Source organism: Trichoderma virens (genome assembly GCF_000170995.1).
Source record: "Trichoderma virens Gv29-8 chromosome Unknown TRIVIscaffold_1, whole genome shotgun sequence".
Classification (NCBI taxonomy): Eukaryota; Fungi; Ascomycota; class Sordariomycetes; order Hypocreales; family Hypocreaceae; genus Trichoderma; species Trichoderma virens.
This window is the reverse complement of record NW_014013748.1, coordinates 961,494-1,496,758: the sequence shown is the minus strand read 5'-3', so window position 1 is coordinate 1,496,758 and position 535,265 is coordinate 961,494. Positions and strand designations below refer to the sequence as shown.

The window sequence follows — 535,265 nt, the reverse complement described above, 5'->3', positions numbered from 1 at the left end:
CTCACACTCTTCTTCTACTCTACTCTCACCAAAGGGAGGGGGGACAAAGCTCTCAAGGATAGATATATGCAAAGACGAGCCTGGCTGCGAAGGTTCGGCAATGTGGCTGCTTGTAAACCTTAGATTCAAAGCCAAAATTTAGCTGTAGATTCATAAAGTATATGCTCATCTATATGCTATCCTATACTTTGGCCAAACCAAATGTGCCGATTTAAGCCTCGTAGATACCAAAACCAAAACAAACAATCACACAATATTCATCTCCATCTTTATAGCCCCAAGATATTACCAAGAAAAAAAAAAAAAAATCAACACACAATATATTAGGACACGCCTCCCATCCCAACTCACTCTACTTTTATTTCATGTCCACATCCTTTGGACGTTAAAAACATCAGAGCATTCTCACATCAGCAAAATCAACCGTAGCCAACCACCCACACACACAGCCCCCCCCCCCCCCCCCCCCAATTTGAAAACCCCTATCCCTCCCAATTTCCCTTCCCCTTTCCATCATCAAAAGTTTCCATTTCATTTGCCCAAAAACAGGTTTCCCTCAAAACTCGATTTCAGCCCAACTCCCGCCAGATTTCCCCCGCTCCCTGAAATGCTGCTACCTTGACACCTTCTCCTCCCAACTTGTTTAAAAAGAAAAACGAGCGAACGAAAAAGTACAATGCGAGAAGAGAGAATGTCCTATGTAAAAGAAAGGATTGGTAGATAAAGAGACAAGATCAAGTAAAAGGGAAGAAAACGAAACCAAAGTGAAAAGGAGACAAGAGATTCAGACCAGTAAAAAGCAAGTTGACAAGAGAGAAAGATGAAACAAAATCAAAGACCCCCTAGATCTGAGTGATAAATCCGACACCGGCGAACTGGATATTTGAGTCAAACAAGGCCATGATATACCCTTACACTCCCTTTCGCTATGCACCAGCACCGGGACAAAGGATTCCAGCAAAATGCCACGTCCGACCGATAATCGAGTCCACACAACCTTATTTCCCTTGCCAAGAACCATGTTTGCCCCCCTAGCGCGAAAGAGAACCAATAATTTTTTTCTTCCTCAGCAAAGCTTGAACCACAAGTCTCGTTGACCCAGAATAGCCGTGGTGTATTCACTTTTGTCTTCCAGCCCTCGAAACAAGACCACAGCCCCGCCTAAAACATATCCGACACTCCGTCCTAGTCCTCCAAAAACAAACCAAATACACACCAGCCCCTTTCCCTTGAAATAGCAAGCAAGCCAGGTCCAGAAGGTATTTGCCAAGGTCAAATGCTCTATGTTCATCATTCCAAAGTTCGTCTCATGGGAACGAAAAAGATATACCGATGGTACATGTAACCAGTTGAGTAAAATCATCATCTAAAAAGATGGCGTCTGCCGCAGATGCTTGGCCCCACCGTTTCCGACAACCTCACCCTTAGGCGGGTGACTTGTTAGGAGTAGCACCAGCACCGTTCTGACGAGCGTCGCCGCTGACAGACAGGCCGCCGATACCACTGCTCAGGAAAGCAAAGGGGTCATTTTCGTTGTTGCCAGGGTTGCCGTTGTTATAGAAGTTGTTGCCTGGCCCACCAGAGACGGGACCGTTAGTCGCAGACTGGAAAGCCGCCTCGGCAGCCCTACTATCAAAGGGGCCTGCAGAATGCGAACCGGGAGCGGAAGCGAAGCCCTGCGTGTTAAGGGAGCCTGGGTAGCCACCGGCGCCGCCGCCTAATCCTGAGGGAAGGAAATGGCTAGGAGGACCGCCAAAGTGCTGACCGTAGCCGCCTCCTGGCCCGAAGGATCCTCCAGAGGAGAATGGGCCGGGGCCTGGCGTACCGGCCATCGAACCCTGGCTCATGCCGTACTGAGAGCCGTTATCCATCGGAGAGGGGTAGCCAGAATCCGCAACGACAGCAGCACCAGCACGGCTGGCGCCGCAGCGAAGACAACAGACATTCTTAGCAAAGTTGTGGTATCCGCAAACTTCGTTTCCACATTTCCAGTCACCGGCACGGAAAGGCACAACACCGCCACCGCCCATTCGTCCACCGTGACCCATAGGACCGTGATGACCGCCGTGGTGAGGAGGGGTCATCATAGCTGGGGGACCGTATGGGTATGGGTAGCCACCAGGGCCCATGTCACTAGGAGCACCGCTTCCAACAGCAGGGAACGAGCAACGGAAGCAAGCCGTGCGGCGCTGGAAGTTGGAGAAACCACAAGAGGGGCAAGTCCAATCACCAGGCCGGGGGCGGTTCTTGCTTGGGGGGAAGGGTGTCAAAATATCTTGAGCTCGATCCAACACGCGGCTAGAAGAAGGAGAAACCTCGATAGCCTTTTCGTTGAGCGCACGTCCGTTCATACACAAGCTCTCAGCAGCCTAGACGAGGTTAGTTACGATACCCCCAATATATTCGTGAACAACGGAAACTGAGTGAGTAGGGGAAAGGACCCCCAGTGAAAGTGATTGAAGAAAAAGAAAAGAAAAATAGAGACTCACTTCCTCATGGGATGAGAAAACAGCAAAGCCTGTACCAGTGGGCTTGTGCTGCTCGGGGGTTCGAAGAGTCCAGAAAGCAATAGGACGACCACCAAACTGGGTGAACCAGCTCTCCAGCTCGGATTGAGTAGTATCATGCGGCAAACCAGACATGTGCAAAACCTTGCTCCTCTCTGAAAGGAACGCCCGGACATCTGCCCTCGCATCCATAGGCCGAGTCAACACATCGGGGTGATCCTGGGCGGGCTGAGACTTGCGAATCAAGCCACGAAGAACGCGGGCCAAGGTAATGGCCTCTTCCATTGCGCGGCGAGGAGAGGCGGGAGCAAGAGCCTGGAGGTGGAAGGGCAGATTATGCTTAATAGGTGCACTGGACTGGACGGGCTCGACCTCAAGAGCAGCGCAAATGTTTGACAGCATCGAGGGACCGAACGGCAGAGATTCTGGGTGGTGCTGTTGCCAGCGTTGGTATTCAGTTCGCAGGTCGAAGGTGCGAGAGTGCTGCAGATAGGGAGGCAGCACGACGGCCTTGTCGCGAGCTTCTCGCGGGAGCTGAACTCGGAGATCCCAGGCATCGAGCGTGACGAAGACAAAGTCGAGGTTCTTAGACGTCAGATACTCGGTTGCAAACGTGTCGAATCGACTGATAGCATCCCTAAAAGTACCGGCATTTCGAACGTGTTCCCAGGTGAGAGTCGTTAGACTCGCTGCGAGGAGAAAACATCACAAGTCAGCCCCAGTTTTCGACGATTCGCCGCAAGCTTAGAATTTTTGGACGCCAATTCTGTGCCCTCTTCGCGAGCGCAAGGCAAAAAGGGGGAGGCCGCGACAGAGGAGGCCGAAAAAAAAAAGATGCACGGCATAGAAAAACTTACTGCATAGCGGGGTGATGGGAGTATTGACAGGCTTGACGAGGACGCTCTCGTGGGTGATCTATTGTGATGCCGCCGGATTAGCGATGCTTCAGCTGAGAAGCCATGCAGTGGGCAGGATCGTGCGGCCAGGTAGTGGCGCAGGGGGGGGGGGGCAAAGGTATTTCTAACCTCCTCCAGACTGTTGGCATCAAGGAGAATCCATCCAAGCTCAATGACTTCGGCGGAATCCTTGGTGACATAGACACCGTGTTCATCGCAGGTAGTCGCAACGTGGATCACAACGTAGCGATCGATGTTGAGCTGAGGCACCTGCTGTGAAGACATGATGGCGACGGGTCTGCCGGCTCGAGCCAACAAACGTGTGCAAGACGCAGGCAACGACTATCGACGGTGAAGCGATCGCCGGACCACTTGCAATGGGTCGTCGAGAGGGGGATAAGAATACAGAAACGCCGAGCGGTAGCCCTGGACCCCAGCCGGTTCGAATATTTCACGGGCGGGAAAAAGGGCGATGGAGGAGGCTGTGACGAGGCTTCAGGAGGCGTTCTCAGCAAACACAAAACTGCCGGGGAAAAGCCTGTAGCTCGGGTCGGCGGCCGGGAGAAGAGAAGAAAAGGTGAGCACACAATGAAGGGTCGACGGAGTGGGAAAAGATTGGCCGCGCCCTGCCAGAATGCGCAACACACCCTCGAAACAGTCGAGCTTTGAAGTAGATGAAGAAAGACTGCAAAAGAGAGAATGGGGAGGATTGGAAGAGACCGGTTGGGCGAGCGGGAAATTGGTGGTTCCAGCAGTTTTCTCTTGTCACAGCGGCTGCAGTCTAGCTCAGGTACCTGACTGCTCAGGTTCCAGCGGGTGGTACAGGACAAAGGGCCGTTGGGGGGTCTCTTCAGGGCCTCTGTGGAGCGGAACATGGGCCGTCTCAGTGGGCTCAGCGCTTTGCAGGTGCTTTCCAGCTGGCCAGCTCAGGCGCTCGACGTGCCGCAACCCTGCTAGCCCTGCTAAGCGTCCCCAACTAACCTGGCGGGAAACAATGAACCCTACGGCGTGCTACCTGGGCCGCTTATCGGGGCTGGCTGGCTGGCAGCGTCCCACCCAATGGGGGCAGAAGGGGGCCATCCGGCAAGTCGGAGACGGCAACATTGGGAGAATTCATCAGCAGAAGCTCAAGTTGTCTGCAGGGACGAGCTACTATGTACTAGGTAGATCAAGAATCGATGCGTGGTGTTGCTTGATACACGCAGAACTCAATTGATGAAAAGTAGCTGAAACTTTCATTGTTTTGCTGTCAATTGTAGGCTTAACTTAAACCTTAGTCATACTTCACTTCGTACCCATTGATGTACAAGTACGGAGTACAGTACGTACCCAGTTGCCTAGGTACCTTGGTACGTGTCTGAGCAAGATCCATCACATCAATACATGTATGTACCTTGAATCATGCCGCCGCGATACTGGTCTCGGCAAGTCTACTACCTACCTAGGTATGTAATACTGGGACTGTACACCGTAACTTTGATCAATGCTTCCCTGTTCAGGTACAGGCACTGTACATCCAATGTATGTAGGTACCTGGGTAAGTTCCCCAGATCTATATTAGGTTATGCGCAATACAGCCGGTCTGGCTCGATAGGCGAATCTCGGGCAAGGAGAAGCTGTTCCCACCTCCGAGTACAAAACAGACTGCCAGCTGCCAATTGCACGTCTTCTGGCTTGCTCGTGTATCTGGATACGGCACAGCCGGAATCAGGAATCGTATGTTGAATACGAAGTGCAGAAAATACGTTGATGTCCGTTACCTGCTGTTGGGCCCTTCCAACGCAGCTCCCGTACCCAATGCAAACATGGACAACTCTCATCGTCACATCAATGATCAGCATGACCAGGTGACGGCCACCATCTCCGCATGAAACAACAACAGCAGCAGCAGCATCTTGACCCTCGTTCAGTCTGGGAATAGGAGGACTCTCACCGCCGCAAGCAAGTTGGCATATTGTAATCCTGCTAGTACAGTTTCTTACACGACCTCGACTGGACCCAGCTACGAGTATAAGCCCGCCAGCTTTCCAAATCAATCAGTCGGCAGCAATTGGCGTATTATGCATAATAAACGACTGCTAGCTGGCATGACAGAAGACGAGTTCCACATATATTCTGTACTCGCAGGCCAGCAACGTCAAACCAAGAGACCGGCGCCGTGTGGCGAGACAGAATTGGTCTTTATCACGCGGATCTCTGGCGGCTCTCCATTGTTTTGTAGCTATGGATTCCTGTGCTCGCTACTACTTGCAACAAGTATCCATCCCACGTATCACGTTGAGATTTGCTGCAGAGTGCTGCGCTCTGTCATTTGCGCGGTTGACACAGTGTCAGGCACCCTAATGGCATCATGCTGAATCAGGTTTTGACAGGAGCTTCTGTTGGGTGAAAAATGACGAGTCTCATGCAATCAAGCCTCTCTTGGGGAGGGCCACTCTTCTCCTCCATGTTCGGTACACAGGCTTGATCCACGAAATCTTGTAGTTGCGCAACCCTTGTTTGATGCCAAACACGGCTATACTGGTAGTATTATCCGCCGCTCGTCTCAGCACTTCACTGGGGCAGGGCGTCTTTTTTTTTTTTCCCCTCTTCTCTGTGAAGCAGCGACTAGTGGCTATAATAGTGTCCGTCGCAAACCCGACCCTTTTAGTCGGGACACTAACTGGTATCTACTCCCGCATGGGCGTCGGTATGTCGGGAATACCCGCTCTGCGAGACGTTTGGAAGCAAGGTCGAGAGAGGGTAAGTGGCCACTTCTTGTCATTGTTTCCACATAAAAAAAGGAGAGTCGCCTTACCGACTTAACAGAGGAGCCGTATGGCAGGCCTGAAGAGTGGGAAATGATCCGATTTGAGTCACGGATAAAAGGGTAAGGTTCCCGGTAACTCGGACCGCGCTCTGCGTCGGCAAACCCCGTTGAAGCGGCGTGATGACGGGCCAGGAAAAAGAAAAGAAAAAGCACTCTTTCGTTTGGACAAAGTGCTCTGATTTTAGCGTACTTTAAGGCAGACTCTTAGACGCGTCTGAAGTTGTCTTGTGTGACCGGCGGGGGTTTCCTTCCTTGGCATTTCCTCTCGGAATCCAGGCCAACCACGAGGCCTGTACGGAGACGGGCTGCCGGCTCAACCATATGATTGGCGCCGTGGATACTGACTCAGATGAGTTTCTAGAACGATGTCAGAAAAGCAGCGTCTTGTAGCATATGATTGCCATTGCAACCTATCCAGTCCCGCAGTATCAACTGCTATCTGTCTCATTCAGGGAATAATGGCCGTCGGTGTATCTAGGACTTACAAAAGATACACTAGTGAGCTCGACGGAATGCCAGTATTTTCATCCCCGTTGCTTGGATGTCATGCTCTTAGCTTTGACGCATGCCGCAGGGGTCGCCAAATCCTTCTCTTACTCCGAGTCTCAGCTGAGACATGTCCAGCTGTGTTTCACCTCTGCTCCCCGCATGTCATTGTTCCAGCATCAGCCACGGGGCTGGTCGGGGATTTTATGGCTCGTAACGGCAACATCCATGAATCGGGAGCCACGGCTCGCTTCCATCAGAGTGCTAAAAGTCGCCGGAAGGTCAGATGCTATTTGAAGACCAACGCAATCTCGACTCGCCAGGATATGCTTGCCTGGGCTGTTAAGAATATGAAGTCAGCACGATTCAGTGAAATGATCCAACAGGAACCGGCTATCGGTCGGCTACCTTGCAATTCTGTGGGACAAGTACCCATGTGGGCGCGGGATTGTCAGCTATACCATGCCATCCTCTCATTCCCACCAAGATGATATGATGAGCTGTTGCTAGGAATCTGCTCTGCACTGTGCTCTTCTTCTGTGCAGGTGAGGATATGTAGAAGGTTTGAAGGGTTTGAGAGCAGACAGAAATCTTTCGGGGGCCTTGGAAGAAGTATGGCGTCTTGTCTTCCTATTTATCACGCTTGAGCTGCCATTGCGGAATTGGGGCAAGAGTTCAAACATAACAAGGCCATTGCCAACATTTGGGTTAAAAAGACAAGTTTTAGATTTTCTCTCAAGTTCTCTTTTGGCGGCTCCTTTATTTCCGCCATCAATCAATTGAGTTTGAAACTACGAGGCCGCCCGCTCCTTACTGAAGGCGAGCGGGAAAGTCGTCCACGTGCGACTACGTCATCCGCTCCTCCGAGGCTGCGTCATGGTTGGCACATCGCGGGTAGCCACTGCCTAGAGCGGCGGTTGACGGTGGTTGATTGCGTGAACTCAATATCATCAAGATCTGGGCACGCAAGCTTGTTACGCAATAGGAGGCTAAAAACTTTAACCTGGCAGAGCATTCCAAGCTGCAATAAAAAGAGCCAGTCTCTCGCCGCTTGTATCGATTGCCATCGCAACAGTTGATCCTCCAGGTTCCAGAAAGAGAATTCCAAACTACGCTTGCCATCCGTTACAATCGAGTGCTACTCGTTCGACTTTTACATATCGGCATACCTTGTCTTTACAAAGAACATTCAGCGAACCTGCAACGACTTGCTACCGCCATCATGGGTGTCTGCGGTGCCGTACTTATCGTCATTGCCACCATCTTCTGTATGTCGCGAGAGATAACCATGCCAAATGCCAATTCGATGGATGCCTGCTAATCGTGATTCTCAGTCCCTCCGCTCGGCGTATGGGCTGTGGCAGGATGTGGAATGGGTATGTATTTTTTTGGGGGGGATCGTTGATACTGGCCTCTACCGGGTGGCTACAATAGAATGACATGCTGAGACGCTCTAGACATCTTTATCAACATATGCCTGACTATTCTTGGATACTTTCCGGGCCACATACACGCATTTTACCTCGAATATGTCTACTATGACCGGAAACAACAAGCCCGCGAGGGTCATTATCCGCCGCGCCGCGCTCCAGGCATCTACTCTGACAAGGTGCAAACGGGCGGACAAGGCCGTCGACAAGGCTATGGAACGATGGCGCCGGCGCCTGGTGCGCCTATAGGAGGCCCGGCCTATGATAGCCAAGGTTATGGTAACCAAGGTTATGCTAATCAGGGCTATGTAAATCAGGGCTATGGTAACCAAGGTCAGGGCAACCAAGGATACGCCTGAGTGTCTCTATTTCAGTAGGGAACATGGTTGTGAAATTGTGCAATGAAGAGGGGAGATGATTCAAGACGCAGACTGAGAGGCGCGGCTTCAACCGAAATGGATTTTGTAGGTCGACCTGAATGGTGTTGGGCTGAGTTGAACGGACACAAGTCGTCTTGAATGAACTTCCAAAGCAGGTGTCTAACCAATTTGGTTCAGAGAGTCCAGGCCGACAAGCTGTAGGCTGTCTATGAGTGAGAGCTGTTCAAGCTGAAGTAGAAATAATATTACCTTACAATCATATTGGTTATTGAAAACACCATTTGGATTCCTCGCGGTGGTAAGATGAGTAAGGAAAAGACTTGAGGATGACATCACCGCGGCCTTGCTTCACTCTCTTAGTGCTTCCATCTGGGGAATCTAGCCACGGAATATCTCGTCCGCAGATTCTGCACAGCCGGCCAGCAAGGCATTTCCAAGGCCAATCGGATGCGAGTGATAAAATTGCAAGATGCATTGGTCTGAAACACCTTGCGAATCATGCATTTATTACCCAGCATAAGCTGTCGAGTCAAGGTGCAGCGACGGAGCAGGAGCTTGAGATTTGACGAATTGGGCTCGAGCTTCCCCGCTCCCGCAAACGTGCCCCAACCTTGGATTTAAGAGAAGAAGAAAAGAAAAAGAGCATGGGACAAGGGGTCAGTTTACAAAGCACAGACACTGATTAGACGCTGGTGCTGATGCTACGGCTGACTACAGTAATACAGATAGACGACTGTGGGGGAGAAATGGCCAAAGCGCTGAAGATATGGTCAGAGTCTCGGAGTGCAGCGCTTCAATTGCCTGATCGCCATCAAGCTGTTGCATCGATCCAATTACCAACTGGCAGGCAGGCGTGATATCAATTTCTTCATCTCACCACCAAAGAATCTGCAGCACCTACATAGAAGGCAGCAGTGTCCACATCGGCATCGACATCGACCGTACCGTATAGTACATACATACATGGCTGTACATGTACCCTGTAAGCAATTGGCAATGGGCATCATCTCCCAGCGCCGTGATTGGCCTCGGCCATGCAAAACAGCAGTTTGTGTGCCCTTTGGAGCGCATCGCTTTGCGCTGCTGCTGTGCGCCTTTCCGCTTCAGTCGGCGAACACGTCGAGATGCCTCACGCCAGCCAATAGCCGGCGCCCACGGCAGCAAACAGCTGCGGCAGGGATGGCGAGGGCAAATCAGCCAGAAGCTGTGGCAGAGGCGAGCGGCCGGCGCCGGAGGCAGAAGCCCTTTAAGCGGCGGCCACGACGGTCGTGCAGCTTCGCATATGCCATGCTTATGCAGCTTGTGCATCCGTCGAATGCGTGAAGCGTTTTGCGCTTTTGCGTGCTGTGTTTTTGCTCCGCCCACGCCTGTTTTGGCGGTTTGATCTGTTTCTGTTTTGGCGCTTGGTGTCGTTGTCGATTTTAATTTGCCTGGCCCAATTATCGCGTCGTGTCGTGCCCCCTCACTGCGACTTGCTCGCTTCCATCTACTACTACTACACCATCGCAGCCTCGATAAACGCAGCCTCCACAGAGAGATAGAGAGAGAGGGATAGAGAGAGAGTCTGTCTCTCTGCATCATCTCTCCCGCCATTCTCCCTCGCTTCGTCCAGCTTCGCCACTACCACCACCCACCAACCACACCACCATCGCTTGCTTGCCACTGCCACTGCTATTTCAAGCACCCTCTTGCAGCTGCAGCTGCATCTCTCTGCCTTACTCTGCCCTTAGTCCTTGTGTGAGACTCCGCCAACGCTACAGTCACTGTCGTGCCACTCTCTCACTAGCGAGGGACACCCTACGGCCCTACCACGTATCCGTATCCTCCTCTTCCCCCATCCCATCGAAGCCAACCCAAGCCAAACCAGACCAAACCAGGCCTGGCCAGGGACCTTGTCCGAACGACACGAATGCATTGAGTGCTCGGAGCTGCACAGCTTGCATGTTGCCGCGCCCGATGTCTTGCTGAGACCCTAGACCGATCGTCGCCGATACCCAACACCCAATACCTCTCCCAACCTGCCTGCCTTACATATATTGTATTTAACCACCGATACACATCGCTCAGCCCATCATGTCCTTACCCCCCTCTGGCCCTCAACCGCCGGCAGACCAACCTCTACCTGAGCCTCATCCTCAGTCTCGGCCTCAGTCTCAACACCAGTCTGAGCCTCACTCCCAGCTCCAGCCTCAGCCTTCATCTCTTGCGCCGCCTCGGACATCCACCACCGCCGAACAACGTGCTGGTGGCAATTCCTTCCCCGTCTCCTTCAGGCGTTCCATCCAGCCCAATCCGTCCCCGACCAGCCTCGTGCCGTCTACCGCTGAGGGCAAGCCGATCCCCGTCGATGATTCGACTGTAGAGTACCGCACCACCGCTCTCCGAGAGCTCAATCACAACTTTCCGAGCCATCGTTACGCCAAGTCGACCGGCGCCCAAAACAGCACATACTCGGAGCCCGTTATTGTCCGAAGCTATTACCCCCCGCTGCCATCAAGCAGGCCGTCGAGCTCGTCTCGTGGTCCCATTGTTCACGGACCATCCGTCTCCGGTCCTGGTGCCGCCTCCGGATCCCAGGTTAGCCGATTTGCCGAAGCAGTCGCCGGTGTCCCTTCTAGATTCGTGTCCGGAGAGCCCGGCATGTTAAGCACCATGGTGTTGTCCTTTGGAAAGAAACCCGTAAACGGCCGTGCCGAGGATGAGGCCCGCCTGCCCCCAGTGGACGCCTTTAGCTTCAAGAGCTTTATGGCCAATATCGAGGCCCAGGGCGGCGGCGTTGCTGGTGATATCAATGCTGATCTAGACCGGATTGCCGAGATTTGTGCCAGGTCCAGGTACTCGCTGAGCAACCAATACGAAGTCCATTATACTCCCCATGGATCTGGATCCTCTTTCTTCAACTCCTCGACCCAGTTAAATGATTCTCAAGGTCCAACCCTGCAGGTAGTCTCCACGGACGACGAGCAAAGCGTAGGAGCATCAACCCGTAGGAGGAGACGCATGGCTCGAAGGAATAGCAGAGCCGTAGGCACCTTAGAAACCATCATATCGTCCAGTCGCTCTTCGGATGAGGAACAGCCTGGCAGGAAAAAGACCGCCTCTGAGATCGCTGAAGAAATTCGCGGCCGGGCGGCACAAAAGAGTTCGGCCCACTCCTCTCACAGCAGCTCTTCCAGCGAAACTCTTGATGAGCGAAGAGACACGCACCAAGAGGAGGCAGCGCCAAAGAAGTCATCATCTTCCCTTGCTCTCATTGATGCCTCTACTAGGCTTAACGGCGCGGTCATGGATTCTCCACGCACATCAGCCACCGGCCTCGTCAGTGAGCCGGCGCGGCCACAAGAGTCGACAAGTCAGCTGGAAATACGCACAGTTCCAGGAGAGCTTCTTGAGGGACCCCCTGTTGTTCTTGTCAAGGAGACACCCGCTCCCCCCAAGCAATATGGCCTCTCTGTTGCAAAGGGGGCCATTACGCACACTAGGACGGACACTGCAGGCAGTGGTATTCTCTCCATGATCAACGGCTGGATGCCCTGGAAGCCATCTTCCAGCGCATCCGCCCATCACAAGGGTCTTGCCGAGGGGAGTCTCCGAGACCTCTTAAAGGTAACTGATTACAAGGGAAAGGGGATACTTCAATAGCCCCTCGTTGATCGGTACCAAAGAGATATTATATAGATGAATGGGCGAATGCTGGGGCTAAAGAGTGCAGATGGACAATGGTTTGTCCACAGAAACGATGAACATGATACCAAACAAAACAGGGTAAAGAGGAGGAGAACACAGAACGACCCTCTGCATCTGTTTATTCTCATTTTTTTTGGCTGCTTGATGGGATACGTGCGTTTGGAAAACGAACTTGTGATACCACTTTATGATGAAATTCACTGATGATGTTATGACAATGGGACGACTCTCTCGGAGAAGTTTGATTCTTCTCTTCTCTTTTCTTTCTTTTTTATTTCTTTCTCTTCTTCTTTTTTTTAGCTGGCCTATGAATTACGCGAGGCAATGGGCGGATTTTACGCACTTGAACTTCAGGACACTCGATGCATATACATATAGCCGGAATGAAAATTGACTTCCAGTAGCACAGTACACAGCACAGCTTTTTGTATCGTCGTAACAGCTTTCATATATTAAACTTCCCACCAGAAGACTGAATCTTCTCTTCTACATGCTCCCAAAGCCGTAAACAACCACGCAGAGCCAATGTCTGCCATGCAATGCCATCTCCCCCCCTAGGAAAAACAAGCTTTCCACGTCCACGAAACGCCAGATATACCCTTTTGAACACCTTTCGAGTGGGAAGAAAAAGAGAAGAAAAATAAGAGAAAACGTTCATGCCACATGTACGGCATTATAACTACATTGACAGCGTGCCGTCTCATCGTCAAGCATCAGGGCCAAAGCCCACGCCGGAAGGGGAGGAGCTGGGGTGAGGAGGAGGAAAAAGCCACCCTATATATCAAACAAGAAACAGAAAATCACAAGATGCCCTGGGGGGAAAAAAAGGATAGAACCACCCATTTATTCCTTCGTAGCTGTCGTTGTAGTTGCTGCTGTAGTAGTGCTGCCTCGATTATCCGCCGGCTTCTGATCGACGTGTATCCTCTTGGCGCTCCTCTCGCGATCATGAGACTCTGTGACGCGTTTCTTGTCCTTTTCGCGGGAGCTATCCTTGGCTGCTTTCCGAGCCTCCCGATCTCGCCGCTCGTTTTCTTTTCGCAGGGCTTTGGACTCAAATTCGTGCCAATCACCACCAATATTTGCCAGCCTGTCGTCGGGGGTCAGTAAATCAAACGCATTGCCGACAAAATAGCCAGTCTTGAAGGATATTGGACTCACTCTATGGCCTGCCTTGACAGCGGCTCTTCGGTAGTGAAATATGCGTGTTGCAAGATCTTGGATGCCGTGGGCCTCTTTGCTGGGTCGTAACAGAACATGGATTTTAACAAGTCAAAGGCAGCTGGAGAGACTCTGTCTTTGTATTTCTCCGCAAAGACATTCTTTCGTTTGGCAGTTGGTCGGAGCAGCTCGAACCAGGCCATATCTGTAATTCCAGGCCAATCATGGCGGGTTGGTGTCCCGAGGATATTATATATCTTGTCAAGCTGGCTGAGCTCTGTTCCATCTCCAGCAAAGATGGCAAGTCGGGTGAAAATCTCCACCATGACACACGCGGCACTCCAAACGTCGACGGCAGCGGTATACTTCGTTTCTCCCAGTAGGAGCTCTGGTGAGCGATACCAGATTGTAATTACCCGATTCGTGTAATCCAGCTGGTGTCGCTTCGCATAAAACCGAGCCAGTCCGAAATCCGCCAGCTTCAATATTCCCTCACTGCTGACAAGAATGTTTGCAGCTTTAATGTCCCGATGGAGGACGCCTCTCTCGTGAAGATAGTCTAAACCTTCGAAAAGCTGTTTGGCCATGTGCTTCTTCTGGGCCGGGTCTAGCGTAAAGGAAGGATGGTTGAGCAAGCCTGTCAGATCATGAGAGAGGTATTCGAAAACCATGAAGCAGTCATTCTTCTCTACCATGACCTCCTGAAGATTGACAATGTTGGTGTGCCTCAGCGACTGCAGCAGTTTGATTTCTCGGACGGCCGTCACCGGAAACCCGTCTCTTTCACCCTCCATGCGAATCCGCTTCAGAGCAACGAGTCCTTTTGTGTATACATTGAGCCCCTTGAATACTTTTCCGTATGTTCCTGAACCGACAACAGACTCATTTCCGGGTTTTCTAAAGAACACCGAGTCGGATTCGATCAAGTCGTCAGGGAGAGTCGGTCGAGGTTTCGGTCGTTTCATGACCTTGATCACCTTGCGCGTTCTCGGTGCCAATTTTGGTCCCTCGGGAGGGTTCCTAAACTCCCGCCGGGAGCGTGCCGAAGACGGCTCAGTGGGTGCACTTGGAGGAGGTTCTCGATCACGGTTAGTGGTTTGGGCCTGTTGCACAGGCTCTCTTCTTGGAGGTGCGGCATTGAATTTTTGGGAAATCTCAGGCTTCGGAGTCGCAGGCGTTGGTTTTGAAGAGGGCTTAAATGCAAAACTGAACTTGCCAGCGCCACTGCTCGGCTTGGGGGTAGGCTGTGATGAAACTTCAGTACCATCCTTGGATGCATTCATATGGTTGGTGGGGGCTGATGGCGCATCGTCCGGGTGATCCAAAGAGGCATTTTCATTAGCATCAGTGGTCTCGATATCTGCCGTGGCACCCGCATCCGCGTCCGCAGCGGTGGATCTCCGGTCTACCTCTTCATCTGACGGAAAACCATTGTTTCGAGGGGGAGGGCCAGGCGGCGGCGGCGGCGCCTGGAATGCAGGGTTCCTAGAAGTGCTTTTGAAGCCAGAGCCACGATAGCCGCCCCGATTTGCAATGGGCGCACCACGAAAGCCACTCCCACGATGACCCCCTCGATAGTTACCCTGAGGACCAGTGGGCGCAGCATAAGGGGGTGAATGCAGCGAATTTGCATGGTAATGATTCTGTGATCCATTCTGAGGAGGGCCACTGGGAGGGTAACTGCTGCCAGCGTGAGCATACTGGGGGGGATATTGCCTGTTTATTTCCATTAGCAAGGATAAATACAAATATCCAGCTTTGAACCTACTGCTGAGCGGAGTATTGGTGATTCCAGCCAGAACGGCCTGCGCCGTATGATGACGGAGATGGGGAGTTGTGAAAAGAGCCCGAGTTCTGGGGAGACTGGGAATATCCTCGAGGGTCATTGCTGTGGTGGGATTGATGTGAATAGGTGGGGTTGTATCCTCCTCGGTAACTACTCCGAGACGTCATGTCGTCGTCGATGTCGGACCGCGAAGCGTGATGCGGTTCGGAAAATTCTTTGCCTCGTTTTCGATCACGATGGGCCTGGGGAGATGGAGGCCTTGGGTCTCGATTTGCTTGTCGGTAATCGGCGTCGACTCGGGACCGGTCGTCAGCAGCAGTACGGACCGTCAATGTTGGCTCGGTCACACGCGATTGCGAACCCCTGCGATTGGAAAATGATTGTCGACTGCTGGCAGGTGGTGGAGACCGTTTCCGCGATGGGCTTCGAGGGGCTTCGGGTTTGTGGCGGTGCCGTGAGTCGCGTCGGGAATGTCTCCTGTCGGCCTCGGATCTTGCTGGAGAGTGGGAGGGAGATCTATGTCTTGAATGGTGGCGGACGTCGTCCTCGACTCGGGAAGGAGATTTGTGGGAAGAGCGATGGTGACGCGGTGAGGAGCCTCGGCGTTCGGTGGAATGGTGTCTTCGTCGCTTGGATTCGGGCTTGGACCCTTGATCTCGACTGCGCGGCGGCGGACTGTGCGCTTTCTTGTAGCGTTTCCTACGTGACGAGCTCAAAGACCGGCTGCGGCTGCGGCTCCGACTTCTGTGTCGCTTGGAGGACGACGGTGAGCCGAGCCCCCCACGGTCACGATCTCGGTCTCGATCTCGATCTCGGCCTCGCTCACGGCTACGGCTACGGCTGCCCCGAGTTGTCCTGGCTTTGGCCTCAGAAGAACGCGCCTTGCTCTCACGATAGCGAGGGATCAAGTCGTCCGAATCGGCAGGTGGGCGCGAAGATGCAGGCCGCTCCCGCCGGGAATAGTCCCGGCTGCGGTCTCGTGAGCGATGCCGGTGCGCTGGCGCTGAGTCTCTGGGGCGATGGTGCTGGCGAGAGGCGTAATCCGAGCTGTGACGGGCCCCGTGGGGAGGAGATCCTGGTCGATCCGAGGATGTCACTCCTCTGCCAGATCGAGGCCGTTCTCTGTAATCATAACTTCCTCCGTCGTCTCTCATGGCAGCATGTCGAGGGCGACGCGGAGGCGATGTAGTCTGCCCCATTGGGACCTGCACCTCGTTTGAGTTTTTAGCGTCGCAGCGCTGCTAAATCGCCGCACCTTAGCCGGAGGAGCAAGGGTCGAGGCATGTCCCCGTCCCACAGCCTGGGACCGACGGCGAAGCAATGAGAGTTGTGAGGGTAGAGTGCAGGGCAGTAGAGGGAGGATAAAAGAAGAGAAGAGATGGAGAAAAAAAGAAAGGCGTCATGGGGCCCCGGCGCCGCAGGGCCCGACATCCCCCCAGAGCTGAACGCCGTCATGATGGTTTTTTCGCGGCCGTCGTTGGATGCCCTGAGCCTCAACCGTGGCTCTTCCCCAAAGCAGCCCATCCCGAAATCCGCCACGCCCAAAAAGCCACCAAGTCTCCCGGACATGCACTTGCAAGCTTTCACCGTCATGGCAGTTTTTCTCATGCACCTCCCCTTCACTTCATATCCCCAAGACATGCAGAAGACAGCCCACTACTGCCAATCATCTCGACTGGCCAGAGCATGCTCAAGCCGTCATCAACCAGCAACAAATCGCTATATACGTATCCCGGCGGATCATTTACGAGACTTACCGTGGGCATCAATCGCCGTTCTAACCCTGTCTGCCACGCATCTTCGCCGGCTACCTCGTGACCGTCGATTTGTGATGCATAGTCCAAGTGAGCGAGCTGACCACGACGTAACATATGTAGGGATGAAACGCGCAAGTTTGCGGTTTTAGCCCGCTCCCCGTGTCGCAAGTCTTCTTCTTGTTCCCTCCTTTGTTCCTTTTTTTCTTCAAATAAAGAAAAAAAATCATCCCCCCTTCAGCAAAATAGCCAATCATTATTCAGGATGCTTCAGGGCTGGTCAGCGTCACCGTTGACGCTGCAGCATCTCAACGGTATCCAAGTCAAAGAAACCCCTGCTCCAAGGCTATAGAGAAAGAATGCCGAGCAAGCAGAGAAATAAAATCTGGGTCCATATGAGCCGCAAATGGCCTCCATACCGCCAAATCCGGCACCCAGAACATCTGACAAGACTTCTCGACAAGCGAAAGGCGACAATTGATTGAAAAATAAGTCTGATGTTGAGAGCGCAATATATCCGCATGGCCGGGTAGCGATTTATCCGTCTATGCAAAGTCGATTTCTCCTAGAAAACTAGCCATCACACGGTGGTGCCGTAGGCGTGAAGGAGTTCGCAAATGCACAGTGAGGCGATTTACAGGTGGTTTGTTGCGACGTAGACAATAAGGTTGTGGTGGAGGATTGGCGAAACTTCATCAACGGGTTGGCGGTATTGTATCATGCCTTCTTCGAAAGCCCCAGCGAGCCCATACTTGATCAGTGGGCCGCATCCAACGTATCGGCTCGTGTAGGGAAACGATATTCCGGGACAAGGCTCCAAATCGCTCGTCAGGGAGTCAGAAGCTCCCGGCTCCTATTCACACTCCCCCCGCTCCTGGCAGGCAGTGACATAGAGTCCCAGAGAATAATCATGGCTCTTACTCTCCAGACGATTTCGACAGCCACAGACGTCGCATCTTGTTGAGCGTCGATGTGGACTCGTTGCGTGGTGATGCTGCTTTGCATGGTAGAGTCTCTTTCGTGCGAACCCACACCAAAAAGACGGCTAGATCACGTGATGGATCCCGTGCACGGCGACGGAGTGCCTTCCCAACACATACTAGTCCCATAGTGGGGGTGCTTTATTTTGCAAAATGCCGGGAGTGATTACAGCATCTCAGCAGAGGTACCTTCTGTAAATCGAATCCGCAAAAATTGGCAAGCAGTTCAATATTTGCTATAGTCAGCACTTAAGAGGACGGGAACTTAAGATGATGTGGCTAAGACACAAAGCACCTTATATACAGGTAGAGAGTTGATAACGCCCAGTAAACTCAAGCCATTTAGATGGATGCTGCAGTAAACAACACGAGCAATATAGTATTGCGATGTATCCCAGTCACTTCATGTCTTAATCTGTAGCACTCTTGCCCTCTTAGCATTTACTTGCCGCGGTTTAGTGAACGCGCAGCCTCGGAACGTGGGTGGGCCCTGCAGTTTTTGATGCCAAATGAGTGATTCGTACCTCGCTGTACGGTGTACTCTCTGTTTGCCAGGTATTGCCACCGCCATGGGCGTACTGTCTACCGGGCCAACAGGGATTCCGCGTCAAGGACACTCTTGCATGTGCAACCCTCGTTATCAAGAAGCGGGCTTTTTCCCTCCCTGCGCCTATCCCATCTAGATAAAAATTCAAGTTTTACTAGTTATGTCGGTAGACGCCGGTTTTGTTCTAGATTGAACTTCCCCCTACTGCTCTCTTATACACCTTCAAGCCCTTTCTTTGTGACAATACATGTGCCTCGGGCTGCGCAATTGGGTGATTCAATCGTTCAAATTCACAGCAATGGAGTGGCTTGGGAGGGCCAAGATTGAGTTCACTCATTCGCCAACTCCAAGGACGATCAAGGAAAAGGATGGCAATGAGACGGATCTCCTCAAGATCTGCGAGTCAAATACGCCACCATGCCAACTAAACCCACTGTTATTCAACGGCCACCTCCAGACAATCTGGACAGCAACGAAGCCGCATGGACCCCTGGTTTATTACAAGCGCAAGATCTTCGAGGCTGAACACGAAGCCTACGCAGGGTCCTTTGCTGTCGATTTTGTCGTAGAGCCTCACGATGGTCGAGACGAGGGCCTACCGCCCCGGACTATCCACTACTCGGAACAAGAGTTCGCCAACATCAGCTCGGATGATGCCAAGCCTATGCTAGTGGTGCTCCATGGCCTTTCAGGCGGCTCTCATGAAGTTTACCTGAGACACACAATTGCTCCTCTCCCAGCACAAGGCTGGGAGATATGTGTGGTGAATTCCCGAGGCTGCGCAGGCAGCAAAATCACCAGCGGCATCTTGTACAATGCACGGGCAACGTGGGATATCAGACAGGTGTGTTTCCCCCCCTCAGAATCAGTTGATAAACACGGAGAGCTGCTAACAGATTCACAACATAGACGGTCAAGTGGCTTCGGAAGACATTTCCAAACCGCCCGCTGTTTGGCATTGGCTTCTCCCTCGGTGCCAATATTATAACCAATGTAAGTACCAAAATCTCAATGTCTAAAGCCCTACCCCCTAGTTTATCGTTTCCATATGCAATAATAGCTAATCTGTCCACCAGTATTGCGGTGAAGAGGGTTCGGATTGCCTCTTCAAGGCTGCTATTGCCTGCTCAAGCCCCTTCAGTCTGGATATTGCGAGCAAAACAATGACAAGCACCCTTATTGGAAAAGAAGTCTACAGCAGAGTAATGGGCAGTAAGTTTTCCTCCCAAAAATGCACGCTTGAACCGAGTCATAACCCATTGTAGCTGCCATGAAAGCCTTGATTGAGAGACACAAAAAGGAGCTTAAGCAATACACCAACTTGGATTTCGCTGCTATTGCAAACACCACTTACTTATATGAGTTTGATCGGCAAATCCAGTAAGAACGCCTCTCAATTGCATTATCCATATGTTTTATACTTATAGTTACCTAGATGTCCCACATGGGGATACCCAACCGAAACCGCTTATTACCGCGACGCTTCTTCGGCCGACGCCATCCTCTCAATCAAGATACCTTTCCTAGCGATCTCAGCCATAGATGATCCCGTACGTTCTTCTCTCCTAAGAATACTAAAGTCTCGAGAAATTAACACTTTTTGTAGATTGCGGTCAAGGAAGCTATTCCATTCGAGGAGTTCCGTCAGAATCCCAACACTATTCTGCTCACCACATCTTTGGGCGGCCACTTGTGCTGGTTTGAAACTGGAGGATCTCGTTGGCACCCTCGTCCGGTATGTATTACTATACTTCCACCTCTTAAGTGAAATTAACATCCAGAGAACCCATCGCCACTAACATGACTGGTGTAGGTGTGCAATTTCCTGAACCATATGGCATTCAAGGTTGATCTCGATAGTGTCGTGCCAATGGATTATCCCGCTAGAGCGCAGGCGTTTTCGGGCTCTGATTATGACCCAATGAGGCGTAAGATGAACATTGTGCGGAGTTAGGAGGCATTGCGCTTTTTTTCCCTTACCAGATAGACAAGATTATGAACCGTATAGAGAGACATAAAAGTAAGAGATGGATGGGTTTCCTTAATAGATAGGCTAGAATTAATACACGATATATGCGGCTTCGGCAGCCTTGGCGCTTGATCCATCTTCTATAACCCAGTGCGGCTTCGTAAAGATACCACCAACCTCTCTTAACTGCTGACTGAATGCTATTGAAGCCTAATCAAAACTAATTACCTCGCTTCTTCCATCGCTAACTCTGTAAAGGGGATTGTAGTGGTTATAACAGGTCCCCCAATTCATTATTCTCAAGGAGAGGGTAAAAGCTCCCATCCCCATTTGTTATATAGTGATATTGTAATTTTCCCCTTATTGCATGATTGTACTCGATAATGGGGCAGGTTACTGGTTTTTTGCTTCTTCGGCCGCCCATTCTTCCTCGGTGAAATGATAATACTGCGAAAGGCCTGTGAATACTGCCCAAATCTCTGTAGTGAGAAAAAGGTGTAAAAACTCTGTCCCTAGATAGTTCATGATTGAGGTCCAAGTGCAGCCACTGAGCAAATTAGTGTCGCATATATCTTCGTAGGATAGCCCATTTCGCAAGCAGAATGCTTGTGCCACTAAACGTAGGGCAGCTGCGTCGTATGGTGTCATTAACAACCGAGTTACGGAATTGGAAAGCATATGTGACGCCAACAGTGCCGGGATCTGAGTGAGCAGCGTATCCAGATATGTGGGCAGAGAACTAACAGACCCTCTTGAGTCTGTATTGGCAACGCTTGGCCGCAACTCTGCACTCCATAACCCTTGGGGGGCGTCCGTAGACTCGGTCGCTTCGACATCAAAGCTAATAAGGGTAGCCCTTATCACGTCGTTGTCCTCCTCATCGCTCCCGTAATCATCACCTCTGGCTGAGAATATGCTCGGCCTACGAACAACTTCCATGCTCCCTGCGTCGGATGGCATCTGGCTATCCACGGGCGCCGCAGGGGAACCCCCTTCATTGCTGTGAATCTCACTAGGAGCCTCGTTCATAAAAGATTGTGACGATGATAGCGGACCCTGTGGTATTGTCTTGCCACGGAAGACTGTGCTGGGAAGTCGCTTGAAAGTCTCAGACCATATGTGTGGCTTCCAATCACGAACCATTCGCTGGGTCATAACAAAAACAAGAAATGGGGCATTGCATATTAAAGCACTGCCCAACCAATGCAAAATTGAAGAGAGTCCAAAGTTTTCGGGCGTCGGGGGAGCGACAATTGGTGATTCTTTTGTAAAGGGAATAAAATAGGAGGGGCTAGGCAGCAATTGGCTGCTTGGTATCAAGCCAACCCTTTGAAGGGATATATGTAGTTCCAGGTGAACTCGGATATATGACCAGACTTCATGAACACTAAAGCGAAACAATTAGCAATTCCTCAAAATCTATTACCAGAACGAGATGCGGGTCCTTACCAGCGCCTAGCAGTGAGCTTATCTTCTTCGCCAAACCACAGACGGGAGACTGTGAACTCGATATAATTCGACAACAGGTTTGCAGGAACACCAGAAAGAATATCCCTGGGGATCGAGAAATCTCGTCGTGCTTGCTGATAGAGCTCCCAGAATGGAATTCGGGAATACCGCTTATAAATCTGAGAATATCTCATTAGCACCAGCACGCAACCAATACAGAGTTCGTTGCTTGGGAAAGGGCGCTTCACCAGTATCCGATCTCTTAGTCCATTAATACCAAAAAGTCCGACTGCCTCTACACAGCGCTTAGCAGAAGATGCCAGCCTCAGTCCTTTGGCTTCTTCATAGGCGCCGTGTCGTCTCTGTGAATCGACTTCAGGGCCCGGGTTTTCAGGTTCAGCGATGCCAATAATAAACATGACCTGGTTGTGTGATCGGATAATGTCCCTGTTGATCCTCATAGTATCAGGATTGATTGGACGCCCGCCATGGTCGTATTGTTGGCTTGGCACCCGCGAGTCATCTTCACCTTCACCTTGGACTACATCATCAAACGGCGAACGGCCCTAATAACGTCAGAAGTGATAGGTTATAGGCCAGCTGATCATCTCATACCAGGGCCTGAGCCACGAGCGGGCCTTGCATCCCCATAGCGAATGACTTTAGAAGCGACCAAGCTTCTCAGCGTCTCACTTCATCCAAACATGGTCCACGGACGTGGAAATAGATGTAGATGTAGATGTATTGTACGATGATTAAAGTTCCAAGGTTGTATTTTGCCTCCCCGAATCTCTCACTATATACACCGGGGGTTGCAACTGGTTAACGCAGGAGCAGGTTGCCTGTAATTGAAGTGGACGTTGCCGGTTAAACAAGGGCACATTGGCGCGACCAATCATGTCCGAGCGGCATCGCCCTTGCGCATTAGCCCGGCTCTTATCTTATCGGAGCATCAAAAAATAATTCCTAGACAGGCACATTGCGCTTCCAGATTCCTCTTCACAGTGAGCCGAGTTCATCACCATGGCGACAAAACAGCCCTTGAAGACGACGTTCGACGTCGAGCGCGTCATTCGGCCAATCTACACTGGAGGGTCTGTTGCAATTGACAACAAGGCGCAGATTCTGGCCACAACTCTGGGCGAGGATGCCATTCTAACAAACCCCACCAATGGAAAGCATTTGGCACAGATTGAAGGCGTAAGTGATGCCTTGCAGAGAGATTACTTCGGATGAAAAGCTAATTTTATAAAGGATGGAGACTCCATTTCGACATTGACACGTTCGTGGACCCCGCGTGACTTTGGTGAAAGCAGAGACTGACATTTGTCTAGTAACGCCTTCCGGCTCCCACCTCATCGTTTGTTCCCGGTCGCTGTCTATGAGGATTTTCGTGCTTAAATGGTCCTCAGAGGGCGATTCGATCGAAGCATCATTGGTGCGAACACTAAAGCCTCATGCCACCCCTGTTATCGTTTTGGCGGTTGATCGCACAGGCACTCTCCTGGCGACAGGTGGAACCGATGGTGTGATCAAGGTCTGGGACATTGCCGGTGGCTATGTCACCCACACTTTCCGGGGACCATCGGTATTGGTTTCTGCACTGCGCTTCTTTGAGGTTGCGGCACGAGCAACACCCAATCGAAATCCCAAGGGTGCAAAGAACCAATCTAGGGCGGAAGATGAGGAGGATGAGGACGAGGTAGATGCCGTTACCACTACAAATTTCCGATTGGCTTCAGGCAGCCAGGATGGAAAAGTGCGGATTTGGGATCTGAACAAGAGGAGCTGCATCGCCAACCTGGATTCCCATGTATCTGACGTACAGGCGATTGATTACTCTCCAGCACAGCATGCTCTTGTCACGGCCAGCAGAGACAAGACCCTCATCTGGTGGGATACGAAATCGTGGAAAATTCGAAAAGTCGTTCCTTGTCTCGAGCTCGTCGAAGCAGCGGGATTCCTGGACGATGGAAACCTCACATTCTCCGCCGGAGCCAACGGCTGTCTCCGCATCTGGGATACCGACAAGGGCTCAGAGCTGACGCCGAAGCAATCCTCCAAGAGCGAAGAAGAAGGAATTATTGCTGGCATTTACCGACCAGAACTTCCTTTCATTCTCCTGGTTCAGGTTGATCATACGCTGGCTTTGTACGAGCTATCATCGAAGGCTACAACAACAAGCTTTGCTACACCTGAGCCTTTCCGCCGAATATCCGGCACGCATGACGAGATTATCGACATGGCCTATCTCCTACCCGACCACTCACTACTTGCTTTAGCCACGAATTCAGAAGACATACGCTTGGTATCTGTGGCTGAATCCAAAAAGGATGGTCAGGAGATGACATGGACAAAGTCAGAGACTCCATTCTTTGGCCAAGTTGTGGCCCTGTTACGTGGACATGAGGATATTGTAATTGCTCTGGATGTTGACTGGTCCGGGCATTGGGTCGCCACTGGAGCTAAAGATAATACTGCAAAGCTATGGAGAATCGATCCCGCCAGTAACACCCATGTCTGCTGGGCTACCTTCTCAGGACATGCGGAATCTCTTGGTGCTGTGGCCTTGCCCAAAACTGTTCCTGCCGAAGGGTCAGCGGCACGAACCGACCCTCTCAATCATCCACCTCCTTTCCTTTTGACGGGATCACAAGATCAGACGATCAAGAAGTGGGAGATATCCCGAACCCCCCAGCAGCAAGGTCAAAAAACAAACGCCCGATCTGTCTTTACGAGAAAAGCCCACGACAAAGACATCAATGCGATCAATGTACACCATACCGGCCAGCTCTTTGCATCTGCTTCGCAAGACAAGACCGTCAAGGTGTGGTCGGTTGAAGAAGGAGAAGTTCAAGGTATCCTTCGTGGTCACAAGCGAGGAGTATGGACGGTGCAGTTTTCGCCTGCTCAAATGCCTGCTTTGCAGGGAGAAGATGGCCCTGTCACAGGCAAGGGTGTTATTCTGACTGGCAGTGGTGATAAGAGCATCAAGCTTTGGAATCTTTCAGACTATACTTGCATTCGTACGTTTGAAGGACATTCAAACTCCATTCTCAAAGTAGCCTGGCTCAACATGACGTCGCGCTCGGAACAGGCCAAGGGATTGGTGCAGTTCGCAAGTGCCGGCGGTGACGGGCTTGTTAAGATTTGGAATGCAAACTCTGGAGAAACTGAATGCACTCTGGATAACCACGAAGACCGAGTGTGGGCCTTGGCTGTGCATCCAAAGACCAATGCAGTCGTCTCTGGAAGCGGTGATTCTACCGTTACGTTCTGGAAAGATACAACGTCTGAAACTCAGGCAGCAGCATCTCAAGCAGCACTGGAACTCATCAAACAAGAACAGGAGCTTGAGAACCACATGCACGCTGGATCTTACAGGGAGGCCATTACTCTGGCCCTCCAGCTGAATCACCCTGGACGGCTGCTCGGCCTTTTCACCTCTGTTGTCACAACTAGCAAGCCCGAAGAGAGTAGTCTGTGTGGCATCAAGGCCGTCGACGAAGTCCTTGCAACGCTTTCCGATGACCAGATATACATGTTGTTGTTGAGGCTGCGAGACTGGAACACAAACGCTCGCACAGCCCCAGTGGCACAGCGCATCCTCTGGACGCTGATCAAGAGCTATCCGGCTTCAAAGTTCTCGAACTTGCCGGTCAAGGGCTCAAGGGGAGAGAAGAGCTTGAAAGATGTGTTGCACGGTTTGAGGGTGTACACTGAAAGACACTACAAGCGCATGGAGGAATTGGTGGATGAAAGCTATCTGGTAGAGTATACCCTGCAGGAAATGGACAGCCTCGCCCCGACGCTCCAGGGCGACACTGTCATGAGTGGTTAGACTTTCAATTGCATAAAAGACATATATGTGGTAGTATATAGTTGGTATTTTACTGGCTGACAGGATGAGGTGATGTAAGTGGTCATTTCCAAGTCATCATATTATAGCGAAAGGGTTAGATAAATAAAAGGGTAGTAATACATTCAATCTATGAACATGTCGATAATTGTTTCTGACGTTAATCACTGCTGGCTCTGAACAATGTTTTGTCTAAATGAAGTGTGAGGGCCGAGGGAAAGGAAAATGTAGTCTAGGTTAGCAGCAGATCATGAGGTTGAATAGATGGTAGGCATTCTGAATTTACAGGTTTCTAAAAGAGCCCAGCCGACTATGATATTATCTAAGAAAATCGAAATAGTATTAAATGAGCTTATATTCACCTCCAAACTGTTTACAAACAGAGGAATCATCTCAACCGCAAGAGATATAACAAGGTGGATGCTGTCATCTCTACCTAATAATAGCAGCTGCCATGTCGCTGGACTTTTAGGCTACCGGACCCACTGACATTTTCCATTTCAGCCTTGTGCCAATCAACCAACCTCATTGTCCATTGAATTCTTATCGTAGCATTGCTCTTCTTCAAATACACAGCTCCTCTTCCTTCTTCCTCCTTCGTGAGCCATGTCTAAACGACAAGCTTCGGAAGCTCTCGACGAGCTTCAGGACGTCGCATCGCCCGCGTCCAAGCGATCTCGAATGGGCGACCTCGACTCGCCTCTCGCAAACAGTCACGACGATGCGCAAAGCCTTGAGCAGGACGGGGATGCAAGAAACGGGCGTCCAGAAGATGAAGACAGCGAAGGCTTTGATGACGAGGACGACGAAGCTCACATGACGGCTCCTGTCCGGCAATCGGGGCCGGCCGACGGATACGACGACCTCTATCTCGACACCATCGACCGCAACGTGCTCGACTTCGACTTTGAGAAGCTGTGCTCCGTCTCCCTTTCCAACATCAACGTCTACGCATGCCTCGTCTGCGGGAAATACTTTCAAGGTCGCGGCGTAAAGTCGCACGCTTACTTCCACTCCCTGGACGAGGACCATCACGTCTACATCAATCTCGAAACCCAAAAGGTCTACGTCCTGCCCGAGGGCTACGAGGTCAAGAGCAAGTCGCTCGACGACATCAAATACGTCTCCGACCCTAGATACACCAAGAATGAAGTCATTCAGCTGGACCGTCGCGTCAACCACGTCAGCTGGACGCTCGACGGCAAGGAGTACACGCCAGGGTTTGTCGGCATGAACAACATCAAGGAGAACGACTACCTCAACGTGGTGGTACAGGCACTGTCACACGTCTCCCCGCTGCGGAACTACCTTTTGCTGGAGGACTTCTCCAAAAAGTCTGAGCTCGTCAAGAGATGCAGCATCCTGTTCCGCAAGATCTGGAACCCGCGCGCCTTCAAGTCCCACGTCTCGCCGCACGAGCTCCTCCAGGAAATCGCCCTCCTCTCCAACAAACGCTTCACCCTCACGAACCAGTCGGATCCCGTAGAGTTCCTCTCGTGGTTTCTCAACAATCTCCATCTAGGCCTCGGCGGCAGCAAGACGAAGCCGGGCAGCTCCATGATACAGCGCACATTCCAAGGCAAGCTCAAGGTCGAATCCCAAGCCATCACCGCGCGAGCCGACGCAGGCGACCGTCTGCGCTTCGAAGAGGCCGCCGAAGTCAAGGTCGACATTGTGCGCTTCCTTTTCCTGACGCTCGACTTGCCATCAGCACCTCTGTTCCAGGACGAGCTGGAAAAGAACATCATCCCGCAAGTGCCTCTGAGCACCATCCTGAGCAAATACGACGGCAAGCGCGCGCAGGAGCATCACGCACAGCGGAAGCGCTACCGCCTGCTGCACCCGCTTCCGCCGTTTCTGCTGCTTCACGTCAAGCGCTTCTCTCAGAACAAGTTCGTCTCCGAGCGAAACCCGACAATCGTCACTTTCGACGCGAGGAATCTCGACGTTTCGCCGTATGTGGAACCCAATCCGAACGAATGGCCCGTGGGTGAGCCGATATGGTATGACCTCGTTGCCAACGTCGTCCATGAGGCGGTTCGCAAGAGGGATGATGTTGCAGATAGCGGCGAGGAGAAGAAGACATGGAAGGTCCAGATCAAGGACAAAGCAACGGGTGAGTGGGTTGTGTGCCAGGACTTGTTCGTCGACAAGGTCCAGAGCGAGCTGCTGTATCTTGGAGAGACATATCTGCAAATCTGGGAGCGAAGAAGAGTGCCTACCAAGGCAGCAGGGCCGGGAAAAGGAAAAGGAACAGCGTAAAGGATGGAGCTGTGCATGTAATACCACCATATAATACCACCATATAACGCTGGCGTCAGATCAACAAGAGAGCATCACGGCAAGGGGCCTCGTCATATAACGAAATAGAACGGACACTCGCAGGCTCGTCAGCCTGCGCAAGAGCATCTTTTTATTTCATTCCTTCTTGTCTTTTTTTTGCTGTTTCGTAGGCACAGGCCGCCGCCAGGCTTGCCGTGCTAAAAACCATCAAGCTATAGTACATTATCCACATAATAAAACCCGCCCTTCCGCCCACCGTTTTCCAGGTAGAGCAAATCAGTTTGTCTCCCAGTGTACATCCCAGAGTTTTCCATCCGCGAAAGAAATCACCAGAAAACTGCCGCACCCAAGATATAGAGTTAAAAAACAGACAAAAAAAGAAGAGGACGTACAGGAACCAGGAAGAGAGAATCAAAAAGCAACAAAACAACGGGTCTGCAACATACCCAAGCGCTCTGCCCGGTAGTGTACAAATAAACTTGGGGAAAATTCCATCATAGCCGACAAGAAGGACGAAAACATGGCACAGTTTGGCGGCGTAATAAGATCACAAGAGGGTAAGGCTGTGCGGGCCTTGAGGACTTCAAGCTATTTCTTCTTCTTTATTCGTAGGTCTGCTTGGCTGCGTTGGTTGTGTGGCGTTTGTCATTGTGGTGTTGACTGGCCTTTTCGCGGCGTTGTTCGTCGATAGCAGTTCGCTGCTGGATACTAGAGTCATGCGACTTGAACTCGAGACGGGTGTTCGCCGGGAAGTTGAGTACCTGCTTCATGGTTTCGCTAAAGCGGCAAACAAAGAGGTTAGTCGACTGGATCGTAGAAAGTTGTGATACAAGGAAAATTCTGGGTTAAACATACCGGATCTTGAGCACGCGACCGCCGTCGGTTCGGGTCCAAATACTCAAGATATCCTCGCCATTGCGCATGCTCAGGACGGCACCGCAGACGTCCTCTCCGGCATCGCCGAATTGGTCGCCAATGAGGGAAAGCAGCAGATCCTCCCAATACCGATCCGCCACACCCTTCTTAAGACGAACAACCCACTTGCCACCCTTCCGGTTGACCTCATCCTCCCATATTGGCCGAATGTCCTTTTTGAAGAGGTGATAGTCGGACACGACGGGCAGGCTTGACGGCCGTTTGAGATGGGAGTAGATCTGCCAGAACTCCTCCGCCGACCGCACCGTAGCGATGCCGTGCAGTGTATTCTCATACTCGATGAAACCGTGCGCCTTCGAGATCGGGGGCCTATACCAGAAAGACCATGCGTCTTTCAGCATGTGTATCTGTGTTACCCCGGTCAGTGGCCCCGAGGCCTTGGACTCGGAGATGGACGCCATGTTGGGCGGCCTGGCCACGGGCTTCACCGCGTCCTTGGGGGCGTTTTGCTTAGCGACGGCCGAGCCCATCGCGGTTTCAAAAGGGTTCCCGCCGGACTTTGGCGTTTTGGCAGAGCCAAACGAGCCAAACGATGCAAAAGCCCCCGATCCCAGACCAAACGCGCTGGATGCTCCCCCCGTCGGAGACACCAGCGCACTTCCCGGGGTACTGTTGAAAGGATTCGATTTGCCATGCGACGACTTCACCGTGGCACTGCGGGAGGCGGGATCACCTCCCCCCAAGCCGTTGGCCCCATTGGAAGGCGTAGTGAGGGAAAGCTTTGACGAGCTAGACGCCGGCAGGTCAGTCACAAGAGTTGCGCCGTAGGAGAAGCGTGTGGGGTCATCATACTTGGTTCGACGAGTCCATAGATTCTCCATTAAGCCTTGTTGGGGGTTTCGTCTGGTCTTGATGCCGGTGATGCGGGGAGGGGAGGGACGCCTCGCTCGGGAAAGGGTTTTCGAGGGTCGGACGGAGGTCGGAGTGTGTCGCTGGATGAGGCGTGGCAGGGGGCGATGCTGTGTTTGTAGATGCGCGGTTCTCAAAACTTGGTGACAAGACGTGGAAAAAAATTGTAACTATGCGATGCGGGAGGGAGCGAGAGAAGGAGGGGAGACTAGAAAAAGCTGGTGATCGGAGCGGCGATGGAGGGGCTTCGAGGAGGCGGTCGCGAGACGAGGAGGATTGTTGGATGCTTAGAAGAGCGATGCAAGAGGAGTGATGGCGGTTATTGCGCGATGTGTCGACGAAAAAGCTGTTCGGGTTTGGGGAGAATTATGTAGTGAGGTTGTGGATCTTTGGGGTTCTTGAGGTGGAAGAATTCTGCGTGACATCGACGGTTGGTGAAATTTACGAGTGCTAGCAGGTACATTGCCGGCCGTACCAAACGAGCGGTTACGGGTTACGGTTAGCGGCTTGGATAGAAGCCCTCCCTGGGGGCTTTTTGGGGGAGCGGCCATTCTGGAAGCCCACATGAATCCACTTTCAGGCCCTTGAAGCCGGAACCGACAGCGCGTCAGACGCCTGTAGAATTTTTTGTCAGTGCTCCGTGTAGCAGCTGAGCACTGCAACCACGAGTGCATGTGGTGTGCGGCATTAGTCTCATGTTGCTACCTACTGACGCATGAATCGATGCTTAGGCGTTGATCTGTCCAATAATGCAGAGTAAGCTGAGTTTACACGTGTTTTCGACAGATGCAAGGGGGCTGCTTGATGCTCCATTCCGTGGGGGAGTTGGGTTTGAGATGGAGGTTCATCAAGGGCCTCCAGGTCATTGGATGACTTCCATATAGTAAGACCATACCGAACTTGCTCCCGAGGGGGAAAGGAGGAAAGGAGGCTATAACAACGAAGGAAGGGTTCCATTGCAAGCTTTGTCGTACAGAGCTTAGACAGACTTGGCTCACGTCACACTGCTTCCATGTTCCTTTTTTTCTTTTTTCTGCTTCTCCATCATCTGCTACGTGACCGCATATTAGCCCGATGGCTGCCCATTGGGCGTAATAGGGCCTCACCGAGCTATTGAACTTCTGGGCTTTCTTGAATGATACGATTTGAAAGCTTTATTTGCATGGAATCACCGTTTAGAGCAAGGCATGGTTCTAACCCTGTGCGAAAACAATGATGCTGTATATCTGACAGGCTGCCTACCTTCTATCTTAGGTGCATAATCAATGTCTCAGCCTCCATACCTGCCAAAATATCTGTTGCCAGGTACTGCAGCTGTATCATTGGTAGCTTTCTGGCTTCCTTGTTACCGATTACAGTAGATCATGTTACACGCCGGATTCGAAGTGCGAGAGCCGATTATATCTTGAAGATGTGATGTCTCAGTCATTCTGCTGTGCACTCTTGAAGCACGAGACTTTCATTCCATGGGCAGCTGGGCCGCATAGCTGAACTATCGCTTGGCAAGCAGTGACCTAGAAGAAGACGGATAGGACACAAACAAAATAAAAATAGAGTACTGTGGCGCATTGATAGCAATACCTGTGTACTCCGTATAGACCATGGGATGATGAATGCGGCTTCCGGCGTCCAAGTTGGACTATACACACGGCAAAGTACATGTACACGGGGCTAATACTTGTGAGGTCATCATCAAGCGTCGCACAGACGGGTAGCAGGTCTTGGGCATTTCCACTATTTGCAAAACAAGGACTCTGAAATGACAGCTCATGTTACCCCGTACGTCTGACGCAGCACCGAGTCTCAGGCCGGATCCTTGCTATCCAATGCGCAACCTGGGATTTTCGAGATGGCAGGCCAATGCTAATGCCACCAAGATCCCCCACCCCACAAAGTACCACAAAGTACAGAGTTACCTGCTTATCCAAGGCAATCCTGTTATCGCCCCTCGATGCGACCGATAAGAGCCGATAAGCCCAAAAATTTCTGCGGCGCGACACCAAAGCTTGTAGATTTGCCTACAAGGTGCTAAATCACCAGATTCAACTTGCTGCATCACGCGCAACAAGAGCTTTCGCAATGGCTCCCAGCAAGACGAAAACAATCAAGAACAAGCACGCGGGCTCGAAGAGCAGCACGGGCGCGCCTGGAAAGGGCGGCGCAAAGCGATCTTCCACCGATGGCGTCTCCAAGTCCAAGTCCAAGAAGCCAAAGGGCCCCGTTGTGTCTCAGCAGGTCAAGGAGAAGAACCGTGCACTGCTGATGAAGCGGCCGAAGAAGAAGACGTACACGGCCGAGGAGCTGGGCATCCCTACTCTGAATATGATTACGCCCATTGGTGTCGAAAAGCCTAAGGGCAAGAAGAAGGGCAAGGTCTTTGTGGACGACAAGGTAAGCTGCTCTCGATGGAATTGCGTCTCGAGGGAATCCATTGAATGCTAATTATGTGATTAGGAGAGTATGACGACAATCCTGTCCCTCGTGCAAGCCGAAAAGGAAGGCCACATCGAGTCGAAGATGATCAAGGCCCGGCAGATGGAGGAGATCCGCGAGGCCAGGAAAGCGGAAGCCGACAAGAAGGCAGCTGAGAAGAAAGCAAAGTTTGAGGACACCAAGGAGTCTCTGAGGAAGAAGCGCAAGAGAAAGGGTACTGGAGCTGAAGACGAAAGCCTGAAGAGCCTATCACAGATGGGCTCAAAAGCGGCCAAGGGATCCAAGAAGAGGGTATCATTTGCGTGAGGTGCGTTGAGGAGGGCTATGGAAAATGTACATTGCATTGAATTGTTTGCTTTCCTACTGGCGCATGGAGTTGGGGCATACCATGAATAGCGATACTACGGAGAATATTGCTTGACATAAAGCACCTATATAGAGTCTAATAGCAGGGCTACTTGAAGGACCTTTCTGTCACCTATTTTGAATCTCGTCCCAGGCTTCACAATGTATTTCTACAAGAGCTTGACATTGTAAGCCTCTGCTCTGCACTTGGGAGGTGGGCCACGGTGAGATATGTGTTTTCAGCAAATTGAACCAAGCAGTTGTACCAACAAATTGAACCAAGCAGTTGTACTTCGTAACGCGTGTGACTACAGACATAGCGATATTATGAGAATAGGGGATGGGCTAATACTGTACGAATTACAGAGTACAAATTACACAATTTCCCTGCTGATTCTTCAGTGTTTGCCGTTGGCCTGCAAAATCGGCCTTTTCTCTCGCTCTAGCATCACAACACATCTTATTACATCAAGGGCACTCAAATCCTCCATGTTCGTAGAACGAGGCCAGGAAGAGACTGCGTGACGAATCAATATTCATATCTAATATCTCAAGTGCCAAAATGAAGTTTGGCATACCACAACGCCGTGATGATACTGTGTTCGTGCGTCTGTGTATTGCTGGGACAATGCCGCAATACATGCCCAGTTCCTCTCCCATCCGTCCATCCAAAGACGCCTCAGGCGGACTCCTTTTTTCCACTTCCATGTTCTTTTTCCCTCTCCTTTGTAGGGTCTTTCCTTCTAGGGGCTTAGTTGCCAGGATGGAAAAGAAAAAACAAATTAAGCCCAAGGAACAGTTATATAGCTGCTAATATCCCTCTCGCCGTTTCCTTTACTCGACGGGCTCGCGAGGCTCTCTAGGCTCTCTCTGTTGACCGCCGCTTCGACCACCTCCACGTCCGCCACGCTTGTTTCCGCGCTGGCCACCCTTCTCGCCGTCACCCTTGCCCTCCTCCTTCTCGTTGCTGACCAGGTTGGCCGTGGCCAGTCGCTGGGAGAGATCGATCTGGGTTCGGATGGTGTTGGCCAGGTAGCTGACCATGAGAACATCCTGGATGTGGTTGTTGAAGTCGTGCTCGATTTGAGAAGCGTCGACCTTGGGGGCCAGAGACAGGGCGCTCATGAGATACTGGGCCAAGGCATTGTTGGGCTCTTCATCCTCATCTAATACGCCGTTGACCCACTCGCTGACACGGTCCAGAAGGCCGATGGTTTGCTCGATGGATCGACCCAAGCTCTCAATGTCTGATACCAGGGGTGCTGTCCGTGACTCGACGTCCCGGGCGCTTGCGACAGCCTCGAGGGCGCTCTTCTCGGCGTCTCCGTAAAGCATCTTGTGAGGAACCTGGATGAAAAGGCAGCTCTCGGCAGCTCGCTCGGCGTTGACGGCCACAGGAGCGCTGATGTAGCATCTTGTCTCGATATCCTTGCCGGGCTCTGTAGAGATGGTGAGGTGGATGGCGGGGTGAGGGAAGGTGCCGGTGTCAGGGGCGGCGAAGAAGTTCTGGATCAGAGCGGAAAAGCTGTTGAGCTCGTGGGAGGTGGTGTACCAGCCGAGCAGGGACTCGCGGGGGGAGGCCTTGAGGACCAGGGCGAGCATGTTCTTCTGGTATTCGACGTCGACCTCGACTTGGTCCTCCTCCTCGGTATGGGGGATGGCGAAGCACGAACGGACCTCGACCTCGGTTCCATCTTCAGAGCGGGTGCCTACCAAGGCGCCAATGACCCGCGTGGACTGGGAGTTTTCACGGACATCTCGTCGAACGGCGTGATCGAGGATGGAGAGGACAGCCTAGCCACAGCGACACATCAGCCAATGAACTTGTTTCTTCTTCTTCTTCTTCTTCTTCTTCTTCTATTCCTCCTCATGTCCCTCCCGGTTCTATATCGAGGCAACTGAAGGGGTTCTATCGTGACGGTGCATTATATACCTGGGGCTGGATCTGGACAGTAAGCGGGGCAATGTTCGTCTGGAGCCCGATATTCGTGTGAGCCAGCGGGCGAGCGAGGTGCAAAAACCGTTCCGTAGCGGCAGCCATACTGGGCAAAAAAATGTCTCGACAACAGAAAAAAGTGTCGAACTTTTTTTTCCTTCTCCCTGCGATGCGTATGACAAGGTCGAAGAGTGGGGGTGGGAAGGGGAGAAGAAAAAAACGAGTGGCGCCGGCTCTCTCGAAAACTGGCTCTCTTTCTTTTTTCCTCGCGATAGTCTCCAAATTTCGCCGATTTTGTGATTTGCAGATTTGGCGGGCGGCGCTGGGGTTGTGCGCACTAAAATTGGTGCAGCTCACCTTGCGACAAGGCTGCGTGGCGCAAGGCCGAATCTACCCCACCATTGTGTGGCTGGTGTGTATGATCCACATATTCATGCAAGGCTGACAGTTTCGTTCGAAACTTTTTTTTTCTACCTTGTCTCGTCGTTGAATTCGCCTTCTTTTCATAGTCGTTGCTTTGGGTTGCAGCCAATTTTGTTCCTTTGCAATAGAAAGACATGGCAGGTCCTAGAAGAGGTGGAAATTTCAGAGGCCGCGGCTCAAGAGGCGGTGGGAGAGGCAGAGGCGGAAGCAGAGGCGGAAGCAGAGGCGGAGGTCGAGGTCGAGGTCAAGGTCGAGGCGGGCGATTCAGTCAATGGGGCCCAGACAGGAGATTTGATGGTGCTCGTCTGGCTGAAAATGGCGAAGAGGAAGAGTAAGTATTTTGAGCTCTGCTGTATAGACCATTGGTCCATTTCCACATGTAGCTGACGAATCATTTGACATACAGTGAGGATGGATCTGGATCGGATGCCTCAGATGGAGAAGACGAAATGCTCCAAGATGTAGCGTCAGACGACGACGATCAAGAAGCTCCCGCACGCCCATATATGGCGCTGATGCAGAAATTTCACGATTCAAGCGCACCAAGCGCCAAGAGGAGGAAGATTGCACATGACGAGCCCTCAAGCCGAAGCCCAAGTCCCGCCGTACACCAGCCAGAGCACGTGGAGGAGGAGCCCGAATCTACGCGGGAAGATATTGATGAGGTTGATGAGGAGGAGGAAGAAGAAGGAGATCCAACTTCCAACGTTGACGAGGACCTGGACAACGACTCAGAAGACGAGATTGACGCCACGGATCCATTCGATGCCCATTTCGCCAACCCAGATCAACAGATCAGTTCGCAATCGGTTATCGCGGCCAAGAACGGAGAGTGGACAACAACTCGTGCTATGATACAGCCTTGGAGAGCGGTCATCACGTCTCCCGGTTCCAATAACAGTGGCCCCGTTCCCCAGCCAGTATCAGGCCTTGGTGGTTTGAAGCTGAAACAGAAATTGCGAGACACGGCAAAGGATAAGATGGGCAACCTGGATGCAGCGCAGAGGGCATTTGCACCCTTATTATTCGACTATAAAGACATCTTGTTTTGCGATCGGTCCGTGGAGAACTCTCACAAAATGCGACAAGCAGTTTGCCTCCATGCGCTTAACCACGTATTCAAGTAAGATGGTCCAAATAAGCTCAAACTTCAGAGAATTAGATGCTAACTCTACTTCAGGACTCGAGACAGGGTGATTAATAACAACTACAAGCTTTCAAAAGCTGGTGATGATTCGGAGCTTGAACTCCGGGACCAGGGTTTCACCAGACCCAAGGTCCTGTTTCTTCTACCCACACGAAACTCGTGTGCCAAGATGATGAAGGTGATTCAAGATTTGGTTGAGCCAGACCAGCAGGAAAATTTTAAGCGGTTCAATGAATCATACGCGGAGAGCGACGAATCATTCGGTGCTGATCGGCCTGCCGACTTCAAGGATCTGTTTGGCGGCAACGACGACGACATGTTCCGTATCGGCGTCAAATTTACGCGCAAGACCATAAAATACTTTGCGCAGTTCTATAGCTCCGATATTCTCTTCGCCAGCCCTCTTGGTCTCCGCATGGCAATGGGATCCGAGGAAGAGAAGAAGAAGCCGGATTTTGACTTTCTCAGCTCCATTGAGATGGTCGTTATGGACCAGGCAGATGCCCTTCTGATGCAGAATTGGGAGCACGTCGAGTACATCTTTGAACACCTCAACCTTCAGCCCAAGGATGCTCACGACTGCGACTTTAGCCGTGTCAGGAATTGGTATTTGGAAGATTGGGCAAAGTACTTCCGACAGACGGTCATTTTGTCTGCCTTTAATACCCCCGAACTGGCAGAACTGCAGAGGCTGTACTGTCATAATTGGGCGGGAAGAGTCCGACTGCAGGCAGAGTACCCCGGCGTTATTGGGCAACTGGGTGTCAAGGCTAAGCAAACGTTTTCCCGGTTCCAGTCGAGCGCCGTGGAGAAGGATCCCGAAGCCAGGTTTGACTACTTTACCTCTGCCATTATCCCCTCTCTGGTGAAGCGATCCAAGGACTCGAGTGGAACGCTAATCTTTATTCCTTCTTATCTTGACTTTGTCCGCGTGAGAAACTATTTCGCCACTGCCGACGAAGTGAGCGGCCTCACTTTTGGAGTGATATCTGAGTACACCGAGGTTCGAGAAGCATCTCGAGCTCGATCTCATTTCTTGACTGGCCGACATCGGATTCTGCTCTACACGGAGAGAGCTCACCATTTCAGACGGTATCAGTTCAGCGGTGTGCAGAGAGTCATATTTTACGGGCTGCCGGACAATCCCATCTTCTATAAGGAGATTGCAGGTGGATACCTGGCCAAGAGTGAGAAAGATATGAAGATTGAGCCTGGACAAGGAACGGTGCGGGCTATCTTCTCCAAATACGATGTGATGAAACTTGAGAGGGTTGCGGGCTCGAAGAGAGTAGGAAAGATGATTCAGGACCGTGGCGATACCTTTGATTTCGTGTAAATATGTACTCGGCGCAAAAGATAAAGATGGAAGTGATTAGCATAATATGATACTTTGGTATGTTGACTTTGTTACATTGGGGGCCGCTTGTGAAGGATCGTGATTCAGAGCCTCTATATCGAGGCAGTTAGTTTGTCATTCCACTTATTGTAGACATAAATGTACATAAATATGTTGTGTTGTACATGATGCGTCCATCCCTCAGAAAGGTATACCGCATCTCTAGATTCTTTTCTTCTTTTTTTTTTCTTCCTTCCTTCCTGTCATAGCCCATATCCATCTTTCATGCATCATCGACTCATTCACCTCTTGACTTGCTCGTCAGACTTTGCGCTTTCAGGAACAATATCCCCTGCCATGACTTCCGCAGCAGCGCCCTCCTTCTCTGCCAACTTGGCCGATTCCACACTCTGAGCTTCAACCGCACCCTCGCCCTCAGTGCTGAGGATCATGAAGCGCTGAACCATGTCCTCCAGCTCCTTCTCATCGCGGAACTTGGTCACCTTCTTCACGTTCTGGAGCGTCACGGGAGTCGAGGGTCGTCCTAATAGCCGGTCCCGCGCAAGAGTCTTGGCCGTCATCATGAAGCGAGAATCCTTCTTTCCGTCGACAAACTCCAGGATTGCGCTCTCGCCCTGGTCGTATGTGTTCTTGGGCTCGGTGCGGACGACTCGAGTGTAGCCACCCTCGCGGGTCAGGTAGCGGTTCCGTAGCTCGCCAAAAAGCTTGGGCAGAAGCAAGTTTGGTGTCTGATATCATACGATTAGTAGCTGAGTCGGGGAAGGGAAAAGAGAGCGAAGCTGCAACAAAAGAGGGTTCACTAACATAAAGGATACCCTGCGCTGACCTCCTGCACGGCTCATTGTTTCTTTTGGCGAGGGTTATTAGCTTGTCGGCGAGGCGCTGCGTCTCCTTGGCCTTTGCGTATGTGGTCTGGATGTGTTCATATTGCACGAGCTGGGTAACGAGACCTCGCAGCAGAGCCTGTCTGGCCGAGGACTTGCGGCTTAGATGCCGATACTTGACGAGGCCACCAGCCATTTGCGGCCAGCTGGAGCTTGACGAGCGATTGAGGGCTGCAGAATGTAGGAATGAGAGTGCGAGTGCGAATTGCAAGAGGATTTGGCCGCCTTTCCGTTGCTTTTTTTGGCTGTTGAGGTCGAAACGTCTCACTGCTCCGAGACTTTGTGGTGGGCTGTCGTCTGGTTGGCTGTAATTTTTTCGGAGGTGTAAATTTTTGGCGGCGAATCTCGGGCCCAATCTGGAACGTCGAACGCTGGTATCGGCCGAGCTACGTCAAAATCAACCACCAAAGCTCCAACATCGTCACTCTTTTTTTCCCACGCCCGGCGCAGGCAAAGATTCCCCTGCGGCTTGGCCTGACAAACACGCAGTTTTGCATCTTGTGGGAGCTGCGCAGCTCAATTGCACCATGAGAAGCTGCGCATAGGGCATTACACACAGCCGCACCTGTCGAGAATCACCTCAGGAATTAATCTCTCTCTTTTCACCAGCCGCCCCCGTTCGCATCGTCTCTCCAGCGACACCATGGGCTTCGCAACCGGCTTTGTGAGTTGGCTCTGTGCTTCCCATTGTTTATTTTTCATGCTGCAGCCGATTCTACAACGCAATGCTTACATGTCTCTCTCTACATAGACCGGTGGCGTGACGCTCACCCTGTCTCTCGCATACCTCTCTGTTCTCGCCCACCAGCGCAGCCGCGAGGCTCAAAGCAAATCCCTTCGCACACAAACGCTCATGATCCAGCACCTCCTCGATCCAATCCCTCAACCGCTTCCCCCGACCCGATCCGAAGTCGCCGCTGCTCAGCGAGAAGCCGCCGTCGAGGTCGCCAAGCAGCGATGGAACTCTGAGGTTGAGAATGCTGTGCGCTGGGTGCAGCACACGGACTGGGACGAGGTACGGGAGGGCATGGAGGGCAGAGTCGCGTACCTGTGGGCCAAGGCGACGGGCCAGTCAGTAGAAGAAGTGGAAAAGGCAAGGCGCTCTCTGGAGCCTGTGAAGAGGACGCAGAAGGCCAGCAGCGAGATTGCGGCTGCTACGAGAGGGGCGTTTAGCCAACCCAAGGAAACAGTTGAGAGCGTTGAAATGACTGCAGAGAACCGGGCTCTGGATGCAAGGCTGAGAACCAGGAAGGTCATTGAGGAGACAGCCACAGAGGCAAAGGGAATTGTTAGCGCAACTCTGGACAAGGGTCGCGAGAAGGCAAAGGAGATTGTGGGCAAGGCCAAGACTGCCGTTGGCCTGGCAGAGGCACAGGTTCAAGAGATGACGGGCGACAAGGCCAAACCACAGCTGAGCCCTGTGCAGCAAGCTTTGAATCAACGATACGAGAAGCCTTCAAAGGACACACGGACAACGGCGCAGATTCTCGAGGAGAGATACGTTCCGATGGACAAGCGAGACAACTCAATTCTGCGAGGACTGTAAGAAGGGTTAAGAAGTGTTGGGAGTGTTGTTTAAAAACGGCGAATCTGAGCAAGGTCTCACGGCAGGCACTTGACCAGGCTGGAAGCATCTATAACTTCATGTATGGCGCAGATAGACATTACAATGTACTACTACATCCTCTACTATGTCGAGAATCTTGAAAGATGACATCTCTCGTTGTGGAGATGAACGGCGAATATGTGTAACAGATGATGACATCCCCTGGTTTCGTGATGAATCATGCTCACGCGCAGGACCATTCTGCCCCATTGGCGAACTATCACGACGAGCAAGGCTCCTGGGTGTAGACTGGGAAATTGAGTTGCGAATATGGAATATGACACAGTACATTAATCAATCCCCAATAAAATTAGACAAGGCCCGGGATATGACATCAATTGCTAGGACCAGCACGGAAGTGGTGGCAAGAGTTGTGCCGCACCCTTCGCACCGCGCCGCAGAGCAGAATTGAGGTGTTTGTTACCGGAGCACGCCGAGCAAATGCCGGGTGCGATCCGGCGCCACGGCCTTGTACTCGTACTCGTACGAGTCTTCCCGAATGGTGCAGCACGCTATTAGCTAGGGAGGCGCCTAGCGGTTTCTCTGTGGTAATGTGTTCATTTTCTGGTTCGTTTTCCCATTAATTCCATTCAAATGGCTACTCTTGTTAATAGAAGCAAGTCAACCGTGATCATGGCAATGGACCAGTAATCAATACATGGATCAATCTGTTCCTCCGGACTCCAATCTCACAATCTCACAATCTCACACCCTGTAAGCAGTTGCGCACAGTCAAAACTTGCCGTCGAGTGCCGTTGAGTGCAACATTCCTCTCTCTGCCCACTAAAAAGGCGCTAAATCATAGCGCATATTGGAAAATCACCCGCGCTGATTGGCCGCCGGCTTGCGGAATCGGGAGCGACGTGGAGCGCCTTCCGAGGCAGTTGCAGCACTATCAGCTCCTGCCTCCGCGGAGCCGCTGCACACAGGCACAGGGTCGGCAAAAAATCTGACTGCAGGAACGTCCCTCGAAACTTCTGGAGCCGACTTCGTTTCAACTTTATCTTCTTCTTCTTCTCCTCTTCTTACACACTCGCCAAATTCACTGTTTGTTTTCTTTTTTCTCGACAGCCTCTGCCCGTCGTTTGGTGCTGGCATTTCGTCGTCTGCGGCTTTTCCTCGTCCTCTAGATTCTGTGCTGATCATCGGAGGGCCGCCTTCCATCAGTGTCACCATCCACAGTTTCCCGGTCCCACCAAGCATCACCACCACTCGCACAGAGCCAAGTCGCTCAATTGACCAGCGCAACATGTCCTTCTCCAGTCTCGTCCAGGAACTTAGCCTCCGCGATGCCAACAGCGCTCGCCGGCCCGGTCCTGCCCCTTCAGTCTCAACATTCGATGACCGGGCGTCGCACGTCTCTCGCACCATGTCTGGCTATGCCAGCACCGCAGCCACCAGCGTGAGCATCTCTGGCGACATCGGCAGCCAGCTTCACGGCGGCTACTTTCACCCTCTGGCTCGTTCCTGGCAGTCTGAGCGCCAGCTGACAAAGGTAAGACGAGAATCTCAACAAATTGATGCGGGGCATACTCTTTACTGACTCTACCTCCAGTCTATGCTCATCTACCCCATCTTTGTTACCGACGGCGAGAATGACATGGTCGAAGTGGCTTCTCTTCCTGGCCAGTTCCAAGTCAGCATTGACAGACTGACTGGCTTCCTTGAGCCTCTCGTCCACAAGGGCCTGCGATCCGTCATGCTGTTTGGCGTTCCCCTAAAGGCTGGCACCAAGGACATCTTGGGCAGCGCAGCTGATGACCCCGAGGGCCCAGTCATCCAGGCCATCCAGCTCATCCGCCGCCGCTTCCCTCAAATCTTCATCTGCGCTGACGTCTGCCTCTGCGAGTATACCTCTCACGGCCACTGTGGTATCTTGCGAGATGACAGCAGCCTGAACAACCAGATGTCTGTCGACCGCATCTCTGATGTTGCCATCGCTTATGCAAAGGCTGGAGCGCACTGTGTAGCCCCCTCAGATATGAACGATGGCCGTATTCGTGCTATCAAGCTGAAGCTGATTGAGGAGGGCATTGCTCACAAGACGTTGCTCATGTCGTACTCTGCCAAATTTTCTGGCTGTTTGTACGGGCCCTTCCGGGACGCAGCCGGCTCTGCCCCGTCATTTGGCGACCGCAGGTGCTACCAGCTCCCCCCTGGAGGTCGTGGCCTTGCTCGCCGAGCCATTGTCCGTGACATGAACGAAGGTGCCGACATCATCATGGTTAAGCCCGCCGGCCAGTACCTCGACATTATCAGTGACGCTAAGGAACTTGGCAAAGACTTGCCCATTGCCGCCTACCAAGTCAGTGGCGAATTCTCTATGATTCACGCTGCTGCCAAAGCCGGAGTGTTTGATCTCAAGGCGATGGCTTTCGAATCTACAGAGAGCATTCTCCGAGCCGGTGCCACCATTGTCATCAGCTACTTCACCCCCCAATTCCTCGATTGGCTGGACAACTAATGTTTCGGATGAAGAGATGAAGAGAAAATAATGAGCCATTGTTGGCGGGTAAAGGACAAAATAAAATACCAGGGCAAAAAGATCAGGCGTTTGTTGGCATTGCAATTTGATTGGGCCGACTTTGTAACATGTGTCGTTAGAAATCTGCTTTTTACGTCTTTAGAGCGAGGCATGGGTTATGAGCGCGAGGGCAATGAAATGATGTATATTGAAGTTTTTTCTTTCTTAATTTAATCCCCTACTCAAAAATGGAAACCAATGCATGGTAGATGTGCTTATGTTTTCTTTGCGTCTTGTTTTACTCTGCATGGGAGTTTATGGATTCGTTCAAGCTCTACGACTCTTTGATGTTGTCATTTGGGCTATTATATGGGGTGCGTATGATAGTATTTGTTTACTTTACTTTCTTTTTCTTTCTTTTTTCTGAAATTTAGTTTCTATGTAGCCCAATATCTAGAACACACCGGTCTCATAGTCAAACACGGTAAGCTTCTCGACGAGGGGAACAGCCTTGCCTACCAAACCAAGGTGAGCAGGATCCTCCTTGAGATAGTATGCCCTGTCCTCGAGAGAGTTGAACTCGAAGCTGAAGCCATGAGTCAGGCCATTCTACTCGCCCAGTTAGCTAAGATCTATTTCCCATCTTTGGCAGAGCCGGATTATCTAATTCAGCCTCCGGACTTTCAAGAGACTCACGTTGCGGCCTTCGGGAGAATTGTTAATTCCGCCGGTGACGGACTTGATGTAGGGGGCCTTTGTGGTTGCGTGCAGGCAGTTATCCTTGAGGGCGAGAAGGCCTGCGTTGATCTGTGAGATTTGGCGGTGGATTAGTATAGGTATCCTGTTGTTTCTTGGGGAGATGTAGATGTAGACGTGCCTCGGCAATGGCTTCGGGAGTGGCGTCCTCCTTGAAGGCCAATAGAACGAGATGGATGATGGCCATGGTGATGTTATTTGTGGTGTAGTATAATACACACTATGTATGGGAGGCGATCAAGGATGAGAGAGAATGGTTGAGGAGGTGAATACTTGAAGTTGCCAGTATCTTGGCTTCTAAGGTATATATAGGTAGGAGGTAGTCACTATTCAACAAAAGCAAAGCGGAGATGCGGTCTGGCTCAACCATTGATGGATACCATACCTAGGTAAATAATTTCTAACACTAGCAACTCTTATGCATGGGGCTACTCGTCCAAAAGTAAAAGTACCGAAGCCCATGACAGGTACCTCCTAATCCATGGATATAATAAACCCGCGGATTGGGGCCCGTCACTGCTGCCTCCTGCCACTAGAGGCAACTTTGTCTGCGACAGCCCAGCAAAAACAAGACACGAGGGTTGCCGCGGCATAATGGCGAGGCTTTGGGGGTATCTATCTGCGATCGGGTACCTATACGCGGCGGAGAACGGGTCTCCACAGGCCTTTAGATTCCTGGGATCGGACTTGTTAACGCAAATGGGGGGAAGCTTCTAGGCTATCGGATTTGGGCACGATGTTTCGGGCGTACGTTTGGTTGAAATCGTGTTGAAGGGATTCGGTGTTAGGATATGTAGAGGAGAGCCATATCCGTCATAGGCGCTCGCGATGCCTTGGATGACGAACCAACAGACAGCAAGCATACTACTGTAATAGGTAATATGGTCAGACTAGGCGCGCGTGGCTAGGTTCAATATTAGGACATGGAATTTGAGGGCGCTTCTTAAGCTCAAGTGCCGACTAAATGGATAAACGGCTGCCATTCCATGACCTGCAAAACGGCTTTAACACTGGCTTAGTTCCTCATATCTTGTGCTGTTTCAGTTATTATTTTGTCTTCAAATTGTATGTTATCTCTACTGTGTGAGTATTCTTGTTACGACAAGCAAAGACGTTATTGGCTGGTAATGCGCATCCTGCCGCGGTGGAGCATCAGACGCCTTTCCATCCAACTTTGACAAGTATGTACTTATTAATATGTCCAAATGCTAAAAAATTGCACCATCTATGCTAATGCGGGAAAACAAATGTTGCGAAGGATTCGTGTTCTGAGTCAACAAATGCAATAGTAAATCCCATGCCAGCTTTACATAGAGATTTCTTTCTTACACATGAACATTGCACTCAAGGATCTAGCAGGTCCATAGTGTGTGCAAAATATAAGAAGTAAATCATGGAGGTGGAATACAGTGCTGACACACCTCTACAACTGAGAGAGTCTAAGGTAGGCTACCATGCAAGGAAGAGAATAAAAGTTGTCGCAAAAAATAAAGCAAAAAAATAAAAATAAAGACAAGAAAAATGAAAAGTTGTTGTCCATTTGCTTAGCTGCTAACTCAATTTTCCGCCGTCTCGACTCTAGCACCCTCTCCAGCTGCTTACAGAGAACACGTCAAACGGCAAAAAGGTGCAGATTCTACTAGAAGAACTCCATGACATATATGGCATTTCATGGACCACTCACCTCATCGATCTCGAAACAGACGAGCAGAAGAAGAGCTGGTTCCTCCACTTGAACCCAAACGGTAGTTCTACTGCGCCGTTCACACTTCTGCAAGTTCTAATAGTCTAGTATCACCTAGGTCGGATCCCCGTTCTCTTAGATGTCTCTGAAGCGACACCCGTCGTCTCCATTACGGAGAGCTCGGCCATACTGATCTACTTGCAAGAGAACTACGATGAACGTAATGTATTTGGCTTCGAGTCCGCACACGAAAGGAGCCAGGCCATTCAGTGGCTGTTCTTTTGGCACTCATCTGCCCCAGTGCAAGGACACGCCAGACATTTTATAAAAGGAACCAAAGAACCCATACCATGTAGGTGAACTTGTCCTTTTATTTCCCTTCTCGAAAGAAAACGAGAGAGATGAAGATGTTGAGCTCAACGATCAACGATAGATGCAGCGCAATATTTCCAAAAAGCCATGCTCCGCATATACTCAGTGCTAGAGTCTCACCTTAGTGGACAGTATAATGGGAATTCCGCGTCGCCTCGCGAATACCTCGCCGGCGATGGTGTAGGAAAGTATAGCATTGCTGACATGGGCACCTGGCCTCACGTTCGAGCGTACCGGTCGTTGGGATTCTCCGAGGAAACCGATATGCAGCCAAAGTTTCCGCATCTTCTGCAGTGGATCGATCGCATAGCTGCCAGGCCGGCAGTGCAGAAAGGCATTGATGCTGGAAAATATGACAGTGAGGAGAATCCAGGGCTTTTGGTACGGGCTGAATAGGCAAGGCGGGAAGGATATATGCAGATGGGCTATGATCTAGGTATAGAAGCTTGCTTCATATAGAGGATCTGCTAGCCAGTACACCAAGTTGGGTGCATGCCCAGCATCTTGTGTCACCAATTTTAAAGTGATAACGGATACTAGAAGAAGTAGTAATCATGGTAGATCATAGAAAAAGGTAGCAATAGTAATAGATACTTGAAGGACTTGGTAGACTACCCATTAAGTAGGTAGGTACATACTAGAGAGCCAACTTGAGTCGCTGGCGGGTCACTACCTACATGTACAAGTATATCTGGGTCAATCGTGGTAAATTATTATCTATAGCAATGAATATTGAGAAACGCTCAGCCTACCACGGTGAAATGAGCTCTCAGGAGACACTGTACGGAGAAGGCGTAATCAACAGTCCAAGTCAGACGACGGACCGTCATGAAGGGGGACCAGCGAATGCGATCGACCGTGGGTCCAGGGGGCTTTTTCAGGGACACCGTTTCTATCTTCTCTTATGACGCGTGAGTTTGGGAACTTCGTGTGGGCAAGTAGAGAGCGCTTGTGGACGCTGTCGCTAGCGTAATACGACAAACCAATTATCATAGCTGGATTCAGCCAAAAGAGTGTTGATCAAACAAGCTTTTCAGCCGCCCCTGGCAGTGTGCGTAGTGCGCCGGAGAGAGCGGCAGGGGTTTCATTGTTTGATGGCGGCAGCAGTTGGTTGCTTCACCATTCTTTTGTCGAGGTTCTGCATCTAGTCTGAAAACAGATGCTGGCAGTTGGGTGCACTGGTAATTTTGAGATGGATTCTGGGGAAACCAAGCAAACCAACACTTGAGCAGTGCTTAGAGCTGTCGTGCTCGTGCTCGTACAACAGATTAAAAGGAGAGCCAACGGCAAACATTTCTTTGTACTCCATGCTCTGGCCAAGGATGTTTGCGTCCATTTAGGAAGGGAACGGCACCAAAGAAGACGGGAGCAGCACCAGTATGTAATACTCCGTCTTGCGCTGATCCGTGGCGCCGTGGGGCCCTGCTGAACTTTGGATGCTCGAAAGAACGCTCATACGATTCATGATTCAAACACCTCTGTCTAAAGCCATTTTGCTGTCCGGAGTTGGGATTGAAGCACCCGAGCATTGCAGCAGCGGTTGTTGGATGCAGAGTCAAGATAATGCCGTAGTTTCATAAAAACAATTGGCAATTAATGGCACGGAATAGGTTACACTGGCGGTCAAATATTCGTCTTAGTTGAGGGGCAGGGAGACTGGTCGATCTTGAATCGGCCTTTCGGGTTAAAGAATATCGCAATCAAATTTGTCCATGGCACCTCTACACCGCCTTGTTTTTTATTTTTATTTTTATTCTTATTTTTCGACAATTCCATTTAGACCCTTTGTAGATCTGGGGATACCGGCAAGAGACGCAACTTCCCGTCTTGCGATCGACGGCTCCTTCCTCGACGCCATCCGGTATATCTGCGTATAACCCGTACACGCAGGTATCCTTTTGTATAGTACGGATTAAGTAGGTCAAAGCTTGGATGTTCATGCCCTTTTTCAGATATCATAAAAAAGTGGAAAGTGGACTCGGGACGCATGTCGCAATCTTTGTTTCGTACAGTACAAGTACGAGTACTTGCTCAAGCTACTACTGCTAGGTCGTAAATAAATGTGGACTTTGGGAATCCGAAACCTACGTGCGGAAGGGGCATCTCACACGGATCTACATGGGAGGCATCGCTATGTATGTACGGAGTACTTGAGCTATTATGAGATACCGATCCTCGCTTTTTAGCCTCCCATCCTTTCCTTTCTCGTCACCTCCTCCTTTGTTCTCATTTCCCATGTAAACAAGAACTACCTACCTAGGTATCTTCTTTTCCTTGTGTTTCTCTTCCTCATCTCAATCCTGTCTTTCTTTCCATCTTCATTCTCTCATACACTCCGTGGGAGAGACGACAACAGAGAGAGTCTGGATTGCCTCTCCTCTGCCCTGTCCAGTCACTTGCCTCATTTCCCCGGCTAGTTCGCCTTTACTGTGCCCTCTTTCCTGTTGAGTTTGTTTCTCAGTTTGCCTTTCGGTGTTCCTTCGTTCTCTTAATTCTGTACGAGTATACACATACCAATGAAAACAGAGGAAGGATTGTGCCACTCGCTTCAGCAATCGTTCATTACCTACAAGAAGTCGCGGGTCGAGCGTATCCCCATATCCACAAGTTTTGTGATTTGAATTTCCCCTCCTGCTTCCTGTACAGGACGAGCCCCAAACCCTAATTGCTATATTGCGCGGCAATGAACCACCAAAGCTCTGCCAACAATTTATCATCAGAAGAGAAGATGGGCCTCCTGGACGAGAGACGGGGTTCAGATGCTGCAACAGACACCAGTGAAAGCAGCACTGGCACTGTGACTGGTGCCGGCATCACCACAGCTCCAGCCCATACCGACGGCCATTTTCACCTTGGTATCCTTAGCCCTTCTGCGGATACCCTGAAAGCACCATTTGGATACATTCGATCGACCCCGTGGCGGATTCTGGCCGTTCGCTTCTTCATCTTTCTGACACCTAGCTTTTTGCAAGGTCGTCACGCTCGCGAGCAGATATGCCCAGCTAAGCTTGCTCCAACTGCCTACCTTGATGGCATGCGTGGTTTGGCAGCACTATTTGTCTTCTTTTGCCATTATTTTTATCAAGCATTCACTATCGCCGAGGGATGGGGTTGCGGCGAGACCAATTACCACATTCTCAAACTGCCATTCCTTCGTCTTTGGTACCAAGGCCCTCCGGCGGTCTGCGTCTTCTTTGTCATTTCTGGATATGCGCTATCATATCGACCTATGAAACTAATTCGGAACGGAGCATGGTCCGAATTCGCCAATACTATGAGCTCTCTCATCTTTCGACGTGGGATTCGGTTATATCTTCCCACAGCAATCTCAACTTTCATGATTATCTGTTTCTTGCGGATTGGTGCATACGAGTGGACTCGAGTCTTTGCAAACGATCGAAAGTACATGAAAAACATCGTGGAGCCGCATCCAGCACGCATGGAGCATGCGTATGCCCAGTACAAGGATTGGCTATTACACATGTTTAGGTTTATTCAGGTATTCAGTTGGGACAAGTTTGGCGGAAGTACCTGTAAGGAGAAATGCTCCATCTTAAACATCTTCTGGCAATGAATACTAACACTCTCCTCCCAGCATACGACGTCCATTTGTGGACAATTCCCGTCGAGTTTCGATGCTCGCTTTACCTCTTTCTTACTATTCTCGGCACCGCCCGTCTACGTACTTCGATCCGATGGCTCACAGTTGCCTTCGTCATGTGGGTCACCTATCGTAACAGTCGATGGGAGCTTCTGCTGTTTTTTTGCGGAATGCTCATTGCTGAAAATGATCACATACGTGGTGCGCACATTCCGGAGCCTAATCCAGCCCTGCCGATGGAAGAAAAGCCTCGTCCGACCAAAACCAAGCTTTGGCCCATCTTCTGGGCCCTATTTAGTATTCTTGGCTTGTACTTGATGTGTCAGCCAGATGGTCGAGGTGAAATTACTCCTGGGTGGATATGGTTGTCTTCTCTCATACCCAAGTGGTGGAAGGAAGAAAGGTACCGATACTGGCAGTCGACTGGTGCTGTCATTTTCATCATTGCGGTGAGCCATTCGCCTCGATGGCAGCGCTTCTTCAACTTGCCAGTAGTTCAATACTTTGGCAAGATCTCATACGCCATCTACCTTATGCACGGGCCGGCCATGCATGTTGTAGGCTACCATTTTGAGAAGTGGGCATACAGCGTAACTGGAGTAGAGGGTTATTGGTATAATGCGGGATTCATCCTGGGGGCGTGCTTCTGCATCCCCACGGTTGTGTGGTGGGCGGATATCTTCTGGAGGGCGGTTGACATTCCTACTGTCAAGTTTGCCAAGTGGTTTGAGAGCAAGGTAATTGCCAAAGCGTGAGAAACGATGAGGATATTGACAGAGAGAACCGATTTCTTTGATTTAGATGCATAAACTAAGAACTTGGTAGCTTAGATGGCGTTAACAGCGGGGTGTTATTTTGTTTCCAATAGGGACTTTCTTTTGTCTTTGGTCATTTACTGCTGGGGGAATTTCCATCTCGGAACTCTTCGTGAAATTCATATTCATCTAGATACAGAGGCCAAATAAAAAGGAGTATGTCAAATTATTGTCTGTACGAAGCACCATATTGTTAGAATCCATAAAAGTCCTCTGCCAGGGGCGTGTTTCGAAGCATGAGAATGCAAACGAACGTATTTGCCTAGTAACTGCTCCTATTCGGAATCGGACAATGGCCATCGTGTCTCATCTCGCGAGTACACCCTTCTTCCCGCCACCCAAGTCTCTCTTACTTTGAGAGTGCGAATCTTTTCGACATCCATGTCCTCTAGCGGCTCGTCAAGCACAACCCAGTCCGCAAATGCACCCCGCCTAATTGAACCTGCGTACTGTTCGATAAACGCTCCATACGCAACATTCTGCGTGAAGCCCATAAGGGCCTCTTCCAAACTGAGAGCCTCTTGCGTATGCCATCCTTCGGAGGGGTTTTTCGGGTCAGGCCCAAGTCCAGTGTGCGGGCTCTTCCTCGTAACCGCAGCGTAAATTCCTTGAAAAGGGTTTGGTGGCTCGACAGGAAAGTCGCTGCCAAGGACAGGCTTGATGTCGAGCAGGGACTTCATGCGGTAGGCTTCCTCTTTAGTCCGCTTTGGTCCAAGCCTTTCTTCGGCGTACTTCATATCAGAGGTGGCGTGTGTAGGCTGGATGGAAGGGATAATACCGAGGGCATGCATGCGTTTTTGGTCTTCGGGGTGGATGATCTGGGAGTGCTCGATGCGGAACCGGTGCTTGGATTGACAATCGGCAAGACTTTCCTGCCCGCATTGCTCTTTCAAAGCCGCTTCAAAGGCGTCAATGGCGTTGCGGTTGGCTAGATCTCCTATGGCGTGGATGTTGACTTGAAAACCCTCTCTAGCCCAGGATTTGGTCACCTCCGTAAGGGCTGATGCATTGATTAAGAGTGAACCAGAAGTCCAAGGGCGGTCACTGTAAGGTTCAATCATGGCGCTTCCCCAGCTCCCCAAAGCTCCATCTTGAATGGGGGAGGACATTAGCATCTGAGAAGAGCCCATAGAGTTTGAGTGACTTACCAGCAAACAGCTTGACGCTGCGCAATCCAAACATGCCGTGTGGATGAGAAATTTGAGGAGTGTCCTCGGGACAAAACGTGTTTCTCTTCGCACATTCCAGCATGCCGTAAACTCGGACAGTCCAGTCTGGAGAATTCGCCAATTTTGAATACAGCCGAACGTTGTCTGCCGTCACACCGGCGTCGTGCATTCCTACCAGGCCAACCTTGTTCAGCTCTTTCATAGCTGACTTGACAGCTCGAGCTTTTTCCTCTTCGCCGGGTTGCGGCCACAGGGCCATAATCATATCCATGGCATTATCGCAGAAGACTCCAGGGCCAGGATCACGAATAATATCACCTCCTGGAACGTCTGGGATCTCTTCCGGGAGGAGATTCAGCACTGCCTGTGAGACCCAAGAGCAATGAACATCAATTCTGTCCAGCATCATGAAAATGCCCCTGAGCTCGTCATCTTGCTCAATGTCGTCCTGAAAGCTCACAAGAAGGTTAATTGTTAGTAGAGTAAATCCAAAGGCCTCTATTGAAGTTATCAACTAACAGCAGTAGGCATGCGTCCAAAGGCAGATTGATCCCATCCTATACCACGAAGCCATTGCCCTTTGGTGCCTGCTCCTGGGTTTGCAGCAAGGTATGTCTTGATGCGATCTCTCACTTCATCGAGAGACTTTGAGCCAAAGAGGTCAACCGAATGAAGGAACTCGCCATACTGCAGCAGATGCCCATGGCCGTCCCAGAGACCAGGAATTGCAAAGCCATCTGAAACGGAAATGTCGGCTCCCTTGACTTGATGCGGAGAGTCTCTGCTATCCTGGGTCCAAACGTAGCGAAACAGGCCATCTTCTACGGAGAAGCACGTAGCAGACGGGTCTGCAGCATCATGAGTCCTCACGTTCTGATAGCAATACACTGGAAGAGGCTCATTGTGAACATCCGTGAAGAGAAACGGATGTTGCTGGAATGAATAGGCGAAAACCGCGGCTGCAATGACCGAGATGATGGAACCCCAGCGAAGCAGCGGCGACAGAGCCATTTTTCTCAGCGTTGGTGTTGATGCTGCGGGTCCGAAACCGCAACACTCCCACAAATGGTGTTGATATATAACTTTTTTTTATAGTTCCAGATTCACCCTGGCATTTTCGCAAGGCTTACGCCAACCGTACTGGTGTATTACATGAAGGGCACGAAAAGTGGTCCTGAAATGTTGATAGTGCGCCTTTGAAAGAAGCGTTTCTGTTTTCCGAACGAATTCCGAGACATTTTTTCCCGTCCCTTGCAGAGCGACTCCCTATCTCTACTAGGTAGTCAAAGCGTCTTCGACATGCAGCTTTGATTTGTTAAATCCATGGCTGGCTATTTTGCCGCGATCAGGGACTGGCCATTTTGCCGCGATCAGGGACTGGCCATACGGACACTAGCATCGAGTTGGAGGGATGGCGGGGTGAATGGCGCAAAAAAAGGAGGGGCATGGCGTTGAAGAACCCCTCATTAGGATTTGGGGTTGCGCAATAACCTTTTTTGGAAGATTGTTGATTTATTTGTTGGATTGCCCAAGTTGATGTTGTTGTTTGTTTGTATGGCAATAGGATGTAAAGTAGAAGTTGACGGTGAATCATGGGCAAGGTCCAGGCCATGGCCCTTCTCAGAAAGGAAAGAGCGTAAGGGCTTCCCTGTAATCTGCCCGATTAGCGACTTACCGTTTGTTGCATCAGATCGCAATTGGACTAGCAATCGGCCCAATCTGTTATTTCGTATTCTCCTTCTCTCCCCCTTTACAACTTCTTCTCGTTCTTGACCGCGCTTCTTTGAGCGAAAGAGGAGAGAGAGTCCAGATCACACCGAACCACTCCTCTCGAGAACTTCTCACCAGTACCCAAATAAATCATAACCATGGCTGCTCCGATTTCAACGGCCGAGCTCGACGAGCTTCTCAAGACTCGTGTCAGCAAGCCCATTGCTCCTGAAGTTCTCTTCCCTATTCTCTCTGCTCCGCCCTTTATCACCACCAAGACGCTCATCAACGCCCGCGATATTGGTGCCGTGCCCGGCAGCAACATTCCCTCCGGACGCATCTTCCGCTGCGGCACCCTGGAGTACGCCAGCCATGATCCCGACACCGTGGCTTGGATCAAGGGCAACGTCCGCCGCATCTTCGACCTGCGTAAGCCGCTCGAGCGAGAACACGGGCCTGACCCTGAGATTGAGGGAGTTGAGAATGTCTGGTTCCCCGGGTCGCAGGAGTACAAGACACCGAGCTTGGACGATTTCGCCAAAGGCGACGGCAGCGCTGCCTGGAAGGACCAGTACATGGCTGTTGCTCTCACGTATGCGCCAACCTACAAGGCGGTCCTAGAACACATCAGAGACAGCCCCGCGGAACCGTTTCTCTTTCACTGCACAGGTGGGCAATTCTCCTTGGCTACAGGTCACCTCTTGGTTACTAATACTATGAACTAGCTGGTCGTGACCGCACGGGAGTTCTCGCCGGTCTCCTCCACCACCTCGCTGGCACAGCCACTAACGATGCGATTCGCGACTATATGCTCTCCCGTGTCGGTACGGAAGTCGCTCGTGAGAAGCTTCTGAGATTTGCCATGGACAGCGTCGGCACCAACGATATGGAGACGCCAGGCTTCTACAACCTCGTTGAGCTGCGGCCTCAGTACTGGACCGCCTTTGTGGAGGGTCTTGAGGAGCAGTTTGGTGGCTGGGATGGCTATGTGACCAAGGGTTTGGGGCTTTCGGAGGAAGACCTCATTACTGTGAAGAAGAACATTCGTTCTTGATTTTTTTTTTCTGTGATGACGAGAGTTGAAGTGGCAGTTAGCAGTCTGTTTTGCATTGTTGTTCGTGATACCATAGACGCTTGATGACGTTGAAGATGGCTATACCAAGAGCTTCGACTGTCTTGGACATGCAATTTTGTCTCCATCTATACGGCTGAATTAGAGCTTAGAATCTTGAAGCATTCAAATTTCCTAAAACAGAAAAGCTTAGTGTACATACCTCGGAACCAGTTCTGAAGTGCTTGATCTCGATCGCAGGTCCCCCAGTGACGTACCACCAGCCACACCCACCATCCACCAGCGCCACAAATGACGTTTCTAGCCACAGGGTCCAAGGACGATCCAAGCATCCTGATTGAGCATCGCCAGAAGAGGTGACGTAGAATGACGGCCATCCAGCATCTTGTAATAGATCGCCAAGATATTGTATGTACAACCGTGACACACAATAAACTATCATGCAGCTACTTAATCTTAGTATAAGCTATATTGCCTTGTTTTCTTTTCTATAAGCTGAATAGATGTCACGCATCGATTACGTTGCGATCGTCGTCTTTGGTCCTGCAGGGTATCCCACCATGACTTGCATCACATCCTCCATTGTTTCAACATTAAGCTTCATTACAAGTATATAAATCCTCTCATTTCCCTCCGTAATATCCCTCTTCCATTCCATCTCATAACTACATACCCACACATTACACACGAAACCAATATCAAAATAACAAACCACTTATACCAAACACCAACCAACACTATCATCATGCCTTTCACAACCCACCGCCGCCATCACCACACAACAACCACCACCACTGCCCGGCCCTACCGCCGCAGCATTTTCTCTCGCCGAGCTCCTCGCGTGCATCACCAACGCAAACCCACGCTCAAGGATAAAGTCAGCGGCGCTCTCACCAGACTGAGGGGAAGCTTGACTCGCCGTCCAGGCGTAAAGGTATGATCGACGTCGCTTACATCTCCTGACCATTGGAGGGGAAGAAATGAGAAAAGATGCAATGACTAACACCAATATAAATTATAGGCTGCCGGAATTCGCAGAATGCGCGGAACAGACGGCCGTGGATCGCACCGTCGCAGACGTTTCTTTTAATGGTGCTCTCACCTACACAACCTGAAGATGGCACAGAATGATAACACTGTCACCAATGATACCCATAGAGAGGACACTTGCAACGTCTCGCAATCATTTTTTTTTTAAATTAATAATATCTATTGAATAATTACTTTGATATTTCTGTGAACATCAAATTCATGTCGATTATTCCCTTGTAACTCCGGTCTATTATACTCTGTCAAAGCCAACTGTAGATGTGGCTCGTGTGCGACCACCGTTGAATGCACAGTTTCCAGGCGAGCCTATGCGTAGAAACCGTTCTGGAAGCCCCGTCATCTCATTTGGGTCAATAGTAATTTCCGGTTTCCCATTTTCTATCCCTCTCACTTTTTTTTTTTTTTTTTTTTTTTTTTTTTTTGGTAGCGTTTTCTATTTGGTGCGCATGTCGCGATTCCAATTCCCCTACGACTCCCTAGGAACGACTTCAACCAAGCCATTTACTGCAGCTCATCAACCTCATCAGATTGTGGGACCATTGGTCGATAGATGGGAGCAAGGCGAATGTGATGACGATGCCTCAGATCGTCAGTCGGGCGTCGCATCTGAGACTTGGCAGGAGACTGGGATTCGCAGCCAGATGTTGGTTTGCCGCCTTCCTCACGAGTCTTCATCATCCTGTTGGTATCTCGGGGAGACAAATATCGAGTCGAAGGTGTATAATGTGCCGCGAGTTCATCCGCTTCTTCACCAATACCACGCCTTTTGAGCTCGCTATAGCATCGAAATGCTATCTCAAGCTGTTCTAGATCTCTCTTGCTCGGGGATGGATGCTTCTTTGTCCATTGTGCATTGCACATATCCATAGAAGATCCGCTCCGCATCAATTCAACGGCCATACGATCGGAGTTTGGCAGCGGCCTCATCTGCCCACTCTGATCTGGGGATTTTCTGAAGGAAATGGCTTCTTGCGATTGATATACAGTCAAGTCAGTGGTCATCTTCTCTAGACTAATCTGAGTCGGCAGTTTGGAGCACTGTTCGTCGAGACTATCCTCAAGCGTGGGAGTTTGAACCCTATGGAGATGAATCCGAGGTGTTGATGCACAGACTGGGGAAGAACTCAAGATCCTATCTTCGAGGTTATTCTCGAATCCCTTTTCGGCTTCAAAGGGGTCGATGATGAGCAGAGATGCTGTATTGGATCCAACCATAATCTTCATATTAGGGTGTTTATCAATAGCACTTGGGCTACGATAGAGAGTAGGCTCAGCAAAAGGGTCATCATCCATGGATCGGCCACTCCTGAGGGTCTTTCCGTCATTGGCAACAGGTTTGCGAGCTACACGACCACCCACAATTTGCTGTACTTTCTTTCTATTGAGATTATCACCCTCGTTTAGACGGATCTCAATGGTGTCGATCAAAGACGTCCTTTGAAGTGCAGGAGATACAAACACAGGGTGAGAAGTCAGTGGACCATTAGGGGGGTCTTCTTGAGCAGGCTGCTTCGTGAGCTTGACACGCGGTTTCGCTCCTCCACTGGACGATTTCACTTGCCATCGGTCCCACGCACTGGACACTTTGGCTAACACTCTTGAGGGAGTCATGCGAGTCATCTTGGCAATGGGCGACTTCCGCGGTTGAGAAGGAGATGGCTTTAGAGCGTCCGTCGCCGCCAACATGGCACATACCTTCTCTTGAATCTCATCGGCACCAGCCGCTACAGCACAGCCCTCTCTGGCCAACTCGCTGTGCAAGAGAATTCTTGGAGTCCCATCCATAATGTTGTGAGGAAGAAGGCAAACTGCTTCGGTGTCTTTCACAACAGAGTACGGGGAACGATTGGTCGACTTTTTCACAGGGTCTGTGAAGGGGCGGATCAAGCTATAATCTTTCCGTTTAGGAGATGAAGTTGAGTTTCCACGAGGCCTTGAGGCTTTCGAAAACCTATTGTTGGGAGACGCTTTCTGAATTCTCGGGGCAGCCAGCTGGTGTCCTCGACTAATGCTAGTTGCTCTTTCCTTCAATGAGCTTGGCGAATGGGAGATGATTCCTTGTTCTCCAACTTCTGGTGTAGAGTCTTCGATGACTGAAGGAGAAGAAGTTGGGGAACCGAGGATGTCTTTTTCTGCCTGTCTTATGACATTCTTTTTTGCTGGTAGCTCTGAACTGCTGTCGTCGAGTAAGGCGCTCGCGAGTTCCTCAATGCTGTTTGGTTGGGCATTATTCTGCGTCCGGGGGTTTCGCTTCGCGGTGTCGGAGCAGATGTTCACAGATTGTGAACCAAGACCTAAGTACAAGTCAGCTTCGTCTCTTATGAAGTGTCATATATAATAAATGGCTTACTGGGGTTCTTAGCCGGAAGGGAATCAGTCATCGAGGCCTTGGATCGATTTCGGGAGCCCAAGGGACCAAGCAAACTTTTCTTCTTCCCATAAGTTCGAGGAGGGGGCGCCATTTCAAAGTCGCAGTGAAGAAGAGAGACACAAAAAGAGGCTGAACGAGCCAGTAACAAAAGGCAAAGTGGCATAAAAAACAAGACAAAAGAAAAAATGAGTGACGAAAAGAACGACAGAAGGAAAAACGAGTGAATAGGATGCAGTTGGTCAAACGAGTGAAACGGGGGGAAACACAGTGAATGGCGTGATACGCAACCAAAATTTCCTAGCAGCGGGTGAATTTTGGATGGTTGAGGACAGATCATGAAGCCAGCTCTGAGTGTGGGAAGCAACTCCAGTGAACCCTAAGGCTGGCCACCAGGATCATACATATGGTCAGGGTGATCGGCGAAGAAGGTGGGGGATTTCATGTCCCAAAGGTGAGGCGTCAGCGAAATCTTGTCTTGTCTTGTCGGAGGGGATGAGCCCAAGTGCACAGGAGAGGCGTTGCAGCTTGAGAGTGCAGAGTATTAGGTACCCATGCTTTGGAGAGGAAGAGGAGGAGGCAGAAAAGAGGCGCCGGTGTCGGTGAGGAGAAGAAGTGTATTTATGCAGCTTTCCATATGATGCGAGGTGCGCCAGAATCAAGTTACAGAAGCCTTTAGGGAGCAACTGGCCTGATGTTGGAGGGCTTGGCAGGTGACGAACGGCTGTTCAGGGGAGATGATGCCACTGAACGAGTGGAAGGAGCCGCTGGCAGAGCGTCCCTGAATCACTGCCTAACATCGGATGGCTAGGCTCCCAGTAAAGACGCGTTTACTACATGTATTAATGTGAGTCAATTTTTATGTTGAAAGCACGGCTTGGTTTTGGGTCGAGATTCCAAGGTCGATGATGCAAGGCAGTTCACGACATCCAACGCCTACGGACTGTCAAGCATACGATATAAGTCGTTACACGATGTAGATCATACAATTCCGCATAGTATAATCTGCTAGAAAGGTAGATATGTGATTGAATCGTATTCACCTTCAAGCAAGAATCCGATATGAATGGGTCGAATAGGGCGTCTGCTCTGATGCAGAATACTCTGGTTTTGATGCACAGCTGCTACATCCTAGCTTGGCCAAAGTATCAAAAACCGCAATGAAAATATGGAGAATAAATGCTCCAACACATTGAGCTATATTAATATAACCTACTTAGGTATCTGATTGGATTTTCTTACAAAAAGCTGTGCCTGCCTGGTAGCTACCTCAGACCCAGCATGTAAAGCCGAGGACGATCATCTTACAGACACCTACGGTTAAGATCGGATATAAAGGCCATGTAATAGATGCGCCATCAACCAGCAGAAATCAAATACATATAGAATCCCTCTCTTGAAAAATTATTCAGAAATAATGATTTGCAACCATTCGCCCCAGCTCACATCTGCTCTGAACTTTACAACTCTCTGTCCGTCGTCAACGTCGTCACTCGAGCAACAGCACGTGATATCCATCACAGGCCCTGCTAGCGCGCCTCATCCCTGTCCCGATCCTTCAATGGCCCCGGATCGGGGAGAGCCGTTATTTTACATCATCGTGACCTGACGGCAAAAGAAAAGTCGGAACAGCCCTAGCAGAAAAAAAATTTAGAAGCCAAAAAATGTGAGCTGCGACTATCTCATGCCTTGATCACCCCACCGGCCCCAACAAACCCAATCATCCTTTTGCTCAGGAGGCGAAGCGGGCTTTCCGATTGATTGTCCTCTTTTCCTTTTGTTTCTTTGATAATCCTTTACGGAGGGAGTAGTAGTATTTGCAATTGCTGCGTTCTCGTCATCGTACATACGATTTTTTTCTTCTCGGCAATTCCGGGTTGAGCTACACGGCACACGAATTGCTGCCGGTGCGGACTCTTGGAGCTCCGAGGCTCCGCTATCTCCATCTCACCGGTGATCCTTCTGCGAGCTTCGGCGAGAATTCCAGACACTTTGTCTTTGTTTTCCCTTTCACGGTCGGAGCCAATTTCATATAAGCAAACAGCTACGCTGGGCTAAAGAGGAGGAAGAGGCGCCTCTTGCACTGCATCCTACAAAATGATTCGAGCGGCGTTTCCATCGAGTGCAACGCCCGTTAAGGCGGCCAAGGGCGCGTCGGTACAATACGGAGCATTGAGAGATGCTTGGGCAAGGCTATTTTCGTCACAGCCTGTCACGAAGCTCCAAAGCAATAGCAGCACATCATGGACGAGGATACATTCAATTCAGCCCCTGCAGGGAACCATGCGCCACGGCGCTTCGATGCGACCAAATGTCAGAATAGCTGACAGCTTCGCAAGGGGGGCGCAAAGGCGGAGCTTTGGATTCTCGGCATGGAGGCGCAATACTGCGCAAGGAGCTCAGGAGAATCTCTCACTCAGTGGGCGATTCAAGAAGCTCTCTAGGGAGTATGGATGGTCAGCCGTCGGCGTCTACTTTGCGCTCAGCGTCCTGGACTTCCCGTTCTGCTTCCTCCTGGTCAGGGTGGTCGGGACGGAGCGGATAGGTACGTGTGCCACCTCTCAGCCGTCGATGCTGTGGAAGAGGCGTATGCTAACGTGAGCATGGGATGGCAAACAGGACAAGTCGAGCATTACGTCGTATCTGCAGTCTCCAAGTTCATCCCCGAGTCAGCGCGAACACGATGGCACGAATGGCGAGAGTCCCTAAAGACTGAAGAGAAACAGCACCTAGGCAGCAATGAAATCAGCGACAAGGTAGAAATGGCGGGCTGGGGAGTAGAGAAGGCGCAGGAACGCAACAGAGAAGAAGCCAGTGAGTTTGAACGGCCCTTTCCCGGCCATGTCTTGTTGCGTTGGCAATGTCTTGCACGACTCTACGTCATGGGGCCATGCCGACTGCTTTCGAGAGTGTCACCGTGGAATATGATATGATACGATATGAGACATGGGAGGCTAATAGCTTTGACAGGCCTGGCAACGCAACTAGCACTGGCGTACGCAATCCACAAGAGCTTCATCTTCCTCCGGGTGCCATTGACAGCGGCGGTGACGCCCAAGGTGGTCAAGGTGCTTCGCGGATGGGGTTGGAATATTGGAAAACGGACCCCACGCTCATAAATGACAACCCGAAGCAAGCCGAGATTGACATTTGAGATCTGCCAGTAAGCATGCTATTCTTTCCGGCTGTATGAATTTTGTAATACTATTATCCCCGTTGATGGGGGGGAGGGCGCAGTGGTGCAGTTAGATACGGGCGTACGGATCACAACACATGTAGACAGGTTTGGCAAATAGACTGGAGAGACATGGCAGAGACAACTGAAAAGCTTAGATAGGGGGACATGGTGTTTCTTGACAAGACTCCCATAGAATACGATACACAAACTCGCATTGAGTGAGCTCGCTTGCGCAACAGTATCCGTTGGCAATGAGAATTACCAACAACTCTGCATGCCACAAGTCTATCAATTAACCCTCAAAACTACTCTAGTAGCATGGGGGCTAAGTTCTACATTGGCGGCTAGTCGGCCGCTCGTACTTATCCCTAATTTCATACTTGGCTAAACAACTTCGACAACGGGTAGCGCAGCACCACGACTTGCAGTAGTGGTCGGTGTCGGACAATCGCCGACGGAAAGGAAGCGGACTTGGTAATCTTAAAAGCCGACAACACCATCAAATCCCCCTTTTTCCAAGCCGAAAAAGCTACTGCTAGCTAGCACCGATTCTCGAGCGGATATCTAGCCAAGACCAGTTAAATAGCTGTCACTGGTAATCAGAAAACATGACGTATCACGCAACCCTTGCCCCCAAAGAGAAAGCATCACGGCACTAGGTAGTAAGGTAATAAGGGAGGAGAAAAAAAAAGAAGAAAGAAAAACGCCGTTCCGTCCCAACGATCTGGGTCGGGTCACGTTGTTCTGGAATGCGGGAATGACGACAAAACTTGGGGGAAGGGAAACTGAAATGTAAGCAAAAGAAAAGGATGGAATAAGAAGAAGAACTCAAAAAGAAACAATGAAGCAGGACATTGCATCATCAGTCAGACAAGAGTGGCAAAAGGGTCGAACGTCCCCCTAGGACTTTGCGCGGAGGAGAGGCCGCAGTTTACTCCGGGCCACATTCGGGGCGCAATTCCGACCCTTCAAGGAGATTTCTACGAAAGGGTAAAAGGGAATCTCGGGCCGACGCCCACCAAGCGTTCAACAGGAAATTCAACACCATCCAATCCTGGGCCAAACCCATTTCAAGCGGTGGGCAATTCCCTTTCCTCCATTACTAGGTATAGTAGTTCCAAGTAGTACGTTAGAAAGGGGGGCGTGTCCCCAGCAATGACAAAGTCCACTCAAAGAGAAGAAGAAAAGAAATTGGACGCCGTGGCGGCGTTTCTTGTCTCCTCCCCCCTAATGGCCGTGGGCGAACGAAGAAGAGGGAAAAACGCCTTCGCGCCTCCTCCAAAACGTGCGTTTTAGCTTTCAGACCATTTTCTCTTTGACAAGCGGCCAAAGCTGGGCCCCGAGGCCCACTGCCGGTGAGAAAAGCAGTAATCTCCTCCAAGGAATTTTAGCAAAACGAGGCGGCGTCGCCCAAGGAGCAAACAACCCGTAGTGCCGTAAATCAGCCCTTCTAGAACAAAAAATTCTAATGGAAAGTTCAGAACATGAGTCGTGCACCTTGGAAGGGGGGAGGAGGAGGCCCTACGAATCGGGCTGCTTTTGCCTTACTCAGTTTGTTATACGAAAAGGTACGAGGAAATAGTTAAAACAACTTAGTATTATTCAGGGCGGTAGGATCGGGGAGGGCGGAAAGGGCGGGTGTATTTTTCTCTGTTTCGCCTTCTACATTTTTTTTTTTTTTTGCCCTCGTGGAAACACGTAGAGCAGACAGAATGACCAAGCAGGAAATTTGTAATGGGGAGGCGTCCACACACTGTAATCGCCGACTAAGGAATTTGGGTTTTCGGTGCTTCTCGATAAAGGAAGGGGAAAAAAAACAACTGGAGACAGGAAACTGCTAAAGACGTGGGGACTGAGCAAGGTTGTAGGTAGTTGTGAATAGTATTCTGTTAGTGGTGAGGTTAAGGCAGTCAGAGTGCTGGCAAGGTTGATGGTGATGATGCGTTTTCCCCATAAACAACCTGATGAGTGACATGCTGCTCTGCGTGTGTGTGTGCTCGAAACCCACAAGCCACGTTGTTATTACTTCACAGGGCATCAACGGATCACAACGGAAGCTAGTTGCCTCTTTGTCTCTCTATCCAGATGTCACAAAGCGGGATTTTTCCACTTTCTTCGTTGGGCCGTTTCGCAGCTCATGAGACGACGTGGGAAGCCTAAACGCCATCAAATTGCGGCCCCGGACAATTATACGGGAACCGGCTCCCGGTGGTTTTTATTAAGGGGGGGGATGGGATGTGGGATGGGGGGAAGAAGGCGGGAAAATGGAAGGGATTCTCACATGCACTTTGCAAAAAAGGCAGAGCAGGAGGAAGAGACAAGGTGACAAAAAAGAACGCACTCGCTTCGGTTGGGCGTCCCCTTTCTGCGACTTAGCCGACAGAGTTCGAGTCTACCCTGTGCATAGGCAATCCACAGGCAATCCAAAACAAGCAGAAGTTAAAACCGCTTCAAAGAAATCAAGGGCCGGTTCCCTCTTTTTTTCCCTGCCCACCTTGCCCACGCACCACGTAACTGGAGCCACGTTGTTGCCGCTACTTGAGACCCTCCCTCTGTCCCCTGGCCCAAAAAGCCCATTAAATAGAGTTTTCAGGGAGACTCGGCGGGGTGGAGCCGGAAGATTCTGGCGAGCGGCCGTCCAGGACTCGGGGCTGGCTAGGCCGCAATTGGGTTTGTTGGGCCCCTTGGCCTGGGTGGTTTTTTGGCTGGCGTTGTCATTTCCCTGGATGGGCATGGGATGGGCAAATAGGATGGACGCCAGCGTGTTTCTGGTGCTTGCCAATTGGGCGGTTTCTGAGTCTTTGAGGACCTTTGAGGGCCTCTGAGGAGCCAGCGGGTGCCGATCCAGCTTTTTTGCAATCAAACTCTATTTGCAGCGTGGCCAGGACTATAGGACTAGGGGCCAGGCCAGATGAAATGAATTTCTCTAGAACAACGTCGAGGCGTCGCGCATTGATGCTGAGGAGGCCAATGCGTGCCTTTGAGCTGGCTTCGAGGTGCAACCGGCGGCTTCAGAAAATCGGCCTATTGGCTTCTCCAGGGACGAGGCCCGCATGCTCGCGTGGGTGATGTGCGGACGAGGACGCATCGCATTGCATATGCGGGCGGTAATGGAGTATTTGCCGAGGGCCTGATATGTAGGCAAAACTGCATCCGGAATAGCTGAATGAGACACAAAGGCCCGCCTGCAGTGCTGCACGCTGCAGACTGGGGAGAGGAGGGGGGGGGGGGGGGGGAGGGCCCGTACAGTAGTCTTGCTGCGAGCTTCCGCCAGTAGCATCGACGGGATGCACCCAATACTTGCTCCCAGCATGCACGGCGTTTCCCAAGCCCTTCCTCCCGGAGCCAGGGATGATGGCCGTTGGCCGTTCTTCATTCGTGAGCTTCCCCGATCTACCAAGAAGCCCTTGGTTCGGAACGGAAGCATTCGCATTAGCAGCGGCAGCAGCGGCATCAGCGGCAGAGCCAACTTGGCTAAAAGGAAACGTTGCCCCAAACATGACTGCCTTTCCCAGGCAATGCTAGATGCCAGGCCTATCGTCAAGGGAGTTAGAGAGCCGAGCTTGGCGCCCACTATCCGTTACTGTACAGAGGCATCGGCGTAGTAGAAGCATAGAAAAAAACAAGGGACCCGTCCGAAAGGGTCACGCCTCTTTTTGTTTTAGAGTTGCGGTTTGCATAATGCCTATCCTGGTTGGTTCAATCAAGGGAATCGCGCATGCAAAAGAGCGCAATTTTTTTCTTCGCTCGTGGTGCGTTTTTGCCTTGCCCCGGGTGCCCAGAAAATAAAAAACTTACGACAAGGGCCGCACCACAACCCACGGCCGCGGCATCACCCAAGGGCACGGGACGGGGGACTTTGTTGACGGCAGAGGAACTTTTTGATCCCGTCTTTTCCTTTTTCCTTGGCTCTCTTTTTGTGCCGTCTCTATTCCGTATCCCCCCTTCGTTGTTGGGGAAGGATTGTGCTGCTCCTCGCCTCACTTGGGTAACGAGACAATGTAATTTGATGCCCGTCTTGTTGCCCTCTCACCTCTCACGCACATACATACAGGCTTCGCTCCTGTTCCTCACCCCCTCGCCTCTCTCTTCTCGGCGACTGGGCAGAACAGGGCCAAAACTATTTAGTCGTGCATTGCATACAGACCTGGTACCTACCTACCATCTCAATGCGGCGTAGGTACTTGATGCTAAAGGATCTGCACTTGTCTTAGTGTGATGTGACTGAGTGAAATGCGAGTCCTGGTACATCCGTACGTGCAGCATGCAACGATGCGCACGGCAGCCTCTTGGAACTACCCGCTCGTACTAGACCAGCACTTGTATCATGCATCAAAACGCCATCATCATCCTGGCTCTGTGTAAGAAACAGGTCGTTTTGTGTAGCCACACACTCCACGCAGGCCTGTGATATCAGCTGCTCGAGTCTTTTGTTGGACGGGGGGACGCTCAAGACCACAGCGAACAAGAATTGGGCCCCCAAAAGAGGAACCCAAAAAAAACTAAACTGTATGAGCCAGGGCACACAGACACACACACACATAAATGGCAAAAAGGAAAAAGAAAAGAAGAAAAAATGGCTCTCTCCCAGAAATTCGGGTTCCGGGACTCGGCGGGGCGTCTAGGTATGGGGGAGCTGCGCGGGTATCTCTTGGAAGCCGGCCATGGTTCGACTCTGACATGCATTGCCAATTCTCTAGCGCCGCTACCTTTACCGCCTTTGGAAGTATGTGCTGAACGAGCGTGGGAACGAGCGTGGAGTGCGGACCGGGGGGGGAAGGGATTGATGTCGATGGCACAGAAGCATGTGGACGGACGTGTGCGCTTTCAGTGTGTGATTCGCGTGCTCTTGAGCCCCCGTTTAATGCGACACACAGGAATACACTTTCTTGTCGCGCTGCCATTGAGCATCACGCTGCTGCAGCATGAGTCGTTGCGCATCAGAGTGCCCGATGGCAGTGTGCGTGTACGAGTATATCATCTCTCTCAATAGTCTCCCGATTGTGGAGACGACAAATTAGCAGGTTAGGTGCTGATACCCACCAATGGCAGCGCGCAATCATGCCGGTAATTGTGACCGATCCCATGCTTTTGGGCGCTGTACAGTACGAGTATAATGCTCCCTGTGGGCACCTCGGGGTGAATTGCCGAAGGACATTGACGGGATTGAGTCCCCAGGTATTGTGACAATTGTTTGATTATGCTTCACACTGGATGCTTACCAAGGCACCCCCAGTGCTACCCACGACATAGAGTAGCGGTAAATAAAAATAAGTTAATGCGTAACCTGACAGCGGCCTCTAACGAGCCAACGGGATGGCACTCTTGTTGTCATACTTTTGCGTGCTTCAACTTCCGTGGGGCGGAACTCAGCCATCCATGTACGAGTAGTCGTAATTCCGTTGACTTGATTCCGTTCTTCCAGCCCCGGATGCCCCCACCGCTGCACCGCTGCACACTTGTGATTGATTGCCTGGTCTTTCAGGAGAGGTGTAATAGAGTAAGAGAAACTGTTTTGGGGAGATAATTCCGCCATAGGGGCGCCTCGGCACATGGATTCTAGGGCCTGGGGTACGTTGACGACGAGTCATTGCAACGTCCGTATTAGGCAATTCGCATCTGCTCTCGGCGTCATCTAAAGAGGCGTAACGTCGAATCTGGCCGCTAGCATCTTCAGTGGGGCCCTAAAACAGGACAAAGAGGCATGTGTCGTTATTCGTCGTTTAGTGCCATGTAGGCTACTGCTATGCTCCACGACGATCGTGGGGAGTCACGACGCACCGCAACGATCCACCTACGACGTACATACAGTATACCCAGCAACCTAGGTAGGTCGGCAGGGACCGGGCGAGATGGAACACCATGAGCGTCCAGGCTGCGCATGTCCATGTCCATGTCCATGTCGCTGGTTACCTACCTATATTTGGATTCTTATTGTGAGATTCGTTGGGCGATTTCTGTTCGCCTAAGCTGACTGAAACCTATTATTAGCGGTGCTTGGTTGGCAGACGAGCAACGGAATGTAGACATTCTATTCTACTCTAGGGTCTTGTAGAGCAACAGTCGGAGACAGTCGGCCAGGGACGCCGATGTTCGCCGGAATGCCCCCGGAGCTAAGGGGGGACTGCCGCATCTTCGATTTCAACGTCGGATCATTGACACGCTCATCAAAGGCGTCAAGAGCATAAACTAGATGGCGGGAGGCATTACTTTGTCGATCTCTCTTCGCATTTACTAACCAAAGCAAGTAATCAATTTAATCAGAAAGGCCGTGATTCTTCCATTTGGTGCCAGAATCTGCTAATGCACGCGCGCGGCAGGGCAAGAAAATGCGCCATAGGAGACAATGTGGTGGTTGAATGACGCCCGAAAATTTAGACTTTTTGCATCGGACTGCTGGTGAGCCTTGGCTCCCTGAGGCAACCGAACGCCGCGCTGGATTCCGAGAGCCGCCATTCCGCTGAATAATGGTGTCGGTATTGCAATTCATTTGTCTGCCTTATTGTTGCCATGCTCTTGCGGAGATGAGGCGCTGAGGAGGCTGATGAGGCCTCGCGGCGCTGCAGCCTCTCTCCACCGGCGCGTACATAGTATCCCCAGCCCATGCGAAGGCGTGTGGGATCAGACAGTAAGCATGATGCCCAAAGTATGGAGAATAAGGGCGAGCTGAAAAATAACAAGGGCACGAGGCTGTTTCGACAGAATGGGGTCGGAGAAGGAAGTGGGATATCCGATTTAGGATTCTGATATTGGGCTGCGACAACAGCGGCTTTACACTTCAACGGTGTCGTTGCAATGCCCACTTTCTCTAGCTGAGCTGGCGCGTCCCACGGGTGCTGGGTGTTGGTCGCTGGGGGGGCGCCTGTCATGTGGAGAGAGATTGCAACTGCTGGGCACGCGAGTTATTCAATGGAATCAAGCAGAAAGTGTATTTGCAGCGACAAGGAGCACAAAGGTTCAAGCTGGCATTCCTCGAGATGGGGATGGGCTGAAGGTTCATCCCAAAATAGTAGCGCGTTTCACCATTTCGGGCTGTATTGTTCGTATTTTTGGGAGGAGCGGCGCGTGCGCATTACTCGCTCTCACTGATGAGGGCCGGTATTGCTGCTATTGGCAGGCCGGCCAAAAAGAGATGAAGGCCGGCCGGTCGGAGAGTAGTTGGTAGAGCAGAGCAGAGCAGAAGCCCACAAGAAGGAGGCAGAAGCACCCACAGAAGCAGAAGCAGAAGCAGAAGCAGAAGCAATCCACACTTGCTCCAGCATGACGTTGCCCCCGGCCAGCCAACCAGCCCAGGGCGATGATGCCCTTGACCGCCTTGGCACCGTGTTGAGGCTGGGCTGGACAAGGACCCAGATGGTGCCAAAGTCAGTTTATGGCGTGTGGGGGTCTGCTTGACACAGCGCTTGAGTCGAGTCGCAGCAAAAACTCAGATTGATCTGATTGTAGGCACAAGATTGAGCCCAGCGGCTTAGTAGCTTTGCCCCTAGGGCACTTCGTGTGAGAAACAGAAACCTTTTGGGTGGATGCCTGCCTGTTGTTGCTTGAATCGAGATTTGCGTGGGACCGCGAGTTGATCCCCTTTTTTTAATTATTCATTTATTCATTTTATTGATTTTCTTATTTTTAGTTTCTGCGTAGCAGGACACAGCACAGCACAGCACAGCACCACTATTATCATGCAACACACCAGCCACGAGATGGTTCTACAGACACAAGCCGGATCGCCTGGGTGCCACCCCAAACAGCACGACAAGGCGGTGTAGGTTTTTGTATGTATCGTCCAGCGGCGAGGCTGTCTCTTGTCCAAACCTTGGAATCTTGTTTTCGTATTGCTAAGCAGGCTGAGCTGTCGAGGCCACGTAGGGCTGTCCGAAGCCGCATCCCAGAGCCGTGATCCAGAGCCGTGGCCTTAGAGCCGCTGCAGCAGGCAAAGCAGGCAGAGCATCAAAACCCGACAATCGCTGCCCATCAGGAACTGCCAGCAGCCACCGTGTCATGGTGCCATGCGCTAGGGGGGGGGGGGGGGGGGGGGGTTGAGTGGACTCCCTCACGTTGCTGTTGACCGGCCGTACTTTGTACTTTTTGGTTTGGCACAGCGGCATTTCTGACTTTTGGCCTCTCAAAGCATGTCTTGGCCTGTGTGTGCGTGTGTGTGCATACTTCCGCTGCGCATCGGAATTTGGCAGCAAACTCTGTGCAGGGCGACGTTGCTTCGAAGGAGGGGGGGCTAATTTGATTTGATTTTGGCTTTGGTTTTGGATTTTGGATTTTTAATTTCCCCGTCTGCCTGCCATTTGCTTTTGCATCTGCATCTGCATTTCCATTTGCATTTGCACTTTCGCCATGTGCTACCCTGCCGTGACCGCTCTCCTTGTTTTGTGGGATTTTGTGGCTCCGGCGTGTCGTGTCGTGTCAAGTCAATTCCATTTCGCACTCGCTTTATTAGACTTTGGCTGCGTGCTGTACTTCGGCCTGACTAACCGTCACGTCGCTGTTAGTGCCGGCGTTCGCATGGCGAGCACGCCTCGCTTCAATGTCACCGGCCGGCCCAGCAACGTTTCGTTTGTGCCATGTACCCCGTACCCCGTACCTGTACTATGTACTATGGACTTCGTATCTTTAACTTTTCCCACGGCGGCAACAGTCCCAGAACTTCGGGTCCACTGATTACCAATTATGCCAGTTTGTCACTCTTTGTTCTGCCACGCGCACTTAGTTGTCTCTCCTGCTTCGGAGGCGTTTTAGCTTGGGCGGCAAACGGGCTGGCGCGGGACATGCTCGATTGGGCAACAGCATCCTCGGAGGCCAGCGAATTGTCTCAGCTCCGTGCGTGCGAGGATGCTTTTTTGCCTTTTCCAATGGCGCTAGTCAAGCTTTTACGTCCTGATGGGAAACCCGAACAAAACGTTGTTTCATTCTCCCAAGAGGCCGGGTCGACAACTATAACTATAATTATCCTTCGCTGCCGGGTTTCTGGGAGCGAGCCTTTCTCTCTCCTCCTATTCTCGCACGTGCCCCTGCGCAACGATCCCAACGAGACACATCTCGAACCCAGGCCGACCACTCTGATATACTACAGTACAAGTACGAGTATACACCGGTCCAAACGTCCGCCTTGCTCTTGTGTCCCGACCTGACACGGCCGACTCGCGCCCGGTCTGCTGCTTGATACCGCTACGCCCTCACCAGCAGGGAACCCCCCTGTCCCCACGAGTGTCAGATTGCCCAGAAGAGCGGCTGCGTCTCGCTGAGAACCCCCTCTTGGACACTACAGACAGACCTAGACGCACGAGAGAACTCAAGCTCACACCCGCTTCTTGGCCCCCACACACGGACCGTACGCCAAGCCGTCAAGCGTGCTGGGAGTGTGTGCGAACAGCAAGGATCCCCCTCCCTGGCAGAGCCTGATCGTGGATCGATACTCCCGCCCACCTCCACCGGCGTATATTGCTTTGGTATATATGCATATGTTACTTGGACACCTCGAGTAACTGCCTTGCTGCTTCTATATATACGCTACGCCGAACAAGTGCGTATATATACACCATACCCCGGTCACTGACGCACGCCATCCGACACCCACTCGTACAAGCTCGTACATGCCCACGCATATATGACCATCGCCCCTACCACCACTGCTCATCCGTCAAGTACAATGCTGTCTGTCTATCCCTCTGAGATCCAGTACCAGCAGCACCTCAACCACTCCCCCATCCGCCCCATGCCTCACCGCCAGCCTGACGTCTCGCTCGGCTTCGCCAGCATGAGCAATCGTCACCATCACGCTTCCAAGGCGGCCGCTGCCCAGCAGCACCAGGCCCAGCAAGATGCTGCCGTTGCCCAGGCCCTCGAGATTGCTCGGGAAAGCCCCGATGGTGCCTCAGATCCCACCGTCAGCAAGATCCTGGAGTTGGCCCTGTCACAGATCTGGGGCAAGGTCCAGGCCCAGCCAGACTCATATGTCATGACCCGTGATGAGTTTGCCGTCTTCAACTTCTTCCAGCACCGCTTCCAGGGCGACAAGACAGCCGTCAAGGCGCGCAAGCGATACTGGGATCACACCAGGGCATGAGCGTTGGCCATTGCCCCGAAGAGGTGATCGCCGGCCCATGGCACAGAAGCGTGATATCATTGCCGCCTCTCCCCTCACTCAAGTTATTCGCCATCCCATCCCATCACCACGCTTTGCTCCATTGAGCCACCGTGCTGGTCGATCCCTTGGACACCCATTGGGCTCTTGATGCGGCCGCCGCCCTCTTCATTACCAAAAAACAAAAAGACGAAAGCAAAGGACGAGGAAAACAAAAGCAACTCCTAATTGGGCCTGTCGCCCAACTGGAGGAGACGGCCCTACAACACCCACGCCAATCAGGCCGTGAGCAACGAGGGTCTCTCACCAACAAAAGCACCATCACGACAAACATTCTTCACATCATGATATCATGACCAAAAAAAGTTTTACGAAACATGACAGTGGCTGTTAGCCACCCTACATCTATCACTATGACATCTCAATTCACCATATTTCCCTGAGAGAAAAATTTCCATTACATCTATTCACCATCTTACCTTGCGTGGCATATGCAGGCACCATCTCATATCAATTGGCAGGCATATATGCACTACATGATTTTTCTCTCATTCGCACTCTCCCCCACCCCCCTTTTTTCTTCATCTTTCTTCTTCTTCGTTTTTTTCTCTTCTTCAGAAACCACTTTTTTTTCTTTTTCGTCATTTGTGCGATTGCTGAAAGGCGGGTCCCACGACGGCGATTGAACCGCATAAGCCCGCTAAGAACTGGTTCTTCTGCGTGCCCCTGGCGCTGCCTCCGCCCCTAAAAATTAGGGCCTCTAGGGTCACCAAAGACCCAGCGTCAGCAAACATCTATCCAAGATTGGAAACTCGACTTTACCCGGCATCGCCTAACCGGGGACCCGACTCTGTTAGCAGAACCTTTGCATACGAGGGCTAGCACGATGAACGGAGTTTGGCACTGCCTGCGTACATCTCACATGTCGGGGAGATCTTGCTGCTGGCCGTGCTTCGGATGATGACCGACTAGTACCATCGGATGATGGCCGATTAGCAGCATCACCAGCACTAAGGCGAGCCTCCGGAAGCCACGGTGCCTAGCCTGGCTTACATGCAAAGTCGAGACCACACCAGAGGATAGGCTATAGCGTTCATGGCCGGCATCTCAAGTCTATCTTGATGATTGGGGCCGCTCAATGCTGCGTGCATTATATGGATAGAGGTGGAAGGTTTGGTTGAAGGGTGTTTAAAAAGATTGGCTTGGTGTTACATATAGCTTGATGCTGTTACGAATTTCTTTTATATAGATACCAGCGAGGACCTATAGACTTTTGCTTTTTTCTTTTACTCAATTGATAAATCTCACCTGATATACTCTTCTTGATTGCTCAAGTGTATTACCACCGTGAATGCTTACTTGCCATTGATGAAACTTGGTCTGCTGGAGGAACTTGGTCCTTTGCTAAGACTAATACGCGCTAGGTGTCTTACAAGATAACTTGGCACTGCGGAACTGGTTTCTTGGCGGTGTATTATTCCGGAGATGGCAATACTTGGAGTTGACCTTGGAATAAGAAGTGTCATTGTTGCTCTCATACATGGTGTACAACCAAAGGACGCAGCCACTATCTTGCACATAAGGTGAACATGTTCTGTTACTAAGACATTTGTCAACTTTACGTCTATATTTCTGCCCATCTGTCTGAACAAACTTTATTTCTTACTCATTTACCTCCTGGCTTTTCTACACGCCTCAACCCTCAAGTGCATATCCTATCCCCATCCTATCCCCATATCCTAGCTTATGGGCTTACATATCATTATACCCATCAGATTCTATCATCTAAAAATAATTGAAATACTTAGTGTCGGTTGGAAATAACGGAACCTCGGCTCCGCTTCTAAGGTGGGAGAGGTTTCCACCATATCTCCGACTTCCATACTTTCGCGGCTCCAGCGCGGAGAAACACTTCGCGGAGAATCAACTTTGCGTTTTACGCCCTACAAACGAGATGGAATATCCTATCCATAGGCAACCCGTTGCCACTACCCGCAGACTCTGCGGCAAAATTGCGGCGCAGCTCGCCGGCCTGAAGAGGGAGAAGAGAGAGTTTGCACCATTGCCAGCCCAACAACGTTGAAAGCCTATGTTGAGGGAACTTTCGTTCAGCGGCTGCGCGGACGAGAGCAGCTGTGAGCGATTGCACAGGCTTTTTAACGATTAAGGAAGCTGTAAACACGCGGAGGCTTCGGAAGGGCGCGAAATAACCTTCAATCAGCTTCAATGTTTGTTTGGCAGTGAAAGGCTCGGTGACACCCATCTTTACTTTCACTTCTCTCTCAACCTCTTACGGCTGAGCGAATCAAGCACCGCTCGTGTCGACGCCGTTTTTGTGACACGGAAATCGAGACGAGCTTTGCTTTCAGCGCAGGATAGGCTTTGGACTAGTGGCTCTTGCTCCACGTTTACAACAACACGAGAAGGGACCCGTTGGTACACAGTTCTAAATCTGTTTCAGCGAGATGGGAGTTTCCACTGTGGCAATTCCTAAGTTACTGGAGCTGCTAGATCTTGACGGAAATAACGATAAATTCCGGTTAAGAGAAATCATGAATTTTGATCATGATGATAGTCTTGGATTTGAGAAAGAGGTCTTATTCGGAAAACGACACTGGAAAGGAAGGCGAATGACTAGCATTGCACAACGTCTAGCTTTCTTAGCTTGCCAATTGGCTGAGCAACTCCGGTTTTCCTCACCAGAACATCTGGCCCAACAGAGCGGTTCTTAGCATCGCACCGGGGAGTTCTAGTAAAGCTTGTGCCGAATACCAACTGCGTGGGATGGCACGCGCGATCGGATCTTCGGGAATCTACGTAGATATCTGGGGGTGTCCGATATGATATTCACCCACGTGAAAGGGTGAAGCTGGCCTTGATCTGTGACGTGGAATATACGCACACGAAGATGAGTGACAAACTTTTCCTGTGTCATTGGTGGTTCACCAGTCAGAGATGGTGGGACACGCACGCGACCACCTTGATTATAACTGCAAACAGGCCAAAACTCTTTGCCTTCAGGGGGGCTTTTTTGCTCTCTCTCTCATTTCTTCCCAAAGCTGAAGGTGGCTCATGGAGGGGGGACGAAAAGCCACGAAAACCCTAGCCACCACGTGGGACCGGCAACTTTACCCGTGCCCAGGCTGGGAAGGAAACGGGAGTAACTTGCTTGATTCAGAGAGACTGGCTTCTGTGGGCCGCGAGGAATCAAGATGGCGAGCAGAGTTTCAGCACTCTTCAGCCACAGTAGCCATCGCGTATGTCATTTGTGCCGAGGGCGGCGGAGACTTGTAGGGTCCTTTTGAGTTGCGTCGGCATGACGGTAGGAAGCCGATGACAAAGTTCTGTTAAAGTTACCTGAAACATTCTTCTACTATCTTCTCCCTCGAGCCGGTATGGAGAAATTTGGGGTTTTCGGTGAAGTTGAGGCTGTTGTTTTGCCTCTTTGACGGGGATATTGCTTGTTTCGGGCTGGATGGCGATTCTGGGATAAATACAAACCGTTATAGAGTTATCATGCCAAGCGTAGCTATTGCCACAGCTGCCGGCACGGCTATTCAATCTGGGCGACCCGGTTGCATCGCCGAAGACGACCGAAATAGGGCCCGGCTAGGCATCCCGGAACTCGGAGCTCAGGCCGGCGGTGGAAATAGTTGAGGATAGCCGGAGTTATCGGGGAGGATGAACAAAAGATCCTGTAACGGAGGACAATTTCTCCGGATTTACTCTAACTTGCTTCTATTCTATCCCTCTTTGCTCTAATTGGCAGTTTTTCTATAACACTCTACCTCAACTGAGGTGGTCCTTTGAATGGCACCATGGCGGATCCAAGCGGCCCAATGATTGGCCATTCGCCTCTGTCAGCATTCTATGCTTAGTACTCCGTAAACATTTCCTGAACAAGAAGACGGATGAGGATACGAACACGAGAACGTTGCTTCACGCAGCATTCCCTTCGCATCACATAGGCCCGTCGTTATTCGTTGACGCGTCCAGCCTTGGTCCGTTTCGGGCATGGAAGGTCGCTGGCCAATGATGGCGATGACGACATGGATTCTGTCCACTGGCCAACGAGCAGCCGCGCCGCTACTCCCAAACAGGGAAATTTGTATCATGTAGGGTCCAGCTGCAGCCAATCGAGCCAATCGCGCAGGCAGCCAGCAGAAACAGCTTGTCACAGTGCAGCAGAGACAAAAAAGTTGTGTCAGAACAGGTGAGGATTTTGAGACAGATGGGCTGCGAAAAGTCACACAAAAAAGCTTGGTGGCTGTATTTTGTTTTATTTTATTTTTATTTTTTTTACTTAGAAAGATGCTTTGTTGGGCTCTCTTCTCGCTGAAACGTGCGTGACGTCAGGGTGTTTCAACGGGTCAATTTTAGACTCTCAAAGCATAGCTTTTTGGTACAGCGAAAAGAAGAAATCACCAGCAAAACAAGCTTCGCACTGACACTTGATCAGCGCCCGGATGCGAAAACGTCATGCAAGCCCTCGCAAGTGCCGAGGGCTCCGGCAGCGCAGGATGCATGGAGCTGCAACTTTCTATTTTTCGCTGTCGCTTTGAGACACATGACAGGTACCGCGTCTGCCAATTGCGGAGGAGCTGTACTTTGTTTTGATCTGCCGTGTTGTTTTACATCGCCCGCCCCCAGCTTAGATCGAAGCTCCTCCTCCCCCCCCCACGTCACTTGCCCGCCATCTCACCTTATAAGCTTCCTTTCCGTGGTTGCTCGGTCGACACTCTTGCATCACGCCTTTCCCACTCGAACCTCCTGCGTCTCTGGCTCGACGGTCCGTGTGCGACGTCTTTTTTTCTGCTTCAATTGTCTCCATTACACGTTTCCAAATCATCACAAATATCGCCAACAGAATTCACTTAGGGTTCAGGTGCTTCTGAGCTTGCTAGCTTAGCTATTGTGTCCTACACCGATTGTCCCGGTGTGCAGACCAGCTTTCACGGCGCGGACAAGAATCCGCCGATTAAGAGAAACCCGCAGACAGGGACACGTCCTCCCCTGCCTGGTCTTTGAAAAATTCAATCCTACAATCTGCAATTGATTGTTGGATCGCCAATTGAACAGGGTCAAACCAAATCCAATCAAGCTGTAAACTCGAAGCTTGGACCTCACCGCCACCATGTCCAACCTCTTCAAGATTCTCTTGCGTATCATCGCACTCATCTGGACGTTGCTCATCACGGCTCTCATCGGAAATGTCATTGCCGCCAATGTCAACGGCCACATGAAGACCATCAACTTCACCATGTTCGTCGCCGCCTGGTCCTGGGTTGCTCTCCTGTACGGCCTCGTCGCAGTCTTCGTCATCAGCCTTGCCGTGCCCATTGTGCTCCTCTTCTGGGACGGCTTGGCCACCTTGCTCACCTTTATCTGCGCCATCGTGCTGGCCGCCGAGCTGCAAGCTCCCAACTGCGGCAACATTGCCGGTGCTCACTTGCCCAGCGACTGGATTGGCTTTGGTTCTCACCACGACGAGCGGAGGTGCCGCGAGATCCAGGCCAGCACTGCGTTCATGTGGTTCCTCTGGGTGTGCTTCAGCGTGCTCTTGGCCATCACCATTCTGGATGCTAGGAGCGGCGGCGGTTTTGGCGGTTCAATCCGGTCTTCCCGGTCTTCACGATCTTCTCGGCCTGCCATGTCGCAGGTCTAAGTATGCTCGACCGGGAGCCTCTACTCTCTTTCCCACCACACGCCTCGCTCTTTCGCCATGAGAGGAACATTGTTGTCGATCAACAGGTACCTTGTCTCAGGTGGATCATGTCTAGCAATTATGGCAGCTGGATTTAATGTAAAGATGTCTTCTGAATTCAACAAACACGCGAAGAGCTTGTCTGTGAGAAGCCAACACGTTTAGTGGGTGCCAAGTTGATGGATTGGCAAGGTACATGAAGTGACGCTGTATTAGCACGTACATTTACGATGGGCAATATTCGGTATTGGATTAGTATTGCCAATGGTTGGCAGGAAAGGGACAGTATTATGGAAATGATAATTAATGTAGTAATTGAGGGATGAATAACAAAGTCATGTTTATATATATTACTCGTTGCCGTTGCCATTGCCATTTCTCTTCATGATACCGAATGTGCTGCGCTACATGTGGTGATGTTCTGGACAAGGAGAATTTCCCACGAGTTTCTGAGCACGTAATTGCATGGCCTTGATCATAGAGTCGGCCAAAATGTCGTAGCAGCACTTCTGATGATTTTATCGGGTTGATGTATATATATCGAACCGGAGTCAATCTATGCATTCCCAGCTGGTGAAGACAAACAGTCGATCCAAAAACGCCGAACGATCCTCAATCCGACGGATGGCTATAAAGTGGCGGCCACGGCGCCGGCAGCGTTGAACGACTTCTTGTTCGTAACTTGCACATCTACGTTGTGCACCCAGTTCATGTACTTACCCCAGCCTAAACGCGGGAACAGCAGTCAGCAGTCTGGTCTGGCAATGTAAAGGGATAATATAGGTGGTGATGCCGGGGCACAACTCACTCCAATATGCAAACTTGCGGCCAAAGAGCTTCCCCATCCACGGCACTAGAATCATGGTGAGGAGGAGCTGGAGCTGCTCTAGACTGCGGTCCCATTCTTCCTGCGCCTCGGAATCGGCCTCGGAGTAGAGCTCGCTGGTGGTGTCTGAGGGGAGAGAATCGACGTCGTCTTTGTCGTCGGTGAGGGAGGAGGCGTGGAGGTCGACGAGGGACTCGTCTGAGGCCATTGCGATGAGGTTCCGAGGAGGGAGATGGACGGGTGTTTCAATGGAGGCGAGACTTGATGGGACGGGACGAGAGATGGCGGGCGCTTTGTGGCGTTGTCGGAGATCTCAGGCCATGAATGGGGACGAGGGCGACTGCTGGATTGTCTCTACGGATGGGCGACGTGAACGATCTTGAGTCTTGCAATCGCAGGCGTCGAGAGGTGGAGCTTGAGCCGATGAATGGATCTACTGTACTGATGCCGAAAGGCGGCTGCAAATGGCCCACCTCGGGAGGTTCAATTGCTCACAGCCTGGAAGGTAAGGTACGTACCTACTTACTGGATTACCTGCTGGATTACCTGCTGGATTACCTGCTGCAGGACCTACGGCTATAGCAGTATAGCAGCCGTTATCATTATCGCCCCCCCAATCTTATCGCAGTGACAGCAGCAGGCATCACGTGATACCCCTCCTCTGGGTGACTCCATGCAATCACATCAGTGCCCAGCAGCTCCTCGAATATCGGCCCAAGCAACGGCCCATGGCATGACGTGCAGCTGACTCAAACTCTCGACCTTTTACCCAGCCGCTGCTCATTCGAAATTGCTCTGCAGCTACAAAAAGAACCAGTGAGCCTCTGCAGGAAGACGCCATCATTGTGCAGATACGCGCATGGTCGGGCCGCAAAGCATCAGCCATCAGCCATCGCCGACTCGACTCATCTCATCTCATCAAACGCCTATAAGCGGCCAGCTTCAGTATCAATCAAGCAGTCGGATTCGGACAGGAGAGAGCTGTTTGAGTGAGGGAGACGTGCGCACAGAGAGGGGCCTTCTCTAGTGGCCAACGACAAAAGCCAACGACAAAAGTCAAGGAGAGAGAGTCATAAGGACAAGGACAAAAACTCAAAAGAACAATCGCAACCATGGACAACCAAGTACAGGTAAGTCTGACTGCTACCACTCTGCGCTGCACCGCTACTGGCCGGGTACAAAGAAGCATGCAAACCTTCTCTACCTCGAGCTAGCCCTGGCGTTGCCACTTCAGCTGCTCTGCTCTGCCTTTGCTTTCCCTACCTAATACTACACCTTTTTTTTTGCCCCTCTCTGCCTCCCACAGCCCACAAGGCCCAGCACCGGCCACGCAAAAAAAATAGCCCCAATCACTGCAAATTTACCCCACCAATCTCGCCGGGGACATTTTGTTCATCCACCCGTTGATTCTTCTCCCTGTCATACTTCTGAGTCACAGCTTTTCCTATTAGACGGCATCACAAATCCCCAAGCATCAGTACTGTACCACTCTCCAGCCTATCCCCTTTTGAGATTTTCCTTGTCTTTTTTGCCTTTTCTTTCCGTTGAACTTTTCAATTCCATCAAGAGAAAAGCTATTCGGCATCGCTAACGTTTTTGCTTGTCTTTTCCCCACTACGCAGGACCAGATCGAACGCAAGGCGTCCCGTAAATCCGTTGCCTTCACCGACGAACAACTAGTAGTCGAGACCGACGGCTCAATAACCATCATGAGCGCCGCCGAGGAACCCAAGGAGACGGCTCTGTCACACACGCCTCGTACGCCGCCTTTGTCTGCCGCCCTCGGAGCCTTTGCTGATAACTCATCTCAAGCCGCCGCCGACGAACTTGCCCCTCCCGAAGATGGCGGCCTTGATTTGTCTCTCCTGAAAAAGAAGAAGAAGAAGAAGAAGGTTGAGGGTGCCGATGCCGATGCCGAAGCTGAGGATGGAGCAGCCCCCGCCGAAGATGGAGGTCTTGACCTGACCATGAAGAAGAAGAAGAAGAAGGTCAAGAAGGCTGAGGGTGCCGAGGAGGATGAGTTTACTGCCAAGCTGAAGCAGCTCGAGGTTAAGGACGCCGAAGAGGCCGAGGAGGCAGTTCAGGAGGATGAGGGTGACATGGAGACCGGCACCGGTGTCTGGACCCACGACGAGTCCAAGACCATCCCTTACACCATGCTGCTCTCCCGCTTCTTCACCGTCCTGTCACAAAAGAACCCCGACCACTCACTCAGCGGCACCAAGAGCTACAAGATCCCCCCTCCCCAGTGCATGCGTGAAGGCAACAGGAAAACTGTCTTTGCCAACATTGCCGATATCAGCAAGCGCATGAAGCGAACCGAGGAACATCTCACCGCCTACCTGTTTGCCGAATTGGGTACAAACGGCTCCGTTGACGGAAATAGGAGATTGGTCATCAAGGGTCGATTCCAGCAGAAGCAGATTGAAAACGTCGTAAGAAAATACATAAGTATGTCTATCCGTCACGCACGGGTGGTGCATTGGGGAAGCCTAGTGCTGGCTATCTCAGGCCCAAAGATCAGGAGTCTCTCTGCTCCTACCGCCACCCCTTGCTTCCGTTTTCCATCCACTCCTCTTTGTTTCTATTTCATATTGGTATAATACCACCATACTAACCAACTATTCCGCAGTCGAGTACGTTACCTGCAAAACTTGCAGGTCGCCCGATACCGAGCTTAACAAGGGTGAGAACCGTCTGTACTTCATCACTTGCAACAACTGCGGTTCACGACGATCCGTTACGGCTATCAAGACTGGTTTCTCTGCCCAGATCGGCAAGAGAAAGAAGATGCAGGGTTAAGATTGACCTGCTTCTTCTATACGTGTGCGTATGTATTCCATATCCAATAAGATGCTTGATTTTCAAAGCGATGTTTCTGCGACGGCAATTCTGCCTTATTGGATCGATCTGAGACACCATTTCAGTTTCATCCTAGGCCCTTCACATGGTGTTAAACACGGGGTGAAATGGATATCAAGGTGGTGGAGGAAATGGAAAAAGCGGTAAGCCCAAGCTGCAAGGGTCCAACGGCCGTGTTTATGTTGGGGGAGGAATGTACAAAGCAAGTTGCTCTTGATCTACTATGGAGATGGAGACAGATGAGATACATAGCGGTCGTCATATGCCTAACGCCGAAATGATTTGACGTTTGACACAATGCTGTTTCTCCTAGAAGGAAGGGTGTCAATATTTACGTATTCGTGCAAAATTGTCGTGTCCTAAGTGATATCTTACCCATCCCAATTGCAGTTGGACCGTATGTATCCGCGTCACAAGACAATGCGAGATGGTATCTTGCCGACGTCTCGTTTTGTTGATATTCTAACAGCTAGATTGCTATTAGAGAACTGGACACACGATGTCTCGACTACATCCAACAGCAACACAGTTAATCCTCACTGACGCGCTGGATAGCCACGGTTATACGCAGACATAATCCAGAACATAAAGGGTTTGAATGTAAAAGAAATAGGCATCTCAGCGCCTCGTTATATTCTCCAACCCGAGGAGCTAATAAAAAAGGCAAGCATTCTGTCTGTCGTAAAAGCAATAGATAGTACTCTCGAGTACCCTTGTGTGTATAGTAGGCCTCCTTGCTTTTTTTGTTCTTCCTCCCCTCTGTCATTCATTTCTTTCCCTCCCCCTTAGTTTATTTATTGTACAGCATCGATGAGACCAGATGAACATGAATCAATTAGCCAAACGCCGCCCAATGACAGAACTTGTCAAATCATTTCTCTTTACGTCTTTTCCCTCTTCACATTGAAATCCGCTTTTGTCCCCTCCCCATGCCTTCCTCCCCTCATTTCTTCCTCCGCGTGACCTTTACAAGGCCTTACCATTAGTGCTAGTAGTGATTTCGCCGCCCAAGAGAGGCACGGGCAAATCCATGGGAGGGATGGCATTCTGTGCCTGCTCCTCCTTGTTGTGCTGGGCTTGTGCCGCTTCCAGAGCGGTACGTTCCCATTCTGTCAGGCGATTCTTTTCGATGTATTGGGTGAGAATCTTGTCTTCGTGATGCATGGCGTCGATCAGCTTCGTCCGCATGCCTGCCTCAAAATCGTGGAAACGGCGATCGAGATGCTCTGAAAAGGCACCAAGAGCATCTTGAGGAGACATGGGCTTGAAGACACTGTGGGCATCCTCTGTAAGGTTGTGTTAGCTTGCGTCTTATTGTAGTATTATGGAGACAACTTACGGTATTGAATGCAGTCTGAAAGCATGGCGTATAGCTCAGTGCTTGCCAGTCTCTCCACCACTTCCCGGTCGTCCTTCAATTGCGTGTCGTTAATCTTTGACCAGTCATCCCGGATGAACAGCCTCCTCCAGATGAGTCGTTTAGCTTCTCGAAGCTCGTCGCTATGGCAACTGCTCTCGGCCACCTTAAGAGCCAACCAGAACGGATGTGCTATTTCTTCACGGGATTCTTGTGAGAGTTCCACGAGCGTCAATAGGTCAATCAGCGTCATAGCATCAAGAGCCTCGTGCTTAAGCAACCTCTCCATGCCATCTTCGAAAAGCTGGCGCAGAGCCTTCTGGCGCTTAGGTACATTTGCACCATGGGCCTCCATAGCAAGATTCAAGGCTGCCGCTTCGTCAACAGCGTCATAAGTGCTAGGGAAAACTTGAGCGTAGAGCTGATCTTGAATCTTAACCGTAATAAGCTCCTTATCAACCTGCGCCAGTTTCTGGTCCAGGCGAAGTTCGCCCGCACTTGGCTTCAGGCTCGATGGCTGTGACTTTTTCTCCATCTCGGCCAACAGAGCCAGTTTTCCAAGGCTGAGTTCAATCTTCTTGCTCCACACTTGGTGCTCCTTTTCAAGAGCGAGATGGATAAGCGTCTCTGCAGCATGCCCGACTTGCTTCTCTTCTTGAATATCGTTGATCCACGATATCCGTGCCAATTCAGGTCTGCTGCGAAGGAACCGGGTCTTGTAGCCCAGTGTCTCAAGCCCAAACGCCAACACAGCATCAACTCCGTGCTTTTCGAGCATATACTCGTAAACAGGGAAGGCAAATTCTTGGCCATATCGAGTGAACCTCTCTTCCAACTCTGTTTCTTTTCTTTTCTTCAAAACCCTCAAGTTTTGTGACTCAAAGGCAGTAAGTGTGGGCTCGTTGAGTATCAGCTCTAATTCCTCGATATGATCCAGTAGGATAACTGCCAGGCCATCTAAGCAGCCATGCTTTTCGGCGATGGCAGCTCCTTCTTCCCATTTACCAGCTCGTCCAAGGCTGATGGGTCTGCTATATCTTTCTTTTTGGTATTCTTTGGCAAAGGTTTGGCCCATGGATTTCTGGTCTGGTGTCGTCTCAGCCCATCGAGCATATTCCAGAATCGAGATGAGCATGCCGTCGATGGCTGATGGAAGATCCTTATATATCTTGGAAATGATGGCAGGATCAGGTTTGCCTGAAGGCTTGGTTTTTTCCTCTCCAGATCTCGACCACTTCTGATACCACTGATCTGAGAGCTCAACTAAGCGCGCAACGTTGTTGGCAACATAGTGACATCCTGTCCATGGCTCAGGGAGGCCGTCATATCCATCACGCAAGATACCCATTCTCAACTTCTCGTCGCCCAGCCCGTAGAAGGCAAGGTTGCTTTTGCGGAAATCTAGTGCTCCGAGCAGAGCGCATATGTTGATCTGAAGAGCTTCGGAAATCATCATGGTCACCTTGGCGTCATCCAGCAGTTTGTCCTTGTACAAGATCTTAATAACCTCGTATGCCCATGCCACAAAGAGTTCAAGGCGGAATATGTCGTTGATGAACCAGTGTCGAATGCGGTCAACTTCGCCAATTTCAGGGCTAGGGTTGTGCTTTTGATCCTGATGAATGAATTCAACAATGTATCCGATTAAACTCTTCTTGCTGTCCGACGGGCGTGCTGCAACGAAGGCCTCTTGTCGTTTCCAGAGGAGCGTTGCTACATGCATTTTCTCTGCATTGTATAATAAACTCCAGCGGGTTTTGCGATCCAGATGGGCACCGGTAGCCTTTAGGTGAAGGATAAGTTTCTCCAAAGCATTCGAGCGTGCAACAAGATTTTCTTCCAACGAGGCAGGCAAAGTAGACATGTATGCTGTAGTCGAACTCAGAATCTCGTTGCTGACTTCTTGCGCGGCTTGCGCGATCTCGTCTTTTGAGAAAGTGACTTCTTGGCGGGCATTGAAAACCAGAGGGTTATTCTTCTTAGTGCCGAAGAAGACGGCTTGTTCCAGTTTGCCTTTGGCGGAGACTTGTGGAGGTTGGTCGCTGGCGAACTTGTCCACATCCGTTGTTGCGACACGGATGATACCAGCTCCACGAACCATCAATACCACGGCTGGATTTTTGCTCTTGGCTCGAGCAGCTCGGCTATCCTCATTGGGAGGCGATGCGTGCGACGTCTCTTCAAAACCAGACCCAATAACCTCATGAACATTATCTTCGCGGAAATCGATGACGTCTTCAAATGAAGGAGACAGGCTGTGTGTGTCGCTTTGAAGTTGGGAATCGGGAGATTCCGGTGATGCTGCAATGGACACGATTACCGCGGCACGATCGAACACCGCGAAAGCCACGAGTGCGGGACGTGGCAGATAGAGTCGCGGCCTCACAGCCTGGATAGAATCCGTCTGGGAAATTGGTGTAGTGTATGAAGTAATTGGTCGAATCATGCCTACTTGGAACCTCCTCTGAGTAAGAATAACCTCCACAAGGGCGTAACGGGAGACGGCTCGGCTAGTCAAGCTAACAAGCAGCAGCAGTTGCTGAACAGATGGATCATCCGTAGCTGTAGCGGCACTGAGCTTGCTCAGATCTATGTATTTGTGTTCTAAGCCCTTCGGGACAAAGGCAAAATCGATAGCTTCGAAGGAGTCGGCTGGAAGGTCGCGGCAGAAAGGGTCCTCTTCCCAGAGTGCTGTTGTGATGGACTCTCGGACATCAAACTCGCCGAACGGTTCGCTATGGCCTCCACGATGAACCTTCCATGACTGCAGCTTGCCCTTGTTTGTCAGAGCAACAATATTCTTTTCACCAACTCTTGCGGATCTATCAGCTCGGACAGCTGCTATATCCCCCTTAAGGCTTAGGTGCGAAAAGGCAGAGCGAATGGTGCCGAATATGCCGCCGGTGGAATTTGCAAGGTTGCTTCGTAAAAACTGAACAGAAATTGCTGGTCGTCCGTGGCTGTCTCGCACGTTCATGTAGGCCAAGCGGCCGCTGTTAAAGGTTAGGAGAAATCCAGCGGTCTCTGCATTAGTGATGGCAACCACTTTCTCTCCCGAGGACATCCCAGAAATCTGATATTCGACACCGGACCTGTCTTTCTTGATAAAGGCGAACGTAGCAGCGCTAGAAATAGACTCCCAGAAGACAACCTTGCCAGTGCTAGCCATTACAACTACCAGTCCAGGTTCGGTTGATGATGCAGAGGGAGAGACGAGACATCCCACCGGGAGGGCGTCGTTGGGCTTAGAGGAGGACGGAAGAGTGAAGGTGAAGGTCTCGGGGGATTGAGAAGTCGAGTTGTAGGGCCAAACAACAGCATGTGTAGGTGTAAGCGTCAGGGCATAACCGGATGATGAGAAGATGTCGGCGTGTTGGCTCCCTGCTCAAGTTAGTTCGCGAAGTCGCATGGGTGGAAAAAAATTGAACGAAACGTACCAGACCAGTCGCTCCGAATTCTGTCGGGCAGTGCTGGCAATTTGCTAACAGTATATGCATTGGTGCTTGTCTAGAAAGAAGAAAAAACAGGTTAGCATTGGACAATGGGAGAGCTGATACGAATACTTTGATGCGACATGAAAAGCAAGGATGCAGCTTGCGGCATACCAGAACGAGGCTTCCATCACCCTTTTGGGCAGCACGATCGCCATGCTTGGGCTTCTTCGTCCGAACAATCAGCTCCTTGCGCAATACAGGCTGCACCGGAGGAGCGTTTTCGATGGCAATATCCTTCTTGGGCTCGACGGGTGTTGCAACTTTTTCCGGTCTGACCTCAGCCATCTCAGGCTGGGCGTCGGTGTTGGTCGAAGTTTGTTCGCTCAGAGGCACGCGTTGTCTCTTGGGTTTCGGGGCCGTCACGAGCTGCTCCTGGCTCTTGGGGCGCAATCGCCGACGGGAACGAGTCGCCGTGGCCGGGCCTCCCTCAGCCGCAGATGGAGAAAACATGATGTTGACGAAAAGGCTGGACCAGGCGATGGACTAGATTGAGATCGCAGGGATCGCGCCGGGCGCGCGAGTCGCGATGGCAGCAGCTGCTGGTTCCGGGGGTTTGCGGGAGATGGATTCGATGATGGAAAGAGACTCAGAAGGGCATGCCGAAATGCCTAGTCTTGGGCAATGAAGGATGCAAGATTGACCTCCACAGGCCAAAGGGCAAATGTGGTGTAGTGCGTGAAAGAAGCAAAACAGCTGCTTGGATTCATTGGTTCTGCTGGCGGTGGGCGAAAAACAAATGGGCAGAATCGCCAGCGCACGGAGGCGGGAACTGCAATGGTACGTGCGCGCCCACCTATTTTATACTGTGAACCGAAGTACCATTGAAGTAGCATTGCTTTGTCGCGCCGAACACTGGGCATCTGACGTACCCTCGCGCTACATCTGCTACAAGTACCCTATACGCCCCCAACGCAGGTAGAGATACTTAGAAGATAGGTCACGAAGAGCTCCAGAAAAAAATCACACTGTCGTCAGACATCTGCGACCAAGGAGAAAAAAAAGTTATGGCTGGGGAGCCGTGCAGATGTACAACGGCTGCCACACATTTTTGCTGCATTCACAAGGTACTCCGTATCCCCAATACGCAATCCATTTTGGTATCAAATGCCATGCAGTGACCTGGTTCCAGTAGCTCAATGGCATTGATCATCTCCATACAACTAAATTACATGCAGCACTGATTCACTAACCACCTAGAAGGGCTAAAAGGGGCCCCTGGAGACGGAGCGACTGCAGGTATGGGGATGCCTCTACAGTATAGTACGGTATTGAAATCATCCAGGTACTGTAGTGATCATCCAGATACTGTAGTGGCACCAGCTCAGCTACTACCTCGGAGCAAGGTGCAGCAATTTAGTCTTACTAGCCAGACAAATTTGGCATTTAGACGGTCTTTTAGGATCAATTTAGACAAACACATACCAGATTGCTCTTGTATGCTCCTCACTGCGTTTATTGTAACATCATTCTTGGGCATCTCTTTTTCCTTCTCATTCTAGAGTTCATCTTTGTGCCTTTCAATCTCCTCATCGTTCCGTGTCCTCCTTTCACACGCTGGGCCGTATATACATATGTCCATGATGGCTATCGTGTAGAAGGCAGAAAATGTTCAAGCAAACACACCAGATCCTAATTACCCCTGATAACCTGGTAAAGAGATGAGCCATATCATCAGAATGAGGAGATTTTCCACGGCTGTCATTATCACTGACCCTCTGGTTAAATACCAGTCCCTGGTAGCCGCTGGCATATACTCTCCCGATCCGGCCCAACACCGTCTAGCACGGCATTTACACAAGATATATATCCGTATAAAGGACTACGCTCCCCAGGCCGAATATCGCCAGCGGTTAGATCAAGTAGCCCGTCTCACCGAGCCAAAAAAGCCGCCGCAAGAAGAAACCGGAGAGGGCATACTAGCACTGCGGCACCACGCAATATGGCGGAATCCCATATTCAAGCATCTACTCAACACGCCTGAGGGCAAAGAGAGTCTTGCTCTTACCCGAGTTCTTACCAATCATCAAACAGCCATTGACATCGATTCTCCTAAGGGACTATTTCTGTCGGGAGAAGTTGGCACTGGAAAGTCCATGCTTCTCGACTTATTGGCTGAGGGCTTGCCCACACAGAAGAAGAAGCGATGGCACTTCAACACATTTATGCTCTACACATTATCGCAGCTTGAGAAGCATCGAAAGTCTAGCCCCACGGTCTCGGATACAGCCGCAGAATATTCGCTTCTCTGGATGGCCAAGAAACTCGTTGACGAGTCTCCAATCCTCTTCCTAGACGAATTCCAGCTCCCAGACCGTGCTGCCAGTAAGATTCTCAGCAACTTATTCGTTACCTTTTTCCAGCTTGGCGGAGTCCTCGTTGCGTCATCAAACCGGATGCCTGAGGAGTTGCAGAAAGCTACGGGCATTGATTACGCTCCGACGTCGAGAGGTCTCATGGGAAAGATATTTGGGAGTGCGACGCGCAATCGAGGAGAGCTTTTCGGCGAAACGAGTGATTTCGCTGCATTTCTAGAAGTGCTCAAGGCCAGATGTGATTTCTGGCAGATGGAGGGAGCCCAAGACTGGCGGCGGAGAGAAGAAGACTCCAGCCCTCATGCTCCTGTGAACCAGCTAGAGGATGTTAATGGTGTCTTGCACTCCGCCACAGTAGAGGAGGGGAAAGAAGATGAGAGCAAGACCCAAAAGAGGCCACACTACTATTATCTCTTCGATGAAGATGATCAAACGTTTGCTCAGAAAGTCCAAGAGGCCGTTTTAGGATCCACCACCGAGATAATCCCATGGGAGCCGTCTAAACTCATCGTCTACGGCCGTCAAATTGTCACACCACGCCACTACAATGGCGTCGTCTTCTGGACCTTTGATAAACTCGTCGAATCATTCGGCCCAGCAGATTATCTCACAATGGCGTCCACTTATCACACATTCATCATCGACCGTGTTCCCATATTGACGATACTGGCCAAAAACGAGGCCAGGCGATTCATCACCCTCCTCGACGCCATGTATGAAGCTCGCTGCAAGCTCACCATCCGCGCCGAAAACCCTCCCGACGACCTTTTCTTCCCGGAGACATCGCTGCCCGCAAGCTCATTAGGGGGATCCAATCAAGGTAGTGACGATGCAACTTACTCCGAAACCGTGGCCGAGGTCTATCAAGACCAAATCTCCCCCTTCCGCCCCAACGTGTCGTATTACGACACCAGATCTGCCACGTCAAAGTACGATCCGGACCAGGATTCTGACTTTGGCTTGCAGAAGCGGCCTGTGGATTTTGCTAACACGGGTGCCTTTACGGGAGAAGACGAGCGCTTTGCTTACAAGAGGGCTGCGTCACGGCTATGGGAGCTATGCAGCGCGAGGTGGCATGCCAGAACAGGAGACTGGTGGCAGCCTTTGACAATGGAGGCACGCCACTGGGAAGGGGGAGCGGCGTCAAAGCCATATCAGGTGAAGCCCATGGCGAAGCAGAGCGTGGATAGTGCTGAGAAGATGGGTGAGAGTGTGGAGGTAGAAGAAGTTGCCGGGCTATCGAAATGGAGAATTGAGCATCTGAAGAAGCAGAGCGAAGACATGGGGTGAGAAACTGGGCAGGGATAACATATATAGGTATCATGCATTTGGTAGTCATGGAATATTTGATAGATATAGACGGTTGAAGATTTCAAAAGATGTATTGAAGATGGACTATAACCATTACAAAATCCTACATGCTCTAGACAGGAAAACAATGCCCGGGCCGATACCAAACGAAATCTCGCAATCTCGCTAGTTGTACACCATATCAATCACGGATATCATGAATAGCCAGCCACCCACCAAAACGCCAATGCAAATGCCCAATCACCATACCCTTCGTTCACAGCCCGTCTCTCTCATTCTCAAAGTTCGCTTTTTTTGCCATCATCCTCACAGAGTCGTCACTCCCGGCGTCCATGCCTCCCCTATCCTCTTCATGTCATCCCCAAACTTCTTGCTAGTGATCCTCCTCCCGCCCTTCCCGCCCAGCGGCGCATGCTCGTCCGGATCGTAAAATGGGTTCTGCAGCAGTCGCACATACGCGCTCTGCATCGCCCTAAACACCGGCTTCAGCTCTGAGTCCCGCAATCCCGCGCCCACGCTCCCCACAGACGATCGCGCCGCCGCAGCAGACGCCGAAGTCGAAGTAGACGTCGATGCTCCCGCCGCGCCACTGCCCTGCCCTGCGACGCCGCTGCCACCTGCCTCGACGCGTCGTCCGCGCATGTCCACTATGCAGACCATCCGCACGCCTGTGTTGGTCTCGAAGCCATACGCCGCGAGGCGGTCGTCGATGGCGTGCAGAAGCCCAAAGTCGCCCGACGCTGTGCTGCTTTTGGATCGCAAGTCGAAGACGTCGATTGTCGAGGACAGCAGAAGGGAGAATTGCAGAGGGTTCCGGATCGGCGAGAAGGTGTTGGCAGCGGGATCGTAGGAAGGGAAGATGGAGATGTGTAGGGGGTTGTTCTGCGGGCGCGATTTCGTCAGCTGCTGTCCAATCTTCTTGTTCTTCTCTGCCCTCTAGAAAGAGAGAAGAGAGGAATTTAAGCTTACGTTGCGCCCGATGACGCCGAGGCAGGCGACAGAGGGTATTGCGGCCGACATGGTTTGTTTGTGTGTGGTTTGTAGAGGTTGCGGTTGATGTTGAGGTGCAGGAGCTTAGCTGCAGAGTGGGCAAGGATTAGGATGCACGTATAATAAAGTACAGCCATCTTGGTGGGGGTTGGCCTCGGTCATCCCCAAGAGCTTCACTTTTCTCGCATTACGCAATAACAAAGGCACTGATTTTTTAGTCCAGTTATAGGACAAGAATTACAATGAAATGTAATTAAAATAATATTACAATTCGCCTACTAAATAGTACTCTTGGACACATCCAGCATCCCGATATGCTCGCCATCTTCCGCTCACCCCTACCTTACTTATACACAGAACCCTATATACTAGAACCGACCCGTCCAGCCTATCTATAAGCTATCATCTCTTATTCGTCTTCGTCATCTAAGATATTCGCCGTCTCTTCCAGTCCTCGCAGTACCTCTTCCACCTCATAAGGATCCGTAATCGCCCATACGCCTCCTCCCTTGACTAGATCCTTTCCTCTCATGCCCACCTCTTTTCCTACCAGGTTTCTGCCCACTTTGCCAGGGCCGATACCAACCCATCGCCTGACTTTCTCCTCCTGGTCGAGGTACTTGATTGCTGCCCACCATCGAACCGTCTCAAGGCATCCTCTGGCGAGTAGGTCCTTTAGTTGTTCCTTGCTTTGGAACGGTCTGGCTGAGACATTACTTATACACGGCATCAATCCCGGGAACGTAACAATGTCTTCGTTCTCTCGGCCCGGGACACGGCTCTTCTTCTCCAGCAGTGTCTTCATGACAGTTACCGCGGGCTTCATGATGGGGCTGTGGAAAGGGCTGTCGCTGTGTAGCCGCACCGCTCGTGGGTCGTGGCCCAAGAACTGGCGAACATGCGCTATAAGCATCTTGATTCTCTCCATGTTACCGCTCAACACAATCTGGTTCTTGCTGTTGATGTTGGCGATCAACACCTGCTCAATCGGCGGCACATCTTGATTGCTCTCCGACTTGCTCCCGTCGCTCGAGTGCCCAACAAAGTCTCGAATCGCCTTGATCAAGCCTTGTAGATATTCCGGTTCTGTAATCACAGCCACCATGCCGTACTCGCCTCCATATTCCTGGATGGCCTTCTTCGTCGCCTCCGACATCGCCGCTGCGCGCCGCTGCACTAAATAGTAGCTGTCTTCAAAGGCAATGTATCCACCAGCAACCAATGCAGTGAACTCGCCCAGAGAATGACCCAGCGTAAAGTCGAAATGGTCGGCAACTCGAAAGTTGAACTCGCGCTCGAGGATGCGTAGGATGAAGATGGACGTGGCCATGATGGCAGGCTGGGCCATGGTTGTCTGGGTCAGAACTTTGGACGGGCCATTCTGTATGACGTCGGAGATTTTGAAACCAGCGCAGTGGTCAATCTCTTCGATAATCTGCGATGCCGTCGTGGGAAACGCCTCCAGCCAAGGCGACAGCATGCCAACCTTTTGCACTCCCTGGCCTGTCCACTCGCGCGCACTCGCATCAGTCACAAAGAGCCATTCTAACCTCGGCATCGCACAGGCAAAGCTCACCCGGGAAGAAAATCGCCGTCCGTGGCCTCCCAGGCCGGCTCGAGCTCCATCGCACCGATCGTCCACCAGATGCCGGAGCGCAGCATCGCGAAGCCCATGTCAGCCATGACGCATCTCGGCTGACCCTCGCGCCACGCCGGCTACGCAGAACAGGGCCTGCAAAGCGCTTCATAGCCTTGCGACAGCCAATGTTGGAACCACGGAGAATCCGCCTTCTCTCAGCTCGATACTCGTGCTCTACACGGCTTGAATCGACATGACAAGGCGAATCTAGAATGTCAAAGTTGGAAGGAAGCAATAGCTCATGTGAAGGATAAGGAGCAATGACGCACAAGGATACTGCTAAGGTATGCTCCGTAGTAGGTAAGAAGCACGTGGGGTACAGTTATAAGTGGCTGTTTCCGAGCTGTCACCGAGCTGTAGCATCCGCACTAGCAAATAGCCACGGCAATGCTTAAGGCTGCAGATTCGGCATCTTTAAGAGCGTCCGCTTACTGGACGCTGCAGCCCCTCGTTGGGGTAATTGAAACTGTTGGGTTCAGGGGATCTCTTGAATGCATTTATTCTGTTGGCACACAGTTGCCGGGGAATGTCAATGGCTGTGAAGCTGCTCCGGACTTGACTCGGATATTGATTCGATTTGTGCTATTCAATTCCCAACACGGAGGATCACACCCCTTGTGCCTCTTTGAGTACTTCGTAGGTATACTACTAAATAACAAGAGTGAGCCATGCAGTTCAACTTCAGTCTAGCCGTCTATTAGCAGCGAATCTCTACTCCTCCCTTGCTGACTGTCAAGTACTTGACGCCCTTGTAAGGCTTCACACCCTCGCCCAGCCCCCGGCTTTTCCTTGTATCTATTACAATGCTCTCAATCTTCAACCCGCTTGCTAGCCACCCCTTGACGGAGAAGCTTACAGACGCTGAACTAGGCATCAGAATCTTGTTCTGCGCCACCCTCTTAGGGTCCTGTTCATCATCCGCGCCCTGCTTTTCTTTGCCCTTCTTCGTAGCCGGTGTGCTTTGGTATGGCTCGTTGTATGAATAGTCAGTGCCAAACCCGAATCCTGTAGGATCAAACTCTTCCTCTTCGTCGTCGTCAGCTAGAGACCCCACTACCGTACACCTCAATCCGAAATGGGACGTCGGGCCAGATATCTCCTTTGCGGGGATGTGCCACTCGAGTCGCCCCTCGGCTCTGTTGAAGCTTGCATCTCCCCTAGACGGCCTGATATCAGACAGGTTCCTCACGTCTTCAGGTAGAGGAATAGTGACTGTCAAGTCGTCCAGCAGTGGCGAGCTTGGGGTTCCAGGGTGTGGTGATGACAATCGTCCAGGGATTCCGGGTACTCCTGAACGCGCCAGTTGGCTTGCTGCTGATGAGTTGGGGGTACCAAAAATCTTGTTAGTTTGCAGCCTGACCTCGAATTCGGATCCCACGGGTCCAAGACCAGTTTTCATCTCAAGGGTAACGGGAAGCTTGAGGTTGTTCGAGTTGACGCTCCCACTCTTGCCACTCGTAAATGGTAACAGGTCAACTTCGTAGCCAGCCAGGATGAATCGTCCATCGGGCGGTATAAAACTTAATTCTCCAGGTCGTTCATTCCACTTGTTCAAACGAACGCATGGATGGAACACAGGTAGTTCCATGATGCCACCGATATTATGTTTCCCTGACGGGCTGCCCAATGTCACCAAAACATCCGGAACGCCAGACACCTTTGACGTAAACGCAATTGTTCCATTAGCAAAGGCAGCCAATGGCCTTCCTGAAGGAGCAAGCGTGACGGAGAGAGTCTCAACGACATCGGCGTAGAGCTCGTTTGACGTATGCCGTACGTTGGCCCGTCGCCAGGGCAAGGCTGGCGTGTTGGAGGCTATTAGGGACGGTGCGTTTGAAGTTGTGTTGAGTGGATTTTTCCTACTCTCAGGTTAGTCGAGAGAAGCATTCTCATCAGCTGCTGAAGTGCTGCAAGTCTGCACCTACCCTGGTAAGTTGATGCTACCCAGCAGCTTGTCAACCCAGCCCTCCATCTCCACCACTTCTCTTAGAGCGTTGGGCTCCGTCGTACTGACGGTCCCTGCATCACACATCTCCGTCAGAAGTTGGGCGACGACATCGTAGTTGTTTTCCAGCTTGACAGCCAGCAACGGCGCCCCAACGAAGTCTTCAAAGGCATCGACGATTCGGTGCAGGAACTCGAGCACAAGGAGGGGTTCGATTTCGGTGGATGAGGTGGCCAAGAAAAGCAGGTTGGAGTGCGTCAGGCTGAAGACGAGTGTCGGAGGGTTTGCATTGGGGAGATAGATCAGGCTCGGCCGTGGAAATGGGTGTTCGAGGTAGAGGGACAGAAGATGGGAAGCCGAGAGCGGCCGTCCTGTATAGGTATGCGATAGAATGGGATTCCTTGACCCGTCAGCGGTGTTTAGAAGAACCTCCAGGGTACTAAAAGGTTACCTGTTGTCATCATAGATGTGCAGCGCCTCAATAACGCCGTTCATGGTGACGGCCCAGCGCCTTGTCCAAGGTTCAATGTCTGAAGCTCCAGCTATACAGTCGCGCAACTAAGCATGACGAAACTTGGTTGGATTGCGCTGACTAATGCGGCTACGCCAATCACTTTGCGTCGCTACATAGCTGCTGGAAAACCTACCCTTGATTATCAGGTGTTTCTTATCGACTTGTCCTTGGTCTTCATTCGAGCTTGAGCGCCTCAACTACTGAACCAGCGGCTTCTTCAACATGGCCGGCGACAAGATCCCGACTCTTCAGTCGCTTGAGAAACCAGAGCGGCTTCAGGACATTTTGCGCCAGGACCGCGGCGACGACTGCTTGAGCTGCAAAGTCATAGGTGCGTAGTAGTCTCATGCAAGGGCAATCTAATATGGAGAATGAAAAGACTGACAGTCACACAGGAAGTGGTGCATTTTTTTGTCTTGCGGGATATAGCTACTTCTCGGGCATGTCACAGCTCGAAAAGCAACGGGCTGTCATTCTTCAGAGCAAGTCGATCTTCGGCATGAGGAGCCGAAGGTTTGGCATCGTCACCATCTCGGCCGGTCTCGCATGGATGGGCCTCTGGAGGGCCCTTAAATGAGCATTGAGATATTGGTGTCTTGATTTGCAAAAAGGGATCTGTCTTGTACATGCATTGCAAAGATATGATGAACGACCCCGGATGATGGAATGAACTGCACTCTACTTTGGCGCCATTCGCTCATGATACATGCATGAATGGAAGTAATGCATCCGAATGGCCATGGCTCATTGGATTAATATCAACGGCTGCTTCTATGTATATTAGTGTACTACCTTGTGTATGATTAAGCAGGAGCACATGGAGATGATCTCTCAGAAAACGGCGCAGGCTATCTCAAGGCATGGGGAAAAATCTAGGTAGATATATGGATGAACTCTTCTCTTCTCTCGACTTAGCTGCCACATCGAATTTGAAATGCACTTGTCCTGTAGGGCACGCCAGAAGTAAGATGTGCTCAAAGGTACGGAGTACATCCACCTGCTATCCTATGGAATTGAAGTCCAATGTATAGGTAGGTAATGGATACAACGCCATTGTATAGAAACTCATTTGGCAATGCAAAATTCTCATTCAATAAGACATCTTTAGGCAAATTTCTGTTGCAATATTGACTCTGGCCGTTTGCTGCCTTTCACCATAGATAGCTCGCCAAACAAAAACCAGGCCGCCAGTAACAAGCATCGGCCCCACTTTCAACCTTTCATACCAACTTTTTCATACAAGCCTAAAAACATCACTTCAAACGACTAAAAAGCACGAAAAGCAGCAATCCAGCACTCAAGAGGGCAATAATAGTAATCATATACTGAGATACAACCGGATCTAGTCTATCGCAGGCCAGCCGCCACATCCCGGCGCACCTTCGCCTTTCAATTCCTCATCAATACAGAAAACAAAGAAAAAGCCATCATCTCACAGCCCACCATGCCCATCACAATTCACAACCCGCAGCCAAGCGCACCGGCACCGCGACGGCCGCGTGCAGTGGACATCGATATGGACGTTCCCTCAGATTCAGATTCAGACTCAGAAATCGGCGGTGCTGCCATCGACGGCGACATTCCCATGCACGACGGCGAAAGCATCAACGTGGATGAAGAGGAGGAAGAGCAAACCGACAACAGAGACGAGATTCTCACTCCTGGAACAGTAATCACGTCGAATTCCCAATGGATGCGGTAATGCCTCCCCCTGCCATCTCACTTGCGCTACCTACCCTTTTCCCTTATGCTCTCCCTTCCCTCTACCTCTACATTGAATCGGTGTTTTGAGCATGAACCATGCATCTTGACACATACAAAAACACATATGCTCTCACATCAAGCATTTAAAACTCATCATCATTTACTAACCTGTCTCAGCGGTCACGGTACCTACGTCCCTCCAAACACCACATCCATCACTTCATCTCTCGCCGGCACCCTCACTCGCACCAACAAGCTGCTCTCGGTGCGTCCCCTGAGGGCGCGCTACAACCCTGAGATCGGTGACCTCGTTGTCGGCCGCATCGTCGAGGTCCAGGCCAAGCGCTGGCGTGTCGATGTCGCCGCCGCCCAGCTTGCCATTCTCCAGATCTCTGCCATCAACCTCCCAGGCGGCATCCTCCGCAAGCGCACTGAGACAGACGAGCTCCAGATTCGGAGTTTCTTTGCAGAGGGCGACCTCCTCGTCGCTGAGGTGCAGCAGCTGCATCAAGACGGCGCTGCGAGCTTGCATACTCGTAGTTTGAAGTACGGAAAGCTGAGAAACGGTGTGTTCGTCGCCGTCGGCGGCACTGGAGGCGGTGGCGGTGTAGTACGTTCCAAGCGCCAGCTATGGACCATGGAGACTTCCAACGGAGGTAGCAAGATCGACGTCCTGCTTGGCGTCAACGGCTACATCTGGATCAGCAAGCATATTGAGAGCGATGTCTCCGCCGAGGCGGCGGGTATCAACCGTATGGAGGAAAGCGTCAGCTCTCAAATCTACTCGAGCCAAAACAACCCCATCGACGTACCCACAATGAGGGAGATTGCGCGGTGCAGAAGTGTAATCACTGCCCTGGTGGAGAACGGGGTCAAGGTGGACGAAGATACTGTTACAAGGGGGTATCACGAGGCGGTTGAGTTTGGAAGAGAGTCCGCAGACGACGACATTTACTTAGGAGGAGAGCGAGGGAAAAGGCTAGCCGCAGCGTTATCCGGGCGATAGAAGAGGGGAGGAGATTGTAACGTCAGTGCAAGAAATTGGACATATTCGAACTCCATTATGAAGGCTTCTCATCGGAACGTCGTTCGACTTGATCTTATAGGTACCTATTAACCTTATTCTATGTTACTTTAGATGTCATCTCCAAGGAGGTACGTACTACATAGATATGGAGTACAGCAAGTTTTGATTCAACGAGAGGGCTTGATAGGGTTTGCAAACACATGACCTGATCTCAACAGATTATACTTTCTCTCTCCTTTTTAACCCGCTGCTTATATATTCTCTGCTGTTCCTATTTCCCCTTCAGGAAACACACATGGATTCGGGATTGAGCAGTTTTTGAACATGGAGATCAATGTGAACACGGTATTACAGCAAGTTAATCAACAGCTAGGACAACTTGATATAAATATGACTGCGTCTGAACAATTTGATATAGATATTGCTGCGTCTGAACGGCGTGCAGCTGAGGCTAGGGGGCGCGCCGCTGAGGCTAAGGAACGTGCAGATGAGGCTTGGAGACGTGCAAGCGAAGCTTGGAGAGAGGCAGATGAGTATAGAAAACGCATAGAGGCGATGTTTGTCTACGATTTGTTTGCATAATCTTGTATCTGGTACTGATATATTCCAGATTAAAGAATCATAGTCTTCGTCTCCATAACTCTCTAGCATATCAGTTTCAAATACATCGAGCTCGTCCTGTAACCGATGCACGGCTTTTTCCACTTTTAGACCATAGAACCGGAGAGCAAATTGAAGGATTTCCCGCTACTGTGGGAGAGCTTTTCCGAATCAGCGGTAAGAATCCATATATTAATGCTATCTCAAATATTAAGCTATTGATTTCAGATGGCCGAGCACGTCAAATTCTTGAGGCCCTCGAAGTTTTGCACGAAAAGCTCGATGGGCCTACCTTGCATGAAAAGGTTCTCTCGTGCATATTATGGTGAGCCTAAAGGTCTATGTCCTCTTACTGTCAATACGTATTTACATACTAGAGGAAGAAGTTGATACTAGCAGAGGTAGCGATGCAGTCTTGGATACATGTATTCTCAACGAGATGTTCTAGGGATGCGAACAAGGGGCCCCATTTTCTCAGCCAAGTTAAGATTAACGCACTATAATATAAAAGATTAGTTTGATTATTTCGCCATACATATCTATACGCTCATCGTGAAGTAATTTGTTCATCAATTCGTATTGCATAATACCAAGTTTATGGATAAAGCGACATCCCTGTGTGTGGACATATTACTCCTTAGCGTATATCAATTGGTCTTTGATATAGTATCTGCCCCTATCAGTACCTACCCTCCTAATATAAGCTACTATCGCTTTCTTCGTCTAATATTTACGACTATGGCTACTTTCTTCCGGCGTCTAGCAACAAGTGAATGGACTTATATTAGTTACGGAAAATTACTAGATAGCTTCCATAGATTATGCACCCTGCTATGTAGGTTAGGATCCAGGTATGCTAGAGTGGTAGCTAATTTGGGGTGCTGACCAGGCACCACCCAGCTATATGACAAAAGAAATTATAACAAAGAGAGACAAGGCATATTAAAATAATGCATAAATGTGGCATAAAAACCACGGTATCTCAGCTTCCAAGGTTCTGGTAAAATACGAAAGCAGGGGAATCGAATGCAGAGTTCGTACTCGTGCTCTCTCCACGCAGGCCAAATTGAGAGGCCCATCTCACAACGAACATTGCGCTGGCACAAGTTTATTTCTTCACTTCATTCTTCTCTTCATTCGTCTCTTCATTCACAGTCCTAAAAAGTTGCGTTTCAGACCTAGTGTCACAGCCAAAGCAATAAGAACCCCCCACCTGAGAGCAAAGCCCGCCGCGTTCTTGGAGCCCAAGCTCAGCAGCATGGTAACCCAGTACTTCAAGCCCTTGACGAGCTGGCCGTTGCGGTCGAAGTCGGGCTTCTTTCCGTTGATGCGGCGGTGACGCTTCAGCTCACTGGTCGAGTAGGGCATGTATCTCACGCGCAGCAGCTTGTCCGCCCAGCCTGGGACTTTTGCGATGGAACGCTGGTGGCTAAAGGTCTTGAAGGAGTAGTAGCCGTGGTAGTTGCCCGTGCCGGAGGATCCAATGCCGCCGATGGGGCTTTGGTTGAGCATGGCGTGGAAGAAGCCGTCGTTGATGGTGGCTCCTCCCGACGTCACGCTGCTGAGTACTATAGAGGATGTCAATATCATGGTTTCTTAACTTATAGAGAAGCGCTTGTAGCAATGACGAACCTTTCTCATTCTCCGCATCCGAGCCAAAGGTGAATAGAGCCAATGGCGTCGGGTCAACCTGGTTGGCGATGTTGATGGCTTCATCCAGGGTATCAAACGGGATAATGGACCAGATGGGACCAAAGCTCTCCTCCACCACCATACTGTCATTGATGTCGTCAACCAGCACAACCGTGGGCTCGATAAAGAACTCGGACTCGTCAATTGCTCCACCCATGACAATCCTGCCCTTGGAGTTGTCCAGCATCTTCTTGATGCGGTTGAAGTGGCCCTGGTTGACGATACGAGAGAAATCGGGACTGGCCTTTGCTCCCTGTGGCATGAATTCGGCGTACTGCTTCTTGACCTCATCGATGAACTTGTTGAGGACGCATCGCTCCACCAGCGCGTAGTTCTGGGAGAGGCACACTTGGCCAGCATTCAGGCACTTCTGCCAGAGCAGACGTCGAGCCGCAATCTTGAGGTCGCCCTTTCGGGTAATGAAGGCAGGGTTCTGGCCACCCAGCTCGAGGAGCACTGGCGTCAGCGTCTCGGCCGCCTTCTGGGCAATGATAGTGCCGGTTCGTCTACCGCCGGTGAAGACAATCTTGTCAAACTTGTGTTCTAGGATGTGCTTGGTCTCGTCGATGCCGCCGTTGATGCAGATGTAGCTATCGGGGTCGAGCGATTCATCCATAATCTTCTTCAAGACCATGGCCGAGTGCGGCGAGATCTCGGACGGCTTGAGCACAAAGGTATTTCCGGCCGCAATGGCACCAACGAGGGGCGTCAGGTTGAGCTGGAAGGGAAAGTTGTAGGCGCCGATGTTGAGGATGACGCCCAGTGGCTCGTTCCTGATGTGCGGCTTCATGGCCCAGAACTGCACGGGCATGTGGGGGATGCCCTCGTCCTTGATCCATTTGTCCAGGTTGTCGACGGCGTCAAGACACTCTTGCTTGCACCAGTCGATCTCGGTGATGTTGGCCTCGAAGTTAGACTTGCCCATGTCCTTGTTGAGGGCCAGCTCTATCAGCTCGGCGTTGTCGACGATGGCCCAGTAGAGGCGTCGGATCTGCTGCTTGCGGTACTCGACATCTTTTGTGCGGCCAGACCTGAAGGTGTCGCGGACCTTGTTGTACTGGGCCGTGATGTCGTCGAGGGCCGTGAACTGCAGCGGCGGGATGCCCGTCGTGTTGAGCGCCATGGTGGTGGGACAGGGAAGACGGGGGATGGATCGTGGTGTAACTCTAGCTGGGCAGCTTCTCGTTGGTGAGGATTGCTGAACTGAAGCGTCCGTAACTATGTGTCGTAGCGCAGGGGTGGTTATCGGGATGCCAAAGTATTAATGCAAGTTGAGCTCGTGTGATGGATGAAGATGAAACGAGTGTCGCGCGCTGTCACAATTGCCGGTTCCTCTCCCTTGCATCGCAACCCAAGTCAGGCCGCGGCAGAAGCTCTCTGGCATGTGGAATACAGTCAATCAATCGGTGGCCAGAAACCGTCCGTCTGCTCCGTTATGGCAGCGTCGATGCTGGATTTGGGCTGGTGCCCGCGGACGGCCGTTAGTCTCGTCGCATTCGCTTCAGCCCTCTGGCCTTGTGCCTGTCCCAGCGAGCTAAGGCAGCGCCTAAGAGCTAGAGGCTCCAGCTCTTCCCCACAGCCGGACTTTTTAGATACACCTCGAATCTGTTTTACTTTAACTTGATGTGCGAGGCCGAGCGGCAGGCCAGTTGGACGCGGACCCCCGGCTCAAGTGTGATGCCCGTTTCAGAAGTTGCCTCGTCACCGCGTCCGAATAAGCGGTTGTCTCCGGCAAAATTATACATCACACTAGGGGGCTCTAGAGGTAGTACATACAAGCCCACGCAATCTGATATCTAAGCTCTTTGCCGAGGCACCAAATTAGTTAACCAACCCCGCTTTGAAATGTTTAGATGGTGGCACCCCAGGTAAGTTGGTATTCCTCATCATATACCTGATATTGGTATCGTACTTAGGCATGGTACTTAACACATAATACATACAACTTTGAAGTAAACCAAGGCAAATGTCATGATACAGAGTAACTACTTGATGCGGAATCCCGCAGGCTCTCTCTCTCTTGTCAAGACAGCAAACACAACGAACAAGGCACAGCTGCGTCCTCAGCCAGATACTGATAGGAAATGGTTGTCGACGCCACTGCCGGACAATCAGCCTAGCCGTCAGCTTTGGAGTCTGACCTCAGATCTTAAAGATGACCTTCTCTTGGCATACTCGTATCGCCCGTGTGTGTTGCTATTTGATGTCGTGATGCCAATACGGTACTTACCGAGGAAGTGAACTCCATACCTACCCTCTCCGCCTCCGTCTTTACACAAGCACCCATTCATCCGAATCTCTTGTCGCCTCCCTCGCCACCTCAAGCTCCCTCAGTCCCGCCGTAACTCTAAAGTAAACCGCCCTCGGTATCATCGGGCAGTCGTGAAATTGCCAGGTCGGCTGCGGCAGATGGATATCCGCCCCCATCTCTAGAAACAGCTCAACCATGTCTTGACGTCCCAGCTCCTTCGCCACCTGTATCACTCTTCCGCACCTCACATCTATAATCTGGGACGTCGGGGAAAATCCAAGGTCACCTGTAAGATCGTGATATCCTACATTGACATCCGCGCCTTGCGCAAGCAGCAGCCGTACTAGCTCCATGCTGCCCAGCTTGACAGCCCTGACAAGAGGGGGCATATAGTCATCTTCTGGGTAGACCTCGGGGAAGTAGCATTCTGTGGGAGGAGGCGGCCGATCAGAGTCCTCGAATTCACATGTGGCGCCGTTGGCTAACAAGACGTTAACAATGGCCATGTCCTGTCGATCCACAGCCCTCCCTAACGCTCTGGTGAGGTTAGCTCGGTCAACAACCTTTGTCAGGGTGGCGACCATCTCTTGGTGTCCTTTCCTAACTGCCCTGAACAACGCGCCTCCACATGAATCAGTGGCACCCTCATCGATGAGCATTTCCAGAAGTTTGGTGTTTTCCTGCTCTACGGCAAATTCTAATGGAGTTGGTAAACCCTGAAAGCTAAGAAGTTGAACGTTCAAGTCCATACCCCCATATTCGTGCAGTAGTTGAGGGATCAGATGAAAGTATCCAGTCTTCAAAATGCCCTCAAGTGCATCCTCCTTCTGAATCTGACTTGGCACTTCGCTCCCGGAAGAATCCCCCTGGGCTTGCTTCGAAGGGTATCTCGGAAAAAATGTTTGGGGCACAATTTGCTGTTTTACGCTGTTTGAGCGATTATAGAAGTAAAATGTTTTGGCCTCTTCCTCCCACACTAGCTTCCAGTCCGGATTCTCATCAACAGCTATCTTGACTGATGGAGAAATAAAAGGGGAAGGACGAGGAGGAGGGGGAGGAGGAAGGGAGGATTTCTGTTTTACATTCTCTCGTGGCTTTTTCGACAGAACCTCATCCTCCGGTTGCACATTTTCGTCAGGCTGCACATTTTTGTCCGGATTTACATATGTGAACCCTATAAATGGCTCCATCGCCTCAGCCCAAGTTAACGCTTTGAGTGGCTCCCTAAAGGGCATTGTAATCTGAGGAGGCTTGAAATCGGGACGATATTCACGCCGCATAAGCTTATCCCAGTCAATGCAGTCAAAAAACGAGTGTTCTTTGATCTCGATTGCTCCTCTCTTTACACCTAATCGCTGCTCGGGATTGCGGTCAAGAAGCCTGGTCAGGATGTCCTTTGCAGGTAATGGCAGCGAATTCGGATATATGATGGGCTCGCTGGACAAGATCTTTTCTTGCCTTTCCTCGATACTTTCGGCGTAGAATGGCGGCATTCCTGTTAGCATTTCATAAAGGAAAACTCCCAAAGTCCACCACCTGTGCGACGGTATTTCACTGCTATAATTTTGATCCAAAAGCAGCTCAGGAGCAGGATATTCCACCATGCTGTGAGCAGTTTTTTCCATGTCAGTGTTATAGAGACTAAAGTCGCACAGTACAACATGCCCTATAGAGTCCAAGAGGATATTTTCTGTTTTGGGCCCGCGGTAGGAAGGATTAGACCGTAACAAGCTTTCGAATGCGCAAAGGATCTCTGCAGCATAGAAGCGGCATCTGTCGACATCAAAACGCCGCGGCTTCTGAATATGGTAAAATAGCGGTCCTCCATGAATAAAAGGTGAATGTAGGCCTACTCCCTTGGATGTTTGAGCCACAAACTTGAGTGGTGCAATAAACGGCTTGTCAGCCTGAGATAGGAACACATGGCTCGAGCTGTTGGCATTTGTAAGTCTTTTGCAGGCGTAAAGCAAACTTGTATCTTTCTTTTTGCCCTGGGCGATGGAACAGTCGCTCGAGCAACAACTATTCCCAAGATATGCATCAAATCCGTCGAGTGCTTGTAATTCTGGTGTTGCATTTTTAGTGTATTGGATCTCAATAGAGATTTCTCCGGTACCCCCTTCGACTTTCAGTTGCTTGGTAAACTTCGTTTCTTCGAGCACCGGCTCGATCCTGGCCTTTCCAAGAAAGAAATCGCAATTCCCTTGAGGAAGACTTGGATGTTCCAGGTAAAACCACAAGACTAACTCTGCAGCGCGGGTGACATCAAATTTCATGCTGTAAGGTCCTTGTCTTGCCCACTGTGGATTCTCAATGGTTCCTGAAGTTGCATATGAATGCGCATATATTTGGAATTTGTCGTACTCTACAATGGCATAGGGCAGCAATCGGCGGCGGGGGACACGCCACTCTCTCTTCGATTTCTCAGATTGCGTTGAAGAGTCACTTTCGAGGCTACTAAGAGCTTGTTGGTATTCATCTGGTACAGAGAAACCATTGCCGTTTGAGATGCCGACAGTTAAAATGCCGGGCCAAGGCTGACTTGGCGACCGCGTTGTAGAAAGATACTCAGATGTGGCTGGAATTAGTGTCAATAGAGTGTATCTTACATGGGCAAACAGCGAAAGTAAGTCATACCCAATATGTGGTCATTTGCGAAACTGGAATTCTGGTCTTTCGTATCCCACAAGTGGTGAGCCATTTTGCGTTCATGAATCGCTGAGCAACAAGATCAAGAAGTTGACGATTCGTATCATATATGTAATTATGGAGCAACTTAATTATCCCAAAAGCAACCAAGATGAAATTGAGACCGGAAGCAGATATCCGTCATATCACACCATCTGTTCTAAGTGATGCCTCACATAGGAAAATGGGGAGGTGGCTGTGTCAACTAATAACAAACACGTAGATTTTATTTCCATTGGAAATAACACAACTTTGCCTAAATTCCCAATGCAGTGATAAAATAACTCAATGTGACAGGGGCCGAAAGGCAATGTCAAGATCCAACAGCCTTATACTATAGTGGGGAGAAACCTACATGCATACCCTGGACAACTCATATTACAATAGGTATGATGAGAGATCATTGCGAGATGTTATGTATATAGGTGGGCTTAGCATTCGAGCAACCAAATACAATGGAAAACCATCATCAGCTCAGGGTATTCACTGAGAATACGAGTATACCCCATGATAATTCTGTATATGAGCAGCTGCCTACATAGCAGCTAAACAAGATATTATGCAACAGCCGATGTTCGTCAGTGATTTCCTTCATGTACTTATGACTACAACATGTAGCACAAAGAGGCACGCTCGAATGGTACACTAACCAAAGCTTAACCGAAAACCCCCAATCCCCAATTCTGGCTTCTCTTTAGGAGGCCATTTCAGCTCTGCATTAACAGCCCCCGCCCTGTCTCAAATCTTGGCGGGGCTGCTGGTTGCACTCAATCAGGCTGCAATATCGAAACCTAACCTTTCCTTCCATCTTGATGATCTTGAGTACCTAGCTTATGAAACTACAGAGCTATTTTATACTTTTGTAATCCAAAGCTGCGATGCTGTCACCTAAAGCAGGCCTCAGGGAAAAACTGAAGGGGAAGATCCGCGACAGGAGTCAAGATAAACACCGGTCTGTGTATATCCTAAGACCATAAAACATTCATGGAGTCTAACGAATTATGTATTTGATAGGAGAGGCGTCTCTGCGCCGACCTCAACCGAGCCGACCTCAACCGAGTCCAACAACCTGTCCCCGGGCAACGCACCTCAAACATCCCTGCCGACGTTCCTCAGTCAAGATTGCGAAGACACGCCAATAAGAGAACTTTGGAATGTGGCATACGAGAAATTGCGAGAAGAAGACAGCAAACTTATTCAAGAGTACGAAATTAAGCTTCAAGGATGCCTGCCCGCCGCCTTGGGCTGCGTGCCAAACTTAAAAGAGAGCAGAAGAGAGTGGATGGACACCATACTCAAACATAAGATGCAAGAGATGCAAGGTAATATCTGGAAATTGACATTTGGAAGTTCGGAACTTCAACTCACTGGAGTTGTTCAAAATATTTTGGGAGTAATCAAGTCAGTCAATGACTATATCACTCCTGCGGTCAGCTCCAGTTCATATGCGTCTCTAGCCTGGGCTGGTGTTGGTGTATTATTGCCAGTAAGTTAAAAGTCATGTGCAATATCTTAACATCAAGAAAAGAAAATAATCCATTTCTTCGTATTTTAGCTCTTTTTAAATCCTATAGAGCAAGCTTCAGCTCTAGCGGAAGGACTAGAGCACATTTCATCGCTCATTGTCCAAAGTCGAATGCGAGAAGATCTATATCATCGACGCTATGAGTTAAACAGCTTTGCGCCATCTGCGATATCAAGATCCATTTACAAGCATACTTTAGAGGAGTTATACCGGCAAATATTAAGAATTCAGATAACATGCTATTGCTACTACGCTCGTGGCGAAACCTCACGCCTGAGTCGCGATTTCGCCAAGCGAGATGATTGGCGTAATTTGATAGAAAAGATTCGCGCCCAGGATTCCCACTTTATCAAAATCAGTGAGATTTGGCACGAAACCCAGTACAATGACGAATGCGTTGCAGCACAACAGCGGCATCAAGAGACTATTAATAGCTTAACTGTCGTTGGAGCAGAGTTTTCTAGCCTCAAAAAAGCAGTGGAAGACGCAAATGCAAAGAAGGATCATCAAGACCTAATGAGATGGTTATCTGATGTCGACCCATCGCCAATCTACAACACGGCCCTGAACAGGCACGAAGCTGGTACAAGCGAGTGGTTGCTCACAAGCAATCAAAAATTTACTACTTGGATGGAGAGCCCTCGATCTTTTCTATGGCTTCATGGGAAAGGTACGTGATTGTGTTCCATGTTCCAAGCCACCACTTCTTATCGAATATGGCCAACACCCGTTAATAATAAGCAGCCGGCTCTGGGAAGTCAATTCTAAGCTCCTCAGTCATCAAATATCTAAAGGATAGATATGACGAGGATCCATCAGTTGCAATCGCCTACTTTTATTTTAGCTTCAGCGATCATAAAAAACAAGAAAGAGATGGTATGCTTAGGTCGCTGATTAAACAAATCTGTTGTCAACGACCAAACATGCCTGAGGCAGTCAGAAAGTTAAGGGAATATCAGGGCCAATACTCACAACCACCTACCTGGTTACTCGAACAAAGTTTATTAGCTGTCATGTGCGGATTTTCTGCTACTTATATCGTGATTGACGCCCTGGACGAATGCCCCAAGCTCAAGGGTGAACGAGCGGAGCTCATGAAGAGCCTGAACCACATTCTTACAGCTACGGCTACGGCTACGGCTACGGCCAGTAATTTCCACATATTCTGTACGAGCCGAAAGGAAGCAGATATAGATGTCGAGCTTCACAACCATTTATCCAGGCCAGAAACTGCAGAGATCAACCTATCTTCTTGCAAGGAGGAGATGGAGCAAGATATCAGCCGGTATATAGATTCAACCTTATCAAACGCCAACTACAACACCTGGTATCCAGCTATACGGGCTGAGGTAAAAAGGAAATTGATTGAAAAATCAGACGGAATGTAAGGCCTATGGACATCTCATTGAGCGGAGTTTAAAAGAGTTTCGCTAATAGCTATATGAAAGGTTTCAGTATGTTCGCTGCCAGTTTGACATTTTACAGAAGCTTAAATCCCCAGCCGAGATCCAGCGAGCCCTGGAAGATCTTCCTCAAGGACTTGATGAGACATATGAAAGGATGCTGCGAAATATAGACCCGATGTTTCAGACACAAGTAACAAGTTGCCTGAAATGGCTAGCCTTCTCCCTCTGCACTTTGACAATAGATGAGTTTGCTGAGATATTTATTCTGCGGCCGGAAGATGATACCGTCATCCACGAAAAGGAACGCATTTTCAGCTCAGAGGATATCTTGACATATTTACATGGACTTATAATTGTTGAGGAAACCGAAAATTTTTCCAGAAAATCGAAGTTTGTCTGCCTAGCTCATTACTCGATTAAAGAGTATCTGACTTCTGATCGAATTTGCAAGGATCTCGCACCAGCCTTCTCGTTTACCGATGTCAACGCCCATCTCTGGATTGCACGTTCAAGCCTCGCTTACGTGCTATACATGAGCATTACTTACAAAGTTACCGAGAATGCTGGGAAATTCCTGAATTATTGCTTCGAGGATAATCGCGATACACTGAAGTGGTACACAGCCAGAAATTGGCCAGATCATCTTGAAAAGGTCCCTCGCCAATGCTGGCCAGCTAAAGTTGTTAAAATGGCGATAACTGCTCTCTCGATTCGAAGCCAGGGTTTAATTATTACACTCCTACCATATCGTTCGTTGATGTATGGATATGGCGACATCAGCCAAGAACATTTACAACATCCATACTATTTTACTGCTCTAGCAGGATACAGTCAGTTGACTGAGCTATTGCTCTCAAACGGCTCAAGCACAAGCAAATATTTAACGCAGGAGGATATGGATTTTACGCTACGGAATGCAGCTTGGGGAGGTAGCAAAGAACTTGTCCTATCTCTCCTGGATAGAGGTGCGGATGCCAACGCGAAAGGTAGCACTCGGTATTGGAGAGAGGGTGATGCATTACAGGCGGCGGTTGACAGAGGTTATTTGGACATTGTGAAAATACTCCTTGAGAGTGGCGCTGATATAAATGCGCAGTGCGGTAGAGATGGTTCAGCCTTGCAAATTGCTGCACGACAAGACGGGCTAGAGATGTTGGAGCTCCTCATCAGCCACGGGGCTGATACTAACAGCCCATCGAACGTAGTCGGATGTGTCCTTTCTTCGGCAGCAAATTGCAAAGCTAATACCAGACACCTTGAGTTTCTGCTGGCTAACGGAGCCGACATAAATATGCGTGGCACTGGAGAAAATGAAAAGACGGCGCTTCATACGGCAGCAGGCAGGGGACATTGGGATAATTTCAACCTGCTGCTGCAAAGAGGGGCCGACATCAATATAGGCGGAAGATACGGATTTCCTCTTCATGGACTGGCCAATGTTTACGCCGATGTGGATGGAGCGCTTTTGCAAATGAAACGCCTGCTTGAGATGGGTGCAGACCCCCGTGCTCAGTGCGAGGAGCTAGGGACTGCGTTACATGTTGCGTGCTCGAACCATTCCGATCCCATGCAGATCGCACAGTTCCTGGTTGACAATGGTGTTGATGTAAATGTCGTGGCAGGTATTCATGGAACGGCTTTGCAGGCAAGCGCGTCTAATGGGAGGATAAAAATGGCAGAATGGCTATTAGCGAACGGGGCCAATGTGAATCTACAAGGCGGCCGATACGGGAATGCTCTCCAGAGAGCCTGTCTGCACGGAAGTCTGGACATGGTGCGATTACTGCTTGCCCATGATGCTGACGTGAATGCTCAAGGCGGAAAATTTGGAAACGCGCTGCAAGCTGCCTGCACGTTTTACCACGACTCGGATTCGACAACCATGGTGCGCTTGCTGCTTGAACGCGGCGCCGATGTAAATGCAGTCGGTGGTTATTTCGGAACGGCATTACAAGCTGCATGTGCGCATGAGGGCGGTGGTTGTGACGACGACGGCCGCGTTGGAATAGTGCGCATCCTACTCGAATGCGGCGCAAATATCCATATACAGGGAGGCAGCTACGGCAGTGCATTACATGCCGCCGCCGCCGCACCTACCTACAGTCTCAATCTGCTGAAACTCCTATTAGAACACGGCGCCGATGTTAATCAAGTTTCTGGCGAGTTTGGCACTGCCATGCAAAGTGCGTTTACCGTAGAGGAGAAAGTCCTGAAACCATGCAACTATACGGTGGACCTAGAAGTTGATCACATTGTTTTTAGAGATATGTCTGCCAGCAAAATCCGGTTCCTTCTTGAAAATGGTGCCGATACTAATCTCATGAGCGGCAAATATGGCTTGCCTCTTCAGTCAGCATGTGCAGCCGAGAGCCGTTATGATTTGCTACTATCAACCCATATTCGGATGATGGATGTGGCGACTGGAATGATGAAAGTTCTCCTTGATCATAACCCAGCGACTGATATCAACGCTCATGGTGGAATTTTTGGCACAGCTCTACAGGCGGCGGCGTACTCGGGCCAGACAGCATCAATAAGCCTGTTACTAGATCGGGGGGCACGTGTCGCATGTCACGACTGGTGTGGCAAGTATGGCTCTGCGTTAAACGCTGCTGTCATCAAGGGCCGCTGGGATATTGTGCATCTTTTACGAGAGGCCGGGGCGAGGCCTTATTGCTACTCAATGCGGAAACCTGATGAGGAATGGCTTCTTCAAGTCCGACAGGAGCACGGTCGAGGAGCAGAGGAGAGATATAGGAAGTTTTGGGAATTAGAGAAGCCGGTACATGAGCAGACGCTGCCTCCACGAAGTAGTTTACTCATTACAAACTACATCTCATGGCTCCTCATCCCATTTCAACTGCTTATCGCTTTCCTGACAGCAAATTTCATTCGTCTGAAGAAGAAAAGAGAATAAACATGATTTGCCTGTGATATTAGACCTTTGTGGGGGGCTTGGATTCATCATAATAAGCTCTTTTGTATCATTCATCTGCTGCCTACGAGGCTGTCGCTCACTCTTCTGTGAGCGTGAATGAGGTACAGTTATGGATTAAGAACATTACGCTCACGATAACTTTTCCTGATGCCATTTGCCAAAGCTCCTAGCCAGCATAATGTCCTATTGCTTCATGGCTACGTGCTATCAGATTCTAAAAATATAAAACAGTACCGTTAAAGATTGTATATAGTAGTCATGTAATAGGTACATATATCATGTAATCGATTGATGTATGACGGCGCCGAAAAGACCTGGTGCTCTCGAGCACCTTGATCAGGTCATTCACTTGAGGATCTGCGGTAGTAATTGCAAAGAAGTTCTAGAGCCAAATGCCCTTTGATTTCGTTGGGCGAGAAAGATGAGCTGCTCCTCTAGGTGACCACGCCTTTATCACAATCTTCCATCACGGATACGGCATTCAATGTCTCCTATGGGATTGAATACGTGCGGACAAACCAGTGCAGCGGAGCGGGCCGCGATTTGACACTACCATAGTCTGGTCGTTCGTGGGTCCAACTATTGAGGAGTTCAGCTTGCGCAAGGGTTGGGTCTCGCGGCCAATGATTACCGCTTAGGACAATGGAAGGGCTTATTTTCAGCTGAGCAAGATCTCATGGCTGCGCGCCACGGGATCTACCGCAGACGCCAAGCGCAGTCTATTGCTAGCTGGACATCGATAGTGCTGGGCGGCACAGGGTCTAGAATGGCTTGCTCGCGTCATGCTCTGCATCTGAAGCAACGTATATGGATAGTCTCTCGGCCTGGCACTAGACATGTGCAAGTCACGGTGCGTACAGAGACGCACGATGCCCCTAGAAGAGGCGTTTCCGGCATGGTTAGGCTCGGCCGCATGTGGCTTGCGGCGCACAATTGTGATGATGTGGTGGGCATCAACTTAGCTACATATACCTTAAGCAGCATTCCCGCATCCTCAGCTCTTCAACGTTTGCCAGATACCGGATCTGGGCTAGTCATTCCAGGTGAAGGTACGTCGATGTGATATCCGTCCAGCTGAAAGCTGAAAATGTTTGGTCTGCAACACAATTGAATCCTGACAACGTCTTATAGCCCGGTGTGACGTCCGCTCCATTAGCTGCGCTTTTCAGTCCAGCGCAAAAGAATTCCACCTTTGGCCCGCTATTCCACTTGTTCACCCGTTGATATAATTCTGTTAGATTCGGTTTGCGGAATCATGTCATCTGGTGTCCAGACAGTCTCAACCCGCAATCTGCACACATGGTGGCAAGAGGGGGGAGTCAAGGACAGCAAGAGAATCCGTATCTACGAAAACAAGGTACGGCAATCTCATGCATACCGCGTTCAAGTGCGTAGCGCGCCCCCAGCCGGAGCCGCTGATGCCCCGTGGTACGACTCTTTCGTCTACGAATCGATTCCCCGAGGTGGTAATGGCTTCTTCAAAACCCCCGTCGACTCGCCGAATCCCCAACGGTTCACCTGGGATGAATGCAGTGACGGCGACGGTATTAGTGAGTTGGAGCACAAGGCCAATCTCAGCATGGCGTGGTCACAATTCGAGTATGATGACGATGTCGAAGTGAAGATCACGCCTTGCAACGGAGTCAAGCTCAACGAAGTTACCATCCGGCCTACTGCACTGCATCTTGAGGCTAAAGCGCTGTCGGATGCCGTTGTTATTCGTGTTCCCCGGAACCCCGATGGCTTCAAGTTCTCTGTCGAGTTTAGGGACGACATCATTGAATACTTTTCCGATGGAACCCAATACGTCAAGGATGGCCGCCACCTAGTGGGCAGGGAGCCCAGAAATGCGCTGCTCATATTTGCAAGCCCTTTCCCAGCAGCAGAGGTGACTCCTCCAATGTCCGAGAGCAACACAACAGTCATGAAGCCTGGGCCGATATACGAAGGAGATTGGGGGTCCAAGGCTATTCTCTACTTTCCCCCCGGCGTGTACTGGATGAACTCGACACAGGATGGACAAAGCCCAAGACTTGGACAGAATCACATACGCCTACACGAAAACACGTACTGGGTGCACTTCGATCCCGGCGCATATGTAAAGGGTGCGATTGAGTACACCACAAAGAATAAGCACCTCTATGCCACCGGCCATGGTGTCCTCTCTGGGGAGCATTATGTCTATACGGCCAACCCCAAGGAGGGCTACCATGGTAAGAAGCATGACTGGGAGAGTCTTCGCATGTGGTGGCACAAGCTACCAGTGCCTGGACAGACGTGGCACTGCGCCGGGCCCACGATCACCGCCCCGCCGTTCAACTCGATGGACATGAAGGACCCGAATGACCAGATACACGTTTCTGCAAGGATTCAGGACTACAAGCAGGTCGGGGCCTGGTACTACCAAACCGACGGCCTACAGCTGAACCCTGACTCCACTATGCGCGATGTGTTCTACCACTGCAACGATGATGCGATCAAGGCGTACCACGGCCATGTCGACGTTGATCGTGTCACAGTGTGGAAGATCCACAACGATCCAGTGATTCAGATGGGGTGGGATCTGAGGGAAGTAAGCCATTTCAGCCTTCGCAACCTGTGGGTGATCCATACGCGGTACTTCAAGCATAACGATTACGTCCCCGCCGCCATCATCGGAGCGTCGCCTTTCTACGTAAACAAGGATGACCCACCGGAGAAGAAAAAGAAGCGCGATTTCAAGAAGCAGCTCGCCGCGTCCATCACCAACGTGGTTTGCGAAGGTCCCTGCCCGGGCTTGCTGAAGATTTCGCCTCTGCAGAGCTATGATCTTAAGATCAGCAACGTCGAGTTTCAACAAGAACTGAACCCAGTTTCCGAAGTCGCAGAAAGTTACGTCAAGGGAGTTGACGATTTTGGGTCAGGCAAGATGGCGATTGAGATCAACAATTGGTCTATCAACGGGGAGAAGGTTACGATGGACACGTTTCGCAGCAATCAGCTGGGTAAGCTCAATATTGATAAGCAGTACTGGAAGCAGTGGAAGATAAATGAGGTTTTGCAGCCGGTCTAAAGTTATGAGAATAGAGTGCAATACAAGTTCACATCTTCGATGCTGCTATCTGCTTATTATAGCTATCGAGGCTGCAAATCCATTGCGACATGCATACTAGCTAATAAAAGATCGTGTTTCCAATGGAGACAGACCACCGACACTAGCTGCCATTATACCGGGCATTCCAATCGCTGAATACATAGGCGAAACTGCCGACTGTTTCGAAGGTAGTGATGCGCTCCTCCTATCTTCGACGTCGCCGCAGGAGCTAATGCTTGACTTAGAATGATGCTGTGACCTCAATTCACGAGCTCTTGTTAATTTTTCACACAAAAGCTGAATACGCCCCCCTCTAACAATTCGAAGAAACTCAAGGTCATCCCTGATATTTGAGAAAACCGCGTTATACTTTTCAACAGAGGGGAAATCATCGTCTCCTCCCCTCTTTTTAACTGAGGTGCGCAGCCACTGTGGGCATATGTTCTTAATCTTCTCGCCACACTTTCGTAGGACTGCGTCAGGGAATAAGCGTATTAGAATGCCCACGGGGATGGAACCAATACCTAGGCCAATTGAGATGGCCCATTGCTCGCCAGTAAGCCGCACAACGACAAAGGCATCACCACCAACATAAATAATAATCAGCTGTCCACCAACCATTATCGACATCATCAATACAAACAGCCAATTGTGATGCAAACCTTCGAATATGTTGAGCTTGTTATCAATACGACGACTGTTGATAAGCTTGAAGATTTGCATGAAGACGAAAACGTTGAAGATAAGAGTCTTCAATTGAGGCTCTGGATAACCAAGATTGGGGCCCGCAAACCATAATGCGAAGCAAACAATCAGCTGATAGATGGATTGGCCGATGATCATCTTCCACATAATAAGGCTAATCAGAGAAGCCGTCCGCTGCTCTGGTTTACGTTGAAATACGCTTCCTGTTGGCGGATCTGTCGCGAGCGCAAGGGCTGCAAATGTGTCCATAATGAGATTAACCCAAAGTAGTTGTACGGCGTTGAGCACTGCAGTTTCTTGACTGTCAGAGACAGCCGTAACGAATGTCACGACGACTGCCGTGATGTTGACGGTAAGCTGGAATTGTAAGAATTTCTTGACGGAATCGTTGACAGCCCGTCCCCAACCAAGTGCTTTAACAATTGACGCAAAGTTATCATCCATTAATATAATGTCGGATGCCTCTTTAGCAACTTCCGTACCAGATAAACCCATAGAAAAGCCAACATCGGCAGCCTTCAGAGCTGGTGCATCATTCGTGCCATCCCCGGTCACGGCGACAATCTCACCAAGGCTCCGTAGAGTTTTGACGAGGATTCGTTTATCTTCTGGGCTGGATCTGGCCAGAACACAGATATCCTTGGCAACTGCTGCCTTTTCGTCATCGGAAAGCTGGCGAAAGTTAACCCCTTCCATCACCAAGCCTTCCTCTCCTGATAAAGTCTTCAAGATGCCACATTCTCTCCCGACTGCTCTTGCCGTCTCAACATTGTCACCGGTCACCATCTTGACTGATACCGACGCTCCTCGACAAGCTTCCACGGCAGCAGGGACTCCCCGTCTAACGGGATCTCTAATCCCCACAACGGCAATCCAGGTCATGTCTCGAAGAACATCGGTGAGCTCAATATCGTCAGAACCCGCGGCTGTGTTGTCGGTTTGGAGCCAATGAGGGGGCCATTGCTGGAAGTCGATATACGAGAGAGCCAAAGTTCGCAACGATTGTGTCGTAAAGCCAAAAATGATGCGTCTGATAGCCTCTTTCTGGTATTCTGACATCGGCACACTGGAGGCACATTTCGATAGTTCGACCAGTGATGCGCTACATTGCGCTAGTATAACCTCAGGTGCGCCTTTCACAAATAGTCGATACTTTGCGTTGCTGCTGTAGCCATCAGATTTAGACAACCGGATGAGGGCTCCCATACATTTGTGCTCTGATTTGAATGGGAATAATCGCTCTAGTGAGCTGTTGGCACGCTCCATAGCGACTGGTCCAAGTCCAAAATATTGACGAACCCAATCAAGGAGGGCCGTCTCGGTTTTTGTGCCGACAAATACCGTTCTGCCGTTCTCTTCGCTCTCAAAGGCGGTAGTATTTACGGCTAGAGCTGTTCTTAATAGACCTTGAAACTCTGTGCAAAGTTTCGACGACAATTGGTCTGCAGGAATTTGGCCATATTGCTGCATCTCAATATGTACCAGTGATGCGCCGGCTAGCCTTTTATCCTTCGTTTGATCGTGCTGCCTCCAAGGCTCACTACCATCAAGTTCAAGCTTTAGATCCTTCTCACCAAATAGCAATGCTTCGCCGCCCAGTGCGCCGGTGACCACAGTCATGGTGTTTTCCGTCAGGGTACCGGTTTTATCTGAGCAGATGACTGTGGCATTGCCCATTGTTTCGCATGATTGAAGGTGGCGAACGAGGTTTTTTTCCTTGGTCATGCGCTTAGTAGCGAATGCCAATGACAGCGTTACCGCTAGCGGTAGGCCTTCGGGTATAGCAACGACAATAATAGTGATAGCTAAAACAAAAATGTGTAGAAAATCTTGTCCTTTCTCTTCCGGCGATCCGTTGTTTCCTGGAAGCCTAACAAGAAATTCGATAAACAGCACAATGAATAGCAAACACCCAGCCCCGCCTCCAAGTTTTGCGATGTAGCCTAGAGAGATAGATATATATTCATTAGCCTCCTAGTGCTCAAATGCGCAAAGCCATCATCGGTTGGACGTCATAAACTGTTGCTTACCAGCGAGGACATTGAGCTTAGATTGTAAAGGAGTAGGTCCGGGATCTTCCCGTAGTGACATCATGGTCCGACCGTAGCTTGAGTTCTGTCCAACTGAAGTAACGAGAAAAGACCCAACTCCGTCCAAGACTCGGGCTCCAGAGACGATAAACGGATCCAACCTTTTAAGCTCTGGTGCTTCTTCGTTAACGAGCACTTGTAGAACGTCGTCCGCTGGGACCTTCTTGACCAAGTCAGACTCGCCTGTGACTGAAGACTCATCAAAACTTAGACCGTGGCCTTCGATGAAGACACCATCGACCGGAATAACGTCGCCTGGTTCCAGAAGCATAAGATCACCCACAACTACATCATAGACGGACACGGCCATAGGGTTGCCTGAGCGGATTACTTTGACAAAGCGATCCTCCTTCTTCATGTTAAGTTTCTGGAATTGACGTTCTTTTTGCCAGTCATTCAGCGCGCCGACGATGACAACTATAGCGATTGCAACAATGATGGCCACGCCTTCAACCCACTCAACCTTAGCACCTTCATGTTCCGTTTGTCCAAATGTCTGATATAGTCCAAGGGCAAGCGAGACAATAGCTGCAACGCTGAGCAGTATGAGCACATGATCATGCAGAGCAATCCAGGCCAACTGGAGAATTGATTTTGATTTTCGCTCTGGTAACCGGTTTTCGCCGAACACCCGTTTTCTATCGGCGAAACTTTTTCTTGATATATCAGTGGTACCAACGAATGGAAGATTCCTGCCTCGTTGGCTACCCTTGAGTAAGCCAGGTGATGGAGGAACAGTTGTTGCCTGCTCGAACGTGATTGGTTCAAGAATATACTGCTCATCAATACCCAGGCCAGCACGACAATCGCTCTGTAGACCTTTTTCTATCCCAAGGAGTCCTCCTAAAGCGACAAAAGCGGCAAGACTCTTCGGATTTATAAGCTTCCCTAACTGGCCTGGGGAGAAAGCAAATGGATTGTTTCCAATATTAAATAGATGTTCTTCTCCTGGATCAGGTCGAAGAGTAGAGATGCTGGGTTGTCGAATATCTCCTAAAGGACTGGATTTGTTGTGTAGACGTTTGTTCCTAGATTTTATGTCGGCAACAATGGGCTTCGATGAGCCCTGCAAATTATTTCTTGGTTCTTGAAGTATGCTCTGCATCTTGTGATCGTACTGCAACGAGAGTCGTTAGTTTTAATACCATTATTCGAGTACAGTCAGATTTCTTTTCATATAAAAAAGATTTGAATTGTTACGGCGGGTATCAGATGTATGGAGGTTATACCTCTTTCATAGGCAGACTGAAAAGCTAATGTTGGTAGAGGCGATAGGTCATCTATAGCTCAGAGACCTGTTTGACAAGTCCATGTCAAAGTCTTGCTGCTGCATTGAAACCACATAAATGGCCATCATAATGATCGAATGATGAGGGGGTTGTGGGATTTTTTATAAGTGCAGTAGTCAGATAATGAGCTACAGACGATAGCCAGCTGCGAACAATGTCATCATCTGCCTCTAAATGCCAGCAAGAATTCCTGCGATCTTGAGATAATTTGAATTTCAAGGTTTCTGCTACCGGCTTGGCAACCTGCGCTGTATCAGTTGCGATGAGGCTGTGAAGCAAGTGGTGGAGGCGCAGCAACGCCACGATCTGAACAAAACAATTCGGACAACCTGTTTATACCGAGCATCTAAACAGCATAGTCTTTTATCTGATATCTTGGCAACATTGCCAAATTTTTGTTCGGGTGGGGGTATGATGTGGTAGCTAAATGATACATGAACAATGTCGCAAAACCTAGCCATCTCCAAAAGAGCATAAGCAGTTCCATCATGATTGGATATGACCGGTTCGCTAGGCTGCATTCAATAAAAGAGACGTACATTCTCAAGTTAATTGTTGCCGCTAGGCAATTAATTGAACAGCAAGAGCCGTGAAAATAAGCGCCCAAATCATTGCCACAACCACCCGGTTAGCAACAATACATATATATCAGCAACAGTAAAATCTACTCCTAGTCGCCTAGGGATATCGCCAACGCAGTAATTGGGTAACCTATGATATATTATTATTTCCTAACTTATATTCAGTAATAATTTTAACCTATATAAACTAAATTCGTTACAGTTATAAAAACATATTATCTAATAGTTAATTAGCCTTTTGTATATGTATAGGTCCTTATTTAGCAGGCTGGTATTATACAAATAAGGCCAAGTTATTATACTCTACCTATACTGTAATAGACCAGGTTCCTATTATAATATTAACTCCTATACTAAATACACTAGCTACTTTACTTCTTAGCAGGTAGGGAATGGCTCTATGCCTTAGTTTAAATAAATAAAAAACAAACCTCCTCCCGCACCCTATCTACCAATTCCAGCGCATCTCTCCTTCCCTTTCTCGAGAAGACATTAAAATAGGTCAAAAGCTATTCACTCCAGAACTCGGATGCGGCACCGTCTGGCTACGCTTGGCCAGGCATCTACATCGATTAATGTGTTTACATTAATAAGCAGTACTAGAAGCAGTAGAAGATAAATGAGGTTTTGAAGCCAGGCTAAGGTTATGAGAACAAAGTGCAATACAAATTCACACCTTTGATGCTGCTATGAAGGGTATACCACTGTAACTGGACTCCATTCCATGACAATCTACGATTTCAGTAGCTTGAGCGACTCTTAGCCACCTAGAAGTGGTAAGCGGTGACGATATAGCAATCACTCTTCGAAAGCATGCTTCATCAATTGGAAGCACACCAGATACATCAGGCAAACAGCACTTACATGTTGCGGACAGACGACATTTCCTATCAGCGTAATAATATAGGGCGTCTGTGCTCGAGTGTCCGAAATGAGAACTGATCTTAGGTGGCTATAGGATTGGTTCCCCGGCAGAGCGGGGCCTTAAAAAGACGGCGTTGTGACGCATCATAATTGGCGCTTGACCAGCTGGGACAAACACCAAATTGAGCACAAGGACAATATGAGGCTTTGCTGAGTTGTATAGGTATTGACGACGAGAATCCTATCGCTACAGGTGGGTCAAGCGGTGGCCCCTTGATATGTGGTCTGACTTACTCCATCTGGACTTCAGTAATAATCGGTATGACGCATACGGAGTTTACATAGTCACCGAAGGATTTAGCGAGCCTCTGTCCGCTATCCAGATCCTTCAATTGGATATCCTTAGAGCACTAGAGGATTCATCATATGAGCAAACTATACAGAAAGCGGTATAAAATATAAGTGGGTTAGCGGAAAGGGGCTCGCGTTCATAGTTCGAGACGTCATTGAGCTGCTTCAAGATGATGTAACCGCAATATTTCTGTGTATATATAGGGGTCGCGAGGCGTATTAATTGTGTTGCAGCCTAGGAACTATACTGCTATAAAGCATTCAGTGACCATATTTCTCGACAAGAGTACATAGTCATAACAATGATATCATTTCTCATTGTAATAGCATGCGAGCTCCTAACATTGGCCGCTTCGCTAAATGCACCATCAGCTTCAATCCATCAATTACGTCGCCTTGATACGCATCTTCTTCCTAGCCGGGTAATTACTCAGTTTCCTGCCGGTATCTGGATCGAAAATATTGCCGTTCGCTCAAATGGTAATCTTCTTCTTACAAGTTTTCTACCAAATGCGACCTTATATGAGGTGTCAGACTTGGACTGTCAGACGCCAACCGTTACCCGCCTGTTTACTGTAGACGCAGTTACAAGCTTCTTTGGAATAACGGAGACAACCGAGGATGTTTTTGCTGTGGCTGGTGGAAATTTTAGCGAGTCAGCAGGAATTATTAAGGGAACCTCTTGTCTTTGGAGAGCTGATTTCACTCGTGGTCAGCCCTCTTATCCTGAATTGGTTGCTTCCCTTCCTGATGCGGTTCTTCTCAACGGCGCAACAACGGTTCCTCAAAGAAATCACTTGGTGCTTTTAGCAGATTCAATCTTAAACGTTGTTTGGCGCGTTAACATGAAAGAAGGCACGGTGGACAAGGCGATTCAATTTTCACCGGAAAGAGAAGCTTCTTCAGCCGTTAACATCGGTCTAAATGGGATTCATATCCATGGCGGTTATCTGTGGTTCACAAACGATACAGCAACAGCTAGCCCTGTGACTGGTAATCTCGAAACATCCATGTATCGAATCGAAGTTAACGAGAATGGAGGAGCCGCTAATGGTACGTCAGCTGAGAAAGTTCTTACTCTGCCATCAGTGGCAATTGATGACTTTACATACGGCCCTGGTGAAAGGAATGTTAAATGGATAGCGGCAAACAAGGAAAACAAAGTATTCGCAGCTGCTCCGGATGGTAAATACGCGGTTGTTGCTGGCGCGTCTAACTCATTTGAAGTGACGACAGCGACGGCCTGCAAATTTGGAAGAACGAGAGGGGATTGGCATATTCTTTATGTATCGACTGGCGGTGGCATGATCAACGGCACGACTGAGGGGGGTAAAGTGCAGGCGGTCAATACTACTGGATTTCGAATTTGAAGTAAGGGTTACAGTTAGTGCATATATGTGACGGACCAGGTTTCTAACGGTAATATTAACTCCTATGCTAAATACATACATTGGCTACCTTAATACATATACTTAGCAGGTAGGAACGGCTCTATACCTAGGTTGGTTTAAACAAATGAAAAGCGAACCTCTTCTCGCACCCTCTCTGCCAACTCTAGCGCTTCTCTTCTTCCCTTTCTCGAGAAGACATTAAAATAAGCCAAAAAGCTATTCACTCCAGAACTCGGATGCGGCACCCTCTGCCCACGCTTGACCAGGCATCCACATCGACTAATGTGTTTCGCAAGGTCTGGCCTGCGGGACTTCAGTTCGGCACAGATATCGTCCGAATCGAAGATGCCTTGACAAGAGGATGGATATTCAGCCGGAATAAAGACCATGACACATGTGTACTGGGCTCCATGCTTGAACGGCTGAGAAAGGGAGCGAGCGCGAGACTTGTCTGCAACAGCGATGAGCATGGCTAAACCCCAATATTCGATTCCGTACGTTGATTCAATGACCTGGGAGCCCGTCATACCGAGTGGACGTGGATTTATTTCAATAAGCCAGGCGGTGGGCTCTGGAGTCGAGGGTGCGGTGTCGCGAGGGTGCAAGTCGAGAACTCCATCCTGCGTTTTGTAGTCAACCGACGAGTACTCCACGCGGCCTTCCAGATGCATAATGCCGTTCTGCAGGCCGAGCTTGAGTAGCGTATCGAGGAAGCTGTTGCGAAGCACATCGATTTCGCGAGCGGGTAGAGCCGATGGGTATACACTGTTCAATTCATGGAAGGTGTTGAGCGACCCGACTCTGGGGCCGTTGGAGTCAGCGGTTTTGGGGAAATCATCGCACGCTTCAAAGAAGAGGACTTCTCCGTCCAACAAGACAAAGTTTGCATCAACTTCAGGCCCTGAGCAATATTTCTCTATAACAAACTCGGACCCATGACGAGATGTGTCGATGGACTTGACAGCTGCCGTGAGCGTGTCGACAGAATCAACGCGGAATACTCCCTCCGAACTCCACCCATAGCATGGCTTGATGATAAGGGGGTAGGGAAGGTCATTTTTGCTGACAATCTCGAGAGCTTCTTCTGGACTAGACGCTTGATAGGCCTGATGCCCTGCAAACACGCTTGTCAAATACTTGTTTGTAGCAATGCGTAGCGCATCCGGTGAAGCAGTCCGGAGGCCTAGTTGCTGCGCGGCTTGAGCAACCTGGGTCGCATAAGAGTCGCAGAATGTTACGATGCCGTCCACTGGCTTGCCGTAGGTTTTCACAGATTTGACAATTCGATCGGCGAAACCCTCTTCTGGAGGGTCCGTTAGCTTAGTAGGGATAAATGCTTCACGCCAGTGCGCATATTCTGGTCCTTCTAGCCAGTGTCCTGAGTTGTCTAGGACCACCAAGTTGATGCCAAGGGCTCCGGCTGCGAGATAAATGGACGGCGCTGTACCACCATTATCGGGGTGCGCGCGACTCCCTTCTACTAGTACCAACATTCGGCGTTGAATGTTCTCAGACGATATCCAGGGAAACGAGAGCCTATTATCAAGCTCGGATTCCACGGCGAGAGACAGTGCTTCAATCTCATCATCCGATTCTTTCTCAGAAGTATAATGCAAGATCAAGCCAGCTGTGGCAGCTGATAAGAGTGCCACAAGGTTGCTGGTATCTGAGGGTGTGATTGCTGAGCCGCTGTAGCTCTCAAGAGGCTCGGCAAAAGACACTGCTGTTTCCACAAATTGAGAGTCCCTTAGACGCAGAGGAATTATATCCGACCGCACGATATGCCCCTTCTGCAGAGGGACAATGAGTTTCACCACACGTCGAAGTCCCCCAGAGGATGCAGTCGTGGCGCGAAGACATTGTAGGAAGAACTGAAACGTCCTGGCCGAGCCAAAAGATTCGGGGAGGATGCTTTGGCTCGGATTTCCATCGTCTACATGGATATAATATGCGTTCTTGAGGCTGTTAAAACGATCGGCCGTATTGGACGAGTTAAGGTGCTCGAAAACGATGTCTAGCGACTGCCAGAGGCTTTTATTGATCGGCTTGTTAAGTAGCCGCCATGAACATTCCAAAAGTAGCGCTATTGCATATTAGTGGAGGTCATTTCAAGCTGAAGCACGGACGTAACCCACCTCCATCATGTATCGACCAAACTTGAATCTTTTGAGGAGCCATCATAGGAAAATGACGCAAAATACACACACCACAAAAGCTGTACTGGCACCAGAATCAAGTCTTGGTATTCTTCCATTCCTATCACGACTGTTGGGGGATATGACCAACCAACACACACACCCTGTTCATCCGTGTTTATCCGACGACAGGTCTAAATATGTAATCTGTGACTCACCGGCAGGCAGGATGCTGCTCAAGAGCAAGTTGATTGGGCTGACTGTGCTTTGCCAATCCTTCATGTTCCCATTCCTGCACTATGCGGGCTCTGACTAATAAATAAGTGCTCCATACATGTCGGGTTGTTATAACTTTTAACATAAAATCTAGTTTACCAAGATGTCAATTTGCGCTGCTTAACCTTCGGTTACATAAGGCTTTCTTCCTAAATAGGCAATTATAAAACAGCTCAAATCAATATCTTTGAAGCAACGAAGATAGAAGAACAAGCATCGAGGGAGCCTACGAGCTTTCTGCTCAGCGGCGTCGGCCCTCACGCCAAATGAATCTATATTCCACACCTCAAAACGTTGGAAGCGGATGGCCGAGCAAAGCTTGTTTGCGCTGCCAACATTGAAGAAAATGCGGAAGCAATCACTGAGCACCGCAGCAAAGCTTTCCCGGGGCGGAACTCTTTTTCGTCCCTTTCTTCTCCGGGACCATGTCCCAAAATGTGTCGCTCTCTTTGACAGACCTTGCAGCTCGCCTCAAAATCGGCTGTGTCATTATTTCAACTGAACTGCTTGCACATAGGAGCTACGTATTATGGGCAATTGATCAGAACCTCCATGTTATAGTCGTATTAACAGCAAGCTGTAAACTCAGTTGTAAGATCGGATGATTGCAGCTCATGGTGGATCTGCTTGGTGACGCCTACCGAGCTAGAATGGTGTCGGATCTTCTGGCACCATTCTGCCTGTGCTCGGGAGATGACTATTCAATCTTATCCCTATCGAGAATTGACTAATACTAATGTCAATACTGTAGCCCATGTTTCATACACGAATGGCGGCAGTAAGGACCATACCACGTAACAGCATGACTAGCGGACTATGCCTCTTAGTTCCAGTCATAAACTTGGAATCCGGTCAGGAAGCTGTTCTTCTGCCAACTCCTCTTCCTCGAGTAGGCCATTTGTGTGTTATATACATTTACAGTAGTATCAACGGTTGGAGTTTTTCATAGACCAGGAGAGACGATGAGGCCAAGTGGATAAAGACGTGGCTTGTAGCCCGAGAAACGGAGTTATTACCTTAAAATCGTATCCCTTGCTCTATTTTCACCATTATTAGTGTCACTATTCTAACATCTATAAGCGATTAATTTGTTTGACTGTTCTGTCAAGTCCAACAATGATCTGCAACTGAGTTTCCGGCCTCTGAAGATTCCAACCCTGCCTCAAACTCTCCGTATAGAGCTCATAACCTGGATAAAACCCATCCACAAACTTCTGTACCTGCTCTGCCGTCATACCTGCTTGCGGATCGCCCCTCGATATTCTCATACAGTCCTCTTGCTCCTGCCGCCAAGTGTAAACAAATTCTGCTTGCTCCGAGTCTATCTGTATAAATACATGAAAACAATCCCATAGAGCCTCGTAAAGTCGTAGTTTCTCATTCAAAAGAAGTAAATGCTCGAGCTTATGCTTGTATAAAGTCCGACTGGGGGCATTCCACTTTGCTTCTATCTGCTCGGATGACAAGGATCGAAAGCCCACTGACCAACCCTCTAGTATGACCACTTGAGCGGGTTTGGAACCTTGGCTGTTGACAACAGTCCAGTACTGCTCTGGGAGGCGATCGCCTTGTCCGGAGAAGAGTGCTTTGTCATATACTGGGACCTTTGTTGGCTGGCTGTTTATTAGGGAGACCAAGACTGAATTCGCTAGTTTAACGTCATGGGTTCCTATTAGTACGTCAATACATGCGATCTTCTTTCTTTTCCGGCGAAAGACTGGTGTTTACCTGGCTGCCCTCGATGCTGGAATAAAAGATTGTCGGGATTCTCTTCTGCAAGCTTTAATTGCTCTTCGTGTGTCAAGTAAAAGTCATCAATGCTGAAAACGGCTGTGCTTATGCCATCTCTATTGAGTCTTTCCGCCAATGATGCCACCAGTGTTGTCTTGCCAACGCCTTGCATGCCGTTCAATCCAACGACGAGGGGGCATTGCTGGTGAGATTGGTGGTTGCTGAGATGTTCCTGCAGAAACGAGGCGCATATTTGCACTTTCTCATCTGATATCTTTGAAGACATGCTATAGGCACCTTGTGGTATTACAGCAAGAAGTCTATAGCACGGGGTTTGGCGTTGATGCCGAGATCGTGTAGTATGACAATCAGAATCGTCGGATGTTGGTGACGTTTGGTTGACTATTAAGTTTCCGTGAGATTTACTCTATAATAAAAGCAATTGAGCGCTGTGAGATAATTATAAGAATTATACTCAGTCTGTTTGAGGCAGTCTGAGATGCTCTACGAGATTACTTAGTTTCGTGAGATCTAAAGCGAGTAGCGGCACCAAAAGGACTGGCCCTTACCAATAGCGACCTAGCCTCAGGACTGCGAAGAGTCTATGTGGGAAAGTGGCATTTATCGCTGGAGCTGGTTCTTGTTCGAGTGATAATGAGGGAACTTGTTGCTCCAGGTTGAAGTCGAGGCAAGCGTTATTCCAAAGAGGTTTGTTGCTTGGAATGAACCAGGCCTGATCTTAAGAGAGAACAACCCGCTGGAAACCGTTTGCTAGCTAAATACTAATATCGCAGCTCTTGGAATGTCTAGTGGGCCCAGGGAACTGGAGATCTAGATCAATATGGTGGGTAATGGAGCCACGGATGCAAGCCCGTTTCCTGGTGAGGGTGGGACAGCCAGTAAGGACACGAGGCTCACAGAAACATCAGACTGTAAGAAAGTCAGCGGGTAGCTACCCGGCCATCGGCCTACAGCCCCGCGGCTGGGGTTTCCCCAGTTTCCTCGTGCCAATGGACATCTTGTATTTCCTCGGCAACATGCCTTTTGTCATCATTTAGTGTCAATGACTCGCAACTGGAGGTAGGAAATTAATTGCCGTGCTTGGAGCCGTCATGCGGCACGTGTGTCTTGGAGTCGTGGTGCTGGAGGCATGGATAATCAGATTGGCCGAAGTCACTCGACTTGAACGTGACTTGTATTGCACCATGCAGAACTGGAATCTGAGACATTACGAAACAGTATGTAGCATGAAAAACAAATAATCAAGAAGATGTGTAGATATAATACGAGGTGCCGTGTGTACATATGCGAATATTTCAAGTTATTTAAGGTGTTGGTGTCTATAAGCTAATCCTTGTCAAGTTTGAATTGATATAGTCTATTTGTATATTATGTTTACATAGAATGATGATATTCCAACACTGCTGTGATAAATGGTAGCGGTGTTGGCTGAAATTCTTGCGTGGTCGCTTATTTTGACTCTGGGCTGTCGATAATAGCCGTCGCTATCATGGAGCCTGGCCAGCTAAACCAGGCTTTGCTTGTGGTCTCCCCCGTCTTAACGTCTACCGCTTCTCCAAAGGTTCCGTCCCATTGCATGGCACCAATAATCCGCTGCAGAGCATCCGCCTTTGCCCGTTTGTTACCTCTGACATCTGCATACAACATCTCTTGAAAGTACCCAAGCGGCCAAGGCCCTTGTGAATGGACACTTCCAAGTCCTGCAAAGGGCCCTCCTGAGCTGTATCCCAGGCTGTTCTCCTCTGATAGGGCGAAGCTCATTGTGTTGTACCACGCCTCTAGATCCTTCTTGGTGGAGAAGAATCCCCAACTGGCAGCAAAAGCAGTTGGGATATCATTCCCATCATGATAGAATGTGTGCTTGCCATGACCATCTACCAAGTAGGCTATCTTTGTATGTCCGAAATCGGGGTCGGTTATCAGGAAATGTTGCATCGTTTGCGAGCGAACCTCATCTGCAAGTGATTGCAATCTATCCGCCAGATCTCTCAAAGCCGTCGGCACCGAGTGGATCAAGTCAGCCAGTTGGCAAAGAGTGTACCAGAGTAACACATGGCTAGAAAAGTGGAACGGATATATAACTTCATCGTCGCCTGGGGTCTCATCAGTAGGGAATAACCCTGTATCTAGGTCTCGTTTTGAGGTAATGTGGTCGAGAATTTCTGTGACGACTTGAGAGGAAAGAATCTTCTCGACGAAGTTACTTTCGCTAGGATACTCTGAAAAGTAGTCGCAGAGCTCTAGCATGGGGTAACACTGCTGATCAAGCTGATATACAGGCCCGTCCTTCGGCTTGCCTGTTATGACATATGACCTGTGCCAGAATTTATGGGGCCGCTCAGCCTTGAAAAACACCCATTCTAAGTGTCCCTTGATGGTTTGATCGAGAAGTCCCATGTACTGCTTGTACGCAGTAGGTGTAACTAACGACGTCAAGTTTCGCCGGGTCAAAAGCAACAGGCGCCACTGCCAGCTGTAGGTGATGTTAGCATAACATACTAAACCGGAGTGAGAGAGTACTTACTAGTTGTCTCGGTTCCAACCTAGAGGCAGCGCTACATGGTCGGTAATGAGGGCGACTGCTGATTCAGAGACAGGGATTGCGCAGTTGCCGAGAATGTAGTCAACATTACGCCGAACAATATATGTTTCAACAGTTTCTGGCTTCTTCCATGCCAATCCATTTCCCAGAGCGTTTGAATTGACACAAGGCAGTGCTGAAAAGTTGTGGTTCTCATTCAATCCGGGTGACAGATGTAGAGTTAGACCGATGGTGACTGCAGAGTTCGGCGCAATAGAGATAGACTGATATGTTGTAGATACACCGGTCAGCAAACCCGACCGGGTTATATCTGTCAAGCCGACCAGTGGTGCAGGAATGCCATCCATATCTAATTGGCCGCTAAGGTGAGCTCCGAGAAATCTATTCCTTATGATAAAAGAAGATTCCTTAGCATTGACCTGGAGAGCATTTTCACACTCTGGTAGCGGAATCGGGCCACCTTCAGTAAGTTGTCCGTACGAGGCTCGATGAACACTCAGCCGAAGGTTGACCTGATATTCAACCTGAATTTCTTGGCTGGTAGTGTTGACGATATGGGCTCTCTGATTAAGTCGCCCTTTTTCATCAACACTTACGACGTAACGAACCGCAGCACCACCTCTTGTGTCGAAATCAAGGCGGGCTTCGTTCATTTCGGTCAAATCAACAGCAGTTCTCGAACCAATGTTGCCAATGCATAAGCCGAAACCTTCACTTTCTTCATTGACCATCTGGAGCATACGCTTCCGATAGTCGCGTACGTATAATGGATCATAGTATCTAGTACCGTCGAATTGTTCATAAGAGGCAGCGACTATGATACCGTGATCTGGATGATACGCACTAAGCTGAAGAGCCTGTGGTTTTTTAGTATTTATCATCAAATTCAATCATTGAGTTCTGAAACTCACTCGTCCGTAGATATTGGCTGATAGAGTTGTCCCATTTTGACCAATATCTATTGTTTTATTTGCTTTCTTGCCATGTTTTGGATCAAAGACCTCAGGAGTAGAGTAGCCCCATTGATGTGCTGACGGTAAGGAACCCATCTTGGCTGAACTGAATAAGAAAAATGACTAGAATGCTCTCCAGTCCGGAAATTTACGAATGGACTGGTTTGAATTCCATTTAAGGGTTACGAGTTATTCAAGAGCTTAGTAGCAGACGGGCCTCAACAGGGGGCGTCGGGTATTGACCCGGGTGGGACAATGGCGTCGCCACCGGGACAGCACCCGAGTCCATTGCCATCCCAAACTGGCCCACAATCAACGAACTATTGGATCATTTCCTAAATATCCGAGCCTCGCAGCCATGATATGTGGGGTATAAGAACGCCACACCATGGCCTGACTCGGCATGAGTCTCGGGTCGCTACCCTGGTGTGCAGGCACTATTCCCAACTTCCCCAGATTTTGCCCCCCGGAAATATCTGTATGACAGCTTGGAGAAATATATAATGCGGAGTATCGAATCGTGCTTCTGGAAAGTGGACAAGCGTCTACTCTTCGGTCATCAACTTCGTCATGGCTACCATGGTTCACAACGTCCCTAAGTTTGAATCAGAGAAGCCAGGGTGCGAGTCAACTTCAGTCACCATGGAGGAAACCCCTGAGAAGGGTTATTCGTCGATGGACGGCAAGAATCCTGAGTTTGTCGACAGTCGACAGGCCGCAGAGGAGACTGGTCCGATTGGCTTTGTGCCTTCATCTCCTGAAGAGGCAGAGCTTAGTCGTCGAGTCAATCGCAAAATGGACTTTGCCATGCTGCCTTTGCTATCACTGATATACCTCTTCAACGGTCTTGATAAAGGCAATATTGGTAATGCTGAGACCCAAGGTATGTCTCTGATTGCTATATTTGGCAGCACTCAAGCTGCCAGCGAATTGCCATCACTAATCGCGATTCACGTAGGCTTTACCAAGGCTATTGGAGCAGAACCAGAAGACCTCAACTTAGCCGTATCACTATTCTTCATCACATTTGTTCTCTTTCAACCACCCTCTGCTGCCATGGGTAGATGGGTTGGGCCTCAGAACTGGATCCCATTTTTGGCGGTTCGTATACCACCTCTTCTTACTTCTACACAACCACCCCCTAACATATACATTTTAGTTCTCTTGGGGAGCTTTGACCATCGGGCAAGCATTCATTAAAGGACGAGGTAAGGCATAATTCTCTCTAAACGCCTATAAATTGCACATTGGAGCTAACTAGCTTCTCAAAGGTGCATTGATTGCCATTCGACTTGTGATTGGACTTTTTGAAGCAGGTTTTTACCCGACATGTGTCTCCTACCTATCATTTTTCTACGGACGATTCGATCTGGCAGTGAGAGTGGCTATTTTCTATGGCCAATACGCGATTGCTGGAGCATTCTCAGGTGCCATCTGTAAGTCTGGCCCAATCCTTACAAAACCACCATTCCACTCCAGCTAGACACATTCGACTTACACATTTAACCAGCATTTGGTGTCTTTCATCTGAAGAGCGGCAGCTTGCTCAACTGGCAGTATCTCTTTGTTATTGAGGGCAGTCTCACCTGTTTTGTCGCCATCTTAGCGTGGTTCCTACTTCCTAGAGGTCCCGGTTCCGCGTGGTTTCTCAAGCAAGAGGAGCGTGAATTCGCTGCAGAACGTATGCGACGCGACACTGCACTGTTTATTCAGCATGAATACGGCAAAGACGGCTTGGAGAAGGACAGACTCTCAAAACGCGATGCTATTGAGGCTGCCAAGGACTGGAAGTTCTATGGCGTAATCTTTTTCAATATTTGTGCCAGTGTCCCCACGCAGGCGTTTAGCATATTCCTACCTCTTGTTCTGCAGGGTTTGGGGTTCGCGAGCATCCAGGCAAATCTCGTAAGCAGGCCAAAGTCTCGCATTATCTTCAAGTCCTTTGGCTAACAGCTTTCCCACAGATGACAGTGCCGCCCTACGTCTGCGGCGCCGTTGGCTTATACATCTTTGCATTGAGTTCAGATCATCGGCAAGTCACCTCCAAGTTGCATTACTTCTTGGTCTTTCAACTAACATGTGATACAGACACGACAGAGGCTGGCATATCATAGCAAGTATTGCCATTGGAATCATCGGGCTGATTCTCACGGTTACTGTCGAGGCGAGCGGTGGCAGATACGCTGGTCTCTGCATTTTGCTTTTCGGATGCTACGTGTCTGCTCCTTTAACTGTAGCATGGCTAAGCGGAAACACACCAGGTAGGTTTCTCCAAAACTAGCAATGAATTACACGGCGACTAACAGGTTAAAAACAGAGCCGGGAAAACGCACGCTGATTCTTGGTGCGAACGGATTTGGAAATCTTGCAGGTATCATCGGTTCGCAGATTTTTGCTGCCAAATATGGCCCTTCCTACAAAACATCGTTCTATGTTACCCTCGGTATTGCAATCGTTGCTCTTTTGGGCTATACAGGCTACCGATTTGCTCTTGCAGCTGCGAACCGATACAAGAAAGAGAAGATGGCCCAAATGACTCCGGAGGAATTGGAGCGCGAAAGAACCGATCACACTCGATATGGCGATCGCAAGTACACCTTCATTTATGGCTTGTGATGCTATTACAACGTATTTCCCTTTGCCTCGCAGAATAATTAAACATGAAGGAGTTAGTACAGTAGTTAAGTACAAAGAGCGCTTCCACATTGTTTCTCAAAGTCTAAAATCATTGTATATCTCTAAATAGTCATTCTCAAGCCACGTCTGTAGTTCCCTGAACAATGCACCATTTAGCTCTACTCCAGCCTGACCGTCGGATGAACTCTCGAGGAGGTCGATTTCTGGAGCAGTAATGGCAGATTCGACTGGACCATTCGCTTCACTGTTGGTCGCAAACGTAGCAGCAGATATGTTTTGCTCGTCCGCTACGGAGACTTGGGCCTGTGGCAGTGCACGGGCAATAAAGCTCAAATCCTGTAGAACTGTGAGACAATCTAGGCCGAAGTTGTTCCCTAACCTCGCCTCTTGCTGGAATACTTCAATTGCGAACGCGACATCATCGGTCTCTGCTGACTCTGATTGGAGAGAAGCAAGCTGCTGCATCAACATGATTAAAGCTGCGTTGAACACTGCGTGCGCTTCTTGATGAGTGAGCCTCTGCCTGGGGCTGATATCGCGAATGAGCCGGCCAAGACGAATATTTTCGCGGGAGGCGTCGCGACAATGGCCGACGCAAGCCATGTATAAATCACTCTGGTAGTTTTCTGTCCTGTCTTTGTGAGACTTTTGTGATAGAAACCTGTCAGCGAGGATTTTCTTGGTAGCTGCGAAAAATATCGGTCTCGTTGTAAGGATTACGTCCTAGATGAGTCGAATACGTTAAATCGCGTCATAGTGTCCAGTACTAGCTGCAGAATGCTTACCTGGTTATACATGAGATGTAACACGAGACAAGCTCTATCTTTGCTCGATTGCTGGCCGTTGATCTGCAGCGTGGGAGGCAGGGATGCCAGCCACTGCCGTAGTAACGAAAGAGCATGCTCGACATGCTGTAGAGATGTGGCCGATGACTGATCGGATGAAGCTATTCGGTAAACGTTGCACACGATATAACGCGAGATCTTGGCAAGGTCTATGTGCGCACGAAGGCCAACTGGGCTTGGAAATCCACTGTGTTGTAAAGTCAGAGAACAGGCTGGTGAATGAGTCGGGTGGTCAACTATGATTTGTATGGACTCACGGCGTTTCTTCTGGCAACTGTAATTGAATTGCACTGTCCGAGATGCTGGGTGGTCGTCCGAGCACAGATGACAGCCAACAATCAAGCACATACAAGGTCCAGAACGTACGTTTCAAGTCCTCACCCTGACCGCAACTGCAATGGGCACCATCCATTACGGCGAGATGTAGGGCAACGCTGACCATGATGTAAGCAGCATCACGACGATTGGCCTCGATCAAATAGAATGCCATAAGAAGCATGACCGAGGTGTCGCGTGAGGTGTGGCAAGTGATATCAAGGGGGTTGCCGAGTATCTGCTGTGCTCTGGAGAAGAAATGTTCGCTACAATCTTCGTCTTTCCAATGAGCCGCAGAGCCCAGACGAGCTGCTACAGCCAGAACCATGTGCAAGAGAGCGAGTTGGCCTGATGTCCGCAGAGCTGCTGCATCATAAGGAAACTGGTTTGCAAACGAGAGATTGCCCCAGTAGAAAATGCCACCGCTAGGGAAATCTCCGTTGCCATCCTGAGCAAAAAACCGAAACTCGGTGACCATGAGGGTCATCTCCGTCTGGCTCGGGAGTTGCAACGGGTCAACGGGCAGAAGCTGTAGTGTCCTCGAGTCGAACGTTTGATAGCGCCCAACGCTTGTAAGAAATGCTTGTCCTGAATGAGGGGGATAGCCTTGTTGGGCGCCGACAAGAGGCTGTATCGTTGCCATGAATTCCTTGACTCGATTGAGAAAGTGTGCGCCAGACGATGGCCCAAGGTAACGCGCAGTCCCATCTGGATCGTGAAGCAGCCGGCCCTCAGAGGGAGCAAAGTCCTCAGTGGTGGTGGCGCTGCTGGCGAAGGCCGTGCCGGTATTGCTCGTCTCTAAGGTAGAGGCAGTCCTGGAGGATGGTGATATCACCAATCCGGATGCTGGAGTTGCTGGCGCATTACGTCGCTCTAGCTCTTCGCATCTAGCCTTGAGAGCCTCCAGCTCTGCACGAGAAACGGACACCTTGTCGAAGTCCAGAGGATATTCGCAATGTCTGGTTGCCCGGTGACATTGGGAACATGGTTGCTCACCCGAGCATTTTATCCGTCGAAGGCTGCAGCTGTTGCAGCTGAAGCAGGAAGCTTGTTAGCATCAAGTTCTCTCTATTATCATATTTGATAGCAATATCAATGCAAAAATCAGACGAGGCCTTGAAGCATCTGACGGCACTTACGCAGTGCGGACTCGCTTTCGACTGCTTGGTGAAGTCGGCTCACGACGGCGGTGGACAGCTCGACGCGCACTGTTCGGGTCCCTCACTGGCTCCACCGGCCACATGTCTTGGAAAGAAGCCGCTCAGTTATGCGCATGGGATAGTTCTTTGATAATGTAGCATTAGTTGCGGGGTGTATTTGCTGTATTGAGTGTGCTGCGGGCCTGTAAGTGTGGAGGAGTCAAGGCAGTAAGAGTTCTGTAAGGTTACCAGACCTGAGGAGTTGTTGCTTATTAAGGGAGACACTACCTCGTAGTTTTCAGCTCTACTATCCAGCAAACTAGACTAAAATGCTACAAGTCAGCCGGTCTGCGGGTACTTGTCTTTAATATGGGCTTACCATAGTAGTGGCAGGTATCTTGGGGTGCTAAATGCTGAATACACCCATTACGATCAACATAACTCTAAGGTGTAAGCCTCAACATGTAATAATAAATACTGCACGAATGTATAAAACGCTGGCGGTGAGCTCTGTCTCTAGTCAGGTTAAGTAACTCAACGGCAGTAGATCAATTCCGTAGTGCGGATTCATGATGCTCCAAAACCGGAAGAATGTGTCTCCAAATCTGGCGTCTTATACGGATATAGAGATATATTAAGACACGCAACTCAAGAGAAAAGCCTGACGGGACCCCGAATTCCCCGCTGCCTATGGTCGTTTGTGCCTTGTGACGAGGACAACACATTTCGTATACACCGAGCTACGTACCCGGCAGCTAACGTTGAAGTTACATATTCTTGCTAGCACAATCCAGCACAAGTTCGTTCGTTCATTCGTTTCAATTCTCGTTTATATGGCTTAGCTACGTGTATTTAAATGAGATTCAATCCCAACCAACTTTATCGTACGGAGTACTTAGGCTGCACAAAAGTTGGACTTCCCAGGCCTAATATCAGCAACATATTTTCCTTTTTTCAGATATCGACAGTTTACTATTTGTGTCTTCCTTTGTCTCAACAGTAGCTGTAGTATCTCCGATTCTTTTGATGTTGCAGTAGAAGGCCGATCAGACGATTCCAATTTGGAATATTTGATGCCACATTTGGCACCTTACCAGGCAGTGTATGTTTTCTTTATCTCGCCTCTATGGACAGGCCATTCCGTTGTGGGTGTCTTTTCTGTCGCCACTGCCTCCCTCTCAGACGACTGACGAAAACCGAACCCGCACCTGTTGTTCCAATAAAAAGGGAAAACATTGTAAAGTACCAGCCGCGTCCAACCGCAGTGATGAGAGGTTGTATAATAGCAGCCGAAGCAGCACTGAGTCCACACCTCATAATCTGTCCTGAAGCATAGGCAGTGCTAGACATTTCAGGAAATATGTCCACAAGGAGTGCACTAGCAGTGTGACTCAATAGGGTCGATGTACCACAGATAAAAAATTGAAGAACAATGGGTACAGCAGGATGTACATGAAAGTGGACTGCCCAGCCGTAACCAATGACCAGAAGCACTTATATCAGAATAAAGGCAAAGCAATTCCTGTATCTAGCGACTTCTAAGGGGAAGTCGATTCGAGAAGTCTCGTTCTTCTCTGGAGCCTCGACATTGTGATTTTTCGCGGTAATGGCGTAATTCCTGTCCAAGAGCTTTCCAGCGATAATCCCTCCTATCGTCATTCCCGCCAACCCAGGTAATAAGACAAGCCCGATTTCAAGCTCATTGTATTTGTATATTTCGGAGAAGATGACCGGAATTGCAACTTGAAACGTATAGTAGACAGAGTATGAAGAAGCAACCATCCAAAGCACGAACGCAGCATCTTTGTAGAGAATGATGCGGAACGAAGCAAAAGTGTTGGAAATTCGCCAGGCTTGCCTTTTCTTGCCTGGATTTGGCTCATCAGAGCCATCTCCTTTTTGAGACCTCTTACTTCGAAGTACCGACCACCACGTCCGCCAAATTCCCACGGCTGGCACGCTGCCGTTTCCAACGACAGTCCGCGCAGTCTCGGGAAGCGTGAACCCAACCAGCACCAAACACACAGCTGCAACAATAAAGAGAGAGAGAAAAACCCATCTCACACCTTTGGTACCATGAGCAACGGCGCCGCCGATAACTGGTCCAATAGCGGAGATGCCGTTGCACGTCGACAGCATAGGACCCAGCATGCTACCTCGTTCGGCAACAGGGGCTATATCTGCGACAATACCGTATGAAATGGAGGGTATGGCAGAGCCTCCGATGCTCTGGAGGGCACGCAGTGTTAACAGGGCCGGATAGCTTGTGCGATTGAGAGCAAGGCCGAGGCTAGGAATGGCGTAGAGTGTCACAAGGCACAGTAACACGGGACGGCGGCCAATGCTGTCGGCCAGGGAGGCAAAGAATGCTGGCGAAAGAGCCTGTGCAACTGCGTAGACTGTCACCGTGAGGTTGATAGCCTGGATAGAGACTTGTAGCTGAGTGCTGAGGATAGGGATTAGGGGGAAGTAGATTGTTGCTGTCAAAGTTGATAAGATCATGGCAAAACCGAGGAAGTAAGTGAGGTATGTACGCAGCGTCAGTGGAAACACTGAATAGACTTGAGGATCCTCATGTTCCACATCAGTGAAGATGGCGTCAACATGCTGGACTTTTCCCGGCTCCTCTGTCGTTGTCGGTGGCTGCAATGGATCCAACTCGATGCTCGTCATTTTGCTCTTCGTAGTCGTTACAGCCGAGCATGTTGAAAAGTCAAAGGCCTACTAAATTTCGGGATCCAACTTCACTTTCATATGCCACGTAGAAATATGCGTATTTGCAGGGTGGGTGATTAGACCCACGGCCGCAAATGTAGGTAAGCAAAGGAAATGTAGGTAAACCAACGTAGGGGGGACCTTTGTTAGTATGACTGGACGTGTTGACCATGGCCCCGTTCCAGTACGGCGGTTAGGTATACGTTTTGCATCGTTGGCGGAGTATGAAGTCGGGTTGTGGGCGTGGTGACTCCAATCAATACCATCCACGTCTTGCTTTGCTAAGACAATTATCTTGCTGGCGGGCCCCAACATCCGTTGGTTAGACCAAAAGGCAGGCGGGAGCGAGGACCATACAACACTGAGAGTCGGTTAAGCAAAGACCGGCCGAGGGTCTGAGCATCAAGTCATTCAGTCGCAGCAGACCCCCGTCCTCCAATGTTGCCTGCCGCACGTCCAACGGCCTTCAAAAACCTTGTGACTCATCATAGGATAACCACCCCTTCAGTTCCCTTGACCAGGTCGTCTCCACTGAGGCCTAGTATGTGGTGGGAGGAGTTAGGTCTCGCTCTGCAGGGACGTCGATTACATGAGATGACATGGAGTGATTGTCGAGTTGTGGCGTATCCATGAAGAAGTTGGCGATAGATACTTGAAGATCACACCGAGGAAGTTGAGTTTCCATAATTTCACTGACATACGGCAATATACCACTACTACCGACCTCTACTGTCTCCATGCCATCAATGCTCGAGACGTGGTATTATCCGGCAATGGAATTAAACACACAGACTCTTCTCCAACATTACACCTCCAACCAAATCAAATCAAATCTTCCTCAATGTGAGGGATAATGCGTACTCCTATGATAGCGGGGTCGATTTGAGGATTGTACTTGTCAATCCCATCAATGGGAGCATATTTCTCGCACAAATAGCACATGTTGTTGTAGGCACTTGATAGCTCTAGAGTCAGTCATGGGAATGATTGTGACGCTGGGTACGTACCTACGTTTTCCTCAGATCACTTTTTGGATGTCCAGCTGCGTGTTTAATAGCGCCCTTCAGACTATACAGTCTATTGCGGTCTTCAAATTCATGCACTGGTTCCGCAGCAGGATAGTACTTCAGGTAGTGCTCTGTGTATTCCTTCCTGCAGAAAACGGAGGTGAACTCGCACCGCCAGTGACCCAGCTCCAACTCGTTGTGAGCAAAGTATGAGCCAGCATCAAATATGACGGTTTCTCCAGTCTCTTTCTTTATCCCCATATTGCCTTCCCAGAGGTCACCATGAATGATGCACGGTTTGATCTGGCGCCCTTCGGATTGAAGAGGTTCAAGTAGCCGAGGGATGACTTTCCAAGCAACCTGTTGGATGGCTCGTTCGTATTCGGGCCACGAGCCATTTCGCTTTACGTCAAGCTCGCAGACACCAAGGAACAGATTCCTATAAAACACCACCCAGCTGTCTTGCCAGTCAACCACGTGAGCCCTATCGCCGTCGCAAGTCAGGGTATGGAACCCAAACTTGCCATTCGGAGACTTGCTCAACTTGTGCAAATTAGCAAGTCTGAGACAAAAGTCTCCTGGATCCGGAGCCGTTGTGACATCCATATCGATAAAATTGGAGAGATAGAAGTACGTCGGCGGACTTTGAATCTTGAACCTGCCAAACCCGAATGGCTCTGGAATGAAATCTGACATGGTGCTGTAGATTATCTTGGATGACTCGAACTCGCCGTGAAGCATGATACGGCCCGTCTCGCCGTATGCAACCTTGCCACCAAAGCGGTACGTTAGACTATAGCAAAAGACTTTTGTACAGCTGAAGGTGGTACGCTACTTTTACAAAGTAAGTCTTCTCAGATCCTTCCCGGTCCAAGGCAATGAGCCGTCCCGTTATGGTCCAAGCACTGGTTCCGAAATGCTTAACGGACACGAATGCGCTCCCTACTGGAAGAGCTATAGAATAAAGTCAACTTAAGAACCGGAAACCACCAATGGGCTCTTTATCGTCGGTTACGGCTTGGTCGATTGGAAACACTCCACCGAGTTGGGCAAGAATTTGTTTGATCGTCATTGACGTTGCTTTGTCCACATGCTCAGATGGCTGTTGATGGCTATTTGTAACCGCTATTTTGTCGCCATATTCTAGAGATGTTGCGTGGGCTTGTTGAGGAGATGCTTCGTCAGTACTTGTTTGTTCAAACCGCGGCTCCATCGAGAGCTGTGGCAGTCGGTCTAGGATAACTTCTGGTGACACGGGATTTGCAAGCATATCTGCAAGGTAATGTCAAGTAACCCCCGAAATGGAAATGGTAATTTTTTAAAACTGGATGCAGACTACAACAAGCATGAGCGTCCTGGCTGACTACGTCTATTTGTATGGCTACTCTTCTTGGGAAACAGGGAGGGGGTCAACTCTTATGAGAAGGGATCATCCTGGACTGTTCAATCGACTGTGTTCTGTTGGTCAGCACATGGTTGTACATATACCTCGTACATTCATGCTGTGGAATTACATGTACCTAGGTAGGTACCTATGTATGTACATGTACTCCGCAATCTCCCTGATATTGGGGGCTGTTGGGCGTTTACAAGATCAGTTCGCCCCCACCGAATTCGAGCGCTTTTACATGCCCAAACATAAGTTTATGAGCACCATGTGGGCCATATCGATAACATTTTGCTGCCCGTGCCGACACCGTGTGTTTTTAATTGCCTTTTTATTATAATTCTTTCTAGACAAGGCCTCAAGTAAATCGCGCGCTGACCCATTCTCAACGCCGAGACAGATATTTCCACAATATGGTGGGTTTTTTCACCGTCCGGGATTTGTTCTTGCAGCAACTCACTCTGGCAATTACCTTACAAGAACATGTAGGTCCAAAAACAAAGTTTAGCTTCCTCAAGAAGAAAGAGATGCTGGACAATGTCGTGATGGACACAAAGAGGCACGAGACACACTTTCGCCGTTGACTACACCCGACATACCCCCTAGTTCCCCACAAGCCCCACCGACCTAGCACTGGATATAAATATACAAACTCGGAGGCTTATACTCCATCACACGGAAAAGAGGTATCTTCTAAAGGCTCTTTGGGGCTAGCAGCAATATATCATCCACCTGGGGAGCGAAGTGTGATATCATCCTCATCCATAGCCTAGGAGGGAGTAGTAGGATGAAATAGGCACACAAGCACAGCCTCGACTTCTTCTGGCCATTGAAATTTCTTCTGCTGGAGCCTGATATCAATGAGGCGCGTATCCTGACGTTTGGATATAATGGTAAATTTCGACCAGCAAGTGGTAAGAACAATATGTCAATTCTGGATTTCGCGAAAGATCTCTTGTACGATCTTAAGTATGCTCAGGATGAGTCGGCTCCAGAACCTGGAAATCTACGGATGAGCGAAGTAAAATTATCCACATTGGCCACGCGTTTTGTCAGAGAGCAAGCTAACTCCTGAGGCAGCGACCCATCATATTCTTAGTTCACTCTATGGGCGGACTGATTGTGAAGGAGGTATGATTCCACGAGGCCGAAAATATCACGACACATATGATATCAATGGGTCGTGGGGAGAGACGCGTGATTTGTCTCTCATTCAGTATCGACTCAAAGCGGCTCTACGATATACGTGGTTCTTATAGCAATGTGTGGGAACCTAATTTTTTGGTCCGTCTAGCAGACGCCTGGGACCATAACGATTCTTGCAGTGAGACCGAGAGCCTCGCGAGAGCCTCTCTGCTCTCAGAGCACCGTGTCGCCCGGATTGACAGTGTTATTACTCTTCCTGGACAGTCGGTAGGCCCACTGTACTGCTATGGCACAGAAGATGGGGTAGCAACCCTTTGTGAAGTTGGACACGGGAGAGTTTGTGAGCTGGAAAGAGTGATGAGTTACATGTCCATTGAGCATTCAGCATGTAACATGGAACGAAGATGGACGCCTTGTTTCCCTTGCAGACCTTAGTGGAAAACTTGCAATTAAGAAAGTTGTTAGATCCAGCGAGAACCCCACTGGCTGGCAGGTAACTTCTGAGTTCAACCTCATCATCTAAGGAGGAATCAGGCCGAAGCAATGAAATAATCCCGTCCATTCTCATTTCAGCAGAAATAGCATCTCGCATACGTCAGCCGCTGGCCTTCTTGTCTCGCTCAAGGCTAGTCTTTCTTGATGTTGACCATTGGATTTGTACCTGGCGCTTGCCATCCTGGACAGGAAAGCCTTCAGAGTCAAGCGTGAAGGCAGTTGAGCGGTACTACTTCCTCCCCGGAGACTGGGCCACCGGCGACGAGGCTCGCCTTTGTACAATAACTCCAGACGGAACGTTGCTTTGCCCTAGGAATGGTGACATAGCCGTGGTCCAAGCTGCCAAGCTACGGAGGTAGTATCGAAGCCCATATCGTCAGCAAACTCGGCGCTTCCTAAGTTCAAGAACAGCATGCGAGCAAGATAGGTAGCTACGAAATCAGGAAACGCAAGGTGAGGGACAGTTAACTAACAGTTTTGGCCTCTTCAAAGCGTCAGCAATGCGAAAATCAAGGTCTCGATGACCAGGTTAAACATCTGCCACAGCGAAAAGAGATGACAGGGGATTCGTGTCTACAGTACTATTTTAGTGATAAGCACAGCTGGAATGAATAGTGGTTGATAAATGTAAGGCGCATGTTAAGCTTGCATCAAAAATTTGGAGAAACTGAAGTTAAATTCTTTAGGAAACTCCCGTTGATGGGAGTGGAAGCAGATGCATTGGTGCAGGCATTAGCCAAAGACAGCGGGGACACTTTCTGCCCATGCTTTTTGGATATTCTCCTTTGTTTTCATTTAGTCTGTAATTTTCTACATCATCAAAATGACCAGCTCTCCTCTTTCTCCTCCTGCTCGGACGCCTCCTTGGCGGCATGGGGCCGGGATTTACTTCTTCAACTGTTGGGTTGCATGCTTTTTTTTGCTGTTTATCTTTTCAAGGTCGCCTTTTGTTGGGTCGTCATTCAGCCTCTGGCTCCTCTGCTGCTGCGAATACGGGGCATGGATTGGAGCGTAGATGCGATTGTGAACATCAAACTGGTTGGATGCGCGGCAGTGCTTTGCGATCCATACGAGAGCTACGCGCATCATCAAGCTCGAAGACGGTAATTTCCTTGTCGCTGCCAGCATAAGAAGCGCCGGGCATTCTTGAGCCAAGTCCAGCTCCGGCTCCGGCCCCAGCTCCTCTGCTGTGATTGACTGTCTCACCTCCGTCGTACTCGATCTGGGCGCCTGGAACCTTAACGATCGCCTGGCCTGAGACTTTGATGGTTTAATCGTCATTATGGGCTGCCGACGATTGTATGGTGAATCCAGTTGTGTGGCTGCTTTAATTGTAGTCACTTAGTCTAGGTCAATGGAAAAGTACGGTTGAATTGACTGTCTCATCATCAATGGGCGTAGACACCTGGTGCCTTTTTTGGGTAATCAATAGCCCGTCTCACGAGCTGCTCTTCGTCTTTGCATGACCATTACGCCTTTCCTAGTAGTCTTCATCCGGAATGTACTCTTCGGGGTGAAAATCAGGATTACCATAGTGTGCTCTGTTCCATACACTATTCTTAAACGTGGTGTTCTGAAATGCAGGCTCCCGGATACCACTGCGGTTGCTCTCTTCATGCTCCAGCTGGGCAGGGCTGAACCGCATGTGATATCCCGACGGAGAAGGCACCGGTGGTACCGGAGGATTCGAGGGGAGAAGACTGCTGATACTGCTACTCTTCGTAATTGGGCTGAGTGTCATCGAGGCGGTCGGAGTTATGGGGCTAACCGACACAGCAGAAGAAGGAGGGAGCGTCGGTGGTGGTGGTGGCTGCTGCTGTGGCACCTCGGGAAACTGCGACATCCAGGGACTGGACTGCTGCGATGTCACAAAAGGGGCTGCCGACGACTGTATGGTGAATCCAGTTGTGTGGCTACTTTGATTGTAGTTGCTCTCTTTATGGCTACCTGTACTGCTGCTTCTGGTAGATCTGCTACTAGCTGGCTCTTCACGCTTAGATGCCTTGCGTAAAGTCTCAGCAGTTAAGGACATCGGCGTGCTTCCGCTTGTGTACTCTTGATACTGCAAAGAATTAAAGTACTTGTCGTTTTCTTTACGTCCAATGTCTCCAAACTCCCCGAGGCCAGGTCTATATATAGACGAGCCGCGGTCCTGGTTTCCAGAGCGGTAATCTAACGTGCCGGTCTGGGGTTGTAATCGCCCAGCATCGATATGATTTCGTAAGACACTGTCTACAGACACAGCAGTGTTATGCATAGAGCCAGAGGAATTGTTTGTAGTAGATCCTTTTTCTTTCCAGCCGTGGGCGCTTTCCAGGTGCTGTATGTAACTTGTCGTAAGCTTTGGCTTGTAAGAACAAGGTTGAAAAAAGCAATGTTCTTCAACGATGTGATAATCCAATTCCTCCACTGTGGGCCAGCCAATGTCGTCGTCCTCGCACTCTGGCACGGGGTACGTCCCATGAGGGTTAGACCAAGCCTTCATGGCCTGTTGGAGAGCCTCTCCTTAATCATAGGCCTAATTGAGCTGAAGGAATTGTCTGTGGTTGCCACAAGGTAGACTGGGGCGGCAGGCTGGGCCTCAGGAGCCAGTGGCTCGATCTCCTCCACGGCGGAGGAGAAGGGAGCTGATTCTTTGTCGTCATTGACCTGAAGCTCCTCCAAATGCGCTCCACCATCAGAGTTACTAATGCCCCCAGAGTTTACATCACTCTGACTTGGGCTTCTCTCATCATCATCACCAAAGTCATGCTCATTTTCCTGGGATTGTGTAGAGGGAAGAGCAAAAATTGCAAGCTGCTCTTGATGTCTCCCAACGTGACGCTGATACTTCTTCGCCGAATCAAGGCTCTCCTTGCAAATGGGACAAGCTATCCCATCTTCTGCTCGAATTGGCTTAGAGTTGAGATTGATCGCAGCCTCAAGTTGATATGTTGGTATAACACCAGGGTGGCTTTTGTCGACATGCTCTATGCACTTAGATCGGGACTGAAAAGACTCGTTGCATGAGTGTGGGCAGACATATAACTTCCAATGATTTTCGACCTCATGCATAATCCACTCATGCCTTCTAGCAAACCACTTTTCTGTTGCCGTGCAATCCTCTGATAGACAGACATATGGTCGGAGATCGGCAAACACATGTCGCCTTTGATGGTTGGTGTCAGCATCCACTTTGATGTAGAAATTCGGGTTGGTGCTTCAAACTCACTTCCATGACACTCTGTTTGTAGCAGTGATGATCATAAAACAAAAAGGGCATTCAAAAGGACCACTCTCAGCGCTTTTGGGAGGCAGGGGGATGCGAAGTCTCTCTATATCCGCAAGGGAAGACGCAAACGATGTTTGCGAAATACCTGAATCCGAGACAGCATCTTCATCTATCGTAGATAGTGTATTATTAAAGCCAGCATTCTTGGCATGGCCTGGTATTGAGCTTGCAATGGTACTTTCGCCATCCGTTTGGTCTGTGAGATTTAGACCATGAGCAAGCTTCAAGTGGTGGCTTTCCCGATATTTAAAGTATTGTCGTCGCCTAGAAATTGCGTGTCCTAGTCTCTGGGCCAAGATTCTGTCTATATTTTGAAACTTATCTTGGACGTGTTGAATATCGAATGGTTCATAATGTGATACATCTAGTGGAACGGATGCTGCAAAGTGGTCGTGAGGAGCCGGATTTCTTATAGCGACGCTTAATCGTAGAAGACAATCGATAGTATCTGGTACATTGGAGGCGATTTGCTCCAGTTCCGTTGTTTGAAGCTCACTGTCATTACTGTTCGAGTCTTGCAGGAAGTCAGGTTCGTCGGCCAAAATCTCATCATCTTCAATTTGATCCCACGGGATCTTGCTCCCACACACAATGGCCAAGGCGTCCTCTAGCAACTCCGACAGATCCGCTAAAAGCGCAAGTACTTGCTTTTGTAAGTGAGACGCATCTCGAAGACGGTACTGCAGCGATCGCCTCCCCGACGTGTGCGCGCCCATATTTCCGGACCAAATTTTGAAGCGGGGTTCGTCTTCCGTAATGGCCATCAACGCCGTTTGATAAGACGCATTGGCGGGAGGCGAGGGTAATGAGGCAAGCGTCCGGAATAGTTCGAGGCACTTTCTAACCGACTTTGCAATGCTAGCATCTTCCATTTCTAGCGATATTACTGAATAACCAGTGAAACCAAGAAGACTGACGTTAGATTTTCTACAAAGGATTAGAAAACCAAAACAAACAGCGCTGTTTTACATTCGCTATTGGTTCCGGTCCTCAATGAGGCTCAAGGGCGGGGCATTGAATAACCTCTCCTCGTTCGTCGAGCTGTCCTTTAGTCATCTCTCTCCTGTAACGCAACATGCATATGCATGTAGTGTCAATACTACCCCGCTCTACTCACCAGCTGTCTTGTCTCATCCATGTCAGCCAGCAGTCAATTCTATTCTTCATTGATCAGAGGACAAGCTTATACATGTAGCCATGTCTGGGTTCGAGATCGCGGGGGCCGTACTCGGAGCCATTCCGCTAGTCATTTCGGCTCTTGAAAACTATAAGAATGGAGTGCGGGTAATACAACGCTGGCGGAAATACGACATAGAGTTACAGCGTTTGATTCGGAATATCGAGACCGAGCGGGTAAAGCTTCAAAATGTGTGTGAAAAGCTCTTGGACGGATTGGTCCCCCCCTCCCAAATTGATGCCATGGTAGAAGAGCCTGGTGGCGATCTGTGGATGAATGAGGATATTAAGAACAGGATTCGAGCTAGGCTGTGGAGGTCATGGAGTCTGTTTGAACAGACATTGAAAGACATCCAGATAGCTATCAATGATATGAATGAGAGATTAGGAAGCGGGGGCGACGTGAGTCATCATAACATCGTTGAAAGACATGGATGGAATTTATAACACGGCTCCAGGTACGATGGTCGGACACATCTGTGGTAGCCAAAGAACTCAAGCGTGCCGGGTTTACCTTGCGTCGGTCAACATATGACAGCCTCTTAGCCACTGTAAAAGATGGCATCTCAAATCTCGAATCTTTAGCAACAATGAACATCGAGCTTGAGCCAAAAAGACGGGTTAGATCACATATCCGGCTTCTAAACATCATACACAACCTGTCTTCTAGCGTTTATCGCGCTATCAGCTCCAGCTTAACATGTGCGTGCAAGCATAGCATATCAATGCGTGTCTCAGACTGCATGGACGACCTCACTCCCAGTCATGATGAAGAATATGTCATCCAAAAACTGCAAGTTCATCTTGCTGTGTCATTGACTCAATCACAAATTGAAGAATCTCTATCCATTGTGACAAACAAACAATGGGAGGAGCTTCTCATACGAGCAAGTCTACCGCTGCAAAGTTCAGCTCAGATACCCAATATGCTGTCAAACACTGCCAAACAAATAATATGTTCTACCAAGCAAAGGAAATCCGTCAAGTTTTCTCTCTCTCGATTCTCCTCATCTTCCACAACCACCATGGTTCAGACGGAAACTTCCCTGGTAACAAACTTTGAGACCAGCATATCTCTTGAAACAACAGTGGCTGACTTAATTGTACCTATTACTCAGTCAAGTATCAACATATGTGGTGAATTGAAGAAATCACCAGTTTCTGAGAGATCGGGTTGCTTGGGCGTAATCTCCGATCGATCTCAAACAAACACAAGAAGCTATACGGTCTACCCATCGAATTTATCCTCACTAGGCGAGAATAACTGGAGAATGGTCTCGTTGAAGGATAGTCTGGAAACTCGGAGTGGACAAACTCCTCCAACGTACAAACAACGGCTCCAGCTTGCAGTATTCGTCGCAAGAAGCGTACTGCAATTTTACAAGACTCCATGGCTGCACGAAATGCCGAGCAGCCGAGATATCTACTTTATTCAGAGTGGAAGCTTTTCTTACTATGATCGGCCATTTCTCATGGCTAAAAATGACAAGGTGGAAGGTAAATCAAAGGCTGTCTACATCATCCAAAACCCAACGCTACTGGCGATTGGGGTACTATTAATTGAACTTCACCGCGGCCAAACTATCGAGTCTCTTCAAGTACCAGAAGAAAGGCTTGGGGATGACCTTTATCCTCTCTCAATTTATATGACTGCACAAAGGCTCTTGGGTGATGTCTTTCAGACTAGCTCCAATTATGGCAGCGCAGTGCGTCGCTGCATCGATGGCGAGTTTCAGGGGAAGGATATCAATTTAGAAGACGAAGACGTCCGCCATGATGTCTACTGTGGAGTTGTTGCTCTGCTAGAAGAGGACTTGAAAATTTGTAACATGCCAATGCAGAGGGTAGCTTAATAGTTGACTTGATAGATATATCATAGAAATACAGTTGTGAAATCGAAGAAAGTAATGGTGTATTCCCCTATTTCCATATCCCGGTCTAGATGTATTCAATTTGTTTCAAGGTTTAATATTTTTCAAGAATTGATTACTATAGCAGAATAAATAAATCCGTCTATTCCTCTTTCTTCTTTTCTAATTGCATTTCCATTGGTATATTATTCTACGGCCCTGATATCAGATAGACTCATATGCGTATAATCATCCGCAATCCTGATATCCTCTTCAAGATTGTTTACATCTTCTATTTTTCCTCCACCATCCCAAGAATGAAATATACCCCAATCAGCCGCCGCTGAAAGCTGATAGCCATTCAGCATTATTCCGCTTATGGTGTCGATGAACCTAATGTTTCCCCTAGGACATGCTCCCCAGTAGCGCTCTTCAAAGAGTGCTGACCACCCCAAGCATCCATAATCAATTGCAATATGAGTTTCCTTCAGGGCGGGAAAATTTCGAAGTTCATCGACCTCCCAGTCGTAGTATCCGTCGAATCGCGAGCAGCCGTCCCTGGCAAAAATCATGAGCCTCTGTATGTCCAATTTATGCGGCTCAAAAGCCATCAATGCATTTAAATTTCGCAGGCAAATCATGTCTATCTCAAAATTGACCCAGATGTAGCGTGGCTTGGAACCGATTATGAAGGCCCGGCGATATGGTCCATGTCGTCGAGACTCGTGGCAGACTTGCATAACCGTTGGGGATGGCGTAGGTGTAACAACATGCACAACTTCAAAGGGCTCCTTCACCACGCGCACATGAACGAGCCGAGGATGCGCTGCTAGGCTCCAGATGTAAGCGCGAAGCTCTGACGGAAGACGCGGAAAGGGATGAAAAGTGGACATTGTGTTGATGAGTTTCTATTGTTTCAGCTTGGCTTCACATGGCTTCGTATATGGTTAGGCAACTCCATTTTACGGAGTTGAATGAAGTGCCGAAACTTCAATGGTCTTGAAGACAGGCGGGGAAAAGGAAAGAAAAAAGAAAAGAAAAGAAAGTACGACAGGGACATAGATACAGAAGAGCAAAGAGTCAGCCGTGAGTGAATAATTAATCATTAATGCATGTTGGTCCTAAGCCTTGCGAATGAATGGGCCTTTGATCAATCACTTGCCCCTGTCGGCATCATGACTATTATAGCTAGTCCCAGGACTCTAAATACAACCTTACAGCTTAACTTCAAGCCCACTTCATCGCCGTCGCCACTTCAACCCGATTCCCCTTTAAAATCCTCTGCTAATACTAAGAAAAGCACCAGCGGTTTTCACTAGGATGCAACAGGCAAGTTCTTTTGTTGACTTAAGGCAAACTCCACGACCAACAGCATTTGCCCCTTGGCAAGCTCATACGCATTGCGGGTTTAGCCCGCCGTAGCGAATCCTTGCGGTAACATCAATCCACATTTCAACACAGCCAACATCTGACTCACATACAAAATACTTGATACTCGTACGTACAAATAACAGCGGCTCGTAGATTTCGGAAATTGCCCTCTCGATGCGGTATAGTTAACTCCTCTGCTCACTGGAGCAAGTACTTCCAAGTACCTTTAAAACTTACGTACAAGCACATGCTACGAGCTATGTACATGTATGTAAGACTCATGCGAGCCACCCTCTTAAGGACATTTACAAGATATCAGAAACAGGCTCGCTCCCCCTTTGGCTCCTTTTCCCAATACTATGCAACACCCTTAAGACAGGCCTTGGTTTGCTGCTCATGTTTTCTCAATACAGTTGACTCTCTTCTTCAAGCTGCTTGACTCCCTCATATCACAGGTTTCCGAACCTCGCAAATTTCATTCACCATGTTGGTCTCATCTTCACAAGGCCTCTTGGCATTGGCCTTCGTTGTTCGTCTCTGCGAAGCCGCCGGTCCAAGGCCAAAGATGGAGTGGGATCCAAACACCATCTCCAGCTGCATAGAGTGGTACGACAATGGCGGCACAGAGACCTGTGAATATATCAGGGATATGTTTGGCATTACCCCAGAGGACTTCCATGCATGGAATCCATCTATTGGTTTAGACTGCAAGCCATGGTATCCGGTATCCTATTGTATCCTGACCAGGGAGAAATGGGCTTCTTTTACGAGCACCGCTCGTGTTTCAAAAACTACTTCCACCACTTCCACCACTTCTACGAGTGTATCTACTCACGTGCCTTCCCCTACAGCTTGGGAGGCCCTTGGCTGCTATACTGATGACGATCCGGCATGGCCAGTCATGGAGAAAGAATACTCTAAGGAGGGTGGCGATACGTCTCTCAAAGTTTCAGACTGCCAATCAACATGCTGGGCCGCCTCTGTCAACCGCACCGTTCTATATGCTGGTGTGAAGGAAGGCAATCAATGCTGGTGCAGCAGATTTGTTGCCGGAGAGACGTCTCGAAATGAGACCGATTGCAACCTCCCATGTAGTGGTGATAAGACGGAGATATGTGGCGGCAAGGGGCGTCTTAATGTCTTCGCGCCTGTAACTGCCTCTGAGTCGCCTAGGTCTTCCACCACAACCAGTGTCAGCTCCATTGCTACAACTGCGAAAGATTCCTCTACTAGTGCAACAGCAACTGATAGAGTCACCTCAGGCAGTGTTATTAACTCAGCCACTCCCAGTTCTGGGGCTATGAGATATCGTGCAATGTTTGGACTATTTGATTAGACATGGGATGTGTAATATTTTACAGACAATGGAGCAATGCTACATGTATATTCCACAATGAGCTCCCAGCTCAACATGTTTGATCCAAGTTAACAAAGTGCTTCCTTTTCAATGTTTGCTTCGGGTATTTGCTAAGCTGGATAGCTACTGCAATATGTTAACCTCTCGATCCTCTTTAATTAACCAGTCACGAGTCAAAACAGTTCTCATCGTGTGCATGTTCCAGTACTCGCGTCTCCGTAGCTCGAAATGTCCATACAGCTGCTTTGATGGTTTTTTTACGGCGAAGTGTGATAAGCCCAGCTGTGATACTAGCATCGTCGGTAAATTCTCCAATATTAAAACCAACTTATTATATCAATCTGCAAACATAACAAATGAGGGATGATATTTATACAAGTAATGAAGGCGAAGTGAGTTAATCATAGCGTTGAAATCGGCGCCGATACACTTGCTACACACACACGAAACTTAATATTCAGCAACAACACACCTCATTCTCATGCAACTCATAAAATAATTTCGACGTCAGGTTTCATATTGTACATCCAACCGCCTCCCAACCAAAGCGGTGCCCACGTCCTCTATTATACATTTCCTCTTTTTTCGCATCCTTTCAAACAGTGCATGTCCCAGCAGCAAACACCAGCTCATGTAGACACGGACATATACATCGCCCCCCGTTCTATGCTTGCTTTTTCCCGAGGTATTCCTCTTTTACCTCCTTGCCCTTGCTGCTCCTCCAGTTGCTTTACCCATCCTTGGTACTGCTGCCGCCAGCTCCGCAACCCTCTCCTTCTCTTGCTCCTCTGCCAACTTCTGTATCAAGAAGTTGTCAATCAGCTTCTGTCCATCCACCAAGAGTCCCTCCTCAGCTCTCTTCACATCAGCAATAGCCGCCTTCTGTCGGTACTCAGCCAGCTCCTTTTTCCTCTCCTCCGTAAGCCGCCACTCCTTGGGGAATCGAGGCTTTGGCTCGATCTTGTGGTGTCGAAGGTCGAGGGGCACGTCGGCAAAAGTATCCTTGGGGTCCTTGGCCGCCGTAATCAGGTCATTGACCAGATTAATCAGGTACTGCTTGTTCTGTGCCTGGTGCTCAAAGCTCTCGCAGCTCATCTTGACGAGTTCTGTCTCTGGGTTGTATCGTGGGCCAGCAAGCTTCTTCAGCTTCTCGGCCTGGACAGGCGTGAGTTTCAGGTCGTCGGGGGCAAACTGCACGACCACTTTCTTCTCAGCGGGGTGAGATTCGCCCATGTATGTCGTGTACCTCCATCTCAACACCTGCTTCTCTGTAGGGGGAACGAACGGTTTCGCGAATTCTTCAATGTCAAGTGTCAGCTAAGATAAAAACACGTGTAAACTCGGGACAAAGAGCCACTCACTGGCAAGAAGAGGCATCTCCCAGATTGCCAACCGAGCATAGTGTCGCATATCTCGTATTTCATCCAGCTTGCCGTGCGCCATGGACGTAATGTCATCCTCGTCAAACTCATCGTGCTCCTCGGTGTTGGTCTCGGGATCGTCTTCGTCAAACCAGAAAGATGTCTTGTTCGGCTTCTCGCCAGCATCGTCTCTGAAAAGATCTTCTTCCAGTGCTCTGTCCTCTGAAGCCCAGCCCGGAGTCTCCCTCAGCGTTGCCTCAAGGTACTCGTCCACACTTGTGTAGCCGTTGTTCTTGGCAAGCTCGTCCAGCTGCCTCAAGCTCTCGGGAGTGACGCTATCCAGGAAAGCCTTGTTCATCAACTTCAGATCCAGCGTCTTGTACGCATCGCCATCGCCATCCTCTCCCTCCTGACCGGCCTTTTCGTCTGCCAACCGTCGTGGAGATGTAGCAAAAGCTCGGCTTATTGTCGGAGCGTGCCAGGCAATTGGCTGTGTTCGAGGCATCCGCGGCACTCGAAGAGCCTGCCGGCAGGCCAGTATGCACAGCCTTCCGGCGCTCGATGCTGAAGCCATGCCAAATTGAATCGAATTCGCAATGCCCGCCCCAGGGTATCGTTCGTTGCGCGGGATGCGGGACTACAACATATGGATCTCAAATTTTTGGTGGGATGACAATCGCGGCCGAGATTCTCCCGGTCCAACCTCCCATTGGCAGCTCACCAAGGCAAAATATCGGCTAATCAGCATTCACCGGCCGTAGCTCTTTGGAGGAAGCGCTTCAAGGTACATATCGCATGTACCTTTAGAGTACACCTTGGTGAACGGAGCTTATAAGAGCTCTGGTGATCCATATCAAACTCAATTCCATTCCTCCTCATCCATGGCTTCTGCCGGCTCAGTTTCAACATGGCAGCTCTTCCACGAAATTGTCTAGTAACAGTAGGCGCTACCGTCGGCTTCAAACAGCTGACGGAACAAGTCCTCCATCCCGCATTCTGGCAGTTCCTCAGCTCAGAGGGCTTCACCTCACTTCGCATCCAGTGCGGCCCGGATATTAGCTGGGCAAGCGCCCAGCTAACTTCTCTCCAGGATGATGTGCCACAAGGATTGACGGTTGACGTCTTTGAATCCACAAAGAATCTCATGAAGGATGAAATGTTGCTGTGCAAGGCTTCCAACGGATCGCGCCGTAATGGCTTGGTTATTTCTCATGCAGGTATGGATTGTTCACCTCCTGATGGATAGATTAAAATGGCAATGCTAATACAGCTGACAAGGAACTGGAACAATTCTTGATGCATGGAAAGTTGGCCTTCCAGTAATTGTCGTGCCAAACGAGGAGCTGCTGGACAATCACCAAGTAGAGATGGCCAAACACCTCGCAAAAGAAGGCTACGCTATCACGAGCACAGCAAGGTGAGAATTCTCGCGTTCAAGAAATGGTGGGAGAAAAAGTCGAATCTAGCATCTAATCCCATATCCATCTCTAGTTATACGGACCTCCAAGGAGCGATTCATAAGGTCGATCTGCTCTGGGAAGACAACAAGTCTCGCTGGCCCCCTCACGCAGTCAAGCCGCAGAAGAATCCCGGCGGTCTTCGCCTCTGGGACATGCACCCTCAAGAGGTGGAGAAGGAAGAGGACGCTCAGATGGCCAATGACTAGGCGTTTGGCCTCTGCGGTCGTCTGTCCTTGTTGACTGGTTAACAGGAAGGCTTCACTTTATGACATTTGCGATTTCAGGCACGGAGTTTGGGAAGGCTAGTCGGACGCAAGCATGCCTATCTATTTGAGACTAGATATAATGACTGGGAATCATGATGAAATTCGAGAAAACAAGATAAAGGCATTTTTTCTAATTTACAAGTTGATCAAGGAAGGTTGTTGACTTCCCAGACCTTGACGGTCGCGTCCTTTCCGGAACTTGCCAGTCGTCCGCCTGCAACCCAAGTGATGCCCGTCACGCCGTCGAGATGGGCATTGGGCGCCTTGATACGCTGGCCCTGGAGCTTCTTCTCCAGGCACCAGACAAAGATGTGGGAATCCAAGCTTCCACTGGCGGCATATGCGCCAGTCTCTTCCCAGGAAATGCAAGTAACTCGCGCAGTATGTGCCGACCAGCGGTCCGTCACGAGCTCCCAAGATCCAACCTTGAAAACGAGGATCTTTCCAACACTTGTTCCAGTGGCCAAGTGGCTGCCGTCCTTGGAGAAGGCTAGAGCAGTAATGGTGCCGAGGGGGCTGGACACGGACTCCTTGTATTCCAAGTTGCCGTTCGCGTCGCTGATATAGATTCTTGCAGTGTTCTGCTGTCCTCCGATAGCGACATAGGATCCATAAGCTGCAATAGCATCTGGTGTAAAGTCAAGAGGTGTCTCCTTGATCAGTTTGCCGTTGGAGTAAGCTGCCACGCCGTTGGTGCCGACCACATAGACGATATCACCGGCTGTAGCTGCGCCCCTGGGCTGGCCAGACAACTTTGATGACTCGCCAAGGAAAGTCTTGGCAGATTCATCAATCGTCTTGATACTGTCGTCCCATCCTACACTGTACACCTTACCGGAGCTGGCGGCGAATTGGGCGATCTGGTTCGTGTGAGACTGGCCATCGAGGACAGTCGCATCACCGGTCTCAAGGTCCCAGGAGCAGACACGGCCATCGAAACTGCCAGTCAGGACTCCGTTGCCATCTGACGTACCAATCAGGGCAGTGATTCCTTTATCGTGGCCCTGGATAACTCTGACGGGCTCACTCTTGCCCTCATGCAGGTAAGTCAGCTCACCAGCCAGGTTGATGCTGATGATGAGACCGTCTGTTCGACCGTGCGGGATGACAACTCCAACCTGGTGGTCACGCACACTGACTCCGTCGCCAAACTTCCAAGTCTGAATGACACTGCCCGAATCGGCGTCCCACAGCTTGACTGTCTGATCGGCGCTGGCCGTTGCAAACTTCTTTCCGTCCTGGGTCCATGAAACACCAAAGATGCTACCAGTGTGTTCTCCCTCACCAATCTGCTTGAGAGGTTCGCCCGTTACGCCATCGTACAACTGTATCCGTCTATCCTGACCAACAGTCACAAAGGTCGATCCATCGGGCGAGTAGGCAGCATTCAATACGAAGCCGGTGTGTAGGGTCGTGGCGCTCTTGAACTCGAATGGGACACCGTGGTAAAAGTTGACGTTGCGGTCATCGCCGACAGTGACAGCACGCAGAGGGCGCTTTGGTGTGATGCTAACAGCGTTGATAGACTTGGTATGTCCAATGATCTCTCCCACCGAGTTGCCACTATCGACCATGATTGCCTTGCCAAACTTCTGTCGGCCATTACCCACAGCAATGATACGCTGGGAGTCGCCGTCCCAAGCAACATCCAGCAACGGGCCGGAGATGATGTTGTACTCGCCCCGAGTGGTTTCGATGGACTCGGGCTCCCATATTCTCAGGACACCGGCCGAGTCACCACTGGCAATCTTGAAGCCGTTGGGCGAAAACCGGGCAATGGTCGTAGGATTGGTGTGGCCGGTATATTCTTTGGAGTCTGCGGGGTCGTCGATGGAGCGAACGAAGATGGACTTGCCGGACTACACATCGCATCAAATCAAGTCAGCAACTCGCTTCTATGGTATCCGGCCCGCGAAGATGCGGTCAGTGCTGGGCAACTCACTGCGTACGCGATCCTCTTTCCCTTGGAGTCTGCCGACAGCTGGGTTCCCTGCCCTCGGCTTGTGACAGGAGCCGCTGCCAAGATGCGTTCAATGTTGATGGAAGCCATGATTGTGACTGGCTGGACTTTGAGAAGATCGATAATAGCCTCGTTTGTCGGTTAAAGTTTGTCGATTGATCTGGTCTCGAGGCAGGCAAGCTTCGGGATTCAGGAGGGGTTGAAACGACAAGTGTAAGTCGATGGTGGGGCACTGGGGAGAGGTCCGCGCAAGCTAAATCGCGAGCTACTTCCAATGATGCACCGCCTAGTTCCTTAGCTGTTCTCGAGCAATACTGAAAAGGCTGAGGGGCACGATGACGTTTTCAGGAACAGCTGCTGATGATGATGCGTCCATGAGTTCTTGAGGACGATTGGAAGATGGCTTTATAGGATGACACGATACAGAGAGGGGTTGCATTGCGTGTAGAAGTTGAATATCCACAGTATACCTGTACATTGTGATTTTATTCATCTGCCTACAAGGTGTGTCGTCATCGACGGCAGCAAGTGCATCTTCGTAAGGATGGATGCATCAGGCATCAAGAATTTTGGGTTATGCCATTGAGCAGTTTCTTGACGAGGCAAGGCAGTGGGTGGCAGGTAGTTTATGAGCAAGAGGGCTGGCCAATGGCTTGGAGAATTATGCTGTACCAGGTAGCATTTTGGGATCCCCCTCAGCAAGGCAACAGGGTTATTATTTGTACGTTGCTGAGATACATCACAAGCATTGTGATAGTGATACCCAACAATGAGATGCTAGTATTAAACCAATGTCTTTAATGGAATCAATACTTGTAAGGGCCAAGTAAAGCGTCTGTTGAGACTGCCAAGTTACCCGTCGCCTCTACTCACCCTGGCACGATGATGTTACCATGGCGACTCTCGGCTTCTGTGCCGTAATCTCCATCTAAGACACCCGCAACGGAATATTTCCAGCCTGGCCGGCACCGTTGAAGCTGCAGATGCCCCCAAAAGGCAAGTACTTAGCATGTGGCAGTATTACCAGCTCCATATGAAGTGCAACCCCTTCGTACCTGTACGGGTACAACAACGGGCAACCGTTGTACTGCAATACCAACACCATAATCAGGTGGACCCTTGACAGAAACACCGACTCACTCTCATTTCCCAGAGAAGCCCTTCAACTCTCAGCCGCACCTCAAATCACAAGGTCAACAGCTGTGGCGTTGCGCCTCCCGCCCAGGGGTAGAAGCCGCACAGGCACAAAGCACAAAGCCATCAACCGCTTACAGGCGCGGCACACGAACCATGGTCTTCAGCCTGAGACCTCTGTGCCGTACAGTACAGCCCTTGTCCAGTATGTATTGATGGAAAATCACAAACGACAGAGAACGCCCCCAATAAAGCTCGGACCGCCTGGCGGAATTTCCACACCGATTCTTGCCTGGACCCCCCGTGAACAAAATCCCAGAAGCGAAGCTCAGACTCGCCGACTCGACCAGGTACTCCGTATTTGCTGGCAAAAGCCCCCCTCCCCATCTGGAGAAGAAGCTTTTTCGTCCCGGGGGATCGCCATGATGAAAGACGGGAAAACACAGCAACATAAAAAAAGCACAGGCGAGAAAGGGAGTTTTACTTTGCGCCGTCACAGGGGCATGTCGCAGCTATTGAACTCTATCCCTTGCTCGCCCGGCCAATCCGAGCACCCGCTCAGTGCCATGCCACGGTAGACTTGCCGGACCTACAGCGCCGGCGCAGCCCCTACCAGCCGCTACTCCAGGCACTAAACACCGCTGGCGCTCTCGTTATTCCAGCTCCCATCTCAGTTGAGCTACGTCCCCACAAACAGCCGCGCTCGCTATTCTAGACCGGGTGCTACGATTGGCCTGTCTTAGAGGGATGGATTCCAAGCTCCCTGACCTCGCATCCCTTTTGTGATGCATCCATACTTGCACGACAACAAAACATGACACAACACACCATATTGGCATGGAGTCTATGATAAGCAGAAGGTCGTCTTCTGGAGCCTCCTGCATAGCGTCTAGCAATACGAGGTTTGTTCTTTCTTGGTCTTCTCTCGACGGAGCTATATCAACGATGGTGGTTCCGTCTGGGTATCACCGCCAGTCGCACAAGACGCGATGTGATATCTCTAGCCTCGGGCTCCTCCCTGTGCAAACTCTATTAAGCACACACCATAGATACATCCATCTGTACAGAACACAATTGGTTTTATTTCTCCGTAGTACTGTAGCATCGTCAGTCTGGGATGCGCCCTAGATCTTCCATATACGAGCATCTTGCTTGTGATCCCCTGAATGCCATCAAACAGAGCAGCATGTACTTGTAAGCCCAGCAACACACAGCAAGAACGCTCACATCATATCCAAACCAAGCAGGCAAGATGCCATTGAACGATTCCTCCCTTCCTCTCTTACTCTCTCCACTGCAGTACAGTACAAAGTATATCTGCCGACCGCGAATTCGGCCGTCGCCCCATGCAACCTCGACGATGAAATCCGGGGCCTTGAGAAACCCCAACATGCCACTTACCACGCCCCCCCGGCTCGTCGCTTCCAAATAAGACTTCACCTTACTCCCCTGGGGGGGGCCTTCCTATTTATTTTTCTCCCTTCTCCCTCCCTCTCTTCCTTTCTACTTTTTTTTCTTCTTCTTCCGTAACTTTGTAATAATACACATCCACCATCTTCCACGCATTGCATTAGAGAGGCTTCTTTTTTGGTCTTTTTGCTTTTCTTATCACTCCAGCATTCATCTTCATATATACCACTTTTTGTGATTCAAAAATCATCTACTACCACACAAGATGAAGTTCTTCGCGACTCTTCTCTTCGCTGCCGTCGGCGTTTCTGCCGCCAGCTCTGCTACTTCGCCAGATACCCCAGGCTCTACCTGTCTGGCTGACTACATCCTCGAGGACTGCCTCAACTCAACTACCAAGACTGTACGGATAACCACTTTTCATTTACAAAAAAAAATTGAGGGCATCTTGACTGACTTGCTACCTCGATAGGCCAACGCGTGCAAGCCTACCGACTATGACTGTCTCTGCGCCGCGTACCAGGCTGTCTTGACGTAAGTTTCTTCATAATCCTTTTTCCATCATCTTCATATACTAATCATCACCAGCTGCTACAACAACTGCCCCAACGACATCCGTGCTCCCTCAGTCCAGCAACAGGTCGACTCCTACTGCCGGACCGCCTCCCTCCTGTCGCCCAAGACAACAGCCAGCACCCCCAAGACCAAGACTCAGGACTCTTCAAACTCGCAAGAGACTTCCTCTGACTCTGCCCCCAGCAATGACGATACGTCTGCTACCGATGCTGGTCCCACTCAGACCGGTGCCTCCCGCACAAGTGCTACTACGGCTGCTCGTAGCTCGAGCTCCAACGCAGCCGCTACCATGGGAAGCGTTGCTGGCCTCGTCATGGCTGTGGCCGGTGCTGCTGCCGCCATGATCTAATGAGGGGATGATGTCAGGCGTTGCATGTGAAAAGATTGAATGAATTGGAATGTTGGGCTAGGAGCACAACAAGCAGGCGTATAATAATAATGGGGACCTGGTTCGGCGCGCGTTTGTCCGTGTAATTCTAGTTTACCTCTTAATATGACGTTAGGATTCCGCGCCTAATTACCTTTGTCTAACACTCGTAGCTCTATTGATGTTGTGAAATGACATCGGGATGCCATCTTGACCTCTATGAATAAACACAGCCGACGTCTGTTTTGTAAACTCACACTGCGTGCTGGTTCCCAGCATCCGCGCAATGCATGAGCACAATGCATGAATGGATTCATGTGTAATTTGAAGCATTTTGTATATAAGCAGAACTGCCTGACTATGAGAAAATTGACATATCTGAAGAACCATCGCATGACACTTGAACATTTGCCAGTAAACTGATGTAAATAGTCACGGGGGTCATTAGACCCCCCATCATTCTTATTTCCATCATCGCAGAATCCACGCAGGCATTATTGTATCATACAAAAAATGAACACACCCTAGGCCGCGCTTTATGCTTCGACACCCATTGGCCGAGCAGTCCTCAAGCAGCTCCCTGTAATCCTTTGCGCCGGCAACCCTCTGAACAAAAACCGAGTCTCTAATACAAAAAATAGCAATGGTTCCGAATACCCCTAATGACCCAATAGCGCCAAAGAAAACATGATAAATAAAAAAGAGTCCACACTTCGTAAACAAGGCAAACCAATCCAGCAACTATTGAGAGACAGTTCAAACTGAGAAGAATAAAAAGAAAAAGCCATCGCGAAAACAAGTAAAAGCCGTTAACCACCAAAAACAGAGTTATAGTTCTTTAATGAAAAAAAATAAAAGGATTTCGCAGAAAAAAATAAGAAGAATCCAAAACGGTGCTCTATGGGTTGCCACTTTGTTCGGGGTGGGTCGAGAAAAGTTCATGTCCAGTGGCAAAGATCAAGGTGGTCCTGGTTAAAAAGAGTAATGCTTTAGGCCTTTCGTTGCCTTCTCTCCTTGGCACTGCTTCTGACAGGTCCAATAAATGTAACCTGCTTGGCTTCTTCTTTGCGAAGCCGCACAGGTCCTGCCATGGCTGCTGATTCTCGGCGAAGACCTCGAGAGTCAGATTCAAAATCTAGCGAGATTTCGGCAACATCCGAGACGGATTCCGCCTCCAGCTGGTCACTTGCTCCAGAAACGGAAGAGCCTTCGTCAGAGTCATCATACTCTCCGTCGTCACTAACCAGAGAAGGCGCATTGTTGCTAACAAGCGTGTTGGGGCTCATATCGGCGTCCTCCATATCCACATCCTCGTCGGACAGAACCGCATCTGAGCGGTGCTTGTTGGCCATCATGGCCATGTCAGAATCTGATGGCGAGGCAAGAGCCATGTGTGCAGCACGGCCTTTGCTGCTTGTCGGCCGTGCTGAGGTGCCCACGGAAACAGGAGTCTTTGCAGTCCTGGCGGGCATGCGCATAACAACCGACGCTCGAGTGGGCGGTGAGTCCTGCATGGGGGACACTGAGCCATCAGCTTCCGACTCCTCCCCAGCAAGATCCTCCAGTAACACCTTGGACTTTGCATCGGCAACGACATCATGGAGATTGCCTTGGAAGTTGCGAGCCTTCAAGAGGCGGGACAAATGAGGTGCTTCAGAGGACGGGCCAAAGCTAGATGCTGATGACGATGCCGACGCCTTGCCAGGGTAGGCAACAGCATTGATGTTGCGAGGAAACTTAACAACCGACAGCTTGCCCTGGTTGTAAAGCTTGAGCGAGTCGGAAATTCTCATCCGAAGCGACTTGAAGATGTCTTGCTCTACCATGTCTGGACGCGCAAAGGCATGCACGAAACATGACGTGGCTGTGGTGGTGGTAGAGGACGAAGAGGGAGCCGATGCCTTGTTGTCCTTGGGGATGTTACCCCCCTCGGAAGGTTCATATGGCTGGCCGCAATGAACGGCGGCCTCCTCATGGCTCTTGAAATCACGCTTGTGTGCAATACGGCAATGGTTGATGAAGCCTTGGGTGCTTGAGAAGTTATCCCTGTGGCAGTCCAAGCACACAAGCTTGACTGTCTGGCCGTCTGCCCGAGTCAGGACACATGGGCCTACCTTGTCTTTGGGTGGGGGGTAGCCGCTTGACAGAGACTCAAACTTATGGCTGCCGTTGCCACGGCGCCCCTTGACGAATCCATATCCAACTTCACCATTACTGTTGCGAGTTGTCCTTCCTTCCAAGACGGGACCACGGGCAGGGAGATGCGACATCTCTGGCTGTATGCCATCAAAGGCTGGATCGGGAATGAGCCACTTGGCATAGTGCCGAGAGTAAGGACCGTCGACAACGCCAAAAGGAGGCGCCCAGCGAGGGACAGCATCGCCGGCTTTGGCCACTACTGCAGGACCCTTTCCGTCGCTGACGTCTAACATTTGTTGCGGGGTGGGACAATTCACAGGATACGGGATGAGATGGCATCGGCGCAGTTGCTCAAGCGCAATCTGACACTTGGCTAGCTCTTGGTTGATCAATCTTAGCTCCTTGTGCTTGAGCAAAATTTCCTGGCAAAATTCAGCTTGGATCAGGTCTCTAGCGCTGTCGACGGCACTGGACTCGGCAGCCATCGAAGAGGTTGGGCCTCGAGGCTTTGGGAAGGATGGTTCCTCAGCCAGCGCCTCGGAGCCGGCCCTGGGGCGTTTAGCCGGTACAACAGAACCCATGGCGTCGTCGTCTTCGTCGTCGTTGTCGACGTCACGATGCGATCGCTTGCGCGGCGACAAGTCCAGAGGCACTGCCTGCGACGCCGGATCACATGCGACTGACGAGGTTCGGTTTGGCGGCCTGCTGAAGGCGATGGCTGGCGACCCATTGACGGTCTTGTCACTTCCCCGAGGATCACAGCTCCAGAACCGAAACATGGACATGCCCGCGGCTGCTGCGGTGCGACTGCGCCAAAGCCAGCAATGCGACGCGACAAATGCGACGCGAGGCAAAAATGCGCTGCGAGCGAGAGGCTGAAGTTGGTGATGAGGTAATGCGCTTTGCAGCGACGGCACAGAACAATCAAGGCACTGGACTGGAGCGAGGGAAGCGTCAAGTGGGGCGCTGGAATGCGCGTGCTGACGTAATCTGCCTAGGCAGGAGGCAGGTTTGGGGTTGCGCTGGGCAAAGGGGGGCTTGTGAATGCGGCGGGTAGGTTGGCCGGCGGAGAGGTCGGGAGACGCTGAGCCTGAACCTGACCTGCAGTGAAGGCAGCGCGCAAAAGAGGGAGACAAGGGGTGAATGAGAGCCGGTGCGCGCTGTAAATGGGGGGGAGATGGGAGGTCGAGTGCTAGCGAAAGCCTCGAGCAATGCCTCTGACGAGAGAGCGACAGAGGAAGAAAGAAAAAAAAAATTAAGGATAGGGAGAGTGTTGTTATGAGATGAAAGGGGGAGAATTAGAAGGCGGCTTGGGCAAAGGAAGGTGACAAGTGAAAAAGCAAAGGGGGGGAGGCGACTCACGGCGTGAAAGAGGCGGTTTGTTTTGCACGAGTCTGGTCTGGCTGACACCTGGAGAGGCAGGGGCACAGGCGGAGGCGAAGGCCTGTGACTCGTCGTCGTCGTGGCGGACGATTTGTGCTTTGGGGGGGGTGGGCCGTGCTGGCGCTGGAGCTAGGGCTGGGCTCTGAATTGCGAGTACGACGGCGAGAGTTAGCGGGCTGGGCGCGCTGGAGGCACAGTTGAGCCGCTGGAGTCAATGGATGTTCCGGCCAGGCCAGGGGTGTGAGGTGTTGGCCAGTGGGCCGGCGGGTGGAGAGCTTTGGCCGCCTGCTTGTGCGCGCGAGTGCTACGAGTACACATGTCGTTGTACTTGTACCGGTACTGATTCTACCTCAGGTCTGCGACGGTAAGGTAGGTAAGGTACTGCTGGTACTACTGGTGAACATGCGGGTACAAGTGCCCATGCTCCCTTCGCACCGTCTCCGGGGGCCGCCGTGGTGGCGCAAAGTACTTCCGCAGATGCGGCTAGGTACTGCGACAGCTGGCTACCGCATCTTGGGTCCGCAGTTAGCACTTGTGCTGAGCCGAAGGCCTGGACGGGGCTTCCGTGCTAGCGCTGCGTCTTCCCAGTACGGTTCTTATCGCCTCACTTTGTTCCACGGATGGTCTATCGACTGATCGGGGGAGGCTTCTCACTGATAAGACATCAATCCAATACCGCACAAGTGCTGGGTACCTCGATATACCTCAGAACACATACTGGCCAACCTTGCCGGATCCTTGCTGAACCCTTCTGCCTCCGTCAACCTCCATCTCCTCTTCGTATCTGCCTGCTGCAACTCGTTGTCACGCTAGCAGAACAATGGCGAGCAGTGCCGCTTGCGAGCCCGCAGCGTCCTGCTCGCCGCCTGCAGCCACCCAAGTCCCGGCGAGTGGGCGCAAGTTGGAGGTGTATGTCCGAGTACAAGTACTCCGTACGGACGACCAGGATGAGCTTCGACCAAAGCCATCGGGGAGTGTGCCGGAGGAGGGAGGGGGACCGTAAGCCACGCTACCAGAAAGCACCAACCAGCTCTTGTTTGGCCGTGGGACAAGGGCCGGGCACTGGCGAGTGTCATTGAAGGCTCTTTGCTTCCATCGCTTTGCTTTACAGGCAGCCAGCCGCCCTCTTGTTGCTGCAGGAGATGCCTGGGATACAGGCAGTAGTTTGGTTTAGTTTGGTTTATGCCGCCACTTTGTGCTTGGAGTGGGCAGTTGGTGCAATACATCAATAACCTACCATTTCTACTTCTGCGGCTCTCCGGCATCCAAGTTTAGCCCCGAGAACACCGGAACAGAGCGCCTGTCTACTTTGTCAAGAGTACATGTATATGTATATATAAAAGCACCGTCGACGAAATGGGGGTGGGAAAACAAGAATGTACTCAGTTCTCACGAGGTGCCAGTGCCAGGATCAAATGCCTCCTCGTTCTTGGTGCGAGTCCTGCACAGCTGCCTATCACTCTGCGGCCCGTAGCCCAACGCCATGGCTGCCTTTCTACAGTGTAAGTACGTGTATCCATACGAGCGAGCATACATTGGATGTACAATACGGTAGTCTGCGGTAGCAGTTGAGGGGACCTTTGGTGGTGTCTATTGAGGGTCGAGCTAATGTCGTTGGTGCATGGCTCCAATGCAGCCCAATCCACGGACCAATCGCCGGCGTAGAATGCTCGATTTTCGGAATTCGAGATCGATGCTCAATATCTACCAAGATCCCTTGTCCTTTGGCAAAAACGGCGGTTTTTTCTGAGATACCATGTTGAGTATCGAACGCTAAGCGCGGCCCACGATAGGGCTATTCTACCAAGTAGACGCTGTGTAATATTTTCGCACCACTTGATGCAGCAGACTCACCACCGTTTCAACCTGCTCCAACTCCATGTAGCTACGGTACAAGTGATACGACATCCGCCCAGCTGTTGACGGGCTGGTGGGCCGATCACGCTGGTAGTGCGGACAGAATCAAGTAGCGCCTCGAGATGTCCACTTTTGCAGTGCCACGGGGCACAGAGAATCATCGTCGTACATAGTACCTGTACCTGTAGGCTGTACCTGTCTTAGCAGTCTCCACCCAGAGTGCTGGCAAACTCGTCATCCATTTATTCCAGCAGCACTTGTACTCGTACTAGGCGACGATTGGACTGCTTTGTGCAAACGAGCGCAGACAAGACAATGCATTGCATTTGTTTCCAGGGTCCATGTGCGCCCGTCCACTCAAATAGCGTCAAGTGCCGCCAGAGACGCCAGCTGCACTCCCAAAGCGGGCTGCTATTTGGAGAACGTGCTTTGGCAGTTGATGCCTTTTAGTCCTGGTCTGATGCGGCCCAGAGCCCGTTTGACTGGCCGAAGCGGCCCACACCATCTGCCGAGGAAAGGAACAAGGTTTAGCCCGTTGGGCCGCCACTCGGCTTACCTTCGGAAAACACTTCAACAAAAGGCGGGCCGGATCTACGTTATGCCTAGCAGCCTTTGATCGGGTTATGTAAGCTCGCAGGTGACTCTAAATTAGAATGCTACTTCAAATTTACCAACTTGACACTCCGAGAACAACGATAAAAGACAGATATTTAGGTACATTAATACTAGAGCTTACCTCTTAGCAGCAGTCATGAGCCATTGGCTTGGTGAGAATGACGCTTCATCACAGAGAGATGCTCCTCCAATAGCTACTCTACAGGTAGGTACGCTAAGACTAAGACAAGTACCACTAGCACAAAACCCACATTTTTTTCCAGCAGAAGCTATAATCGTTATCACCTCTTCCTACAACTACAACCACCATATCGCATTCATAACCAAACCCAGCCATGTCAACCGACAATGCCTCCAAGAAGCGCAAGCACTCCTCCAGCCAGTCGGTCTCATCCAAGAAACCTCGCACTCAAGGAAATCCCACCCTGCTTGGCCCGCACGAAGCCATCCTCAAGGAACTCTCCGCCAAACACAATGTCCTCCCACTCTCCGTCCTCTCGTCCACGCAGATCCGCAAACGCGTTTCCAGCGCAACATCCCATCTTCTCGACAAGTCTACAGAGTCTCGGGCAGTTCTGCTCCATGCGCGCCCTGCAGACGTCTGCAAAATGATCACGGTGGCGGAGCAATGCAAAAGAGTGCTGGGGGAGCAGGGCCGAGCCTGGTTTCAGTATAACGAGCTATTCGATCTGCCTCCAGAGGCTAAGAAGAAAAAGAATAACGTTCCAGAGGGTGGAGATGTGGAAGAGGAGGCTGAGGAGGACTCCGACAGCGATGAGGGTGCGTTTGAAGCCATGGAAAGTCGATTCGAACAGGCCGTGCTGCCGCCTCCGCGGGCTCGAACATACAAGTCTCTGAGGATATTCATTTCACGTCAGGCAATCGCAGAACTCAAATCGAAGGAAAACGTAACGGTACAAGCAAGCGAAGACACTACACAATAGACAAGGTTGCGGATATTACGGAGCATTGGATTTGGTTTCGGCCACCTGGGTCTGGAGGGAGGAAGAAAAATTTTCACATGGTTACAGCAATATGATACCCGATTTTTGATACACAATCTTATTGAGCTATTAATTACGTCCGGTGCGATACCCAAAAAAAACATATGATACACTAATTCGAAACAGCGCTGAGTTCCATGGGAGAACTTCTTGTCGGAAATTTTACGGAAGGCTTAACAAAGCCTTGGAGTCCGATGCAGGCATCCTCATCATTTTCGCTTGCATGTCCTAAGACATTGATGCCGCTTCGGTCCAGTCCTATTGCTTCTCCATCCTTCTCCTATAGCAGACACCAGTGGCTTAGTACACGGGCTGGTCCTTCTGCTTCTTCGACTGGTCCATAATCCTGAGGACGAAGTTGACAATGACGGCCAGCAAGAGGATGATGGCCAAGAAAGTGGGACCGAATCGGTCGTCGAAACCAGCCTGCCCCCTCACTCGTATAGACTTTGCTCTCCAGTGGTATGTTACCAATGCATAAATCATGGTCAACATGGCCACGCCGGTGAAGAGGAAGGCGGAGATGAAGGACACTCGGTCGCCAAAGTTAAGCATGCCAATGGCCAGGGCACCGAGGATAACGGTAAAGTTGAGCCATGACAGGAACGTACGCTCGTTGGCGAAGAAGACCTTGGGCTCGACGCGGGTAGGGAGGGCAATGCGCTTGCCTGTTTCGATTGATGAGCAACTGGCACGATATTGTCGACAAAAGCGTAGAGCAGTCTCCGCCTAATGCTATTACAACTTACCAGGAGCGGTTTGGAGGAGAGGCTGGGAAGACATTGCGTCGTAGCGATGAGGAGGAAGAAAAAAAGTTTATGGCTGGAGGGCTCCGAGCTGCCGCTAGTTGATTTGGTTAAAGGATGACGTTCAGGGCAGCGTGCTAAAGAGGATGCTGCGCGCGATTCACTGGTAAGCTGTAACGCCAACGATGGAGCGACACGTAGGAGACGAGTTGGAGCAGCTGCAGCTTCTGTGGCGACGAGAATTTTCTGCGATTGAAGATAGGAAGAGAGAAAAGCAAGATCCGACCGTGGCAGCCCCGGCAGCATCTTGCAGGCCAAAGCTGCAAAGGTAGTTCCGCCCGTCCCCACTTCTGCAGGCCGGATTTGTCGAGCTATTCGCAGCACGTGGGCTCCAGCGCTGAATGGCTGGACAGGCAGCTCAACAGCGGCTGGACATTAACTGCACTTGACATTAGATGGACAGCAACAGTGGATAGAGCGGCAGCGGATCACGTGCACGGCCCCGCAGAGGGAGCAGCGTGGTTTGCTGTGCCGAAAGGGGAAAGCATGCAGGGCGAACGAGCAACTTGTCGCGGTTGGAAGCACAAGAGCAACAGAATCCAGTGTCACAGGTGAGCTTGTCTCTGCGGCTGCATCTCCTCTCAATGCTGCGCTAACCTAGGGCCTCGCCGGGGCACAGGCTGTATTTCCATCATTGGCATCGTCTACGCACCGCAGCCCGCCATTGTCGTCGCAGCCCGATCGCATCCTCCCCCTAAACGCTCAGCTGAAGCATCACCAAGCCAAAATGTCTACCCCGGTATGCAATCCGCGCTGCAAAGGCTCTAGGAGGGGCTGTGAGACATGCTAACAGAGAATAGCCCGTGCCCTTCAACCGACTTAAGCAGATTGCCACAGATGTACGTTTTGGCGCCTCCTCCCCGGCTGTCGAAGCTTAGTCCGGCGAGCTCGCGCGTCTAACATGAGCAAACTACTATAGGTGTGCAACAGCGCCATCGGCAGTGCGGAATTCTACGACCACGCAAAGACGGAGCAATGGAACTCGACCATCATTGTATGCCAGACCACCCCCAACGCGACGGCCGCGACCTCGTCCAACCGCTGAACTAACCTTTGCGACAGAGCTCCATGCTGAAGGCGCTCATCTCTGAGGCAACTCCCCAGGGCGCCACTTCTCCTTCATACAAGTTTGCTTGCAACAGCACCATTGTCCAGCACCTGGTGCCCACATCGGCACTTAACAAGTCCCGCGGTGGCACCGATACCAAGACTGAGGAGCCTCACGTGTCGACGAGCACAGATGCTACCGCTACGGACGGCAAGCCTCACGTCGGCCGACGAGGAATGCACAGCGCAACCGGCGCATACTGGGATGAGAAGAAGGACGGCATGTGGACTTTCAAGTACGACGGAGGCGAGGGCAAGGGCATGGACGTGGTCATTATGCTGATCTGGATTGCCATCTGAGGAGAGAATAGAAGAGGCTTGGGGAACAGCGAGGGGCCGGGCCCTGAGCCTGCATCTTGATGGAGTCGATGGGCGGACTCTGGCTCTGATATGGATATTTTGAAGAGCTTGGATCTCAGCACTCTGCTCTTCTATAGACTGCGGTGGTTTGGGGAGGCGGCTCTGTTGCCATGGCTCGCCCACGCTTGCATCTTTCATGAATTACTTGCATATTGAGCGACAGGATGCTGCGACAGATGGCGAGCAACCGAGGCATGGCATGGAAACAAGCAAGGGATACACCTACGGAGTCGATTGTTATTTGAGCTGCTATTAATTTACATTTGCCTGAATCATGCATTGCTGGGCTTCGGAATACCTACTTGTGTTCCAAGGCACTTTTACCAGGTGTGGAATTACACGCCCACGGGACTACCTGTAGCTACTATACTAACAGTAGGGTAGATAATACCGCGAATACGTTGATGTATGACGTGCACTTTCTCAGTCGTATAGACGCCGTAAAAGCAATACTATGTGGCGCTAGGAAATCTGTCTGTATGTTGACTTAATAGATTGTTGAGATAAAGCAGCCACATGCAGTGCTCTGTGGTACTCGTATTCTTCAAATATGGTCCTAGCGATATAGAGTGTTTGTCGTCACAAGCATCCAGTAGCAAACGAACAAAAAACAAACATCGAGATGAAAAGCGCCAACCTCCCTACCTCTTAATCTTAATGCATCTAATGCCATTCCATTCCATGAGCCGCCATCACGCGCAGGCCAAAGGGCGTCGCCAATGCATGCAGAAGCCACCTAGTACTTAGCGTGCTGCCGTCCAAAACCACTGCAAACCCTTTCACGATGCTATTTCACAGCCGCAATGCAGGGAGAAGAAATAGCAGGAATGAAATGGCACGCGATCAGCCGCACCTGACCTACCCGGTACACCGCCGGGACGGGAGAGCGAACGATTCTTTCTTTTCTTTTAAGGCTACGTTTCCTCAGACGATGCTTAGACTCACCTACGAAAATGTCGCTACGATTATCGCCCAAAGGTGAAAAAGGGAAACTGAAATGGACAAAGAGCTCGTGGCTACAGAGTGTCCGTCTACAGCTCCACGATGCGTCAAGGTCAGTCTCCCATCAGCTCCGCTATGATGCTCAGCTGCAGCGCCGGGTGGAGGCAACAGACGACGGCTCGGACTGCTATCCAAAACCCCACCGAAGATCGGGATCGCCTCCGAAGGACCCTTTGGCCGGATACAGAGCGAAACGACGGCGTTGGCAAGTTGGGTCCATTGCCTGAGAGCGTTGCGATCTGCTGTCAGCAAACGAGGAATACAGGGAGCGTCTCAAGGGCATCGGAGGGAGACGGAAGCGTCTTGGACGTTGGGGCTGAGCTGTCTCTTGGTGGGCAGAAATTTATCTCGGTGCCTGCGGTCGGATGCCGGGAACAGCGATCAAATGTTCGAGACAAGTCTACGACACAGTGAGAAGGCATCCATCCACCCCTATTCCTTTCTCTTTTTCTCTCTCTCTTTTTTTTTTTTTACTTGGTTTTTAGGAGGGATGGGAGGGAGCAGCAGGATCCTGCCAATGCCAATGGGCCTCGATCGAGAACGTCGCCAGGAATTGCAGCATCCAATCCGCATGCAGACTCGCCCATGCCAAACCACGCTGGTGATACCCTCCCAGCCTCCGCCTCACTGTTGATCGAGTGTGGATGGCAAGATCTCCGCGCCCGGGCCACTGATATGCCTGGGGAGATGCCCCCCCTCCCGCAATCATCTTGCCACCGCTGCGGTGCTGGCGAGAGGTTTTGCACGGGTCAGGCCATCACGCCGATTCCCCCGCCTTGTTATCGGCAACCCGCAAACGACCAAGATGTGCCATGAAGCCCGCCGCGACCACATGATCGCTGCGGTGATACGCAGACGTCGTACGTCAAGCGTGGGCAATTGGCCTGGGGCACCAATGGCGTTCGCGTGGCCTGCTGTACCTCGCGCTAACAACCCGCCTCGTTTGTGTGTCTGGTCCACGGCGAAGGCAGTGGCACATGGTCATCCGTTGCTAGCAAATTCGCCTCCCAGGGGAAGAAAACTCTGCTAGATGGGCATGGGTCCCGCGCCCGGAGATGGCCCCAGCCCAGTTTACGCTCTGCTGGATACTATGTACATACTGGCCGTCACACCACACCCCCCCCGAAGTCGCCTTTGTTTCGGCGTTTCCTGGCCTCGGTCCGGTTTTCTGCACGCAACTGCAAGTATAAAAGACCACCAGCCGTTGCCCCGGTCCAGAGTGTGGGGGGAAAGTGACCACTTGCACACAGCATCTCAATGGCTTGTTTCTTCTCATGAAGTCGTTAGTGAGGAGCCTGCCGCCTTATAGTAAAACATTGTGCCGCATTACGCAACTGCGATAACGAAAACAAGAGTCAACGCTTTATCATCCCACCCCTTACTTTGCTCGTGGGGGTTACCAACCGTTTTTCCAACACCGGACCGCGCGCAACACCCCAACTCTCGCCAAACGCCCGACGAACTCGATCGATTCCCGAGCGACCAAGAGTTGGTTTTCTGGATATTTGAACTCTGAAATAATGGTTCAATTACTTGCGGCCCCAGCTCTGTCTCCGAGCGGCAATGCCGTACTCGAGACGAGCAATGACAGATCTGAAAATATGGTCACGTCGAGGGAGGAGCACGCCCAGAGGGCACGAGAGCTGATGGTCAAGAGGGGCATGATGAGGATGCCCAGGCGGGGATTTTCCTTGACCGATTACCAAGGCCAGCAGAACGATGGGCCGCATCACTTCCATGCTGCGGTGCCTGCGACCGTTGATCGCATCCCGGAGCACGCGGCCGTGCCGTCGATGCCCATCTCCAAGCACATGCCACTCCCGCAGCGGCCCAAGCTGCCTCCTCCCCGTCGCTCGTACTCTGTTACCGACAAGGAGCCCGAGCCGGCCAACCAGCCACGACCATCTTCGCGCCTCACCCTGCTCGATCTCCCTTCGGAGTTACATTATGCCATCTTTGACTTCCTCGACCCCATCGACGGCGCGTGCTTTGGCCTGGCGCACTCCAAGCTCTACGACATCCACCGGCGCAAGAACGGGATTGTCCCGCTGTCCAGCCGATATTCCGGCCCCAACGACATCGAATGGGCATGGCGCGGCGCCGGACCCCTTGTGCACCCTCACTCGAAGCCCGCGGCCAGCGAGAACGAGCTGGAGCGCCTGCGAGTCAAGGGCCAGGTGTACTGTCGCAAGTGCGGCATCTCCCGTTGCGAACTTCACAGGCACCTCAAGGACTGGTTCGGCAAGGGTTACGAGTACTGCGAGATCAAGGAGATGTACGGCCCGCCTGCTGGGCCAAACGCGAGGGGATACTGCTTCATGCGGTCCCCTAAGAAGCCTCATGTGTGCGGGCGTCATGGGGCGAAGAAGGTAGCGGCAACTTCCCAGTAAATAAGCAAAGGATGCTATTGCTGGATATATTTTTCGAATTTTACAAAGGCGCTTTTGGACGGAGGCAGGATGGGGGGTGTAATTGATGATGGCGATGAATTTTGATCTTTTTACTTTTTCTTGCGCATCATATGAGGGAAATACGGCACGCGAATACGCTCTAGGGAGGGGATTTTTTACGGACTTGGTGTTGGGCATTAATGAAGGGCATCGAGACTGATACACCAGCGAATTTGACTCGTTTTTTTACGAAACTACAACTAGAAGAGAAGAAGAAGATGTAACAGCAATACTCATCTAAATAATAGAGAATGAAGAAATCACTTGATCATAAATATCCAGTCTCTCTGAATGACTGCTTTTTCGTACATCACATCATGTGTGCTAGAACAGTAGAATTTTAGCTATTTTCTTTTGTCCTCAGGATTGTAACGCCAATAATGACCATCTATGTAAAGTGCCTCAACAGCCAAGTAAGTTTGTATGTAAAATAAAATAACATGTATATGCGTGACGCGCTTCTCCTGATCCAAATGGGGCATATTGTCCAAACCAGTGACAGTTCCAAACCTCCCCCTTTCCTCTCTCCAACATCATGATGAACTGAACAACAAAAAAAGGATGAACTGGGAGGAATGGCTTTACAAAAGATAAAAATGTAAACGCAAAGCAAAAAAATGAAAGAGAGCTCCCATTCCATTCCCTTTCCCTTTTTTGATCTCATGCCTTTCAGAAAAAAACGCCGGTGATAGTTTACCCGTCCAGTCTATGCAAAAGAAAAATAAAAAAACTGTAACCAAAAAAAGACTTGATAGAGATGCTCGTCTTCAACAATCCCACCGTTTTTTTGGTCCCGTGCAAAAATAATATTGGAAAAAAGAATCGGGCTGATATGCACAGCTCCGTCTTACTGTTATGGCGTGCTGTCGATTATCGCCGTCGGTGTCGATGCGGCCGTTATAAATCATCATTACCAGCGAAATTGTGAGAGAGTCGAGCTGTTTATCGAGGGTTTTTCCATTCCACGGGGCACTCTCCCTTGGTCTCGATCCAGTCGTTGATGCCTCTGACGAACCATCCGCTCGTCCACTTGTCCCCGTCATTCTTCTCCTTCTTGGGCTTGCCGAGCTTGAAGCTCTTGGCCGTGCAGCAGACGTTCTTCTGGAATCGCCACTGGAAACACTTGCGGTCTTTCTTAAAGTCGACATTTCCGCTGGCGAACTCGTCGTACTTGGCCCGAATCAGCTTGCCACGGTCCGTCTCCGTCTCCAGCTTCTCGAACTCCTCGGCAGGGATATCGAGACCGGCAGCCTCACAGACCTTGGCGCAAGCGGCCGGTGAGTTGTGCGCATACTTCTGGACGACGTTTTTGTCGCCCTCCTTGACCTGTCGGTCTCGTTGCTGCTGAGTGGCCTTTTTCTGACTCTCTTCGTCGGGGGCGATATAGCAAGTATCGTCCGACAGGTTGTCCCAGTCCTTTCGGAAGGAAACCATCTTGGGAGCGAAAAAGGCGTAGTACATTTCTCGGATCTGCATGAAATCCTGTGCAACGACTTTGTTAGTATTCATTTTTCTCACTTATGCTGTTGGAGATAAAAGAGACATAGGGAGTACCAACCTGCTTGGTACGCGTCTGCTCATACTGCCACACGCTGCTAATTTCCTCCGAATTCACGTGGTGCATGGTGAAGAGAGGCTCACACCAGTGGCCGGGTCCGTAGGGCAGCGTGTTAGGCTTTTCGCCGTTGAACATGGGATGCGCGTTCAAGACCTTGGTTCCCACCTCCTTGGCCACTCTGGAGAAGACGACATCACCACAGCATTCATCTCCCGCCTTGTCGTCGTACTTTGTGATGTCCGGGATCTGGGCCATCTTGCGCATGAGTGCGCCAGACACGATGTAGCCGCTGCCGCCGTGGGCAAAGGGGAAGCCGGAGATCATAGCCACGCTGCCGATGTAGACATTATCTCTGGGGTTGACCTTGTTGCGCAGCCAGTGGACCAGAGTCGGCCAGACGACGTAGGTGTCGGCCTCGGCAAAGACGTACCACTCCTGGTTGGGGCGCAACTCCCAAGCCCGCACAATCATGTTGACGAACTTGAACTTATCCAGCTCCCAGCCGCCGTCCATGCCGGCGGTGCAGTCCTTTTGCGAGACGGGGCATTCCTGCTGTGCCTGGTACAGCTTGAACTCTTTGTACTTTTCCTTGATCTTGTCGTCGACGCGGTCGAGGGAATCGTAGATGTGGTACTTGCCAATCTGCTGCTCCTGTTGGGTGTTAGTCCGCGAAACCCTTGCCGCTCTGTTTGAAGTGCCGCTGCCAAGGCGGGAGTGGGCGTGTACAACGGCAACGGAAACGACACAAAGATACATACCAGGTCGGAAAAGAGCAAGAAGTCGTCGATGCACTGCAGGCCGGTGAGCAATTGCGTGGGCAGCTTGTCATAGGCCTCGGTGGCGCCCGTCTTCATGACCAGCATGATGCCGTCCATGTTGGGGAAGCCGGCGCATGGCGAGCTGAAGTTCCAGCTCGAGTGGACGGCGGCCTCGGTGCCCTCATGGTACAGCGTGTTGTTGTAGACGCCCTGGCCCTGCAGATATGGCGACAGATGGTCGTAGAGGTACTGCTTGTAGTATCCGGTGGCCTGGTGGTCGCGCAGCTGGTAGAGGGGCAGCGTCAGCAGCAACGTGCAGCCCACGATGATTGCGGCTCGCCAGTTGCGGGACGGCATCTTAATAAAGCTTCGCCAAGACGTGGACCAATTCCGGTCCGCTCCCATGCTTGGGGGTCACAGCACAATGGTAAAAACGGCAGTAAAAACGGCGGGCGAAGCTTGAGAGAATAGGAGAACGCAGGAGAGAGGAAGAGGATATCGGAGCGGGTTTGGGAATAAGATTAAATTAACAAGCGGGAGACGTTCAAACTCGGCTGACCCTTGGGCAGATCAAGTTTATGAAAGAGGGACAAGACGAGTCCGAGTCCGAGCCCAAGTCGGGGCAAAGACAGGTCGGCAAGCGAGGAGGGGGGAGGACAGAGCAGAAGCAAGATTCGCTATCTCGTATTGCGTAACCCGAGCACGGCGCAGGTGAGATTGGAGATTTTGACGCCGAGAGGGAGAGGGCAGGATATGATATCTCCACCTCGCGTATGTGGCTGGCGTATCGATCGAGGAGACCACAGCCACAGTCAGTCAATCATTCAAATGGATTATCTGATCAAGTCGAATCCAGTCCAGACAACGACGATGGCGACCCAAAAAAGAAAATGGGAGAGAAAAAGATAAGGACAAAGACAAGAAATCAGAAGCAGCACGAAATCCAGATCAGCCCAGCGCAGACCCGCTTGGCCGTCTCCGTCAGCGATCGCTATTTCTCGTCCATTCTTTCTTTCCAGGTACCTCTACGGAGCGCACAGGCGGCGCTAGCACCACTAATGTGCCTTAAGCTAGCAGGCGGGATTCATTCCAGCGCACGCACGGAGTACTGGCCCTGGATTCCGTACAGTATACAGTACATGGATGGGTACACGCCGCGAGGCAAGGGGGGGCCGTAGGGCAAAAGCAGGCAATGATGACGACGAGCTGAAGACCCAGGAGCAAGGGTCTTTGCATGGACAATTGACGACTAATCTGCGGTTAAAGAGGCCAGTTCGGGCACAGCTGCAGCGGGTCGTACGAGTTGGGAAGAGGCCGAGAGGCAGAGATGAATGAAGGGCACAAGCGAGGACTATGAAAGACTAGGGGGTTATCTACTACAGTATCTATCTCGACGCTGTGCAACCAACCCTTGAAGAGAAAGAGAGCGAGAGGCATTTGGGGATGCGGCTCAGTGTCTCCTGGTACTTGGCACTGGCAAGGATGGGTTGTTTAGTTCCGGTGCTATTCCTGTACTACCGGCATCAAAACATTGGCAGTTGGAATGTATCATGGACATGCCTGGTCTAAGGGGAGGAGGAGACTACCTTACTCGGCCTCGTCGGGACTTATCGATGGGGCCAAGGCACTCGCTCTCTCACTTACTCACTCAGCTCGGCTGAAGAGAGACAGCCCGGGATGCATCTGTCTGGTTGCTTTGCTTATACAGTGCCGTCTTCTCCCTCTCTTTTGCTGTGCCGTGTTTTGAAACAACTGGAACACGCACACCCAATCGCCGCTGCAAGACAGACTGTGACTGTGTATTTACCCACTCCGCATCCACATTTTACGAGGCCATTGCTATCATGACATCCATCCACGGTTCGGCGCTATTGCATTTGTTTGCAACTATTTGCTGGCTGCCGCAGCCGCACCGGGAACCCGGGAGACGAAGGAAAAGGGTCGCCCCATCGCTAGCTTGGCACCGTTGGCGATAATGACTCGATCGGAATTATTGAACGATGATGTTATCGCGGAGAGGAAGGGCTGAAGATGATGTTGCGGGGAGGGAATGAAGGGGGTTGTAAATGGAAATGCCTGGACTTTGATGCTCTCAACTTTCTGCATGTGCTTTGCCTTGTCCTTGTAGTATTGTCTAGGCTGACAAAGGGGGGTGGCAGTGTTCGCTGCCCTTTATTTTTAGACTTAATACCACTTCGTATCTCGACCTGCAAGCACGGCATGTGCATCACAAGTGCTCGTAACATACATGCCATTCCACTCGGAATCTGCATCGCTTGTTTCATCGTGTCTGCCAAGCATCTAAGAGCCTGTGCATACAAGTATCCGCACAGCATTCTTCCCCAGTCCAGTCCCATCCCATCCCATCCCATCCGCAGCTTGGCATTTTTTTTTCTCTTTTAACCCTTTATCTTTAGCTTTTTTATTGCGGCTGCGCTTCGCCAAGCCATTGAACAGACCATCGATTGCGTCTTTCCCCTTCTTGGACTAGTGAGGAATGATGGAAGAAGTAGAAAAAAAATAGGGACAAGCCATTCCGGCTGGTCTCAGAATTCGTATTCCCGTCCAGGCAGGTTTTCGAGTGAGAATGAGTGGAGCAGAACAACACTGTTGATAGGGCGGCCCACCTGGAGGCGAGTTCCCTGCATGGGTTCAAGCCTTTCTGGACTTTGGCCACGTTGGATAATGGCGCCTTTTGCTTGGCTCTCGGCGTGTCCAGAGATCGACAGAAGAATGATTACTAAGTCTAGGTACTCAACTCAACTCTACACTCCTTGACTTTGTGTCGCTTCGTATATACGACGCCGATTCGTGGGAACAAAGGCTCATCAGTTCAGTGCTGATAACGCATCTCAAGTCGTCTTCTTCTCTCAAGCCTCGGCGTATGCTGTTCTTTAATAGCGTCGATTTATCCAGTATTGCAATATCTAAAAAGTAAAATAAAAAAGAGTGACCTTGACCTACGAAACGCCATTCGCGCACCAAGAATGCCGGCAGCCCTCTCTCTAAATGAAACAAACGAACCCAAAAAGAAAGGAAAACCAAAGCCGGCCTCTCTATCCTCCTAGAGCCTGTAGTAGTAATAACCGTACCATCTGATATACCTGCGGGGGCGCCTAATTGACCATAAACGCCGTGCTTCTGCCTTCAAACGCCGTAATATCGCCGTCAATGGACTTGGCATCGCCAAAGTAGCAAAGTCTGTATTCGCCAGGCGTCGTCCACTCCTCAATCTCCCATGAGATAGTTGCCGAGCTGGTGCCCATCATCACGCTGCTTCTCTTCCACTGGTAGGTCAACTTCCAGTCCGAGTCATCCCGCACCATTGTCCACTCTGTTTCGCCCGGGCGACGGTACTCGACGGCGGCAAACGTCTCCTCCAATCGCAGGTTATTTCGCGGGTTGGCTCCCACAAATGTTGCCGTCACCTTGTCACCGGGGGTAAACTGGCTCTTGTCAACGTCCACAATCACATCTCCAAATTGTTGAGATTGTGCCGTGCCGTCAAACAAGACGCCCGTGTTGAAACCAAAGGATCGGTCACTGTTGTCTGGGGGCAAGGGACCGGTTTCGCGGGAATCGGGATCTCCACCAGGGGTATCATCCTTCAAGAGAGGAAGCAGTGCTTTAGTCCGATCTATGTAAGCTGCAAGTGTATGTGGGCCATAGAGGGTTGACGCCCCCTCATATCGCTGGATGCTGTGTTCTTCGCGTCAGCACTGGCCAATCTTGTGAGGTTTGAAGGCTAGGTGCTTAAAAAAAAAGAAGGGGAATAAACTTACCCATACTCCTGCTCCGTCGTGATATAATGCGTATAAGTGTTGCTTGGCCCTCCAAAGACGACAATGGGTTCCTTGCCGTCCAGCTCCTCTGCCAATTGAATCTTGCTGCTCTCTGCAACAGCCTCTTTCCACCGTCTACCTGCCATCGTCGTCGCCTCTCCAGGGCTGACGACAATAATGAATTGACCAACTCTAAATGTCTGAATGTCTACAATGTCTGGCGTCCAGTGATAAGGCTTGTGCGTCTTGCCGACGTTGAGGAGGATGGGCTTGGGGGCGTGACACTGCATCTGCTCAGGGCTTGGAGCTCCGACAAGCCATCGTATAACTCTCCATTTGGGCGATGAGTTTGTATCGTTAGAACCCGATTGCGTTATCTCATAATGGCCCGGTTCGTCCCAGGTCCCGGCAGCGAAGGAATAGCCCAGCGCCGCCGAGCACGTCCGTACTGTAGAGCCGTTGGGCAGCTGGAATTGGAAGTCGGACATGTCATGGAATCGGTGAAATGCCTTGACGCCTGACCCCTTTACGTTTGGCGGTTGCGAATCCATTGACGTGTAGAGGGCCAGGGCTGCCTCGTACTGCTTCTTGCCAATCTCGAAACACGACGCGGCCCCCTCATCCTTTTCTCTGAAAAAGGGCCCTCTTGCGTGACACTGCCTAGTCCTGCCGGTGCTTCGACAAGAGCTGGACTTGAACTCGCACTGCTCGCCTGTGCCATCGTCACACCAGCCGCCAAGTGTGTTGGGGCTTGCGTCACCCATGTTAGCCTGAGAAAAGCCGGCAACAAAGTCGTCCGTCTCTTGGATGCCTCCGCGAACCTTCTTCTCAAAAAGATCTGCAGCCACGCCCTTGTTGTCTCCTGTGATGAGGGTGTTGTTTGCCAACATGGATGTGCCGTGGGTAGGGAACCATGTCAACACGCCAATGTTCTTGCCGTCAGATGCTCTATTGAACTTGAGCAGAGTCAAATCCTTCTCCACAGAGCCGTCGTCTTCCGCGCTGATGTTGTACTTGGCCCTCTCCTCTGCCGGGTTGGCGAGATAGGCATAGAGGCTTCGATTGATGTTGGCGCCAAAGACTTTGGTGGTGCCAGCGGTGAGGGTGCCGGGCTCCAAGCTCTCATGTGCGCGACGGATGGACAAGAGGCAGCCGTCGACAATAGCTTGGTAACTCTGTCTGTCGAATCCTTTGCTGGTGATCTGGGGCAAGAGATAATTGAGCCAGGCGCCGGGTCCGGAGTGAGAGTGGGTCGCCGTGACGGCCAAGTTGTCGTGCCCATACATGGCATATTCCGGCCCGAGTTCCTCAAGCCCCCGGAGAATGCCGTATCGAACGGCAGTGTCACCAGCCTGTGTATCCAGGACGAGGTATATGAACCTGTCATCAGGCTGATCAAGGTCGCCCACGATAAAAGCGCGGGAATACAGGCGCTGACGTACGCCGCTGCCGACCTGTTCGGTGTTGGCATAGCCCATCATGTTGATCTCGACAACAGGCCCCGTGATGTCGGCCTTGCCCACTCCGATGAGATAGTGGCCATCTAGAGCACCGCCGGATGTGGCAAGGGCCTGAGCCTTTCCCTCGCTCCCCAGTCTTTGTTGTTTCTGGCCTTGATAGTGTTGCTGCTGCTGCTCTTGTGCCTGCTGCCGGTGCAGAGCCGCCGCCTTCCTGCCCACCAGCTCCTCCTGCAGTCGCTGCGGGATATCGGCGCTGTAAATGGCACCGGGCACTGTGGCCCATCTGAAAGCATGAGAGACGGCATTGCAGAATGTGAACAAGACGACAAGAGTCATTGCTAGCCACTTGGCGTAGTGACGCAAGCCTCGGCGCGGCCCGTTGCCATTGTGTTTCCCGCGCAAGTCCCGCGGAACTGCAGGCGACTCCGGAGGAGGGCCTTTTTCTGCAACTTGGCCTGAAGCCATCGCAGAAGCCGAAAGTTGCTTCGGGTCGGGTGAAAATTTGAGGTTGCCCTTTTGCAATGAGTTACTTTAATCCAAGATACTGAGATCTGTGGCGCTCAAAAGATACAAGTCAGGGCCGGAGGCGAAATCTTAAATTTTGTACACACTTTCCTTACGTAAGGAACACTTGTGCCGAAATCTCATTTCTTTTGAATGATTTCTCGGGCCATTTCGTTTGTTTCTTGCGAGCTCAGTTGCCAGCTGGCGGATGGGCCGGAAAGCCGGGGCCAACAGACAGGACTTGGTGTTTTGTGCGTCGTCACGGTGATGAGCCTCCTATCTCGTGGAGAAGCGCCGACGAGCCGACAACTCTTGGGACGGCATTGGGCATAGAGACGGCCTGGGATTATGGCATATTTATGTCTCCCGGGCTGGTCTGCTGCTGACAGTGTTTGGTAGGCATTTGTGGCTTCTCGACTCCCACATACGAGCGCATGCGAAAACTCTGTATATCGTCCATCGCCCTCCGCGGCCCTGATGCGGCGACCAGCAACGGTTGGCGTGAGACAGAGTCCTGGAGGCTGAATGGGGGCGAGCCAATTAGCGGCTGTCGAACCCCGGCCGCTGGTTAAAGACAGACAGAAAGCGGCATGCCCACGTTTTGGGGGGGTTTGAAGCTGTCAGCCGCCTGTGGGCGATCTGGTGGCATGATCCAGGCATAGTCAGCTGGTATGGATAGTATGTAAGCGAGCGGCGGTCATAGGCTATATAGCAGTCGTGCTTCTCAGTTCGTGACCAGCCAAGCAACCCTCTTCTCTCCCCTTCCTTCTCGTCTTCTCTCTTCTGTTTGACTTTCTCACGATGCTCCTCTCCCTTCCCATCTCCGCCCTTCCCCTTTGTGGAAGCATGACACATTACCGGTACACCGTTATCTAATCTGCGGCTACAATCGGACTTTTATTCCTCCCATTGCCGAACGCAGCGCTCATTTTCCGTGCTGATGACGTGATGATGCGGGGGCTGCCCGCGGGCTGCGCGAAAAGCACTCCCGCGGAACGAATTGACATTTCTGGAACTGCCGGGCTTGAATAGAAGCAAAGCACGACTGCATTAACATTGATCTGGCACCCACAGGAGGATATGCAGATATGCAGATATGCTGGGTACATGTACTCATTTACAGCTGGGCCGACCCCGCGTCATGTGAGCTCTGCTCCAGGCTCGTTGGGTGTCTTCTCTGCGCTAAACAACGTGTTTGACATGTGAAACCTCGAGTTTTTCCTCACCTACTCTGACTGACGCTGCCATCAAACCAGCTTGCCAGCGTCAAAACAGCCACTTTGCCCAGCGGTCAGACTGCCAGCAGCGTCGGTTCAACTGTCATGCCTTGCCAATAGCCTGTCAGAGTGGATTTCTAAGCCTTCCGCAGCCTATCCGAGCGGACAAAACGTCCGTTGGCCGAGCCTTCGCCCAATTGGGCTCTAGGATCTAAGCACACAATCGCGCATCTCCGCCAATCGTCGCCACGTCCACTCACACGGATCGCTGACTTGCGACTTTTAATCTTTTTTTATACGCTACATCGACTCCAGTCCTTATCTGCGCGATCAATCCCTCTCCCCAAGCCTCCTTGTTCCCTTTCTGGGGCGTTGTCCATGATGCCTTGAGAGCTTGTTGCGAGTCTTAGATCCCAATTCGCCGCGCCTTGCCTGTCATTGACGTATACGTCTTGGATTTTGACGTCTTGGATTTAGCTTTCGGTGCAAATTCGGAAATGGTTCATCTGTTCCAAAGGCACAGACAGTGACACGGCGATACATTAACGGTCGCTACTTCGTTGTGAAGCCTAGGGCCGTCATTGTGACCGGGGCCGTCAGCTTTGTGCGCGGTTTAAAGTTCCATCACTTTTGGCGTTTCCTGTCCAACTGATAGCAGTATTCCCTGGTTCGGCCATTGTCTTGTCAGCAGCGCCCAGACGTCGAAGCGGAGGCACAGAACTCTGTCCTTGTTTCCCGCGCTTGTTGTTATCACCAGCGAAGCTTAAACGAACCTTCAACGGAAAACATGGTTGACATACGCCACGGCGACCACCGGCCCATCCAGACGAGTGCTGTGATTGTGCTGGGCGCTTCGAAATGCCAATCAATTCCACCGCCGTCTCCGCCAACTCCTTCAGCCTCACCGTCGGCCAAAGAGATAGGTGACCCTGTGGATGGCTTCAGTCTGGATACAGAATCTACGCGAGAGCAATCCATAATGGACAGGAGACTCCACAGTGGCATCCATGTTTTAAACACCGAGGCCGCGGCGCTGGCAAATCTCACAAAGCTGTACGAGGTTGATGCAATTGCCCGAGCTGGGTTCAATGCCTCCATCAAGGCTATTACCCGACTGGCTAAGACCAAGGGAAAGCTAGTAATCATGGGAGTTGGCAAGTCTGGCCACATTGGAAAGAAGCTGGTCGCTACATTCCAAAGCCTGGCGATTCGCTCGGTGTTTCTTCACCCTACTGAAGCTCTTCACGGAGACCTAGGCATTGTGGGTCCGGAAGACACGCTGTTGTTCATTACCTACTCTGGAAAGACTCAGGAGCTTCTTCTAACGTTGCCTCACCTGGACGAGAGGCTCCCTACAATTCTTCTCACTTCTCACATGAGACACGATACTTGCGAGTTTGTCAAGCATCGGCCCAACACGATACTGCTCCCAGCGCCGATTCCAGAGCCGGAAAATGTATCATTTGGGGTTTCGGCACCATCAGCATCAACAACAGCTGCTCTGGCATTGGGAGATGCGTTGGCCATCACAGCCGCTCACGAGCTTCACCCGTGTGTCTCGACAATGTTTGCCAAGAACCACCCTGGCGGTGCTATTGGTGCTGCAGTGGCATCTGCGGCCCGAGGTCCGCAGACTATAGGTCACATTTCAGTCCCATGGGACGAGATTGACGTTGCCGATGGGCTGACCAGCGACGATCTTGCATCGAGTTTGCTCCGGGCAGCGTACAAGTCTAAAGCGGGCTGGGTTAGAGTCGGCGACGAGATTGCAGTCCCGAGTAAGATTCGAGCGTTGAGTGACGCAGACATGGTGAGACCTATCAAAGAGGTCATGGGCATCACGGTGTCCCGCCAACAGATGTTGGCCATGTCGTCGGAGACAACGGTCCGCCAGGCGCGAGACATATTGGGAGACATGCAGTCGCCTCAAATCGAAGAGCAAGAACAAGCAATCGGCGGAGCTGGATCGGTCATTGCAATTACCAGCAACGGGAGCATTATCGGCGTTTTGGAGGTTGAGCAAGTCCTTGAATATCAGGACGCATGAAAACTTGACAAAGAGGAGGAAAGGGAAAAGGAAGGCTTCATGACGAGTCCACCTCAATCATTGTGTAACAATGTGGTAATCAGGTGTCATTTTTTTAGGGCGGCAGCATGCATTTAGAGGAACCTTCGTTAAGGTTATTTTGAGCGATACCAGGCCACGCAAGAGTCGATTGGGTATTACCATCCCCACCATATGTATTTACGAATAGCTGCAGGCTTTATTGATTCAACGTGCATATACTACTAGGCATTATATTACAACAAGGAGGCCAACTGGCATTATCAGAGATTGCAATATGTTGATTCGTTGTGAGCGGCGCAAGGTGAAGTGTTGTTTAGCTATATGCAGGCGGCCACTGCCTTGGCATTTAACCCAATAGAAGAGCAATCAACCAATGGAGAGGCAAACTCGGAATCGAACCAGCCTATCAAGGCTGCTTAGGCATCAAAGGGCACAGCCGTACCTTGGAGCCCAAACCGACTGTTTGAGTTGACTGGATGAGAAGATACCGAACACATACACCGCCATCTCGGTGGAAGCCTTACTGCCTAAAGCAGATACTCGACAGACGTCGCGTTGTAACAGCATCCCTCCTTCTATTTTTGATCTTACCTCAACATCTCCAACCCCCTGAGATCCATCATCTTTGCTCTAATACAGACGATAATACCAGAGGAACGACCTCAGAATCTTACCAGAGTGCATTCTCCTTCAGCTTACAAGGGTATGGATTTTGTAGTCTCTTTCCACAGCCATATACTCCATTGGGCTAACACTACTTGGTTCTTAGATATCCGCCTCATATCTCCGGGCTTCACGAACCGCAGCCATTGGCATCTTCAACTCCGGAAGGTGACAGTCGCTATTCGACAATTGATAGTCTGATTCAAACGTTGCACGAATTTTAAGCGTCAACCCATCCCAGATGTCTCAACCAACACGTTGCGGTGACCCCAGACAACGGGTACTATCAATAGACCGTATTCGGTCAGCGAGGAAGCGCAAACTCCAGTTGGAGTTTGAGAGGGAGCGCAAATTTGTGTTGGAGTACCGCAGATGCCAGATAAAGATAGAGCGCGAGCGCGAACTATTGTTTGAGATGGAGCGCACAATGCAGCCAGAGACGGAGCGCGAAATTCAGTTAGAGAGAGAACGCGAAGTTCAGCTTGAGAGGGAACGCGAAATTCTGTTGGAGAGGGAGCGGTTTGCGAGGGAACGGTTAACGGAGTTGGAGAGGTTACACACAATTCAGTTTGAGGGGGAGGGCGAAGTTCAATCTGAGAGGGAACGCGAAATTCAGTCTGAGAGGGAGCGGCTTGCGAGGGAAGAGTTAACGCTGGAAGGGTTAACGGAGTTGGAGAGGTTACACACAATTCAGTTTGAGAGGGAGGGCACAATCCAGCAGCTTGTGGACGCAGCAGTGGAGCCCCGACAGGCAGAGTTAGCGAGGGAAAAGAGAGAGAGTGAGCGCATACTCTCCCAGAGGAAGCGCATAGACGCTTTAGAGGTGAGGAGCATAGCTCACCTCAGGTTTGAGATGGCTATAATGGAGATGCAAAGGGAGTCCGCAGAGTCAAGGAAAGAGAGAGAGAGGGAGCGCATAATCTCACAGAGGGAGCGCATAATCTCAGAGGGGGAGCGCCGTCTGCCTGATCCCATTTCAGTTGCTCGCAGCTGTGGTAATTCAGGTTGTGTTTTGCCACCAGGGCACGAATCGGCTCATAAATATCGGCACGAGTGCAGTCAACTTCTCTGTACGTTGCCTTTGGGGCACTCTTCATCTCATCTATTTCTGCGCCGTTGCGATGAATCTCGCTGCATTTTACCTTGGGGACACGATGGGGACCATACATCTCGTGTGTATCAGCGCGATTGCAGTGAGCCTGGCTGTGTTTCGTTCTTGGGGCACACTCTACCTCATGAATTTTTGCGCCCTTGCGGCATTGAAAATTGCCATCTACGGTCGAATCATGATGGACCCCATACTGACCCATATTCCGGACTATCGAGGTCCGTTGTTCAAAGGACAGAAGAGGCTATCAAAAACGCGGCGCTCACCGCGCATTTAGTCGACGAGATGGTATTCAGAACCATGAATGACCAGAGCATCATGAGCAAACCCGAATCCCTTCTCATAGAAGACCTTCCCACAGACTATCTTCCTCCATGGCTTCGTACCAACGCAACAAGGACAGATTTTGTCACGGTTGGGTATTCGAAACTAAATACCTCACAGAAACAGATTCGCCTGTTCGAGTTGTATCCTAGCATCAATGGCTCAGATATTAAGGGTTCTTTCCATTACGTGGAGCTGTCAGCAAATTTGGAATACGTCGCCCTCTCGTACACATGGGGAGACGAGGCGACTTATGGAGAAATTCAAGTCGACGATGGCATGAACATCCCCATTCGAGAAAACCTTTGGCAGTTTCTTCGATTACAAAGTTCATCGCTCTCCGAATCTAAATTCTATTGGATTGATGCTATCTGCATTAATCAGTCAGATGTCAACGAACGCAACCACCAAGTCGGCTTGATGAGACAGATCTATACCAATGCTACAGCCGTATACGTTTGGCTAGGTTGTGAATCAAGTAACAGCAATCTAGCAATGGACTATATAACTGAAAAGGCATCAAAGAAACTCAAAGCCAAGGGCCTGGGGTTTCGGCCTATCTGGTCTGAGCAGGAAGGGGAAGCTCTCGTGGAGCTATGCGAGAGGCCATATTGGAGACGGATGTGGATTATCCAAGAAATCATCAGTGCTGAAAATATTGTGGTTTGGTGTGGAACGAGAAGCTTTGGTTGGGGACTCATTATCCAGCTTTACCAGAAGCTAAAAGTTCTCGAATCCACACACTGGCTCACCCATCATGCCTTTGCAATGAGAGTATTTTAGAGCTCAGCGGGCGTTATCATCTGGCAGCGAGCATATTGGAGGCATCCGGACACTCCAACGCCAACTCTAAAAACCTTGATAAGTGTGTTTCATGCTTGGCAATGTGCTGATCTTAGGGATAAGGTATATGCCTTGGTTGGTATGGCTAGCACTAAAACTGCTGTAACGCCAGATTATTCGAAATCGATCTACGGCATTTGCCAGGATGTTTGGGAGAAAGACGCACAAAATGATGCACATTTTTACAACATGCTTGCTCGAGTTCTTGGTCTACGGGGAGAGCAGTGAGTACTAGATATTATATTCTCTTAAAAGTGACTGATGACGCTAACTGATCATGAGAATGGAACTCGGGCAACATTCTCCACGATATATGATACTGAGGCAGAAGTTTTTATCGGCTAAGCAAAGGGGCGTTTTGACCGAGGAAGATGACGACGATATCTAATTTCGTGTGTGCCTGGATCACCAAATCCCTTGATGTTATAGATAGCACGGAGCAGCAATTTGCACCCCAAAGAGGGGCTTCTTTGACAGACGCTAGAATACAAGCATGCAATTGGAAAAAGTCTAGGAATGCTTATCCCCATCTGTGGATAAGGTTATTCGTCCGATGGATTGTGGCGGCAGCAGATGTCACGACGATTCGGTCGAATTGATGTTCCTTGTTGTAGCTACAAGGTACAAGCCACTGGGACACGAACAAGTGCCGACGCCACTGTTCTTCTACCGTCGGCTAGCCAGGTAGGAAGACTCTAGGTACATGTAGGCTTGTGAAGTCAATTCCATAGGTACTCGTATACGCCATACCCTGCGGCATCACATAGTACACGCAGCGATGAGGTTGGAGCATAGCGGTAAGACGATGAGTGAACAATCGCTGCCGATAAGAAAGAGTTTGAATCCGGGAAATGAGATCAATGCCAGCACAAGCAAAACGTGGACACATCCAACACTTACTCCTCTCCATGTCACTGCCAAACACGACGCCTCCACGTCGTTCAGCTCACAAACCAACAGCAAACCAGAAAAGATGCGTGCATGGCACTAGGATTAAGCTAGCTTTGGCGTCCAATCCCAGGAATGCCGCAGCCGGTGGCTTCACGCATGTCTGACTTGGGACCCCCCGAAAGGCGGAGGACCATGCATGCAACCAGAGCCCGTGTCAAGGGCCTAGACCATCCATGTCGTTTCTCTCTCTCTCTCTCTCTATTCTTCTCCTTCTTTCGGCATCTTATGTGCTGGCATCGCCAAGGGATCGGGCTGACGAGGCTTGTTTCTTACACCGTCTCTCTGTCTCTCTTACTCACGCTCTATCTTTGCTGTGCCTGCGCTGGGTGTCGCGTGACCGCCAGTTTCGGGCAATTCCGCCCGCCGTTATAAGTGACAATTTTCACACTGGTAGTTGCACTGAAGGGAAAAAAAAAACAATGGTGCGCTGGCTAGGATCTGTACAGTAAAAGTTACATGGGAGTAATGAGCCGTTGATTGCGCTATCGCACCGGATTGGTTTATCTGGAGGAGCGGTGATTGCGAGCATGGGAGACGTTGTCACCTGCTTGAATCGGGCTCGTGTTTAGCTACCGGATAGGGAATCATGTTTGGGTTTTTTTTCCTTCTTCTTCGGGGGTCGGGATGGTGTAGAGCCGAGGGAGGGCTGCGTTGGCCAAAGCCTTGTTCCAAAGATTGAGAAAACGAATCAATGAAACGGCTTGTGGTGTACGAGTACGAGAGCTGCTCGTACGAAGCTGAACAGAGAGTCACAACGGAGGGTTACCATCGCTGACGCATCGAGCAGAGGGATGCCACCGATATGGTGTTATTTGTATGTATGGAATGTCTGCCCGGGCCTGAGCCTTAGCGGCCGACGTGATTTGTTTTCTATATCAGACTACGGGTGCATGTCGATATGCAGGTGTTGTCGTGGTGCATGAAGATGGTGCTTCCCCCCACTCTGCTAGCAAGTGCCATGAAACCGGAGGGTTTGGGACAGTTTGCGGGCGAGATAGCAATACGGAGTACTTACATTCGTTCCATCAAGGGCAGCTTCTTATCGGCGACGGATGTGGTGTTGATATCAAAGGTGTGTAGGTGGGAATCTGCAGGTTTGGTGAGATGTGGAAGGAGGGCGGTAAAGGCTGCAGACACGGATGCTGCACCAGTTCCATGGAAGTAGAAGTGCTGAGAAGGCCATGGAAGCTTATGATTGCAGGGAGATGGCAAATTTATCCTGTAAGCATACATACCGCATGGAAGCATCGCATCAAGCAGCAGGAGCAGGGGCTATCGGATACTGCAGGTATTATCCTTACCTCCCGTTATGGGGACTCAATGACACGGAACCATATTGACCTGTCACAGCATTACCCATGACAAAGAGAAAAAGAAGAGCCAGGTTGACACATCCGAAGAGATGACCTCGGATAAGAGCTGCTAAGCGCCTCCTGTCGCTTTTCCTTTCGGAAGACGGCAAAGGGTCGCATCCAGAGACGCGCAAGAAACCCACCTTATACTGTAACAACAGGCGGGCTTCGGCTGAGGAAATAAAACGAGCCCAGGTCGAAAAATGGAGTCGCACGGCTCGGAATGGAGAGCTAAACGATCCACCAGCCAATCTAGATTGCAAGGGCCCGCAATCTGGCCTGCCGCAGAGTATACAGGCAGCGCTCGTGGCACGGGGGCCGTGCTAGCGAGGTTGTTGTTGCTGTACAGTAGCTGTTTCTGGTGCTGGTGGTGAATTTGGGCGAGTGTGTAGTTTGGTGTTTTGGGGTTTCGGTTTGAGGCGGTTTATCTGCATGTGATATTGGGCGGCATATCGCGGGATGATGAGATCATGAAGCTAGGATATCATGCAATCAAAGGCGACGATGTCCTCACGTAGACGGGTTGGCAATCACCCAACACAGCGTGCCATACATACTGCATAACTCGTAATAAACGACATGGTCAGTCACAATTCAATACATACCTAGTATGCACGCACGCAAAGATTTAGCCCGAAATCCCTGAGGCCCCCCACTGACGAAGGCGCCTGTTTCATTCGCCCACCCTTGAGATGGCAGAGATGAAAGCTGAAAAAAAAAAAAAAAAAAATCCAACTTGGGCAAACACTCACGCGACACCAGTGGCAAAGGAGGGTGATATCCAGACCCAGACGGGCCGATCGGTTCTAGTGCAACACGCAAAAAAAATGAAGAAGGGGGCCAAGCGGAGAATTATGGGTGAAAAAGAGTTTTGACGTTGAGCTGTTGGTTGATCGATTTGGACATCTCGGTGAACGGATTGAGTGAAGCTTGGGGCGGGAACGGAGGACCTGCAGATTGTGGATCTTCTGGACCTTGTCTGTTATATTTTTTTCTTCTTATTTCCTTGTTTCCTACTCGTGGCACATGTCAGGCATCGGACCCTTGACTGCTTTTGACAGTGGTTGCGAGGCTGTTGAGTCAGAGAAACACTGCGATGGCATCGTATAGTATCGTATTGATGGATGCAAGTCTAGAATTGCAGAGCGGATTCAGAGGTAGCCACCTGCGGCATCTCTAGTACCGGAATGGGCATATGCAGTGTCTATACACGCCCAATCAGAGCCATACCGATGGATCAGATATCAAGACTTGCTGGTCCCTTTAGTTACTCGATACTCAGCATGCTAAGATGGGATAGAGATAGCAGATTCCACAACGACGGCTGCTACTGCTAGCAGCACGATCACAGCACGCACCAGCATCTCACAGGTCCAAAATTCGGCTACGGAGCATTGACTCTCTGCCTTTAGCCGAATTCCGTAGGGCAGCGGGAGGCCAGGGTTTGGCCAAAAAGGCACCATCTGGGCCAATGGGGATGCTGCAAGGACAGGCGGGCATGAAATCAATTTAAGATGGAGGCTTTCGCTCGACACTAGTTCTGTACGTTGCAAGCACAAGCACGATGCGACCAAGTACGTGCCTTAGTCGTGCATGCTGGTGTGGTTCGGCGCTGCAATTGGCAGCTTGAGCTTTCAAGCTCCGCGGTCGGGCTGTTTTGAAATAATAGCCGGCAGGCGTAGTAGGTATAGAGTAGAGTAGGAGGAGGAATATAACCGACTCGAGCGCAGCTGGGATGTCAATAAATAAACTATCCCAGTTTCGAGGAACAGGCCGTGGTGACAGAGTTTTCCGTGTCCTGCAGACAAAACGAAGGAATACGAAACCTTTAATTGATACGCTGCCGGTCCCTGGTCATCTTGACCATTTCGATTTGGGACTGACTCGGATCTTGGCATTTGCCTTCGTCGATATCGGCAGCGATTTGATGGAGCAATGGATATTGGATTGGATCCAATGAATTTTTTCTGCTTGCTCACTCGGGTAGCAGAGAGGGGCCGCTGTTTGAGTGTCTCCATGGGGGTCTGGAACGGCTGATGGATGCTTGGCTTGGCGGAGCGATTGTGCAACAATGTGCGAGAAGCCGGATGCGGCCACTGAGGACGAGAGCGGCGGACGAGAGGAGAGAGGAGCCTGGGGAAAAACAATTGAAGGGTTTTGTGGTGTGAGTGGGTGTCTCAAATTATTCTATTTTTATTTTTATTTTTGTTTTCCAAGGTTATTTTTTCTGTGCGTGGACTGACTGACTGGACTGACTGACTGGACTGACTGGCATGTGTGTGGACAAACGTTGACGATGGCAGACTCATTCGATCTTACTGGCTGCCCTGTCTCACCGAGCGGCCACTCTTGGGCCCTTTGCGGTTCGCCTCCCCTGCGGCCAATTCGCGTGGACAACCAAACAACGTGCTCGTCGTATTTAATTCCAATTAACGGTTCGCCGTGGCAATTGCCCTCGATGCCGGCCGAGAAGCGATACTGCCTAGCGTACGAGCGCTAAATCGTGCTCGCTGGAGGCCCCCTCAGCCTGCCCGTGCAGTCACTGCATGGCGGTGCCCCGTAGCGCCCCCATAGCGGTGCCCACCCCAGCAGCGTCCCAACTGGAAGCCATGCCTTGCCCTGCCGCAACCTGCAGCTTGCTGTGCGATGCCCTGTTAGCGCCGACGACTGCCTTCTCCATAGTGGACACCTTATCTTTGTCGCCTCCTTTGCCCATTCTCCAGTCTCCAGTCTCCATTCTCCATTCTCCATGCTCCATTTCTTCCCAGCAATGATATAACTCCGCCATCACCCGTGCCCAGACTCGCCGAGCCCGTTGGCTGCTCTGGATGCCGATCGCCTCTGTCCTTGCTGCAGCTGCCATCATTGACAGCAGTTCGCCGCTCGCCCTGCTTCTGTCGCCGGGATTTGCGGTTCGTGAAGCTTTTTTCCGGCAGCGTCCTGTGCGTCATCGGCATCGTGTCCCAGATTACGCAACGAAAGCACATGCGAGCTCCGTACGAAGCTCCATACGAAGTACGAGTATATCGCAACGGCTAATCTTCCAATTCAATTCGTTCTGCCGTCTCCCTGTACCTCATTCTGTCTTACCCCGGCTCCGGCTCCGGTTCGTTCGCCGTGCCTTAGCGCAAACGCAAAACAACAGTCGAGCTGCTCCCAGCTACTATCTTATCTCTAGCCCAGTCTTCTCCAAGCCATCCCCCGGCTTCCCTGCTTGTTTCATTCCTCTAAAGCTCGCCGTTATCGCTCGCTGCTTTGACTTTTGCATTTCTGGATTGAGCTTCAGGCTCTTTTGTGCTTCCCCTCCCTTTGCGCAGACGCCACGGCTGTCATCCCGTTAGCTCCACGACTTTCGCCTTGCCTTTGTTTCTTCCTGCAGTACAGTAGACCGCACTGGGCAACGCTCGCACTTTCGCATCACCCCAGCCCATCTGTTGCAACTCTATTGTAGCCGTCCCGAGGGACCGACTGGGAGCTATCTCGCTATCTCTCTGTCTCTCTCTCTCTCTATTTCTCTCTCTCATTTATTCCTTCTCCTCTCCCCGCTTTCTTCCGTACCAGCCTTGGACGAGGCCAATTGCTCCACCAGCATCATCTCTGCTTCACTCGACGGGGCCGCCACCAACGACCTTTGATGCCCACATATCGACACCAGCTACTCAATTGACCTCGAGGAAACGCCTGCGGATAGCAACTTCAAGCAAAATCATGAAATACGGCATTCAGTTGGAGCGGGAGTCTGTTCCTGAATGGAGCTTGCGTATGTTCCCGCGTCTCCCGTCCCAATTGTCCCACATCGCCTTGACTCATTGAAGATGGATTATCTAATTGAAATCGCAATCGCAGACAACCTCGACTACAACTCCCTCAAGCACGAGATCAAAGTCCACACAACCCGCGACCAGGCCACGGCCCTCGCCATTCCCGGCCACCAAGATACACACCTGCGCCGATTCGAAGATGCCTTGTACACCGAGCTCTGCCACCAGCACGACCGTCTGGACTTGTTCGTCATCAGCAAGGCCGATGAGGTGTCGAGACGACTGGGTACGCTTTGTTGCCATGACCAATTCGCACACTCATTGCTAACACGGACCAGATCACATTGCCGCCAGCATCAAGCGGTTTGCCGCCAAGTCACATCACGACTCCGATTCGCCCAGTGCCTCGCTTAGAAACCAGCGCAAGTTCATAAAATATGAGCGCGAGCTGTTGCGGTGCAGGGAGGATATACAAGCTCTAACGCGCTTTGCCAATGCTCAGATAATTGCGTTTCGCAAGATTCTCAAGAAATACAGAGTATGTCGTGTTGATTTATCACTACAGAACCTGATGGCATAAAATATGTGGATGGCGGCTGACTTGCAACAGAAATGGACTGGTTCACCATCATTAAGCTCCAGGTTCAACGAGGAGGTGCTGAGCAACCCAAAGAGCTTTACCCGACGCAGCTTTGCCGACCTGTTGGAACGGCACGACGAAATCCAAGAGAGTCTTCGCCATGCCACTCCGGCCTTCAGTGAGCCGAGCTCTCCCTCATCAGTCGACACACCCGTCGCCCCTCCGAGCCAGCCGTCAAGTTCGCATCGCGTCACCTTTGATCCTCTACCGCCGTCATACCTTGACCCAGAACCGCAGCCCAAGTATTGGAACGAGTACGACGATGGTAGCGACGCTGGTGGCCCAGAGGACGAATACGCAATCTACGTCAACCCCGACCAGGACTCGGGCTTCCCCGGCTTGAGCTACGCGCAGGCCATTGTGTCATTTCCCTTTGAGAAGGCCAAGGAGTGGCTAGGCAAGCCACGATCGACTGAGCGGCAGCCCCTCTTTTCGTCCATTTCATCCGGAGACTCGATCAACCAGGGGTACGGCTCCATGTCGGCGGTGCACACCGACTCGGAGGAGGAGGAGGCATATGCCAGCTCCGACGGCTTCCCCACACAAGGGTATGCCACGCACTATGCCCTGCCCAGCATCAGCACCCAGCAGTTGCGTCGTTACCGCGAGCGAGTTTTATTCTGGGGAACCATTGGCTGCTTTGGGGCCGCCTTTATCTTCCTCGGCATCGCCGGCATCCTCATCTCGACTGGCAAGCACAAGCTGCGAGTCGAAGTCGACGCCGGTGCCACCGTTGGAGTAGTGGTCAGCTTGTTCTGCGCATGCTCCGGCCTCGGTATGACGCTGTACAGAGAGGACCAGCTTGCCTTGTCTTACCGGCTGATGGTCTGGGCCACCTTTGTCGCCACCTGTTTGCTCAATGGCATGCTACTCATTCTGGTCCTGGGCAATGCTCCCTGAGTCTGACGAGTTGTGAATAGCCCAAGCGAGGAGAGCATCGCCTCTCTTGTTTCTTCTTTTTTTGTTTATTTTCATTAGTTGTCGCTCAAAATTGCATGCATCAGACTCACGGTCTGCGGAGTTGGAAGCATTTGTGTCTCTTTCTTTTTCTTTTCCACCTTTCCTAGTCCTCTCTACGGAAACAGCGGCTGAAAGTTTTTCTTTTCCTATATCGTTTGACAGCTTGGAGCCGGAGAGGTTATCACAGTTCGACGGCAATCTAGTAAATTGGCATGGTGGCGCTTTGGATGGGGCATATTGTATGTATATGATTCATGACAGAGAGACTAAGGGCGGGAAGAGCGGATGGAGGGATTTTTTTCATTTTCTTTTTGGGATTCCCCGAGAATGTTTGTAGGGCTCTGAAAAGAAGATGGGCGTATTTACAAGGCATTCATGACCATATCTTGCGTTTTTTCTGATGAGCGAGTGTGTGTGTATGTGTGTATATGTGTGTGCTTTGTATTTCGACTAGCCAAGACCTGCCTACCTGTCTGTATGCAACTAGAAATAGCAAAGTGGAGATGGATGGGGATTTGCGTTTTCTTGTCCCTTTCTTGGCCCCCCATATTATAAACATGATATTTATCCAACCAGTCAGAAGAGCTGGCTTGGACTCATTGGGAAATTCGATATGTAGGCACTGTCTCTAGTTGTTGGTTAGACTGAGCAATGGAATTAAGCAATGTATTTGGTATAGGGTGTAGAAAACTACCAAGCAACTTCTCCTAAGCAACTTCTCCTGCTTTTCCCGCTCATCGTTTGCAAATGTCAGGTATTCTTCATCTTGGCATATAAGCTCGATATTGTGAAAAAAAAGAAGCAAACTTGCGAAAAGAAAACGAAATCAGAAATAGCGTGTGAATCAAGCAAACGTGTGAATCCCAGCACCTCATGAATTCTGTCGAAATATTTCCGAAACCTCACTCCAATACTCGTTAGGAAAAAGAAAAAAAAAAAATCCACTTCAAATATCATCATCTTCTTCATCGAAATCCTCATCCTCTTCATCAATGTCCTCATCCTCCTCATCAAGATCAAGCCAGTCAAGGGAATTGATATCCGTATTCATGGCAGTCTCCTGGCCAAAATCTCTCTGGTTGCACTGCTCCTGGATGTGCGTAGCCAGGGTATCAATCGCCTCCATGCTCCTCCTCGCCATCTCCACCGTGCGCATCCGCAACGCCTTGTCGCCCATACCGGCCGACGGGTTCTTTCTGAAATAGGCCAAGGCCTGTTCGTGGCGCCTGTTGATTGCGAGGCGGCATGAGCCCGTGCCGCTCACGGTGACGTGAGCAGACCGCCTGCTCGAGTGTCGAGTCTGGAGCTCGACGTAGAGCATCTGGCAGTCAACGGCTTTGATAGCGTTAATCACAGGGCCGCCGGCGATGAAGAAGTCCACAAACGTGAAGCGTCCCTGTTCAAGTTGATCGTTTTGCCGGTCCCAGGTCGGCATGATTCGAACAGTCAGCGTATGGATGTTACGAGGTTTCACATAGGGTGCGTCCTCGTCTGGGGCGCCGTCGTCCGGCTTGCGGAACACATTCAGAGCAGCAACCATGCTGTCTTGAGTCGACGTTGAGTACCTGTTTGCCTCGGCTTCGATCGTAATATTCCGAAATAGATGGCCGTACTTGTCAATATTTATGGTGCTCTCCTTCGGGTCGTCTTCTTCGTCTTCTTCGTCTTCATCATCTCGTTCAAGATCTTCCTCATATTCCGAAGAGCTCTCTTCTTCATCCACGAGAAACAGCGAATCCTCCATCTCTAGATTCTCAATATTCCACACGTTGGTAGTGGCATCACGGAGGCGGTACAAAAAGGTATTTGATCCGTAGAGCATCGTGCTTGCCTCTTCGTGCACCCTTTTGCATACTCTGAGGATTTTGGTTGAGAGCTGCAGGTCCTTGGTCCAGTAAACTTGCTGCCAGCCACCGTGAACGGCAATTGGTCTTTTGACGGTGAGTAGATAGCGATAAATCTCCATTCTAACCTCTCTCGGAAGGCCCATAAAGGTGGGTGTTGCTCTGAGGTCTGGAAGCAGAGGAAGCTCATCTTCTGGCTCATCCTCGGGGAGGATGATTTCTTGAGACAAAGGTGGTCTTCTAGGTGGTACAGTGGTATTCTTATGCATGCGCTTCCTTCGTGGCCTGAATGGTTCGTAAGGCTTTTCACCCTCCTTCTCCTCGTCTTCCTCGTCGCCCTCGTCGTCTTCACTCATCCAATAACGCCGACGTATTTTTGCATCGTCATAAGGGTCGGGGACCCCAGGCCTACGAGCCTTCAGCGATTCAGGCAACGCTTGTTCATCGGCCGCTCTCAGCTCATTTCGCTCCTTTTGGATGGCCCGATAGTATTTGAGGTTTGGAAGTCTCGATCTGCCCATGAAATCTGCTGCCTCGGGTTGCTCAAGTTCTTCACCGTTTGGGAGGCGGGCATAGTCAGCTTGTATCTGCCTTCGTCGCTCCTCTCTGTCGGCCCTTTCGAATGCCTTGCGAGCCTTGGACTTTTTTCTTTTCTTCTTGTTTACCCGCAGTGGTCTGTTGCTAGTGGGTGCGGGCACTGGAGCTTGTGCGGTGCGACGAGGAGCCATTGTGAGAGGTGTTGATGGTTGCAAGTGGATGGATGAGAGAGGAGAGTGTTGTGCATCAATGTAACATAAGAGATGGTGAAGGATGCAGGATAAAAAGAGGAGAGAGGAAGAAGGAAGGTGGAAAAGAGACAGAGGAAGAGATGGACAGATTTATACTGCATGCTCTTTGCTTCTGTGAGTTCTGCCGGCATTACTGGTGCATCTTGGGGCGGTGTGTAGAGTTAGAGCGCAGAGTTTGATGCTAGCATTGGCGTTGTTTCGCCTGCAACTTGAGATGACTCTGATGGACTGTCTCCTACAATGGCTGCATCTTCCTTGACATTTTACAACGTGAAATCCTGATATACTCCAGCCACCAATGTGGATTTAGAAATGTTCTGCAGCAACCAGTTTGGCCGTTTATGACAATTTGATAATATTAAAAACCTCAACTTATTCCTTGGACCCATCATGACATTCAACGCCAGGCAGTTACAGCTTTTAAACATGCTACGATAAGTACATTTGGTCTAACATATAACGACGTGAAGTTCTCATAACCTGTGTTAACCAAATTGCCTTGGCGCTTTTATGGCGTAGGGCTGTTAGGCGCCAGATCCCGTCAAAGAACAGCCCCATCAAAAAGTCCAACGAGATTCAACAAACTGATCCACGCAGATGCAAACTAGAGCCAAAAATGAACCCATTTCGCAAAACCCCATTCCCAAAATCTCCACCATCTCAAAATGCCATCCCACTCCTCGAATCCCATATCTTGGGTACTTACTCAGCACCACGCAACCGGAGATAGTAAAGTGGAGATGGCGATTTTTTTTTTCTCCAGTGTTCCCATAAGATGACACGGGGGGATTTATCCAACCAGTCAGAGCCGCCGACTTTGACTCATTCGGCAACTGAGCTAGAGAGGGGGGAACGACGGACTCGCTGATTTATAACGTAGTCGCTTCTGATTCTGAATTGGCGCAGTGTATTTGCTGTAGATGCTGTCTTACCATCTATTCAATATAATACTACTCGTATAATACCTCCTTAGCAAGGCCTTGGCGTCAGCTTATACACACCAATCCCTAAACCATCACGAATCACGGCCTAAATAAAGACACATATACTCAACTCAACTCAAATACCCACTTCACGCACACAATGACCGCCGCGTTCCGCCTCCGTCCGGGAACCGCCGCCGATCTCGCGCACGCCGTGCGTCTCTACGACATCTGTCTCGGACCGGACAGGTTGGTGGAGCTCTTGTTCCCGGGCAAGAAGGACGACCCGGAGGCGTACAAGAAGTACCTGTATCGACTGTACGCGAAGCGCTACTGGTCCGTGGAATGGATGTTTACGTATGTGATCAAGGAGGGAGGTGATGCCGTTGGGAGCGAGGTCGTTGGCTTTGCGTGCTGGAAGAGACCCATGGCGGAGATCAGCTTTAGCGAGCGGTGGTTGAGTTTATGTGAGTCCTTTTTTTCTCTCTTCTTTTTCCTCTTCTTTCCTACCATCTATAGACAATTAGAAGATGACTCATATCATGTCGATTATATCAAACAACTGACCAAAGGACACAGTTGCTTGGGTCGCCCCCATAATGCGGGCCTTTCTCACCCTCCAAAACAAAATCACGCCCCCCAACATCGACTTCTACGCCGCCAGAGCCTTTGACCGCGGCTTCCCACCCATCGAGAAGTCGCTCTTCGCCGGCAAGAACCGCGACGAGTGGTGGTATCTCAGCACCCTGGCCGTGCATCCTTCTGTCCAGGGCAATGGCTTGGGCGCTCTGCTCATGGGCCAAGGCCTGAGGATGGCGGATGAGTGGCAGGAGAAGCATGGGGTGCTCAAGGCGGAGGGCAAGGCAAGGGGAAAGGTCTGGCTGATTGGGCTCAGGGGCACCGATGTGTTCTACTCGAGGTTTGGCTTCCGCGAAGTGGGCAGGGCGAATGTCGGCGAGTTGAGCGAGTGGGACGGCGGCATTGTCATGTTTCGGGAGTAAAGCACCGAGTGAGAAGCGCTCGTTTTTGTTTTTGTTATCTATTACGTACATATAGAAGTGCTGGTGGCCTTCATTGTTTGGAGTCAGATAGAAGTACAAAGCCTATGGCGTTTTCCTTATGTCTCCTTTTTTGTGGCCCAAACCCCTTTTGTGATCAACTTCCCTTTGGCACATCCATGAATGCCCAGATTTCCGGTCCCTTAAAGCAGCCATTAAATCCCTTTGTTGCTTTGTCAAACCATTTCATGCCCGACAAAGCTCAAACGCAACCATTCTGCAGCCGTGTCTCGTAAAGCTAATTTCGCTCGCCCATATCTATCCGTCACGGGTGCCCAATTCATTCGAATCTAAGCACGATAAAAAAAAAGAAGAAGAAAAAAAAGAGTCTGGAAAGAAGCGAAGAAGAAGAAGACAGAAGAAAGAAAAAGAAAAGCAACAGAAAACCTCTAGACTCCATGCTTGTCTAACAAATTCTTCGGCCGTGCCTCGTCATAGTAAGCGGAAGGCATTACCCCCGTATAAAGCACAAAGACCTCAAATGAAAAGAAGAGGAAGAAACAAACCAAAAAACTTCATGAAGATAAATGAAAGAAAAGAAAAAGATCAGAACAATGGAGCGCACGCATGTAACCCCAAGAGCATCAAAGGAATGTACGCTGCAGTGATAACAGGCCAAGGCAGCTCGAATCTTCTCATTCTTTGATCGGAAAGTATAGGATGATGTAAAGAATAGAAGTTTAGACGACTAATCCTCGCGTGTTCCTCCAGCGGCCTTCGCAACGGCTGGGTCAGCATGAACCCATGAATCTCCGTAATGATGAGCTTCTTGCTCAACTCTCTCAGCTGTAACACGCTGTTTGTTCGTTCCAAGGTAGGCTGGAGCTCTTAGGCTGTCCAGTTGAGGGCGAGTTACTTGATCATAGTAATTGTGTTGTTGCTGAATGCCTGATCGCTGGGGCCAACCTGGAGCGTAGCCCTGACTCGACTCAGGCCACTGCTCTCGAGAGTAGCTGCGGGTGTTCGGTTCATGGGACGAAGAGGTTGAGACTCTGCTGTCAAAGTAGGTCAAGCCGAACTGCGAAGTGCCGCTCGAACTTGGTCGAGGATATTCCAACACGGGTTGGCTCGTTGGGATATTATCGCTATAAGATCGCAAGCGAGGGGCCCGTGGCATGTTTGGGTCATCATATATCGATGCCCAAGAACCTCTATATGGAGGAATCGCCATTTTTGAGTCCTGAATGTCGCTGACTCCTGCCAGGTGAGCAATGGATGGCAGTCTCTGCTGGTTATGATAATCCCTATTTCGCTGAACAAGAGATTCGGCGCTCACACGGTAGTGAGCTGCATTTTGCTGATGATTGTGGCTGTAAAAGTCACCGAGACCACTGGGGCGCCGAAACTCGCTAGAAGAGAGCCCATACATGTGCGCAATAGGTCTCTGGGAATGGTCAGGAGATGGTATCTGCATCTTTGGGACCGCAGGCAAAGTACGTGGTACCGCCGACTGAATGCCGGACGAAGGTGCAAGTACACGGTTGTTTGCGTAGGGCGTCATAGTGATGGATGGAAGGGGCATCTGCAGAGGATGCTGGTGGTAGTCTGCTCCAGGAGGGCTGAGGCGAATCCGCTTCCGCGAAAGATTCTCAAATCCAACCACATCAGGTTGAATAGGGGGTGATGAGTCCTTTTGGCCGATGGAACCTGCATCTTCAGAAATCCGTCGCTTGGAGACTTTGGGTTCTGCCGCAACGGCAGCTGTGCGGCTTTGCTTGCGGTTTCTGACCAGCTTCGATATGTTTCCGGCCTCTGGCTCTGTAATGTCGGGTAGAAATTCGACCTCGGGAACCTGGCCAAGAGTTCCATTCTCAATTTCTAGGTACAGGCGATCCGCAACTTCAAGCATTTGCTCAGTCGTGTATCCAGTCCCCAGACGCTGAATGATCCAATCAGGTGCAGCTGAGCTGTTTGGTGTCTCTTGAGATTCATCGTCGCCTTCTTCTGCTGCGTCTGCCTCTTTGTCAAGACGGCTTTGCTCTCTCTTGCGCAACGCCAACGTCCAGAGTTTGATATAGGGCCCGGCTCCCTGGCGTTGATTCTCATCACTCCATCTTTGAAGTCGGTTGATCTGCATCTTGACGAGATACATCTGGTTGAGTGGGTACGTCTTGGCATTTCGATACCTAATCCGTTGGTAGTGTTTGCGGCAATAGTATACCCAAACCTGCTTTGGGATGCGAAGGGTACACGCCTTGTTGCGTCCGAAGAGGTGTGAAATGGCTTTACGTAGCTGCGAGCCGGTTTGACAGTCATCAACAAACATACATCGAGGCTCTGCTTCTAGCGGGGCCATCGACGCAGGATTCAAAGCCTCGAGTGATGCCTCTCTGGCTATGTCGCAGGCCAGCTGTGCCAGAGGAGTGATATCCGATGCCTGGTTGAGGACTTGTTCTTGTGACTGTAAGACGGCCCCACGAGCAGGTAGCCGATCAACCACGGCGTTTGCATGCACATTCCTGAGTGCAGGGTGCAATCGGCGCTCTGGGTCGAAGTCTTGGTAGGTGACAGTTATATTCGTCTCGAGTTCTTCTGCCTGACTCGGCAAACCTTTTGCTGGAGACTTGCCCATGACTAACTGGGCAGATGAAGACGCGAGATACCGATCGTTCAGCGGGTATGGTGCTGATGTTGTAGTGCGAGAAGCAAGTATGGGGGCAGATGTAGCTCTTTTGTGATATTTAAGTCGGCTTGTTGATTCAAAACTGCATTAGATCAATTAGCCTCAGAATCTCTAAATGGATTATAAAGAGACGAACGCGGGGAGATTATGTGTTCAGGAAGATGACAAGACGTGTGGTTGGTCTCCAGGAGGAATAGGAGGCTGTGTTGACAGTGAAATGTTGAGAGTTGGATGGTGCAGGAAAGGAAGCCCAAACTTTGGGATGAGGACATTATAAGTAGGAAATATGGGCAGCCAGCAGGAGGAAAATTATTTCGCAGTGATGCAGCGCCAGCTGTCGGCCCTTTGGTCACGCGAGCCGTCAAAGCAAGTTTCAGCTGTGCTCTTTGGCTATCAGGAATTTCTGCCAGACGCTGCCAGCGGACGGGGGGCTATTATCGGTGATTCACAGGCAGCCAACTGGTGCACACCGTCTTCTTCTCAACAATGAGACGGTTCTCGAGCGCTTGCTCGAGGAGATGGCATGTATAATTCAGCTCTGAATAGAGTGACTGCGCCTCAGAAAGTGAAAGAAAACACAAAAGTCAAAAGAGGTTCAGGCAAACGCACTTGATTCAGCTCTAAATCAAAGTTTTTGCATTGTTTTGAGTAGTCCGTTTGATACGCCCAAGCAGAGTCACCTTTACACAAGGCTCCCATGAAAATAAAAGGAAAAAAAAAAAAGAAAAAGAAAGAAAAACGTACTTTAAGCCACCACCAAAAACAACTGGTCGCTCGAGTTTGTTCAAGTTAAGAACGGCATCCGATCGATTAGTTGAAACATGTTTCGTTATGCTCGGTTGATTTGGTTTTGCCGCTGAACCTTCTTCTGTTGGTGAAGGTAATAGAGGCTGTGTTGTGATATCAAGATCAAATTGAGGACTTTGAGCTTTAAACCGCTTAGCATAGATCAACGGCGTTTCTACGATGGGTATACTGGAAGAAGATATGCCGCTGACAGATGCCACGGACGATAGCCTTGAATGACCCTCTGACAGTGGCGACTCCGATGACACGAAACTGCTGTTGCTGAATGATAATTTATGTTTTGGAATTGTTGATGCGTCTCCTAAAAAGCCGACACGGCTTCCTTGAGGCGTAATTCTATAATCCACATTAGATTTACTCTTTTTAAACCTCCAAGTCAATCAAGGGTCGGTTGCAGGCTTACTGAGTCGAGCAAGTCTGAGCATCGTCACTAGGATAAAGATTGTAAGCTTATTATAAAAAAAAGTGTGGTAAGTAGATATTGAAAGGAAATTTGCCATCACGATGCCAGCCGTAAAGGCATTCAATTTATGTCAACATATAGAGCAAGCTGGCTGGATGATGACATTGTTTGGTAGCAAGGGACGAAGAAGTTCAGCTCTACTCACCAACATAGACTATTCCTAGCTAGTTGTATCGGTAATTGGGACGTAATGCCAAATGTAAAACCCGCTGAAGGCCGCGTTGGCCGGCTGCCCGCTTCGAAGGCCACCCCGTGGACATGCTTTGGTGAAATCGGAGGCCCAGTTCTTGACTGAGAATCCGATTCATTGGCTGCTCCTACTACTCTAGCGTCCCAAAAGTTGGCATTTTGCCTGTTATCTCTACCAGAACTCTGGTTAGAGTCTTCTTCCCAAGCTATCCCCAAGGCGTTGGGCGAGGAGAGGAGTTTGCCGTGGTTGAGATTCTTTGATGAATCCGCAATACCTCCTCTGCCGTAGCAAGGCTGCTGAGCGTTGTTGAGCAGCGAAGTTACATCCATTTTCTCGATTCTTCAAGGCAGAAAACCATCAGTGCTTCTGCTTACGGCAAGATGGCAGATAGGAAGCACAACGTAAGAGAAGTGCGGGGCGAGCAGACGAGACCCTCACATAGGCAGTGACGACGACAGCTCGTGATGCGGTAGGATGGCGACGGTTGGAGCTTTTATAGGAAGTTTCTGGAACAGGGTTATTTTCTCAGGCGCAATTGGATCTGATGCACAAGAAGTAGCGCGTCATGCGTCCTCTAGCCAGGTAAGTTGACTGCTTCGGCGTTTCAGGTAGTGAGTATGTGGCTGGTGATATGTTGAATGAAAATGCCTTTCAAAGCCTCGAATGGTCCTGGAAACGCGCGCTTATCTTCTGATGGCGGATGTTGTAGAACCAGACGAGACAAAGAATATGGATATTGGTGTCAAAATGACCAGATTGCTGAGTAACGAATAGGCTATGTAAAACTCGTCGGCGTCTTATCGAGTTCGTAAAGTAGAAACCACCAGTTTGTAGAAAAGGTTCGAAATCTTCTTACTTTTTCGAAACTAGAAACCTCAGAGGAATTGTTTCTGGGGCCCCTGTAAAACTGTGCTGTACCTGTTCTGGATTCCGGTCAAATAGACCTATGCATACAGAAACCAGGATCATACAGCGGCGTGGAGCTGTCTTTATCTGATGAGATTTCTTCTCCTTTCTCAAACGGGATAGCGGAGAGTAAAAGTAGCTCAGTTCTATTTTTACAATAGCAAAATATATTCCGAACGATGGCGAGGCGTGGGGCGTTGGCATATGATGAGACGCAATATGCGACAGGATACTAACCTAGTAGGCACGTCGTTGATCTACTAGGGGTGGGTAGGTAAGGCTGAGTAAAGCAACGTTTAATGAGAAAAGTCCGGAGGATGGGAGTTGACCGATGTGAAAAGGCCGGGGAGCCGGATTGTTTGCTAGCATTGACGATACCTGAAAGGAGGAAAGGGTAAGACAAGAGGACAACGCATTGCCCAAGCCGGGAGCAGGAGTGTGGGCCGACACCCACGACCTCGTCATTGGATTGTCCAACGCTGTACGTACATATGGCACTTTGAGAAACTGTGCAGGTGTTGATCATGCCAGAGTTGCACTGTTGTTCTGTTTATATCTGCGCCGTTTGGCCGAAGGCGAGAGCGGCAACCAGTAGCGGCGAGGTCGAGGCTCCATGATGCCGGATATAACGACGATTGTCAATTAGGCGTGATACTGTAGAGGTTGCTCACAGACGTACAAGGGCGAAATTTGGAGCTGACAATTCAGGCGACGAAACATTTCCCATTCAGCTGGCTCGAATCAGTTAGCAGCTGAATTATTATTTTTTTCCCCCTTTCCCTCTCGTGTGATCTCGTAAAACAACCCAGTCATTTAGCGAGCAAGCGAGCAAGCGACAAGTGCCTTGATAAATCGGAAGCAGTACTGTATTGGCACGACAGTTCCGCTGAGCCACCCATTCCTGCAACCAAATCGTAAACCAAAGACTTTGGTTCACACATCCTTGTCCACACTAGCTTAGTTACCGCTGGGGCGGGGGCGGGATACAGGAATGGCTTAGCAGTCTTGTGTAGTTGATTGGGTTACTTGCAGATATGGGCCCAAACACTCAATCCGTGGGTCGTTGGTTTATTCGACACAACGAGGTAGACTTGAGCTGGGGCCACGACTTGAAACTGTGCTCGTCTTGGATCGTCCAATCGGCAGGCTCTGAGCTGACGCTTCTTAGTCAAACTACATACTAGCCAGAGGCTGGATAAGAGAGGATTGAGCCCAAAAATGACCCTACTCTGCCACGCCTTGCTGCTCATGGGGCCACGGCGTCGATCGTCGAGAACAGACTGAATGAGTTGCAGCACGCTTAGGTCTGATACGACGGAACGCGAGCCAAAAGGCCCCAAAGGCCCTAAAGGCCGAGAGCGGTCACCGATGGGAATCCACAGACAGGCTCGGGGAGATGCCGTGGCTCAGCTCTCTCCTGATGAGACGCTGCGCAATTTGTTGTCAACCATGCCCATTGAATTCTTGGTTAAATGAGCTTGTCTTGGAGAGGCGCAAGAAGACAGATGCCGGACAGGTGTGGTAGAGCAAGCGACATGGACAGGGGACCTGCACCCAAGTATGGTATCACACTGCTGAATGCCATGTGGTTGAGTGCCAGTGAGGCAAGCGGGTGTGTCTGACAAGCGTCCCTTTAGGCCAGGAAGGGGAAGTCGTTGCGGGAAGAAATGTTGTGGCAGACATGGTACTGGAGTATACCCACGCCCCTCGAGACTTGCTCTGTGCGGGTCTTTGCGCAACGCTTTCTTGTCGTGGAGGTGGTGAGGCGCCAGCGAGAGGAATGTCGGTCTATTTGCAATAACTTGACATTTCTTGGCTGGTCGCTTGCAGCCACCCCCGAAGCCAAGCGTTCGGCTACACGCATGTATGTCATAATAGGAGACTGAGGGACGGAGAAATTCGACGGCCAGCAGTGTTGGTTCCCACTCGCATACGAGGCGCAGAAACGGCAGTCTGTTGTCATGTCGCTACCCCCGGAGAAAAGGGCAAAAAGGTGCTCTCATCAGCGATCGGGGTCCATGTTTCATCGATGTATCGTATCTCGCGATGGTACCGGGCGCACGCCGGTGGGGTCGTCCAGTCTCCGTGCAGAGTCTGCGTGCGAGGCCTTGGCACAAGTGAGAAACAACAAGAATAAAGCGTTGCATCAACGAGAGTCGGGGTGCAGCCGCATGTTTCAGCCGTATGTGGACATGCAGATACGCTACACGACGTGCGCCTTTCTTTGTTCCTGCGATGAAGAGCTCGCACAGACACAGTTGACAAGAGTCGAGGCGGTGACGACGGCTACACTCAAGCTGCCATCGAGCGTATCTGTACGAGGTGAAGATGAAAATTAAGAGGTAGGCAGCAGGTGGTGGGTGTGTGAGACACGCTGCCTTGTTCCAAGCGAGCCCACGAGGAGGTGAGCACACCAGAACCTCCCTCCATCTCAATTGTAAATGTAACGTACGGGTACAGGCACAGACACAGGTACCAGTCCCAGCAGCGTGTCGTCCATCCAATTGATGTCTTAGTGGCGCCTTCCATCGTGTAATTGCTGGGATGGACGCTGTACCACCTCGAGTATCGCTACCGGCAGGAGACTTGGAAGGAACACCTGTCTGGGGCTAGGGCTTCTGCAAGGAGGTACTGACAAAGCACGCGACCTAGGAGGGTACATTGTAGCAAATGGCTGAAACATTTGATCTCTTCTCCTCCCTCACCAACGACCTATCGCCATTGTACTGCAGCAACGGCACGAAACATCTACGAATCACAGAGATTGCTATCGAAGATGCATCATCCAACCAGGACAGGGTACTATCGGCATAGATCCTAACCAATCTAATGCCGCATGCACTACCATGCAACAGGGACGGTACAGCACGGTATGTGGCGGCTATCCGATGGCATATCAAAGGATGGTTGATGATTAGTCGAGTTGACCACCTTCATCGGGCTTCATCGGGCAGGGTTCACGTTCCTGCTTCTCTTGACCGACCAAGACTTGTGTGTGTGAGTACGTGTGACAGGCAAATGAGGTACACGCACGAGTAAGCCCACCTCTTTTGGTGATCCTTCTGTGGGCTTTCAGATGCTGCTCTGTCAATTCCTGGCGGCCACCTACATACCAAGAGCCGCCCAGCATCGCGAGAAGTGACTTGTCGAATACTGGGCGTCACCCATGCGGCTGGCCTAAACTTTGGGAGTGGTGTCGTCTTCAGTTGAGCGCCAAAGTGGACTCGGCAAGCCCCAGGCCAACGCTAGAACTTGCCCAACACACTCTCGTTTACATTCCAAATGAGATTCCAAAGAAACCTCGATCTTCTCTAGAAGCTCGCCCGACCCCACGCTAGCTAGGGGGGTCTGATCCTAGCTTGCATTTCTTAGCCCGACGCTTCGATGGAACTAGCCCTGCGCTCATCCCGCGTCGTGTGGATGATTCGTATCGTCTATTTCCAAAAGGCCCAACGGCCAGCTCCGATATGACCCTTCAAAGAAGCCCTGGCAGCCACGTTTTCTAGACTTGCGAAACTACTTGCAGACGACGCGCCACGGCAGCGCAACCATTCCCTGGCTGACCATCCAGGGGGATCACACATGTGGGAAGCTGGGCAGTCTGGATATCCAAGCCGTCAAGCACTTCACTGGATGGACAAGTTCTCAGCAGCCTCGCCCAGAATGGCGATGTGCCCTCGGTAGGTTCCATCCGTCATGAAAGAGGACATAAATAGCACTAGTTTACTTCAGACGGGCGAGACTATCAAGGCACACGCCACTTCGGGTATCACTTCCCCAGCCAGGATTTCTGTCCAAGCCCATCATCAATCCGCGTTCCGCCGCCTTGGGTAGCGCTAGAATGGCGTTTGCTTCCATTTCAGCCGCAGCTGCCCCTGCTTCCATCGGCCGTGATGGCTCTCAGCTTCTCGTCATGCTGCCTAGTTCCCCATTCTAGTTGCTTTAATTTGCGAATCCCAAGAGTTGGCGGTCGATCTAGCGAGTCCCGATACCTGGCTAGCTCACCTTTAGCTGCCGTGGTGGACTCAACCATAATTCAACCCGAGAAGACGGCCAAGAGATAGTAGTGTCTGTGTTGTTAAGGGTCCTTCCCATCTTGAAAGGAGGCATATGCGATATATCTTGCCATATGAGCACACGAGCTCTGGGCCCGGCTTTCACAAACGAAGATCATAATAGCCTAATATGCGCCTGCAGCGTGAACGAGATGCTAATTTGATCTCAGTAGTTTTTTCTCCTTAGATGTTGATAGGATGGCACTCGGCTGCAACGACTTGATCGGCGAAGTTGTGAACATTGGCGAGTGCACTTGGTCTTGTGTTACCACAAAAAGGATCCAATACCATCTCGCGCATGTCAAGATGGCACGGCAGATCCTTTGTAGTATCTTGTCTTCACAGCAACTTACAGAAATTCTGCACTGGAACTGATTGGGCCAACTCAATTGCCATGTGGCAGCTCATCTAGGAGCCATAGCGACAACGCCTCTACAAGATTGGCGGCAACTTCATGCTGTCATCCTCGCGGAGCGCAAACTTCAGTCTATCTTGCCATTTCGTAGAATTTTGACTGCCGCACATAGTTCCTTGAGCCTCAGGCCCATGAAAATAGTGGTCTTCCGTGGGTGACAGCGAACGATCGGCCAACTGGGCTAGCTGCTGCGACCCGATATCACGATGCTACATCCACTATTCCGACGTTGCCACAGCCTGGAATTCCGCGCCTGCGCCTGTGCCTGCATGTCTGCTTGGGCGCCGTCACAAGGGTTGAAATTTATCAATAACAAGATTGGAGGATGCCAGCACTTGTGTGCCACCCATGTATAGTTTTCCCGCCTATGGAAATGAGCCTTGAGATCTGACGTGTCTCCTGTCTCATTTCCACAAGCCGACCAAGCTGAGAGGTAACATTTCGGATTCACTCAACCGGTGTACTGGGTTGGAGCAAACATGCATCGGAGAATTACTCTATGCTCGGATACCCACAGGCCGCGGCACATTGCCTGCGGCAGAGGGCATACCAGAGTCCGGATGTGTTACCCATAGACAACACTTAATATCAACTTCATGATTGGTGTGGGTTACTCCCTATTGGTAGCCTTGTTGATACCACCATAGGGGTCCATGTCTGACGCCCGGAATCACGGAGCCTGCGCTATGCATGCGCCGTCTTGGGAAGTCCCTGCATATCTTCTATCCACCATAGAATATTTTCATCGAGGCTCAGCAACTGTTAAAAGAAATGTTTTGGGAATGTCTGCGAGGCATGGATGCGGTACCATGATCCAAAGGATGTGTTTCCCCTTTTACGAATAGAGTCAGAAGATCAACACTTGGGAACTGCGAGATAGAGCTCTGCTGATGGGCCTATCTTTATTGATGACAGAGTGAATGTACTAGCATTACAAGGTGATGGTGTCGAGCATGATAGATTTATACGAGTCTTTTAAGAAGCATGCTCTTTGGTTGCCTTTGTTCCTGACTGTAGATGATGTGCTGGATAGCTCACTATCCCTCACGGCAACGGGCTGTCTGCTTGCTTGACCACACTCATTGCCACGAAATACGAATGCAACTATCAAAACAAGTCATCCACAGATTTATCAGCGTCCTTTTGTATCAACTCGACCATTCCCTGTGAAACTTGGTAAGCCAGATTGAACCAATACGCCCCGCTATCTCAATAATCTCACCTTTGGCATTATTGGCTTTCCATCGGCGCCTGTGACATAACGAAACGGCATCTGGGTGCTTTCGTGATCGTTGAACTTGAGTTCTGGAAAGTCCAGATACGGCACTTGATCAAGAGATACTACTGAGGTTAACATCAGGTCATCTCTGGGATGTTATGCACCTGGCCATCGGCTTACTCTTATCTTGTACGACGATTCGAGTCACTCGTACGGCGGTGTCTGTGGTCATTTGCTTAGGGCCCAACCGCCTGCCTTCAAAGCCTTTCTTTCTCAGTTCAGAAGTTCGGTCTAGAGCCTGTTAGACATGAGCTGATAGCAAGCGAAGTCCATCAACGCTCACCTCGTGGAGGGTCATCACCTATGAATTGTTAGCTGATTGCCACTCATTCCCAGCGCATGACCAAGCCGCCCACTTACCCAAAATGCCTCCAAAGAGAAAGGCATCAAATGTCTCGCCATCTTCGGGTGCCAAATCCTTGGCTGCTGCAGGATCCAGAAGGCAGACCCGAGATTTCTGGCCGGCATAGAGCTCCTCGACCCCGCGGTGCTCTGCCGTGAAGGCTTTGCTAGCAGACAATGCAGGCGGAACTTGAAAGTTGGGAGGCAGGCAGGAGAGAATGAATTTGCTGTTAGTCTCCTCGCTCTCAGCTGCGATGGCTAGATATTCGAGCTCTGACCAAGGGCCAAGCTCTTCGTCGAGATGCTCGACAATGAAAGTTTTGCCAGCAGAAGCCATTTGTGCGTTGGCCGTCCTTTATGGGCACAAAAGGTTATGGGATGATTGAAAATGAAAAATGAATCCTCCTTACTGGGAGTGGAATTGATTCTGGGAACGGTGATTTATGAGCACTTTCATAAAACAGACGTCTCACCAAGAATACCTACCTAGTATGAAAAAATTCGAAGCAAAAATGATGTACTGCGGGATGATGCACCAATTGCCCCTCAGCGATCTACTAAAAACTAGCAGTACATCGACTTTGGTGGCAAACCTCGCTGCAAGCCATGTACCGTCAATCTCTGTATGCATTAACCACGGACGCTAAATCCGGAGAAAGCTGCATCGACTTCTGTTTCTAGCAAGTACTCTCGTATCAGAGCAGATGCGCCACCAAGCGACCCTCAGCATCTATCACGTCTGCGCAATTGGACGGCTTGCAATGAACATGGAAATTAAAACCACCATAGAATATTTTCTACCACGTTATTGGTTTACACTATGAATTTCTTCACGTCTGGTTCTCCTCTATTCAACAACAGGCCCGAGCTTCCTATTGACATCCTCAGTAACAATAGACGCCTGCCGTGTGGGGCCGAAGCGCTATATCGCTTGCAGTTACAGCGAACTAGTCCTCGTGTTTTAGGGGACCTTTGCCCCCAGCAGAGCCAGCCCGGCCTGTGCGGCTGCGCGGCATCCCAAAACCAATCTGACATCCCCAAGGGGCAGGCGAAGGGATATCCGCTGGATTCGGCCACCTTGCGCCTCGCTATAACTAACCTCTCACCATCACCTCCCGGCTTCACCTTGACGACCGCGATCCTCTGTCAATGACCCTCTACGCCACCCACGACTGAGGAAGCTGTGCTCCCTCTCTGCCTACTTTTTGTGTCTTCCGCCGTCCACACGCGCTGATTGCGCCGCTTCTCGCCATGGCTTTGCCGTCCGCGCGGCCGGCTTCATGGCGATGGCTGGCCATTACTCTGGCTTCGCTCTGGCCTGCCGTCGCCGTTGCTGAGCAATCGAAAACCTCGGCCGACTACTATGTCCACGATCTTCCGGGACTGGCGCAGGACTCGCTGGCCGTGAAGATGCACGCTGGGTAAGCATTCCGCAAGCATGGGATTTACATTGCGCTGACGCAACTCTACTCCGCTGTTAGCCACATTGAAATCACTCCCGAGCACAACGGAAACCTCTTCTTCTGGCATTTCCAGAACCAGCACATTGCGAACCGTCAGCGAACCGTAGTATGGCTCAACGGCGGGCCGGGATGCAGCTCGGAGGATGGCGCAATGATGGAGATTGGACCCTACAGAGTCAAGGATGAGCACACACTGGTTCCCAACAATGGATCATGGCACGAGTTCGCCAATCTGCTCTTCGTCGATAATCCGGTCGGCACTGGCTTCAGCTATGTCGATACCGACAGCTACCTCCGTGAACTAAATGAAATGGCAGACCAATTTGTCATCTTTCTGGAGAAGTTCTTTGCTTTATTTCCCGAGTACGAGCATGACGATGTGAGTATCCCAATTTTGCGCGGGCAAGATATAAATTCTAAAGTTAAGTCAGCTATACTTTGCGGGAGAGTCATACGCCGGACAGTACATTCCTTATATCGCCAAAGCAATTGTGGATCGCAACAAGAAGAAGATTGAGGAAAAGAAAGACGAGGACACTTGGAGCCTAAAGGGGCTGCTCATTGGAAATGGCTGGATCTCCCCGAGGGATCAGTATGACAGCTATCTTCCGTTCGCATACGAAAAGGGCCTTCTGACCAAGGACTCGGATGTCGCCAAGAAGCTGCAATCCAGCGTTCGGATATGCCAGAACAAGCAAGGCAGTGATCCGGGCCACGTCGACTACGGCGAGTGTGAGAGCATCCTCAGCGCAATATTGGACATGACCAGAAAGGGCAATGGAAAGGATGCCTGCTGGAACATGTATGATGTCCGCCTTAGAGATGAGTACCCCAGCTGCGGAATGAACTGGCCTCCGGACTTGGCCGTCGTCACCCCATATCTGAGGAGACCAGACGTTGTAAAGGCGCTTCACATCAATCCTGCCAATGCCGGCAACGGTTGGCAAGAATGCAGCGGAGCAGTGAGCGGTACTTTCAAGGCGAGAACGTCAGTTCCTTCAGTCGAGTTGCTGCCCGGTCTCTTGACAGAGGTTCCTATTCTGCTGTTCTCGGGAGCAGAAGACCTCATTTGTAACCACATTGGTACGGAAAACATGATCAGCAACATGGAATGGAACGGAGGAAAGGGTTTCGAAATAACGCCTGGAAACTGGGCTCCCCGTCGAAAGTGGACTTTTGAGGGCGAAGTTGCTGGGTTCTGGCAAGAAGCCCGCAACCTCACCTACGTCTTGTACTACAACTCATCTCACATGGTGCCATTTGACTACCCTCGCCGCACACGCGACATGCTAGACAGGTTCATGGGAGTCGACATCAGCAGCATTGGTGGCGAGCCAACGGACAGCCGCATCGACGGCGAAAAGGGCGTGGAGACGACGGTTGGCGGAGCTTCCAACAACACCCACGCCCATGAAGAAGAGACGCACAAGAAAATCGACGAGGCCAAATGGGCAGCCTATCAAAGATCGGGCGAAATCGTCCTGGTCATCGTCATCGTTGCGGCCGGGGCCTGGGGATACTTTATCTGGCGCCAGCGCAGAGCTCGTGCCGCCTATAGGGCACTCAGCGGCGATGAGCCTCCGAGCCGAAACGGATCTCGTCTAAACTTCTCTGCCCGTAGACGGCGTGCGGATGTCGAGGCGGCGGATTTCGATGAGACTACTCTGGACGATTTGCATCTGGAAACACCGACTGCTTCGGAGAACAAGTACACCGTTGGAGATGACGATAGCGATGAGGGATTATCAGAAGCGGAGCGTGAGAAGAGGAGGAAGGCCAACCAGGATGGGTCGAGCTAGAAGTGAGCGGTGTCCTTTTGGTTTTCCTTCAGTAAAAAGCATTATTACATGGACATGGGGGGAAGGGGGGAACTGCTCTGATTCTTCTATAACTACTAGCTAGAAACTGGTGCGGGAGTCATCATACATGGTCATAGGTACTGTATTTTACATTTTCACAATGTGTTTTGGGTTGATTGTTTGTTAAAGATGAATATAAATTCTGATTCTCTAGAATGTTGTGACTTAAAAAAAACTGTGTCCACGCCCAAAAAAAAAACGCCATGTCTACGCCCAAGACGTTCAGAGGACAAGAAAAGGGACCTTCTAGCCTTTTGTTTCTTTTACGGCCCTTTTTCTGTTGTTGTTCTCCCTGTCTTCGTTAACCCATATCCAACCAAATCTTGATGAGTGTCTTGAATAGCCCATTGACTCCATCACGCAATCCCCGTAGTAACAGCAATTCGCCCATATTCATGATCGCAGAAACCCAAACAAAGCACAAAGCATATTTCATCATAGCTGAATCTCGTTATTCAGCAGCCTGACCTCTTCGCCAGGCTTGAACGGCGGGAGCCCAATGTAAGGGCATCCATCGCAGCGGAAAGCGTCGCCCAGGGCGCAGTTGCCACAGGAGCCGACCTTGCCCTGGACGGTGAAGTCAACCTCTGTGAGGTCATCGGCGGCGAGCTTTACGCTCTGGAGAGCCTTGTCGGCGGCGGAGCGCTTGGCGGCGTCTTCGGCTTCGAGGCGTTCGGCGAGGCCGCATGTGCAGTCCTTGCAGGCGCGGCGGCGCTTACCGGCTTTGGGTTGACACTCGGGAGCTGTTTTTGCGAACAAGTTAGTACATGTGATTTCAAGTAAGAGGAATATGTGTAGACTAAACGTACGGATGTTGATGGGTCGTTTGAGGTCATCTTCCGTCATGAGGGTGTCTTCGTCGATGAGTTCGTCGTCATCGTAATCGGCGTCCAAGTCGTCAGAGAAATCGATGAAGCCGACGCCATTAGGGACGACAGGCTTGACTTCAATCTTCTGGAGAGCGGGTGCGGCATCAACCTTCTTCTTTCTGCCCAACAGCTTAAGAGAAACGACGCCTTCTCCATCGCCATAGTCAGGCTTGTCAAAGCCTCCGTTGGACGCAACCAAGCCCGCCAAGACAGCCTCCTTTGTCAGAGCAGCACTCTGCCCCAAGTCTGAGCCGTCTTGCGACTGAAATCGTCCCTTGGGCTTGAGCGACTCTGCGATGGGACCGAGAATGTTTCTGGTCAAGAGGGGGAGGGCCTCGTTGAGCGAGGAAGACGCATCGGCGAGGACGAGGACAAGGTCGTATGTGGCCGCCGGCAGCTTGACGAGGCCGGCCGACAACCGGTCGATCATCTGGAGATCTGTAGCAGAGCGATCATATTGAGACACGACGTTGGTGAGCGCAGAGGGGTGAGAGGCGAGAGATGGGGGCGCCAAGAGGAGGGTTCGCTTTGACTCTGTCGCCACTGGGGCTGAGAAGAAGTCGTCGGAGGTGTCTATCATTACGACGGAGGGCGCCATTGCGAGAGGATGCTGTGGGTAGGAGGAGAGTCGTCTGGGACGAGAGGATGGGAGTGTCGAGAGACTGAGGGTTGGATTTGTAAGAAAATAAGATCCGTTCCAAGTCGGATGTAGTATAATAATTTCAGTGACGCTTAGTAAAAGCTTAAAAAAGTGAATCTGCCAAGATACTGACACTGTATTCTAGTAGTGAATTCAGCCAGGATATACAGTGTATAAAATGCACGCGGGGGTCGGTTTGATAGCAATCGATAGCAAATGCGGCACCTCCGAACGCGGAGATGCAGTTTACGCATATTCTGCGCCTCCCATTGGATGCTAGGAACAGGGGCGAAAACAAGCCCCATTGCTGTCAGGCGGATTACCAACTTGCAGGTCATCTACGGCTGAGCTTGAGATGGATCTCAGGTGCCTTAAAGTAGGTATCCACCTGAGAACTTACGAAGCATGTGCTCGTTCCTTTTGCATATCAGTATTGACTCATCTGAGGCTTGTAGACCATGGCCGTAAAAAACGAGGTTTGCCAAAGCACCCGTTCACTGCGCATTGTCTTCATCTCTCCCGAATTCACGGGTGATGATAGCGTCGTTGTCTACACAGAGTTGTTCTTTTCCGCGGAAGTATGGTAACCTTGGAGGCATCAGCCCACTGGCATCGGCGTTCCGAACGAGCTAGCGATTCGCGAGCCGAGCCGATGTTGTAAATGGCTATACCTGACTGTCGGTGGATGAAATTGGCTTGTTATTGCCAGAGACTATGTCAATAGGCACCTAGGTAGCAGTGTTTAATATGCTCCAAGTTGTTCTAACCTATCGTCCTTGTACAATTTGGCAATGCTGAACTTGAGACCAATTAAAGACTTTGATCGTATTTTTGTTGAAGGCTTTAACAGCTGTCCGTACGTCTGTGGCACTCGACACAGAAATATCCATTTGCTTTCTGCTCTTTGTTAAGGTATAAAGAGCAGGGCTGTGGCCTGTGATTGCATAATGCGTTCTCAATGCTTCAATAATTGGCGAGAGATTACAATCGAGCAAGTGAATGCGTCGTATAATTTGGTCTGCTATATTTCTCTAATTCCGTTCAGCCTACTAGTGGATGAGTGAATATATATTGCGAACGCGCATCACTCGGGTGTTCATCAGAATAGCAAGAGATATGACAAACGAGAAATGGCAAACAAGCAAGTCTTATCTCAGAATTCATACCAGAGGTCATAGCATTACCTGTGCACAACTTGTTAGAGTGTGCAACGCCATGGCTAAGGATCCTTGGTAGATGCTCGAAAGGCTCATACAGAGACATTTCCCTATATCCATAGGGAGAAGGCAATATAGCTTGGCAAAATCATCATATCAAAACATCATTGTAAATACAGCAGCACTATAGCGAAAGAGCCCAATACTTGTGTATTAAGTTGTGCCACCCAAAGATATCAGATGAACAAGGACAGCACATACAACAAAGAAATGTAATGGCAGCGGTGATCTTAATGCAGGAAGCGGTTTTCCCATCAATCTAATAATCCCATGCGTTAGGTTGGAGGGCATTGGTATATACGAAACATTTTCATCAAGCGTTTTACTCCTCATGAGGCAAATGTCCTATCAAGCCCCCTATAATTGCTCCCTACAGGCCATTCCACCAAGCAAGCACTATGCCACAGCCAGGTCGCTGCCTGAGGGAAGCACTGCTCCCTCATCAGATTACCAGCTGGCCATTTAAAGGCGAGGAGGGAGTGGAATAACTTGCCCCCATTCTGCCGCCCTGTGCACCGCCTTCGCCTGCCAGCTGCCTTCTTCCCTACCCTCTGCCGACCTTCCCTTCTCTCTTCTTCTTTCTCCTCCTTACCTCTTCATCTCTCTGCACACCTCCGAGTTTCGAGGCAAGCTGCAGATTGTTGCACCATCTGCATCAAGGCTTGTGAGTAGTAACTCGACCTAGGTAACTTCGAAGAATGCTCGGCACATTTAGTTAACTCGTCAGCAGGGCAAGTAGGAGGCAGCATTTCCCTTCGTTTCATCAAACGCGACTTTGGTCTCGTGTTGCCGAAATTCCATCCCAGGTATGTTCGTCCAATAACTTCTTCCTATTGCATTTCTCTCCCTCAAGCTCTCTATCCCTGCTTCATCTCGTCCACTTTTCATACTCTCCTATGGGTGACTTTCTTATTGCCCACAATTGTTTTGATCCACATGGAGATTATGAATGGCTTGCCTCACACTCCGCCACTTTTCAACTTTGTTTACAATATTCCGACTATCTTGTCACCCCGTAAACCCCGCGTTGTCAAGTAGCATGTCCATTCTTTTCATCATCTTCCTTCATATGATTGCTTGTTTCTCTAACTTCTCCAAGGAGTTTCGTTTGCCACAGTACCTTATCCTATCTATCCAAAGCAGGTTGAAAATGGGAGATTGGGGTTCTGGAGCTGCCACGGATGGCAATTGGGGAGGTCCCGTCACTCACTCTTTCCCTGAGAAGGGAAACGTTGGAGCAGACACTTGGGGTCAAGACTCGGCTGAGCCAGTTGGCAATGCTGGCGATTCCTACGACAACTACAACGGCGGTGACAACGAGGCTGGAGCATCTGGAGCATACGCAAACGAGAAATGTTTCGGCTGTGGTGAAGAAGGGTAAGTAGATCACGCATTCTATTGGTACCGTGACTAACCCAACTTTTTTCAACAGCCACAGACGAGCCGAATGCCCCAAGGCTGGAGAACAGACTTGCCACTATTGCAAGAAGGAGGGCCACATGAGAAAGGACTGCCCGGAAGCTCCTCCCATGCTCTGTTCCAATTGCGGCCAAGAGGGTATGTTTCAATGAAATAGTCTTGAGAGATGGAAATAACACTAATCAATAATAATAGGTCACTTCCGCAACAGCTGTGAGAATGCTCGCAAGATCAATCGTGACCACGTCGCCGACACTACTCCTGACGCCGCCTGGGACAAGCTCAAGCAGGCTGCCCTTGAAAGGGATGCCGATGATGCCAAAGAAGCGATCGAAGAATATGTCAAGGCTCTAGCAGGAGAGGTCACTTACCGTCAGATCCAGGAGCGATTGCTGGAGGAAAATGTCAAGATTTGGCTCATCTCCACTCAGAGAGAGCTGATTGACACCTTCACAAACATGGACCTCCAAGGCAATATCGACAAGAAGTACAGCGTCTCGGTTAGATTTTCCGACAAGCCAGAAAGGCCTCGCGAAATCACTCTCTGGCCGGACGGCGTCGATGAGATTCTCTCTCGCTTGGATGACGCAGGAATGGTGGTCGACAGAGGTGTGCCAAAGTGCTACAACTGTGGCGAGCTTGGTCATACTACCAAAGGCTGCTCTCAGGAGAAGACTGAGCCCAGCTCAGAGAAGCCGAAGATCTCGTGCTACAATTGCGGCGCCGAAGGTCACCGTGTGAGAGACTGTAAGTCGCAATGTCGCTTAATACTCATGCTTTTTTTCTTCTAACTGGCACTCTAGGCCCCGAGCCGCGCGTGGATAAGTTTGCTTGCAAGAACTGCGGGTAAGTTTGCCTTTGTGGTTTCTACACATACTGAATGAACGCTGACGATATACAGAAAATCAGGGCATAACGCTAAAGAGTGCGAGGAGCCTCCTAATATGGACAATGTTGAATGCCGCAAATGCAACAAGAGTATGTCGTTTTCCTCTGTGTGATAATACAATCACTGACTGTTGTTTAGCCGGTCACTTCGCCAAAGATTGCCCTGACGGAGGCAGCAGGGCTTGTCGCAACTGCGGTCAGGAAGGCCACATCTCCAAGGAGTGTGATCAGCCCAAGAACATGGATAATGTTACTTGCCGCAATTGTGAGGAAACTGGTCACTTCAGCAAGGAGTGCCCTAAGCCGAGAGACTGTAAGTTTCATGACCAATTATCACTGAAACCTTTCTGCCACTATAGCTAACAAATGTGTAGGGTCCAAAGTCCAATGTTCCAACTGCGAGCAATTCGGACATACCAAGGTCCGTTGCAAGATGCCTCCTAAGGAATCGGATGCCTACGAGAATCAGGGATATGGCGGTGACCCTGATGAGCAGCCACCACAGCCTGATAAAGGCTACGGTGAGGCAGCCGGCGGTGCAGGCGACTGGTAATTCATTACCTTTAGCAGCAGCCCGGAGAGAGATCTTATTTTGATACACCGTTGCTTTTCACTTGAGTTATAGTTGCCCCTCGGTTATAGGGAAGATTTACTGCAGAGTCATAAGGGTGTGGTTACATCCTGGGGTAAATGGGAACACATAGGTAACAGGGGCTTCACACGTGGCCTAATAGCTAAGTACTGGAAGGCATGTATAGTGCTGCCCCTAATAAAATCTGATTCAGAGCACAGAGTGTATGCTGCAGCCGGAAGTGTACATGTAACATCTCCGTTTGTTCGGTGTGAGAGGTCACCAAGTCCACATCAGCTACCCCACCCCGATAAGCCGAGGCTGAGCGTACATATAAACTACCAAGCTCAAGCGGACGACAAGTAAACAACCCACGAACCAGACTTCTTACTCTTAATGCAATCCAGTGTAACCGTGTCAATTTCATCATCTCATCACGCCGCATGACTATGGCTGCCGGGGAGATTATACTCTATCACTATAAGTTCTCGCCTTATGCAAGACGCGTTGTGTGGTATCTAGCTCTACGAGGCATTCCATACAAGCAATGTGTAAGTTGCACCTCTCTACATATATTTCCATCAAATAATATGATGGAACGAGATTTAGAAAAGACAAAAGCATTGACAAAAGGCACCAAATCTAGCTGCAGCCTGGCATGTTGCCGCGACCGGATGTCGCCCGTCTCGGAATCGCTTACCGGCGCATTCCAATCCTTTCGATTGGCAAGGACATATATCTTGATACTCGCCTTCAACTTCCCAAGCTTGAGGCAATGTATCCGGAATTACCTCGCCTGGGAGCAAGCACCGCGGATCAGAAAGGCATTGAGCGCTTGCTCTCGGCGTTTGTCATCGACGGCGGCGTCTTCCAGCAAAGCGTCAAGCTACTTCCGCCAGAGCTACCATTCCTCAAAGATCCAAAGTATTTCAAGGACAGGGGAGACTACATGGGAACGACGATGAGCGTGGAGGCGCTGAAGAAGGTTCGGCCTGAGGCCCTGAGGGAGGTTGCTGCGGCGTTTGAGCTGCTGGAGACGACCATGTTGGCGGACGGGCGAGAGTGGATCTTGAAGACGGAGAAGCCCAGCCTGGCGGACATTGAATCCGTCTGGGTGTTTCACTGGATATCGGGTATTCCTGGGGCCTTGCCGAAAGAAGGGTTTTCGGCGGACAAGTATCCGCGGGTGTATTCGTGGATCAAGCGCTTCCAGGAGGCGGTTACGGCGGCGAAGAAGAGAGTCGAGGAGTCCCAGACGCTGGACGGGGAGGAAGCTGCAAAGGTGATTGAGGTCTCGTCGTGGCATGAGGAAGAGGGGACTGTGGATGAGCAAGATGCGCTGGCAGTGGCGGAAGGGTTGAGAAAGGGGGTCATGGTAGTGATTTCGCCGACGGATACGGGGAGGGCGCATAAGGATGTAGGAAGGCTGGTGAGCTTGGATAAGGATGAGGTTGTGATTGAGGTGAAGACGGAGAAGGGTGAGAGTGTGCGGCTTCATGCGCCGAGGCATGGGTATAAGTTGAGGAGGTTTGATGGTGAGGCGAAGGGCGGGGCGAGGTTGTAAGGCTGTTGGATGCAGATGCAGTGGTAAGTGTATATATCGTCCATTTTTGTGCAAGATGAAAGGTTCGAAGAGCTACTATTTAGCGATGATGATATTAATTAGTGTAGATTTTCTTTGTTTTTGTTCTCTCTTTTTTTTTAGAGTAGATGTATATTTGGTATTAAATTCCAGAATCTGGTCGCAGTGATGAGGTTATTCAGCCTTGCCACCACATCGATACTACTTCAACGCCGCACCTTATCTCGTAGCGTCAGCATATATAAATGCATATACCTTATTTATATTCTAGTTTTATTACTTTCCACGTAGATCCATGCGTAAATTGTCGTATTACATACAATATATGTTTGAAATCCATCCGAGTCACTTCTTGACATCTCACTTACCCTGGAGCCATAGAAAAATGCTGCTAATTTCGGCCTCTGATGCATCGACGCGATTAAAATGGAGGGCATTAATAAGTAGTACATCTTCCAAAATACTCTGAGTAATTACCAAGTATGTAACTTGGATGTCATACTTCGAAATTCGTAATCCGTTGTTGAGATATGCTCTCGAAATGGTGCAGTCACGCTAGGGGTCATACAACACAACTCACAACATCTAGTCACTTCACCCGGATCTACTGATTCACGGACTCCATCTCCGTTCTATAGCCAAACGCGAATCTTTCAATGCCCTTCCCAGCCCTCTGGCACCTCAGATGCCCAAATAACGGCCCAGTGACATAACTGACTGGTTGTGATCGGCAGGGCCATGAGACCAAATCCTCTCAGCCCTTGATGAGCCCGACCGTTTTCGATAACGGAAGGATTGCATCATTCACTATTTACGGTATCAAACAGGATTCCACGATAAAGGGATGCCCTGCAGACAGACGGACGCCAGCTGAATGTGGACACGCCGGACAGCCCAGCGCACATTCTTCGTTACCCCTTAGTCGTTCTTGGCGCTATTGCTCACAGAATCCTGTTAACAGCTCTGGAATACCAAAATCATCATTAGGGTCCTGCTTAGAGAGCTCTCTCCGCACGTTAGCTTGCTAGGAAGGGCATGTATAAGCGCAAACGCTGATCATTTCATGTTTGGCCATCAAGAGGAGGCGAGATGGCAGGATTAATCATCATGTCATCACGAGAATCAGGCACAGTATCCAAAAATTACCAAGCCGAGGAGCTGTAAACAAAAGAACTAGGGAAGATCTCGATCCTTTTGGCGCTCGGAATTAGACGCCGTGGTTCATGGTGCAAAGGGATGGCGAGGATCGCCGATTTGGCCCCCTTCCCTAAGACATCTCGGAGAGTTATTGAAACTTTGGAAACAAAGAACTTGTAGAAACCTGTAGAAACTGGATGAAGCTGTTTTTAGTCGCCGTATTTTGAGTTTTGCAGCTTGTTGGTTCTCTTCTCCTTTCTCTGTCCCCCTCCCCTTGGGCTGTCAATACGGAGTTCTGTAGATAGGCTGAAGCGAACGACACGTCTCCACCTTGTGTATGAACGCGACTTTTGGATAGGAGTCAAAGGTCTTATCGCAGCTGGTGATATTGCTGCTGAGTGCAGTGCAATTAATCTTGCTCCAAGGTGGAGGATCCCAGGCTGGCAATGTCACCTGAAGCTGTCGCGTGTCGCTGATTTGATGCCGCAAATCTGATGTCCTGCTACAGGCCCTACAGCCTGTTCGTGGTTTCACGATGCTTGGCAGAAGTGCGTCATAGCTTGACCACAGCGGTGGGGACGTGGCGTCGAAGCGAGAAACAGCTCGACGGCTAACGGAAGCAAAGAGCGTCCTGTAGTCTAAACGACTAAGGAAATTGGAACAAGTTTGCATAGGCACCCAATGGGGAGAGCATCAACAGCCGCAGCGACCAAGGCCCAACAAATGCGTGTAGCATTGGCCAGATACGCGTGCGGCACTCTCAGCGCCTGGGTCTGTTGCTTGGGCCATTTTCGCTGTATTTTTTCCTTCCCTTTTCTTTTTCCATTTTTCATGCTGACGTCACGGGCCGATCATATGGCGCTCACCAATTAGCCAGCCGGCGACGGGCCAAAAGTCGCGGCACAGTGCCACAGACGATGGTACGATGTGGGGACGGGCGGGACATTTCAGGGGGTCTCCTCTTACACTGTGTGCGAGTTTTTGGTCGTGGGCATCGGGCTGCTGTGGTGTTGATGCTGTGCTTGCAAGCCTGGCAACCTGGTCCGGAGTTTGGTCAGGACAAATCTGGTCGGGCATTGAATGGATGGATTGCTGGGCGGGCCTAATCAGGCAAGTGGGAAGACGCATCCATTGCAAGCAGCGTGTCTCTCTGTGGTCTGTGGGAGCTGCAACGGTGCGGTGCAGTTCCATACAATCAATGCCAATGTCTGGGAGAGGAGACTTGGGAGAACAGAGCAAGACGAGAGTTGAGACCTGTGACGTAATGAAGCTGCAGACTCGACAATGCTGCAACTGTTGCGGTGCCCAGCATCAGCCCAGAGCAATGACACCATTTGGGGAGCAAAAAGTCAAAAGGTGCGCTCGTACCTCTTGTCTCCCGGGATGGACACGGCTCCTCTTTCGCAGTTGGCTAGTCTTTCCGCAGAGGCCAGCGCGGATGCATTAGACGTGCCGCAATCTGGGACAAGTCTTTTGGTGTGTGTAGAGCGCACACCAGTAATAGACGGAGACGGCCAAATCGCCACGCGCTGGGCTTGGAGGAGCCAGCACTTGACTTGTCGCCTGTGCTCGTAAATAACGGTTGCCTTGCCTGCTAGGGGGGGATTGTGTGCTCGGTGAGGCGAGTTGTTCGATGGCAGATGTACTCGTGCTGATGTTGATATCGGATGGATGGATGGATGGATGCGAGTAAGGTTGACCTTAGCGATCAAATGGGCCTCGTCTAGGTGGCAGATTAGCGAGTAATTCACGTCGTGGCCCTCGGCAGCAATTCAAGCCCTCAATCCAACATTGTGTATTTGAAGCATTCCCTCGTAGGAGGGCAAGAGGCACAATCGCTGGCTGGGAGCTCCCACAGCCATCACGTCTACCGAGTTTCTCGCCCAAGAGGAGCGTCATCACCAGCATCGAGTACGAGCCCAAGTATGTACGAGGGCCCATGCTGCAGCCCCACCTCTTTTTTACTTCTTCCCACTGCATCTCTCTCGCAGCTGCATTTCCAGTGGCACGCTAGAGCAACCCCCAGCATCCTCCGAGCCCATACAGTGCGAGGCCAGCATGTCTCTTCGTCTGGACTTTTTGCTTCCTCTGCGGAGGCAAACAAGACGTGCAGCAATGGACTAATCCGGGAGAACACGAACGCCTGAAGCAAAGTAGCTTTTTTGACGCCGTTTGTCTACCCCCTCTTTTTCTTTCCTTGGTGCTGGTTGTTGACAAGAAGAGGAAGCCCTTGAGCTTCTGAACGCGTGGCTACCTACCTAGTGCTGCTCCCGGATTCATTTGGACCCCTGAGTAGAGACGCTTTGTCCTCGCCACCCCAAGATACCAGGTCAACAGGTGTACGAGTACAGGTCTACTGCCCAGTTTGAGTGCGTACCTCTCGATTGGCTGCATCTGGCTTCGTTTCCCCCATGCTGGAGACTTTTCTCGCAGGCATGCATGGAGCATATACATACAGTACGGATAAAGCGTGAAATATACTGTACGGCGCACATCTCAGTCAATCATCCCATTCGATAACGAGTATACGGTGCGTGGCGGCGCCGCATCCGCACGGTCCACACCACCCGTTTTCCCAATCGCGAGATGCGCACCAGCGTCCCGCACAGTGCGGCGGCGGCCAGGGTTTGTCAGCGAAGTCTCTGCAGGCTCCATAATTCATTGCACCCTGGGCTGGTAGCGCTCGTGGCCACTCACAGGGCCCCAGAGCAGCCCAGCCAGCAGGACCCCCCCAGAAGGGTCAGAGCCGCCGCCGCCCGCCTTCTTTTTTCTGCGCCTTCGCTTTTTCACAACGTCATCTCTGACGTCTTCCTTCCTCCATCGTGCACTCTTCATCACCCTCAGTTACAGCACTTCGCAAGCAGCCTTCCACACCCCCGCCGCCAGCATAGCTTCTGAGCCCGTGTTGGCGCCTCGATTCACGCGGAAGCTCGTTCATCTGCACTTTTAATATCTGTGATTTGCAGGTCTAATCGGGGAGCCTTCGAGGCCTGCTCGAATTGGTCCTTTTTTTAATTTTTTTTTTTTAACCGGGCCAAGCCATTTTGTTCGGCTGCCAAAACTCCTAGTCTGAGGAGGGAAAAACGCCCCCAAGACAAAAGAGAGCCCAAACTTACCCTGCTGAGAGTTTGCTTAAATTGAGAGCAGCAGAGGAAAAAGAGTTGACAGCACGCGCCATCACAACGCAAAACCGCCCCAGCCTATCCACCGCCTCGATTCTGCCTCCGCGCTACGCCTGCCTCTGACCTCATCCGTCCAGATTGGTCTTTTCTTCTCTCTGTCGGCCTAGATCCCAAGCTCTCTGCAATTGTTTTGCGTTTCCCCCACAATAAAGCGGTAGCCTTTCTGCCCCCTCCCTCTGCACTGTTTGCGATATAATTTATCGTCATCATGGGGACGACTGTGACCAACATAACCGAGTCCAAGTCCCCTAAGCAATCGCCCCCAACACGGCAAGGTAAGCCTTCTTCTCCTCTTCCCCTTGGCGGTTCCTGCATCGTCATACCGTCTCCTTGCACTCGCTGCTCCTGCTCCTGTTCCTTGCTCCTATAACCTACTCCTACTGTACACCTTCGTCATCGCTACCATCTGCTCGGACCAAGGACGACCTACGTCGTCACCGAACTCAATTGTCTGTTTCCGCCCCAGCATCAACTCCATCAACACCATCACCTCCATCACCATCATCAACATCATCCCTATCGTCCCTATCGTCGCCGTCATATTCCTCCACTGTCGTTGCCATTGCCATTGCCATTGCCATTGCCACTGCCTACGTCACCGACCATCAACTTACACAGCATCTGCTTCTCAGGTTCCATCGCCAGTGCCAAAATCGACTCCCTCACCAAGCCGGACATTGCGTCTAATGCTCCGGCGACCAAGCCGCTTGCACCGCCGCCTCGACCAGGACAATCCCAACAAGGAACCAATACCCCGGAATACTTCGCGCCTCAGGTTACTGGAGGCTCTCTCAGCCTGGAGCCCAATCCGTTTGAGCAGTCGTTTGGGGGTGGAGGCCCAGAAACGCCTGGAGGAACCAAACTACCCAGTGTTGCTGCACTGACGTCTCCGTCTTCTCTGCTGCCCGGCAGCAACGCGACTCCCTTTAACTGGGGCGGAGGCTCCTTGCGGACCGGCCCGCTCAGCCCAGCAATGCTCTCAGGCCCTACCGACTACTTCGGCGACACGCATCACCTCCGTGGCGGCTTTCCTACGCCAAACGAGTCCTCCCTGCGCACTGGACTGACACCGGGCGGGAGCGGGTCCATGTTCCCGGCCCCGAGTCCCAACTCAGCCCTTTTTGCACAGCTGGCCAGCGGCGGCGCCACTCCCAGCACCATCGACTTTCACCGAACAGCTCTGAGCGCCGCTGCAAAGCGTGACCAAGTCAACGGCTTGTCCCGAGTCCAACCAGCGGCACCACAACCGCAGCCAGTCACATCCCAACCTCAAGACATGACCTCCGTCCCCGTTATTCCCAAGGTCGAAGCTAAGCCCGCATCCGGGCCCTTTGATCCTCACGACAACGACGCTGCCAACGGCCTCTATATGCTCGCTCAGGGGAGGAACGGAGCCCAACCTACACCCCAATTCACTGTGACATCTGCACCTACAGCGCACGCCCACCCGGCCCCAGTGATCCCCCCGAGCATGAATACATCACCCCCGATGGCTTCCGTCAAAGTAGACCCGCGACGAGGCGCCAGTGAGATGAGCAATGGGTCGGACGAAAGCGACCAGAAGCCCCAGACACGAGCCAAGGGGAAGAAGAACTCATCTGCTACTAACGGCAGGAGGAAAGCCGATGAGGCGCCTGCCAAAGCGCCGCCCACAAAGAAATCCAAGGCGAACAGCGGCGCGCCGAGCAGCAACGGCGAAGATGAAGATCATTCCGACGAAGACATGGATGCCAAGTTTGATGACGCTGGGACTGGAAAGTCCAAGATGACGGACGAGGAGAAGCGTAAAAACTTTCTGGAGCGCAATCGGTACGTATTAACATCTTACCATAATGGGTTCTCTTATTTTCATCAGTATAAACGCTGACTTGCTCCCTAGTGTTGCTGCTCTCAAATGCCGCCAGCGAAAGAAGCAATGGCTTGCAAACTTACAGACTAAAGTCGAGATGTTTAGCAGTGAGAATGACGCCTTAACTCAACAAATTACGCAGCTACGTGAGGAAGTTGTCAATCTCAAGACTCTTTTGCTTGCCCACAAAGACTGCCCTGTTACTCAGCAGCAAGGTCTTCATGGGGCCTTCATGTCACAAGTTGTTGAGCCTTTCAACCCTCAGATGAACCCTTACGGCATGGCGGCCCCAATGCCCGGCCAGCAAGTCATGGCTGGCCAAGGTGTTCAGCGCCGTTTTTCTTAGGTTGATGAAACCACTAAGTGGCCACGCTAATCGTCCAATTGGGGAAGTGGGCTTCTTCTGCTTCTGCTTCTTCTTCTTTTTGACATTCATCTTTTCTGAAAGAAGAATGAAAAGATGATCTTGCTTAGCCTCACCATAGCGCATGGTATCATGCATGCGGTCCACAGCGGAACGGAACGCATACAGTACACATTTCCCTTGTATAATTAAAAGGGGTCAAAGGCGAACGAATCGGTGGAGGTGGAATTCATGTTTCGGCTGTACTGGACAGCATTTTGAGGACGTGTGTCCTTTTATATCTTCTTTTTTTCCAGCCCTTTCCACACCAACTTGTGGTTGTAGGCGGTGCCTTGACCATTTCCGGGTATATGCCACCCCCGGATCTTCACTTCACATTTCTCTCTTCCCCGGTATTACTTTACAATGTACGTAAATAGTGGCAAGGCAAGGTATACACACATGAAAAGGTGTTGGGCTTGGAAGGAATCAAGCAGTGTTTGAAGGCGTTTTTGGGTGATAAGGTACTCTCTAAGGGGATGATAGTACTTGGTGTTTTAGGGTTTGAATTTGAGGTACTCTGTAGCTAGAAAAAAAACGGAAGCTATACGATTACTTGGTAGTGTTATAGGGATGTCTCGACTGGGTCAATGCATGGATGTTTGTGTCGCCTCAATACATGCTTGCCGTGATTGATGTTGCAATTTGCTATTAGCTATTAGACTAGGTGGCAGCTATTAAGTGAGAATGATGATGTCTCGTTCAGTTGACAGCTCCGCCAGCCAATCAAATGTCGCAGCATTGAGACCGAGGGGGTGGGGTAGTGAATGCTCCGTAACAGGCTTAGCGCCTGTCTTGGAAAACCATACCTCTTCGCTCATGGTCCTAAAAGTAAACACAACCAGGCAAAGAAAGAACACTTTGGCGGTCTCTCGACGAACAGACTCGACTTTCGCCTGGCAGGACGCAGCAGCGCATGCGCATCATCGACAACGGCTGGGCCCTGCAGGTTTCGCACCGCTCGACGGAACTTGCGTGCGATTGCGCGGCGGCTTGATGCGCTGGACGAGCGAAACGCGCGCAGGCATTTGACGCGACAAGGCTGAGAACTGGCTCTTCTTACCCCCCCAAAAGTACACGCGACATCTTACTCGACGACGACATCTTTCCCACCGCCGGACTCTGGCACGGATTCCTCGCCTTGACACGGCATCCCTATACTCTCTCATGCGATCCATTCAGAGGAGCTTCCGAAGAAGCCATCGATGACGACTCTCATTACCCTCCACCAGCCGCTGGAACTTCTTAGCATGAGCGACCAGCCGGTGCGCCGATCAAAGCGCCAGCCGGGTTCGTTGGCCCATTATCCGAGGAAAGGAGGAAACGTAGGAGACGGGGAACAGAAGCTGACGAGGAGAACAGCCGCCGACTACGAACAAGACGACGATTTTCAGTTTGTGCGAAAATCAAAAAAGGCGAAAACCGACGAGTCACAGTCAGTGGCTCTTCCTGTCAGGAAGTCAAGAGGAAGGCCATCCGCAGCAGCCGCAGCAGCGAGGGAGCGGGCGGTGAGGGAGTCGATTGGCGGTGATGAGGACGTGGAGCTGATTGTGGCGGAGACGGCCCGGAAGTCGACGGCGACGACGAAAAAATCTTCCTCTTCAAGGCGAAAAGCGTCGAGTGACGCGATCCAGGACGAGCCACCTGCCAAGGTTTCAAAGAAGGGAACGAGAAAGAGCTCGCGAATATCAAACGAAGATGCATCACTGGAGGAGGAGCAGCAGCAGCCTCCGCCAAGGACTAATGGCTCCTCAGCCGCCCAGGGCCGTAGCAAGAAGGCGGCCAAGCCCAAGGCGCCACCACAGGTGATACAGGAGGAGGAAGACATGTCCACGGCAGAATCGCCAGGTCACGACAGGGCGGAGCAGCCTACCAAGATTGCGCTCCCGATGAGCGACACGCCCATCATCAACCGCAACAAGGAAATGCGAAAGAAAGGAGAGAACGGCATCAGAAGAAGCAGCCTGGGATCTCGCGGACGCAGAGCGAGTTCATTAATCGAGAGCGGGCAGACGGCGATTCCCCATCGTGAAGTTAGCACGTCTGCCTTTTACAAGCACATCGAGGCGGATTTACTGGAGCCGCGGCGGATGAAGCAGCTACTAATATGGTGTGGTGAACGAGCATTGTCAGCCAAGCCGCGCGGCACCTTGAATTCTGGCGCAGTGCTAGGAGGTAGGGACTCTTTCCCCCCTCCATGTTTCCCCTCTTGTTGAAAGAATGAAAGTCCATAACGATGACCCCATTTTGCTAACTGATTTGTTTCCAGCCCGCGCGATTCAAGACCAGCTGCTCAAAGACTTTGGGTCAAGATCAGAGTTTTCAGACTGGTTCAACAGAGAAGACAACGTACCGAAAGCACCGGTCATACTGAAGCCAAATCCCCGTAACATTGAGTTGGACGAGAAGCTGGCAACCTTGGAGGCGAGAATCAAGAGGCAAGTTGACTTTGAGCAATACTCTCAATATAAGAAGCCAACTAACCCGGACTTTAGACTGCAAGAGGAAAAGAAAGCGTGGCTGGCAATACGGAAACCACCCCCAGAGCAACCAGCTCTATTTACACCAAAGGAAAAGGAAGCAGAGACAATCACACTACCCGATTTTGATTTGTTGGACCCTGATGAAGGCCGAATCAGGGGCTTTCTCGTCGATGAAACCAACGCCTTCGCCAGTTTACGATCACAGACACAGGCGCGACTACGGCACATCCAATCGTCTCTCGAATTCGAGGTGGATCAATTTGCAGACAACGTTCATAAGCTGGAGCAACGGGTCAAGGTTGCGGGCAAGGAGGCCGACCGAGTACTGAGTTTAAGCGCCGTAAGACTACGGGAGCGAGAAGAAAGGGAGAGGAAGAGAGCAGGAACCAAAGACATGCCGATTATGGAGGTATTGAGAAGTTTAAGCAGCATACTGCCTGAAGGAGGAGGTTGATGAGATGCGAAAGTTGGAAAAGAAGATGACAAACTCTCGTACCCCATCGTTTCCCCCCCTCCCACCACTCACGCTTTTCTTAGCCCTGCATAAACGGCCTGCTTCATTCATGATACCCTTCCTCTCTCCAGGGACTGCAACATGGACTCTGCCTTGATTTTTCTGTTGCCATTTTCTTTTTCACGAGACATACTAATGATGAGACGAGGCGGCAAGGCGCTCGGTTTGATTTGATGGATTTTTTTTCGCCCTCCTTTCTAACTATTTTCCCTTTTCCCTCTCTCTCTCTCTCTTTTTTTTTTTATTCCCGTTTGGTGGGTGGTTGGGCTGCTTGATTGGGGCTGGTTTTCATTGCTTCAATCTGCATTCTGCATTCTGTTTCTTTCCTTTTTCTCGTTTAAAGCCGTTAGACTGGCGGGCCGTTTTTTTGGTGGGCGGACAATTGGGTGGAAATTATATACCAATTTGATTGGAAAAAAGGGATGGAGAAGCAGTGCAAAGCTGGCTGATAGACGGGATGCAGAGTGCAAGGGGGAGAAGGCTGGATGAGGTGAAGAGGGACATACAGAGCGTGTATCTAACCCCCCCTGTTTTTTCGAAATGAGAATGGCAGTGACCCGATTACTTGACCATTTTACTTTCCGTGTTTTGGAAGAGCATCCTCCCCTGTTACTTTATTTCTCCGTGTTCTAGAAGATATTTTCTTCCGTCACTTTATTTCTCTGCGTTTTAGAATATTCTTGGTGTGATCTTTTGGGTTTCCTTTCCTTTCTCGGGAGCGGCCGAAACGATGAAGGACATTACGCCTTCCTATTTGAGATGAAGATGTGCTGCCAACCAACAACCAACAGCCAGCAACCAATAGCTGGAATCAACACGGAAATGAAGGGGTTACGCTGAAAAGACCAAAGAAGCAAGGCTGGATCCTCCTTTCTCTCTCCGCTCGCCCGCGGAAACCCCAGCCTGTCGGCTTCTCGTGGCGGTCTGGGGGGATATCAATTGCGACATGGCAGCTGTTAAGCGAGTTCTGCTGCTTACACTGCATCTTTGATCTGCTTCCTGATAAAGGCTTTGTCTCTCAGAGTGATGGGGGAAGGGAATACAGATCCTCTCTCCCTCTCTGCTACCAACCATGGCGACAACCAGTCTCCGCTCTGATCTCGGCCCTCTGACGACAACCTTTACTCCGCCAGCTGACTGCACAGGTCTGCAGTTCTATCTAGATGGTGATATTATTCAGAATATCGTTGGCGGTCCCTTTGTTACACTTACACCACATCATCTTCGAACGGGCCTGATCCCTGGAGCACCTCTATCATCCAATCATGCTATCCGCAAGGCTTTGCGTCGTTTTACAACAGGCATATGAATAGCCCTGAGGATTACCTTGCCGTCTATTCGCCCGGGTCAATCTGTCCGTCGGGATACACGGCCGCCTGTACTCAGGTGCGTAGCAAAGGACAGCCGAATCCATTCGAGAATGTGGATGGCGAATTTGCTGCTGCAGCGATATGGGATTTGCTGCGTGATGGCGAAACTGCGTTGGGATGCTGTCCAATGTGAGCCCAAGACCCTCGCACAAAGTTCATACCTGGGGGTTGATGAATGTCCACTGATTTTTCCGTTCTTGAAAATAACTAGAGGCTACGACTGTGATGATGTTGATGTTTCAGCATGCGCATCGACTGCATCACGCCCCGTTGTGGTGACGGACACTTTAAAATGTCCCGACACACTTACGCCAGTCACGCATCCTACACTTGCCACCTATTTCAATGCTCAGAGAGTGGTGGTGGTACACGCAGCTATACCAGAGCATTCAGCAACAGGTGGTACAGCGACATCAGCTCCTACTTCAACAGCTCCTACTTCAACCGCACCTACTTCATCCTCCCCCGTGTCCTCCGTTGCCAGCGAGAATCCTGTCCCCAAGTCCAGTCAAGGGCTGCCCCTCGCAGCGAAGATTGCCATTGGAGTGCTTATCCCTCTGGTAGCGATCCTGTCAGGGGCAATGTGCTTTTTCATCTATAGATACAGACGGAAACGAAAGCAGTTGCAAGCTGTACAGGGGTTCGGGCAAGATGCACCCAGCAGCGGCAGCGATGACCTGGAAACACCGAAAGCGGAACTGCCAGGTGACGATGGCATGACGAGTTCCGGACCAAATGGCACGGCCTTTCGCAAGGCAGAGCTTGATGCTTTGATACCTGGCTCAGGCGGTGTAGCAGAATTACCTGCCGAACTGGCTGGCGGTGGATTATCAGAGTTGCATGGTAGTTCTAGTCCTGGTGAATTAGATTCCATGTCTAAGGGATTGGGCGTTGTTGACGTGGTTGGGAAAGATGTAAATAATGAGCATGTAGATGACAGGAGCAAAGGATTATGGCAATGGAGCAGCTATCATGACTAAACGTAGGTGGTTATAAGCCAGTCAAAGTGAGAGGGCCATTATAAATTTAGGAGCATTATATAACCATATGTATATTAGTAGATTAATGAGGAATTGAATTTAATAAAATCAACTGGTCGAGATTTTGGCAACCAAAGTTTTAAGAATAGAGGTTCTTGACTCTTGATTATGAGCTAGCAGACCATAATATATACGCCACCAGCACCCATCATGCATGAATCTAAGTTGTCTTTTATTAAAGTTCAAAAGGTTTCTTCTCACTTTCCCTTTTTTATATCCTCCTCATCTCGATGGATCATACATCATGATATAACAAACGCCGGCGCATACCACCACCCCTTTCCGCCTTCTGTATCCGTATGCCAACACGCAGCAAAGCCGCCGCAATGTAATAGTAACGCTCCAAAGCCCTTCCCCCGCAAACCTCCTCTCCCCCTTCTCCCCCTATTGTATGGATTGGTGCCTTTATACAATCGAAGACTTAGATCAAGTGCTTGGACCGGAAGTACGCCCTCAGGTACATAATCTGCCATGCCCACAGGATGACGAGCAACCAGGTCGTTCCGACGCCGAACCACTTGACACGGTTGTTTGTGCTCTCGTTTGTGTCGCGGAGCTTCTGCTCGCGCTGGCGCAGGTAGTCCATTTCGTGGACAACCTCGGCGGTGAGCTCTTCGATGCGGCGCAGCTCGGCCTCGACGGGCTTGAGCTTCTCGGTGGCCTGGATGGCGGACCAGTCCTTTGCGTCGGCGCCAATGTCGATGTCGAGCTCGACGACGCGGAGGTTGATGGCGGGCTTGTTGGCTGATTGGGGGGAGGTTCAATGTTAGTAAATGTGTTTGCTTTATTCTTGGGTATATAGTCTTGAAAGGGGGGGGAGGGTTGGAGAAAAGGGAGGAGGGGGGCAACGTACGTCCAACCATGAGGTTCTCAAAGCACACATCAAAAGCAGCATCAGCGTGCGAAGTAAAGACAATTCTCGACTCGCCAACAACGTCCTTGGATCGGCCATACTCGTTGCCAATGGCATCACGGACCTGTTTTTCCATCTCGTCAGCTTCCACCCCCCGTCTTTCACTTTAGTCCCCGCCATAAACATACATGAATGTTGACCAGCATGCCGTCTCCCTTGTAGCCGTCCACGGTCGACGTCACCACGACCAGCGTGTCGCTGCCGACAAAGTTGCGGATGCATCTCTCCTTCTTGAGGGACTCGCCGCCGGTGTGGGCAATGAGATCGAACTTGAGGGCGTTGGCGGCGCTGACGAGCAGCAGCAGGCCGCAGAGCCACCGCATGGGCGAAAAGGCCGATTGCGCCATGGGGCCTTTGTTTTTTCCTTTTTCTTCTTTTTTTATGGGTGTTGTCGTCTTCGGATCTCGATTGCTGCAGCGGCTGATGTAATTGTCGAGCTCGAATCTTGTCCTGGGCTCGATGTGGTGGATTCCAATCAGTTCATCGTTGGAGCTGCAATTGGATTGGGAGCAAGGACAAGACAAGACCACCTTGGCTCTAATTCGCACCAGCCGCAAAAGGTACAGGTGTCGCGTTTGGGTCTGTGGCTTGACGGTTCGATAAAGGGAGCACCGGCCAATCAGCGGGCCCGGTGATAAGCCCGCCGTCACGTGTGGGGCAGCCTCGCCGGCCTTTTTGGGACGGGCCCAGCCTTTTGCTCTGGACTGGATGCAACTACAACCTTTTGATTGCATGATTATATCCATTGATTGATGCTTGTTTGACGCAACAACACCAGATACCCAGCCACGATGCCCAAGTGTATGGTTCCTCCCCCTTCACTCATCTCCAACTGACTCAATGAAGCACAGCTAACGCATCTCAACAGTCTTTTGTAGGTCCCAATCCATCGCCAGCCAAAACACCTCCGTGACGCGCTCATGCGATTCCCCCATCTAACATAACCTCTCAACAAAAACAGGCGACTACTGCGATGTCTACCTCACGCACGACTCCATGTCGGTGCGCAAGGCCCACAACAGCGGCCGAAACCATCTGCGCAACGTCGTAGACTATTATCAGCGTTCGTCCGACCTCTGTCCGCCTCCCCCCCAATCTTCGCCACTGACATGGCCATTATATAGAAATCGGCCATGAAAAGGCCCAGTCCGTCATCGACTCCATTACTTCTTCGTACGCTGCCGAGGGCCAGGCCCATGCGAACCCGATGCTTCTTCAGAACCAGCCAGGCCAGGGATTTCCGGCCTTTGGCTTCCCTGGTGGTATGTCGTGTTACATTTGAGCTACACTATGCTTCCTCTCTAGCTCCCTCGTCTCGCCACTCTACCTTTAGTCTAAGGAACCATATGGATGAGACCGAGAAGGAAACTACACGGAATATGCAGGATATAAACTAACACGGTTGCTTTATAGGCATTCCTCCGCCATTCCCCGGTATGCCTGGAGCTCCTCCCGGCCAGTTCCCGCAAGGTCTCCCACGTATGTCCATCGCCTCATCCTTCCTCTTCCCTCAAGTATATTCTAATCCCAATATCCAGCACCCCCCGGCGGTCGCGGCATGCCCCCCATGCCCCCTTTCCCTCCTGGCCCCAACGGAATGCCCCCGATGCCTCCCAACGGCCTCCCCTTCCCTCCACCCGGCGGCCTTCCCTTCCCTCCTCTAGGCGCACCTGGAGGCCCTGGTATCCCTCCGCCAAACTTCCCCGGTATGCCTGGCATGCCTCCGCCTGGACAGCATTCGTTTCCCCCGCCTGGATTTCCCGCTGGTGGACCGCCTGCTCCTGGACAAGAGAGGCGGTGATGGGCTGGGATTGGAGTCGATTGATTCTTGTTAAGTCGAGATGTTGAACGTATGCTGGGAATTGGGTTAATAATTGGCGCACGAGGCGTTTTTCTCTTTTGGCATTCAAGCATATAAATCAGTTCCAGTAGACCAAAGGATGGAAAACATCCAAAGTATGACAATACATTTAAAACGAACTTTTGCAATATTCGAGCGTACATCAAATTTGACTAACAAATTCTTGAACCAAAGCGCGTCATTTCATATTCATTCATTCTCAAAAACACAATTCCTTCTCTCGTTTCACTCTTGAAAAAATTAATGCATATAAGATCATTGCCAGCAAAGAAAAAAGACATCATAGCAATCAAGATTTCTCGCCCCAACGTCGTCTTCTATAATACAGCTAACAAGCAAAAGAAAACGTAAAAAGAGAAAAAGGTAAAAGAGAACAAGGGCATTTCATTCGTTTCAAGTTCGTTTCATGCCTTAAAAAAAGCAATCTAGCCGCCCCATTCTTTAGATTCCGTATTCTTCATGCAAGGCTAAATATGGCCAGCAACATAGCAAAAAGACAGAAAGAAAAGAGGAGCCAAAAAAAAAAAAAGAGAAAATAACGGGGAAAAAAAAACGTAGCTCAAAAAAGGGCACCCTTTATCAAAATGTTCATCCTGATGAGAGCAAATTAAAATGAGACGTTGAAATTCAAAAAAAGCCCTCCAGGGTCTTTCTCATGAATAAAAGGACAAACTGTGACATTTCCATCTCCCAAAGGCAAAGTCGTCCAAAGCATCAATCATCAAATCGTTGCAGAATTAATCGTAACGCAAAATGCTGGCCATCTACTACTGTGTCCCGTCATTTCGTCTTGAATAAAAAAAAAACATCATTCGTCTTTTGTCGTCATCATTGCTTGCATCGTAAAAACGCCAGCAAGTAGCACAAAGACTCCTCACTTAAGAAAAGAAGTCTTAAAATCGTTGAGCTGTGTCGATTTGAGCTGTTCCGTTGCCACGTCTGATCACTTCACCAACACCGTCTCGAACTTCCTTCGGGCCGCTAATCATTTGTCGAAGCCTCTGTGATCGTTTCTCGCGTCGTCTCTCGCTTATCTTCTGGGGAATGTTTTGAATTTCTTCCAGCTTGCTCCCAATGGAAAATCGTCGTGAACCCATCACACTACCTCGGCTAATACTTCGCCTTCGCCAGAACCGTTTGCGAGGTTCACCCACAATCGATCTTGGGTCTCTGCTTTCACTTTGTCGCCGTCTCATCGACTCAGCACTGACTCTGCGGCGCACGATGCGCAAATTGCCACTGGATGTCCGTTTGATCGTCCGACGCTGGGGTCCATGTACATCATCGACATGATACTCTTGTGATGGCAGAATTGAGAAAGTCTGCTTCACCTTTTGGCTAAAGCTCCTCGTTGGTCTCCGCGGGCGGTTGTCCACGGGGGGGTATCGATAGACTTCATCATCACGTTCATAATCGTCGTCGTCGCCGTCACTATATTCGTCCTCGTCGTCCATAGGTTCGGAATCCTCATCGCTGATCCACTGGGGGCGCCAAAACGGATGAAGCTTGTCCTCTTCAGTAGGCTTATCATTGTCTTTATAAAGAGAAATGTCGCTGTCATCGCGGGCTCTCCGCGACAAAGAAAAGGTCCTGGCGAGAAAGCCCGGTCCTCTCGAGGATGAGACATAGTCGATGGAATGGCGCCGCCGGCTAAATGCCCTTCTGACGATGGAGGGCCGTCGAGGAGGCTTCTCTCTCAGAGATTCAAAGTAGTTCCCTTGTAGAATAACTCGCTCAGCCGCAGGCGTCATGCCCGATGGTGTGGCGGGTATGAAATTGATCGCAGGTGGGTGTCTTGGCGGCTGTGGTGGAGCTCGCGGGTTGCGCAAAGGTGAATCCACCTCGAGGGAAGAGAATCTTTTCTGAGGAGGAGTCACAGGAGCCTGCTCATACAAATGCGCCATCAAGGATTTGGGAGGGCTGGATGCGCGCTTCACCAACGCTGCCTCCGACGGCCGGTTCGAATGATCAACCATAAGGACTGACGAGTTTTGGTGAGGAAACATGTGAACAGCGAGGGCTTCTACCAGCTCGGGGGCTGTTGCACACGTCTCCATGGAGGCAACCGAGAAAGGCGTGTTTCGCAGCGGAATCCTCTTTACCGAAAGCACATCATCGTGCTGATCAACCCCAAGGCTATCAAATGTTTCCTCCCTTTCCAAGCCCCTCATCTCTGGGGATAGAGGTGGTAACGATGGCGTACTAGGACAGATGATGTGCACCTCCTGGCTGAAATGGCGACTAATCTGTTGCTCGACCTCGGCGCTGTGCACCTTGACGCTGCTAGCAGTTATCGATCCTGGCCTAGAAACATTGCGACTTGTTGGAGCAGAGAGCGATGAAGACCGTTGCGGAATTGTTGGAGGGAAATCAATCGTCCTTTCAGATCTATCCGATTCGGAATACGCTCGGCTCCGGCGAGCAGGGCGCTCAAAGACGGGGCCGGAGTTTGCAGACGGCGATGGATCACGAACAGGGGCGGAGTTGACGCTCCTTGCCTTGTCCGAGTGTCTGCTAGATGCCGATCGAAGAGAAGGCTCCCTACTCCTGGGACCCCTCGACGACCGTCGTTCAGGGACAATGACTACCGGGATAGCACCGCTCTTCCAAATATCCCGTCTCGCGGTTCTACTAGAGATGGATCTATTTGTCGAGTGTGTGACAGTTGAGATGTGGCTCTCTCGATCATATGAATCAAGCTTTGGACTCTGTGTGACCTTAGGAGGTTTTGGAGCCTCTTCTTTCACGTCTTCGGCATGTGCTATTAAGCTGGCGTCTCGCTTACTTTCAGCAGCATCTCTCAAAGTACTTTGTTTTCGCATGTGGCGCAGAGTTCTCTGTCGCTTGGGGGGCCCATCAACAAGAAAAACCTCGACCACAGTCGACTGGCTGGATGTGCTTAATGGTCGGTCTCGCTTTGCCGTCGCCTCCACTTGCGGATGCACCAACTTGGCAGGTTTTCGATCCTCAGGCTTCATTGAAGATGAGGCTACAGGTGCGGCTTCTTCAAGTCGCATATTGCGCACAGCCTTCGTAGCGTCCGTAGGCGCAGCAGATACTTTGTCTTCGACGACAGGATCATGGTGTAGGATTGGCCGCGACGCTCCTGAGGGTCGACGTCGATACTGATTCTTCTGGGACATTATCACACTCGCTAAGGCGGCATCCTGCGAATGCCCAACTTCGGGGGCAGTGCCCTGTCTGTCGACAGATTCAGAAGCTTTGGGCTTCGCCTTTGGCGTAGAGTCGCCTTCTCCTCGCCCTCCATCTCCGGCTAGTGTTCTGTGTGCTCTGTCAGGAGGAGTTGTTGGTCGTACCACGTCGTCATTAGTAGGGGGAGTGCTGGCAGATGGAGTGATGGTAGTTTGCGAGGTCCCGGAAACCTTGCGAGGCCATTCAGGTAGTCTTCCGGCTTCGTCCTCCGAAGACGTCACTTCCTCGCGGGCGGTAATGAAAGACTCGGTCCTCGACTCCGGCCCCATTGTGCTCCCCGAAGCCATGCGGTCCTTTATGCTTGGACGCGGGTTCTTGGCAAGGCTTGCAGGATGCGGCGGGGTGACATCTGGAGTCGGGGGGCTGCGCTGATCCGGAGGGGTGGCTGGCGGTCGACTCGCGACGACATTCGGCAGCCTGACGCTATTTTCGGTGCTCGTCGGGCTCGATGGGGCGGCAGAATGGCTGCTGGAGGATGCGTTTGAATGCGCGGGCGGAGTTGGAGGCAAATCAGGCCCGGTGTTTATTCTCCTGAGCTGGTGCTTCAAGGGCTGCGGGTTCACGATCGGGTGAGGCGTCGAGCTTCTGGGCACCGTCGCTGCGCTGGCTAGATTGGGTTTGCGCCTAATAGAGCCATCGTGCGGCTGATCGATGTGCGGCCGCGGTAGGACTCGGTGCTTCTTGAACTGGCGCGGCGCCGCAGCCTCAGGTACGGAGGTGGGATTCATCTGAGAAGGCGCCGCCATGGTGGCACTCGTAAAACTGTTGCTGGGAACTGCGAGCAAAAGGAAGCGAAGCGCAGGCTGCCACTAGTAGTATATTTCACGGACTACGTGGCGGCGGCGTGGTTGAGACAGGGGCCGCTTTGCATGATGATGGACAAGTAGATTGCGCTGGACTCGACCAGGCGATGCAATTGGTGAGTCCAGTTAATCGAGATCAGAGTGCGGCGCGGTCGTGAATGGCCAGACGGATGAGCGAGGTGAGCAGCAAGTCTGCTGGGTCCCAAAACAACGAGGGCCAATCTGAAACGAGAAAAGCAAGCAAGGCAAGAAAGCAAATGGAACGGGCTGAGTTTGCGTCAACGGTCCAAGAAAAAAAAAAAGACCACCGTCGTGCCGTACAGCTGGCCAACAAAGGGCCGGGCGCTGGAGCTGAGGCGACGGGTGAGACGCTGACGAGGTGATGATTGGATGCAGCAGCGGAAAGCGAGTGAGAAGCAAAGGAAGGGAATCTGGCGCTCAAAGAGTGAAGCCCAGGACGATGAAAGGCGCAAGCCCAAGAGAAGGAAAAGCGGAAACAAGCGACCAGGTGGTTGGTGAGACGCCTGGCAGTAGCAGCTGGGCCCCCGTGGTCGCCAGCCTTGATTCAAGGCTCGTTCCGAAAGCAGAATCGCAAGGTTCACGATGCAGGGGGTGACACGGTGACGATGGACCGATGGCACATGGCGGGAGCGACTCGATTCGTCAAGGCGGGACGAAGCAGGAGGGAGAGGAAACGAGTTGCCGTGGCCTGCTCAGCACTTGCTGTGCGTACGGAGCCGTGACGATGTGATTTGATGCGATGCGCTGCGCTGCGATGCGATGTGAGGTGATGTGTAGGAGGCAGAATGAAACTGACTGGTCTGACTGGGGCGGGGCGACTATTGATTGGTACAGCGCAGTAGGTTAGCACTGCAGGCAGGTACCTAATACCCGGAAATATGTGCTGTAGATGCAGATTGATGCAGATACCAGGCAGAAGCAGAATCACTCTGCGATGCTCTCTTGTTTTGCATACACCTTTAGCCGGATTGCATCGACCGCTTAGTGCCTCGCTCAGATCAAGGCTTCTCCATCTTTTGACGGGAGGCATTTGATCCATCGCCACCCATCGAGGGACACAGCGGCGCCACCACCACTAAATGTTCAGCTAGCTGTGCCCGAGGCCCGCCACAAAGCCCTCGCTAGCGGGCTCCTCAAGGGCTACGGGCGATGTGACAGGTCTGCCAGGTACAAAGAGCAATTTGATCATTGTACTCCGTACCCTCCATCTTTAAAACGTGCACTTTTTTTGGTGTCTTTTTTTTTTTTTAATATTGTTTTTCCAGGATCCAATATCAAGGAGAAACGTGGAATCAACCAGGGGAAATCCAACCGTATCATTCTTTATGCTGCTTGTATATGCAAAACCGTGGAGATGAACGCACTTCTCCCCCAGCTAGACCAACTTCGATCTGTCTTGCATATCAAACACTTCTTCACCACCAGGCAACGTTTCATATAGTAGCTTCCACCCCGTTCATGCAAAATGCTCAAGTATCATGTGCTCCCTCTGCTCGATACAGATGCCGCCGCCAGATTCGACTCCCCCTTCCAGCCGTCATGTGCCTGAATAAAAAGAGGCATTTACCAGATACAGTGCCTGGTGCCACCACCCATCAAGCCTCTTTCCACCATCCTATCCGCGACGGCGCGGGCCTAGCACCATTTGCATGTGCTCCAAGTTACCACACAAGAAGAGCTAAGAAAAAAAACTGCTCCTTCATTGGATGTGGGTTTTTTATAACCCCATCTTCCCCTCTTTGGTTGATCCGTGAGGGTGGTGAGGCCATCAGATCCCCTGCTTTACACATGGCCATGAACTCGGATTTCCGTTTATCCAAGTATCTTGGAGCAGAAACAGAAAATAGTACTGTTAATCACCGATATACGTAATATATACGAGGTGTCGATCATTACCACACTACCCAGGATCTTTACATGCATAGAGAGAGTCTGGTAAGAAAAAAAGGTGGTGGCTGGGAACGACGCCGCTCTAACCTCATACTGTATTGGCATTGATGCCCTCTGCCTTGCTATTACAAGCTAGTACCAGAAAACATGGACCAAGTGCTCCGTATAAACTCCTTGACTGATCCTTATCAGCTGTCCAACATCCCCCAGCTTCCTCTCTTGGACCACAAAGGGGGCGACGTTGATGCAGGCTGCCGTTTTTGACAAGTAGCAGCACCCTCCCAAGTGTGAGTAGGATTGTCTAGATACTGTAGTAGCTGAATACGGAGCACAAGTACAGCGTCGGCCACTCGTTTGTCCGTTGCCTCTGATGGGGAAGTATTATGTCACGAGGGAGTGGACGAATCTTGGCATCTCCCACAGCGCACTCACAAAGTGCGTATAAGGCAACTTAAGCAAAGTACAGTTTTAATATCCTCATGCTCTTCCTCATGAGATAGCTACCCAGCTACAAGAATCCTATCATCTAGCATATCCGCCATATTAGTCTGTTTTTACACTCTTTCGTCATTATACATAGAACGGCTAGTTAATGCTGAACTGCTTGATCAACTCCACCAGTTTGTTGCCCTCTGTCTTGTAGTCCACCAGAGTAGCACTAAAGACTTGATATCGCACCCTAAAGCCTTTTGTCAGTCACTGTCACTTGATTTTTTTTTTTTTTTTTTTTTTTTTCCTTTGGAAAAAAACTCACCTCTGTGTATCACCAAAGTTATCCATCTTAGCTCTGCATCTGAACACCAGCTTCTTGCAGTTCACTGCCTCAAATGCGGCCATGAACTTAGCATCGTCGTTCTCTTTGAGTTCCATGAGCTCGTTGGCAGACATGCCAACTACTATCCTGCCCGTATCGTCAAAGCAGCTCAGCCACTGATGGCTCGTGTGATCGGCCACGTTGAGCTGCATGATGTAGCGGTAGTCCGGCTTGTCGTGTGATACATTGCACTTCTCGCACTGCCATGTACCATCTGGCATGGCAGTGACCTTCTTGTTACATCCTTGATTAGAGCAAGCAGGGTAGCAAAAGTTGTCCTGCTTGACAAACACAATGGTGGCTTTAATCGTGTAGTACGCCTGGTCGTCCACGCCAAGATTCTCATCCTTGACCTGGGAGATTGTCTTGATTTCCTCCTTTCGGCCAGTTGCACCAGCCACACCAGCCAGGTTCTGATGAGTCGCAAAAGTGTTCGTTCGGCCAGCTGAATCATACCAGCCCTTGAGGCGGTAGGCGTCAGGGATATCAGGGTCGACAGTCATGGTTCCAGACGAGAGCAGACTAAGACTCTTGCCACCAAAGTCTGATACCTTGGTGCCCTTGAAAGCCACCACTGACTCTGGGTTGGCATCAAAGGCGCTTGCTGTCTTGCCCCAGATGGTGACGCGTACTGAATAGCCGGTATCGTCCACCAGTGTCAATTCGCGCTTCTGGAAGGGTCGGCCATCCTTCTTTGACGTAATCTCGCTGACTTCGGCAACCTCCTTCAACACACCAATGACATCAACGGTGCTGTCCTTTTCAACGCTTTGCAGTTCTTGGATGGTGCAGAAGTTAAACCTGAGTTGGGGTACGTTGGTCTGATCTTCTGCCTTTTCGATAACCGTCTCCCGCTCAAACGCAAGCTCGTAGTCGTTTGGCAAGTTGCTGAACTGCTTCTTGGCCAGAGAAACTCTGCAAGGGCTGGAGATGTAGTAGACAGAGCCTTCCTGGAGCAGGTCATAAAAGGCGTCACACTGGTCGTTGAAGCCCGTAGCCTTGATCTCGCCGCTCTCGTCAAGGAGGTTAACGCTGAAAAGCTTTCCTTCTCCTGTCGGCTTGTGCCACGTTTTGATGTCTGACTTGAACGTTACACGAGCCTTGATGGTCCATTTGCTGGAAAAGGGCGACAGGGCCTCGATGGGGTATATGTTGGCACCAGCGTGCGTGGCTGATATTGGATTGGACGGAAGCTGCTGCATCTGTGGCTTGGTGTCCATTTCTTCCTTCTTAGATCCGTAAAAATCGTTTCCAGCAATCGTCGTCTCGGCCGGTCTGGGATCGAGGACCACTGGATCACCAATCTTCTCTTGCGCGCCGAAAGACTCGATGACTTCAAGGTCCAGAATGACTAGGATGCTATCCACTGTGTCAGCCGTCTTCACGGAGATGTAATGTCTTGATATCTTCCTACTTCTTTCCCTTCAAGTTGTTGGGTGTGTACTGCTTAACTCGAGTCAGGCTGCCCCTCTCGAGCTTGTTATCGTGAATGACATGATTGGCCTGGGTAGCAAGCATGGTCTGGACGTAGTTGACTCCATCGCTCATGACCAGTCGATATCTATCGCCGCCTTGCCCTGACGGCGCCATCTGTTTGATCTGTAGGCACTGCATCACAGGCACAGGGAAGCGATTTGCCGCCTGATCGGGGTCATTGAAGATGGCCCTGCACAATTCGGGTCAGTCGAATGAAGAATGTCCGAATAAGATTTTAGAAGGCAACGTACTCGATGCAGCCCCGCGATAATGCTGATTCAGCGTCCATTTTGTGCTGTTGTGATGATTTTTGTCCGTCGAACCGAGCTGTGGTATCTGCAACTTTGCCTCACAAGCTCTGGGTTTCGTGCACTTTCGTCAAGTCTTCTGACAAACCCGCGACGCGTTCTCTTTACGCGTTGAGAGAGGCGAGTCGTCACGTGATGGCGGGGTGAGCGGGGTGGTCACCTCAGCTCTGCCTGTATACAGTGGGAAATACTTTCTTTGGCCTCTTAAACACTACGCCAAGAGGCAGTTTTAATGCTCTAGCATGGAAAGAAACGGTTGGCATTTTCTAATTTGGCAGATACAATATCTTCTGTTTAGATATATAGATATGTAGTTTAAGAGGCAGACACGATTTAGTTAGCTTCCTGCCCAACTCTTGTGGCATACCAGTTCAGAACTTTGTCAAAGAAGCCACTGATCTAAGTGACAGAAATGGCATTCTTGGGATGTTCCCATGTGCCTTGATAATTCGACAATTTGTAGCCGAGATATTAAGATAATACCAAATATTGTCCACTAATTTGCCAAAGAGAGATTTACAGCGAAAACTACATGGAGTGCTTAGAAACAAGTACCTGAGAAAAGAGATACTCGCGCGCTTTCCACTCGTAAATTGGAGGGTGGGAAGGAGGTACTTATTTCCCCCGCCAGCCACCATAGTACACCCAGGTACCTTTTGGCCCGGGTACCTCCAAAGCTCCAAAGAGCCACTCCCTTCTTCGTATTTTTTCATATGAAACCGCATGACGTTGAACTTAGCGCAAGACCCGTGCCATTCTCAGACAAGCAACACGTCAGCCATCTCCAAGGCTCTATCATCATTCAGCCTCATCCAGCCTCATCCAGCCTCATCCAGCCATATTGCCATTCCTGTCGTGCCGTTTCGTTATTTAGGCATATTCTCTACACGCGCCGTCATAAGCCACACACTCCAGCAGCCATGACAGAGGTTGACATTGCGACAAAGGCGCCAGAGAGCGATGCGCAGCAAGACTCGTCGACAAATGAGCCGACAGATGCCAGCCAGCAGATGGGCGAACATGAACACTGCGTAACTGACAGACCTACTCGTACACGCGACCGCATTTACATCCGCAAGCACTGTCACTAACATAGCGTAGCTGCCGGCCAGGGATCCACCGGCGAAATCATCAAGCTCAACGGCGTTGACGTATGTCTAAATCGAGATGTGTCTCTCGTAAACACTCATCTAATGCTAGCTTACTCCAGGTGTACATCTCAAAACCAACCGACTATCCTCATACACCTTCCCGTCTTCTTCTCCTTCTCACTGGCGGAACAGGTATCAAATCCACCAATAACCAGATTCAAGCAGATATATATGCCTCTGAAGGCTTTCTTGTCCTCATGCCAGACCTCTTTGGCGGCGAAAAAGCTCCAGGAGGGAAAGATACCTATTTTGCAGATAACTCGACGTCTCTTCTCGAGCAAGTCAAATTAAAGGCCGTGGAGATTGCAAAGTCGTTCATGATTGATATGTGGCTGGCACGAATAACAGAGGCTAAAATCATGCCCATACTGCACAAGGTGATTGAAGCGGCACACGAAGAATACGCCGATGCGATCAAGTATGGTGAGGGGATCTACGCTGTAGGTTACTGTGTTGGTGGTCGCTACGTACTCCTTCTGGCCAAGGGATCTCATGAAGCTGGCAACGATGAGGAATCTGGGATGGTGAAGGCTGGGCCGTATATCAAAGCCGGAGCACTGGCTCATGCCGCATCGGTGACCCCAGACGATTTCAAGAACCTCCAAGCACCATTAAGTTTGGTGTGTGTTGAGAACGATGCCTTATTCACAGATGAGGTACGAAAAGTTGGAGAAGACATCATGACGCAGGATAATTTGGAACACGAAGTTCAAGTATACCCCGGTGTACCACACGGTAAGTTCACCTTGCTATGAAATGAGAGAAGCTTCGTCTCATCAGTACTAGGATTTGCCGTCACGGGTCAATACCAGGAGTCTGCCATTATGGACGCCCAAGTTACGGCATACGAACAAATGCTAGCATGGGTGAAAGATCACTAATGTCGCACTTACATTCAGTAGAAGTATTGTTGGTTTATGATTGCAGTTCATTATTTGATTTCATTCTTCCTCCAGCCTACAGTATACCTACCTAGGGAACTATGCCTACCTAAACAATGGTGCAGACGATTTTACCCGAGTTCTTTGCATTCTCCATGTGCTCGTGTGCCTCTTGGATCTTGTCCCAGGGCAGCACCGAGTCCAGGTAGATTTTGAGTTTGTGTGATTCGAAATCGGGAATATACGTCTCCAGCTTGTCTCTCAGTCTGCCCTGGTACTCGACGTCGCGGCTTCGCAACGTGCTGCCTAAAACACGAAGGCGCTTGTACAGAATCATGCCGATGTCTGCATCGGGGACCTTTCCTCCGCTCAGAGTGCCCAGGAGGAGTAGACTGCCATCAAGGGCTGCCACGTCGAGGTTCTTCTGGAAGTAGTCTCCGCCAATGTAGTCGACGATGTAATCAACGCCCTTGCCGCCCGTCTTTGCCTTGATCTCGCTGACCCAGTCCTGAGTCTTGTAGTTGAAGGCCGCGGTAGCACCAAGCTGGGACGTGATGAAGTCGACCTTTTCCTGGCTTCCTGCCGTAGCATAAATCTCAGATGCTCCCGCAACTTTAGCCAACTGGATTCCGGCAATGGAAACACCTGATGCGCCGGCATGCCAAAGGATGCTCTTCCCCTCTACAAATCCCAGAACCAAGTGCAGAGCTTGAGTTGCCGTTATCCAGGCCTCAGGAACAGCCGCGCACTGCTCATGCGTCAAGCCCTTTGGCTTATGCAGCAGCATCTTTGTGCTCACGGCGATGTACTCGGCATAAGCCCCGCCATACGCAAGCCCAAACACCTCATCGCCGACCTTGAAGCCGTTGTGGTCCTCGGAGCCAAAGGACTCCAGGGTGCCGCTGAACTCGACGCCGAGCGTCTTGGGGGCGCCGGGAGGGACGGGGTAGAAGCCGCGGCGCTGGATGATGTCCATGCGGTTGATGCCAAAGGCGGCGATCTTGACGACGGCCTGGCCTGGCGCGGGGACGGGCTTGGGGGTTTCGGCGTTGATGAAGAGGGCGTCTCGCTCGCCTTTCCCGCCCTTGATGTCTATTGCGCGTGTGTGTTAGTTGCAGTATTGAATGTTTCGGACGGCTTCATGACGCCTGTTAGACGGGCGTACCGACTGCGCGCATTGTGGCGGCCATTTTGTTTCCAGGTTCTAGTCTTTGAGGCTTTGCAGTATTGATTGAATTACTGCAACGATTATTTACTGCCGAGTTACATTCATTCACTTAAACACAGCCTCATTCAAGACTTCATCTTTTATATGAAAAATTATTGCGTCACAATCCCACCTATGAGGCACTCAAAGTGCCTAGGCAAATCAATTAGTAATGCAGTGAGAACTCCTCTTTGGAGCGGGCCAGTTTTTTGCCGAATGCCGACAAAAGGGCTCGAAATAGTTGCCATTCCCAGCTTAAGTCTTGCACGAAAAAGCTGGAGCAAGTCTCTGAGGTTGGAGTTGAAGTTGAGGGCCGACTCCGGATTTTCTTGGAGGAGGGGTTGCATATAGATAGTATTTCGTTACGGCCTGAATCGTTCAGATTATGGTCGCATAAGCACTCAATTAATTAGCTGTGCTGGTTGCCGAGGTCGCTGGCTGGTCAGTTTATGGCTGCAGCAGCAAGTTCTGGATCGTAAAGCCATAACAGTTACTATTGATGTATGTTTCAATGCAATTAGTAATTGGCCGGTGAGTACGGAGTATCCCCTATATTGAATGGCATCTTGTAAAACAACTCATATTGCCGCCCGCGTTAGTTAGTTTGTCTTGATTGTGGTTGGTAGCGCGTTATGTAAATGAAAAATGGGCGGTTTCGATGCTTGTTATCGCCGACGTCCGATAGTCGTGCTAGCAAAGAGTGCATGTCATGTATTGGTATCAGACATTAACTAGACTGAGAGCATGACATTGAACCGAAACATGGCAACGGCCATTGTCATATTTCACAAGTATGGGAGAAGCGTCCCCCGAATCCAAAACACTCATCGCCCCCATAATCTCTTGGTGAGCCGTCATAACAAACCAATGTGTTGTTATTGTTAGTTGACGCCCCAGTTTTTGTCTCAAGCGTTTGAGACTCCTAGTCTCGAGTGGTTTTGCGACAAGCTTTCATGTTGCCTGAGGGATTTAGACGGTTAGCCCTGCGGTCTTCAGACACAGCATTGACCGTGCTTTTACTCTGGTAGCAAAAAAAAAAAAAAAAAAAAAAAAAAAAGAGATTGCTCAAGTCGAATCGTTCAGCAAACGAAGTGCTACTGATGTGAGGGCATGATAGCACGGCTTTTCTAGACATTATTGTAAAACATGCATCGCACAGCCACTCAACTAAGGCCAATCTAGGCGCGGACACCTGCATCTTATCGGAGAGCCAAGCTCCTAGCTCAATTTCAACAGACGGAGCACAAACTATCTCCCGAAACAGTGGCAGCATTGATAGCATCAAGTGGAAATTGGCAGATGCAACCCCAGTCCGTTCGCGGACGTTGGAGGTGCTGGTCAGGGCCATGTACTATGTAAGGCGCCGAAGTGGACTCGGGCAACGAGACAAATGCAGGGCAACTCCGTATCAAAAGGTTCTTGTTGTGATTGATGCTGGTCACAGGCTGCGAGACAGCGCGGAAGAGCCGATTTGCCGGACTTGGCTTGACAGTCAAGCTTTGAGGGGCGCTTGGCCGTCTATCCACTTGGTCTGGTGTCGGCTGGTAATTGCTCATGTTGCCAGTATAATGCGACTCCATACAGTACCTATTGCATACGAGCCCATCAATACTTGTATACGTTTTTCGAACTTGAATCAAGAGCCCATCTCGGAAAGAGTCCATTCGGACAAAGCGTCGGCGACATTGTAGTTACAGGTACTTGGTGCTTTGTACGAGCATCTCCATCAGTACTTCGTATCAGTGCTCGTATATAATTATAGAAATGGAAGCCAAAGATAGGATATGCCAGCGGGTAGGACTGAAGATCTCCTCGGCTGCCCGATGGCTCCGGTGATCACCGCCCAGACATGCTAGCAATGCTTTTCGAAACACAGAAGCATTAGCAGAAGAAGAAAAAGAAAAGAGCGGTCGATCAGGATCGCTGGCTGCATCGAGATGGATCAGGGGCGGCGTCGATGATCGTTGCCCAAAGCAAAGAGCCGGAAAACGGACAACCGCCTTGCAGCAGCAGGAAGACGGCCGTCAACGAGACGGTGAGACTCGTAGACACAAATAGAGGTACTGTACTCGTACGAGCACAACAACAACAACAGCGCTGACCCCCCCTTGCCTGCGCGCACAAGACATGCATGCGTCTCTCCCCTATTTCCTGTCGCAAGCGAAGACGGCATGGAGGAGAAAACTGGATGAGTGGCCAGCATCCTGGAAGCAGAGTGGATAAGCGGGAAATGAGCGGAGGGTCGCTCGGCGTCGGCGCGACAAGACTCAGTGAGGTGGTTCGCTGGGCCTTGAGTGGCCTCGCTCACCGACGGAGCACAGGCACAGGGTATGTCACCTAGCGGCGGTGCTACTGCCAAGTGCTGGCACTACGAGGAACAGGCGCGCTGCTGGTGCCGGTGCTGCTAGTAGTAGTTCTAACTGGAGCACGCACAAAAGGGTTGACACCACAGTATTAGCGAGAAAGGTTGATTGATTGCTGCCTGAGGGCTTAAACTCTACCTATGGTCTTCAGTCAAGTCACCATACTGCCAATATCAGGTATGTAGGTACATCAACACCTTAGTCAAGTACTGCAGCCGGTGGTTCTCCCGAAGCCGCCAGAGTCACAGGTTGAAAGCTTCTTTCTATCCTCAACGCCCCCCCGGAGGTGATCCATCAGTTCAGATGCAGAGAACCAAGACATCAATGGATGAATAAAGCGGACCCCGGGCTCGCTCCCCGTCCAATTGGCATCGGTCGCTTCCAGGATGCCCGTCGGAGCACGTGATTCGCCTTGGTTCTCTTGGGAAGCGAAAGCCGTGCTGCTGCTGGTAATTGCCTCCACGCTCACACATAAACGAGCCCCCCGTAATATTACTCAGTCCGCATTGACGGTGGAAATTTTCGCGACCATCCGGGCCGTGAGGGTTTGGACTGTTGATAGGCCGGGTGAGCCAGATTAGAGGAGCTGGAATAGGCAAGCAAGAAAGGCGGGTGTGGGATGCGAGAGATGCGCACCCTTGCATGAGCAGCAGCAAGCAGCAGCATCCTCCTTTATTTTCTTGTTTTTTTGTCATCCATCCTTGGTATACTTGTAGCATCCAAAGGTATTACCCGACGCTTTGATCCCCTCGCAGTCAAGGTACTGTACATAGTAGTAGAAAGCAGGCTATAGTACGACGATCCCGCTTCTCGAACATCAATGGCCAGCCACCAGAGGCCCATTGATCTCTGACGCCTTTCCCGGCAGAGACTGCGGCGATGCCTCGTGCTCCTGTTGCCGCTGGCCCAAGGCGAGCAACCAGCTGTGCCAGGGGATGAAGCTGACAAAAACGATTTGGTTCCTGCATTAGCGCCAACGCGCCCAGGGCCACTAAAAAAGGCTGATCAGATGGATGGGTGGGAGCCCAGGGGAGTCAGGCCCTAACAGGGAAAAAATGCAGAGCTAGCGGGCTGCTAATGGCAATAGTTGGCAGCAATATCGCGAGTGCAGCAGCAGTTAATTTCGTCGCCGTTCATGATTCATCGCCGCGATCAGCGTTTGCGAGACAGCAGCGGGCGGCATGGGGGAGGGGGAGCGATAAGGGGCCGCTTGGAAGCAACCGGATCATCAGTGCTATCGTATCGTATCGAGCCCTGCTGTGCTGTTTGGCATAAAAGATGGAGGACATGATGCGAAACGGACGGAGCAGACGGGAGTCTTGGGGTTGCTCGAAACGGGGCTGTCTGGTCGATCAATAGAAGAAGCTTATACTTGCGACTGTGCTCTATGATGCCCCTGTATTACTGATTGATGTTACATACACATACGGTATTACTATACGTCCACCAGATTAGAGTAGTATTTCATAGGTAAGGTAGCATTGAGTGCTTTTTAAATAAGTGCATGCATGCTGAATAGTATAGTAGTACCTAGATATGGACGGGCAAGATAGATAGGTAGATACGAACTACTACTATAATACTGGACTGCATTTTGCCGTGCGGGATAATTTCCTCTGCCAACAAAGTACCCGAACGATAAGAAACAAACACCCCCCCAAAGGGCACATGCAATTTTGCTAGCCGCACGGCTTCGTAACTTGCAATAGTAGGTACATAGCAGTATGGGCTCGTATACTCACTCGTAATTCTTGACCGGTCAAGTTTTTCCCACTTTCCCTTGCTTCACCTCTTGCTCCAAACAGCACCTCTTGATTCGACAGATTAAAATAAACACGGCAGCAAGGCGCCACCACGCGTCCCTTTGATTGTGTGGCTTTTTGGCGTCTGGAGCTAGGCTCGAGTCACTCCATCTTGGCCCACCCCTGCATCGCGCTCAGGCCCATCAACCCATCCATGCCATCCCATGATCCCTGGCCGTGCTGCTTGTTTGTCTTGCCTCTGCAGCTGGAGCCCCCGAGAAACGGCCCAGTCGTTGCTTTTGCCCCCATCACGGCCCACCCACTTTCTCTCCCTTGAGCTACACCCCTGGCAACTTCCCCTGGCCTGGCTGTTTTTTTTCGCTCTGCCCACAGACGTTGGCGTTGGCTATGGTTATAAAGCTCGACTCCTCCAGAGCCCATCTGGGTCTTGATCTTTTTTTCCTTCACCACACACTCACGCTCGCTAAGCACCTGCAAACTTACCTTGACACTTTTGTCAATTTCATTCTTTAACAACAACCGCATCAATAATCTTAATCAAGCTCCCTCGAGTTTAATTCCTAATACCGACAAAATGAAGTTCACCGTTGCTGTCGCTCTCGCCGCCGCTGGCGTCTCTGCCGTCTACGTCCCTCCCTCCAACGTCACCGTTGTGACCGAGGTTGTCGACCAATACGTCACCTACTGCCCCTATGCTACCCAGATCACCCACGGCAGCAAGACCTACACCGTCACCGAGGTACTTTCACCCTCTCGACTCTTCGAAGCGGATTGAAAGAGAGAAGACGCGACTAACAAGAAGCTCCAACTAGCCCACCACTCTGACCATCACTGACTGCCCCTGCACCATCACCCGCCCGGTCACCGTCACCAGCAGCGTTGTCTGCAACACCTGGTAAGTCGAGCTTGGATCCCAATATCATTCTCGTCTGTTTGGTCTGGTGCATCTTGGACTAACACGGACTCCCACAGCGGTGCCGCTGCCCCTACTGGTGCTCCCTCCGGTGGCAACCCCTACACTCCCCCTGCTTTCACCAACAGCACCATCACCACTCCCACCCAGGCCCCTCCTGCCAGCGGCCCTGCCTCCACCGGTGGTGTTGTTCCTTCTGCTCCTCCCGCCGTCCCCACTGGCGGTGCCAGCAAGGCCGTCCTCTCCGGTGCCGGTCTGGCCGGTATCGTCGGTCTGGCCGCTTTCGTCCTGTAAATCTTGTAAATTTCGACACCTCGCCAATTTACCGGCTACGATTTCTTGGTTCAACGATTCTTGGAAGTCGTGGGTTCGGCCTCCGTTCATGACTTTGATATAAAGGGGGAACAGTGTTGGGGTTTTATTTGGTTTACGTTGATGGATAAGGGAGTGATTTTTTGGGATGTATAGAGAAGGGTTCTCTTGGGTTAACGGGACATGCAAGCTCGGTGTTCAAGGGAACTCGATTTTTTTGATCGCCCACGGAAAGATGCACTACAATCAACTGTGTGCGGTCGTTCTCGGGGCTGGAATATAATGTGTCATTTTCTCCAGCAAATAGGATGGGTCTGCCATAACCTCTCTCGCGTCTTCACCCTATTGACAAAAACCATAAAAAGAAAAGGACGCGTTTCCCGCCTCGAAAACCATCGATTCCATTTCTTTTGTCAGAATATTTCAGCCTTCGTTCCTTCCGCTGCGATTGGCGCTCTACATATCGCGCAAGGCCCCCCTTTTACACTTAAAGCTGGGCGTGTTTATGGCCTCTTGTCAATATTTTATATAAAGTTGTCGGCGAGCCTGGCCATCACTGATGGTTTGGCAAGCAGAAAGCATATACTGAGAGGGCAGTTTTGGCCTAGCACACAAAATCAAAATCTTCCAAACCACACCTCCCTTGGCAATGTATGAAGTGAAGTAAAGGTCCTGTGCCGCGTTCTGGACTCTAGTGTAATTTCCGAGGTGATGTGATGTGATAGCCACCCCCCGGTTTTGTCTGTGATGCTACGTCCACCTCGCAGCCTGTATTTTTCCTTTTCTGTCGACTCACCGTTTCCCTACAGGCGGTGTACTTGAGCATGCAACGGTTTTTTTGCCCAATGTCCGTCCAATGTCGAGGTCAGCGTGGCTTCGGGCCGTCCCAGGAGTTAAGCCTTTTGGTGCTTGCTAGGGATTACGGGCTAACACAGGCCTTGCAAGTAAAGGATGCGCTTACCGGTAATGAATGATACCAGGAGCAGGATTGGGAGTAGATGGCATTTAGCCTATAATGTGTTGGATTTGGTTCTCTCCATGTCAGACGGACTGGCCAAGTTGGGATATACATGGGCAATTGGCAGCGAATTGGGATGCATAGTCGAGTATCAGCTGCGTTTTCAACGTTTTCAAGAAGCAAAGATTTGGACGTGGCAAATTGGGGTTACCAAAGGGCCTAAGCGTAACTACGTATGATTATTTGGAGAAGACGGAAGTTTATTTGCTGGGCCACACGCGGGTGAAGGGGATAAGATACCGACCCCCATAGGGCCATCTGCGCCTTATTAATGCCGTGCATATGAATGGTTGACTGAAAGAGTTCCTATATCATGGGGGTAGGCAGCTCAATTTTTGTTCGGTACTCCTCATAGCCACTGCCAAAGGGCATTTGACTCGCTTTACCCTAATATCATCTTGGACTACAATATCTTTACTTGTTGAGGCGTGCTGTCCTTTCAACTTCGTATTGACTTAGACCATGGCTCGACTACGAATCATCTTACACGCCAACCTATAAACAGCAACGACGGCAACTTAATCTCCCTCTATAACGTCTCGCCTCTCAAGATGTGGCGATAGCGGACTGGCATTGCCGAACTCAACCGACGAGGATGCACAGCAGCGCTATCGATAACACAAGCAAAGCGCGAAAAGGCGGGGCAAATCCGGGGCCCCAGCTCCTGCCCTACGATTACGGAGTCAAGGGAGTGCAGCGCACGGCAACAAGGAAGCTCCACCGTGGCTTCCGTTGGAGCAGCCCTGCCGCAATTGCCTGCCGCGTCTCTGAACGTCTCTGAACGCCTCACGGCTTTTGCTTCTTCCCCATGACTCGCCTCTTTGATCGCCCTCAGCTGCTTTAGTCATCGCGGCTAAGGAAGCTGGATTACCGAGGATAAGTCGATTGTCCTGGATTGCTACTTATAGCGGGAGTGAGAAGCAATTGGCGAGGAATCCGACCGCTCGCAACGCGTCTCCTTCATTTACACCAATCGCCATCAACACCAATCTTGTCCTCCTCCAAAAGCTCGCCATGTCTGGTAAAGACGGCCATGTCCAGGATGATATCCTGCGGCACAGCTTGGAGAACCCCGAGGACTTCTGGGCCAACCAAGCTGAGCACCTCTACTGGCACAAGAAGCCCAGCTCAACACTAAAGCTTACAGCCAAGAAGCTCAAGAGCGGCATTGAACACGACAGCTGGGAGTGGTTCCCTGGCGGCGAGATCTCCACTTGCTACAATTGTGTTGACCGGCATGTCGAGGCTGGCCATGGCGATGAAGTTGCCATCTACTTTGACAGCCCAGTCACCCAGGTCAAGCAGAAGTACACATACCGCCAGCTGCTGAATGAGGTTGAGGTTTTTGCGGGAGCGCTGAGGGAAGACGGCGTGCGTAAAGGCGATGTTGTCATGCTTTACAGTAGGTTCATCCTTATAAGTCTACTCACTCACTCATTTCATCTACTGTCTACTTGCCTGACATGGTTTTCATATCGCTAACGTTAAAACAACAGTGCCCATGATTCCCGCTGCTCTAATCGGTATCCTTGCTGTGAACCGTCTCGGAGCTATCCACTCCATCGTCTTTGGCGGCTTTGCCCCCAATGCCCTTGCTCAGCGTATCGACTCATGCAAGCCCGTCGCCCTCTTGACGGCATCTTGTGGCATTGATGGCAACAAGCCCCCTATCCCATATCGCCCCCTCGTCGAGGAGGCCTATAAGATAGCCACTCACAAGCCACGCCGGACATTCATTTGGCAGCGAGAACAAGTTAGCTGGGCACCTACAGACCGCAGTGCCGGCCAGGCAAGCTGGCAGAAAGTCATAAAGAGCGCACGTTCAAGAGGCATCAAGGCCGAATGTGTCCCCGTGAACAGTGCTGACCCCGTCTACATTATCCACACATCCGGCACAACCGGTACACCCAAGGGCGTCCTACGAGACGCTGGAGGCCATGCTGTTGGTCTACACCTCTCTATAAGCTACCTCTTCAATATCCACGGGCCTGGCGACGTTGTCTTCACGGCGTCTGACATCGGCTGGGTTGTTGGCCACTCATACATCGTCTACGCACCGCTGCTGGCTGGCGCTGCCACTGTCATCTATGAAGGCAAGCCAGTCGGAACACCAGACGCCTCGGCCTTCTGGCGCGTTATCGAAGAGTACAAGGTTAACACCATGTTCACTGCTCCAACGGCTCTACGCGCCATCAAGCGCGACGATCCTGACAACAAGTTTCTGGCCGAGATCGGGCAGCGGGGTGGCCTCCGCACGCTCAATGCCCTGTTCCTGGCCGGAGAGCGTTCAGAGCCAAGCATCATATCCATGTATCAAGATCTCCTAGACAAATATGCGGCGCCATCCGCTCATGTCATCGATAACTGGTGGTCCACGGAAACTGGCTCTCCCATGACTGGCCGCGCTCTCGTCCCCCACGCGGGTCGCGACCGCAAGACCAAAGCCCGTCATGATCCTCCTCGTCTCAAACCCGGCAGCGCTGGCAAAGCCATGCCTGGCTTCGACATTCGCATCGTTGACGACGAGGGTCGTGAGGTTGAGAGAGGAACAATGGGCAACATTGTGCTGGGAATGCCATTGGCCCCGACTGGATTTCGCACGCTATGGGACGACGAGGAGAGATTCTACAAGGGATACTTGAAGAGATTCCAAGGAAAGTGGCTTGATACCGGAGATTCAGGCTGGATTGACAGCGAAGGCTACGTTCATGTCATGAGCAGGAATGACGATGTGCTGAATGTGAGCGCACATCGGCTGTCTAGTGGTGAGTGTTTTTTTCTTATTTTTTCTGCTATCCCTACGTTTTGTTCTTCCTTGGCCGACATAAGGCTGTGAAGAAGAGTTTCAACACACACATTACCCTCTGGACCAACATAGCTAACAAGCTCTCGCTCTAGGTGGTATTGAACAAGCTGTGACCTCACACCCCCTCGTTGCCGAAGCATGTATCGTGGGTGTCCCTGACGCCCTCAAGGGTCAGCTGCCTTTTGCTTTTATCACACTCTCTACCCCATCCCACCCAACAGCTGCTGTCCCTGACCCAAAGCTGGTTGCTGAGATTCAGGCCCTTGTGAGGAAGCAAGTAGGTGCCATCGCCTCGCTTGGTGGCATCATTCAAGGCAAAGGCATGATCCCCAAGACACGCTCCGGAAAGACCCTCAGGCGTGTACTGAGGGAGCTTCTAGAGAATGCGACCAAGGGCGAGTTTGACAAAGAAGTCGCGGTGCCGAGCACTGTGGAAGATGCCGCGGTTGTAGACGTGGCCAGGGGTAAAGTGAAGGAGTATTTTGATGCTGTGGGTGAGAAACATGCCGCTGTTGAAGAAGGCATAAAGGCAAAATTGTAGCGAGCGTGGCATATGATGGTTTTGGATTGTTATTCAAATGTGGGCGTTGGATTCAAGATTGACAGCACAATCAATCGGACTATGATATTAAGCAATTAATTACCTACCAAATATAATGGAGGTATCTACGCTAGGTATGCAGTACCAAAGAATACTGCTGGATATATGTATATGTTGATTTTATTTTATTTCAACAAGTCGGCTTATTAAAGAAAACTCCCAGAATAACTGGTGATTCAAGAACAAGATACCCCATACCCTATACCCTATACCCTATACATCCCTCCATCATCCTTCCAAACAGCAATTATCCAACCCCCTCTTCATACCTCTTGCAGGTTTCCATCCAGCTACTCAAACTCAGCCACAAAGCTCTCAGAAACCTCTCGACATTTAGTCCCTTCTTTCTTCTTCCTTCTACGGCACAGACTCCTTCATCGTCCAAAGCCGCCGATATCACCCCTCTCTCGTATCCCCCAAACTCGAAACAGACTTGCAACGTCGCCTTGTCCTACATTGCGAGAAATCGCCACCCCGGAGAACCAGTGACACGGGAGTTGCGTTAAGGGGTGTATGGAGGAAGACGTTTTTTTTTTCTTGGTTGGTTTTCTTGATGGGTGTGATGATGGGGGTTTGTGTTGCGGGTTTGTGTGTGTAGATTGCTCTGATCTTTGTGGTCTCTTCTTTTTTAGTCTATTTTATTTTATTTATTTATTTAATGCCCCTGGTGGATTTTGTCGTGGTTTGTTACATGGAGGCGGTCGAGGGGGATGGAGTTGCACGGCGGAGGTGGGACACGGGATGGAGGAAGGGGGGGGCGATTTTTGCTGTGAAGGGGTTGTTGAGGGGGGTAGAATGGATTGAATGTTGTGCTCGCTGTTCTTTTCTGGTCGGAGAGAGGGAATATGTCGATTGCAAATGGGGTTGGGACGGAGGCTGGGGGTATCTGCGGTTGTTGCTGGGAAAAGGATTTGGACGGCGAGCAAGACTGGTCGTGTATTTGATGGTTCGAGATGTAGAGGGGCGGAAAACCAGGAGACCAAGGAGGCTCTCGTCGCTGTTGTTGGAAGAGAGGCTGTCTGGTGCGAGTATTGCTCGTGCGAATGCAAACACAAGCCGCCACAGCTCGGAAAGATATATAGACAGCGTTTGTGTAAGGAGGGAAAAGGCTCTTGTGAGCCCGGGACAGGGTCTAAAGTCAGTTAGATCGTTGCTTAAACCTCACTTTTTGGTCATCTCCAAGCAAATATAGTAGGGGTGGTGGCACGTCGAGACTTGATGTGGACGACTGAGCAAGTTTTATTCTTTGTTTCTTTTTCTTTTTCTGTCCTTGGACAGATTTTTGGTGCTAGCACCGCGTGGGGATGTGATCCCTTTTTGTGGTCTATGAGAGGTGATATATCATAAATTCGTATCGGTGTAATGTGAGAGGCTGTTATTCTCTCTTTCTCTTCTCTCGTCCGTTGCTGTCCATCGTGTTATATGTTTGCCGTCCAACCAGGTCCCTGTAGTGCTTCCATGTCTAGGTGAAGAACAAGCCATCTTGTCTGCCATTACGGTAATTGAGAAGAGGTATCTGAGGGAGTGGTTTTAGAAGTGGCTTCCCGCTTGGAATACAGCCCATAGACGCTGTTTTGTGCCTTTACGGCCATCTTGAGGTTGGAGAAGCGCGCTTCGGGCAGTCTCTTTCCCTCCTGGATGCTCTGCAGAACCCTGATTCCAATTAGTCAAGGCGTCTGCGAAGAATTGCTGACAAAAACTCACCATTCCACGCTGACAAACTTGACGCCGCAGCCCCCGATTTTCCGTATTTCCTTTTCCAGCTTGCCCGCGGCGAGGCCACCGCCGTTTCCTCTGCCGCCTGTCGAGCCATTGGGCCGCCCAAGGATAACATGCGTGACCTTTCGCCGGCCCAGGTTCAGCGACATGTTGCCGCCATTCTCGCTGACGAGCTGCTTGAGCCGGTGGTCGGACACCAGGGGAAACGTGCTCCCGTTGACGTAGACTGTGACTCCGTCGAACAGCTTGCGGGGGTTGGCCTGGGATTTCTTTTGCCCTTCCTCGTCCTCCAGCCGTCTCTGGTGCATCAAGGCATCCTCTGCCGTAAGATGGGTCCCTGCCGTCGACTTGTCCCGTGCTTCAGGCCCGTTTGGCCGGCTTGATTCCAGCGTCTCACGCATCAGCCCCGGGCGAGTCAGCATGTCCACGACGCTCCTCTTGTGACTTCCCTGTTCGCCACTGTCACTGCCTCTACCACTCGCACTCTTCGTCTTACCAAAGCCATCGACGCCGGAATCTTCTGCCCCGGCGCCCCAGGTGTCGCTCAAGCGCTCGCCGCCCGAGCCGTCGCCGGCCCGGAACTGGCTGTTGAGCTTCCTGGTCCGCGAGTGTCGCCACCCCGTGCCCGGCTGCGTCTCTGCTCGCTGGTGGCCAGTTGCGGACGAGTTCCAAGGGTCCCAGGGCCGCGTGGCGGAGATCCGGGACAGGGGTTTGGGTGGTGACATGTCGCTTTTCTCCAGATGGCGTGCATCTGAGCCTGGACTAGTACTCGTAGCAGCTATCGTAGTACTCGTACTGTCTGTACAGAGTAAGGTAGTACTCATATACAGGCACAGCACTCGTAACAAAGAGCACAGTCCCGGGCAGCTTCGCGGTGTTTTCCAAGGGAGAAAAGACGCACAACTCGCCCGCAAATGCCATTCAGCAGCCCTCGAGCCACTGCCCGCGTTTCAGCGCGTTTGTCCCGCTAAAGCTGTCGTGAAAGACGGCGCCTGTTTGACGCCAGGTCACATGACGCTGGGCTGTACCACAGCTCGTCTCCCACAAAGTCAATATCAAGATGATGCTCCATAGGTACTCCATACTCCGTAGAATCATAATCATCAGTATCAATCCCCTGCCACCACGCGGGTGAGGGCATCTGGGGTCATGCTGTCCATTTCTCGCCTCGCCTCGCCTCGCCACCGCCAAACCAGTCCGCAGCATCGCCACCATCCGGTATAAGTCGGCCAGCACTTCCATATGTTTCAGCTTCTCTCCTGCGAGGGCGAACAGACCACCACCATTACACCAACCATCGCCACCATCTTGCCAGAATCTCACTCGACGGATCCTGCCAGAGCAAGTCCCCCACACCCACAGCAAACTTGCCGGCTCAGGCTATCCGCATAGGCCCTCGTCAAATACAAGCGTTCTGCACCTTCGATGCGTCTCGCCTGGGGATGCGCCGCTTGGCTCCCCCGGCCGCATGCCAGATGACCGCCTGATGTGAGGTTCATGCGCAAAACTCTCCTCGGAATACCACCCTTGAATCCATATAAGCGCGGGAGTGTTCTTTCTCCCCTTTCTCACCACGATGGTTACACGAATCAACTAGGCAAACACACTAGCTTGGGCGGCTGGACTACAGCACTGTTGATTTGCTCTCAGCCATCATCCTTTCATTCATTTCTCCCCTCCCGTAGGACCACATGCGACTCCAGAGCAGCCGCTCTGTAAAGGGGAGCCTCCTTGTCTGGCTCACTCGAATCCACAATTGAGCCCTCTATGCAGAGCACATGATTCCAAACCAGAGGTAATGCTTGTTCACTGGACACGGCTCTGGTCAGCAGATGTAGTCTGTGCGTCCAATCGACTACCAAGTACATACGATACCAGATCATCCCCTGTCCTGGTTGCGGCTTGTTTCATCATGATTCGTTTGCCTTCCTTGATCTTTGGCAAGCTGGTGAGGCCCTGACAAGTCCAGGGCGGCATGTCCATGTTGAACGGCGATAGAGGCTCCGGTTCCAGAAAGACATACCACCCTTGGAATGGCTGGTTCGGTCGTTGCTCCTCCCTCAACAGCCATCTTCTTTGTCACTGATGTCGCTCGCCCTTCAGCTCTGCAACAAACCAATGGCCCGCTCCACGATGCTCTCTGTACAAGTATCCAGACGAGCACGACGGCGTCGGTTGTAAAACTGCGCACCGTGGCCGTGACCGTGCACGACCAACAACCAACCGCCCGCTCAGCCAAATCTCCCAGCAACGCGGCTGTGGCAGGCTCCGTCCTACAGGGCTCCCCTACTCGTTACTTGGCTCTGTGCTTGTGCACCTTTCCCTACCAGATCATGGACCACGGCACCTTACATGGCATCTTGCCTCGCCGCACTTATGCGCATCATACGTGCTTTGCAGCTTTTATCTCCCGCTGTACGGTGTACAGGTAAGCCGATCTCTCTCATGCCAGCTCTTCCCTCTGCTCTGTGCGCGCGCGCAGTGCAAGGCCCGGTGCCCTTTGTCTAGACTGCAGCCCCCTCGACTGAAAACCACGGCGACCTTTTGTGGGATAGACGGGGCAGCGCACCAGCCTCCGGGCCGCTTCTGCTGCAGATCGCTAGTCGGGGTCCCCCACCAGATTTTGAAGCATACGATACTCATCCCGGCATGTGTGTACGAGCAAGCACGCTGCTGTTGCTGCTTGTACCTGCTTCGTATCTCCTTGCAGGTACAAGTACAGTATGTGGCATTTGTTGATTTGGGCAAGACTTCCTTCGCAAAGGTGGTGGAAACTCTGGGCTTGGGATCTCGGCTACGAAGCAGCTCGTTTATGTGAGATGGACCCGAGCAAGGGTCCCAGAGGCGTACTCGTATGCTGGCACGGCGAGCAAGCACGTCTTCCCGTGCCCAGCACAGAGTACCGGTACATTGAAAACTATGCCCAGGCCATTTAATCTCTCAGCATGTCCGAGTATGTACATGGCCATTGACGCGCCGGGTGGCTTGCAGGCTTTCGTGAGACTCTCGCCGCCGCTGTTGCAAGCATCTTGAGCATCCTGTCTTCATCGTACGAAGCCGAGATGCGTCGTCGAGCTGGATATCTTCGGCGTCGGCTCAGCGTTGCTCCTCGTGCTCCTACGGAGTCCCGGGGCGCTCCCAGCCAATCCCATCGTGCAGGCTACCAAGGCAATGCGTCGCTGCTAATCGATGCATGGGCGAGACAGATGAGCCTCCATGCACATGTACATCAGTAGGGACCTACATGAATGTACATACCACCGCAACGCTTCTTTTTCCTTATGTACGAGTACAGCACACCACCTGCACAAAGACAATACAGGGTGCTTTGGGTCTTCATTTCCCTTCTGTGCGTCCTTTAGTTCGCTCGATCAGCACTTTGGACGGCCATTGAGGACACTACCTTTCCTACAACAAGTCAGACTGAGTCGTGGCAGAAGCGCCCCGGTCATTGCTCATGGTGCGCCTGCGGCCGGAGAGCTAATGTATCACTACGATTAGCAGTCTTCGTATGCTGTACTTTGTACATCCTCACACGTGCTGCTTGCGTGAGACGAGAGACAGAGGGCCAAGTGCTGTGCATCAAACTGCCCAGATCTTGGTGAGCCTGGGCTCGCAGGCTTCCCTTCAACACCATACAGGCAAGCCACGCAGCGGTGCTACGTAGACGTACCGAGTGCTGAAGTAACGGTACAGGTGCGGTGGCCTGCCCTTGCCAGCCATTCTCGTTCTCCTATCGGCAGAGCTCCCTCCTCGCCAGCGTCTCGTTTTACCTGCACATATGTGATGGTGATCATGCTGTAAGGAGCATCGACGACGAGGGGGGGGCGAGCGGCCGGGGGCTGGTCCTGGTCACACACAACACGCAGATTGCTCTCACGGCTTTTCCTTGGCCTCCTCCTTCAGTTTCTCTCTCTTGCCCTCTTTGCCGCCAGCCGCGGCCCTTGTTGCCCGCAATTTGCCTTTTTTTCTTTGTCCTACAATTGCACGTAACATTGCTTACTCGTGTCAGTCATGTTGCATGTTTTTTTGGGTTGTCACAGTGGTCAAGCGAGGTTTGGGATTCTTTTTTTCCCCTCGTATGGGGAGATGCTCTCGCCCTTCTCCTGTCATATCTACACGTATTGGTGGTTCCGGCAGCCACCAACAGCTCGACCATGAGGACTTGTACTGTGACCACGGAAAGGATTGACTTGGGCGATCTGCCCACGGACCGTCTTGTTGGCGGGCGGATCCCTTGCCTCTGAGCTGGCAAGGGCCAACACAAGACAAGAAGGAGAAAACAAAGCGGTTGAGCGGATTCAAGAGAGAGAAAAACCGTGAGGAATAAGACGAACGGCTGGCCAGCGAAGCTCTCTGTCAAAGTCAAGCCGAATTGTGCACACTCCCCCATCCACACGCCCCCCCAGAGGGTGGGCTCCATGCAAAATCGGGTATGCAAGGGAGGGGGTTTCTCTCCATCCATCAACATGCGTGCGAGCAACGCAACAAGCGGTGAGGGGAGAAGGCCAGACGCTAGGCAGATGGAGCCACCACAAGAAAAGCCAGACCACGCCGCACAACCACAGCCCCAGGTCTTGTCGTCTCCAGTTTTGGAGGCGAGCAAGGGCAAGCCAGGTGCCTCCTCCGGGAGGGCCTCAGGCAAGGAATTTTCTCGCCATCATCGGACATACAACGTCCCTCCCCATGGGCGGCCGAGCAACATTCGGTCTGACAAGACTGCCGGGAGATGCCCCGAAAAAAAAGCGTGAGTAAAAGGGCGAACCACGGCATGTCACGTTCTCTGCTCCGGGCCAATGCTCCACTCGGTGTAGAGCAAACGGACGTCAGGATTACAGACTACATATAGCACTGACCACGTGGTTCCAAAGAGGCAAACCGCTTATAGAGACTGTGCATGAATATGTGAGTTGAGGGAAGGGAGGAAAGACGGAGAATTGATCACGCCAAAGATCCACACTCGCTATCTTTTCCCAATGCTCGCGGGATGGGCACGTACGTACGTTTGTGCCGTAAAGTTGCCAATATGGGGGAGGGGGGTTTGGCATAACCTGGACGTTTTTTGCTGCCACTCACTCGTACATGTAAGACCTGATAGACAACGCCACTGCCATTTCATTAAAATGAAAATGAAAAACGACAGGCTCGGCATGTCACTAGGGCTGCGGGAATTCACAGGGCGAGACAATCCAACGGCCGATGCTGGTTGGTTGGTCCAGAACGGTTGAAAGGCAAAGACAACGACGAGACCTGCTTGTGACCTCAGCTGAATCACGAAATGAAGTTGTACAACAGAGTACAAGGAAACAACAGTAAAGAAACTGAAAATGATGGCGAAAGGGGCAAGAGAGAATAAAGGGCGTGCGAATTGGCCTCTGTCGAGTATTCCTTTCCATCACAAACACCAACGATACTGGTTCAGATTCCAGGGAAGAATTGCTACTCTCACAAGAGTGTCACGACGAGATGCCATCCATCACCTTACCTCTCCTGACTCATTGCACACGATTGATGGCAGAAATTCCTCCACCAGCCACAGCCCAATGCTAAGCCGCGCCCTCTCGGTGGTACTTCTCATCTGTGGTCTGCAGCCGTGGTGCGTTCATTACTTGAAATAAACGTTAGGTGTATTTCGTAGCTCGTAATAGTGTAGCAGTGGATATTGCTATCAGGGCAGTCTTATGAGGGGAAGCCAAAAGAACAACCCTCGGTCTTCCATGTGAAGCGGACCGTTCTTCCACGCATGTACTTCTTACCTGTGCTCTAATGCCGAGCCGGGGAGGAGGGGGGGGGGGGTCTCACCAAAAATACACGCTTGTCCCATATGCTTGCAGGTAGGTGCGCACCCACACACGATGATCTGGCAATGTGGATTTGAATTTCCTTTGCCCGGATCCCAGGCCATGTCCTCTTCCTCGACTTGCCTCAATCACGCAGCTCCAGCACATGCTCTAGAGCAAAAGGAATTGTTGAATTGAGGGGCCGGGGCCAAGAGGCTTCTGCCAAAACGGCTGACAAGAGCAGCATCAAGAGGAAACGCCAACTTCTAACTTCGGCTGAGGAAGAAACAGTGACAGTGTGAGCAAACACGAGATACGGAGCGAGAGCCCAATTGCCCAGGCAAGTCATTAGCTCCGGATCGCAGGGCTCCTCTACAGCTTCGCTTATCAATTCCATTGAGTTATTGGATAGCTCATCCTGGAAAGCTCCAACAGACGCTGGATGTGCTGGCTCGACATAACCGCAGTAAAATGCTTTTCCCTAGCCCGAATGCTCCCACAGAAAAGTCCAGCCCTGCAGAGGCGTTGACGTGCTTGGCTGGTGCTAGGGTGGGAAGGCACACAACAGCGCCGGCGACGGCGGCGGACGGTGGCCCTTCGCGGGATCTGGTGTGGTATGGCAGAGACGTGGTGTGCTCTCATTGGCCTGGCTGATATTGAGGACCCTCGCCGCCCTGGCCACTGGAGTCGCTAAAAAAAACAACAACCGCAAAGTAGTAGCACCAAAGACTCATCTCGTCTCCAGTAAGCCCTGGCAGCAGAATCAGGAAACCGAGAGAGCAGAGAGAGAGAAATTACCCGTGGCCACCGGCTCAATCGACGGCCAATGGTGTTTGAATGGGTGGGTTATCCTGCCGAGAAGCTGAAAAAGTGAGAAAGCTTCCTTTCCATTCCGATCGGAAGAGGTTGTAGAAATACCTCGTACTGTTGGTGAGATGATTGTGGAAGACGGATCTCGGAGATAGTAGCCATACCACCAGCAGGGGGTTCTCAGTGTCAGTGTCACAGGTGAAAACAGAGGTCAGTCTCCATGTCATCACGAGTCCAAGCTAAGGCCAAGGTGTACGATGCTTGGATCAGCATTGTATGAAGCCTTAGCGAAAGAGATCTTTACTAAGGTATTGGAATCACGGGTTTCTCTGCACATTCTTGCACTAGTCGAGGTTCACCCTTCGGTCGGGCCTTGTAGCGAGTGGGTGGTGGAGGATGGGAAGCGTGACGTTGTGAGTTCAAACTCAAAGGCACTCCGTGGGTAGGTAACCATCCCGCAAAACGTGCATTATGAGGAGCACCATCCAGCTGCTCCGGAGTTAGTACCCTACTCTCCTGCTGGCTGACGGAAGTACATGCTTGCATCCGGCCGCAAGAAGAGACGGGAAGGCTAATGTAGGATCTACCAAATGAAAGCGACATCCTCCACCGAAACTGACACCGGTGCACAAGGTGGAGAGATAGAAAGAACTTCAGCCATTGTACATGGCCGGCCATGTCGGATAGAGGCCATGTCAAGGGACGGACGTGCATGCCATCTTGGTTGATCTGGTGTGTAATCTTTAGATTATGGCGAGCAAAGGGCCCCGACCAGATGCAAGGCCCTTCCTCTTCGCCAAGCTACCTAGTTAGCACCAGGCAGAGATCTATTAGCCATACTTCGTAATCCGTACCATGGCGGTTTAGAGGAAAAAAAAAAAAAAAAAAAAAAAAAAAAAAGACGAGGGCTGGAAATGGCTGGTCTTGAAACCGTTCAGGAGGGACCCATGTCTATTCCAAGTCTCCACAGCAAACAGAGTGATTGGCTATGTGTTAGACATACATAGCCGCTGTGCATCATGCAAGTGCTCCAAAGCTAGCATGGCCACCCCTCCCCCTCTTCCTCTGGCTTGGGTTGTATCATCCTAAACAAAGCTTCAGGCTAGGAGCAAGGCTGCAGGGACTCTGCCGCCATTTCAACCTCGAATTAGGGTTGACGGAATGAGAAGCGAGGGAGTATTCGGCCTCAGCCATGGCAAATTTCAACGAGGATACACCTGGTCAGCACCGTTGAATTATCTAGGTGAGCTGGTGAAACGTTGATTCGTTCATCCTTTATGATAAGGAGAGCGGTTTGATGATCCGATTGGGGAGAGTAACATTTGTGGCGCAGAAGGCGTGACTTTCGGGGCGTGTACAGCGACACTGACTTCGAATTTTGCCGGAGCTCTTGTATGACAATGAACTGAATTGTCGACTCTCTGGAGCTCCAAATCGTGGAGATGTTATGCAGCGTACGACAGGTTCGCGTGGTGTAGACTCGGCGTCGCAGTACTCTATGCGTAACTTGCTTGTACTTGTATCTTTTGTGAGTGCTTTTGAAATGAAAGTGCTAATGTTTTGGACCACGCAAAAGTCATTGTCAGAGATCCTGTCAAAACCTGCCAAACTACTGGATTCGAGGTGAGAGAACGGGCAAAGCATTTAATAGCGTAGATCAATAGATGAACACATGCAGCGTAATCCGCTCTGCTGATATGGAACCCTGTTCGCGAGGGGGCCAAAAGCATCAAGTGCCGTGAGTGAGCATCTTGCTCGCAAGCGCGGCTAACATTACCGATGAGAACACCGCGTACCAAGCAAATTCGTTGGGTCCCAGGTGGGGAGGTGAGTTGGTAAACACGTTCACATCACAGGTGCTCTTGGGAGGAGACCAAATCTTCTGATCAGAGTCCGGCGTACAGATTATGGCGTAGCCCCCGACGTGAGACTTTGCCAACGGCCGGCAGCAAAGCAGGGCTGTGAATGAGATGCTTTGGCCGGGGTTGTCGGTATGGCCTTATGCCAGATCAACCCGCGGCTCATACTGCAGCATGTCATGCATAATGAGTCTCAGGCGCACACATTGTGCAGTGTATCCGTAACTGGTACCTCCAAGAAGGCAGAGCAATGTGCCCACCCTTGGCGCTCATGGGACAAAGAGCCGAGCGCGAAGCAGCAGCTGCTGCTGTCATTTGATGGCAGTATCCAAACAATGCCAGCCCAAATCATCTTCTCCGTGCATGGGTCGTGGTTAAGCGCGTAAGTACGGGGACTCATGCTTTCTCCAATATTGTTGCTAACGGCCTGGCTTCACGACTGGCTGGGTGGCAATTCCTTGCCCCTGGTCAGGCACTAATTCTGATGATGGCTTAGAAACCATGGCATGCTCAATTGATTCGTGGCACAGTTTACCTCCCGACCGCCGGAGGAGGCCGTTTCTATTTGGCACACGTGAAAGAAAACAGCCAACCGCCTCCACTGCGGATAACAATGCCCTCATTGGCCTTTCGCATGGTGCGTGGTGGTTGCTCCGAAGTAAGACAAGGAAGATCAAGATCATGGCCAAAATTATACTAACTTCCGAGAGCGAGTTGGTCGTGTGGCTGGCCATGTGTCCTTTGTTGAAACGTGCTGGCGAGATGATACAGCCAGTGGGGAACGGCCAGCTGTCAAGCCTCCCCAGATGCAAGACACCACAACCGCTCTAGTTGGCTGGGTGTTTTTTTCCCCCTTCGTTTTTTAAGATCCCCGCTCCTGCATGATGTTCTTGGTGACATACGAAAACCGGCCATGATGGAACTTCAAATTAGGGAGGATCTCTGACGCCGTCTGAGCTGGGTCTGAGCCATTCTCATACTAGTCGTCTGTTTCGTCGTGAACCGATATTCCCTTGTGCTTGTACGGGAGGGAGACGACGAAAAGACGAAGTAGATCAAAGAGAGCGGGAGAAAGCTTGCCAGCTCATACCCCCCTCCCCATCCCCCTCCACTTCCTTCCCCCCTAAGCTCAGGCCATGCTTCGATAATGGATGGCTGGTAGGAAGTACCTGTAAGGTGGGAGTGACCTGAATACAGTGCGAGTAAATCAGCTGCACGTATCTTGACCAATGGCCAGGTACTTTTGGTACTTGCAGATATGAGCAATGGCAGCTTTCCGGAAGGATTTTTTTCTGGCGTCCAGCGGTTCGCGAAGCAGGCATAGTAAACAACAAGGAGGAGATGATGGCGAGAGATGCGATTTCGCAGCTGATATTCAAGCAAGGAGGTTATTCACGAACCCAGGCAGGCGACATGCTTAAGCCTCTTCCCTCTTCTGTCGAAGGGGGGAAAAGCATCTCCTATCATGTAGCCGGTGGGAGATAAAAGAAGGCCAAGATATGATGCACGAACCAACTTAGTGAGCATGCACGGAGATCCATGTGAAATACAAGGCAGGGCATCTGTACACAACATGATGGGATGCCTTGACTGCAGACACGTCGTGCCGGTAACTCAAGCGTGAAGCATCCATCCTCAACGGCGTTGGTGGCGAAACATCGTCAACAGGCTGGCTTGTTTGCCGCGGTTGTGCATAACCTTTTCATGCAAGATATGTGCAAGACACTTCTTGGGCAAGCCGTGCCAATGCATGTACGGATTCTTGCACACGCCGTGGCAAGCGTGCATCAGGCAAGATGGGAGGCGCTTTAGTCCCCGACGGAATCTTGCATTCGGTCGGCAGTACCCCACTCTTCTTCTGCAGTGGCACCACATCGCAAGGCCGGCATGTCGCGGATATCAGATCCTCGTCCACCATATCAGGGCCTGCGCAAAAATAGCCATGGTACATACGAGTAATGGAGTGGGAAGCACTTACCATGTATACACGGCCGCCACCGGGGACGAGCGAGAACCGACGGCGAAAGATTTTAACGTCGCATTTCCAAGGCCAGCCTTGCTCCGCGAGAGAGTGCAATGCGCAATGGAGCCCTTCTCCGGGATCGCAATGGTTAGCAGGGAATACCTTGCAAATTTTCACTTGCGCTTGCACTTGCACCTCTCCACATATGCCAGGTCCTCGGTGATCGCAAAACGCCCGCCTGGTTAGGTTATCCTCCGGCTGTGGGGTCACTGGGCTGAAGGAATGAATGGATGTTGAAGCAATCTAGTTGGCTTTGCACCCTCAATAAGGCGCAGAATCTAGTTGTATCATTGAATTCGCCGTTCCTTAGCGATGCCCTTGGCAAGCCAGGGGAACGTCGATTGAGTTTCCCATGCAACGAATCATGACATACTCGCAATTGTGATTGTCCAATTTCTCCGACGAATAGGATAGGCCGACTTAATTTCCTGGGTGAGGAATGGCGGCTAAGGCAAACTCTGAGATTATCGTGGCTGTACTGTAATATCAAGAGATGTTGTAGATGTATAGCCAAACGCCTCACCTAGATGGAGTATCCACCACATCGAGAAATAACATGTGATGCCGTTTGTGGATGGAACGTGGCCGGCGGCTGAGGCTATGCCGGGTATCTTGCATTTTTGATTATTCGTGCACACTTGGTACATATAGCACAAACGTGTCTCGGTAAGCGTTGCATAGACGTATGCGGGAGCTAATGAGAGACTGTCTTGGAGGGCAGCAGTTTAGCATTGATGGGACAGGTTGTGGGTGAGTGGTAGGTGTGATTGGGGCCAGCTGGTGCCAGTGGTTGTAAACTAGATTGTTTCTAGGCGAATTGTCTCGCCCACGCCATGACGCGACCATAAGCCCAGGCTGAGAGCAGCCAATGGCTGCTAATCGAAGGCAGTTTTGCAAGCAAATGGCTGTGGGCTAGCTGGAATCGAGTTGCTTCGTTGGGGTCGACGTATCAAGGCGTCTTGGGTCAAGCAGCATGACCGCGGCTCTGTGTCGAACGACGGGTTGCGAAAATGCCTTGCAGAGGCGCATTCGGACCTGCGGCTCGCTCGCCATGGAGGAGCGTCTCCCCGGGCATGCAGGATCCTGGAAACCGTTGCTGTGCGCGCTTTGACCTACATAGCATGCAAGATGGATGCATCGTGGAACTCTGTTCCTGATGCGAATGTGCGTCGTTCCCCATCATGCGTGCGTGCATCTTGCATCTCCAGCCGGCTCTGGGCGCACGTTGGCGCCATGCCATGCCATGCCATGCCAGATCGCCTGAATCGACCACCTGTTGCGAGAAGTCCACACTGTTGGCAAAAGTTCGTGGAGAAGTTCCCATGGTCTGTCCGGACTGTACATACTCGTACAGTACATAGTATTGCTCCGTAGCTCCGTTTCTATTTTCGGCAGCCTCAGGTCCGGCCAGGTCGAGGCTTTAGCCATCCTCGACTATCACGGCACTTTTCGCTGAGGCTGAAGGCGTGGCGTTGGAGCGGAAGCGAGCCGAGCATCGATTTGGCTGCAGAGAATCAGGTGCTGCTGGTTTCTGTTGGGGATGAAGCCGGATTGGCCACGTCCTCTCGGTGAGGAGTCGCAAGCTCTGTCCAAGTGACTCTGCAGCACCTGCACCACGGCTCTGCCTTCCCTCCCTCAGATCGCTGCAGAGCGTCGATCCGAAGCGGGGTGTTCCGCCCAGTACGCCCTTATCGACTTATCGATACTGTGCACAAGTACATACAATAGTCTGCAGCATTGACTGCCTTAGGTAAGTTTACTAAAGGCGCTGGCTTCGCTCGCGACAGAACGTGTCAAGGTAAGCTGTCACGCACGTGTCTATCCGTGGATAACTACTACTAAACGCGTGTCTTTGCAGCCAGAAGGACCACGGCGTAACATCCTCGCCAGGCCCAACAAAGTATCAGGGGAAAAAAAAAACACAAATTAGCCGTGGCCTTCTTTGTGCCAATCTCCCCAGCGCTGCCGAGCAGGTTCTCGAGCGCAACTAATTCACGCCGGTATACCTGGATGGACTGAAGCAACTCCACCTTGGCAAACAGCTAAACCAAGTACCTGCAGATGCAGAGGCTGTGCGCCCTAGCAAGCCGAGCCGGACGGTACAGTAGCCTTCACCCACAAGCTAATGCTCAGAGTTTTTGGCTTTTTGCATGCTAATCGGCTTCTCATTGTCAAAGCCCATGTGATGTCACTCGCAGCAAGTTTCCACGTATAGACATGAGCTGATAGCACCCGTACTAACAGTAGCAACTGCATAGTGCGAAGTCTACCGTCTGATGACAGTGGAATACGAAGACGGGAACAGGCTAACATGCTAAGTGTGCTAACCGGGCAGATTTTAGTGGGTAGTTGAGCATCAAACTTTCAGGAACAGGCCGAGGAACAATGTGGAAAGGCTGCCAGAACTTGGATATCGCGCACGTGTTTGTCCAGCCTTTTGCTTTAGCACTTTGATTATGACAAAGCCACTCGGCTTAGTGCTTAAACAGAGTTCCGCGGAAGCTGCTTGGTATGCCGCATTGTAAATCAACATTTTGAATTATTAAAAGAAACAAGGCGTTGATGTGATCTGCCCACCAGTGGCAGCATTGTGTTGATCAGCGGAGAGTGGCTTCCAAATTGGCGTCTGAGCCACCACAGAGGGCTTTACTACGGTACTGTACGGCCATGTACGAGTACGGGGGTACGGAGTACTCCTTGGTGAAAACATACGGCCATATCGCAGTTTTCCGAAGTGGCCCGCGGCCGGCTATATGGATAAACTTGAGCTCATCTCCCCAGGCTCACGCAACGGTACAGTATGCGGCTCTGTTTGAATGGTGCTGTAGCTGTACAGCACATGTAAGCTCATGACGTCGAATCGTCTGGATGCCAACAATGTGCTGACCAAGTCGAATGCTCGGCGCTGAGTTGAGGACCAAGCACAAAGGTAAGCCGGGCCACTCGTATCGTGACGAAAATGGCCTTTGTCTCGGCAACGCCTGAGCAGCTCGGCGGATCGGTTCGAAGGACGGTGTGCGCAAATGGGTTTGCTGACGGTGGCCCAGCCACTGGCATTGCCGTTCCGTTGGCAAAAGCAGCCGAAGCGCTCCAAGATGCTTCGTCGGCCGACGGCTAAGCCGCTCCCAGACTAGCACGGGTAGGCCACAGGAAGGGCCAATGACCTGAAGTCGATGCTCATCCCGAGCTTGTGTTGGTATCGCACACGCTCAAGGCCAGCTGTCGCCCTGCCCTGGACCCTTGATGTCGACCGGCGAGAACGGTGCACTACTAATGCTCGTACTTGTAAATCCGTAAATCCAAAGGGGACGATAGGATGCACTGATCATGTTGCTTGCCACAATGCCGCCAGGATTTCCTCCCCCTCCCTGGTGCCAAGGCAGGGACGGGAAGCTCATGGATATTAACCCCCCTCCTCTAAACTTCCTAAGAGAGAAGCGCTTGTGTCTCCCCGAAAGGCTGTCGAGTCTTAGCCTGCGCTCTCGCTAAGTCATCGCAGGGTTGGCTAGCACCATTCATTGCCCGGCCCCCCCCAACCCAGAATCGTCTTATCTAGGCAAGATCTCTGATGCGATTGTCTAATCGTATCAACCCTAGTCCCATGTACGAGTACATGTACAGCACTGTAGCACCACGCTCCGTACCCGCAGCAGAGTGAGGTCGCTCTCAGACCGACAGTACTCGTGCTTGTACGGGGCTCACGCCTGGACACGCACATGGTATCCGTCGTAAAAAGGGTCTGTGGATGGATGTCAGGCCATGCCCAATGCCCAACAAGGGACAGGCAGAGACAGATGGAGGGAACGCGAGAAAGCGGTGGACAAGAGTCAAAAGGGCAACGACAGAGCTCTGGCAGAGCCAAGCAAGCGCCGTCAGCACTCTGGGATTTGTGGCCGGAAGCCCCGTCTGCCCGTTGTCCGTCCGTCCCCTGTCGACAAGTCTGGGTGGGCCGCAACTCTCGCTGCTAACGACCATCGACCATCACCACCTCACCTTGGCTCCATCGAATCCTGGTGCAACGCTGATCCACCCACGCCGCGCTGGCACACCCCTCTGACCCTTGTCGCGACCAGGCCCTGCGTTGGACGCCCAGCTCCACCCCAAATCGCAAGTCTGTACTCGTACGTGCTTGGACTCGCACCAAGTACCGTCCGCGCCATGGCCTTTTTTGCTGCGGAACTCCTTCGCACCATTCGGGAGACAGCTGTCTGCAAGCCTGCAAGCAGTGCGCGCCCAACTGTGGAGCCCGGCGCCGTGGCGGAAGAGACCTGCAGATGCTGGCAGGAAGAAGGTTCGTCGATTGCTGCAGCGGTTAGGCCAGCAGAAGCTGACTTGAGGGCGACGAGAGAGAGGGCGAAAAGAGGGACAAAGAGAGAGAGAGGTTGGGGGAGAGAGAGGGGCTCCGAGCTGAGAGTGCTAGAGAAGGACAGCGGACAGGCCGGGCGCAGCGCTAGAAGCGACTGGCGCCCGTAGGAGGTACCTGCTGCCTGGGCGGCACCAGTATGGCAGCACAAGTACCAGAGCCGTCAATGGCACAAGGCAGCGCCAGTGCGTTGTCACTCAGCGCGATAACGGCCCCGACGCAGGCTACAGTACAGCGGGCAGCTCCAGCGCCGAGTGCCCTGGCGAGGCCCGGGGTACCATTGAAGCCATTGCGGCGGGCAGTACGAGCACTGTGCCGTCGAGCAGCCGGCGGCTGGCGAGGCCTGGGGAGGCCTGGCGTCGGTACTGTGCTGTACCCATACCTGGACGCGCCAATCGCACCCAGCGACGGCCGCTGGGATGGGCCGCTGCGCCTGGTACCGGTACATGGATGGCTTGGTGCTTGACGCTTGATGCTTGATGCTTGATGCTTGATGCTGCCAGCAGTGCGAGAGCCCACACCAGGAGTCGCCAATCCACAATCTGGCCTAACCGCGAAGGGCTGCTTGGCTGCTCGGACCCCCCCTACCGCTGGCTCGTACGCGCCCAAGGGGGCCGGGACAGCACTGGCAAGGTACATGTACCGGCTGGGCCAGCGGTACCTCGTACGCACCGGCGACTGTGCCCAGCACTGTCCGGGTACATGTCGCCGCCCAGGTGCTGAAAAGTACCGTCCCCTCCACTGTAACCAACTGGCAGCGCTCAGTTCCCCACCCCGAGCTTGTGCTTGTCCACTCTGAACCTTGACTCTACTGCTATTCCCTGGCCCGTCCCAGGGCCCCGTTGGTCTGCTCCCCTCAACCGCCAAAAACAAAACCGTCCCCAGCCTGGCCTGGCGACAGTCTTTTTGCTTCTCTTCCTCTTGTCTTCACGACTCCACCGACCTCCTCATTTTCCCTTCTCTTCCCTTGTGGTTCAGCTTCCGAGACCGAGAGGCCAGGACCAAGGTAAGTCCAGCATTGATTGAGTCTTTGTCTTTTGTGCCTTGCCCGTTGGCGCCGTCTTATTCCCCACTGCAGTCAGCCGACTGAGAAGAGAGAGAAGGTCAAGGGAAAAAAAAAGAAAAAAGAAAACCTGAAAAGAGACATTGCCCGCCGCAGCTCTCAGTCTCTACATCTTCTCTCGCGTCCGCATAACCCTCCTCTTCTGTCTTGCTCTTTTCCTTTTCTCTCTTCTTTCTTTTCTTGCGCATCCTCATCCCCCCCGCCTCTTCTTCTCTCTTATCCGGCATTCAACGCAGCTAATCGGTCTGCATTGCAGTAGTGGGTGACCTGACCAGGAAGCGAACAAACGTCTGCAGTTGTTTGCACACGGCTGTGGCCCGTCCCAGAACTTCCTCCACCCTCCAAACCGACCTTGTCCTTCAATCGCAGCTCCCATTCCTCTCACTTCGACTTCAAAGTCATCATTGCCCGGACTTGGTTGCAGCCTCTGTTGCACCGCCGTCACCGCCGACTTTGCCTGATATTACCTCAGAACTCGCTGCAAGCGCCTGCAACGACTCTGGAGGCACCAGTTCGGATGTTACGATTGAGACGAAACGATTGATTTTGATGCCCTGTTACGACTAAAGACGCTTCTTTTTACGAGTATCTCTTACTGTTCCGGAAAAGAAAAAAAGTTTTCGCCTCGTCTTTCTCACCGTTTGCTGTCAAGCGTTCGATCACCGCTAGATTCTCCCGAGCCTGTTGGACCTTTGGAAACCCCTCCGTCTCTCCCAATTGTCTTGTCGTTCCCGATTGACTTTGGACTCTTTCATTGCGAGCGGTCTTTGTTGAGTGGCTAGCGTCGAATTCTCTCCATCGCATTTTATTCTTGTCTTGACGAGACTTCGGCTCTCGTCTGCTCTATCCTCTGCCTCTTACAAGACCAACACCGGAAAGCTGGATTTGCCACACAGTCAAGTGCAGTCCCGAGGGCCTTCAGACCTCCCGTACTTGGGCTTTCACGCCGCTTCCCGCTCATCTTTTATGAGCAGCGATAGACTGCCGTCTCTCCCTCCGCCGCTGCCGTACCAGGCAGATTCTTCAAACACCTCTTCGCCCCGAGTTGGGTCCATTGCATCGTCAATTAGCTCTCATACTGGGTCTTTGTCGTCGTATACCTCTGTTTCATCGTCAAACGGCCCCAAGACCCCGTCTCCCACGCTGCCTGCCCAAGCCATCACGGGGCCGGCCACTACCATCGTCAGTTACGACGCGATGAACCAGAGTGCCGACATGTACTACGCCACACAGCACATGTCAGCTGGGCAGCCGCCCCCTCCTCAGACCGTTACCTCTGGCGGTCTGGCGCACTATTCGCAACATCAGTCTCAGCTGTTGCCCCCTGGACCTTCGCCTTACTCCAATCCGGCTCCTTACAACCAGTATGGCTACGCCAATGGCCTTACCTCCCCTCCAGCTGCTCCTCCGTCGGTATCAAATCCTATGGGCAATCCATCGACTGTGCTGCCTTCCATCCCCGGAGTGGCTGGCCAGGCCCAATATGTTGGATTCGATACCACGGGGCAGCAGCCTCCCCCAGGCATGAAGCCTCGTGTCACTGCTACGTTGTGGGAAGACGAGGGCAGCCTTTGTTTCCAGGTCGAGGCCCGAGGTATCTGCGTGGCCAGGCGTGAAGGTATGGTAGACCTGGCTTTATAAGCTCCTCCAATTGAGCGGTTTTCACTAACTTGGCCTGATGCAGACAACCACATGATTAATGGAACAAAATTGCTCAATGTCGCGGGAATGACTCGTGGCCGCCGTGATGGCATTCTGAAGAGCGAAAAAGTTCGCCATGTTGTCAAGATTGGCCCTATGCACCTGAAGGGCGTTTGGTATGTTGACCCCCTCTCTCACGGGACGAAGCCGAGTGAACACTAACATGAACGCTCTCTCTCTCATCAGGATTCCCTATGAGCGCGCGTTGGATTTTGCAAACAAGGAGAAGATTACAGAAATGCTGTATCCTCTCTTTGTGCACAACATTGGCGCTCTCCTATACCACCCCAGCGCTAATCCAGGAAGGACGAGCCAAGTCATGACGGCTGCTGACCGACAAAGACGCGAGAGCGTCCCAATGCGAAACCCGCCTCCTCCTGGTCTTCCATCCATCGGACAGCACCACCCTCTGGCTTTGCCTGGCCCTCAGCAATCGCTCCCCTCACAGTCGGCCACCAGCCGACCTCCGCTTGACCGGGCGTTGACGTTCCCCACGCCGCCCACGAGCGCTTCTAGCGTCATGGGAAGCATGGCAACTTCAGAAGGCTTCAACTGGCCGAACCAAGGCATGAACGGATCGCAGGGCGGCAGCTCCATGTCAATGGATGGCGGTATCAGCAGCGCACGCTCGATGCCCAACACTCCGGCCGCGACGCCTCCCGGATCCATTCAAAGCATGCAGTCGTACCCCCCTGCTGCTCAAGGCTATGATAGCCAGCGCCAGATGTACAATGCGCCTCCTGCTCAGCAGTCCCCTTACCAGAACTCGGCGAACCCTCCCCCGGATCGCCTGTACAGCCAGGCCGCTTCTTATTCAAAGAGCGAGATGGGCCCTCCTGCAAGCCGACCGCCTGCGCCCCTCCCGTCTAATGAACAGCCTGAAAACAAGGGCCCTAATGGCATCGTCCCTGCTGAGCAGCAGAACCAGAGCCACCCCGAAGAGGAGGGTGAGCATGAGGCCGAGTACACTCACGACAGTGCTTCCTATGATCACGGTCGTGCTCCGTACAGCTACAACACTGCGGCCGGCGTTGCGTCTATGAACAATGACGCAAACATGCCATCCGAGATGGCCAACTCTCAGAGCCATCCTCCCGCTTCGGGACGGGCGACGCCTAGGACGGCGGCACCCCCTCAGCCCTACTACCAGCATCACACTGGCTACAACTCTCCGCAGCGTGTTCAGCAGTCAACCAGCAACTTGTACAATGTGATGACGAATGACCGGGCACCAACAAACGGCGCCCCTGGCAATGATGTATATGCACCGCCCGCCGACATGTCTAGCTCCATGTCAAACGGCTATGCCCCCCAGCCCCCGGTGATGAATGGTGCGACTTCAGGCATGAAGAGGGGACGGGATGACGAAGATGACATCGTGCGGCCCCAAAGCGATGACATGGGAAATCTGGACCTTAAGCGACGAAAGACTATGCTGGAGACAACAGTATCCGCACCTACGTACGACGCCATGAGCCGACCTGCTTCGGCTATCGCTGCTCCCCGCCGGCGGTAAAACCAAAATACAACATACGTAATCAAACCTTTTCCGCCTTGACGAGTTTCATGTTCCACTGAGTTCCATGTTCTCGAGGTATTGCAGCATCTTCAGGTCAACCACGGTGGGGGTAAGCGGCGGCGTCATGAAATAATTTTTATTTGCAGCGATTTGTGGCACCATTTTTCCCATTTTTTTTTTTTTTTGCTTCTTCATTTTTTTTCTCCAACGGTGTAACGACATTCCTTGCCGTGTATTTTGGTTTCTTGGTTTCTTTGTACCCGCAGACGACTCATGGGCTTTCGCACCATGCCAAAGACGCGATGATGAATTCACGACTAGCCATCGATTCTATGTTACTTACGATGCCCTGTCACGGATGTACATGGCTGATGAGTGACGGCTTTTTTTTGCATGGAGGAATTTAATTGCACAAAAAAGGCGGCACACGGTTGTCGCTTACTCGTTCTCTCTCATTATCCTTCCCGTGGGCTCTTTGAAGAGGCGGAGTGTGCGGGCAGTGAAAATTAGAGGATTCCTGTAATGATCTCAGGCGAGATGCGGTCGGTTACGGGTTTCTCCCGTGATATTTGGCCTTTTTGCTATTATTTCCCTCTGCTATTTTTCTTCTTGGTTTTCCATTTCTTTTTCATCTCTTTTGCTTTTGGTCTATTTGATCGCTTTTTTCTTCCTTCTCTCTTGCTGCTTGTTAGCTTTTGAGGGTTGTTTCTTCGCGAAAGACGTGCGGGTTTTGCTTTTGGAAATGAGAGAAGACGTCGGGGCAAGTCCTGATAATGACCTTATGACCTACCCTTGCTTTTCTCTTCTCTGGTTCTTAGCCATAAAAGCACTACAGACGGTGCATTGGACGGGTTGCGTTATTAGGTAACGAATTATGAAAACGACAATAAAAGCTATTGAGTATACGTTGAAATAAAAAAAATAGAGTCTTGGGTTTCTTGTTTGAATTTGCGAGTAAGCGATGCATGCCACTGGCCAGCGTTTCCCAGTTGTCGAAGCCCCTATGTTCCATCGGTAGTTGAGGTGTTGAGTTGCCCATGCCAGTGAATGGATATGTAGGTTGCTTTGGTGTCGGATCCCACAGGCCAAAAGCAGCCGGCTACAGCGAGGCTAGCGCTCCTTTGTTCGTAATTGGCAGCCCTGGCAGCATTCCTGGGGCCTGGCCAGTGCCCCTTTCTAGGGCCTCTGGGGCATCTTTGGCAACTGTGAAACTCTTGTAATGTCCCCTCACGTGAAAATCAGCGCAGAGCTAGCCCTGTTGCGGTTTAACGCGCAAAAGTTACCTGGTCAACAATGCAGCGCATAAACAACAGAAGCCCTCAATTCACTTTTATTAATAGCAGGCAGGGCCCTGGGCTGGAGAAACTAGAAGTGCCTAGGTGCTAAGTTAGCCAGTGACACCAAACTTTGAAGTTTCCATCTTCAAAAATCGAGCGCACTGCAAACGCGCACACAAAACCGCCCAGAAAATCGCAAAAAATCAGGGGCCGCAAAAGGGAGGAGAGGTTGCGCACAACCAACTATCTGCTTCGCATGATGTCGTCCCCGCTGTCGCCGGCCGCCGATGCAATGTTGAATTCAACGTCGTCGGCATCCAGCTCCGCCAGCGGAAAGTATGAGGATGCCTACGATGACATGACTAGCACGCCAACCACGGACGTTTCGCAGCCAGAGGCCTTCAGGCCGCCGTCGCGAATAAGAACCGACGATGCACGCTTTAACCAGGAAAACATCTCGCCCGCCAAATCCCGCCACAGTCGCATTATGTCAGGCACGGAGCTGTCACCGCTCAGGATTGTGGAGAGCCAGAGGAGCTCATTGGACGGCTCGCTGCTCAAGGTGAGTGGTGGAGGGGTACGCAGCCCACGCAAGGTGTCGCCCGATCGACGGTTCCCTGTTAAGATCAACCTTTCGGGCGGCGACGTGATATCGCGACCGACGTATGAGCAGTCGTCTCCGAGCATCGACGAGGTGGTCCAGGACAGCAACGGACTGAAGAAGCCCATCTCCATTTTCGAGGACGGCCAGCGGAGCATCCGGGAGGAGGACGAGGACAGCAGGGCGGGCATGGACGACACCGAGAGGCACCATCGCGGCGACGCGACCGCCGGCGACGAGGACTTCATGGACGTCAGCGCTTTTAGCGCTTTTTCGGCGGTGCCCAACATGGCCATGCTCGCAAAGCTTGGGCAGACGCCCAACGGACGACGCGAGGCATCGGCGAAGAGAGCCCACCACACGATGGAGGACGACGGCGGCAACAGCTCCAGCCTCCTCATGGACTTTAACGAGCGGCTCGGACGCTCACAGAGGTCTTCTCCCGCCAGGCGAGACGTCCTGTCGCCTTCGCGAACCACACCAAACCTACCATCGACGGCGACTCCCAACCGCCAGCTCTCAAACCTCATCGACTTTGACATGACGCCCGGGGCCACGCCCAGAAGCATTCCGTCCATCACGCCGCGGGAGCTGGAGACTCTAAAGTCCAACTTTTTGTCTGAGATTTCTTCGCTCAAGGCGTCGCTGAGTGGCAAGGAGGCAGAGGTGCAGTCTCTCAAGACGGCCGTCACGGATGCCGAGAAGCGGGTGGGCGAATCGATGGAAAGGCTGCGCGAGGAACGTTCCCTGAAGGAACAGATGGAGGGCGTGCTTCGCATTGTGAGAGAAGAGATCATCGAGACGCAGAGAGAGAAGGAGGACCTGGAGCAAGAGCTGGAAGAGAGCGAGAAGCGACGGGAGGCATCGGAGATGATGCACCAGGAGGCGGAGAGCAAGCTGGCCGGTCTGCGCGCTGGCAGGGAGATGGAGAGAAACGCATCTCCCGAGAAGCCCAAGGACACGCGAGAGGTGGAGATTGCCGTGGAGCGAGTGGCGCGAGAACTGCACGGCCTCTACAAGAGCAAGCACGAGACCAAAGTCGCAGCGCTGAAGAAGTCGTACGAAAACCGATGGGAGAAGAAGGTGCGGGAGCTCGAGTCCAAGATCCAGGGACTGACGATGGAGAATGAAAAGCTGAGGGCTGGCCAAGACTCCACCATGACCATGGTCGACCATTCCGAGATGGAAGAGTGGAAGGCCCAGTCCGTACGCGACAATGCCATGATCAGGGAGCTGGAGGCGGATGTTCAACGACTGGAGGCGGTCATCTCGACAGTGCGCCGCGACAACGATGAGCTGCGTGTCAACCTGCAGCAGGAGAGAGTCGAGAAGGGAGAGTTGGTGCAGCTGGCGGAGGAGCTCATGGCCATGCAGAACCTTGCGTCTGCAACTCCAGCGCCGCAGCGCCAACAGCCTGCACCACCGGCGGCCCCTCAATCGCCACCGCCTCAATCGTCCCTGCGTCAGCCAGAGCGCAGAGACTCGGTGTCCAAGAAGCCGGCGCTGGAGCGGTCCGACTCGACCAAGACAGCGAGAGCGAACCCGAACCGCATCTCCGTCTCCGGACTCAGGGCGCCGGGGACCGGCCTCCGCCCGCCGCACGAGCGGGGGAAGAGCAGCATCGGAGGGGGCCTGCCTCGGCCGGGTGGCGCACGGGGTAGCGGAATCTTGAACTCTATTGAGAAGATGGGCAATTACAGGGGACGCGAGTGATTTGCGATTTTATGGTAAACCCATGTTTGGCCCCGTAGGTTGAAATGGAATGACAGAGACGGAAACGACGTTAACGGCCCCCCCTAGCATAGTGACGAAGGGAAATGATAACCAAAAGACGGGGTTTTCTTTCTTCTTGTTCACTCACACTCTCTTCTTGTTTTTCTTGAGTTTTTAGAAAGTCTTTCTTTCTTTCTTTTCTTTCTTTTCTTTCCTTTTTATTTTATTTAGACCACATGGTCTTGTTTTCTACGATCCCCCTTTTCTCTCACTCTCTTCTACCTACTTTCTTTCTTTCTTTTTTTTTTTAGGGTTGGATCTGGACGGGAAACGGATTGGAGAGGAAGTAATGAAATTGTATGAAAGCGTGCGTGGTTGTTTTTCTTTCTTTTTTTTTCTTTTAAAAACTTGAAGAAAAATTGCTGCTTGCATGTTTTTGCATGGGTTGTTTTTTTCTGGTGATGATATCCTGTTTTTTTTTGTGTGAAATGAGTGAGTTGTGTGCGTGCGTGCGCTACACACATACTGATGGGAGGCTCTTTCTACTTTCTTTCCTTTTTCTTCTTCTTCTTCTTCTTTTTGCCTCTCTTTTGGGGTGGGGTTATTAATTTAGATGATGATGATTTATGCTGATGAGAATGTTATTTACTTGTTTTCGTACCTTTTTTGCGTATCGAACGTGCTGTGATGATGAATGAAGCCTTACGAAGACCATCCCTTTTTCTTTTAGGTTTTGTATAAATGGTGTTTTATTTACAATTACATAGGTAGAGAGACTTTCATTTCGCATATTTCATTAACAAATTCAAGCACAAGAACCAAAAACAAGAACCCGCTTCTTCCTCACAGCCCATACGCCTGCTTCGCCGTGCCCCCAAAGATCATGGCGCGATCCTCATCACCCAACGACGCCATCCAGCACATCTTCTCGACGACCTCCTTCCACTTGGGCCAGGCCTCGCGCGAGCCGTCCGTCTCGTCCTTGTCGAAGCCGACGGTGCAGACGGGCCAGTCGCTGGCGAAGATGATGCGGGAGGGGCCAAAGGTGGCGAGGACGACGCCGAGCCAGGGGAGGGTGGACTGGAAGATGTGGGAAGGGTCTTGGTCGCGCAGGGCGGGCGTCATTTCGGCGAAGCCGCCGGAGAGCTTCATGTATGTGCGTGCGCATTTGCCGAGGGAGAAGATGGCGGTGCGCCAGGCGGTGAAGGAGGGGTCGGAGGAGACGTTGTAGACGGTGAGGTCGGGCTTGCAGAGGTGGTCTATGTGTGGTGTTGGCGGTTAGATGGTTGGGTCTGATCTGGTGTGATGCTGAGGTTTTACTTACTGATGATAAAGGTCACCTTCTCGTCGTCAGGAACGCCCTCGTGTGCTCGTCCAATCATCTCGACCGTCTCCTCGAGCTGCTTGCGGCCTCTGCGGTGCTGGTCGATGCCCACCTCGAAGACGAAGCCGCGTTTGCCCAGATACTTGAGACCCTCGATGAACTTGTCCTCCAGCATGGTGCCGTGCGGCTTGTCCTGCAGGAGGTACCTAAACCCCTTGATCTTGGGCCATGCCTCTCCAGCCTCTTCCTCGACTCTTGCAAGGTATTTCTCCAAGATCGCCTCTCCGCAGGGCACGGGAGCCCAGGGCACAATGGCCAGGCATAGCGACTTGTCCTCTGCAGAGTGGCCCTCGCCTTCAAGAGGCGTGCCGAGGGCGACGCGCTTCAGCCAGCGGACTTCCTTGAGGGGTCCATCCCAGCCGGCTTCGGCATCGCCAGATGTGATGGCGGCGAGGTCGTTTTTGCGGTCTGTCTCGACGAAGATGAAGCCCAGCAGAGACGGGGCAGAGCGGGTGGCGTGTTTGAACTGGTCGACGGAGAATTGGCCGGACAGAGGATGGTCGGGGGAGCACCAGGCGAGGTTGGTGTTTTCTGATTCGGGGTAGATGTGGATGTGGGAGTCGATGATGGGGAGGATGAGGCGGTCGTCTTGGGAGGAGGCCATGATTGGGGAGGTTGATGATCGGTGAGAGATGGATGTATACCCGATTGTTTGATAGTATGAGGAGAGATGAGAGGTAGTAGCTGTTGATAGGAGTATTTTATTCTAGCAAGAAAAGAGGTATGAAAGAAGAAGAAAAGATGGATGTAAACGGATGGAAAAGAAGCTGAAGAGTATTCATGCAGCCGGTCACATCACGAGCTCCATCAATGCTCCAACTTGCTATCCCAAGCTCCCCTTGTCCCCTTTTATTTACTACCCCGCCATGCTAAGATGCACTGCACAAGCTCTGAGTGGGGAGTGGCTTCAGGGGGTTTTTTTGATAGCGGAGACGAGAAAATGCACAATCAAGAGCAGCAAGTGGGGAGGTTTTTTCAGATAAAGAAAGAGGCAAAAGGGGAAAAAAGGCAACGGAGCCGAGATGCTGGCCTTGGAGGGCATTAACCCGAGGAGCCGGCGGCCATGATGGGATTGGGCTTGGTGGAGGTGAGATTTTGGAGACGACGATGCTAAAGAGGGACGGACGGTGGCTGGTGACGCTTGTTTTGGGGGTGGCGCGCTAGGAGGATTATTTAAGGCGACGGATATTTTTTTGATGGCTGGATATTAGGGATGAAGATGAGCCGAGAATAGAGAACTACTATATTATTGCGTGGGTTCTAGTAGAGAAGTGGGACAGAGATGATATACTAAATAGAGGAATATATACATAATGTAAATATATAATATAAACAGTGTCGATATATGAATGAATTGCTTGCATATGGTTGTATATTGTCTAGACATACAATCTACCTCCCTATCTGTGGTAGTGCCTCCTCTTCTTCTATTCCATCTACCGAGTACTAACCTATATATCATATATCCATCCCCTCCTCTCACTTATAGCGAATTCTCAAGCTCAATCAGCCCTCCCACTGCCACATCCACCTCGCCGTCCAGCTTGGCCGCGTCCACGGTGCTCCCCAACGGCCTCCTGCTCCGGCCGCCGCCGTATCCATAGTACTTTTGCAGCGCCGCCTTGATGCCCGCAATGCCCAGCTGGACGAGCGCCCAGTCCGCCCTGCTGAACCTCGTCTGCAGCTCCTGCGCCTCCTTGAGCTTGCCCTCGTCGTACAGCCGCAGCATGTGGTTGTGCGTCTTGGGCAGCAGGTTCGCCGTGGCGGCAATGACGCCGTGAGAGCCGCCAACCAGGCCGTGCAGGAAGAAATCGGTCTTGCCGGCAAAGGCAGCAAAGGGCCGACCGATGCGCGGGTCGTGTGCGATGCGCTGCAGCTTGCCCATGTTGCCGCAGGTGAGCTTGCAGCCGACAATGTTGGGATTGGCGACGGCCAGGTTGATGATGAGGTCCGAGTCGAGGTCGATGCCGCCCGTGACGGCGGGGAAGTTGTAGAGCAGGATGGGGAGGGGAGAGGCAGAGGCGACGTCGTTGAAGAAGTTGAAGATGACGGGCTTTTGCATTGCGCCCACTGCTCACAGCAGCTTCGTTAGCATTCCTTGCCTACTATAGATATTCACCATGATGCGTTTCCATCGTCCACCAACTCACCCCAGTAGCTCGGCGACAGCACCAGCGCATAGTCGGCGCCCGCTTCCTTGGCCTCGCGGCACAGCTGAATCGTCTCCCTCGTGCTCTGGACGCCGCATCCCGCGACAATGACGGCCCCAGGCTTGCCGTGCTCGTCGAGAATCTCTCGGGCAAGCCTCAGCACCTGCTGCCGCTCGTCGTGCAGCATGTGCATAGCCTCGCCGTTGGAGCCCTGGATGACGAGGCCGTCGACGCCGCCCTTGGCCAGGCGCGTGAGATGCGCTCGGATCGCATCAAAGTCGATTGTCTCGTCGGGGTTGAAGAAGGCGACGGCGGGGACGTAGATGCCGCGGGGAGGGCAGGGAATTGCTGCGGCCATGGTGATGATTTCTTGTCTTTTGCTATTTGACTTTTGACTTTTGACTTGTTTAGTTCCCTGAGCAACTCGAGACGCTGCTTTTTCTGCAAGAACCCAGGGATTTCAAGAACTAATGAGTCAATTCAATCCATGATATTCAATCATGCTTCCCTTCGGCTTAAGACATCCCACCTTGTCCCGCCCGATTGCGGAGACCGTGCCGCATTGTAAGTGCTAAACACACCATCTTCCCCTCCATCTAGCAGTGTGCAGTAATGGCGGATTATTATCCTACCCAGCCTGCCAAGCAAGTTTGTGAATGGCTCATCTTTTTGCCGCTCCAATTACCACATAGTAATGGGCATTTGCACCTATGAGCGCGAAGCAATCACGCCTTTTCTGCTTGTCGTGTGTACTTGGTACCCCGCTGACGGAGACGGAGCTTGAGTTCCGTCTGCTTCTGCTGTTGCAATGTGAGAGCAGACAGACGGATTAATGGGCAAGATGACAGAGGCAGTATGAATGGGTGATGACCATGACGAAAGAGGTAGTATGAATGATGAAAAAAAAAAAAAGTTGTCAAGTATGGAATAGCTAAGCTGAAACCGGTCCTATGGAGTTACCGGGCGGCCTTCAATGTAGGTAGGTAATTGTAAATGAGGTATAGTACCTGGTAGATGCACTCAATAAAACCACGACTTGCCATGCGCCGACGTCATCTGTCCTTAGAAATAGGCCAGAGAACCTTTGCTCTGTGGTCATCCAAAAAGCCCAGAAGCATCGGCGATAATCAAATGCTGACGCTGCCCAATAGCGCTCTCTTATAGGATTGCGGACATAACGTAAACGGGCTAAACACAAACGGGCAAGACCCCAGAATCGCCGGTAGCGCTAGCCGAGAACCGAAAGCCAGGGAGTGCCTAAATCGGGCGAGGGTAAACGCCGAAACCTCTAATGGCGATAAGGTTCTCATCGTCGTGTTTGTTTAGCTATTCAGGGCGGCGTTCTTGAGGTTGATCGTGACGTTGTGGATGAGAAGAGCTTGAGCTGGTTTGTAAAGCCGACGAAGGGGCTGGAGCTTCATCGTGATGGATGTAAAGCCGATGAGAGATCTTCGTCGCGATGGATGGATAAAAGGCCGTGGGTTGGTGCCTCTGTGGATGGTTTTTGGATCAGCATCATCAAGCAAATACAGCATCATCTACAACAACAACTCTCAAAGACTTTCTTGAATCGTCTCTTGATATACCACAAACACAGAAAACCAACAACACAACAACTCAAAAACAACAACAAAAATGGCTATCCAACAAGTCTGGTTCATCACAGCTGCCTCCTCTGGCTTTGGCAAGGCAATTGCCCTCTCAGCCCTTCGCCGCGGCCACGCCGTCATCGCCACCGCTCGCCGCACATCCAGCATCCAAGATCTCGCCGATGCAGGCGCTCAAACTCTGGCCTTTGACGTGACTTCTCCGCTGTCTACTATCGAGGAGGTGGCCAAGCAAGTCTTTGCCGACCACGGCCGCGTCGACTATCTCATCAATGCCGCCGGCTTCATCCTCGAGGGCTCCATCGAGGAGGCCAGCCCCGAGGAGGTCTATGATAGCTTCAACACCAATGTTTTTGGAACCATGAACACGATCCGCGCCTTCTTGCCGCACATGCGCGCGCAGCCCCTGGCGGACAATGGCGTCCGCGGTGTTGTCGCTACTTTTGGCAGCTTGGGCAGTTGGCACGGTGTTGCGAGTGCCGGAGTCTACGCCATGACCAAGTGGTGCTGCTCTGCGCTGGCCGAGTCATTGGCTCCCGAGCTTGAGCCCTTCAAGATCAAGGCGACTGTTATTGAGCCCGGATACTTCCGCACTGGATTCCTGAACCCCGGCACCAGGGTCTCGACTAAGGCCCGTATCGCTGCTTATGAGGACGAGAACACGCCCACGGGCAAGGTGCGCAGGGCTCTTGTGAACACGGATGGCAACCAGCTTGGCGATGTGACCAAGGGCGCCGAGGTGATTGTTGATATGCTGTCGGGCACTGGTGTTGCGAGCGGCAAGGAGCTGCCCGTCAGGGTGATGCTGGGGAGCGACACCGAGAAGGTTGTCCTGGACAAGTTTGCAGACACCACCAAGATCCTCGACGAGTGGCGCGAGGTTGTGAGGAGCACTGACCACCCTCAAAACTAAGATGAATGATAAATGAGTTTGAGTTTGAGTTTGAGAGAGAGAGCAAGCGTTAGATATCACATAAAGTATAGAAAATAGAATGTCTTTTTTTGCATCTACGTGCGTCTGGTGGTAGAGTCTACCTTGAACGTTAATCGTAACCCAGTTCCATCCATATCCGACCCAATGGCAATCAAAAGTTTCCCATCATTTCCACATAAACTCTACATGTAGTCATGCTCAACCCAAACAAATGACAAATAAACAACAAAAAGAAAACTCCACGCTTCATGAACCCTTCTTTTAGAGACCTAATGCGCCTCGCAGAATCTGCATAAACCTCCATACGTCCTCGAACCGGCTGTACAGCGGCACCGGCGCCACGCGCAGCACGTCCGGCTTCCGCTTGTCGCACATGACGCCGTTCTGCTCGAGGGCATGGGCAATGTTGTCCAGCAGGCCCTCCCGCAGCAGGACACTCAGCTGCGTGCCGCGCTGGGCGGGGTCTCGCGGCGTGATGATCTTGAAGAAGGGCTTGGCGGCGTCGGCCTCGGCGTTGATCTGGTCCAGCAGGTGCTCGGCGTAGGCCGTCAGCACGAGGGCCTTTGACCGGAGGTCGCGCATGCTCGTCTTGTTGAAGATGGACAGGGCGGCGGCAACACTGGCCAGGTCCAGGGCGGACGGGTTGGACACCTGGTATCCGGCGGCGCCCGGCGTGGGCACAAAGGTGTTGGCCATGTTGAAGCGCACGCGCTTGTCGCCACCGTACCAGCCGGCCAGGCGAGGGCGGTACGTCGGGTTCTCCGAGTTGTCGACAAAGTCTACCTTGCCGTAGCGCTCGTGCACAAAGGCTCCTCCGGTGGCGCCAGGGCCGGCGTTGATGTACTTGTAGGTGCACCAGCAGGCGAAGTCGACGTCCCAGTCGTGGAGCTTGAGTTCCACGTTGCCGGCGGCGTGGGCGAGGTCCCAGCCGACGACGATTCCACGCTCCTTGGCGTAGGCGGTGATCCGGGGAATGTCAAAGAGCTGGCCCGACCAGTACTGGATGCCCGGCAGCAGGATCAGGGCCGTCGAGTCGGCGTGGGCGTCAATGGTGGCCAGCACCTTTTCCGTGGGGATGAGAAAGTCGCTGTCGGGCTCAATCTTGATCATGCTCTCGGCAGGATCGAGGCCGTGCCAGACAATCTGGCTCTCAATGGCGTAGTGGTCGCTGGGGAAGGGCTTCCACTCCAGGATGACCTTGTGCCTCTTTGCGTCGGGCTTGTAGAAGCTGGCCATCATCATGTGCAGGTTGACCGTCAGCGTGCTCATGTAGACAATCTCGCTGGGAGACGCTCCCACGAGATCGGCCGACTTGTTGGCGCAGTCCTCGGCCATGTCCTGCCACTGCACCAGCGGCGACTGGTCCATGTCGAGGAAGTGGCCGTTGACGCCCACCGACGCCCACGTCTCCAGCTGGGCGTTGACGTATTCGCGGACGGCCTTTGGCTGCGCGCCCAGCGAGTTTCCCACAAAGTAGATGCCCTGCTCAGCGCCATTGACGCCGTTGGTGCCGTTGGTGCCGTTGGTGCTGCCATTCACTTGACCTGCAGCGAATTCATTAGCATCCGTCGTTTTGACTCATCATATACGGAACAATGAGTGCCTGAGCTGAGATTGGCACTCATGATTTCTGCTGCTCACCAGGAATTGAACCATCCAGCGCCTTCTTCTTCAAAGAGGCCTTGGTGGGAAGAATAAACTCATCGCGCAGATGCCGCAGCGAGTCCTGGGAGTCGAGCTTCTGGGCAAATTCCAGCGAGTTTGCGTCCGCGGGGAACTTGGGAGGGGCGCCGCTGCGAAGGCGCTCTACGTATGCCGGCAAGTCCATTTTGCTGTGAATGCTCAAGCTGCTGTTTGCTCTGTTCCAGCTTCTGAATGAAATCAAAATCAACCCTCGACTGCTCAAGACTCTTGTTGGCGGATGCAGTTTCGTGAGGACGTGAAGAGGCATCTTCTTGCTTCTAGTGGCGGGTTTGGTAATCACACTTTATCTTCCCCCAGAGCCTGAGCCTGAGATGCTGTCCCGCTCTGATCCGCGTCCTGCCGCAGAGCCCGGGTTTATCGATTGCGAGAAGAAGGGCGGCCGAATAGGGTTGCGATCCGTGGTTCCGCATTCCGCGATCCCGTCTTCCGAAGTTCCGTGTCCGATGCGCCGCAACAAGTTTTTACGATATCAGAACTCGCCGACTGGAGCCAAGAGCTGCACAGACGAATCAAAAAGACGCACAGACAGCTAAATTTGCTAATTTGGGCCTTTTGTTTCTTTGCACGCGGCTAAGCGTTTCTCATTGCGGAGGTGCTTCTGCAAGCACTTGTCAAATTTGTTTATGACGCGGAGTTGTGTCATGTAAGTCAACTGACATAAGTTGTGTACGCACTGGATCTGGCTACAAGTGCTTCTTCTAAGCAATGTCAGTCAACTGACATAAGTTATGTATACACTAGATTTACAAGTGCTTATTCTTAACTTGGCATCTTCTCAAGCTGGATTTCAAGTATTGCATCTGAAATAAGGATTTCATCTCATGTACATAGATACTGCTTCATATCTGGGTTGTGCTCTTGTGCAGGAGGCTGGATGTGAATAACCGCTTCACATGAAAGTAATGTCCATATTTGACAGCTCTAAAGCTCCGGTTAGATCCGGCCAAAAGCCAGAGCTCTATCTGTCCAGTGTGAAAAACCTACCGTCGATCCCCCTTGCGAGCTCTCCCTTCCATGGCGCTAGGCTAGTCTCCATTGATAGAAGACGGATCTTCGGATGTAGACGGATCGAAGGATAGCAGGAAGCCATCTCAGTTCACGATGTAATAGCTCCCTCCTTTTGCTGGATTAGTCTCTTTGCTCCGTGCTCCGTACAATGGACCGCCTGATGACGAATCTTAGTAAAGGAAATGATTATCTTTGAAGCATACCGAGTGTCCACATGGCGTGATGTTTTCCTCTCTGTTCATCTCCATCCGCTAGGGACTATTGCTCCCAACAACTCAACTTCTCCGACTAGGGTCATATAATACCGTGCTCACCCGGTCCAGAGGCCGAGTCAGGAGGACCCCAGAGAAACCAGCAGTTCCATCTCTCTTCCGGCCCTATTGCTTCCTATCATCATCATCCAAAACGACACAAGAGAAAGCAACAATCCTTCTCCCGGTTGATCCTGCTTCTAATCATTAGTATCCATCATGTCTCCCCACGCCATCCGGCCAGAGACCTTGGGCCTGGAGCAGACGGACCTGTCTAAATTTGCCGTCTCGAGACATGCCTTTCTCCCCGAGGACAGCCCCCCTAAGATGCTGTCGGACTCATATTACGAACCGTGGGAACTTGTTGCTCATAATCTGCCAGAGCTGATCCAGGCTGGCCGTATCCATGATGCCATCAACGAACTTCCGATTCTGTCGACTGACGGCCTCAAGTCCGAACCTGAGTGGCGGAGAGCCTATGTTATCCTGTCTTTCTTCGCACACGCATACATCTGGGGTGGAGATGTACCTCAACAGGTATGATGGCTGCACTGCACAATCTTGGCTTGGGATTCATGATACTGACAAGATTCTTAACAGATCCTGCCGCCCTCGGTGACTGTTCCGTATCTTCGTGTCTCCGCTCATCTTGAGCTGCCCCCTACTCTGGCGTATGCTGCCGCCAACCTTTGGAACTTTAGCTGCAAAGGAGACGACTTTTCCGTTGTGGAGGACCTCAGTACCCTGCTATCCTTTACTGGAACCGAATCTGAGTCCTGGTTTCTGCTCATCAGTGTTGCCATGGAGGCCAAGGCCTCCGCCATCATTCCCATCATGACACGCGCTATTGAGGCCATCAAGGTCCACGATTATCAGGTCATCATCAAGGCTCTTGAAGAGCTAAAGACGCACATCGAAGAAGTTGGCGTACTCCTGGAGAGAATGAATGAGCGCTGCGATCCCATGACATTCTATTATCAGATTAGGCCATTCCTTGCCGGCAGCATGAACATGGAGGCTGCTGGCCTGCCCAAGGGCGTCTTTTACGACGAAGGAAACGGTAGAGGCGAGTGGAGGAAGCTCAGGGGCGGAAGCAATGGCCAGAGCTCACTCATCATGTTCTGGGACATTGTCCTTGGCATTGAGCACAAGGGCCACTCTGATAGCAAAGGGAGCTTCCACGAAGAGGCCAGGGATTACATGCCAGGCCCTCATGCGAGATTCTTGGTGCACGTGGCTCGTCTGGGCAGCATCCGCAAGCTTGCACTTGATCTTGAGGATCCCCTGCGGGAAGAAGAGCAGCTTCTGAGGGCGGCCTATACGGCTGCGGTAGATGCCTTTACCGCATTCCGACAGAAGCACATCAACATTGTGACACGATATATCCTCATTCCCTCCAAGCAGCCGTGGACCGGATCGACTCGCAAGAATCTGGCTAGCTCCTCGACGGAAAAGAAAGGAGAGGGGCTGACTGGCACGGGAGGCTCCCAGCTCTTCCCGTTTCTGAAGCAATCGAGAGATGAGACGAGTGTTGCGGGCAAGCTTGAGAATTCGAAGCCATGAACCTGGTTTCGGACTGGTAGTTGGATATTTCAACAATGCATAGACATGGGCGTTTTGGGTATTATGACTTGACGTTTCTGGCAGGCGGGATAGCGAATGATGATTATGGTTTGGGCTTTTGGTACGAGGATATACGATACATCAAGGGGTGGAGTTGAAATAGAGTAGCGGGGGTTTGAAAAGGATGATGCAATCCATGTATAGAGGATTGAAGCTATTCGTACATGTCATATACCATGAAAATAAAATTCAACACTCTCTCTTCCAAGCTAAAGAAGTAGAACAAAACAAAGCAAAACAAAATAAAACAAAAATACTTACCTTGGCTAAATCAGGATGAACCGACCATCCTCTCGGCATCAGCGCATCAACAGGAGACCATCACGAGTCCTAGTTCTGGCCTATGAGTCAGTGGGAATGAGCCAGAGCCCCTCAGTGGCGGCGCTGCTGCAAAAGACTCATACGATACACCATGTGGAGCTGCTAGCATTCTCGGTTGCAACGCGCGTCTCGTGATCGATTGCTCCTCTCCAAAAAACATGGACGAGCAAAACGCAAAAGACAGGCCGTCATCCAGAGGCTGCCCGATATGCACGTCACGCATCCTATGAGAGGGCAATCTGCAGTCCAAAGTGGCGCTCCAGGCTGTGGAGATGCGATGCCCCGCCCAAAAGTTACAGGCGCTGTTAGTGCTTCAAGGCGCTGGGAGCTGCTGCACAACAGCGCCCAGCAGGGTGCTAGCCGGCCAATTAGCGCCCTGCCAGCGCCTGGCCGCAAATAGCGGTGACGACGTTTTTTTCATCGCACTGCGGCATCTGGTCCAGGTTCGGGCCTAGATGGGCTTAGCCTCTTCCCTTCTTTGCCTCCAAGCGAATCAGATCGCTGACCCCACATATGGTCGAAGGAAAAAAAAAAAAAAAAGTTTGGGAATGCAGTTCTGGCAAGAGGTACCTGGTACATTGTACTTCTCGCGGGGCCTTCAAAACTTTTTTTTTCCCATTAGATTCTCCTCCTCCTCTCCTCTGCTGCATCATCAGCAATCAGCTTCAAGCCAGACAACGAAGTCGCCCTATAGCCCAGGATTCCCCCTCAGAGCATCCCCAGTCAGAAACTTCGTCGAGCCACAATGCCTTCGGCCGTCGCTGAGCTGTAAACGCCCACTGCGGGCCGTGCCCATCACGGCTCGCAGTCCAGCAGTTCAACGAGCCTAATCAACAATTCGTCGACGATAGTTTTTCAACAGGCTTTCCCCCCTACTGAGCTCGAATGCTCTTCGAAAGCCTGTCTCTGAATCACAAATCCTGCTAGTTGCCCGCTTTGATAGGGCCTTCAACGTCTCAATTGCTGGAAAAAAGTTTTCAACAAATACGTCTTGACAGCTATTTCCTTCTCTCCCTGCACCTCCACTCTTACTACGACAAAAGCACCTTCCATTCGACATCTAATACGGCCACCATTACAACTATCTTACTCGAACCAAGAGTCCAACAGCAAGCATTGAAAAGCTATAGACCACATTTTTACTGAATCGATTTGTTCAACCTTCCATTGTTTTTAGGAAGAAAAAAAGCTCGTTATCACGGCTAAAGCGCCGCCCCTTATTGACTGGAGAAAATTTCCTTTACTCAAAAGTTTATCTGATTTACGGGACTATACAAAATGTCTCGCAACATTCGTCAAAAATACCCCGCAACGGCGGCCAAAGCCCAAAAGCGTCGTCGTGGTTCGGACACATCATCGTCCCTTGATCTCTCGGACGAAGAGGGTTACTCAGCCGTCGAAGACATTAGCGACTCCGAAGACAACGATGAGGAGGATGTAACGGCGGTCGAGGAGGCAATCATACTCACAGAGGATATATCCAATTCCCCTGGCGCTCCTCGACCGCAGTCGGATGACGACGAAGAAGATGCTGACGATGACGATGCTGAAGAGGCCGAGGACGAGGACGATGATGCGGATGATCTCCCCGATGATGCGGATGCTGATAATGCAAGCTGGGCTGGCATCCTATCTGACGTTGATGACGGCAATGCATCCGACTTTTACCATGATCCCAATGCTTTTGCTTCAGATCCCATTATAGAGCGCCATGTTCGTTTTGATGTGCCGGACAGCGACTCTGATTCTACCGAAACAGAAGATGACCACGCCGATCTTTTCCCCGATATTTTTGTCTCGCAGAATTCACTCGACCCTGCTTTCCGCAAAGAGATTGAACACGACCCTGATGAATCGTCCGGCTCCAATTCTTTTTGGGACTACCATGGCCATTACGAGGAAGAGGAGGAAGAAGACTCGGAATCAGAAGCCGAGGAAGTGGTTCGACAACTTTCTGACGACGAAAATGCACTTGCCAAGCCCGTTCCCAGCGTTGCTAGTGCGACTGAAAATTTTACTCCCACCTTTGAAGAACCTCTAGAACTTGATGGTTATGAGTGTGAGTCCTTTTATTCCACAAAGTGGAACTTGGATGGCCCCTGTACCTTCGTGCTAACATTGATGGCTCAGCTGATGGCGACACAACTGATGAAGAAGACATCCCCGAGCCTGTCATCCGCAAGAAGGCTCGACGTCAGTCTAATGCAATGAGCGATGAAGCATCAGACTCAGAGGCAGACTCCCCTGTCAAACCAGAGCGTGGCCAGCCTCGCGTGGGCCGCTTCAACCTAGACCGGTCTGACAAAAAGCCCATTGCTGTCCTTAACCCCCTGACACGCAAGATGATGATCTTCACACCCCATCGACGGCGGCAGCTGGACCTGTCACCTGAGCAGTTTAACTTCCCCTGGGCCATCGAGGAGCAATCACCCTCGCTGCTTAGCAACTCGGCCAACATGATGCTCAGCGCCATGTTCTCTTCCAACACCTTTGGTGACTTCGTCAATGCTCAGGCCATGGGACCCGCCGAGGCATTCTTCCCCTTTCAATCCGCAGCCAACGACGATAACAGCTCGACATCCCCCAGCATGGAGGATGAGGACGAGGACGACGAAGAGAAGCTCAACATCAACGACTTCATTACGTTTGGCGAAGCTGCCGATGATGAGTCGTCAGGCGACGAAGGAAACGACGAAAAATGGGGCGCATCGCCAAAGCGCCCGACCACTGCCTCTGGGGAGGTCCTGTCGCATCTCAACTCGGATACTGTTGGCGCCTTCCGTCGCAATCAAATCAACCAACAGCTGATTCTGAGCAACCAAGCGACCCAAGACTCTCTGGCCTTCAGCGGGCCGTACAACTACACCGCCCTTCGGGGCTTAAAATCGGATCGCTTTGACACTGCGGCCGTTCCTCTGACTCCAGTTAGACGGCACAAGAAGCAGTTGAGTGAAATGAACCGCGCCCCTCTCGAATCGGCCTCCACGAAGCGAAAGGCTCCGAGCGAGGCCGGCGGAAGTAAACACAAGAGACACCGAAGTATTTCTTCTGATGTCAACTTCCTACGGCTCTAAATGCGTATAGGAGGCTAGCTTTGGCAAACAAGGCAACCAAATACGAGCGAGGACGGTGCACAGATGTGCCCCTGGCCTCAAATACTTGACACATTCTTTTTTTGGCATCTGCATCCAAGCATTTCCTTTTTATTTCTTTTTTTGAACAACTCAACAGAGACCCGACGTTTCCTTTACAGAGTTTACGAACGTTGACGTTTGCTCCACCAGGTAGACGGCGTAGGCAGGAAGTGGCCTTGGAAACAAGCCATGTTGTTGTTGTCGGGATACTAAACATGGTTACAGGAGAATCTCTGTGGGAACAAAAGCATTAGAGGTGTCACATTTACCCAAAAGTTTTTTTTGTGTTACCCAAGGGCAATGCATGACTTGACCTTGGGGGGTTATAAAAGCTTTCTCTTGCTTTCTATGGCCGCGAACTAATGACTTAATGCCAATCGACGAAGGCTGACGTGAAGACGAGTCCGTTGCCTCACTTGAACTATGACTGTCTCTTTGTATGCATGATGGTTCTGAAGTTTCTTTTTGGTTTCATTGCTTCGCTTCTGTATTTTTGCTACCGGTTTCCAAGTATGTATGTACGAATTGAATTGAAAGTTGATATTACTTTTCCTGTGCTCGCAATTCCATTCTATTTGTGTGTGTGCGTGTGTCTCTCGCTTAGGTACCCTTGTAACATCCAAGGTGACATTGGTTGGCGATGAAGGAAGGCACAGGGATCTACCTCACTGAAGCCGAGCATTTAAGACTCCATCCCTGGCAAAAAGTGAGGAGGCTAGCAAGGGTGAGTCCGATCTCATGCAGAGACTTCACAGGATCGAACAAGCTCAAGCTCCAAAAGAGCAAAAAGAGAAACAGTCTAGTCCGATCTAGCCAGGACTCGAACCTGGAACCTTTGCCACCGGAAAGCAACGCGCTGCCATTGCGCCACTAGACCAATAGTTGCTATGGGGACTTCTTATTTACTACTATATGTGGCTGTTGAGCGATGCCCGTTCGATTTTCTCGAGCCATAGCCGAATTTGCAATCGGCCTCGGCTATCGTCATTATTTCCAATCCGGCGATTTCAAAGCCACTCTGAATACCATCTTGACGCCTTCCTTTTCAACTACCCACAATGTCGCTGTCTGTTGGAGCTGCTCTACGACCTGCGGCTTTCCGCTGCGTCGGTGCTGCGTCTGCTGTGCGCATGCGATGCGCTTTTGGCACATCGGCGCTCCGAAGAAACGAGAGCTCGACGCCGGGTGAGCTTGGGGTTGGAGAGCTGCAGGGCGCATCGTTCCGCATTGAGCCTCTGCGGAGGGTTGGCGAGGATGATTCGACTAAGCGAGCGAGACTTTTATGTATGTGATGCAGGAAAAAAGTTCTACTACTATGTGGTCACTGGCTAACTTTGTGCTTCAGACCAGTCTCGGAAGCGCGGAACCCTCGAGTCGGATCTTTTACTGTCTACGTTTGCGTCCCAGAACCTCCCGACGATGACATCTGAGGAACTCGAGCAGTACGACCTCTTTCTCGACGAGAACGATTGGGATATCTACTACTGGGCGACGCAGCGGGAGCCCAATTCTACGACGAACCCCTCCGTGACGGCGAGTCCGGCGAGTGCGTCTTCGAGTGCTGAGTTTGAGGCGCGGAAGCAGGACGAGCTGCCCAAGGATCCGCCAAAGGGGGAGTGGGCGCAGACGGTGGGCAATTTCAAGCCTGCGTATAGGCCGGTGCCGAAGAGGTGGAAGGATAGCCAGATTCTGGAGAAGTTGAGGGCGCATGTTAGGCACAAGAGTGTGAATGGGGGGGAGGGCACGGGAATGGCGTTCATGCCGCCTTTGGAGTCATGATTGGGATATACAGGGGAGAGGTGAAAAAAGAGAGATGTGTAAAATGTAATGATAGGGTTCACAGTTCTGTGAAATGTGTACAACAAGCTCTTGCGATTATGGGATGTCGCAGATAGAATAAAGGATCATGCATCTTTCTGTGTTGAACTGATGGGCTGTTGGCTGCTTGCTACTTTACGGATTGAAGGGAATATCTTGAATAGGTCATTTTATTGTACCATATGAATTAAACACTACTCCTCCATACTTGCTTGTCATTCATTATTATTTTTTGTTGTGCATCAAGTATGCCTTCAATAAAGGAAGAATCTTAACGGTTAGCGCAAAGCTGCAATCCCGGGTAGCGGCTTGAGGACAACCTCCTCTCGCTCATGATGGTGTAGCTCAAGCTTTTCCGATGGGGCACACATATGGCTGAGTGACTCATCGGATAGGTTGAATCCATCATCTTGTGACTCAAAGGATCGGGAGCAATAGTTCCATACCTACGCGTCATGGTATTTACTGTACATGCAGAAGATAGATACTCCGTACACCCCTCGAGGACTCCTTTCCCTTTGAGAAGATTCAGCTGAGGTTGGTGAAAATGGCCTGGCTCTTTCACAGCAATTTTAACTCCTCTTATGACATGGGGTGAAGAGGCTGAATTGGCCTGGCTTAATATCTAGTGCAGGATAAGGGATTACATGTAAACCAGACATTTGCAGGCGTCGTTGGGTAGCATTGTGCCGCTGGTACTTCGTGCGGTCTGTTCGTCTGGATTGCGAGTCAGATCAAGCTAATGCTTGATTCAAAGCGACGCAGGTTGATGCGATACAGGCTAATGTACAAACAAATCACGGTCAAGAGAAACTAATTTACGTATGTATATTATACGGCCTTTATCGCCAGGTGTTTTCCGTGATGTAAGTGGTGGACTTTGGACGGCACCGGTGTAAGTCGGATGGCTCTAGTTTCAGCATCCGAGAATTGTGTAAAGCTGGCGACAAGTACCGTTGACATGATGTATAACAGTGGAGAGGAATTAGCTCGAACATGCTCCGTGTGTTTGGAGTAGTAAGATCGATGCTAGAAGGGGTTTAGGACGTGCATCTGGGAGTGAGTTGTGCGTCTTGAACCCCCTGTCTGCTTAGCTGCGGGTGTTGGGTTGCCTATCTTGGGCCGCCGAGGTGAGTTGATGGCATCTTTCTAGTGGTGGGTATAAATAACAACACATCTTGTTTAGATGGAGTTGGATATGAACATCAAGATATGACTTGTTTACCGTCTTTTTGGTGATGTTGTATTTGTAGACAAGAGGCATTTACAAGGGACATACATGTGCAGTATGCAAAGTAGCGACGCCCTGCATGAGAAGGGAGGCTACTCATCTCATGCAGATAAAAGTCACCATGCTATCACTTATCGTTTAGGTGAGACGGAGACTTTCACCGTCGTTATCAGCCACGCATGACTCACGTCTCCAATCTGGGGGTGTATCTCTAGGTGTGCGCAGGATGCGAGCCCTTATTCGCTCCTTGTTGATTTGGTGACTGTTTGTTGGTGTTGCGAGGCGGCTACTCTGCATAACATGATGATGCATGTGAGATCTTGTGAGGAATTTGGTGGATTGCGCAGGCTGAGTACGATCATTCGGATGCTGTCCACGTTTTGACATGGACTGTATTAATGTATATGCACTCCATGCAGATGAGCGGCTTGGTGCTGTATTTGTAGCCTGAGGTAGATGTTGGAGGAGAATAGGAACATTGTTGCTTTAATTCTATACATCCAGTATCTAGGGTACCATGTCCGACTTCGCAACCATCCCACCATGGGTTAAATGCAAATTACTATTCTTGGCCATGGAGAATTCTGTAATTAATGGTTTAATATTTAGATTTCGTGTTTCCAAGACGCTGATACCGGTTCTAAAAAAGAATAAATAAAAGAAAATGCAAACCTCCTTGTAGTACAATATTATCATCATATATAGACCACGTCATACACTAACAGTGGAATAATGATCAATTTGCAAAGTGGTTACATAAATAATCCCGCTGTTTGTTTCTCTACATATTATTGGAAAATTCAGCTATTTCTTTTCCCAGTCTTCATCACGGGTCATCTTCGTGTAGGAGTATTCTGGAATATCGAAACGAACTCTGACTCTTGGTTGTTCATCGCGATGTTGATCTGAGAGATATTCTTGCGGGGCTAAACCTGGACTCCTAATATGGGAATATAGGCTTCTTCTTTCTGGGAGTAAATCTTGTCTCACATGACGGTAATTCAAGTGATTTCGTCGAGAGACTGGATCTTGGTTCACGTGACGGTGTTCAAAGTGACCCCGCCGATAAACTGTATCTCTTCTCTCATGCGAGCTATTCGAGTGAATTCGTTCAGGAGTTGCATCTTGTCTCTCAGTGCGACGATCTGAGATATTTTGTTCCTTTCCCGGCTCTTGTTTTTCATCAATGTGATCTGAGGGATATCGTTCCGGGGTTGTATCTCGTTCCTTATGATGGCGGTCTGAGAGATTTTGCTCAAGGACCGGCTTTCGTTTCTTATCATGGCCATCTGAGGGGTTTCGTTCAGTAGTTGTATCTCGTTCCTTATGAAGGCGGTCTGAGGGACTTCGTTCGGGGGGTGCATCTTGTCTCTCAGTGCGACGATCTGAGGTAATTTGTTCCTTTCCTGGCTCTTGTTTCTCATCAATGCGAGCTGAGAGATTTTGTTTAGTGGCTGTATCCTGTTTCTCAAGACGGCAATTAGGGAGATTTGGTTCAGGAACTGCATTTTGTCTCTCACTATAGCGATTTGATGGATTTTGTTCAGGGATTTCTCGGCTCCCTGGTGAAGGTTGTGGCTCAACTGTTGCAGAATCGGGCTTTAGTTCGAGGTTGTCAACCATCCATTTAGCAAATAGAGAAATATTATCTAGCCTCTTGATGGTTTCTTCGTCGTTTCGCGGCATATCTAGTGTTGTTCTCGTTGAATTCATCTCCCATAAAGACTGCTGATAGTTCTTTCTAACTTCCCAAAATGCTGGATATAAGACTGCGTTGTCAGAACAAGGCGCCTTAGGAAACGCTGAAAGCCCAGCCCGTAAGTCGCGGTCAACAAGTGCAAAAATAGATACACGTATGATGATGGCTCACCTAGAGTTTTATAACAATCCATAAGTGAAGATATCAACTTGATTTGATGACTGATCAAGATGCATGCGACAGCATCCTCTTCCCATCGAATGTCACCGTGAACTGTTTTTTTGATCTCTGTAGTCTCAATCAACTCTCCCAGCAAGTCGAAGTCGGCTGAGCACTGAAAAATCCACTCTTCTAGGTTGCATACTCCGAAACCTTTGCATTTTGCGAAGATTTGGTTGCCATGAGCAAGGGCTTCTGAGATGGCTTGAGAAAGATGACTCATTTTGCATGGACGGATATTGTATGCTTTAGACGAGTGTTGAGAGAGAAAAAGAATACACTTCCTCGATTGTCTCCCATCCGGATGAGATTTTATTTATCAAGATTTGTACCGGCTACCCAAAAGGACTGCTGAAGATTCTGCCTGAGCAACAAACGCCGATGACATGAACAAGAAAAGCTGACCTATTGGAAATTTCGGATGCCTTTGATTGAGCAAGTTTTGGATAACTTCTATCATGGTATTTCTTTGTGTTGTTCTTGTGTAAACGTATGCTATTGGATGAATCTGAATTGCCACTCAAGCCTTGGCGGCTGTGCAAACAAAGGAAATACAAACACGACAGCTGAACATACTACGTAAGGTGTTTCAAACTTGTAATTGGCTTCCAACCAACTCGGGAGCCTAGCTAATGACCAGTATTTGTGCTGCAGGCGTTCAACAAAGCCCGTCTACACTTGTAACAGGTTCTCTATGGCGTGCCATTCAAGTCGTAATCCGCTCGCGCCCAACATTTGCTGCAAAGTGGACGTTTAGATCATGGGTAAATATTTCTTTAAGGCTGTCTGCTCCTTTATTGAGGGCACTTGAGTATGACTTCGCCTCAATACGCGTCAGGTACGAGGATATTCTCCAACTCTTTTAGATCGCATGATCCGACTGTGCAACAGCAAGAAACTCTCTGAAGTTGCTGATTGCGTTGATAATATTGCATAAGAGACAGCTTGGTTTACAAAGACTCTTAAAGCATCCTTCAGCTGGACGCTGCAGCAGATTGCCAAGTATGGAAACGAAACAAGAGTCGATAATTCCACAAGGGGATTTGCCATTTCTGTCGGATCCCAATCCTGTCATAACCCCTATTGCTACCCAAGGGAATATTCTTGAAGAAATCCTACGTACTGGATTCCCCATCGACATGAAAGCACGAAAAAGAGTGGAATGGCTTAGGGCTAATAAGACCATCACTGGTTGGATGAAATTGACCAAATCGCAGATTCTCCTCATCAATGGCCATCGGGACATGAAGCGTGTTACACCAGTGTCTTATTTCTGTGCTATGCTTGCGCAGAGCTTAAGCTCGACCCAATCCATCATCGTCCTGAGTTATTTTTTGGGCCATCAGATACCTGAAGGGGGGTCAATAGAGAATCTGATAATTCAGCTTTTGACTCAAAGGCAATATTCTGACACTGTTGAATATGAAATCGGCTGTATCGAGAAGATTAAGAAAAAAATGTCTGACTTGGAGTCTTCAACAACAGGGTGAGGGCCTTGGTGACTTAGTAGGGATACTCCCCAAAGCAACACGCATTTTCATTTTGATTGATGGTAACGACCATTACGAGTATGCAGGCCGAAGCGATATCAAAAGCGTGGTGAAAGAATTAAATAAACTTCTTTCTCCGGATGCCTGTTTGAACCCAATAGTCAAAATTTTAGTCACGAGTTTCATGCCGTCCAATGATCTCGCCAAATGTTTCCAAGCGAACCAGATTGTCAGTTTGCCCGAGGAGATGGACAATATCACGACAAGGTTTTCTGAATCAGAGCTGAAGCTACAGTTTGATCGTAGAACGGCAGCTTTGGAAAGGCCTCCAAACGGCTAGCTGCGTATCCGTTTGTCGGCTTAGATATTTAGTGATGGTAGTAAAAAAAAAATTTTTTTTTTTGGTGAATAGCGTAAAATTGCTTTTCATTCTTTATAAAATTCTACTTCTTCTGGCTTTTCACAGAAAGGTCTTCAAACTCTACGAGCCTCAATCTGTATTTCGTCTGTGTTCTAGATGTCGGTGTGAGTGATGTGCGTAATGGAGAGATGGAGGTTGAAAATAAATGTAAACCTTGGAGTATCACGGCTCAATTGGCAATGATGCGGTTCGATGGTAGCTGTGAGCTTGGGGATTTGGATCAGTGACATGTTCAATGTCAAGGCTTCCGTATTTCAAGTCTTCCAGAGCGCTTCAGTCACCGAATTTGCATTGTTAGAGGTGGTAAAGAGCATGAAAGTTTGGCTAGCTCATAAAGGAATTGCCAAAGACAACTTGAAATAGATAACGCAATGGCCACATATAGTCGACCGGAATCAACAAACTGCTTGCCCAGCTTCAAATCTTCTGCCCCCATGCAGCGTACCACCTCATTTGACACTCTCCCGCTTGTGCTTCTCTCAAAATCTCTGGTAGGAGTCCTTCAATCTCTTCAAGGGCCATTGGCCTCTCCTCTTTGGACATTCCCTTCAGAACTAACACGCAGCCGCTATGAATCCCCTTCAACTCCTCATATCCCATCTCTTCAAGCTCTCTTGAAGCTGCGCCCTTACCCAAAGGACTAACACCCTGCTTTTCACCTATATTATGAAGCAAACCCTCCCCGGCCCTCTTGAGGATCTCAGCCGTCGATATTCCCAACGTGACATCCAGCCCGACACCAACCATACACTGTGTGAGCACCTTGAACAGCTTCGCGAAGGCTTTGTCTCCCTCTGCCATCTCGCCAGTCATCAAAGTCCCATCTACGATCTGAATCCAGCCGCCGGGCTTGATTAGCCCGATGAACCGTCGTACTGACTCAACGGCTCGTTCCATGCTTCCCGTAACGGCGAGCGCCGTCCGTTGATGCACAAAATCGAAATGCGCTTCCCATTTCTCCGGCCATGGTTTCAAGATATCTTGCCTTTCGAGTGTGATGTTGTCTGGCAATTCAAGCGGCGGGTACGCCGCGATGTCTGTACCGATTAGCTCTGCGGTCTCCGGGTAAGCCAGTTGTTTCCGGATCAAGGTCAAGAAGTGCCCGTCAGCAGTCGCACTGTCAAGGATGCGTAAACCCGTGCGAGAGGTATCTAGAGGGCATAATATGATGCCACCGAGAGCATCTGCGATGAGGCCGCCTTGAATCCGAAGACGGCGAGCCTCGGCGGCGTGTCGAACGTCGGGGTATCGCGGTTCAGGGGCTAGCTTCTGAGGGCCCGACATGGTGGATTTGGCATTCAATGGGCAATGGAGTTTTGAAATACCTTTTCTCCTGGAAGATTCTCTTTAAATATATTTGCCAATTAGCTTAGCTCACGGAATTGGAAATGTCAGATGGAGATCTGCGATCGCACTGACATCGTCTCAGCTGACAAAAGTCTAATTACGATGGGCAAAACATTTTTTGGGAAGTGATTCAAAGCACCGGTATGTATGCTTTCTGTTGAATTTACAGATGAAATAGAACAAGAGATTACTAGAGGGCGTAGTCACATTTGCTCTCTAAGTCGTTTGCTCTCCGCAGATAGTCATAACGCAGCTGGTTGGAATTTTTCTTCTTGCTTTCGGAAAGAACTGCAGCTGCCTCCGTACATATACTATAGCATTTCATTTTTATAGTGTACTTTAAAAGCCTGTAATAAACCAATCTACTGCTTTATCTCTTCATGAAAAAACTGCTTGGTTACTCAAGCTCGTAGTCATGACGACACATTATTGACTAGCTCTAGAAGATGCAGAAGATTATAGCGCAATTTCATCTCCCTCGCAAGGCAATAAGACGGCGATAAGGTAATCTCGGAATTTTAAGACAGCTCGACGACGCATAACACTGCTATGTAGCAGATTCATGCACTTCACATATCAGAGTGATGACAATCGCACCAGTCAAGCCAGAAACCAGGTAACCTCTCCATATAAGATATCTTGTATGGTATTTTACAAAGCATCTCTCCTTCTTCAATTTGCTATATGTATATACGCTCGTATACTTTTATTGTATCTAGAATTAATGCTAGGAGCTGGTGTAGAATACAGAGCAGTGCGCGAGAGGGAGTAAGATAAAGCTTTAGAATTATATCATAGTCTATAGAGAACACTCAAAGTGAACTAATGCTACAATTTCTCGAAGAGGAATTAATGTTACAGAATATACAGGTAACCGCTATGCTGAAGGCGTGGGCCATGTAAGCTATTATCACTAGGTACCTGTGCTAAATATAATTGTCAACTCCATCTGTCCACCAAGCATAAATACCCAAGAGCCCCAAGAGCCCCAAGTGCCGCGCTGTATAAACCTCGAACACCTCGTTTCTCAATCTGGCCAGTCATTCAGATATACTTGTTGCTTCAAGACACTGTCTGCGTGTCTTTCATTGATTCGATTGCTTTGAGAAGTTCTTACTTGCCTCTCTCAGCATCTTTTGTGACAACCAATACATTTACCAATACATTCTACTTCTTTATTCTATGAAACCAGTGGCTGTACTACTCGATTTCTCCTCTTTTTACCATCAATCTGTTAGGATACATCTTTTACATAAGCTACGGTTAAAATACAATTTCAGCAAACAGCGATTGATCTACTCCAGCCTCCCCTCTCAAGCAGTTGACAGGCTATTCATTACACGACGACAAATGCAAATACTTCAATGCGAGCAATCATATATTCATATAGCACACAACTCTATGAGTGCCTCATGATTACTAACATACATGTAGTTGTATGCCAATCCCACTCATTGCCCTCGCTAATGCCAAGAGTACACATATGGCCACTGCCGAGCTGGCCAGCCATGCTCATCACCCAGAGTCAGCAGACAAGAAAAATAAAATAGCTTTAACACTACATACCAAAACAATCCTTAGTTGTCATTGCATGTACAGGGATCAGCAGAGCCTCTGAAATTCTTGCCGCAATAGCCGCATCTATTGCTGTCAACGATCTTAGGCATTTGATCTTGGTAGTTCTGCATTCTGTTCGTGGGCAATAATGAATAACGTATATTATTTGAGAATGAGACGTTTGATTAATATAAATTGGTACACAGGATAAAAGCATTCAAGATGGATGATGCTTTGGGAGCCATCAAAGATGCCAGGCCGTATATTTATACTTGAAGTTCATAATAGACAGACATATGCACACACACACACATCGGCAACACCAGCGCCATCAACAAGTCTCGCAAAGTGGCACAGGTATATCCAAACTTGACAGCATCTGTATCGGTCGAATATCAGGCCGTCTGAGTGTATCATCAATCTATTTTACATTGCCAACAGCCAATTAGCAGATGCCACGGTATTCAAGTTGATAAAGTTTTTTCTTGTGTAACAAATTGACACAAAGAAGGCTGCGAATTAGGTATTAGTGTTACGTTAAGTCACTGATATATGTGTTACAATGAGAAGGCGTAGCTGCCTCACAATGAAGCGGAGGAGTCTTCAAACTGCAGAGTATGTCTATCGGTTGAATAACAGGCCGTATAAGAGTGTATCATGCAATATATTTTAGGCAGGCGGCCTCCAATTTGCAGACGCCACAGTCTTTTATGTTGATAAACAATTTTCTTGTGTAGCACCATGAAGAACGAAAGGATGGTGGGTTTGACGACACTTAATCCAGCATTCTCGAAATATACGCAATAATGAACGAATATATGTATCATGATAGGCTTGCTAAGATGCCATTCCACACTAATCATATCTCAATCTTAATGGTTCCTCTCCATCGAACACCTTTATTGGTTAATTCTTTTTCTGCCTTCTTGCCACCATCTCTGCAACTACCTCATCCTCCAACTTTTGAAAATCAATCTGTGAGAATTCACGTGGTCCATCCTCCGAACTGGGCGTCCAACCCATATACGGATGCTTATCTCGCGATAGCCCCAGCCTCTCTCGAAACCTCCTCTGCATGTGAGCGGGGATATTATTGCCTTGTGCCAGCATCTCCTGCTGTGACTCGTAGATTAGTTCCATAGCTTGTAGCAGAGAAACTTGCGACGGTGACATGGGGACCACGTCATTGAGGCGTTGCTTCAACAGGAGATACAAAGATGCGTGACTATTGCCACCACCTAGATATGTATCTTGGAGGCTCAGTTCGTAGGATGGGGGGTAGAAGCCAGCCAGTTCCCAATCAATTATGGCAGAGAGCTTATATCTCGGCTCTGCTTGATTATCCGAATTTTGGACTGATCTCACAAGGAGATTGCGAGGAGTGAGGTCGTTGTGACAAAAGACGGCCTCAGTTGCCCAGTTTTCCATGTCTGCTTCTTTGACAGTAGCTGAACCAAGATGCTCGAAAATCGATTGAACTATGAGGTCCTTGGGATCTGGGTCTGCAGTAGATCTGACATCGCAGAAGGGCTTCCTGAGGCTTCGCCTTTGCAATATGCCCGTCAGAAGAGCGTGGCCGTCGTGGACGAACCCTGCCAAAGGTCCTCCCATCACCATTTTATCCAGAACCTTTGCCTCTTGATCTCCAAGTGCTCGACGTAGAGTGTTTTGAACGATATCATCCGAAAGTCGTACCGCGTGCAACTTCTGTAACGCCTCTACAAGTTCGTTCACAATAGAGCTCTGGTTGTCGCTTGTCATCTGATCCCAAGCATCGTGCAGCGTTACTCCCTCAGCAAGCTCCATGACACAAAATTGAAATCGTCGCCCTTGTTCATTCGCGGCGATGCCTACTTGGAGAATCTTGGGCACAAGGCCGGGTATGCAATCAGCAGCGATTTGCTGCATGGCAGCAATGGTGCCAAAGGAGGCAAGGTGCGCATCTTCGGCCTCGAGCCGGACTACGCACGATGGTCGAACGTTATCGTCGAGCGCGTTTGCAACTCCAAAATCCGCCTTGAAAACACACTTGTCCCAATCCTGGAGAAAGATGGAGGTCGAAGGCTTTTCATTGAAGATGTGCTTCAGCAAACTGTCGTCGGGGGAGACGTCTCGATTGCTCATGATGAGAAAGGGTATAAGGGCGGGGAGGAGATGCTTAGAACGAGAGGGAAGATGTTGAAAGATGAGGGGAGAATGTTTGAACAGAGAGGGGACTGTTTAATGATATGGATGTGAAAGGTAGGTAGGTAGGTAGGTAGGCAGATATGGGGAGAGGGGGCAGCAGGCTGTGTAACACCGGGAAATTCCAGGAGAAGGTCCGGGAAATTCATGGAGGATTTCCATATGAGTTGCCAACAACTTGTCTGACATTCGTAATAAAGCCTATCTACGGAGTACATGTCTAAAAGTAATTATTTGAAAGAAGAGAGATGGAGTGGAGTGGAAATCTAAGCAGGCCTGAAGTATAAAACACCTCCATAGCACCAAGTTCATCAATATTTAACCCTGATTGCCTATATACTTTTGGATTTATATTATGACTTGAAAATGATGCCACTTGCTGGGCTGTTGGCCACCGATTGAGGTTACGAAATGGTGGTGTCACTGTAACCCAGCTTAACCGACATGTAAAGATACATGTATCCTATTTGCGTATCTTGATGAGGTACATGATCAAGAGGAGGATAAATCTTTTTTTCCCTGAATATAACATATTAACTTAGAGATGAATGAGACTTACATAGTATATTTGCTTGCCTTAATCGTAATTGCTGGCGATGCTTAACGGGGTACAGCTAGCCTTAGAGAGCCTGTGCATATGGCCCAAGCTCACGTTTACAGCCTATACGAGATGGAAGATGTCAATAGCGAGGTCGTTGTCGATTTTGATGTGGCAATGGAAGCCTGTTCTTCTCCTCGACGAGGTGTATCCAAGTGCCGTTTTGTTTTTATCAAGTGATAATTACTGAAGCAATAGTACAGTATTCTAAGACATGTAATCATGTATGGAGAGTAATACGAGGCTTGGTAGGATTACTACATGCAGATCTGCAGATCTCGGCATGGCTGGCGCGCGGCCTTTTTGTGTGAGTGCTTCAGAACAGACTATGAGCATACGCAATCATTGAGAAATGAGCATTCAATCGTACAACGACCTTCTATATGTATTGCTCGCTGTTTGCCGTAAATGCAAGGGAGACACAAAAGGCGTCAAAGTCGCCTCCTGCAAGCCATGGCGGGAATGAATCAAGTAGCATCGCCGTTAGTGGCAGCACTGGGCTGAAGGGTTATCGGTACGGGGAATAATAGAGATGGTGGCGCCTTGGGCCTTGTACTGAGTACCGTGCGGCGCTGTATTACGACGACGAGGCCATGACAAACGTGGGGAAGAGGCACGAGACACGAGACGGCCATTCCCTCAGACCCTCCATCCATTTCATCCTTTTTATCCTCTTTTTTTCTTTTTCCTCTCTTCCCTTTTCCCACCCTGCATACTGTACATTGGCCTATTCCCCTCCGCTCAGCTGCCCGCAATATCCGCTGCTCTCGATCTTACAGCGCCTAAAACCCGCTGGAATATTCCCGCTTCCAAGGCCCTCCAGCAAGCGGATCTCCCTCCCCCAGCAGCGTCACAGGCGCAGCCGCTCGGAGGTTTTCTGTTGGTGCGAATCGGGCCTGGTGTCGTCATCGAGCCAACTCCAGATCCACTTGGCAACGGGGCTGCGATAAAGCGACTCTTGTCTCTACTTGCTATTTGATTTGATCCTTTTCTTCTGGCATCATGACCTGGGAACTCAACCGCCGACGGTTTGTCCGTGCCGTCAACAGCAAATTCATCTATGGACGTTTGGTACGTGCCCCAGCCAGCCAGCCAGCCAGCCAGCCAGCCAGCCAGCCAGAGACGGAACATGATTTACTCTCCATTCCTTGTGCTGCCACCCTCGCATTCATCTTCATCTTTAAACTCCTACACTTGACTGAAAATTACATCTGACTGGCTCAATCATTGACTGACTGCTTTCCGTGCTCGACAAACAGCCTCTACTCCACACTGTCATCCTGCTCATCGAAATGGCCCTCGTTGCCCGGCTGACGGCGCGATTCAATTCGTACTATAATGAACGACCTCGTACGTCCCCACGATCAATGACCCCACGAGTTCATCAGCATCCCCAATGCACCAACTGACCAATTGCCCTCGCAGTCTTGACCATGATGGTCACCAATTCGATCCTTGGTGGCATCGCCGATACCGTAGCGCAAACCATCACTTCTGTGCGCGAGCGAGCCCTCCGAAAGCCGGGAGGAATAACCAAGGACGATACCTTTGCCATTGAGATCCACGAGTTGGACGAAAAGAACCCCTTCTTCGACCACGATCTCATCCCCGACTCAAAGAGCCTGCCTCCGCCGTTCGACTTTGAACGACTTACGCGGTTCATGGCGTACGGTTTTTGCATGGCTCCTGTGCAGTTTAGATGGTTTAAGCTGCTTGAAAAGGTCTTTCCCATCACCAAAGGAAGCGCATTTGTGCCTGCCATGAAGCGAGTTGCCTTTGATCAACTCGTCTTTGCGCCATTTGGTGTGGGTGTCTTCTTCACGGCCATGACCATTGCCGAGGGAGGCGGCCGCCGCGCGGTTGCTCATAAGCTACGAGAGATGTATGTCCCTACGCTCAAGGCCAACTACGTCGTGTGGCCCGCGGTGCAGGTTATCAACTTTCGCCTGATGCCAGTGCAATTCCAACTGGTGAGTGCTACTTGCGCATAGTATTCTAATGTTGATGGATGGAAACTAATACTGGGTCTTAGCCGTTTGTCTCGACTGTTGGTATTGCGTGGACCGCCTATCTCTCCCTGACCAATGCGTCCGATTGAAGCGAGACGCGAGAAGAGACGTACCACCAAGATACTACAACGCAACATTCGTGGTATACGAACAGCGCCACAGGGTCGTATGTTGAGAAACGGGGGTTAGCAGACGGGTGCGTGTTAACCCAATAGCCGGATCTGGAGTCCTTGAACCTGGATTTGGCATCACTGGACGGAAACGGATGGAAGAGAGATTCGAGCAAGGTGGCTATGAGGTCCAGGATGCGGTTTTTACTGCGCTTGAGGGTCTACACAAGAGGCACTGGCGTTTGGAGTTTCAACCATGTTCCTTTGGTTATGTCGTGTTGCTGTCATGTTGGAATCGCGATGAATCGGGAGGTTGTCGCTCAAACATTTTGTATAACAGCTACCACTAAAGGATGGATAACTTAGTACCAAGGTAAGTAACCAGACATGCAATGATACAATTATACACGGCTGTACATTTTGTCCAACGGCAGCTTGGTGAATGTTAGAGTACGGCGGAGTCTAGCATGTGAATATACCGCATTGGGGACAAGGAATCTACGGGCATCCTTACTTAGTAAGAGGTTCCTGAGATTGGATATCATATCAACCTGGCGTATGAAGTGATAACATGGCCTGACGCCAATCCAATCCTGCTGCATAACAATTCGCAGGTGATGATGGCGGCACCTTGCGCGTGATTTTTACCGTCGAATGAAGCTCACGTCACTCTGGCGTGGTCGAGCTGGAAGTGATGGGTGGATGGAAGTGGATGGACGACGGCTGGAGGGCTGGAGGGTGCTGCGATGCTGAAAGGCCCCCACCACAGCTCCCTGTATTGATCAATCGATTGCTGTAATCTATTGCTCAACCAGGGAGCAGAACCCCACCTCCCCCCTCTATCTGCCTATCGCAGCTTGCTTGCTTTGTGCGTGCTTTTTCTTTTTCTCCAAGCATCTCTCGCTGGATTGATTTGCCGGAGCAAAACTCTCTTTCTTTCTTCTTCACCACGATTTTCCTAGCAGCGCGACTCTTGTTTCGCTCGACACGCCAATTTCCTGTCAAAATGTCTCTCTCCAGCAAGCTGTCCATCACTGACGTCGACGTCAAGGGCAAGAGGGTCCTGATCCGGGTGAGTCCGAATTGCCCCGCCATTGCATTGCATGGAGGGGTTTTGCTGCTGCTCCGATGAATGGGGAGCTCGAGCATGGGCGTCAAAGCTCTGCTCTGCCCTGTAGAGAGGAGAAAGGTGTTGGAGATGAGATGCAGCAATTGAATACCATGAATCTAAATACGAAGCTCTACTCCGTACTTGACTAACGCGCTGCGTTGCCGCGATGCACAGGTCGACTTCAACGTCCCCCTCGACGAGAACAAGAAGATCACCAACAACCAGCGCATTGTCGGTGCCATCCCTACCATCAAGCACGCCCTCGACAATGGCGCCAAGGCCGTCATCCTGATGTCCCACCTTGGACGTCCCAATGGTGCCGTTAACGCCAAGTACTCCCTCCAGCCCGTTGTCCCTGAGCTCGAGCGCCTCCTGGGCAAGTCCGTCACCTTTGCCCCTGACTGCGTCGGCCCCGACGTCGAGGCCATTGTCAACGGCGCCGACAACGGCGCTGTTATCCTGCTGGAGAACCTCCGATTCCACATTGAGGAGGAGGGCAGCGCCAAGGACAAGGAGGGCAACAAGACCAAGGCTGACAAGGCCAAGGTTGAGGAGTTCCGCAAGGGCCTGACCGCTCTGGGTGATGTTTACGTCAGTAAGTACAAACTGTTAACCATGATGTCATTCCATGCCTTTTGACAGACGACTAATTTTGTGACAACTAGACGATGCCTTCGGCACTGCCCATCGTGCTCACTCTTCCATGGTTGGCGTTGACCTGCCCCAGAAGGCTGCTGGTTTCCTCATGAAGAAGGAGCTCGACTACTTTGCCAAGGCTCTTGAGTCTCCTCAGCGACCTTTCCTTGCCATCCTCGGTGGTGCCAAGGTCTCTGACAAGATTCAGCTCATCGACAACCTGCTTGACAAGGTCGACACCCTCATCGTCTGCGGTGGCATGGCCTTCACCTTCAAGAAGGTCCTCAACAACATCCCCATCGGCACTTCTCTCTTCGATGAGGCCGGCGCCAAGACTGTTCCTCAGCTGGTCGAGAAGGCCAAGGCCAAGGGCGTCAAGCTGGTCCTGCCCGTCGACTACATCACTGCCGACAAGTTCGACAAGGATGCCAACACTGGCACCGCCACCGACGAGTCTGGTATCCCCGACGGCTGGATGGGCCTCGACTGCGGTGAGAAGTCCATTGAGCTGTACAAGGAGGCCATCGCCGAGGCCAAGACCATCCTGTGGAACGGCCCTGCTGGTGTCTTCGAGTTTGAGAAGTTCGCCAAGGGCACCAAGGCCACTCTCGACGCTGCTGTCGAGGGCTGCAAGAACGGCAAGATTGTCATCATTGGTGGTGGTGATACCGCCACTGTTGCTGCCAAGTACGGCGTTGAGGACCAGCTGAGCCACGTCTCCACTGGTGGTGGTGCCAGCTTGGAGCTGTTGGAGGGCAAGGAGCTCCCTGGTGTTACTGCTCTGTCTAGTAAGTAAATTACACACTATCACGGATTGAAAGCGCGAAAGGAACAAGATGATGACGGGAGGGAATTGGCATCAAAAGGTCGGACCGGAGCATCCCGTCTCTAACGAGAAAAACTACATATATACCAGAGTGGCCTCAAGGAAAATAAAACATTGTTAATAGCACGCAAAGCCTATCGTTTCATTTATCATACTGTGATTGAATGTAAATGCACAGACTATTCAAGTATATTGGAGCAAATGAGACAGATGTAATGGACCCAGTAATGCCTTTTTTTTTTATTCTTTGGATTTGAAGACCCAATCTATATGCCTAGCGTTCCATATATGCCCATGACGTGATTTGGTTCGCCCCGATCGATGTCCTCGTGGTTCTCCCCCTCCTCGACTTCACCTCCGCTTGGCCGCCTCAACCTTTTTCAGCTCTTCCCTATGAAAAGAAACACGTCAGGATCCGTGTGCTCATAAGGAATGTAACAAAAAAGCAGAGAAGTAGCAAACTTGAAAAAAGAAAATAAGAAAAAGAAAAAGCAACATTATATGAACATGTATGTATATGTATCCCATCTCAAACAAGACATTAAGTAGGCATTCGGCCTAGAGTAATATAGCAGCGGTGACGAAACAACGGCAACAGCAAGAAAAAAGGAGAAAAAGGCAAGATCAACAATGCTCAACGGAAGCGGCGACGGGGACGAAAGTCGAGCGACAGCGCTGTGAGGAGCAGGGTAGAAACTAGGAGAGAGCCAACCACCCACTTGAGCTGATTCGAAAAGTCATCGCTTGTGTCGTCGTCGTCCCAGCTCTCCTCCCACAGGTGCTTGGTTTCGCCGTTGCGCTGGGCGGCTTCGGTTTGGTCGGCGGGCCAGTCTGTTGTGTGTAAAAGATGGGTTGATTAGATTCACTTCTTCATGTATTATTGCTGTTGTCGTCGTGATTGGAAGAGGGAGAGTAGAGAGTGCTGGGGGGAGGGAAAGGGGAGTTGGAGAGAGAGAGAGAGAGGGATGGCAAGTACCGTCGATGGGAAAGTCTTCGAATTCGTCGTCTTCGCCTAGGGCCAGGTGCTTCTGCTCGGGCTTCTGCTGCTCATTTGTGGTGGACTGTTCAGGCTCGGTGACCTTGGGCTCTGTGGTGGTGGAAGCCATGTTTGGAGGGTGATGATGCGGCGAGCTCTCAGCCTAGCGCTGGATGGGATATGCGCTTGCGAGGGGGGGGGTTGATGCTTGGCCGTGGAGGATGGACAAGCTGGAGGCGACGATGGCGGTGATGCTGTGAAGTAGAGTGACTTGATGCGGTGCACAGAGGGAGAGGGAAGATGGTCGAGGCGCGGTGTTGGCGTTGTTTGTTGTTGCAAGGATTGGCAATGGCTGGCGCTGGTGATGTCGGCTGCGTGACGAATAGCTGCGGTTTCCTAGGAGAGGAACATGGAGCCTTGATCCAGTAAGGCGGCCCGGTGCGGAAGAACGCTGGGTCCGGGGTGAGCTCAGTGTCTTCCGTAAGCCTGTAGGTTAGGAGGTACTCTTCAATCAGTCAATGATGTTATTGCTGTGTGTTAGTTCCGAAGGTGCCTGAGCGCTTACCGTTTTTGCCGCTTTCGGGGGGACCAGACAGGCGCCAGCGGACTTTAGCAGCGCCATCGTGGGGCGTTTTAGGGGTCTGATTGAGCAGAAACAAATGGACATAAGAGATGCAAGTGGCAATGTATTCCCATTGGGTCGAAATGGGATGGATTGCGTTAATCTTTTTTTATTTTTTATTTTCCGTTACGGATGCGGCGGCTAACTAATACATATTTTTTGGTTTTAATTGCTACAATTCTTTTCTGCCAATCGAGCAGAATGTCAAGTTACGGTGTGGTAGAAAACTCCGTATCTCGTTAAAGGTATACAGTGCAGTGAGACGACGGATTGTAGACGTTAAGTCCTTTGGCATCAATGACATCTGTCAGCTGGGCTTAACGGACTAGTGGGTGTTTGCTCCGAAATGCCGCAGAGCGCGGGTAAGGCTCCAGGTTTTCTCGGCCTGAGCGCTTTACCGAGCGGCGCGAGGGCCTGGAGAAAGGAATTGCAGTCCGGAGTACAGGACAGGGACTAGGTAGGGTAGGACTGAGAGAAAATAAAGGCAGAATCTGGACAAAGGCGAGCCTGGTTCCGATTAAATATTGAGCTGTACCTGCACCAAGTCAGCGCGGCGGGCCCTTGTTTTTTCGGGGTCCCCACGGCCAAAACTTGAATCATTGAAGTATAGTTTTTTTTTTTTTTATCTCTCATAGGTACCTACTTTCTCTTATTCATACAACCTCCTTCCATTGCCTCCTCTTCGACGGCTTGTAAAACAAAGAGATCTTCTTCTTTCCGAGTCTCCCTCTGTCCATTGAGATTGGGCACTGCTCTATGGAACATCGGCCGGCAAATCGAGCGTGAAACTGACTGGCGAGGGGTGCTTGCATGGCATAAGCGTCGTTTTTTTTTTCCTATTATTTTTTTGGCGTCTTTATGCGGGTTTGTTAGTCGACGCAATTGTGCCCTATCACCTGTCACCCGCTCTCTCGTGGCCTCGTCACCGAGTATTTAGCTGAGCCACCATCCCCCTTGGAAAGGTACCCGGCAGAGCAGGCAAGAGGGAAGGGTTTGCATACGAATCCTTGCTGTCAGCCTCAACCGGCCTGGGCCATCTCATCTCGTCTTATCTTATATTCATACGGCCCTCTCCTCTCCTCTCACTACCGCCGTCATCTTAACATCAACAACAACGACAACAGCACCACCGCGAATCCGGTTCCGCCATGAGTCGTCTGGCCGGCTGGTTCCGCTCAGGCGGAAAGGTCCAAAATGGCTCCGACACAAGTCTGTCGCCCATCGACAGCATCGCCAAGGAAAAGGAGAATCTGGTGGAGGCCATGAAATGGGTCGAGCTAATCATGAACGACGACATCGACGGCGCCTGGGAAAAGCTGCAGCTGGGCGATTCTTCATTCCACGAAATGGGATCCGCCGTGGCCTTCTTCATGCGCTCCGTCCTGGGCTTTGAGAAGCAGGTCATGACCGAGGCGACTGCGAGACTCAATGAGTGCGAGAATCGGGCCTGGGCCGATCTTAAACGGGCGCAGAAGCACGGGGCTGCTTACAATAGCAGTCAGCTCTATCCGCCTGGCACCGAGTACGAACTGATTATTGCTGAGACGCAGCTGATGGGAGCCGTTGTCGGCGTGCTGCACGAGAGCTTGGTGGAGGCCATGAAGAGCTTTTATAAGCTGCGAAAGGCGTTTCTGACGCTGGATGCCATCGTGGCGTCTGAGGAAAAGATCTTTGGCAAGGTGACCCCGGGCTCCTCGCGGATGTCACTGGTAGGGAGCACCTCGACTAGCGATGCATCCTGGCCGGAATCGAATGCGAGCACATCCAATGGCAGTGACCCGGAAGCTTCCGCCGAAGGCAGCGAGAGCCTGTCTGGGCAGCAGACCCCCAGCGATCAGGCCGATACATCGCCCACATCGCTTACATCGCCCACATCAACAGCCCAGCAACTGGAAAAGCTGAACCTCGGCAACCTGGAGGATACGTCCAAGTTGAGTCTGCAGTCTAAAGACTCTGATCTGAGCGGCTCAGATCTGGAGCTGGGCAACCCTGTCGACAAGTTCATCCACTCTGGAGCTAACATGTGTTTTGGAGTTCTCTTGCTCATCCTCAGTCTCATTCCTCCTGCTTTCTCACGCATTCTCTCCGTTGTCGGTTTCCACGGAGATCGTTCTCGAGCCGTCAAAATGCTGTGGAAGTCAGCGGTACATTCCAACATCAACGGCGCCGTTGCTGGTATGATGTTGCTAGTATACTACAATGGCCTGCTGGGGGCTGCGGATATTCTCCCCCATCAGAAGGATTATGACGAAGATGCCGAGGCCGTTGGACCACCCATCGAAAAGTGCGAACAGCTCCTGGCCAATATGAGAGCGCGATATCCCGATTCACGATTATGGCGAGTGGAAGAGTCGAGAATGCTTGCCAACGAGCGCAAGATTACCGAAGCGTTGGATCTGCTCAAGACGGGCAAGGAGTCGAAAATGAAGCAGGTGGCTGCCCTAAACAACTTTGAGCTGTCACTGAACGGTATGTTTTCTTACGACTGGGAGCTGATGCGCAGCTCATTCCTGAAATGCCTCGAGGTGAACGACTGGAGTCCATCATTGTACTACTACATGGCTGGTAGTGCATCTTTGGAGCTGTACCGAAATGCTTTCCACTCTGGCGACAAAGATGAGGCGAGGCGGCAAAAGAACAAGGCTGAGGAGTTCTTCCGCAAGGCCCCAACCGTGATTGGCAAGAAGCGCTTGATGGCCCGTCAACTGCCCCTGGAAACGTTTTTGCAGCGCAAGATTCAGAAGTGGGAGGACCGGGCCAAGGCTCTGAGTGTTGACCTGGCGGATGCTATCGGCTCCAGTCCTGCTCTCGAGATGTGCTATGTGTGGAACGGACAGAAGCGTATGGGCACGGAACAATTGGAGGGGGGACTTGACTTCTTGAAGTGGGAGAGATGCACGGCGAGCAAGGAAGTTGTCGCCAAGATTCAGGCTGAAAAGGACGAGATGGCTGTTTGGGCTGTATGCAGGGCATCGCTGCTGAGAGGTGCGGGCAAGCTGGATGAGGCGAGGGCGTTGTTGCAGGAGAAGGTTGTTGCCCACGATCGGTACGTTGAACTCTTTCAAGTATTAAGGGGAAGAAAAGCATGCTAATGAGGTTACAGATCTGTCTACAAAGGAGTGTCTAAGGATGACTATGTCCTGCCAGCAGCAATTTACGAATTGGGCGCCATTGCGTGGGCTGAATGCTGCAACCCTCCCGAGGGCGAGGACAAGGAAATACTCGAGTACAGACGAAAGAAGATGACTGAGTGCGATGAGCAAATCAACAAGGTCAAGGTATGGGAGGCGTATGTTTTGGATACCAGGATTGGCATGAGGGCGCAGAGCGGCCTGGAGACGCTGGCTTGGTTCAAGAAGAAGAATGGTTGGTGAAACTGGGAACGAGATATTGGCATCATACATGGATTGGATACATCTGGATACATGGATTTTCTAGATGAGGTGATTACTTTTTTTTACTTTTCACCTGGGGTTGTTTGGGATTGTTGGGGATACATATATACGGGCGGCAATCATTGGCGTTTATGTCGCGGAGTAAGTGTTATAGACTTACTAGAGGGACAGCATTCAAGAGGAGGACAACTAATGCATGGTTGGGAGGCTGCATTGATATATAGCTGCTAGAATCGGCGTTTATGTTAAACGGGGGTAACCCAAATCTCCTCCCCATCTACCACTTGCTCGTTCTCTTCCATTTCCTTATTTCCATTGTTAACTTTTCACCCTTTACAGATTGAAACTTCTCGAGTGTTAAATAATAGAGCGACCGAACGATACTTGTATTCTGATTGGAGGGGCTCCACCAGCAGCTGACCAAAGAAGCTCTGGAGAATATAGTATTCCCAATCATTGTGATTTCACGAATTGCACTGGAGACCGTGCGTCTTTGTGTGCTTGAACTTGAGCGGTCTATATACTATCAGGAAGCCTCTTACTCCTGGCTTTGGCACAGTATGTAACTTTCTCGTCGGCATCAACCTATGAGATACTGTCAGATGAATGTGAAATATGCCCGACCCTTGGTTCTTTATGCTATTCATCTACAAATTCTGTAAGAACCCCTCGATGACCAGACACCGCCCACGTAGTCAGGGTTCTTTATTGTCCAGCTCGAGTTGTACCATGTAAGCCATGATGATGCTAATACCAGTACATCGCTTTGTAGTGCTGTAGCTGAGTGTATTATGATTGGGTAATGTAATGTATTTGAGAATGATGTAACATCCCTAGTAGTGATTGTGGTGGCAGTGTTGACATTATTGCCCATTAACAAAGGGAAAGCTGCGTTTTTCTTTGACGGAGGGAAAGTTTCTTTTCCCTTTGATTATGGAAAGAAAGCTTCTGAATCCTTTGATGATGAAAGGAGAGCCACTTCGAGCCTCTCCTTTGACAAACTGTTCTCCAAATGGTAAGATATATAACGGCATGTCCTCCTTGGTATGCTGATGACACTGTTCAAGACGCATCGACTTGCGATAGAAGCTCGATTGGCTTTACCATGTCTCCCAACAAGAGTATGGACGAAGTAAGTTTGAACCCAGGCTCTTTTTGCTTATATATACATTTTCCAAAATACTGACCAGTTCACGCGCCTGAAAAGGATACCACCTATGGCAGAGGACCAATCTACACCATCGCCAAACAATGCCTCTTCCAATTTAAAAAGTTTGCCCGACAGCCTGAGAATCAGCTCAAAGAGACGATTTCTACAAATAAGTGGCGGTTTCTATTATGGGCACAAAACCATAGCGTATTCGCTCACAAGAGTGCCAGCTTGGACACTCAATTGATAATAAAGCCCGAGGTTCGAGACCTCGTGATAGAGATGCTAGATGTTCTCCACAAGGACTTGTGCCAATGTAATTCTCCAACGACACACTTTTCTTCTTTTAAAGCATATTAATCCAATTCAAATCGCAGTGGTAAACAGTCATTGGGAAAGATTGCTTGAGCAATGCAGCACTTCCCTCAACAGAACCGGCAATACCAGCTCGAATGATGGTCCTCAGTTGTTGCTTTCGGGGAGAGTAACAGGCGCCATGGCAGGCATCGTCGGATCTATCGACAGACTATACCGCCTTTCCGTTAGTATTAGAGCGCCTCCAACGGATTATTCAAGTCCCGCGGAGAGAATCATCTATTTTGCAAAGCAACTTCCGAGAGATGGTTTCGAAGACATGACTTCGCTGATCTTAAAGTCCAAGTTTCCAAAAGCTGAAGACAGACTGATCACGAAGTTAACCAAAAGTGTTGTATTTCGCCGCCATCGACTATTGTACCAGCGCCATAATAACGCGAAATTGATTCAAGCCCGATGTTTGATTGCAACTGAAGTTGTGGGGCTGCTAAATTCGATGTCTAAAGCTGGGAAAGGCCGGTTGGAGGAGCAGCGTCCCATCAAAGCGGACCAAGCGAAGCAGCATAAACTTCAGAATCAAAGTCTGCATCAATACGAAAATGCTCCAGATGATGAGCTAGCCTGCGTCACTAATACAACGATCTTGGAAGAGGATTGGGTTGATCAGTGAGATGATAGAGGTGAACGACAAGCTCCAACTGTCTTCCCAGGGGCATCCCCATGGAGCGGGGAGACTGAATACAACTACCCTGAGCCTCCAAAAGCCGAAGGTGCTTCTAAATTTGGTGTGTGTCAGTTTTGTTTCCAAGACCTACAAGTTGTGGGCAATAAAGATCCAAAGTGGTGGGAGTACGTGTTTAGCAAACCGAATATTGGAGAGGCCCAGCTAACAAGTCATCATAGGAAACACGTGGATTACGATATGGAGCATTATATCTGCCTCTCTGATAAATGTAAAAAGCCTCTCTGCTACTTCAAAACCTTTGACTCTTGGATGAAGCATATGTGCTCAGAGCACGGGCAAGACTGGCCTCGGTTTATTTATGCGAAAAAGAGCGAATGGAGATGTGCACTCTCGAAGGCACACAATACTTTGTTCGCGGACCAGGATTCACTTCGAAAGCATCTCGAGATTGATCACTCGGAGGAATACCTCGATCAGAGCGACTTACAGCTCATTGTAGACCACTGCAAAATTGCTCTGCCCAGAGCCCCGGACATCTGTCCGCTGTGTGAGGAATCCGTCGATGATCCGGAACCCGCAGCGCAGCAGTCGAAAGTCGAGAATGGCAAACGTCCCAAAAAAAGGGTTCGGTGGGCTGACGAGGCTGGGGGAGAACTAGAGAGTGAAGAGAAGACGAGCAACACCAATTCGGGAGAACTACAGAGTGAAGAGAAGATGAGCAAAACCAATTCGAAAATTGCCGCCCATATTGCTCGACACTTAAAGAGCATATCTTTTTTATGCCTTCGGGGTCTAGGACCTCAAGTAAAGGGAAGGCAGGAGTAGGAATCCGTAGAAATGGCGCGTGGAAGCGATGGGGCTGCACTGGATGATTTCGCGATGTATGATTATGCAGTCTTTGGGTGCATTGATAATGACACAGTATCTGAATTGGCAGTCCCAGCTTCGTGGGATAAAGTCATGGTTCTTGTCATGTACCTTTGTTTTCATCCTACTTCAAAATCGGGGTTTATTTCTTGGTGTCTATGAGGGTTAACTTGTTGATTTATGTTCCCAGGACCTTGCTTAGCAGCTATTTTTTTTTTTTAATATATGACTATCGCATTGATTTTACTTCTTTATCTCACAATCATTTGTGTCTCACCTGGCTTGACTATTCAGAATGAGTAAGTCTGGTGAACTGTCATAAAAACATAGCCTTGTGATAACATCGTCAATTAACATTCATCATTCGCAATGGTATCAAAAATACTTATATCAACACTAATGGCACTAATTCTCTTGTAGTATTAACGAGATACCTTCTTCCTCCCCCCTCTTCGTGTCCTCATCCCCTCTCTCAAACTCCCCAACCCCTGTTGTACTGCTCCCGCCCCCTCGTCAACTTTCTTCGCAGACCGCTCCTGCAAGTGATGCTTCTCCGCCTCTTGCTTCACATCTTCAAGTACATCCCTGCCTCGACTTGTCCCATTGATCCAATCCAAAATTCCCCATGAACCATAATTCGACGTCCCTTTCCCTGCGTAGTGAATGGCCGTGCGTTGCACGATGCCGCCCATGATGATGCCGGGGACAATCGTGTATCCGGACATGGCGAGGGTTTCCTCGCCGGTGCAGAGCGTGAAGACGAAGAAGTACGTAAGAATATGGGGTCGTAGGATGATGGCCGGGAGAAATAGTGGGATAAAGCGGTAGAAAAGGAGTGGCAGGGGATGGTCGGCGAGGAGACGCATGCTGAATGGCGCGCCGGCCTTTGCGTGAGCGTAGTTTTTGTGGCGTTGGGAGAGCCAGCGATATGATTTCCCGTGGAGGATGAAGCGGTGGATGGCATATAAGAGGGTTTCGCGGGCGGAGAGAAGGATGAGGAGGTGCTTGAAGATTTGCCATGGGAGGGGGAGAGTTGTAGTTGTTTTGAAGACGGGTTGCTTGAGGAAGAATATGAACGCGAAGCTTATGCCGGCTTCGACTGCGGTGAGGATGACGAGATTTAAGAGGACTAGGCCCATGAGCTTAGCCAAGGATTTGGCATCGCGGGGAGGTAAAGCGCTTCGACCGCCATGTTTAATGCCTTCTGCAAGGCTGGGGAGGGAGACGTCGAAGAAGAGTGTGAGGAGAGACGGTATTAGGAAGAAGACTATTCGAATAGCAAGGATGCCGGTTATGTGAACAACGATGGGTGGCTGAGAGAGCACGAGCGTGGACCAGGTCATGTAGAAGAAGAGGAGATTGAGAGATGTCGACCAGGAGGTGAGGGTTGGGCCGAGGAGGTATGAGAATATCGGTACCGAGAGGAGGACGTCCATTTTTTGGAATATTTTCTATATTGGTCAAGGGTAGAAAATATGGTGATGGTTGGAGAGCTGGTGAGAAGCTGCAAATTCCATGTGCCAGGGGTGGCAAAACGTGGGAAGATGAAGATGCAGGTACAGCAGAGTTTAAAATGGAAATGGCCAATGCAGCGAAGGGATGGCAACCATGATTACGGAAGAAGCCAATTCGGTTCGAATTTTGGGCAAATCTTGTTTTGTCTTTTATTCTAAAGTGCTGCGTTGGTGACGTTTAGTAGTGATGACTTGGTGTTGGAGGTATGACGTCGGTGAGCGCGATCGACAAAAAGAGGCTAGCCAATGACGACGATGGAGAATCATGACATGTGATGGGGCGAAGAGTACCATAAATTTATTTAACTTGGGATATCTTTGTCTATATTCATTGTTCATTAAATGGGCGAATAATGTTATATTTTCATTAGAAGACGGGAAATGAAACTGTTGCCAAAGTCTATTGTGTTTATAAATCGCAGTGTGGTTGACTTGGTCTCTGTCTGGATATCGTCCGATGTAAGTGTAGTATTATGGTGGTTATGAGGCATCAGGATATGAGATGGCAGATGCCTCCGCAGCTGGGACAACGGAAGAAGCTGGCTCACGGCCATTGTCGCTATTGCCATTGCTTCCCGAGCGTGATGACGACCTCCGTCCCCCGCTCATAGTTACCAGAGGTATACCCTCTTCAGGATGATAAAGCTCTAAAGAGTTGTGATGGCTCGGAGGAGGCATTTCACGTGCATCTCTTCTAACCTTATCCCTCCCTCTAGACACTGGAGGAGGCAGGCTGTGAGTCCGACGTCTGAATGAGGGCTCTTCCGACTGTGTGTCTGCTCGCTGAGGCCGTGGTAGAGGGGAAGGCGGCTGTGCGGGTAATTGAGAGCGAGTCATCACCAGATTTTGCAGAGATGACGAGTTTCTAGTATCTGGCATATAACTGCTCACTTGGGAACGATGGCGTGGTAGGGAAATGATGTTGCTATCTGCATCTCGAAAAGGGGTATGTGTGGCACGAGTAATCTGCGGCGGTTTGCCAATCCAGTCCCCTGTAGTCTGGGATCCATGATCTCTATTGCGTAGTGAATTCTTCACTATAAAAATACGTTAGAGTAATCGCACTTGAGAGATTTTGGGAGTATGTACAATCGCTGTCAGCATTCGGATCGAGCACCCGCCCTTCGGAAGCCTCCATATCTCTGGCAAGGAGAATATAGAGCGCTCCGGAGGCGCCCAAACCAGTTCCAACTAGAGTTGACCATTGACCTTACTAATTAGCATAGTAATAACACATTTACATGCTACAGAGAAGAAGACATTGTGCAGAAACGTCTTGAGATACTCACCGATGTTCGCTAGAGCCTCGGATTGATAGTTGACTGGGCCACTGAAGAAATTGATCTCGCTGACAATAATGATAGCAACCGCGGCGCAACCTGACACAGGAATCGCCGCTACGGAAAGAAAAAGGTGAACCATGAGGTTTACATCGTTCATGGAACCTTTGGTCGCCTGGGTGCCCGAGATTGGCTCATTTGTCTCACAACTATTGGTTCTGGTGTTGAAACGCTCTGTCATGACCACCATCCAGATGATTGTATGGATGCAGCACCCAGCCGCTACGAGAGTTGCCGCGCCGAATGTGAGCGTATTGGGGGCAGGAATCTTATAAATGTTGTTTGCAGATCCGATTCGTATGGGTGAGAACGGGCCATCTGTTTCGGAGCAGGTCAACTTGCATGTTACATTCGTACCGTAAGGGAATCTTTTAGGATTGCTAGACATGGGGTTGCCTTGGCCATCCTCAAGGCAAGGAAATGTCTGGGCTCGGAAAAATTCAATGTCTAGACAAATAAGTCCTATATCGTCAGGGAGTCAAAGTCAGTCGTCGGTATCCATCAGAGATATGCCTATTCCAAACAGAAAGCAACCGAAGGATAGATTCAATGGTAATAATGCGTACCAGCGAGAACCAGGCCAGCCCATATAAACATGATTCGGCGGCCTGTATGAGTCGAGAACTCATGCGACTTGGTGAGCTTGATCATCAGTGGAACGACTAGGGTGCCAAGTGAGCACATCTGGAAGGCACCATATATGTCCATGTCGACAGCTGCTATATTGATGAATATTAAGAATCGGTTAGCCAGGGCTCACGGTCTGGACGATTGTGCCGTGTGGAGGGACCATAAGTAGTATCTAACTCTTACTGTCACGATGCAAAGATGCTAGGACAATGCCATGAACTGCTGCCGCTGTCGAGAGAGGCAACGCTGTAGACAAGGCGGCACTTTTAATCCAATCAAGTTTTCGAGCAAACACGGTGGTTACCACGAGCACGTAGAATCTGTTGGTTCATATTTTACAAGGTTACAAAGCGAAACTTCTCTTTGTCCATGAGGATTCGATCTGTTGGACGGAACAGTGTACTCACAAGACTCTCGATCCGGCACCATATGAGCCAGATACTGGCCATGCACAGATGACTTGTAGACCATCATCGACGGGGTTCACGGCATTGCTTGCTGATGCAACAGAGGCCGATAGGTTACTGCTATGAGAGACAGCCACATAACTCAACGATATGCCCCAGGAAAGAGGTGGCATCAGTCTTTCACGTTTGCCGATGGATTCGGCGCAGCAGCTCTAAAGCGAGTGCGCAGTTGTCGTGCAGCAGCTATCAAACAGGCAAGCGTCTTAGTCAACTAATTCTGCAGACTTTGTCCGATAACTGGCGTAAGACAGCGGAACCTGATGCAAGGGATGAGGTGGTGATAAGAGACGTTAAAGACATGGAGATATGGAACCTGCCTCGCTGTGATGAGGCTCCCCAAATACTCCCGCACATTCAGTCAGCTGAAAGACTACCTAGCGCCACACTTGATAATTCGTACAAGGTGATGAAATCCCAGATTGCAGCTGATGGAGGCGAAGCAATGGAAGGATTCTTCCTTGTCAATCGTCACCACCGTGCCGCCAGGCAGAATATGACCTAGTGGCAGCGAAAGAGCCCCGGGTGACGGAATACTGATATCGGACAGATCTCCCTGCTGTAACAGTTTGGATGAGGTATAAGGACAGCCATGGGTGCGAAAGCTGGAGGGTTACAGCCCGGGCTGGCAGCAGCTAATGGGCCTAGTCGTCTGCGATATTCTCCGATATTCGATAGTCAACGACTGGGCCCATCAGAGCTGTAGTCTAAATGACTGCCAATGGTCGTTCTCTGTCTTCTGGAGGCTCAGCTGACGCACTTGAGAGGTTATCGTCGGGGGCCGCGTAAATGGCTTCAAAGCCAAGGACAGGGGACCAGATCGCCCCCATCCAAGGAGCATTTCATATGGACAACTTGGCGGACCGGTTGGGTACCGCTGGAGAAAGATTGCGTGGCCGCATATCAATTTAACCGGAATCGATCGACAAACACTGGCCAAGTCCACTTGAGGGTTGGCATTATGACGCCTGCGAGGCTATTCGTAAGGCAGTACCAATCTATCTGCTGGCCAGATGCACGTGAAAAAGCTTGTCGCATTAGCCAAGAAGGCCAAGAAACTGCCTCGTCGAGATCGGACGGGCTGATTCGAGAGAAGGAAGAATAAGAAGAGGCAGTTGATTCCCATTCTGGCCACTGGTGGGTGGGTCAGTCGCTTTCTCTCTATCTTTCGACAACTTGGATTGCGTTCCATGGTTGGAGGAAAAGCAGTTGACATCAATGCGTATGCGTTGAGCACGAGTTGAACTCAGCACAACTGAACCGTTCAGTTGTTGTTCAGCGCTGCTTGCGGGGCTCGTAAGCCTGTATCCGCCGATCAACACGCCGACTCAGTGCACTGAAGCCGCCAAGAAAGAGCCTGAAGCCACTGGCAGGCCCTACAGCTTTGGGCCACCTGGAACGGCGGCGGTGAGACTCGATCATTTTCTTCGGCGTCATCAAAACTCTCGTGGCGCTCAGCCAAAATTGAGCCAGCGATACGAGACATCGTCTGGCTCGGTGAAGCGGGCCATTGTCGACATGGCACAGGGCAGTGATGATCTTCTTTCGACAAGCCAGATCAAAGACTGGCGGTCCATCGTCACGCTGATTGTATTTGTTCTCACGAGTAGGTCGATTTGCCACCAGCACCGCCTTGACTTTATCACCAGCGCATCACTGACCTTGTCAGATATCATTGTCCTGTTTCCGTTCCATATTCCCATATTCGTTCCTAGGAAGCTCTCAGATCTCTTCTTGGATGCTCTCGGGGCTCTGAGAATCATCCCAAAGCGCCAGTATCGCTCCCCTCCGCTGGCCGAAGATGACGACAATGGCAAGATCAAGCCCTGGGTGCGACTCAACTTTCCCATGAACTTTGTCACAGCCCCCTTCATTGCAGATCTATTTCTGCTGGCAATTCTCGCCATTGGCCGACAGGAAGTCCACGATGGCACCATTGGCGCCGACAACATTTCTCCAATCGACGTCATGGTCTTCTTCATCACCTTGGCCTACATTGCCATATCCATCGACGCTTCTGGTCTCATCAGATACCTGGCATTCAAAGTCCTTGAATGGGGAGGCAGTTTTGGGCACCGATTGTTCTTCTATCTCTATGCCTTCTTCTTCGTCTTGGGGAGTTTCGTTGGAAATGATCCAATTATCTTGTCGGGAACTGCGTTCCTAGCTTACATGACGCGAGTATCAAGAAACATTATACATCCCAGAGCATGGATCCATTCTCAGTTTGCTATTGCAAACGTCGCATCTGCGATTTTGGTTTCTTCCAATCCGACTAACCTCGTCCTCGCGGGAGCCTTCAACATCAAATTCATTCACTACACTGCCAACATGATTGTTCCCGTTGTCGCCACCGCCATTATTCTATTTCCTTTCTTACTCTATTTTGTCTTTGCGAACCCGGATCTCATTCCATTCGAGATCCAGATGCATGAGCTTCCGGAGGATGTCAAGGCTAAGAAGCCCGTCAACCCCAACATCCCCCACTCAAGGGGACGTACCGATGCGGATGAGTCTGACCTCGCCAATAATGAGAAAGGGCAGTTGTTGTCATTGGAAGAAATTATGAATCCTTTTTTAGACAAACGTGGAGCGGCATTCGGCACCCTCATCATGGCTGCTACCCTGATCACTGTCCTGACACTCAATGCCACAAGCGCCAAGAGCGGTGCCCATCCGGTGTTTTGGGTTACTCTGCCGGCGGCTTTCGTCATGTTCTGCTGGGACCTTGGTTTTGGATGGTACTACCGAAAAGAAACACGCGAGATTGCAAGAAAGGGTAGGCAGGAATTCGAAACTGCACGTACTGAAAGAATCTTTCGCCAAGCGGAAGAAACAAGGCGATCACCAGCTGCCGAGACCCAACTTCAAGACTCTACGGACTGTGAGAAAAACTCTTCCACTCCAAAACTTGACTCTACAGAAATCCAGCCCCAAGACCTGAGTTTCGTTGATGAGCTCAACGGTTCTCTCCCGACAGCCCAGAACAAGAGTGTAGGCCATCGCAACCCAACATTGAGACCACCTGTTCATGCGAGTAGCGATGTCCCAACACCCACAGTTATTTTGACTGAGGATACTGGCGATCACGGTATTGGTGGGGTATCTTCTGCTAATATGGAGCCCTCAATGCTATCACCACATGCAGATATGGATAAGCAAGAGCAACAGAGTTCGAAGAGCGAGATGAATTCGCTTCGGGAGAAGAGTATTCTGGAACAACCTAGCACAAGTTACCCCCCTGAAAGGCTTTTCGTGTCCACCTCCAAGGTGGACGTGGAGAAAAGACATCAAAAATCATTGCCATCCATTCAACAGCCCCGCGGGCCAGCTACTTTGATGTCTCTGGGTCAAGATGCGCTTAGGTGGTGCCAAGAGACATTTCCCACGGCCGCGACTGTCGTTCTTCACCTACCGTTTGCGCTCGTCCCGTTTGCCTTTTGCATGTTTGTCCTTGTTCAAGGGCTAGTTACAAAGGGCTGGGTGCCAGTGTTTGCTTATGGATGGGACCACTGGGTAAACAAAACAGGGACAATCGGTGCCATAGGGGGCATGGCCTTTCTATCTGTTGTTCTGTGCAACGTATGTATATTCCCGTCTTCGGATTCAGTTATGAGCCAGCTAACACACTTACAGTTTGCGGGAACAAATATTGGGACTACGATATTACTTTGTCGAATTATCCAGAGTTGGCAAGAGATTCATCAAAGGAGCGGCATCCCTATCAGCGACCGGACATTCTGGGCAACTGTGTACAGCATGGCTCTTGGAGTCAACTATGGTGCGTTCAGCTCTGCGTTCAGCGCTTCGCTTGCTGGCCTGCTCTGGCGCGATATCCTTGCCAAAAAGCACATTCACGTTGGGAGCATGGAATTTTTCCGTGTGAATATTCCCATTATTTTAATCACCATGATTGTGGGATGCACCGTTCTTGTGGGCGAAGTGTACATTATCCGGAAGGAGACGCCTTACGAAATGTGAATACCGGATGATTGAGGCGATGTTCCCCCCTGTTTATCAGCCCTTTGGGCATCTTCTTTCTATATATCTCTTTTCTTTTCTTTTATCTTGGAAAACGGAAAAGATAGAGCAAGATGGAGAAATTATCGTGTGGAAGTTAGATAGGCGTTAGTGCAAGGATTTAATGAGCATATGGAGCACATGAAGGGCCATGGAAGCGCAAAAGTTATATTTTGTTAGGTCGTATTTAAGCTAGATAGATAGAAGTACATTGCATAGACTTTTTGTTGTCTTATTTGCCTCATCCATAGGTTCACTTTACGCAGTGATATTTGCAAGCCAAGGTTCAATTTAACATCTCAACGGTATATGCACCAATTGCCGCCATGAAGTATCCGAAATGATCACATGGTATTTAGATAGACTCAACTGGATTGGACGTAAATGACGTCTGTATTCCGCAAAATGGCGATAGTGAATGTGTAATACGTCAACAGACTTCAATCCAGACCTGTAACAGCAAACGGAGCTGTTTGTTGCACACAGGCAGCACGAGTTAAAGCAGCGGTATACGCCTATTGGAGCTCAAGAGATCAGGTGTCTGCCTACTGGCTACACGTAGCGTGTTCGATTCGTGTCAGCTGCTTTTTCTCTGCGTCTCTCCAGCTTGTCACATCTGCTTCACTTCTGCTTCACTTGCTGGCCACCTGTTCGCTGCCTCCACTTTTCACCAACAAAAAGTTCAATTCCAAAGCATATTACACGACAAACAATACCTACCTACCTAGGTGGTGGCTCTTGAATATCGATTTATATGCATATCAGCGTTTGCACTGATAAATACCTGAGAAAATGGTGGCTTCTGCTCGTACCGGTAGAATCCAGTTGGGCGGTCAACCTGCTGCTAGCACTTTTCGTCTTAAGGTTTGTGGCTTCTGAACAACAACAAAACAAACGTCTCTTGGTCGACACTCGTCATTATTTTCTTTCCTCCCCCATCGTCAAGCAATCACAACATTCATTGTATCAACACATTAAGTACATTGCGATATCAGCAAGACTTTGCGACATCAGCAGGACTTGGCCACACCAACAAGGCTTTGCGACTCTCCAATATCCTTCGTCATGGCCCATCACAAGAACAACCGATCCCGCCAATCGCGGCAAAAGAGTGCGAGGCTGGCAGAGAGCGGTTTCAATACCCTCCCACCCGAAATCTTCAACCAGATCCTCGGCGAGGTGGCTAGCAGAAACGATTTGAGCTCCCTCAGTCGCTGTAGCCGCGGTCTCTACTGGGCAATCTCAGATATTCTCTTCACCAGAGCATTTGAGAATCAGATAATAGTGGAAGGGGGAATTGATGACGCGGTCGCATCCGTATTCATCCATGCCGTCAGGCACGATTCGAGGAACTTAATGCAGTGGTTGATGTTTAGAGAACATGGCTCGCGATTAAGAGGGTGAGTATTCCAGCTCAATTCCCCCCTTCAGAGCATAAGCTAATATATTCGTAGCTTGTTCCCTTGGATGAATGGTTTCACTTATCTTCACTACGCGCTGCTCCAAGACGCCCCAAAGGTGGCTATTCAGCTTCTCAAGCATGGATCCGATCTCAACGAAGACGCAGCTCTTTATCCCGACCTTAAATCGCTCTACGTCGCCATTGCCCGTCCTCTTAGCAATAGGATTGGGGCACTTGACGGCGCCCTTCGTATCGCATGCAGCTATGCTCTCCCTAGGATGGCTGAATATCTCCTCATCCGAGGTGCTGATCCCAATGCTCACAGTGATTTTGGGTTCGCAGCGATTCACATAGCGGTACGGCAGAGACTCCCGTGGAGTCAATTCGAGCTATTCTCCATACTGAATCAAGTTGGAGATAAAGAAAGCGAGACTCATGATGAAGGAAAAGATTCTGAGATCATTAAACAAAGCGAAAGGAATCTCAAGAATGCTAAAGGAAGAGGGAAATCCAAGAGAGCCAAGGGACAATCGGACTCGAAGAATACTAAAGCAGAGGACACCAAGAGCACGATACTAGAAGACCCGAATACTCCAGAGAAAGACTCCAAGAGTACTATGTGGGAAGCCAAAGTGCATCAAACAGTCAAAGTATTGCTGCGCTTTGGAGCCGACTGCAACCTAATCGCATTAAATTCTCGTCACCACCAATGCAATCACGAGTGTTGGAAGTCGCTATCCTGTGCTCCAATTGAACAGCGTGTTCTCCATATTGCCGCTGCCGGTGGCTACAGTTCCGTCGTATCAGATCTAGTGGAGAAAAAGGCAAATATTTTCCAGGCCGATGGGCAGGGCAATCTCCCCGTTGTTCATGCTATGGCTCAAGGTCACGATGATCTTGTGGCTTTTCTATTACAGTGCATGAAACGGTATACGAAATTGAGATCGAAAATGAGCCGTGTTAACCCCATTGTTTGCATATCTACGAGAAGCACAGCCCTTCATATGGCTTGTCGATTTGGATATCATATTGTGGTTAACGACCTCTTGAAAGGGGGCGCTGACGTGAACAGAGTCGATTCCCTAGGTCGGACGCCTTTACACGAGGCTCTTGCACAATGCGCTCCAGACTTGGAGAACCGTCTCGTTGAGACGTTGTACCTACTTTCGGAGAATGACGCGTCCCAAGAAGCCATTGACTGTAATGGTAGGAGGGCGGGAGATATGGGAGAGAGGCATAGACTATCGGGGGTTCGCACGCTGTTTGAGTATGCTACTATGGCTAGATACGACTGGCAGCGTCTCACTGAACCGCAGAGAGACAGAAAGGGGAATTTGTAAGTGCACAGACTATGGTCAACCCCATCATCGACCTAAGGCTAACTAGACTTCTTAGAGTGGATAACATACCAAATCCAAGCAGTAGCTGGTATGTGAAGGAAGAGCCTGAGATTCCGCCACCGATTCGCCATGACATGGTATCGGCGGAGACTCCCATTTAGATCAAGGAAGAGAGCTTTCCATATAATCTCGGGCCACAGTATAAGGTAACCAAAACTACTCCGAAAAGGGAGAATTCGGCACGAGACCTGCGCATGACTCTCGAACCGTTGGACACCATAGAGCTGGCGAAGCCGGCAAAGACAACAGAGGTAGCAGAGACCGGAGAGAAGCAAGGGGGGAGGGGACGACGCAAGAAGTGGACACGTGTATCACTAAAATAACGGCATTGTTTGGAAAGCTATGTTTCTGTTTCTTTTTTCCTTTTTTTTTACCCTCAATTTCTGGCATTCTACTCTATTACACGCAACGGCGTGGAGGCTCTATAACTAAACGTCTATGTCTAACTTTTTGTATACTAGGATCATATCTCTGGGGCAATACTGTTTTCGCTTTCATCCCGGCCCATCGCTACCAATGTCTAGATAGATTAAATACTTTTCTCAGATATCTCTGACCCCCACTCCAGTTCCTACCTTGTGATCATTAGAAGAGGACTTTGAGTCCCCAACCAGCAGCCACACCACGAGCAAAGTAAAGGGTAACAACAGTTGCCGCGTAGAAAACACCTGCAAATACAATGACTCCGTTATAGGAGCCACCGTCAGCCTTCAAGATGGCGCCCGCAATGGGAAGGCCAATGAGCACACCGAAGCTTGCGATGAAAAAGGCTGTGCCAGTCCGCTTGCCAATGTCTTCAATATTGCACACTCTGCTGATGCAAACTGGTGTAATACTAATCGCAGCACCAGACCAGAAACCATACAACACGGTAAAGGAGTAGATGGCAGCCTCATTGGTGCCTGCTGTGTACCAAAGAGCGAAGATCAGGGCCGCACATGTGGTGGATGTGAGAGCAAGAACATTAAAGGCACCGAAACGGTCGGCAGCATAGCCTGGCAAAGCACGGCCAGGGATTGCACCAACGTTGACGAGAGCGTTGAGGAGGTATGCTCGTTGAGTGGGCATGCCGGCGTGGATGGCATAAGAGGAGATGTAAGTGTAGGGGATGAAGACAGCGAACTCAACAAGGAAGACGGCAAGGGTTGTGAGAGCATACTTGGGGTCGCGAAGGGCCTTGAAATCAATGGCACTACCGGGACGAATGCTAGTATTCTTATTATGAGGGAGCCGCTTCTTCATGAGGCAGACGGAGATGCATCCCATAGCAAGGCAGATAAAGGCGATGATTCGGGTAGCCCAGGCGAAGCCAATCTGAGGGGTGAGGTAAAGGACGATGAGGGGGAACATGATACCTCCAAGACCACCGGCAGTGCAGGCAATTCCTGTGGCGAGAGCACGGCGTTTGTCGAAGTAGTGGCCGATGATGGCGATGGCGGGATTGAAGAGCAGGGAGGCTGAGGCGCCGCCGAGGAGGCCGAAGCAGAGGAAGAATTGGTAGAATTCTGTGATTTAACGTCAGTATGATGGATGGAAGATTAGGTGAATAGATGTGTGTGAGGATATACTGACCTTTGCATAGCCCAAGCAGCATCATGGAAATGACAATGCCGATATTCCCTGGGATTACCAGATACTTCACATCATATGCGTCGAAGATGGGACCTAAAGACGTACTGTTAACAACAACAAACTCATCTCAACTTATCTCACTCGCTAATGCTCGTGTATCTCCTGTATTGCTTCATGAGAAACTGACATTCAGGTATGCCAAACGAGGAAACTGAAAGGTGTTACATACCGACTTGCGCTCCGCAAAAGTATAGGAAAAAGGCATAGCTGCTTAGAATCCAGCCAATTGTTGATTCTGGCAGGTTTCGCAGCTCATTCTCTGAAAATCTCGCTTGCAACACAGCCATGGTGTTGAGAAGTCCCATGGAAGGGATCATGCAGGCCCAAGAGCCCAGGACGACGAGCCATGCTTGGAGACCGCCATCGGGGTATGTAGTTATTGAAAGGTCGACAGTCGTAAGTGTTGCTATATATATATACAAACTGTTAGTGCATGATGAAGAATAACGGAATACGGAGTGCATGGCATTAAAGTTGATGGTCTGGGGTAATACAATGGAGTTATGCACGGGGGGAGACGAACCGGCTGTTGCCATTTTGGGGTATATCTAAGCACAGGCGATTCTGCAAGTCTACTCGTACAAGGCACAAAGGAAAGCAAATAGATCGCCAATGAAATCACAAACAAATTGAGGTTCCCAGTTTTTAGGAAACAGGTGACTGGGGAGCTTTTATTAACATCTTTTTAAGCTAAATTTAAAAAAAAATGGATTCGACTTTCGGGGCCGAGAGCTGCCGGGACACGCCACTGTGAGAAGTGGATTCTGGTGTTAGTGAATTGACGCCCTACGGGATCCATGACATGAAGTTGGCGATGCGTATTCGTATTCTTTTTTCAATTCCAAATGGTATAGAAGTATTTCGTCGTATCAAAAACACTGTATTGTTAAGCAAATACGCTTCAAACCATTCTTAAGAAGGAAATCGTAATAAAGAGGAAGCCCCATTTCGCCGGAGAGATAGTAATAACAACCATGTCATTAAGCTAGATTAGGTAGGCCGGCGGCTGGTGTACTATGTACGCAGTTTTTTTTTTTTTTTTTTTCATTGCCTCCGTTTGGACCCATCACGGAAAGCGCCGGTCTCAGAAGTTATGACTAACAGAAATATGAAGGGAACCACAGCAAACTTCTTACTTGATTTGGATGGATTTGCCATTGTTTTGATATGCAGCATGAGTCGTAGTTGATTGCTCTATCTCCGAAAGTGGGCTTTGTCTTGATGCTTGTTGATCTGTAATGCGGCCAATCGGCGGGCTAGGGTGTTAGACTGGTTAGCAAGAACTTGGATATTGTAGAGTGCGTAGATAACTTTTAGTCCTAAATGACGCTTGAAACGATTCCATATTGCTGTTGTATCGGGGGTGGTTCGCGGCGTATTGAAATAGAAGTACAGCCAAGTGTGCTACATACCCTTCCTATATCTTAAGGAGATAACTTGAATAAACATGGTCACATGCTGTGATGCATCACCACCCAGGCATTGGGTAAAAATTGGTGATAGTCCCTAGAGGCTGGCCATGAAACTCGTTTCATTGCCCATTAGGCGGGTAACACGGTTCTTTTTTCTTTTCCAATACACACAGAACTACTTCAAGTCAACAGCAAAGTCTTTCCAACAGCTACATGTGTTGTCGAGATGTCAGTAAACTAGATCGTGAAGGTCCGACGACTTCCGCTAACAATCAATCGGTCGGTACATTCGCTAGTGTCTCAAATATACCAAGGCTAGAAAGAGCTAAGTATATATATGCGCATTCATTTTTTGTGTGTGAGTGCAAAAATCACCACGTTTAATCCTTGCAGACTATCTAGATGCTTTTTTATGATTGGTTGAGTCTTATTAACGAGACTGCAACTACGAGGTTTGTCAAATAAAGCAAAGCCCCCCCCGTAGCTGTTGAAAGGAGGGTCATGCTTAGGTGGCTTGTCATAATTCGGTAACTTGATATCACTGATGGCCTTTTCCATTGCCAAGACACTATACCCTTCGAATGGCCTTGGTGGTGTATCACGGAGACCCATCGCGCTCATACCCTTAAGAAGAGCACCCAACGACATAGACGAACATTCAAAGGAGCATTCTTTTGTATCATCAAATAGTTGGGTTTTCAGTTCATTAAGATCAGATATGAACCCAGAAATAAGCTGCTGTCTCCTGGCATCAAGGGCCTCTGCAGTAATATTAGTGGGAATCAATTCAGGGTACGATGTTATTGAAACTTGCCAATCATCTTTTGGGGAATTGGCAAACCCAACGTATGAATAGAGCCTCTACTCTCATATATGATGGTCTTCGTCAGCGTATGGAACGTGTAGGTTTCGGAAAATACGTAGGACACAAATAGCCTCAGCAGAAGATCCCGTCCGTAAGAAGAGGGAAGAGGCTGTCTCAGTTGACTGATCCATGAATTTGCAAAGAACTGGACTGCCTGATGGCACTGATAGTAATCGACAAGCACGGCTATTTTTGCAAGCATCTCAAGGTTGATGAATCGATCCACTTTATGTGTTTGGCCATGGATTATGTTCATTAGGAGAAGAAGCGCCTTTTTATCCCAGTCCTCGGCAGTTATAGTATAGGAGTAGCCATTCTCAGCATTGGTCTCCCTCCAATCATTGGCCATCATTTTTTGAAAGTACTCAGAGGCCAGACAAAGATGTTTTGACGAAAGCCGCATATGCATTTCTGGATTCCAGGTGACAGTCCGTGGCGGGGCTAGCGCACAGTTCGCCAAGTGCTGTTCATTTTGTTGCATTTCAGGCGTCCAATATTGTGGCAGGGCTCTAGGCCACTGCACAAAAGATCTGTCCACTGCAAATGGGGCATCTGGCTTACGGAGGATGAACAGAGTATCCCCAGTTGGATCAATTTCGTGAACAATGGGCTGCATAGCGATTTGAGAGGGGCGTGAAGAGAGCTGGACTGAAGAAGCATCATGAGCAAGATTCAATAATACTGTTAATACCCCGCAATTGCGGTTAAGTTTCGGATCTAAAACAATATCCTGTAATATTATGAATCTGTAAGTCACATCCATACTAGAAAGACGGCTATGGTTTTAATTGCGGAATTGTGATGGAAGCTATACCTGGACAAAAGTGGCCGATTCAATAATTAGTTCATTATTAATACGTGGATAAAGAACTTGCACTAGACTGTAGTAGCTAGGACTTGGTAGACGATATCTTTGCTGGACTGGATAATCCTTTTGAATGCACCAGGTCTGCCGGGCTTGCAGTCGACACAACCACATGAGGAAGTTTTCATGTGTGTTGAAGTGCATAGAGATACATGAGAGTTAATATCCGCATGTTCTCAGATTTATGGACACCCATTACAAACGTCGCCTACTCCAATAGCGGATTTGGCTTATACCCGGTAGAATAAACGACTTGCTTTGAGTGCTGTGATAACAGATGGTTACTCTGTAATATTGTAAAGGCTAGTCCTCATCTTCGTAAAAATCATGAAATTCATGCCTGTAAATTGGGAATTCGATTGAGATCAACCGCAGTTCCGTAGCTACTGCTGAGAGGCATGGCTAAAAGATTGAAGTCGGATACATATCCGCCAAAAAAGACGCCTCCACAATTAGAGTTGATCCCCACCAAGAGCAATTTGGCGCGAGATCACGCAATCACCAAGACAAAGGCATCTTACAGCTTTATATCTGCACATCTAACAGCTACAGGTAGCGGATATAGCGACATGTCGAGTCGAGAAAATTCTAAAAATGAAGACCAGGGGAGTGGTACGCCGGATGCAATGGCTGATTACGACCTCTCTCGGTCAATCCAGCCCGCCGTCGGCATGAGGCAGGGCCTACCAAACTATGGCGATCCTCACTTCTCCCTATTTCTCCGCAAAGTCTTTATCAAGGCCCTGGGATACAGCGAAGACGCGCTTTCAAGACCAATCATTGGAATCATCAACACCTACTCGGGCTTCAACCCTTGTCATGGCAATGTTCCTCAGCTCATTGAGGCTGCAAAGAGGGGTGTCCAGCTAAATGGCGGGCTGGCCATTGAGTTCCCGACTATTAGCGTCCACGAATCGTTCTCTTCTCCTACGAGCATGTTCTTACGGAACCTTATGAGCATGGATACCGAGGAGATGATTAAGGCGCAGCCGGTGGACGCGTGTATTGTTATTGGTGGTGGGTACTAACATTACCCTTGTTAAGCTTTTCTCGGTGGTTGTTTAGCTAATATAGCATCGTGAGCTCAGGATGTGACAAGACAGTTCCGGCTCAGCTCATGGGAGGAATATCTGCCAACAAGCCCATCTTGCCACTAATAACAGGGCCGATGATGCCAGGAAGCTTTCGTGGCGGCCGCATCGGCGCTTGTACGGACTGTCGCAATAACTGGGCTGCTTTTCGGGCAAACGAGATTGATATCGAGGATATTTCAGCTCTAAATGAGGAACTTGCTCCAACGGTAAGAATCATTCCTCCGAGATTAATCATCTAACTTACAATTCTTGACTAGGCCGGAACATGCGGCGTCATGGGTACGGCAAGCACCATTGCGTGCCTTACAGCTGCCCTTGGACTCATCCCCCTTAGAGGCGGCGCAACTGCTCCCGCTGTCTCAAGTGCTCGACTCAGAATAGCTGAGCAGACCGGTGCAAATGCTATCGGAGCAGCCAAACACAAACTCACACCTCAGTCTATCCTTTCTGAGGCATCTTTCCACAATGCCATCACAGTTTTGCAAGCAATTGGAGGTTCGACCAACGGGATAGTGCATCTCCTCGCCATTGCAAACCGGCATCCGGAGGTCTACGGCAAAATTACTCTGCAGACGGTGGACGAGATTGGACGGAAGACACCGTTGATTGTGGACCTCAAGCCTAGCGGGGACAATTACATGACAGATTTACACAATGCTGGCGGCATCCCTGCCCTTTTCAATACGCTGCGGCCTCTCTTATATCTGGATGCCCTGACAATAACAGGACAAACACTTGGTGAAGCTCTGGATGCTGAGAACTTCCGCTCGTTCCCGTTTTCGGCCCAAATTATTCGGCCTTTGGATAACCCGCTATATCCATCTTCAAGTCTTGTGGTGTTGTACGGCAACCTTGCTCCGGATGGGGCCGTTATTAAAGCGAGTGCTAGCAAGTACCGTCATCTACTCAATCACCGAGGCCGAGCTGTGGTGTTCGCTGGTCCTGAAGACCTTGCCAAGCGTATTGATGATCCAAATCTCGACGTTGATGAAAATTGCGTTTTGATCTTACAGGGCATAGGACCTATTGGCTTCTTAAGTCCAGGCATGCCCGAGGCTGGTTTGATACCCATCCCACGCAAGCTCGCAGCTCGCGGGGTCAAAGATATGCTGCGGTTATCAGATGGACGCATGTCTGGCACGGCGGGAGGCAGCATCGTATTGCATATATCGCCTGAAGCTGCATTGCCAGAAAGCGTTCTCGCCATTGTGAGAGATGGGGACATTATATGCTGTGATATGGAAAGTAGAAAACTTCAAGTGGAGATCGATGATGATGAGATAACCAGGAGGATAGCGGATAGGAAAGCTAGACTAGACAGTGGGTTGGAAGCCCGTGGGCTTGCAGAATCTAGGAGACGGCCAGCTCGCGGATATAGAGGGCTGTATGAAAAGAGTGTGATGCAGGCTCAAGATGGTGTGGATTTTGATTTTTTGACTGCAGATGGGGCAGGTCGGTAAATTTATGGATGTATGGATGTTATATAGTCTCAATGAGTCGTTTCGAGGCCTCTATGTTTTAGGTCCGGATGGGGGCATTCCTTTTAGAGTAGTGACTTCGCTCACTGCATGCTCAATAACACCATTCATAGCCACATGATCTAGCAACTACTTACGTGTGTCTAGTTGGACCTGAAGAGAGAACCGATGACTGCTCGTCGCTCCAAGATCAACCAGAAGCCCCCAATTCACGCTCAAACTCATCGGCCGCCTGTCTGAGTGAGTCCTTCCACTTATAGGCCACGAGCTTGTCTAGCCTTTCTTTGAGATTCACGGCATAAAAGTCAAGATCGCTACCCATGTCTTTGTCGCGCCACTGCGGTGAGATTCCTAGGATTAAAGGAGTAGTTAATCATGACAGTTCAATGTACTCAAGAAAGCTAGTAGTAGTTTAGTGTACAGCAACAAGGATTAGTTCTAGGTTTCACGGCGATAGGAACGAGCGTTATCTAATGGCCGATTGCTTGAGCTCGAAAATATGTATTCAGATGCATCTAATAGTCCCGGAGATCATAAATCAACTCGCCCTCTCTTTGCCACGTGTAGGGATGGCACTGGGCAATGCCTGACGGCTTACCATATTGTGCTTGCTCACACTTAATCGACATGGTTAGTCCAGCTGAGACGTCGTGCATAGGATCACCATACTAATATTGCATCATCGTATGAAATTGTTGCTCAATGATCAATCAACACTAATTACTTATCTTTCATGGTTTTGATAATCTGAGCAACAAACCTTAGCAACATGCAAAGTGGAGATGAGAGAAGACCCCCCGGTTCCATCAACTTCTGTGGGGTCAATGTAACTTCGGCGATTTTATGCCGAACAGAGCGACTCGATATTGTCTTCACAGTTATCAATCCATTAAAATAGAGGAATTGAGTTTACCGATTCTTCATAAACTTCCATGGCGGGTTACCAACATCAAAAGGGATGTGTATACGTACCTTTCAAAGTGGAATATCGAACCATACGAGTACATGTCACAGCGGTGAAGCTGACCGATTGCTCCACTACTGAACAGCAGCAAATAGGAGGTATTCGGACAAGGACATGTACTCGTGAACTTCAGCGTTTACAACTTTGCGTAATCGGCGTCTCTAGAAGAGCTTATGAGGAATAAGCCATTGCCACCCGCTCTTGAAAGTACGAGTAATTTTCAAAACTCTACCAAGAGCAACAGGGTAGCCACACATCCGTCTTGGGCACTTTGAGTTGAACAGAGACGGCGATATATGTAATTGGCTGTCCAGTCTCTTTGGTGTCCAACAAGCACCAGGTGCCACAGAAGCACACAGAAGCACACAACAAGTCCAATGCAAAATGACTCCCTTCCCCTCCCTGAAGTCATTCTCTGTGCCACTGAAAATGGGATCATGTCCACTAAGCCGCGTTTGCATTAATTGCGTCAAGCCCGACCGTTGGAAGAGTGGAGAAGGGGCCGGTAGCACGAATGGTGATCTCCCGTGTAAGCAGGGCCTGCATTCCGGTGGCCCCGTTTTGCTCGTTAAAAGACAAAGAGAGTTTCAACTTGCAACTCGCCCTGCCCCGGCCTAAAGCTGAAGCAAGCCACAAGAGGCTTAACAGAGCGATGGGGCCAACGGGTCCGCCATCGTTCAGAGAGTATTTCCGGCAGTCACTATACCGTAGAAATAACAATGGGAGAAGCTGTGCGGAGAAGATGTTCCGAGGATTCGTTACGTCATCGCTGAACAGATAGGAGAAGCGACGGAGATTAATCTATTCGGTAGGATGGGCGGAAACTAACACGGGCCAACTCTGGCCATCGCATGCTTTTGCGCACTTGACGAGCGAAATGACTGTTCGTGATGACGGGCCAGCTGTCGAAAGTATGATTTCTCAGGGGGCTGGAGCGTCTGGCCACGGCCGCAAAGACGTAGATATGAACGCCAACGTGAAAGCAAGCCCGAGCATGGGCACCAACACCACTATAACAGACACAGACAGAGATAGAGACTCAGACACAGACTCAGACCTGACAAACGACATCTGCGACCTCTCTCCCATCCCCACGCTCATCGTGTCGCCGGATTACCGCATCCAGCGGGCGTCCAAAGGTGTCGTTGACGCGTGGCATCGCCGCCGAGACGACTTCCTGGGCAAGGATCTCTTTGCCGCTCTGTACGGAGGGTCGCCGCTCGAGCGCTTCGATCGCATCCCGCTGGCCCGCGCCATCGAAGTCGCCATCGCCGCACGCAACTTCCGTCTCTGCCATGCCGCATATACGGCCGACGGCGTCTCGTATTCGGCGCGCATCATCCCCATCTTCCGGAGGGACGAGCTGCTGTCGCTGATGCTGGAGTGGGACCCGGTCGAGCCTAAGACGCCCGAGACTCGCGGCGAAGTGATTCAGCATGCGCTGTCCGTCGACGAGGTCTTCCGGCTGCTCATCCAGACTGTCAAGGACTATGCCATCTTCCTGCTCGACACGCGCGGCTACGTGGCCACCTGGAACGCCGGTGCCGAGCTGCTCAAGGGCTATACGAAGGAGGACATCATCGGACGGCACTTCTCGACCTTTTACGGCCAGGAAGATCTCAGCGCTGGAAAGCCTGAAGACGAGCTCATAACATGCTTGCGCGAGGGCAGGGTGCAGGATGAGGGCTGGCGCTATCGTAAGGACGGGAGCCGGTTCTGGGCCAACGTCACCATCACGGCCATTTATAGGAACGGCGTGCATGTTGGCTTTGGCAAGGTGACGCGCGACCTGACGGAGCGCAGAGAGGGCGAGCTGAGACTCATCGCCGCATACGAAGAGAGCGCCAAGCTCAAGAACGACTTCCTGGCCAACATGAGTCACGAGATCAGAACTCCAATGCACGGCATGCTGTCAGCCTGTGCTCTCCTCCTGGACACAAACCTAACAGAAGATCAGCACGACATGGCCAACATCATTTCTGAATCGGGCCAGGTTCTGCTGCAAGTTATTAATGGTATTCTCGACTACTCCAAGCTTGCGTCGGGCAACTTCTCCGTCAACACGGACCTGGTTGGAGTCGCAAACATCATCAGTTCTGTCGTGCGCAATGTGCAGATGACGCTGCTGCCGGGTGTCTACATCAAGCTCGTCCTGGCACCGGAATTGCCCAAATCTGCGCAGGGAGACCCGCTTCGCTTCCGTCAGATCTTCCAGAATATCATCGACAATGCTGTCAAATTCACCGAGAAGGGATCGGTGCAGGTCGCCGCCTCAATCTCCGCCGAGGACGCGACTTCTTATACCATCTTGACAGAAGTCACTGACAGTGGGATAGGCGTAGCCGAGGATGCTGTCCAAAATCTGTTCAAGCCATTCACTCAGCTCGAAAAGCCCACCAAAAAACGATACCAGGGAACAGGCCTCGGGCTGTCCATAGCCAAGTCTTTGGCCGAGTTATTGGGCGGCGAGATGGGCTACAAGCCCAACCTCGAACGTAACGGCAGCATTTTCTGGTTCACGGTCAAACTGAAAAAGATTGCTAATCTCGACCAACTTGATGCTGCGGGGGTACAACAGCAAGAGAAAGAAAAGTCTCAGCAAGAAGCAGAGAAAGAAAAGATGCTAAAACGCCTGAAGGAGATGGCACCACAAAAGAGGATTCTTGCGGCCGAGGATAACTTGGTAAACCAAAAAGTGTTGTCCCGCGTTTTGAACTCTCTTGGCTTTCAGCATGTTACCATTGCCTCCAATGGAGCAGAGGCCGTTTCAATATTGAGCGCTTCACCCAACACCTATGACTTGGTCCTCATGGACATCAGCATGCCGGTTATGGATGGCTTTGAAGCGACTAGGAAAATCCGAACCTATGGGAACCCGATTCCGATTATTGCCATGACGGCGTATGCCCTCAGAGGAGATAGCGAAACTTGCTTAGAAAAGGGGATGGACGATTACATCTCCAAGCCGGTCAACATAAACAAACTATTACAAAAGCTTCTTACATGGTTAGACTCACCTGAGTGGTCTAAAAGTGTCACCAACGGACCATCTTAACAGGGTATAAAAGTCACAACAATATGTATTCTTTTTTCAAGAGTTTTGCCTCTAGCAGTCACATACTCTTTTACGACATTGCTTCGCCATGTTTAAACGACATTTAAGTGGCCATTTATCTCATTGAAATGAAATAATACATGGTTTATCTTACAAGGCACAAGCCTTCTGCTGGCATGGCCGGTCTAAGGATGGCTATTCCGGGTTGTTGCAAAATTACCAGTCACTTGGTGGCAGGGGCATTTATTCCCACCAAATGAAGGCCATCCTCTTCCTCAATCTCCGTATGAAGGGAACTATGGCGTGGAAAGGCGACGAAATCCTGAAGCAGAGATCTTGGAGCAGGATCCCAGATGCTCACGTCCATCAATCAATCGAGATAATTGGAGAGTTGGTCGCATCTGAGGGCCAGGCTGGTGAAATTCCTGCATTGTATGCTGTTATGCTACGTATCTGTCCAGTAGTAGAGCTGGCCGTATTGGTGTCCCTTGAGGGGGATCAATTGTTACAATTCTTCTAATGTGCTTTCATTTTATTAGAGGACATTATTTCGTCATGCTTGCGCATGACAAATGATGACTTGCCTTAGTTATGCTTTGTAGCTGTTAATTGACTGTGGACTATTTGCAATAGTCGTGGAAATAATACGTAAAAGGCCTTCGTTTTCTATTAGGAATAGAAATAGATTGAGATGCGGCCAACCATACATGTATATTTTCCGCCCACTAATATGGGTCACTGTTAGCCTAGATGGGCAAGTTTAGGCATCTTCTCATTCAGCCGGCAAAAAGGCATCAGTCTTGAGCCGAGAACGGAAAGTTTTACCACTCTCCCCAGGAAACTAATGCGATGGAGAAAAGTGAATGTGATTCCCCATGGGGTTCTCCACGTTGACCTTAGGTTAGCGTTACCTTACAGTTGTAAAGTCTGGTGAGGACTCAAGACTGAGAAGCAACTATATAGGGAAGACGATGTGGACCAGTTTAGATGGATGTAAAAGGCATTGTGTGCGATGTCAGTTTAATAATTCTTTATAAGATAAACGTATCTGGCATTGTCATGATGGAACAATCCAAGGATAACGTGCATGACCATGTCGAGAAAACCGGTGACTATGAGACCGTACAGCTTGCACATCTCACTGACCAAGAGGATCACGAGACTGGTATATACCAATCTCTCATCCGTAATCCTTGGGCATCTGTCTGGTGCATTTACGGTTTGTGGACTGTGATTCTGCTCAGTTTCGATGCTCAAGCAGCAGGCAGTGTTGTTGGCATCCCCCGTTTTCGTCAAGATTTTGGATATCTTTTTGAAGGCGAATATGTGCTGCCAGCTCAATGGCAGTCTGCATTTAACGGGGCCCCTGTGGCCATGTGAGTGTCTTTTCACTGCAATAATGTTGATAGCTGACTGTTCTGACATGTTGAATTGCGCCTTAGGGCCGTCATCTCTTCCCTCGCTTCTGCTGAATTAGCAGATATTATTGGCCGAAAGTTCATGCTCCTCATCGCATTGGTCGTTTCCTTTGTAGGAGTTGGTGTAGAATTTTGCGCAACTACAAATGCTGTTTTCTTTGCGGGAAAATTGATCAACGGAATCATGGTAGGCATTATTGGGACAAACATGATTACCTACATTGGAGAGGTACTGGCTTCCAAATTTCGCCAGTCACTGTTGAATACTAAAATTTTGTTAGATTGCTCCGTTGGCTTTACGTGGTATCTTCACTTGCTGTATTGGTGTCTCGTACGGCATCGGTCCTCTTGTTGCCTTCTTGATCATCAATTATACGGGCCAAGTAGATTCTCGATGGGCTTATCGCTCTGTATTCTGCTCCCAGTTTGGGTTTGCAGCGGTGGCATTGGTTTTGTGGCCATTTATGCCTGAGTACGACCACCAAAATACTGTAATGATCTTTTAGCTAATTTGCTCCTTAGATCTCCCTGGTTCCTGGCTGGCAAAGGCCGAACTGAAAAGGCACTAAAGAGCCTTCATAAGCTTGGCTATTCCGGCGAAGAGGGAGAAAAGAAACTTGCGCTCATCAATCTGACACTGGAACAAATCCGCAAGGAAACCGAGGGAGTTACATATCTGGAGTGCTTTAAAAAATCGAACCTGCGACGAACTATTATCAGCATCATGCCTCTATGCATCCAGTCCCTTTCCGGTATCGCTTTTGTTGCTGGCTATTTCACATATTATCTGCAACTTGCTGGCTACTCTACGTCTATGAGCTATAAGATTCAGATATCGCAGCCAGTTCTATCAATTGTCGGAAACATCATGGCCGCTGCTTGCGTTGACAGCATTGGACGGCGCAATATTACCTTCTACGGACTCATCATCCTCACAGCCATCCTCCTCATCACCGGAGCATTAGGTCTGAGCCACCAACCATCCGAAATTAAAGGCACTGTTGCATTTATCCTCATTTACAGCTGGTGGTATAACGTCTCGATTGGTTCCACGGCCTTTTCTTTGCTCGCGGAGGTTTCCACATCTCGCCTACGTGCCAAGACGATTGCCATTGGCTATTCCGTGCAGAGCGCTATTACCGTCATGTGGCAATTTGTCATTCCTTACTTGTTCAACCCTGACCATGCCAATCTAGGGGCAAAGATTGCCTTCATCTTTTTCGGGTTTTGCATTATATGTATTGCTTATTTGTACTTCTACCAGCCTGAGACGGCGGGAAGATCTTATCAGGAGTTGGATGAGATGTTTGCTAAGGGGGTTCCCGCCAGAAAGTTCAAGTCTTACAAGACCGATATACAGATGCAGAATGAGGCTGCTGCGACTGCACAAAAGCCTGTTGTGTAAAGACGATTTATTAGTTTATTCATTCAGCCTTATTTATGACTAGTAGTCTGGCTAGCTGACATTAATTCATTACCATACGATTCGTGTCTACCTTTAAATTTGAAGCGAAGATCAAACTAGAACGGAACCTCTTGATATTTCATTTCATCGATGGCAAACTGTAGGATTCAATGTCTACAATTAGTCTTCCTCGCATGTATTGAACTCAAATAGCACAAGACGTATCATATTGTTAGACAGTGCAACATTGTGGATTTGTTAAATTTATAGGCTTTAATAGAAAGCATCTTCACCGAGGCAGTCGAATAAGTGTGGTCTCAAGCTGGTCACCAAAGCAGACAGGCACTCAATTACATATTAATTATTCATATCATATCGCATCATAATGAAGAATAAAAGTATGGCATTTAATGTGCTATACATTATTGAGAGGTGTGATGAGGATCCTACGGTAGCTAGTCAACGGAGGTGACCCGCTGTCTTGAACTTCAAGGATGAGATGAAGAAATTCACCACGATCAGGGACAGAGGTTGCCCCAAGGCCGGGTCCATCAGGTTTTGACACTATTATTTCCACCTTCTTTCCAATCGAATCGAGCACTTTGATCTCCATCTTAGGTACCTCCCAACTATGGTACGTTCGAGTAGCGCTTGGCTCGCGATACTGGAACCATTTGAAGGATAAACTGTCTCCATCGGGATCAAAGGTCTCGGATGCATCAAAAATAAGCGAAGAGCCAGCGTCGGCTTCAACATAAATTGGAGCCAGCCCTTTATTTCCGTTAACAGAAATGATAGGATGATGATTAGCTTTGGTAAAATCGTTGGTCAAAGTCCACTGCATCCGAGCAGCAAAATCTTCTTGAAAGACATTCCTCCAGCGCCAAATTGTTGCGCGATTTGATATGTATGTCTGACCATTCTTTCCAACAACCTCATCGGCAGTGTCACCAAAATGCCCTCTTGGAAAAGTAAGATCGACGGGAAGATAACGACCTCCCCAGGAGCCGTAAGATGGATGCTCAGGAAAACCCAGGCCATTTTGTATCATGTAAAGAAACGTAGGTGTATCCCCCTCGACAATGTACATGTAGTCTGGGTATGCCGCTCCTAGAGGACCGACTTGAATGTGCTCTTTTATCCACTCCTTGGTTATCTTTGAAGTATCGGGGCCCCCTTGCTCGCCAGGTGTATCTCCAGATATGCCCGTCCATGTTGCTTGGCTGTATTGATTCCATCCATGCACAGAGCATATATAAAAGATGTCAGGCCACAGTCGCCTCATCCAGGCTCCGGTATCGTCTTGATCCGAGATAGCATACACACGAAGTTTTGTTCGAAGCTGACCAGCATCATCTCGATTGCGTATATGATTCAAAACTTGAGCAAGGACATTGCCGCCTCCCCAAACCAAGACCCAAAGTGGATCACTGTCTTTTGCTAACAGCCGTTCTAGAAGTAATTGAGCGCCATCACTCAGCGGGATGTCGTCACCAACTGCAGCCATTCCATATACCTAGGACTTGCTTGTCAATATGTAATAGTGCCGTCGTAGTCGGAAGCTGCTTACCGGAGGCCCTGAACGAACAATGCTCCTGATGTATTCTGCGGAGGGATACAGAGACTGAGAATGAACATGAGCATTCAGATTATCTACAACTTTCTCATACGCATCGATAATCTCGTGCAGATTCTCTGGCGCCACTTTGTTTCTGAGCCATACTGAAGTTACTGCCACGATTCCTTCAGTTCGAAACTGATTGGCATAGGTCAAGTATCGACAGAAGGATTCCGCATCGTCGGGCTCATTAGTGATGTCAGTCAGAATGAAGATGCGTGGCTTCGAGGGGAACGAAATAGTTGTGTCTGCCATGATTTGTTTACTTCAGTGTTACTAAGCCCGAAATATTGCAACAATCTCATATCTAAACTCTGTAGAGCCTTCTGTGTTATTAAATGAAGCCAGCGTTTGCTTGTCCAAATCGAGCAAATCGAGCGCACTTCCCGATCCGGCAATTTTAACCACGGCCACTATATGAACTGGAGGCGGGGGCCAAGCTTCAAGCTCGGCGTATAGCCGATCGGGTATGTCAAATAGCGCTTACGGTTTGTGGGGGAGAACGAAACTTTGCCGATGAGCCGGGTTTAACACTTGCTAAATAGCAAAGCGGTGTCAGGTATCCGAGCCGTACTTGGCCCTGATCGTTAGAACGCTTATTCTATCTTGGCGCTGTTCCTACATCAGCCTGTTGTCTTTATGGTCATCTTTGATGTGCAGTATGGAGTAGATAGTTTGAGGTTAGTGGGCGTCACACATAAATATCCTCTTGTTTTAGTACATGTAGACATCGGGATAGACGGCTGTTAACCCCACCCATAAGAAGAAAGCATTGCGGTCTACAGAATGAAGCAAGCGGAACATTCACAAAGAGAAAGGCATCCATTCCGTCGGAGAACCATCCAATCTCTTCTAATTTTCACATACAAGTAATAGAGACACCTGATATTATCGACAACTAGGCATCGCTTCCAAGGTTACCTAACAAGACAAAATAGAGCACTGCCTTTCACTGTTTGAGAGCTTCAGGGTGACTCACCCACAGTTAACCCACCATTTTCTGTTAGTGGATTAGCTGCTTGGAAAGCCAACAGTGAGGAGGTAGCACAGTATTATCGGTCCTTTTAAGCCTTGGCCCACAGTGCTTCGCATATGAAGTGAGTGTCTGTTGAAATTATTGAAATCCAATCTTTTGTGCGATTTATCGAACCCCGACTCTTGAATGCGGCCATATCAGTCAACTTCTCGGCATGCGTGTAACAATATCTACTGAATCTGAGTGAGCTTTTGGTAGCGGACGGAAGAATCCTTGGTGAACATGTCGAAAACGCAGTCCACACTTGTCATGCCCGTAGAGGTGCATGGCGAGAGCTTCGTGACCTCGTTTGACTCAGATATACTACAGGCCCAGGACATCACCGATGCGGAAGAGCGCCTACCAGCACTTGGGTTGGAATTGAACATCATAAGAAACAGACAAGTCGAAATCACCACATCCGACGGATCTTCGCCCGGTGGCCTTTCGGAGGAACGAGGCAGTCCGACGAATCCGGTGTCCCAAGGCGTTCCGCCGGAGCTTGCCAATTTCCTCGCAGAAATCATCTTTATCCTCGTTTGTACAGCCGGTCAAGTCATCTTCTCACTGACCTTGGGACATATAGCCGTTACCCAGTTTGTGTTTCGTGAGGCATTGGGCATGGTCCCAGCGCAGGCTCCTTGGCTTATAGGCTCTTCGGCATTGGCAAGCGGCCTGTCAGTCATAGTCTTTGGCCCATTAGCTGATCTCGCTCCTCCCAAACCTCTCATGGTAGGGGCTTTTCTATGGGAAGCGGTCTGGAATGCGGTGACGGCCGCAGCCGTTTCTCCAAAGCTCAAGGTCCTGTTCTTTGTGGCACGAGCCATGCAGGGCCTGGCAGTTGGAGTACTCGTTTCCGCTTCGATGAGCATCCTTGGACGAGTGTATAATCCGGGGATCCGCAAGACACGTGTGTTTTCGATGATGGCAGCAGGGGCGCCGTTTGGCTACTGGATTGGCTGCGTCCAAGGAGGTCTTCTCGCTGCTCATCTTCCCTGGATATTCGGCAGCACGGCCTTGTTCCTCATATTATGCGCTCTTGCTGCTTACCTTACGATACCTGATCTGAAGCCAGCCGCAGACAGTTCCAGTGCAGATACGCCTTCAATGAAGCAGTTTGACTATCTCGGCGCTTTGCTCGCATCGCTGGGCTGTGGATTGGTTCTGTTTGGGCTTACTCAGGGCTCAGCGGTTCAATGGAGTCCATATACTTATATCACCATTATCCTGGGATTTCTTCTACTTGTTGCATTCCACTTTGCTGAGCGCCGTGCTACTCGCCCTCTTATTCCAAATGGGCTTTGGCGAACGCCTGGGTTTGCTGCTGTTCTGGTCTCTTACATTTTCGGGTTTGGTGGCTACGGTATGTTTCCTTTATGTCACGTATCATACAGTTACATATCTACGGTTGCATATTTCACTGCCAGTTGCTAACAAATTACCCTTTTCCAGCCGGCGCGTGGCAATTTTATGCCATTCAATTTTGGATCCGCTACCAGGGAGCTACTCCGCTCACTGCAGCGCTGTATATCCTTCCAAACGGCATCATCGGCGTTCTCGCAGCCTGGGTCGTTTCTAAGACGCTGCATGTGGTTCCTGGTCACTGGATTTTTGGTGTCAGCATGGTTTGCTTTGGTATGGGGCCGGTATTCTTTCTTCCTCAGACACCAAACTCCTCTTACTGGGCCTTGTCAATGCCAGGTGTTGCTTTGGCCACATTCGGACCTGATTTGAGCTTTGCAGCGGCAACTATCTTCATTACTTCGAGCGTACCAAGGTCGTATCAGGGTTCGGCTGGTAGTCTTTTGGTCACCGTGCAGAACTTGACTCTGGCAATCATTACTTCTGTATCCGGCTCAATAGGGATCAAAGTCGATCAGCTTCCTGATGGAGAGGTAGGGCTCGAAGGTATACGTGCTATCTGGTGGTTTGGTCTTGCTTCTGCTATAATTGGAGTATTGATAACCATCACTATGGTGCGGATTCCCAAAGCAGAAGAGAAGGAACATGTGCAGTAAAAGAGAAACAATTGTATGCTGGGGGAAGTTTAAAACTCTCATCAAATACATTCCTCAGCTCCCTGATGCCGACTGAGCGTCGGGAGTCTCTTCTACGTTTAGGTTGCCATAGCTCTCCACAAGATTTGTCAAAATGTGAGAATCCAGATCTTCCTTCTTCTTGACGACGCTCACTGGCCACGAGCTTCTCACCTCTTGCGCCATTCTATTCTTCTCATCCCATTCATGCTCGTCTATCTTCATTGTAGTCCTTAGTAGAGAAAGTTCTGACGGTCGCATTCGCCCACGAATAACACGGAACAGTGCCTCGGCTAAGTAATGATTTCGACGTTGACTGTATAAGCCATTTGCAACCAATATGAGCGTAGAGCGTAAAACCTCGAGCTCGGCTGCGGGGGTTTGGTCGTTAATAGCCTCGACGCACTCAGAACCGGCAAGCATGAGTGGTATGACGATGAATAGGTCCATAGCATCATATCCATGGCGCAGATAGTAGAGTCTAATGAGCGTCTGAAGATATTTCTTGGATTCAGAAACTATTTGCTGTGGTGACGGGTCTTGGTCCGTTTCCGTGTCCATCAAGGGCTCGAAGATGGTCAGGATCAGATGATGATAGTAGATGCTGTCAGTTATGTTAATACTACTCAACTATTATACTATAAACAACCTTGCATAGTTTACGGAATACTTACTGAAGCTGCAAGTGTGCAGGTAACACAATTGTTCTTGGCTGGAGTGGGCCCGGCAAGCCATCATACCAGCGTCTCAGTTTTAGACGAAGTTCGTAACCCTTCTCAATGGTTACCTGTGAGCCTTCAGAGTAAGCTGTGCAGCAAAACTCATTCATGATGATTCGAAATTGGGATTTGGCTAGAAATATGTGGCCGAAGTATGATGGTGAAAGGACATTAGTCAATGGGTACTTGAGCCATATTTCCCCATACCAATTTGTATCGTGAGAAGGATCTGGCAGAGTCCAGCTTGGAGGCTCTTTGAGCAAAGGGGTGAACATGAAGGAGAAGCCAACAAGTCTAAAAATGTCAGCCAAGGTCAATTTTGAGAGCCAACGACTCTGCTTACGTTTCCCAATTGAATAAAGTCCATGCGAGGAAAGCCATGCTCCTCTGCATCTTGTAATTGCGTCCGCTCACCTTGCTATCGAAGAGACGCATCTCATGAGCTATATCTATGGCACGGATCCTGTATGCCTGCCCGATTTTGTCTAGGCCACAGAGATTATAGTAGACATTAAACAGTATACCGGCTTGTATTGTGGTGATCCGCGGCGTAATTTCCAGCTCCCAAAGATTTTTCGCTTCCGCAATAAAGCGATATACGAGTGCTTTGGGATTCCAATACTCAGCACGGTCTTTCAGACCCGGAAAGCAGACCTGGATGAGTTTAGCAGAGGCGCTTCACGGAGGATGGCAAAAAAGAAAATGAAAATGAAAAGTAGTATAGGAAACAGCGTACACAAGAATAAGCGAGGATAATATTGACGAGCAGCGATGAACAAAAATCGCTTCGATTCGCCACCAAGTCATCCAGGAAGTAGTCCTTCTGAAATGCCGATGTGAAATGGTACTCGCATCTCAAGAAGACCGAGAGAAGCTGTCGCATGAGCACATCGTCTTTACAAACAGCAGTCCACGATGATATTTTTACATCAGTCAGCCGAGGGTCAATAACCTCAGCAGCATGAAATGGCTTAAGATAAACATCTCTAACATTCGAATATGGATCGTCGGCTCGATTAGAGGCGGTGCTGCCCGAAGCCTGGGAGTAGAGCGAGGCCGCCTCGTAAATCATTGAATCCATATAAGGATTATTTCCAAGGTAATACTCAGGCATTTTTGATTGGTAGGGGAATTCATATCGAAGTCGCGTTTCGGGAGCGACGGCCAGTTGCAGCAGCAAATTCCCTGCTTTGAGGTATGTCAGAAGTGTGGTGGCGTCCACTCCGCTTCTGATTTTTTGCCAGACAGTTTCAGCTTCTTTCTCAGATAAATTTTGCAAAAGATCATAAAGCTCTTGGAAAATTGTTGATTTGTGCCGCGTGTCTCGATATTCCCGCCTCAAGGCTTGAGACTCGGTTTCTCCAGGCTGTGTGGTGTAGAGGCACTCAACGCGTCGCTGTTGACAGCGAGTGCAAGCTGGTCTGTCGCCAGAGCACTGGGGGTTGAGTTAGCACTCTCCATCTGCTATAAACCTCCCACATAAGATTCATGATTATAGAGTACCTTGGTCTTCTGTCTGCGGCATGCGTTACAAGCTGCGGCCACCATGTTTTGCCTCAGGGAAACTGGGGGATCCGGAGCTGCTGTTACCGGTGGCCGACTGGCTGGTGCCGGCAACACATGGCGCAGAGGCCGGTCTCTTCCGGTTGCAGTTTTCCGGGGCATTGGAGGCTAATCGTATCGTATATTCTCGTCTCTAGGATCAAACCATCGCGAGGGAGTGACTTAAGGTAAGGAAAATTCGAGATCACAGTCTACTAAGTATGTAGACCGTGTCAATAAGCACGCGTCCATACACGGCGGTATGCTAATCTCGCAACACAAACACAGTTCCTTGGGTACACCTCAATACTCAAGGCCAGCCTAAGGTGCTCTAGCATTCTGTGAACCCCTCTTTGGCATTGATTTGGCCAACACATAATACATTCTGGCGTACATGCGCCTGGTTGCTGCAGGGAATCCCACACACTATGTGATATGATTGGCTTCAATTGATCGGAAGTCACTCCGACTCCGCGTGGTGGATTAGCCGCATTGTATGAACTTCGCATATCCCGTGTTTACCTACCTGGTAAGCATATAAAAATGGCGTCGCCTAGGACCATTTCAATACTTGCTGCATGCATTTGCATATGCAGGGTGTACCAGGTCGACGCATCATGTTGAGCACCTCCAAGCGACAGCCTCGCCCATTTTCCCTGAGCAAACAACCCAAGTGTTGTGTTACCTGGGTGGAGCAAAGCATACATATACGAGCATTATACAGAGGAAGAAAGGTGTTGAGCTTAGGATAGTGTTTGAGCTGCCCCTCAACATATCACCATAGATGACACAATATTACAAACGCCATAGTGACAATGGATCTTACAATCGCAAGGTCTCACTTCAGCTTCCATTGATTGTAGAGTTTTATTATTAGCAGAGGAGATTTTTAAGCTATCCACGTCATGCGCTGCAAGGAGGGTATGCCTTGGTGAAAAGCAGCCCTCATGGGCCTCGTCTTACTCTCCACCTCTTTTTTATTAGGATCCAATACGTGTAAGAAGCTGGGTACATGGTGTCTTTCATGTACGACAGCGTGCAGGAGCCACGGGAGCAGCTGAAGCCTGAGGTGCGGCGCCGCTATATGCATTGTACTTTGTAAGCCAATGTCAATGCTTCAGAATAATGCAAGGAGTACGCCGCAGCCGTATCCTACCAAAGAGGGTGCACACATCCATGTATGCAGCTCCATTTAAGTACGTTTGTTAAGGGTGTTGTGGGAGCCTAATGGCGCTGCTTGGGCATCATAGCTATGGACTAATTGCCAATGGATTTCACAATCAACCAGGAGATTCTCTCAACTTCGTCAGAGTGTGCGTCCTCCATTCAGTTAATCTATTCGTATTCTATATTCCAAGTCTCTAAGGCATCGCATTCTCATCGGCTTCGTCTACAATCTGAATCTTGATGCTCCCATTTCTGGGGTCAGCTGCTAGATGCAGGGCATCAATCGCATCCTCGAGGGGATAAACGTGAGTGACCAGGGGCTTCAAGTCGAGGATTCCTCCACTGAGGCACGCAATACCCGCCGGCCACGTATCTCTATACCGGTTAATAAACTTGAGCTCAATCTATATGGATTTATCCCAATATTGTTAGCAAGCCAATTCTAGCATCAAGTTGCGCCATCCAATGAGCGTTTAACGTACCTCAGCTAGCGAAATGTGCATGAATGGCAAGTTATTCATGATTGATTTGCCAACCCCAATAACACAGATGGTACCGCCTCGTCGGACAGTAAATGCTGCGGTACACACGCTACTCTCAACACCGGTGCACTCAAGAACGGTTCGCGGCGCGTAATACTCCTGTTGAAGATCCCCTGTATTTTCTTGCAATCCATCATCATCAGCATGTCGAAACAGCTGTCGGATTCGGCGTCCATTATCTTCTGCGCTTAGAGAAGGGTCCACCTGGTAAGTTTGACATGATGGAACAAACTCTCGGGCAAATTGAAGTCTCTTTGGTTCGATGTCCGTTATCACAATAGGATGTGCGCCAGATGCTCTTGCGGCAGCCAAGGCAATCAGGCCGATGGGACCGGCACCACAAATAACGGTGCCACAGCCAAGGTTTAGACCAGCAGTGCGGATGCCGTGAATGACAACGCTCAGAGGTTCGAGCAGAGCGCCTTCAGCAAACGATATGTTGGACGGAAGCCTATAGCAAATCGTGAGCCATTGAATGTAGACATTCCAGTGTTGCAGTCAGGAGCCTACTTATGAAGCCATTTGGCGGGGTGGATTTTATAACGCTGAATTGTTCCCGCGTAGGGATAGACACCGGCGAACTTGACGTCCTCGCAGAGATTATACTTGCCATCCACACAGAGGAAACATTCTCCACATGGAACACCTGGCTCTATGGCCACCCTATCACCTTATTTGATCAATTAATATTAGCCGTTGAGGGGTACACTCTGTTGAACACTCACCAGGTACGAGGTTTGTTACACCCTCTCCGCACTTGAGAACAACTCCGGCAGCTTCGTGCCCCAAAATGCAGTCGCCTTCAAAGACCAATGAGCCTATCCGTCCGGATTTCCAGAAATGGACATCCGATCTTCAAATGAACAACGTCAGTGTTTTCTCAATCGTCGCTTTCTTTACAGTTACTAATACTCACCCACAGATGCCGGTTGCCTTGACATGTAATAGTACTTCCCCACGTTTTGGCTCTAGAACCGGAGCTTCAACCAGCTTCAAATTGTGGTCGGCTGTTGCTTGTAATGATGGGTTAGGCTGCGGGGTATGGATAATGCTCCCGCCATTTAGAGCCGTAGCTGCTACATCTTTCAACCCTGCTGCAGCTGATATCTCGGGAGAATCGCCATTGGAAAATATTGCTGGGGCCATCTTTTTTCGAAGGATTAGAGCCAATAAATGGTGTAGAGGGGAATCGAAAATATGTACGGTGGTGGTCCAGGGTTTGGTGTAAGAAGCCTGACAAGAGTATGGGAATGGGAATTGGTGTCCCAAGGGCAGTCAGAGTTTGGAATGCAATGTATCCAAGTAAAAAAAAACTGGCAAAAATAATATTTTATTTGAAGTAAGGAATCTCGTATGAGAAACCTAATTGATAAGGTCGACACCCTCATAGATTTCTGGGAGAACTCAATTGTCGGGTTTCAAGCTCTCCAAGCCGAGGTGGCTAAAATTTCCCTTTTAGGCAATCCTCTCATGAAAGGAATCTCACCGGATTCCTCAAAGTGGATGCATTGCCCTTCATTAGCTTATGGCAATTATAGACCTAGAGAATCGTAAAATACAATAACGATTCCAGCAGTTTAGTTTTCCTTCATGGTAATGCCAAATTCATAAAATCTACCCTTCCCGAGGGTCCGACAATCTCAATCCTACTGCTGCATTCCTCATCATTGAAGAATCTACTTTCTCCATCTCACCAAAATTGAACAAAATGGCTCCTGGAATCCTATCCACGGAGAAATCCGATATTACAAAAGCAGTATCAACGATCCTAAAAGACGAATCTAGGATTAAATCCGAGCGAAATAAAGAACATGAGCTAGTTCTCAAAACCTTTCGCCTGCTCATCAGCGATCTCTGCCAACAGTTCAATGGCGGCCATCCAGGTGGTGCCATCGGGATGGCAGCTATTGGAATCGCCTTGTGGAAGTACGTGATGAGATACGCGCCGTTGCAACCAAGCTTTTTCAACAGAGACCGATTTGTGCTCTCAAATGGCCACACCTGCCTCTTTCAATACACTTTTCTGCATTTGACGGGATATCGTGACATGACAATGGATCAGCTCAAGTCATATCACTCAAAACGCTGGGATTCAATCTGCCCCGGACATCCAGAAATCGAGATTGAAGGTATCGAGGTGACAACTGGGCCATTAGGACAGGGAGTCGCTAATGCCGTCGGCCTCGCTATGGCGACAAAGAATCTTGCAGCAACGTATAACCGACCTGGATTTGACGTTGTATCGAATCACACGTGGTGCATGATTGGTGATGCTTGCCTGCAAGAGGGCGTGGCTCTGGAAGCCATCTCCTTCGCAGGCCACCTCAAGCTAAACAATCTGACCATTATATACGATAACAACCAAATCACATGCGATGGTTCAGTTGATCTGACCAACACCGAAGACGTCAACGCTAAAATGAGAGCGTGCGGCTGGGATGTGATAGATGTCGAAGATGGTTGCTATGATGTAGTTGGTATTGTGGCTGCATTAGAAAAGGCTCGAGCATCAGTAGACAGGCCAACGTTTATCAACGTCAGAACGATCATTGGACTAGACAGCGCTGTTGCTGGACAGGCGGAAGCTCATGGTGCCGCGTTTGGTGCCGACGATGTCAAGCGGATGAAGAGATCTTACGGCTTCAATGAAGACGAGTACTTTGTCATTGGAGATCAAGTCCGCCAATTCTTTTTGGATCTACCCAACCGCGGAGAGCGGATTGTATCACAGTGGAATGACCTTGTAGGAAAATATGCAAACGCTCACCCCCTCCTTGCTGAGGAGTTTCAGCGGCGTCTGGATGGAAAGCTGCCATCTGATTGGAAGAGTCTGGTACCAAGCCATAAGAAGCTTTCTGACAAGCCAATGGCGACGCGAGCATCGTCTGGGTTGATGATCAATCCTCTTGCTAAGGATATCAACTCTTTTATGGTGGGAACAGCGGATCTCTCGCCATCTGTACATATGGCTTGGGACGGCAAACAAGATTTTCAACACGTAAGTACAATTCTCAACGATTGGTGTCCTAATGAATTGGTAGCTAATCTGTCTGCAGCCTGATCTTCGGACAACTTGTGGAATCAATGGTTCTTATAAGGGCCGATATATTCACTACGGTGTAAGAGAGCATGCTATGTGTGCTATTTCTAACGGCATGGCAGCTTTTGCTCCCGGCACCTTCATCCCAGTTACCAGTTCCTTCTTCATGTTCTATCTATATGCAGCACCAGCTGTGCGAATGGGTGCTCTACAAGGACTCAAGGTGATCCACGCAGCAACACATGATTCAATCGGAATGGGTGAAGATGGGCCGACTCACCAACCCATTGAGCTGGCAGCATTGTTTCGATCCATGCCGAACTTGCTGTATATCCGTCCTGCAGACAGTGAAGAAACAGCTGGTGCCTGGATTGCCGCCATTGAAACCCAAAATGCGTCTTCCATCATCTCGACTTCACGACACAAAGTGCCACAACTAAAGCAGACACGCCGAGATGGCGTTGCAAAGGGTGCCTATGTGATTCAAGAAGACGACGATGCCCAACTCACACTCATTGGCGTCGGTGCAGAATTATCGCACGTCCTCGACGCCGCCGCCGTGCTAATAGAGACAAAAGGTATCCGCTGCAGAGTAGTCAGCTTTCCATGCCAGCGATTATTTGAGGGTCAATCTTTAGAGTATAAGAGAAATACCTTGCGGAGACATCACGGCATCCCAGCTGTTGTGGTAGAACCATATACACCGAACGGATGGGAAAGATATGCAGACGCAGGTATAAGCGTGAGGCGTTTCGGACACAGTCTCCCAGGTCCTGAGGCTTACAAGTATTTTGGCTTCGATGTCGATAGTATTGTGTCCAAGTTATCAAGTTATCTGACGATGATACACCAAGATGAGATCTTGAAGCAAGAGTTTATCGACCTGTAGGGACTCCAAGGTTTATAGCTTCATCAGCTCTATAGTAGTAGTCAAATGCAATATATTATAATCCACTATTTGAGGACAGATACGAATCTTATGCACTTTCTCATTAAGCAAAAATTTTACCGATTTGTATGTATACAAGTCTTTTTCTACAGAACAAGGTTGTACAAAACTATCCTAATAGCACAGATAATTTACGCAAAAATGCGAATAGGTTGCGTCAGGTAGAAACCCGGGTCATTGAATCGCAATCCTTGATCAAGGGCCGAAATATCCTCCAATTCCTCTTTGGTCATATCAAAGTCCGTAACTTGAAGATTCTGCGCCAATCTCTCATGATTGTTCGACTTTGGTATAACAGCAATGTCCCTCTGAGTTGCCCATCGCAGCAATACCTGTGCAGGAGTGACATTGTATTTCTTAGCCGCTTTTTTCACTGGCTCCGTATCAAATAGGAGTGCTGTCACTTTCGCTCTTTTGGAGAAAGCCGGAGGTAGCTCCAAGAAGCTTTGTGGTCCAAAGGAAGAGTATGCTGTCACAATAATGCCGTTTTCCTGCGCCATAGTGACCAGGTCTGGCTGCACCAAATAAGGATGGTGTTCGATCTGCAACGATGAGATCGGATGGCGCGCATAAGAGAGTATATCATATATGGATTGTGCTTGGAAGTTGGATATACCAATGCTTCGTGAGATGCCCTGATCAACGACCGTTTCGAGCGCCTCCCAAGTCTCACGAATCGGGACTTTGTCCAGCGCTATGGCTCCTGCTTCGTCCATCCACCATGCCTACAATATTACAATATCAGATATCAATTACATTTATCAGAGATAACAGTGAGAACGTTGAACTTACAGGGTACTGCCTAATGCTAGGATCAATGTACTCCAATGCACAGGGGAAGTGAATGAGATACAAGTCAATGTACCCCAAGCCCCATGCTGCATTTTGCTTTTTGGCCATGGCTAACGCATGCTCTTTGCGGTGGTAGTTGTTCCACAGCTTTGTGGTGATGAAAATTTCTTCACGCTTAACCAGGCCCTCGTCGATAGCTCGGCGAATACCTTCTCCAGCCTCCTTTTCGTTTTGGTAGTCGTAGGCACCATCAAAGAGTCGATACCCAACTTTGATTGCCTGTTGAGAGAGAAAAATCGCGTCAGTCACAGTTTGCAGTTTCTCTCTGAATACGCAAAATACAACTTACATTGTATACTGTCTCTGCTGCTGTTTCTTTGGGAACTTTCCAGAGTCCGAACCCAACAAGAGGCATGTCGTGACCAGAGGCCAGAGTCACTGTAGATTTTCCCATTTCGCTAATTTGCTTTGTTATTTTGATAATAGTTCAAGAAAGTAGAATTTTCTTGGAAAGAGACATAAAATGGCTTGTAGGTTCGTCTTTGAATGTCGTATAACTGCCTACTTCATTGTTATGCTGTTCCTCTCGGATTGCCGCTTCGGGTATTTATAGCCGCCGTTCTTCTCTGCCCAAAATCTGGAAATAGGGCTACTCGCGCTGATTCATCACATAACGTAGGTGGCAGCTAAAGAGAATCTAGGTGCCTCATATTTCCTTTTCTTCTTTAACCAAGCAAACAATGGGTAATCACTCGATTCTCCCAAAACATATCCTCTCTTGCCCCCATCCACGTTCAAGAGCTCGTCCCACTTCCTTCGCGTACAAGTAACCATTGAATGTGGCAATGTGGGTTACATGGAGCTTAGCAAATAAATAGTTTCTAGTGGCGTTGAGCCCATCTAACCAATCATGCTCCGTACGGATGACTGTAGTCTATTCGAAATTAACCGAAGCTGTGCCTAAGTCTGCTCAAATAGGCAAAAGAAACCACCACGGCCAGGATACAATCGTCACTGCTCTTTCAACGCCCATGCTACTTTGCGGTCCATCGTAGGCTCTTCAAGCTATTCGCCGCGCCCAATTGAGACATTTGCCAGAGATTTCCCTGGCAATTATTCTGCAATATGTCATGGCGCATCAAGATACTGCAAGTCCCAATCGCACGCAGAAGAAACGAGCGAGAACGGGTTGTTTGAGATGTCGCACTCGGCGTCGAAAATGTAAGATAAGAAACACCAAGAGTTGAGCCCTATGGATATTTATAGCATATCTTTCATCAATCAGGGTCCCACTTTCATATTCGCGCTTGGAATTACTGTTTTCGAATTTCGGTATACTTGAATAGTCAATTCATGGATCTGACTCAACCATAGGTGATGAACACAAGCCTCGTTGCCAACGCTGCGTTGATGCTGAAGCAGAATGTGTCTATGGACCACGACTATCTTTCCTGCAGAAGAACGCCTTTACCTTATCTTCTAACAATCGAAATGAACCCTCACCTAGAAAGCCTGGAGGTGTTCCAAAATACTCCAAAGTCCAGGTTATTATCTCTATAGCTCTGCTTGCCTAAAATTCCATACTAATGTCAGATGTCAAATAGTTTGTAGATAATGGACACGCCCATCAGAAAGATATTGGCCGAAATGCCGAATCACAAGTTTCAATTTCTTCCCCTCTCTCTGCTGAGAGAGAAAGCAGCGACACATATGGCTCGCCTTCGAAGAGTGGCACCGCGGCGACCCCAAACACATCCATTGGGGAGCAGCAGCCATGTATTTACTTGGATTCTGATAGCCTCTATCACGAATTCAGCGGAAACACTGAAAAAGATCAACATGTACAAGCGCAACATGAGGCTTCGTCTCATCTTAGTGAAGAACACCCGGATCAAGATATGGGAATAAGACAAGGCGACAGTTACGAGATTGCGCTGGATGTGTTAATGTCTCTTGGAACGGGGGATGCAGGTGGTGTGGATGCACTTACACCCCTGGCTCCCATTCTCGGCGGTATTGAAGAACCCAATTTATCATGGCCACCATCGATATTGCAGAGTATCGACGATCTTGGACCAGTGAGCGTTCTTATCGCAAATCAACTCTCCTTGGGGCGAACGATTGAACTTCTGAGGCATTACAGATATAAAATCGCACCATGGGTAAGTAAGGACTCTTTTATCTGGTATTTACGGCAGGTTTCTAATCCATATTTAATCTCAAGCTGGATATGTGCGATATGAGACAGACCTTTGGTCTCGTTGTTCCACATCTCGCAACGAGATCTGACATGTTATTCGATGCACTCTTGAAGTTATGCGCTACTTCATACGAAGCTAGCCTTCACTCCCTGATGTTAACTGACAGTCCGACAAGTCACTCAAGTCATCTCACATTCCCTATTGAGTATCATCTTGAGCATGCGAAGATGTGGGAAGTCAAACTCTGGTCTGTATTAACGGTCGCAGAGGGATTTCTTATCGACCCTCCTCAATCATGGGAAGATGCACTGGTAAAGAATAATTTCCTGCAGATGGTCTATAACCAAAGGGCAGAGAATAGTCCGCTCAGAGCACTGAACGAGCGCATGCTATGGTTGCTTGCGAGATTGAGTGAGTGAAACCGATAATTCTATATTGGATAATCTTGTTAATAGTTATAGGTGTCGCTGTCGCTTTGTTCAAAGAAACCGCTTCCACCGTCAATAGTAGTCTCTTGCGAACTCTACTTGGGAACTCCTCTGAGGGAGGACGCAAATCTGAGCACATTGACCTCCAATTCGCACATGAACCTCTTGTTCTATGTACTAAAGTGCTCGAATTCTCCTTTGGAGATGAAGAGACAACCACAAGCGTCAATTCCGTATCGCCAAGACCTCGGGCAGTTCGCTGGAAGTCCATTGTTGACAATCTCAATGACTGGTATACAAATAGGCCATCCACATTTCGTCCCGTTATTGAGCTCAGCAACGAAGAGTCTCCATTTCCAGTCATGTACTTCACCAGCGGCGCAGCAACATTTGCTAATCAGCTGTATCATACTTCCATGATGCTGATACTAGCTCATAAGCCAAAGACACTACAGCTTGATCAACGACGGTCATCATCGTTATCGCAACTGTGGCATGTGCAAAGGATATGCGGTATCTCCATCAATAATAACCGATGCGAATGCTGGGATCCATGCCTCCTTGCATCATTCTATCTGGGTGCTCGAAGAATGACACACGAGAGCCAGCAAAGAGAAGTATTGCTTGGATTTAAGAACATTAGTGCTTTGGGTTGGCGTGTTGATAGTTTTGTTGGGCAGTTGAAGCAAGAGTGGCACCATTTAGAGCTTCTGGGAGGGGATTAGGTTGGGTATTCTTTCGGTAGTATGCATAGCTTCATTCAGTTTGAGTATTTCGGCGCTGTTCGAGGGGAGCATTCTTTGAACGCGACGGCTTCCGGATAGAATAACCCCAAGCTGCTCCAAGGTCAGGAATTCTCCAAGAAGTTCCCCATCCCGTTGTGGACTCAATGTCGCGGATCAGGTCGACGAGTATTGTGTGCTCCGATTCATGGCTAAGCAGCCTTCCTGCCAACCACAAGGGTTGAATCGCATTGTTGAGACATCCATGATGAGGATTTGTCAGAGAGATTCCGCAAATATGCTTCGCATGCCATATGCATGACCCAGTTACACCAGGTATAGGGATCTGTCTCTTGGGCGTCGATCCGAGCATCAAGATACAAGCAGTGTGATATAACTGGTTGGATGAAATAGCTGCCCAGTGGAGATACAATATCTGTGGGAAAGGTTGTGATTCTATAGTCTGTAACGGCAGCAGTTCGTTGGGACGGTCATCTATCCAGGCCTGCAGGTCATCCCATAGTCTGGTCCAACGTGATGAGAACACTTCTGCTGTACATCCGTTGGGAGCACCCAATTCGTCATGATGAGTACGGTCTGAAACAAGCTCACAAGCTTTGGCGCAAAGATAGACTGCATAATTGGCGTGCATATCAGGACTTTGTATGTTCTTAAAGGCTTGACGAGCATTTGACTCGTCTGTGCCAGGCGGTAGCCAAGCAATGGGCGGAATAATGGTGCTTTGCGTGCCATCCGATATTAAAGCACCGCATAAATCTAAAGCCACGGGCTCAATTAAACCGATTCATGAAATAGCTGACACATACATGTAGGGAAGCAAACATACCCATTCTCGCGTGACACCAAAACACAGCCTGAAGCAATCCACCACAGAATCCATTGACATCGAACACATCGAAAAGAGCAGCGCATCCTTCTAGATGACGGCGCCAATCTCTAGCACTGGCAGACATCATCTCAAGGCAGCAAAGTATTACACATATGGGAATCACGGCCTGGTCGTGAGCCTGCAAAAGTGGCGTGAGGAGCCGGATCGCCTCTTGGTACAGCTCCAAACTATCAAAACTCTTGTGGGGAGTTGATTTTCCATCAGAAGCCTCTTTTCGTTCCTTCTGTCGAGCTGAGATGGCCAATATTGCACATAATAGAGCTGGAGAAGTTTGCGCGAGAAGAGGTACTTGCAGCCCGAAAGCACGAGAGCTATCAAACATGTCGAGCTACCCTCAAATCAATACAAATTGGAAAACGGGTTTAATGGACGAGCTCACCCATGGTGCAACTTTGCTAATGTAGTTCTTGAGATATTCGATCCGTCTGCCTTGTGATAGAAGATGTGAGGTTCTGTGCTGAGCTGACGACCGATCTTCGCCACCATGTGAATCCACCCCGGATATGAAGCTATCGCCGTGAGCTGGAGATGGTGGTGCAGTTTGTGCAGTGTTTAGCATCAGCCAGCGCAATTCTTCCCGAGAGGCAACATAGCCCGGGTCGAGCACGAAGTCATCGAGTTGCCAGCCTGTCGAGGGAGTCGAGAACTCTTCAATAGAAAATCTGTGCTCGGCATCCCGTGGATCTTCATCTGCACCACTAGCTCGGCCATGGCCATCTAATGTGCTCCTCGGAGAAAACAATGGAGAGGCCATTTTAGAGGATAGGTACCCTATCGGATTCATGTAGTTATGAATTGTTGCGATCAAGTAAAAGAGAGAGATCATAGGCTAAAAGAAAGGAAACGGCCTGTCCATTCTGGTGTGATGATTAAGCCCTACCAAAACAGGCAAGTCTACGCACCATTAATTGAAGAGTCCATTGTATCAATAGCGGACTGAATGAAAACGAGCCATTTGAATGCTGAAACCACTTTTATTTTCCACAACTATGTCTATCTGTATTCTATGAATGACATCTATTCTGAAACCTCTGCCAATATTTACATTATTTTGGTATTGATTCCCGGTGTGAGAAACTTAAACTTGGCCTCAACGCCCTCTTCAATTACCACCTCTTCGATTTCGCTTTTCCCTTCCTTAAACAAACTCCATCCCTCAAAATGTAACGGTATCACAATATCTGGTTCAATATCACGCATAAGTTGCACAGCTTGTTTGCTGTCCATCGTAATCTGTAGCATGCCCCCGCCGGGTTTTGGAACTATGGCCTTGCCGAGACTAAACAGGGCAACAGAAACGTGAAAGCGATCTTTGATCTTAGCAAGCTCCTCTATGTAGACAGTATCTCCAGAGAAGTATACGGCATTAGGCTTCCCGTCCGATGTACCAAAATGCTCTGCGGTGATGATGAATCCAAGGCATTCGCCACCTGGGAGATGCTGGCAAGGCGTTGCTGTGATTTCATAGCGCGGCCCGCCGCCAATTTGGAGGCTCACCGTTTCCCACGGCTTCATCCCGCGGACCGCTTTTCTTGGAGCGAGGTTTCGCGCACCGTCGGTGGTAGTAAAGACGTGCCGGCCATTGAGGAGTTGGCGCCCCAGATCGTCCAGATTATCCTTGTGGTCTTCATGGCTCAAAAGTATGAGATCAATCGGTGGCAGATCTTCAAGGCCAAGTGGTGGCTGGTATGAATTGACCAGGGTAGCGCCCGACTTGCCAATCCACTCAGTGCCCTCTGGAGAGAAGTACGGGTCGGTGAGGATGGTAAGGTTGTCTAGCTCAATGATGGCAGTAGCTGTACCAATATGGGTGACGCGAACTGAAGAATTGATTTTTGTGAAGGCCATTTTAGCAAAGCTTCGCTATGGTTGAAAACCTCTTATACAAAGTACAAAGGGTTATTATCAAGAATTCTCCAAAATTAGGAGATTAATAACTAAAAATGTTTCTAGCCTTTTCTCTCTCAACTAGACGGACATCGCCTCTTTATATATCGTATCAGGATGGTTTTGTTTTATTGATATGAATATGGGTTACATACGTATGGCCGTAACCTAGCCGTCCGCCACTTTGCGCCAATTCAATGCAATGGTACCCCTAGTCCGGCCATGATCCGAAGGATGAGTGCTTGAGTACAATGCATTAGTCAACTACCAATTATTTTATGGTTTGGCAGATTCTGTATGTCACTACTGGCCAAATTGGTACATTTTAAAAATAGCTGGTTCCTTGTTTATCCCCAGCTAAGCTAAACAATCCTGAGTCTATCCATACGTGTAAAGCTTCCAATATGCAGCGCCTGCAATAGACTAACTCTCCTAGAGTTCTCCAGTAAGAAATTGTGCCCGTCCGTAGCCGAAGCTCCAATCTTCCTTGGTGTTGGGCGTAACAGAGATGAGCAAATCATTGCCCTTTAACCCACACTCCTTCTCCAGCCTTTCCCCAAAAGCTGTATACATGGCCATCTTCTGATCGCGATTTCTTCCTTGCGCAAAAATTTGGATGCTGACAAGATCATCTGTACGTTCAAAACCAAGACCAGTATCCCAACAGATAACTTCCCATGGCTCATGCTGGCTGAAGATCTGTAAATTATTAGCTTTGGTCTGCAAAAAGCCCAGCTACGTTCCACAAACCTGGTACCTATCTCTCTCTGGAGAGTTAAACGTATCGATTAGGACTTTCTGGATCACATCTCCCAGCTTCCTTAGTTGTTCGGGACTTCTGCGTCCCTTGATGACGTCAATCTTGACAAAAGGCATGATTAGTAACGGAATAACAAGTCAAATATTAGATGCTGAAATATTACTGGCGATCTATTTTCACCATGTCCAGTCAATGCTTGCAGTATTTATCCTCCAGTGATATTACCCGCTTGTTTAGCTAGGACAGCTTCTCTCGACTAGTTTACAGATACAACAATGCAAGTTTTCTACGTCAGTATACCCAGCCTTATTTCCATGTATAGGGAAAGTTTTAAACTCCGATCAACTTCCCTCTTTCGATACATTCTACATGGATTGTTGATTAATATTAGTAATGGCCATGTTCTCAACTGGCCATCAGTGAAGAATACGTCAAACTGCAGATCCGAGCGGCGCCGATTCTCAATTCCTACCTTTTGGCACCTTTCCACTTTGGGTCAGTAGATCCCTTGTTCAATGTTCTCTACATTGCCCTATAACTCACTTGCGTGTACTGTAATTGTAGTCTCAGTAAATGTCCCTGTAAGCTTGTCATCACAAGGCAGCACAAACTTCAAACGTTCTACGCAAAATTGGGAGGCATTTGTAAGCCAATGGCTCAGTATCCTAAGATTTGCTTTCTTAATATTCGGCAGTTTATATATGGCAGAAGGATTTGTCAGAGAGCAGCATAATTCCCTGAGCCCAATGCACTGCAATACGAGATTTACAGAACAAAGTACATAGACTTTTGAACCGACATAATCGAGGTCTCCAAAGTATTAAAGTCCCTATCCATTTGTCTATCATAGGCTATTGTTCCCATCAGGAAGAAACTAATGCTTGGGCACCATTGGCATCTCGACCTTGTTCCACCATGGAATCGACACCAACAATTGCAGATTTACTGGTGCGTAACAAGTAAGCATGTCCACTATGTATTTCGACGGATACGAATAACTTAACAACTATTCAGACTAGTGGCGGAGAATTACAAGCCGTCACCATATCATACAGAACCTGGCTACGGGAAAAATCCAGCTTTGATCAGTTAAGACCTTCTTGTCTTTGGAAGCTTTTTCAAGGCACTTCTGTGAAGAATTCCCTGGTGATATTTTGTAAATCGACTGACATAGAAATTGCTCAGTTACATGCAATGATCGCCGATGTATACCAGAACGGTTCTTCAATATTCAGCCTGGTGGTAGGAGAAGGCATTCAACAATAAGAAGAAATGGTTATTAACAGTTGGCCCACAGAAGTTGTTGTTCACCGAAATGCTGGCGGTAGCGTTCGACACGCCCTTCGAGACATTATCATTCTGGATGAAGTCTTAGGCCTCAAGGAAATAGCCATTGTCCACCATACCGACTGTGGCACCCTTCGATTTAGAGATGAAGACGTGCGACAGTCTCTCAAAGCAAAGACCGACTCTAAATACTGGCTAGAAATCGATGAAATGTATCTAGGCGCGATTACTGAGTATGTTTCACCGTGGGCTCTACTAATTCACTGCTGTTGCAGAGTGAGTAAGTATGTCATTAACCCTCGTCATAGTGTCGAAAAGAGCGTCCGAGATGACCTCAAATGGCTCGGAACGACACCCTTTGTGAGGAAGGATTTGGTAGAAAGGACGCGCGGGTTCATTTTTGATGTTAAAACAGGGCTAGTTAGCCAAGTACCTCACAATCATTAGCCGTGTCTTGAGTGAGACGTGATGGTCTCAATGGCCTTGGCCATAAGTCTTTTTGCAGTGAACACCCACGTACTCATCATAAAGCGATATCTGAGAGCAATGTATTTAAGAATCAAGATCCTTTTAATAGTTGTAGAGTTTTATTTTTATTTTTTTGCTCATTCCTACTTTTTTTTTCCCCTTTTTGTTACATTTTTTTGTTGTTCCCGTTCCGACAAAGAAGCCTTAGAAAAAGAATAGCTCAATCATCTTCAGCATCTCGAGGATCATGCTCCTTCCAGAACTTCTCGTAGTCGTCCCACGTTTGCGAGGGGAATGCGAGTGGCACAGTAATCGGGCCAAACGGAATGCCCGCCTCTTCAAACTCTGCAAGGCGATCTTGAGTCGCTTTTCTGGACTTGTTGACACTATAGATCGAAATTCGGTGGCAAGAATGCGTAACGTGCAAGCCCCAATTCCAAGCTGTGCGAGTGAAAGTTGGCTGAGTGTTCAAGGCACTATCCCAACAGCGGCACACAATCTCAACCCAGCCCTCAACATCGCAAGGGAGTTCGTACTCCCAGGTGCGCCACGTCCACTTCCGCTTCTTGGAGAGGTTGTCAATCGGTATGGTATACCAATTGAATCCACCGTCTGCCGACAGTTCAACACGTTCAGGCCATCGGCCTCCGCCGGAATAAGCCCAGCCCTTGCAGCGAATCTTGCCATTGTGGATGCAGACTTGTTTGGTCCACGGCGACATAATAGCAGAACTAACCGGCATTTCTTGGATTTGAATACCGTCCGTCAACTTGAAGTTGTGCTTTCCTACCTGTTGAGGAAAGTAGAGGTACTCCTGGCTCTGAACTGGAGCTCGGGAGGGCTCCTTAATAGCCTTGATACGGTAGAGCCATTTGACGCTCCTAGCACCGATGTATCCAAATACAACAATGCGGAGAGGATATCCATGAATGGCAGGCAGAACTTCGCCATTCATCTCCCAAGCAAGCATCACTTCATTTGCTTTCACCTTGGACCATGGAACACTGACGAGGTAGTTCATAACCTTGTCGTCCTTGAAATAGGTATCGGCGCCGTAGAACTCCAGATGCTTAGCACCGTCGATCAAGCCTCCACATTCCTTGATAATCTTCTTAAGACTGATGCCAACATAGGTGGCAGTGCCAATCGCACCCTCAGCCCAAGGCGCCTGAGGTACTTCATCGCCCTGACCGGGGTATAGGAGAATCTGCTCAATGCGACGGGTTCCAGAGCACTGAATAGTGACGGTCTTCTCCATACGCGGAAACCTAGACTCGTCCATAAGATCATCCATTTTGTATTCACGGGGATTCTTAACAAGGCCATCCATAATGAAGCTGAACTTGTCATAGTCAATGAGCGGGATGCCTCCGTGATTTCTCACAAAATGAAGCGAATTAGGAGTGATCTCCTTGGCCGTTACAAGGCGCTTAGGCGGCTCTCCATTGTATGGGAACTGTAGAAGATGGAGCATATCGGGATGCTTCTCTTTGAGAACGGTGGCCCATGAGTCTTCGGGTATCTTTGTCAGTTCACCGCCAACGGCATGATGCCACATCTTCCAATGAGTGCCCGGAAGAACCGGATTGGTTCCAGGAATGGGACCAAGCTGAAATTCCGGATTAGGTGGAAAGGTCTGCGAGGTTAGAATCTTGTGCGCGGCAGCCTTTTTGTCGGGATAATTCTCCCACTCGACGAATCTTGATTTGGCGGATACTGTCAGTACAGACGCGATCCATATCATGGGACTTCTTCACAAGTCATCTCTTTGGTTGCGATTCATAATTACTTACCCAACCCAACCCTCACGCTCTCTAGTAAAGAGCTTCTCAGGGTCGCCCACAGCTTTGATAGCTTCCTCATTCTTGGTCAATTGCCCAAAGGTCTGAATAGTCAGAGGTACGTTCTTGGGCCCGGTCATGTCAAGGACTGGGAGCTCAGCTCCAGCAAGTCCTTGCTCAATCTTCCACTCATCTGGGCGATTTGTGGTCTTCATCTCGAGATCGGGCATTACGACTTCGGCTTAAAAAATTTAAGTTGACAAAGTGAGCAATGTGCGTTGTACTTAAGATCATCCCACTACTAACCAAGAAGCGTCACCCGATCTTATAGCTATTTCACCCGCCAAAGCGAGAACGCGCGCCCAGAAGCGAGCTCCATTGCTTCTGCCCTCAATTAGGTTTCCATGAGGAGTCCTGCACAGCTGTGAAGATCTACGGGCGAACGTCATAATGAATGTAACGCGACCATCGGTCCAATCAACTTCAACGCAATTCAAGATAGACTTTCTCCGCATGCGGTGGCTTGACGAGCTTCATGCTCTTCACTGGTCCGGATTGGTGTAAATTCCATGTTTCGCGTCTCACATGCAGCCCAGCATGCAAGCTAGCTGAACTCTGGCTTGCTAGCTTTATCGCCTGTTCCGTCTCTCAAAGACGCGGGCAGCGATGCGGGGGAGGTCAGCCATCAGCTGTTGTCGACAGCAATGATGAAATCTCATGCTGAGAATGACGGTTCACGGGATGGCTGCATAAATTACAAAAGCCAGCATATCTGGCAGCCGTACAATGGGAATCTTGGAGATGCTAGCTGTCACTAGATTTATGGGTAATTGAAGTGAAATCTCGACAAACACCATGGTGGGCTCACTCTGAGTATCTCTTGTGGCAATGCATGGACTCAGTAATACTAACTACCTATTTCTAGTCTTTTTCTACTCCTACTGCCACCCTTGCCAATGGTAAGGCATCAATCGAACTCATTCTTCTGGCGGCCAATTGGGCATTTGGTTCTCTTATATTGACTATGAGTCTCTAGGCCAACCAAGCGCCAATCCAGGCTCCGTGCAGCAAGTTCGCCAGGGCCAAACCAACGGTGGCTTGGTCCTCTTGAGCGATACCCAAACTATTGAAGTCCTCGCTCATTTTGCACGTGAACGCATTCCAGAGCGGTAGGAGAAGCTTCATGCTCCCCTATAAGCACTAAAGCACATGGCTCATTCTCTATTACAGGAGCGTGCACGCAAAGGCTGCTGGTGCCTTTGGCGAATTTGAAGTCCTCGATGATATCTCTGACTTGACCGATGCAGATTTCCTCACTGGCATCGGAAAGAAAACCAAGCTTCTGACTCGCATCTCGACAGTCGGTGGTGAAAAGGGATCCAGCGACACTGTTCGAGATGTTCGAGGCTGGGCAACAAAGTTTTATACCGAAGAAGGTATCCAGGATTTTGTATTCAATGATCTTCCTGTCTTTTTCATCCGGGATCCGATCAAGTTCCCATCCATGAATCGAAGCCATAAGAGACACCCCCAGACCAATGTCCCTGATAACTCCATGTTTTGGGACTTTCACAAGAACAACCCGGAGGGTATTCACGCTTTGATGCACCTTTTTGGGCCGCGTGGTATCCCGGCCTCTTTGAGGAACATCAACGGCTTTAGTGTTCACACTTACACCTTGAACAAATCTGTGGGCTGGCTCTCGCATGCAACAGGCACCAGATCAAAGGCTAACAGAACATAGGATGGAAGCTACGTATATGTCAAGTGGCATTTTAAGCCCGAAGATGGAATCAAGAACATGGACCCCAAGGTTGCCGTCCGCCTTGCTGGCGAAGACCCAGACTATCATGTCAAAGATCTCTTCAAGGCCATCGAGAGGGGGGATTACCCAACCTGGACAGTGAACATTCAGGTCATGAAGCCTGAAGAGGTCAAGACGGCCCCCATTGACATTTTCGACTGCACGTATACTTGGCCATATGAGAAATATCCCCTCCGCCGCGTTGGCCGCTTGACCCTTAATAAGAATGTTCGTGCCCCTAATACATAAAATACTTACTATTCGGAATGCTGATATTTCGTCGACGTAGCCGAACAATTATTTCCAGGACATCGAGCAAGCTTGCTTCTCACCATCCAACATGGTCCCAGGAATCGGACCCTCAGCAGATCCGGGTAAGCTCACTTCACCATCATTTGAGAGCATCACAGCTAATAAAGATAACTATTCAGTCCTTCAAGCTCGAATGTTCAGCTACCCCGACGCTCATCGCTACCGCGTTGGCCCCAATTACTTCCAGCTCCCACCCAACCGGCCAACTAACAAGGTGTACGCACCGTATGTGCGAGATGGCCCCGGGACCATGAACGGGAACTATGGCAGTGATCCTGATTACGTCTTTTCGGAACTCCGACCAGTTGCCCAGAGCGCCAGAGCTCAGATGCCACTTCACGAGCACTGGGCCGGGCAAGTGACGCCCTTCGCGACGTCACTCACCGACAAGGACTTTGAGCAGGCCCGCAAGCTTTGGGAGATTATCTGCAAGGAGCCCAATGGCAAGGAACAACTCCTTCATAACATCCTTCCTACCCTGGTGGATATTCCAGAAAGCCTGAGGAAAGAAGTGCTGAGTAAGTCTTATAATGCTTTTCTATCGTGTTACCCAATTCTGACTGTGATGAAGATTACCTTGGGCGTGTCGATCAGTCTTTGAAACAATACCTTGAGCAAGGACTTAAGAATAAATAGTATGAACCCACTGGCTGGAGGACAAGCTGGCTCTGAATATCCCCATGGATTTGACAGAATGATGATCTACATAGTACCTAGCTTAGTTTCCAGAACCATAGGCAAAAAATAAGCAAAATTATGAAAGACACTACTTATGGTAACTAAATCTGTTGAAGTGATACTACCAAAATCAAGTACGCCAGCCTTCCGACTCCCCCAATCCTCATCATGTCGTTATTAATTAGCCAAGCCCACTGGAGCTGAAAGTAGCAACACCGTTTATATCCCTGTTCTACCAAGCTCTTTACACCAAAGCCTAAACTTCCACTTCTCAATCATTGACCTTTGCGACCCGTTTTGTACTCCCACCTCGTCTATTCCTGTCCCATTTCCATACCATATACTCTTGGTATTGATGACAGCTCTGGCCACCCAGACTGTTTGCGCCATAAATAGTCCTCTTGGAAGATCGTTTTCCTTGATGGCAGTAGCTGAGTCGGAATCCGACCCCATGGCCAGCCTAGCCAACGACTGACACTCCAACTCAATGTGAGGATAGCGAGATGGTGCAAGGGAATTCAGCAGTCGCCTCTTTAGAATACTGCACATGGCATGAGTTCCCCGCAAGATCTGCCATGGCATATACTTCTTCGAAGAGCTCCAATCGAGAGTATCCTTTAATGTCGACAAGGCATTGCTTTTCGGGGAATACTTTTCTACTGCAGACTGCTGATCTTGTAGCAAGTCTGCCCACATGTTCAAATGATCCAGGTCTCGCTGGATACGCTTGATTGACGTTTCGATGATGGACTGCGGGGGCTCGACAGGTGCCAGGACCAAATCTGTGACCAATTTAAATATATTTGGCCCATAAATGAGACTGGACCATAGTTGATGCATTAGGTCACTCTGCCTTGAAGGTATTGATGGATCATTACAAATAGCGGCGCGCAGGACTTTTCTCCATGGCTCTTCGGCCAGGAAACAGAGCTTGTTGTTAAGAAAAGCTTCGGTGACCTTGGAACAAGGCAAGTTAGTCAGAAGCTTCTTTGTGACCATTCCATCGATTATGCCATGTCAGTTTATGTGAACGTACTATCGGGCCAATGTGTGCCATGAACAAAGCCAGTTCAAAGTCTGTCTTGAATCCGTCGGGGCCGCGAAGCTGAATCAGCCGTGCCGCACCTCCAGCATGACATATCCAAGATTTTATCTCTGGTTGAGGACTTAGAAGCTATACAAGAGGAGGAAGTGTGGCGGGTTAGCATAGGGACTAATGCGAGGTCAGCCAAGTGTTGGCTTCATCAGCGCCATACCTCAAAGATTCCAAGCAATTCCGTGGCGTACAGCGTCTCCTGAGATGTTCGAAGTGCATCGTCATCGATTGCTTTCTGGATTTCCTTAAGAGCCTTGGCGTAGTGACGAAACACTATTCCATCTTCTTCATCAGAACTACCACCGTTCGTAACCGAGTTCCGCGTAATCTGGTTCAATCTCGCCACAAGGCAATCGACGGTGTAAGTCAAGGCAGCGACCTTTCCATATCGACTCGGCAAGTAGGATAGTAGCCCTCGACTCTGAAGATGCGACAGTGGTGATGAAGAGAGCACATCTCCAGCCCGTCCAGACTCGGAGGTGAAGCAGGTGATGCTGGCGAATCCGAGATGCAGACTTGTTAAGGGGGCTATCAGTTCCAAGATGGGGAACCCCGCGTTCATTTTCCGTTCAATGTCATTAACAAATATTGTATGGAAGCGTGCGATTTGCTGCTTCGTGGTTTGTGTATTGTCGTCTACCGCTTTCTTCTTCTTCGGCTTTTGCTTTTTTGGCCGACTTTTGCCTCCCTTCACAGAGGGTATGGGATCACGACGGGCACTTTCTTTGTCGTCCCCGCATAATACTGATTCTGGATATTGAATGACATTTCCACGATAATTTTTCCTTTGTTTCCTTGTGGTGGCCACATCTCTCATGGCATGGCGGCGGATCAAGGTGCGCGACTTGGGATCCTGGGGGACTCGGTGATTGTCATAGCTCACGAAGGAGAATGTGGGTGGTACCTCCATTGTCATTTAATATGGCAGATTCTTAGGGGTCAAGCATTTAGCAGTCTGTGAAGGTCATTTGCAGGAATGCCAACCCGATTTGGACACATCTTCTCCGGACAAATGCAGGAGAGGAACCAGATATCATATGGAACGGGGAATTGATATTCATCTGCTTGACATCGGCAATTCAGTCTTTCAAATCACCGATACAACGGATTACACATCTTACAGTTGAACCAAGGCGCTATGCTATTTTAGGGCAGTAGATGCCTTATCTATTTCTTCACAGTGTAAGCCACTCAGATTCCGGACAGCTTTATGAGCTCGTCCCTGGTTCTCTTATAAAGGAACTCAATTCCCAAAGTTTAATGATGAAGCTTCTGCGGATGATTGATATGTCCCGAACTAGAATTTAGCTGCCGAAAAGGTACTAAGATGGAAGACATGATTCAGAATTTGATAGGTAGGTAATTACAAGAGGTCTCCACCAGGTCTCGTATCAATCACTGAGTCGCATTTTCTTACAGTGTTCCCGGGTAGGTCGAAAACTCCAATTTGTGAGAGCATCAACCAATCCCAAAGTTACATGTCTGTGTACCTAGCTTCAAAGACTCCTCTTGAAAGGTGTACTCTGCAAGACGATAACCAATAGAGTATGCCATTTTGTTTAGCTATTACTCGTTCCCCCAACCCGTGCTTCTTCTTGGCTCTTCTCCGCTGCCGTCATCGGAATGGCCGTACGATTGCGATATACTCGTATTCTAGATTTCTTCGGCGACGTTGACTTATTCTCGATAAAGTAAAGCTGGCCCGTCGCATTGATGTCATCTGCGCAGACTTGCCTCATTTCAAAGCAATTAATTACCTGCTGTAGATCGGCAGTGGACTTGTTCAGCTTCTCTCGCTAGGGGGCCTGTTAGCTTGAGCGTCGTGCTACTGTCAGAGACTCCAAACGTATCACCACAGTCGCACAATGCCGGCGCAATCCCCGTATGACGAGCAACAGAAACTCGGGCTTGTACTTTAACGGCTACCTTGAATGCTTCAATGCCTGCCAATGCACAGCTGCGGCATCGAAAGAAGGCCTGCAGCATCGAAAGAAGGCCTGCAGGTGCATCTTGGTTCGCTACAGTAGCGTCGCAGCTCAGCTTAGGGACTTAGACTACAGCCTATCAAGCAGAGAAAACAGAGGCTCGGAATGGGGTCAACTTGCAGCCGGCCACGACCCCTTCCAGCTATTCGTCCTTCTCCACCCGACTACGAGAAAACAAATTTTGGAATCCCTGTCCACGCCACCGAATCAGCGGCCGCGACTCCGTCTCCAGCCTGTTCGCGCGGCCAAATCAAAGCTCGATCGCTTCTCCAGCCGCAGGGGCTCTCGTGGGATCCCGGTCCCTGCAGCCAAATCCCAAAAACTGGTGATTGATTGGAGTGGGCCAGGCTGTCGAAAGGGGGCCGTTTATCAATTGTCAAATCTCCCGCGAGCCCGCTAGCAGCAGCTATTGGATGATTGTTCTGCTCTGTTCTGTTCTGCGCTGCCTTGTGCATTCGTGATTGCTGCTGGCTGGCTGTCTTTGTCTTTGTCTTTGTGCTTTGCTTTGTGCGTCTCTTTTGTGTGTGCCGCGTGTCTCAGACAGAGCACGCGTGAATACAGACAGACAGCCATCTCCTCGACCTGCAGTGCGTGCGTACGTACGACTTGAACATGCATTTGCATATTGATCTTGAACAAACGACGCAGCTAACGTTTGGACTGTGCTAGTCTCCGGCCAATCTCCCAGCCTTCTTTGTCTCAAGCGCCGCTGAGCGACGGTCCATGCTCCGAACCGCTCGTCTCCGCCCTCTTGTCGTTTGGCTGCATCCGAGCTCAGACTATCGCACGCCTCAGAGCTGAAAAAAAAACCTTCTTTTTTTCTTTTTTGTCTCTCGACGGCCCTGTTCCCTCGCATTGGCTTTGGTTAGATCGCCTGTGCCGTGTCCGTGTGCGAGAGTGCGAGTGTGGGGGAAGGGATTCATGCACGACGACGACGCTCACAGACGTTTGTTTGCTGCCGCCGGGGCCAGAAGAACGTGGCTGCGTGCGCCAATTTCACGGTGCAGCCAGGCAAGACACTCGACATTAGACACTCGCCGTCTCAGGCCCGTTGGACACGTCGCCCTGCGGCTGGCCGCTGCCCACCATGGATCGCACCTCTATAGATACCATGCCCCCTATCCCAACACGCACCCACCGTGTTCACTCGTCTCAGCGCAACCGCATATCGTCAACGCCCACCTCTGCCGCCCGGAAACGATACGCCATTCCTCCTGGCAGCCCCGAAATCATCTCCAGCCTCATCCAGAGCCTTAGCGCCATTGCCGAGCCTGCCAACCACCACTTCGACAACGGCTTGGTTCCCACGAACCTGTCCCTCCCAACGAACCCAAATCTCGGTCCCAACTCCAGCTCTAGGCGCGGCTCTGGTAGTTTCGGTGTCGATTACGGAGCTTACAAGCAGCCTTCTGTTCATGAAGACTACACAGGGCCCGTCTCTCTCGACGAACTCGCCGCTAGCCCGCCCGTTGTCCGCACGTCCAAGCCCCCGAGTGGTTTCTCCCCTCTAACCGCGCCGCAAAGCCCTCGAAGCCACCGCAGCACCAGCCGGGAGAGTGGGTTCAGATCCTTTATACGTAGCGCCGCAAGCTCTCGCCCCTCGTCAACGGGCTCCTTTGCATCCAAGAATGATGATGCCCGCAGTATCGGCAATCTGTCTGTAGAACGTGGCTCAGCGCCACATCCGGAGCTTAGGCCACGCCGGTCACTCGACAGTTGGGGGAAAAAATCTAGCCGGGGCAGCAAGGTGCTTAGCTATATGGGCTCTAAAGAGCACCTTCGTGAGCCGCAAATTGATAGGAGACGTGCCTCTTCAACCCCGATAGCTGGCGGCAGTTCGGCAGCAGCAGCGAGTAGCATTCATAGCGGAACCAAGACGGATAATTTCTTTGCGGGAGGCGCCATCAGCGAGGAACCAGCGCCAGTCACCACTGATGATTCCCTGCTGGGAGACGGCTTGCATCACATTCCGGTTCGCGATTCGAGTCTGCGCAACTCGAGCTCGAGTAGAAAGCGAGCCAGCACTCGACGATCGATGAAAGACGGCGAGGCATCTATAAGTGATAAAATCCTGGAAACTACCGAGTCGGGCTACGGCCGTGACTTTTCGAAAATGAAGCACCGACGTTCGGATTCAGACACTGGCAAGACGTTTTTATACGATGTTGAAGAGATTGCTCCCCCAAAGCCAAGGGCGAAGGCATCTAGTACATACCTGAGCGTGGATTATATCGCAGAGGAGAGAACGGACGAACTCGAGGACGATGGAGCCCCTTTCCCATCTGTCTCACAAGGACGTCGACGAGATGAGCTTGATCGCAAAGATCATCGGCTTTCTACCCGTACACACCCTGGCCCCAACGAAGGGCTTCGCCTGAAACGCAGCAGCTCCAGACTAAAGCGGCTCTCTGCGCCGCTCACTCCGCAAGAGAACAAACGACCCGAGGAGCTTGCTCAACCTACTAGGCCCACAGGTTATGAGCGACCTCAATCTGCTGACTCTATTGATGATGCCGTTGAATCGTACCTTTGCTCGCCGCGGTTATCCCAGAAAATCCGACATCCTCAAACTGGCCGAATCATTTCGTTTTCAGAAGTCGGCGACCCAGATGGCTGCGCAGTCTTTTGCTGTGTAGGAATGGGTTTGACAAGATACATTACTGCGTTTTATGACGAGCTGGCATTGACGCTGAAGCTCCGTCTTATTACACCTGATCGACCTGGAGTGGGAGACAGTGAGCCTTATTCTGATGGGACAAGCACACCCCTCAGTTGGCCTGGTAAGTTACAGCACTTTGACGATGTAATCTTGATGTATGAATGCCTGCTTACAAATGGATAGATGATGTATACGCAATTTGCCAAACCCTGAAAATCACCAAGTTCTCCCTCATGGCTCATTCGGCTGGCGCTATTTACGCCCTGGCCACTGCTCTTCGCATGCCCCAGCACATCCGAGGCAAAATCCACCTTCTTGCACCTTGGATTCCGCCTTCACAAATGAATGTCTTTGGGTCGTCACAGGCCAATCCGCCGACACACACGCTCCCGACAGCTCAGAGAATTCTACGAGTGTTGCCGACCTCTTTCCTCAAGGCAGCCAACAGCAGCTTCATGTCGGCGACTAGCTCATCCATCACAAGCTCTTTGCCAAAGAATCCCCGCCGGACGAAGCGCAAAGCGGCACAAAAAGATGGCAACAGTAGCCGAAATGCCACACCATCAGCAGACAAGGAGAATATGAACCAAGCGGCGGATGGTAAAGACTCAAATGGCACACTGGTCAATGAAGGCGATTTGGCAGCTCCCAATACGACCGATGGCTTGGACAAGGTGCTGCCTCATGTTCCCGCGGGTAGCGAACCACCTCCAGCTGCGGATCCTCTCGCTGAGAAGGAACGACAACAAACTTATGATATACGACTGACACATGCCATTTGGGAGCTTGCCACGACAAACGCAAATCCAGCTGTTGACTTGCTTATCTGTCTCGAAAGACGGCATACTATTGGCTTCCGATATGTCGACATTACCCGCCCTGTGATCATTCGCCATGGTAGTAGAGATACCAGAGTCCCCGTCGAGAACGTCAAGTGGCTGGGCAAGACCATGCGTCGGTGTGAAGTCCGCGTGCTTGAGGGAGAAGGCCACGGATTGATGGCAAGCGCCACAGTTATGGGCTCCGTGCTGATGGAGATTAGCAGGGAGTGGGAAGACTGGATGAAAGCAACAAATGAAGGACAAAAGGAGCGCGAGAGGGGACGGCGAGGAGCCCCAGGGAAGTGAGCTGCGTAGCTCGCGCGGCTCTTCGACCTCTACTTGACCGAGATATAACTGGCCATATATTATGGCCTTTCAAGTTTAATACTGTTTAATAGGGAGGATGGAATACGGAGTTTTATGACCGTTGGAGTTACAACAGGCCTTGGACCGCTGTCTAGCGGCAGATGGCTTTTCCTTGTAAAGGAAGAAGATACCCCCAAAGAGTGGAGAGGAGGAGCGAGCGAGCACCTATGAGAAATATGCGATGACTATCTTCTTTTACTACTTTGTTTTACTATCTACTAATCGCGAATTTATGTCAGGTCTGATGCATCAGCGAACATGGCGATATATTTCTTGTTAATACCATTTTCTCTTCTTGCTCACAAATGAATTGAATACCGTGATTGAGTTCCTCTGAATTAGGTATGAAGACTGCTAATAGACATGGTGCTGCTAAAGAATATCACAATTGTTCAACTCTTGTGTTCATTCACATCACACAAACGATGTACATCGACGTTGATTAGATGGTTTACTGCCCCTCAAGAATCAGCCAACACCCTCGTCCAGTCGAATTTCCTCCATCCCTTCTTGAACCCATCAACCCTATTATCGAGCTTCGCCCACCGCCCTTGCTTCTTGATGATGTGCGCATCGGCATCCACAATACCACCGATAATCTCCCTCGCAAAGAGATCTCCCTTGGGCCAACGATCCGCGTTTTCGACAACATGGCCCAAGCCCCCGTCCAGCGTAAACCACACGTGAAAGTAAGGCATCTCCTTGGCGATGCACCGGCGAAACGCTGAGCGGCCCATGCCATCCCGAGCTTTAGCGCCCGTGTCGATGATTTTGCGGTGTTGAGACCATTCTTCGTCGGATGAGAGAAAGGCCTCCTTGAAGAAGGCGGGGGCCATGGCGCCTTGGTCGTAAGGGATGGGGATGGCCATCATGGCGGCATGCATGTGCTTGTGCGGCGCGGCGGCGTTTTCGTAAAAGATGACTTCGCGGCCTTGGTCGTGGTACATCCTCGTGAGGCTCTTCATGAAATTGCGAATCTCCTCCCATTCGTCGTCGTCGCACTCGAGGAGGTTATTTCGATGCGCCGTGGGAACAATGACGGCGCCTCCCTCGCTGATTTCAGGCTCTGTGGGCAACGTCATGAAGACACGCGTAGCGAGCGAAACGACTGGCGCAATGGGTGGCAGTCCCTTGTCTTCCTTGTGGCAGAGGGGGCAGTTCTCGAGGATGCGGTTCATCTTCTGGAACTCGCTGACGGCCATGTTCTTGAGGTTGACCTCGCTCTTGTGCACACGTTTTGCGAGCTTCTCGGCGTTTTCATCCATGTATTCGAGATCGTTGTCAAACTTGGCGTCTTTGGCGATTCGCTCGGCGAGCCGTAAGCCTTCACCACCGGCTTGGCCCTTGGTTCGGCGTTCCTCCTGGAGCATTTGCTCAATCGTCATGTCGGTGTTCTCTTCGACGAGGCCGCGCTCACGTCCACGCTTGGTGTCGACGGCCTTGACCTCTGCGCGAGTGCCGGCAAGCTGCCGACTCTCCATGACACCCAATACGACTGCTTCAGGTGCATTGGAGTGAGGAGCTACCGCAGCGGCGGCAAGGTTGTATTCTTCTTCTAGCTGAGCGGCATTGGGTGCCTTTCGTAGCTTTGCCTTCATCATCTGGGCTCGGAGTCTGTTCAACGCGGTTTGGTCCATTGGAACAGCAGTACGCTGGGCTGGGTTCTCTTGTATAATCTCGCCTTGTTGGAATTCTCTGATGGGCTGCGAAGGTCTCTGGTCCTTGATGCGTTCCTTGTAGAATTCTCCAGTAGGCTTGTCTTTTGTTTTGGCATCCTCGCCGTATAATCGCCTCCGTTCTAGCTCTTCTTTTTCCTCGCGCGCATCATCAAAGAACTCCAAGCTACCGAATCGTTTTAGAGCAATCTCTTCGACCGATTCCCCTGTTTCCTCAGCGGTGGTGTAAACAGCTTTCAGCTTGGTCATTCGCCATGAGGAGCCAGAGTCGCCAAAGGTGTAATCGACAGTCCTTTCGAATGGCTGCTCTAGGCCAGATGACGACTTGCCGCTGTTGAGGTCCTCTAAGTGGCCGCCGTTAAGCTCGCGACTATGTATCACTCGTTTGGGAGGTTCTGGGGTCGGCGACCGGGGTTTGTTCTGCCCAGGGCGATGAACATGTTCGACTTCGAAGGCAGATGGCGCCGTCATCCAGGCATCTCGCTCTAGCGGCTTCGAATTGTCGGCAGGTTTCTCCTCGTCTGATGGCTTGTGACGCTCATCTTCTCGATGGCGCCGCTTGCGCTGCTCGTCGGTATCATCATCGTCGTCGCGTGAACGGCGGCTCCTCTTGTGTCGGCGATCATCGTCATCTTGCTCGTGGTGTCGGCGACGGCGATTGTCATCTCTGTCTCTGTCTCTATCCCTATCCCTGTCTCTGTCCCGATCTCGTTCGCGATCTCTATCCCTTCCTTTGTCTCCCTCCCGATCCTTCTCGCTATCGCGATGCCGATGTCTGTGTCGCTCTTCGCGTTCTCTATCTTCGCCGTCTCGTTCTCGACGATGGTGGTGTCGATGCTTGTGATGGCGTCGCTCACGGTCCTGCTCTGATTTATCGCGCTCGGCCTTTTCGGCGGCGAGCTTCTGCTCGAACTCTTCTAGGCCATCCATGATGCTGTGGGCTTGAAGCTTCAATTGATGGCTTGTCCAAGCTGAGTCGAGCAAAGCAAGCTCTGAAGAATTGATGGAAGCTCTGAACTTTCTTACGTCAGGGCTCTTGGTGTGGGTACAGTACCTGCTAAAAACAGGTGCTTCTGTAGCTTTAGCGCATGAGCCCTGTAAGGTCATGTCCATGTTACGCAACCTGATGAAATCCTCCAAGTTGGAGATATCTCTTGAGCCCGTGCAACATGGAAACAGAAATATTGTATATATTCAACAAGATGTTGCAAATTTATATTGATAATATTCTCATCATATTTCATGCTTCGACGTCACGAATTCATCGATACGCCAACTGCTTACCTGATCTGGTAATTCTCACATCACCTTATGAATACCACATTTAATCATACCTAGTCTTACTGTTTTCTATTCAAAGTACCACTCCTTTAGTTTGTCTTGTCGAAATCATTCAGCATCTTGTCTAGCTCCTCGTGCCTGCGAATAGCATCCTCCAGCCTCGGCCAGTCTCCTCCCACCGGAACAGCCTCTCTATCCTCCTGCTGAAACCACTGGGCATATCTGTTGTACATCTCTCCCACCAATTTTCCTCCTGGCACCTGCAATTCATTTTGCCAATCCTTCCACTCAGACTCCCATGGGATTTCCGTCACCTCATCCGTGATGCAGTCGTGAAGCTCGATTTTGACTCCTGGTACAGTGGCGGCCTGGAGAATTGGTCCGATCGGGCTTGTGATCTTCAGATCTCCCCTTTGACCTTGGATATACCACACATACGGTAGCTCATCCTTGAAAGTCGGCCCGCTTCTAAAAAATGTAGATAAAGTTGCGCCGTCCTGTATGTCTGCAACACCAGGGGCAAGCTCTCCATGGGCGGTAATAAGATCCGGAATATCACTTTGTCGTGTGCGCAGTTTCACACCATCATTATTGACGATTTCGACTTCTGGCCATCGGATTTGGAGCTTGCTCTGGAAATCTTTAAACTCTCCCAGCACAGAGTGCACCAGGTCAATCATGTGAGCATACAAGACGGAAAAGTGATTGCCCCCAATTGCTCGTTGAGTAAACATATCTTCCGTCCCACCTTCAACCAACGTTCCTGGCCGTTTACCGTGTCCCATAGCGCTGAAACCACGAACCTGGCTATCGAGGACCTTTCCGATTCTACCAGATGCCAGAACTTCCTTGATCTTGGACGCTACCGGCGATAGTCGGCCTTGCAAGCCGATGATGCTGGTGTCGCGGCCCTTGTTCTCCCCCAGCAAAGCGACGCTTCGCTTCAAGCTCTCCGTAAGCGGCCATTCCACGTACACAGCCTTTCCCGCCCTAATTGAAGGCTCAGCAGCGGAATAGTGCTTATCAACCCGAGTGACAACTGAAACAAGGTCGACCTCATCATCTGCGGCGAGCTGAGCTGGGTCACCGTATGCTTTGACAGTCGACGGGAGATTGAAGTGAGATCGGGCTCTTTCGGCTGCTTCTTTGCTAGAGTTGAGAAGAGCGACGACTTTATATTGAGTCTGGCCTCGGGCAGATTGGAGGTACGGCAGATGAGCTGCTGCTGCCCACGATGTAGTTGCATTGGCTGAGAGCCCTACCAATGCGACACGAATAATTTTGGAAGACATGACGATGACGCAGAAGATAGTTTAAAGAAAAGTGTAGACGAACGTCATGTGCAGAGAAATGACAATTGCATTGCTTTATATACCTACTTCCAGTCAACCTTTGCCACTTAAAGCCGAGGATTTTGATTCAGATGAATGGTGATAAGGGGAATGAGGTGAGCGCTACATGAACAGCAAGATCAAACTAGATCCAATCGAGTATTTGTATTGCAAAGAGAACCAATCAAGTAGCTTGATATCATAATTCTAACCTAACTCCATAAGCTCCGGGAATCTCCGCGTTTTTTCGACCCATCTGTTTTGCTAGACGTATAATCGTGTCAGAAAAACAGGGTTTCTACTTCTAATCAACTAGGATAGATGATGAAGGCCTATTTTCCATGGAAAACAATAAGAGTATATGCGGGCCGACATTAGATATGTGTTCACGTTGGGTGGATAGGTTGCTCTTCGGCTTTCTTCGTTTCTGAGACTTTGTAAGCACTGAGCAGATGTGGGTATATGATGCATATTCTTTTTGCGCCTTTAATTTATCATTCGGTTTGCCGCTCATAAGGTCAGGCCTAGATCAGTAACAAAGTTCTAAGTGTCGCTGTTGCTTCATCCAACGGAAATGTCGAAGATGACTCTCCTCTGCACTCACCCTTCTCATTCCGAACCTTTCCCTTCATGAACGTTTCATTATATTACTTGCAATTCTAGACTAGTTGTGAACGATTACTGGGTCTAGGCATATCTTGGTTAAAGTAGTTTCAGTCCTAATCACACATCCCGAACAACTGTGCAAATGGCATAGTTTTCCGCCATCGCATCTGTAGCGAAACTGAACAGAGCTACTTTAAGTATCTCGCCGCCAACTATCTAAAACCGATGAACTTGATACCGTATTTGGATGATCTTCCCCCAATACTCGCTTCATGGCTGAGAGACACTCTTCCATCAGCGCTATAGCATCGGCAGACCTGCCCATTTTCATCCATAAACAGGCCAGATTATGCTTGCTCGTCAGTGTGTCTGGGTGTTCCTCCCCTAACACTTTCTTCCTTATCTCTAAGACTTGGACCCCTAGCTCTTTTGCTTCCTTCCATCGACCTTGGTGATAATATGTTGATGCAAGGTTATTTATACCAGTAAGTGTGTCTCGGTGTTCCTCCCCTAATACTTTCGTCCTTATCTCTAGAACTTTTACCTCTAAGTCTTCGGCCTCCTTCCATCGGCCTTGCTGATTATATGTTAATGCAAGGTTGCCTATAGTAGTAAGCGTATCTGGATGTTCCTCCCCTAATACTTTCTTAAATATCTCCAAAACCTTTACCCCTAGCTCTTCTGCTTCCTTTAATCGACCTTGCTGATTATAAGTGAATGCAAGGTTGTTCATAGTGGTAAGCGTATCCGGATTTTCCTCCCCTAATACTTTCTTCCTTATCTCTAAGACTTGGACCCCTAGCTCTTCTGCTTCCTTCCATCGACCTTGTTGATGATATGTTAATGCAAGGTTGTTCATAGCAGTAAGTGTGTCTGGGTATTCCTCCCCGAACACTTTCTTCCTTATCTCTATGACTTGGATCCCTAGCTCTTCTGCTTCCTTCCACCGACCTTGTTCAAAATACGTTAATGAAAGGTTGTTTATACTAGCAAGCGTTGCCGTATGCTCATCCCCTTGTATTCGTTTTCTTATCTTAATTATCCGCGACATCAGGTCCTCTGCTTGTTTTAACCGACCTTGATAGTGGTATGCCGATGCAAGCTCATCCCTGCTATTAAGGGTCTCAAAATGTTCTTCACCAAGTTCTCGTGTTTGTAATTCTGCTGCTTGCAGTAGATTTCGCTCCATATTCTTCCAGTCCCCCCTTTGTCGATAGTACATGGCCAGTTTATGTAGAAGTTGTGCCTTGTCTATGTTCTCAGTTTTTGAATTGGTTCCGTTTGTTGCCAGCACAGAATTGACATGAGGGAGATATTTCAGGCACGTTTGGTATGTTTCGAACCTTCCATATGGGTATACTTTTGACAGGATTCCGATAGCACATTCGGCAAAGTCGTCCATCCGGCCCTTGTTGAGAAGCCACTTTCGCGTGACTAGCTGAACTAGCCGGTGCATATCTACGCTTCCGTCCTTTCCTTCTGATATGAATGAAAAGGCCTTTAGAGTGCCCAGGGCCGTCACGAGCCTTGCTGACACGCTGCCTTGACCACTCCCTGGCTCTCGTCGACGGTGATACTCCTCTGTAAAGGTTTTCGGAATTGCTTGGCGATGCAGTAAGCTCAAAAAACAGAGAGTGTCACTGGCTAATGGCTGGGTTTTTTCAATCTGCCGGAATGAAATGATCCATGTTGCTGTGAGTGCATGTGGAGTCTCGGAGTCTCTTCCTATAGTTTCAAAAGGCTCGCTGAGCTGATCGACAAGAGTAGTATCTCCCTCATTTAAGAGTTGAACGTAACCGCTAATAGATATAGTATTTTCTTGAATAAATGATGTTGCTTGGGCAAGAGCAAGCGGCAAATATTCGAGTTTGGATGCCAAAAGAGATATTTCATCTGCTGGAACTTCCATCTTTAAGATGCTTTGCACAAGTTGCTTCGCTTCAATGTCTGTCATCTCATGGACCTTAACTGGGGGACTCCTTCCTTGGCCGAATTTGATCCCAACTTGCTTATTCCTCGTTGTAAGGAGGATAAATCCATGATTGCAGTCTGGTATATAACGTGCTAGCTTGTTGTCTTGCTGGGGCTGGGTATCCAGGGCATTGCTTCTCTGGGAATGGAAAAACAGTTCTATGTCATCGGCGTTATCAATGACCATCAGCCACTGCATTTTGCTTTGTTCCTCCAGCCACTTCTTAACCAATGATAGGATATTGGATTTAGGGTCATCTCTTCCAGGGATGTTGTATTTTTCGGCGATAGAAGCGTAAGCTGCACGGAAGCGATCTGCATTGCTAGCATGAACCCAGAACACTGAGATGTCTGGGCATGTCTCTTGTATCCAGTACACGTAAGCTAATGCGAGTTGCGTCTTGCTGCGACACGTTAGGGACCATCGTTATGAAAAGGAAAAAGGAGCGTACCCAACACCGCCGAGGCCGTAGAGTGAGACTCGTCTACGCGGCTGAGCATGTTCCTGTTGTTGGCCTAAGCCGAATTGCAATTTGATTTCATTCAGGATTTCAGATCTTCCAACAAAATCTGGGTTTTGCCTGTATGGGACCAGAACTAGATTACCCTTAGCAAAAAGTTACCATCTAATCTAGGTGCATCTGTTACATACACTTTGATGTTGTTGTTTGTAACCGGTCTCGCGCCTTGATTGCCCGTCTCGATAGCCCTCTAATTCTCTGTATCACGTTTCTATAGTCTGGGTCGTGTGGCCCAAATTTGACAATGTCGGAATGTGTGCGGGCGATGGCGCAGATGTGTTCTGAACCATCTTCCCAGGGGCGACTGTGCGTAGCCGAGGACTTGGTAACGAGAACTGCAGGCGGCCCAATCATTTTCCATTCGCCGCGTTTGTCCTGTAGTCCAATTAGAGCGGTGTTAAGCTAATTATGATATTCGGGGGGTAAATACTCGTTGCGCTGTTGGTGATTCGAGCGTTTCGTAAAAGCAGAACACTTCTGAATTACCCTTTTCCCCCAGGGCGTAGTGAAAATCTCTTTGTTGTATACTAATGATCTGCGAGTTGATGCGGCTGATGGACTCAATCAGGAAGCGATTCGGACCATCTCCAACCATGGGGATGAGCGAACTAATGTCCATGCCATCGTGTGGAGTTCCGAAGAAGATGACCCCGTACACGGCACGTATGAGTTTCTGATCGTCCGGAATAGTCGACCTCGATAGTGATATTAAAGCCTATGATGTCTGTTATTAACAGGAATCAAGATTCTCACAGATTCAGCACTTTTACCTGCTTGATAATAAGTCCTCCAAGGCTGTGGCCAATAAGGATAATTGGTCTAGTTGTTTGACTAGCGGCCAGTGCAATCAAGCTGCTATGGAATGCGGTGGCCAAATCTTCTAGATTTTGCATATTTCGACTTCCCGCAACACCCGATTCGTAACCATAGATCATAACTCTCGCCATTTGCCCGTTATCGGTCTCTGAAGTAAGATCTCTCGGAAGAGAGTCTCGCAACCACATATGAGACCCCCCTCTCTCTTTAAACGACCCAAAAGCGTGGCCTCCGAGACCAGATAAAGCAATAACGCTGAGAGCAAATTAGCCAACGCCACGGTAACGAATAAAAGTGCTTACTCGATTTTGTGATCTTTCGAAAGTGGTTGATAAAGTGTCGTAAGACCAAGAAATTTTTTCTCAATCGATAGGTATTGACTGGATAGCAAACCACAAGCGTATTCATGTGGTAATGGAATGTTCAAACCCTGGTCAGGCAGATCTTGTAGTGTAGCATTTTCAAAAGTAACAGTTGCTGTTTGCGATTCAGTATTCGCTTCATGAGCAAGCGACTGCACCATTGCGCCTGTGAGATTTTGCTGGTCCATTAAAAAGGACCTCAATCGTTCATGGTCCCAGTCCAGAGGCACGCCGCTAACACGATATGTGTCGGACTCTTTTGGCGATGCTTTATCTGCCCCTTTGGATTCGGCAGTCGACGTAAACCATCGCGAGAACAAAGAATCAGCGAACTCCCTAGCTGCCATAATGAAAATACACCTTTTGCAGTTCGTAGATTATGTCTTGAGGATTGAGGTCGGACAGAGGATGGGCTAGGAAAAGAGGGTAGACAGAGCCTTGGGCCTCAAAATCGATGCGGGGTTGGAGACCCGACAGCCTACTAGAAGCTTGCAGCTGATTATGATAGGTACATGTAGGCTGCATCCGACTTATTCGGATTGGAGGTTTATGAAGATAGGTGGACATAGCAACTCTATCATCTTGCAGCTTGTCACTCTTTGGCCATTTGATTTGCTAAAGAATCCCCTCCAGCTTTTATGTCGGTAGTTAGCAGTAGATAGCATGAGCCTCACGCACTTTATTACACATCTTTCGCGGTACCATCTGACGCTCCAGTCAACCAAGGCCGCGCCAGTCCAATATATATTTTTACTATGCCAGCTACTACCTTCTTCTCCATATACTATCTATCTAAACATGCTGAGAACGACGGCTCGATTTCGCTAGCGCATGGATCTAGGCTTATAGTTTTGATCTAGTCGCCAAATATCAACTAGCGACCTTAGCTCAGCTGGGAGAGCGTCAGACTGAAGTGTCAACTTCAATCACCTGATATCTGAAGGTCGTGTGTTCGATCCACACAGGTCGCATAGTTTTTTGCTTTTTGTCCGAAAAGTTCATCCTGATTTTTTTGTTCAATATGGAATATGGTGGCGGTAGCTGAGTTACATCTCTCTCATTCATCAATGATTAATTTTTTGCTGCTTGTTAATCAACACTAGCATTTCTTGCAGGACACATGATGATGGATGATAATGTTGGACGAGTGGGATGACTTGGATGTTCTAGCTGTACTACTTGTTTATTGCACTAATCGAGAACATTTTCCAGACGGTCAAGTCTTTGACGTGAAACTACCTAGGTATGGTAAATAAATCCCACGTAAAACTAAACACCTGTAGTGTTCTTGAAATACCGCACATCTTCCATCGTATCTTTGTGTCCGTCTTCTTATGCACACAAAAAGCCAATGCATCTACCCCGCTCTTATATTCAGACATTGTGACGTGTGAAAAAGAAACTCCCAACCAAATGTAACCCAATGGTCTATCCTCTGGGATATAAAACCCAAAACCCAATCAACCAATGTCAAAGAACGAATAACCAAGTACGCCGAGACTCCTGTTGATGCAAGACGACCTCGCGATCCAGTCGCTTCTTGTCTACTCATAGGTCCCCACGTTCGGCGGAGTTTCCAAGCCTAAACGTCGTCATCACGGCAGCGTGATCTGACGTCCACTCGTTGTTGTGCTGGTCTGGCTCCGGAGTGGGCTCGCCAGCAACGACTGTTTCCGACTGAAGAACTTTGAGGCTCTGGCCCTTGTGGTAGACGAAATCAATTCGGTCCAACGGCTCGGGCCGACCGCTGTTGTTGAGGTAGACGGGGGACCAAGTGTTGCCAGGCTCGGCATTGGGATCGGGATGCGCCTCACGGAATGAATCAATCAGACCGGATTGCACGGGAAATTCGGAGCTTGGCCATGGAACAAAGCCAACACCGCAGTGAGCCTTCTTGGTTGCCTCTGTCCAGTCTAGGTGTGACGGCGCGTTGAAGTCGCCAGTCAAGAGAACGGGAATGTCATCAGCCTCAGCCAGAGCGTCCTGCATGGCGCTGACGATTTCCATGATTTGCGGCGTACGGCCGGATTGGTACTCGCGGGTGAGAACCTGAGCCAGAGGCATATTGTCGAAGCAAAAGTCATACGGTCCGTAAGGGTTGTATCCCAGATGCACATTCCACATGATGAGCTGACTTTTGCGACCGTCCAGCTCGATGCGAATCGATCCACCAGCGGCCTGTTCTGGGAATACCTCGACGATGGGATAGCGGCTGATGATGCCGACCTCGTTGGGGCTCTGCCAATAATACCATCCGAGCGCCTGAGCGAGACGAGTGGCCTGGCCATTCCAGCTCTCCTGGAGGCCGACAATATCGACGTTTGTGTTGATGAGGAAGCGCACTTGCTTGTTGTGGTAGTCGTTGACGTTGGTGCCACCAAACCACATGTTGAAGGACATGACCTTGAGCTCTTCAACAAGCGCCTCACGGCTAGAGCGGACGGGGATCTGGACCTGGATTGTCGCAGAAGAGCCATCGCTAGCCGTAGCCTTGACCACAAAGTTGGTGTCCTTGTCCTTGGGCCCGGGAGTGCCAGAGATGGTTCCATCCGAGGCGACTTTGACCCAGTCGGTGCCATAGGCGGTGACCTTGGTAAACTTGGTGTTACTGTCCTTGGGATTGGCAATCAGGCGACCAAGGCTGGCCTTGAAGGGGCTTCCCTGGTGCGCATTCTGGGTGATGATTCTGTCGTTGATGAACTCGATGGGCCCAGTGCCTGGAACAATGACGTCGATGGGACTCGCAAGCCATTGGTAGCCGTCCTTGGCGAGGAAAAAGGCCTTGTAATAGCCGGCAGCCAGACTTGAGACATCGACCTGCACCTCGCCGTTGCTGTTGGGCGCATATGCCCACGTCAGGGAGCCGGCGACAAACTCTTGGTTCTCGGGGCCGCCATAGTACGTCTGGTAAACGCCGATCCAGTTCGCGGGGTCCGGGTTCGGCGTCGAGTATTTGAATGTGAAGAGCGACTGTCCGTCGTCGAGGGCGATGGTGCCAAGCGGCGCATCACGAGGAGCCATGATGGCGGCAGCGGACGATGGCGCTGCGAAGAAGAGTGATAGGGCAGCGACAGCAGCCGCCGCCGCGGGAAATAGCGAGGGAAGCCTCATATTTGCTGGCGATCTGGTGAGGGCAATACGGATGATGGAGCGGTTTAATCTCTCACTTGGCCGCAGATCTGGCAGGCAGACACTGTCAGATCAGCGGATCGTTTAGCATGAGGGTTAGCGATGCTAGCGAGAGGGGGGGCGCAGATCGGATTTATACTTGTACGCAGCGAGCAGGGTCCATCAGCCACGAAGTGTATACGTATACGTACTTGTACTCGTCTCAGAGTGGTGATGGTGTCGTTACCTCATGTCTCCATCGCGGTAGCGCCAAACGAGAGCATCACGAGTCTGTCGGCACATTCGCTGAGACATGGACCGGACCTTGTGCCTCAACTCCATCCATTAGTGCTAGCCTAGTGTACACGTAATTGGTCCATGCAGTGCATTTGAGACCCTTCAGATCCCCCCAAGGTTACCTGTAGTAATGGCGCGCGCTGTTGGTTGTGCTCGACTTCTGCGAACATGCTAAGCGGTGCGGCCGCTATGGCTCTGCAAGTCCAGTGACTGCGCGGCCCTAAGCTAGCGGAGATGTGGGGGATACAGTGGATGACCTCCGTCCGCTATGGAGTCGCGAATACGCATCAACGGGTACATGTACCTACTGCTTAAGCGCTAAGAGAATATCGCCTAGAACTGAGGGGAACATGCTGGGATGGGCAGCCAGTCGTCGCAGCACGAGCTACTTGGCAGTCGCCCAGAAAGCGCCTCAGGATTCGGCATTTGCATTCACGTGGCGGCATTTGACATGAATCCTGAACATCTCCAGGCTTTTAAGTGACCTTTTTCTTCTTCTTCTTTCCATGCGGCATATTGAAACACGCAACCTCTATATAAAATTTTTCTTTTCTTTCCTTTTCCACCTTCTTTTTGCAGTAACACGCGTGCATGGAGTTAATGCGTGGTTAATCCTAAATGTGCCGTAGGATCCTGATTTGTTCAACTGACGAGCTGTCATTGGCGGTGTGACCATCACAATCTCAACTTGAAATAGATAATTGGCAAACTCGAACATTAATGCCCAACGTTTGTAAGCGTTGAGTGGTGTGTTTGTCATTTGAAAATATTCCGTCTTTTTCCGCTGCTCGATTGAGAGCATCGCGATGTAACATCATAATGCGTACAGCTGATTCCATCACCAGATTGGTTACCGAACTTTTGAAATATCCCATGATGTAGCACACGCTATGATATTGGCAGGAGCGAATAGTGAATGATTGTTCTGCACGAGGCGGCTGTAGTTGATGAGAGTTGTCGTTGAGAACGGTAGCTGTCCCTTGACAGATGTAGACGATGTGGAATTATATGAGGTTATCTCTCTAGTTTACAAGGCATAGATTACTCGCGTGACTCTTCCTACGTTTAAATGAATAGTTTAAGTATGTACCGGGGTGATGCATGGAAACTTGAGTAAGGCTACTGGGGTGGTTCCAATATCAACCGGCAATATCTCACGTGCTTTGCTTCAGTCTGACAGTACGCCGTATCTCTCATCTGTATATTCCGTATAGAAATTATGAAGTTCTCTTCATTCTACAGACCATAATTGGGTAAGACATCAAATACAACAGGATTACAGCCGGTAAAGATAGGTCACATGTCCAGTTCGAATAAGGCAATAGTAAACGTGACCAAAGATTGCAAAATTGGCTAATTTTCAATCTGAAAATTGCTAATCAATTTACAGACTTCTTTTGTAAGTTCATATATACCACCGCACCGCAGATGAAGTTTGTCTGCTCCCTCTAATGGATATAGTCCCACATATGGCATAGAGAGTTCGGGAATCTCGGAGTGAATGACAAGAAGTAGGACTACAATTTTATGACTCATAGCACCAAATATTCATCTATTTTTATGATATGCTGAAGAAATAAGCTTCAAATTTCATCTTTATATCAGTATGGCTCTGTTTTACGGCATTGTTTTGGGTACAATGCTGGGTACAAAATTCAACAGCATCAGTACAACAGATTTGACACCAGGATACACGTAGGCAATGATGAGCTCGAGTCACTTTCACAGTCTCACGTTGACCTCAGCAGATCTCTGTACGCAATTTCTAATCAAACCTGCTTCCCACAACATCCGGATGAGGTCACGAGGTCACGAGGTTGTTAATAATAGAAATTACACTACATCAACACCTCATGCCAAATGCGGCGAACAAACGAGTATCCATTTTTTCTCATTCGTTCCAGCTTTCCCTTAGTTGAAAGCTTCTCTTGATTTCCGCGTGCCATATCGAAAGGCCCCGCCAAACAAGTGCCACCACGGCAACAATGGAGCACAGTAGGAATGCCACGGATCAGCGCCGATCAGAACCCCGTTTGCCGCACAGTCTTCCGTCACTGCTCGAGACTGTCTCGCTTGACAACTGGTGATGGCTGCGTAGCCAACGCGGGGTATCAGGCATGCGATTCGAGCATTTAGAGTTGACGGCCCTCATCATGACGTTGATGGCGACGCGATCATGAGCTATAGATTGATGACGAAACTCTGTTTGGCAGCTCTGCAAAGAGCTATAAGATAGCTTGATTCCTCCTCGCCACTTCCGGATGCTTAATCTCTTCTTCTTCACAGTTCATCTGAATAGTCTAAATATATCCATCCACCATGAGTCAAAGGAAGCATTCGGAGACTGGTATCACCGACGAGGCGGCCATTGAGGGCCATGACCTGATTCACAACGCCGAGATTGAGGAACAGAGGGTATATCTCAGCCAATGATATGTATCATGAGTTACACGATTCTAATTACGTTTTAAGGCCCACGGCGACCATGCATTGACCCAACCAGACGAGGGCGATGAGCCACTCAACGTAACGAAACAGGCCGAGCCTACCGCGAGCTCTGGCCAAGGCCGTCGCCATTCAACGATGGACAAGGTGAAGGAGGCACTGCATCTGAAGAAATAAAGAAAGGAAGTCGAAAACAATATAAAAAAACATCGAGTTGATGCTGGGCGGATGGGCACTCTGGATGGTGGGACAAAACAAAGAAAAACCACAAAAGAAAAGGGCACGTGTGTGTGACATTTCGGAAAGTGTATTATATGAATTCCCCACATCCGCCCTCGATATCGTCGTCGGGGTTCGACGCAGTAGGAATTATTTCCTCGATAATTGAATTTTCCATCTTCATTGTATTACTTTACATCCATTTTGACGCTTTTGACAGTATGTTAGACTTATTATATGCAGCGAAATGACTCGAAATAGCTCACGATTTCCCTTATCGCTCGCTTCGCTGGAGAATCGGTGGAGCAGCCCACGTTTTTCCCGCGACGGCTCCATCGGGAAAGGCTGCGTCCCGCTAGTCCCAACCCAGCCTAGCCCGCATGATAATCCCCTGACCACCAAATTTCCCCCAGATTTGGCAGCATCTCGATTGTCGAACGGTTTTTTTTTTTCGCTTCGTCTTGTTTTTTTCCCTCTTGCATAAACCCACGCGAACTGGCGCTATTTCTAGCATCAGCTCCTTTACCCTCATTTCTCGCCGCAACGGCGCCACGCCGCCTGTCGCTCCTTTTTTTCCCTTTTCGCTTGTCACTGACCCGCTGGCCCCGGATTGGCCTGTGATGACTCAGTCTCCATTCCTTATGACGACGCACTCGTGACAATGACAATGCTCTTCAGCCTCCACTCTCTATTGCCCTTGCTGGCCACTTCTGCTCTCGCTGCTTCAATCCCTCGCAGTGACAGCAGTTCATCTTCCACCACCGTCTGGGCGACTCCCCACGACAGCTACTCGTCCTCCGTCGGCGTTCTAGGTTGCAAGGTCAACACAAACCGAGTTGCTTACTGGCCCGACTCGGTTGATTGCAACAACATTTGCGTCTCTTTGCAGTACGGAGACCGCCAAGTCTATCTCCTCCGCGTCGACCAATCGCAGGGCGCGCACGACATCAGCTACGATGCCTGGAACTACCTCTACACGGGCTATTCCGCAACGCAGAAGCCCTTTGCAGGAGGACCCGTCGCGATGACGACGCAAAACGTGGATCCCTCCAATTGCGCGAGCCTGATCCACACAAAGGGCAGCAAGCTCCCTCTCAGCGCGGCAAACAGCATGAATTTCCTGGCCAGCTGTCTTGAGCAGGAGAACTCGTGGGTGGGCAGCAACTATGTCCTGTACAACATCCTCGACTCCATCTGCACTCTTGGACAAGACCAGACTTGCACGCTGGACTGGCCCAATGCCAACCAGCCAACCTGCCCCGGCACCCTGGGCCTGCCCGATGCCCTCAAGACAGACCCCGTATACAACATCCAGTATCCTTCTGGAGACAAAGTTCTCGCTGGAGCGCCACCAACGGTGCCCACTGGGGTACCAGTTCCGGCCCCAGCCCCGGCCGCTGACACCAACGACGAGAACGGTGCACGGAGTCTGTCGTGCCCAGATTCCTTACTCTGGATATCCATCCTTTCATTAATTTCCATAATCCACATTCTTTGATGCCGCGGCAACTGTTATGAAATGACCGTCCCCGTTGAGGGATAGCTTACGTCTTGGATATGATGTTTATTCTTTGGTCAATATATACCCCATTGTTAATGTTCTCTGTATATTTTCACCAGCCTCTTTGAACTCATATGGTTCATTAGAATTTATTCAAATATTTGGTCTCTTTTTGGTTTTTTTTAAAACTATATCGTTTATATCTTGCTATCGTGTGTTTCTTAAAATCTGGGTATCTGGGTATCTCTGGTATCTTGATTATTTCGACGCCTTGCATAATCTCGCTGCTGATTCATCCATCCCATAAAAATGCTCTTCATCCTCCGGTACTCCGACCTGAAAGCCAGTGGCCATGCCTGTTCCCAGGTGTACCAACATATGGCAATGCAACATCCACATTCCGGGGTTGTCGGCGACAAACGAGAGCACCACATGCCCTCTCCTGGGCACACTGACTGTGTCTTTCCGTAGTGGCTTCTCCCGCTGCCAATGACCAAGAGAGTCGCTCTCTGATGTCTCAAAGGGGTTGTAAGTCCCAAGCTTAGCCTTGTCCGCCTTGATTGAGGACAGGACGTGGAATGAATGTCCGTGAAGATGGAACGGGTGGGAACCATCGTCGAGATTGTTAATGACAAGCTTGACCTTGGTGGGCTTTGATCCGCTGCCAATAAAGGGAATGAGCTGGTTGTCGTCCCAAGACGAACGGTTCTGAGACAGCAGTGGCAATGACTGGGGCTGCCAAGCGGTATGATTTACAAAGCCGATGGGTTTGTTTCCATGCACCGCAAGCTTCTGAGTCGACACGTAGAAGAGTATCGTCTGTTCCTCCTCAGCCGTAACAATAGGAGATGGTTCGTGTGTAGCAGTAAGCGTAGCAAGGTCGAGGTGACTGCTGCTGAATTTCAAGAGGGATGCATGATCGCGATCATGAGCTGTGACTGTTTTCGGGAGGGCAGGGAAGGTATGGTTTGGGTTGAGCGCCGGGTTGCCGAAGCGAAGATTCCTGCAGCTTGTTAGATACTATAACCACCAGCTGAAATTGAGAAATGTCAGGATAGATTTTGAAAGAACTCACTCATGATCCAGGTAGACGTTGAACCATGGCTCCGCCGCCTGGTCGCTCCTCCACTTGAGCAGTAGGTCAACTCTCTCGCCAGGATAGAGAATGCCGACGGAATCAGCTGGCTTTGAATCTACCTTGCAGCCTCCATCGACCTGCGTAGGCTGAAGCGAAGCACCATCAACACCGAGCGTCAAGCCGGCGATGGTGCCAGTATTCACTACTCTGAGCAGCGTTTCCCCCACAGATTTCCTAATGATCGGCGGGAAGTTGCTCAAGGACGTCTTCTTGCACTGAACTGGTCTCGCCGGCACGGCCATGGAGCAGTCGTATCGACCACGGCCGTTGATGACCATGGAGTCAGGGACAGGCTCATTGCCTGCGCTCGCGGGGCTGCTGTACCAGTCAAGAACGTCGCTATGCTTGCGATGGAACCAGTCGCCAATGAGCAGCAGTGCTTCCTCTTGCACAGCGATGTCGGACTTGTGACGCCGTGGCTCGTGTATCACCAACCCGCCAAAGAGGCCGTCTGCCCTCTGCAGCTGGGAATGGCTGTGCCACCAGAACGTTCCGTGCTCGTCGTCGCGGATGCGGAAATCGTAGACAAAGGAGCTGCCGGCGGGGATAGGACACTGGGTGAATCCCACAGCTCCGTCCATGGCATTGAAGCCCTGCATGCGCAGACCATGCCAGTGCAGTGAGACACCATCGTCGTCCTTGAGGTCATTATGGACACGGACGATGATGCGGTCCCCGGATCGGCCCTCGATGGTCGGGCCCGGGAACTGTCCTGCACTCGGAGCGTCAGCAGCCAATCAAACGAACAACATATGTAAGACTCAGTGTGTCTGCATCACCCACCATTGATCAGGTAGACCTGCTTCTCCACCCCGTCTGGGGCTCTCGTGCCAAGGGTGACGTGCCAGTCAAAGGTCAGCGTGGTAGGATCTCGTGTGGAGTGCTCGGTCGGGTGAAGAGGAATAGCAAGCTGGTCGTCCAACGGGGCAGCGTGCCGGTTCATGGCGAACAGCAGCACGGCCAGCGAGCCGAGGCATAGCGCAACGACCAAGGCGGCGATCCGGAGCAGCGTGAAGCTGGGCTTTCGACGCGAGACGGGCTCTATCTCGTCTTGCTCTGCTTCTTCTTCGTCCACCTCCTCGTCGACGCTGAGCTGCGTGGCAACGTCATCGCTGTCGCCGCCGTCTACTTCGTCGAGCAGACGACGCTCCTCTGGTTGGTCCCTCATTTTTTTACCCAACCTCGACTCTTTCTCTCTCTCTTCGCTCTTACTCTCACTCTCTCAGCTTTCAGCTAGAGGGCCGGATGAGGATCGATCTGTCGCCAAAACTCGACTAGACCATCCAGCGAAAGGAGGAAGCAGGAGCACAAGCAGAAGGAAGAAAAGTACAGGCGGCACGCGTCATGTCATGGAGGACACAAAACCCGAACAAAGGGCAAAGGCGGTGATGAACGGACCATCGCAACATCGGTATAAGAACGCGCGGAAGATTCGTCATTGTAGTCGGCATTGACTGCCGAGCACTGACCAGCACGTGGGGACGTTGCCCTTGATTTGTCGATTCTTGGGTTTGGCTGAGGCCCCACTGGATGGTGAGAGAAGCCATCCAAGGGTTTGGGACTAGTAGCACGGGCTAGAGAGGAGCTCAAGGGTCCAACCTGGTCTGTTATCTGCTGTCTTTTGGATTTCGTGGGTGGCTGAGTGAGGAGGTTCGAGTCCATCTCAGCTCTCAGCCTCACCCGCTTGCGTTGAGACTCCGCAAATACGGAGAATATCATCAAAGCTGCCGAGGAAGACTCTCTCTCTCACGAGCTCTCAACTCCAGATACGTGTATCTACTCTCCCTCGTCCGGGTACTCTATCCTCAGCCGTCTCCAACTATGAGGCTTTTCCCGTCCGGTCGCTTAACCCTCTCTTAACGTCTCCACAACCTCACCTGCATCATATCATAGTCTGTGGAACCCTTTTCTTCGCAGTCCCTTGCACTAATCCAAGCATCCCTGCAGAGCCTTGCAGCTCCAGCCAACCACGACTGCCATCACGAGGGCCGCCAAGCCGATGCTATTGGCTTCTCAAGGGCACATGTCTTAATCGCCTGGCCATCTCGCATCTGCCTCCAATACGCCAATCACATGCCATGGTGAAACATTTGACAGCGATTAACATATGGGAGGCTTTATCTTTATTTTTTATGTTATTTTACGACTACTCCTCTTTTGACCCGTCCCGCTAATTGAGGATCTGCGCATCTCATCGCTGCTGTGCAGCACAAGTTCCAACATCATGGCCATCTTCCGCTATGATCACCGCTTACCTTCCAGTTTCGGGCGTCGGTAAAAACATCGAAAGATGCAACCTCACCTGTCTTTTTATCCTTTGTCCTTTACCCGTGCGACGAGCTGCTTATACTCGGCACAGACGGCTGCGCTTGAGACCTCGATACTACACTGCGATCGGCAAATCACGCTGCTCGGGTTAGACATGAGGGGCCGTCTCTGATAATATGTGTAATATGTGTACACAAGCTTGATTCGTAAAACATTATTCACAAGATGCTTCCTGTGCATGCTTGTTTAAAATCCCACCGTCTGCTGTGGTGAAGCGGAGGGGATAGAATTGCACGTATCTGACTCTCTGCCATATCGCTTTACTATTCCAATCGCCAGAGATGCCTCTCCTCAGGATCATAGGGCCCGCGTCGGCGACCCTGCTTAGCATCATTGGCCTTGCTCAAGCTGGGAGCTTGAAGGATATTGATCATGTCGTCCTCTTCATGCAGGGTATAGACTCATGTGCGCATTGATTTGTCTGTGAACCAGCCAGTTAACTGTAAAACTTAGAGAACCGTGCCTTTGACCACTATTTCGGCACCATGTCGGGCGTGCGAGGCTTTGGAGATGCGAATCTGCAGATGAACGACGGCGTCCCGGTCTGGAAACAGTTGACAAACTCGCACTTGACCACGAAGACTGACTATGTGACGCCCTTCTACATCAACTACCTCGGCGGCAACTGGTCAGAAGCAACCCAATGTATGGTTTCTGGGAGCAACAGTTGGCAGGAGAATCATGCTGCATGGAACAATGGCAGCAATGATCATTGGGCCGTGGGCAATAGTCCTTACAGCATTGGATTCTACAAGCGCCAGGATATTCCTATTCAGTTCTCCTTGGCGGATAACTTTGTGGTTGGGGACATGTATCAGGTACATATACCTTTCTGGGGATTGGACAGAACAAAACTAATAAGAATCTTAGGAGGGTGTTGTTGCTGCTACCAACCCAAACAGAGTGACATGGCTCTCGGGCAGTGTCAACGCTCCTGGTGGCCCTCAGAGCCCAGACCAGGGTGGCAACCCTTATATCGACAACAACATCACCCCAGGCTGTGAAACTGGCGGCTTCAACTGCTATCCTCTCAAATGGAAGACTGTTGGCGAGTACTACGAAGATGCCGGTGTCACTTGGCAGGTCTTCCAAGACGAGGACAATTTCGACGACAACTCATATGCCAGGTTTCAGCAATTCCAGGATGCCAAACCAGGATCCAGCCTCTACAACAGAGGCATAAAGGGCCTCTCACTCGATACCTTTTACGCACAGGCTGCCAACGGAACTCTGCCCGAGGTTTCATACATCGTCGGCCCCACGGAACTCTCAGAACATCCCCCTTATTCTCCTCACGATGGCGCTTGGCTGCAGTACCAGGTCGCTCAGGCTGTTCTCAACTCGCCCAAGTACCACAAAACAGTCCTCATGGTCTCCTACGACGAGACCGGCGGCTGGTTCGACCACGTCAACCCTTACCACTCCCCCCAGGGCACCGCTGGAGAATGGATCCAAGACCCGTACGGAGAAGTCGGCTACACTTTTCTCGGCCCGGGCTTCAGACTGCCCTTTTACATCATCTCGCCCTGGACTCGCAACGGCGGCGTCTTCACCGCTCACAGCGACCACAACTCGCAGATCCTCTTCGTCGAGAAGTGGCAGGCCGCAAAGGGCCGCAACGTCACGACGGACGAAATGGTCTCGTGGCGCCGCAACCACATGTCCGACCTCACCGACGCCTTTGACTTTGACCATCCCGATTACTCCGTGCCGCAGATCCCTACGCCGCAGACGCCTCACACCGATTCCAACGGCGTCTACGATGGCTCGTCGTACTGCCAGTCGCTGTACTCTCAAGTGCAGCCACCGGTTCCGTATACCGGCAACGGCGTGATATCCGACATGCCCAGCCAGGTCGAAAAGGGGTTCAAGGCCATGCGCGGAATGCTCACCGAGGGCCGCCACATTGTCCTCGAAGCAAACGGCTTTGCCCTCGCGCAAAAGACGACATCCACCGTCCTCAGCAGAGCCACCGCGCGTCACAACACGCCCTCGCAGCGCTGGATTGCTCACGCAGTGACGATTGGAGGTGCGGATTTCACGCTTTCTGACGATGCTGGCAGCAACTACATTTGCAAGTCTGCACAGCTTTGCAAGAATGCCCGGAATGCGGTTGTCTTTACTGTAAGCTATAAGAGCGGAAGAGGATATGCGTTCCAGGTCAAGGGCACGCAGAATTATCTGTCAATTGGCGGGCGTGGAACGTCCAGCTATGTTTCTTTGACCGGAGGACTGGGATATTGGCAGGGCTATAGCGTGAGCTACTAAATATCTAGAAACATTTAGCATGACTGGTGTTTAAGATGGATTCAATAAGTAGAAGGATTGGATTAGACAAAGCAAGTAAAAATATTATATTCATTCCAGCTACCCGTCGTTTCACATGACATCTATACATGATAAGAAATCCATTGTCTTGCACTCCATATCAAGGGGCAAACCAAGACAACAAGTAAATTCACCTTCAATCCCTCACCCAACCGTCGCAATACTATCCAACTGCTCCGGCGCGGGCCTCAACCCAAAGATGTCTCCTCCAGGCGGCGCAACCAATTTCGTCAATACCTTCAAAGCAGCCTTATCGCCCTCCTGCGCCGCCGCCCTGACATTATCCGTCGCCGCATACTGCGTAAAGCCCAGCTCCGGATACGTCCACTTGTCAGCTCCGCCCGCCGCCGCAGGAATCAAGAACTCGACCGCCTTGAACAGCGTCTGGCCTTGAGGACCCGTGTACTTGAACAGATCGACGCCGACCTTGCGGGCGATGAGCGCGTAGCGGAGGTGCGCCGTCAGATCAAAGTTGGAGTAGTGGAAGCTACGCGTGCGCGCGAGCTCCTGCGGCTGCGACCCGTTGGCGGTGATCTGGCTGTTGATGAAGCTCTTTGCGAGCTCGGCGCGCTGCTTGGCCAGCGTGATGTTGCCCGTGAAGAGCGCCAGCGCGGCGATCTGCATGTTGGCAAAGGTGCCGTGGTTGTTCTGCGCGGCGGCCTCCTCAACGCCAAAGGGCGAGTCGGCGAGCCACGTCAGGAACTGCTTGTTCCAGCTGACAAAGGCCTTGCCGTCGGCCTTGCTCCAGCCGGGGGCGCCGGTGTTGAGGATTGCGACGGCGTCGATGACGTTTGTGTACTCCTGGCTGAAGTCGATGATGCCAATCGACCTGCCCGTGTTGGCGCAGGGGATGATCTGGGCGTGGTTCAGGTTGGGGCTCATGGCTGTCTTGGAGTCGAGGAACCATGTCCGGAGAATGTCTGACGCGTGCTTTGAGTATTTGGGGTTGCCCGTGTAGTACCAGGCCAGCGACAAGACGTATGTCGAGTTGAACATCTTTCCAACGGAAACGCGGTCTTGGTATTGGTCCACCTCGGGATTGCGCACACCGTCCTTTTGGATGTACGGACATCCATCTGCCGAATTGGGGTTGGGCCACCAATACGGCGCCTGAGACGAGTAGTCGTGGATTGTGCCGTTGGGAGGAGCCTTCGTCTTTGCCGTCACGGTCCAGGGGCCTTGATCGAGCCAGCTATCTGCCTGCGCAGTGAGATGCTTCAACTCGCTCCTGAGGGCGCCATCACCCAAGGTGAGGCGCAGCTTTGCTTCGACAAGGCGCCAGCCATCAATGACGACGGTGTCGGGGATCAGAGACGGCCAAGGCCAAACGTCTCCAAGGCCGGGTAAGGCGTTGGCCACGCCCGCGGCGGAGAGCAGAGCAAAGGAAAGAGAAGAGAAGTGCATTGTGGCGAGTTCAATTGATCCCAGAACGAGTCAGCTGAAGCCGTCTGTCCCCAATTAAGCTTGATGACAAGATTAAAGGCCGAGACCTTCCCCATCTTATAGACGAAGAGCCCCCCCTGTCTTCCCCAGATTTCAACCCCAGATTCCATCGAGCAATGGACGGATACTTGTCCGTCAATTACCCCATTCAAGTGTCCAAAGGCAACAATGTCGAGCTGCATCACGGCAAAAAAGCCAATGGGGGATCGAGCAATTCTTCCGAAGCAGTTGCTTTGCGAAATGTTCCACCAATCAGATATTTAGCCTAGCATCGTAACACCCTGGTCCCTGGATGACTCCAAGTCTCTAACTACATAATCGATGCCTCTTTCTCGGAACTAGAGCAATGGGAAGATGATGAAACCGTCAAATAGGAAAAATACGCACGCCGTGTCGTGAACACATGTATGTCATTGGTCTCATTGAAATCAATAGAATAGCCATAGCCTTAACACTAAAAATCAAGAATGCCAACTCCTCCACTTGCCGTTTATTCCGCTTCTCGCATTAAGTTGTGGGGTTTTCACTCCTTGACGACTTCGGACAACTCGTCTGCTACAGCTCGCCCAGCTGTGCGGCCGGAAAAGATGCAGCCTCCCAGAAACGTTCCCTCGAGCGAGTTGTAACCGTGAACGCCTCCACCGCCGAATCCCGCCACTTCACCGGCAGCGTAGAGCCCCGGGAACGGCGTCATGTCTTTCTTCATGACGTTGCTGTTGAGGTTAGTCTCGAGACCGCCGAGTGTCTTGCGGCTGAGCAGGTTGAGTCGAACGGCAATCAAGGGGCCGTGGGCAGGATCTTGCAGGCGGTGAGGTGCCGCAACACGGCTACGCTTGTCCGGCCAGTACGTTCTCGCATTGTGAATGAGCATGGCCTGCGCGTCTTTTGAGTAGGTGTTGTTGAACTGGTCGTCACGAGCGTCAACAACCTCCTTGACCTTGTCGTAGTCCAGGACAGGGCCATTCCGCTCCTTTGCCAGCTCGTTCATGCCAGTCACCAGCTCCTTGAGGGTGTCCCGGACAATAAAGTCTTTGCCATTTTCCTGGAACAATTGCACGTTGACCGTGCCCTTCTTGCTAAAGATTCTGTTCTTGAACACCTCCCAGATGCTCTTGGCAGTCAGATCTGGGTTCTGCTCCGAGCCCGAGAGGGCGAATTCACGCGCAATGATGGACTGATCAAGAATGAACCAGCTGTAGTCGTAGCCGGTCGCACAGATGGCCTTGAGCGTGCTGAGGGTATCAGATCCCGGGAACAAGTATGGCGGGAAGCGTTTACCATTGGCGTCAAGCCACAGAGACGAAGGCGCTGGCAGGATGCGGATGCCGTGCCCGGGCCAGATGGGATCCCAATTCTGCAGACCCTCAGTGTAGTGCCACATGCGGTCACGGTTGACAATGTTGGCACCAGCATTTTCCGAGATCTGGAGCATGCGGCCATCGACGTGAGCGGGCACACCGACGACAAAGTGCTCGGGTACCTTTGGCCCCAGCCTCTCCACAGGCCAGTTCCGCTTCACGGCCTCAATGTTGCCTCCAATGCCACCCGAGGTGACGATGATGGCAGAGCCGTAGAGCTCAAAGGAGTTGACAACGGTCCGCGTCGTCTTGACGCCTCTCGCCGAGTCATCGTCCTCCAGAATGCTGCCCTTGACGCCAACGGCCCGTCCCGTCCCATCCACGATGAGCTCATCAACCTGATGCCGAAACTTGAACTGCACCAGCCCTTCTTCCGCGGCTTTTTTCACCGGATCCGCGAAGATGCGGACGACCTCGGGCCCAGCTCCCCAGGCAATGTGGAAGCGCGGCACCGAGTTTCCATGGCCGTCGGATCTTCCATCGCCGCGCTCAGCCCAGCCGACGTTGAAGAGGAAGCCCAGCCCGCGGGCCCTGACGTACTCCTCAAACTCGTCTGTGGCAAAGTCCACAAAGGCCTTTGCCCACTGCCGCGGCCAGTAGTCCTCGTCACGGTCAAACTGCGCAGACCCCAGCCAGTCGCGCATGGCCAGCTCCCGCGAGTCCTTGATGCCCATGCGGCGCTGGTAGTAGGAATTGACGAGGAACAGGCCGCCCAGCGACCAAAAAGCCTGGCCGCCCAGGTTGTTTTCGTTCTCCTGGTCGATGATGAGCGTCGGCACCTTGCGCTCGGCCAGCTCAAAGGCGGCGACGAGGCCGGCCAGGCCGCCGCCGACGATGATGACGGGCTTCTGCTGGTCGTCTTCCGAACCCATGGCTGCTGCTGCCTGCCTCGGTACTGTACTCTGAGAGAGAGAGTGAGAGAGAGAGGATGAGGGAGGGAGGGGAAGAGAGACAGAGAGAAGCGCGAGATGAGGTGAGGTGAGTTGATTCGACGTTGACGTGACTCGAAACTCCAAACGCGAGAGTCTGTCTACGTGTACATTTCTCGCGTGCGGGATATTTGCTGCTTTATCATGCAGATGCAGATACAGATGCGCATGTACATGTACATTCAATCGATTGCTATCGGGTGATGCGGGCGATGCGAGGGTGTGTTGCGCCTGCTGGTACCGGTACGCAGGTGAACTTTGGCACCTCCAGCGGCTGCCATTGAAGCCTCAGCAGCCACAGCCGCTGGAAACTAAGTGCCGACCTAGTAGTAGCAGTCTGTGATTTAGTGCATTGATTGCTGTCAAAGCCTCCAAAATGATTGCCCATGTCCATTCATTCATCCATCCATCGGATTTGCCCCCCCGGATTGAGCGCTAACAGGATTGAGTTTCAATGGAGGCTCTCCGCGGGGACCGATCGGGTGTCAACTTGGCTGATTGCAAGTCATTTCTCCATGCAAATCAATCACAGAATGACCCCGCAACCCCGCCGAGGGGCAACGATAGGAGAGAGCTTTGAGCAGCAAATCCTCGCCCAGCTTTGTGTACATACAACTTGGCAGGTATTTTCTGAGTACCTATCAAGGTGTTTCATGTCCATATGACCATCTCAAGGCTGACATCAAGGTTTCACAATGTCATCCCTAGCAACAACTACCGCTTTCTGCACTCGATTAATGATACACATCAAACATTGAACCTTTATCAGCCCACTAACCTCTTCGTATACTCGTATAACGGCTAATGTCTCTTAGTAGGTCAACACCATCAACAACAAGCGCAGCCGAGGTACCTCGACTTTCCCCGCCTGCAAAGTCGCGGTACCTCCATGTACTCTTACGTGGCCGCGTTATTCACTTCACATGCAATTCCCCCGCCCGCGTGTGCTCTGATTGGGCGACGCAACCTGAGGTGACCATCGTGCCACTTTGGACATGAGAAATGACGACTTGTGTGACTCTGGCGTGTTTCTGCCGGTACTTTGCACCTACATGTACCAAGAAATTTGTTGGCTACGGGTATGTCGTGATGTTGAATTTCGTTGGCATTTGTTGTAGTACCATAAATGTGAAACAACTTGATGGAGCGCAAGTCAATTGATAGACAAGCCTACATACCTACCTAGGTACTGAGAATGTCTTCTATCAACAACCCCGCGATATGGTCAAACCGCAATGCTCTTCTTGTAGAAATAAATCAAACGAGTATCAAACATCTTTATCAATAGGTAGATGTACTTTAATTCTCATTGATAAAACACACCAACCATTTATTCGCCCGGTAAGCGCTCGGTAGACAAGCATGCAGAGCGCAAGGCTGGCTTATCTCAAAGCTGCATACCTTACCCTATAAGCCATAACAACAATCAACTATTATCCTCACAACACCATGAAATAAGTACCTAACAGCTAGATATAATCTCAAAAAGATGTGAAACATTACAGCTTCAAGTTAAAAAAGAAAAAGACAAAAATAACTTTAAAACAGACCACTCAACCTCATACACCAACACCAACACCAACACCACCCACCACAGCATCACCACAAACCTCACATCCTTCAACCCTCCTCTCCCCCATCACCCTCCCTCATCAACCTCCGCACATCCTTCACACTCCTATTAACATCCCGATAAAACCTCTCGCTCCTCCTCTGCCCCCAATCCACCTTCTTCTCCAACCTCTCCAACCTCTTATCCTGCCTCTCCACCAACCTCACAAGTATCTCAATCATACTCCCCTGCTCAACAACAACCTCCTTCAAACCCCTACTCGTCCCATCCGTACACACAACAGTCGACCTCTCCCGCAAAGACGACACCTGAGTAACAGCCCCAGCCCTCTCATCCTCGCTCTCATTATCCTGCGCTTCTTCCGGCTCAACGCCTTGCTCACGCTCAGATCTCCGCGCTCGATCCTCGCACGTCTCCCCTTCCCCCGTGTATATGCTCTGCCCGCGAGGACATTCCGCTCTCTGATCCCTTTTCACCGTCTTTGATTCTTGGCTCGAAGATATATTCCCTCGACTCGCCTTGTCTGCTGCCTTCTTCAAACACCACGAACACCCACAATCACTCTCCACGTGAACGCTGTTGACCTCCATCGTCGGAATCTTCATCATAGGAGGCGGATCCATCCGATTCGTCAGCAAAACTTCATCCACACCCCTAGGCACAACCCCCGGCGGCGCATCTTCTGCCGCTCGCTCGTACTTTTGCTTGAACTCCGCCCACCAACTCTGTCTCGCACACTGCGACGCTCCAAACATGACTCTCAAAATGACAAAATGCCCCCAGCTATGCCTGTTGCACCGCATATACTCCGCCAGCGGGTGATCCAGCATCGAGTTTTCTCTTTCCGTAACGTGAGCCTTGGGAACCCACTCGACAAAGTCCCGTCTCTCGCCCTCCGACCAGGACCTCGACTCAGTCTTCCACAGGCCTCTCAACCGATTGTAAATGTGCCAGTCAACGATATTGTACCCGCTGTAGGGAGGAATCGCCATCCTTCTCGCCAAATTCATCGAATTCACTGCCCTAGACCTAGCTCGAGATGGCGTCGTGGCGGAATGGCTGGGCATGCTTTGACTACGACGACTGTGCCATCGATGGCGACGCCGATTTTCCATCGCTCTTCTTTCGGCATCCATCGGTATGCATTCGATACTATTTTCGCTATTCTTATGCCAGTTGTTGGAAAGCGTAGCTGTGATGGAGTTAGCTATTCGTATTTCGCCTTCTGCAAACCTGGGAGCTCCATCGCAAACCTTGTTACAAAATTTCGACTTCTTCCAGAACCAAGAAAACCAATGGATTGTAGGAAAGTTCAAAGAGAAATGATCCAAAGAACCCGGCAACGTCAAGAGCAGAAATGCAGCTTTATGTCTCCGGCATGATAGTAGGAAAATAGAGGCAAAAAGTTCACGAGTAGAGGATTGAAAACAAATATCGATGCAAATTTGACAGTGTGCAGGTCCCACATCGAGGTGAATAATTTGAAGAAAAAAGGGAATGCAGCCCAAACAGTCAGCCATGTCGATGCCAACTGCAAACAGCCGTGCTTCCCTATGGCTATTCACATATCAGACACACTCATCCACTATTTGCTGTTTTTGCGCATCACTCAAGTCACAATCATCAAAATTGAAGCAGTATTCTCTTCCAAACTTTGTATTGATGCTATAATAACAATGTTATGGCTATGCTATACCAGATGAGTCGTAGTGGAAAGGGGTAATGAGGTATGGGAGGAAGAAAGAGGGAAATACTTTAGCGAGCACCGTTGTGAGCGATCAAATTGGGTGTTTCAAGCGTGAGATCCTTCGCCTTGTCCTTGATTGCCACCTCCAGGACTTTGTCTCTCAACTCCTTTGCCGTTTTTGTCTTTTCCAAGGCGGCCAAATACAAAGCAAGCCCGGTAATGTGGGGAGTCGCCATTGAAGTGCCGTCCAGAATAGCAGTCGCGTTATCCGTCGCGATAAAAGCGGACTCTATGTCCTCACCAGGAGCCTCGATGTTGACCTCGGGGCCGAAATTAGAAAAGCCGCACCGTCTCCATTGGATGTCGATGGCGCCCACAGTCAGGGCTTGTGATGATGATGCAGGAGATGAGTATCGGGCTGGCTCTGCATCGTTTCCAGCTGCAACGACGACGAGAATTCCCATTTCAAAAGCAGCATCAACAGCATGATTCAACGCGTAAGAATAGGGGCCTCCTATCACAGCGTCAGTTGATTTTGCCCTTGGCCATCCTGGCTGGGTTCCACTCACCAAGAGACATGTTGATGACAGAACGGCTCTGGCGGCCTTTGGCAAGAATGTCTCGGACTGCCCACTGCAAACCATCAATCACATCCGAGTTCTCGCCACCGTTGTTGAGAAACACTTTGACGCCGATGATCTCCGTCTGCTTGGCCACGCCAAACGTCTTGCCCCCGATGATGCCTGAAACATGAGTTCCATGTCCACTATTGTCCGAAAAGTCATCGGCGATGACACTGTACCCAACCGAAGCCCGGCCCCCAAACTCAACGTGTTTGGTGTTGATTCCAGTGTCAATAACATAGGCAAAAGTGCCGTTGCCCGCACTCTTGTCGTAGCGATACGACTCGGAACCGGGCTTCTTGCTGGACAATGCCGCAAGACCCCAGGGGGCATGGCGCTGCGTCACAAGCTTTTGTACAGTAAAGTAGTCATCCAGCTCGATTTCTGCCACCTAAAGACACCCAGTTGCATTAGAACGGAAAAATCCGTTGACATGAGTAACTGCAGGTATGCTCACCACTGCATCGCTCCAAAGTGAGGCTATAGTATCTTTATCAAAAGTTCCAGAGTATGCCCGGTAGCCACCAATGGCATATGTCCGTTCAAGACCGGAGGGACTACTCTGCTTATTGTCTTGCGAGCTGCGGTAATAGGTGCCATTGACTTTGGCGATGTGATTTTTGAACTGGGTGGGAGTGAGGTCCTTTTGAAGGGTCACGATATACTTTGCCTCAGGCTCAAGTGCATCCAGGTTCAGAGCCAAGCGTCTCCCGGTCTTGTTGAAAGGATAGGCTGTGACGCACGGCGAGACTGTGATCAAGAGGAGAGCAAGCTTTTTGAACCAGGCCATCTTTGCCGTTGTACCAGAGCGAATGTGACTGGTTGCGAGTCTGATGGGAGGGAAATTATGCCACAAAGATTGATGTTCCAAAAACTGTATGATCAAAGAGCGGATGCTGGTGGAGAGTGCAAAGAGTTCCAAGTTTGTGCTGCAACGAAAATACAGATATAAACACAGAGAAGCATTGCGACTGCCTACCTAGTAGGTAACTGGTTGCTTCCTTTTGTGAGAGCCGATGCGCCTGCGTTGTGCGCCTTCTCTCTTCCTTCTACAGCCTTGTTAGGAAGCATCTCCTTTCGTCCGCTACTGAATGCGTCACTAGAGCCTGGACATGCGGTTACTTCATCGAACCAATCATCTTTAAATGATAACAGAGAAAGAAGTAATACAGTCTCTCCACGTCTTCAAATAGCAAGTGTCACTTTGAGGATACAACGGATATTTGTAAAAGCTGTCTTGTATTGTAGTAGTCTCGATATGCATAACGACTAGTTTATAAGCAAGAAAAACAAGAGAAAAAGAAAAGGAAAAGGAAAAAGCAGTCTATGGCTCCCATTTCTTAAATCCCAACCGCTGCTTCTACCCAATGTAATGAATCTTCGCACACCCTTTCTTTCCGGTTAGATATCCCAGGTATCATGCTCCAAAAGACAAAAAGAAAAACGACAGAAAACACCCTGTTCCATGCAGAAATACTATGTACAAGAATCTGCCTGCCGAAACTCATCGACAACAGATTCATAGACCCAGCTCGTGTGTGCAAGTCTATGCCAAAACACCGTTTGCTTCGAGCTTGCCCAGCTCAACCCCCTTTGGCGCAGTAGCCACCTCGGGCTTTCTGCTTACCAGAGCAGGTAGGGCTTCGACCTCTTTGCGGGTGATGTTGAGCTTGTCCTGCGCCAGGCCCATTGACTTGAAGAACGAGACGGCCTCCTTCCATTCTTGCTGCTTTCGCTCGCCGGACCACTTGAGCTCCTCACCCATGACATCGATAACACGAGGCAGTGCGCGCAAGGCGTTCTCAACGTCGAGGAAGGCGAGGCGAGTGCGTCGGGAGATGAGGTCGGCCGCAGTGCAGGCAGCTTCAGACCGGACGCCGTGGCGAATTTCGGCTTCAATAAAGGGGAGTGTGGGGATCAGGCGAGTGGCGGCGGAGTTGGAGGCTGATAGAACGGCCCAGGCGCGATCGCCATAGTTGTGGGCCAGATGGTGGGCAACATCAGCATCCACATGGTGAGCCTCCATGAGTTGGGAGGCGAGAGAGGTCGAGTAACCATGGGCTCCCAGGAGGGGGACGTTTTTGGTGATGCAGTGGCCGGTAGTTTGCACGCCAGGGAGACCAGCACCGCTGATATCTGGGAGGGCAACGGCAGAAGGAGCAAGGTTGAATGTCTTGACAGCCTCATCGACTGCGTCTTCGGCCATCTGGCGGTATGTGGTCCATTTACCACCGGCGCAGGTCAGAAGACCGGACGGCGAAACGGTGACGAGATGGCTTCGTACGAGGGACTCGGTGTTCTTGGCCTTGGGGTCTCGAACAAGAGGTCGGATACCTAAGGCATGTTAGTCAAGCTTATTATGCGAATCCAGCAAAGGGGGAAAATGCTTACCAGACCAAGTAGCTAGAATATCAGATTGGCCAAGCTTGGCTTCGGGCCGCAGAAGCTTGTTGACTTCCGTTAGGATAAAGTCTACATCCTCCTTCTGCGCCACCGGCTCCTTCTCAATCTCACAAGCATTATCTGTGGTTCCAGCGACAGTGTATCCTTGCCAGGGCAGCACGAAGACGACTCGTCCATCGGAAGTTGCTGCCTCGAGCATGCCCATGCCGTTGGGGCACACACTGCCGGGAAGCATAACGTGGGCGCCGGAAGCGGGAGCTACCAGAGTCATGCGCGATGGGTCGTCCATGCGCTCGACAGCGTCGGTAAAGGGTCCGGTGGCGTTAATGACGCCCTTGGCGCGCACAGTAAATTCTTTGTCGTCGTTGCCCAGAACATCTCGGAGGGTTGCGCCACGGATTCTTCCGTTCTGATCCTTGTCCAAGCCCGTGACTTCGACATGGTTCAGGACAGTGGCGCCGTACAGTTGGGCAGTCAGAGCAAGGGAGACATTCATTCGGGAGTCGTTATGCTGGCCGTCGTAGTAAATGAGGGCGCCAACCATGTCATCGCTGCGCAAAAGAGGGAAGTTGGCGAGAGCCTTGCTTTTGCTCATGAAGTAAGAGCCCTCGATGCCTTGTGAACCGGCCAGCAGGTCGTACGCCTTTGTGCCAACCCACATGTAAGGGGCTTGGAACCAGTTCTTGAGGGGCAGTAGAATGGGAAGAGAGTTGGAGAGGTGAGGCGAAATCTTGAGGAACGTCTTGCGCTCATGCAGCGCCTCCATCACCAGCTGCAGCTGGGAGTAGTCCAGGTTCATGACGGCCTTTTCGAGGTAGCGCACGCCGCCGTGGACCAGCTTGGTGCTCTTGGAGCTGGTGCCCGCAGAGAAGTCATCGCGATCCACGATGGCCACTTTGAGACCTCGAGTCACGGCATCGAGCGCAATTCCGGCGCCGGTCGCGCCCGCTCCGATGATGAGCAGGTCGTACTCTTCAAGATTCTCGTTTGCTTTGCTGTGGCGCTTGAGCTCGGCCAGCTGCTCCAACCGAGACGAAATGACGGGGAAAGTAGGCGGAACGATGCGGCCATTGCTGTCGCGCTTGACTTCTGCGATCGGCTTGTGTGTAGAGTGAGATATCCTGGTGCGAGTGTAGACGACGGCGCTTCCAGCTGTAGCGACAACGCCGAGGCCCAGCAGAGGGCGTCGAAGGCTTGAGAAGCCTCGAACCATGGTGAAGTTCGTAAGCGGTCGTAGGAGGAGGGGCACAAGAGAATGCTGATGGCAGGGATTCCTCCAATGGCAGGGTTGGTATGAAGTAGAGTGATTGATGAGGCTTTAGGTAGGAGATTTGTCGTGGGGGCGAGCGCCTCTTAAAGGATGACGGAAGGGCGAGGGCCAGGCAGGATCTGCAAGATGAGGAGAAGGGCAAAAAGGATGATTCCCACGGAAAGCCAGAAGTGGAACAAAGAAAAAGCGAAAACCAGCCCAAAATTTTAATCAGAAGATAGGTTTTGCGTCAGATGAGGTGACTTCAATAGTCAACTGAGACTGAGCTCGGTGGATGATGGCCGACCGACGTGGGTCAAACGAGATTTCGCTTGATACGACGATCAGGTTGGGGGTCTTGGCGGCACTGATTCGTGGAACGAAAGGGGCGAGTGAGGAGCAGGACAAGATGGGTGGGAAAGAGAAGAGACAAGGCTGCTACCACGATGTTATTGAACCTGTGGCTGGTCTAGTTTTTCTGCAGAGTCTGGCCACGGAGTTCTCCACGTGGTGGCTTGTGTGCTTTGTATGTCGTGAGCCAGGGGCTTGTGCTCGAAGCTCTCGCTTTTTATTTTTCCTTTCCTTTTTCTCTCTCTCTCCGGAGCCTTGGCCGCCATGGTAACAGTTACATCCTCAGCCTCCGTCATCCCAGTGATGTCACGCTGGAAAAGGACTCCCGAAGCAAGACAGAATCCACGCTCTGGGCCTGCGATCCCGGTGCAGCCGGTGCGGACGTGGTCTGGCCCGGTATTCCCAGAATGGTTCAAATTGCTTCGTCCAGACCAATCACGCCGCAGGCCGTCCTCCGGGATACGGACTTGCGCGGGTCTCTTCTCCAAACAGGACGGGCGGTTGATGCTCGGAGTGGACCTAGTTGTCTAGATTTGGGGGCAATTCGGGGTTGAGCAGCCGAAGATGGCAAGCCACGCGTCGAAGCTAGGCATGTGAATGGATGGAGACATGAGCCATTCGGCTGTGGCTGACGAAATGAGCCTGAATGTCTGAGGGGTTCGGGAAACATTCGGTAGAGAATCCCCGAGCTGGACACTCTTGAAGCTGTCACGACCACGAGCCAAAACCAATGCAGAAAAGTCGTCACGTTGCTCTCGGCCGTTTGCCCTCGTCATTGGCGGAATGCAAACATTCCGTCTCGTGATTCTGATAGTCGCTTTTAACCCACCAACTGATGAGAGGCATTCCTGGGGGATTGAGCAATTGCTTTGCGATAAGCTAAAAGGCAGAGACGATCTCGTCGAAAAAAAATTGGGCTGCGCTGCCTCAGTCATTGCTCTGATCACATGTCATTGCTCGGATCCGAGCCGCATCCACAGCTACAGCCACAGCCAGCCACAGCCAGCCATAGCCAGCCACAGTTTGTCAGCCAGCCACAATCTGCACGCCGGATAAGTTTCCTCGAGACTGGCCAGGGTCTTTTTATCCGCCAAACCAACACGATCCGAGCCAAGGCCAAAACGGACACTCTTTCAGCTCTTATGCGAACCCGGCTGCACTCAGCTGGCTACTTGTACTTGCACTCATACGAGGTCGACGAAATGACTGCTATAGTATTCAGCTGGCCGGGATGTCGAGCATAAGCGTGCAGCACCTCTCGTTTTCAGCTCCAAAGTCACCACGCCATCATCGCGCGTCATCGTGAAGACAGGATCAAATCCTTCCTGCGGCAACACCACCATTACTGAACCGTTCCGGCCACTACCATCCTCACGCCGGGTTTTACACGGGAGTGGCAAACCGTTTTGCTCAACCTCACGTTTTCTCAATTTCAACCCCCGTCCCTTGCACCCGGGCACGGACACAGGGCGTGTGCATACTCGATGCCGCGTATCACGCAGAGGCCACCACCGGGGACGAAAAATGAGAGAGCAATCCTACCTCTCTTGCCGCACCAGCTCCACACAGAGAAGCACGAGGCCAGGTGACCATGTCTGCGGCCTCTGTTTTGTCTTTCGTTGTTTCGTCCCCTTGCTCCCCGTCCCATGCTCGGAGAAGCCCGTGCAGCCTCTTTTTTTCTTATGAGCGGGCGTGGATCTCACACCGCAAGGGTTGAGAGATAACAAAAGATAAAAAAAAAAGGCTTGGCAAAATGGCTGGAAGATATCGCTTAATGACGCCTGGACCCGGTAGCCGCCGAGTTGCCTTGTCAGAGTCTCATGATAGTGGCAATGAGCCTCATCGGTGTACGAGTAGGCTGTAAGGCGGTGGTGATGAGGACGACCTGCGCTTTGGTAGTGCTAGAGTATTCGGGCAATTGTTGGTTGGCTGAAGCAGTGATTCGCATTGCATCTGGGGAGATTGAAACAGAGTTCCCTGCAGATGTTGGAGCTACGCTGTTCTCATTCAATCATCTCTGTCCTGAGCTGCAGTAGTTCTGCCTCTGGATTTGTAGGGTAACAGTCAGGAAGCATTCCAATCTGCCATCTCCATTCCAGCGTCGCAGATTCGCCGGACCCTATCACGAAATTCTCCGACAACAACCCTTTACCCGACTTTCATCACATTTCATCTTGGCCATCTCTACCGTCTCGTGTGTTGTCACTTCCAACAGGCTGGTCCAGCTGCGTGGTGAACCCCCGTTTTCAGGGTCCCATCATACACGTATCCTTGCTCCGCCAGTTTCCCCCATCTCAGGATACTCGGCAAATAGTCCATCACAAAGTCTTGATGCCCAATGGCCGATGGTGCTCCTTTTTTTGAGGGTGGGATATTATACTATTATCGCTCGCTAAATTATTCAACTATACTTGTACAACCAACCATACTCCGTGTTTTCATAACACATTCATCCGGAATCAAGAACCAGTTCATCAAGCACACCGTCATGCTGTTCTCCCTTTTTTTTTTGTTACAATTGGCCCACATCTTTTTTCATACCCCAGTTCACCGAAACTTTCTTTTCCTGTAATTTTTCCCGAGACCATCTCGTTCTGTTTTTCATCACGTGTCTAGCATTGGGTAGCAATCCTTAGACCTTTGCTTCAATGGCTGACGGGTGGGTGTTGGACCACACGCTCTTGCGGGGCCGCATCAAGCGCTGAAGGCCCAGCATCGGTGTGTTGATGGGGCTGTTTCCGGTAAAGATGAAGACATCGTACAAGAATCCGCCAAAGGCGCAACCGCAGAATGGGGCAACCATGGGAATCTGCAGTGCATGGTTAGCAACGACGAATCATGCATCATCACCGCCGAAAAGGGGGCAGGCGGGAGACGAAAAGAGAAAAACGACATACCCAGAAATAGTAACCGCCTGCGGACCACACTTCGTGGCCATATCCAATCATGAACGACACCAATCGGGGACCGAAATCACGAGCAAGGTTGATGGCATAACCAGTCTCCCAGCCGAAGCAAGCGCCAATGCCGAAGATGAGGAAGAAGAGGCAAAGCGGCATCAGGTTTCCAGCTCCAATGTTGTTCGGGTCGGCCAAGGCGAAAATGCAGAACATGAGGATGCTGCTGGCAATGAACTCGGAGAAAAACATGCCCGTCCGAGTCATGAAAGGGGCAGGATACGTGCAAAAGACGCCAGCGGTGGCGGTAGGGCCAGTCACAGTTCGGATACCGGCGCCTCCCTCAAACATATCGAAAGCAGACTTGTAGTTGGCATAGACGATGGCGGCACCCGTCATGGCTCCCAAGAGCTGGGCAAGGGCATAGACGGGGAGCTTTCGCCAAGGGTGGCCGCGGTACAGACAGTTGGCAAAGGTCACCGCTGGGTTGAGGTGACCGCCGGATTTGCCGCCAACATAGACGCCGAGCATGACAGCGATTCTGTTTGCTGTTAGTGACCAACCTCTCACCATTGGTTTACTGCAACGCGGCGCAACTTACCCCCAGCCCCATGAGATGCTCTGGTAGTCGCCCTTGGTGCCACCACTGAGGACGACCTGCGCAACGACACCATCACCGAACAGGATGAGAGTCATGGTTCCCAGGAATTCCGAAAAGAAATCCTGGCAGTTGCTGCGAATCTTGCTCCAAGCCAATTGCTCTTCCTCTACGGGAGGAGACAGCAGCTCCATTCTCGGGGCATCGTCAAGACTGGATTGGCCCATGTTGGGGTTGCGAAGAGGAAGAGGAGCGGATTTGTCAAGGGAGAACTCGGATGTTTCTTCAGAATGGGACATCTGGAAGTTGTACAGTACTTGATATGTGTGATGGGAGTTGGCAGAAGAACTGGGGCAAGTGTCTCAAAGAAGGAGGGTGGGAATGTTGTCAAATTATAGTTTTTTTCTACCCCCTTGGGTGCAGGCTCGCGATACTATCAACTTCCGGCTCGGTAAAGAAACACAACTATTACGTCCCTCTCGTGGGGCTACCCACGCCCTATAACAATTGAGGCTGGCTGGGATGGCAAAAGCAGAAAGATCGGGTAAGTCGGTGGTGCAGACGCAGACGAGATGAGGGGGTGGCCGAAGATGACAAGATTCCCACAGCTGACAGTCAGAGATTGAAACAGATCTGGTCAAGCAAGGGCTTTCACAGCGTGTGGATCTGGAGAATCGAGAACACGTTCTTCCCCGCCTCGAATACGGGGATGAGATGGGAGCTTCAAGAACTAAGAACGGGCGGGAAATGAACTAAAGCGCTAGGGAAACCAATAACTCGGGCTCAGGTGATACCAAAGTTGCGAATAACGTTGGCCGGACGGGTGAGGGGAACGTGAAATCGAATGATGGCTACCGAATAACCACCTGGGGCTCGGGATTTTGAATGCGCAGCACCGGGGTCTATCATGTTCAATGACACGCGCACACTCGGCGGCTTACACCGAATCAGGTCACCATGACTATGCCGTTGCTACTACTGCACTCCATACCACTGCTAGCACGAGCAGTAGCACGAGAAGTAGAACGAGGGAAGGCTGGCGTGCAACGGGTGTGACCGAGGTCTTACGAGTAGCTTGGGGGATGGATGGTTTTTGCCTGCGGAGGGCATGGTAATTCATACCCCCCCTCCCTGTCCAAATGGGACATATTGGCGGGCTAGGGCTTTGTGAGACTCTCGTGGGATGCTGGGGACCGCCGGCGTGTCCTGGCTATACGCGCCGGACCAGGCCGGATGCAAAATTCTTGTTAGCGCAGAGAGCGGAGTGAGACAGCAACGGGCTCTGCTGTCAAGAAAGGAGAATTTGGCGGTGCGGGAAGAAGTGAGAAAAAGGGGGAGAAGACGAAGAAAGGGAGGAAAGAAAAAGACGACGACGAAAAAAAAAACACATGACACAATTCCATGCTTGGGAGCTCCGTGCGTGGGAAGCACGACGACGCATAATGATGGAACCCTCACAAGCAACAGATCAGCACAACCAACATTAAGCTTCTGGGGCCCGTACATTCCTGTACATACATGAAGCCGGCCCTAGCCATGCTTGATGCATGGATGGAGCGGCGTGCATATCCCGATTAGACAAGAAGGGCATGCCGCTTGTGTGCACAATTGCGAGGATTAGTCTTAGGGCATGGCCTCCCATGGTGGCCTCACCGGGGGAGCCGCGTCTCTCTGGGGATTTTTCCCGCGCAGTACCGTTTACTATTCCATTAGTCAAAAGGCGCGTTCCTCCAGACACGGGCGCTTATCCGAATTCTGGCTGATGGGTGTGAGACCTTGCAGGAGGGCCTCAGCCACATTCGGTATTGCAATCCCAAGCTGCAGCCCCCACCCTCGCTATTCTTTCCGATCAAGATCGCGACGATGGTTGGGGTTTTCCCGAGCGTAGCGGCTTCTAGCTGCGTTCCAGAGCTTAGGCGAGCAGAAGTGAGGCTAGCATAGGGCTCTCTGGGCTGATGATGGCCGCCCATTAGGTCGGGTGGCAGACCCGAGAAGGCCTCTCCGCGATGTGGGCTTGCGGTGTCCTCATCGGGCCCCGGATTCTGAGCTCGGGATGCTGATGCCCGAAACGGAGGCCCATGCGGGTATCACGCGGGGATCCTTGCCGGGCTGTGGTTGTTGCTTCGACGGGAAGAAGCAAGTCAGCTTCATGACTAGCCACATACGAGCACATTAGCTGAGCCGAGGCAAGCATCTGCCCATGGGGAAAACGTAGTTCGGTCCCTTGTGAATCGTAGCTGTGCTCGTAATACCACCTTAGTAAAAGCAAGTAGCGCCGAAAGCTCCTAGTCAGGTAGCATCTGAAGGCGGCCATGTTGTGCGTCAATTTGACGTGGGCCCTCCACCCGTTCGAGCTCGGTCTGGTCTGATCTGCTCTGCTCAGTTAAAATTGGTTCTCGGTCTCGGCTCCGTTTTCTCCAGCCGTTTCTCCTCCCTCGTGACCGTTGCGCCTCCACAATCTGGGGACTCGGATTAGACTCTGTGGATGGCGGGGAACTGAGGGGTAGCTCCCATGTGGCTCCTTAGTGCTGAAGCCAGTGCTAAAGACTGCCTAAAAGCAACTGTCCCTGGAGCCTCGATTCCCTCCTGGAAGTAATTGTTCCGGAGGCGAGACTAGCACTGAAGCCACTATTGCTTGTACTTTGCTAGCCCATCCCCTGGGGAGGGACATAAAGGCGCCTCGACTTCCTACCAAGCCACACCTCGTACCACACCACTCATCTGGCCCTTTTCTTATTATAACGCCTAATTTCCGTCTCCCCTTGTCCTTTTGTCCTCGGTCGTGATCGCATAGCCAGCTCTGCTCTGTTGTGTCTTGTTATATTAAGACCTCGTTTCTGCCCGGTCTCCCTCTCCCTCTCCCTCCTCATCTTCGCTTTCTTCTTTTCGCCACCCAATACTTACCCCTCCTTGGCCTTGTTCTCACACAACAGGACCACAATCTTGTGAATGCTCTCATCTCTTCTACCCAAGAGATTCAAGTCCAAAAGATTCCGCAGATCCAAAACCATGATTCGACCCACCTTCGTTGGAGCCATAGACCAGGGCACCACCAGCTCTCGGTTTCTCATCTTCAACCAGAGGGGCGAGGTGGTTGCCCTGCATCAGTTAGAGTTTCAACAGCACTATCCTCATCCTGGGTAAGTAGATCTGCATGCACACGTAATCTGAGACAAGCAAGATGAAGACAAACTTATCAATTGCGCAGTTGGCATGAGCATGACCCCGAAGAGCTCATTTCCTCTGTAGAGGCTTGTGTTGACGGCGCTGTTGTCGAGTTTGAGAAGCAGGGTCACACCCGCGAGCAGATTGTTGCCGTTGGTATCACAAACCAGCGTGAGACCACTGTCGTCTGGGACAAGACGACGGGCAAGGCGCTGCACAATGCCATCGTCTGGACCGACACTCGTTCCCAAGAGCTGGTTCGCAAGCTGAAGCACCGCATTGGGTCCAGCGAGCTCATCAGCCGATGCGGTCTCCCTCTGTCAACGTATCCTTCCATTAGCAAGCTGCTGTGGCTCATTGAGAATGTAATTGAAGTCAAGGAGGCGTATGAAAAAGGAACGCTTGCGTTTGGCACAGTCGACTCTTGGCTGGCGTACAAGCTGAACGGTGGAGCTGCTCGCAACATCCACGTCACAGATCCTTCCAACGCCTCACGGACCATGCTCATGAACCTCGAGGCACTTGACTATGACTCCGAGCTCATTGATTGGTTCCGCATTGACCCAAAGAAGGTCACCCTTCCAAAGATTGTGCGCTCTTCAGACACCGAGGCATACGGCTCTCTGGCATCCACTTCACTCAAGGGAACCAAAATCACTGGGTGCTTGGGTGATCAGTCTGCCGCATTGGTTGGTCAGAAGGGATTCACCGCAGGTCTTGCCAAGAACACCTACGGTACCGGTTGTTTCTTGCTGTACAACGTAGGCCCCAAGCCGGTCATTTCGACCCACGGTCTCCTGACCACGGTTGCCTTTGATTTTGGCGAGGGCAAGCGAATGTATGCCCTCGAGGGTAGCATTGCTGTGGCTGGATCCAGTGTCAAATTTTTGGTTGACAACTTTGGTTTCATCGAGTCGTCATCCAAGCTTAGTGCTCTCGCCGAGGAGGTTGAGGACAATGGAGGCTGCACATTCGTCACTGCTTTCAGCGGTCTCTTTGCCCCCTACTGGATCGACGATGCCCGAGGAACCATTTTTGGCATCACTTCTTATACCCAGCGTGGCCACATTGCTCGCGCCACACTTGAGGCCACATGCTTCCAGACACAAGCCATCCTCCGATCTATGGAGAAGGACAGCGGCAAGCCTCTCACTGAACTCGCCGTGGACGGCGGCATGTGCAACTCAGATCTGATCATGCAGGTACGTGTGCAGGAGCCAGGCTAGAGAAGAAGAGAAGAGAAAATACTTGAAACATGGACGTTTGACTGACAACTCTCGATGATAGACTCAATCCGATTTCATTGGCATTCCTGTCAACAGACCAGCAATGCGCGAAACCACGGCGCTCGGTGCAGCCATCGCAGCTGGATTGGCAGTTGGTGTTTGGAACAGCTTTGAGGACCTTGACAACGTAAACAGCGAGGGTCGCACCATTTTCCAGCCTCAGATCTCGGAGGCAGAGGCGAGCAAGCGGTTTGCTCGATGGGAGAAGGCGGTTCAGATGAGCAAGGGCTGGTTGAACGACGAGTGATGGGATACTTCACGGGAAAGGAAGCATGTAATGAAATCTTGTTAGGCTAGAAATGAAATAATACCACGAGCGGTTTGCTGCCATTTTCTAGACATTGAGTGCACGGAGTGTATCGGCCGAGAGATACTGACTAGGCAAGTGGCGCGAGCAAGCACGCACACATGCATACCGTACATGGCCCCTATCACGATCATGACATGTATCGTACATTGCATTGCTTCTTGAAAGGTCCGATAGCTGAACGCCGGTGCAGTGACATGGATGCCACCCATGCTACCCTGTCACTCAGCTTATACTCGGTACTGTACGGTCTGACGTCTGACTGCAAGCGCCGTGGCTTGTAAATATTGCCAATTCTCGCAACGTCGCGTGGCGGGCACGTGTGAGAGTTAGAGTTGGCCGAGAACATTGAAGCTAGTCGTCGACACGGCCGGAAGCTCACCGAGGCGTGTCTCGGGCCCTTGTGGGTTTCTACACTCCGTTTCGATCCCACTTCATAGGGCTTCGGGGTCGATTTACCGGCTGCGAAGATCAGCACATGCAGTGGCTCGGTTTTGCAAGACCGAGTGTGGAGTTGCGAGCGGATCGTCGAGAAGGATCACTGATATGGAGCTCCGTTTTGCTCGGCATAGCAAAACGGAAGCACTGGGCGCTAAGAGCGTGCCAATTGGTCACGCTGAAGGAGGGTTTTTCGCTGCCCACCAAGTAATATCGGCTGATCCTTTTCCTTGTCTGGAGTAGAGTGTGTGCTTAGAAGCTGTTTGACACCTCGGCCGCTAGTGGGTAGAACCATTGGGGCCGCTGGAACAAACTCTGTTGCTCCGCATTCTTCTAGACGACGATGATTGCTTCTTGGAGTAGCACTATACGTGGTATACGACTATCGACGCGGAATCAGCAGCGCACGATGTGCCTGTCGCGAATTCTCTCCGAAGCGGGCGGGGGGGTATCAATTGAAATCTTCACTAGGCCTCAATTCTTCATAGGGCATTTTCCTAGTTTCCGAGGTGCTCCAACGGAGGAGTGATACGAGAACGGCTAGCGAAGCCCTCATGGTGGTAGCCCTCACCACGCGTCCCGCTGACAAGGGGCTATTAACGCCGCTGCGCTAGGCGCAAACAAGATCTTTGGAAGTGAGGGAATCCCCGGAAGCGACCCCGAAGCACGCAGCTGGGTTGGGGAACATGCGGAGGCACGGGCGAGAGGGTGTGCGAATGATGATTCAAGAGAGGCGTATCGGGTTCTGGTCGTGGCTCGCGATGCCAGCTCGGGCTCGAACTCGGCATTTGGCCCATTAGCACAAAGGAGTGCAATTGAGATTGACGATGCTCCGAGCGCTCAGCCCAGATTGATTAGATGGGTGGAACTGTATCGTAATAGTCAGTAGTAGTAGTAGCAGTAGCAGTAATAGACGGAGAGTGGCGTGTACCGGCCGGCCGCCTGCGAGACAGCCCTCAGAATCGATTGCGGAGTCGAGCCGCGGCATATTGACTCTCAAATTACCCCCCCAAACAGGACGGACAGGGCACCTCTGTAGGGATTGAGGAGAAGAGGGAGGGAGGAGAGGAGAGGGAGGAGAGGGAAAAGGCCCAATCATTGGCATCGTCATTGTTTCGGAACCCTGCGCGCCAGCTCGAGTAATGAACTGGATGGATGGGATCATGGCTAAAAGGGTCAACCAACGAGATGGAGATTGCAGAAATGCGTAGCTTCCTTTTTTCTGGCAGCCTGGAGCATGATTCAGCACCTCAGGGCCAATAGTAGCGCCGATAGCGCCAGCCCATGTCTGTAAAGGGCCTGTAACGGAGCCTGCTAACTGCCCGCTATGCCTGTAACTGAGCAGATACAAAGCCGCTAGGGGTCCCGTAAGCACAGAGCGTTACTAAAGAAAAAGGCGACTGGATACTTGTACGATACTGATCCCCACCTCCACCTCCGAGCCTTGCAGAGCAAAACCACCAAAAGACAAATCGCCGTGACGGAGCCAGGAATGACGAGATATCGCCCGCAGAGTCTCCCCAAAGGCGTTGTCTCTCTGCATGCGCGATAAGGAGGAGCTTGGATCAAAGCACGGCCATATCATATCAGATGTGGAATCACCCCGATCCCGATCCCGGCCATGCAGCACGCACCGTAGAAGAGCCTCCACCAGTCTCGCTATCAATGCCCGAGGAGGACGCAAACTCGGTATCGAGCCACGATGACGGCTCCAGCGCCGACGAAACCACGCCTGCCGTTGCCTCGTCGTCGCAGAACGGCTCAACGGGCGCGTCAAGCAAGAAGCGCAAGCGGACCAAGTACCAGAAGACGTCGTATGTTTTGCTTTCCCCCTCTCTGACTCGCCTTTGTCTCATCTCGCCTCGCCTCTGGCTGTCTCTGTCATTTCATCTCATGTCATGCCAAGTCATGTCACTGCGGACTTCTCAGAATGAGTGAATGTGACAACTCGAGCCGCCGTATCAGACCAGCCACGCTGACCCTCTTCTCTCTCCTCCCAGATGCGAGCTCTGCAAGGCGCGCAAGGTTAAGTGTGACCGCGCTGAGCCAGCATGCTCATGGTGTGCGCGGCATAATCGGACCTGCGTCTATCTAGAGAGGCAGAAACCGGGCAGCCGCATCGGCTTCAGCCTGGAGCTCGAGGCCAAGGTCAACCGCATCGATGCGTTGCTGCAGAGCCTGGGGCGGCGCGTCGAAGAGCACATTGCCAACGACCATCTGGCCGTTTCGCAGGCTCAGGGGCTATCGCCAGCTCTCAGCAACCACTTGCCATCACCAGCTGACCCCTATCATCAAGATGGCTCAAGACTTGGCCACGTGGGAGCTGCCAGGAGCACTCCAACGGCGAGGCCAAGCCTTGTAGCCCCTGCGTGGGATGCAAATGGCGGCGACATCCACCAAGACGGCCGGATGCCATCTCATGCTAATTCAAACTCATCCGCGGTAAACAACTCTTATGCTCAGACTTATCCGTCCTCCAGCTTTTCAGCGTCTCGAAGAGGCCCCTCATCTATATCCGCGGCCGTTAATGACTTTCCCCCTCACGACATCGTCTACACCATTGTCGACCTCTACTTCAAACACTGCAACCCCTGGTGTCCAATCTTAGACCGCAAAACCATATTCGGCATCTTCTTCGGGTCGACTTCTTTGAACGAGCCAGATCGTGTGCTTTTGCACGCCATCGTAGCAACAACGTTGAGGTTTTTAAAAGATCCTCGCCTGTCTCCTGAAATGAGGGCCCATCACCATGCTGTGTCAAGACAAGTCGTCCAGATGTACGCAATGGAAAATGTGAGCGTTGCGGCACTCAGGGCTCTAGTCATTCTCAGTTTGGACGAGCTGGGTACCTCAAATGGACCCAAGGGATGGAACCTTCTCTCTCTTCTAGCGCAAAACGTCAAACAGCTCGGGCTTTGCGAAGAAAGCAGCGTCTACCTGTCAGTCCAGTCTGACAACCTACCACACACGGGGTCGATACGAAGAGTTGCTGCTGGGCGGCCGGATTCGTGGATTGAAGATGAAGGCCGCCGGCGAATATGCTGGATGGTATATCTACTTGATCGATATGCCACAATAGCGACTACGACGTTTGATTTCATGCTGGAAGATAGAAAAATGCAGAGGGTTCTTCCATGTTCCTACGACCTGTTTTCTAGAGACGTTCCTGTTGAGACGCGCTCCTGGATTTCGTCGTCTCAGCCATATGGCACTACAGGATATGCAACTAATAAACCGGAGAACCTGGGCAGCTTCTCCTACCACTGTGAAATCCTGAGGATACTCAGCAAAGTGCACAACTTCCTCAAGACGCCCGTCGATATTACGTCTTCTGCTGATGTGGCAAGCTGGCGAAACACCTACCGCTCATTAGACGGCGCACTCGATGGCTGGCTGAGGAGTTTGCCAAGCGACTACAGCAAAATCTCCGCCCTCTGCCACTCTGATCCTGGTAGTCGAGTAGCAAACTGGTTCATGTTGCATGGCGCCTACGTCACGTCCGTTGTACGGCTGCATTCTTCGGCGGCGTATCCGACTGTCAGGTCACATCTCTTCGTCCCGTCGTATTACGCCATGCAACGATGTTTGTCCGCGGTTCAGAGCTTGGCAGATATTGCACGAGACGTTTTTGAAGCCAGCGGCTTAGATAATCTCGGCCCTCCATTCGTCTTTGGTCTCTGGGTTGCCGCCAGGTTGCTTCTTGTCCACGCAGCCTCAATAGGCTGCCCAGTCGATCCCAAGATTGAATTCTTCATCGAGATTCTTGGCCACATTGGGCAATATTGGGAAGTAGCCAATAACTACGCCAAAATTCTGTCCAGAGCTGTCCAGAGAGGGCGGCAAGGAGATATGAACTTTACAGCCATGCGCAGGTGAGTGATATAGTCAACTGCACTGTTCTAATCACTACGATCCCGTATACTGACAGCAGTCATTAGGAGCGCTCACGATCTAGCAACTCTGACCTCTTCGATGAGGCAATCAGGGTCAGAGCCGACGTCAACGCAAGTCACTTCCCTAAGCGAGCTCGATAATATCGACATTTTCGACTTCTTCAACTACCCCAAGTTGCAGGAGCCAAGGACGGGGAACGGCCAAGCATGGCAAACTCAGGGCGTTAATGGGCTGACAGGGGAATCCATGAGGATGCCAGATCCAGAGTCGGACTGGCTAGGATACAATTCGCAATTTCAGTAACTGGGGCCGGCGTGTAAGATTTCGATTTAGCGTGAATGATTATGAGCAGCGATACCAACAGCAGCGATTTACATGTGGAAACGGGTGCTTTGGAAATGAGTATTTAGATATTCAAGATATTTATGAGTATACAATTCCACAGATGCGATTGCGCAGTTTTTTACAGATACATGTTTCATTGTAAAGTGCTACATTATATTGATTGCTATTTGAAGTATTGCCCAATGCATCCACATGACCTCTCCATGCACCCCTTTTCTATGGAAAGCCCACAATGATCTTTTTTTTTTTTTTTTTAACTTGTAGGGTAGGCAATTCTTCAAAGTTTTTGAGCCAGCAATCAAGCACCCTCACTCATTGACGTCTTGAAGTTTTCCAGTCTTGATATCATATACATATCCGTAGACCTTTAAGTCCTTTCTTAGGTATGGGCTATCCTTGAGAAGCTTCATATCTTCAATCACACTCGCTTTCAAACTACAACAATACCAAGTCAGCTTCAAATTCTTCAAAGTCTCATGACTAGGCCACTTACTCAAGAATCTCTCCAAATTCCATCTTGGCAATTTCGGCAGCATTTTCAGGTGCCCTTTCTGTCAAAGCACTGTGGATATAGTCGTTGCGGAGGTGAGTGAGACCACAATCTGGCAATGATTCCGTTTAGTATCTGTTCGTCAACGCATTGGGCAGAGGAAGCTTTACCAGTGTGGTGGATGACAATGACTGCACCAACGCCAAGCAAATTATCGATGCAGATGATCGATCTCAAAGCTTCGCTTGTGCGTCCACCAGCATTTCTGACTTCGCTGACTTCTAAAGGACCACAATAGTCAGCAGGCTTTGGCTTTAGGTTTAAGGAAAGGCGCTGAACATACTCATTCCAATTCCACCAAAGAACTGATCGGGAAGGACACGTGGATCACAACATGTTACTGTAGAGGAGTGATTGTTAAGGCTGGACCAATGGGGGGTTAACAGTGGCAAATGGCTTACCGATCATGACTACGCTGGCTCCAGGTGGCAGGGTAGCCTTCATGTGTTCAAAAGTTGGCAATGGCTGGTGGGATAATGAGAATTTTCTGTGATATTTTGTTAGATAGTTTGCTTGTAGTAGGAGCTAGGTGAGAACCATACTCGGCGTGTTGAACCATGCTATGAATTTGTTCTTCGTTTGATGCCATTTTGTAGTTGTGACAACGGACAAGAGTTTGAGAACGAGAAGATGGAGGTAGGAATAGTTTTGAGAGTTGAGAATGGATTTCAGAGGGGAAAAAGGGTCCCTTTATACTTGATTTCTTACTCGGTTTATATCTGCTTTTCGGGAGCTCTTCCAACTTGAAGCTTACCTCATAATGCATGTTATTGCCAAAGTCTTGGCGCGAGTGATTTCCTAAATGGGTATAGGGGCTGAGTATACCTTTATTGGTATGGTTGTAATCTCACTCTTTCTCACACTCTTTCTCACATGTCTCTTCTCCCTCTCATGGCAGTATAAACCTTATTAATTGTAAACATTAGTTACGAACAGATCATACTATAGCAAAGCTGGCTTTGGTGATTCTGAATAGATCATTACTATTATTCATGAGCAAAAATGGATCTTCAGACTGTTTATGCTATTCTTAGCTGACGAATTAAAGAGTGGATAGCTTTTATGTAGATCTCCCCACCCTCGCTTCGATCGAAGGGATATGCGAGGCAAGTAGTATGCCCATCATTTCTAGTTTGGAAATGAAATCTCCACACCATATAGCCTCTTTCGTCTTATTCTCCATTCTGAATATCTGCAGTGCCACGTTGATGGGAAATAGCGTTGCGGCGGGGCCATACAACCCCATCTCTGGTTGGAGATGGTAGCGCATACTCTGGCAGATATCTCTTGCGAGATCCACCCTCTTTTCTGGCGAGATCGCAGCCTGGTGCTTCAAGAGGTAAGTCACATTAATTTCCTTCTCTTTAGAAATGGTTAGTAGAGTTGATATCGAGATTTGTATGACCAAGAGAAAGCTCCAATAATGAGACATCGTGTTGGCTGCCAGGATATTCGTAAAGTCGTATGAGATTGGAAAAATAGTTTCGTCGTCCGAAAGTGATGACACAGGCCACCAAAAAAGCCTAGAATTGGAGCTAGTTTCGAGATTTGCCTCCCATTCCTCGAGACGAAGCATCTGAGAATCGAAATCTTTGTGCAGAGCTATAATTTCCTCGTTCTGATGAGCTCTATTGGAACTAGAGATTGCGTCAAGCCGCTGCAGAAGGGATGGTAGACTAGCGATCTGGTCAAGTAGACTCTGCATTAAAGATTTCGGCTCGGACGAGAAAGGCTCTATCTTCCAGGCAGGCTCGTCTAGGAAGCTCTCTTTTCGATGTTGAATTGCCCGAAGAAGCTTTCAAAGTCAATGATGCCATTGTTGATGTATATGAGTTTCTTGACTTACCATAAATATCCGGAAGCTCGTAAAAAGCTGATGCGGAATGCCTGTCTTGAAAGCTTCTGGGCCTTTCTCTTGAACTAGTGTGCAAATGCATCGAGCGTGTGCTGACCATCCATTATGCTCGGTGCCCAGTAGGACCTATTGAAAGAAATGTTAGGCATCTAAATTGATATCAGGGGTCATTGCCATACCTCAGTGAGAGTCAAGCATAGTATTATGGCCAATATTTCTTCAAAGGACATTTCTCCAGCCTCACTAAGGGTAGATTTCAATAAAAAGAGAGTCTCGCCATACGCTTCGAGTGCCTGTGGGGTTCTTCTCAAAACCGAGTAACCTAGCGATTTGATAGCAAATCGGAGCACTTCCGGGTGTACCAAAGAGTGGGCTACAATATTTGGAAGTAGAGTGACCCAGGAACCACAGACTCGAGAGTCGAGAGACGCAGCCGCACCGTCTACGGTTCGGACTAACAACCTTTCTTGAGCAGGAGTGAAATTCTCAATAATGACTGAGATAAGGTAGTCTTGCTCCGTGGAAAATGTCTCATTGGCCTGAGCGACTTGGAATTTGATTGCGGGTCCGGCTGTCTGCCGACGCCTGGCCGTACATCCCTTGTCGGGAGCTTTCACGCAGCTTGTGGATTTCGGAATCTCCTTCGCCTTTCTTCGAGACTTCTTATCACCAACATCGCCTTGTACGAAGATTGTTTGACGATGGTAGCCGCCACATGGCCTTCCCGTCAACAAACACTGAGAACACGAAGGTGTTTTTTGATCACACTTTACCAATTACTATGGCTGTTCTCTCAATGAGAAGCTGGACACGACTCACCGCGATTCTCCGCGCAGCGCAAGTGCTGCACCTCTTTGCTCTTCTCAACTCGCTCATGCCGCAAACAAGCTCCGTCTTCGGCACGATTGCAGTCTTGGCGTAGTTTATATCCCTTTATGTGCTTGGCTAAACGGAAAAAGAAATTTGATTTGGAACTTTGTGATTCTGACATGTCGACATATTCCCTGACAAATCAAGAGTGAGAGAGGCGTTTGTCCCAAATTGGCAATTGTTCGCGCCAAGACTTGCGGAGCTATCCCACAAAAACATGGCAACAGTCCGATTCACTTCGGGGAAGATGATTAATATATCCGTAGGCAATCGGAATATTGGCAAGTAAAGGCATCTGTATAGGCTGGATGACTGGATAGGAGAACATATTGAGTACATGGAAGTATCCTGCAACTGCCATGCAGTAGGAGGTTTCTGTCTCAAGAAAACCGCTTAGCTCGCTTATACTGTCTGCTAGCCTAGCAAACGCCAGTGATGTAACAATAGGATGATTCAGCAGCGCTGGGAGATGAAGTATGTAAGCGATTCCGATGAACTGAGCCCGTTTCCCCTCTTCTCAAACCTCAAAAATTTCATTCCACTCCCCAATTCTTGAATACATGTAAACTTGTTTGAAAATTTCACTTAGCTTCAAGTCTCTTGGCTCATCCTTGTATCCAGGAATTCATAAAATGGCCATCTCATCAGCATCGTCTTACCTCCTCTATGCAGCCGCTGGACTGTCCGCCGTTACACTGGCGGCACACACGCAGATGGGTCTCGAAGTTGTGATTCCCTCTATCAAGAAAGCAAATCCAAAAGATCCAGGCCTCGTAGCGGCGAAAATCGGCTGGATGGAATTGAATCAGGGCTTTGTCTTGATGTGTAGGTCCATTCTTTTCTATTCATAACTCATTCTCTCTTTCTTTCTTCTATAGCTGCATCTTATACTATTAGAACGGCCAATCCAATTGAATGGCAAACGGAAGGAGAGCAGTAACTAGCGTTGATTCTAAAAGCTAAGAAATAAAAGGAGAAAGAGAAGTAGAGAAAAAGAGTAGGTAAAGTGCCCCAAAAAAGCTGACAAATGCGAATAGCGATAATGGCGACAAAATGGGCCCGCCATGGACTAACAAGCCCGTATGAGAAGGCCTTTGCAGCCGTCTATTCGATCAGCCAGGTGTCCTTTGGGGTGTGGTATGCGAGAGAAGGCTTCCCGGTGGTATTGCTACCGCTCTGGGGGGTTCCCGGTTTGATTGGTTTGAGTCAGTTGGTTTGAGGCCAATGGAGGTTGGTCTGAAGGGGTACACAAAATGCAGGAAACACGTTGGACGGGAAAGATCGTGAGAACAGAATTCGTGCAGAATGAACATATGCTCAAACAACTTTGCATGAATTATCAAAGAATTTGAATAGTATAGAGAACTCCCTATCCATGAATCTGGGATCTCATGGCTGCCGGTGAGAACTACTCTGGCAAGACTTGCGAACCTTTGCAATACGGAAAATTGGGATAAGTAATTGGGGAGGACACGAAACTCTCACCAACTGAGCTGTGAAAGAATCATGGTTGCTTCATTTGCAATTATTTTATTACTAGACTCCTACTCGCAGCTTTGGTAAATATTATTACACATAGTATGCTTGTTCCGTGGGGCAAGAGGCAATTTAGCAAAATTAGCACGTTGATGAGAATACTTTGTACAAATTTCTATGCTACTATATGCGACCTCTATTCCTTTATCTCTTCAAGTACTTAGAAATTGAAATTGCCTTCTACAGTCTCGGAACTCTCTTTCGGCAAGACTTTCTGTGTATAACTCTCTAAAGTCGATGAGCTATATGTTGTTATTACTGTCAATAAGGTTATTGTCGGGCATTGAATCACCACAGACGGTCCTTGCGTGGTGTAGCTGGGCAATCGAGTCCTCAATCTGCTTGGCCCATCTCCTCTGAAAAGAGGAGTCTATCCCTGGGTTCTTGGAACAAGATAGTATTCTGCGTCCACAGTCGGTATAAGTCAGTAGTAGGCCAAATATCTAATTGTTTTCATCTCGTACGATGCCAAGAAGTCGTGAGATCCGTAGCGATTTGTCCAAGTGGGCATCGTGAATCTTGTTATACGCGTTAAGCTCGTTTAATAGGAACCCCCCTTAACTCGAACGCGTGAGCTTTAAGCATGTGCTTCCTTAATCCTGTAATAAAATTTTGGCTAGTGTAGGTGAGGGCGGACGAATTGCGTTGACATCTTGACATGCCTGAATCATGGATGGCTTATAAGGCCATGGAGAACAGAGATTCTCGGGAATATGAATGCCAAATAGTGGGTAGTCGCAGTTTCTCCTGAGTATGGCAAGGTGAAGAGTGACTACCTGTCAGCTCGTAACATAAAGAAACAAAATTTAGGGATGAAGAATCCCTCTAGGCTAACTGAGAGACTTGGTTGAGCTTCAAAGCGGCGGGAAATGCAGAGGAGTGGATCCACAATCTAGCCGTAGAAGTCCTCGACGGGGTAGCTTTCTAACTCGAAATTACATGCAGCTCTTCAAAAGAACAAAGAATTTTCCTTCAATAACGGCGATTGGGAGAATTTTTGGCAAAGAGATGAATGACAGTACGACAGCAAGACGGCCGTTGCATGGCCAGCATGTTTGTACCGGTGTCTTCCGTGCTGAAGGTGAACTTGAGTATGGCCCCTGCTAGAGCCGGTAGATCCGAATTGACATAGTCGGAGTCTATCGTGATGATAGTGTGCTGAATATTTACAGGCGATCCGTTATATGTCGCGCTGAGGTTGTTATTTTCATCACGTTATAGAAATAGAGCCTTTCCTTATATACCTAAGCAAGACCCGAGTTTGTACATGTAGCTACGTGTATGAAGTAATGTTAAACTGAGCGTTGGTGCACACGTGTAGGTTGCTAGGGCTGGAAGACTAGATTTGGATCACTAAAAGAAGTGCAAGAGGTGCTGATTGAAGCTACATAACTGTATAAAGTAAAGATAGCGAACTGGTATTGAGCATCTAACTAACTGTATAGATACTCGACTCACTTGCTGAAATAGATCAACGTCAAAGACTGCTGTTATGCGACAAGTAAACTGCATATGCCGAAGAGTTCTCCGACGAATATCGATAGTAGCACCCGGTCGGTCAATCATACATTGTCGCTAATTACTGGCCATAATGGTGCGTTGTAACTGAGGAATGGACTCTTTGATGTATGCTTTATCAAACTCCAAGTAGACACCGAAAATGTTAATTCAATTGTTCTTGCCTAATTTTGATTGATACGTTATGAAAAATGATTACTACTGAAGATAACACGTTGGTTCTTGCAACAGGGGTGTTAGCTTTTTACCCTTCTTTCGCGGATCGTAATCTGGGTCCCCAGGAATAAAATTTTGATCAAGTAGGTCGAGCCATTGGTGTATATAAGCGTCTGTTCCACATCTTGTCTTGATGAGAGTAGTTGTCTCTCTAATGCCCTCAAAGACCATATTCGAAATTACAGTCATTTGATTGATCATATATAGGAGGTTTCCGCCAAGGTCGACTTCTAAATAAGATCCATGGCTTTGACCGTCTTGCCACTCTTTTATATAGCGATTAAAAGCAAGAAATTCCTCAAAAGTGCAACGTAAATGAACTGAAACGGGCAACATCAATTCGCAAGCAGTTTTGTTGAGAAGTAAATCGAGGTTGCCCAAGGGTAAACGATCATTTTGTACCAATTTGTGCAAGGAGGCGGCTTGGTTCCCTAAGGGTAAATATTCACTTTTCATTGCTATGGCTTTGGCAAGGCTGTCATGAGCTTCATGTAATTGTTCAAATGTTTCCAAAATGAAGAGTTGCATTTGCTCATGGTCCGTGAGTTGCATGGCTTGGTGAACTGGAGTTGGGAGACCTTCAAAGCATGTCGTCGCATTGCTTGCAGAGGAACTCCAATCCTCTAGATGCTCTTCTGAGAGATTCCCTTCGGCCCGTGCTTCCCACGGCAATGATCTGAGAGAAAACTGGTGGATATGGCGAAGAATCTCTGGGTCGATATTTGCCTTGATCTCTGAAGTGGCATAGTCGCAGAGTGGGCACTTGATAGGTGGGACCATCTTGCGCATTTTGGATTCCGCAAACTTAGAGAAAATGGAGTCGGGAATGGTTTCAGAATGTTCATGGCTGCAATGGTCTCTCCACAGCTCAGCTGTTTCGAAAATCTCGAACTGGTTCTGTTCTGTATCGGGCGTGCACTCATCACATATCCAACAAGGCACGCCATGCACGGAGATAACGTGCTCGGTGAGTTCCTCGGAAGTTCGGTATAGGTCGTCCGGGGTTTTGCAATCTTCGATAAAGCACATATATGGGAGAATATCGCCAGAAACGTGACCACTAGATGGGTTAGCCTAAGAATTGTCATCGTTTTCATGAAACCTTACTTCCATGCCGCTTGTTTCATATATTCCTTGGTCAATAGCTCCGAGCAATATGGGCACTCGATCGGAACTGTAGATTCTTTTGGCCACTTAGGGGGTAATGGGTACATGTAACTCTGTCCCAAGACGCTGCCCGTAGCTTCGGTACCGTTGGTCCCAGCGACACTGGAGGGCGCTTGATCGATAACCACATCTAATGGAATTGCAGTAGCGGCAGTAGGGATCTGAGATCCTTCACACAACCTTTCTCGCCGCAGTAAAGGATCTTTTGCAGATTCTCCTGTTTTTGACATCCCTCCCTGCTTTCGTTCGGGTTCTTCTGTCTCTTCTCCAGCGTTTAATCTCGACACAATCGCGATTTTCGTAACTGCCTTTTCCAAATCAACGGCCACGACCGGTTCCTGGTTCTTCTTCAACTGTAGTGGGATTTTTTTTCTAATTTCCTCTGTCGCAAAATTTATTCGATTTCTTCTTTTGACGTTCGCGTTGACGAATCGTTCAATTAAATTGTTGTTTGCACTTCCCCAAGGCTTAGGTAACCCGTCTCCTCGATTCCAGCTTTCAAGTCCAGCCAAGATCGCTTCAGTCATGTCTTTTCCGAATTCTTGAAGCCCGTTTGAATTGTCTTCCAAAACGGATTTCAGACTGATATCAGCTTTGTGATGACGGAGCTGTGTGCCTGATGCGCGGATCGCAGCGTGTAGAATGGTGAGTTGTTTGAGGATTGATTTGATATCGAGAATAGTGTAATAAAGAGGATTTTCTTCATCCTCCTCAGGGCTGGGAGTTCCCTGCGGCTCATCTATTTGTGCCACGTTGACTTGTGGAATCAGCAATTGAACATACGATATCTGATCGAACTTACCTTGATGTAAACATTCCTTGAGAAATCCGTCCAAGCCATCAAGAAGAAGGGTTATGAGCTTGATCAAATCTGGTCTTTGACAAACCTTGTGGTCCAGCGATGATCGACCAGAATGAGAAGCATTGAGGCCAAGAGACCAGCCGTTAAAATCGGCTCTCCCAGTGACGAGCCATTGCTGTGCACTCAGTTTCGGATGTGTAAAGCATTCTTCGAATCGCTCGTTGCATCTGTTTGTCCTATCCCGAATTGCAAAACTTGTAAAGCCTGGGTATTGGATCATTTCTTCCGTTCCTGCTATCAGAAATGCGATGAACGCGAAAATCGGCTATTGCACAATAATTTGGCTACAGCAGGAGTATTTGGTTATAATTTTGCTTTGAGGGATTTATTGATCAGATTCAGGCGTTTGTGTAGTCAAATTTAACACTAAAATTTACATGTAGTCACTGTATGTTGAAAGGAAGTCGTTTCCGGCTTTGTTACGCAATTTCGTAACACAAGCGCCGAGGCTCACATGCAGCTGGCCGCCAAGCTCATCAAGTGGTGTGTTCTGTTTTATTTAATTTAGCAAATATTATTTATAGGCTAATGCGTCATGAGGCGAAGTCCGAACAGCTGATCACAAAAGGTGGTGGAACCAACGGGAATTCTTTTTTGTTTTATTAATAGATGTCTCTTCATAGCCTTAACCCTACTCATAAAAGTACCTTTTACATGTAGTTAGTCTGTTCAATGAGACCTATTAGCTCTCTTGACCCTTTTCTAGCTTTGCAACATGCTACAAGGCGTCCGGGCTCCCACCCCAACTGGCGGTCTGTTCCATTTGTTTTGAAGCCATATATGGGTATTGGATGATAGTATGTATTATTAAGGCCTCTTTGCAACTTTATTCCTATGCTCTGGGTGATTAATCCGCACGTTCAACGCCCGTGAATACGTGGATAGGCCAAAATAGTACATTCCTCCCTCTAGATTACATGTAACACTAGTTACAACTAACCCTTTATGCTCCAATTGATCTTATGAAGCTTTCAAGCAGTAATAGGTCCACATAAATCCCCTAAGCCTTTGTGAATTCGATATCTGATTTTTGCAGGTAAATTTAATTGATCCCTAGTAAACAAATCGGAGCTGTTGCTAGATAGCTCTATTGCGGTACCACCCTACTGTGCACACATGTGATAAGTATGAAGTATCCCTTCTATAGTAGGATAGTAAAACAAACTATCAATGTATCATTCATCCGATTTGTCTCATTTTTTTCAAACTGTTATCTTACCAAAACTATCAGAGGGTGTAAATATATTCCCAGCCGCCCCCTGAACGTATGAGGTGGTGGTACAGATTGCGTTGACCGTGAAACATGATTGCTTTCCCCTCAGTTGAATAGTTGTTTATCCAGGTTGTATTAGTATTTGTAGAAGAATGGACAATATCACCTGGAACGGATGAGGGGGTGATGCAGATTGCGTGACTGTGGAACATGATTTATTGATTCCTCAGATGAATAGCTGGTGATGTAGATCGTCGTACTTGTAGAAGATTGGTCAGTATCACCTTGAACAGATGAGGGGGTGATGCAGATTGCGTGACTGTGGAACATGATTTGTTGATTCCTCAATTAAATAGACGGTTATGTGCGCCGTATTCGTATTTACAGAAGAGTTGATAAAAATTATAGAACTACCTAGGTAGTGGCACTCGTTTGCTCGAGTCGGCTTATATACTGCTAATACCCTGACTGGTCTCGCACTCTGTAGACCCTTCCATCTCAACATTGCGTTCATCTTACATCATAAGACATCATGGATAAATGCTGGTTCGTTCTCAAGCAAGTTCATTACCCACCTCCTGATCTTCCCGAAACTGGTATTGGCACTGCGAATGGGTCCATTTCCTTAGGACATATCATTCCGGATCCTGTTAACCTGGATGGTGTCATCAACCGGAGCGAAGAAGGCATTACATTCACATCTACCGCCAGAATCCAGCATACCAGAACAGTGTGTAACTGGAACAATGTAAATGACCTGGAAGCTGGACTATCCTCGAATATTAAAGTGTCTATGGGAACCGGGGTTCCAGTTTCTACTGCTCTGCAGACTAAACTTGCTTTTAAGCGCACTAGGAAGAACCACGAATCGTTTGATTTTCTAGATTGCTATATTGTTGATGTCGACCGGAAGTTTATCAGCAGGATTCTTGAGCAAGAGGAAGTATCCGCGCATATCGAACGGATTAAAGGCGTTCAGCTGTTAGGGATCGGCGGCCGATGGAGCATCTGGATGATTACAGGTATCATTGTTGCAAGAGGCGCCAAAAGAGAATACGGAGACAGCCGCAAAATAGAGGCGAGAACATCGGCCAGTGTGTAAGTCTGCTATCTATGTCCGGGGCTCTACTTGGTAACAATTAGCTGATTCATTGTGGGCTAGAAACGCTGGAAATGTGGCGTCAGGTGCTGTGGCGTCAGGTGCTGTGGCGTCAGGTGCTGTGGCGGCGAACTTTGCGAGCAAAAAGGGCACCTCTATGCTGATAAAGGAGTCGAGCGACTACGTTTGGGCTGTAAGGCTCACGAAAATCTGGAAAGCCGCCACGGAGAAGGATTGGGACTTCAGAACTGTGGAGAAAGGATCTACTTTCTCGATGAATGACGAGAAGCCTTGGAGAGAGGAAATTCAAAAGGCACTCGCGCAAGAGCTGCCTGAAATGGGGGACCTTCAGACACTTGAGCTCCCCGATGAGGAGGGTATGATTGTATTTTTGTGACTTCATGCGCTGAAAGGGCGAGTGAGCGAGTACCACTCAAGATGAACAGTTATATGCGATTGAATGACCATATTGCCACTCTCAGTGGACTTCGAGTGTTGCATAGCATCTATTGTATGTATACAGTGATAAACTGCTCTGTTTTTGCGTAAAAAAATTGAGTAATGACGGCGCATGGCATTGAGTACTTGCTGCGAATCTAAGAGGCCGATACAAGTAAGTAGATCCGAACATCTCCTCCTGTCATATGGGTTGCACAGGCAAAGAGGGCATGCAAATGTACGTTATTACTATGTCCAATTCTTTGTGTTTACTTCTTGCGTGTGCTCGTTACATGTATGATTGCCATCCGAAGGATTCCGAATCCCCTGTATCTGAATGCATGTAGGTGCCCGGGCAAGCGCTGAAGGGAAAGAGAGGAACTCCACCTTAAGGTGCCTACCTACATGTATGTAGATACATGTATCTATGGACCACTACCTGACATCAGTGTACTACCTACCCAGGTAGCACGTACTTCGTATCTGTGGATGTTAGACCTCAACCCACCTAACTACATGGTAGGCACCTTACCTACTATCATACCCACTAATGTAACCGGAGGTTCCACTGGTTTAGACTTTGGTGTAGTTGGGCCAAAGAGCGAAAGCCGCCCAAGCAAGCGCCGACGAAAAGCTGCGAGTATTGCCCCTTGGCAGTTCTCGTAGCACGGAGCATGTTGGGTGTCCAAATAAGGCACTTCCAAAATTAGATATAATGCAAATTTGTATCTGTGACCTTGGTATATGTAGCAGACTTTTTGCGACCTTTACGATGTGCAATCATCTCCTATTCTCTAAACCAGGCATTCATGCTCTAACAACGAGCCTCAGAGTTCTCGATCAACACGTTCATTGTCCAATCATAAATCAAGACAAGCGGCAATTACTGGTGCCTGAAATGCACAACTGCCACGGCTGGTAGTTGAATGAGAAATGGATCTAAAACTTTTCGTCGATAACATATACTCGATCATATCATCCCCACCGAGTACACCTATAAAGTCATTACAAGAGGTCACGTCCCTGTCCGATTTTGTGCAAGAGATTTGCCCTCGGCTTTTACAAGTGATCGAATCACTGCCAAAGGAGCCTGGTGTGAATAACAGGATCGGAAGTCTTTTATTTAACTTAGCCGCTTTTCAGACAAACATGACAAAGAGTGGACATGCCTTAGATGATAACGACGCTAAAAGGGCTCACAGAGCTCTCAATATGCTCGAGCGCTTATGTCGGGTAAGCTATTCTACATGTACCTATCTACGTTTGTTGTTCCTTTTAACTCGATGCCCGATTTTGGCATGCTCATCTTACTATGAATCCCCCATTCCAGTCAAGCTGGCTGAGAATCCACTGCAGTTGATTCCATCAGCTGAAAAAATTCTTATTTTCTCTTTTCCTTTCTGTTTTCCGTTTTCTTTACATATCGTATTTCTTTCTTTCTTTTCTCATTTCAGCAGCATTGAAGATTAGTGATTCAGCCGAGATGCTAAGTGTATAATAGTGGCCAGACCTATATTACCCGAATGATGCTGCATGTAGCGGCTTCTCCCATACATGGTATCCTTCTCTCAGCAAGCTCTTGACCAACGGAGGATATATCAGAGAGTCACTGAAAGAATTTTTTGACGATTTCGCTCCCCGGAAGGCACAGAAATTTTGGGTGCAGCTATCTGCTTCCTTGGATGTCACTGGCGATCATGACGCAGAGCCCATTCTCAGAGGGCCCTACCTTTCTGAGCTTTGGGAGAGGAGAAACACAATTGAGGACTGTCAAGATAAGAAACAGTTCATTGTCAGCTTGCACAACTCACTCATGAAGTACTGCCACTGCCATTGCAAGCAAGCTTGTGAATTTATGGCTGCAAACATCCGTCTTAATTGCAATGATAGCCCTCCGCATCAAACGAATAAAATGTCCGATTTCAACTTGTTTTTCCAAGATCTCCACGACATCCGAGATTCAAATTCAAGTTGCTATTGGAGGGATATTCAGATATCTGTTTACACCGCACCTACAAAGTATAACCCAATTTTCCTTCTCCATTGTCATTTTTTCATCTGACTAATATCGAGTTCAGGAGAGCTGCCTGTGAAGAGAATTCAGAGTTAGATGAATGCAACAACGTCTCTGAAAAAAGTGATGTTGATGAGGCTTATGACTCTGCTAGTGAGAGTCTAGAGCTTCCTGAAGAATTCGAATTTTGTAAACTTATTGCTGAGGCTCCACGAAGGCAACTACAAGTGAAACTGACCCTATCAAATGGCGAGCTAAAACTAAAAGAGGAAAGTTTGGCGTTGAAGCGGTTTCTTACCAACGTTCCGAGCACATCCCTTGCTCATCTCTTACAATGTTCCGAATTGACACACAAAAACAAAGCGATTCTTTCTTATATTTTGATTGATTCTGTTTGGCAATACTACGACTGCAGCTGGGACCACTGGAGCAGCAAAACCGTCCAATTCATGCCGCAACGAGATGGACTCAGCAAGGTCATTTTAGTCAATCAGCCTTTCCTACATACCAGATTTGACAAACAAACGATGATGGAGACCACTGATGATATCATTACGACAGATATGGGAAGCGTGAGAAAGGGAGGGCTGAATGAGCCGCAGACACTGATAAATACTAAAAAAATCCTAGTGCGGAAATCGCACGATTATCCGAAGATTCTTGCCCTTGGCATCATGCTGCTCGAGATACAGCTCGGTCGGGAGCTCGAATTCTTCAATGATCCTAAGAACTATTACGACGAAGACCCGAACATTGCGCAACATCTCCTCGCATTGGATCTGGTTAAGGACAAGAAACTGTGGCCGCCAGAGAATGCGTGGATGGTGATCAAGGAGATCATTGAGATATGCATAGATGACAACAAGACCAAAGCTATGTTCAAAAACGACAACCTAATGGTCAGGCAAAGGATCTATGAACAGATCGTGGCTCCATTCCGCGTGTTTGTACTAAATGCTTGGAAGTCTGATGGTATCGAAGTTGTCGACCCTGTTACATCGGAGAAAGCCGCTTTCTCCGAAAAAGGCATGATTCAAGCCATGGAAGGTCTCTCTAATCTCAAGATGAATGAGCAAAGTCTTACCCTGCTACCACCCCCGGTGATTACACACGGCTTTGAGTATGAGAACCATGACTCCTCTTTGAAATCTCTCTAATATTTGCTAGTGAACTGGGAGCGACCTCAAAACCATGGCTTGGAGGTGCAAAGTCTAGTCAATCGTAATCACCACCCACCACCCCCTCTAATCCTAAATTACTGTTCTGACCGATCTCAAGATTAGAGTATTCCGAAAATTGGCTCCAGAATTTGGATGATTTCACCGAGAAGCTCTCTATAATCGGAACAAGAGATGAAAAGAAATGTCCTCGAGTAAAGATTGCAATACTCGACACAGGAATTGCAGAAGACTATTATCATGACTTCAACGAGTACATCGAAGAATACAAGGATTTCGTATCCAGTAAGAACGAGCTTCGACAAGATGGAACTGGTCACGGAAGCACGACGCTTCGTTTACTCCTGAGGTTGACTTCCGATGTGAAGGTATTCATTGGTCGAGTTTTTGAGCATAACCATGCTGATGAGGAGACTGAGCGACTGATGGCGGAGGTTGGTTCTCAGCAAACATCACCTGCAGATATTTGAGCGTCTCCATACTAACGAAATGGTTACTCTAATAGGCCATAACATATGCTAAAATGGAGTGGAAAGTCGACATAATATGTATTCCATCCGGTTTCAACGCAGATCTCCGGAGCCCGCCTTATCGCCAACAGTTGTACACTGCCATGACATCGGATACTAGGACTCTCATCTTTGCAGCAGCCTCTAATCTAGGTTTCGCAAGCGAAATCACTTTTCCTGGTTGCCTCTCGAAATCATCAAAAGTGTTATGCTGTTTTTCCACTGCCGGCGATGGGGATCCAGACCGCCCAGGCTTTAATCCCGCGGCTGTGCCTAACACGTACAATTTCGCTCTGCTAGGCGAAGGGATTCAAATCGATGCAACGGATCAGCCCATTCGAGGTACATCGTATTCAACCATCATCGCAGGGGTTATAGCTGCGTACATTCTAGACTTTGCGAACCATCCAGATACGAAGGACAAGATCAAAGATGCTTGGTATCTTCGAGAGGTGGAAGGAATGACTGCGATCTTTGCAAGTATGAGCAATGTAAAGAAGAACGGATACGATATCATCGAACCATGGAGGTTAGGGAGACATCATCGACCTGAGGGCCTGAGCAAGAAGGAGCTACGGCAAGAGATATGCAGGAATATTTCTACGGCTTTGGGGGGAAGAAATTCCCGCGGCTATTAGCAAATCAACGGAACTGGCCTCTTTGAAGATTCTTGAATCATTAATAACACACAAATGCCCGGTGTAACTGCACAACAATTTGGCTATAGCATCATCTTTTTGTTAAATTAGATTACATAATGTTGGACAGAAGCTCATTCACGCCTTTGTTGCGCATTTGTTACGCAGCCCGTATCTAAAACCGCCGAGGCTCGTATGTATGTAGCCGCAAAGCTCCACTAGCGGTGTGCTCTCTTTGTTTAATTTAAACAGATATCATGTATAGGCTACCGTGTAATTTCCCTTTTATCAATGCAAGGCTCTTTCTCAATGTTTGTGTATCCCTACTACGCAGTAGATGTAGGTAGTATGCTCTATGTAGCCAATCCTCTCCCTTAGTCTTTTCCCAGTCTGATTACGACGCAGCGTGCTACAAGCGCCGGGACCTTCCCCAAGTGGCTATGTGCTCTCTTTGTTTTCAAGCCACAAAGGTGTATTCTTCTTTGTATCAGTACGAGACTCTTTGCAACATTAACCCTATGCTCGGGGTGACCGATCCGCTATTTCCAGTACATATAAAACCGCGGATAGGCCAAAATGGCGCATTTCCTTTGTCCCAGTCACATGGAAAGCCATTCGTAGTCATGTTCGTGTGCTACTTGACTACCCGAATTTTCTCAGCATTAATAAATATACACAACATCCCATCAATACCGAGCAAGTGGATTCACTAAATTCAATAGGTCTCTGGTAACCCGTCTGTTTAGCAGGTAGGTGGACACTTCAATTATGTGCACATGGGTTAAGAAGTAAAGTTTGCTTCTTCAATAGAAGAGAAATAGGAAATAAAAACTGACTATCCATCCAAGTTGTTTCATTCTAGCTGGTATTGACGTTATAAAGATTTTCGAGTTAGCCCTTGAACGAATGGGGGATGTGGGGCTGTGCAGAATGTGGAACATGATTTGTCGTCAGAGGACAAAGAATTGTATGGCTGAAAGGAACCATTTCTTAGCTAGCTTTTTGTGACTTGAATAAAATTATATAAAGAAGAGGTTGTCTCTCTTCTTTGAATAGGTTCAGAGATGAATACAATCTTCTATTGTACACCTAGCTGCCAAATAGTGGCTGATTACCAGATTATCCAACCAGTTGACTCCATCTCACTTCTCTGTGCTCTGTAAGTCCCGATAGCCAATGCTCCATTTGAACAAATGGCTATGAATATCATTTTCGTATTTGAGAAAGAACTGACAAATATCATATAACTAGCGACACTGGATTGTGTGACGATCTTGAGTCAGCTTATATGCCGCTGATATACTGACGCGTCCGCACACTCCATAGAATATTGCATCTCTATCGTGTACATCACAAGGCATCATGAGGAAATCCTGGTTCGAATTGACGCACTATTATTACCTACCTCCTCATCTTCCTGACGAGGGTGGCGGTTTTGCAAATGGTCAAATGTGCTTAGGGCATATCGTTAAGGATTTCAAGCCCTTTGAATGTTCGGAAGAGCCCATCAACCAGAGTAAAGAAGGCATTATGTTCGCACCAGCTGTCACAATTAATCATACTACATGGAAGGAGGTGGAAGGTAAACAGTCAGCGCCAATAGGAGCCGGGGTTTCAATTCTCGCTGCACATCAGACTAAATTTGCTTGTGGGAATCCCGAGGAGAATTGCAAAGAGGGTGCCACCTTTGATCGATACACCTTTGAACCAGATCGAGAGTTCATAAGCAGAATCCTTGAAGATGAGAAGGTGGCCGCGCATATTAAACGGACTAAAGGCGTTCAGCTGCTGGGATTTGGCGGCCGATGGAGCGTTTACATGGTTACAGGGATTACTGTTGCCAGGGACGCCAAACTACGAATAGAATTGTAAGTTCATACTCCCTGGTAGGAGCCTTGGTTCTTAACTATCAACTGATTCAATGTGGATAAGCGATCGGATCATCCACGCAATGGCAGATAGTACGAGCGACTTCGTTTGCGCTGTAAGACTCACGAAGATTTGGAAATCTGCTATGAGGAATGATTGGGACTTCAGGACAGAGACCAAAGGAGCCGATTGTCTATGATGAGCGGCCGTCAGAGAAAGGAAACTCGTAAGGCGCTAGCGTAGAAGTCCGAAGTTGAGTTTTCTTCAGGCTATTGATCTGCCTGGTAAGGAGGTTATGAGTGTATTTCAGTGTTTACATGTGTCAAAAAGACTAATAATAAATGACGAAACCGGTCGCAATTGGCTTCTAAGGTGCATTGCGCTTATTTCATAGTGAATGACCACTCCGGTGGTGGTTACATACCTGTACCTACCCAATATGTTGGAAATAGAAGAAATAATGCTATAATTACATGTAAGGTAGCAAATCAGTTGTGACGAACAAGTTTCTATATATCAGTATAGGATATTGTGTCCAAGGGATAATTCTTTGATTCTAACTCTAACTTTGTCAGCGGTGTGGTTAGGTCGGTATTGGCCAAGCCAGAATCACGTAGCTAGTAGATAGTTAAACGAATGTTAATTTAATTCCCATACTGACGACTGGCTATCTATCCTATCTAGGCGATTGTAGAGAAGAGGACATTAATATCTAGCTGGCCTAGATGTATACTTGCCCCGAGTTGTGTGAACTGTAGACGACTTTGATCTGATTAATGAGATCTTCTATGATTGGCCCCTTAGAAGCCTACCTTAGAAGCCTCAATGCATGTCAAATTATGAAACTAATGTACATATGTTCTGAGTAATCATCATGAATGCGGTTTCATCCGTGTTCTCTGGTATACGTAATAATCTTTGTGTGGAAGAGGCTGCCCAAGCTGGGACGATTGTGCAAATAACTTAATTGGTAGATATTTTCATGCAGCAGGTGGGAAAACCCACCGAAAAGCCAACGAAAAGCTGCGAGCGATATTACTTGATAGTTTCTGTAGTCCGAAATACGAAAATGTATACGTGTATCCGTAAGATAAGGACAAATGTATAGCAGGCTCTCTACGAATTTACTACAGCCATTCTCAAATGTGACAACCTAAACTCTCACTCTCTAATCATTAAGCATCCTGATTATTTGGTCAAGTGGCCATCACTGATGCCTATAATACGCAGAGGTTACGGCGGGCAGCAAGACAAGAAATGGATCCATTACCGTAGTGGAATGTATCCACAGAGCTATTTCAAGAATTCACATCACTGTCTACTTTTATATAAAAGTAGAAAATCTTCTGTCGACTTGTATGGGAGATCTTAGCACCAAAAACTGAGGTAAATAGATCGTGAGGAAAGATGTTAATTGGATTACTTAGCTTTCAGGGGACATTGGCACACTTTTGGGGGGCCTCTGTGACCTCTACACTAAAAGGGACCCATAGGGGTCTCGGTGTGCTTGAGAAGCTATGTCGGGTAAGCTATGCTTTACAATCAATGCAAAAAGAATAAATCTCGTTATAAAGCGGCTTCGAGATTTCTATCTATCAAAAATCAGAGTAGGTGTATAGTAGATGTAGAATATTGAACACAAACATTCAACTGATTCAAGTGCTTCTGTCCCCATTTTTACCTGAAAATGGCCGAAAGATTCGATTCATAGAATGGAATGGGGAAAATGAGAATGAAGGCAGCCATAGTCGGCCTACTCGAAACGCTTCCAACGCATGGTGAAAGTATGCCTGTTATGTTGGAGGAGAAATAAAGATGTCACTTGTGCTGGCTACCTGCCTTTACCCGAAGCAACTCAATTCCTTTAAATTTCTTCTGTAGTTGAAAACCTTGGTTATCAGTTATCCCTATCGTCATGTTGAATAATACTGTAGCACTAGTGGCGGCTTCAAAGACTACGGGCGTGTAGCGTCAATGGTCACAAGATGGAACATTGATGGCCTGTCAGCTTACATAGACACAGGCGGCGTTTTCAGGACTCGACAATGGACGCAGATCATCCTCATTTCAGTGTTAGTATGGATACGCTAAGGCTTTATCCACATTGTTGGACACTACTCCGTTCCAAGACTACATACATGTAGTAGTATGTACACACGCTCACTGTTCTGGAAGGCTGAGTCAAAACATGAAGTGAAATGCCAAGGGCATGAGATGATGACGGACGGCTTAAGAGGGGCGATTGCGTTCTACCGTTTTAACGAACATGTAGGAGAACTTATTCCTCATATTACACCGCTGACATGCTGCCCTTCATAGTGGTATGGGTCCTGAATCGCGATGATTCCCATAGTTTTTGTTAGTGAATGGATCGGAAAAGTCGGTTAGCTAGGCACCAGAATAACATTGCGGGTACATGGAGTCTCAGCTCCATAGAATCACGGCAACGTGCTGCAATACTCTGAAAGAGGCTCCACGAATGGGGCACTTGGAGAAGGCGTATCATGGCGGAGAAAGGGGTGATGGGGAATTGTTCTGCAGTTGAGCTGAAAATGATTCCAATGGCTCCTCCTCGCGGATTGCTGTAGCCTAGCAGAAGAGAGACATAATAAGCCGGAAATAGGGACATGGCCTGTGCAGGTTCAGCTCCTACGGGTCCATTACATGAAAGAGACTGATTCAAGTGTGAATGCCTGAGACTCATGATTGATCGACATGCGCAAGGGAAGAGAGACCGGGTTGGCAATGGCGAAGGCAAGTCAGACAAACGGCCATAATTCGGGGCTCGGAAGGCGAGGGGTCGAGTGGTGGCCAACGGTTCATGTTTATGAGAGGATGATGAAGCTCTTCACGGGGGCGATTTGGCGTATATCGAGATTTGCGGATGGCGATTTAACAGCACGATTACTGAGCTGAGGGTTATGCGCCGGAAGCTTTGTGCCACTGAAGATGTAACTTGTATTTGGACACGAGGCGGATGTTGCCCGAGGCTGAGGCGAGGCTACGTGGAAATTCCATATTTTCCGCTCCGTTCATGACTCTTGCTGAGAACTGGATACACCATGACGAAGCATTTCGTACCTATTCATTACAAGACATGTCCGCCAGATCCTCCGACTTACAACCAAGGAAAAAAAGAAAAAGAAGCATTCAATAATGCTCTTTTTTTTTAAGCCAATGAACTTGGGTCCCACGATGCTCCATCAAAACGACTCACAGCCCACTTTTCCGCCGGCTCTCGATTGGCCGTGGCGCGCAAAAGGCTTCGGATGGGCCCATCAGCGTCCATCACCAAGACGTCATTGACGAGGGATCAGCATCAGGCAGAAGCATTTCGAAGACCCATGAGAAAGAAATTTCTCGCGATGGAGCTGATTCTTGCTCAGGACGTCCGACAAGGTGCAGCTGGAGCAAGTAAATGCCTCGTCTCGACGCAAGGGCGCGATCAATTTGCTGTTGGGAAGAGCGTGGGAGGATTTGGGACTGTCTCAAACAGCGGCTTTGCAGTGCCGGCAGACAGACAGACAGACAGACATATGGTTTACTTCGTTCGGACATGTACTAAACAAGTACAGAGATTGAATCTACACACGATCGAGGATGCAGGCCTTTCCTGTTGGTTTCTGCCACTGGTGGCGCGCAATCCCCGGGCCGATCGATTCTTGCCCCTGCTAGCTCCTTGTCAAGTGCCGTCTTCCGACCCTGCCGCCACCACTCATGGCGAGGCTCTGACGCCGCTGCCGAATGGACGTTGAGGCCCTGCTTGGCTGTTAGCCTGCTGGACGGGACGTGCGTTGGAGAAACAGGGAAGTTCTGAAACAGTGGGAAAGAGTCGGAAAGAATGAGAAAACAGGGCAGCATGGCATGGTCGAGGCCGTATGCCGTGGTGATATCGCAGGAGGGCATCAAAACAAAACGACAATGCTTCCGGGCTGCGCACCGCGGTCTAGAACCTCACGACGATGAACAGATGCGATAAGCGCAGAGAGCGAGCTTTTTTTGGCCTAGATTCTGCTACATGTCTCTGCTTTGAGCATGGCCGAGAACGTGTAGAGACTCCAAAAGTCTGGACCGTCCGTTCTCGCTGGCTGAGCGCACGATGTCTCAGAGCGCCCTTGTTGCTTAGGATACTGCCCCATGGAACCGCAAGCGTGCTGAGAGCATTCCCCAGCTCGCTCCTCAGATCATAGGAGGGGGGAAATACTAGCTTTGAAGACCTATTCTTGGGTGCTGCCAATGCTCAAATACAGGGATGTCTTTTGCTGCACGTTGGAGGTTTATTCCGAGAACGGCTGCAAGGGCTTCTACAGACTTTGGCACTAGCATTGGGGCAGCATCCGCGTCCGTAATCGTGTCAATCCGCATTTACAACCCGACAATCTCGAACCTCTGTCGGTTTGGCCGAAGACGTTGATATCCGGATCTAGGGTACAATTTCTTTGGTACCGGTAGATGGGGCGGCATGGACGTCATATTTGCTAGAGTCCCGGTGTGTGTGGATATTCTTATTTTCGTAGCTACCAGGTGAGACTTTGAATCCCCATTATTATTTCCACCACCACTTGGCCCCTACCCCATATCTGTTGGCGAATGTTCTAGGGAGTCTAATCATGATACTGAACGCAGATAAAGTTAAATAGGCTTGTCCTCCAATCCCCAATCCTTTGTTTTCCTCCTCTTCCCCATCCTCCGCCTCTTTCTTCTCCTCACCACACTCTTCCCCAGACTTTCTCCCCATATCTCATGTCAGCTACTCCAATTTTTAAGTAAGCTGAAAGAGATTTGCTGCGGTATACGTCAACATGTCGGGTCAACACACACACTTCTCTGAGGATCCTCCTCAGATTCTTAACCAAAATGACTTGGACCTTGCCAACGAGAGGCTTAGATCAAATGACTCCCAAGGCCAGGGGTCCAGTACTGACAACATTGAGAAGCCTGAAGACCCCAATCTTACCCCCAGCAGCAATGGCAAGCTGGAGAGGATTGGCACCAATGACAAATATGAGATCACTGAAGATGACTGCTACGAAGAACTTGGCTACTGCTTCCCCAAGTGGAAGAAGTGGTACATCTTGACTGTCATCTTCTGGGTCCAAGTATCGATGAACTTCAATACCTCTCTTTACTCAAACGCCATTCCCGGCATCGCAGAGGAATTCCACGTCAGCGAGCAGGCTGCCCGATGTGGTGCCATGATTTTCTTGGTCCTCTATGCCTTTGGCTGCGAGCTTTGGGCTCCCTGGTCAGAAGAGTTTGGCCGCTGGCCGGTCCTCCAGCTCTCTCTGTTCCTGGTCAACGTCTGGCAGCTTCCTGTTGCGTTGGCTCCCAACTTTGCCTCCATCATGGTCGGCCGAGCCCTCGGCGGTCTCTCTTCAGCTGGTGGCTCCGTCACACTGGGTATGATTGCCGATATGTGGGAGGCCGATAAGCAGCAGTATGCAGTCGCCTATGTCGTCTTCTCCTCTGTCGGTGGATCTGTTTTAGGTCCCATCGTCGGTGGCTTTACAGAGAAGTACCTTGACTGGAGGTGAGTACCTAGTCTATCGTGCCATTTCTATATTTTTAACTCCTGCTTACACTGCATTCTAGATGGTCTATCTGGGTCCAGCTTATTTTGGGAGGATTTGTTCAGCTTGTCCACTGCTTCACTGTTCCCGAGACCCGAACTACCATCATTATGAATCGCATCGCCAAGAAGCGCCGTGAGCAAACGGGTCAGAACATTTGGGGACCGGACGAGCTTGTCCCATTCAGAGATCGCTTCTCTGCCAAGGAGGTCCTCACCACATGGGTCCGCCCCTTCAAGATGTTCCTCACCGAGCCAATTGTCCTTGTACTTTCTCTTCTCTCTGGCTTTTCCGACGCCCTCATCTTCATGTTCATTCAGTCTTTCGGCTTGGTGTACAAGCAGTGGGGATTCGGTACTGTTGAGATCGGGTTGAGCTTCATCCCGATTGGTATTGGCTATGTCATTGCATGGCTCCTTTTCATCCCTGCTATCAAGCGCAACATCAAGGAACGAAAGGCCAAGCCCAATGACGAGCGTGCGCAGTACGAATCTCGTCTTTGGTTCCTTCTATATACAGCCCCTTGCCTGCCAATCGGCCTTATCGGGTTCGCTTGGACTATTCAAGGGCCTCCTATCCACTGGATTGGCTCCATGATCTTCGTCGCCATTGTTGGTATCGCAAACTACGCCATCTACATGGCTACGATCGACTATATGATTTGCGCTTATGGCCCCTACTCTGCTTCCGCCACTGGTGGTAATGGTTGGTCTCGAGACTTCCTCGCTGGTGTGCTTACCATTCCGGCCCTGCCATTCTTCCAAAACATTGGAAAGTCAAGCGGAAAGAACCTGGAATACGCCAGCACTATTCTCTTCTGTATTTCTTTCGTCCTCGTAGTTGCTGTCTACGTGATTTACTGGAAGGGCCCGACTCTGCGCCATCGATCGCCCTTTGCTCAGCGGCTTGCTGATGCTCGTCAAGAGCAAACCAACGAAGGTCGCCGTGGCAGCATATCATATGATCCCATGCGCCGATGTAAGTTGATACCAATTTCCCTACTTCTACTTTTCATGTGTTGATGCTAATCGCCTATTTGTAGCCTCTGTTACATCAGCCTCTGGTCGACCTGAGCCTCACAGACGGTTCAGTCAGCAGAACCGCTTCTTCGGCGAGAGTAGAGTCACCCCTCGTGGTACTCCTAGAGGCACCCCCGCCGCTAGTCGTCGCCCCTCTGTTGTCAATGCTACGAGAAAATAAAAGAGGCCTCTGCGGAAGCGTGTACATATAGAGGATTGGTCGTGTAGGGTGGGATCGCAAAAATAAGGGCTGGTATCTGGCTTTCCGCTTTCTGATTCCTTTTAATATTGGGCGGATCTGCATATTCACTGCGAAATGGTTTTCGGGATTTGAGAATACTTGTTTATTATTTGCGCCTTTTTGTTATTATACCCGAGTTTTGAATAGGATTGATTTTACCAAGGGTTTATCTTTTGCTCCTAATAAACACTAATATACGACTAGTATGCAATATAAGTGGAATTTTAATGTGGTATCTCAAATATGGCAGTAATTATCCGCCGACTCTGGCTCAAGTGCCATAATGGTACGCAGAGGGAGCGCCTTTCGGACTGCTTCGAGTATATGGCGCTACCGCTGCCTTCTTCTGGTGTCTGTTACTATTACGGCCTTTTCTAGCATCTGCTATTACCGGTACTTTTTTTTTTTCACATCTGTACCATAATCTACCTCTCGTATTCAGTATCAATGTGTAACATAAGGATTATAATAGGCACCTACTTAGCTTCCCATACTTTTGTACCACATATACAAAATGAGCCGCAGGGTGTTGGATAACTAATATCCCTCCTCATCCGAGTGGGCCGTCGAAATCCGATCGAGAGGATCCGTCTTCTAGCTGCCCAGGACTATCGCCCAAATGAAATGAACTGCAGCGCTAGAAGTTGTACGAGAAGAATTAAGATGAGAATTCTGTTGCTGTAAGCAATGCTCTTAAATGCTATTTAACCTTGTACTTGATCTATCCATAGCTAGTTGTTGTCATGAATGCCTCAGTGCATCCCTCAAGCCATCTAAGCTGTCATGGTGATGAGCATTCCACCACAAAAAATGATAGACTCGAGAAACCGATCGCCATACTAGCTCTGCTGCTGGTTAACAAGGTCAGCTTCGCACAATTAGACCTTGAGTGAGATTATATGGTATATTTGTAAGCTTTTAAACCGTTCAAAATTAGAATGCCATTCGTATGCCAGGGTAGATACAGTATCGGAAAAAATATATCGTTAATAACGGTTAATATGTCGCCACTTATAGACCTGGAGTATAAGAGAATTCTTCATCCGCAGCGAGATGCAGAAAATGGGTTGGATTATTACATCAAATTGTATTCTAGGAGTCACTAAGCCATCGATCTTACGAATACATGTATATCCTCTGAATCCCAGATTATCAGTAAGCAGGATTACCACTACGCTTTATCCCCTGCAGTATTGTATTTGTAACTGAGTGCAGGTATTCCCTATCCCCGCCTCATGCCTTTAGTCCGGAGATATCGTAGCTGCTCCCGTCGGGGATTAAGTATTGCTTTGGGCCTCTACTGATTTTGTAATCTCAATGTTTGGACTGCTCGTATTACACAGCTTTGGGTGGCAGAGTTGTCAATGGTATGCAACTCCGCATGATTAGCATTATGGCGGAGATCCGCGCTGATGCGCGCTGCGGATCCTTGCTCCGTAATTCCATACTTATAAATCCCAGTGATTAGTTTGTCAGTAACTCCGATTTCGCAGGGGGGTTCATTAGAATCAGGTGGTGTCACGGGGCTATGAGGTACATTAAGATTGGCGACCATCATGGCTAGCTAGGACATATGAATTGACAAAATCTGTTAGTATCTCAATACTACTTGACCCTTATCTCGAGCTCATTTTCTTTTTTGTACTGGTGGTATCCGCAGCGACAGCAGTTTCCACCACCATGGCGCAAATCCAAGGTAGACTTGACCCTAAATTCGAGGAGCTCCGGAATCTCTTCCAAAAGAACCTTGACTCCAAAGCTGAGGTTGGAGCTTCCATTAGCCTCAATATCGACGGCAAGGACGTGGTCGACATTTGGGGAGGTTACGCCGACGAAGAATGCACTCGTCCATGGGAATCAGACACCATCGTGGGAGTCTGGTCATCCACCAAGGGACTCGCCAGTCTGGCTGTTTTGATGCTCGTAGATCGCGGTCTAGTGGATGTCAATGCAAAAGTTGCGCAGTACTGGCCTGAGTTCGCGGCTAACGGGAAGCAAAACATTGAGATTCGCCATCTTATGTCTCACACCTCTGGTCTTTCGGCGTGGGAAGAGAAAGTGACAATGGATGATGTCTGTGACCAGGAAGGTGCTGCAGCAAAGCTTGCGGCACAAGCCCCATTGTGGGAGCCTGGCACGGGGTCTGCTTATCATGTAGTCACCTATGGGGTGTTGATTGCTGAAGTTGTGAGACGCGTCACGGGCAAATCATTGAAACAATTTGTCGCTGAGGAAATTGCAGCTCCATTGAAGGCAGACTTCCAAATAGGCTTGCTAGACGAGGATATTCCTCGAGTGAGCAACGTTATTCCTCTCAAGGGCACGCCACCCCTGGCAGCACCAGAAGCGGGGTCTGTTGCCTTCAAGACGCTCACTAATCCTGCGCTCGACGTAAATATGCTCAGATCAGAGACGATACGAAAAGCTGATCTTAGCTCCTTTAACGGGTTCACGAATGCTCGTGCTATGAACCGCATCTTCTCCATCTTGGCACTCGGCGGCGAAGTCAATGGCGTGCGGCTGCTATCCCAAAAGACGATCGACCTTGTGTTTCAGGAACAATCAGACGGAATAGATTTGGTAACGGGACAACCTCTGAGCTGGGGTGTTGGATATGCTCTTGGAGGGCGAGGTTGTGTGAATTTTATGCCAACTGGAAGAGTTGGAGTATGGGGAGGTTGGGGAGGGTCATTGTTTGTCTTTGACGCGGACAGGAAACTCACATTTACTTATGCCATGAACCAGATGTCTTATCAAATGATGGCTGATGGGAGAGAGGGAGGCTACCTGAGAGCTGTGTACAAGGCATTGGGGGTGACGATATCATGATTGCCCGCTGCAGGACGGCGAATTATCAATCTATGCGCAATGGATCAAATCCCTTCAGATGTCTCTGTGTGATATGAGAATGGTGATGAGTAATCATGGCTTGAGTAATTAATATATATCTATTTATTATAGCAGCGCTAATTGGCGAACGATTTCCAACACTTCAGCATCCCGTCTTAAAGAGAGGCTTCTCACCTCTCCTTGCCCTCCAGTAATTCGTCGATTTAAAGAGGTCGACGCACCCCTCCAGAGTCCAACCCCATTTGTAGAAAAACTCTGCTGTTACTTCCCATGATGCCAGATTCCACGGGTCTCCCCACAGGATGAGGCCAGACTCTGTCTGACTAGTGTCGAGTCCAACCATCCAATGACATAGACTATCTGCATCGTATCGGTGATGCTCCATCACCGTGCTTGTACCGCTCTCAAGGCTTAATAGGTTATCTCTCATCTGTGGGAATGGTAAAATGTCAAACCATGGGTGATGTGGAATTGATCTCTGCAGAGCAGTCGGCGCCAAGCTCTGTGGAAGTCGGAACTGCGGCATGTTGTCGGCTGGAGATGTATAAGAGAAAAACGGAGATGATGCACATTCATCTATTAGATTGTCTGGCGATAGCCCAATAATAGAGCTAATGGTTCCAAAAGCTCTCATCACGTTGAACTGCATTATACAGAGGAGGTGATCATTGGATGGCGATCGCCCTGCGTGACGCCCGAGCTTCAGTTCCTGGAACTGCTCAACTACCGTGGCTGGATTGGTGTACCAGGGAGATGGATCGATGCGTATATTTGAAGCAAGGCAAGGTTTGCCAATAAATTTCCGATCACGAGCCTGAGGTCTGCCAGTGACGGGGCTTTTGCCATCCACTTGTCCCTGGCAACCTAGACTGCCGGCTCCAGTACGGGCAGATCCGACACGGATATTATCGGTGTGATTCAAGCGCTGGGCTGCCGTCTTACTGGTAGCCCTCTTTGGCGTTTTATCCGTTGTTCCCAGCATCAGTCGTCGTTGTCGATACGCTCTTTGGTTCAGCCTGTTCTGCACTCTGCGTCGCACGCTAGGGTCGGTTGTGCCTCTCCATTCATCATCGTCATTCAGCATGATAGATGTTGTATCACGTGTATGAAGCATTCCGATTATTGTACAGATGCCTGTTCCAGAGGTTGAAAAGTCGCAAGTCGTATGGGATAACATCAATGTCATGATTATTGCTGCTAAGCCTCTTAGTACACTAGTGATGCCATCTGCTTACATCTCGGTTGCTATTGGTGCGGTGTGCTTCCGCCGGTATATCCACACTTTGGGTCGCGAGATGGAGTGGCTTAGATGGATGTCCAACCAATCACGATTGGGGAGTAAGTAGGTTGCAGGATGTGGCAACTTAGTGAATTCCTCCATCAAATTGTGGTAGTTGGGATTCCAAATTGTAAGTCTCATTAGTTCAAAACATGTATTTAAGGCTCAGGATCTTCTTCAGTTTTTGGGAAGAAACCAAAAAGACATTCAGTTCACATCATCCACAATGGCACCGCACACATTTCTCATCACAGGTGCCTCCTCTGGCATCGGCTTGCAGATTGTCTATGCTGCCCTTGAAGCCGGTCATAAAGTGTTGGCTGCTACTCGTAACCCTCAATCAGCTGCTGTCAAATACCCAATTGTTGAACAACAAGGCGGCAAATGGGTTGAGATAGATGTCGACAAACGAGAGACGGAGACTGTTGTAGAGAAACTTGTTCAGGAGAATAACGTTAACATATTGGTCTGCAATGCGGGATATGCCATGCTAGGTTCTCTGGAAGAAATGAGGCAAGAAGTTCAATGCACACTTTAATAGCGGTTTGTCTAACCATTGGTAGCATCGATGAGTTTGAAGCCCAAATCCAAACAAACACTATTGGTGCCGTGCGCTGTATCAAAGGAGCCCTACCTCACTTCAGAAGAAAGGCAGCAGGCACCATTGTGAATGTCAGCAGTCTGGCTGGCTTCTATGGTGCTCCTGCAACAACTGCTTACTCGGCTTCCAAGTTCGCCTTGAGCGGCTTTACGGAAGCCCTGGCAACTGAAGTCGGCGTGTTCGGCATTAGGGTTTTGCTTGTCGAACCAGGCTCCTTCCGGACGAATTTAGTCACAAATCTCGTGGTGCCTGCTCGAAAGCTCAGTGATTACGACGGTACTCCTGCGCGAGGGCTTGTGGATTACCAACATACATCGAATGGACAGCAGCCAGGAGATCCTGTCAAGGCTGGAAAGCGTATTGTGGATGTTGCAACTGATACAGCAGGAGAAGATTTGGCAAAGAGAGGGAAAGGAGAAGTCTTGAGGGTTCTCCTTGGATCAGATTGTTTAACTGTTGCTAAACAGAAGCTGACGAAGATGGAAGAGCAGTTGAATGCTATAGAAGATATTGCGAGGAGTACGGACTTTGCTTAGACTTTATATTCTTTATGCTAGCCTGAATCTAGGGATTCAATAATACCCATTAATATGTGCACGATGGTTCAGAGGCATTTAGACGCAACATTTAAGCATCGCAGTTGAGCATACAGTTACCCTGTCCTATATACTTCATAACTACATCAAGAAAGAGCTAAAAACGTGCATATTAGTCAAAAGACTTAGGTACCGACTTCCTCGTTTGCGAATTTGGGTAGCATCATTGAATGCATCTTATGGAAGTATTTGCGCAACTAGCGGACTTTGCAGTAAATCCGGCCAATATCAGTCAGTTTTCCCTATATCCGGAGCATGAAGCATCTTGAAGTTGCTTTCTACATCACACGATGGCGGGGCGAGTGAGATTTGCTATATTTCTTCATCCTCGGATAGCAGACGATGTGATTGGCCAGTGCATCAATGAAGTGTTAGATCTCCTTAAAATACTTACGATGCTTGTCTCCTCAATACTACGTAAAATGATAGAAATAGTGGTTCTGTCACATCCAGCGAGCCAATGCCGGCTCGATCTTACCGAAGCGGTGTTGAGACTAAAGGAGCATTTTCCACGCTAACACTGCTGTGTCTCGTATTCCTAATTCGGCAAACGACGATTCCTACTAAAACGCGTAGCAAATTGATTGAAACAGTACTGTGCTTCATACTTTTTTGAACTGTGGTATTGCATAATGGGGATACGATCTCAAGTATGCCGGATTAGGCAATGGACAGGTCTCGTATATCCAAAAGAGACATACGATGCTTGGGAGGAGAACTGAAGCTGAAGAGTAGATATAAGTTGAGGCGTGTCCAGCATGGAAGTCAGAAATATCTTGAATAGCATCAAGCAGCAAGTACATAGAATATATCAGCGTATTCATTACAAGTACTCTATCACAACACACTCGAACATTGCGAGCCGCTACTATGGCAAAGTCGGACAACCTCCCCGCCGCGGCGCCTCAGCCCAAAAGTCTGCTTGGCTATCACCGCCAGCTAGCTCCTACGGCTGCTGTCAAAGTCAGTCCTCTCTGCCTTGGAGGTATGGGATTTGGAACAGCTTGGAAGGATATTATGGGCAGCTGCGACAAAGAGGCATCCTTTGAGTTGCTGGACTACTTCTACAGCCAGGGAGGCAATTTTATTGATACGTGCGTCACTGTCCTATTTTGTTGAATATGGTCAGATACAAATATTAATACCAATGATTTCAGCGCAGGTAATTATCAAAGCGGAGAATCCGAGGCAATCATTGGCGAGTGGATGAAAACTCGGGACAACCGCGAAGAGATTATTGTGGCGACAAAGTATACGTCTGCTTGGCGTTTGGCTGAAGAAGATACAAGGATCCAGTCAAACTACGGTGGAAACAACAAGAAGTCTTTGGCGGTATCCATCGAAGCTAGTCTCAAGGCACTGCAGACATCGTATATCGATTTGGTTAGTGTCCATCTTCTCTAAGATGTTCATGTCTTTCTCAAGGACAAGAGAGCTAATTTCGATGTCTAACAGTACTATGTCCATACATGGGACTTTACCACAAGCATTCCAGAGCTGATGCACTCCCTTCATAACCTCGTTGCGGCCGGCAAAGTTCTCTATCTCGGCATTTCCAACACCCCTGCATGGGTCGTCTCCAAAGCCAACGAATACGCCCGCCAGAAGGGGTTGACTCAGTTCTCCGTCTACCAAGGCCAGTGGAATGCGGCTGAGAGAGAAATCGAGCGTGATGTTGTCCCCATGTGCATTGATGAAGGCATTGCCTTGGCGCCCTTCGGTGTCTTGGGAATGGGATACTTTCGCACTTCGGCCCAGCGTGCGGCCGAGAAGGAAGAGGACCGCGAAGGACGCAAGGTCGCTTTCGTCGACAAGCCCCAGAAGACTATCATGGCTGATGCTCTCGAGAAGATTGCGGTAGCTCGAGGTACATCCATCACTAGCATCGCTTTAGCTTGGGCTAGAACCAAGGCACCATACGTCTTCCCCATTGTGGGTGGCCGTAAAATTGAGCATCTCAAGGCCAACATCGAAGCACTAGGGATAGATCTTACAGCTGAAGAGAAGGAATCGATTGAAATTGCAGTGCCATTCAACCCTGGATACCCTCAGGAGTTGCTGGGCGGCCCCAAAGGTGCTGTCTATGCATCAGATACTTGGACTACCAAGAGATTGGGACATTTTGATTGGGTGACGCAACCACAGGTATGTTGATGATAACCCCGAAAGTTACAAGGCTTGAACTACTAATATTTGTTGTAGGCACCCAAGCCTCATCCTCTTTAAGGGCTGAATTACTATACATTAAAAGCACTTTCACTTCTTGGTGGGAGAAATTGTCAACAAGAGACCTCTACACTTACATGCGCATTGTATACAGCAAACGACAATTAGTTATAGGTTAAACTTACAATTAAATCCTCAATAGCGCGTCAGTCGTCCAAATTCTTGTTCTTGTTGTGTTGGTACAACTACTCTAGCTATTTCCCTATAACACAACATGAACGAATACAGCATCACCACGCCATCGCAGTCATGAGAGCCAGTAAATGTATGTAATTAACCGAATAGTACTAAATGTGCTAATACTGTATTAGTGTCTTGGCCACATTCCGCTGACCAGAATTACCCATATTGGGACCATGCGATTAGCGAGCGAAAGCCGAAGCCTAACTATGTATTTAGAGATCATGAACAAACCCCCAATCTCCTTTTCCTTTAAGCAAACCATCTACTCAGAGAATCAGTTTCTTACAATTCTTAATAGCAATGCCTTCAGACGGAAATTTTGGTGTGTTTGCACTCTCAAAGACTAGCGAGAACCCGATTTTTGCAACCCCACAGGTGGATGGCCTTGGTCGAGAACCGCGGCAGCGGAAACGACACGCAAAGTCTCGCGCAGGATGCTTGTCATGTAAATCTTCTAGAGTCAAGGTACAGTTACTCAATACTGATCTCCATCATATTTTTATGATGATGGAGAGAAATAAGATGAGCATTCTGCTGATGATCCCACAGTGCGATGAGGTCCGGCCTTCCTGCGCGAGGTGCTCTGCCAGGAATATACCGTGCCAATATGAGTTTGGCATTATGGCTATGTTGCCAAAGTTCTCACGGCAACAAATCAACAGTCAAAGACTCGGTGTGGGCTCCGTTCCCAAGACACTCGGACTCGGTCTCGATTTATCCAGTCTACAGCTCATGTATCATTTTGACCACTGCACAGCGCCAACTCTTGCTTTCGGCAGTTTGGTATGGAGAGATGGAGTACTTCCTTTGGCATTGCATGTGTGTTAATCGCGCCTCTTTTCTATGATCTAGTGGTACTGACGCTGTCTAGAACGAAGTTGTCATGCACGCCATCTTAATGATCTCGGCATCTCATCAGCGAAGCCTTTGGCCCGACAACGCTGAACATAATAAGTCATTGGCATATCATCTGGATCTTACCCTCTCTGGGTTCAGAGACCTTTTATCGCAAGGCACAGACGGTTTCAATCATGATATTATTATCGCTTGCGCCATGCTTCTCGTGCACTATGCTTGGTCCATGCCATTCTTTGCATACGGAGATGAGAAGATCCATTTGGAAGGCGAACCCGACAGACTACTCAAGTTTGCGGCTGGTCTTAAGACGGTCATGAAGACTATGAAGGAAGACAAGAGGTACACAAGCGGTATCTTCAAGGCTCCTATGTCTTATGACAGTATCGATGAGTTTCAGCAATTTGAAGCATCGCTTGGGGACACATTTGTTTTTGACGATGTGTTCTTCAGCGCACGAACAATGGCTTTGAGTGGCATGGATGGATGCTGTATAGGGGGTGAAAGCTTCAACGCCTGCGACCGACTGACTCCGCTTCTCAGAACCATGCATGCCGTATCCAAGGGCAGGGTTATCCACCATTTGCTACCTCAGATACAGGTGTACACTCTTTTCTGGCCTGCTAAAGCATCCAAGGATTTTGAAGAAGACGTTGCGGAAAACCAGACCGAGGCTCTAGTCATCATGCTCTGCTTTTACGCAACTGCTTGGCGGCTTCTATCAGAAGACGTCTGGTGGGCAAAAACTCGCACAAAAGTCATGTGTGAATCTATATATGAATACTTGGATAAAAATAGAGATCCAAAATGGGAGGCAGACATTGAGAACATCCGCCGCTATTTTGGATTCTCGCCGAATGGTAATGGTGGGTGGGCAATCGGAAGTCCGGGAGCTCATTTCTCTGAGTAGCCATAGTGGGAATTTTTTGTAAATAGCTCTGAATGAAGAAGTAAATATTGAAAACCTTCAGTTCTGTATCGACTGACACATGAATACGTTCAAAGCTCTTGATTTGAGAAAAGCACTGTGGGGAAAGACGGAGCCAGCAGAGGCGAAAAAAAAATGAAGCGACCACGCCAGGAGTCGAACCTGGAATCTCTAGAGAAGGTGTATCGGAACCGAAATCTAGCGCCTTAGCCATTAGGCCACGCGGCCGACTGAACATGTCTTGGTCGAACGAAAATGAAGTCTATAGTACAATGCACTAACCAGCGACAATGATGAAGACATCAAGTGCTGCAGTAGAAGCCATGATGTTGCGATGGAGTTTATCAATTTGTAGCCCAGAGTATTTATCCCATACGTAGTCGGAGATGACGCTGCTATGCTTCAATCATATCCGGGACTGGTTCACAGAAAAGGCCGGACATAGGGCCGTTGCCTATTACCTAATCCGGTAATCTTGTACAGGCAGGCGTTGGATGATGCGACTTCTGTGCATATTCTCGGTTTGAGGAAAATAGGGAGATAAAGAATTTAAAATGGACTGATTTGTCGTAATATAAAGAGAGCTCATTATGGTTCTATTCCACATTCAGCCTAAGACACACGCGGTTACATATAATGCATACACCATCAACACCAGTAGATTCTATAATTACAGTTATACAGGATATCCAAAACTCATCAAGAAATAAAGAAAAAGATCGAAAAAAAAAATTCTGTCTATTTTAATTGCAACCCTATGCGCATTGATTCATGCCCGATAGCTCTTTCTCAATGGTCCTCTACATTCTCGTCTCTTCCCGGATACATGATATCTTGAACAACAACGGCCCGGACATGATTATAAAAGACAAAGATAAACATGATGAGCATGCAGATACTCATTCCCGTGGTGACCCACTGCAAACTAGGGCTTATCAGTTCCTTGGCAATGGAGATTGTCGCCAGCGTGAAGCCGGTGTTGGGAAACACCATGGCCCACCAACCAAGGTGAAAGTATTTGGGTGGCGACGAAATAACAGCGACGGCGGCGATGCCGAACCACCAAAAGCTGAGAGCCCAGAGAGACACTGCTACTAAAACAGCCACCACCTTGATGATACTCCTATCAATGGCCAGCTCCTCAACGCTGTCGGGCACACCATTTGCCATGCCGATCAAGGCCAAGGCTGTAAAAGATGGTGGACCAACGCACATGAAAAGGCCAGGTCGATGCTCTCTATTTGGTAGGCCAGATTGGATCAATCGTCCAATCATATGCGCATACATCAGTATGGCAACCGACATTCCAAGGCCTTGACATGTAAGTCCAGCGATTAGAATAGGCATGGCAGCGATTTCAGGTTGTGTTGATGCGATGACAGACGCGATTGTTCCCGAGAGCATGATGGGAAAAATTGGTAAGATCAAGGTCGGCATAAAGTTCTGCAGGTTGAGGCTATGAACTGCAAAGACGTAGCTATATTGGCCGATGGCCAGCACTGATGTCAAGGCGACGTATATCCAAAAAGCAGCTTGTATGGCCCATGCCAATATGGCGTGATCATCTGGTATAGCGTATCGTTGGGTACTCGTGATGATTGTGGCAATGGAGAGAAAGAAGGTTGGAAAGAAGAAGCCTTCTCTAGGGTGGGTCAAGGACCGAACCAATTCGCCAGTATGTAGGAAGAAGCGAGCAGTCATAGTCATTGTTATGAGGGAAAATATGATGATGTTTATGATGTAAACAACCAAGCCAGCAGTCTTCTCGCCGTTAAATTGATGTGGTTGTGCAAATATGAGCAAAGAGAGACCGCCTGTGCTCATGGGCAACGTATACCAAGCCCATGTGAAGTGTTGAAGTCTCTGTCGTATAGGAAGCTTCGGCCGGTTTGGGTCGTAAATGTCAATAGAATGGGATAAGCCTGCTTTCTCATTGATTGGATGTTCCTCGTCGTCGGGGACGGGTGTGTTTGTGCGGGTAACGTCGCCAGAAAATGACCTCGCGTGATTGTTGGTGCTGGATTCAAGTCGTCCATTCTCAACATCGTGCTCAAAAGTAATATATTGTCTTGAAAGTTCCCGTCCGTTGGATTCGTATCTATCAGGGGTTGGCAGGCTCTCCCACGCTTGGGAGTGTGATCTGTTTGCCATGATGGATGGCGTCGTGCAAGTATGAAGTTAACAAAGGCTTAATGAATACTGAAATGTCTCCCTAGAAAGATGTCTAGAAGAATCGAAACTTATCATTGACAGGCCTCGAATCCATCGAGGGCTTTCATATCTAAGTACTCCAATAATCACAGCCCCGAGTCTGTTTGCCTTGGCCCACATACGAAATCCAAGCCCCCGGCAACTCCTTGACAACCGCCCCATAGACAGAGGGTTGCATGTAGAGAGCTGACGCAACAAGTACGAATCCGAGACATTACAATTAAGGCTATCCTTCACGAGTCGCGTCTCATTTCGATAAGTTTGCTGGTGGCAGCCAGCTCCGTCGGCTATTCCGCTCGAGCTCTATCGTATCAAATATCGTGACCCACGTTAGTCGGAACCTTGCAGACCCGGGCCTGGCGCCGGCACTTGCGCCGCCCTTAAAAGCCGATCCCACTAATCGGCAGCAGATTAGGAGATGGTACCAATTCTATTAGCGAGGCAGTCTGCTAGGAGACTTTCAGGGGTTGTGCGATCTGCAAGGCAGAAATGGTACCCATACTCTGCATTGGCGGCAAGTTGGGTATTCATAGACCCCTTTGCCACCCTGTCGCGGGCTTGGCAGTGATTTCTAACGTTGACAACGCAGCAATGAAATGGCAAAGCTGCACGCATCCGTGTCCTATCACGGTTCTGCAACGTGCAGAGGCCAAGGGCCTACTCCAGTAAAACCCATCTACGGTGAGGCTAATTGATTTGACAGGTATAGTTTGATTCGATGTGGTCCCTTTACTGGCATGTGCGCCAAGATATCACATTTAATCATCTACTAAAAGCGAACAACCCTAAATATGCCAGTCTTTGACCGCAAATTGTAGATCACTTCCTACATTTAATGGAGAAATCTGGTAATACATGAGATATCCACATTATAGACTTGGCAGCTGCAAAATCGCAACATCTTTTAGAATAATTATGCTTGAGAGAAGCTCCCGAAGCGTGGCATCGTGGCGCTGGGGTAGTGGGGGGGGATTGATGACCCCTGCATATTTGCGCTCCGCCACGGGCATATAAATCAGAATTGCAAACAATGAACTGTTTGCGGCCTGTACGAATGACCGCTGGAGAAAAAAGGTTCGAGTTACCCTGCGGGAATACCTGTACTTGGAAACCAGGTCTTGATGCTTCACGAGCCGGGATCCTAGTAACTCGAACTCAACCGTAGAGCTGTAATGAAACTCGAGTACGAGTTCCCGGACAAATCGGAGAAAAACAAACAAAGCAAGTATACACTTTTTCTTTCTCTTGATATCTTTCATTGTCGCATCTCGTAAATACGAGTGTCTAGCCATCAGAATACGGAGACTTGAACGGTGCAACTGAGACGGGATGCTCGGAGAAGCGACCAAATCCGAGCTGGCATTGTAAGTGCAACCCAGGGTCTTGAGTCAAGGAATTTCTTGGTAGTAGCATACGCTTCCAATTAGCGCGAGCTAGAATGAGACAAACTGAAAAAGCAATGCACTGCCTCTTTGCAATGTCCACCCAATCCCGTTCGATAATATTGACCTGAGGACCGGCAACTGATGCACTTCCATTCGGTCTACCATTTGGCGTCTACAATGTTTTTGGATCGGCAGTCAACAGCCCCCGCTGTATATCCCGACGAATCGATCTTACAAATGGCCGTAGTTGAAACGCAGAGCGTCTTACAATACAGCAATTTTTGTCATTGTTTCATCCAAAAATAGACAGCAGATGCCCAGATCTGAAGCGGCCTAGGCTTGGCAACTCTAATTTCGACGTACGGATCTACATAGGCTATCTCTGCTTAGTGCTGGTCGTATAATTCCTTATCTCCAAGCGACTCTGCTCAGCCTCTATGGAATTACGCATCCCAGTACCAACTTAAAGGGGTTGGTTGATATGTGACAAGCATTTGTGTCATTGACCTTGCCTATGTGCGGCAGAGCGAATCGTGATAACGAACATGGGAAATTTGGTAAAACATTCAAGAGTTTGACTACAGTTTCGATTCTGCTTTCTGATCTCATCATCTACCCTGCCAATACCTGTTAAAAAGAAATTTCTATATATAGAAGGCACACTCGGTGTAATTGAAAGTGTTCCATTTTCGATGAGTAGAGTAAGAAGCGTTTCTATCATACATCAAGATCTCGACACATCTATCTGATACGTATTCCAAATCAAGGTTGTAACGTATACATTAATCGCAATGCCAATCATAACTGTCGTATCATCATACACCTCAACTCTCTAGGTACTCATCTCGTACTTGCTTCTCGCCCTCAGCTTCTCCCCGTACGCCCTAAAGAACCAGGGAATTGGTGCCATCACCAATGTCACAAAACCAAGAATGCTCGTAGCCCATCCCGCCCCGAGCTTCTCGTACATCTGTAACGCAAAAAGCGGGAACGCAGCGGAGAGCAAGTATCGACTGAACATCATGGATCCTGACGCGGACGCCCCATATAGCGGGCCATAGGCGTCCAGCATGAAGAGATTAGCGCCCGCATAGACAAGTAGAGAAGACAGCATTACGAGGCCTTGGAAAATGATTGGCACAATCCAGTGCACGTGGAAATGCACCGTCCAGCCAACAATGAAGAGGCAAATTGGCAGCATAATACTTCCAATCAGAGCCGACATGAGGCGATTCTCCGAAGGCAGTGGCTCATCGTCATCATGGCTAAGCTGCCACTCCGTCAAACGCTTTTGATAGGAGTAGAGATCGATTAGAATCAGGGGCACCGCTGCAAGAGCTGTGCCGCACATCAACCCCAAATACGACAGCGGCTCGCTCTCCGCCGACCACCCATAGTAATGCCTGAATATCCAAGGCACTGACACGACAAACGTATAGAGAAGACCAAACAGGAAGCCGTTATACACGCTTACTAGTGTGACAATCGGCTCCGTGAACAACATGTGCAGAGGTCGTTGGATCAGGGTCGTGAAGAAGTATCTAAAGGCCCGCCCCGGTGATGTTCGCTGCGACGCCGAGTCACGTAGCCCTAGGCGCGTAGCTCGTCGTTTGAGAATCACCTTTTTGTACGTCTCGCGAGTGAAGCACACAGGGATGTAAAACGCTACCGTGATGAAGATAGAAATCCACTGCGTCCACTGCCATGGCTTGACGAGTAGGACAAACCCTCCAATCAAGGGCCCCAAAGCAGCACCAAACGACGGCACAGCATAGTAACCCCCTAGACTGACACCCCGATACCGCGGCGGCGTAAAGTCGAGCAGCGTGGCTGGTGCATTATTGATCAGGGGCGAGGCAAACACGCCGGCAAAGAAGCGGCAGGCCGTTAATCCGCCGATAGAATGGCTGAAACCAGATCCGAGAAGAAACAGCACAAAGACTGGGGTCGAGAGCATGAAGACAGACTTGCGGCCGTATGTCTCTGAGAGGGGTGCGCCGACCATGGGCCCAAAGGCAAGGCCCAGGTTATACAGCGAAAGGGGTAGCACGGCAACGATACGGCTGCAATGGAGGGATGAGGCGACAGCGTCTTGTGCGGGCGCGTACATTGATCCAGCTACAGTACCAATCATGGCGAGCATAGTTATGGCAATGGTACTGAAAATGCGTAAAGCGGCAGAGAAGTTGCGAGGGTTGTCTGGGTCATCGGGACCGGTCCAGTCGTAGGCGGCGTTGATAGTAGGGGGAAGGATGATGTTGGGTTCTTCATACAGATCCTGCTCTTGATGCTGGCCTAGTTTCTCATTTTGGTGATAGTTATCCGTTGATGTCGGTGTATTATCGACGGGAACTTGGGATGTTATCTCGTCCCGTGGATCGTGAGACGGCGATGAACGATGCATCTTATTCTCTTTATTGTAGAGCGATTATCTTGAGCCGCCTCTTATCAATCCGGAGCAAACACTTGAAAATCTCTCATCGGCTTCGTGGCGGCACTTTGATCTTCATCCACTATCCAGCATAGGGTATTTCCCCTCTGACTTTGTCCCTCAATATGTTTTCGTGTCCAGCGCATACCATCTAAAACCACTCTGCAACTCAACACGCGGGTCTTCGATGACGCAGAATAGCACAACGATGCGTCGAAGAAGAAAAAGGCCGTTTTATTAAAGAGAGAGAAATGGGAGTCATCTGCGCCCTTTTGCGTTAACGGCCAACATACAAAAAACAGGGTTCTTACCACGCCGATAATTCATCGGGATCAAGTACCGAAATCCCGGCGCAAAATCGTCAAGTCTCCGCATCCGGCTTCGGCGCCCCAGAAAATTAATCCCGGACTCTGACAACTCTGCCTAAACCAGTAAAATTAGCCGTGATTTTCATGTCTTTTTCCGCTTCTCGCAAACTCAACTGCTGTTTACGTAAATAAGTGACAGCTTCCAAAGACGGAAGAGCCAAGTCATTGATCAGGAACAAAGAGTAGACAAAAGTGAGCGAAAAGAGAAAAGTATTTGAAATGTTCATTATATTAGATATTCATATATTGCTACACGTATTTTTGGTATCATATCCCGACCTTGCTAAAAAAGCATCACACATCTGTACGTCAAAGAAAAAGAGAAATTTAAGCCTCCTCGTCGGCGTCCTTGCCCAGACCAGGTTGGTTCTGGCCAATGAACTCGGACTTCTTGAGCATGTTCCACTTGTCCTCGTCAGAGTCGAGGTGACGGAAGCAGAACCAGAAAGCAGCACCACCGACGAAGGCAATGCAGGCAACGGTGGTGTAGTTCCAGACCAGCAGAGGGTCGTCGGACAGAGGAGTGAAGGCCTCGCCGATAGCAGCGGAAATAGCGCTCATGAACAGGTTGACACTCATGACAAGGGACTTCATGTTCTCAGGGGCCTTGGAGTAAGCATACTCGTAGGAGGTGACGTTGGCGAAGATTTCAGCGAAACCAATCAGGATGTAGGGCAAGCACTGGGCCCAGACATTGATAGGGGCGGGAGGGCAGAGTTCCTCCTCGCCATCGACAATAATGGTGCCGTTGGCGTGGTCGCCGCAAGGGCTCATCTTGTAGATGTAGTGCTGCATGACAGCAGAGGCAACCATGGAAAGGGAGGCGATGAAGAAACCAGTGGTCATACGCTTGATGGGGGTGAAAGCGACGCCAATCTTGCGGAGACCGGGGTAGAGGAGGTGGTCGATGAGGGGAATCATGATGACAATGGAGATGGGGTTCAGGTTCTGGATAATGTCGTTGGGGACACCGTGGAGCTCCATGGTACCAGCCTGGATGGTCAGGTTACCAGTCATCTGGTTGTAGGCCAGGAAGAAGATGGGGAGAAAGAGGAAGACCTTGCAGGCCATGAGACCACGGCGGACTTCGTCAACCCAGGCGTCGTCGTAGGTCATCCACGAGGGACGGTCTGCAACGGCAACACGAGAGGGGCGAGCGACATCCCAGTTGACCTTGAAGAAGCCCTTGGAGTTCTTGCGAGCATAAAAGAACATCTGCATAAACTTCTGGAGCAGAGAGCCGGTGGGAGGCTGCAGGCGGTAGTTCTTCTTCTGGCTCCACAGGACGACGGGGGCGAGCAGGAACATGCCGGTAGGGATGAGGAAAGCAACCCAGAAACCGACGTACTTCTCAACGTAGACCATGGCAATCTGACCGGCAAGAGATCCGATGTTGATGGCAAAGTAGAAGTAGAGGAAGATACGGGTGTTGGTGACAGCAGGGTCGATAATGACGCGCTCGCCAGAGGCCAGGGTCTCGACGCGCATGCGTCTATCCTCGTTCTGATCGGCAAGCAGGGGAGAGACGTTGGCCTTGAAGAAACCAGTACCAACGCAAAGGCAGATGAGACCAATGATGAAGGCGGCAAAAGCGCTGTCCTTCTTCACGATGACACCAGGAGCGGCAGAGGCGACGAGGATAACGTGGGCAATGGTGGAGATACCAATGGCAAGGTGAAGAGTCCAGAAACGACCCATGCGAGCATCGGCAATCCAGGCACTGTTTGTGATGTGTAAGTAACCAAGCGAATTTACAAGAGAGCAAGAGCCAAAGCTTACCCAACGAGAGGCATGATGTAGGCGAAGAACTGGTTGAACAAGCTGATACCCTGAGCAGCCTTGGGACCCATTCCCAGGGCACCAGGATGGCCATCAGGAGCAGCACCAGTAGTGGACCCCGGAGGAAGAGGGCGGTTCACGAAGTTTGTGTAGAGGACGGAAGATCCGTAGTAGGAGAAACGTTCGCAAAGCTCAACAAAGGCAATGGTATACATGCTCCACTTGATCTTTCCGGAGACACGGCGCAGAGTGCGCAGCTCGTCCTCGGTAGGGAAGTCATCGTAGTCCTCATCGCTTCGGACGTCGACAGCAGCGGGAGTCTTGTCGTCAAAGCCAGCCGCACGGTGGTCGGCCTCGGCAATGACATCGACGTCGAGGTTGGCAGCGTTGCTCATGGTGAAGGGAGGTTGAAGGAACCTGGCGAGCTTCTAAGTGGCTCGAATTGACGACCCAGCAAATGAAGTGGGCAGAGACGGATGGGCTTCACAGCACGAGGAGAAGGAAAGGGAGTCGATTGATTGTGAGGCCGCGAGGTTGACTTATATAGACAACAACGTACCCTGAGTCGATGGGTTTGGGTTCGACTAGCCCGGCTGCGGAACAAGTACCCCAAACCAATGCCATGTGCTGACCTGGCCTTGTTCGTCCCGTATCGTATCTCGCTCTGCCCTGGTGTGGAGGCGAAAACGAAGTCAACCTGCTGCTAGTGGTAGTACAGGTACACCAACGCGGTCGATATCTTCTCGGGCCAAGACTAGCAGCCGCCGGACGGCGATACTGCTTCAGGCCAAGCCGGTGGCAACTAAACAAAAGATCCCGGACCAGTGCCGGGGCCACCAAGCATGAAAGGGCCCTAGCGGAGGTGGCGAGACGCCAGATTGATAGCGAAGAGGTGGGATTTCCCACGAGCTAGTTGCGGAGCGCATGGCGAATTGCCCGGATTAATACTTGTCATGGGCGATTGACCGCCAGCATCTCCATGCTTCCAAGCTTCCTCTGCCACGGATGCTTGCACTCGTATCCTCCACAGTGCAACGTTGTCGCCATTAAGCATGGTCTGGCCTCCTCGGCTATTTTAGACTCACATGCCGTCGTTGGTTCCGCAGCTGGCTGATCGCAGGACTCGCCTCATCCTGTCCGAAGGCCCCAGATCTAAGCCATCTACCGCTCAGGAACAGGATCAGGCGAAGCAAAGCGCAGCATCAAATGCCTGCAAGCCTCCCAAACGACCCGGCGAGTTGGCGCGCCAGACTAAGCATGTAGCAGCCTAGCACAAGGCCGGGTACTGTACATCGACGCTGAGGACGCAATGGATCTTCCTGGGGGAAGCACACGACAAGCCATGTGATGGCGGCGGGGCGGCGACAGATAGCCTTGCTTGGCATCCAAGCGATGACACAGATATTGAGCCTGGCGAATAATCGCTATCTGCTGCCATGACTGATGGCTCCGCGATCGATTCTTCGTGTCCTGGCATGAGTACGAGGCTGTATATGGGGGGAGACAAGCATCCGCAAGCGTTGTGGCCCATCTGGACGCATGCGATCGCGATGTTTGCCACGGTTGCATGCTAGATTTTTTTTTCTCCGTGTAACCTCAACCTTAAGCTTGTTATGCTTTTTTCTCGTCTCTCGGCCGGGTCCGGCGAAGGCAAAGAACCCACGGCAAATTCACCATCAGCATGGCTAGCATGCAACCCTAGGCTGATCCTGGCATGGCCAGCGAGCGGCTCTCGACTCACTCACGCACAGGCGCCACTCTGCAAAAGTCCCTTGCCCCCATCTACGGCATGTGTTGTCCAATGGCATCGCTCGTATTCTCTTTAAGCTTGGTGGTTACAGGGTCGACATGCGACGCTCCACAGACACTGAGGGTCCCCCGTCGCTTTCTAATTTCAAGCGTAAAGCTCAAATACCAAGGTTACTTTTAAGGACAGGACGATGCTCCATAACGACATTCCAGCGACTAGCACACCGAGCTCGACGTGGTTACTCGTAATGCGTATTAGTCGTGGGTATCAGCATTCCAAGCCCCCATTGGTCCAGACGCCGAGAGCCGCCGAAGCACGCAATCGGCAACTGCGCGAGAAACAGAGTCGAAACGGGCGGCCAAGAGTCATCCGGCCGGCAAGGGGAAGCAGAAACTTGAATCGACAACTGCTGGTGTTGGGCGGCATTGACCGGGGTTGGCTGCGCTCTTTTGTTCCTGGACGCCTCAGCAAGAATTTGCCGTGGTCTAAGCCCAAGAGCGGGTGGCGTGACGGCGTGCAGCCCGATAGGGGAACCACTGCTGGCAATCTCATGGCTTTCTGGGCAGACCAGGGCAAAGAATGTACAAGTAGTAGTCGAAAATAGCCGCTCCCAGCTGCGTGGCGGCCAGTCTAAGGATGCACGATGGGAAGCCATGTCCATGTGGCTCGCGCAAAAGTCCGCGCCAAGGGCAGTTGGCGATATACTATGCACATGGAGAGCAGCGCTACTCTTCGCGATCGACTCTCTGCAGCTTCACGCTCATGGTTGTGAGGAGGAGAGGCCTCTCCAAACCGATGGATGCAACCCTACCGGCTGCCCGAGGCCCACAACACCCAGTCATGGCAACTCTCTTGTTGCACATGTTTATCTCAGAATCATACGGGGTTTTGTGGGCCTATTGCCACTGCGTGCAAAACTTCTCGTAATGGCCCCTTTGTGTCAATCCTGTGATGGGGATGCAGAGCAATCTGTTAGTCAAGATATTGGGGAATATCTGGGGAGAAGCCGAGCTTCACCCAATCTTTGGGATTTTGACGTCGAGACGAGCCAAGAAATCTGGATTACCCCATACGGGGTAGAGATTGTGATTGTTCAGCCAGTAGAGATCAGCATCAGTCATGGTTATGATGCTACAGGTATTCGCATTCTCATCGCAAACTCCTTCTGCCCTACCAGGACCAAGAAAAGCCTATTTTGCTAGCGCACGGCGGCCAGAGACGGCTAACCATGGCATGCCGTTTGGATTTGGGGTCTGAAAGGATTCCGCAGGTTCAGATCGAACCAGGGGCCTCTTTTGGGACACTTTCAGCCGCAGCTTCTACCTAATAAGAGTCCGTCATTTCGTCGTTACCTGACATCGTCAGCTGTTACAGCCTGGTGGGCGCATCATCATCCTGTCTTATCATGGCCGGTTAGTTGCTCATTGGTGCTAGTCGGTTGCTTTATCACTTGGCAGAACCCGCCTTGATTCTTGTACGAAGTCATTAACCATCTTGATTCAGTATGAGTACGAGTACCGTTCCAAGTAATTCGCATGGAACAGTTAATATCAGCCCGTCACCACCTTTCCGAACAAGGTTATTACAGACAGACGCGCCAAGAGCCTCAAGCGTCTAAGTGGGGGTAGTCTGACCAGTCCTCGGCTGTTTCTGGCCAAGTCGTTCGGCCATTTGTTGTCCTCTAAGAACGCCACGAATGGAAAGCTTCGATATCATTTCTAGGCATGTCCGGGGTGCACAAAGAAGCGGGGATGGCGCATCGTTGGCTTGGACCGACACAATGTTGGATGGCAGAAAGCAGCGCCCGTCTTCTTTCAAAGGCGTCCCCGAGGGCGAAGCCATTAATGTGGCGGTTCGCCGAACATTCGAATTTTGCCGCCTCGTCACTTGTCCCGATCTGACCAGTGAGAGGGCCGAGGCGCGAACACACCTCTTCGTACTCAGCTGAAAGTCTAACCTTAGTCGCGAGTGAAAACTCTGCTCGTGGCTGAAGCCACCTTGTCAACTGTTGTCTCAGTCAACCATCACCTTGCCATGAGCCTCTGAAACCACTTTTGCAGGCTTGATAAGACCTCAAGCAACTACGCTTTTCCTTCTTCGTTGCCCATCTCCGTTAGCAATACGCTCGGCTCCACCATCCACTCCTTGGCATTTGGAGGTGAAGTGTTGGTCAAATGTGATGAATGCACGGCACTACTTCCATACGGCATTAGCGCCTACGAGTACATTAGCATAACGTGAGAAGGATCATCAAATTTGGGTTCGGAGATGTCATTTGATATGCGCAATGCGACGCTGAAACAGCCAAACAACGGCCAAAGGATTGACGTTGGAAGCCAAGTCTTTGGCATAACTGCAAGTAACATTGACTTTCCCGAGCAATGCAACAACCACAACAGAGTTGCCTTATCTGAATGACGCCAAATGAAACGGAATTCTGCATGGGTGACATTCTGTACTCCTTTTCAGCTGCATCTTCGGCGGATTTTAGCACGAAAAGCCGACACAACTGCCCGGCTGGTGTTTAATCCCGACAGAAACCACAACCTTGCCATTGTTCAACCCAATGCCGGTAGAGCCCAAAAGAAATGTACTACTGGCACCTCGTACTGCTTGAGCTAATACTCCATGTTGGCCACATAATTCAGTTCTTAGAGGTAATCTTTCCCCGCCATCTGTGGAGCGACAGACGAGAACCGGGCCTTGACCCCCGTGATCATTGACAGAAAGTATGAGGGCTGCCCAATTTCCGGCGGTGTTGCCACCTCCACATCGAATCGTTCTAACAAGGCTGATACCACTTTATAAACAACCATTTCGGCCAAGTTCTTCCCCGGACAAGTCCTCGGTCCGCCGCCCCAGTTGAGGCTGTATCGGTCCATGAGGCGCATGTCCAAAGTCTCGCCACCGAGCCAGCGGTCCGGGTGGTAGGCCTCTGGATCTGGTCCTATCACGATATTTGCATTTCGATGCAACGCCACGGGGTTGCACCCGACTGTCGTGCCTCCTGGGATGAAGTAACCGTGAATGTGTGAGCCCATATCAGGAACGCGACGAGGAAGCGACATGCTCAGGACCGGATGGAGGCGCATGGCCTCTCTTATTGCTGCACGCGTATATTGCAGTTGACTTGTACCTGCATATGACGAAGCATCTGTGGCACCCCGAATCTCTTGTTTCACTTTCTTCTGTACGTCATCATGAGTGCCAATCATGGTGAAAATCGACGTCAAAGTCGATGCCATTGTCTCATGTCCCGCTCCAAAATTGGTCACAGCCATTTTCCTGAGATAGCTCTCAGTGAAATCAGGCTTGTCATTATGAAGCTGGATTAGATCTGCCAGCAGATCAGCCCGGTTATCTTTAGAAGCATTTGGTTTCAAGGCAGATTTGATCCTTCGAGAGATTCGCTTGCCCACATCCTAGTATGAAGATGAGTAAGAGTCTTTGAAGGATTGTTGTGCAGTGGTTGCAACTCACAGGAAAGAATGATCTGAAGTTGGGCGAAGCAACATACTTCAGGTCCCAGACATCCCTGAATATCCACTCGAAGTAGTTCGAACGCAGCGTCAACTTGGTTAGAGTTGGGAAGAGACCCATGACGCTCTTCCTTCTCCAGCCAAGGTAACTATGGGCGCTGGAACCCCAGTCTGTTCCAGCTTTGAGCAGTCCTGGGGACCAAGAGACAACTGAAGCCCCAAGACACTCCACGGCGATGATATGCATCCATTCTTTCAGGTCTATCTCAGCACCATCCAAGGCTTCCAGTCGAGCAATCGCTTGCTTGATGACATCGTCGACTGCTGCTTCGAATTTGGTAACATTGGCCGTTTGGTAAACTCGCCCAATTAATCGCCTTTGAAGGCGGTAGCGCTTCATGTTTCTCTCAGAGAGTAGATCCAAGCCATCGGCAAAATGAGGTCTCAAGAAGCAATCTATCTTGGGCGTAATCAGGCTCGTTGCTACTACAGCCAGCTGTCAGCACACAGTAGTCACCATGTTGCTTGGCTCAACATACAGTAAAAATCCGTCTTTTCGAATCCTTTTGTGCTACCTTTGAGAATTGTAAGTCTGTATATGCCAAAGGGCATCGTCCATACATCATTTACATACTGTAAATTTTGTCAAAGGCTTCTGTGCTGTTGAACCACAGCTCATTAGGCCCAACCCGGACTACTTCACCATACTGCCGGTGCAGTGTCCGGCCCAATTCGAACATGCGTCCATTTCGAGCGTGATACGCATGCCATATGTTGGATACGGCGGCAAGTCTCGGACCAGGGACTCGTGAAAGCGGGTGAAGAAACAGCCTATACAAAATGATGGTCGTGATGCTCAGGACCAATACACCAGTGCTGTAACACAGAGCCCATACAGAAGTCCACACCAGGCCGGATCCCATTTCCCTCCCACAGCACATTCAGCCGGTTAAACACGAGAAAATAATCAGTCGAGATATCCCATGGCTCGTGATATTTTTGCCGCGCTTCCAAATCATATTTTTAGAGCCAGAACTGTGGACAGCCTCATCGTTTAGTTCGAGTTTCTGCTTAGTAATCTGCCTGAAGTCTGTACATGCTTGTATCGAGGCTTATTCACTAACAGGAGTTTGGTGATCGCTTCAGGGTAGGTGTTCCTAGAGTCTGTTCACAGCAACATACTGCAATAAAAGTTGAAGTAGAGAAAGGAGCATGCTAATTTAAGCTGTAGCTACCTTGTTTTAATCACTAATTTTCCTGTATGTGCTTTTTAAAGACACCACCGAGACTAAGGGCGCCGATGCGGAACGTAAGAGGTATTGTTGAAAATAAACCAAAAAGGATGTGTGTTCAATCTACAAAAACGGAGACTTACATGAATCTTCATCTAGTAAATATCTCAATAAGTCAAGTTCATTTCTTAAGTTTAAATTAAAGACATCATCACTAGTTCAAAAAGATAGTCTATGGAAGAGCAGTTTACGATAAGCACCTGAGTTGTAAATAATTGATGAATAGTCTATATGAATTATATTAAAAAGTGTCCAAGTAAATCGCTGCAATGCAAGTACGTGCATCTTTCGCATGCTTTTGAACTAAGAGAAATGGGTATCTCGACGAATAGCGCCTCCGGGCAGTTTCCGTCCACATCTATCATCATTTTACTCTGCATTTCATTTCACCATGACTACGAGGTTTCTTCCTTTTTCTTCTGTTTGCGCTCTTCCTTTGCCTTCTTCTCGGCCCGCCAAGAGATGCCTTTCACCATGATGAGCATCAGAGGCAAAGAGCAAACCGCGTAAATGAGACCAAGCATAGTAAAAGACCAACCAACACCAATGGCGTCCATCAGGGGAACAATAGCGGCACTGGCGCCAGCCCCGACCAGGCATCGAGTAAAGTTGTTTGCGGCAGTTGCAGTGCCAGCTTTTCCAGGATGAATGTCGACAAGCAAAGTGTTGGAGGTATTGTTGAAGCCAATCATGCCCATGCCCATCAGACAGCTGATGATGCAAGGGACAGAAACATGAACGACGGATTTCATGGCCCATCCCCAGCCGATGAGGGAAAGGCCACTAACACCAAGAAGCGGTAATCCAATCTCTAGACGCACACGCTCAATGGGGAAGTTGGAAAGATCCTGCTGGCGGCTGCGATCTAGAGGGATGCCGAGCTTCTGGCAGTGTCGTTTATAGTTCCAGTTGATTCCAGGACCGACTATCATGGCGGCAAGAATCGAGCCAAACGCCAATGGCAAGTACATCAATCCCACCGTAATCTCGTCGTAACCATACAAGTCTTTAAACAGAGTGGGCATTGCGGTGGCGATGCAGTAGAACCCTGCAAAGATAAGACTGCTGGTGCTGAGGAGCAATCCTGTCTCCTTCTCCAGCAGCATGAGCAGAGAGCCCAAGATATTGGGAGGCTTGAATTTGAACTTGTTTTCTGGTGGTGGAGCTTTACGATTCTTGTTTCGGTGTGACGTTAGGATCTGCCATCCTGATCTGTATAGCGGCGGTGGGTAGATGGAGCCGTCGCCGACAATATGGCGGCAGGTCTCGGGCAGAAACATGGCAATGAGGAATAGCGTCACCCCTGCCATGATAGTCAAGAACCAAAATATGGCCCTCCAGCCGAGCGTCTGAGACAGGGCTCCTCCAATGATAGGACCAAGTGCTGGGGCGAGAACTACTGGCACTACAGTGAAGCCGACGTATTGACCTCGCTCGGCAGATGTGATGACATCGGCCACGACGGCCATACACAACGCCACAGTGGTGCTTGAGCCAGCCGATTGAAGACATCTGAGACCGAGAATCGCACCATAGCTGGGAGCTAGAGCAAGACCAATATTGGCGCCAATGTATATCACGAAGCAGACGATGTATGCCGGCCGCCTTCCACCACTGTCTGCTAGAGACCCGAGGAACATTGGAGTGATGCCCTGAAAGATCATATAAGTCGTAATGGTGAGGTTGATCTTGGTGCTGGAGACATCGAGCTCATCTGAGAGCTGTGTCAACGCCGGCAAGTAGATTTGAGCTGATATAGGAGAGAAGAAGGCCGTGGAGGCGGCTGCCAGAGCCAACATTCGCTTCTGCCATGTTGTGAAGACGGAGTATGGAGGGGGAATCGTTTCTTCCACAGGCACGGGCTGTTTTTCAGGGTCGGCGAGATCAACTGAGAGCCGGTGCTTGTCCGACTCTGAAGCGCTTGTCGTGTCCTCTGGTGATGAGCCCATGACGCTTATACAGATGATGCTGTTCTCATCTCCTGCGAAGCTTTAGAGTTGACAGTTGACAGTTGGAAGATGGGAGCTTATGAAGAAATCTCACATCGGGGATAAGATCAGGAAAAGAAAAAATCCAACTCCCTCTCCATTCTATCGGTCAGTATTCGGCAACTGTGAGCCGTGAAGATGTCGCCGCGCTCGGTACCGAGATCGGCAAAATCAAGCCGTCTCCCCAAAGAGGTAATTTATCACGCTGAAACGCTTTTCTACAGGTCATTTTGTGGTCCAAAGCTCAAAGGGAGCTTCCGTTTATCGGACGAAGTGTTTTCATGCCGAAAATAGATAATGCAATGGCGATCGAGGAGGATGTAAGTTGTTGATATTTGTTGCGTATCCTTGGTGCGCTTTGAGGTTATGCTGGATTCTAGTGACAGGCACCGCGCTGGCCAGCTTCTCAGTGCCATGATCAGCTCTATACAGGGGAAGTAAAGTAATCTAATTCATCGTATTAGGACTTTGCAATGCATTAAAAGATGCATCTTCGTCTGATTCAATGTTGCCAAGCCGGGCTTTGTTTTTTCTTTTACCCGTTGATGGAGATGGTCGACCCCACAGCAGCGATCTTTGATCCACCAAAAGAAGACGCAGAGAAAAGATACATGGCCTTTGTACCTTTGGCGCGGCGGCATGGAAAAACCACTGGTTCCGTGGAATTACAGCGATGTGGCCACTAAACAGGCACCTATTATGAACCTCTGGTGGATGAATAGCTCCTCAAAGGGGCATCAGATTAAGTCCTGCATCCATAAATCTTCAGTTTCGTCAAGATGGTAAGTAGGAGATCAGATTCGCAATAGTGTATACAACTATATTATGTTTTAATTTTACTAACTGGACCCCCCCAGAATGTCGCCTACAACACAGTGCTGCGGCAGAGCAAGGCCATCCGCAGTGACCTCTCCAACCTCGAATCCAAGAATCTACCAACACCCGCCGAGATTGGAAGCGTATCCGTTTCCTTGACGTCCTTTTCCAAGTCGCTCGACGAATACCACAACCTTGCGCGCCACGAGATTGTGCCCAAGAAACAGGAGGAGGCATACGAGCGTGTCAAGAAGTTTCGCGAGGAGCTGTCCGAGTTCCGTGGCAGCCTCGATGTGGTGAAGAGGACCAGGGAGGAGGCGCAACACAATCATAACCGGTCAGAGCTGCTCGGGAGAAGACCGTATAATGCTACACCGGAGAATCCTTACGCCAATGCCGCCCCAACGACTACGCATTCATCTTTCCAGCCGCGACATACAAGTTCAAACAGTACTTCGCTGACAACGGGCGCGGGCGATGAGATGCGTGAGGCCCATGCTTTCCGAGAACAAAACTTCTTCAATAATACGAACCATGCCTTGGACGACTTCATCGCGCGGGGACAAGCCGTGCTGGGAGATTTGGGCCAGCAGCGCGAAACGCTCAAAAACACACAGAAGCGACTGTACGGCATTGCCAACACACTGGGCGTGAGCGGCGACACAATCCGCATGGTCGAGCGCCGTGCCCGAGAGGACAAATGGATATTTGTCGCGGGAGTCATTATCTTCTTCTTGTTTTGCTGGCTCGTTCTTCACTTTTTACGATGATGGAAAGTAGCATGCGGAGAGGCGCCATGGCGTTAGGTATGGATATCAAAGAAAAAAAGGCCATTCATAATTTTTTGGAAGCTATCAAAAGATGGTGGAAATATCCCTTCCAAGCATATGCTTTATCCGTCTTCCTCACCATCTATAGTCCTCAGCGCTATCGTAAAGAGGACATCCTTTGTCGTCTGCACCTCGACGACCTTGGTTTCTGGAAGAACATGGTTGCTAGTGCTGACTCTGCCACCCATCCGCGTTTCCCAGTCGGTGACATCCCACTCCAGTCCCTTGGTTGTGATGCGGCTTGGTTCCTGGAGCGGGATGATGCCAACGTGCTTGCCAAACACCTCTTCTTCACCATCCTCTTTGACCTGGATGCGATGAGTGCCAGCCTTTAAGAGAAAGGTCAAGCTGGACCCGGAGAGAAGGTAAACACGGCCATCTGCGTACGCAGGATCGGACTGGAAGAGGTAGAGGTGGTGGAGCTGACTGAGGCCCTGATCAATACGACCACCAATGCCACCCAGGGCGATGATGTCGGTTCCGGTGGGCTGCGTTTTACGGATCCAGGCGATGGCCTTGCCAAAGTCGGTGGTCTCTTGGTCGGTATCGTGGATAACCTGAGCGGGGTTGTGCTGGGAGGTGTAGAAATCGTGAACTTGCGGCCTCAATGAATCGAGATCGCCAATGATGACTTGAAGGTTCGACTACAGAATATATTGTTAGGCGCAGTTCGTAATCACGTCACGATAGTCTCTCAAAGAATGAGAAAATTAAAAAGCTTAAAACCCAATGACGAAACACGGCGTGATGAAAATGAAGACTCACAAATTTGCCCTGAAATGAAGAGAGCTCATGAAGACGGTTGGCGCCTCCATCAGCAGCTACGCGGAGAGCAGCTGTGTCGAGTGTCAGCATTATGTTGGCATTTTTCTTGCGCATGGAGGGGCAATATTTGGACATACAGTTTCTCCAGAGCTTGCGCAGGTTGCTGCCATTCTTGAGCGGCTGGTTGAGCACCAGGAGGGCGAAAGGCTGCGAACCTCGATGGTCCTGCAGAAACCTGTTAGGCTGCCACTCGAACACCGAAGCCATCACGAGCACGAGTTTAGGGTTGTTTGCTGGCGTTTGTTTGCTTGTTTGTTGGTGGGGGGAGGATCAAAGAGAAAAGGAATGCGAAGGGCGTTGAGAGCTGAGAAGAAGCTGCATCAACTCATGCGCATATGACGAGGAGGGGCGCTATTTATCAATGGAAGAGTTAAAAAGCAGCCACTAATCTCGCTCCCTCCGAAGTTGTTGCTGAGCTTGTACGACCTGGGATTTCAGCTCGTAAAGGGACAGGAGCTCAGCTTTGATCTGAGCAATGGCCACAGTCAAAGCTCACCACCTGCGACAGGCCCCTGGCCGCGCTCAGCACGGGATACTGCAGGTACCAGAGGCTTGTTTCAAGAGAGTGCTTAGTCAGAAATGATGTAGCAGGAATTTGAAACAAACAAAGAAAGACCACGAGCTGTTGTTGTTGGGGGTGGTGAGTTTAAAGAAGAGTTAGTAATATTCTTCTTCTTCTTCTTGTTGCTTGAGTTTAATTTAATTCACTTGACAAGTACATTATCGAGGCCTCAATGGCTTGCAGATCATCGGATATCACATGAGCGCACACAAGTACGAGTACCTCCAAGTACCAGGTCGGGCAATTGATCGCCTTGCTGTTTGCAGCCTGCAATGCATTCGGTTCAGCTCATCATGTTGCGGTACATTCACATGTACCTCCAGCAGCCGGGATGACCCACTGCGGCAACGCGGATAATAGTCGGCTACACAAGCCCAATTTTTCGCACCGGCGCAAGCTCTTCTGCGGACTTGGAGATAGACTGGCTGACCAATCTGGCGATTTTGTCATGGAGCCGATCCAGGTCTTTTTTTTCCGCGATTACATATCCAGCCTGCGCAGGCATTGCTGCTGCTCTCCTTGGTCATCTTCCTCCTCTTCCCCTCATTGATCTCTCGGCTTGCCCATCCACATCATCACTTCGTCACAATGTATCGTGCAGCTCTGAGAACGGCCTCACGGCCCGCGGTTAGCGGTTTGCGCACTTCGCTCGTTCGGACGGCTCCCCGGCGATTTGCCTCAACTGCTCCCGCAGACAAGGCTCGGTCATGGAAGAGCTCTGCTGTTCGATGGGGTTTGGCGGTTGCTGGTGTTTACTACTATAACACGAGCTCCGTCTTTGCTGATGAGGCTGAGGGTATGCCATAATATTCATCCCGCATGTAAGTGTCTTGTTTTGCTAATTCGTGGAGCAGCTCACGCCCTGCCCGTCCCTGCGCCTTATACCGATAACGACCTGCCCACCGTCGACGCCTTGATCGAGAAAAAGCGAAAGGAAGTTAGCCCCAAGCCTGTGGAGGTGGTTGCCACAAAGGCAGAGACGCCCAAGACCGATGCTCCCAAGACTGATGCCAAGTCAGAAGCACCTGCTCAGAGCGCTGCCGGCTTTGGCGGACCCGAGGCCCTGGAGGAGGAGGCCAGCCAGGAGGGAGCTTTCAACCCGGAGACTGGAGAGATCAACTGGGACTGCCCCTGCCTTGGTGGCATGGCCCATGGCCCCTGCGGAGAAGAGTTCAAGACTGCCTTCAGCTGCTTCGTATACTCGACCGAGGAGCCCAAGGGCATGGATTGCATTGAAAAGTTCCAGTATGAGCAGCCTGGGTGATATATACCAAACCGAGAGATTTTGACTAATAGCATTGTAGGGGCATGCAAGAATGTTTCCGAAAGTACCCTGAGATCTACGGCTCCGAGCTCGAAGAGGCCGACAATGCTGAGGCTGAAGGCAGCGACGAGGCGGCTTCTGCTGCTCCTGCGGCGGCTGTGGCAGCCCCCGAGGCCCCCGAGGCCCCCGTCGAGGACCGACAACAACTCCGAGAGGACAGCCCAGCCAAGAGCCGTAACTCGGATGGCGCGGAGACAGACAACCTTCCCGGAGTCAAGCTGGTCGAGAACTCAGCCCCAAGGGTGACTGAGGATGCCACAGAACAGAAGAAGAACTAAGAGCGGACGAGGAAACGAAACGAATAGAATAAAATAAAAGGCGGGGTGTGGGAATGGACGGAGCTAAAAGAAGGCAATCGATCCTATGGGATTGTTTTCAGTGTATTCTAAGCAGGCACCTCTTGGTAAAGGGGCCTGATGTATCCAACGCTGTATGAATGGGTGCGGAAAAAAAGGTCATAGGACGGTAGACGGCTCGCATCTACATTGTATAAACTAGGGGGCTAATTTACGACATTCAACTTTGAAATCTAGAGCATTGCCAGTAGCAGTCGAGCGCAAAGTAGCTTATAACTGAGTGGGGGATCCTGGCAGGAGGTGAAGGTCTGGAGAAACGACACCAACATCATGCTGAAAATCATGCACGTAAACACATACTCCCTACCTATGCTAAAATGACTCTAAAGCACCTAGACGGATACACTCATGCGAGAGATGCAATGACCAAAGCCCAACGCCTTCTATCCATCCAATCAAACGCCAAATTCCGCTTCGCGCTCTCTCTCTCATCTTATCGTGCCCCTCGTGCCGCCGTACTCGTGCCGTTGTGCTCGGGTCCAGGATCGTAAAACTTGAGCATGAGATACTGCGGCTCGCCCATTCTCGACCCCTCGGCGACTTGTCTGAATCCCAGCGACTTGTACAGCTGCTGGCCTAGGGAAGATGAGATGATCCATATGCCCGTCTTGTCATGGTCTGCTCGCTCCATTCCCCACCGCGTCATCATCTTGCCGATGCCGATGCCTCGATAGTCGCCGTCTACTGAGATGGAGTTGAGAGCTATGTAGCAAAGTGTATGATTAGCATGGCACTCCTCCTCATGATGACATCTATACTGGGAACATGTGTAACTCACTCCACATCTTATGCCGGTTCTCTCCCTGAAACGCATCTTTGGACTTTTCAATCAGCTCCATTACCTCGTCGTTAGCATCCAGCAATGCGCCCTTGTCCAGAAACGGCGGCAATCTCGCCAGTCTGAGCTCCATATCCTTTGCCTTTTCCTCGTTAGTCTTTCCCTCCTCTTCATCCTCTCCAGCCTCGCATTCTTCCGCCGCCGGCGCCGACCACTCTGCGCACCCGACGATGATCTCGCCCTTCTCGGGGGCCTCGGTGAGAACGACGATGTGGTGTAGGTTCGGGTCGGACAGGCCCTTGCGCATGCGCGAAATGTTCCATTCGAGCTGGTCCTGGATGCCGGGCTTGATGCGCAGCCGCTTGGGGAACATGGCCCTGTGCATGGGGCTGTCGAGGAAGGCGGCTACTTCGAGGGCGGCCATGGCGGGGACGTCTTCGTCGCGGGCGGGACGGAGGCGGAGGGAGTGCATGACGGAGCTGAGGCGGGATTTGGACTTTGATTTGAACGGAAGCATAGGAGGGGAGGATGAGAGGGCGATATATATATGTGTGTAGGTGTTTGTGGTATGTTGATTTGTGAGGTATAGGGAGGTTTTTTTTGTCTACCTAGCTTATATATATCAAGGGGAATCGTGTTCGGTATCTTCGGCTGGGCTACGGATTGTTTTGTTGAATCTTTGCAGATTTCTTCCTCTCTTTCCTCTCCTTATTATTAAGATTAGTTGAAGGATATTTTGCTGGTATGGGAGATGTTTCTATGCTGTATCGTGTTTTGGCGTTTGTGAAGAGGGAGATGATGCGAAAGCTGATGGGCTTCGTGAGATGATGACGATGACGTCACATTTCAAGATGGCTGGTGAGCATGTGAACGAGCTGTGCGGCGTGGGGGATGCACTGTCTCAAGGAATATGGCATTTTTGTATATGGCTGATGATGTGAGATGTGACAGCGGTATGTACAAGAGTAATTTGATTAAATATTTATTTTATGTTCGTTATTGAATATGTAGCGGCCAATAGCAGCATATGAAGATGGCCATAACCAGAGGTGAGATAAGAGTCGACAGCCAAGCTCTCCCTTAAACCAAACGCCCACACCAAAAACAGGAAAAGTAGTCATCACCGAAATTCAATCTTTGACCATGGCATTGCTCTTCATGAAGAATCTCGCTCCTTGCTCTTGTACAGATAACGTCCAAGCACCGCCTCCACAGCCCCAACAGCAGCCAAAACTCCAAACCCAACGCCCACATGCTTCCAGTCCAGCCGACTCTTCTCATACAAACCCCACGCGCGATACCCCAAGAAGCCGCTCACTCCCACGACGCCAAAGAAATTGGCAATGGCAATGGCAGTGACGCTGCTGTCGGAGAGCTGGGAGAACTGGCGCGTGACCCAGGAGTCGGCCTTTCTGGCCTTGCCGGCGGCCTTTTTCTTGGCGGCCTGGTTGGCGCGGGCGGCTTCTTCCTCGCGTCTGATGCGCTCGGCTTGGGTTTCCGTTTGGATGTCCTGCTCGAGAAAGTCGGATCGGACGGTGTGGACGCTGGGCATGTCGACGTCGATGAGAGATGCTGTGGAGGCGGATTCACTGGGGATGATTTCGGGTTGTTGAGGGGCGGCGGCCTATGACATCAGCGATTAGAACGGAGCTAATATTGAAGCTATTCTCCTGTCTTTTTCTTGTTTTTTCTTGTTCAAGAGTTGTATTTGCTTGGCAAGAGGCAGTTCACTGCTCTTGTGAAATGCTTACCTCTTCAGGGGTCTGTCTGGCCCCCTTTGCAGCAGCGTCGGCGTAAGACACTATTCGCAGTTCAATGTTAGTGCCGTGATCATCTTACAGTGTCTGCCATGCTAGCTAGCTTCAGCAAGTCGCATCGTCACTCACTGGTCAATGTTGATCAATTGAAAAGGCAAACACGGCAATTGGCGTTGAAGCTCAGGGCGATGAATTTGGCGAGAATTTGTTTATTTAACTTCCCGATACAAAAGGAAAAGGGGATTCAATGCCTTAAGTACTAAGCCAAAAAGCCAATTGAGCTCTTCATGTGACGCAAACGCAAAGTCACGCCTAAAGCCAGACTAAATCATGTCTCAGACCGTGATGATGACGTATGCGGCTCGACCTCGGCATCGCAGATCGTCTCGTGCCTTGGCATGACCAAATGGCTTCCATTACATCAATCGAACAGGGATTATATGCATGTTTTAGGAATAAAAACTAATAAAAACTGCTAAACACCGTATTTGTAGTCTAGCGAAAACAAAAGCCCGCTGGAGACAACCAGAGCGTTTCCAATCGTGAGTGAGGCCAAGATTCTGCTCTCCTGATAACCCACACGTTTCCCGCATCTGTGTCGGCGCATTACTCGTTAGCTCTGCTTTCCCACACAGAATCACAAGCTAATCTTTCCAATTCATGCTTCACAGAGCTAATTGAGCCTGCCGACTAGGCAGATGGTCAAGAAACCGGAGAATCGCATGGTATCGCTCCATCATCGCACTGTGTTCCATGCCTCCCCGTCCACATCCACACACAACCAAGTCCCACATCAAAAGAAGCAATATGCTACCTAGTTTCGCAGGTTTATAATTTGATTTGGCTTAATACAAAAGAGCTATTCATCTCAAATGACCGATAATCTCCCCCCAACTCATCGTCATGACAAAAAAATGGCTTGTGAGCCCGAAAGGTATATGCTGAAGACAAAAAGAAGATGAAAAAAAAAAAAAAATGGTACAAACAAGAAGTTGTTTCATGACAGCGAGTCAACATGAATGCAATAACACAACGCCATTCGGCCGTCCGTATTATGTATAACGACAACAATCTTCGCTGAAATGCAAAAATGATTCCAACGCCGTGAATCGGGTATCATGGTATCTCTCAACACGCCTCTTCCACATGAGTCCTCGACACCATCACGCCGCTAAAAAAGTTAAAAACTCCAACATCAAAACTGCTCCATCGGTCTTTCGTACAAAAAAAACATCAGTTTCATGGTCCTGGCATGCCAGGGCCAAGTGGGGTATCTTTCAAGTCGCTCTTTCATTATCCAAGGCCACGAAGTCGTTTGACCCAGTGCTGTCTGAGATGCAGGGGCATCTTGCAAAATACCATGGCCTTATGCTCGTCGTTCAAAACTTTCTCTGAGATTTTAAGTTGCACGTCTGCATCTTCGTTTGCGAATTCTTTGAATAACAGGTCGACAGCTTCCTCTCTCCACATACGCGCCCTACTCGCCTTTGACAGAGAAACGAGCTCCTCCAAGATCGAATGGATTGCGGCAACCTGGCTTTCTGGACGAGATCGAGGCTCGAGTGTGGATCTTGTACCCGTGGCCGGGAGAGCAGAGGATCCAAGTAAAGGGGTAGCTGCGCTTGTACTGGAAGTAGCTTCATCTCGAGACGACAGCCGGCGGCGCTTTTCTGGTGAGGTTGGCAGTGCCGATTGTGGGATAGCCGGGCCGGAGGTTGACTGAGCAAGGTCTCCGGCAGACTGTAGGGAGCCCATGGGTGACGGACGCTTCCGGCCCTGAGGGACCGACTCTTCAGGAGGCGTCAGAGCTGAGGCTTGCCCAGCAGTGAGGTTGCGAGGTAACGAGGGTGCTGTAGTGGGTCGTTGCTGAGCGCCTGTTGTGGCGGATGAGGAAGCCGCCGGTGCTTGATTCTGGGAGCTCTTGTGCGGTGACGGCTGTTGATTCGTCCCGTCAGCGGTGTCATGCACATGCGGTGTCGGGTCGGTTTGCAGATTTAACACGCCAGTCCCTGGCATCTCCGAGTCGTCGCAAGGCTGGCCGTCAGTCTTCCGTCGAGGCTTCATGATTCTCTTGGGAGCACCCCCCGACCCAACCACGTCTGGATACAGCACCTCCATGTATTCCTCGTGGTCAAAGGGCCTCCCCCTGAGGGCTCGCGACAGAGGCTCTCGCTACATGAAATCAGCAACCCGGCGTTTTGGCGTATGGGCGATCCGTGGCCCCCGACTCACCTCGATATGCGCTCTCCATGCCTCCTCGGTCGCCGTCACCGTCCTGGTCACGGGGTTGTAGATGAAGTCCGGGTCCTCTCGAAGGCCTCGCCACAGTCGGAAGCGTTTTCTAGCATTGTCGCTCTTGTTGATCAGATGGCTTTTAGCCGGGTAAGCGCCGTGGTGTTCCTGCAGGGCCTGGGCGGCGCGCTCCCATGCCTCGGCCTTGAAGCTGCTGTTTTCTCGCATGCCCAGCTGGACGCTCTCGCACAGGCTGCGGAAGAAGGTGGCCTCGTAGGCGGGCGTCCAGCTGAACCTGGGCGCCCGGCGGTCGCGATCGACTCGGCCGGGCCCTTGTCCGTCGTGGCCGGCGAGGTCGATGTCGTCTTCAGACATGGCGGGTGAGGCTGAGACGGAGGCCGAGGCTCGGAATCGGATTCAGGTGCCCGTCAGGCTGGACACGACCCCCAGCGGCAGCCCGTGAAGCAGCAGCAGCAGCGGCAACGGCAGCAGCAGCAGCAGCGACTTTCAGGCAGCCTTTGGGGAATTTCTCAGGATCCTTTTTTTTTTGCTCTCAAGCAGCGAGCGAGTCTGGGTCAGCGCCAGGCGAGAATCGTGACCTGCCGCATACGGGTCGGTGGGGGGAGTCGGGAGTCCCTTGGCGTGGCGGCACGTCCTTGCTGGGAAATGCAAAAAAAAAGGGTCACGTGGAGGTCCCTTTTTCGCCCGTCCTCGCTGAGTCTCCATCGCGCGCCACGTAAACAACCAGACCAAAAGTTGCACAGGAGATGGAGGCTCTGAAACCGCAGATTGACGGATGCCCGTCATCGTGTGATGCGCTGGATTGGACCCTTGGGACCCTTGGGACCCTTGGAGCCCTTGGAGCCCTTGGGGGCGTTGCTCCCGTGCATGTACCCAGTACTTGGCACCTATAGGGGCCTGCGCCGGCTGCATGTGCGCTGTTGCGGGCGATGCCAGGCGCTGATACGCTGACATCATGGCCCGCGAGGGCGTGATTTGTCCGCCGCGGACACCGCCAGTCCGCCGGCGGCAGGTACCGAGTACCAATCGCTGGGTCTGGTTTCAATTCGATGGCCCGCCCGATGATCTGCCTATGTATGTTTACAGATGGATGTTTTCCCTTTCCAATTTTTTTTTGTTGATGACGGGACATCAGCCAAGATGCAGATGTTGCTTATGTATTATGTACTGCTCCTCACAGCGGCGTGCTTGCAGCTACACGTCATAACGTGGACATGGGTGCGCCTAATCTTCAATGTTGTATCATCTATCGTATTATTACTTTCTTCTATTATCCTCATCCATCCATCTCTATTCCGTGGCATCAAACAGGCTTATGTAATGTCTAGTCTTTATCATTGAATATTACATCCCCAGCATGTGTGGTCAATCCCCTACATGTATACAGCATTGAACAAAGCCCGCATCTATAATACGTGGTAAGTATTGTTACAACATGGCAACGGCGCCGGCGACTAGCATCACGGCGGTCACCATTGGCCCGGCAGCTCCAGCAGCAGCTGCAGTGCTAAACGACGTCGTGGTGCTGGCAGTCGTTACAGGACGTCCAGATCCGACCGGAGTCGAGCTTGCAGCAGTGGTCTGAGCAGCCGAAGACGACTGAGCAGATGATGTAGTTTGCGGAGCTGAGGTCTCAGTTGCTTTGGAAGAAGCCGCGGATGTCGTCGTAGTCGCGGGGGCGGACGTAGCAGAAGTAGAATCGGCATTACCAGTGGCAGTGGCGGAAGCAGACTCAGTAGCGGCAGAGCAGAACTGAATTGCAGCAGGGAGGACTTTGTCTGCATCATGTGTGTCAGTTTGTCCAAGTTGAAAACTGTCCATCTTCGTCGATTACAGTGGCAGACTTACCGACGGAGACATCAGCGCCGCATGCCTTGAGCACACACGAAAGCTCTGCGTTGTAGATGGCCTCATAGTTGCTCTGCACACAGAAGCAGACGGCATCATTCAGAGAGCAGTCAGTAGCAGACGTGGTTCCCTGCTCAAGACAGCTAATGGAGCATTCCGGAAAGTAATCTGACAGCTTCTGAGCGGCCACGGCGCCGGCCATTGAGGCGGCAATGAGGATTGAGGCAGTCTTCATGATGACAATTGATCAGCAACTCAAAAAGAATTAGTTTTCAACGAAGAATTAAGGCCCAACAACTAAGACTTGTTCTTGTAAAAAGGGAGAAGAAAAAAAGCAAAACTCGATACTCCGAACGGCTGGGGACTGGCCGCATATAAGCAGCTCAGACAGCTCTCTTACAAATCGCGCGTGCAGACGCTCAGACAAAAAAGACGGGGCTTTTGTCTCAATGTCCGAGGACTTTCTAGACCTTTGGCCTCGACCTAGGCTGATTAACCTTATTCAATAGCAAGTGCCAACGGGAAACAAGTCTCGTGCATCTAGTGCACGGATTCTCCAGCCGAAATCGCTCTTAGATCCTGCTCTAGTTTCACATGCAGTTTGGCAGCTTCCTCGCCAAGCCGTGCCGTGGCAGCACCGGCTCCCAAGCTAACATGAATATTGGCGCTATACGAGTGCTGAAGCTCGGCAGCTTTGCTGTAAGTGGTGTAATGGTGTGAGGCTGGTGGAGATGATCAGATAAAATTTTTTATCAGATCATCAGATAAGATCAAATCATTGGATGCTATCCCAGACTTGCATGCCGAGGCATGCGTCAAGGAGGGGCCCGCGTCCTTAATCCTTGCCGTGTCTATAATACCCTTGCTTTTTGAGAGAGTTAACCGCTGGTTTCTTCGCACACCGATCGCTTTCCGAGAGGGATTTTCTAATGTTCTTGTGATGTGACCCTGTTGGTTTGGATCGCGTTATCCCGCCTGCCTGCCGCCCCCAATTTCTCTTGATCTGCATCCATAGTGAGTCAAGTAGTTGATGTTGCTGCCAAGGGAAACTGTTACATAAAATGGCTGGGCTATGAAGATATAAAGGGCTGCGAGGGCCGGCTCTCGCCCGAAAAGTGTCTAGCTTAGCTTCTCTCTTTTCCTAGCTCTGGCTTTTCCTCGCCTTACAAACCATCTCCTGAGCGGGACATATCCCTCATAATGGGTTTGTTTTCCAAGGCCGCCCCTGAAGGGGATATAACTGCTGTTGTCCCAGAGATTGCCGACGAAAAGGGCAATGGACACAACGATGCTGCCGTCGAAAAGTCCGACTTCAACAGTGACGTGGATAAAGATGCGCAGGATGGTGTTCAGAAGATCGAGGCTGCAGCCAAAGTCTGGTCGAAATGGCACATGGTCGCCGCCTATCTGATGTGGGATAACGACTCAAGCTATAGGAATATCACAGCTTGCTAACATGGACATTGTTGCAACAGTATCTGGCTCATCTATTTCATTACATCGATCGAAGAAGTCGTCACCGGAGCCCTCAACCCCTTTGTCACCAGCTCTTTCCAGCAACATTCCCTGACAGCGGCTACTGGTATCATGGCCAGCTTGTTTGGTGGACTCACAAAGCTTCCCCTGGCCAAGATTCTCGACACTTGGGGTAGACCTCAGGGCCTGCTTCTCACTTTGTTTATTTGGGTAATTGGATTCATTATGATGGCCTCATGCAAAAACGTCGAGACTTACGCGGCCGCCCAAGTCTTTTCATCCATTGGGTGAGCTCTGAAAATTTTTCTTTAACTCTTCCGATCTCGACTAATAAAACTTGCCTCGTCACAGAGCCCAGGGCGTCAGCTACTGCATCACCATCTTCATCGCCGATACCACCTCCCTACTCAATCGACCCTTGATGCTTGCCTTTGCAACATCTCCTTATATCGCCACCACTTTTGCTGGTGGACCAATTTCAGATAGTGTCATCGCCCATATCGGCTGGCGATGGGGCTTTGGAATTTGGGCTATTGTGACCCCAGTCGTCGTCGGTCCCCTCGGAATACTTTTCATCTGGAACCACCTCAAAGCTCGCAAGCAAGGTTTGCTGGAGTCGAAATCCGGTCGGCTTACTCTTGCTTCGTTCAAGAAATACTGCATTGATGTTGATCTGATTGGTATCCTCATTCTTGCTACTGGAATGGCCCTGTTTCTGCTTTCCTTTTCGATCTACTCGTATCAGGCTGAGCAGTGGCGTGCGCCAATCATCATTGCTTTCATTATCGTTGGCGCTCTTCTCATTATCACCTTTGTATTTTACGAAGCATACCTGGCCCCAGTCAAGTTTGTTCCAGTAGACTTGCTCATGGACCGGACAGTATTTTTCGCAGGCCTCATGTTCCTCTTCGTGTTCGCCAATTCGGCCATCTGGGGCAGTTACTTCAGCTCCATGCTGTTAGTCGTCTGGAACACTGGTATTACCAAAGCCACCTACATCGGCAACATTTACCGCGTCGGCTCCTGTTTCGCGGCTCTCCTTCTTGGCTTTTTCATCCGCCTGTCTGGCAGGTTCAAGTGGTCCGCGACGTTGTACGCGCTTCCCCTCATGCTTCTTGGCGTCGGTCTCATGATCAAATTCCGACAGGCTGACCAGAGCATTGGCTATGTTATCATGACCCAGATTTTCGTTGCCTTCGCTGGTGGTCCCATGGTCGTCGCTGGAGAGATGGCCATGATGGCTCCTTCGGACCACCAGCATGTTGCCGTCATCATGGCTATTCTCGACCTCTTCTCCAGCATTGGTAGTGCTGTTGGATCAACTATTGCTGCTGCCATCTGGACAGGCACATTCAAGAAGAATTTGATCAAGAATCTTCCAGCTGGTGCTCCAGTAGACGCAATCTTTAGCAGCATCTATACCCAACTTGGATATCCTGAAGGCACAGCTATTCGACATGGGATTTCCATTGCGTATGGAGAGTCTCAACGTCTCATGCTCATCACAAGTGTATGCTTCATAGTGGTTGGCTGGGGTTGTACTTGGATGTGGCGAGATATAAAACTTCGCGACGTTAGACAGACTCGTGGTAATGTCATCTAGGCATTAAGCTTAATAAGAAGCTGTCATAGATATGTAATATGTATCAACTACCTCAAGGTTGCGATATTGGTTGCTCATTGTATAGAAAACTATTGACAGTTGTATGGAATCGTAGTATCTCGATAATTACAGCACTAAAGTATACAGACGCACTATTGGTGTCGGCACAAGACCCAGCCTCTTGTATGATTAACTTCACACACAGTGTCTGGGAGCCTCAGTGTCTAACAATGTTGCCGAAATATCAGAGCTGTCCAACATCCTCCATTTAAGAAGGCCGCCATTTCCCCTGCTATCAATCTAGAACATCCATGTTAATCAAAAAGCGTTTTAAACATGACAAGCATCCAAATTAAAAGGGTTTGCGAGTCAGATTAAACGACGTGGAATTATCTATCTAATCATATTGATGACGCTTTTAGGTCAATCACTGTGAGTCGCCTTCTAGCAGTCAGTGAAGCTGAATTCTCTCTTTTGGAATGGCGCAACTTGGACCGGGGCAATAACGATAGTCACTTTCTTCAATACGTTGCCATATCGCACACTTGGAACTCTTCTCCAGGGGCTGTGGGGCTTAGCCGGATTGCGAATCGGCCTCTGAATATCGACATGGGCGAGAATCCGCAGCAAACCATCAGTTGGCATAGCTTGCGCCAAACAACGCTTACATCCCGACACTTAGGCTGCGAGCTGCTTTGGCTGGAAGCTGTCTGCATTCATTAAAACTCCCTCAGCGATAAGAAACTTCAAATTCCTAACATGGGAAGTATATACAAGATCCTAGTTATGCCTGGCGGTGGCTTGGCAATTCAAGATTTCGAGATTGAGACTGAATGACTTACTCGAGTATGGCCACTTCAAGAAGCAGCCCTCTGTCCAAAAAGATATATTCTTGGCATGGATTACGTGTGGTCACTCATACGTAGTAAAGATGACTATTAGTCTGTGTTTAGCACTATCTGGTGGCTGTATCTAGATTTTGACTATATTGGCGATGGCTTTGCATTGGCAAATATTATAGGTGTATCTAGATATCCTTTTCATCAAATGAACATCAAAATCTCCAAAAGAGAAACAGAAAAAACATGTCCGAGAAGGAACATGGAAATTAGGATGCTTTGGTCATGGAGCAGCTACGTGGGCTTTCGCGGCTCTTTTATTAACCAAAACGCCAGCCAAGAAAAAAAGTCAGTATGTGGCGGAATTTGTGACTTCTAAAGTCTAGATATCCTCAAAGACACAATGTTTAGCATGATGAATTTGCTGGGAAATTAAATTGAGGTTAACTATAGCCGGGCCAGAGGTGACCGGCAACTTCATTGACTTCCTAGCTGGATATCGTTCAACACGATACGACTTTTGACTGTCAAAGAGGACTTTTTCCTGCTGTCGCGACGTTTTACTGAAACCTGATGTTTATATTTGGGAGCAACCCTATTGCCGTTAACAAATGTATTTCTCCCCATGAATATCTAAGTACTCTTTACATCAATGTCTTGGTTCACTCAGCTGCTTCTACTAATATAGATTTGGTATGTGCTGAGATTTTTGAGATTTAGACGAATCCACCATTCTTATTGAACGGGCTTATCGTGCTGTAAATCCCACATAATGGCATTGGGGCCACTGGACTTTATTATCTGGGACAATTATAAAATTGGAGACATTGTATCCTATTGCCTTTGAAAATCCGAGCACGGAGTTCGTGAACGGCTTCCGGATTTTTGTAGTCTCTGAGGATTTTCTTGGCAAGACAAAAAGAACCCATTTGCGCAGAGGGGGATCTCCAAGGCTAGAAAAAAACGAGTGCGATTGTTCTGATAGTGGTTGAAATTGAGATTAGCTGGCTAAATGTATGCTGCCACATATATCAGATAGGCTCGAATAAAATAAATAAAAAAACGAAGTTACCGAGCTCTGCGAATGGAAACCCTCCAGAAGCTTACTATGGAACTAGTCATTCCCCAGAGAGCCACTTGCAGAAAGCAGGTATAAAACCGGATATCTGTCAATCAATTCATTTGTTAAATATTGAGACTCTTGTGCTTGCTATATTCCAAAGAAAAATTTCAACAAGTTACAAATGAAACGAGGATGTGATGTTCCGTCTGACCGCACCATACAATTCGGTAACCCAGTACATGGGAATATGCTAAAATCACTGGTCATAGCGGCTATTCTACTTATTTACCTACCCGATATGTTCAATTCTTGGGAAATAGTACAAGGAATCCTCTTTTGACATAATTAGCAAATAGTATCAGTAAGTGTTGCGGTTTCCACCGCAAACCTTCTATATATGTAAAGCCTTCACTTTATAGTTTTCGTTGCATATGTCTCTTCAAAATGACACGGGTAATTCTGCAGTAATTACAGAGATTTGCTGCTATTATTTATAATAATATCCTAATTTTGATATGATATCCAATCATTTTTCTCCTCTTTGTTGCGATGGTGCCATAGTCTCGAATTTCCAGCCCAGGCTTTGGCAATTATCTAGGGTTACCTCCAATATCCACATCATATCATTGCCCTGGTCATTAATCATGTGATGCCGCGTTTTGCATTGGAGATGAATTCCCCATCAGGCTGAATCCTGCTGCAACATGCAAGCGCGCTGCGCCTCGTTCTCTCTCAGTCTCATCAAATACGCATCTTGTGTTTCATGCGCAATTGCCTCGACCTGACAATGCGCCGCTCGTCTCTAAAATAATTATTCGCTTGTTCCTCTGTCATGATTGAAGAATATAACTACCGAGCGTTTGGGTAGAATTTCTTGTACTACAAGCAGACCGTGTGCGCGATTAAATGTCCAATATACGCCCATCATTTCACATATAACAATCGGCAAAATATGAAGCGAGCCCTCAGTTTTGGAAATAACCAAGACGATGCAATCAGCACGGAAAAAAGACTAAAGACGCCTATTAGCGATCAAAATCCGTCTCAAGAAAATCTGCGAAGAAAATCGAACGACGAATATACCGTTGGTTGGATATGTGCCGTGACCACCGAGTACGTGGCTGCGCAGTCCGTTCTTGACGAAATACATGGAAGGCCAGAAAAAGTATCTCACGCCAACAAGAGCGATTATACGCTTGGTCGCATCGGAAAGCACAATGTTGTTATTGCTGCTTTGCCTTATGGAGAATATGGAACAGCGTCAGCGGCGACAGTTGCAGCAGACATGTCGCATAACTTCCCCAATCTCATGGTTCGTCTGGTGGTTGGCATCGGAGGCGGCGTGCCAAGTAAAAGAAACGACATCCGCTTGGGCGATATTGTGGTCAGCGCTTCTGGTGATGGTAAGAGTGGCGTTATGCAGTATGATTTTGGCAAGACCATTCAGGAGCAACCTTTTCGGCCAACGCGATTTCTAGACCAGCCGCCCATGATCCTCAGAACCGCGATGAGTGGATTGATGGCGCAATACGAGCGCGAAGGCCATAGGTTTGAAGAAATTATCAATAACATTCTGGAAAAAAACCCAAGATTACAGGAGAAATACAGCCGACCTCTTGAGAGCAGCGATAGACTGTATCACAGCACATTCATCCATCGCCCGGACAGCATTTCTGATTGTGCAACATCCTGTGGCGATAACTCATTGATTGCACGACCGAGACGAACTCAAGAGAGTAATGGCCCAATTATTCACTATGGACTGATTGCTTCCGCAAATCAGTTAGTGAAAGACGCTATACTTCGCGATAAACTGGCTTCGGAATATGATATACTCTGCTTTGAGATGGAGGCCGGTGGTCTCATGAACCAATTCCCATGTTTGATTATTCGAGGGATATGTGACTATTCGGACTCACATAAGAATAAGGCATGGCAGGGTTATGCCGCAATGACAGCCGCCGCGTATGCTAAAGACCTTGTTAGACGACTCCCCCCAATCGAGTTTAGCATTCCACAAGCCACGGACAATCTCTCCTTAGGTCAATCCCAACTTAAAGAAGACAAGCTATATTCAGCCAGTGCCGAGCAGATAAGTAAATTACTGGAGTCACTACGATTCGATCAAATCGAGGCTCGTCAAACGACTATTAAAAAGGCCCACGCCAAGACATGTCGATGGTTGCTGCGTAAGCCCGAATATCTTGATTGGTTGGACACTGACAAGATCAACGAGCATCATGGAATTCTATGGATCAAAGGCAAGCCTGGAACAGGAAAATCAACACTTATGAAGTTCGCTTTTAACAATGCTAAAAAGACGATGAGAGATAAAGTCATCATCAATTTTTTTTTTAATGCACGAGGAGAGGACTTGGAGAAATCTACAATTGGAATGTATCGATCAATTTTGTTGCAACTCTTCGAAAAGCTACCACTTCTTCAAGATACGCTTGAATTACCCAAATTAGCACCACCGCCTGGCAAAGATTACCACTGGAGTGTAGAGGCATTGACGAACTTATTGGATCAAACTATTCAAAATCTCAAAGAATCGAGCGTCGTGTGTTTCATTGACGCTTTGGATGAATGCGAAGAAATCCAAATTCGGAATATGATGGAATTTTTTGAACGCATGGGTGAATCCGCTACGGCTGGAAGTTTTCGTGTGTGCTTTTCAAGCCGTCACTACCCTTATATCTCAATTTCCAAAGGGTTGAACCTGACCCTCGAAGGCCAAGAGGGACACACTCAAGACATGGTTAGCTATATCAATAGTGAACTGAAGATTGGGAGTAGTGTTCTTGCGAATCAATTACGCGCCGAGCTGCAAGAAAAGGCATCAGGTGTCTTTATGTGGGTTGTTTTGGTTGTTAGTATCCTAAATAAGGAACATGACAAAGGCCGCATTCATGTTTTACGGAAAAGATTACAAGAGATCCCGGCAGATCTCCATCAATTATTCCGCGACATTTTAACACGCGATCGTCAGGATACAAATGAGTTACTTCTCTGTATTCAGTGGGTGCTTTTCACGAAACAACCTTTACGGCCGGAACAGTTATACTTTGCCTTGCTGTCCGACGTTATATATGAGTGGAACCCGAGCGAAATTACCCTCTTTGACATGGAAAGGTACATATTAAATTCATCTAAAGGCCTCACAGAAATAACCAAATCCAACGCTCCGACCGTTCAATTTATACATGAATCGGTCAGAGACTATCTCATGAAAGAAAATGGGCTAAGGGATATTTGGCCTGATCTTGAGGCACATGTTTGCGGAGAGAGCCACGAGCGACTGAAACAGTGTTGTCTGAATTACGTTACTATTGGCAAAACTGCTTATTTACAAGCTAGTGATGTCTGGGCAAGACCATCGTCCCAAGAAGCAAAAGCCCGGCGCCAATCAGCAAACTCTTCCTTTCCATTCTTAGAATATGCTGTTAAGAATATTCTTCATCACGCGAACGAGGCTGAGGCAAATGGTGTCAATCAAGATGAGTTTCTCAAAAAATTTCGATTGGACCATTGGATTCAGCTTGACAACTTTTTCGGAAAATTTGCTACACGGCAGCACACAAAGCAAGCGAGCCTTTTGTATATTCTAGCCGAATTGAACATGAGCCATCTGATCAAGCGCTGCCCAGACAGAATCTCTTTCCTAAAAAGAGAAGGAGAACGCTACGGAACGCCAGTATTTGCAGCCTTGGCGATGAATAATTCCGAATCAGTCCGAGTGTTTTTAGATGACTATTTGGAGATTGAGCCTTCATTTCGTGGTATTATTGACAACTATTACAATGATGGTACTGAAGGATACAATCTTGGACGAGGCTTCACGTTTTCCGAAGAACTTTGTTTCGGTGATTTTGTCATGAAAGGCGCCACTTTGTCTGCTGCCTTTTACCTCGGAATGGATCACATCAGTGTGGACCTAGATTTCCACTCCCGAAAGCACCTTCCTATTGCTGTTAGGAACGGCCATAAATCCATCCTGAAACTATTTCTAGACAAAGGCGCATATCTTAACTTTCCAGAACTCCTCTCGGTAGCTGTCTTGAATCGTCATGAGCCTATTGCCGATTTCTTGCTTAACAACGGCGCAGAGATTGGTTGGGTGGATAGGAATGGCCGCACGACTCTCTCTGCTGCAGCCGAGAAAGGCCTTTACTCCCTCGTTGAACGAGCGCTTAACCGCGGTGTGGTGGTTGACACTAGATATAAAGGCCGTACACCATTGTCATATGCAGCACAATCTGGCAGTGAAGCTACAGTTAAACTATTGCTTGAGAGACGAGCGGAAATTGATGCTAAAGACAACACAAGAAGGACGCCATTATCATATGCAGCAGAGTCTGGTAGTGAAGCTATAGTTCAACTATTGCTTGAGAGAGGCGCAGAAGTTCATGTTCAAGATAATGACGAAAGAACACCATTATCTTATGGAGCACAGCAAGATAATGAAGCTGTACTTGAAGCTTTGCTTCATAGAGGTGCAGAAATTGAAGTTAAGGACAAACTCGGCAGGACGCCATTACTAATTGCAACACATCATGCAAGTAGTACTGTGGTTGAACTATTACTTGACAGAGGCGCAAAAATTAACGTTAGAGATAACGAGGGTATGACGCCGTTGTCAAATGCGACATCAAGGCCCCCCCTAACTGGAGAGTCAATGACTAAAATGCTGCTTGAGAGAGGTGCGGAAATTGAGATAAAAGATAATAAGGGTATGACGCCGCTATCACATGCATCAAGACGTGGCGAAGGAATTATGGTCCAGCTGTTGCTTGACAAAGGCGCAAAGATCAATGCTAAAGATAATACTGGCATGACGCCGCTATTATATGCAGCATCAAGCTATCGTAGCGAAGCTATATCTATCGCTGAGTTGTTGCTTGAGAGCGGCGCAGAAGTCAATGATAAAGACAACAACGGTATGACGCCGCTATCACATGCAGCATTAGGCAAATGGGGAAAATCTATGGTCAAGCTGTTGCTTGACAAAGGCGCAAAGATCAATGCTAAAGATAATACTGGCATGACGCCGCTATCACATGCAGCATCAAGCTATCGTAGCGAAGCTATATCTATCGCTGAGTTGTTGCTTGAGAGCGGCGCAGAAGTCAATGATAAAGACAACAACGGTATGACGCCACTATCACATGCAGTATTAGACAATTGTCAAGAATCTATGGTCGAGCTGTTGCTTGGCAACGGCGCAAACATTAATGCGAAGGATAATAATGGTATGACGCCGCTATCATATGCAGCATCAAGCAATCGTAGCGAAGCTATATCTATCGCTAAGCTGTTGCGTAAGAATGGCGCAGACATTTGATGCTGAAGATAACAATGGGTAGACGCCATTATTGTATGGGCAGGAGAAGGGCTATAGAAATATATTTAGAAAATGGAGTAGGGGGGACGAAACATCCATATAGGAAACCCTAAAGATAGAAACCGTAATTCTATGATGTAATAACCAGACAGTAATTGAACTACATGGAGTCGTCCGTGAGCTGGATACTTCCAGCCCCGTTCTAATGCTCCATAAGCGTTGGAATCCTTTCGAATAGTACAGAATATGGCGTTCGGAGATTGATGAATTGTTGTGATTGTAAGCCGGCTATAGTTTGCGATAAAGAATATAGGAAAAGGCAGGAAATGTTCTAAATCGTGAGACGAGTAGTAGATATTACCACATATTTAATACCTCATGCAACATACCTATACAGCGTGATGGGAAAAGGCTATCCACTGAACACCCAAACAGGACATAAGGCATCTTCACTGAACGAAAAGTAAATGATTCCAATGAGCAAGCAATGTATAATGGTGCATGAAACTTGGTGCATGCATTCAAAGTATAAAGATCAGCAAGATCTGAGCATATCTTTTATTGGCCTAGGTATCAAAAGTCATTGATCCAAACATGCTTTTGAAAATAGAACCTCTATAGAGATAGCATAAATTTTGCATCCACTGAACTTTGGTCTATTACTCATGTCAATCTTGTGATCAAAAGATAATACAATATGTCTTGAATGACAAGGAAGGCTTCTTAGCTTTCTCTATGACTAGGCCATGATCTAATCAAGCATTGCTTTTCAAGCCTAGCAGTAATAGAGAGCAGTGTCGCTACCTACGCCAAGGTATATATACGCCAACTCATCATATGGTCAACGCTGTTGCGCAAGCCAGGGTGAGAGTTGCCATATCTATAAATCTTTAGCCCTACTGATGCCAAGGGCAGACAAAGACTGGTTGATGTAAATAACCTGCTTAAAGTAAACAGATAAGTTGCCGTAGAGTGCCCTGTTTTGTGCGGCTGAACCTGATGGCTTGGAACTGCGACTCTCTTACATCTTTCTCCTTGCCATAGTGACTGTCGTATCTTCATTCATATACACAAGTTGTAGCGAGTGTATAGGTGGGGAATAAGGCTGAAGCCTGGATAATTCGAGATATTGATAATCAATGAGTTAATTTTGGACATTACCGGTAGTTCAACGACGTCATCACTGTCCGCCTCACTTCTACCTAAGAAAGGGTTTGAAGAGGATCAAGGAGCATTTGTCTGTAACTTATACGATGTGGAGCCTGATTCTCTGTAATCTCTGATCAATAGTTTGTCTACCTGGGTATCTGCATGATACTTGCCTAATCTTGGAGCCAATGGACTTTTATGACTCCCCGACATGTACGCAGATGAACTCGGTGGTGGAATTAATTATAAGTCATAATATTGATTCTGTCTTCTTGATCAAACTCTCTACTTAAGCTTGTGCACCTACAGTCTCCTTTGTCATCGGACCCAAACTCTCCAATTCCTCCTTAGCTCTGTTCAGTCCGTAAACCGGCTAACAACTGAGTAAGCCCTACATTTAAAATGTCGTGGTGTCAATTCGCAGTATTGTGAGCTGCGAGAAGGATGTAATCAGGACAATCTCCCTGACATCTGCAGAGACCTTATTGCAGTACTAATGCTGCAATGTACAGTTTCGGTTCTCTCCTATGCACAGTTCCGGTAGATTGCTTATGGAAGGAACAGACAAATGCAGCAATTTAGAGTGCACATATGCTAGCCGAAGTGGCTCGTTATACTGTGGGGTCCGTATGTTATCCAAATATGTTTTGATGGTTGCTGATAGTCGCTGCTAATATCTGGACCTTTTCGAAGGTGAGATAGCATAACATTTAAAGGGGCAAGGTAGGATAGATGGTCTACTAAGTAGTGGTGGGGTTATGTTAATCTTGAATGCCTTTATTTTTCCCTATCTTAAATTCACAATGCTTGAAGATTAACGTTACTTTTATTATCGTAGTAAAGCGTGGCAAGGAATACATGTACTGACGCCATAAAATATTAAGATGGAGAGAGCTACTCTTGATTACCGATAACGCAGTCGCCATGCCCAACATTTCCTGCGCTTCCTGTAGATCCCAATGGGGATTTTTTTTTTTTTTTTTTGTGTGTGTGTGTGTGTGTGTGTGTGTGTGATATGGGCGAACATAATGTCATCATCGCATTCCTAAGAGTTGGAAAAAAGGAAATACTATATGTAGCTCTTAATACTGCAAAGAATATGGCCCATAGGGTTTAGAAGGCACATTTTGTGTTCTTACTTGGCGCTGCGAGCAGCGCTGTCGTTCTATGCATGAGCGACGAGGTTGGTAACCAGTGGAAAGGCGCCTATGCATGCAGCAGCATTCTCGTCGTCTGTCACCGGATAGTTGCGCAAACTAAGGATGTATTGTCATCTACGGTATTCATATTGGAAACAAAATTTTGCAGCTCAATTAGTGTAGAAATATAATACATGTATTAATACGACTCTTGTTGTGCTGCACCTGTGTGGAGACACGCTAGACGTGGAGTGAAGAGAAGAGTCACTCGTTGTTTGACCTACCGGATAGCAAAGCTGTTGGCGTGATTGTGCATATAATGATGTTAGTGAAGTAGGGCCATCATGCCGATTGTACTCGCAAGAACGCTGATGTGATTGGAATCCTTTTCCACTGCAAGGAGCGTGACCGTTCAACCTCACAACTAATGACTGCCTCCAGTTATCCATCCGGAGCGTTCGCTGATCGTATTGTTATGGACGATAACTGATATCCTTGTATCCAAAAATGGTGTTAATAGCTACCTCCGAGTGAAGGCGCTTGCAAAAGCTAAAAATGGTCAGGACTGCGATCGCAGTCATCAAAACTCCAATCATAGCTCATTTACTGAGACGATTTAGAACATTTTTATTGAGACGAATTAAAGTAATGTTCCTAGATTCTTGCTGAAGCTTCAGATAAGTCGATTGTGTCAATACGTCATTCTGTCCGTGTGGGAGGCGTTGCACTTGAGACAATGTTTAAGATCGTTGACAAGAGATAGGCGGGGTAGGCTGCACAAATCGCGCGACAAAGCTTCTTTACCTTATCGCCATATGATAAATATTAAAATTGTACGCCATAAAATTTGTCCCCTCAATGTTGAAACGAACAATGGGTCAGCTTTAGTTCGTCAGATCGGTGGCACTTGACACCGGCAGCTCTTTTCATCCCACCCGTTCGTCAATTTCCTCTCGCCTTACTCGGAAGACTAGGCATTTTTATGCGATCATGGATAGTCCTAAGTTATGTGTTTGGGCTTCAATATGAGGCTGATGCCACCTGTGAGAGTTTCGATTTGCCATACCAAAAAATCACTAGACGGAGCCGCTTAAGAGCCTGGTTCACGGTTAGCAACCTTCTCTCAACATAACACTAGAGGTAGCAGTTAGAGTAAACAATGTAAAATAAACACACCCAAATCCACCGATAATTGTCGACTGGTATATTCTTATGGTTAATCCTTAGTAAAGGTACCAGCCGCACCCTAGATTTGCGTCTATCTCATTTCACACAATCTAAAACCCTGAATACACCCAGCCACAAAGTCCAATGAGATCCTGTAAGTTATCCCTGAGTAGTAACGGCATGGTATTATGCATGAAGAGTTTGAATTTAATCATAACTGTGACATTATTCATTGCAAGCATTGATCGGTGTAGTGGGCCGGATGGCGGTACAGGGAAAATGTTCGTTAGACATCCAGAGGCCTCCGTTGGATACTTTCAGTTAAATGTTTATAATAGGGAATAAGAAGCCAATTAATAGTAGCAAGATGCAAAAAATAAGAAGCAACATACAACAGTCGGTGCGCGCCACTGACTATTAACCTGCCTCTTATTGGGTTGACTCTGGGAGAGCGGATGGGATCCCGTATATTCCATAGATGTGGTCGTATGTGCCTGGGCTGAAGTGGCAAATGGCGCACCAACGATGCGGCTACATATAAGTAATGCTCACTGTCTCGTAAGAGATTATGTACGGCGGCATTTTGGTCAGATCGGAATGAGGCACCAAAGGTCAAGGGACAGGTGAAGGTACCAAGCTCGAATCGTAGTTGCCATAGGGTTGTTTAATGAGGTGCATCAATGCCGTATTTCTTGTAGTTAAAGTGTTCCAGACTCAATATGCATTCTGCCCAGCCATCATCGATTTCCCCCAGTTGCCAGGTGTCTCCAATCTCTACTAACCCTGTCTTTCCTGCAAGCACAATATCCTGCTTGTCTTGATACTCGACCGCCAAATCCGAATGTGGTACCCAGACAACCCTCATTCCAGCTCGCCTTCCAGCCTCTACCCCAATGACACTATCTTCAAAGACCAAACATTCGATAGGCAAAATGGGCTTTGCGTCTGGACCAGCAGCTGTGTTTAGTGCCTGCAGGGCTATTATATACATGTCTGGCGCTGGTTTCCCCCGACCCTTTGGAACTCGCGGATCATCGCCCAAAATTCGTTTATTAGGTGAGAAAGTATCAAGCAGTCGTTTTGTTTCTGGTCTTGTAGTTTTTAACTCGTAACTGTGGCTCTTCGTACTGGACGCTAAAGCCAGCTCGATTGGGTCGCCCGAAGTGCTTCGTGCACGGCTCAGGTTTGACAAAAGCTTCTCCGCACCAGGCAGTGGCTCGCAGTTCGGAAAAAGCATATACATCTGTTCGCTCGATTCACGAGCGAATTGCTCGCGAGAGATAGGCAGCTGAGCCCAGTTGTGAAAGACGTCACCGTTCGTCGAGTCTGGGATACCCATGAGCTGGGCTCGGATCGATCGAGTAAAGGTAGGCCGTGAGTACTTTTCCAGGAGCTGGTTAGTAGACTGAGTGATTATGTCCTCCGAGTTGATGAGCAGCCCGTCCATGTCGAAAATGCAAGCCCGGATTGCCGGAAAGCTGTTGACAGCATATCTGTTGTTTAGCTTCCGTCCATAGTAGCAATATCGCATGGGCTCCTAAGTGGACGACCAATAATGACTCTCCTAAAGATCACCTTCGGATGTTATGTGGGAGACGAACTTACTCTGTCTTAAGCGGAGACATGATTCCGGATGAGTCAAGGCCGGAACCGAACAGGATTGATAGGACTGGGAGTTAAACAGGAGACGATGCCTGAGTTACCAATAGGTTGTCAGGTTCAACCAGAGCGTAGCTCTTGTTAATGCGCCAGGCTTGAGAGGACACATTTTTGAAAGATTCTAGTATCGGCCAACCAATCATGATACTCAATGTAAGCAATGACCCGAGTCAATATTCCATTAATATTATTGAGAATTAAAAGGAGCCACTCTCACGTGGTCACAGATAGATTGATAGCTCAGAATTCCAGCACAATATTAGCGCCCGACGCCATCGCGCCACAGCCGATGTCACTAGCAAGAGTCCTTGGACCAAACGCAGGGGAATTAGATTGGATAGTGCGTGTTTTGGAGGGTCGCCAACAGCAAGCGCCCGTCAGGATAAGGAATAGCGTCTGGAAAGTTTGCTTCTGCCCCGCCAGCTTCAGCTTATCCGCGGCCTTTTCCATTTGTTGAAGAGCACATCAGTTTCTTCAGGACACACACTTACATGGGTTGTGATCCCTCTCTGTACTGCATGGTTAACCCTAGTAGGACAACTCATTATGCCGAGCTTCCATAACGGCAACATGCATCGGCACAAGGGCTTCTCCATGGGCGGCTGGCCGTAGGACTGGGTTGCCAAGGGATACAGCCTCGTTCAGCTGTGCTGCTAATATATAAAGACCAGGTGCTGTGTCAGCTTCTGTCTTGATCGCGTACCATGACTAGCTGTTCGGCGCTCTTCAACTCTCTGTCGCGTTGACTATTGCGCAACATAGTGTGAAACACAAGACACGCGTGCTATGCCAACCAGTTTGCGTATAATGGTAACCAATAGGACATGGAGCGCAGAAAGGTTGCATGTGAGGTCCTCACCGAATAGAAGTGATTGCAAGACGCGGTACAGTTATTGACTCTACAATAGCTTCGCCCGAAAACTATACCCGAGCAATTATTTCGCTTTCGAGGAGATATTCAAGCACCTCAGTCTTCCCAGGAAACAATTTCGTCGACATTGGAGAATGGATGCTACAAGACCGAAGTCTCCTCCATTCAGCAGCAAATCCAAGGGATGACGCCACTCTATTCGCCTCCAAGTCCGAAGAGCCCCATGATCTAGTCATCGTATACAACAGTGGGGAAAGGAAATGGGATATGCAACAGTATAGTCAGCACGAACATGAAGCCTTTTCCGCGGTCACATCCATTCCGCCGGGAGGCGCAGGGCAAATAGTCTTTATTCGTGGCTTTATATCACCATCATGGGTGTCAGCAATTGGCAGCAAATATAGCATCGACCCGGAGTTCTTTAGGCGGCACATGGATTTTCTGTCCGCGAGTATTGACAGACATGCGTATAGTACTCCATCGCTTCCTAGTTCTTCGAAAAACCTGTTTCGACTTTGTGTCAACACACTTCTTCATCGCGACGATTTCGGTGGACAGGATCTCCAGTCACAGCGCTCAGAGCAATCTACCGAACTAGCAACGTACAAGATACAACAACTTGGTTCTACTCGAGTGTGCTGTGGAGATTCTTTGGTGCGAGAGTACTCCACTGTTTGTTCTTCATTCTCTGTGATTGAGCAATGGATCTCTCTCTGTATCACCAAAACCGAAAGCGGGTGGACTGGTAAGGAACAATATTATTTACCACCACGAGACGAGAAAATATTTACAAAGTTGGGAACATAGTTATTGCCTGGATGGACCAAGGTAGACCCTTGGAAAAATCCCCTCCCGGCCCATGGACAAGTCACATCGAGTCGAAAGCTACGCCTCTTCCCGTCCTTCAACATCATCCTAAGATGGCATTTCGAACGACCACAAATCGTCTGGATCCAGATGCAAATGTTTCAGCACAGATTCAGCAAAGTACATCTATTCTACCCCTACAATACGATTCGTTGATCGCGCTTGTCGATTTAGCCCGCCGTGCCCCTCAAGATCCGCTTTCTATGTGCATTCCGTTATTTTCGCACGCCGCCTTTTCCGAAGTTCAATTTTTGAATCTTATCGAGTCGAGAATACAAATTCAGATAAATACCATTGTTGAAGGTGTTTCGACCGATGCGCTGGGAACTCTTCAATATTTTTCCAACATTCTCAATCGACATGCACAGCAGTTGAAAGATAGTACTCTTGTACTTAACAAGTTGGCCGAAAGAAGTAACCAGATATTTGGCAGAGCTAGAGCAGAAAGTCCGCTGCCACCAAGTCTTGGAGTTGGCACACGGCGGCAGGCATCAGACCCAGAGACAGTCAGAAATTTTGGATCTAGTAGTTCCGACGGCACCTTCACAACAAAGGGTGTTTTAGAAGACTATGAGGAACTTCGTATTCGTTGCATTGAATTGTCCAATCTTTGCACCAGCGGCATAACTCTGGCAATGAACAAAGCTACGATTGAGGAATCTCGAAAAGCTATTGAGCAGTCGGAGCGTGTCAAGAAGCTTACTATTCTTGCCACGCTTTTTATCCCTCTCAATTTCAGTTCCAGTCTATTTGGTATGAATATTGATCTGCTCCAGCAGAATGCGGTGAGATTTTGGTGGTTTTTTGTCTTGTGTGCCCCGATTACGCTTTTTGCCTATATTTTTTATCTCTGGGATTACCAGTTCCTGAGACGATGCTGGACGAGGCTCTGGAAAGGTCTTTTGTATCATAGGAAAGGAAGTGCTGCTGGGGGAAGCGACAAAGATCCAAGCCATACAGTGTAATTATGTGGTCTAATACAAGAATTGGACAAGTACTTGACTTCTGAAGTGGAGTAGCCATTCAACGCCCTACTAATATCGAGGTAAATTCGCAAGGACCGCTGGAGTACTGGATGCGTAAACCTCATTCAATTTTGGGCGTGCATATCCGCTTGCCAATAAAATCAGATAATATATGATTATAATCATCTCGTTCCTCACATTCTTCGAGAATTAACCAAACAACAGAAGGGAGTATCATCAGCGAGCCCAAAAAGCAACAATTTCGTCAAAATCCTTGGTGGTCAAACTTTTTGCATCTCGATCTTCCTTGGTAATCTCCTTTCTTAGGCGGCAAGCAACTCTAAGAGCAATGGAAGCCTTCTGCGCCTTACCCGTTGCCTCAAATAACTTGCCTTTGAGGAAGGTCGTTCGAGCAATCTCGTTCTTGTGTGCTGACGGATCTACGGACCAGATGTCTAGCGCGTTATTGATCATTGCGCTAAGAAATGTTAGAAACCAGCGATTGGCTCACAATTTGTAGACTGTGCAACTTACATGGCCTCTTCGTTCTGACCTAAGCGAATAAAGTGCTCAGCCAGCTTGTGGAAGACATTTGCAGTATAGAAATCTCGTTCTCCCACCGTCGCAAGCATATGGCGCCATGCTCTCTGGTGGTATTCCAAACTCTCATTCCATTTGTTTTGAGCGGCGCGGAGGTTGCCAAGTGCGTAGAGGATCAATCCAGTTCGAACAGATTCTCTATCGTCCTTCCCTAAAGCCTTTTCTCTGCCTGCTAGACTGTCCAGAAGAAGTGTGTTGCATTCCTCCAATTTGCCCTGTGCGAGAAGAGCCCAACTTAGGTTGGCTTCTCCTGACCGAGGAATGTAGTTGCCAAGAGCTTTGCGAATTCGTAAAGCCTCTTTAAGAGCAGCTTCGCCTTCTTCATATCGTTTATCCTGGATACGCGAGATGCCCAGTTCAGCGAGAGCGAGGTACAGCCTCTCATCTTGAGCTCCCAGATTTTTGCAAATTTTTGAGACCAGTTCGAGAGAGAGCTCCTTCTGAATTCGACTTGCATTGAAATCGCTTGCATCCATGGCGATGGCTCCTAAGCAAAAGTGTATGTCTGCCAGTAGGGCATCTCGATCTGCATGTGTTGACGACTCGCAGATGCCGATGGCTGTAGAGAAGAAGCCATCGAAATGTTTTGTTCGTCCCCGCTCCTTTTGATACCTGGTAATGTTAGGCTATATATCAACAATAAAACATCTTGGAATATTTATTGATACGTACCAAGCAGCTTCAGCAAGTAGCTTTGCGAAAAGCATACTAGTTGCTTCAGAAAGATCCGACATCGTTGCCCAAAGCTGATGCATCTTTAGAACGTGGGGGTAAATTGATGCGCATACAGGCCATCTCGCGACATGCAATCTACCACCAGTCGATTTGGGCTTGGGTAGCTCTGGCTCCTTTGATGGTTTGGGCATGGCCGATGGCCAGTCAGCCCAAAGAATTCGGGCAACTTGATCGAACATGAATTGTTTCTTTTCAATGTCCATTGTTGTCAAAATTGCATCTTGAACAAGGCGATGGACTGATATCTGCTGCTTTTGCTTATCTCTGTAGACTAGAGATGACTGTAAGAGATCTGATCGAGCCTCCATGTAATTGCTCTTCTTAAACTGTACGCTGTCAGAGAACAGCTCCATAGACGCCGCCATTAGCAAGTCTTCCCCAATAACATCCGGATCGAGAAATGAGATCAGCTCTAGCAATTGCCGAGCTTGAGGTTTCAGTTTCTCAAATGCCCAAACAGTGGAAAGGGAATGGCGATACGTGATCAAATTGGTATCAAATTTTGTCTCATAAAGGCTGGCATGCTCTTCATGGTCCGCGTACAGCTCCAAAAATTCGGATAAGGTAAGGTCCTGACGACGGATAATACCTGCCATCTGAGAGATGGCCAGAGGCACTCCACCAAGTGCATCAGCAATTTTCCGTGCTGTATCACCTTCTGACTCGCTGGAAGCCGTAGTGAGATGATTGAATAGGAATATACTGTCTTGTTCTGACAAAGGTCCGAGATCTAGACCTAGAGGTCTCCTCGTAAACATGCTCTTTGCTAATGGGTCACGGCTGGTGATGAGAATGGAGCCGCTCCCTTGTGGCCAGTAATCAGCCAGAATCATTGGGTCGTCTGCGTTGTCGAAGATAAGCAGCCAGGTCGCTTCCGATTTCACTTGACCAGGCTGAACAAACTCGTCCGGCCCTGATAAATTCTTGCGAGGGTTCGAGAGCCATCCTTTCACAATCTCTCGGCTTACTACCTGACTTTTACACTCGGCTGAAGTTTCAAGCCCCAGTGCTAACGAGATTTGCTGGAAATGGTGGTCGAGCTTTGCAATCTCATCTGCCATGACCCAGAATACGGCATCAAAGGATTCTTTGTGGCGTCGGGCAAACTCCCGAGCTATCTCAGTCTTTCCAATTCCTCCAAATCCACAAAGCGCAAATTGGCGTAGAGCGGTCCCTGATGCTGTAACGATGTTTTTAGAAGGCAATAATTCGGTCGCAAGTCGCTCCAAGATGTCCTCGCGGCCACAGAAGTCTGAATTTGAAGTATGTGTGTTGAGAAGGAAGCATGGCAAATGGAGGATTTTTCGAGACTCGGGATTTGGTGTAAAAGGATGGACCAGTTCAAAGCCCGATAGAGATGTTCCGTCGGTTGCTCTATTGGACGGCCATTCAGTTGCGTTGTTTGAAGGCCATTCGGTGAGTTCCATTTGCTCGACTAATTAGCATCAGTATGGCTATTTGGTAAATCAGTAGTTATAAACTTACGTTTAATGGGCATCTCACTCATCGTAGGCGAGTAAGAGCTCATCGTTGCATACTGATATTCCTCTGGCGGCGATTAGTACTCTCCTACTCGGCTGTAAAATTTGGGTCACATACGATCCTCAAGCCGGATTGCAACGAGCTGCACAGCATCACGCAAAGTCTCATACATGAATTTGTTGAATTCGGATAAGCCTTCGCCTCCAACGCTCTTGGTAAAGCAGCACGTGTCGTGATGGTTGAGATTGAGCCCGATCACAGTCTCCATTGGGGCATGGGTCGAACAGGCTTCGCGGTTGACCAACTAGAATTCTTAGTTAACATTTGTAGGTCGTAAAAGGCTCAGACTCTGACCTGCTGATACTTCGGGCGCAATGGCGTCGAGCTATTTTTCGATTCACGCAGCTCGTAGACTGATAGTATGGGGGTACGAAACGAAATTCCTTCAAATCGATCTGCGAGATCAAGCAAAATTGCACCTTCTTGCTCAATATTCGCGCTCGGAATCTTTAAGCTTTTGCCTGTAGTTGCCTCCAATACATCTCGAAAACGTGACAAGCTCGTGGTCTTGTCTCCATAGCGATGAGGAGTGCTTAAGAAGATGACTCCAGCTATAGCATTGACAATCGAACCGTATCGAGGAAATTGCTTGTTAGCAACACACAAAGCTTGCTTGACAACAATACCGCCTAAGCTGTGACAGACTACCACAATTGGTTTCGTGTCGACCTAGAGTATGTGCATCAGGAGTCCACCACTGACAAATTAAGGAACCCAGTGGTCGAATATAGCTGGCTTCACTTACCATATAATAGCTTGCTTGTGATCGCGCGTCAAGTAATTGTTGGAGAAGATCATACCCTAGCATCAAAATCGACTCCCACGATGGCTTGGCGCCCACAAATGGCGAAGCATATTCGTACGCGAGAATGCGAGCCCTAGCACCAGATCCGGGTAGACTCGTGAGCCAATCCTGATCGGCAAACGGCCAATTTTCTGGCAAGGTCGTTCCTATGCCTGGAATGAGGACAATGCTAAGATTCGAGAGTAAGTAAACGCACTGCGCTGGATCAGGTAGTAAATTTTCCCTACTCGACACCGTCCTGAGGGTTATCAGCTGGTTCTCGCAACACCTGGAGGCGGCCAGTCGTCGCGAAATTTGTCGCCATGGCCATCTTTTCGCCTAGCCAAGGGAGAGAAGCATTATAGATGGCTTAACGTTTTGAAACAGGACGGTGGAATCTCCAGAGAATGACGTCTTTCCGGCCAGCCTCTGGTTTTCGGAATAGTAGAAAGTTCAGTTGCCCGCACCTCGACTGAGCCTCGCACAGAGTCACGCACCGCGATATTAATTAATATCCGTGTGCTAATCCCGAAGGGGCATATGATGAGATAAAACATGACTTTTCATCTTGTGCCTCTGCCTAACATCACCTTACATTCCGTCTTAACCGTGCGTGTTTCCGTAGCATTTTAAGTAGCGTGATTGGCCTTGATGGGTGGATATTGAGCAAGTACCAACATATGTTTTAAAGGGTCCGTGACTTGAATGCGATTTTGGCTCTTTCTTTCGGGAGGTTATGAAAGCGTAGGTGTTTTCATAATCTATTCAGCCGTATTTTGTTCCATGCGGGCACCTAAGCCAATAGAAAACGAGGCATTTTGCCCAGTTCACTTTCCGCCAATCTCCTCGCTAAATAGGTAGGCAGAAGAAGTGATGGTGCTTGTTGGCAGTCAGCAGTCGACAAAATGAGCAGGCCCACAGAAGAGACAATTCTTATGGAATGATACACCGACAATTGCCATGATAGAGGATGGCTACTCATAATGGAACGATAAATAGAGTGACTAGTTACAGGTAAACTTGCCCAGAGTTCGCATTCTATAGATGTTAAATAAAGTTATTTTCTGTATCTTATGGATAAACTTGCAAATGGACATTATATGCCTGGGTAAAGATGGAAGAGGTAATATTAAAACAGCGGTCATGCCAAAGGCTATGGCACGTGTATAGCGCTGTTGTTCGAATGCTATCTTGTAGCACCTGTTCTTACATATCGCCATTTTCGGTCTGAATCACGACGTCTTTCTCATCATTTGTTTTAATTAGTTTTACAACTTTCTACCTTTTTTTTGCGCGTTTGGTTTGATAAAATTGTCTTTTCTGAGATCATGTGCTGTCAAAAACTCGTTGGTTGGGTGGTGATTAGGAGTTATGCGCTAATAAGATCCCAAACCAACGCTGGATGAGTTTTAAACTAATCTTGGTCTAGTCTTCAATCATAGTACAGCACGCTACGGAGTAAAGTTACCGCTGTTCTGGGATTCCGCCAAACTTCAGAGGTGCAACCTGGCTCCACTTGTGGCTTGTGCCTGGTGTCAGCACACTGGTATCAACTCATGGCAATGTCTTACCTTCACGGCTAATTGTTGCTGCATGTATAGGGCGGGGCTGGTTAACTTGTAAATGTACAGATCTTTATTAATACTTATCATCCAAATAGTCTAAACTATCTTCACTGTAGCAGACTCTTCATCCGCAAAGAGCATGCATTTCTTACTCATATTATGATAGTAACGTCCGATGCCGATTCTCTCAAAAGCGCCCTCGACCGAACGAGACTGCTTCAACACCAAGAACCAAGTCTCCGGTCCCATATTCGGATATGGATCACCATTATCGTGCTTTTTCGAGACGGGGGCAGTCCACGAAAACAGCACAAGGCAGATAAGATTCTCATCATGTCCATCCATCATCCACTTACAACAGTCATCTCCGTTCTGGCATTTACCCTCCCTCCAGCAAGCCCCCTGACGGTCTTCAGAAAAGACTGTCAGACTTCTCGGTCGGTCCAGCTCCACTTTATAGGCGTGTAAATTTGAAGATCTCACATATGCCTCTGAGTTTCCTTCTGACCCAAGGGTTACAGCCAGCTCCACGCGAGATACAAGACCCGTCAGGACGGCCTCGCCACTCATGACATTACTTGTTTCCTCGTTTGCAAGTTCCCTCTGGCATGAAACACTTTCTACCTTGACGCACTCTATAAGATAAGGTTGGTACTTCCAGATCTCTATGGGCTTGTCGAACGTATAAGTTACAGGAGCGTTGACAGATGCCCATGACCAGCTTGGGACGCCAAAATTCTCTGCCGTGCTGGGTTCTGCTATGGGTGATGCCACCATCCATGCAAGCTCATAATGAAATTCTCCTCTCCATAGACCAGCCAGGTACTCTTCGGGATGTCCCTCTCCTTGGCTTTGTTGATCATCGGGCAGAATTTCACGGACTAGCTTAGCCAACCCGGAGACGGCGCTCAGCTTGTCTTTTTTAAAGGTGAGATGACGCTCTGTGTACTCCATCACAATGTCCCTCCATCTTCTATATGACTTGTGTGGATAAAGATGGTTACTTCGAGCATAGTCGTAACTGTGAAAATCCTCATAACGAGGCCGCGCCGGCTGTGGGTTGGAAAGGGCGACCTCTGCTTTGAGACGCTTCGACTTGAGATGTGTTCCCAGACGCCCAAACCCAGGGGGCTGAGCTTTCCACAAGATGTGGCCACACTCACATATTGTCCGACAAAGACACTGCCAAACCATCTCATCCCCGTTGAAGCATAAGCGACGAGTTGGAAGTAGGCTTTCTTGAAGACACCATCCCCTCTTATCAAGGGAGCTTGTTGTGAAATCTTCATTGTACTCAGAATCTCCTTCACGCCATAACCTTATGAATATCTCAAGAGGCGGTTCATTCGGTTCGAGAGGGACATCGGCTGTAAAGCGGCTTTGCCAGGCAGGGTGCGCAAACTTCTGGAGGCCGAGAAATGGTGATTTGCAAGTTGCGGGCTCAAGAGCTGCGATTGTAAGGCGAGAATGTAGATATATGCGGTCCATTTGTGACGCATCCTCGCGCCAAGCAATGGGATCATCCTGGACGATGCATAGAGAGTCCACCCACAGATTGCGAATATTGAGACCGCGGCAGACTGTAACGGCGTCCTGTATACCAAGAGGCATCTTGGAGAATGGAAGAGATTCATAGTGAGATTCTAAGTTTTCTGTAGTTGTTCGCAAGACACCTTCGGTATCGGATCCCCAGCAGTAGCTCAGACATGCATATGGTGCCACCTCAGTGGGTTTATAGAGAAATGGTTCTCTAGGGTCATCCTGAGAACCAACATCGATAAGTAGCCTAGGCATAAACCCTGTGTTTGGTAATTCGCACGCCTCATCGTGTTCAAGGCATTGTGAGAGCCACTGAGAGGCGCGATCCAGAGCGGGCTTGGAAGATGAATCCGGGATAATTTCCAACGTCTGAGCCCGAGGTCTTCGCAGGATACCCTTATAGTCAGAATGTTGATCCTCCGGTTCATAAAAGGGTTCATCTAGACGCAGTCAATAAATGGCAAGAGGAAATAGTTACAATGCATAGCTTCCGTAAGCAGAAGGAGACATCATGCGTAGCGTACCCTTTGATCGGTGGATGTACTGAAATGAGACGATTGGATCTCGGGCTCTTCGTCGTGGAAGGAGTTTGATCGTGTATGTTTTCCCCTTCTCGACATATATCTGGCATTTACTGCCTTTGTTGGCTTCAATCCATCCAGGCTTGATTTTGGCTACAGCTTGTAGTAACAGATTGCACTCGATGCACTGATCGGCCTCCTTGATGATGGTGTCTAACCCCGCACCAGCACCAATTCGACTCCAATCAAATCGTGAATGGGGACATTTTTCGAAAAACTCCTCATCAGAATGGTCGTCGTCTTCCATAGTGAAAAATAGAAAACGAAAAAAAAAAAAAAAAGATTACAAATTGGAAAAATGAAAAATATTACTGTGAGATCGAAATTTCTCAAGTCTGGTGCAAATCGACAACTTATGCTATTAGGGCAGTTCTACTCCGCACACCTCATACATGTACTTCTATATACGCGCGATCTCACGTGTCCTATTATCTTGCTGATGGCAGCCTAATAAGCCCCTCCAAGGATTCGCAAGGACGGCCGTCATCCCCGCTCGCTGTATTGTCGGACATCGACCTGGCATTGCAGTTTCTGCTACCGAACTCACGCTAGCTGGAATTAATATGTCAACAATTGCCTCTTGAACTAAGGACTGGCCAATAGGTACATACATCTCCAGAGTGGAGAGACGTCTCTAATGATCCCTGCTTATTGAAATTTAGCCTCACCGCGATTTTGATTCCGGCTGTTCACATCCGTACGCAGAATATTATTAGGTTACATATTTGGTTCCAGGAACTTTCTATCCGGAACTAAACAGCCGAAACTGTCTCATATGGTGATGTGACAGATGATGTCCGAAATGAATGATGGACCATTCATCTTCCTCACGCCGTCGACAGGATGTTGATCAGCAGCACCGAAGACGCAGAGATTTCTCGAATAGTTCTTTTGAGAGAACTTCGAGCAACATACAACTGAGCCCAGAAAGGGAATTTCGTCCGTCTCTCAGAGACATCAAAATCAGTGACAACGACTTTGAAGTTTTTTATGGAGAAGAGCCGGTAGCGGTTCTTCCAGCAGGGACGGATGCCCCAGACGTTGCGGCATCTTACGACACAAGAACTACCTCATTGCGAACGCCATCTCGACTGAGTGACGAATACATTTCGGAGAAAAACACCCCAAAAATACCCAGTTTCGTTGAAGCAATTGAAAATGATGGAGGAAAAGCTGAACAAGTCGAGGAGGCCGGACTGTCGTGGACGGTGACTCTCCCGACTAATAACGAACAAAGCATGCTTTACACAAATCTCACCGAATCAAACTCAGTTTGGAAAGTAGAAAAAAGCTACGACAAAAAGATTGGCACAACAAGTCTTGAATCAATATATTCAATTAAATATTCCATCAGTGAGATGGGACAAGGAAAAGTTACAATTTTCTGCCCACAAGGCCCTCTCAGGGACGATGAAAATTTGGCAGTAGTGCAAGCCAAGTGGCTGTAAGTATACATACTGTCTCTAAAATAAATCTCCAGAAACTGACTCGTTTTCCAGCCATGTTCAGCGTTCTTCAATGAGCGTCAAAGTTCTGGAAGTAGGAATGTGTTGACTCACTATGTATCAATGCATTGACTAATTAGGATGCAGAAACTGGTCATGGACTGCCCAATAATTAACGCAGACATTCGAAGAGTTGCCATTTTACTACTTGAGGCCGTCGAAAGGTCATTTTTCCGAGAGTCTGAAAATGGTGCGTATATTGAGCCGGGTTCGGTTTTGCGTTATGCGGGCACCCGCCACACGCCTCATGATTCGCACAGCTTTGTGGCCACGGAACCCGTTGTGTTTGTTGCTTTCCCATTTGTGGAGCTGGCTTCATCAAGAAATAACCATGGATCTCATGAAAGAGACGAATACTACCCTCGAACGCTCCTACAGAATCTTTACGGATTTGATGTCGTCACAAGTCAGGGCAAGCATCAAGTGATACATAAGATGCCGGTCGGCAGTCAACCAAATGATACCTTGTTTGTCAATCAATTGTGGTGCCTTGTGATAGGTTCAGATATCTTGATTACAATGTCAGACAGGCCTGCATACGACATGCTTGGTGACACGATCGAGAAACGTACCGACTACTTCAGGCAACCGTTAAGAATCGAGATTGTTGATATCGATGGCTTTCAACACAGCATGAGTATATCATCAAAGACCACATGGGTGGATTTCTTTCGGCATGTTATATTCACTGTTCATGGTAATCTCATTAGCATCATGGACTATGAGCTGGTTGACCGGGCAGACGAAGTTGTAACGGCGGAAAGATGGGTTGAACTCGCAAAAGCAACGAGACCATCCCTGCTCAAGTTTTATCTTGTTGAAAGAAAGACTCCAGTATCGCGCTCGTCGAGTGTTTCTAGTCGAAGAAGCAGTCGCTCGGGCATTAAAAGGCTTTTGTTGCTGGATTATGCACGCCGTGACCATCGCCGCAACTCAAAATCCAGCATACTGCGACATCATGATGGAAGACATGATGAAGATTCGTCTTCTAGTGAAAGAAAAGCGGTATCTAAAAGGGCCGCAACACCAGGACGGGCAAGGTATCCAAGGTCTCCCACTGATACTCAATGGTACGACGAGCCAACTGAGGAGAAATACCAACGACCTAGAGGGCAAACAGATTCTTACTCGGAAACGAATAACCCAGTTTTTTATCCGCCATCCGCCGCTACAATAAAAACCATAGATAGCAGTGACGAAAGTTATTCAGAGGCCGACGGGACATCTCCCTCCAAGCGCGATTCTCCAGATGTTGACAATGCTTATAAGGATGCAAAAGACTCAATTGAAGATGAAACCTCTCCGTATAACGTATTTACACCATCAGAGCACCGGCGGCCATCATCTTCCGGTAATGTCTATGATGATATCCGCCACGCATGGTCTCCAACAAGGTATGACCATTCTTCAATTAACAAAGAACAGCCTCCTGCAAGCGACTTTGAAGAGAGAGGAGAAGACATCACAAGCCTCGAAGACAATTTTTCATACTTGCATGATGACGATAAAAATGAGACATCAAAAGAAAACACCGTAGATGTGCTATTGTCAGAAGATGGGATCAGCTCCACCAAGAATTTCGGCATTCAAATGGGTGATGAAGGGGCTAGCAAATATATTGAGACATCTGCAACCCAATCAAAAAAACCTGCCACAGCATATCAAAAAGTCCAGGTAGAGGACGGGTCGGAGTCTTCTGAAGAAGACAATGTAGATGTATATGCATACCTCGGTCTAGCTCGCGCTACTGCGGCGGATACAACTACCGAGTTGAACGTGGCGGATGATGCGATGCTAAAGGATGAGAATGATAATTCTCATCCGATAATTTCGACTGAACTGGAGAATCGGGAAAATGCACCAGAGAAAAGAGATATTCTTCGAAATAGTGCCGTCTTTCCACAGGGTGTTTCACATGACGGGGTTTACTCACGATCTCGTTCTGTCTCAAGTTCAACTGACGATTCCTTCCATTCGCGTGGAAGAAGCCGTACAAGGAGACAACGGCCATGGAGATGGGATAGTCCAGGATTGTTCCATAATTCTTCTTCTTCACCACCTGGTGTGCGTTTTCACCCTCAAGAACGGAACTCAAGTGACAAGGACAACCTAGAAATGTCCCCCTACGGAAGTTCAAATGCAACCAAGGTAGATGCATTGCCTATACAAACAGCTGTACCGTTCTTTTTCTGGAGACAAACCAGCATATCAAGTACATTCTCATCTCACGACACTCCAGAGCAGATTCTTATTAAGCTTCTTGATCAAATTGATGAACGGATTTCCGACGACCCTATTAGCAAGTACTATTCGAAAGTACCAGAACTCACTATGGATGATGTCTTGATGAGACAAGAATCCCTTTACGAAGCAGGCTTGGAGAAGGGCTCGAATATTGGTCAAGATGAATCCAGTCAATCGAATAAGTTGGGTGTTCCAGGAACAATTGATTTGAGAACGACCAGCATCTTCACCCTCCATTCTGCTGAAAACCAAGCCGAAGCAATGAACAAACTTGGCGATAAGAACAATGTTGAAAGTGTGGAAGCACTGAGCACCAATTTAGGTAATGACCTGACAAACGCCGAAGTCACCGCAAGAGATACTAAAACTATACTTGTCGACGCATTCAATCTAACAAATAGCTCACCAGGCCAACGATCAAATGAAGAAACAAGATGTAAGCAAACGCAGGCTTTAGGTCTCACAAGCCATGACAAGGCACTCGCAAAACAATTGGTTAGGATGAGCCAACAGATTGTATGGTCATTTATACCAAACACTGGCGGTTCTAGGATACATACCTTAATGAAACGGCTTTGGGGCTGTGTGGATATAATGTGCCTAGTGAGCAACTTCACCGCCTCTCTACATCGTAATTTGCTGGACTAATGACATTAATTCATGGTAGCAACTTCTTTGGGAAGAGAGCCAAAGGGAACACGATTCCGAATGCACTTATATCATACGAAATTTCTCAAGCCAAGTTAAGAAATCACATGTCCAAAGACGAAAGCCAGCATCAGGAAAGATACATTATCTGGTTTGTGGAGATTGCAAGGCCGCAAAGCCTTACCAATCGGCAAAAGATGCCCTGGACCATTTACACGAAAAGCACATTGACTGCCAGCATAATAATTCTGAGAGGCCATATGACGACCCTTGCTATGTATGGCTACATCGCATTTGGCATGATGGATACCCCATGCGAAGCTCAAGAGATGGACTCTTGGGCATTATGGGAGATTTCATAGAGGAGCTTTCATATATCTGCAACTACGTGAGAGAGTTGCACAATATGACGACAAGAGACTCCTCAACGGGTGATGCAGCACCAACACCGCCCTTGTCGGTGAGTATTACTCACTCGTTTCAACAAATTGTCAAAATGTTCGTCTTTCGGTCCAAGCAGCTGTCTCTCATCAACCGGCGGCGAAGTTTAGTTGGTGGAAGCTCGCTTGAGAACTTTCCGCTGGTTCAACGAATCGATCGGAAGATTGATGAACTCTTGTCCCTAGAAATGGATGCGAACGAGCGCATCATAGATCTCTTAGAAAATGCCAAGAAAGACATCTTTCTATCTGGTATTGGATCTCATTCCGAGATGCTTGAGGCTGAGACTGTTCGAGTCCAATTTCTTGCCTTGGCCTTCATATCAGGGATCCAGAGGCCTCTGCTGCAGCCATCTTTTACGGGTCGCTCTTATGTAAAGGATACACTTTTACAACTCTATAAAGATTACACATCTCGACTTCATTTCCAAGCCAATAATCGACCTCGAAAACGAGTCTTCTTAGATATACACAGCCTCGAAGAAGAGCTTCAAGCACTGGATAAATTGGTAGATAGCCAAGAGAGCTGTCTCTATAATGTTCTGACCCTCATCGACCCTCTCACCTCTCGTTACACTACAGAGACGCGAGTTAGAGAATTCCGAGCAGAAGTCCAGTATGGCAATGTTCAATTGCACCAATTAATAGAAAGACGGCGAGAAATTGACAACTTGGCGACAAGATTATGGATACTGAAAGATCAAGTGAAGCAAACCATTGAAATCATGGAAGAAGACCACGGAAAAGCGATCAGAGTTTTTACCGTCGTTACGCTATTTTTCCTGCCGTTGTCATTTGTTTCGAGTTTCCTTGGCATGAATACGGCTGATGTGAGGAATTCAGAGTGGAATCAACAGATATTTTGGGTAACCGGAATACCAATGACGATAGCAGTTCTATCGCTGGCATTTATTTATGGCTACAAAGGAGAAGAGATCCGTGATTGGATGTTGCAAGACCGAGGCCATCAATATTCGTCATCAACATTCCACGATATGAACAGTCAGATATCGCTTGAAGCGCGATGGAAAGAGTGGAATCCAGCGGCGACAGCGAAGCAAAACATAACAGAGAGAAGAGCCTTTGGGTCTCTGATAAGAAGCAAAATAAAGAATACATCTGGATGGAAGCGCAACAGTAACGAAAGTTTCAAGGGGCCTGATGGGTCTGATGGGAGGCATTTAATAAGGAGACGAAACACTGAAGACAGTCTGGCGCCTATGAGACGCTCATGAATCCAGGTAGACGCAATACAGGGAGATTACGCCTAGTGCCCACCACATGAACCTAGGCAGTAATTGTCGTACATGATTGGTACCTATCTAAACATGGGTTTCTTATCCGATTTCTTGTCACTGAATTAACAGTGTAGGAACTCAAGGTCATACATATTCATGGCAAATATACATGTATGATGCGTTTAAAAGCTTGGGTGACGACATCGAGTTTGGCTGAAGCACAGCGCAGCTGGTGTACTTACCGCGCGATTTGGCACGTGATGTCAAGAGCCGTGCCTTTAATAATTCTTCCTCGCTGTTAATGATCTTTCATTTTTTTAGAAAGTTTTGTTTTCATATTGATGCTATTATTGACGCTTTTCTCTCTGTTCACCCTCCCAAGATTATCTCTGCTACTCTGTTCAGTTCTGGTTGAACCAATTGAACTTACCCAAGACACGGTTCCAATGGCCTTTCTCTTCGCAGTAGCTGGTCACAGATTTGAGTGGCTCATGTCTCCGTAAGAGAAAAACGACATATTTCTAATTCATCAAGACATACTAACAGCTCCGTAGTTGCGATTCACCATGTTCTTCTACCTGCAGGTACAGTTATCTACAGATACAAGCGCCTGCGGGAGACGATCTACGGGCGGGGATGTGACTAAGCCACCGCCAGCCGCCAGCCCGAGGTCTGGAGGCCATTACTAAAAGTCAAATGGGCCAATCTTCGTCACGGATTTCCCATTTCAATCCCTCCGCACAAGAGTGGATTTCGACAGCTCTCCTGGCGCTTAAGCCTGGCGCTTCCACTGCCAGTCAGAAGAGAGATGGAGATGAGCCTCATGCCCGGCGCCTAACCAGAGACGAGCTGTTGCCTAAGAGCCTCTTGGGCCATTATATATCTCCTGGCTATGTTCCACGGGCTGGAGATAGCTCTCGATATACCCTCAATCTTACATCACTATTTGCTGCTACTGAGATAACGGACACAATGGCGGAAGCTATCGGTATTGCATCTGGGCTGCTGGCGTTGAGCCAATTTGCCTTCCAATCTAGCGTTTCCCTCTATGAGACAATCAACAGCTACCAATCTCACCAGCAGCGTGTGCGCGAGCTCGCAGAGGAGGCAAGCGCCCTCAGTGGTGTGCTGGGTTCGCTGGTCGACACAGTCAAGGCGACAACGGACATTGACCTTTCTTCGCTCGAGATGCCTCTGCGACAGTGCGACAAGGCCTGCCAAACATTTGAGCAGCAGATAAAGAAGGTCTCGTCAAGATCTACTGGTGCTCGAGCCAGCGTTCGAGATTGGGCAAGGCTGCGATACATGGGAGAAGATATGGATGGCTTCAGGAGACTGCTGGCCAGCTACAAGATGACCATCATGGTAGCCCTCACAGACGCAAACCTGTAAGTACCTGCGTTGCTTGCGCCAATCTATGGCGTGACGGATCTAACTCTAACATTCTGAGCAGGCGCAGATCAGCCATCACATCTGAAAACATAGAAGGCTATAATGACCTCCTATGCAGCGCCAGGGAGGATTTGGAGGACCGCCTCGAGAGGATAGATGAAAGGCTTGACACCTTGCTTGGGGGAAGAAGCGGGTCGGAATCCGTATCAGACACAACTGAGCTGATGCAGATCAAGGAGGAGAAATTGAGCACGGAGAAGAGTCTAGCAATTTGCGCCCAGCTCTCTATGCATATCAGCCAACTTCAAGTCCAGTATGCGACATATCCTGCCGCAGGCACCGGCGGCGGCACCGACAAGGCCTCTATATCCGAAAAAATCACAAACGAGGGCCTGCAAGAGTGTCAGCACAGCCTTTCTCGCATGGCAGCGAAGCTGAGGGAGCATGAAAGGCTTCTTTTCAGTCGGCTCACAGAAAAGATGAAGGCCTCTAGCTCGACCCCGGAGGAAGCAGCAGATATTGCCCGATTAAGGGATGAGTGGGAGTCTACCTTTGAGTCCATGAATATCCTATCCAAGGCGGGCTCTTATTTTGAGAAAGAAACCAGCGTCATAGAGAACCATGCGACTGGCGACGCTCACCAGGTCATGGTCACCACCGACGAGAAGACCCTTCATGGAACAAATCGTGGTCTCGGATGGAGATCGAGGCAGATCGGCGGGCGCATGAACGACGAGACTGTGCGGCAGATATCGCGAGACATGGTGACGGTCACAATCAAGAACGTGTATGACAATGAGCCGCCTGCGCGCGGCGGCACTCCAACAACAGGGCCGGCTGGTAGGGAGCCTGCCAGTCGACACGCCGAATTCCATGAAAGATACGGAGAAGGGTTCAAGTTGACAGCTATGAAATAACTATTCTGCAAGTGTATTTCTAGCGTCTCTTCAAGTTATTTCTAGATATTCTTTTCGAATACGGATAATTATGTGTGATCTCAAAGCTAATGTAACAAAGCGAAACTCATACGGCCCATGTTGAAGCGCTCTCCTACCAGTTCTATACAGAAAATAATGTGATTACCGCCTCACAACAAACGACACCGATATTACAGGTAATGGGAGCCAATATACTATATGTTGATTGAGCTAGTGCCTCCCTTCTCTTCAATATTGTCCCAAGCATCACTCTCTTGTCTTTCATCTATTGCAGAGGCGCTTATATATGTTTCATATCAACCGTCAGGTACTGTATGCATGGCGTGGTGTGTGGTCATGTTCCCGCCATTTCCTGGTTGCATCCCAAAGGTGCGAGTGAAGGTGCGCCTCTCTGCAAGTCGTGATTCTTAATTCCGTCTATTATTGTTTCAACGCCTCGCTCCCAATTACCATGCAGTGTCAAAGGTTCAATGGCTTAACAACGCTCGATGCACCTCAAGCCTTCGACTTCAATGCATACATTCGCACTGGAAGAAGTTTCAGATTCCGACTCTCGGGAAACCCCCTTTGCAGCTCCGTTGCAGCGATTCTTAAGTTGGCCTGCTCAAAGAGGCTCTGAAACTTGGTATCCTCCCTGCAGCAAAATTAGCCATCCAGTAAAATATGTTTGCCTTTCATAGGCCTCACCTGGTAACACTGCTGTCCTCCTCGTCAAAAACATCGCATCCCCTTGTGCTCATGTTCTCCTTCAGAATGATAACTCCATCCGGGCTCAGAACCTCTCGACACCGGCCAAGAAATTCCACCAGCTGAATGTCAGTCAAGTGGCCCGCGCACCACTGCACCCAGACGAGATCATACCGAACCTCATCCGTTGGTTGCCAGTCTTGTAGACCAACGTTGAAGACGTTTCGCACCCCAGGCTTGCTCTGAAGCGCCGCAGTAAACTTGGCTACGGGCTCAATGACATCAACCTGCTCAGCTATGTTGAGCAGCAGGCCCTCTGTTACTCTCCCGATGCTACAGGGCTCAAATGATGTTAGCGATCAGTTCTAGAGCCTGCTTACACACATGTACGAGACACTGACCCTGCTCCACCCTCGAGCGCATTGATCACCTTGTGCCGACCATTCTTGCTGCCGATACCCAGCTTGGCTAAAAAGGTACGCGAGCCCTGCAGGTCCATCCTCAAAATGCCATAAAAGCCCTGGACAGCTGGGATACCGCCCAGCATGCCATTGACATCGGCGCTGATGCCTTCCCAGTATTTTATGCCATCCTCCTTGCTAATAAAGCTGTCAGCGGGTGCTGAGTCGTCTAGGTTTGACATTTGGATGTTGTTGTTGGTCCGGTTGAACGGGCAGCCGTCCAACACACAGCCTCTTGGGATAGAGTTTACAGGCGCAAGACTACACGTAAAGACTAGGGAGGATGATTATTTTAAGGAAAAAAGAAAAGAGAAACGGAAATAAAGGAAAAAAATAGAATCTTTTTAAGAGACAAACAACGCCGTGAAGGATCTAGCAGAAAGCTTTAATGACACCGGATTCTCATTGCGGTCAACAACTTGCGTCTCATCGTTCGGGCTGTCGCTTGAAGTTTTCACCATCACTCCACAAATTATGGATTACTAATTCGCGTACCTAGTCACGTGTGAAAAGTCCGATCATAGTGGCGTCGAGGGAAGAGAAATAGAATGCGATGAATCCAACAAAACAGGGAAATTGGGGAAGCCTCCCGCCTCCCGCTCTTTATGCTCTAATACGTTTGGTCAGTTAAGTAATTCACTTTTTTTGGGGGGGGGCAATGGCCAGCTTCGCATAAGTCCAGCGGCAAACTTTATAGCTCCTCTTATATAAACGCTTAGCATGTCCCCTTCAACGAACTACAAGCCAGCCGCCTTATACATGAGAATGCTCACAGACGCCGTTATGGAGGAGGAACATATGTCCACAGGTGGGCAACTATACAGCGATTGTGCCTCTTGTTCCCCAAGATGGACTTCTTCACCAATAGCTATATCACTCTGTGTCAGTAAGCCTTCGCTAAGCATAGAGACTATTTCTAGCCAATCTCTTGGGCGGAATGACGGTAGATTCTAAATGTCTTCTATAGAAGCCAGATCGTCTGCACTACGTAAAAACAAGGACATGGGAGTGCATTGGGCTTGTCGGATTCAGATTTAATCGCCTTCAGCAATACTAACAGCATTAACCAAGTACCGTGCCCCTGGGCCTCTTTGTCGTCTTTAGGAGCTACAGCAGATTGGTCATACCTTTGCACTGTGCTCTGCCAAATTAAACGGGAAGCCTTGACTGGGTAATTTGGTCTGAAAACCCGCAAAAAACTTTTAATAGTGATCTAAGTTCACCTGAGCTTGATGATAATTTCTTCTATGTAATCTCTTACATGTGTGTTACATGCAAGCACACCCAAGGATTGTGCGCGCAGCCTTTCGCAAGTTACCATTACTTATGAGTCGGCGCATGTTCGAGATTGATCATCTCCAAGGATATACAGCCACATTATTCATTCTGATTTCAACTGTGCTGCTTTTTTCCGTTCTGGCAAATCCTACGCTTTCATTTAAACTCAGACCCAGCAAAAGATTCGCCGCCCAAGGGTGGGGATATAAAGACGCGAATGACAACTCCAACTTCGAAAAGATCAAGTTCGCGGGGGAAGCGGGATAGATCTAATTCCTCATGGCTGGATTGATATCGTATCACTGGACTAGAAATTCAATGGTAATATCTTGAACCGAGCTATCTTTTATATCCGAACTGTTAAACCAACAACACGCCTTCATATTAGCTGTTTAGTGATGTTTAGACATGAGCAGGGTGGGACCAAAACCAGGAAAACATCTCCAGAGACAAAGTATGCTGTTTGCCAGAAACTTTGGCCAGTTTATTATACATAGGAAAGCCGCGAATGAAGGAAATATAACTCGAAGATTGGAAATATCTTGTTTATATGAGTCTCAATGATGCAGATTAGATGTACATTCAAAGGGAAAAACACTTAAATAGACTAAACAACTCACATGCGCACTTGACAATGATATAGCTATTAGGGAATACAAAACATGTGGCATTTTTTCCCTTGTTAATTAAACGTTTCCTCAACCTAAAGTGTCAATGTCAGAGGGTCCATTCTGCCTTTACTTCCAAAGCGGCCTTCACAGATATTTGCAGCTTCCCAAATAGTTGGCGGATAAGTGCCGTAACACTGTCTTCCTCAACTTCACCTCCATCTCCTGGAGGTTTCGGAAGTGTGTTTTGACCAGTCGCATCAGAATTCTCACAAATATCTGCCTCTTCGGTATCTTTCGATGGCGTGGCATCCGGGGTCACCTGAGGTGATTCAGCTTCTTTGTTCTCTTTTTCAACGGCGCACCTCCCTTTCAACAGTGCTGGTGGATCAAAGTGGCACATTGGCCCGACTATTTTGTATGCCTCAGCAGAGAGCTTCCATACTCCATCAGTCTGAACGTATGCAGGCATCTGGACAAAGGCTTCTATGGCCTCAACGGCTTTGAATATGTCCTCTCTAGGCGCTTCGAACCATTCTTTGTGGCCCCCTCCGCAATGCACACATGACTTAATCAAGACATTTTGGTGACATAGCCAAGTTTGTATAATTTTCTCAGCTTGCCGCGCTCCGCGAAACTTCCGTTTAGTTTCATAGATGATCTCCGTGTCAGTTCCGTAACACTTAGACTGGCGCCATCTCTCTTCTGCACCCTTTGTGGAGAACCCAATCTTGAATAAATTCGGCCTTTCCATATGCTTAAAGATATAAACAAACCCTTCTTGCATCATTGACTCGCCTGGGTGGCTGTATATAACTTGGAATACCGGCGCATGGTCTCTCAATGATGGCATCCGTCGAGGGCTAACAACAGTACCAACACCAGGCATTACATATCTTATCTTGTGGCCCCCTTTTTTGGTATGTGTCTCAAAATAAACATTTTTGATAGTTGTTGCGGCAGAAATTGTCTCTTTGGCGATGTTCTTCGTGTGATTTTCACCAGCACCGTCTGACTCATAATCCGAAACTGGTTCTGCGCAAATGGAGTCACCTAAAAATGATGTTTGAGACGTTGTGTCGCTGGTCTGAGACATTGATGATGAAAAAATATCGTCAGATGATGAAAATGGGGACGCAGATGGAGATATTGATGGAGATAGAGGTGGAGATGGTGGTGGTAGACTAGCAGCGGCCGCTGTCCGTCCCTTTTTCCATTCGCTGAAAGTTTTGAGAGCATTCTCGCGGTGTAAAAGACAGTGTGTATAAGTGATAAATATTTCCATCTTTTGATGGAAATCTTCCGTTTGAGGACAATCAGTCATATTTGTGAACTCAGAAAACAGGTCTTTAACTTGTTGCCGTTCGTCTTTTCGACAGCCTTCCTTACGGCAGCGACGGGAGCCATCGCTTATTGAAGCGCGACACTTAATGGAACCAGAAGAATCGCTAGGGTTTGGGAATTTATTAAAACTTGCTTGTATAACTGCAAGTTCTTCAAAGACTGGATTCTTAACTGAATTCGTTGTAGCCATGTTGCAATGAGGGGACTCGTGGTTATGAATTCTGGTGTGCTTAGTCCCGATACCACGTAAAGGGGAGACATTTATACTAACATAAGGTATGTAGCGACTATAAACTGGGCGATTGGGGTTTCATTTAGCCGGTAAATTGTATATCAGCTGCACTGCCATCTTCACCAACCGAACCCTGCAATGTCGGCCAACTTTTGAAGACAGGATGCTTTGAACACGGTATGCTGCAATAGTATGCAGCTAATCCAATGCGGAAGCTTATTTGTAGGACTATAGTATTCTTTGATTGCCTTAGGTTAAGTCTGTTCGGCTTTGCCGCGTGATCGACTGGTGAGGAGGAAATGGACTAGACTCGTATGCAGGCAGAAGTATAGGTACATCTGCTCGGATTTACACACGAGAGAAATGGCATACAAAACTAGATGATTATTCACTTGTTATTCTGCATATAGGCCCAGCGCGCGGCGAATCCTACATGTTTTAATCTGCCGTGCCTTGGTTCTCTTCCGGTACTGGGTGTAAGTATGTCTTCAACAATGAAATGTCTTCCAGAATCTCGTTTTTCATTGCCTCAAATAGAAGCAATGATAATATTCTCCATTATAATCTCTACCTTTTGCAGGCTCCAAGTTGTACTGTCGAATTTGTGCTCGTTTTGTAAGATGGGGGCAATTGCGGTTTGATAGAGCTTGTTCCCTGCCGGTACATGTACTTTTTGGAGAAGTATCTGCGTCTCTGAAACAAAACGTCGGGAGAAATCCGTCTCCAGAAATAGAAGCCCCTTATCTAACAAATGATTTCTTCTGAAACTTCGAAAGATGTTGTTGGTTCTAAGTCTCAAGCAACGACCCAAACGGGGCAAGACTTGCACTAAGTGAAGCACACTGCTGCTGGGATGGTTCACCTCGGCCAATAAAGGCTCGACAATATATTAGCGTGCCGCCCGTCCGGCACGGCCCTTGCCCAAAGAACGAGGAGTTTGGAGGTTCTGGAGCAGCGTTTAGAATCTGGAGCCTGGAGCATAGCCCCTTGTTGAATCCGTCGGAGCGCGCATGTGATGCAAAGGTCGGGTATCTTACTCACGAATCTGCGGTCTTTTGCTCAGCTCTATGCCGTCTCTGGTCGAACAGATCCGCCATGGTTGCAGCATACTCATCAGGCCGCGCTTCTAATTAAGCGATGTTGGCTCACTCTTTGGGAATAGAATGGATCCGACAGCTCTAAATGGTGGGTACGATGTCGATATCTGAGTCACCGAGGCTGCCATCCCCAGGATGCCGAGCCTACAGCAATTCTTTCAAGGCATCTATTGGTCTCCAAAGTTCCCCCACTTGTTCTCAGCTCGAATAAACGAGGCTCTTTCACGTCATTACCAGCTATCATATTATCCGCCATCCACGTTTTGAAGGTATAATTGATACGGGGGCTGAAAAGCGGGGATAATATTAATAGCCACATCTTTTGCATGTGATTGCTTATTGCGCCGTCTGCTTCTTGATGTAAGCGTGCCCAAGGCTTATGCCAGTTCTTCGTCTCGATGAATTCACTCTCCTCCATAAAGCAGATTGTCACATTACACAAGAAGCGTCAAGAGAAAGGTAAAATACGTAAGTTCTAAACTATGCTTTTTTAAACGAAGCAAACCATGGATTTGATGCTTGTGAATTATTCTCTGTTTGTGACTAAGGCGAAATGGGGACATAATCAGAGGGTTTCAATTGTAGTATTAATCCATGAAGATACCGTTTACTAAGCATCTCATTCAGTTTGACCAACATTGATCAAGCTTCGGGCAACAAAAAGCATCTACTATCCCGAATTAGAATTCTGAGACAAAGTGTCGCTAATATACATACATGTACATTTATCAAAGACAACAGTGTCTCCTGACACGGATAGACACGGCGGAGCACAGAAAATTAGTTGATACCATGGAATGTCATCCACCAATGCCAGGCAGCGTTGGATTGTTGCTACCATGATTATTACATAAAAGTGGCACCCAGTTACATGTGCGTATAACATCCAGGACAGCGGCTCCTAGTACAGTAGTTTCCAGCATAGCAGCCCCTTGAATAACTGTTCTCGTCATAGCAGTCCTCATGATAGCCGCTTATATTATAGCTGCTCCCAGGACAGCAGTTTTGTTTGCAGATGCACCTATGAGTGCTTTCGCAATCGTCGTAGTTCAACACGCCTACTCGTGGACTTGGTGGGCATTGGTAAGTCCCTGACGAATACATTTCGCTTGCACTCGGTTGAGTTTTGTGTTCAGTGATTTCAATCATCTGGTGGGACATCTCAATGCTGCCGTCCACCTTTGTCACGATCTCGCATGGCCAACTTGTTGACAAAGCATTACAGACCTTGGTCCCATTTTCGGACAATATTTTAAACATGGGTGTATCATTTCCTTTGTTCCATGACCAGGGCCTCTCATTCTCGATGCGTTTCTTGATGATGTCATCATTGAAGTTGCATCGGATACTGTTGATACAGGTGTCCGATATGGATGCTGAGAATGCGAGTTTATATGTGTCGGTCGCAGACGGGTTATTATATACCTGAAACTGGTTGCCACGAGTTATAACAATACGACGGCAGTCAGAATCGAAGGCCAGCTGCTCAATCTCGCCAAATTGATGTGTCGCCACTCGGCCCCAATCAGAGTGGCGATATTCCCAAAAGCGTAATGTCCCTTCGGAGCAAATTGATATCATGCGCGGATTCTGGCCTCGAAGGAAGAAAATCCACTTGATGGTACACTTGCCTTTCTCTTTAATAATTCGACTAGTATGTTTCTCGGTGTCTAGTATCCTGATGGTGCTATCGGAATACCCTAAAGCAATCATATGCTCTCCGTTGAGGGCAATGGAAACCGCTCTTTTTCTGTCGTTGAACACGACTAGCGGTGTGGTCATTCGTTCTGTATCCCCAATTGCTACATCGCCATTTTGCAGTAAAATAGCAAGGAAGACGGTGGTATTGGATGTATAGCATGCAATTGCCTTTGCTCTACTAGATGGAGCCGATAACGTAGCAAAACGGAACGTTGGCTCCATCATCCACACAGAAATCTGGTCATCGGAAGCCGTGATGAGATATTTAGCACCAGAGGAATAGACGGCCAGATATGCCTTGTTCTTGGCCCGGATAGATGATGCAGTTGGTTCAACTCTAAATGAAGACGTCGTTTGTCCAGTATATCTTGAGCAGCCATCAGAACCGGCAACGCTGCTCCTCCTAGTGGCAATAGAGCCAGTCGTCGTGGATGTTTCGTCATCTGAAGTGCCTATAGCGGCGTTCGGCGATGCCAATGACGAAGATAGCTTCCCCAAAAAGGACTTAAAATTTATGTTCGAATCGTTCCTTACAAGGAAACCCAGCGACTCACGTAATTTTGATTTTCTTGAGCCGGGAGCGTCTGGGTTAGAAGTGCCTTGGTTTTTACTTGACCCTATGGCTGCTGATGATGTGATCCGTTGAGAGAGCTTTGAGGAAGTATCCCAATCGCGATAACGCCTTTCTTCAGCTTGGGTGGATGATATCGTTGATCTTGTAGCGTTAGTACTAGGTGCATAATAGATAGTAGATTTTGTGACTTACATAGTATTAGAAACGACTTTCGATGAGGGTCGGGAATCAGTCATCTTCAGCCAAGCGTGTGCTGCAGCGTCATGAATCGTCATACGAGAATCCGGTTTTGCTTTCATCGCCGATTGTACAAAGTCCATGGCTTCGGAGCTATACCCGAATGATTCAAGTTTCTCAATGGGGAAGGCTGCTTTACCATGGAAATATTCCATCAGGTTTCGTGAAAAGGGGAACGAAGGCTTCTTTGAGATAAGTTGGAAAACGGTTTCCCCAAGGCTCCAAATATCTCCAGCCAGCCATACATCCTGAGTAATGCTCTCTTCTGGGTTGATTGAAGAAGAATGCTGATATTTGATAGCATAATCAAGAATGTCTGGCGCAATATAGCCATTGGTACCTATGATAGCTGAAACTTTTTCGGTCTCTTTGTTGAACCTTTTACTATTGCCAAAGTCGATGAGCTTGACCCGCCACTCAGGCTGCCGAGACACCAACATAATATTCTATCTTTCACTATTAGCATCCAAATCACAAATGAATCAATGTGCAAATTCACTCACAGCTGGTTTCAGGTCACGGTGCGCAAACCCTTCGTTATGCATGAAACGTAACGCACGGACAACTTGTTGTATTATGTTGACCACGTCACCTTCAGCTAACGGATCAGATTGCTTCAACAGAGTTTGTTCATGTAGATTTCCCAATGGAAAGTATTCCATGGAAATGAACAAGTCATCATCTGTCTGGTACCATCCGAATGATTTAGGAAAGAAAGAGGAGAACTATGAGATTCATTAGCAATATCCACAGCTGTGCTCTCCGCTTCATACCTTGGGCTGGGAAAATTTGGCAATCGCTTCAAGTTCCCGAACGTGTTTTAGTATTCCCAGTTTACCATCTAGACGAATACTCTTGACGGCACGGAGACTTGGACTATCGGGTTTCAGACCGCTGATGCATTTCTCCAACCAGACCTGTCCATAGCCGCCTTGGCCAAGGGGCTTTTTTTCCCGACGCCACGTTTCTTGTCGTGGGCTTGGTGATTCCTCAAATGTGTGAACGGTGATTAAAGATTTCACGGTAGCCTCAAGATGTGTATCTCGTACGAGCTCAGGGAGATTTGACAAGTCGAACTGTGGCATAACGGCCGGTAGTAGAGGTTTTCAGAATAAATTTGGCGTTTGGCATAAAAGGCTGATATCCTTATGAGGAATGCTGATGAACAAGTAAGCCTCAAGAGTTCCTGGGTTAACAGTTCTTTAAATGTTGAGAATGAAGCTGCTGGTGCCTACGAAATGCAAGTGACCGTGAAAGTGTTAATCGACTGATGAGGCAAATTGCATGCACTCCCTTGGCTATGGTGCTGTGTTATCATACAGGTGGTCTTAAGCGACCACAAGGCCCTTGTGATCCTGGCTGGTTGGTGTATGTCCGTCCCGTCTCTAACAATACAAACGCTGCGTACCCATTTTGTAATTGCTATTGGTGTTTGTTTATCGCGTCTCTAACATTATGAATGCTGTGTAGCTCTTTATGGATCCCCACGCATTTATTTTCTCCTCACGGAAGCGCCCAGCATATCTGTACAGCTCTGGTTGGTGGTTGTCTATCTCGTCTCTAACAATACGAACGTTGTGTATCCATATCATAGTTCCGATTGGTGTTTAACTACCCCGTCTCCCACAGCATATCTGTAGTGTTACAATATACGTTGTTCATTCCAAATATGGGTAACTCAATATTCCCACATAAGTGACTAACTTCTCCGTGTGATTCCGATTACTAGGGGGGTTATCTATACTATCTTTGACTACCTTTATGCTGTGCATCCAGTTCGTGGCTCCTTACAAATACCTTAATTTTCCTGGAGGGGCCAAAATTCTCACCTAGCAATCACTCTGGTAGTAAAGATGGCTCTGCCGGCCATGTCATTGAGCTTGAACGGAACAATCCAATCTGCGATGAAGTGAGTGGTGAGATCGATAATATGCTTCATTATCACCAACGAACGGCTGATAACGAACATAACAGGGTGCAAGAATTCTGCAAATCTATAAAAAATGCGACGAAGGAGCTCTCAGAAAGAGCTCTTCAAGTGGAAGTTTACTCAGCAGACATATGCGCACAGACAAAATTCCTGGACCAAGTCTCTCCCCTCCTTGTGATTGAACACCGACAACTATACACTAAAACGCTGAAGGAAGCACGGTTAAAGCTTGAAGATGTCAACAAGAAACTAGTGGAATTCCAAACTCTAATTGAACAAGGTGAGAGAGAAAAGGACACCAAAATAAATTCTTCTCAAAGCAAGGACGTATTGTCGTCTAGCGCCAATTATGCCATGAGGAAAAAGGCAATCGACTTGGCTATCTCAGAATTGAAAAAATGGCAGCAAACAGCCGATGTCTGCTGGCGTTTGACTCGGAGGATGGATAGTGATATCATCCATCAAATGAGGAAAGAGATGTCAGCGGCACCAAAAAGCATACGAGATAATATGCTAAACGCGCGAGCCTTATTGCAAAGTCGGCAAACAAAAGAAACAGCATTTCTCCCTCCTTGGAGACTAGCAAATGGAACATCAATATCCATGTTGCCATTTTGCGTTGCAAGACTTCTCACTAAAGGCACCGGAAGCTTCATCGTGGACACTGTCGTGTCTGCATCTCCATCAACATCCGTTCAGCAGACAGTGATTCATGATGTCGAAAATCTCGCAAAAGACCTTCGAGAAATTAAAAGTTCCTTTGGTTTACTTCAATGCAAAGGCGTGGTCGAAAACGAGCCCTCGAAGCAAAAAAGCGAAGGACAGACTTTTGACCTGGTATTCAAAATGCCTCCGAATCTTCAAAACCCACAAAGCCTTCGCTCGGCCTTACTAGGTCGTGAGAAGCCACACACTCTCTCTGATGTGGTTCGACTTGGCCTGGAAATGGCCAAATCAGTGAGTTTTGTACACAGTTTGAACTTCGTTCATAAGAGCATTCGACCAGAAGCAATTCTTGTCTTCCAGGAGCCGTCTACAAACTCATTAGCTCCTTTTCTAGTTGGCTTCGAAAAATTCAGAGAGCATCAAGGAGACTCGGCGCGCATAGGAAGTGAGGATTGGAAATTGAACATGTACGCTCACCCAAAGAGATATGGCCTTAGGGCAGAAGACAGCTATGTCATGCAACATGACATCTATAGCTTGGGCGTATGTCTCCTAGAAATTGGATTATGGGAGTCATTCATATCATACGAGAAACCGGAAGACCCTCCCACAATGTCGGGCCTTCTCGCCCACTCCAGGCAGATTGCAACCAGCCAAGGATCTACCTTTTTTAAGAAGCAGTTCCTCACTTTGGCTAGCGAATCCCTTCCTGCGCGAATGGGCACGCGGTATGCGAAAGTGGTGGAAACATGCCTCACCTGCTTAGATGAAGACAACGGTGATTTTGAGGACGAATGAGAATTTCAAGATTCAAATAGCATTCTTGTCGGCGTGAGATATATCGAAAAGGTAATTCCTCTCTTGTTGCCACCTCGTACCCTACTAACGTTGACAAGGTCATTACGCAACTTGACGAGATACAGGTCTAGCTGTGCCTAGTGCCGTACACAAACACAGGCAGGGAGGGAATAATAGGATTTTATGGAAGAATGAATCACTTCGTTTGGGCTTAATTTATATAGCATGACTGTTATTGTCATTCCTGTATCCCCAGCCCTGTTCTCGGTGGATGGTTTACTCCCACTTCAACGCTCTGACGTACCGCTCTTTATGGATTTATGCTTAGTTGTAATTCTGTCACTACCATATTATTGTCTCTCCTAAACCAGCCTAATTGAGCACATCAACACCATAAGCACTCAAACGCATGTAAAGTGAGTTAAAGCGTTCCGGATCAATGTTAAGAGGGGCCGGTGGTAAGCCGGAGCTTCCGGAAACTTTGTGTACAAGAATGGCTGCCAAGCCATTTTAGTGTGGATCAGCCTCATCTCCTCGGAATTCCATACAAGCATCCGCCATGCCGTTGCCGATTATCAACAGGTTCTATCCTCGCGCCTGCGAGAATAGGCTTCCTATCAATCATCCGGAGATCAAAGCATTCAGGGCCAAGTTCTTTACCGCGGCTTTGTTGAACTTTGTCATCTACGTCCTGTTGTTTTTCTGCCTCTTCTGCTACCTATATGGATCTCTCTTCCAGCAAGTTCCTCGAACCCACAACCTCCATGTATTATGGGTAGACTATGATGGCAGCATCGTCGGCGATGCCGTGCGCAATGCGTACAGCTCTTTACAGTCGCTTGAATTTCCATCATTAATTGAGCGATCAGCTTCTCAGTTCCCAACTCCCAATGACCTCAGAGAAGCCGTGTGCAATTCGCATTACTGGGCCGCCTTGTTTACTTCTCCCGAAGCCTCTGCGAACCTGGGTTTGGCCGTTGCAGGGTTAAATACATCGCAATATAACGCCTCAAATGTGTTGTCATTTATTTGGAATGAAGCCAAATACCCTACTGTCATGGACAGCGCCATCTCGAATAACCTCCACACTCTCTCCGACGTCGCCCGCGTTTCTTACATCGCTCTCAACGGCACCTCTGCTTTCCTCACAATTCCACCCAACAACTCTGCCGCCATATCTGTTTTCACTAATCCCTGGATATTAACATCTATCAACATCAAACCCACAACGCAAGGCACTCGCACAGTCTACAACACAATAGTCATTGTATTGATATTGATTGAAGATTTCTTCTATCTTGCTACCATCAACGGACTCTATGCCCAGTTCAGGATTTATTCACGAATAGCGCCCTTGCGCATAATTCTCGTCCGCGATACCATCTCTCTCACATTCACCATGTTGGGTTCATTGGTAAACTCCGCAGCCCTCTGGGCATTTAAAGCTAACTGGCACGTATCCGGCGATCAATTTGCCTTGAACTGGCTCATCCTATGGCTATTTGCACATACAAATTTCCTCGCGTTTGATGTTTTTACCATCTGGATACCGCCGCAGTACGTGTCCATGGCCCTCGTCACTTGGATCGTGGTGAACGTTAGTTCAATCATACTCCCATTCAGCTTATCATCTCCATTCTACCGTTGGGGATACGCCCTGCCGGCACACGCAGCCTATGAACTGCTTACAGATAATTGGTCCAGTGGTTGTAATCCACATTTGTCCTATGCTCTTCCGGTCTTGTTCGCCTATGAGGTAATTGGACTGATCTTAACGGGTATCGGTGTTTATAAACGATGCCATTATGCTGTCATAATGGAGGAAACTACCAAGGAGGCAATGCGATTACGGGTGGAGGCGGCGCTCAAGCTAGAGCGAGAGCACGACGACCTTAGGGTACAAGAAAACAGCGAAAAGGACGCACAACAGCCTGATACTGGTGAACCTTCCCGCACGACTACAAATACTGGTACCTTTGATCATGACGATGAAGCAAGCAGCCGGCAAAGGAGGCGCATTGAGAGCAATCTTGAAGACCTTGACAGTCAAATTCACAGGATGGAGACGCGGGCATCTCTGCTGTCAAACATTGGACCAACTTTTCGTCTCATCGGTTCAGAGGATCAATAACATTCTTTTGGTTTTAGACTGCCTTTATTGCATATACTGAATCATATGTACTTTGTATGGCCTGATAGGAAACTAGGTATGCTTCAGCTATATGTGCGTCTCAGCCTTGCTCCTTGTTCTTCTAGAAGTAATAAGTCAATTCCATGATTCAATTTTGTACATGGCGCGACGGCCAAGACGATAATTGGGTCATTAATGCGACAGATGCATTTGAGCTCCCAATAGAGGCTAGGCGTTGCTTTCCGCTGCTCAACCAACAACAAAGTGCACAATCTTCAACCAACATGCAGCTGATGCTACATAACCAGGGGTTGTTTGCAGGGTTCTCATTCGTGTATTCAGTCACGGCTAAGATGTAGGCCGAAGAACTTTTGATATGCGATATTGAAATTAAAGATCCGGGAAGCATAAATGGGGAGGGGGTTCTTCCAAAGCAAGATGGTAGCTGTTTGCACTTGTCCTTGTCGAAGCATGTGTGATTTTATACTTGCGACCAACACTTCACAATTTCTGAATGTCGAATTCAAATTTTCAACCTTTGGACCTTCTAGTCCCCTAAAAGAGCATCAATTTTGCATTTCACCAATGCTGTCTGATTGAAAGCGCACTGCTAGCGATGCAGACTACATATACCTCCGCAACAGCTACCCGTGTCAATCTGGGTCCTCTAACAACGACCTTCAATCCACCGAGCGACTGTACCTCACTGCGCTTCATTACTGAAAATGAAGTATTCATGGGTGCATCCATAGGCTATGGCTGTTATGATTCTGAGACAGAATGGGTGCCATGCTCACAAACCTCCTTTCAACCGTTCCGCTGCAGTTCTGAACATGAGGGTACTATGACATATTTCCCATGCTCTACGCAGAAAAAGTCTGATGAAAGTTGGGATTGCACGACCCATCGGGCTCGCTATGATTTCTCACTAATACAATCGTGCTATCCTTTGGGATTCGCCTCCTCTTATGGCTTAACGGACGACAATACTGGGAAATGGACAGCTCAACCTCTGGTATACTCTCCTGGGCTGGCTTGCCCTTCCGGCTATTCGCCTCAGTGTACCGTACAGCGCGTCAAAGGACTCTCAGATCCAGCTGTCACAGATACAATGGCACATGCCGACAATACGATATGGAGCATGCTAAATGACGATGAAATTGCAATAGGCTGCTGTCCATCGTGAGTGTACTCGTTTTATTCCCCTCGTCAGCATCACCATACATCTTTTCCCCCAACCAGGTAACCAGCTCAATCTCATCATGGCTATGTACTTTCGCCATTTAATTCTACTTTTACTATATATGCATTACGGTTCAGGACGTATTTATTGACTTCTGCTTACATTAGTAACTATGCCTGCGATTCCAATTCGCCTCACATTTGTACTTCACGACCTCATGCGGGCGATATCATGGCGATAACAGACGGCATATCCTGTGACGGAGCCGATATAACAAGTTCGATCCCCTCAACCGCGCTGACCGCCCAAGCGATGAGAATACTCTTGATACAGTCTAATACTCCAACATCAACTTCTCCCGCGAAAGAAACATTTCCTTCGCAAGACAAATTTGGGAAAGGAGCGAAAATCGCAGTCGGAATTGTCGTTCCTTTGGTGGTCTTTTTGATAGGCGTAGCGCTCGTCTACTTACTACGTCGAAAAAAGCTACAGTCAGCGCCAGACCAGGAAGAGTCAGCTGGGAGAGATGACTCAGATACAGCGTTGAAGGCAGAACTGCACGGCAGCACTGGCATTGCCATTCGTGGGCTGAAAGGTACCGCATTCGAGAAACCTGAGCTTGGTGATACGCGGCTTGGTATAACTGCAACAGTGGCAGAATTATCCGCTGGCAATGAGATACAAGAACTGCATGGGAACAGCTCTGTGGCAAATCTGAATAGCGCCACCGTGCCAAGCTCTGAACTCCAAGCGCCAATCAAGGACGATATTGCCAGAGGATTTGAGCAAAATCTAGCTAAGCCGTCATCAAATCAAGACTCTGAAAGAGCAGCTACAGGTTTATGGGATTGGAGCAACTTTAATACTCTTGGCGCACCTGATGATTCGGCGAGAAATTCAATTACAGATATGCGCAAATAGGAAACAGCTACGATACAATTAATGGGACGCAGAAGATCCCATCGTCATTACACGCGCATAGAACCATACGGTATTCAGCTTATACCTACGCCAAAGTAAGATCGAGAAACACATAAACAGAACTAAACAGGGGACATATGTAGAGTAGTTTTGTAAGCGCCAAAAAATTGTATGATAACGACGACCGAATTAATACATTAATATTCACCATACTCTAATATTATTCTTTAAGTTATATTACGTTCTCTCGGAATCTCGCATCCCTGCTAAGGTATTCTTGTTTTTTCCAACGCATATTCGTTTCCACATATATTCGAATGTTTGTCTATCCAAACTTTGGATGATGCATGTGCTTCTCTAAGTTTCCTTAATCGTAAAAACACAATTCTAGCATATGTCATCAGAGAGTGATATGTATAAATAATTGCCTCCATGGAGGGAAGAAGGTATTCTATTGGCCTATTGAGAAGCTATCAGAACGTCATAGTACCCTCATCTAGATACAGATGCAATGCCGTGGATTACAATGCCGTGGATGGCATACTAGTATTGTACCGCCATTAATGCTTAAAGGCTGTGTGTTCTATTTTCCGACAGAGCGTTTAGGTGCCAACATAAGCCATAAGAAACAGGTAGTTTGAAAGCTAACGTTGGCTCATTATCGCCTTTAACCTTTTTTTTTAAAAAAAAGTACCGCAACACACATGTTTTTTTATTTCTCCTAACGCAGAACAATCTGCCATTCTAACGATCACAACTCAGACGGCAGGGAATCGATAGCTCACAAAGCCGCATGCATGACTATTAACGTAATTATATATCGGAGGTATGTAGCCTTTACATAGGCCCCTGCCTCTGGGCCGATTTCGTTCAGGGACAGAATTAGGCCCAGCGCGGGTAGAGGAGGTGGACGTAGAAGAGACGGCCCTCCAAACCACATATAGACGAACAACGCCATTCGTATGGGTTAGTGGAAGATCTTCACATTCGGTGAGAATTCTATAGCAGGAGCATGTCATCAACTTACTAAGTGCATGATTTAATGACCCTTCAATGTTAAGAAGTTACCGTATTTACGATTCGATTGCTCTCTGGGCAGACATCTAGGCGCGCGACTTAGATTACCCGGTGGTAAAGTCTAGACTAAACAGAGAGCATCATTTCTCAATGACAGCGGTTATTGGAGTAACTGAGAAGTAATTTAGCATTATGTTTCGGCATGGGTTTGATAGTCCCCAAACATCATAGCCCGTAGCTTTCACAAACCTATTGTTGTTTTTCCGAGCAGAAAAGACCATCCGATATAGCGACTTTTTTACGTGCACAACACTTTCTTCCTCAAGACACATACTCTCTGGAC

General features: G+C 49.7%; 190 protein-coding genes across 190 annotated transcripts; 96 read left to right on the top strand and 94 right to left on the bottom strand.

Annotated features, from left to right (window-relative positions):
• Nucleotides 1-1,424: 1,424 nt before the first annotated feature.
• On the bottom strand, nt 1,425-3,688 carry TRIVIDRAFT_34131 (uncharacterized protein; the record flags this gene model as incomplete). The annotated part of the gene is made up of 4 exons (XM_014105950.1): nt 1,425-2,369; nt 2,490-3,196; nt 3,365-3,422; nt 3,533-3,688. 4 exons carry the CDS (start codon nt 3,686-3,688, stop codon nt 1,425-1,427), a joined length of 1,866 nt encoding a protein of 621 aa, XP_013961425.1.
• Nucleotides 3,689-7,694: 4,006 nt separating this feature from the next.
• On the top strand, nt 7,695-8,779 carry TRIVIDRAFT_85823 (uncharacterized protein; the record flags this gene model as incomplete). Its single annotated transcript, XM_014105949.1, has 3 exons — nt 7,695-7,966; nt 8,033-8,074; nt 8,156-8,779. The coding sequence occupies 3 exons, from the start codon at nt 7,921-7,923 to the stop codon at nt 8,485-8,487; spliced, it is 420 nt and encodes a 139-aa protein (XP_013961424.1).
• A 1,802-nt stretch (nt 8,780-10,581) lies between these two features.
• On the top strand, nt 10,582-12,150 carry TRIVIDRAFT_33650 (uncharacterized protein; the record flags this gene model as incomplete). Its single annotated transcript, XM_014105948.1, has 1 exon — nt 10,582-12,150. The coding sequence occupies one exon, from the start codon at nt 10,582-10,584 to the stop codon at nt 12,148-12,150; it is 1,569 nt and encodes a 522-aa protein (XP_013961423.1).
• A 1,202-nt stretch (nt 12,151-13,352) lies between these two features.
• CCK1 (serine threonine protein kinase CMGC group) lies at nt 13,353-14,321 on the bottom strand (the record flags this gene model as incomplete). Its single annotated transcript, XM_014105947.1, has 1 exon — nt 13,353-14,321. The coding sequence occupies one exon, from the start codon at nt 14,319-14,321 to the stop codon at nt 13,353-13,355; it is 969 nt and encodes a 322-aa protein (XP_013961422.1).
• A 4,400-nt stretch (nt 14,322-18,721) lies between these two features.
• Nucleotides 18,722-20,377, top strand: TRIVIDRAFT_35097 (uncharacterized protein; the record flags this gene model as incomplete). Its single annotated transcript, XM_014105946.1, has 7 exons — nt 18,722-19,267; nt 19,333-19,416; nt 19,500-19,635; nt 19,689-19,803; nt 19,859-19,973; nt 20,030-20,158; nt 20,237-20,377. The coding sequence occupies 7 exons, from the start codon at nt 18,722-18,724 to the stop codon at nt 20,375-20,377; spliced, it is 1,266 nt and encodes a 421-aa protein (XP_013961421.1).
• A 408-nt stretch (nt 20,378-20,785) lies between these two features.
• TRIVIDRAFT_188113 (uncharacterized protein) lies at nt 20,786-22,492 on the bottom strand (the record flags this gene model as incomplete). Its single annotated transcript, XM_014105945.1, has 4 exons — nt 20,786-21,392; nt 21,842-22,020; nt 22,090-22,407; nt 22,457-22,492. 4 exons carry the CDS (start codon nt 22,490-22,492, stop codon nt 20,786-20,788), a joined length of 1,140 nt encoding a protein of 379 aa, XP_013961420.1.
• Nucleotides 22,493-22,864: 372 nt separating this feature from the next.
• On the top strand, nt 22,865-25,682 carry TRIVIDRAFT_55283 (uncharacterized protein; the record flags this gene model as incomplete). Its single annotated transcript, XM_014105944.1, has 3 exons — nt 22,865-23,041; nt 23,096-23,123; nt 23,176-25,682. 3 exons carry the CDS (start codon nt 22,865-22,867, stop codon nt 25,680-25,682), a joined length of 2,712 nt encoding a protein of 903 aa, XP_013961419.1.
• A 624-nt stretch (nt 25,683-26,306) lies between these two features.
• On the top strand, nt 26,307-27,962 carry TRIVIDRAFT_62978 (uncharacterized protein; the record flags this gene model as incomplete). The annotated part of the gene is made up of 1 exon (XM_014105943.1): nt 26,307-27,962. One exon carries the CDS (start codon nt 26,307-26,309, stop codon nt 27,960-27,962), a length of 1,656 nt encoding a protein of 551 aa, XP_013961418.1.
• Nucleotides 27,963-28,585: 623 nt separating this feature from the next.
• Nucleotides 28,586-29,740, bottom strand: TRIVIDRAFT_33839 (uncharacterized protein; the record flags this gene model as incomplete). Its single annotated transcript, XM_014105942.1, has 3 exons — nt 28,586-28,760; nt 28,839-29,648; nt 29,712-29,740. 3 exons carry the CDS (start codon nt 29,738-29,740, stop codon nt 28,586-28,588), a joined length of 1,014 nt encoding a protein of 337 aa, XP_013961417.1.
• A 2,107-nt stretch (nt 29,741-31,847) lies between these two features.
• Nucleotides 31,848-32,507, top strand: TRIVIDRAFT_131184 (uncharacterized protein; the record flags this gene model as incomplete). Its single annotated transcript, XM_014105941.2, has 2 exons — nt 31,848-32,159; nt 32,223-32,507. The coding sequence occupies 2 exons, from the start codon at nt 31,848-31,850 to the stop codon at nt 32,505-32,507; spliced, it is 597 nt and encodes a 198-aa protein (XP_013961416.1).
• A 550-nt stretch (nt 32,508-33,057) lies between these two features.
• On the bottom strand, nt 33,058-34,767 carry TRIVIDRAFT_85815 (uncharacterized protein; the record flags this gene model as incomplete). The annotated part of the gene is made up of 2 exons (XM_014105940.1): nt 33,058-34,340; nt 34,480-34,767. The coding sequence occupies 2 exons, from the start codon at nt 34,585-34,587 to the stop codon at nt 33,381-33,383; spliced, it is 1,068 nt and encodes a 355-aa protein (XP_013961415.1).
• A 329-nt stretch (nt 34,768-35,096) lies between these two features.
• On the top strand, nt 35,097-37,453 carry TRIVIDRAFT_85812 (uncharacterized protein; the record flags this gene model as incomplete). The annotated part of the gene is made up of 3 exons (XM_014105939.1): nt 35,097-35,236; nt 35,312-36,028; nt 36,086-37,453. The coding sequence occupies 2 exons, from the start codon at nt 35,355-35,357 to the stop codon at nt 37,386-37,388; spliced, it is 1,977 nt and encodes a 658-aa protein (XP_013961414.1).
• Nucleotides 37,454-37,834: 381 nt separating this feature from the next.
• TRIVIDRAFT_18978 (uncharacterized protein) lies at nt 37,835-38,429 on the bottom strand (the record flags this gene model as incomplete). The annotated part of the gene is made up of 2 exons (XM_014105472.1): nt 37,835-38,137; nt 38,214-38,429. Coding segments are annotated over 2 exons (519 nt in total), but the record flags the coding sequence as incomplete, so codon positions are not given.
• Nucleotides 38,430-38,797: 368 nt separating this feature from the next.
• TRIVIDRAFT_85808 (uncharacterized protein) lies at nt 38,798-39,984 on the top strand (the record flags this gene model as incomplete). The annotated part of the gene is made up of 2 exons (XM_014105938.1): nt 38,798-38,957; nt 39,045-39,984. 2 exons carry the CDS (start codon nt 38,937-38,939, stop codon nt 39,837-39,839), a joined length of 816 nt encoding a protein of 271 aa, XP_013961413.1.
• A 998-nt stretch (nt 39,985-40,982) lies between these two features.
• On the top strand, nt 40,983-42,620 carry TRIVIDRAFT_85803 (uncharacterized protein; the record flags this gene model as incomplete). The annotated part of the gene is made up of 2 exons (XM_014105937.1): nt 40,983-41,394; nt 41,455-42,620. The coding sequence occupies 2 exons, from the start codon at nt 41,149-41,151 to the stop codon at nt 42,361-42,363; spliced, it is 1,155 nt and encodes a 384-aa protein (XP_013961412.1).
• Nucleotides 42,621-42,816: 196 nt separating this feature from the next.
• Nucleotides 42,817-43,306, bottom strand: TRIVIDRAFT_34890 (uncharacterized protein; the record flags this gene model as incomplete). The annotated part of the gene is made up of 3 exons (XM_014105936.1): nt 42,817-42,972; nt 43,060-43,160; nt 43,237-43,306. 3 exons carry the CDS (start codon nt 43,304-43,306, stop codon nt 42,817-42,819), a joined length of 327 nt encoding a protein of 108 aa, XP_013961411.1.
• A 1,401-nt stretch (nt 43,307-44,707) lies between these two features.
• On the top strand, nt 44,708-45,514 carry TRIVIDRAFT_137814 (uncharacterized protein; the record flags this gene model as incomplete). Its single annotated transcript, XM_014105935.1, has 3 exons — nt 44,708-44,867; nt 44,922-45,155; nt 45,237-45,514. Coding segments are annotated over 3 exons (672 nt in total), but the record flags the coding sequence as incomplete, so codon positions are not given.
• Nucleotides 45,515-47,858: 2,344 nt separating this feature from the next.
• Nucleotides 47,859-49,531, top strand: TRIVIDRAFT_34877 (uncharacterized protein; the record flags this gene model as incomplete). The annotated part of the gene is made up of 3 exons (XM_014105934.1): nt 47,859-47,952; nt 48,004-48,708; nt 48,771-49,531. 3 exons carry the CDS (start codon nt 47,859-47,861, stop codon nt 49,529-49,531), a joined length of 1,560 nt encoding a protein of 519 aa, XP_013961409.1.
• A 335-nt stretch (nt 49,532-49,866) lies between these two features.
• Nucleotides 49,867-51,771, bottom strand: TRIVIDRAFT_188102 (uncharacterized protein; the record flags this gene model as incomplete). The annotated part of the gene is made up of 4 exons (XM_014105933.1): nt 49,867-50,681; nt 50,740-51,208; nt 51,280-51,515; nt 51,546-51,771. 4 exons carry the CDS (start codon nt 51,769-51,771, stop codon nt 49,867-49,869), a joined length of 1,746 nt encoding a protein of 581 aa, XP_013961408.1.
• An 857-nt stretch (nt 51,772-52,628) lies between these two features.
• On the top strand, nt 52,629-53,524 carry TRIVIDRAFT_34763 (uncharacterized protein; the record flags this gene model as incomplete). Its single annotated transcript, XM_014105932.1, has 2 exons — nt 52,629-53,139; nt 53,196-53,524. 2 exons carry the CDS (start codon nt 52,629-52,631, stop codon nt 53,522-53,524), a joined length of 840 nt encoding a protein of 279 aa, XP_013961407.1.
• Nucleotides 53,525-54,287: 763 nt separating this feature from the next.
• On the top strand, nt 54,288-54,632 carry TRIVIDRAFT_217788 (uncharacterized protein; the record flags this gene model as incomplete). Its single annotated transcript, XM_014105931.1, has 2 exons — nt 54,288-54,476; nt 54,564-54,632. The coding sequence occupies 2 exons, from the start codon at nt 54,288-54,290 to the stop codon at nt 54,630-54,632; spliced, it is 258 nt and encodes an 85-aa protein (XP_013961406.1).
• Nucleotides 54,633-55,093: 461 nt separating this feature from the next.
• On the bottom strand, nt 55,094-57,054 carry TRIVIDRAFT_62966 (uncharacterized protein; the record flags this gene model as incomplete). The annotated part of the gene is made up of 2 exons (XM_014105930.1): nt 55,094-56,886; nt 56,943-57,054. The coding sequence occupies 2 exons, from the start codon at nt 57,052-57,054 to the stop codon at nt 55,094-55,096; spliced, it is 1,905 nt and encodes a 634-aa protein (XP_013961405.1).
• Nucleotides 57,055-59,057: 2,003 nt separating this feature from the next.
• TRIVIDRAFT_120117 (uncharacterized protein) lies at nt 59,058-60,064 on the top strand (the record flags this gene model as incomplete). Its single annotated transcript, XM_014105929.1, has 3 exons — nt 59,058-59,505; nt 59,580-59,774; nt 59,931-60,064. Coding segments are annotated over 3 exons (777 nt in total), but the record flags the coding sequence as incomplete, so codon positions are not given.
• A 3,000-nt stretch (nt 60,065-63,064) lies between these two features.
• Nucleotides 63,065-63,638, bottom strand: TRIVIDRAFT_62964 (uncharacterized protein; the record flags this gene model as incomplete). Its single annotated transcript, XM_014105928.1, has 2 exons — nt 63,065-63,300; nt 63,386-63,638. 2 exons carry the CDS (start codon nt 63,636-63,638, stop codon nt 63,065-63,067), a joined length of 489 nt encoding a protein of 162 aa, XP_013961403.1.
• Nucleotides 63,639-69,901: 6,263 nt separating this feature from the next.
• Nucleotides 69,902-70,210, top strand: TRIVIDRAFT_33511 (uncharacterized protein; the record flags this gene model as incomplete). Its single annotated transcript, XM_014105927.1, has 1 exon — nt 69,902-70,210. The coding sequence occupies one exon, from the start codon at nt 69,902-69,904 to the stop codon at nt 70,208-70,210; it is 309 nt and encodes a 102-aa protein (XP_013961402.1).
• A 4,838-nt stretch (nt 70,211-75,048) lies between these two features.
• Nucleotides 75,049-76,275, top strand: TRIVIDRAFT_215076 (uncharacterized protein; the record flags this gene model as incomplete). Its single annotated transcript, XM_014105926.1, has 1 exon — nt 75,049-76,275. The coding sequence occupies one exon, from the start codon at nt 75,363-75,365 to the stop codon at nt 75,891-75,893; it is 531 nt and encodes a 176-aa protein (XP_013961401.1).
• Nucleotides 76,276-76,560: 285 nt separating this feature from the next.
• On the bottom strand, nt 76,561-76,966 carry TRIVIDRAFT_34614 (uncharacterized protein; the record flags this gene model as incomplete). The annotated part of the gene is made up of 2 exons (XM_014105925.1): nt 76,561-76,658; nt 76,741-76,966. 2 exons carry the CDS (start codon nt 76,964-76,966, stop codon nt 76,561-76,563), a joined length of 324 nt encoding a protein of 107 aa, XP_013961400.1.
• Nucleotides 76,967-77,495: 529 nt separating this feature from the next.
• On the top strand, nt 77,496-79,965 carry TRIVIDRAFT_82154 (uncharacterized protein; the record flags this gene model as incomplete). The annotated part of the gene is made up of 3 exons (XM_014105924.1): nt 77,496-77,888; nt 78,381-79,209; nt 79,391-79,965. The coding sequence occupies 3 exons, from the start codon at nt 77,871-77,873 to the stop codon at nt 79,558-79,560; spliced, it is 1,017 nt and encodes a 338-aa protein (XP_013961399.1).
• A 621-nt stretch (nt 79,966-80,586) lies between these two features.
• TRIVIDRAFT_62960 (uncharacterized protein) lies at nt 80,587-84,921 on the bottom strand (the record flags this gene model as incomplete). Its single annotated transcript, XM_014105923.1, has 4 exons — nt 80,587-80,906; nt 80,960-84,358; nt 84,415-84,484; nt 84,583-84,921. The coding sequence occupies 4 exons, from the start codon at nt 84,919-84,921 to the stop codon at nt 80,587-80,589; spliced, it is 4,128 nt and encodes a 1,375-aa protein (XP_013961398.1).
• Nucleotides 84,922-86,147: 1,226 nt separating this feature from the next.
• Nucleotides 86,148-88,073, top strand: TRIVIDRAFT_33470 (uncharacterized protein; the record flags this gene model as incomplete). Its single annotated transcript, XM_014105922.1, has 1 exon — nt 86,148-88,073. One exon carries the CDS (start codon nt 86,148-86,150, stop codon nt 88,071-88,073), a length of 1,926 nt encoding a protein of 641 aa, XP_013961397.1.
• Nucleotides 88,074-88,400: 327 nt separating this feature from the next.
• On the bottom strand, nt 88,401-89,114 carry TRIVIDRAFT_33790 (uncharacterized protein; the record flags this gene model as incomplete). Its single annotated transcript, XM_014105921.1, has 3 exons — nt 88,401-88,611; nt 88,663-88,976; nt 89,064-89,114. The coding sequence occupies 3 exons, from the start codon at nt 89,112-89,114 to the stop codon at nt 88,401-88,403; spliced, it is 576 nt and encodes a 191-aa protein (XP_013961396.1).
• A 379-nt stretch (nt 89,115-89,493) lies between these two features.
• On the bottom strand, nt 89,494-93,163 carry TRIVIDRAFT_73127 (uncharacterized protein; the record flags this gene model as incomplete). Its single annotated transcript, XM_014105920.1, has 5 exons — nt 89,494-90,587; nt 90,661-91,012; nt 91,439-92,582; nt 92,649-93,068; nt 93,120-93,163. The coding sequence occupies 5 exons, from the start codon at nt 93,161-93,163 to the stop codon at nt 89,494-89,496; spliced, it is 3,054 nt and encodes a 1,017-aa protein (XP_013961395.1).
• Nucleotides 93,164-93,392: 229 nt separating this feature from the next.
• On the top strand, nt 93,393-94,091 carry TRIVIDRAFT_110941 (uncharacterized protein; the record flags this gene model as incomplete). Its single annotated transcript, XM_014105919.1, has 2 exons — nt 93,393-93,513; nt 93,578-94,091. The coding sequence occupies 2 exons, from the start codon at nt 93,405-93,407 to the stop codon at nt 93,757-93,759; spliced, it is 291 nt and encodes a 96-aa protein (XP_013961394.1).
• Nucleotides 94,092-94,626: 535 nt separating this feature from the next.
• Nucleotides 94,627-95,892, top strand: TRIVIDRAFT_33478 (uncharacterized protein; the record flags this gene model as incomplete). The annotated part of the gene is made up of 3 exons (XM_014105918.1): nt 94,627-94,741; nt 94,829-94,880; nt 95,064-95,892. 3 exons carry the CDS (start codon nt 94,627-94,629, stop codon nt 95,890-95,892), a joined length of 996 nt encoding a protein of 331 aa, XP_013961393.1.
• Nucleotides 95,893-97,627: 1,735 nt separating this feature from the next.
• Nucleotides 97,628-99,328, bottom strand: TRIVIDRAFT_175915 (uncharacterized protein; the record flags this gene model as incomplete). Its single annotated transcript, XM_014105917.1, has 2 exons — nt 97,628-98,081; nt 98,146-99,328. 2 exons carry the CDS (start codon nt 99,326-99,328, stop codon nt 97,663-97,665), a joined length of 1,602 nt encoding a protein of 533 aa, XP_013961392.1.
• A 1,148-nt stretch (nt 99,329-100,476) lies between these two features.
• TRIVIDRAFT_34258 (uncharacterized protein) lies at nt 100,477-101,646 on the bottom strand (the record flags this gene model as incomplete). The annotated part of the gene is made up of 2 exons (XM_014105916.1): nt 100,477-101,042; nt 101,100-101,646. 2 exons carry the CDS (start codon nt 101,644-101,646, stop codon nt 100,477-100,479), a joined length of 1,113 nt encoding a protein of 370 aa, XP_013961391.1.
• Nucleotides 101,647-101,703: 57 nt separating this feature from the next.
• On the bottom strand, nt 101,704-102,846 carry TRIVIDRAFT_2353 (uncharacterized protein; the record flags this gene model as incomplete). The annotated part of the gene is made up of 1 exon (XM_014105452.1): nt 101,704-102,846. A coding segment is annotated over one exon (1,143 nt), but the record flags the coding sequence as incomplete, so codon positions are not given.
• A 1,135-nt stretch (nt 102,847-103,981) lies between these two features.
• On the top strand, nt 103,982-108,992 carry TRIVIDRAFT_229030 (uncharacterized protein; the record flags this gene model as incomplete). Its single annotated transcript, XM_014105915.1, has 6 exons — nt 103,982-104,096; nt 104,159-104,630; nt 104,700-105,339; nt 105,414-105,545; nt 105,678-106,053; nt 106,118-108,992. The coding sequence occupies 6 exons, from the start codon at nt 104,023-104,025 to the stop codon at nt 108,990-108,992; spliced, it is 4,569 nt and encodes a 1,522-aa protein (XP_013961390.1).
• A 1,276-nt stretch (nt 108,993-110,268) lies between these two features.
• TRIVIDRAFT_34670 (glycoside hydrolase family 49 protein) lies at nt 110,269-112,065 on the top strand (the record flags this gene model as incomplete). Its single annotated transcript, XM_014105914.1, has 1 exon — nt 110,269-112,065. The coding sequence occupies one exon, from the start codon at nt 110,269-110,271 to the stop codon at nt 112,063-112,065; it is 1,797 nt and encodes a 598-aa protein (XP_013961389.1).
• A 96-nt stretch (nt 112,066-112,161) lies between these two features.
• On the bottom strand, nt 112,162-115,986 carry TRIVIDRAFT_33876 (cation transporting ATPase; the record flags this gene model as incomplete). Its single annotated transcript, XM_014105913.1, has 3 exons — nt 112,162-114,287; nt 114,336-114,734; nt 114,822-115,986. 3 exons carry the CDS (start codon nt 115,984-115,986, stop codon nt 112,162-112,164), a joined length of 3,690 nt encoding a protein of 1,229 aa, XP_013961388.1.
• Nucleotides 115,987-118,370: 2,384 nt separating this feature from the next.
• TRIVIDRAFT_118849 (uncharacterized protein) lies at nt 118,371-119,309 on the top strand (the record flags this gene model as incomplete). Its single annotated transcript, XM_014105912.1, has 1 exon — nt 118,371-119,309. A coding segment is annotated over one exon (939 nt), but the record flags the coding sequence as incomplete, so codon positions are not given.
• A 164-nt stretch (nt 119,310-119,473) lies between these two features.
• On the bottom strand, nt 119,474-121,535 carry TRIVIDRAFT_62948 (uncharacterized protein; the record flags this gene model as incomplete). The annotated part of the gene is made up of 2 exons (XM_014105911.1): nt 119,474-121,440; nt 121,493-121,535. The coding sequence occupies 2 exons, from the start codon at nt 121,533-121,535 to the stop codon at nt 119,474-119,476; spliced, it is 2,010 nt and encodes a 669-aa protein (XP_013961386.1).
• A 1,306-nt stretch (nt 121,536-122,841) lies between these two features.
• On the bottom strand, nt 122,842-123,785 carry TRIVIDRAFT_34057 (uncharacterized protein; the record flags this gene model as incomplete). The annotated part of the gene is made up of 2 exons (XM_014105910.1): nt 122,842-123,437; nt 123,497-123,785. 2 exons carry the CDS (start codon nt 123,783-123,785, stop codon nt 122,842-122,844), a joined length of 885 nt encoding a protein of 294 aa, XP_013961385.1.
• A 1,184-nt stretch (nt 123,786-124,969) lies between these two features.
• On the bottom strand, nt 124,970-127,111 carry TRIVIDRAFT_188083 (uncharacterized protein; the record flags this gene model as incomplete). Its single annotated transcript, XM_014105909.1, has 3 exons — nt 124,970-125,986; nt 126,098-126,805; nt 126,974-127,111. The coding sequence occupies 3 exons, from the start codon at nt 127,109-127,111 to the stop codon at nt 124,970-124,972; spliced, it is 1,863 nt and encodes a 620-aa protein (XP_013961384.1).
• A 579-nt stretch (nt 127,112-127,690) lies between these two features.
• Nucleotides 127,691-129,631, top strand: TRIVIDRAFT_34355 (uncharacterized protein; the record flags this gene model as incomplete). Its single annotated transcript, XM_014105908.1, has 8 exons — nt 127,691-127,902; nt 128,096-128,120; nt 128,175-128,223; nt 128,287-128,451; nt 128,526-128,920; nt 128,980-129,062; nt 129,104-129,276; nt 129,333-129,631. 8 exons carry the CDS (start codon nt 127,691-127,693, stop codon nt 129,629-129,631), a joined length of 1,401 nt encoding a protein of 466 aa, XP_013961383.1.
• Nucleotides 129,632-129,727: 96 nt separating this feature from the next.
• TRIVIDRAFT_33583 (uncharacterized protein) lies at nt 129,728-132,055 on the bottom strand (the record flags this gene model as incomplete). Its single annotated transcript, XM_014105907.1, has 4 exons — nt 129,728-130,375; nt 130,438-130,684; nt 130,755-131,846; nt 131,952-132,055. 4 exons carry the CDS (start codon nt 132,053-132,055, stop codon nt 129,728-129,730), a joined length of 2,091 nt encoding a protein of 696 aa, XP_013961382.1.
• A 1,390-nt stretch (nt 132,056-133,445) lies between these two features.
• TRIVIDRAFT_217764 (uncharacterized protein) lies at nt 133,446-134,624 on the bottom strand (the record flags this gene model as incomplete). The annotated part of the gene is made up of 1 exon (XM_014105906.1): nt 133,446-134,624. One exon carries the CDS (start codon nt 134,622-134,624, stop codon nt 133,446-133,448), a length of 1,179 nt encoding a protein of 392 aa, XP_013961381.1.
• An 864-nt stretch (nt 134,625-135,488) lies between these two features.
• On the bottom strand, nt 135,489-136,745 carry TRIVIDRAFT_188080 (uncharacterized protein; the record flags this gene model as incomplete). The annotated part of the gene is made up of 4 exons (XM_014105905.1): nt 135,489-135,621; nt 135,678-136,441; nt 136,509-136,627; nt 136,664-136,745. The coding sequence occupies 4 exons, from the start codon at nt 136,743-136,745 to the stop codon at nt 135,489-135,491; spliced, it is 1,098 nt and encodes a 365-aa protein (XP_013961380.1).
• A 1,240-nt stretch (nt 136,746-137,985) lies between these two features.
• On the top strand, nt 137,986-138,197 carry TRIVIDRAFT_217762 (uncharacterized protein; the record flags this gene model as incomplete). Its single annotated transcript, XM_014105904.1, has 2 exons — nt 137,986-138,081; nt 138,141-138,197. 2 exons carry the CDS (start codon nt 137,986-137,988, stop codon nt 138,195-138,197), a joined length of 153 nt encoding a protein of 50 aa, XP_013961379.1.
• Nucleotides 138,198-141,182: 2,985 nt separating this feature from the next.
• Nucleotides 141,183-142,844, bottom strand: TRIVIDRAFT_34224 (uncharacterized protein; the record flags this gene model as incomplete). Its single annotated transcript, XM_014105903.1, has 2 exons — nt 141,183-141,849; nt 141,913-142,844. The coding sequence occupies 2 exons, from the start codon at nt 142,842-142,844 to the stop codon at nt 141,183-141,185; spliced, it is 1,599 nt and encodes a 532-aa protein (XP_013961378.1).
• A 547-nt stretch (nt 142,845-143,391) lies between these two features.
• Nucleotides 143,392-144,965, top strand: TRIVIDRAFT_3670 (Hypothetical protein; the record flags this gene model as incomplete). Its single annotated transcript, XM_014105455.1, has 2 exons — nt 143,392-143,550; nt 143,607-144,965. Coding segments are annotated over 2 exons (1,518 nt in total), but the record flags the coding sequence as incomplete, so codon positions are not given.
• A 239-nt stretch (nt 144,966-145,204) lies between these two features.
• On the bottom strand, nt 145,205-145,891 carry TRIVIDRAFT_217760 (uncharacterized protein; the record flags this gene model as incomplete). The annotated part of the gene is made up of 1 exon (XM_014105902.1): nt 145,205-145,891. One exon carries the CDS (start codon nt 145,889-145,891, stop codon nt 145,205-145,207), a length of 687 nt encoding a protein of 228 aa, XP_013961377.1.
• A 962-nt stretch (nt 145,892-146,853) lies between these two features.
• TRIVIDRAFT_175914 (uncharacterized protein) lies at nt 146,854-147,760 on the top strand (the record flags this gene model as incomplete). The annotated part of the gene is made up of 1 exon (XM_014105901.1): nt 146,854-147,760. One exon carries the CDS (start codon nt 146,854-146,856, stop codon nt 147,703-147,705), a length of 852 nt encoding a protein of 283 aa, XP_013961376.1.
• Nucleotides 147,761-148,226: 466 nt separating this feature from the next.
• On the bottom strand, nt 148,227-149,712 carry TRIVIDRAFT_85793 (uncharacterized protein; the record flags this gene model as incomplete). The annotated part of the gene is made up of 2 exons (XM_014105900.1): nt 148,227-149,024; nt 149,088-149,712. 2 exons carry the CDS (start codon nt 149,659-149,661, stop codon nt 148,423-148,425), a joined length of 1,176 nt encoding a protein of 391 aa, XP_013961375.1.
• Nucleotides 149,713-149,994: 282 nt separating this feature from the next.
• On the top strand, nt 149,995-150,753 carry TRIVIDRAFT_34440 (glycosyltransferase family 1 protein; the record flags this gene model as incomplete). Its single annotated transcript, XM_014105899.1, has 3 exons — nt 149,995-150,304; nt 150,366-150,504; nt 150,579-150,753. The coding sequence occupies 3 exons, from the start codon at nt 149,995-149,997 to the stop codon at nt 150,751-150,753; spliced, it is 624 nt and encodes a 207-aa protein (XP_013961374.1).
• Nucleotides 150,754-150,959: 206 nt separating this feature from the next.
• TRIVIDRAFT_73121 (uncharacterized protein) lies at nt 150,960-152,958 on the bottom strand (the record flags this gene model as incomplete). The annotated part of the gene is made up of 2 exons (XM_014105898.1): nt 150,960-152,672; nt 152,756-152,958. 2 exons carry the CDS (start codon nt 152,861-152,863, stop codon nt 150,960-150,962), a joined length of 1,821 nt encoding a protein of 606 aa, XP_013961373.1.
• A 2,497-nt stretch (nt 152,959-155,455) lies between these two features.
• On the top strand, nt 155,456-156,424 carry TRIVIDRAFT_79522 (uncharacterized protein; the record flags this gene model as incomplete). The annotated part of the gene is made up of 3 exons (XM_014106235.1): nt 155,456-155,720; nt 155,790-155,851; nt 155,906-156,424. 3 exons carry the CDS (start codon nt 155,583-155,585, stop codon nt 156,240-156,242), a joined length of 537 nt encoding a protein of 178 aa, XP_013961710.1.
• Nucleotides 156,425-157,249: 825 nt separating this feature from the next.
• Nucleotides 157,250-161,540, bottom strand: TRIVIDRAFT_197030 (uncharacterized protein; the record flags this gene model as incomplete). Its single annotated transcript, XM_014105897.1, has 8 exons — nt 157,250-159,495; nt 159,762-159,967; nt 160,501-160,570; nt 160,712-160,928; nt 161,020-161,086; nt 161,176-161,277; nt 161,317-161,372; nt 161,538-161,540. The coding sequence occupies 8 exons, from the start codon at nt 161,538-161,540 to the stop codon at nt 157,250-157,252; spliced, it is 2,967 nt and encodes a 988-aa protein (XP_013961372.1).
• A 1,035-nt stretch (nt 161,541-162,575) lies between these two features.
• On the top strand, nt 162,576-163,306 carry TRIVIDRAFT_91909 (uncharacterized protein; the record flags this gene model as incomplete). The annotated part of the gene is made up of 1 exon (XM_014105896.1): nt 162,576-163,306. One exon carries the CDS (start codon nt 162,590-162,592, stop codon nt 163,196-163,198), a length of 609 nt encoding a protein of 202 aa, XP_013961371.1.
• Nucleotides 163,307-163,585: 279 nt separating this feature from the next.
• On the bottom strand, nt 163,586-164,041 carry TRIVIDRAFT_9512 (uncharacterized protein; the record flags this gene model as incomplete). Its single annotated transcript, XM_014105462.1, has 2 exons — nt 163,586-163,926; nt 164,008-164,041. Coding segments are annotated over 2 exons (375 nt in total), but the record flags the coding sequence as incomplete, so codon positions are not given.
• Nucleotides 164,042-164,586: 545 nt separating this feature from the next.
• TRIVIDRAFT_207697 (uncharacterized protein) lies at nt 164,587-165,801 on the top strand (the record flags this gene model as incomplete). The annotated part of the gene is made up of 5 exons (XM_014105895.1): nt 164,587-164,615; nt 164,684-164,803; nt 164,865-164,903; nt 164,984-165,058; nt 165,127-165,801. The coding sequence occupies 4 exons, from the start codon at nt 164,792-164,794 to the stop codon at nt 165,469-165,471; spliced, it is 471 nt and encodes a 156-aa protein (XP_013961370.1).
• A 683-nt stretch (nt 165,802-166,484) lies between these two features.
• Nucleotides 166,485-167,349, top strand: TRIVIDRAFT_197026 (uncharacterized protein; the record flags this gene model as incomplete). The annotated part of the gene is made up of 3 exons (XM_014105894.1): nt 166,485-166,585; nt 166,626-166,943; nt 167,019-167,349. The coding sequence occupies 3 exons, from the start codon at nt 166,485-166,487 to the stop codon at nt 167,347-167,349; spliced, it is 750 nt and encodes a 249-aa protein (XP_013961369.1).
• A 432-nt stretch (nt 167,350-167,781) lies between these two features.
• Nucleotides 167,782-169,255, top strand: TRIVIDRAFT_73112 (uncharacterized protein; the record flags this gene model as incomplete). The annotated part of the gene is made up of 1 exon (XM_014106240.1): nt 167,782-169,255. One exon carries the CDS (start codon nt 168,054-168,056, stop codon nt 168,921-168,923), a length of 870 nt encoding a protein of 289 aa, XP_013961715.1.
• A 670-nt stretch (nt 169,256-169,925) lies between these two features.
• TRIVIDRAFT_140877 (glycosyltransferase family 31 protein) lies at nt 169,926-171,656 on the bottom strand (the record flags this gene model as incomplete). The annotated part of the gene is made up of 4 exons (XM_014105893.1): nt 169,926-170,113; nt 170,228-170,465; nt 170,527-171,192; nt 171,300-171,656. The coding sequence occupies 4 exons, from the start codon at nt 171,654-171,656 to the stop codon at nt 169,926-169,928; spliced, it is 1,449 nt and encodes a 482-aa protein (XP_013961368.1).
• Nucleotides 171,657-174,415: 2,759 nt separating this feature from the next.
• On the bottom strand, nt 174,416-176,877 carry TRIVIDRAFT_34323 (uncharacterized protein; the record flags this gene model as incomplete). Its single annotated transcript, XM_014105892.1, has 2 exons — nt 174,416-174,998; nt 175,082-176,877. The coding sequence occupies 2 exons, from the start codon at nt 176,875-176,877 to the stop codon at nt 174,416-174,418; spliced, it is 2,379 nt and encodes a 792-aa protein (XP_013961367.1).
• A 2,172-nt stretch (nt 176,878-179,049) lies between these two features.
• Nucleotides 179,050-180,596, top strand: TRIVIDRAFT_211378 (uncharacterized protein; the record flags this gene model as incomplete). The annotated part of the gene is made up of 1 exon (XM_014105891.1): nt 179,050-180,596. The coding sequence occupies one exon, from the start codon at nt 179,050-179,052 to the stop codon at nt 180,307-180,309; it is 1,260 nt and encodes a 419-aa protein (XP_013961366.1).
• Nucleotides 180,597-182,521: 1,925 nt separating this feature from the next.
• TRIVIDRAFT_138489 (uncharacterized protein) lies at nt 182,522-183,070 on the top strand (the record flags this gene model as incomplete). Its single annotated transcript, XM_014105890.1, has 1 exon — nt 182,522-183,070. A coding segment is annotated over one exon (549 nt), but the record flags the coding sequence as incomplete, so codon positions are not given.
• A 6,209-nt stretch (nt 183,071-189,279) lies between these two features.
• TRIVIDRAFT_175888 (uncharacterized protein) lies at nt 189,280-191,446 on the top strand (the record flags this gene model as incomplete). Its single annotated transcript, XM_014105889.1, has 4 exons — nt 189,280-189,331; nt 189,418-189,618; nt 189,671-189,870; nt 189,943-191,446. 4 exons carry the CDS (start codon nt 189,280-189,282, stop codon nt 190,870-190,872), a joined length of 1,383 nt encoding a protein of 460 aa, XP_013961364.1.
• A 432-nt stretch (nt 191,447-191,878) lies between these two features.
• On the bottom strand, nt 191,879-193,504 carry TRIVIDRAFT_34610 (uncharacterized protein; the record flags this gene model as incomplete). The annotated part of the gene is made up of 1 exon (XM_014105888.1): nt 191,879-193,504. The coding sequence occupies one exon, from the start codon at nt 193,502-193,504 to the stop codon at nt 191,879-191,881; it is 1,626 nt and encodes a 541-aa protein (XP_013961363.1).
• Nucleotides 193,505-194,647: 1,143 nt separating this feature from the next.
• TRIVIDRAFT_34075 (uncharacterized protein) lies at nt 194,648-195,488 on the top strand (the record flags this gene model as incomplete). The annotated part of the gene is made up of 3 exons (XM_014105887.1): nt 194,648-194,954; nt 195,067-195,310; nt 195,356-195,488. The coding sequence occupies 3 exons, from the start codon at nt 194,648-194,650 to the stop codon at nt 195,486-195,488; spliced, it is 684 nt and encodes a 227-aa protein (XP_013961362.1).
• Nucleotides 195,489-196,233: 745 nt separating this feature from the next.
• Nucleotides 196,234-197,841, bottom strand: TRIVIDRAFT_55271 (uncharacterized protein; the record flags this gene model as incomplete). Its single annotated transcript, XM_014105886.1, has 1 exon — nt 196,234-197,841. The coding sequence occupies one exon, from the start codon at nt 197,839-197,841 to the stop codon at nt 196,234-196,236; it is 1,608 nt and encodes a 535-aa protein (XP_013961361.1).
• Nucleotides 197,842-206,111: 8,270 nt separating this feature from the next.
• Nucleotides 206,112-207,102, bottom strand: TRIVIDRAFT_73109 (uncharacterized protein; the record flags this gene model as incomplete). Its single annotated transcript, XM_014105885.1, has 5 exons — nt 206,112-206,168; nt 206,227-206,348; nt 206,404-206,514; nt 206,567-206,584; nt 206,644-207,102. 5 exons carry the CDS (start codon nt 206,960-206,962, stop codon nt 206,112-206,114), a joined length of 627 nt encoding a protein of 208 aa, XP_013961360.1.
• A 774-nt stretch (nt 207,103-207,876) lies between these two features.
• TRIVIDRAFT_207692 (putative serine carboxypeptidase) lies at nt 207,877-210,101 on the top strand (the record flags this gene model as incomplete). The annotated part of the gene is made up of 3 exons (XM_014105884.1): nt 207,877-208,046; nt 208,107-208,467; nt 208,520-210,101. The coding sequence occupies 3 exons, from the start codon at nt 207,877-207,879 to the stop codon at nt 209,885-209,887; spliced, it is 1,899 nt and encodes a 632-aa protein (XP_013961359.1).
• A 281-nt stretch (nt 210,102-210,382) lies between these two features.
• Nucleotides 210,383-211,414, bottom strand: TRIVIDRAFT_33763 (uncharacterized protein; the record flags this gene model as incomplete). Its single annotated transcript, XM_014105883.1, has 2 exons — nt 210,383-210,690; nt 210,757-211,414. The coding sequence occupies 2 exons, from the start codon at nt 211,412-211,414 to the stop codon at nt 210,383-210,385; spliced, it is 966 nt and encodes a 321-aa protein (XP_013961358.1).
• A 2,409-nt stretch (nt 211,415-213,823) lies between these two features.
• Nucleotides 213,824-215,533, top strand: TRIVIDRAFT_188061 (uncharacterized protein; the record flags this gene model as incomplete). Its single annotated transcript, XM_014105882.1, has 7 exons — nt 213,824-214,050; nt 214,106-214,230; nt 214,288-214,839; nt 214,896-214,938; nt 214,994-215,070; nt 215,120-215,293; nt 215,355-215,533. 7 exons carry the CDS (start codon nt 213,824-213,826, stop codon nt 215,531-215,533), a joined length of 1,377 nt encoding a protein of 458 aa, XP_013961357.1.
• A 467-nt stretch (nt 215,534-216,000) lies between these two features.
• Nucleotides 216,001-217,115, top strand: TRIVIDRAFT_62918 (uncharacterized protein; the record flags this gene model as incomplete). The annotated part of the gene is made up of 2 exons (XM_014105881.1): nt 216,001-216,102; nt 216,198-217,115. 2 exons carry the CDS (start codon nt 216,001-216,003, stop codon nt 217,113-217,115), a joined length of 1,020 nt encoding a protein of 339 aa, XP_013961356.1.
• A 4,545-nt stretch (nt 217,116-221,660) lies between these two features.
• TRIVIDRAFT_229017 (uncharacterized protein) lies at nt 221,661-224,408 on the top strand (the record flags this gene model as incomplete). The annotated part of the gene is made up of 3 exons (XM_014105880.1): nt 221,661-221,727; nt 222,085-223,261; nt 223,332-224,408. The coding sequence occupies 3 exons, from the start codon at nt 221,661-221,663 to the stop codon at nt 223,645-223,647; spliced, it is 1,560 nt and encodes a 519-aa protein (XP_013961355.1).
• Nucleotides 224,409-224,909: 501 nt separating this feature from the next.
• TRIVIDRAFT_125827 (uncharacterized protein) lies at nt 224,910-226,641 on the top strand (the record flags this gene model as incomplete). Its single annotated transcript, XM_014105879.2, has 2 exons — nt 224,910-225,879; nt 225,974-226,641. 2 exons carry the CDS (start codon nt 224,910-224,912, stop codon nt 226,639-226,641), a joined length of 1,638 nt encoding a protein of 545 aa, XP_013961354.1.
• Nucleotides 226,642-227,773: 1,132 nt separating this feature from the next.
• On the top strand, nt 227,774-229,137 carry TRIVIDRAFT_62915 (uncharacterized protein; the record flags this gene model as incomplete). Its single annotated transcript, XM_014105878.1, has 5 exons — nt 227,774-227,846; nt 227,882-228,200; nt 228,283-228,985; nt 229,020-229,053; nt 229,130-229,137. 5 exons carry the CDS (start codon nt 227,774-227,776, stop codon nt 229,135-229,137), a joined length of 1,137 nt encoding a protein of 378 aa, XP_013961353.1.
• Nucleotides 229,138-229,532: 395 nt separating this feature from the next.
• TRIVIDRAFT_34068 (uncharacterized protein) lies at nt 229,533-230,347 on the bottom strand (the record flags this gene model as incomplete). The annotated part of the gene is made up of 3 exons (XM_014105877.1): nt 229,533-229,855; nt 229,965-230,088; nt 230,153-230,347. 3 exons carry the CDS (start codon nt 230,345-230,347, stop codon nt 229,533-229,535), a joined length of 642 nt encoding a protein of 213 aa, XP_013961352.1.
• Nucleotides 230,348-230,815: 468 nt separating this feature from the next.
• On the top strand, nt 230,816-231,994 carry TRIVIDRAFT_207688 (uncharacterized protein; the record flags this gene model as incomplete). The annotated part of the gene is made up of 6 exons (XM_014105876.1): nt 230,816-230,825; nt 230,893-230,898; nt 230,986-231,087; nt 231,149-231,286; nt 231,438-231,503; nt 231,563-231,994. 6 exons carry the CDS (start codon nt 230,816-230,818, stop codon nt 231,823-231,825), a joined length of 585 nt encoding a protein of 194 aa, XP_013961351.1.
• Nucleotides 231,995-232,778: 784 nt separating this feature from the next.
• On the bottom strand, nt 232,779-235,826 carry TRIVIDRAFT_33668 (uncharacterized protein; the record flags this gene model as incomplete). Its single annotated transcript, XM_014105875.1, has 1 exon — nt 232,779-235,826. The coding sequence occupies one exon, from the start codon at nt 235,824-235,826 to the stop codon at nt 232,779-232,781; it is 3,048 nt and encodes a 1,015-aa protein (XP_013961350.1).
• Nucleotides 235,827-238,263: 2,437 nt separating this feature from the next.
• On the bottom strand, nt 238,264-240,450 carry TRIVIDRAFT_85768 (uncharacterized protein; the record flags this gene model as incomplete). Its single annotated transcript, XM_014105874.1, has 4 exons — nt 238,264-238,491; nt 238,567-239,985; nt 240,041-240,292; nt 240,354-240,450. The coding sequence occupies 4 exons, from the start codon at nt 240,389-240,391 to the stop codon at nt 238,398-238,400; spliced, it is 1,803 nt and encodes a 600-aa protein (XP_013961349.1).
• An 880-nt stretch (nt 240,451-241,330) lies between these two features.
• On the top strand, nt 241,331-243,692 carry TRIVIDRAFT_175868 (uncharacterized protein; the record flags this gene model as incomplete). Its single annotated transcript, XM_014105873.1, has 5 exons — nt 241,331-241,460; nt 241,512-241,561; nt 241,621-242,296; nt 242,348-243,534; nt 243,608-243,692. 4 exons carry the CDS (start codon nt 241,331-241,333, stop codon nt 242,440-242,442), a joined length of 951 nt encoding a protein of 316 aa, XP_013961348.1.
• Nucleotides 241,829-243,692, bottom strand: TRIVIDRAFT_215065 (uncharacterized protein; the record flags this gene model as incomplete). Its single annotated transcript, XM_014105872.1, has 3 exons — nt 241,829-242,296; nt 242,348-243,534; nt 243,608-243,692. 2 exons carry the CDS (start codon nt 243,630-243,632, stop codon nt 242,552-242,554), a joined length of 1,008 nt encoding a protein of 335 aa, XP_013961347.1.
• Nucleotides 243,693-248,349: 4,657 nt separating this feature from the next.
• Nucleotides 248,350-248,982, top strand: TRIVIDRAFT_19097 (uncharacterized protein; the record flags this gene model as incomplete). The annotated part of the gene is made up of 3 exons (XM_014105473.2): nt 248,350-248,514; nt 248,588-248,670; nt 248,748-248,982. 3 exons carry the CDS (start codon nt 248,350-248,352, stop codon nt 248,980-248,982), a joined length of 483 nt encoding a protein of 160 aa, XP_013960948.1.
• A 2,050-nt stretch (nt 248,983-251,032) lies between these two features.
• TRIVIDRAFT_55262 (uncharacterized protein) lies at nt 251,033-253,365 on the top strand (the record flags this gene model as incomplete). The annotated part of the gene is made up of 3 exons (XM_014105871.1): nt 251,033-251,420; nt 251,515-252,783; nt 252,917-253,365. The coding sequence occupies 3 exons, from the start codon at nt 251,033-251,035 to the stop codon at nt 253,363-253,365; spliced, it is 2,106 nt and encodes a 701-aa protein (XP_013961346.1).
• A 1,553-nt stretch (nt 253,366-254,918) lies between these two features.
• On the bottom strand, nt 254,919-255,869 carry TRIVIDRAFT_34225 (uncharacterized protein; the record flags this gene model as incomplete). Its single annotated transcript, XM_014105870.1, has 2 exons — nt 254,919-255,078; nt 255,130-255,869. The coding sequence occupies 2 exons, from the start codon at nt 255,867-255,869 to the stop codon at nt 254,919-254,921; spliced, it is 900 nt and encodes a 299-aa protein (XP_013961345.1).
• Nucleotides 255,870-257,177: 1,308 nt separating this feature from the next.
• On the top strand, nt 257,178-258,380 carry TRIVIDRAFT_196999 (uncharacterized protein; the record flags this gene model as incomplete). Its single annotated transcript, XM_014105869.1, has 5 exons — nt 257,178-257,572; nt 257,700-257,795; nt 257,855-257,865; nt 257,909-258,097; nt 258,136-258,380. The coding sequence occupies 5 exons, from the start codon at nt 257,178-257,180 to the stop codon at nt 258,378-258,380; spliced, it is 936 nt and encodes a 311-aa protein (XP_013961344.1).
• A 1,233-nt stretch (nt 258,381-259,613) lies between these two features.
• TRIVIDRAFT_196998 (uncharacterized protein) lies at nt 259,614-260,372 on the top strand (the record flags this gene model as incomplete). The annotated part of the gene is made up of 2 exons (XM_014105868.1): nt 259,614-259,891; nt 260,288-260,372. 2 exons carry the CDS (start codon nt 259,614-259,616, stop codon nt 260,370-260,372), a joined length of 363 nt encoding a protein of 120 aa, XP_013961343.1.
• A 3,355-nt stretch (nt 260,373-263,727) lies between these two features.
• TRIVIDRAFT_217724 (uncharacterized protein) lies at nt 263,728-264,111 on the top strand (the record flags this gene model as incomplete). The annotated part of the gene is made up of 2 exons (XM_014105867.1): nt 263,728-263,975; nt 264,090-264,111. The coding sequence occupies 2 exons, from the start codon at nt 263,728-263,730 to the stop codon at nt 264,109-264,111; spliced, it is 270 nt and encodes an 89-aa protein (XP_013961342.1).
• A 5,264-nt stretch (nt 264,112-269,375) lies between these two features.
• Nucleotides 269,376-271,609, top strand: TRIVIDRAFT_217723 (uncharacterized protein; the record flags this gene model as incomplete). The annotated part of the gene is made up of 2 exons (XM_014105866.1): nt 269,376-269,907; nt 271,302-271,609. The coding sequence occupies 2 exons, from the start codon at nt 269,376-269,378 to the stop codon at nt 271,607-271,609; spliced, it is 840 nt and encodes a 279-aa protein (XP_013961341.1).
• Nucleotides 271,610-272,239: 630 nt separating this feature from the next.
• TRIVIDRAFT_133620 (uncharacterized protein) lies at nt 272,240-274,259 on the top strand (the record flags this gene model as incomplete). Its single annotated transcript, XM_014105865.2, has 3 exons — nt 272,240-272,660; nt 272,727-272,859; nt 272,930-274,259. 3 exons carry the CDS (start codon nt 272,240-272,242, stop codon nt 274,257-274,259), a joined length of 1,884 nt encoding a protein of 627 aa, XP_013961340.1.
• Nucleotides 274,260-275,798: 1,539 nt separating this feature from the next.
• On the top strand, nt 275,799-278,512 carry TRIVIDRAFT_73092 (uncharacterized protein; the record flags this gene model as incomplete). Its single annotated transcript, XM_014105864.1, has 1 exon — nt 275,799-278,512. The coding sequence occupies one exon, from the start codon at nt 275,799-275,801 to the stop codon at nt 277,851-277,853; it is 2,055 nt and encodes a 684-aa protein (XP_013961339.1).
• A 78-nt stretch (nt 278,513-278,590) lies between these two features.
• Nucleotides 278,591-280,238, bottom strand: TRIVIDRAFT_79510 (uncharacterized protein; the record flags this gene model as incomplete). The annotated part of the gene is made up of 2 exons (XM_014105863.1): nt 278,591-279,112; nt 279,178-280,238. The coding sequence occupies 2 exons, from the start codon at nt 279,839-279,841 to the stop codon at nt 278,697-278,699; spliced, it is 1,080 nt and encodes a 359-aa protein (XP_013961338.1).
• A 355-nt stretch (nt 280,239-280,593) lies between these two features.
• TRIVIDRAFT_166114 (uncharacterized protein) lies at nt 280,594-281,782 on the bottom strand (the record flags this gene model as incomplete). The annotated part of the gene is made up of 2 exons (XM_014105862.1): nt 280,594-281,310; nt 281,388-281,782. 2 exons carry the CDS (start codon nt 281,743-281,745, stop codon nt 280,721-280,723), a joined length of 948 nt encoding a protein of 315 aa, XP_013961337.1.
• A 1,240-nt stretch (nt 281,783-283,022) lies between these two features.
• TRIVIDRAFT_55260 (uncharacterized protein) lies at nt 283,023-283,907 on the top strand (the record flags this gene model as incomplete). The annotated part of the gene is made up of 1 exon (XM_014105861.1): nt 283,023-283,907. The coding sequence occupies one exon, from the start codon at nt 283,023-283,025 to the stop codon at nt 283,905-283,907; it is 885 nt and encodes a 294-aa protein (XP_013961336.1).
• Nucleotides 283,908-284,189: 282 nt separating this feature from the next.
• Nucleotides 284,190-285,756, bottom strand: TRIVIDRAFT_55259 (uncharacterized protein; the record flags this gene model as incomplete). The annotated part of the gene is made up of 2 exons (XM_014105860.1): nt 284,190-285,411; nt 285,563-285,756. The coding sequence occupies 2 exons, from the start codon at nt 285,754-285,756 to the stop codon at nt 284,190-284,192; spliced, it is 1,416 nt and encodes a 471-aa protein (XP_013961335.1).
• Nucleotides 285,757-287,110: 1,354 nt separating this feature from the next.
• Nucleotides 287,111-288,439, top strand: TRIVIDRAFT_127355 (uncharacterized protein; the record flags this gene model as incomplete). The annotated part of the gene is made up of 2 exons (XM_014105859.1): nt 287,111-287,428; nt 287,492-288,439. Coding segments are annotated over 2 exons (1,266 nt in total), but the record flags the coding sequence as incomplete, so codon positions are not given.
• A 1,674-nt stretch (nt 288,440-290,113) lies between these two features.
• Nucleotides 290,114-291,909, top strand: TRIVIDRAFT_125325 (uncharacterized protein; the record flags this gene model as incomplete). Its single annotated transcript, XM_014105858.2, has 2 exons — nt 290,114-290,894; nt 290,966-291,909. 2 exons carry the CDS (start codon nt 290,114-290,116, stop codon nt 291,907-291,909), a joined length of 1,725 nt encoding a protein of 574 aa, XP_013961333.1.
• Nucleotides 291,910-293,039: 1,130 nt separating this feature from the next.
• On the top strand, nt 293,040-293,893 carry TRIVIDRAFT_85751 (uncharacterized protein; the record flags this gene model as incomplete). Its single annotated transcript, XM_014105857.1, has 2 exons — nt 293,040-293,253; nt 293,315-293,893. 2 exons carry the CDS (start codon nt 293,100-293,102, stop codon nt 293,746-293,748), a joined length of 588 nt encoding a protein of 195 aa, XP_013961332.1.
• A 172-nt stretch (nt 293,894-294,065) lies between these two features.
• TRIVIDRAFT_62894 (uncharacterized protein) lies at nt 294,066-296,704 on the bottom strand (the record flags this gene model as incomplete). Its single annotated transcript, XM_014105856.1, has 6 exons — nt 294,066-294,233; nt 295,067-295,110; nt 295,207-295,408; nt 295,582-295,602; nt 296,009-296,451; nt 296,539-296,704. The coding sequence occupies 6 exons, from the start codon at nt 296,702-296,704 to the stop codon at nt 294,066-294,068; spliced, it is 1,044 nt and encodes a 347-aa protein (XP_013961331.1).
• Nucleotides 296,705-299,264: 2,560 nt separating this feature from the next.
• Nucleotides 299,265-300,131, bottom strand: TRIVIDRAFT_62893 (uncharacterized protein; the record flags this gene model as incomplete). The annotated part of the gene is made up of 1 exon (XM_014105855.1): nt 299,265-300,131. The coding sequence occupies one exon, from the start codon at nt 300,129-300,131 to the stop codon at nt 299,265-299,267; it is 867 nt and encodes a 288-aa protein (XP_013961330.1).
• Nucleotides 300,132-302,552: 2,421 nt separating this feature from the next.
• TRIVIDRAFT_229003 (uncharacterized protein) lies at nt 302,553-303,875 on the bottom strand (the record flags this gene model as incomplete). Its single annotated transcript, XM_014105854.1, has 1 exon — nt 302,553-303,875. The coding sequence occupies one exon, from the start codon at nt 303,873-303,875 to the stop codon at nt 302,658-302,660; it is 1,218 nt and encodes a 405-aa protein (XP_013961329.1).
• A 1,660-nt stretch (nt 303,876-305,535) lies between these two features.
• TRIVIDRAFT_62891 (uncharacterized protein) lies at nt 305,536-306,631 on the top strand (the record flags this gene model as incomplete). The annotated part of the gene is made up of 4 exons (XM_014105853.1): nt 305,536-305,604; nt 305,793-305,883; nt 305,959-306,503; nt 306,566-306,631. The coding sequence occupies 4 exons, from the start codon at nt 305,536-305,538 to the stop codon at nt 306,629-306,631; spliced, it is 771 nt and encodes a 256-aa protein (XP_013961328.1).
• Nucleotides 306,632-307,555: 924 nt separating this feature from the next.
• TRIVIDRAFT_85748 (uncharacterized protein) lies at nt 307,556-309,369 on the top strand (the record flags this gene model as incomplete). Its single annotated transcript, XM_014105852.1, has 3 exons — nt 307,556-307,724; nt 307,938-308,358; nt 308,429-309,369. The coding sequence occupies 3 exons, from the start codon at nt 307,659-307,661 to the stop codon at nt 309,193-309,195; spliced, it is 1,254 nt and encodes a 417-aa protein (XP_013961327.1).
• A 68-nt stretch (nt 309,370-309,437) lies between these two features.
• Nucleotides 309,438-310,524, bottom strand: TRIVIDRAFT_211358 (uncharacterized protein; the record flags this gene model as incomplete). Its single annotated transcript, XM_014105851.1, has 2 exons — nt 309,438-310,056; nt 310,202-310,524. The coding sequence occupies 2 exons, from the start codon at nt 310,329-310,331 to the stop codon at nt 309,860-309,862; spliced, it is 327 nt and encodes a 108-aa protein (XP_013961326.1).
• A 1,447-nt stretch (nt 310,525-311,971) lies between these two features.
• On the top strand, nt 311,972-314,197 carry TRIVIDRAFT_217708 (uncharacterized protein; the record flags this gene model as incomplete). The annotated part of the gene is made up of 2 exons (XM_014105850.1): nt 311,972-313,869; nt 313,927-314,197. 2 exons carry the CDS (start codon nt 311,972-311,974, stop codon nt 314,195-314,197), a joined length of 2,169 nt encoding a protein of 722 aa, XP_013961325.1.
• A 1,126-nt stretch (nt 314,198-315,323) lies between these two features.
• TRIVIDRAFT_217707 (uncharacterized protein) lies at nt 315,324-317,193 on the top strand (the record flags this gene model as incomplete). The annotated part of the gene is made up of 4 exons (XM_014105849.1): nt 315,324-315,350; nt 315,426-315,684; nt 315,746-316,349; nt 316,587-317,193. The coding sequence occupies 4 exons, from the start codon at nt 315,324-315,326 to the stop codon at nt 317,191-317,193; spliced, it is 1,497 nt and encodes a 498-aa protein (XP_013961324.1).
• Nucleotides 317,194-317,657: 464 nt separating this feature from the next.
• Nucleotides 317,658-318,671, bottom strand: TRIVIDRAFT_33525 (uncharacterized protein; the record flags this gene model as incomplete). Its single annotated transcript, XM_014105848.1, has 1 exon — nt 317,658-318,671. One exon carries the CDS (start codon nt 318,669-318,671, stop codon nt 317,658-317,660), a length of 1,014 nt encoding a protein of 337 aa, XP_013961323.1.
• Nucleotides 318,672-320,039: 1,368 nt separating this feature from the next.
• Nucleotides 320,040-321,245, bottom strand: TRIVIDRAFT_6301 (uncharacterized protein; the record flags this gene model as incomplete). Its single annotated transcript, XM_014105456.1, has 4 exons — nt 320,040-320,551; nt 320,656-320,808; nt 320,903-321,039; nt 321,127-321,245. Coding segments are annotated over 4 exons (921 nt in total), but the record flags the coding sequence as incomplete, so codon positions are not given.
• Nucleotides 321,246-322,701: 1,456 nt separating this feature from the next.
• Nucleotides 322,702-325,164, top strand: TRIVIDRAFT_33962 (uncharacterized protein; the record flags this gene model as incomplete). The annotated part of the gene is made up of 4 exons (XM_014105847.1): nt 322,702-322,789; nt 322,853-324,132; nt 324,370-324,765; nt 324,820-325,164. 4 exons carry the CDS (start codon nt 322,702-322,704, stop codon nt 325,162-325,164), a joined length of 2,109 nt encoding a protein of 702 aa, XP_013961322.1.
• A 1,104-nt stretch (nt 325,165-326,268) lies between these two features.
• TRIVIDRAFT_217703 (uncharacterized protein) lies at nt 326,269-328,106 on the top strand (the record flags this gene model as incomplete). The annotated part of the gene is made up of 3 exons (XM_014105846.1): nt 326,269-326,603; nt 326,658-327,941; nt 328,001-328,106. 3 exons carry the CDS (start codon nt 326,269-326,271, stop codon nt 328,104-328,106), a joined length of 1,725 nt encoding a protein of 574 aa, XP_013961321.1.
• A 484-nt stretch (nt 328,107-328,590) lies between these two features.
• TRIVIDRAFT_62884 (uncharacterized protein) lies at nt 328,591-330,173 on the bottom strand (the record flags this gene model as incomplete). The annotated part of the gene is made up of 4 exons (XM_014105845.1): nt 328,591-329,510; nt 329,578-329,670; nt 329,807-330,043; nt 330,161-330,173. 4 exons carry the CDS (start codon nt 330,171-330,173, stop codon nt 328,591-328,593), a joined length of 1,263 nt encoding a protein of 420 aa, XP_013961320.1.
• A 1,676-nt stretch (nt 330,174-331,849) lies between these two features.
• Nucleotides 331,850-332,530, bottom strand: TRIVIDRAFT_34151 (uncharacterized protein; the record flags this gene model as incomplete). Its single annotated transcript, XM_014105844.1, has 1 exon — nt 331,850-332,530. One exon carries the CDS (start codon nt 332,528-332,530, stop codon nt 331,850-331,852), a length of 681 nt encoding a protein of 226 aa, XP_013961319.1.
• An 875-nt stretch (nt 332,531-333,405) lies between these two features.
• On the top strand, nt 333,406-335,333 carry TRIVIDRAFT_34798 (uncharacterized protein; the record flags this gene model as incomplete). The annotated part of the gene is made up of 3 exons (XM_014105843.1): nt 333,406-333,796; nt 333,868-334,079; nt 334,131-335,333. The coding sequence occupies 3 exons, from the start codon at nt 333,406-333,408 to the stop codon at nt 335,331-335,333; spliced, it is 1,806 nt and encodes a 601-aa protein (XP_013961318.1).
• Nucleotides 335,334-335,541: 208 nt separating this feature from the next.
• Nucleotides 335,542-335,980, bottom strand: TRIVIDRAFT_217700 (uncharacterized protein; the record flags this gene model as incomplete). The annotated part of the gene is made up of 2 exons (XM_014105842.1): nt 335,542-335,702; nt 335,950-335,980. The coding sequence occupies 2 exons, from the start codon at nt 335,978-335,980 to the stop codon at nt 335,542-335,544; spliced, it is 192 nt and encodes a 63-aa protein (XP_013961317.1).
• A 1,329-nt stretch (nt 335,981-337,309) lies between these two features.
• On the top strand, nt 337,310-340,013 carry TRIVIDRAFT_175844 (uncharacterized protein; the record flags this gene model as incomplete). Its single annotated transcript, XM_014105840.1, has 1 exon — nt 337,310-340,013. One exon carries the CDS (start codon nt 337,310-337,312, stop codon nt 339,368-339,370), a length of 2,061 nt encoding a protein of 686 aa, XP_013961315.1.
• On the top strand, nt 339,285-340,013 carry TRIVIDRAFT_215056 (uncharacterized protein; the record flags this gene model as incomplete). Its single annotated transcript, XM_014105841.1, has 1 exon — nt 339,285-340,013. The coding sequence occupies one exon, from the start codon at nt 339,627-339,629 to the stop codon at nt 339,888-339,890; it is 264 nt and encodes an 87-aa protein (XP_013961316.1).
• A 419-nt stretch (nt 340,014-340,432) lies between these two features.
• On the top strand, nt 340,433-342,193 carry TRIVIDRAFT_33676 (uncharacterized protein; the record flags this gene model as incomplete). Its single annotated transcript, XM_014105839.1, has 4 exons — nt 340,433-340,746; nt 340,813-341,017; nt 341,070-341,260; nt 341,311-342,193. 4 exons carry the CDS (start codon nt 340,433-340,435, stop codon nt 342,191-342,193), a joined length of 1,593 nt encoding a protein of 530 aa, XP_013961314.1.
• A 415-nt stretch (nt 342,194-342,608) lies between these two features.
• Nucleotides 342,609-344,066, bottom strand: TRIVIDRAFT_33751 (uncharacterized protein; the record flags this gene model as incomplete). The annotated part of the gene is made up of 2 exons (XM_014105838.1): nt 342,609-343,709; nt 343,764-344,066. The coding sequence occupies 2 exons, from the start codon at nt 344,064-344,066 to the stop codon at nt 342,609-342,611; spliced, it is 1,404 nt and encodes a 467-aa protein (XP_013961313.1).
• A 1,030-nt stretch (nt 344,067-345,096) lies between these two features.
• Nucleotides 345,097-346,844, top strand: TRIVIDRAFT_33454 (uncharacterized protein; the record flags this gene model as incomplete). Its single annotated transcript, XM_014105837.1, has 2 exons — nt 345,097-346,189; nt 346,279-346,844. 2 exons carry the CDS (start codon nt 345,097-345,099, stop codon nt 346,842-346,844), a joined length of 1,659 nt encoding a protein of 552 aa, XP_013961312.1.
• Nucleotides 346,845-346,982: 138 nt separating this feature from the next.
• On the bottom strand, nt 346,983-349,138 carry TRIVIDRAFT_21401 (uncharacterized protein; the record flags this gene model as incomplete). The annotated part of the gene is made up of 5 exons (XM_014105476.1): nt 346,983-347,466; nt 347,537-347,875; nt 347,925-348,235; nt 348,318-349,016; nt 349,085-349,138. Coding segments are annotated over 5 exons (1,887 nt in total), but the record flags the coding sequence as incomplete, so codon positions are not given.
• Nucleotides 349,139-350,484: 1,346 nt separating this feature from the next.
• On the bottom strand, nt 350,485-351,978 carry TRIVIDRAFT_33625 (uncharacterized protein; the record flags this gene model as incomplete). The annotated part of the gene is made up of 5 exons (XM_014105836.1): nt 350,485-350,694; nt 350,773-351,283; nt 351,343-351,502; nt 351,558-351,685; nt 351,749-351,978. The coding sequence occupies 5 exons, from the start codon at nt 351,976-351,978 to the stop codon at nt 350,485-350,487; spliced, it is 1,239 nt and encodes a 412-aa protein (XP_013961311.1).
• Nucleotides 351,979-352,540: 562 nt separating this feature from the next.
• On the top strand, nt 352,541-354,761 carry TRIVIDRAFT_188023 (uncharacterized protein; the record flags this gene model as incomplete). The annotated part of the gene is made up of 3 exons (XM_014105835.1): nt 352,541-352,588; nt 352,631-353,830; nt 353,889-354,761. The coding sequence occupies 3 exons, from the start codon at nt 352,541-352,543 to the stop codon at nt 354,759-354,761; spliced, it is 2,121 nt and encodes a 706-aa protein (XP_013961310.1).
• A 191-nt stretch (nt 354,762-354,952) lies between these two features.
• Nucleotides 354,953-356,067, bottom strand: TRIVIDRAFT_34053 (uncharacterized protein; the record flags this gene model as incomplete). The annotated part of the gene is made up of 3 exons (XM_014105834.1): nt 354,953-355,546; nt 355,614-355,892; nt 355,963-356,067. The coding sequence occupies 3 exons, from the start codon at nt 356,065-356,067 to the stop codon at nt 354,953-354,955; spliced, it is 978 nt and encodes a 325-aa protein (XP_013961309.1).
• A 676-nt stretch (nt 356,068-356,743) lies between these two features.
• On the top strand, nt 356,744-358,967 carry TRIVIDRAFT_217692 (uncharacterized protein; the record flags this gene model as incomplete). The annotated part of the gene is made up of 5 exons (XM_014105833.1): nt 356,744-356,834; nt 356,988-357,157; nt 357,218-357,775; nt 357,838-358,225; nt 358,276-358,967. 5 exons carry the CDS (start codon nt 356,744-356,746, stop codon nt 358,965-358,967), a joined length of 1,899 nt encoding a protein of 632 aa, XP_013961308.1.
• Nucleotides 358,968-358,998: 31 nt separating this feature from the next.
• Nucleotides 358,999-360,628, bottom strand: TRIVIDRAFT_33500 (uncharacterized protein; the record flags this gene model as incomplete). The annotated part of the gene is made up of 3 exons (XM_014105832.1): nt 358,999-359,741; nt 359,812-360,202; nt 360,254-360,628. The coding sequence occupies 3 exons, from the start codon at nt 360,626-360,628 to the stop codon at nt 358,999-359,001; spliced, it is 1,509 nt and encodes a 502-aa protein (XP_013961307.1).
• Nucleotides 360,629-360,915: 287 nt separating this feature from the next.
• On the bottom strand, nt 360,916-361,722 carry TRIVIDRAFT_33974 (uncharacterized protein; the record flags this gene model as incomplete). The annotated part of the gene is made up of 1 exon (XM_014105831.1): nt 360,916-361,722. One exon carries the CDS (start codon nt 361,720-361,722, stop codon nt 360,916-360,918), a length of 807 nt encoding a protein of 268 aa, XP_013961306.1.
• Nucleotides 361,723-362,193: 471 nt separating this feature from the next.
• On the bottom strand, nt 362,194-362,637 carry TRIVIDRAFT_62872 (uncharacterized protein; the record flags this gene model as incomplete). The annotated part of the gene is made up of 2 exons (XM_014105830.1): nt 362,194-362,460; nt 362,512-362,637. 2 exons carry the CDS (start codon nt 362,635-362,637, stop codon nt 362,194-362,196), a joined length of 393 nt encoding a protein of 130 aa, XP_013961305.1.
• A 1,189-nt stretch (nt 362,638-363,826) lies between these two features.
• TRIVIDRAFT_121344 (uncharacterized protein) lies at nt 363,827-364,234 on the top strand (the record flags this gene model as incomplete). The annotated part of the gene is made up of 2 exons (XM_014105829.1): nt 363,827-364,020; nt 364,117-364,234. Coding segments are annotated over 2 exons (312 nt in total), but the record flags the coding sequence as incomplete, so codon positions are not given.
• A 146-nt stretch (nt 364,235-364,380) lies between these two features.
• Nucleotides 364,381-366,284, bottom strand: TRIVIDRAFT_215055 (uncharacterized protein; the record flags this gene model as incomplete). The annotated part of the gene is made up of 2 exons (XM_014105828.1): nt 364,381-365,976; nt 366,070-366,284. 2 exons carry the CDS (start codon nt 366,270-366,272, stop codon nt 364,497-364,499), a joined length of 1,683 nt encoding a protein of 560 aa, XP_013961303.1.
• Nucleotides 366,285-366,897: 613 nt separating this feature from the next.
• On the top strand, nt 366,898-368,929 carry TRIVIDRAFT_166093 (uncharacterized protein; the record flags this gene model as incomplete). The annotated part of the gene is made up of 8 exons (XM_014105827.1): nt 366,898-366,915; nt 366,983-367,016; nt 367,094-367,226; nt 367,288-367,747; nt 367,802-368,089; nt 368,151-368,235; nt 368,293-368,691; nt 368,745-368,929. 8 exons carry the CDS (start codon nt 366,913-366,915, stop codon nt 368,807-368,809), a joined length of 1,467 nt encoding a protein of 488 aa, XP_013961302.1.
• A 141-nt stretch (nt 368,930-369,070) lies between these two features.
• Nucleotides 369,071-370,857, bottom strand: TRIVIDRAFT_34665 (uncharacterized protein; the record flags this gene model as incomplete). Its single annotated transcript, XM_014105826.1, has 4 exons — nt 369,071-369,808; nt 369,888-370,025; nt 370,108-370,589; nt 370,659-370,857. The coding sequence occupies 4 exons, from the start codon at nt 370,855-370,857 to the stop codon at nt 369,071-369,073; spliced, it is 1,557 nt and encodes a 518-aa protein (XP_013961301.1).
• A 2,186-nt stretch (nt 370,858-373,043) lies between these two features.
• TRIVIDRAFT_113373 (uncharacterized protein) lies at nt 373,044-375,703 on the top strand (the record flags this gene model as incomplete). The annotated part of the gene is made up of 2 exons (XM_014105825.1): nt 373,044-374,712; nt 374,775-375,703. Coding segments are annotated over 2 exons (2,598 nt in total), but the record flags the coding sequence as incomplete, so codon positions are not given.
• A 536-nt stretch (nt 375,704-376,239) lies between these two features.
• Nucleotides 376,240-378,384, bottom strand: TRIVIDRAFT_55250 (uncharacterized protein; the record flags this gene model as incomplete). The annotated part of the gene is made up of 2 exons (XM_014105824.1): nt 376,240-377,975; nt 378,108-378,384. 2 exons carry the CDS (start codon nt 378,382-378,384, stop codon nt 376,240-376,242), a joined length of 2,013 nt encoding a protein of 670 aa, XP_013961299.1.
• A 440-nt stretch (nt 378,385-378,824) lies between these two features.
• On the bottom strand, nt 378,825-380,027 carry TRIVIDRAFT_188014 (uncharacterized protein; the record flags this gene model as incomplete). The annotated part of the gene is made up of 3 exons (XM_014105823.1): nt 378,825-378,947; nt 378,996-379,382; nt 379,539-380,027. 3 exons carry the CDS (start codon nt 380,025-380,027, stop codon nt 378,825-378,827), a joined length of 999 nt encoding a protein of 332 aa, XP_013961298.1.
• Nucleotides 380,028-380,865: 838 nt separating this feature from the next.
• TRIVIDRAFT_34594 (uncharacterized protein) lies at nt 380,866-383,238 on the bottom strand (the record flags this gene model as incomplete). The annotated part of the gene is made up of 2 exons (XM_014105822.1): nt 380,866-383,047; nt 383,096-383,238. Coding segments are annotated over 2 exons (2,325 nt in total), but the record flags the coding sequence as incomplete, so codon positions are not given.
• Nucleotides 383,239-383,287: 49 nt separating this feature from the next.
• Nucleotides 383,288-384,689, bottom strand: TRIVIDRAFT_34530 (uncharacterized protein; the record flags this gene model as incomplete). The annotated part of the gene is made up of 4 exons (XM_014105821.1): nt 383,288-383,539; nt 383,595-383,879; nt 383,929-384,235; nt 384,283-384,689. The coding sequence occupies 4 exons, from the start codon at nt 384,687-384,689 to the stop codon at nt 383,288-383,290; spliced, it is 1,251 nt and encodes a 416-aa protein (XP_013961296.1).
• Nucleotides 384,690-385,550: 861 nt separating this feature from the next.
• TRIVIDRAFT_175834 (uncharacterized protein) lies at nt 385,551-387,363 on the bottom strand (the record flags this gene model as incomplete). Its single annotated transcript, XM_014105820.1, has 1 exon — nt 385,551-387,363. The coding sequence occupies one exon, from the start codon at nt 387,361-387,363 to the stop codon at nt 385,891-385,893; it is 1,473 nt and encodes a 490-aa protein (XP_013961295.1).
• A 2,703-nt stretch (nt 387,364-390,066) lies between these two features.
• TRIVIDRAFT_228996 (uncharacterized protein) lies at nt 390,067-390,593 on the top strand (the record flags this gene model as incomplete). The annotated part of the gene is made up of 2 exons (XM_014105819.1): nt 390,067-390,162; nt 390,220-390,593. The coding sequence occupies 2 exons, from the start codon at nt 390,067-390,069 to the stop codon at nt 390,367-390,369; spliced, it is 246 nt and encodes an 81-aa protein (XP_013961294.1).
• A 563-nt stretch (nt 390,594-391,156) lies between these two features.
• Nucleotides 391,157-391,753, top strand: TRIVIDRAFT_7695 (uncharacterized protein; the record flags this gene model as incomplete). The annotated part of the gene is made up of 1 exon (XM_014105458.1): nt 391,157-391,753. A coding segment is annotated over one exon (597 nt), but the record flags the coding sequence as incomplete, so codon positions are not given.
• Nucleotides 391,754-392,260: 507 nt separating this feature from the next.
• Nucleotides 392,261-393,954, bottom strand: TRIVIDRAFT_133756 (uncharacterized protein; the record flags this gene model as incomplete). Its single annotated transcript, XM_014105818.1, has 3 exons — nt 392,261-392,915; nt 392,988-393,762; nt 393,834-393,954. Coding segments are annotated over 3 exons (1,551 nt in total), but the record flags the coding sequence as incomplete, so codon positions are not given.
• A 1,705-nt stretch (nt 393,955-395,659) lies between these two features.
• On the top strand, nt 395,660-397,646 carry TRIVIDRAFT_62861 (putative phospholipase C; the record flags this gene model as incomplete). Its single annotated transcript, XM_014105817.1, has 3 exons — nt 395,660-395,771; nt 395,832-396,196; nt 396,249-397,646. 3 exons carry the CDS (start codon nt 395,660-395,662, stop codon nt 397,644-397,646), a joined length of 1,875 nt encoding a protein of 624 aa, XP_013961292.1.
• A 64-nt stretch (nt 397,647-397,710) lies between these two features.
• TRIVIDRAFT_215053 (uncharacterized protein) lies at nt 397,711-399,153 on the bottom strand (the record flags this gene model as incomplete). Its single annotated transcript, XM_014105816.1, has 1 exon — nt 397,711-399,153. One exon carries the CDS (start codon nt 399,108-399,110, stop codon nt 397,851-397,853), a length of 1,260 nt encoding a protein of 419 aa, XP_013961291.1.
• A 212-nt stretch (nt 399,154-399,365) lies between these two features.
• Nucleotides 399,366-401,515, bottom strand: TRIVIDRAFT_215052 (uncharacterized protein; the record flags this gene model as incomplete). Its single annotated transcript, XM_014105815.1, has 1 exon — nt 399,366-401,515. The coding sequence occupies one exon, from the start codon at nt 401,377-401,379 to the stop codon at nt 399,673-399,675; it is 1,707 nt and encodes a 568-aa protein (XP_013961290.1).
• A 1,541-nt stretch (nt 401,516-403,056) lies between these two features.
• TRIVIDRAFT_62858 (uncharacterized protein) lies at nt 403,057-404,076 on the bottom strand (the record flags this gene model as incomplete). The annotated part of the gene is made up of 1 exon (XM_014105814.1): nt 403,057-404,076. One exon carries the CDS (start codon nt 404,074-404,076, stop codon nt 403,057-403,059), a length of 1,020 nt encoding a protein of 339 aa, XP_013961289.1.
• Nucleotides 404,077-404,764: 688 nt separating this feature from the next.
• On the bottom strand, nt 404,765-406,109 carry TRIVIDRAFT_33902 (uncharacterized protein; the record flags this gene model as incomplete). Its single annotated transcript, XM_014105813.1, has 3 exons — nt 404,765-405,210; nt 405,266-405,710; nt 405,777-406,109. The coding sequence occupies 3 exons, from the start codon at nt 406,107-406,109 to the stop codon at nt 404,765-404,767; spliced, it is 1,224 nt and encodes a 407-aa protein (XP_013961288.1).
• Nucleotides 406,110-406,539: 430 nt separating this feature from the next.
• On the bottom strand, nt 406,540-409,457 carry TRIVIDRAFT_85732 (uncharacterized protein; the record flags this gene model as incomplete). The annotated part of the gene is made up of 2 exons (XM_014105812.1): nt 406,540-407,653; nt 407,711-409,457. The coding sequence occupies 2 exons, from the start codon at nt 408,933-408,935 to the stop codon at nt 406,866-406,868; spliced, it is 2,013 nt and encodes a 670-aa protein (XP_013961287.1).
• A 2,497-nt stretch (nt 409,458-411,954) lies between these two features.
• TRIVIDRAFT_140684 (uncharacterized protein) lies at nt 411,955-413,011 on the bottom strand (the record flags this gene model as incomplete). The annotated part of the gene is made up of 3 exons (XM_014105811.1): nt 411,955-412,131; nt 412,220-412,760; nt 412,821-413,011. 3 exons carry the CDS (start codon nt 413,009-413,011, stop codon nt 411,955-411,957), a joined length of 909 nt encoding a protein of 302 aa, XP_013961286.1.
• Nucleotides 413,012-415,735: 2,724 nt separating this feature from the next.
• On the top strand, nt 415,736-417,578 carry TRIVIDRAFT_91895 (uncharacterized protein; the record flags this gene model as incomplete). The annotated part of the gene is made up of 3 exons (XM_014105810.1): nt 415,736-415,957; nt 416,026-417,184; nt 417,270-417,578. 3 exons carry the CDS (start codon nt 415,827-415,829, stop codon nt 417,513-417,515), a joined length of 1,536 nt encoding a protein of 511 aa, XP_013961285.1.
• A 2,097-nt stretch (nt 417,579-419,675) lies between these two features.
• On the top strand, nt 419,676-422,204 carry TRIVIDRAFT_113842 (uncharacterized protein; the record flags this gene model as incomplete). Its single annotated transcript, XM_014105809.1, has 3 exons — nt 419,676-419,827; nt 420,014-421,885; nt 421,952-422,204. Coding segments are annotated over 3 exons (2,277 nt in total), but the record flags the coding sequence as incomplete, so codon positions are not given.
• A 356-nt stretch (nt 422,205-422,560) lies between these two features.
• TRIVIDRAFT_33561 (uncharacterized protein) lies at nt 422,561-423,048 on the bottom strand (the record flags this gene model as incomplete). Its single annotated transcript, XM_014105808.1, has 3 exons — nt 422,561-422,687; nt 422,746-422,854; nt 422,913-423,048. Coding segments are annotated over 3 exons (372 nt in total), but the record flags the coding sequence as incomplete, so codon positions are not given.
• Nucleotides 423,049-423,862: 814 nt separating this feature from the next.
• TRIVIDRAFT_35105 (uncharacterized protein) lies at nt 423,863-424,747 on the bottom strand (the record flags this gene model as incomplete). The annotated part of the gene is made up of 2 exons (XM_014105807.1): nt 423,863-424,597; nt 424,649-424,747. Coding segments are annotated over 2 exons (834 nt in total), but the record flags the coding sequence as incomplete, so codon positions are not given.
• A 4,032-nt stretch (nt 424,748-428,779) lies between these two features.
• Nucleotides 428,780-431,046, bottom strand: TRIVIDRAFT_62850 (uncharacterized protein; the record flags this gene model as incomplete). Its single annotated transcript, XM_014105806.1, has 3 exons — nt 428,780-429,857; nt 429,905-430,703; nt 430,767-431,046. 3 exons carry the CDS (start codon nt 431,044-431,046, stop codon nt 428,780-428,782), a joined length of 2,157 nt encoding a protein of 718 aa, XP_013961281.1.
• Nucleotides 431,047-432,571: 1,525 nt separating this feature from the next.
• Nucleotides 432,572-433,427, top strand: TRIVIDRAFT_119995 (uncharacterized protein; the record flags this gene model as incomplete). Its single annotated transcript, XM_014105805.1, has 2 exons — nt 432,572-433,133; nt 433,255-433,427. Coding segments are annotated over 2 exons (735 nt in total), but the record flags the coding sequence as incomplete, so codon positions are not given.
• A 1,298-nt stretch (nt 433,428-434,725) lies between these two features.
• Nucleotides 434,726-438,536, top strand: TRIVIDRAFT_62848 (uncharacterized protein; the record flags this gene model as incomplete). Its single annotated transcript, XM_014105804.1, has 8 exons — nt 434,726-434,809; nt 435,078-435,595; nt 435,655-436,710; nt 436,869-437,202; nt 437,274-437,806; nt 438,027-438,112; nt 438,181-438,254; nt 438,486-438,536. The coding sequence occupies 8 exons, from the start codon at nt 434,726-434,728 to the stop codon at nt 438,534-438,536; spliced, it is 2,736 nt and encodes a 911-aa protein (XP_013961279.1).
• Nucleotides 438,537-439,277: 741 nt separating this feature from the next.
• TRIVIDRAFT_217664 (uncharacterized protein) lies at nt 439,278-439,787 on the top strand (the record flags this gene model as incomplete). Its single annotated transcript, XM_014105803.1, has 1 exon — nt 439,278-439,787. The coding sequence occupies one exon, from the start codon at nt 439,278-439,280 to the stop codon at nt 439,785-439,787; it is 510 nt and encodes a 169-aa protein (XP_013961278.1).
• A 4,799-nt stretch (nt 439,788-444,586) lies between these two features.
• TRIVIDRAFT_73052 (uncharacterized protein) lies at nt 444,587-446,554 on the top strand (the record flags this gene model as incomplete). The annotated part of the gene is made up of 3 exons (XM_014105802.1): nt 444,587-445,314; nt 445,377-446,332; nt 446,397-446,554. The coding sequence occupies 3 exons, from the start codon at nt 444,587-444,589 to the stop codon at nt 446,552-446,554; spliced, it is 1,842 nt and encodes a 613-aa protein (XP_013961277.1).
• Nucleotides 446,555-448,294: 1,740 nt separating this feature from the next.
• Nucleotides 448,295-449,443, top strand: TRIVIDRAFT_34454 (uncharacterized protein; the record flags this gene model as incomplete). The annotated part of the gene is made up of 1 exon (XM_014105801.1): nt 448,295-449,443. The coding sequence occupies one exon, from the start codon at nt 448,295-448,297 to the stop codon at nt 449,441-449,443; it is 1,149 nt and encodes a 382-aa protein (XP_013961276.1).
• A 163-nt stretch (nt 449,444-449,606) lies between these two features.
• On the bottom strand, nt 449,607-450,578 carry TRIVIDRAFT_33951 (uncharacterized protein; the record flags this gene model as incomplete). The annotated part of the gene is made up of 2 exons (XM_014105800.1): nt 449,607-450,313; nt 450,407-450,578. The coding sequence occupies 2 exons, from the start codon at nt 450,576-450,578 to the stop codon at nt 449,607-449,609; spliced, it is 879 nt and encodes a 292-aa protein (XP_013961275.1).
• Nucleotides 450,579-450,969: 391 nt separating this feature from the next.
• TRIVIDRAFT_62845 (uncharacterized protein) lies at nt 450,970-451,880 on the top strand (the record flags this gene model as incomplete). The annotated part of the gene is made up of 2 exons (XM_014105799.1): nt 450,970-451,237; nt 451,285-451,880. The coding sequence occupies 2 exons, from the start codon at nt 450,970-450,972 to the stop codon at nt 451,878-451,880; spliced, it is 864 nt and encodes a 287-aa protein (XP_013961274.1).
• A 930-nt stretch (nt 451,881-452,810) lies between these two features.
• Nucleotides 452,811-454,166, top strand: TRIVIDRAFT_187997 (uncharacterized protein; the record flags this gene model as incomplete). The annotated part of the gene is made up of 4 exons (XM_014105798.1): nt 452,811-453,034; nt 453,098-453,323; nt 453,396-454,085; nt 454,143-454,166. 4 exons carry the CDS (start codon nt 452,811-452,813, stop codon nt 454,164-454,166), a joined length of 1,164 nt encoding a protein of 387 aa, XP_013961273.1.
• Nucleotides 454,167-454,649: 483 nt separating this feature from the next.
• TRIVIDRAFT_217658 (uncharacterized protein) lies at nt 454,650-456,114 on the top strand (the record flags this gene model as incomplete). Its single annotated transcript, XM_014105797.1, has 3 exons — nt 454,650-454,814; nt 454,899-455,132; nt 455,221-456,114. The coding sequence occupies 3 exons, from the start codon at nt 454,650-454,652 to the stop codon at nt 456,112-456,114; spliced, it is 1,293 nt and encodes a 430-aa protein (XP_013961272.1).
• An 807-nt stretch (nt 456,115-456,921) lies between these two features.
• Nucleotides 456,922-458,177, bottom strand: TRIVIDRAFT_187996 (uncharacterized protein; the record flags this gene model as incomplete). Its single annotated transcript, XM_014105796.1, has 2 exons — nt 456,922-458,054; nt 458,132-458,177. 2 exons carry the CDS (start codon nt 458,175-458,177, stop codon nt 456,922-456,924), a joined length of 1,179 nt encoding a protein of 392 aa, XP_013961271.1.
• A 2,383-nt stretch (nt 458,178-460,560) lies between these two features.
• Nucleotides 460,561-462,486, bottom strand: TRIVIDRAFT_187995 (uncharacterized protein; the record flags this gene model as incomplete). The annotated part of the gene is made up of 2 exons (XM_014105795.1): nt 460,561-462,023; nt 462,453-462,486. The coding sequence occupies 2 exons, from the start codon at nt 462,484-462,486 to the stop codon at nt 460,561-460,563; spliced, it is 1,497 nt and encodes a 498-aa protein (XP_013961270.1).
• A 238-nt stretch (nt 462,487-462,724) lies between these two features.
• TRIVIDRAFT_79497 (uncharacterized protein) lies at nt 462,725-464,789 on the bottom strand (the record flags this gene model as incomplete). The annotated part of the gene is made up of 2 exons (XM_014105794.1): nt 462,725-464,247; nt 464,307-464,789. The coding sequence occupies 2 exons, from the start codon at nt 464,699-464,701 to the stop codon at nt 462,855-462,857; spliced, it is 1,788 nt and encodes a 595-aa protein (XP_013961269.1).
• Nucleotides 464,790-468,707: 3,918 nt separating this feature from the next.
• Nucleotides 468,708-470,458, bottom strand: TRIVIDRAFT_187993 (uncharacterized protein; the record flags this gene model as incomplete). The annotated part of the gene is made up of 3 exons (XM_014105793.1): nt 468,708-469,478; nt 469,537-470,021; nt 470,170-470,458. The coding sequence occupies 3 exons, from the start codon at nt 470,456-470,458 to the stop codon at nt 468,708-468,710; spliced, it is 1,545 nt and encodes a 514-aa protein (XP_013961268.1).
• A 764-nt stretch (nt 470,459-471,222) lies between these two features.
• Nucleotides 471,223-472,776, bottom strand: TRIVIDRAFT_33515 (uncharacterized protein; the record flags this gene model as incomplete). Its single annotated transcript, XM_014105792.1, has 1 exon — nt 471,223-472,776. The coding sequence occupies one exon, from the start codon at nt 472,774-472,776 to the stop codon at nt 471,223-471,225; it is 1,554 nt and encodes a 517-aa protein (XP_013961267.1).
• An 818-nt stretch (nt 472,777-473,594) lies between these two features.
• On the top strand, nt 473,595-474,401 carry TRIVIDRAFT_62839 (uncharacterized protein; the record flags this gene model as incomplete). Its single annotated transcript, XM_014105791.1, has 2 exons — nt 473,595-473,597; nt 473,673-474,401. 2 exons carry the CDS (start codon nt 473,595-473,597, stop codon nt 474,399-474,401), a joined length of 732 nt encoding a protein of 243 aa, XP_013961266.1.
• A 44-nt stretch (nt 474,402-474,445) lies between these two features.
• Nucleotides 474,446-475,867, bottom strand: TRIVIDRAFT_73046 (uncharacterized protein; the record flags this gene model as incomplete). Its single annotated transcript, XM_014105790.1, has 3 exons — nt 474,446-475,105; nt 475,227-475,297; nt 475,364-475,867. 3 exons carry the CDS (start codon nt 475,491-475,493, stop codon nt 474,524-474,526), a joined length of 783 nt encoding a protein of 260 aa, XP_013961265.1.
• Nucleotides 475,868-476,340: 473 nt separating this feature from the next.
• TRIVIDRAFT_215045 (uncharacterized protein) lies at nt 476,341-477,697 on the top strand (the record flags this gene model as incomplete). Its single annotated transcript, XM_014105789.1, has 3 exons — nt 476,341-476,644; nt 476,703-477,093; nt 477,153-477,697. 3 exons carry the CDS (start codon nt 476,437-476,439, stop codon nt 477,448-477,450), a joined length of 897 nt encoding a protein of 298 aa, XP_013961264.1.
• A 264-nt stretch (nt 477,698-477,961) lies between these two features.
• Nucleotides 477,962-478,778, bottom strand: TRIVIDRAFT_62836 (uncharacterized protein; the record flags this gene model as incomplete). Its single annotated transcript, XM_014105788.1, has 2 exons — nt 477,962-478,230; nt 478,307-478,778. The coding sequence occupies 2 exons, from the start codon at nt 478,776-478,778 to the stop codon at nt 477,962-477,964; spliced, it is 741 nt and encodes a 246-aa protein (XP_013961263.1).
• A 610-nt stretch (nt 478,779-479,388) lies between these two features.
• TRIVIDRAFT_85708 (uncharacterized protein) lies at nt 479,389-480,273 on the bottom strand (the record flags this gene model as incomplete). Its single annotated transcript, XM_014105787.1, has 3 exons — nt 479,389-479,930; nt 480,058-480,107; nt 480,193-480,273. Coding segments are annotated over 3 exons (519 nt in total).
• A 1,083-nt stretch (nt 480,274-481,356) lies between these two features.
• On the bottom strand, nt 481,357-482,670 carry TRIVIDRAFT_34608 (uncharacterized protein; the record flags this gene model as incomplete). Its single annotated transcript, XM_014105786.1, has 2 exons — nt 481,357-482,235; nt 482,296-482,670. 2 exons carry the CDS (start codon nt 482,668-482,670, stop codon nt 481,357-481,359), a joined length of 1,254 nt encoding a protein of 417 aa, XP_013961261.1.
• Nucleotides 482,671-484,108: 1,438 nt separating this feature from the next.
• TRIVIDRAFT_140013 (uncharacterized protein) lies at nt 484,109-484,399 on the bottom strand (the record flags this gene model as incomplete). Its single annotated transcript, XM_014105785.1, has 1 exon — nt 484,109-484,399. One exon carries the CDS (start codon nt 484,397-484,399, stop codon nt 484,109-484,111), a length of 291 nt encoding a protein of 96 aa, XP_013961260.1.
• Nucleotides 484,400-485,364: 965 nt separating this feature from the next.
• Nucleotides 485,365-487,243, top strand: TRIVIDRAFT_34210 (uncharacterized protein; the record flags this gene model as incomplete). Its single annotated transcript, XM_014105784.1, has 3 exons — nt 485,365-485,576; nt 485,640-485,927; nt 485,992-487,243. The coding sequence occupies 3 exons, from the start codon at nt 485,365-485,367 to the stop codon at nt 487,241-487,243; spliced, it is 1,752 nt and encodes a 583-aa protein (XP_013961259.1).
• Nucleotides 487,244-490,256: 3,013 nt separating this feature from the next.
• On the top strand, nt 490,257-493,727 carry TRIVIDRAFT_132531 (uncharacterized protein; the record flags this gene model as incomplete). The annotated part of the gene is made up of 3 exons (XM_014105783.1): nt 490,257-490,693; nt 490,814-493,005; nt 493,375-493,727. Coding segments are annotated over 3 exons (2,982 nt in total), but the record flags the coding sequence as incomplete, so codon positions are not given.
• Nucleotides 493,728-498,608: 4,881 nt separating this feature from the next.
• TRIVIDRAFT_62831 (uncharacterized protein) lies at nt 498,609-499,569 on the bottom strand (the record flags this gene model as incomplete). The annotated part of the gene is made up of 2 exons (XM_014105782.1): nt 498,609-499,422; nt 499,550-499,569. 2 exons carry the CDS (start codon nt 499,567-499,569, stop codon nt 498,609-498,611), a joined length of 834 nt encoding a protein of 277 aa, XP_013961257.1.
• An 858-nt stretch (nt 499,570-500,427) lies between these two features.
• On the top strand, nt 500,428-502,306 carry TRIVIDRAFT_211342 (uncharacterized protein; the record flags this gene model as incomplete). Its single annotated transcript, XM_014105781.1, has 3 exons — nt 500,428-500,449; nt 500,512-501,219; nt 501,282-502,306. The coding sequence occupies 3 exons, from the start codon at nt 500,428-500,430 to the stop codon at nt 502,304-502,306; spliced, it is 1,755 nt and encodes a 584-aa protein (XP_013961256.1).
• Nucleotides 502,307-503,532: 1,226 nt separating this feature from the next.
• TRIVIDRAFT_141500 (uncharacterized protein) lies at nt 503,533-505,837 on the bottom strand (the record flags this gene model as incomplete). The annotated part of the gene is made up of 4 exons (XM_014105780.1): nt 503,533-505,076; nt 505,127-505,189; nt 505,241-505,427; nt 505,478-505,837. Coding segments are annotated over 4 exons (2,154 nt in total), but the record flags the coding sequence as incomplete, so codon positions are not given.
• Nucleotides 505,838-507,628: 1,791 nt separating this feature from the next.
• Nucleotides 507,629-509,899, bottom strand: TRIVIDRAFT_187981 (uncharacterized protein; the record flags this gene model as incomplete). Its single annotated transcript, XM_014105779.1, has 3 exons — nt 507,629-507,883; nt 507,986-509,511; nt 509,596-509,899. The coding sequence occupies 3 exons, from the start codon at nt 509,897-509,899 to the stop codon at nt 507,629-507,631; spliced, it is 2,085 nt and encodes a 694-aa protein (XP_013961254.1).
• A 562-nt stretch (nt 509,900-510,461) lies between these two features.
• Nucleotides 510,462-515,724, top strand: TRIVIDRAFT_196917 (uncharacterized protein; the record flags this gene model as incomplete). The annotated part of the gene is made up of 5 exons (XM_014105778.1): nt 510,462-511,096; nt 511,152-511,191; nt 511,245-513,723; nt 513,803-513,837; nt 514,069-515,724. The coding sequence occupies 5 exons, from the start codon at nt 510,462-510,464 to the stop codon at nt 515,722-515,724; spliced, it is 4,845 nt and encodes a 1,614-aa protein (XP_013961253.1).
• A 944-nt stretch (nt 515,725-516,668) lies between these two features.
• TRIVIDRAFT_211341 (uncharacterized protein) lies at nt 516,669-518,118 on the top strand (the record flags this gene model as incomplete). The annotated part of the gene is made up of 2 exons (XM_014105777.1): nt 516,669-517,115; nt 517,181-518,118. 2 exons carry the CDS (start codon nt 516,700-516,702, stop codon nt 518,034-518,036), a joined length of 1,272 nt encoding a protein of 423 aa, XP_013961252.1.
• Nucleotides 518,119-518,552: 434 nt separating this feature from the next.
• On the bottom strand, nt 518,553-519,387 carry TRIVIDRAFT_55237 (uncharacterized protein; the record flags this gene model as incomplete). The annotated part of the gene is made up of 3 exons (XM_014105776.1): nt 518,553-518,691; nt 518,745-519,077; nt 519,146-519,387. The coding sequence occupies 3 exons, from the start codon at nt 519,385-519,387 to the stop codon at nt 518,553-518,555; spliced, it is 714 nt and encodes a 237-aa protein (XP_013961251.1).
• A 1,813-nt stretch (nt 519,388-521,200) lies between these two features.
• On the bottom strand, nt 521,201-522,625 carry TRIVIDRAFT_62824 (uncharacterized protein; the record flags this gene model as incomplete). The annotated part of the gene is made up of 1 exon (XM_014105775.1): nt 521,201-522,625. The coding sequence occupies one exon, from the start codon at nt 522,623-522,625 to the stop codon at nt 521,201-521,203; it is 1,425 nt and encodes a 474-aa protein (XP_013961250.1).
• A 3,602-nt stretch (nt 522,626-526,227) lies between these two features.
• TRIVIDRAFT_34884 (uncharacterized protein) lies at nt 526,228-526,968 on the bottom strand (the record flags this gene model as incomplete). The annotated part of the gene is made up of 2 exons (XM_014105774.1): nt 526,228-526,722; nt 526,780-526,968. Coding segments are annotated over 2 exons (684 nt in total), but the record flags the coding sequence as incomplete, so codon positions are not given.
• A 1,589-nt stretch (nt 526,969-528,557) lies between these two features.
• On the top strand, nt 528,558-529,649 carry TRIVIDRAFT_118293 (uncharacterized protein; the record flags this gene model as incomplete). The annotated part of the gene is made up of 1 exon (XM_014105773.1): nt 528,558-529,649. A coding segment is annotated over one exon (1,092 nt), but the record flags the coding sequence as incomplete, so codon positions are not given.
• Nucleotides 529,650-530,229: 580 nt separating this feature from the next.
• TRIVIDRAFT_187978 (uncharacterized protein) lies at nt 530,230-531,801 on the top strand (the record flags this gene model as incomplete). The annotated part of the gene is made up of 2 exons (XM_014105772.1): nt 530,230-531,567; nt 531,601-531,801. The coding sequence occupies 2 exons, from the start codon at nt 530,230-530,232 to the stop codon at nt 531,799-531,801; spliced, it is 1,539 nt and encodes a 512-aa protein (XP_013961247.1).
• A 616-nt stretch (nt 531,802-532,417) lies between these two features.
• TRIVIDRAFT_62820 (uncharacterized protein) lies at nt 532,418-533,905 on the top strand (the record flags this gene model as incomplete). The annotated part of the gene is made up of 2 exons (XM_014105771.1): nt 532,418-532,983; nt 533,152-533,905. The coding sequence occupies 2 exons, from the start codon at nt 532,418-532,420 to the stop codon at nt 533,903-533,905; spliced, it is 1,320 nt and encodes a 439-aa protein (XP_013961246.1).
• Between the last annotated feature and the right edge of the window lie 1,360 nt (nt 533,906-535,265).